Source organism: Anolis sagrei, chromosome 1 (genome assembly GCF_037176765.1).
Source record: "Anolis sagrei isolate rAnoSag1 chromosome 1, rAnoSag1.mat, whole genome shotgun sequence".
NCBI lineage: Eukaryota > Metazoa > Chordata > Lepidosauria > Squamata > Dactyloidae > Anolis > Anolis sagrei.
In genome coordinates this window covers 160754927-161331642 of record NC_090021.1, presented here as the reverse complement: position 1 = coordinate 161331642, position 576716 = coordinate 160754927, and the positions used below count along the sequence as shown (strand labels likewise).

General features: G+C 39.9%; 2 protein-coding genes and 1 pseudogene across 7 annotated transcripts; 2 read left to right on the top strand and 1 right to left on the bottom strand.

Annotated features, from left to right (window-relative positions):
• Positions 1 to 35806: 35806 nt before the first annotated feature.
• TRPM8 (transient receptor potential cation channel subfamily M member 8) lies at positions 35807 to 117705 on the bottom strand. Its single transcript, XM_067469825.1, has 25 exons — positions 117634 to 117705; positions 108071 to 108165; positions 105127 to 105200; positions 100473 to 100629; positions 100020 to 100197; positions 98212 to 98384; positions 96573 to 96747; positions 92600 to 92667; positions 85740 to 85937; positions 73634 to 73736; positions 71356 to 71474; positions 70600 to 70890; positions 70379 to 70474; positions 68878 to 69007; positions 67652 to 67797; positions 66081 to 66193; positions 63418 to 63625; positions 54578 to 54669; positions 53564 to 53705; positions 51138 to 51309; positions 47517 to 47694; positions 46452 to 46642; positions 43864 to 43963; positions 39525 to 39558; positions 35807 to 35857 (listed from the first exon to the last, which is right to left on the bottom strand). Exons 2-25 carry the CDS (start codon positions 108158 to 108160, stop codon positions 35807 to 35809), a joined length of 3279 nt encoding a protein of 1092 aa, XP_067325926.1. The 5' UTR covers positions 108161 to 108165; positions 117634 to 117705.
• LOC132762216 (U2 spliceosomal RNA) lies at positions 36946 to 37107 on the top strand (annotated as a pseudogene).
• Positions 117706 to 158327: 40622 nt separating the features above from the next.
• On the top strand, positions 158328 to 565081 carry AGAP1 (ArfGAP with GTPase domain, ankyrin repeat and PH domain 1). 6 transcript variants are annotated; one of them, XM_060783904.2, is made up of 20 exons: positions 158328 to 158684; positions 237897 to 237955; positions 246581 to 246668; positions 247471 to 247482; positions 258241 to 258326; positions 262903 to 263044; positions 267366 to 267500; positions 297330 to 297457; positions 299996 to 300151; positions 311848 to 311940; positions 381889 to 381993; positions 402396 to 402564; positions 424087 to 424248; positions 447119 to 447280; positions 486404 to 486481; positions 497992 to 498146; positions 500549 to 500639; positions 502779 to 503001; positions 553115 to 553370; positions 554578 to 565081. In XM_060783904.2, the coding sequence occupies exons 1-20, from the start codon at positions 158495 to 158497 to the stop codon at positions 554779 to 554781; spliced, it is 2694 nt and encodes an 897-aa protein (XP_060639887.2). In that variant the 5' UTR covers positions 158328 to 158494; the 3' UTR covers positions 554782 to 565081. The 6 variants fall into 6 exon arrangements, with proteins under 6 accessions (XP_060639887.2, XP_060639903.2, XP_060639896.2 ...); XM_060783884.2 differs by lacking the exon at positions 158328 to 158684 and adding an exon at positions 222184 to 223320; XM_060783913.2 differs by lacking the exon at positions 247471 to 247482 and having other exon boundaries at positions 158329 to 158684.
• Positions 565082 to 576716: the final 11635 nt, after the last annotated feature.

Here is a 576716-nt window from a genome sequence, read left to right as displayed (position 1 = left end):
GTCTCAGTGGTGGCCGGGAGAGCTTTTGAGCAATTAAAACTTGTGCACCAGTTGCGCCCGTACCTTGGGAAGTCAGATCTGGCCACAGTGGTCCACGCTCTTGTTACATCCCGAATAGATTACTGCAACGCGCTCTACGTGGGGTTGCCTTTGAAGACTGTTTGGAAACTTCAATTAGTCCAATGGGCGGCGGCCAGATTACTCACCGGAGCGTCATACAGGGAGCATACCACCCCCCTGCTATGTCAGCTCCACTGGCTGCCGATCCAGTTCTGAGCACAATTCAAAGTGCTGGTTTTGACCTACAAAACCCTTTACGGTTCTGGCCCAGCGTACCTCTCTGAACGTATCTCCTTCTACGTCCCACCTCGGAGTTTAAGATCTGCTGAGGGGGCCCTGCTCTCAGCCCCAACTTTATCTCAAGCGAGACTGGTGGGGACGAAGGACAGGGCCTTCTCGGTGGTGGCCCCTCGCCTGTGGAATGCACTCCCCGTGGATATTAGGACATCAACATCCCTCCTCTCCTTCAGGAAGAAGCTAAAAACCTGTATGTGGGACCAGGCCTTCGGGTAGGCTGGCAGATGGACAAAGACAACCAATAATGACCAGAGTAGGAAAGGACAATGACAATGCTAAATGGTTTACGGACTTGGACTTGGTGAACACTGACCACAAGATGTATTTTTAATTGCTGCTAGTTTATTGTCTGATTGTTTAATCAGTTATAACTGTGATATTATGTGTTGAATTTGTGTATTGTATATTGCATTGTATGTTGTAATTGTTAGGCATCGAATTGTGCCTTTTGTAAGCCGCCCTGAGTCCCCCCTAGGGGGTTGAGAAGGGCGGGGTAGAAGCACCCCAAATAAATAAATAAATAAATAAATAAATAATGAAAAATAAAAATGATCAGTTTGTGCTTCCATTTAGCATTCTTTTCAGCAATCCCCAAGCTGAAGTGTTTCCAACTTTTTTATTTTAGGGGTCGGGGGATGATGGGGTGGTGTGAAGAGGATGGACAATATTATATGATGTCAGAATTCAGTTATTTTTCACACTTTCATAATATTCAGTTTGAACATCTGAACCCACACTTTCGAACTAACCATGGTTTGAGATTTGGGCACAAATTCTATCTTGAAGCCAAAGCTTATATAAATCCTGGTTGGCATTCACTAAGGAAGGCAATGAATGCATAACCCAGAGTTATACATTTGTGACTGGTTTATATTCATAATACTTACATAGTCTCTGATTTAGGCAATACATCGAGACTACAAATGTTCCCAATCCTCACCTACTGGGTAGCAGCCACTGCAACGGATGAGGAGTCTGTTAATCAGAAAGTAATGCTCATTTATGTGATCTATCTCTAGCACAAAGGGAAACTGTGCCAGGGACCCAGTTTCTGGCTGTTGTAATATACGGCATTCATGGGAAAGGGTGGGAACATCAGCAAGTTTCCAAATCGACAGAACAGATAGAATCATAGAATCAAAGAGTTGGAAGAGACCTCATGGGCCATCCAGTCCAACCCCCTGCCAAGAAGCAGGAATATTGCATTCAAATCACTCCTGACAAATGGCCATCCAGCCTCTGCTTAAAAGCTTCCAAAGAAGGAGCCTCCACCACACTCCGGGGCAGAGAGTTCCACTGCTGAACGGCTCTCACAGTCAGGAAGTTCTTCCTAATGTTCAGATGGAATCTCCACTTCAACACTACTTTGCCATGGATTAGGAATCATAGAGTTGTGGATTGGTGCAGTACCAGCAGAGAAGGTTAAAGTATTTGTAAAACTGCAACTCCCATAATCCCACAGCATTGTGCCACGGCAGTAGTGTCAAACTACATTAATTCTACAGTGTAGATGCACCCAGGTTTTCAGTAAGGAGCAGACATCTTCTTTAATGGCTCTGACAGGTGACCTCCTGACCCAGCAGTCATTTAAGAAACTTGCAAGCTAAAACAGACAGTCAAAGTAGATTTGTCAAAAATCTACACTGCTTTCAAAAATAATTACATAGATGACATTTAATCTCTGAAAAGTAAGCTTTACCTTTTTATTAACAGAGACTGATTGGCAATCTTTACTCTACAATGAACTCGATCCTCTTGGTGTCAGAAATAGCAGTATTTTTGTAAAACCGTTAAAAGCAGGACTACTCATATGTTAATCTAATTTCACATTGCTCAGCTAGATATTGGAAATACCCTTTTTGGATACAGTTCATCACTCAGTGTCATAGAACTGGTGGTCTTCTTTGAAAATGAAATAGTAGCTTGCCCCATTGGTAATGAGTGCTGTTTTTAACTGAGTGCTAGTTGCTATTTATATGCTTATATGTTTTATCTGATTGTATTTAAAAAAAAATGTTCTGTTTTTAGGCACCTTGTGCCGTGTGTAAGCCACCCCGAGTCCCTTCAGGGAGATAGTGACAGGATACAAGAATAAAGTTGTTGTTGTTGTTGTTCTTATTCTTGTTGTTGTTATTTTCCAACATGGCTCAAAAATTTAATCTCTCCTAGTCCAGTCCTTGTGTATGTTTACCTCTAAACTGAAAAATGCCCACTCCTGCAATATTCAAAGAAATGTCTTCTACACATAAAATAAAATTTATGAAGCAAGAATGACACATCTTAATTTGGAAGCCACAGCTTTTGTCATCTCTCACTTAATTGCTTCCCGCATAGCTTTAAATCAAGGACAGAGTCTGTTCAGCTTAATGACTTACTCCTTGCAGCTTGTAAGGGGAAAAGCTTAGGAATTGCCGAAGTAAAGTGACTTCTACTGATACAAGGGGCAAAGGTATCCTTTGTTGTTGTTCATTCGTTCAGTCGTCTCCGACTCTTCGTGACCTCATGGACCAGCCCACGCCAGAGCTCCCTGTCGGCCGTCACCAGCCCCAGCTCCTTCAAGGTCAGTCCAGTCACTTCAAGGATGCCATCCATCCATCTTGCCCTTGGTCGGCCCCTCTTCCTTTTGCCTTCCACTTTCCCCAGCATAATTGTCTTCTCTAGGCTTTGCTGTCTCCTCGTGATGTGGCCAAAGTACTTCAACTTTGTCTCTAGTATCCTTCCCTCCAATGGGCTTTATTTCCTGGAGGATGGACTGGTTGAATCTTCTCGCAGTCCAAGGCACTCTCACTCTACTGCTCATAATACATTTAAACATATATATATATATAACTGAGATTAATTATTGTGGAGAAAAAGGACGTATAGGGTACATCGACACAGACCACAAATTGCAGTGCTGATTCAAAGTGGTCCACATGACCAAAATCATTTGACAACTCAACAATTAGCTGTCTGGTGACAAAAGAGTTTGTGAAAACAGAATGAAAGGTGTGAATCACACTATCATCGCTTCTCTTTGAACATCTCTGCCTTAAAAATGGCAATACTGCTTTTAGCACAATCAGTTTCAACAGAGTTTCAAACAACTTCAACTTAAGAACAATCCTTCAGAATCTTTGTTTGTAGCTTGGGGACTTCCTGTATTGAACTTCTTCATCCAATCAATAGTAGTTACTCTGAATTAGCCAAAGGAGCAAGATTATCTTCTACTGAAATGCAGTCTTTTTAATAAACTGACATGTTGTTGTCATGTCACATCAACTTCTTCAGCATTAATTGACTTCCTCAAAAGTGCCTTTTTGATGGGAAGTCAGTGTATAGATTCATTCATTCAATCAATCAATCAATCACTCAATCAAGGGACATTTGAAACATTCTGTTATCACAATGCTTTTAGTCAATCACTCAAGAGCCATTTGAAAATTATGTCATTATAGTGCACAACACAAAGGAAGATGTAAGAAACTACACATGTTGTTCTATAAAATCTTTCTATATATTATATTTATAAAGCCAAGGTTCATTCAAAGAGAAAAAAACTTAATCACATGAGGCAGACAAACCAGCATATACTCTCAACTCAATAACAGAAAACAGAATGCTGGTGGACAGGAAAGGAGATTTTAAAATGACTTAAAGCCAACCTTAAAAACTGTGGCATAGACACCAAGAACTGGGAAGCCCTGGACCACAAGCACTCTAACTGGGGGTCAGCTGTCACCAGCAGTGCTGTGGAATTTGAAGAGACATGAATGGAGGGTGAAAGGGAGAAACGTGTCAGAAGGAAGTCAACCCAGATGAAGAATAGGTCTCTACAGTCACCTATGGACCCGCAACCAAGAACATAAACTTGGAAGGCAATAGTACTCAGCCACGAGTGATAGCCTATGATGATGATGACCACACAAGACCATGAGCATCCTACTGCCTGCCTGCCTTCTCCCTGTGGTTTTCCTATCCTAAACTATAACAAATAGGCCCATAAATATCTCCCAATCCAGCAATGTTTCCATCACCAAGCTTAGTGCTATGAATTCCTTCTGCTTCTATGCAAGCATGCTGGCAGTAAAGTGTCAGGGAAGAGTATACTCTTCCTCCTCCTCAATGTGGTATATTTCCACTATTTATGCTAACATGTCTGTAGCTGAATAGTGGGTTGGTGTGATAAAGTCAAAAGACAGTTATTTTGCTGAACTTTCATAGTTTCAAAGAAATTTCAACCCCAAATAAGGAGTGGTACAGGAAGGAATCTGTCTTCAAATAAAACTTGATATCCACAGAAGAGGAGAACTCAGAAATGGATGTAACTAATATAATTGTAACTTATGTAGATCCCTGTTGGGAAGAATGCTTTTTTAGATATAGAAGATGTTCTCACAAAAAGAAAGTCATCTTCAACCTCATCAAGATGGAGTGGATGAAGGATTAGAGGACATCCAACCCCAAATTGGGAAACAAGTCGTACTGGAATACCTGGCCTCTCTAAATGAGTTCAAGTCCCCAGGGCCAGATCAACTACACCCAAGAGTACTGAAGGAACTAGCGGAAGTCATTTCGGAACCATTGGCAACCATCTTTGAGAGTTCTTGGAGAACGGGAGAAGTTCCAGCAGATTGGAGGAGGGCCAATGTGGTCCCAATCTTCAAGAAGGGAAAAAAGGACGACCCAAACAACTACCGTCCGGTCAGCCGCACGTCGATACCGGGCAAGATTCTGGAAAAGATTGTTAAGGAAGTGGTCTGCAAACACTTAGAAACAAATGCGGTCATCGCTAATAGTCAACATGGATTTATCAAAAACAAGTCATGCCAGACTAATCCGATCTCTTTTTTCAATAGAGTTACAAGCTGGATAGATGCGGGGAATGCTGTGGATGTAGCGTACCTGGATTTCAGTAAGGCCTTCGACAAGGTCCCCCATGACCTTCTGGCAAACAAACTAGTCCAATGTGGGCTAGGCAAAACTACGGTGAGGTGGATCAGTAATTGGTTAAATGGACGAACCCAGAGAGTGATTCTCACCAATGCTTCCTCTTCATCCCGGAAAGAAGGGACGAGTGGAGTGCCACAAGCAGGGTTCTGTCCTAGGCCCGGTCCTGTTCAACATCTTTATTAATGATTTAGATGAAGGGCTAGAAGGCATGATCATCAGGTTTGCAGACGACACCAAATTGGGAGGGATAGCCAATACTCCAGAGGACAGGAGCAGGATTCAAAACAATCTTGACTGATTAGAGAGATGGGCCAAAACTAACAAAATGAAGTTCAACAGTGACAAATGCAAGATACTCCACTTTGGCAGAAAAAACGAAATGCAAAGATACAGAATGGGGGACGATGCCTGGCTCGAGAGCAGTACGTGTGAAAAAGATCTTGGAGTCCTTGTGAACAACAAGTTAAACATGAGCCAACGATGTGATGTGGCAGCAAAGAAAGTCAAGGGGATTTTGGCCTGCATCAATAGGAGCATGGTGTCTAGATCTAGGGAAGTAATGCTACCCCTCTATTCTGCTTTGGTTAGACCACACCTGGAATATTGTGTCCAATTCTGGGCACCACAATTCAAGAGAGATATTGACAAGCTGGAATGTGTCCAGAGGAGGGCGACTAAAATGATCAAGGGTCTGGAGAACAAGCCCTATGAGGAGCGGCTTAAGGAGCTGGGCATGTTTAGCCTGAAGAAGAGAAGGCTATCATGTCTCCATATGATAGCCAAGTATAAATATGTGAGAGGAAGCCACAGGGAGGAGTGAGCAAGCTTGTTTTCTGCTTCCTTGGAGACTAGGATGCGGAATAATGGCTTCAAACTACAAGAGAGGAGATTCCATCTGAACATGAGGAAGAACTTCCTGACTGTGAGAGCCATTTAGCAGTGGAACTCTCTGCCCCGGAGTGTGGTGGAGGCTCCTTCTTTGGAGGCTTTTAAACAGAGGCTGGATGGCCATCTGTCAGGGGTGCTTTGAATGCAATATTTCTGCTTCTTGACAGAGGGTTGGACTGGATGGCCCATGAGGTCTCTTCCAACTCTATGATTCTATGAAATGCCTAATGAATTTAACTTAAATTACACATGTACAAAAAATTCTGAACCATGTTGACACATTCCACTGATGAACTAGAGCACTGGAATAAGACAGAAAGAACTACAAAATGCATAATTTAGAAATTGACTTATTCCTTATTGGAGAAATTACACAACTCCCGTTGACATCACCCTTATTGTGCATTTTTTGTTAAAATTCTATACGAACTTGGTTAGTTCCTTTCTTCAGTGTGAAACACTGCAGACAAAGTTCAAGCCAAAGTGCATCCAGTGCTGCATTGTTAAATAAACTGCTGGTTTTGTTTATGAACTTTAAAGGGTTTAAAACTTTAAAGTCTAGCCATGTTAATTCTCACAAACTGAAATTTAAAAAACTGAGTTCTAAATCAAAATGCTACTAGAGCCCATTCCTGCTGGAGCTTAATTTGATAGCTCCTGACTGAACTTGTAGCTGATAAAAGACAGTAGTGTCAGGTAGCCTAAGATTTATTTTATTTGTCGTGTCAGGGCAACCAGTCAATTGTATCACATTTCTAACAGAACAAAACAAACAAACAAACAATACAAAATTTGCAAGTTTGGTAGTTGATTAAATGTCCTTTGACCAGTATCTGGCCACTTGGAGTGCTTCTGGTGTTGCTGCAAGAAGGTCCTCCATTGTGCATGTAGCAGGGCTCAGGTTGCATTGCAGCAGCTGGTCTGTGGTTTGCTCTTCTCCACACTCGCATGTCGTGGATTCCACTTTATGGCCCCATTTCCTAAGGTTGGCTCTGCATCTCGTGGTGCCAGAGCGCAGTCTGTTGAGCGCCTTTCAAGTCGTCCAGTCCTCTGTGTGCCCAGGGGGGAGTCTCTCATTTGATATCAGCCATTGGTTGAGGTTCTGGGTTTGAGCCTGCCACTTTTGGACTCTCGCTTGCTGAGGTGTTCCATCGAGTGTCTCTGTAGATCTTAGAAGCTACCAGAAACCTAAGATGCAGTTAATATTAAATGTCAGTTCTGAAGGTTTAATTCTGCTATTATCCTAACTCTCTACCAACAATGAGGAAGTTGTTTGTTGCCCATATTTAAATCTAGCATTTCTATTTTTATTTGAGATCATTCCTCATTTTAAAAAGCTCTTGGCCCAGGGCTAACTTAAAGCTGAACGCTTAATATTAAGAGGAACTGGATTTTGCGGTTAGCCCTGTGGTATTTCTGATGAAAAGTGCTGACGCTACATTAACAAAAGAGAAATTGCACTGGACATTAGCTGTACTTTTTGTAAGAAGGCATGAGTCAGATCTTTGTATCGGGTATATCATCACATTCTTTGGAAAGGATGCTAAGTCATGGGAGGGGGACTTCCTCTGAGTAACAAGAGGACCATCTGCATAGGGCATGCAGCTTGACACAGTTGGGTGTACTTCAAGGTCAACATTTCAGACTTCTGCCTCCTATTATCTCAAGTCAGTCTGTGCGCTAAGGGCACAGATGTCTCATTGCAGATTCTTAAAATGACAGAAATTACAACAAAGCAGGAGTCTGGTCAGATGATCTGTTCTGGCTGAGTTGCACAAATTGCCGGTCAGCATCAGATGGGAAGGCCTGCAAGGATTAAAGCTTCTCTTCTGTGGAAAGATAGTGAATGGTATGAAGTGCTCCATACTTATTCAGCTCTTGAATGTTAGCCAGGTTGCAAATGTAGAAGTTCCTAAATTAGGATGATTCTTATATGTCTCACACTTTCTATGGAATTATTTTTAACCCATGCTGCTAAACAGAGATTCCCAAGAAGTGCTCGGCCTTGTTAAAAATGTTTTAGATTTAGCTGTTATTGTAACCTCACAGTGCATTATTTCTCACAACCCACCCTTGCCTAAATGATGGCTATTTGCATCTTTCAGCCTCGTCTATATTATATTTCTTTCTACTTCATTAAGTAATGAGAGAACAGGATGGATGAAATGGCTCTGGGATATTCAGATCTCAACTCTGGACTTGCAACAATACTGGATTTATACATCTCAGATCAAATTTATCTTTGGGTTGTTGTGAGTTTCACGGGCTGTACGGCCATGCACCAGAGGCATTCTCTCCTGACATTTTGCCCACATCTACAGCAGACATCCTCATGGAAGCATCTAAGAATGCTTCTGGAACATGGCCATACAGCCCAGAAAACCCCCAACAACCCAGCCATGAAAGCCTTCGACATCAAGCTTATCTTTGTTCTTGACTTCTGATTTTTGATTTTTTGATAGAGATGCACAATGTCTTAAACTTAACATATGGGGCCTCTCCATGTCTTAGTCTGGCCCTGACTTACTGGCAAGAACCTCCCTGAGAAGAATTCATGAGGAAATTCCTATAGCAGAAATGTGGAAGTGATTTTCATTCACTTATTCTCTCTCATCCAGCCCTATGAGCTTCCTCTAATTCTTCTCTGGTCTGTTGGCTGAGGCTTTTCTTTATCAGTTTAGAGGAACTGTAGGGGAAAAAAGGATGAATATACTACAAACCCCAATTCGCAGACCTGAAATCCATGGTTCCACACTCCAAAAAATATCCCTCCCCCCGGCAGCACCAGAAGTATTTGTGGGCCTCTCTAGGGACACATCTACACTGACCATTTAATGCAATTTCAAGCCAACATCAAGCTGTGGAGGCTACAAAACGCATACTGTCAAAGCACACCACAGCATGAATTAAGTCCAGTAAAGGCATACAACAACTGTAACAACAACAATGTGTGTAATGTGAAAGGGAAATATAAGATTGGAAAGGCATAAAGTTCAACCTCCTGCTCAATTAAGAAAATCTAGCTAGAGCACCTCCCAACATTCAACCATCTATCCTTTTTCAAAGACCTACAGGGAAGAAGATCCCACCACTTCCCTAGGTATTAGTTTCATTGCTGAACCATTCTTCTAGTCAAGAAGTTGCTGCTGATATTCAACTGAAATCTATCCTCCTGTAACCTAAAACTCTTCAAACTGCTGCTACCTTCTGAAGCAGCAGAGAACAAACCTGTCCCCAATTTACTGTGAAAAGTCCTTGAGATATTTAAGAGTGACCTTTCTTTTAGATAGGCCCAGTTCAAATGTTATTGGACTTTAAGGTGAGATGTTGTTGTTTAGTTCAAATGACTGTTGAGTTTTTGGAATATATTTGAAAATAATGTACCATGGTGTGTGGCTTTCTTTCAGAGAACTCTTTTCCTCATTTGCAAGATTTTACAGGGAGCAATACAATTCTATTGTTCATTTGTAATTCTTCGGTGTTTTCCTACATTTGTATGTGCATGTGTGTGCATGTCTTTGTGTGCCCCACCAACATAAATTGCTAGAGATACAGTAGCAGTGGTGTATGGATGACAAGCAGAACTTCTTGTCCTCCAGTAGACCATATTTGGAAATACAGTGTGCGAAGGAGGTGGGAGCGTGAGCAGGGCCGCTCCAGATGATCGAAGAGATCGTGTGGGTTCGTACACAGAAATGCGGTCATGCAGATAGGCGGGTCCCAAACCGTTCAGGGCTTTGTAGGTAAGAACCTGCACCTTGAATTGGGACCAGAAAATGAACGGCAGCCAGTGGAGCTCTTTAAACAGGAGGGTTGACCGCTCTCTGTAAAAAACACTTGTATATCACTGTTGATTGTTTATTGCCTATCTTTTTGTTTATGTGATTTATATGAATTGTATTGTATTGATTGTTTTATTGATGTTTTGTTTATTGATGTATTGTGGGCTTGGCCTCATGTAAGCTGCACCGAGTCCCTTGGGAAGATGGTGGTAGGGTACAAATAAAGTTTTATTATTATTATATATTGTTACCCGTGTAAGCAATAAATGGGTGTGGGCCAGCTCAGATGTGAATTCCTCCCATGATACAGTAAGGCTCAGGTGCTTTCATAATGCAACTGGACCAGCCTTTCAGCCCCAAATAATAAGGCGTGAGAATGCATAAAAATATTGCTATAAGCAAGAAAAACTTTTCACATTGCACATAGAATAGAATAGCATTATTAGCATTATATTATTGCAAAACAAAATTAAATGCCTTCCCCAGCACACATCACAAAAACAACACATCCATCCCTCTACACTATGCACAGCTCCCAATGCCACATCAGTGCAAAACCATGGAGTCCAACATAGACATAGCTCTAGGATAAAAACTATTTCTCATTACCATTACCATTACCAAGTAAGGAGCAAGTCTTTCAAAGCATCAGCCTTACATTCCATATGTCTGATTTTGAGTGATGTGTGCCAACATGAGATAGCCTTAACTCTAAGGTTTAATCTAGCAGTTTTGCGAAACTGAATTTCTCGTAATACTATTATTAAGAGGGTCTCTTTTTAAAAGAGAGAGAGAGCTTTGAGCTGTGTTCACCAAGCCTTTGGGTTCTCTTGGTCTGGAAATTAAGTTAAATGGGGTGGGAAAAGGAAAGAGAGGAAGAAGCTAGGATGGTGTTTGTATAAGACTTTGTTGTTGTTCATTCGTTCAGTCGTGTCCGACTCTTCGTGACCTCATGGACCAGCCCACGCCAGAGCTCCCTGTCGGCCGTTACCACCCCCAGCTCCCTCAAGGTCAGTCCAGTCACTTCAAGGATGCCATCCATCCATCTTGCCCTTGGTCGGCCCCTCTTCCTTTTACCTTCCACTTTCCCCAGCATAATTGTCTTCTCTAGGCTTTCCTGTCTCCTCATGATGTGGCCAAAGTACTTCAACTTTGTCTCTAGTATCTTTCCCTCCAGTGAGCTGTCGGGTTTTATTTCCTGGAGGATGGACTGGTTGGATCTTCTCGCAGTCCAAGGCACTCTCAGCACTTTCCTCCAACACCACAGCTCAAAAGCATCGATCTTCCTTCGCTCAGCCTTCCCTAAGGTCCAGCTCTCACATCCGTAGGTTACTACAGGGAATACCATGGCTTTGACTAGGCGGATCTTTGTTGCCAGTCTGATGTCTCTACTCTTTACTATTTTATCGAAACTGGACATTGCTCTCCTCCCAAGAAGTAAGCGTCTTCTGATTTCCTGGCCACAGTCTGCATCTGCAGTAATCTTTGCACCTAGAAATACAAAATCTGTCACGGCCTCCACATTTTCTCCCTCTATTTTCCAGTTGTCAATCATTCTTGTTGCCATAATCTTGGTTTTTTTGACGTTTAGCTGCAACCCGGCTTTTGCGCTTTCTTCTTTCACCTTGATTAGAAGGCTCCTCAGCTCCTCCTCGCTTTCGGCCATCAGAGTGGTGTCATCTGCATATCTGAGGTTGTTAATGTTTCTTCCAGCAATTTTCACCCCAGCTTTGCATTCATCCAGCCCCGCACATCGCATGATGTGTTCTGCATACAAGTTAAAAAGGTTGGGTGAGAGTATGCAGCCTTGCCGTACGCCTTTCCCAATCTTGAACCAGTCTGTTGTTCCGTGGTCAGTTCTTACTGTTGCTACTTGGTCCTTGTACAGATTACTCAGGAGAGAGACAAGGTGGCTTGGGATGCACATCTCACTAAGAACTTGCCACAATTTATTATGATCCACACAGTCAAAGGCTTTAGAATAGTCAATGAAGCAGAAGTAGATGTTTTTCTGAAACTCCCTGCCTTTCTCCATTATCCAGCGGATATTGGCAATCTGGTCTCTCGTTCCTCTACCTTTTCTAAACCCAGCTTGAACATCTGGCAACTCTCGTTCCATGTATTGCTGGAGTCTTCCTTGCAGGATCTTGAGCATTACCTTACTGGCATGAGAAATAAGGGCCACTGTACGGAAGTTGGAGCAGTCTTTCGCATTTCCCTTTTTTGGTATGGGGATATAAGTTGATTTTTTCCAGTCTGATGGCCATTCTTGTGTTTTCCATATTTGCTGGCAAATGGCATGCATCACCTTGACAGCATCATCTTTTAAGATTTTAAACAGTTCAGCTGGGATCCCGTCGTCTCCTGCTGCCTTGTTGTTAGCAATGCTTTTAAAGGCCCATTCAACCTCACTCCTCAGGATGTCTGGTTCTAATTCATTCACCACACCGTCAAAACTATCCTCAATATTATTATCCTTCCTATACAGATCTTCTGTATAGTCTCGCCACCTTCTCTTGATCTCTTCAGCTTCTGTTAGGTCCCTGCCATCTTTGTTTCTTATCATACCAATTTTTGCCTGAAATTTACCTCCAATGTTTCTAATTTTCTGGAAGAGGTCTCGTGTCCTTCCTATTCTGTTGTCTTCTTCCACTTCCATGCATTGCTTATTTAAAAATAGTTCCTTATCTCTTCTGGCTAACCTCTGGAATTGCGCATTTAACTGGGCATATCTCCCCTTATCCCTGTTTCCTTTTGCTTTCCTCCTTTCTTGGGCTACTTCCAGTGTCTCAGCAGACAACCATTTTGCCTTCTTGGTTTTCTTTTTCTTTGGGACGTACTTTGTTGCCGCCTCCTGAACAATGTCGCGGACTTCTGTCCATAGTTCTTCTGGGACTCTGTTTACTAAATCTAGTCCTTCAAATCTGTTCTTCACTTCCACTGTATATTCGCTAGGAATGTTAGTGAGATCATATCTAACTGGTCTGTGTATTTTCCCTGATCTCTTTAGTTTTATTCTAAATTGGGCAATAAGAAGTTCGTGATCTGAGCTACAGTCAGCCCCAGGTCTTGTTTTCACCGACTGGATGGATGTCCGCCACCTTTGGCTGCAAAGGATGTAGTCAATCTGATTTCGGTGTTGACCATCTGGTGAGGTCCATGTATAAAGCCGTCTTTTAGGTTGTTGGAAGAGAGTATTCGTTATACACAGCGAGTTTTCCTGGCAGAATTCTATCAGCCTGCGTCCCGCTTCATTTTGTTCTCCCAGACCATGCTTGCCTGTGATCCCTGTTGTCATTTGACTTCCCACCTTGGCATTCCAGTCTCCTGTAATGAAAATAATGTCTCTTTTTGGTGTATTATCCAGTAGTTCCTGCAGATCCTCATAGAACTGATCTACTTCTGCTTCTTCAGCAGCTGTGGTTGGGGCGTATATTTGGATCACTGTAATGTTGAAAGGCTTTCCTTGCACTCGAATTGAGATCATTCTGTCATTTTTTGGGTTGTATCCAAGCACCGCTTTAGCGAATTTCTTATTAATTATGAAGGCTACTCCATTTCTTCGACGTTCCCCTTGTCCGCAGTAGTAGATCTGGTGGTCATCTGATGTGAAGTGGCCCATTCCAGTCCATTTCAGTTCGCTGACCCCCAGAATGTCTATCTTTAGTCTTGACATCTCACCAATAACAACATCCAATTTGCCCTGGCTCATAGATCTTACATTCCAGGTTCCTATGGTGTGTTGATCTTTAGAGCATCGGATTCGTCGTTCACCTCCAGTACCGTCGGCCGCTAGCCTTCCTTTCGGCTTTGAGCTAGCTGCGTCATCACATCTGGGGCTAGTTGAACTTATCCTCTGCTCCTCCCCAGTAGCATTTTGGCCATCTTCCGACCTGGGAGTCCCATCTTCCAATGGCATACCGACATGTATAAGACTAGGATGTTCCAAAGAGTTGCCAATGGCATTTGCATGTGGCACAACATGACAGTAGTTTCCAAAAGTGCCAGTAACAATTTACACTCCAAAATCTAGACAAAAAGAAAAGAACAAAGGATGATACTTTATTGTTGGGAACTACATTCATGGCTCCTTTATAAATACAAGGAATGCATTTCACCCTTTGTCTGGAAGCTCTGTCAAACTGGCTACGTGCTAGCAGACTGAAGGTGAACCCGGCGAAGACTGAGATCAGGGGCGGCTCATCCATTACATGAAGTAAGCGGTCGCAGAACACTTTTTTTTGCCAGGGGCGCAGAGGCGCCTCTGTAAATGCCCCTCGACTACCACTTGAGGAGCACCCCCTCAACTCACAACAGCCCTAGCAGTCCGGGGGGAGCCTCTGCTTTCTTGCCTTGCTGCCGGGCGATCCTCTTCCCAAAGGGGCCAGGCCCTTGAGCCTCGCCTAGCCCCTCTTGTTCCTGCTCCACCTGGTCACCGGGTGCGTGAGAAGAGCTGGCGCTCAATCATTCTCCGCGTTCGATCCCTTCCCCATGACTGGCTCCCTTTCCTAATCCCCCGGCGCTCCACCCGCCTCCTCTCCTCTCCTCTCCCCAATCCGCGGGTGGGCCAAGGGGCGGAGCTGCCGCACCTGGCCAGCTTTGGGTCCAGAGGCGTGTCTGCAGACCCCAGCATGCACACCAAAAGTCGCCTCTTCTCCTGACTTTCTCTTCAGCCATTGGGACCAAGAGAGAGAGAGAGAAAGAGCCCCTCCAGTTGGAGGTATCTCCCACCTCCGCTCCCTCCTTTGTTTTTGCACCTACCTTCAGGAAAGGTGAGCATCTCCACCTCTGTCTCTCTGTCTCTGCCTCTCTCTCTCTCTTGGTCCCAATGGCTGAGGAGAAAGTCAGGAGAAGATATGACTTTTGGTGCACACGCCGGGGTCTTCAGGCATGCCTCCGGACCCAAAGCGGGCCAGGCAAGGGAGCAAGTGCAGCAAGTGTAGTTACTGGGATGTATAGTTCACCTACAATCAAAGAGCATTCTGAACTCCACCAATGATGGAATTGAACCAAATATGGCACACAGAACTCCCACTTCAAACAGAAAATATATATCAATGATTGGTTGGGGAGGGGGCACCAAAATACTGTTTGCTTACCGTTGAAAATTACCTTGGGCCGCCTCTGACTGAGATTCTCTGGCATGGCCGCCCGGCAGGTCTGACTCCTTCATTACCCACCTTCGATGGTGCCGCCCTATCTCCATTGACCACTGTTAAGAGCTTAGGTGTCATTCTGGATTTACAGCTGACAATGAAAGCTCAGGTCGCTGCTGCTAGCAAACAGACCTTTTTCCATCTACGACAAGCAAGGCAACTGGCACCCTACCTATCTGACGAGGCTCTGGCAACTGTCATCCATGCCACGGTCACATCTAGGCTGGACTATTGCAACGCCCTGTATGTGGGCCTTCCGATGTCTACGACCCGAAAGCTTCGTATTGTTCAGAATGCGGCAGCCAGGCTACTCACAAGAACGCCCATGAAATGCCATGTAACACCAGTGCTGCAACATTTATATTGGCTTCTAACTGAGTACCGTGGCCTGTATAAGATGCTAGTTCTGACCTTTAAAACTCTTTACGGCCAGGGTCCATCGTACCTTAGGGACTGCCTTTCCTTCTCCCATCATCGGAGGTCGCAACGACCAGCCCAACGTGACTTACTCCATATACCGGGTCCCAGAGAAGTGCACTTGGAAAGTACCAGCCGCAGGGCTTTTTCTATTTCTGCCCCTGCCTTGTGGAATTCCTTGCCGCCCTACATGAGAGCCATGCGTGACTTAGGGCCTTTTACTCTCGTACTTAAGACTTGGCTTTTTACTAGAGCATTCAATCTCTGTTGATTTTTAATTTTTGTATGTATGTATTTTATCTTTTGTAATTTACCTGTAAATTGCCTGGAGCATTCTCGGATGGAGGGCGATTAATAAGTTATTAAATGATGATGATGATGATGATGATGATGATGATGATGATCACATCAATTTTAAACAAAGTTTAATGACACACTGAATTTTAATGGACATATTTGCTTTTTTTAACACACTGAATTGGCCTCTGACAATTTTCCTGTGTGGCGAGGTCCTGTTTAGTTTGGCATCCATTGTGAAATGCTTATTATTCAAATCATATTTAGGAGGCTAATACCAACCTGCAGCCCTCCAGGGCCATTTTTTCTCCAAGAAAACAAGTTAATATCTGTGGAGGTAATCATACTATAGTGTGGAAATACAAGCGCCTGCAGGAAGCTATTCTTCTCCAATTAATTAAGCACAACCAAGGAGCGACGTCACATAAAAACATTCCATCCCACATGTTAATTTTGGTTCATTTAAATAAAAAAGAGTGTTATCTTATTATGATCATAATTAGAATGCTCTTAACTTGAATGGAAACAGGGTATTATAATAATAATAATACACACAAAATTCAGATTTGCCCTTGGAGTAGGAATGCAGTTAAGGCCATGGAAAAGGAAGGTGAGGAGCTAGATGACTATCTGTCAGGAGTGTTTTGATTGTCTATTCCTGCATGGCAGAATAGGGTCACACTGTATGGTCCTTGGAGTCTTTTCTACGATTCTGTGTGCCAATACTATTGAGTGTGTAGTTTTCTGCACATTTTTCTGGAAATTATGAGTTCCCTTCGGTTGAGAAGGGGTTGAGAAGGGCAGTATACAAATATTGCACATAAATAATAAGTAAAAACTTGTGGTATTCATCTTATTTTATTTATTTAAAATATAATCTCAACTGTCTGCCTGATACTAGCAGTCCACAAAATCCAGTTCAACGACATTCTACCAGGCAAGAATGCACAATATAAGATAGAGGCAAAACTGAAAACAAGGACTAAGATTTATTTTATGCTTTTTATGTAACAGCTATAACTTAGAGCATGTGTGGACTTGTTCTCACCAGGAAGCCAATATTTTAGATTGAAGACAGTATTCATTCTCTTTTTTTCCTTCCATTGTTCAAAGTAGAATCTTGTTATAAGGTGGTTACTTTTTTCTCTCTTCTGTCACTCATCATTACCATCTGCTTGTCATTTACTGAAACATTAAGGTCATCAAAAAGGATTGTTGGTCAAATGCAGCAAGATGGGTTTTAGCTGCTGCAATGGATGCATTTGGAACATGTTTGCCTGGCTATTCTGGCTTCATATGAGTGAAAATATGTCACCGGGGGGGGGGGGGGGGGTTATTTGTTGTTCCCCACCACAAATCAGGGTGGGTGGGAATATGACTATATACTGGACTAAGTTCTCCTGGCCCACTCCCCCTCCATGCAGCTGGTGCCCACTAAAGTAGGTTGTGCAGGAATCACAATGATAGCAATAGTGAGTTGTTGTTCATTCGTTCAGTCGTCTCCGACTCTTCGTGACCTCATGGACCAGCCCACGCCAGAGCTCGCTGTTGGCCGTCACCACCCCCAGTTCCTTCAAGGCCATTCCAGTCACTTCAAGGATGCCATCCATCCATCTTGCCCTTGGTCGGCCCCTCTTCCTTTTACCTTCCACTTTTCCCAGCATAATTGTCTTCTCTAGGCTTTCCTGTCTCCTAATGATGTGGCCAAAGTACTTCAACTTTGTCTCTAGTATCCTTCCCTCCAATGAGCAGCCGGGCTTTATTTCCTGGAGGATGGACTGGTTGGATCTTCTCACAGTCCAAGGCACTCTCAGAACTTTCCTCCAACACCACAGTTCAAAAGCATCTATCTTCCTTCGCTCAGCCTTCCCTAAGGTCCAGCTCTCACATCCGTAGGTTACTACAGGGAATACCATGGCTTTGACTAGGCGGATCTTTGTTGCCAGTGTGATGTCTCATAAGAAGTTCATGATCTGAGCTACAGTCAGTCCCAGGTCTTGTTTTCACCGACTGGATGGATGTCCGCCACCTTTGGCTGCAAAGGATGTAGTCAATCTGATTTCGGTGTTGACCATCTGGTGAGGTCCATGTATAAAGCCGTCTTTTCGGTTGTTGGAAGAGAGTGTTCGTTATACACAGCGAGTTTTCCTGGCAAAATTCTATCAGCCTGCATCCCGCTTCATTTTGTTCTCCCAGACCATGCTTGCCTGTGATCCCAGTTGTCATTTGACTTCCCACCTTGGCATTCCAGTCTCCTGTAATGAAAATAATGTCTCTTTTTGGTGTATTACCCAGTAGGTCCTGCAGATCCTCATAGAACTGATCTACTTCTGCTTCTTCAGCAGCTGTGGTTAGGGCGTATATTTGGATCACTGTAATGTTGAAAGGCTTTCCTTGCACTCGAATTGAGATCATTCTGTCATTTTTTGGGTTGTATCCAAGCACTGCTTTAGCGAATTTCTTGTTAATTATGAAGGCTACTCCATTTCTTCGATGTTCCTCTTGTCCGCAGTAGTAGATCTAATGGTCATCTGATGTGAAGTGGCCCATTCCAGTCCATTTCAGTTCGTTGACCCCCAGAATGTCTATCTTTAGTCTTGACATCTCACCAATAACAACATCCAATTTGCCCTGGCTCATAGATCTTACATTCCAGGTTCCTATGGTGTGTTGATCTTTAGAGCATCGGATTCGTCGTTCACCTCCAGTACCGTTGGCCACTAGCCTTCCTTTCGGCTTTGAGCTAGCTGCGTCATCACATCTGGGGCTAGTTGAACTTATCCTCTGCTCCTCCCCAGTAGCAAAGGATCACCGCCTTGTCGTGGCGCTGGAGCTTGAGCACCTCAATGATGTCATGAGCGAAACCGTGAAGGGCCACCCAAGACGAGACGGTCATGGCAGAGAGGTCAGACCAAGCGTGATCCCTGGGGAAGGCAATGGCAAACCACTCCAGTATCCTTGCCAAGAAAACTAAATGGACCAGTACAACCAGAGATATGTCGGTATGCCATTGGAAGATGGGACTCCCAGGTCGGAAGATGGCCAAAATGCTACTGGGGAGGAGCAATAGTGAGACTAAGCAGCAATTGTGAAAATTTTAAGGTATTAAGCGATTTTTTAAAACCTTTTGTCATATAGTTAGCCAAGGGATGCATTCGACCCTCATGGATTTTTCTTAGAGGGGTGACCGTGTGAAGTTTAAGAATATGAAACGACATCCTACAAAAGTAACTTGGTGCATTGCAATGAGGACTCCAACCACTAGAAGGCAGGATTAGAGGATGGCTGGCCAGAATACAGAAGCATCTAAAGTCCCTTTGGTTTTCTTAAATCACCTCAACAATGTATAGGGTCCAACTCAATATGAAAACACGAGTGTGCAGGGATTTTTACTGTCTTACAATTAACAGGCCCCATCAGTTGCTGAGGTGTGTGCCTTACAATATTTCACCTAGAGCGTTGATTGAGAATTCATGGATACAGAGGGCCAGCATAGTGGTCAGTGCTCTTTAGTTTTTACTCAAGTTGACCTCCAAGGTGTTACTGAATGATAACTTCCATCTCAAAACATTTTAGGGAGGTATTCACTGAAACAGCATCTCTTATAATGAACAGATTTGTATTTGTGGAGCACCTGAAATTGAGGATATAGCACACATATTATTTGATTGTAAATTGTATCAGAAAGTGAGAAACTTGTACCCTGGTCCATCTATCAAATGGACAATTTATTGGGAATCTCACATCAGAACAACATATTTCATGTGTGGCCCAGGCCCAAAAATAATATATAAAACACCTCTGTATTTAAGCAAAACAATACGTTTGAGGACCACATATGTGGGGCTGATTGGGGTAAATTATAGGGATGATAAGGAAATACTATTCCGTTTTATCATATTTATTTACAGTATTGTAATAAGTGTTTTATTGAACTTACTATATAGAGTGTTTGTGATGTCTTGGCCTAGCTTCCCCCCCCCCCCCTTCTTTATTTCATTTCCTTGTTTTGTTCTCCTTTTGGTGTAGACCAGTGGTTCTCAACCTGGGGTCCCCAGATGTTTTTGGCCTTCAACTCCCAGAAATCCTAACAGCTGGTGAACTGGCTGGGATTTCTGGGAGTTGTAGGCCAAAAACATCTGGGGACCCCAGGTTGAGAACCACTGGTGTAGACTTTCCCATTTGTGCTTAGTTTTAGGAGTGGAGCTTAAAAACCCCCCAGAGGCCTGGCTCAGTTGGTTTAGCCCTTTTGCCTCAGGACTTGTCTAAAAGGCTTTCCCCTCCTTTCTTATTCTGTGTCAGAGTTTTAGAGGAGAAGGCCAGAAATTGTCTGGGTTCCTTGGCCTGGCAATCCAAACAGGCATTCTATAGTACATATATACTAGGGCTGGGCAACCACGGAAAAATTTGTTTCTAAAATCGATTCGTTTTTTGGGGGGTTTTGCGTTTCGATTTTTAAAAGAATTCCGAAATTTTTCTTTTAAAAAGTTCGATATTTATGAAATTTCGTAAATTACGAAACAATATGAAACAATTACGAATCGATTCGTTAATGGCGGACGCGACCACGCAATACGCTAAAAAACCTCCAAATGGGACAGGGGGAACTTCTGAAGCTTCCCTCTCCCTCTGTTGTTGACTGTTGGTGTGATATTTATCATTTTTTTTCACTGATTAAACAAACAACAACTATAAAACTTGCCCCAGACATGCGGAAATAATAACAAAATGATTTCAAAACGATAACGAAAGGAATACAAAATGAATTCGAAACAATTACAAAACGAATTTAAAAATTCGTTTCGTTTTTTAGTTGCTCCTGAATGGTTCGTTATCGCTTCGTTATAAAAAAATAACGAATTTTTAACGAATTACGAAATTACGAAACGAAACCGCCCAGCCCTAATATATACCACGTATATACCACGTATATACCCCATAGTCACTATAGCTTGTACATACCATCATCATAGCTTGTACTATACCATAAGCATAGATAGTACTGACCATCATAGCCTAGGACTTATCACAATTATAGTCAAGTATTTTACCTCATATTCTGTGAATATAGTCAAGTGTTTATTACCAGTGTAACTAAGTTCAATCAACAAACTTCATCTTTGTAATATTTTATTTTGATTCGCCTTTCAAGAACCCTGACTGAAGTTAACTTTGCCTTTTGTTTCCAGTAAATTTATTTAATTAACTTTAATCCTGTCTCAAGAATCTTTATTTTAAAGAACAGAAGTACATCAGAGGGTATACTGATAGTCTTTGGGAATAGCTCGACATCTAGTTTTCCTTTTGCCCCAGCGTGCCATCATAAGTGTAATAAGTCTTTTCAAGCCTTTTTGTTTGGTTTGGTATTGTGATATGGCCTAAGGGTTATTCCATAACATTTACTGTACTTGTAACATCGAATATTTTTTATCTGCTGGGGATATTGGGAATTGCAACCCAATAGCACTTGTGGCTCTGAGGCTGGGGAAAAGTTATAGGACATTTTAGAATCAGACATTCTATCTACAAGTTACAACACCTTGTACCTAAATTCAATCTTCACTCTCCTGACTAAACAGAATAAACTGCAGCTTTCCAGATGTTACTGTATCCCAACTCCCATCAGCTCTAGTCATGATGTCTAATGATGGGGAATACAGGAGTTATAGTCCAGCGTCTGGAGGGCCACATAAAATGGCATAGTGGATTTGGCCCACAGACCTTGAACTTGACACATGTGAACTAGAGTTCAGGCCCCGTCTACGCTGCCTTATATCTCAGGATTTGATTCCAGATTATCTTCTTATCCCAGATAAATAAAAGTGTTTTATTACTAACTTCAGCTCTGTTAATTTTGTTTAGATAACTAGTGTTTTAAATTTATTTTATTCTTTTAAATACTGCTCAGCTGGTGGGAAAATGAGTTAGGACACTAGGCTAGACAGGCATTTTGAGGACAGATTTCATCTCTTCATATTAACTGCTGATCTTTGTGAGCACAAGCGAGTTGTCTTGTCATTTTGGCAGACGAGCATATATCTGACTGAATCATCTTGGTCATTCCAATTAGAATACACCCTGAGGACTTGAGGAGGACAGTGCAATTTGGAGGTCCAGTCCTAAGAAGAAATGAGGCATACAAATGGCAGTAGGTAGGTGCATGCTGCATCCATGAGTCAGCCAAAGTGGGAAATAAGCAATATAAACCCTGTGGTCTCCTCTTATTGCTATCATTTACTGTATTTGAATTTTATTTTCTCCCATGCTTATCTTGGGTCTCAGTGCATACACTGACCATGCAAGGGACAGCAAACAGTTAATTGTGTGAATTATTATGGCTGCATTTTTCCACTTTTCAGCCTCAGGTGCTCAAGGATGATATGGATTTGCTGCTGTGCCTCTAGCAGCAAAATGCCTTTCATCTTGAGCCAGCCCAGCTCAGATTGGTAAACTAAGAATAGGCTATTTTCCCATTTCTGCTGTGTTTATTTTGGGGACTAGTAATTAGTGGAAGGGGTGACAGAGAGAACTAATTAATTAAATGCAAGAGTGGTCCATGCCAGTTTGACTTGGGATGAAGTAAACATGTGTCAGTGAGAGCAAGGCAGATGATGCCGCTGGACCCTGAGCTTTTTAACACTGCAGAAATGGGATTTTGGCCTGCATCAATAGGAGCATAGTGTCTAGATCTAAGGAAGTAATGCTACCCCTCTATTCTGCTTTGGTTAGACCACATCTGGAATATTGTGTCCAATTCTGGGCACCACAATTCAAGAGAGATATTGACAAGCTGGAAAGTGTCCAGAGGAGGGCGACTAAAATGATCAAGGGTCTGGAGAACAAGCCCTATGAGGAGCGGCTTAGGGAACTGGGCATGTTTAGCCTGAAGAAGAGAAGGCTGAGAGGAGATATGATAGCCATGTATAAATATGTGAGAGGAAGCCACAGGGAGGAGGGAGCAAGCTTGTTTTCTGCTTCCTTGGAGACTAGGACACGGAACAATGGCTTCAAACTACAAGAAAGGAGATTCCATCTGAACATTAGGAAGAACTTCCTGACTGTGAGAGCCGTTCAGCAGTGGAACTCTCTGCCCCGGAGTGTGGTGGAGGCTCCTTCCTTGGAAGCTTTTAAGCAGAGGCTGGATGGCCATCTGTCAGGGGTGATTTGAATGCAATATTCCTGCTTCTTGGCAGGGGGTTGGACTGGATGGCCCATGAGGTCTCTTCCAACTCTTTGATTCTATGATTCTATGACTCCACTGTAACTGCCATGGCAACATTTAATAGAATCCTGGGGTTTTTAATTTAGTGTGCTCTACATTGGCTGCAATTAATTTTCTTTTACAAATTTCACTTTTTATAGATTTTTCTATTTATTGAATAAGAGGTATGTCACTATGAAAATAACGGAAACAGGAAAACAGAGAACCGTCTTTCTGTTCCTATGGAGCAGCACAATTCTGAAGTTTAACCCAAAAAAAACAAAACAAAACAACGAAATAATGTAAAAGTGGAAATTATGAATGGTTTTACTCAGATGACCTTATCACAAGGGGAAAGTCTTTCTTTGACTATCAGAGGAAGTGTACTGCCAGCTGATTCAACAAAGGAGAATCGATCAGTAGGAAAACACCACCCCCTAAACATGCTCTGAGGGACATGTAACTGAAACAGCTGACAAGATGCATATGGGAGTACAATGATACCTGAAAAGCCTCACCTCTGATGCATGATGGCAAAAACTATGGGTGAAGACTGTTAGGAATCCATCTTCTAAAAGGTACAGGCTGCGTACTCTTTCCATACGAGTCCCCATGAGATGCAGATGAAACCAGCAGTAGGCCATGTGATCAAGCCCATAAGGACTCATATGCAAAAGGTGTCAAAAATGGGTTATTTCTATTTGTAATATGTTCCATAGTTTTGTGTTTCTTCAGTGTGTGTCACAAAACAGTAGATGTGGCTCTTAATGAGACATGCCACATTATCACAGGGTGTCTGCGCCCTACGCCACTGGAGAAATTACACTGCTTAGCCGGTATTGCACCACCTGACATCCGCCGGGAAGTAGCAGCCAATAGTGAAAGGACCAAGGCAGAGACATCTCCAGCTCATCCCCTGTTTGGGTATCAGCCAGCACATCAACGACTTAAATCAAGACATAGTTTTCTTAGATCTACAGAGACACTCACTGGAACACCCCAGCAAGCGAGAGTCCAAAAGTGGCAGGCCCAAACCCAGCACCTCAATCCATGGGTGATACCAGATGAGAGACTCCCCCCTGGGCACACAGAAGACTGGGCGACTTGGAAGGCACTGAACAGACTGTGCTCTGGCACCAAGAGATGCAGAGCCAATCTTAAGAAATGGGGCTACAGGGTGGAATCCTCGGCATGCGAGTGCGGAGAAGAACAAACCACTGACCACCTGCTGCAATGCAACCTGAGCCCTGCCACACGCACAATGGAGGACCTTCTTGCGGCAACACCAGAGGCACTCCAAGTGGCCAGATACTGGTCAAAGGACATTTAACCAACTACCACATTTGCAAAAACTGTGTTTTTCTTCTTTTTCTTTTTAATCTGTGTGTTTGTTTTGCTCTGTTAGAATTGTAATACAATGGTATGGTTGCGGATGACACGATGACACACACAGTTTGTGTCAGTTATAAACAAGAGAGCATATTTTTTAAGGACCTCTTTACACATACCTTTTTTTCTGCCGACCAAAGGTATTTTCATACTTCAGCCACAGAGCCCAATGGCTCCCATCACACACCGGCTAACTACTTTGAGGGTGGCTCCATGGCTGAAGTGCTGCTACTGTTAAAAAAAAAATGGTGATGGCAGACAGTGGCAGGCTCCCCGTCTTTCCATAAGGAAAGATGGGTCGACCTGCCGAAAACAGGTTTCACCCCCTTCATGTGATGAGGAAGGGGAGAAGGGGAGAAGCCGTGACAGAATAGGGTGTGGGGTAACAGATCCCCACTTCCCTTGAGCAACTGCTGGCAGGATGCAGCGATCCTGGACATCTATGGCGGCACAAGTGACAAGGCCCTAAGTATTGATAATATAGCACCATTGGTTACTAAGAATGAGTTTGCAATCTAAATTTTGAGGAAAGAGAAACAACAGAAAATGTAGGCCCCTTCTACATTGCTATATAATTTAGATCATGGGTCCTCAAACTAAGGCCCGAGGGCCGAATACGGCCCTCCAAGGTCGTTTACCTGGCCCTCACTCAGGGTCAACCTAAGTCTGAAACGACTTGAAAGAACACAACTACAACAACAATCCTATCTCATCAGCCAAAAGCAGCCCCACACCTCCCATCGAAATACTAATAAGCTTATATTTATTAAAATTTTAATGGTTGTATAGTTTTTAAGGGTTTTTTTTTTTTTGCACTACAAATAAAATATGTGCAGTGTGCACAGGAATTCATTCATGTTTTTTCAAATTATAATCCGGCCCTCCAACAGTTTGAGGGACTGTGACCTGGCCTCTGTTTACAAAGTTTGAGGACCCTTGATCTAGATTATCAAAGCAGACAGTCCACATTATCTACTTTGAACTGGATTATATGAGTCTACACTGCCATATAATCCAATACAAATCAGATAATCTGGATGTGATATGGGAGTGTAGAAGAGGCCGTAGAACGTTCCCTGCTCACTGTAATATAGAGGAATCAAGAATCAGTGGGACAGAATGACAAAATGAATCTGGGGTCCAGGTTAAAAAGCTGGATGATAGATCAACCATGGTTTAGAGCTGGAGGGAGAGGGGCACTTGGATGCCATTCTTATATAGGCTCACACATTATATCAAGAATCAGTGGGACAGAAACAGGCCAAATGAATCTGGGGTCCAGGCCTTGCATGGTCTGGGGCCGATGTATCTGAGGGACCGCCTCACCCCCTACCAACCCCAGAGATCCCTCCGTTCTGAGGACCAAGATCTATTGGAAATTCCCAGTGTCAAGACCTTGCACCTAACAGCAACCAGATGCAGAGCCTTCACAGCAGTGGCACCATCACTCTGGAATACTCTGCCACCTGAAGTTCGTGCCCTGCGGGACTTACCAGCTTTCCGCAGGGCATGTAAGACATACCTGTTTCGACAGGCTTTTAATGTTTGATATTGTTGTTTTTAAATTGTTTTAGATTGCTTTTAAATTTTGTTAGATTTTAGCTATTCTTGTAAGCCGCTCCGAGCCCCAGGGGAGTGGCGGCATATAAGTTTAAATAATAAAATATAAATAATAAATATAGCCTAGTCTGCAGCCAAACACAATGCGTGGGGGATTTTTTCATGTCCTGCGCTATTGTAGCAGGAGTTTGTGGATGCTTCTTGCCAGAGATAATTTTAATATCCCTATGCTGCTATCACACATATATAAGTTGGGAAGGGGAAGTATATACCACCTCCCATACAAATATCACCCCTCCTCCTCCTCCTGTGTGGAAGACCTGGAGATTTCTACTCCCCTCCTGAAGATTTATCTCTCCACCTGAAGATAACAATTCCCTAAAATGCCCGGTGCCATCCTAGGAACTCAAAACTTTGCAAAGTCTAAAAAAACTCATATGTCTGGCTCAGGAGTCTTTACAGCTGGCTTTCTCCTCCCCAAGCCTCACAATTATCTTGATAGAATTTATAAGTTTTCCCCTGAAGACACCAGAGCTAGAAAATGGACGGTTATGTTTTGTTATGAGTATTACAGCAAACTGATTATTCTACAACATAGTTGCGTATATTTCCCCCCAAAAAACAGTGAGCATGGTAGAATTTAACTTGCCAATTCTGCCACCTGGTGGTTAATTTATTCAATTGTGGTTAGTTTTATCCTGAAAGCATAAAATTATGCAGATAGACCCCCATCCCTGCCCCTCACCAAAAACACACAGTTTGCAATGCAGCCTTTGGCAGTTGCAGTCCTTTCCTAGAAGAATATCTATGATCTAATATGAATATTTTCTTTTATTTTCCTAGTCCCAAACTCCAGTCCCAAAAACCTGAAGATATGATGTTCTTTAGAGAGAACCAGGGGGTGCTGCAGGGTATGTGGATGTTTAAAATGTTTTAAATGTTTTCATAGAATCATAGAATCAAAGAGTTGGAAGAGACCTCATGGGCCATCCAGTCCAACCCCCTGCCAAGAAGCAGGAATATTGCATTCAAATCACTCCTGACAAATGGCCATCCAGCCTCTGCTTAAAAGCTTCCAAAGAAGGAGCCTCCACCACACTCCGGGGCAGAGAGTTCCACTGCTGAACGGCTCTCACAGTCAGGAAATTCTTCCTAATGTTCAGATGGAATCTCCTCTCTTGTAGTTTGAAGCCATTGTTTCGCGTCCTAGTCTCCAAGAAAGCAGAAAACAAGCTTGCTCCCTCCTCCCTGTGGCTTCCTCTCACATATTTATACATGGCTATCATATCTCCTCTCAGCCTTCTCTTCTTCAGGCTAAACATGCACAGCTCCTTAAGCCGCTCCTCATAGGGCTTGTTCTCCAGACCCTTGATCATTTTAGTCGCCCTCCTCTGGACACATTCCAGCTTGTCAATATCTCTCTTGAATTGTGGTGCCCAGAATTGGACACAGTATTCCAGGTGTGGTCTAACCAAAGCAGAATAGAGGGGTAGCATTACTTCCTTAGATCTAGACACTATGCTCCTATTGATGCAGGCCAAAATCCCATTGGCTTTTTTTGCCGCCACATCACATTGTTGGCTCATGTTTAACTTGTTGTCCACGAGGACTCCAAGATCTTTTTCACATGTACTGCTCTCGAGCCAGGCGTCCCCCATTCTGTATCTTTGCATTTCATTTTTTCTGCCAAAGTGGAGTATCTTGCATTTGTCACTGTTGAACTTCATTTTGTTAGTTTTGGCCCATCTCTCTAATCTGTCAAGATCGTTTTGAATTCTGCTCCTGTCCTCTGGACTATTGGCTATCCCTCCCAATTTGGTGTCGTCTGCAAACTTGATGATCCTGCCTTCTAGCCCTTCATCTAAGTCATTAATAAAGATGTTGAACAGGACCGGGCCCAGGACGGAACCCTGCGGCACTCTGCTCGTCACTTCTTTCCAAGATGAAGAGGAAGCATTAGTGAGCACTCTCTGTGTTCGTCCACTTAACCAATTACAGATCCACCTCACCGTAGTTTTGCCTAGCCCACATTGGACTAGTTTCCTTGCCAGAAGGTCATGGGGGACCTTGTCGAAGGCCTTACTGAAATCCAGGTACGCTACATCCACGGCATTCCCCGCATCAACCCAGCTTGTAGCTCTATCGAAGATTGCTGGATTTTAATTGATAGGTTGATAAATTCTATTTTAATATGAGTATGTTGTGGATTTTAAATTGCACTCTGTTTAATGTTGTGAGCTGCTTTGCATCTCAAAGTAGAAATACAGATAAATATAACAATAATACTAATAATACATACGATGAGAGAAGGAGGAAGGGTGTCTGCCCTGCGCACTTGCCTTTTCTCTGGCAACTGCTGCGAAACAGCATGGTCCCAGGGGTCATGTGAAGCGGTCCTTATAGCACATTGTGTCTTCTAGCTTTCTGAAGTTATTTTAAAGCTTTTACCTAAATATCAACTGTGCTAAAGTTCTGTCCTAAGGTAAGCACAAGCTGACTTCTTGTTTTTTTTTTTAATGGATCAGTGTTGAGGTCCTTAAAAAATAGGAAGGAAAGGTTTTCTGAACATCCTCTTGCAGCTGTTCTAGAAATGTAAATTAATCTGCTGTGTAGTATTTATAGCAGACTCTGCAGAGGATGCTTTAGCTGTACATTTTTTTTCTTATTCAAAAACATGTAACAAAAATTGTATGTTTTTTTGGGGGGGAGGACTGCTTAATAGCATTTCAATGCATTTCAGTGGGGAAATTTGCTTTGGAATCAGAGCAATTTGAGTTAAGAGTTCAGTCATGGAAAAAATTAAACTCTTAAGTCAAGGTATCATTGTATAGAATTGTACCTATTTAATAAGACTGGAAATGTGTGTGTAAATGCCTGATAAAAGGAATTGTACAGAAATTGCATATGGTTTTAGGGCAGTGTTACTCAACCTTCCTAATGCCGCGACCCCTTAATACAGTTCCTTATCTTGTGGTGACCCCCAACTATAACATTATTTTTGTTGCTACTTCACAACTGTAATTTTGCTACTGTTATGAATTGTAATGTAAATATCTGATATGCAGGATGTATTTTTATTCACTGGACCAAATTTGGCACAAATGTCCAATGCGCCCAAATTAGAATACTGGTGACGTTGGGGGGAGGGGTTGATTTTATCATTTGGGAGTTGTAGTTACTGGGATTTATAGTTCACCTACAATCAGAGAGCATTCTGAACTCCATCTTGGCACACAGAACTCCGATGACAAACAAAAAATACTGGAAAGGTTTGGTGGCCATTTGGGAGTTGTAATTCGCCTACATCTGGAGGGCACTGTGGACTCAAACAATGATGGCTCAGAACCAAACATGGCACAAATACTCAATATTCCCAAATGTGAACACTGCTGGAGTTTGGGGAAAATACACCTTGACATTTGGGAGCTGTAGTTGCTGGGATTTCTTTAACAGAAAAATTTGCACCAAAGGCAAAAACAACATGGAAAGAATAGGGATGTGGTGTTAATCCACAGAAAAGGAAAACAGGACACTTTTCTGTGGGTTGCAGCCATTTTTTTATTCGAAGCTAATAATACACCCATGTGAAATGCATCAGCCAAGTAAGGTAAGACATGTAGAAGTAAAAACAAAAGTTGGAAAACACTTGGAATTCCCCCCGCCCCTCATCCATCCATGGATGTCTTTAGCTTTTCACCACAGTCAAGTTATGATTTCCACATAAGTAGCCAAACATATAGATCTGTGCTGCTTCTCAGTGGCTGCCCCTTCTCCCCAGGAAGCCAGAATGGCCCCTTCCCTGCTGTCCTTCTAGTAATTTGTGTAGCACACATACAGCTGAAGGGGGACCTTGGAAAAGCAACAAGTTACACTGTGTTTAAACTGAAATAAGGTTATTGCCTTGGGAACAAAGCTTCAATCAAAGCCAACTTTCCAGAAAAGAAACATAACAGATAACAAAAAGCAACCCAAGGAAGTCCACTGAGGTAGGAGATTTAATTACATTTTATTTTCCTTCAAATGATAACCCTACTAGCCATATAACAACAACAGGAATATATATAAGAATGGAATCAATACTCAACACTTTATGTGCTTTTAATCTGTTTTATTGTTCTATGCATTTTATTTGCTTATGTGTTTTAATTGTTTTATAGTTGATGGGGTACATTTTTATTATTATGTCTATATGTGGCATTGGATTTTTTGCTGGAGTTTGTAAGCCACCTTGAGTCCCCTGCGGTGTGAGACAGGCCGGTAATAAAAGAAGTAAATAAATATATAACTGATCCAAATGAGAAGAAGAAAACAATCTGTTCTTTTCTATTTTACATGTTTTGGGTTGGTTTTGAGAATATAACTATTTCCAAGATATATTGGATCATTTAACTTTCTGTGTGTTTTTCTCTCTTTTGGTAAGAAATATTCCTGGTACATGATTAGTTGGTTTGAACTACCATCATATATTGATATCAACATTATATTATACTACTGATGTGAGGACTCAGGCAGTAGAGTCCCATCAAGAGTTGGAAGAGACCTCATGGGCCATCCAGTCCAACCCCCTGCCAAGAAGCAGGAATATTGCATTCAAATCACCCTCTGCCCCGGAGTGTGGTGGAGGCTCCTTCTTTGGAAGCTTTTAAGCAGAGGCTGGATGGCCATCTGTCAGGGGTGATTTGAATGCAATATTCCTACTTCTTGGCAGGGGGTTGGACTGGATGGCCCATGAGGTCTCTTCCAACTCTTTGATTCTATGATTCTAAGAAGAAATTCTGGACAAAATGGCTATAATGAAATTAAAGGTAAATGAGAATTGGATTAGAATCAAGGGCCTGAAGGAAGGTGTGGAAAAGAATGGCCACACTTGAATCAACAAAGTGTTACACATGACTAAAAAGAGAAAAGCCAGGAGACAGTGATGACAAGCAATTTAATATTTATAACTTACAAGACTGTGTCTATATTGCATTCATTCTGTACCTATACAAACTGAGATAAACACTACATAGAAGACAAAACTGAAGATACAAGATACTGAAATATAGAGCTATGAGGAAGGAGAGTGAAGATAACTACAATAAAAGAAGAATTACAACCAAAAATTGTTGGACATATACATTATATATTTAAATAAGAAAAAAAGAACATCACCTGAAATAACAGCTAAACATGGGAGATTTAAATCAGAAGATTCTAGCAGAGATCCAAGCAATGAAAGATCAGTTCATCCAGATCTTAGTAGAAATCAAGGATGAAGTAATAATAAAAGTGGAACAATCATTTACCCAGAGGAGTACGGACATGAAAAGAATGGTCCATCAAGTACAAGAGCTAGTAAATTGTATGGGTGAAAAGGAAACACCCATTTAGTTTTATCATATTTATTTACTGTATTGTTATAAGTGTTTTATTTAGTGTAATAAAGTTTTATCAAGACTTTTTGTTTGGTATTGTGATATGGTCTAAGGCAGTGGTTCTCAACCTGTGGGTCTCCAGATGTTTTGGTCTTCAACTCACAGATATCCAAACAGCTGGTAAACTAGCTGGGATTTCTGGGAGTTGTTGTAGGCCAAAACACCTGGGAAAAACCCAGGTTGAGAACCACTGCCCTAAGGGATAATCAATAAAATTTATTACTACTACAAGAGCCTGTGGGAAGAATAGTAATCTTGGAAGAAAAAAATAGGAGAAACAGAAAAAAGGAACATCTACTGGACTAATTTACACCAGTAGAAGCAAGAGAAGGAAAGCTAAGCTTGGAAATTGGTGGCATAAAGGAAAGCACAGATGAATATATAGAAATGGAAGGTTAACACTTTGCCAAATTTCATGACAAGAGGGGACGTAGATTTGGATCAAGGGTATGGAGATATATCTTTACACTTTAAAGAGAGACAATATGGACCAAGCTCAAAGATGACAGCCAAGGAGTTTTGCAGAAGAAACAAATTTGAACTACATAAACCGTTAGATTCAAGGAGATGATGATGCAACATTAGAGAAGGGAGGAGAAGGCAGCTAAGGGACAGGGACTTGTGATGAAGGAGAAAAAAAAGAAAAGTAAAAAAGAAACGGAAAGGTTTTGGAATGAGGGATGTGGATGAATAGGGAGGAAATAGACAAGGACTTTGTTAAGGAATGGGAACCAGCCTGGAACTTTGTGGAAAGAATCATAGAATCATAGAATCAAAGAGTTGGAAGAGACCTCATGGGCCATCCAGTCCAACCCCCTGCCAAGAAGCAGGAATATTGCATTCAAATCATCCCTGACAGATGGCCATCCAGCCTCTGTTTAAAAGCTTCCAAAGAAGGAGCCTCCACCACACTCCGGGGCAGAGAGTTCCACTGCTGAACAGCTCTCACAGTCAGGAAGTTCTTCCTCATGTTCAGAGGGAATCTCCTTTCTTGTAGTTTGAAGCCATCGTTTCATGTCCTAGTCTCCAGGGAAGCAGAAAACAAGCTTGCTCCCTCCTCCCTGTGGCTTCCTCTCACATATTTATACATGGCTATCATATGGAGAAATGATAGCCTTCTCTTCTTCAGGCTAAACATGCCCAGCTCCTTAAGCCGCTCCTCATAGGGCTTGTTCTCCAGACCCTTGATCATGTCGCCCTCCTCTGGACACATTCCAGCTTGTCAATATCTCTCTTCAATTGTGGTGCCCAGAATTGGATACAATATTCCAGGTGTGGTCTAACCAAAGCAGAATAGAGGGGTAGCATTACTTCCCTAGATCTAGACACTATGCTCCTATTGATGCAGACCAAAATCCCATTTGCTTTTTTTGCCGCCACATCACATTGTTGGCTCATGTTTAACTTGTTGTCCATGAGGACTCCAAGATCTTTTTCACACGTACTGCTCTTGAGAAGGGAAAGAAGGGAAAACATGTTAGAATAGGCTCCATCATTTGGTATTTGTTAGAATTTTTGCTTGTAATTTTTAGATGATGATTCTTGTGCTAGAGGAAAGAATTACTGAATGTTTTATTGGGAAGGGCCAGGTTGTATATGAGTATTTTCAACCCAAAGGATGGGAGGTCACTGCTACGGGAGGGTAGAAAAGAATAAATAGTATAACAGGGAACAATTATTGTATGCACTGCTCAGAAGTGTATGTGTTTTATGTATACAAATATGTGTGGATTTTGGGAGGGGAAGAAAACATACTAATTATTTTTATTTGATCTTGATTAAAATGTAGTTGTTACAATATGATTATAAAAATAAAAACTTTTGAGACAAAAGGATACAATTTCTGCTTCCAGTAAGTGATAATAGATCACTGTCACTAATTTCAGATAGTTTAATTCAGTCTGACTCACTTAATTTTTAAATCAATCTAATGCTAACGACTGCAGCCAGTGAGTAAACAGCACTCTGCATCCTTATAGACAGATATAATTAATATTATGGTTACATGAAGCAGCTGACACCAAGGGAAACCAAGGTTTGGATTATTTTGCCATTTATTATTTAATATAATTTGCACATGACATAACGAGCAATGTCCTGTAGGTAGTTGTTAATAAAAATGCAAAACCCACAACAATAAAGAAACAGAACAAGACCTCAAGACATTTCCACTCTAGCATGCATCTTGATCATGTCAGTGTCGATCCAGTGTGTCCATAGGTACTTCCGTTTAGAGTAAGTACAGCTGGACATGACTTTAACTGCCATGACTCAGTGCTATGGAAATATGGGAGTTGTAGTTTGATGAGGCAGCAGCACCCTTTGAAGAGAAGTCTAAAGACTTCACATAACTACAACTCCTGTGATTCCATAGCATTGAGCCATAGCAATTAAAGTGGTGTCAAACTGCATTAATTTTACAGTGTAGATGCACCAGAATTATCAGATATTAATGTTAAATATATGTTATTTGCATATATAGCACCTTGAGCATCTCTGTTTAAAGCAGAAAGGCAGAAGTATAGATATTTACAAATAAATAGATACATACACAAACAAAATCAATTCAAGAGTTTTGGTCATGCCTGTATAAGTATTCTATCAACAAGCAGAAAGTGGTAGGGCAAGGCTTTTGCATGAGAACTTATGACTATGACTAGAAATATGGAATGGTTCTTACCTTATTTGCAAATTAGTCAATTTGCTCAGCTCAAATTGTAAAAGTCTCATTATCTCTAATATGAGTGGGTAGTAGTAGTTTATTCGATGCTTTCACATACAAGGCAAGGCAAATAAATAATATGATTGTCAGTTCTTCTTGAAGCTTTCCAACTCTTAACAACATCACTAACAGCAAGCAACCCTGAATTCAGGATTATCTAAAACCTGCATCCTTGAAAACCTAAAATGTGAGGAGTGGCTGAATGGGGGTGCCCAAATGTTCCCTCACAGAAGCACTTTTAGTCAAAAACAGTCTAAGAATGGGGTTTGAAAACTGGAATCCCACACTGAAAGGGATCCAAGGGATATGAAGCCAAAGTAATATAGGCAGGCCTGTAGCCGGGGGAAAAACCTGGTTTACTCATGAATTTTAACTGGTTAACCAAATCCCTGTGCTAAGTCTATGAGATTGCAAAAAAAAAAAAAAAAAGAGTCCCTCCAGAACTGCAAGCACTATCTCAAGCAAATATTGACAATTTATTCACACTGTCATTACTTGCAGCAATAGCCGATGTAGCAAAGCAACCAAGTTGGAGGGGGGAGGTTGAATGCTCTCATTAAGGAGGCCAGACTTGGTGGAGGTGGTTGACAGGGGCAGAGCTGCAGGCTTTTGAAGGCTGCTCTGACCCCTGCTGTGCTCTTTGCTTCAGCGTGACCCAACCCCCCCCCCCCCCCCAAATGTTCAATCCTCCCTGAATTTTTTTCTGGCTACGGCCCTGAATACAGGTGAAAAGTACTCATTTGCTTCCTCCCATTTCTATCTGCCATGTGCTTAAAACCACAATTATCTAACTGTTTAGCTGTAGCCATTGTTACCAAACAACAATTGGCCAAAAATCAAGGCAATCTGTGGTGGTTTGACATAAACAGTTGCCTGATCTTATGCCTGGTAGCTATGGATTATCAGATACCCATTTTCTACCTCATCAAATGGGCTGATTTGCCTGTTGTACACTGCTTCACCTCTATTTTTGGCACAGAGCCCTTTTGCATGGCACACAGGCATTTCCAGTCAGGCTCCATGCCAAACAGAGAAAGAAAGCAGTGCATGCCGCCACAACACAGGAGCTTTCTCGTGTTGCCTTCATATGTTGCCTTCCCTGCAATGGGAGAAAGCCAAACAGTGATGCTTTACCCCCATGGGATGAGGAGCAAGGTAAGGCGGGTGATGCGGGGCATGGAGCGGCAGCTTCTCCACATGCCCTGCAGAGAGCCCATGGATTTGCTCCAATGCAGGGTGAATCCATGGACCTTTTTGATGAGGTCATAAGTTAAAACCTCTATAAGCTTACATCAACACCACAGGACAAATATTTCAATGTTCAGTAATGCTTCTGGACTTCAATCTTGCAATGATGCATTATATTTATTTATTTATTTATTTATTTATTTATTTATTTACTATATTTATATCCTACTCTCTCTCACTCCAGGGAGGCCTCAGAGTGGCTTAATATGACAATATTCAATGTTGCATATACAATCAAATAAAAAAAATACATAATGTACATAAAATACAGATAAAACATATAAATAATCACACTGGGAATTTATATTAAAATAAATTAGCTTAGGAGTTACGCAACAAACAATTTCCTTGGTTAAAAAGAAAAAGAGTATGAGAAAAGCCATTCTTCCCATCTAACAAGGAACTATTATTCTTGTTTATTCAGAAGATCCACGCTGTTTTCATCTGAGTTTGCTAGCAATATCTTTCAGAAGACATTTCATATCGTTGATCTGTAAAATTTAAGAAAAAGATGGATTACTAAAGTGCCCCAAAACAATAGGATTTTTAAAACTTTGTTTAGATGAGAACCATCCTATTAGCTATTCTTTTGAGCCAGTGAGGTGTGATAGTCTGAATATTGGAAAAGGGATAAAAAAAATCGAAGATAAACAAATATAGCTGAAGAATCCAAGAATTCAATTAGACTGACTAAAATCTTTGGACTTTGGATCTTATTCTGTGCAAAATTTACATCGTGTTTTTGCACAGAAAATGCTTTTTTCTGAGGAGATCAATTTTTCTGGGTAGAATAATGTCAGCATTTTCACAGAAGGAAGAAAATCATTAAAATTACTGATTACTTATTTGAGAACAAAATAGGTGAAGAATTACATCTCTGAGTGACAATGGTTCAGATTCCATTGCCATGGAAGCCCACTGTGTGGCTTTTGATAAATAATACACTCTCAGCTTGTCAGAAGAAGGCAATCCAGATATAAGGTCAGAATAAGCCAGAGTTCACTTGGATGCACTCATTAACAACAACATTACTAATGTATCTTTTATGCTACATTATCATAGCACTTTTATACTACTTTAAGCACCATGGTTTTAGCCTATGAAATCTTGAAATGTGTGCTTTTTGTGATATTTTTGAAATTCTATGTCAAAATGCGTTAATGACTCACTAACTAAAATCTGCAGTCTCATGTAGGATAGAGCTATAGTGTTTTAAGTGATATTGATGTGCTCTAACTCTGTAGTGGAGGGGGAAAAACTGCTTAAAGTCTCATAAGTAGTAGAATTCATAACCACAGTTAACATGTTCTAGTCTGCAAATATGCAATATAAAAACTAGCCAGTTGTGCTATCTTATCACACCTAACTTTAGCTTTAACTGTTAAAACTCCTTTAAGAAGGAACTGATGGTATACTAGTTTGCTTCTGTTTAGATTGTGGTAGACATATTGCAAGATTGCTTGTTCATCTGTGTGGTTTTGTTGGCATAGCATTTGTTTATTGCCACTTCCACCACAGACTTGCAGTGTCTCTTAACAAAGGTAGCAGTACAGCTGCTTTGAATTCAACGTGGGTTGGTATTGCTTCTCGGCCTTTTGGCTAAGATCAAGTGTAGTATCGCTTAGTATTTATACTACATGATCTAAGTGTTCTTAACTTGCATTGCGTCATTAATTCTTACAATTTCCTAATCAGAATCTACTTTCCATGATGATTAGAATCATCACGGAGAGTAGAAATTAAGGGGGAAAAGATGAAGAAATAGGACTTGCCTAAATTGCTTCTACCAATGTGCTCAGCAAGAAATTTGGACATTTAAAAGCATTTTTAAAATTTTATTAATGGAGGCTAGTATCCTGTCAATCGAAGATTGATAGAGTTGAGTTGCTGTGAGTTTTCCAGGCTGATCAAGATGTTGTGAGCCTTCAAGATTTTTCCAATTTAAGGCTGCTCACGGGGCAAGATCTTTTGAGGAGGGTGTTTTTGCTTCCACTGCAGATAATCTGGATTTTATATGGCAGTGTAGAAGGGACTTGTGACTGAGGCTGGCTCTACACTGCCCTATATCCCAGGATCCGATTCTAGATTATCTGCTTTTATTTGCATTATATGAGTCTACACTGCCATATAATTTGGGATAAGCAGGTCCTAGGATATAGGGCAATGTAGATGTAGCCTGACAGACTATAGCCCCATCGAAGCTGCCATATAAAATTGTAACCGAATGCTTCAGAAACAGTTTTAAACTCTCTGCCAATATGTTTGTGAATAGTTTGTAATCAACATTCAATAATAATTTCTATTTCTGAAGAATTGGATAAAAGAAGATCAAACAGGCTTCCTTCCCCAAAGACACATAAAAGATAACATAAGAATAATTATAGACATAATTGAATATTATGAAAAAACTATAAAAATAATATGTCCTGATAGCCTTAGATACGGAAAAGGCATTTGACAATGTAAATTGGGTTCTTTCCCTTTTAATAATAAAAGAAATGGACATGGGGCACCATTTCACTAATGCTATAAAATCAATTTATTATAACCAGGAGGATAACATTTCAATGAATTGATTAATGTAGTAATTGTTTATTGTTGGGTAATATGTTAATTTGTTAATTGCTGTTACATTATTGCATTGAATTATTGCTGTTTTTATTGGTTGTGAACCGCTGTGAGTCGCCCTCGGGCTGAGAACAGCGGTATATAAGCAAATAAATAAATAAATAAATAAATAAGAGGCTAAAAGTTTCAAGGTAAACAAAGGCACAAGACAGGGATGTCCCTATCTCCCTTGTTATTTATAATATCCTTGGAGATATTAATAAATACCATAATGGAATATAAAAACTTAACTGGAACCAAGATAAGAAAAGAATCCTACAAAGTATGAGCTTTTGCCAATGATTAAATTTGTATCGTGGATGACCCATTGGAAAACATACAAAAATGGATGGATAAAATAGAAGAGTTTGGGATACTTTCAGGACTTAAAATAAATAAGAAAAGGACAATGATACTAATAAAGAATATGACCAAAAAGAGACAAGAGGAACTAAAAGAAAAAAAAACAGGGTTGCAAATTACAAATAAAATCAAATACTTAGGTGTTTACATACAGTTAAAATGCCTAACTACTGGAAAACAATTATGAAGCAAAAAGGAAAGAAATTTTAAAAAAAAGGACTTGGAGAATTGGAATCGCTTAAACCTTTCCCTAACTGGCAGAATCTCAGTGATAAAAATGAACATCCTTCCAAAATTGTTGTTTCTTTTCCAAATGATCCCAATATTAAGAAATGGCCATATTTTCAAAATATGGAACAAAGACCTAACAAAATTTATCTGGCTAGGGATAAAGCCAAGAATAAAATCTATTAATTTAACAGATGAAAAGAAAAGAGGTGGCTTTGGCCAACCAGATCTGAAACTTTACTACGAAGCTTGTGGGATGCTTTGGCTAAAGGAATGGACCAATTTGAACAAAGTTAATACTCCAACATTGGAAGGTTTCAATCTTAGAGGTGGTTGGCATTCATACTTGTGGTACGATGAGGAAAGTTGAAGAGAATTTTGGCAATCACTTTATAAGATCTGCCCTAATTCAAATATAAAAAATAGATTCTATCTAAATGGGGGATCAGGTGAGTGGAGGGGAAGATTAGCAATTATGAATGGGCAGGTGAATGGCCACCCTCCAGCTAAAAAGGCAGGATTTCAGCCCCCGTGAAATAAGCAATGCGAAGAAAGCCAGAATTTTAAATTTAAATGCTGGATTTCTTCACATTTGGGCCAGTGTAGAAGGGCCCTCAAATCAAACTTGCCAGTGTATCTACAAATATATGGACAACCAAAGGGATGTATTTGGTACCATACAAACAAAACTGTAAGGATAAAAAAAAGTCTATCACACTTTGATGCTAAACATATAAAATATAAAATCATTTAATGATATGGCTTTAAAACAACTAATCCAGTAAATAGCAATAAACATCCAAACACCAAATGTAAATCAAAATGTTTCACTAAGCACTTCCACAACAAACACACACAAATGGAAGCATAAAATATGATAACTTGTATGTCAGAGTACACTTGAAAATACTTGAGGTCTTTATGGATATCTGGGAAATAAAGTCACATGTAATAAAGTACCTTGATATCCAGTTGTCGAAACTGCTGGGCTATTCTGTGGAAAGAAACAGAAAAAATAGAAAGGAAATGGATGAGAGAATCACAACCAGAAGCATAATTTATGTGTAAGTTCAATGATATCTACATATACCATGCACAGCCCTTTCAGTCTTCCAAAATGAATTTCACTATGTAACAAAATTTGAAAAAAAAAAGTTTCTGGTTCGAAAATGTTACTCCTTTTAAATTGTGCAGTAATTACTTTGAAAGTAATTCCATCTGAACATTAGGAAGAACTTCCTGACTGTGAGAGCCGTTCAGCAGTGGAACTCTCCACTGCTGAACGGAGTGTGGTGGAGGCTCCTTCTTTGGAAGCTTTTAAGCAGAGGCTAGATGGCCATTTGTCAGGGGTGATTTGAATGCAATATTCCTGCTTCTTGGCAGGGGATTGGACTGGATGGCCCAAGAGGTCTCTTCCAACTCTTTGATTCTATGATTCTATGATTCTAAAGAAGAGGAATTGGTGGGAATATGTAGAGGAAACAGTGGTGCCATGTGAAGAGGAAAGCATCCCCTATGCACTCTCTTGTGATTGTCACAAGAAAAGGGGACACTTGCCTTCTCGGTGGTGGCCCCTCGACTCTGGAACTCTCTTCCTAAGGACATCAGGCATGCCTCAAAGTTGGCAATTTTTAGGAGGAGCTTGAAAACATGGTTGTTCCAGTGTGCCTTCCCAGAATAAAGAAACCCCAAGCAATATGTTCCCAAATGCACTTTACTAGAGACCCAGGATATCTGCATGCCCCATCCCCTCCCAAATACCTACCCTCTTCACCTGGTCATGCCCAGCATATTTTTTAATTTTAATTATTACATTTGGCCCTGCCATAGATTTTAATGCGTGGTGTGTTTTTAATGTTTACTGCTTTGTTTTGAGTCATTTTGTTGTATTGCTGTTGTTGTTGTTTTTACTGTTGTATCTATTTAGGCTTGGCCTCTTAAGCTGCACTGAGTCCTCTGGGAGATGGTGGCGGGGTATAAATAAAAGATTATTATTATTATTATTATTATTATTATTATTATTATTATTATTATTGTGGATGGCGAGATCACTCGTGTCCCCTCTAAGGGGTCCTGTTGAGGTGGTTGGCCACACAATTGTCTTCCCCTGGCAGTATGCCAACAAAAATATCCTTCTGGCGAGACACCAGTCCCCCATCTGAATGGTGAGAGACAACAGGCTCCCCGAGACTATGCTTGTTGATATAAAACATTGTGGTTATGGTTGATATAAAACATTGTGGTTGTGGGTTGTTGTAGGGTTTTTTTTTTTTTGCTATATGACCATGTTCTAGAGGCATTCTCTCCTGACATTTTCGCCTGTATCTATGGCAAGCATCCTTAGAGGTAGTGAGGTCAGACCTCACTACCTCTGAGGATGCTTGCCATAGATGCGGGCAAAACGTCAGGAGATAATGCTTGTAGAACATGGCCATATAGCCCAAAAAACCCTACAACAACCCAGTGATTCTGGCCATGACAGCCTTCAACAATACATTGTGGTTGTGTTGTCCGTAAGAACTTGCATGGTCTCAATGATTAGCCAGGGGTTTCCCCCTGGGTTACTTCTCTGCAACCCACCTTGCCTGTGGGTGCCACTTGCTGGATCCGTCTAGAGCCCCTTCTTGAGGAAGGGATCCATTTTGGCCCGTTGGCCGGCACCCTTTGAGCTTTGCTGTCCTTCCAGCTTCAGATCACTGGTAGGAGGGAGCTATTAGTAGTTTCAAGTGATTCTGGGCCTTTCTCAGAAAAGTCAACAAGGTCATGAGGGCCCATGTCTAGGGATGCAAGGGCTTTGGGCGGGGAGAGCCCTTGCCACTGTTGAGGGGACAGAACATTTTCACCCATGAGCAGCCCTAGGCATAGAAGCCTGGGGTGGCCAAAAATAATACATCATTCCTGAAAGGATGCATGCCAACATGTTGTTCTGAGCTCCTATTGCCCCTTTGTAAAAAAGAGCCATGAATGGGGGGGGGGGGGGGGGGGCAGAAACTTGCCAAAGCCCTATGAAGGCTAACTGGTGAGGAAAAAGGCCTGCCAATGGAGTAGAGGCATGCAATGCCTTGAGACCTCAGCTGCAGGAGAGGAAAAAAACTGACAAGGACAAAAAAACCTTTTGTACCCGAGCCTCTGGTAGCTGTCCCACCTGTGGAGTGGTGAAATGCCACTGCAGTGATGGCAGGGAGGCCACGGTATTGAAGGGAAGGAATACTGTTGTGTCCAAGTCCTCAGCTGATGCTACCGATTGTCTTGTCCCACCAACAGCACAAGCATGGGGGAGGAAATCCACTGTTGTGCCATGCAGATGCATGGTGTCTGCGGGGACCGAGCAGGCTTCCCCACCACTTTAATTCCCTTTGTAGCTTTCTTTGCCTCTCCACTCTCGTCCTGTGGGCTGGCTGGATTTTTTTCCTTTGGCAGTGTGGGGGCGGGGGGGGGGAGATAGCTGTTAAAGCTGCAAGTAAGTTTGTCAGAGGTTCAGATGCTTTGTGCTTCTTTGAAGGAGTGGGAGAGGGTATTGGTTTGTCTCTAATCTTGTGTGTTTATGGAGCTGAAGTCCCTTCCCTCAAACACAGTAAACCTGTATCTTAGAATCCTAGAATCAAAGAGTTGGAAGAGACCTCATGGGCCATCCAGTCCAACCCCCTGCCAAGAAGCAGGAACACTGCATTCAAATCACCCCTGACAGATGGCCATCCAGCCTCTGTTTAAAAGCTTCCAAAGAAGAAGTCTCCACCACACTCCGGGGCAGAGAGTTCCGCTGCTGAACAGCTCTCACAGTCAGGAAGTTCTTCCTCATGTTCAGATGGAATCTCCTCTCTTGTAGTTTGAAGCCATTGTTCTGCGTCCTAGTCTCCAGGGAAGCAGAAAACAATCTTGCTCCCTCCTCCCTGTGGCTTCCTCTCACATATTTATACATGGCTATCATATCCCCTCTCAGCCTTCTCTTCTTGAGGCTAAACATGCCCAGCTCCTTAAGCCGCTCCTCATAGGGCTTGCCCCTCTCCCTGCTCCACAGGGGGAGCAAACGTTAAGCTTAGGAGTTGCCATAAAGACAAACTATCCACATCTATACAAGGGAGGCAGGAGATAATTCAAAACACAGTCCGAGTCAACAATGAGAACATACAACCCAATAGAGTAATCTGACAGTTTACAGAGTTGCTGAGGAAACTGAAGCTGCTGTGATGTCGGTGGATCACAGGAACTAATGCCTCAATCCCTCCCACTGATTATATGCTTCCTAGGGAGGGAGGGTGTGTGGGGATGCAGCCAGAAGACCGCTAGAGCTTGCGAGAAGGTTCCAGAGGACACTGAGCAGGCAAAGGAAGTACCATCAGTGTGACTTTCACAGAGACCGTGATGAAGAAAGGCTATTAAAGCATAAGTGGTCTAAGACTGCCAGCAATAGTCCCTCTTAAGAGGCTATCAAAAAGTGTAAATGACACTCAGCATTGTTTCTCATTGAGGGCAGGCTGCCTATTCTAAGTCAATATCTGCTGTGAGATATACATGTAATATCTAAGTGGTAATCCTTCTCCCTTTTTGTTCTAGGTCACATCATTTTACCACTGCTAAATAAAACACCCCCTCCTTCTTTCTTGACAATAGTCCAGTGTGCTTCTTTCTTTCTTTCTTTCTTTCTTTCTTTCTTTCTTTCTTTCTTTCTTTCTTTCTTTCTGAGGTTACATACTCTAAACCAGGGGTCCTCAAACCTTTTAAACAGAGGGCCAGGTCATAGTCCCTCAAACTGTTGGAGGGCCGGATTATAATTTGAAAAACATGAATGAATTCCTATGCACATTGCACATATCTTATTTGTAGTGCAAAAAATGTGAAAACAATACAATAATTAAAATGAAGAACAATCTTAACAAATATAAATTTATTAGTATTTCAATGGGAAGTGTGGGCCTGCTTTTGGCTGATGAGATTGGGTTGTTGTTGTTGTTGTTGTGTGCTTTTGAGTCGTTATAGATTTAGGTTGACCCTGAGCGAGGGCCGGGTAAATGACCTTGGAGGGCCGCATCCGGCCCCCGGGCCTTAGTTTGAGGACCCCTGCTCTAAACCGTAAGACCCATATTTTGCATCAGAGTTAAGTTGCAACATATTATTAACATCACAATTACTACTGCTCATTCTCCTCTCTGTTTTGAAATATGTGAATCAATATAGTGCTGGACTTTAGGAGTATTAAGCCCAGCAGATAATACATTGTTTCATTTCTAGTGTAGGTTTGAGAATAAAATATGTGGCATTCAGTTTGAATAGGTGGGACAGATGAAGAAAAATAACATACTCTTCTGATGAGTCATTAGCTTTCGTATTGATTTTGACGAGATAATTTTCTTTCATGACAGCTTCCCATGCCAGAGTTTCATTATCCTCATTTCTTGAACCTTCAAGATACAAAATGCACAGATGATTTATTGACAAAATAAATATAAATCAGTAGAATGCAACTAAAAGGGTTTCAGGTCAAATATAGGGTGCTTTTGCAAGTCCAGTTCAGTGCATGCTTATATAGAAGTCGTACCTATTATCGTAAATAGGGCTTACACACATAAATATGCACAGATCCACAACTCAACTCCAATATTTGAAACTGAAGAGATATATCTCCTTTTCAGCTTGCTCTTGAAAGTCCACAATGATTGCGGGCATACTGAATCAAAGCTCCAGTTGCAAGGAAAAAGATTAAATGGTTGACGTTATATGCCTCCGAACATATTGCTGCTGCTGCATTTACCCTCAATTTTGAGAGTTGTTGTTAATCATTTTATCTTGTTTTAAAAACTATCAGGCATCATGTGATCCATTCAGTTTGAATTTAGCAGGAGGACATACATGCTAAAGTCACCAAGATGCACCCCAGAGAAACTGGTTCAAGTTTGAATGATACCATGAGAGAGGGTGCAGTTGCCCTGCCTCCAGTCCAGCTTCCCAGTGTGTTTTCAGACAACATCAAAATGCAGGTTTTAAAGTGGAGCAAAAAATCCTGGGACCTGACAGCAATTCCACACACAGACCTGTCAGTCCTGGGAAATGGTCCCTGTCATCCTCACACCTTCCTTTGAAGTGGATCTTGATAGGGGGCAGATGGGGGATATTCAGCAGAAGTTTTTTTTTTTTTTAAATAAAGAAATTCTCTTCAGGATGTGCTAGACCTCATATGCACACATATGTACACACACAAGCAGATTTCTCATTTCTCTCTTTACCTAACTGTTAATTCAAGCTCTGTTTAATATTATAAGAAAGGAATCGTTTCAGAGAGTTCTAAGTACATTCCAATTTTGCTTCCCTTTAGCCCAGTGTTTCTCAACCTGGGGGTCGGGACCCCTGGGGGGGGGGTCATGACGGGGTGTCAGAGGGGTCACCAAAGACCACCAGAAAACACAGTATTTTTCGTTGGTCTTGGGGGTTCTGTGTGGAAAGTTTGGCCCAATTCTATACTTGGTAGGGTTCAGAATGCTCTTTGATTGAACGTGAACTATAAATCCCACAACTACAACTCCCAAATGCCAAGGTCTATTTCCCCAAACTCCACCAGTGTACACATTTGGGCATACTGAGTTTGGTTTAGATCCATCATTGTTTGAGTCCATAATGCTCTCTGGATGTAGGTGAACTGCAACTCCCAAACTCAAGGTCAGTGCCCACCAAACCCTTCCAGTATTTTCTGTTGGTCATGGGAATTCTGTATGCCAAGATTGGTTCAATTCCATCTTTAGCGAAGTACAGAATGCTCTTTGATTGTAGGTGAACTATAAATCCCAGCAACTACAACTCCCAAATGACAAATCAATCCCCCCCAACCCCACCAGTATTCAAATTTGGGCGTAGTGGGTATTTGTGCCAATTTTGGTCCAGTGAATGAAAATACATCCTGTGTATCAGATATTTACATTATGATTCATAACAGTAGCAAAATTAATTACAGTTATGAAGTAGCAAAAAAAATTATGGTTGGGGGTCGCCACAACATGAGAGACTGTATTAAGGGGTCACGACATTAGGCTTTAGCCACTTGTGTGTCTGTGGCTCCATTTTTTGACAGCCTAATCAGCTATTTTGGGCTTTTAAAACACATGTGCTAGAGCACAGGGGGGTGGGTGGGAAGGAAGTCACGTGTTTTCCATGGCTGTAGGAAGCCCCCGGTGGCACAGTGCACTGAGCTGCTGAGCTTGTTGATCGAAAGGTCACAGGTTCATAGCTTCTGCCAACCTAGCAGTTCGAAAACATGCAAATGTGAGTAGATCAATAGGTACCGCTCTGGCGAGAAGGTAACGGCGCGCCATGAAGTCATGCCGGCCACATGACCTTGGAGGTGTCTACGGACAACGCTGGCTTTTCGGCTTAGAAATGGAGATGAGCAACACACCCCTGAGTCAGACATGACTGGACTTAATGTCAGGGGACTACCTTTACCTTTACCTTTAGGGATATGCAGTCAAGCAAAGGCTCACATTTCTGGGGTGGAATTGGGTTTTAAGCACAACTTTTAGACACATGCTTTTAGCTGTTCACCCAGTTCCACCCGCATTTTCCCCAAATGTCATTTAGCCACTCCACCCACCTGTCCCCTTTTATCCTGGTTACTTTTGGGTTTGACTGCATGTGTTGAAGGGCCCTCACCCTGACTTGCTATGAAGCAATATAAGAGATCTAATATCTCTAAATTAGAATTTCATTCTCTTTTACAGAAGGCAGAGGCATCCCTTGGGAAAGTTACTTTTTTCAGACTGTGGTTCCCAGGATCCCAAGTCAACATGCTTGCTGAAGGATTCTGAGAGCTGAATTTCTTTAAAAAGTAACTCTTTCCAATGAATAATGGAGAAAACACTGTGTAACTGTGTCTTTAGGAGAAAACACTGTGCAACTTACAGCAAATTGATGGTTGTTTTGCTTCACTTTTGCAGCAGCATTTTAAAAACTTTCTCATGACCATGTAGATATAGGCAAAGATGACAAAGGGGAAAGGTATAGTCAATCGGCTGCAGTATTCCTGAACCAAAAAATAGCGCTGGAATTTCCACACTTGGTCATTGTTCTCTTGAACTGATCCAACTGTATAGCTGCCAGACAGGTGAATACATAAGCTATTAGGTTGTTGTTCTAGTTGTTTTATTTATTTGCATTTCTACTTCTATCTCACCTTACTTCCATAACAAGTGTAAAGGAAATTTACAATGTATTTAAAAACAAATTAAAAATTAAAATGTCCATAAATGTAAAAATATAAAAGTTATTTAAAAAACAATAAAACATGAAAATACTACGTATACACATAAAACAGCACAACAAGCTCATCCCAGACAGTTTCTAAAAGTAAAGAAGTTTTAACTTGATGGTGGAGGAAGAGCGAGAACAACCTGGCCTCTCCAAGGATGGAACATTAAGGCCTTATATGGTCTGGGGCCGGCGTACCTGAGGGCCCACTTATCCCCCTACCAACCCCAGAGATTACTTTGGTCCGAAGACCAAAATTTGCTTGAAGTCCCCAACATCCGGACTTATCATCTGTCCTCTACTAGGCCTTCTCGATTGTAGCCCCTTATTTATAGAATGCCTTGCCAGTTGAAACCCGATCTATCCGAGATCTACTTGCTTTTCGGAAAGCCTGTAAAACCTTTATCTTCCGACAAGCTTTTGATGGGTGAATAACTCGGGACTATGTCTGTGCTTGTTTTTATTGTATTTTAAAGTTAATTGTATTGTTTTACTCTACTGCTGTAAACCGCTCTGAGCCAAATTGGGAGTAGCGGTATACAAGTCAAATAAATAAATAAATAAACTGCAGAGTCTGGACTAGATGGCACTTGGGGTATCTTCCAACTCTATGATTCTATAGTGATTAGATCTGAAATCTTCCATATATTCCCTGATTTATGAACTGAGGAGATACCAAAACTAACACACACCTTAGAGACAAAGCAGTCTAATACATACCCAAACATGGCTATTAGTAAGTTAACCAGGAGGATATTGGTTGAGAGCATGTAGATGCACACTAGTGGAATGGTGATCCACTCTGGGAATCGAGGGAGGTTGTTGGAATCCACCTCTACACACAAAGGCTTGGATTCATTTCCAACAGATGTGCAGTGATCAAAATCATATGTAGTACCTGTCATAAAGGAAGGGGTGAGGGAGAAAACAATTCTGAATCACTGAGATGTATCAGTATATTTTAGCAGTCACTTTGCATTGACATATTGTCTGAGAATCCAGAAAATGAAACTGTCCAGGTGATTTAAACTACATCTTCCAAAAGACTTCGGCCATATTATCTGAGGCTTCATAGTCCAAAACATATGGAAGATATCACATCACCAATCCCTTCTTTAGAATCACTGGCAACACAACAATAATTCTATATCATGCTTTGTTTTCAACAATATCTGCTGAGTTAAGTCTGTACAAGTCTTATTCCCCTCCTCCAAGCCATTGTGGCATCTGGCTCTTTGTGTGAAACACTCCACACTCCACAGAATGGATCCAACACTTCCCATCTTTCACATTTTCCAGAATAGGAATTGGCTTGGACATGTGAGAGGACAGAGAGATTAGTCCTCTATTTCTGATTGATGTCATGGAAATGTACAGGCTCTTTTTTTTCTTTTTTTTTTTGCAAAGAATGCTTACTGGAGCAAAGTGAGAGAATGACGGAGGGAAGCAGGAGTCTGTCTGTTAGCTGGTGCACTACTTCTACCTCTCAATTCTGTTTTTGATTTTGATGTGGTTGAGGCCGGTCAATTGCAAGTGGATACATTGTGTGCTCCCTCCACCCCTTGCCCTCACCATTATTATTTTTTTGTTTGATGTGTATTTTGGCAGAGATATTGATAACCACAATGGCCTGCTAAAGAGTCAGTCTAAAGAAAATCTCAATAGTTTCAGCAGTGAGGAAAGCGGGAAGATGGGGCAATTGACAAAGCTCTACAGCTGCACAGAACAAAATTTAGGTTTAGCGAGGTTTCGCAGGTGTGCACTGAAAAATACTTTTTAAAAAATCAAGAAATGGTTGTTGTGGCTGCCTTAACAATTTAACAATTGGAAAAAGTAGTTCATCTTTTCAGGAGAAAAAAGCAGCAATTAGACTTTCTCAATATTTCCTCAATTTTCTTTCAAAAGGCTGCACGCAATTCACTCTTCTTGTTCTCTTTCTGGTTGTTCAGTGAAATCAGGACTGCAATCAATATCTTCCTCATTAAAAACAACTGAAGAGACCTTTTAGTGACCTGGTGTTTAAAGCTTTGATTCAGAATGCTGAATACCAAAACCAGGAAAAGTGGGGCAGGAACTTTGGATTGCGCAGCGTTCAGTTTCAGCAACCATGCAGTTGCTCCAGCCCTATAGAACATCACAGAGGTACAGACTGAGCTTCCAAAAACAATGTTAGATATTATGTATGGTCACTAGGGTCTGCTAGTAGTTACAAGAGCTCCGAAGCCTCCGAAAAGTCAGGAAGAGCAAAAGAATGCCATAAGCAACATCCTTACTCATACATCCTTGTCAGAATCCAGTTTCCGGAGCCCAGACTTTGGCGCCGAAAACTAGACTCCTGACGTTTCACCCCGATAAGGAATCTGCAGCTGGTGGCCTTGGAGGGAGGCAGTTGTCTGGTGGCGGGAAGCTTTTGCGCGGGGTTTTGGGTTTGGCGGGAGTTCACATTTTGAACTGGTGGGAGTGTATATAAGGGATTGCCTGCTGCGACCAGGCAATCCCGGCTTTTCTGTGTCTTAGTATCTGATAGTAAAGTTCTTTGATTATGATGGAAGTCTCGTGTCATCATTGAGCCCAGCTATCGTGAGCTGACACATCCTGTTTCCTTTGATTTCCCGTCTTTTTAAAAATCCTTCCTATTTCCTGATCCTTAAGCCAGTGGTTCTCAACCTGTGGGTCCCCAGGTTGAGAACTGGGTGTTTTGCCCTACTACTCCCAGAAATCCCAGCCACTTTACCAGCTGTTAGGATTTCTGGGAGTTGACGGCCAAAACATCTGAGGATACACAGGTTGAGGACCACTGCCTTAAGCCATGACTGGATTTCAGCCAGCTTCCAACTCAGGAACTGCAATGGAAAGAGTAGGAGGTCTTTGGGAGAGGCTTCAAAAGTTTTGCTACTCTCAAAGCCTAATGTGCCTTGGAAAAGGCTCAAGAAAGAAAAAGAAATAATACAAACATCACCTGGAAAAATACATTATTTATGTAGAAAGCCCTGTTTCCTCTGCAGGAAACACATTTTCTACACTGGAACTGTATTTTGTGGACAAAGGTCATGTTTCTCTCTGCACAGAAAAAAATTCCAGAATACTTTGGGGCATTTCTGTTAATATATAGTGGCTAAGCCATGTGCAGAAAAAATCATTCCTCCAGACATCTATCAGCTGGACAGGCCTGTTTAGTGTGGAGGCTGGATCAAGAACGACATGTCTGGCCATGTCATGGTGACAAGCCTAGAGGTAATTTTCTGGGCTGGATCCTAAGGAGGGTCAAGCCAATGAGTATTTAAGCCTTTCTCTCATCTCTCATCATCTTTCTCTCATCTCTCATCATTGGTTGTTTGTGCTGCAAGTATTGTTTGTATATAGTTTGGTAACGAAGTAATGGACAAGAAATAAAACTTGGCATCAAGGTTGCTTGATAGAAAAATACTTTACAGAGTTTAATTAAAAACAGCAGAAGCAGAGAGATAAAGAAACTTTTGCAATGACAAGCAGATAAGAAACAGAGGAAGCAGTCTGGCTGAATTTGTGCATGCCCCAGAAACATTTGTTTTGGATGCTGCAGGTTAAACCAGGGGTCAGCTGAAACCCATGCACTCAGATCCCTGACAGTTTCAACATTGGAAGAAAACTGTATGGAAGACTTGCTGCTCTATTATTCTTAGCAGCTTAGTTTCCTCACTATCAGAAAGCCAAGAAATAAATTAAAGTGAATATTCTTTCCACCCTTAAACACAAACCCATAGTTCTTAAGCAGTGGGGTCATTCAAAATCATTACCATTTCTCACTGGCATTCTGCCTATATGGATAGATGTGTCCTGCTAGTCTTCCGTCACCTGGGGACATTTGCTGCCTACCTACAGAGACTCCAGGAACTGGTGATGTTGGTCTCCCAGCTGAGATTTCCTCCAGCCTCTTGAGAGCCCACAGCAGACATTGGGGCACTCAGCACATCCACTTCCTCGGCTGTCTCCCATGGCTCCAGTTACTCCAGTCCTTCCCTCTCCTACAATCCTTTACATCTATATCCTCTAAAACAGGCATGGGCAAACTTCGGCCCTCTGGGTGTTTTGGACTTCAACTCCCACAATTCCAAACAGTTGGTAAACTGGCTGGGATTTCTGGGAGTTGAAGTCCAAGACACTTGGATAACTGAAGTTTGCCCATGCCTGCTCTATAACCTTCTTGTCCACTCCAGTCTCTTCCTCCTCCTCCCCTTCACTTCTTCTGACCTCAGCAGCCTCCATGTGTTGTAACCATTTTAGCAACCAGTTCAAAATAACCAGTGTGAGGCAACTAAATAGCACAATTGTTCCTGGGGATTTGCAAATCAAAATGGATACCATCAATGTCAGTCGGATAGTGACCAAACATAGCAAGGTAAGGTTCATAGATGACTGATCGGAAAATCCATTCCCAGCGCTGTTCATTTTTCCTCAATATCCCCTGCCTGGCTACACCGAAGGCCACCATCCACACCGCAAAAAGGAAGAGAAAGAAGAAGACATCTATCAGCTGTGGAAGAGAACATTGGGAATAACCATGAGGATACGGCACAAAATCTAGTAAATTATTCAAATGAAGTTGCAAGCTGAAGAACAAGAGGGAGAGTTTTCATCCAGGTCTCCAACAACAAATACATGAATGCTATGAGTGAATTACTGTTGGTGACTTAGGATGTACCAATAGCAATGCATGGCAACAAAATGTGAGGGAATGATTGGCCAACTCCCAAGCAGGAAAGACAAACCTTATGGTAGGCATGGCTTTTGTAGCTCAACCCCACCAAAATCACTGCATTACATGATTCTGTTTCCCTTTGGCACTTCTTCCTATAGAACAGGGTTTCTCAAACTGTACTCCTCCAGATGTTTGGGATTTCAGCTCCCAATATTTCTAACAGCTGGTAAGATGGCTGGGATTTCTGGGAGCTGAAGTCCAAAACACCTGGAGGAGTAGAGCTTGAGAAACACTGCTCTAGCATATGGGTTTATGCCTGCTTGTAGGATCTTGGTCTATAGGAGCACACCCAAAGAAGAACTCTAAAAGGGGATTTCGTGTAATGCATAAGAGCTGTACCAGCTGTACTAGATTCTATCAGTTCAACAGGGTCTGAAAAATTTCTAAGTCAATACAATGATCACTTTTCAAAGAAAACAGACCATAAACAGACAACAGGTGGAAATCCTTCTCTCCTCCAGCTATTATTGTATTGCAGCTCCTTTAATCCCCTGCTACTGGATAAACTGACTACAGTTTCTGGAAGCTGCAGTCCAACAATAGTTGGAGAATTGCAGGGTTACATACAATACAGTCACAGTACTTTAAAATGTATCAGGGCTTCACTTCCAGGGGTAAGTGAAAACAATCATCTCAGCAAATTATTTCTTTCCTTTTTTACAGTATTGGGCTTTTTCAATCTACATTTCAAAACAACTTTATTTCTCTAGAAATTGGCTGTGCTGCAACACTGCTCTGACCAATCCGTTTCCTGTGTATCAGGATATTCAGAGCTGGTTTTACCAGTTTCTTCCTCCGAAACAGAGCTTACAGCACCTGGTATTTGTTGACAGTCTCCTACCCAAGTACTAACCAGAGTTGACCCTGCTTAGCTTTTAAGATCAAATGGGACTGGTGACTTTAGGGTACGGTTGTCTTTAGCTGCATCTACACTGCAGTATTAATGCAGTTTGACACCACTTACCATCCAAGCCCAATGCTATGAAATAGAGTTGTAGTTTTACAAGGTCTTCTCTGCCAACTAGTGCTGACACTTCATGATTCCATAGAATTGAGCCATAGCAGTTAAAGTGGTAGCTAACTGCATTAATTCTACAGTGTAGATGCACCCCAAGTCGGAAGTTCAAGGAAGTACGCTTGAAATGTTTCTCTAGCTGTCTCTACACTGTAGAATTAATGCAGTTCAACACCAATGTAATTGCCATATTGTCCTGGGATCTATAGTTGGTGAGGTATCAGCACTGTTAGGTAGAGAAGGTTAAATAGCTTGGAAATCTACGACACCCCCCCCCCCCCATGCTTTCATGATATTGAACCATGGTAATTAAAGTAGTATCACATTGCATTCATTCTGCAGCACAAATGCTCCCTTAGTGTAAGCACGGCAAATATTTAACACAATTGCAGAGCTCCAACATTGATTAGACCTGTAATTGTCAATCCACGCAGCTCTGTATCCTTCCTCTAACTCAGCAGCTGTCAACTACTGGAAGGACCACTATACTGCTTACCAGGGGAGCAGGAGAACAATTTATGTGAGGGTGAAGCAGCTGGCCTCAGCTAAAAGAGGAGAAGAAATGAGGGTGCACTCCCAAAACATCTGAATTATTCTTATCTGAATTGCCTTCCTATACCCACACCCCACCCCACCCACACAGAGTGATTTGTAGCAGCAGAAGCAACCGCTTCCATGGCTTGACAGCTGTTAGGGAGAAAAGGATTTGGGTAGAATGCAAAGGACTAGAAGAGAGCCCATCACTGAGTACCATCCAACAACAGAGATACAAGGATGTAACATGTGTCACTTAATGCCACTCGACTGGCAGTCACTGCACAGTTTCTGCCCTGAGAAGCTGGTAATGAATTCAAAACCAGCCCACGCAGGAAAACTGTAAACGTTTCCATTCAGCATTTCTTTCTTAGCCCCTGAGATTTTTTTAAATTAACACAGAGAGGCCTCCAAGGTTCTCCAGTTTGAAATACCACAATTGCACATAACATTTCATTCTGAAACAGCTGTATATCTTACCATCCTCTGAAGCATGATAATTTTGGGGCCAAGGTTCCTGCTTACTGTGAAAATATGGATCAGCCTGAGAGTAAAAATAATGTAATCAAGGCAGAAAATTACCCTGCCGGAATACCAAGAGGTTTCATTTGAAGAGTGGAGCCTGTGCAGAGAGACAGAAATACACTATTTTGAAAATGTGTATTGTAAGAAATATGTAAGTATAATCAATAAACACATACGAATTATTTCCTTTCACTCAGCTTGAACCCCCTGCCTCCAAGATTTTGAATGAAGTAACTCCAGTTTGATTCCATCAAACATCATCCAGTCCATCACAACATACAGTTTGCCTTCCACGTTTGCAGGTTTGACATTTGTGGATTTGATTATTCTCAGATTTCACAAATATGTTGTTGCCAAGAACCTCGAGGGTTTCCAGTGCCACATTATGATCAATGTCCACCAGAGGTTGATCATAAAGTCATACTGGAGGGCCTTGAGTTTCATATAGAAAACACTTCACTGGGATTTTCTAGGTTCCAGTGGATGTTGACCTCAGAGTTGTGCTAGAAGACATAGAGATTCATAAGAGCTATTCTTTCAAGGGGGGGGGGGGGATGTTTTTATCTAGTTTTTCTACTTTTCTGAGGGTCCTGAACTCCTGATCCCACACAATCGAAAGAGCTGGCTCTTATGGTCTGCTCCCTTTTTTGTGTGTGTGTATGTCAGGAGCATCTTGAGAAACTGCAAGTCACTGCAAGTGTGAGAGAATTGGCCATCTGCAAGGACGTTGCCCAGGGAGCACAAGGATGTTTTGATATTTTACCAGCCTTGTGGAAGGCTTCTCGCATGTCCTTGCATGGGAGCTGGAGCTGACAGAGCAAGCTCAATCCCCCTCCCTGGGTTCAAACAGCTGACCTATTGGTCAGCAGTTCTGTCAGTACAAGGGTTTAACCTACTGTACCACCAGGGACTCCCAGTGAGCTCAAAGCATCGAACTCAGCACAGTGGCAGTGTTCTCTGAAAACTCACCTGAATATTATTCCTGCCAAAAAGTAAAAAATTCCAAGGCTGTCCATAACATTCCACATGTCTGAGAAGTATTTACTACCATTCATATACCACTAAAGAAAAAAGGAAAAAACAGTCACCAAACAGAAGAAGGTTGTATATCACTAGCACCACAAACCCAGTCTCAAAATGGAATTTTTATTATAGAAACTCATCATATTGACTTTTTTTCCTACCCATTTCTACACACTTCAAAGAGAGCCCCCCACCCCCCAGCCATCCAACAATGCAGGATGGCTTCTGGTATTTGCTCATGGGACTCCATCTCTACATTGTGTAGAAATGGGAGGATTTCAAAGATGGGTATAAATTGACTCCAATCATCTCCCTGCACATAAACACACTTAAAATAGGTATTTTCCTTGGGATGGGAAGTAGTGGATATGCTTAATTACTTTGATATGTTTCAGTATGGACATGCATGTTGTGGTCTGCTAACGCTCCCTCTGTTTCCATTAGTCGGTTAAAGATGGTGTGGGTCCCAATGAAGGAAGTGTTTCAAAACATGTGCCTATCCCCTTTAGTCTGTGGGCTTAAGGGGAACAATCCCACAGAAAGTGGTATTTCAAAAAGGATGCCTATTTTTAAAGTGTGCTGGTGTCCTTGAAATGCTTGAGCTGAGGAGGTGATTGTGTGTGATGGGAGTGAGAAAAGTCTCCATCTTCTTTAAAGATGGAACCCCATGAAATGTCATGCAAAGAAGACGATTCTACCTGTTGTGGGACGAAATCCACAGAGACTTTCATTGTCTTCCTGAAGACAGCTGGTTGGGAAATGAAGCTCTTAACAGGCAAATGAAATGGCACACAGAAGTTTATGCAAACTAAATCTTGCTCGTTTAGAGAAAAACCAATGGATCTTAGAGCAAATGAGGTCTGAGTTCTCACTAAAAACCAATATGACAAAACTGAGGGTATCATACTTTGGGTATATAAGATGGCATACCTTAGTGGAAAAAGTGACGAGAAAGACTGCATTATAGATGGATTGTTTAAGTCAAAGAAGCCACAGCCCAAAGTTTAAAGGACCTGAGCAGGGCAATTCATTACCAGGATTATTGAAGGTCTCTGATTTATAGAACTGTCATGGGTCAAAGTCACTTTGATGATAAATAACACAAGCAAATCTCACCATACTCAAAGCACAGCTTTCTACCAAATAAGTGATCAAAAGTTGACACCTGTAAAATCACTCAGCAGCAAAAACCTTCACTGAACACAACCTATATTAGAGTAAAAATGTATCTGATTGGACAGCTGTATGGTCTTAATATTGAATGTAATGTTTTTAAATGTTTAAAATAAATATCCATTAATTTTAATTTAATTTTAATATTAATGTTTATTGGAATTTTATGTGTTCTAAGGCATTGAATAATTGCCCATATGTATGCCACCTTGAGTCCCCTTTGGGGTAGAGAAAGATGGGCTATAAATAGGATAAATAAATAAATAAGTCCCACCAATTATGAAGAGCTCAGTTCTTGTATGTGGCAAAGGATTGCAACCTTAGTCATATTGGAAGTTGTGTTTATCTAATTAGAAAAAAAATCTTAGTTATTTCATATTTGTTTTGGATACTAAAAACATACTAAGGATTTTATTCTTTCTGTTCTAAGAGAATGCAAATGAAGAAACAAATATAAATGATAATATATATAGAACACAAAAAAATGGGGGAAAGCCAATTAAGATGCTTTCCATTGCTCAGTCAATGATCAATTTCCCACATATCTCAATGCTGTGCCACATGTGTATTGTCTTTGCAATGACAGTTATTAAATATTGCTCATAAAATAATAATGTCCATGTTAACACTGTCACACTACAGGAATCATAGAGCTATGATTTGGCTTTAACTGCTATTATTATTTATTTATTTATTTATTTATTATTTGCACTTATTAACCGCCACTCTCAGCCCTAGGGCGACTCGTGGCGGTGTACAAAACATAGAAAAACAACAATTTACAGTGAGTCAAAACCACAACACAACATCTTACTAATACAAACAACTAATTAAACTAAAAATCCGCTTCGTCTTATTTTAGGGTCATAATCAATCTCATAGTCGTAGTCCATTCCGGTAGTCATTCCAATAACATAGCACTTAGTTGAAGGCCTTCTCGAAGAGCCATGTTTTCAGGCCCCTACGGAAGGCCATGAGGGAGGGCGCCTGTCTAATTTCAGCAGGGAGGGAATTCCATAGCCGAGGGGCCACCACCGAGAAGGCCCGCTCTCTTGTCCCCGCCAAGCGTGCCTGTGACTGCTATGACTGCCTTCTATGGGAGCCTCCTGGGATTTATATAGTTTGTTCAGAGATCTCAGTGAAGAATTCTCCAGCTGCCCTCAATGAGCAATTCCAGGAAAATTCCATAGGATTTTTGCCATGGCAGTTAAAGTGGAATCACGGTGCTCTAATTCTGTAGTGTGAATGGTCCTTAGATCATGACGGATTTACTGTTGTGTACCTTTTAGACATTTTCGACTTATAGGGTTCCTACTAAGGAGAACTTCTTATAAGATTTGTTCAGAAGGGGATTCCCTTTCCTGAGAGAGTTTGATTTGCCCTAAGTCACCCAGTGCCTTTCCATGGTCTCCAGAGTCCCAGTACAACAATCAAAACACTGTGTCACACTGACTGTTTTTACATTAGATATGCTTTCCTTCAGAACGATGCGTATCTTAGCTTTATTTGTAGCACTGTTCTCCAAAATTCACCCTATATAAGGGGGAAGGGGAGGAAATTCTCTCCCTGTTATTGCAGATTTCTGGAGAATGACTTTCTGGAGCATACTGGAGAGTGGAATTATTCTGAAATAGCCAAAATGGAATGCTAACATTACTTTAGCTAAGTTTACAAAGAGTCACGTCCCCCTTACATATTTGTTGTTGGTTTTTTTAAGTCACAGCACACTATTTCTTCTCAGGCCTACTTCATTCCCAGTGCCCAAGTCTTTACCATTTTGCATATGGGAAAGAGAATCACAGCTCTGTTGCACTTTCTGGAGCATTCAAACACAGTGAAAGATGAAACTATGGAAAACTTTAAATCTTTGTTGAACAAGAACAGAGAAAATGGGCCAGCTAACAGGCCTAACTAAGGGAACAACAGTACCCAATACTTATTTTTTAGGGCTGGGCGGTTTCATTTCGTTAATTCGTAATTCGTTAATAATTCGTTAATTTTTTTCAATTACAAAATGATAACGAACCATTCTGGAGCAATTATTAAAAAAAACGAATTTTCAAAAACGTTTTGTAAATGCTTCGTATTTCGATATTGTATCCGTTTCGTTATTGTTTTGAGGTCGTTTCGTTATTATTTCCACATGTCTGGGCCAGTTTTATAGTTTAATTAGTGAAAAAAAAATTATAATATCACACCAACAGTCAACAACAGAGGGAGAGGGAAGCTTCAGAAGGTTTTGGAGGTTTTTTAGCATATTTCGCGGTCGCGTCCGCCATTAACGAATCGATTCGTTATTGTTTCGGAAATCGATTCGTTAATTTTTTACCATTTACGAAATTTCGTAAATATCGAACTTTTTAAAAGGAAAATTTTGTAATTATTTTAAATATCGAAACAAAAAAAAAACCCCAAATACAAATCGATTTTAGAAACAATTTTTTCCGTTGTTACCCAGGCCTATTATTTTTCTCTCTCTCTGCTTCCCACAATCCTCAGAGGGTATATTTCCCCTATACAGACACACACGTTGACAAGTAAGCCAGAATGCTCATTATCCTTGATCCTTAATTCACCACATTTGTTTATTTTTCCCCAGTGTGGCAGTATGAAGCGTTTTCAGAGAAAGAGTAATTTGCAAACCATTTATGTGAACTTATTTCTTTGGAATATAGTGTAGCTTTGTGGATGGCAATTACATTAGATATCAAAATTACAAATATTAGAAGACTTGTAGTGCAAGCAGTATGTCAATGTGCTCATAGCAAGTTAAAAGTATGGGAACAGTAAATTGGGGCTGTTTCACACTACACAAATATAGATCCCACATTTTCTGCTATGGCAACATCCTATGAGATTCTGGGACTTGCAGTTGAGGGAGGAGGGTCTTTGATGCAACTGCAACAGTTGAAGTGGGATCATATCGGTGTGGGCAGTGTATGTGTCTTGTGAAAGGAGGCATAGTCTGTCAGACAGAGGTACATGCAAACTCAAATCCATTGGAGTAGTAATTTACATTTGAACCTGCTCAATAATGTTTTTCAGTAAGTATAATAGTGAAGCACTGACATCTTCTGGCAGATGGGAACAATTACAGTTTGATGTATTGTCGAAGGCTTTCATGGCTGGAATCACTAGGTTCTTGTGGGTTTTTTCGGGCTATAGAGCCATGTTCTAGAGGCATTTCTCCTGATGTTTCGCCTGCATCTATGGCAAGCATCCTCAGAGGTAGTGAGGTGAAAACAAATTACAGTTTGTTTTCATCACACTGCCCCAGGATGCATCTGTACTGTAGAATTAACGCAGTTGGACACCATTTGCTATGGGATCCTGAGAGCTGTCATTTTACAAATCTTTAGCTTTCACTGTTAAAGATACCTCACCAAACTACAGTTTGCAATATTCTATAGCATTGAGACACAGCAGTTAAAAGCTGCACTAATTCTACAGTGTAGATACATCTTTATGCGTTCCAATATCTTTTTTAAAAATATTTTTATTGTGCTTTTATAATATTTACAGCAAAAGTGGGTGAACACATAAATATTTTAAGAGTAGCGAGGAAGGAGAAGAGGGGAATAGAGATAGAAAGAAAAGCGAAGGAAGAAATATCTTAACATTTTAGGAAAATAGAGTTTGATTTCTTGTAGATGCTGTATTTTACATACTCAGACTTAGCAGTCTCCTAGTAATTTTCTCAGATGCAAACTATCCCTGTTTTCCATTAATACCAGATGAATAAACTATAAAGGAAGACATTATAGCAGAGTCTTTAATAAGAGATTATAGCTAACATCGGGTCGTAACTTAAATATTGGACTACAGCCCTTTAGACCAAGGTTTGAATCCCTGCTTGGGCATAAAAATCCACTGGATGACCTTGGGCAAGTTGTACTTTCTCAGCCTCAGAAGATGACAACAGCAACCCCCTTCTAAACAAATTTTTCCATGATAGGTTTACCTTAGAGTTGCTGTAAGTCGGAAAGAACTGGAAGGCACACGACAATTACACAGATGACTAAACTATCGTTTTCACAAATGGTATAAATAAAAAATTGCATTAATGAATGAGCTACTTTAAGATGCACCTCTCACAAAGAGGCACGTGATTGAGGAACAGAATATCTGTTTCATCAGGTTAAACCAAGAAGATCTGGTTTGTAAATAGAATTTTTTTTAAAAAAAAAAACAACACTTCAAGTCTGTGGGAAAATTTTCAAGTCACATTTCTCATGGACGACACATACCTTGGTAATTCCCTACGAAGGTCTACAAGCAGATGTATTTAGATAATTTTTCTGTTTTTCTGTGTTTACTCTTTGTTACTACTTAAGGCCTTCTCATCTGGCTGAAAGGCAGCTCAGACAGTCTAGAACATTACATCAGCATTGCGGTTAAACATTTGCTGAATGCTCCGTCGGCTGACCAGACACATTTCTAATCCATAAACAAGAGCATTGAAAATTGTTGCCTCATAATGCATTGAAAACTCATTTGGCTGTGCAATGGAGCAATCAGACAACCATTTCACCAAAGCCAGCTGTATTAGAGCTAGGTCTTGGTCCTCTGATTTTGCTTATAGACTCAGTTGTGATTACACATTTTTTTTTAAAAAAAAAGTCATCTACTGTGCTAAACATATCTATGTCCACTGGTTTTGATTGGTGAGTGAAGATTTGAAATTAAAATTCTGACCAGAACACAAGCTTTGAATCACTGCAGGGCTAGGATGTTAATGAATCTTCAGGTCACATTATTTACATTACCATCACAAGAGCTATATTATTGCAATATTTCATAGACTTTGTTTAGCATTCTACAACATTTATTTTGCAATGCAAGATGCATCTAGAAGCACCTGGGTTCCCTAATTTCCTTCTGCTTTGCCTGGCTGGTCTGAAGAATTGCACAAATTGCATGCTAACAGTTTCAGATTCTTTCTCCTAATTTATGATGATTCAGCTAGAGAATAATTTTGCTACCAATAAGAACACACTGTGAAGGTGTTTTGTTTTTCCCTTGCCAAATTTTTTAGAAGAAATGATACATAGGAACATAAGCAATGACAGATGGAGACATCTGGGCATCATATCCATTCACTTCCCAGTTCTATATTTAAGGCAGGGCATTTATGGGATAAAGCCTGCCTTGAAGCTCCCTAGACTTCAAGAGTATCCTCAGCTGAAAGGGCTCATTGCACTGAACTTATGCTCCTTGTCATTGTAGATCAGTGGTTCTCAACCCTCCTAATGCCGTGACCCCTTAATACAGTTCCTCATGTTGTGGTGACCCCCAACCATAACATTATTTTTGTTGCTACATCATACCTGTTGTTTTGTTACTGTGATGAATCATATTGTAAATATCTGATATGCAGGATGTATTTTCATTCACTGCACCAAATTTGGCACAAATACTCCATATGCCCAAATCTGAATACTGGTGGGGTGTGAGGGGGGGGTGTGATTTTGTCATTTGGGAGTTGTAGTTGCTTGGATTTATTGTTAGCCTACAATCAAATTGCATTCTAAACTCCACCATCGATGGAATTGAACCAATCTTAGCACGCAGAACTCCCATGACCAACAGAAAATACTAGAAGGGCATTGTGGGCACTGACCTTGAGTTTTTAGAGTTGTAGTTCACCTACATCCCAAGATCACTGTGGACTCAAATAGTGATGGATCTGGACTAAACTTGGCATGAATACTCAATATGCCCAAATGTGAACATTGGTGGATTTTTGGGGAAAATAGACCTTGACATGTCGAAGTTGTAGTTACTGGGATTTATAGTTCACCTACAATCAAAGAGCATTCCAAACCCAACTAATGATAGAATTGGGCTAAACTTCCCACACAGAACCCCAAGACCAACAGAAAATACTGTGTTTCCTGATGGTCTTTGCTGACCCCTCTGACACCCCCTTGCGACCCCTCCAGGGGTCCCGACCCCCAGGTTGAGAAACACTGTTGTAGATCTTTGCCTCTTTAAAAATATAACAACATGGAGGATTGCAAATACAACAGAACAGATCTGGGACCCTTTCACAGCAGGATTACAATTGTGTTTTAACTGCTGTGGCTTTCTCCTCTTTCTAAAGTTCCCTCCTGCATCTACCAATTCCTGTATTTCACAGGCTGTAGTCATATCACTATCACTGTGTAGTGTGAAAACATCTTGAATCTCTTAAACATAGGTAAGGGTTGCAGTCAGACTATGGGAAAATCAAGTTTATTCTCTTTTAGCTCAGTTCTTTCAAACATGAATTCTTGCTGGGCTCCCCTTTAATGCTTTTATTGAGCATTATGGATACTGAGGGCCTTTCCAGACAGGCTGTTATCCCAGAAGCATACGCATTTTGAAAACACTGATGTTCCTGGGGGCCTATCTACACACACCCCAAAAAGCACGAGCTTTCTCCTAGAACTTTCTGGGAGAACCCCGGGACACTGTAAATCCCCCTCCACCCAAAAAAGCCCCTCAAAACAGGTGCTGAAGCTCTCCTGGCATGTACAAATGATGCGCCAGGAGAAGGGGAGGGGCAGGAGTGATCCCCCCCCTTCTCTTGGCACATCATTTGTACATGCCAGGAGAACACTGGCAACTGTCTCATGGAGGCAGGGTAAGTTATTTTGTTTTTTTAAGCAGTTTTGAGAGGCTTTTGGGGAGGGGGGTTTGGTATTTCCACAGTTTTCCGGGCTAATTTAGCCTAGAAAACCATGGCAATACTGTCTCCAGACACCAGAAGTAGTGGGTTTATCCCACGCCTTCCAAGAAGGCGCAGAATAATACCACTATCGAATTAATTCACTATCAAGTTAATTAATTCCTGGTTTGTGGTGGATTAATTCGGGTTTGTCCAGGACGTCATCTGGACAGGCCTCTTTTTATTGCGGAAGTTTCTGCAATAAATTGGCTGTGTAGATATACCCTCACTTTACTAATGGCTAGGACATCTCTGAACTTGGCTACAAACTGTGCATAACTTCATATGCTAACACACCATGGAAGCAGTGACAAATTCCAGTCATACTAATGATATGAATGTAGCTAACAATGGTTCATCTGCATTAATGCATTTTGGCACCACTTTAACTGCCTTGATTCAATGCTATGGAATCCCGGGTCGTTGCAGTTCAGTAAGCACCAGAACCCTTTGACATAAAAGGCTAAAGGCTTGTAAACTTGCAATTCCAATGATTTCAGAACACTGAACTATAATAGTTGAAGAAGTGTCAAGCTATGGCCCCTTCCACACAGCTGAATAAAATCCCAGATTATCTGCTTTGAAATGGAATATATGTCAGTGTGGACTCAGATAACCCAGCTCAAAGCAGATATTGTGGGATTTTCTGCCTTGATATTCTGGGCTATATGACTGTGTGGAAGGGCCCTATATTAATTCTACAATGTATTTGTACCAAAAACCTCAACAATAATGGTCAAGATAGAATTCTAGGCTGTTTAGTGGAACCTGCGTGGGAATCAAGATGGAAGGGAGGGGAGGGTGGCGTTCAACACCACTGGGCCTTCACTTTCTTCTGCAACAGGCAGTGTCTTCCCTGTAAATAAAACTCTTTTGATTTCTAAGCACTCCCTACTTGTCTCACTTCATCACAAAGCAGGATGAAGACCAGCACATAAAGGATCAATTCCAGCACGGTGGGTGACTTCTGGAAATCCATGAGTAACACATAGGCAAACAATAAGAGGAAGGCAATGTAGAAGATGACTGTCCAAGAGAAGACAACAAAGGGTGATGTGAAGAACCAGGCATAGTAGAACAACAGTTTTTTGCTCCGTTCAATTGGCTTCTTCCTGTACAAGAGAAACAAACAGCTGATTTCAAACAACCTCTGTTTGCTTAACACAATGTAGAGGTCTGTCACATGGGATAGTGTTTAAAACACAATCCATATTATAAAATAAAAGTGATTTAATCCACACAATTCCATTACTGAGTTATTCTAAATCCAATAGTTATAGGACGGGGGAAGGGGATTCATGGCTCAGCAGTTCATACAAATGTTAGAGGAGGGGAAGACAGTTGGAGAAACACTGTGAAATGTGATAGAAATGCAAATCATGCTAGCATGGTGATGGGATGACTGTCTAGAGTAGGGGAGAGAAGGGGACTCTAGCAGCACCTTTAAGACTATCCAAGTAAAATAGTCTCAAAGATGGTTCCTACACACAAGAGCAAGAGAGAGAGCACTTCCCATTTGATGCTCAAACTGATTATCACAGCTATTTCTTTAAAAATGAACTAAACACAAAACAGCGTTTGTGGAACAAGTGAAAATTGGAAAAGGAAAGAACTGAATTGGACTATGCCCACAAATTCCAATCTATTAGCATAGGTGGTTCCTTAGCACATTATAAATATTAATAGGTTGGTTTTCATTATAGCTGTGTGTGTACACAAATAGTCTCCCCTGCCTGCTATATGACAATGTTTAGACTGTTTGCTTCTTTCTGCACTCTCCAGCATTTGTTGCAAGGCAAGATTTTTTTTCTCTACACTTTACTCTTTATCTTTGTACAGAAAAAAATGACATTTAATGTTTTGAGGGTGCTAAGCTGTTATTTATCAGGGTTTTGGCCGTTTAAGCCAGTGCTTCAATGCAATGTAATTTTGATAAGTCTGAAATGTTTTAATACGTTTTATTCATTTGAACGACTATTTTAATTTATATATTTGTGTTTCTTATAGTTTTATAATATTGTGTTCTATTGATATTGTTATCTGAATCTGGCATTGAATTGTTGCCATAGTTTGTAAGCCGCCCTGAGTCCCCTTCGGGGTGTAAGTACAGTAAATAAATAATAAATAATAATAAATTTATCTTCTTGGCAAGCCTTTACAGTCACTTACCTTGCATTTCTATTACACTTCACACTGCTCTCACAATCTGACTGCTGTAGCCTTGCCCCAAACATCTTTAGAAGTGCAGCATGATAATGCATATAGTAAAACCAATTGGTTAGTCCTAAAGGTCCCACAAGACACCTTTACGCTTACCAGAGTGTATCCCACAATTTTCAATCAAGCAATCACTTTGAGATTTTTCTGCAACTGAAGCAAACTTGGATGGAAGAAATCTGCATGTTATTATTATTATTATTATTATTATTATTATTATTTCGTATACTTCTACCCCGCCCTTCTCAACCCCCGAGGGGGGACTCAGGGCGGCTTACAAAAAGGCACATTTGGTGCCTACACAAATACAATAACATATAAAACCAGCAATTAAATGGTCAACAATTAAAATAATTAGAACAACAATATATCACACAATCAATAGCCAATCTCAGACACCGCGTTCGTCAGTCTCAGAGTTCATATTTCGTTCCACCTTGTCCAATTCCTATCTATAGTCACAGTCCTTTATCCATCTGCCAGATTGCCCAAACGCCTGGTCCCACATCCATGTTTTTAATTTCTTTCTGAAGGAAAGGAGGGATATTGCTGATCTAATCTCCCCGGAGAGTGAATTCCATAGGTGAGGGGCCACCACTGAGAAGGCCCTGCTCCTCATCCCGGCCAATCTCACTTGTGACAGAGGCAGGGCCGAGAGCAGGGCCTCCACAGAGGATCTCAGACTCCGAGATGGGACGTAAAGGGAGATGCGTTCGGACAGATACGCTGGGCCAGAACCGTATAGGGTTTTGTAGGTCAAAACCAGCACTTTGAATTGTGCTCGGAACTGGATCGGCAGCCAGTGGAGCTGGCACAACAGGAGGGTGGTATGCTCCCTGTATGACGCTCCAGTGAGCAATCTGGCTGCCTCCCGCTGGACTAATTGAAGTTTCCGAACAGTCTTCAAAGGCAACCCCACGTAGAGTGCGTTGCAGTAATCTATTCGGGATGTAACAAGAGCTTGGACCACCGTGGCCAGATCCGACTTCCCAAGGTACGGGCGCAGCTGGCGCACAAGTTTTAATTGTGCAAAAGCTCTCCCAGCCACCACTGGGACCTGGGGTTCCAGGCTCAGCGATGAGTCCAAGATCACTCCCAAGCTGCAAACCTGCATCTTCAGGGGGAGTGTAACCTCGTCTAACACAGGCTGTAACCCTATACCCTGTTCGGCCTTACGACTGACCAGTAGGACCTCTGTCTTGTCTGGATTCAGTTTCAATTTGTTAGCTCTCATCCAGCATGCCATATTCATACACACGTATGCTTTTGTGCTCACAGCGGGACACATAACACATCAACAACCATGTTCCAAATGACAGCAATATGATTATTTGATTATAAACAATTTACCTGAAGGATATGAATCCACAACCTATTAATGGGAATAGGAACAGGCACAGGATGATCTTCCAGTTCTTGGTGTCTCTAGAAATTTCCCCATACCATTGTTTGGAAAGAAAATTCTGAAATTCAGAAACAGGCATTCACTTGGATCCTGGCTATTTTACTCAGTCAAACTGCTTACCCACAGAAATGGCAAACTGGTGGGTGTTCACAGGAGAGATCAGAACCTCAGTACAGTACGTTTATAATACTGAAGCTAAGCATATTCAAGAACAAGATAGACTTGGCAGGATGACTTGAAAACATGAGGGACACTCAGCAGTTTCCCAGTGCCAGATCTCATTCATATAGCTTTTGCCAGCACATGATACTAATGTCAAAGCAATGCCATGGGGCAAAAGATGTTTGAGAAAATATAATTTTGATAAGAAAAATGGTAGATGGACCTTGATGAACTGGATGATAACTATAGCAGAGAAATTCAGTGTTAACAGCATGCCATGTGGGATACTAGTTAAGATGAACAGTGTCATCCACCTACATCATCATCATCATCATATTTAATTACTTATTAATCGCCCTCCATCCGAGAATGCTCTAGGTGATTTACAGCTAAATTGTAAAAGATAAAATACATACATGACTACTGTTGGGGTTCAGCCTAAGTTTGAACTTGAACCTGATTCTCTGTTTGTTCCTCCTGATGCTAATGAAAATATATTTACTGATGCTAGTGAAAATGTACCTCTTGATGCCAATGCTCCTAAAATTAGTGAGGAAGAAACTTCTGTAGATTTGGAAAATGCCAATGCTCCTGAAATTAGTGAGGAAGAAACTTCTGTAGATTTGGAAAATGCCAATGCTCCTGAAATTAGTGAGGAAGAAACTTCTGTAGATTTGGAAAATGAAAGTACCAGTGTTCATGAGAATGTTTCAGAGGGAAGCCATGAACTTTCACTCCCTTTTGCACCTGGTAACTCTAATGAGAACAGAAGGGGCCAGATCTGGCAAGACAGAAGTAAATCACTCAGCTTGCGTAGGTCTTCCCGATTAAGAGAAATACAAACAATGGCTTCAAAGCAGAGGGGCGGTTCACGGAACCAATTCTTTGGCTTGAAGTGCCTTCCGCCGGGCTGACTTTCTCAGTTCAGGCATCGTTTCAGATTAATGAAGACCTTGGCAGTTCTCCCAGTTTCCCTGGCCATGGTCTTGAAAGATTTCTAGGATATCAAGCACGGTTAGTGGATTGCTAACAGGTTCCAGTATTTTACAGTGTGGTTTTGGGTTTTGTTTTGTTCATTTAAATTCATGTTTGCTGATTTTGCTGTGGCTTTTGACTTGCATTTTTCCTTTATTTTGTAACCATTTTTCTTCAATAAAAAAGGATTGTTCTTCACAGTCAAGTGTGGTGGATAGTTATCTTAGGGCTCATTCCCTGCTCTGGATTGCAACAACTACAGTCACAATATAGTGTTGCCCCTTTGGTGCAATCTTTTCCATGAATGCCCCATAAAATGCAAGACATAATTTCAAGATACATGACAATCCCATACAGGAGAAATTTTGCTGTGATTTACCTGGACTCCTGGCTGAGCAATGAACTGTTGGTCCTTGGCTTCCACCGCAAGCTCCAGACAGTTGCTTCCACCCCAAGCCTCACAGGAATATATAAGGAGCTGTTCGGCCAGTTCTTCATCACTGCTGTAACATTCGGTGAACAGCTCTAAATATAATGAAAGAGACAATCAAGAAGTGCTTGTCTCTTAATTCTATCCTAAAAGATTTCAGCTATCTTGAGTTTAGTTCTTGTGATTTCTGAAGTCAATGTTTATTGTTATCTGTATGTCTTGAAGACAGGACCTGAATTCAGTGACAGAGATCATCTGCTTTTTATGTGAGAAGGCCCAGAAGAGAAAAAAAATACAGAGTGAATTGGACCAATGGGAGAAGATAGCTTTTTATATATTCAATTACATGTTGATTTGTGGCCATTGGTTGTTGTTGGGTTTTTTTTAATGTGCCACTTTTTTAGCTCAGAAATTTAAAAATACTAAAATGAGTAAATATAAATTGCCTACAGTAGATAAGCAAAATTAATGCCATACAATACAACACACACATAGTAACTATGTTCCTGAACTTATTGCAGAAATGGGGAATTATGAATAATAGTGAACCCTATTGAAACAAACTTCTACCAGAAATTGCCCTGAAGGCCCTGGAAAATTCCTGGAGAGGTTACCTCCAGGGCAACTCTATGGGAATGAGGAGCATGCCATAGAACTGTCTTGAGGGTCTAGAAAATTCCTAGAGGGGCCATGTTTTGTTAGAGATGACTAAGTGACACTTTGGGTGCAGAACATCAATATCATTCATTTGTTACTGTGCTAAATAATTGAAATGAGCATTCATCTACTAAATTACACTTTTCATGGAAATAATACTCATATTTCAGAATACCCTGCATACAGAAACCCCAAAAATATTTACGTTAAACAATGATCAATCCAAGCATTTCTTTTTTAGCTTCTTGAAAAGATTAGTGAGCATAGCACTACATTGGATGTAACCAAAAGACTTTGTGTGGCCTGCCACCCCAGATTTAGGTTGTAGTTGTTAGAATATCCAGTAAAAATAATTACATATAAATTGCAACTGACATTCAAAACATGTGTTGCACTGGATTTGGCACAAAATTCCAACCTAATTGGAAATTTAAACTTTGCCAATATGTCACTTTGCAATTTATTTATTTCACCATTAGTTCTCCTCTGGGGTTTGAGCTTCTTCTACTGAGACTCACCCACAGCTCTTGTCTCATATTCATTGGCCAGCTCCTCCGATTCCCCGGCAGCATTAATATCATTCTTAACCTTAGCCAAGCTTTTCAGGAGTTTGCTTGCCCCTAATGCTGCCAACGTGCAGCCTCTTGTCTGCAAAGTGACAAAATAGCTGGTGTAAGAACATCATTAGCTGTGAGTTACTGTAACTGTGACACATTCTAGTAACGTCAGTTCATATACCAAAAGAACAAGGCAACTGCATAATTTAAAAGCACCCCATTCCCTGGAGCTATATCTGACAAATCATGTGGGTGCTGCAGTTCTGCTTGATCTTGCAGTGCCTGAAAGTCTAAAGGAGTATGAAATGCCTAACTGCTCGAGCTGGAAACTAAGGGTCACAACATAAAAATGGCTACCTTTCTAAAGGCAGCACCAGAGCAGGTGGCTATTATTTCCCCTTTGATATGTTAGAACAACCCAAGCCTTCCCCTCCCCCAAAACCATTTAAAGTTTACCCAGGGTGTTCCAAGGACTTCACACCTTTCTAAAGGTTCATCTACACTGTAGAATTAGTGCAGTTTGACACCACTTTTACTGCCTTGGCTCAATGCTACAGAATCACAGGCAAGGTCTTTATCCTTTGCTGCCAAAGGATGCTGACCCAAACTTCATCTCCCAGGATTCTATATCATTGAGTTAAAACGTTGCCAAACAGCATTAATGATACAGTGTAGATACACCCTAATGCACTCTGGCCTTAATCCAAGCCACAATTCTTAACTAGGGTAGACATACTGAATAAATGGGACTTAAATACCTATTGACAGACCATACAGCAATTGATTCAATGATACTCTAGTTAGAAGTAGCAGCTGTTCATTTCTGAACATACTTTACAGTAGACATAAGAAGAATACATGAATACATTTTTTACAAAGTACCCAAAAACCCTAATGAGGAGATTTGGGGCTGACAAGAATCTTTGCAGTATGTGACTTATTCCGCTTAAAATTCACATGTGGTATTTTCACCAGAAAAGGAAAAGGCACTTTCTGCATAGAAAATAAAGCATTAAATGTTTTCCCTAGGACAGGGAAATGTTGTTTTCTGCCCAAAAACTAAGTACCAAACTGCAAATGGTCTTCAAAAACAAAAAGCTTTTAACCATTTTCTCCATTCCAAAACTCAAAACTTCAGTGTCTTAAATTATGCAATTGCAACACTACACGCAAAACAAAGAGTGCCACCATTTTCTGCACAAAAATGCACTGGTGGCTGAGCCCTTTACTTTTACAGTCAAGCTTTCTTATGCATTTTAAACTGGAAAATGGTCACTTCTGCACTGTGCCTAGTTCAAAGCCAGATAACAAGTTGTTCAATCCTGTGCAATCCACTGAGATCGAAGGGACCCATCCCAGATAAGTGTGTATAAGATTGCATACCTAGAATATATTGCCTACCCCCGAGAAAGTTCTTGGGCAAACTCACTCTTGAAAGTGTCATACTGGAATTGTGACCTACCTGTTCCCAAATAACTTTGGATAGCTCTTTTTTGTTTTGAAGAACTGCCCAGATAAAGAGGGCCTGCAAGGGGTGCCTTGTAATAAGAGAAACATCCTAAAAGTACATAAGACAGAACATAAAACCAAAGTGAAGCTTTGTTTGTAGCCATTTTTTCCCCTAAATTTGAGACAAATAGCAGTCCATCTGTACTTGAGCAATAAAGGCTTGATTTTACCTACCAGCAGTTGTAGCTCTATATCATCTTTTCCATTTTTGTCCTCTTTTTTGACACCTCTCCTAAAATCCTCCACCATTTTCCATACAAATGTAAGGAGGGCATCATTGTATGAGTTTTTCGCAATCTGTAGATTCTTAAACACCAGGCTACTGAAGTTGTTGGTATAAAGCTCAGTTAGAACATCATTGCTGAGAAACTTTCGTAAATTCAAGCCATTTTCCAGAAAAAGACGAACAAATTTGGGTCTATCTTTCACCAGGGCTGTAAACATGACGTCCTGAAGGTCAGCAGACTAGCAAGGAACAAGAACCAACAAAATGTTTGGCATTTTTGTTGACAACAAAAAAACACTTTCTCCATATGCAGTCTGTATTTCTTGACTTCCAGACAAATTACGATTCATTTCTATGGCAAAATCTATAGAATACTGAAAGTCTGAATGATAATTTCATTCCTCCACCATCCCCCACACACACACATTTCCAATAACGTTGTGACTAGTCATCTCAATCCATTACTCCATCACAAACACATTCATTCTGCCATTCCTCCAATTTTTACTAGAAAAGTTAATGCTGAACATGTTGACTGAATCAAATTGGCAAACATTCATTATCTTGTCCTTCCAATTTTCTAGTGTTTTAACAGCTGGGCAGCTGGTGCCAACCTAGTCACCCAATTACATCAGTAGTCTCACTTGATCCAGCTTTCCTGATAGCTTTGCCCTAATTAAAGGTATGTGAGCTAATTTACCTACCTCCCAACGTCGATCATTTGTAAAAATCTCCTCACTTGCCAGATCCAACTGGTTCCATTCCAAAAGCAATTTTAATTGCCCATTCCAGTTGTCTTTATCTTGTTCATTTGTACTGAAAGCTACAAGTAAAGAAAGGGGGCTGTAGTTAATTAGTACCATTTATGGGTAATTTTTTATTCCCATATACCCATAGATGTTGCCTAGCTCTCTCTCTGATTCATATTCATAAATGTAAACTGAAACAGGAGAATATAGCCTGAATATCACTATGTTACGGGGGATGGGGAGGGGGGTCACAGAAAATCTTACCCCTCAAACAGTGGCCAATTTACCCAAATTCATTATGTTTTCACTCAAATCTGGCATGTTTCTTCTTGCCAATAAATCTTTCTAAGTGGCCCTTATCCTTATTTGAGAGATATTTCAGTTTTTAAAAAATTGTCACTGTCTATATATTTTTCTATATTTCTTCTTCTGTGACTGCTGCATTTTCCTCCTTTAAACCCAACTATTTATACTAGTATGAATTGTGGATAACTCTTCATGCATCTCATGAAGTTATCTGTCATGCACTTGTTAAATCTTTAAGTTGCCACAGGAATCCAATGTGGCTTTTCACATTAAAGACTCACGTGGTTATCCCTTCAGAAATTGTTTTCATTGCTGTCATACACTTATACCACAAGCATCATTTGGACTGCAGTCCTTACACCGAAACTGAGTTAAATGTTTGAACTTGCATTCATATTTCCCGCCCTCCACCCCCAAAAATTAAAACACGTGGCGGTACAATCCCTTGGCAATCCATCCATTTATTTCAATAAAATGGGCGTAATGTCTCATTGTGCTCTGTTGCATTTTCTCTTGTTTCCATGATTAATAAGTGAAATTATGGGACAAAAGATTTTTCAGATTTCAGTGTGGAGCTAGAAATCTTGACAAAAGTCTAGGAGAATAAGAGAATAAAAGCTTCTTTGGAGCCCATCAGGATGTCATCAAAGGGAAAATAATTCCTAAGATATTTGTGAATTGCAGCTATACCCCAAGTCTTCTAGTCCACCCTTTTCTGCCAGTGCAGGAACCCATGGTAAAACAACCATGAATTCTGACAGAATAACAGGTTAGTTAAAACAGTTCTCTGGTCCACTACAAGGAAAATATCCCATGTGACTCCCATATCCACAGAACTGGTACCCAAAGATTCATTTAGCCACTTCCAATAGAAGATGTGTCTTCTCCAGGCATTTCTAAGGCATGTTTTTACAGTAAACTAGTATCAGGAAATAATGCCAGACTGCTCGCTGGAGGGAAGGATATTAGAAGCAAATATGAAGCACTTTGGCCACATAATGAGAAGACAGGAAAGCTTGGAGAAGACAATGATGCTGGGGGATATGGAAGGAAAAAGGAAGAGGGGCCAACCAAGGGCAAGATGGATGAATGGTATCCTTGAAGTAACTGGCTTGACTTTGAAGGAGCTAGAGATGGCCATGTCCGACAGGGAACTCTGGTGTGGGCTGGTCCATGAGGTCACAAAGAGTCAGAAGCAACTAAACAAATAAACAACAAAAGTATCAGAAGTTCTTCATTTCAATAGAGTTCACTATTATCTGTGATTTTGCATATTCATGCAAAGTCCAGGAACATACTCCTATCCCAGGTGTGAGGTTGTATTGTACCCTACTGGGTTTTCTGAAGATATCATCAATTGTGTGTTGATCATGTTTTTTCAGAAATGTGAGTTCATCAATGCATCCTGTTTTCTGTTTCTTGGTGTGCTTGTTTCTTGAGTATTTTTAATTAAGACAGTTTCCTTCTTAGTGATTATCATGGGAGAAAAATAAGCTAAACTCCATCATTGGTTCAGCCTCCTTCCCCATCCTTGGGGTATATTGATGGAATGTGAAAGCTTTGGATCCTGTGGATTGGACTCACAGCCCTGCCCTGGTATTCCTTTGACATAACTCTTTGTTTCTCCTCTCTACAAGTCAGAGCTTCACAAAGAAGTGTTACCCCTCTATTCATGCTTTCAGATTCACAAAAAAATTGAACATTGTCCCAGAGATCATCAAAGTGCAGTTTTTAATGTTTTTGAGAAACAGGAAATCAGAAAACACCATTAGTCTTCTAACAGTGGCACTCTCTATTTCAATTCTTGTAGACCAAAACAAATTTTGAATCAATTAATTTTTTAAATGATCAGCGTAGCTCACAAAATTGACTACAATCAAAATACAAAAATTAAATCTTGCCGGGAGACCAAAGAACACTAACTTACCTTTATAAAGAGCATAGGATATGGCATTGCTCACAATTTCATCTCCAGCTTCTTCTATTTTAATCACAGTTAGAAGGTGAGGATTTTCAAGTACTTCTTTGATCTGGGCAAGGAAAGTTGAAGGCTTAAGTTTTCTTTATTGTACTTTATTTTTCTCCCTCTAAAGAAAAACTTGTTACTTAGAGGTAAAAATTAAATTATGCTCAAACATACCATACAATACAGAATTCATGTTTTTATTATTTACTTCAAATTCCTCAATGTAGGGCAGGATGTAAAAATTTAAATAAATTTAATGTGCATTTATCATACAGCTCTCTGGTATTCATAGAATCATAGAATCATAGAATCAAGGAGTTGGAAGAGACCTCGTGGGCCATCCAGTCCAACCCCCTGCCAAGAAGCAGGAATATTGCATTCAAATCACCCCCGACAGATGGCCATCCAGCCTCTGCTTAAAAGCTTCCAAAGAAGGAGCCTCCGCCACACTCCGGGGCAGAGAGTTCCACTGCTGAACGGCTCTCACAGTCAGGAAGTTCTTCCTCATGTTCAGATGGAATCTCCTCTCTTGTAGTTTGAGGCCATTGTTCCGCGTCCTAGTCTCCAAGGAAGCAGAAAACAAGCTTGCTCCCTCCTCCCTGTGGCTTCCTCTCACATATTTATACATGGCTATCATATCTCCTCTCAGCCTTCTCTTCTTCAGGCTAAACATGCCCAGTTCCCTAAGCCGCTCCTCATAGGGCTTGTTCTCCAGACCCTTGATCATTTTAGTCGCCCTCCTCTGGACACATTCCAGCTTGTCAATATCTCTCTTGAATTATAGTGCCCAGAATTGGACACAATATTCCAGATGTGGTCTAACCAAAGCAGAATAGAGGGGTAGCATTACTTCCTTAGATCTAGACACTATTCATGGGTCAGACATTCTTCATTTCAACAGGATTTTATATTATCCATGGTTTCAAGTATTATTTATTTATTTATTTCTATCCCCTTTCCTCCAGCATCAGGACTCAAATAATAATCATCATCATCATCATCATCATTATTTATACCCTGGCACCATCTCCCCAAGTTGACTCGGGGCGGCTTACATGAGGCCAAGCCCAGTAGTACAATAAAACAATATACAACAAGAACACAGCAGAAAAAAAAATAAAAATAAAAATAAAATACAAAACCGATATAAATATACACATCGAACATTATAAAAACAATATAAAATCAGAACATTTGAACACAGAAAATTAATCACAGTGGGCAGGGCCAGTTGCAAAGAGTTCAAATTTTAAAAACACTGAGAGCAATGTAATGTGTCAGGATAGGGGTAAAACATAATATAAAAAGGAAAGGCATCACATACAACTAAAATAAACAGTCCCATCATAAGCATACTCCTATCTAACAAAATTATAAACACCCACATCAAATAGTTAATATCTAAACAAAAACCAGTTAAACCCTTCAATAAGTTAAAACCCCATCTATTATTATTTCATTATTTCATTAATAGTCAAGTACATCGCCGGAGGTCCAATTCAGTTCAAATATTGCACATGACAGGTCTAGCATTCATTCTCCTTCAGGGAAGACCAGCTTCCACATTAAAGTTTTTACTTGGTTCCTGAATGATAATAGCCATTCTAACTTCTTATGGAAGGGAGTTGCAGAGTATAACGAAGTTAAAGGAATATCCAGGCAGGGTGGACACTACGATCCCACCGCTGCCACCAATATAACGAAATTAGAGCTAGCGTAGAACAAAGGCTGATCCTAAGTGACCAAATTACTTGGTAGTATTTGCCGCCACCACCTCAGAAATTACTGGCCTGAGGAACCAAAAGGGTGTGAATGTATTATAGGTAATGTGGGTTTGAGTTCTTGGTCTTCTATGGCTTCCTCCCTAGCCAACTGGGCTTTAAAAATGAGTTGACTGAATAAGTTTCTGAGAGAACAGATGGATTGAGGCATACAGCAGTTGAAAGTTAACTAAGAAAGAGTTTATTTTAACTTTAGAATAACAACAACTCGTTGGAAATAAGTGGTACAGAAATCTTGATGCGATTGCAATAACTTGGTTGCTTGAACAGACAGTTCCCCTGACAGAATAGCTTTTACAGCTGTGAGTCCCTTTAACAAACTGTTCTACTATAAGACACAGTTTCCCTTAGAGCACAGACTCCAGTCTGCCTCAGTCACTGGGCTATAAGGTATCTGTAAACCTCTCTTAAGTTTACTAAGACACAGCTCTCTTTTACTAGTCCTCTCAACGTAGTAAAACTCTAGCCTAATGTCTTCACCTTATTCCCAAACTTAGAGGCTCACTAAAAGCTCTTCTTCTCCTGTCAGTTCCCTGCTGTAATTTCCTATCTCAAAAAATCCACCCTTCTCTCTCTCTAGTTTAAACCCTTCTCTCTTTCTGTCAAACAAGACAGCTGCTTTCCCTCTCTTAAGCTGACTCCACCCCCAATTGCTACACCCAATCAGGAGTCAGCCTGACTCCTCCTCCTGCTCTCTTGAATACCAAGATGCCAGACACTGCTATGCAGCCTTCGGCCTAGCCGACTAAAAGGTAGATTTATCACACAGAGACATGGGGCCACCATCAAAAAGGCCCTCTCTCTCATTCCCATCAATCACACTTGGGATAATAGTGGGACCAGGAGTAGGGCCTCTCCTGATGACCTCAGGGCCTGTGTAGGTTCACAGGAGAAAATGTGGTCATTTAAGTATCCACACAAAGTCTGAGAATATATACAAAGCAGATACTGGGTTAATACAATATTATCTCATTTTTATTACAAAACTATTTTCAGTTATACATGATTTTTACCTCAATGTATGACAAATCTCAAAGAGGCTGCAGGATATGTCTAACACAATCTGTTAACTAATCATACTTCAGAAATTCTTGTTCCTGATTTATTAAGTCAGCCCTCCACATTCACTGGGGTTAGGTGCACAGAACCCCTGTATGAATAAAAAACTGAAAATAAATAAATTGCTAGTTTTTACCTGAAAGAACACTTCTATGGCAATTTCTAGGTCCGTTCTAACAGGCTGTGATTTTTATTTAATTTTAGTTGTTAAGTCATAATTCATGTTTATATGTTGGGTTGTTTAAATTTTGTTAGTATGGATGTATTGTTGTTGTATTCGGGCATTGAATGTTTGCCTTTTATGTTTGGAATCTGCCCTTAGTCCCTTTGGGGAGATAGAGCGGAATATAAATAAAGTATTATTATTATTATTATTATTATTATTATTATTATTATTATATTATGTGTGGATTTCTGCTGGAAACTGATCATAGAATTGCACTGGAGGACCCAGAGGTCCCTCTCTAAAGAAATCTCTAGGTTTTCCAGCAAGATCAGAGGAAGTTGTCCATAAACTCACAGTGGAGGACCTAGAGTTTTCTAAAGAAAATATTTAAATCAAATCTGTGAATAATCAAATCCACAAAACCCAAAGCCGCAGATATGGAAGATCGGCTTATAGTTATTATTTAATGCCTGCCAAGTGTAAAACTTTTGGCTTTCAATATCCATTTTAGGCTGCAGCTCTGTGCTCATGTATGTAAGGATGAAATCACTGAACTCAGCAGAACTTCTGCATATGGATGAAAGAAGTTTCAGACTACTGGCAGCAAGTTTTTTAAAAAATAAAAAAGATAAATCTAGAATAATTTTTGAACCATGCAGGAACTCATTAACCAGATTAGTGGGGCAAAACATACCCTCTGGTAGCAATGTCATGTGGATGGTTTTCATCAGGATCACAGCATGAGTACTCAAGTTAGATAATCCTTTGTGTACATCATGATGAGATATGAGGGACGAACAAGCTTTTTTGTCGCACCATTATTTCCACTAAGCAGCTGGAAAATTACAAATATTTGCTTGTACTTAGCAATGATGCTAGTTTTACCACAGGGTAAAGCTCTGCCATATAAAAGTGGCCAGGTGGTTTTCTGAAAAGGAACTCAAATTATCTAGAGAAAACTGCAAACAATTCCTATCAATCTTAAGGGCTAATAGCATAATTATTCAATGGGTGTTTTCAAACCACCTATTCAGCAAAGAAAGGTTTCATTTTGTGTTTTTTACAAAACAGTAATAAAGCGGGGATGATTTCTAGATCTCTTGCAACAGCTATAAAGGGACCAAAGTCATTCTTCCATCCTTCCCACAATTTTTCACTGCAGGCATATCAACACAGCAAAGAATGAATGCATCGAGTCTGCAGTGTGCTATTACTCCAAATCCATTCTTCTACTTACACTAAAAAGAAAAAAAAATCAGTCCTGAAGGAGGACTCTCTAGATCCATCTACACCAGGGGTCCTCAAACCTTTTAAACAGAGGGCCAGGTTATAGCCCTCAAACTGTTGGAGGGCCGGATTATAATTTGAAAAAAACATGCACACTGCACATAATTTATGTGTAGTGCAAAAACACTTTAAAACAATACAATAATGAAAATGAAGAACAATTTTAACAAACACAAACTTATTAGTATTTCAGTGGGAAGTGTGGGTCTGCTTTTGGCTGATGAGATAGGATTGTTATTGCTGTTGTGTGCTTTCAAGTCGTTTCAGACTTAGGTTGATCCTGAGCGAGGACCGGGTAAATGACCTTGGAGAGCCGTATCCAGCCCTCAGGCCTTAGTTTGAGGACCCCTGATCTACACCATAGAGTGAATGCAGCAAATACACCACTTTATCTGCCAGGGTCAATTATAGGAGTTATAGATTCTTTGCCTCACCAAACTACAAATTCTAGGACTCTAAAACACTGAGCCATGGCAATAAAAGTGGTGTCAAACTGCATTCATTCTACAGTGTAGATGCATCCTTTTTCTCTCACACCAGACCACATACCAGGGCCCCCACAGAGCAGCAGATGCTACTGCAGTTGCTGCTCAAATTTGATACCAAAGGTGGCTAGCATCAAAGCATCTATCCACATATAATAATCTCCAGCCTGGTTCAGCAAATCATTTCAGTGCCTTCCAGAAAGGTGGAGATCCATTTTAGTTTACTTTATACTACTACCTCTACAGCAAGGTTCCAACACTTCACAGATGTGTAGCAACATCCTAATATAGTAAGGAGTAAAGAAATGAAGAAGGGCACACAAGGTAAGAGAAGCTGCAGCAATTTGCTTTTTCCCTCAGCCTATTTATTTATTTATTTATTTATTAGCTGCATTTGTTGACCGCCGTTCTCAGCCCTTTAGGGCGACTCACGGCGGTGTACAACATATAAAAGGCAATTTACAAAAGGCAATAACAAAATAATACAACAGTTATATAGTTATATAGTTATAGTTATATAGTTATAGTTATTGGAAAGAGCAAGATCCTGCCCACTCCTTTCTTTCCCCTCCGGCTAAGTTAATTGTGTGCAAACTACTTTGCACATTGTCCTTGGTTTGCAGGAATTGGGGTAAACCAGTGGTTCTTAACCTGTGGGTCCCCAGGTGTTTTGGCCTACAATTCCTAGAAATCCCAACCAGTGTACCAATTGTTAGGATTTCTGGGAGTTGAAGGCCAAAACATATGGAGACCCACAGGTTGAGAACCACTGGGGTAAACTGAGGAAACAGAGGGAAAGCAAGCAGAGGAGAGAAAAATGATTTTTTTTTTAAAGCAGCTGAAAAGTGGAACAACAGAGGATTAATTGGGACTATCCTTGGTATATTGGGATGGTTGAAGGGTATGTTATTACCATTTCTCCTTCCCCTATTCCCCCAAATGAGGGCTGCAGAAATGTCCAGGGGATAGTATATATACAGCCCATAGGGCATGAGATACTCATCCCTGGTCTGTGCCATTTTCTTAGTGCTCACAACAATAAGTTGGCCCTTATTAAATCTGTGCATATGCATCTCCTTTTCCTGTTCCCAGCCTCAGCTATTCTCTTTTGTTCAGCTTCATGAAATTAATGTCCAACAAAATACCACTTAGATCACACCTGCCTGCTATTGATAAAAAAAAAAACCCACACAAATGCAAATGGGAAATGTACTACATCTATAGATACCACAATTGCATACAGTCCCCTTCCTGGCCCTTCTTGTAATTGTAGCATTTCCGGGAATAACAGACGGACAATGGACATTTGGACTAATGACTATTACAAAAGATCAAGGTAAACATTTCTGGTGGGCGTAAGTCTAACGTGTAGATTATCTGTGAAGGAACAAACTGTAAGGAAGCTTTTAAAAATCTATACCAACTGGACAAAATTGTAAGCACAAAATGTTACAAAACCTCATTAGCAGCACTAAGCAGCATCTCTGAGACAAACCCTTGCTGCCCTCTATGATGATTACAGACATTAAAGTAATGGACCAAAAAGGAGACATGCTGCTGATGAAGCCCCAGGCCATTAATTGACAAAGTCATTTCCCCAAAATAAATGACTCCTTCACTGGCCTTTGGTGCTCTTCTAAAAACAGAACATTGTCATTTTCCATGTGCTCAGTTTTTCCTACTGCTTTAGAGAGAGAGAAAATTGAAATTGATCAAATGGAGGCCTCCGCAGATCCATTTCCTGCTCTTCAAAAAACCAAATGGCCCCAATAAAATTGCCTTGCACTCCCCTAGAGAAGAGTCACAGTAGCCCTCCTCTGGATAGGAAATGTTGGAGTGAGTTTCTTCAACAATAGCAACAGCAACAACAACTATTATTATTATTCTTATTATTATTTCTTACCCGCCTCTCCTTGAGGCGGGTTACAACATTGCTAAAACACATCATCATTTAAAAACACTTCATAAAATACACATGTTAAAACATATCTTCATAAAATACATATTAAAATACACAAAACAATGTTAGACATAGAACGGAAGTTTAAAATTCATCTTTAAAACTGAGGACCTTGGAAGCAGGTATTGATATTCTCTAAAGAGCAGAAGCCTCCCAGTTCCAGTTGCAGGACCACCCTCTGCCCAAAACTATGTTGCTTCTCTGGCACACATAGAAGTCAACCACTACTACCACTGCTATTAGAATAGTTGTGTGCATGTTTCAAAGGGCCTCACATGCTTTATCCAGTTGCAATCATAAAACAGGTTGAGTATCCCTATCCAAAATGCTTAAGATCAGACATGTTCCAGATTTCAGATTTTTTTTTTCAGATGTATATTTTTTGCATATACATAATGACGTATCTTGGAGTTGAGATCAAACCTAAACACGAAATTCATTCATGCTTCATATATACCTTGTACACATAGCCTGAAGGCTATTTGATATAGAATATTTAAATAATTTTGTACATGAAACAAAGTTTGTGTACACTGAACAATCAGAAAGCAACCCACATCAATAATTGGATTTTAAAATTATGGGTAAGGGATATTCAACCTGTTTTACTCACCATACTGCAGCAGATTTATACTGCAGCAGATATATATATATATATATATATATATATATATTTGTTGCAGTATAATTCAATATACTTATTATATATTGTTTATTTTACAGCAGACGCATAATATTAAATACAATGCACCATTCAATAACTTTTGGCATCTGCTGTTATTTTTATGCTTATACATATTTTCAATCCCTCACCACCGTGCTCCCCTCCATCCGAGCCACAGCTCTATTTGTATACTTATTTTTCTTTTCCAATTCCTTGCTATAAGTAGTTTTGCTATTAGTAATAAGTTTGTTATCACATTTTATCTGCTTTCTTCAGTTGTTTATTATTATTATTATTATTATTATTATTAAATAATAATAATAATAATAATAATAATAAAGCTTTACTAGGACTTCTTTCTGTTTTAATGTTCACTATATCCTCTATTTCTCTAAATACTTTCCTCCCAAAATTACTTACACATTTATATTGCCACCACATAATTATATATGTTCCCAATTCTTGTCATCCTCTCCAGCAATTTTTGAATAGTTTTTATTTATATTTGCTATTCTTATTGGTGTTAGATACCATTTCCATAATAACTTAATTTTCTTTAACTCGTATTGATACATTTTTCAAATGTCTTTGTCCTCATAATTATAACCTCTCCACTTCATTTATTTTCATCCCTAAATCTTCTTTCCAGATCTCCTTGAGGGTGTTATTCTTTATTTTTCCTTGGTTTATTTCAATTATTATCTTATATACTTTACTGGTTATTCCTTTCAAATTTTTATGTTCCTCTATATCCCTTCCATTTTGTATTATTTGTTCTACTTGATTAAGCTTGCTTCCATTTTTATTATTTTTTATCCAATTTTTGAATCATTGTTCTAATTGTATGCAATGGAACCATGTCCAAAATCATTTACTTCTTCATTCCAACCTTTATCCAATCCCCTATTTTGTCTATTTTTTTCACTTAACTTTTTTCCATTATATTTTTTTAATTTGGGGGGGGGGGATTTCTTTTCTATTATAATTGGGGTTATTGATGAAATATCCACTATTAATTTTCTCCTGTATTTGTTCCACACTTCTAAATACATCACTCAACATTGGGTTACTAATTTCCATAATTTCTTTGCTCGTAAACTCTTTTTAAAAAATCAGATTTCTTCCTCCGCTTTTTCAGAATCCATTTTTAGCCATTCAACCCTCTCCTTTTTATCATTCCTTCTATAACCAGTCTCAGGCTGTTTGCTTCATAATATTTTCTATTATAAAGTAATAAAATAAGTAAGTAAGTGCTCACCCTTCTTCTTCTTCTTTTTCTACCATTACAGTATTTATTTATCATTTGTTGCCATCTATTTAGCTGTTCTCCTGTAATCTGAAGTGGCAGCATTCTAAATATGAAATTTATCCTCAGAAGTATTTGCATTTTCACTGATGCTATATTTCCAAACCAAGATAAAAGTATATTTCTATATTCTATTAAATTTTTTTGAACTACTTTCCTCAATGATACTACATTTACCTCTTCCATTTCTTTTAAATCCTTTGTTATAATTACTTCCAGGTGTTTTAATTTGTTCTTAATTCTAATTTCCATATTACTCTGTTCTATAAAGTCTTTTTCTTCTTTCTTTGTATAATTAATATCATTGTTTCTGATTTATTCCAATTTACTTGTAAACCTGTTGTTTTCCTAAATATCTCTAAATCAGTGGTTCTCAACCTGTGGGTCCCCAGGTGGCCTACAGCTCCCAGAAATCCCAGGCAGTTTACCAATGATTAGGATTTCTGGGAGTTGAAGGCCAAAACATCTGGGGACCCACAGGTTGAGAACCACTGCTCTAAATGATCCTTTATCCTATCCACTTTACCTACCATATTTTCAATAAATAATAATGTATCATCGACAAAGAAGCTCACCTTCTCCCTTTCCTTTATTTCTACCTCTTCTTATGTATCCTAATGGCTTTTGCAAATAATTCAATCACCATAGCAAACAAAATTGGCAATAGAGGACATCCTTGTCTTGTTCCCCTCGTCACTTTTATTTCTTTTGTCACCCCATCATTAATCTTTACTATTGCTGAATTTCTTGAATACTATTGTTCTAATAATCCTTTTATTCTACTTCCCATTCCAAATGTGTTCATAATCTCCCTTAATGTCCACCATTCCACACAATCAAAAGCTTTAAATATATCTAATTATAGTATCCCTGCTTTTATCTTTCTCTCTCAAACAACACAGATTTTATTTAATACTCTCCCTATCAAATTTGACATTTGTCTTCCTTTTACAAACCCACACTGATCTTTTTTTATATACTTGTGCATGCATTTATTCATTCTATTGGCTATTATAGCAAATAGAAACTTTGCATCCTGATCATCTAATGATATGACCCTAAGTCTGTTAAATCTTTGTCAGGTTTTGGCATTAGTATTATTAATAACTTCCTCCATGATTCTGGTATCTTCTCTCCTTTCATTATTCTGTTATACAGTTCTAATAGTTTTGGAATCAATACTTCTGTAAAACTTTTATAATATTCTGTTCCCAGTCTGTCCAGACCTGGAGCTTTCCCAGCTTTTTAATTCTTAATAACTTCCTCTATTTCCGTCTTCTTAATAGGTTGTTCCAATAGTTCTTTATCTTTCTCCTCCAGCCTACTCTCCCAATTTTCCTCCACATATTTCCTGATTGATTCTATGGAGCTGGCTAACAAATGAATTAATGGCAGAAGTTGTGACACTATCTCTCAATTACTATGCTACACGATTTCTGTGGCAGCTACAAATCAGGGTTCAGCAGTAAATAGTTGCAAATAAATCGGTTACATGTAATCGATGTATTTCCACAATAACTAAGGTGCAACTATATTGCATTACAATTGTAATTCAACAATGTGGACAACAAGTTTAACATAAGCCAACAATGTCATGTGGCAGCTTAAAAAGCCAATGAGATTTTGGCCTGCATAAATAAATAGATGTCTAGATCCAGGGAGGTCATGGTACCCCTCTATTCTGCCTTGGTCAGACCACACCTGGAATACTGTGCCCAATTCTGGGCACCACAATTGAAGGGAGATGTTGACAATCTGGAATGTGTCGGGGGGGGGGGGGGACTAAAATCATCAGGGGTGTGGAGAACAAGCCCTATGATGAGCGGCTTAAAAAGCCAGGCATGTTTAGCCTACAGAAAAGAAGGCTGAGATGACCATGAATTCATATGTTGTTATTATTCTTATGTGTACCTTTTCAACTTAATGGTAACCTAAGGCAATACTTTCATGGGTTTCCATGGCCACGTGGGGAAGTGAACCATGGTTTTGAGAGTCAAAACCTACATGAAAGAGTTCCCACAGTAGAGAAGTTGCATCCATGCTCTAAGTATGGAAACAGCCAATGTTTCAAAGATTTTTTTACCATCAAAGAAGCCACACAGGCAAGAAAGCATTTGGGAATGCTATGGGAAGGTAATCTGGCTCTGGGGCTTTACCATTGTTTGTGTTATGTTACATTTACTACTTCTGATTGATAACCAGATGTTTGATTACTATGAATATTATATTTTATTACATTATTGTGCACTTCCCTGGTCTGCCTTAGAAAGAAAGGCACGATATTCAATACATGCATGCACATGTATCCTTGCTTGTGATTCCAAGCCCATTTATCTACATCTCAATCAATGTTATGGGACATATTATAAGGATTGCTTGGTCAATATTGCTTAAGGGAACAATCTAAACAAATAATTCAAGAGAGTATAGATCATATATGCTGTTCCCTTGTGGCTCCTGTAAAGGGTGACACTGACAGAAAGAAAAGGAAAAAAAACTAAACAAAACTGAAATTCTACAGGGAAATAAAGTTATACTGAAAGCTACAGCATTCCAAAATGCCCAGTGGATGGCTTGTCATAGTGCTCTTATACCTCTATCCATTGATGTCATTGACATTTATTGTTATGTTGTTTTATATACTGTATGAGCATTTCTGGGACTGCTCTGAAAAAAGAGCCAGAACAAGAGTTTGATGGTGTCCTTCTACTATAGCTTGTTTTTATTGCATTCATTGCCCTGAATCCTATTGTTGGTTCCACGTAGACCCACTGAATCAATAGAACTTCCATTACTATTGACTTACAGACAGAACATCCAGACTGATTGAAAAATTCCAGATTTGATTCTTGTTCTTTCCTATTTTATACTGGATTAGTTAAGCCCCTTTAGATAACTGATTCCATGAGGAACTGATAGAAAATATTGTGGAAGAAACAAAGTATGTAAAATAAAATCAGAAAGAACAGGAACAAAACCTGGAGTTTTCTGGGCTTTTAATCAGACTGGGGATGCATTTAAAGTATAGAAGGAATGCAATTTAACACCACTTTAATTGCCAAGGCTCAGGGAGTTGCAGCTTCATAACGTCTTTCACTTTCTATGCCAAGAGTGATAGTGTCTCACCAAACTATAAATCTCAGGATTCCATAGCTTTGGGTCATGGCAGGTAAAATGGCATCGAACTGCATTCATTCTACAGTGTAGATGTAACCTTAGCAAAAGGTGAGATACTTCCCCAGGAGCCACCTAGACGAACAATCCATCCCGACAAGCAAACAATTCTGACAATACTTCATTTACCATGTGAAATGTCACCTGGGATTCCTATTACACAGCCTAAGAGGTTTCACACTCACCCATTTGATCCAACTTTCAATCTCGTCTTCAGTGAGCCTAGAAAGAGTGCGTGGCAGATATCGGAGCAATCTTTCTTTGACAGAGGAGGAGGTGAGCGTGCCTTCTGCATCTGCTAAACTGGCGATCACATCAGCAATCTGCCCTGAACCTTCCACCACCACACAGGGAATTTTGCTCTTCACTGCAGTGTTAATTGCCTGTAGAAAAAGCAAGAAAGAAGGCTGAAGAAAGGATCTGCATTGCTCAATGCATTAGCCCTTATGTTAAGTTCAAGGGTGGTTCCAAAGTTTTGGTTCTTCTAGCACCAAACCTGAATTTGTAAGGGGGGGGCATTACAAAACTCACCTCATTCCAGCCACTATACACATCAATGATCCTCAATGAGCAGCAATTTAATTGTTTTAAGCTAACTATTGTGGGAAACTCACACATCTAGCTAGGAGCTGCAGATCATTACATACACAATCCATTGGCACTGTGATGTCCAAAATCTTGGGGTTCAGCCTGTAGTGCTAAGCTCTGATGGATCCAATAGAGACATGCAGAGTTTGAGATCAGAATCTGAGATTGATTTATTGTTCCCAGATCGCACATGCCTCATATTCACAGACATTTGTAACAATTTGTAAACAATACATGTAAACAATACATGTTGAAGGCCAATGGATACAAATGGCCAATGGATACTCCACCTCAGACATCAGAAGAGCTGCAAGACCGAGAACAAGCCACGAGAGTCAAGACAAAGATCCACCTGGATGAAAAGTGTTCTTGCCATACATCAAGGGAACCACTGACCACATAGGGAAGCTGATGAAGAAACACAACATACAAAATATCTACAGACCCACCAAGAAATGCTATGTTCAGAAAAGGACAAGAGGGATCCTCTCACTTCTGCAGGAGTCTATCGTATCCCTTGCAGCTGTGGACAAGTCTACATAGCGACCACCAAATGCAGCTTTGCCCAAACACGAATCAAGGAACATGAAAAGCACTGCAGACTACTTCAACCAGGTATGATAGTCATGTATAAATATGTGAGATGAAGCCACAGGGAGGAGGGAGCAAGCTTGTTTTCTGCTTCCCTGGAGACTAGGATGCAAAACAATGGCGTCAAACTACAAGAAAAGAGATTCCATCTGAACATGAGGAAGAACTTTCTGGCTGTGAGAGCTGTTCAGCAGTGGAACTCTCTGCCCTGGAGTGTGGTGGAGGCTCCTTCTTTGGAAGCTTTTAAACAGAGGCTGGACGGCCATCTGTCAGGGGTGATTTGAACGCAATATTTCTGCTTCTTGGCAGGGGGTTGGACTGGATGGCCCATGAGGTCTCTTCCAACTCTATGATTCTATTATTCTAAGTCAGCCATAGCAGAGCACCTGATGAACCAACCTGGACACAGCATATTATTTGAGAACACAGAAATGCTGGACCACTCTCACAACTATCATGTCAGACTACACAGAGAAGCAATTGTCCACAAGCATGTGGACAATTTCAACAGAAAGGAGGAAACCATGAAAATGAACAAAATCTGGCTACCAGTATTAAAAAACTCTGAAATTACAACAGCAAAACAACAAAGGGAACAATGAAGGACATCTAATCACCTCTCAACAAAAGATTGCCCCAGGCATTGCCAGGCCATCAAATGCTAATCAAGGTGGTCAGTTGAAACATTCACACCTAGCTCCAACAGACAAGAGTTCTTTGTCCCTGGTCATTCCACAGATACATAAACTCATTTTCCTAGTCCAACAGACCTCACTACCTCTGAGAATGCTTGCCATAGATGCAGGCGAAACGTCAGGAGAAAATGCCTCTAGAACATGGCCATATAGCCCGAAAAAACCTACAAAAATACATGTTATTATTCTCAATTACATTAGTTTGAAGTATACACATTGTTGTCATTCTTACAGTTTCTAATTGGTGAACAGTGGGGTGGAAAAGTTAGTGAAAGTTCTTCAATGGTGGAATTCTGGAGTCCATCTTCTGTATCTACACCACCCCTTTCTGCTCACAAGAGTTCATTAAAATAGGAAGTAACTACTTCCAGGGAAACAATGTTTGCTGAGGCTGGGAAGGGAAAGGTTCCACAATTAAACTACAAATAGTAATGATGATGGTCTTTGGACTTCTTTGGGATGAAGCCTTTGTGCAACTGGAAGCATTCTGAATGCATCCTGATCTCCATCCTGAGCCTGTAACCTAGCTACAGATGGTACAGTAGCATGTTTGATTAAATACTACACTATTATTATTATTATTATTATTATTATTATTATTTCTCTCTCCTGAAGGAGACTCAAGGCAGCTCAATATAATTTATTTATTTATTTACTTTGCTTGTATACCGCAGTTTCTCAGCCCGTAGGCGACTCAACAACAAGAGCAAAAAAGTCAATCCAACAGGCATAAAAAATTAAAAAACCATTAAACAACATAATATACAAGGTAATAACACATCAATATCAACACATTAATGTCTCGTAACTAGAATCATGATCCAATTCATCGTCCAAATTCCGTATCCTATATTCATCATGTACAAATGCACCGTTTATCCGAATGCCTGTTTAAACAACCAGGTTTTTAGTTTCCTTCAAAATACCATTAATGAAGGGGCTGATCTGATGTCCAAGGGAAGGGCGTTCCACAGCCGAGGGGCCACCACAGAGAAGGCCCTGTCCCTCGTCCCCACCAGCCGTGCTTGAGACGCAGGCGGGATCGAGAGCAGGGCCTCCCCAGAAGATCTTAGAGTCCTGGTGGGTTCATAGACAGAGATACGTTCGGATAGGTAGCTTGGGCCAGAACCGTTTAAAAGCATTAGCATACAATTTAAAATATACAATATGCAAACATTAAAACAGGATTAAATATAAACAGTATTTAAAAAATTCCCAGTTAAAAACCATTAAAATATATTCAAAGTTAAAAACCATAGCACCCCCTGAATTGATCCCTATATCTGCTGTGGGTGTGTTCCCAGACATCACGTGTATATGTGAAACTGTAGATAATAGTGAACCCCATTATTTTCAATAGGACAAAGGACAGAAGAAGATGTAACTTGTATAAGAAGCCCTATTTATTTATTTTGAACATTTTTACCCCACCCTTCTCAACCCCTAGGAGGACTATGTGAATACAGACAAGTTACAAACACGATGGATGATGTAGGTTTGTCCGAGAGCCGAGAACAGGCACATTTTAAGGGTAACTCTGGACATATATATATTTATTTTAGCTTTTGATAGTATAGGGGAGGCTTAACATCCCTATACTATCCAAAGCTAAATAAGGGAAGGTTTAACAACAAGATTTGACTTGTTATGGAAACAAGCATTGGTGATAAAGTTTCAGTGGAGACAGCTTTTCCCATAATAACTCTTCTTTAAGGGGTGAATTTCCCTTCCTAGAAATAGATTCTCTCACCTCCGTTCTTAACCATGAGTCACTTGTAATTTGGATTTTTCTTTTTGTAACTTAGCGACTGAAGCAATGGAAACCATGAATAAATGAAACCATGCATATCAGATCCACTGATATGGAGGTTGTAAAGCATATAAGAAATCTAAATATATTTATGTCACTTTATGGAACATAATCAACGAAAAACAAATTCAAGCAAGAAAAAAGGGTCTCTATAGAATCTATCACATGTACAGGGTTAGTCAAAATGAATAGGCCAATATTATTGCCTTAAACCATCTTATTGGCCTATTCATTTTGACTAACCCTGTATATGTTAAGATCTATTAAGCAAGGATATTTGGGCATGCTTTTTGCACAAATTCTGTTATAGCGTTTATGAATATGATTATGACCATGACTGGATTGACGATTTGGCGTAGGAAACTGTAATGATGTAATGATGAGGTTTTATTGTACTGAGTTGTACTATTTTAATATGTAATGAGTTGTATTTGCTGTTTTATCTGATTGTATTTGATATATACTGTAAACCGACCTGAGTCCCTCGTCGAGGTTGAGAAGGCCGGTATAGAAATCCTCTAAATAAATAAATAAATAAATTTATACAAATGAAACTCAAATATTCAGTAAAGAAAGACAGGAGAAAGAAGACTGCCATAAATGCCATAAATGCCAGACTGTGAAACTAGTAACATTTACTCTAGATTAACGATCTAATAACATAATCTGATTTAATTTAATTTAATAAGACAAGACTGTGACCAACTCATAACATCAAGAACTTTGCCTTCATTTTAGATTTTGACATATCTTTATGCTACTGCTGATATTTATATACTAAAGTCCATAAATAATTATGACTGTACAAAATAAATGTTTTGGAAAACTTGTTAAAATAAAACTGATACAAACTTAAAATGTTTAATCCTGAAATTTTACCAAATAAATTAATTATAGATATTTAAAAATAAATCTGCAAGGGAATATTTATATAAAGTATTGGGTATTCTAGCACAAGAAATTAGCTTTATGATCTTGTTTTCTGCTTTATGACAATGTAAAACAGTGAAACTTCCATTTAAAATAGTGATTAACACCAAAGCAAATAGCCATATGTGTTTAACCAGTTCCACTGCAGGACTGACTCCATAGTACTGCCTCCTGGGGGGATTGCAAGGGGGTGTCAGAGGGGTCACCAAAAGACCATAAGAAAACACAGTATTTTCTGTTGGTCATGGGGATTCTGTGTGAGAAGTGAGAAGAATTCTATTAGTGGTGCGGTTCAGAAAGTTCTTTGATTGTAGGTGAACTATAAATCCAAGCAACTACAACTCCCAAATGTCAAGTCTATTTTTTCCCCAAACTCCACCAGCGTTCACATTTTAGTATATTGAGAATTTGTGCCAAGTTTGGCCTAGATCCATCATTGTTTGAGTCCACAGTGCTCTCTGGATGTAGGTGAACTACAACTCCAAAACTCAAGGTCAATGCCCACCAAAGCCTTCCAGTATTTTCTGTTCATCATGAGAATTCTGTATGCCAAGTTTGGTTCAATTCCATCATTGGTAGAGTTCAGAATGCTCTTTGTTTGTAGATGAATTATAAATCCCAGTGACTATAATTCCCAAATGATAAAATTAATCCGCCCCCAACCCCACTAGTATTCAAATTTGGGCGTATTGAGTATTTGTGCCAAATTTGGTCCAGTGAATGGAAATACATCCTGCATATCAGATATTTACATTACCATTCATAACAGAAGCAAAATTACAGTTATGAAGTAGCAGCAAAATAATGTTATGGTTGGAGGTCACCACAACATGAGGAACTGTATTAAGAGGTCATGGCATTAGGAAGGTTGAGAACCACTGTCATAGTAAGTTCGCTCTGAAGTGCAAATTTCTGTTGTTTTCAGTTCAAGATAAACTCTTTAGAAATCAATGAGTCTTACTGACACCAAAAGTAGTGTTTAGCATACCATTATGCCACAAGTGGTGATGCTTCAAAAAGTTACTTGGCTTTTAAAAAGTACGAACTCACAAGAAGAAGTGCTAGAGGTAAGTGATAACTGGGGTGGGAAAAGTGCATTTCAATAGCTGAGGGCAGCACCCACGGCCAAAATGTCTCCTTTCTAGAACAAAACAGGGAGATTTTTACATTACATGTTGGAAATTAAAAGATTTCTTATCCTGAGGAGTGCTGAGGAGGAGGTCCACAGTTTGGGGGTCCTCCTGGACTCAGCGCTGACGCTTGATGCGCAGGTGTCGGCAGTGGCCGGGAGGGCCTTTGCGCAATTAAAACTTGTGCGCCAACTGTGACCTTACCTTGTGAAGTCTGACTTGACCATGGTGGTCCATGCCTTAGTTACCTCTAGGCTGGATTACTGTAATGCTCTCTACATGGGGCTACCCTTGAAAACGGCCTGGAAATTATAACTTGTCCAACGCTCAGCATCCAGACTAATAACTGGGGCAACTTACAGGGAGCGGTCAACCCCACTGTTCAAGGAGCTCCGCTGGCTGCCGTTTATTTTCCGGCCCCAATTCAAGGTGCAGGTTACCACCTATAAAGCCCTAAAGAGTTTGGGACCCGCCTACCTTCGTGACCGTATCTCCCTCCATGAACCAACTTGGGCCCTCTGTTCTTTTGGGGAGGCCCTTCTTTCACCCTTGCCAGTCTCGCAGGCTCGCCTGGTGAGTATGAGGCAGAGAGCTTTTTCCTCTGTGGCTCCCCAACTCTGGAACTCACTTCCTGGAGAGATTAGGAAAGCCGCTACCCTAGAAACCTTTAAAAAGAACCTTAAAATCGCTGTGCATTTGATGAATAGATTTACATCCTCACATAGTGTTCAGCCTCAACATTTTTTGTCATTGGAGTACATCCCCCCCCCCCCTTTGTGGGAAAGCTTCGTTCCACGACCTCCACTATAATGCGCTCTCCTCCGCAAATAATCTGTTTCTGTCTTATCTCGCCTGAGTTTTTAATCAGCTTTTAATCAGCCTTTCTTTTATCCACTACATGTAGCTCGCCCATTGTCATTGTGATTGTGCCTATTGTAATTTTATATTGCTATGTTTTCATTTGTTTTATGTAATTACGTTGTTGTTGTTTATTATTCGGTTTTATTTTATGTAATTATTGTTTGGGCTTGGCCTCATGTAAGCCGCTCCGAGTCCCCATTCGGGAGATGGTGGCGGGGTACAAATAAAGATTATTATTATTATTATTATTATTATTATTATTATGTTTTGTTTGCTACCTCTTCCTTGCTTGAGCATATGAGAAAAAACAATCCAACAAAAATGCTGAGTGCAACATAGCATTCCTTTTTACAATAAAACCACAAAAACAAACATTGTTACCTATCTCTAAGCAATTGGGACGGAGGCAGAGATTTACAAGGTGAGGGAAACAGACTTACTTTCAAAGTTTCTTTCCCTCCTCCCTGGACAAAACACACAATTGGAATCTTCCCCCCGTAATTAGAATCTGAAATACAAATGTCACAATGAACAAAGGTGTGTGATGATATAGCAACATTACAAATCTCTTTTCTCTGTATTTTGTTAATATTGATCCTATACCTCATTCTTAGTACAGTACCTTATTAATATTAAAGCCAGTCAACCTTAACATGACTTTAAATGCAAAGAGTATATGAGCAAATAAATACGATATTTATTTGGATTCTTGTTTTCATGACCTCTACCCCATCTGTTGGGGGTGCTTTGGATGCGGTTTTCCTGCTTCTTGGCACGGGGTTGGACTGGATGGCCCGTGAAGGTCTCTTCCAACTCTAGGATTCTATGATTCTAAGTGAAAACATTTTTTAAATAGTTCTGTGTGTCAAGTGAAAATGCATTTTCACTTATCATTTTCACTTATTATATTGGTTTTGCATTTTATGTATTTTATTTTCTGGTTTTGTTATTTTTTATGTTTATGTTTTCTGGTTTTGTTATGTTTGTTCTGTTGTTTGTTATTGTGTGTACTGTACTGATGGGCATGGTCTCATTTAAGCCGCACCGAGTCCCCCTGGGGGAGATGGAGTAGGGTATAAATAAAGTTTTATTATTATTGTATTTTTTAAAAATAGATTTTTTAAAAAATATATTTATTGGATCCCCTGGTGGCACAATGGGTTAAACCCTTGTACTGGTAGGACTGCTGACTGATAGGTCAGCGGTTTGAATCTGGGGAGAGCTGGTTGAGCTCCCTCTGTCAGCTCCATGCGGGAACATGAGAGAAGCTTCCCACCAGGATGGTAAAACATTAGAAACATCTGGGTGTCCCCTGGGCATCGTCCTTGCAGACGGCCAATTCTCTCATACCAGAAGGGACTTGCAGTTTCTCAAGTCACTCCTGACATGACAAAAATGTATTTATTTTATTTTAACTGTTAAAACACACAACCCCCCCCCCAAAAAAAATCCCACCCCCACAGCATATTAAACATATTAATTTCTCACATTCAAGTATTGTGAGCAAGGTTATTTATTTATTTATTTATTTAAAACATTTATATTCCGCCCTTCTCACCCCGAAGGGGTCTTAGGGCGGAGCACAACATACAAACGGCAAACATTCAATGTTTTAAAAGTAACAGAGGCTGGATGGCCATCTGTCAGGGGTGCTTTGAATGCAATATTCCTGCTTCTTGGCAGGGGGTTGGACTGGATGGCCCATGAGGTCTCTTCCAACTCTTTGATTCTATGATTCTATGTTGTCTTGATGAATGCTTGTTAGTCTGAAGAAAACAATCATTCAAAGAAATTTTCTGTTGCTATTATAGTTCCCACTAGAGAAGAAATGTTTTGCAATCACACCTATTGGATCCCTATAATAATGACCACCACAGGGCTGTTGACATTAGTGGGGAGTTCCTAGAGAGGCATTCGGTCAGGCCTAGCTTGACCATTGGGCAATAATGCCTGTGTATTCAGCAAGCATCTGTACACAGAATATGGAAAAGGGGTGCCATCTTATCTTTTGATCTGTCCTCATGATAACTCTTCTTTCAGGGGTGTGTATGACACTATATTATTTCTGCCATGTGCAATCATTCAAATCAAAAGAGAGCTATTGGGAATTGGAAAAAAATTTCAAGACAAAAAAAAGATACTAGTAGATGCCAGCACACACACACACAGTTTCTAATACATACGCTTTTGCCATATGCTGCTCAGCTGGCCTGATTGACACATACAATTTTTTTCACATAGTGTTTTTAGAGAAACAGAAAATTAATGGAGTATCAACACAGATACTATTTTCATACAAGAAAACTGTAATTTGTAAATCCAGGCATCTGGAGAATTATGTGGCTGCTTCACCATATGGCAGTGCTACATTCATTCATTTGGCTCTTCTTACTGACATAGCAATTTCATCAGTTGTGGCTGTAATAAACAGTATTTTCTGAAAACCATCAACCTCCTGCAGTCCATTAGAACATTTGTGGCAAATGTAAGGACTTTCCACTATGCCCAGCCTGTTCTCCTTCCCATTCCTTTTCTGTTTTAAGGTTGCTTAATTCGTTCACTCATTTCCGACTCTTCGTGAATTCATGGACCAGTCCAGGCCAGAGCTCCCTGTCAGTCGTCACCACCCCCAGCTCCTTCAAGGTCAATCCAGTCATTTCAAGGATACTATCCATCTTGTCCTTGGTCGGCCCCTCTTCCTTTTTCCTTCCATTTTCCCCAGCATAATTGTCTTCTCTAAGCTTTCCTTTCTTCTCATGATGTGGCCAAAATACTTCATCTTGGCCTCTACTATTCTTCCCTCCAGTGAGCAGTCAGGCTTTATTTCTTAAAGTATGGACTGGTTAGATCTTCTTGTGGTTCAAGGCACTCTCAGCACTTTCCTCCAACACCACAGTTCAAAAGCATCTCTCTTCCTTCACTCAGTCTTCCCTATGGTCCAGCTCTCACATCCGTAGGTGACTATGGGTCCAGAAGACCTAGTAGTCCAAAAGACCTATAGGTCCAGAAGACCTAGTAGTCTGAATTTGAACTTGAACATTTGGTCTCCTTTTTGACAAAACACAGTGTATATAAAGCCTTGTAGATTAACTATTATGAATTTGTCTTTTTTGTATTTACAGACTAGATTGTATTTCATGCTATTTAAGAAAGAAATTCTTCTACGGTTATTCTTTGAAACCTAATTCAGTTGCTAGCCTACTCAATTCTAGCTTTGTTTATTCTTTGTCATCTTCCCTTAAGAAATTACCACATGAAGCTGATATCCCACAGCATCCCTGCAACCAGGTATAGCAGCAACTTACTAGAATAGTGAAGGTCATCCCTGCACCGCTGCCGGCCTTGAATAACTGCACTGTTGATAGTGCATGATCTTAGGGAGTGAGCAGCTTAACTGTAGCCAGAGGCAGCCCTAGGTAATTTTCAATGGTAAGCAAACAGTATTTTGGTGCCCCCCACCAACCAATCATTGATATGGAGCAGGAATGAGAGGGGCTAGGTGAGGTTCAAGGGCCTGGCCCCTTTGGGAAGAGGATCGCCCAGCAGTGAGGCAAGGAAGCCGAGGCTCCTCCCAGACTGCTAGGGCTGTTGTGAGCCAAGGGGGTGCTCCTCAAGTGGCATTTGAGGGGCATTAGCAGAGGCGCCTCTGCACCCCTGGCAAAAAAAAAAGTACCGCAACCGCTTACTTTGCGTAATGGACAAACTGCCCCTGGCTGCAGCTTACCCCTGTGCCATTTTCCCACCTTTCTTTTCCTTTTCATTTTGTTAAAGGAAATTTTGCAATTCCATCAGCTGAAATTTTAAAAACCATTAGCACACTGCCACAGAAGCACCAAGGATCATTGCACCAGGTAGGCTGTGGCACCACGGCATGGTCAGGGGCTATGACAAGTTTTTTCTGCCAATAGGTTTCACTGAATTATCTGTGACAGACTAAGACACCCTGCGTTCCTTCACATTTCCTCTCATTCTTCTGTTTCAATTCCTGTTAATTTTCATTTGGATTTCTTCATACTGACTACCTGTCTTTGATAGTTTGACTCTCTGCTTCACTATTAGATTGTGATACAATTCTAAAATTGTTTCACCTGGCAATTATGATAATTCCAAGATATTATCAGGTTTTATCTGTCAAATGTCATCAGCATGGATGGATGTCAGGCTGGCATCAAATGTAGCATAGTATTGTGCACAGCATTGTGAAATAGGGACCATCATCACAGGTAAAAGTCCTGCTTCTATACTAGTTTGCGATTTCTGTGCAATAAGATCCTTCCATTGGTTTGCTTGCCTATTATCTTGTAAGCATAACCTCCCCCAAGGCATTTTACAGTAAAACTAGTTTCAAAAGTCCATCATTGAGCACAATATTTATTTCAGAAGAGTATCACAATCCCAAGGAAAGAAACGAACCTGGAATAATGCGTTCTGATACATATTTTTCTAACTGGGTTCGAAGCTTGGCTTCTGTAGCTGGGTATCCATGTGTGCCATTATCAACCAGAATGAGATGTGTATGGTTATTATCCAGACAATACAGTGGGTCCCTCTTGAGGTCATCCATGATGTAATGTGCTGAGTAATATGTCTAGAAATGACATACAATATATATATTAAAAATAAACACATTTTCTGCATGCTTTAAGAAATCATTTTTTCTCTACTTTTAGAATCCTAAAAAATTCTAAGTAACTCTTCTGTACTCTTCCACCCTCTTTTTAAAATTGTCACCTAAAGTCATTGTCACCACCTTGAGTGTACAAGTCTCTCTTCTCCTCTTTTGTTGTTCATTTTGTTAAACGATTATCCACAGTGATACATCTGCATGTGAACATGTACCCCTCCCCCATGTTTCCTGGTTCATTACCTTATCAATTAACAAGTTCAATGTTTCCCAAACCCCATGTGGTAGAAAATCCATCAGATCACATTGAAAATGAGGCAGTCGTCATTTCATCAGCAATTTTAAAAAGGTAAAGAATGCTTCAGGAATGCCAGGGGTAGCAATCTTACCCAAGAGTTGCTAGTTTGCATGTCTCTCTAAACAGGCATGTAGCTTCATGTCTCTCTAAACAGGCATGTAGCTTCGCCCCCCCCCCCCCCCCCCCGAAATTCTCATGGTGGTCCACAAGAAGGGCTTACTGGTGCATTATTTAAACTGTTATGTTTATTCTTATCATGATCTGATCACCATGCTCAATATATCCCATATGCATGGGGGTATTGGGGTAACGATACAAAAGGTTTGCTAGGGTAGACCCTCTTTCGCTCAGACTCACCCCCCCCCCCCCCGAATCAAACTCACCCCCCCCCCCCCCGAATCAAAATCCTGGCTACAGGCCTGTCTCTAAAGGATCTCATCACACTAGAGAATGAATCCACTTAAAATCTGATTTCTGCCCTTCAGAATTCTGGGGTTTGTAGTTTAGGGAGGAGCCTTTAACAGCCTCACTAAACTACAAACCCCAGAATTCTTCAGGAGGCAGAAACCAGATTTAAAATGAATTCATTCTCTAGTGCGATGAAGAGTTTAGGAATAGATTCATTTCATTTCCTGTTTGTTGATCTTAGCATTCCCTCTCTTCCTGTAGTTAATCTGAGCTTCCTTGTTCTCCATTTAGTAGTTTATAGTTCCGCCTTCTCTCTTCCATCATTGAAGAGAGAACATATTACATATTTCCTCCATCATTGAGAGTACCTCATTATGAGATGCTTTGTAAATACTCATACACAACGCTACTTTACATTTTTTTTACAAAGAAAACTAAAAGCTGCTTTATTTTCTCTGCTAATCTTTGTAGGAATAAGGTTGTGCTGTGGAACTGGTTGCTGTTTACTTTCTGTTTGTGAAAACTTGTGAGATACAATGCCTTTGCACTCATTGCCCAATAAAGAAGAGAAGCCAATGTTATACATTGACAAACACTTTGAACTAGAGGTTCCTGGCCATTTCAGTGCAAATATAAATTTGCAGGCTAGCAAATCTCCACTCCTTTTGTAGTCTGGAGATTTACATAATTCTAGAAAGTTAATTGTTTCTTGAGTTCAGTACCTCAGCATCACAGTTTCGGATCAAACTCTCGCGGTTAGAAACCATTCCCCAAGCAGCGATGCCAATGGCAACCACATTCTCTTCAGAACTCCTGCTGATAGTGTTATCTCTTACAACTTCCCCAATGTACTTCATCAATCCGTAATGAGTTCCTCCAGTGAATATCCAGGCCCCTGTGGATTGAAAGGATAAAAAGGAGCCAAGCTTTGAACACAGAGATTGTTTCATGGTGTGCAAAACACAGAGGGAAGTTTGCCTAGTGTTTGATTCCTGTACATTACTAGTATCTTCTCTCTTAATACAAATGCCTGGGCTAAAGATCAGGTCACAAAAGCTTTTCACTTCTGATTGATCTCTATCTCTGCCTGTGTTGTGTCCATATTAGGACATATGCAAATTGACTTCAACTAGTCTATGTGTGTGCTTTTGGAAGGCATTTTATACTGTCTGTGTGTATATACCTTCAAGTCGCCTATTGACGTAAAGTGGCCCTATAGATTTCATAGTGTTTTCTTAGGCAAGGAATTTGGGGTGGGTTGTTGTAGGTTTTTCGGGCTGTATGGCCATGTTCTAGAAGCATTCTCTCCTGACATTTTGCCTGCATCTGTGGCAAGCATCCTCAGAGGTTGTGAGGTTTGTTGGAAACTAGGAAAAATGGGTTTATATATCTGTGGAAGATCCAGGATTCAAAACGATCTTGACAGAGAGATGGGCCAAAACTAACAAAATGAAGTTCAACAGGGACAAATGCAAGATACTCCACTTAGGCAGAAAAAACGAAATGCAAAGATACAGAATGGGGACAATGCCTGGCTCAAGAGCAGTACGTGTGAAAAAGATCTTGGAGTCCTCGTGGACAAAAAGTTAAACATGAGCCAACAAAGTGATTTGGTGGCAAAAAAAGCCAATGGGATTTTGGCCTGCATCAATAGGAGCATAGTGTCTAGATCTAGGGAAGTAATGCTACCACTCTATTCCGCTTTGGTTAGACCCCACCTGGAATATTGTGCCAAAGAAGGAGCCTCCACCCACCTGGAATATTGTGCCCAATTCTGGGCACCACAATTCAAGAGAGATATTGACAAGCTGGAATGTGTCTAGAGGAGGGCGATTAAAATGATCAAGGGTCTGGAGAACAAGCCCTATGAGGAGCAGCTTAAGGAGCTGGGCATGTTTAGCCTGAAGAAGAGAAGGCTGAGAGCCGATATGATAGCCATGCATAAATGTGTGAGAGGAAGCCACAGGGAGGAGGGAGCAAGCTTGTTTTCTGCTTCCTTGGAGACTAGGATGCGGAACAATGGCTTCAAACTACAAGAGAGGAGATTCCATCTGAACATGAGGAAGAACTTCCTGACTGTGAGAGCCGTTCAGCAGGGGAACTCTCTGCCCCTGGGAGTGTGGTGGAGGCTCCTTCTTTGGAAACTTTTAAACAGAGGCTGGATGGCCATCTGTCAGGGGTGATTTGAATGCAATATTCCTGCTTCTTGGCAGGGGGTTGAACTGAATGGTCCATGAGGTCTCTTCCAACTCTTTGATTCTATGATTCTATGAAAAAACTCTTGTCTGTTGGAGGTAGGTGAGAATGTTTTCAATTGGACAATATGGGGTGGTTTTGCCAGATCTTTCCTCAGAAATATTAGTCAAAGTTGAATTGGACACTATGTGAAATGTCTAGAATGAACTCAAATTAATAGTATAAATCTGTTAGTCTAGCATGCAATTAAGGAGCAAGATCCACTTGAATCCCATAAACCAGGAGTTTTAATCTGGAAGTCCGTGAATAAGAGAGAAAAGTGACTGATGCTTACCTTTAGACTGTGCAATGTAGATGAGCCTGCTGACAATCTTACGCATGTGTGGCTTTAAAGCAAAATTTTTGGCTCCACCTGTGACAGAAATGATGAGGTTGGGTGTTTTCAGTTGCCAGTGCTGGGTCATAAGATTGTAGAGTGTTTCAGAATCAGTGTCACTTGAAAGGCGGATATACTGTAAAAGGAAAAAAGTCAGCTAAAAAAAAATCCTCCATGTTTCATTAAAGGCAAATTCTTTATCACAGCCAAATGATGCAGCCTACTGTATTGTTCCAAAGTCACATTAACCACCATAGCTATACCCAGATTTCACTGGTATTTTAAATAAAGCATGTAAATGCATCTCAGTCCAACAAAATTCTTCTCATCTTACCTTAGAAGCATTTTGCATATAACTACAATATTTACTTCTACAATAAAGAAAATGAAAATGTCCTTTAATTGACTTACCTTCCCTGTCTTGCCTAAGTTTTCAAATTCAATGTCTCCAAAAGCATCTGTGGGAAATTCCTTTGTGTGCTTCTTATAATTCCATTTTTCATTGTTGTTCACCTGAGTCCCTTCGATATGTTGAGATTTGGAGTACCCACATTTGCACAGGTTGTCACTATCAAGATGTGCACATATAGGGGGAAAATTCAGATGTGAGGATTTGATTATTGGGGTGGGGGAATAGTAAAGAGAGCAGCTATCCAAAATAAATCAAATATCTGGGAAGTACATAGCAAATCTAACATAATAAATGATAAGCTGACATGTATATTAAAAGTTAAAAGAGGTATATGGAAACAAAGTGATTTTGAAGATGTAGCAATGGAATCTCTGTGAGGTAACTTTGCTTTAAATGTATTTTTATTGCTCTGGGCTTGGCCATGCTGCCATCCTCCATTGTCTTTCCCTTCTACCTTTTACTTCCTCCCATTGAAGACACATTTTGCCTCTCTCTTTTGACTTTTTATCCTTTTACCTTTCTCAGAAGATGAGATTTAGCAAGCTAGTTAGCTCCAAGACCTTTTCTACCTAGAACAGATTTCTTTTCTTTTGATGTACGGCAAGGCTGCATCCTCTCACCCAACCTTTTTAACTTGTATGCAGAACACATCATGCAATGTGCGGGGCTGGATGAATGCAAGGCTGGGGTGAAAATTGCTGGAAGAAACATTAACAACCTCAGATATGCAGATGACACCACTCTGATGGCCGAAAGCAAGGAGGAGCTGAGGAGCCTTCTAATCAAGGTGAAAGAAGAAAGCGCAAAAGCTGGGTTGCAGCTAAACGTCAAAAAAACCAAGATTATGGCAACAAGAATGATTGACAACTGGGAAATAGAGGGAGAAAACGTGGAGGCTGTGACAGACTTTGTATTTCTAGGTGCAAAGATTACTGCAGATGCAGACTGTGGCCAGGAAATCAGAAGACGCTTACTTCTTGGGAGGAGAGCAATGTCCAATCTCGATAAAATAGTAAAGAGTAGAGACATCAGACTGGCAACAAAGATCTGCCTAGTCAAAGCCATGGTATTCCCTGTAGTAACCTACGGATGTGAGAGCTGGACCTTAGGGAAGGCTGAGCGAAGGAAGATCGATGCTTTTGAGCTGTGGTGTTGGAGGAAAGTGCTGAGAGTGCCTTGGACCGCGAGAAGATCCAACCAGTCCATCCTCCAGGAAATAAAGCCCGACTGCTCACTGGAGGGAAGGATAGTAGAGGCCAAGATGAAGTACTTTGGCCACATCATGAGGAGACAGCAAAGCCTAGAGAAGACAATTATGCTGGGGAAAGTGGAAGGCAAAAGGAAGAGGGGCCGACCAAGGGCAAGATGGATGGATGGCATCCTTGAAGTGACTGGACTGACCTTGAGGGAGCTGGGGGTGGTAACGGCCGACAGGGAGCTCTGGCGTGGGCTGGTCCATGAGGTCACGAAGAGTCGGAGACGACTGAACGAATGAACAACAACATGGAGAAAATTTATTGCAAAAGGATTAAAAAATAAAGAAGGAAAGTTACCGCCACAAGAAGAATTGAGATTTCGGACAGACAACATGTAAAAGTTGTGGCTTGAGAGGTGGGGGGAGCACAGCAATGAGGAATACTTCTGGCAGGGTTACATCACTAAAGGGGAGAAGAAGCAGGGTGCACCACCATGGCGGCAACACAGAAAGCTTCCCGTGTTGCACTTACAACAATGGGGGGAAGCCAGGTGGTGGACACTTTCTCCTGTGGGATGGGGTCCCGAGTAAGTTGGGCGATGTAGGGAGTGGGGTGACGGGTTCTCCACACACCCCGTTGGGATCCCATGGATTGACCATGAAGCGTGGTGAATCCTGATGTTAATAATAATAACCTTAATGTGATAAAGTTTATAGAAGATACTGCATACTCAATCGAAGTATTTCTTACTTAGTTATTATACAAATGTATGCACTGCTGAACATAGAAATAACACAGTGAAACATTTATAATGCCCAATTATTTTTTTTAAAAAAATCAAGATACAAATCATTTAAAATTGTCATTATTGTGTTGTTAAACTCAGCTCTGTCATTCTACCAGAAAGGCCTTTTAAGTACAGTTGTATCTAAATTTTCAAACAAGATCAGCTTATTTTCACATAAACTGCTACCATTTCTTCTGCATAAGCACACATCAGTTTGTTTGTGATCTCATGCAAAAGAAAAGGAACAGCAGATAGTATTGCTTTGTGAGTATTGCCTTTTAAAAATGTCATGTTAAGTTTTGCCCAAGACTAAAGATGTAGTTCTGGGTTTGTCTTTACATCTACATTTGAAGAAATTGTCTCTTTCAAACAACCCTGGAAGGGAAAACAAGAGTGCCATGAATTGAAGATAAAAATTGTACTACTGAAGTATATCTCAATAGGAACCTGGGTGCAATTTTTCACCAGTTCAATCATGATGGTATGGAATCATGGAAGTTGTAGTGTTGAAAGGGCATTAGCCATCTTTTCCAAAGAGAGCTGGTGCCCCACCAAACTACGCCTCTAAATTATATAGCATTGAACCATGACAATTAAAGTGATCTCAAACTGCATTAATTCTACAGTGTAAATGCACATTCAGTGATAATTGACCATGATGTCTATGAACAGTTGAAAGAAAATATTGAAATCCATACTAGTATGATACCCTCATTAGGCCAACATGAAGCTTACAACAATGCTGGGTAGATGCGGGGAATGCCGTGGATGTAGCGTACCTGGATTTCAGTAAGGCCTTCGACAAGGTCCCCCATGACCTTCTGGCAAGGAAACTAGTCCAATGTGGGCTAGGCAAAACTATGGTGAGGTGGATCTGTAATTGGTTAAGTGGACGAACACAGAGGGTGCTCACCAATGCTTCCTCTTCATCTTGGAAAGAAGTGACAAGTGGAGTGCCGCAGGGTTCCGTCCTGGGCCCGGTCCTGTTCAACATCTTTATTAATGACTTAGATGAAGGGCTAGAAGGCATGATCATCAAGTTTGCAGACGACACCAAATTGGGAGGGATAGCCAATAGTCCAGAGGACAGGAGCAGAATTCAAAACGATCTTGACAGATTAGAGAGATGGGCCAAAACTAACAAAATGAAGTTCAACAGTGACAAATGCAAGATACTCCACTTTGGCAGAAAAAATGAAATGCAAAGATACAGAATGGGTGACGCCTGGCTCGAGAGCAGTACGTGTGAAAAAGATCTTGGAGTCCTCGTGGACAACAAGTTAAACATGAGCCAACAATGTGATGTGGCGGCAAAAAAAGCCAATGGGATTTTGGCCTGCATCAATAGGAGCATAGTGTCTAGATCTAAGGAAGTAATGCTACCCCTCTATTCTGCTTTGGTTAGACCACATCTGGAATATTGTGTCCAATTCTGGGCACCACAATTGAAGAGAGATATTGACAAGCTGGAATGTGTCCAGAGGAGGGTGACTAAAATGATCAAGGGTCTGGAGAACAAGCCCTATGAGGAGCGGCTTAAGGAACTGGGCATGTTTAGCCTGAAGAAGAGAAGGCTGAGAGGAGATATGATAGCCATGTATAAATATGTGAGAGGAAGCCACAGGGAGGAGGGAGCAAGCTTGTTTTCTGCTTCCTTGGAGACTAGGACGCGGAACAATGGCTTCAAACTACAAGACAGGAGATTCCATCTGAACATGAGGAAGAACTTCCTGACTGTGAGAGCCGTTCAGCAGTGGAACTCTCTGCCATGGAGTGCGGTGGAGGCTCCTTCTTTGGAAGTTTTTAAGCAGAGGCTGGATGGCCATCTGTCAAGGGTGATTTGAATGCAATATTCCTGCTTCTTGGCAGGGGGTTGGACTGGATGGCCCATGAGGTCTCTTCCAACTCTTTGATTCTATGATTCTATGATTGTATGACTTGGTCAAATAAAGGCTTTACACTACTGAAGATTATTACATTTTCCTTCTGGAATTATTTAGTCAATCTTTAAATGTTATAGGAATCTCCCACAGCTTCACATAAACAACAAGGTCTACATAAATGTTTGGTCTAGTTATGTCATATTTTTACCATTCACCTTAACTGGATGACTTAGTGTGTTGCCTACATTGCCGTAAACATTGTTTTGTTTTGTTTTGTTTTTTGTCGTGTCAGGAACGACTTGAGAAACTGCAAGTCGCTTCTGGTGTGAAAGAATGTGGCCGCCTGCAAGGACTGGATGGATTGATGTTTTTATCATCCTTGTGGGAGGCTTCTCTCATGTCCCCGCATGAGGAGCTGGAGATGATAGAGGAAGCTCATCCGCCTCTCCCTGGATTCGAACCTGCGACCTGTCGGGTCTTCAGTCCTGCCTGCACAGGGGTTTAACCCACTGCGCCACCGGGGGCTCCAGTAAACATTGTGAGAATATTTTTCATTTGGAAGCAACAATTCTCAGAAACTGTAACTTCAAGTGAACAGTGGGTCAGTTTCTCACACACATTTATATTATTTTGTATGTAAAATCTATGCATTGTCTTCTTGTCTTCTTCCTACTTAACACATAATACAAACAGACAAAGGTTTTAAAAATCATGTATAAAAATGATCTAAAGCTCAAGTTAAATAACACAGTTCAAAAGTTCAGAGATAATTGACTTGGCATCTTACATTGACTTGGCATCTTTAGTGAAAAAGACACACTCTCTCTTCTTAAAGTTCTCTTGAATATAGTGGACCAAATCCTTGGGGAGGAAAATGTAAAATATTTCAGTGAAACCCAGCTGTGTACTTTTCAAAATAAATAAATCAATAGCATGCCAGTGAAACTTCCTATTGAAATGTACACATTGGCCCTCAAAACAAATGCAGTTAGCAAAACTCCATTTTTATTTCCAAAAGAAAAAGAGTTTCAAATATTATTCATTTTATGGATTTATCTTATATGTATTTTATTTATTTACTGTATTTTTATCCCACTCTATCTCAACCCCAAAGGGGACTCTACTTAATCTACTTAAATCTAGACAGAAGTCTTGTTTTAAAATCTATATAATAAATACAATAAATCTTGGGCAACTAACAATTTCAGTCATGGCTGCAGCCTATAGATGTAGATTTTACATGCAGAAGGATATAGAAAAATCTTATATGTAAATCAAATTGCTGCTGGTACTCACACCTGATGGTGTTTATAATTGAAAGTTTCAAAGTATTGCAGTATTTAAGATGCTACAATGAAAATATTCATGACTGTAAGGATAATCGTCACCCAATATAAAACATAAAATCAATATAAAGACCCATGGTTCTCTTTCACTAGTCTAAATGAATATATGCTGCCCAAACCTCTGACCTATGCTACAGGTAGCCTAACTAATTTTGGTTCCTTCACACTCTTCTTAGTAAAGAAACATTAAATCCTAGAAGAACAAAAATAGTTCTCAAACTAATCGGCAGTCTTATATCCTACTAGCTGTCCCCTGCCACGCGTTGCTGTGGCCCAGTCTGTTGATCCGGAAAAGAAAGTAATGAGAAAGTGTTGGCTTCTAATATATGTAATTTCTTTATGCTTGTGGTTAAACATATTTGTTGCTGTTTCTTTGTTGATGTGGAGAGTGTCTGGTTTGCCCACCCTGGAACATGCAATATATCATTGTCCTTCTTTATGGGTCCCTTTCAAATCTATGATACTATATCTCTGTGTGTGTGAATCATATCTATCTATCTGTCTGTCTATCTATCTATCTATCTATCTATCTATCTATATCTATGGTTGGATGGCTCTTTGTCAGGAGGACTTACATTTTCTTGCCCTGATGAAGGGAGTTGGATTGGGTGGCCTTAAGTATTTTCTGTTGGTCATGGGGGTTCTGTGTGGGAAGTTTGCCCCAATTTTGTCGTTTGTGGGGTTCAGAATGCTCTTTGATTGTAGGTGAACTGTGAATCCCAGTGATTACAATTCCCAAATGTTAAGGTCTATTTCCCCCAAACTCCATCTGTGTTCATATTTGGGCGTATTGAGTGCTTGTGCCAAGTTTGGTCCAGATCCATCATTGTTTGAATCCACAGTGCTCTCTGGATGTAGGTGAACTACAACTCCCAAACTCAAGGTCAATGCCCACCAAACCCTTCCAATATTTTCTGTTGGTCATGGGAGTTCTGTGTGAAGTTTGGTTCAATTCCATCGTTGATGGAGTTCAGAATGCTCTTTGATTGTAGGTGAACTATAAATTCCAGCAACTACAACTCCCAAATGACAAAATCATAATTTTTGGGTGATGGTCACTCCTTGTGTTATGAGACGTTTGTTGCCAAATTTGGTGTGATTTCGTTCATTGGCTCTTTTGTTTTGAAGGTACTCATTATGGACAGAGCATTTTTATATATATAAATATTCCTTGCATCACATACAGAAGAGTGATATTTTCATGTATATGAAATATTTATTCAGTACTGAATGAACTTTTCTCTTACTGTTACGTCAATGTATTTGCAACTGCATAGGAGAGTTAAACTAGTGACCCAAAAATACGATAAGTTATATGTCTGGGAATTCTGGGTGCATCGAACCAATTAAAGGGTTGTGCAAATGTGCAAATGGGATGGAAAAGTGAGCGTAGTATAGACCACTATGCTCACTTTTCCATCCCATTAGCAGTCCCATAAGACTGATGGTTCCTTTGAGAACTATTTTTGTTCTTCTAGGACTAAATGTCTTTACTAAGAAGAGTGTGAAGGGTGCAAATTACGGCTTGTACTCTTTCTATCTGTTTTTCTTCCTTTTGTTCTTAGATTCATGTTAAATATACTCTATCCCCAAATACATTGACGATTCATTTGAGAACTATTTTTGAAGTTCACAATGAGTTTTCTGTGAATCTGGAACATTAGTGCTGCTAGATTCCCAGTTCTGAGGAAGTTCCTCTATTCCATATAGCAGACTGGAAGAACTTGTGAGTAGTTAAGAGACCAAAATTAGATAGGGGCTGTAAATAGGTTTTAGCACCTCACTTTCAAAATAAAGTATAATTAACAATTTATTAGAATTGTTGATGTGTGCAGGGGGTTCAAATAGCAGCAGGGGGCAGTGCTAAGCAGGCCACACCAATGGCTTCCATAGACCACATGCAGCCTGCAGGCCACATGTTATGCAAGCCTGCCATATAGGCTTCCAAATAGAATTGAATATAACTAAAATGAAGTATCTGTGGACTCAGAAACATGTTACATGGCTGGGTTGTACACAAATCTACAAGCATACCAATACACAATTTTAAATTTCAATTTCAACCAGTCCTAGAGAAAACTAAAGCACATATACTTCATTTCTGTAGAGTGTTACAAAAGAAAATCAAAATATAAACTATAAAACTCAGAGGTAAAGAGGATTACTTGGATACACAATCACCTGTTCTACTAAATATATCAAAAGCAAACAAAATCTATCCAATCATGCCAAAATCTCACAATGAAAATCCAGAATTCATAAAGAATATTATAATCACCAATGATTTATTTTCTCCCTGCATGTGATAGTTACACTAGGTGTCGGTTCATGAGCCTGGAAGAATTTTATCACATTAGCTGTGTGGATTTGGATTTTAGTACTCACACTTTCACTGTATGACAGATCTGTGCTATGAGAGATACTGGAGTAAAGGCTTTTTGAGCTCTCCAAGGTACCATTCCTTCTGCTTTTCATGATATCTGTGGAAAACAGAGTAATAGCAGCAGCTCAAAAGAAATTATTTTTTCTCTGACTTAAAGTCAATATTTTTATTTATTATCAACTTGCTTTTTAATATTCATGGTAAACCCCAGGAGAAGTTTTAGAGATTCACTTTGGTTGTAGATTTTCCGCTCACCACAATATAAAAAGTCACCAGCTGTTCAGCTACTTATGATGACATCTTCTTCGATACATTGTTGTTATTGTTTTTATTATTATTATTAATGGTATTATTAACATTCATTAACATTACTATAGTTTTCTTTATGGCAGTAGAACCCAGTAAAACTTATCACTACACGTTTGGAGGAGGGATATGGTTTTGTATGTAATGTGAGGAGTATATGTTTATGAAAGATTTTGGAAGAGCAGTCCTCTCTTACCTACTATTCTCCCCCTGTTCCCCCCCCCCCCGACTTTCCAGGTCTGCCCAATAAGAATTTTCCACTGGCTAAACAAGGGGCAGCTGGAAGGAAAGTGCCCCAGTGACATGAGGCAATGAGATGCTTTCAGTATTGTCCATGCCTCTCTTTCTAGATGTAAAATGACCCCTCATATCTGCATTTCAATTTAAAGCACACTGTACAGATGTTAACACAGGACTGAACATGCTCCATAGTTGACAAAAAACAATATAAGGGACATGTTCATCAAGTTAAAAACAAAGAAGCAAAGAACCAGTGTAGTGTAGAAATAGGGATTTAAGAGACCAGGTTTCAAATCCCAACCCAGCCATGTAAACCCCTTGGCAACCTTGTGAAATTCACACACTCTTGCTCTCAAAGAAGCCAATGGCAAATCTCCCTAGAACAGATCTTATAAAGAATACTCTGCTATTGTCCTGAATTGACTTGATGACACATAAAATGACACACATTTGAGTGCAATGGTTTAGTAGCATCTTATTGAGACAATAGATCATGTAACAATCCTGACATTTTAATAATATTTATTAGGGCTGTCCAAACACGGAAAAATTTGTTTCTAAACTCTATTCGTTTTTAGGGAGTTTTTGCGTTTCGTTATTTAAAAGAATTCTGAAATTTTCCTTAAAAAAAGTTCGATATTTACAAAATTTCGGAAATCATAAAACAATTACGAAACAATTACGAATCGATTACGAATCGATTCGTTAATGGCAGCCGCGATCGCGCAATACGTTAAAAAAGCTTCTGAAGCTTCCCTCTCCCTCTGTTGTTGACTGTTGGTGTGATAATTATATTTTTTTCATTGAGAAAACAAACAGCAACCCTAAAACTTGCACCAGACATGCGGAAATAATAACAAAACATTTACGAATCAATAACGAAACAATAACGAAACAAGAAAGGAGGAAAGCAAAAGGAAACAGTGAAAAGGGGAGATATGCCCAGTTAAATGCGCAATTCCAGAGGTTAGCCAGAAGAGATAAGGAACTATTTTTAAATAAGCAATGCATGGAAGTGGAAGAAGACAGCAGAATAGGAAGGACAAGAGACCTCTTCCAGAAAATTAGAAACATTGGAGGTAAATTTCAGGCAAAAATTGGTATGATAAGAAACAAAGATGGCAGAGACCTAACAGAAGCTGAAGAGATCAAGAGAAGGTGGCGAGACTATACAGAAGATCTGTATAGGAAGGATAACAATATCGAGGATAGCTTTGACGGTGTGGTGAATGAATTAGAACCAGACATCCTGAGGAGTGAGGTTGAATGGGCCTTAAGAAGCATTGCTAACAACAAGGCAGCAGGAGATGATGGGATCCCAGCTGAACTGTTTAAAATCTTAAAAGATGATGCTGTCAAGGTGATGCTTGCCATTTGCCAGCAAATATGGAAAACACAAGAATGGCCATCAGACTGGAAAAAATCAACATATCCCCATACCAAAAAAGGGAAATGCGAAAGACTGCTCCAACTTCCGTACAGTGGCCCTTATTTCTCATGCCAGTAAGGTAATGCTCAAGATCCTGCAAGGAAGACTCCAGCAATACATGGAGAGAGAGTTGCCAGATGTACAAGCTGGGTTTAGAAAAGGCAGAGGAACGAGAGACCAGATTGCCAATATCCGCTGGATAATGGAGAAAGGCAGGGAGTTTCAGAAAAACATCTACTTCTGCTTCATTGACTATTCTAAAGCCTTTGACTGTGTGGATCATAATAAATTGTGGCAAGTTCTTGGTGGGATGGGCATACCAAGCCACCTTGTCTCTCTCCTGAGGAATCTGTACAAGGACCAAGTAGCAACAGTCAGAACTGACCACGGAACAACAGACTGGTTCAAGATTGGGAAAGGCGTACGGCAAGGCTGCATACTCTCACCCAACCTTTTTAACTTGTATGCAGAACACATCATGCGATGTGCGGGGCTGGATGAATGCAAAGCTGGGGTGAAAATTGCTGGAAGAAACATTAACAACCTCAGATATACAGATGACACCACTCTGATGGCCGAAAGCGAGGAGGAGCTGAGGAGCCTTCTAATCAAGGTGAAAGAAGAAAGCGCAAAAGCCGGGTTGCAGCTAAACGTCAAAAAAACCAAGATTATGGCAACAAGAATGATTGACAACTGGAAAATAGAGGGAGAAACCGTGGAGGCCGTGACAGACTTTGTATTTCTAGGTGCAAAGATTACTGCAGATGCAGACTGTGGCCAGGAAATCAGAAGACGCTTACTTCTTGGGAGGAGAGCAATGTCCAGTCTCGATAAAATAGTGAAGAGTAGAGACATCAGACTGGCAACAAAGATCCGCCTGGTCAAAGCCATGGTATTCCCTGTAGTCACCTACGGATGTGAGAGCTGGACCTTAGGGAAGGCTGAGCGAAGGAAGATCGATGCTTTTGAGCTGTGGTGTTGGAGGAAAGTTCTGAGAGTGCCTTGGACTGCGAGAAGATCCAACCAGTCCATCCTCCAGGAAATAAAGCCCGACTGCTCACTGGAGGGAAAGATACTAGAGACAAAGTTGAAGTACTTTGGCCACATCATGAGGAGACAGGAAAGCCTAGAGAAGACAATTATGCTGGGGAAAGTGGAAGGCAAAAGGAAGAGGGGCCGACCAAGGGCAAGATGGATGGATGGCATCCTTGAAGTGACTGGACTGACCTTGAGGGAGCTGGGGGTGGTGACGGCCGACAGGGAGCTCTGGCGTAGGCTGGTCCATGAGGTCACGAAGAGTCGGAGACGACTGAACGAATGAACAACAACAACGAAACAATTATGAAATGAATTGGAAAAATTCGTTTAGTTTTTTAGTTGCTCCTGAATGGTTCAATATCGCTTCGTTATCAAAAAAAATAATGAATTTTTAACGAATTACGAAATTACGAAACGAAACCGCCCAGCCCCATGTATCAAAAGCTGAATCTGATCCAGCCTCCTCGATAGGCAACTGGTGTGCCAACACTGCCTTAACGTATGCATACACAAGCATACATCAAATGCGGTCTGCCTACAATGGGTAATGTTTTATTCATGGCTGCCTTGAATTTGAATCAGACCTAATTTCAAAATAATGAAAGTCTAATTTAAATCACCACTTTCACATTTCCTTTCCTTCTATGTTATTTGCTTTCCTCCACTGATGCATAGTTGGATGATGATATTTCTTTTCTTTCTTTAGAGTGCTACTATGTCCTACACTTATGTAGCATATACAATGTCATCTGTTAACACAAACCCCCACTGGGTGATCATTCAAATTTGTCTTCAAGGTTCTTTTGTTTCTCTCTCTCTATTATCCCTGATGGCTTTTTCTGTGTATATCTACATACTTAGATCTAACACAGAAGAACTAGTAATACTCACAATATATCCATTATCATAATTGTAGGCTTTTGAGATTTGAGCTTCTGTTTGGTTCACCACAATGGAATAATGTGTTCAAAACCACTATGAATACTAACAGACTACCACAAAAGCATTTTGCTTCCATTCACCTTTCAGCACTTCTCAATTATTAATTGATTTAATGAAATTAATCATTGTCTCAGGGAAGGACTTTCTCACAATAAAATTCTCACCAACTCAAAACAAGAAACAAAAAAATAAAACAAAAACAGGTTATGATCTATATTTCAGGAAAAAATAGTACACTATCTATTCTACATGTCTTTAAAGTACTTTTGGGTTATTTTTATGGTCAAAGGGCTATTCTAGCACACAATGTGTGTGTTTAGGTGCCTTCAAGTCACTTATTAGGTTGTTTCATCTATGCCATCACTGCTCAAGCAGGGAGATTTGAAATGGTTGAACAGAGGCTCTCCAAAGCTTTAGGTGCTCTTACTGCCTATTACAGGGGAAACCAGCTGATTTCTAACCCATGCAGACACGTGTGTGCTTTTCATCTTAAGAACAGGCAAGTATCTCAAGCTCTGAGGATTACTTGGGAAGGAACGCCACTGGAATATTACAGCACACCCAAATACCTGGACCATGCTTTGACCTACAAGAAGCACTGCTTGAATATCAAGCAAAAAGTGGGTGCTAGAAACAATTTCATACAAAAGCTGACAGGGGATCACAACCTGATACAGTAAAGACATTGGCCCTTGTGCTTTGCTATTCTGCTGCTGAATATGCATGCCCAGTGTGGAATACTTCTCACCACGCTAAAACAGTGGATGTGGCTCTTAATGAGACATGCTGCATTATTACAGGATGTCTACAACCCACTCACTGGAGAAATTATACTGTTTAGCTAGTATCACACCACGGACATCCACTGGGAAGTAGCAGCCAGCAATGAAAGGACCAAGGCATTGACATCTTCGGCCCATCCTCTGTTTGGATATCAGCTAGTATGCCAATGCCTTAAATAAATAAATAAATGGCTTCCTAAAATTGAAAGGGATACTTGCAGGAACACCTCAGCAAGCGAGAGTCCAAAAGTGGCAGGCTAAAATCCAGCACCTCAATCAGTGGCTGAGACCAGATGAGGAACTCCCTCCTGGACACACAGAAGAGTGGACAACCTGGAAGGCATGAACAAACTTGGCACCACAAGATATAGAGCAAACCTTAAGAAATAGGGCTAGAAAGTGGAGTCCATGATATGCAAGTGATGAGAAGAGCAAATCACAGACCACCTACTACAATGCAACCTGAGCCTTGCCACATGCACAATGGAGGACCTTCTCACAGCTACACCAGAGGAACTCCAAGTGGCCAGTTTCTGGTCAAAGAACATTTAGCATAATGCCAAGTTTTTTTAAAAAAATGTTTTGTGTTTTTAAATGCATTTTAACTGTACCCTCAACTCACTTCTGACACGATAAATAAATAACTTATCACATTGTAAAGACTCATAAATTTTCTGGGGTTTTCTTAGGCAAGATGGTTTTTCATTGCCTTACTCTGAAATACAACCTATATATTCTGGTGGTCTACCATCCAGATACTAACCCTAACTGACTCTGGTTAGCCTAGAAGATGAGACAGAATCTGATGTCTTCAGAGTATTCAGTCAAATGCCATTACTAAGGTCATTATAAACAGTAGAACTTAATAAGAACTTAATAAAACAACATTTCATCCAGCATCATATAATTAAAAGCAAATACCCTATTTAAATTATTTTAGCATGAAATCAGATGAGATGTGCTGCAGGAAATCCCGCAAAAACAATTTTTTTGCAGTTTAATACACTTTTTCCATGTTTTTATGATAGAACCAATTAGAAAATGACATTTATAACCCAGGAACAAAAATCATGTCACATAATGAATCAAAATAATAATCAAAATAAAGAAACTGCAGTACTGCAGGAAGCCGAGTTTAAAAGGATGTGAGGGATCACAAAATGGTGGAGAGATGTGGAATGTCAATGCTGCTCAATTTGATATTTATCCACTACCTGCACTACCTTGACTGTAGTAGAATATTTATTTATTTATTTACTTACTGTATTTGTATACCGCCTTTCTCAGCCAATTGGCGACTCAAGGCGGTTTCCAACAAATCAGTATACATAAAACATAATAGATAAAAAACATTGAGAAGTATAAGACATCATAAAAACAACAAAAGCGGAATAGTGGATTAATGTGATAAAGTCCTAAATGTTGGGGAGTGAGATGCATTGTAAGGACAGACCGCCTCTTTCTTCCTCTTTCTGCTCCCTCCCCTCAACTGCCATATGCTTTTATAAGCTCATAAAAATGACAATATGCAAAATATATTATTGAGCACATATGAAAGTGTGTGTCTGATTGTACAAGAGTATTTCTGCAATGGATAATCTCATCTCAGTCTCAAATGCCACTTACAAACATTCATAAAATAATGCCACTGGGTGCAATCACTATGAAAATACTTGTGTTCCTTAGCAACACCATTAAAGGAATTACAATTATGTGAAGACTTATTCTGTGTACCACATCTCTAAATAGTGCCACTGAGAGTTGGCTCACACAGATATTTTGCAGTTACCACTGGTGGCCACTGCTCATTTCCAGTAAAATGGGTCTGCAATATAACTTACTCAAATTAGAATCCCTAGACCTATAGTAGTATCACCAGTTTTTTTTTTGTTTTTTTCTTTTTCTTTTTGTTTTTGTTTGTTGCTAAGCTAATATTGAGGCTTTGCAGCTGAACATTGATTACAATGCTGCAGTGGGCCAAATGAGAAGGGTTATTTCAATTTTATCTAGCCAGGACACCTAAAGACTAGGGCTGGGCGGTTTCGTTTCGTAATTTCGTAATTCGTTAAAAATTCGTTATTTCTTTTTTATAACGAAGCGATAACAAACCATTCAGGAGCAACTAAAAAACGAAACGAATTTTTAAATTCGTTTCGTAATTGTTTCAAATTTGTTTTGTATTCGTTTCGTTATCGTTTTGAAATCATTTCGTTATTATTTCCGCATGTCTGGGGCAAGTTTTATAGTTGTTGTTTGTTTAATCAGTGAAAAAAAATGATAAATATCACACCAACAGTCAACAACAGAGGGAGAGGGAAGCTTCAGAAGTTCCCCCTGTCCCATTGGGAGGTTTTTTAGCGTATTGCGCGGTCGCGTCCGCCATTAACAAATCGATTCGTAATTGTTTCGTAATTGTTTCGTATTGTTTTGTAATTTACGAAATTTTGTAAATATAGAACTTTTAAAAAGAAAAATTTAGGAATTCTTTTAAAAATCGAAACACAAAAACCCCCAAAAAACGAATCGATTTTAGAAACAAATTTTTCCGTGGTTGCCCAGCCCTACTAAAGACTAGTCAAGGATGACATATTCTTGGCATTACTCTTTGGACACCAAAGATGCTAGACTGCCTAAATATGATGAGGGCACCAGATGTTGGAAAATGAGCCTGGTTATACTATTTTCTGGTGCATCTTCAAGTGAAACTGGAATTAATATTTAGCCACCAATACCCTAAAGCAGGAGTTCTCAAACTTCTTCAGCCATGGAGCCCTTTTTTTAAACAAAAGATTCTTGTAGAGCATGCGGGAATTGTTTGACACATTGTGTTTTAAAATTTGACAGATGGCCCAGGCCAGAGGCAGATGGGTTTATCTGAACTAATTGAAAAAAACATGAACATGCCATGCAGGAAACACATAATCAAAGCACCCCATCCTTTGTTGCAACAACAACAACAACAACAACAACAACAGAAACCTCAGGAGCCATCTAGTTCAACTCCCTTCTGCCATGCAGGAAACACATAATCAAAGCACCCTAACAGATGGCCACCCATCCTTTATTGTAACAACAACAACAACAGAAACCCCAGGAGCCATCCAGTCCAACTCCCTTTTGCCATGAAGGAAAAGCATAATCAAAGCACTCCAACAGATGGACACCCACTCTTTGTTGTAATAATAATAACAACAACAGAAGCCCCAGGAGCCATCCAGTTCAACTCCCTTCTGCCATGCAGGAAGGACACAATCAAAGTGGTGGGAGGGAAAATGGATTTTGGAAGCAAGGAAGTTGAGGGAGAAAGGATCAGGGTGGCAAGGAAGGAAAGAGGAGTGAAAGCTTGGAGAGAGAAGGGGAGGCAGAAGAGAACCATGGAGCCCTTCAGTATGCTTCACAGAGCCCCAAAGGCTCTGCAGAGCACACTTTGAAAGCCACTACCCTAAAGGCACCACATACTAATCTTGGAAGCTAATCAGGGTCAGCCCTGGTTCATACTTGGATGGAGGCCACCAAGAGATACCAAGTGCGGTAGGCTAAATTTCAGAGAAAGGAACTGACAGAACCACCTCTGAGTATTCTTTGCCTGAAAAAATCCTATGAAGTTCATGGACCTGTCGTAAGTCCACAAGACAACTTGAAGACACACACACACATTTGCAGGGTAATAATGCTGTTATTTCAACTCAAGTTAGGTCAGTGAATGCCCCAGAACTAGACTCCAACTTTTCAGCTGAATGAGCCAATGCTCTGAATAGAGAATATTTGGATAATACCCAAGAGGACACTGAATATTCGAAATATGGAGCAATATGAGCCCCAATATTGCACGCTTCTCAATATATTCAGGTTTTTAGGAACATAGGCAAAATATTGTTGTTATTTCTTGCAGTGAAATTCTACTACACATAAAAAATAAAAAGCCCTTCATATTTTCAGCAGGTAAACAAGTGTGGCATTTCAGAAAATATGGTTCAAACAACTAATAATGTAGTTACATCTATGAAAAACAATAATAATGAAGCCTGATTAAAGATGTCAGAAATACCGGTCTTCTCATCCAAACCATCACATGCTTCTGTTTTTTATCTTTCAATTTCCATAAACTTGCTATGCTGAAGCCTGAATGGGATAACAGACATTTTATTTCCTCCTGTGTTTTTGTAGAATTACTGGCTACATTGCCTGGCTTATTTAATAGTCTTAGCACCAAAAAAGTAAACCATGAACATTGCTTCAGTTAAGTTGAATGTGAACATGATCCATTATTCATTTAAAGCTCTGAAGGATTAAAATGAATTCACCAGCCATGTGAATTATTTAAAAGAGCAAATGTATTATAGAAAACCAAAAAGGTTTTGTGAATGAACAGTACGTAAATGCTGAGCCCTCAAACTAATGATTTACAGGGATTCATAAAACTGAATTAGATCATTGTGGCATGTCTGAAAGCAAGTACATCCTAGCATTACTCCCTAGGTGCGCACATGGCATAGCACAGATATATTCCCTTGATATCTTATTTGAATTGCTAGTTCAGTAACATCACATTCTGCCCACTGAAGAATGTCTCAGAATATTTTGTTATATGTACTGCATGAGGTTTTTCAATAAAATGCAGTGAATTACTTGAACTCTGAAAGTAATAATATAAGCTCAAAACTAATGTCTTGCATCAATTCTACAACTTATGTCAAAAACTATATGAACAGACAGCAGGCTACCAAAAGCTTTCTAGGCAGAACTTCAAGAATTGACAGCAGTAATTGCTACCATCAGGAATCTTCAAGTTAGAAATAGATGAAGAAAACATTAAAGTCTTACATACCTATGGGATTGCAGCACAGTCCCAAAGCTATTCAAGCTGTCTGGGGAAAGTGTGGACGAAAGAGGAGGGTTTTGAGACTTCCAAGTTCTAGAGCTCCACCTTTTCATTTCTCTCATCTCTCCCCTGCCTCCAAAGTGGGAGGAGAATGAGGGGGACAGACACAGATTTTGCCACTAACTGTAAGCAAAATGTATTGATGGCAAAAGAGTATTTATGAGTGATGTTGATTAGAATGGGAAACAATTCCCTTAGTTAGCTGCAGTGGCCCGTCGATACTCGATATTTGCTATGATCTAATATTTGCTCTTTCCTGTAAAACTGTAGAAATATAACATCAAATATTTATTAAGAAAACAAATAAATAAACTGGGACATAGAGTGCCTCAATTCCTGCTTAATATTGATCAAGCCACTTTAAAACTTTGACATTAAAATGCAGTTAATGACTGCTGGCTACAGCAGTCCCCTACCAACCCCCCCCCCCCTTTAAGAAAAGATTTAGTAAAGCATGGAGGGAAGATGGTGGACCTTTGACAGATAATCTGAAAACACTTCACAGCCATCAACTACTTTGTTACACATCAGCTTTTCCAAGTGGGTTTTTTTTTCTTGACATCTAGACCAGAATTTATAACCTATTTAAAACATGTAGAGCTTGCTGAAGCTTTACTTCTTCAAATGACATGGGACTTGAAAAAAATATCTACTGCCTTTTCATCTCATGTAATGCATATTATTTGATAAATAAACGTCAGTATCGAGCCAAAAAGATTTATGATATCAGCACCACAGGGCTGCCATAAGATGTTGCTTTAATACTGCTTTAATTGTTTTAATTTGCTTTAAGTGTATTGTTATGTTGTGTATTGAGGCCTTGGCCTTTGTAAGCCGCATCGAGTCCTTCAGGAGATGCTAGCAGGGTACAAATAAAGTAATAACAATAATAATAATAATAATAATAATAAGATGAAATTGACTTGATAGCAAATAACAAAAAGAAATGCCATACATGTTTCATCAGAAATATTTCAGTTAGAGTTTATTAAATTTTCTCTGGGGCAAATACATTAGGACTTCATCACACTAGATCATCTATCCACTTCAAATTCAGTTGCTGCCTTATGCAGAATTCTGGGGTTTGTAGTTTAGTGAGGCCCAGGACCTGCCTGGCTGGGCCGTTTAAAGCCCCCCCCCCACCGTAAACTACAAGCCCCAGAACTCTGCAGGAGGCAGCAACTGGATTTAAAGTGGATCCATGCTCTAGTGTGATGAAATCCTAGGATTGCACATCAGTGTTCTTTGGTTTGTGTCATTACCATCCGGGTCTCAAACTATTTCTAGGATTTCTTACATAATCACCTGGGCACCATCTTTATTGCTCTAGGGCCAGTTTGAACCAAAATGTTCCAGACTGACCCCAGAATAAGCAGCCAGTGGAGATGCGACCTCAATCTATCATAATTCAAGGATGTGAAGCCCAAAGTAAATCCACATTCTGAAAGTACATTAAGCAACAATGATACCATCGGAGGCTTTCACAGCCGGAATCACTGGAGTGTTGTGTGGCTTCTGAGCTGTATGGCCATGTTCTAGAAGCATTTTCTCCTTGTGTTTTGCTTGCATCTGTGGCTGGCTAGATCCTCTGAAGGTGCCAGCTACAGATGGAAGTAAAACATCAGGAGAAAATGCTGCTGGAACATGGCCATACAGCCCAGAAACCACCAACACTCCAACAATGATACTATCAGTAAGTTATGCCAGCCACACTCTGCAGTTATTCATTATCTGGTTTAATAAGAAACAACTTATATTTGACAACATGGAAAAACATTTTGATCATTGTTGGAATGCATGACACTCTAATTTGTGATAGCATTATTATTTTTTAGCTTGCCATTTTTTATTGATTTTCTAAATTGGAGGTCCATTATCACACATTAAGAATGGATTCAAGCACCTTTGGAAAAGAACTCAGGCCACAACAGAGCAAAGCAGGACAATCGGCCCATCAATTTTCCATCACTTGAAAGGTCATTAGAAGCCTACAAGTATCTTTTGGCCTCCAGAGGTCAAACTCAAGAGTCATGTCTACAATAAATCTTTCTGCTTCTTTCTGGCTTTGCTACTTTCATAGTGCCATTCCCCTATCATCAACTACTTTCTTCCATTTTAAAATAAACCATTTTGAACTGTGTAGACCAGAACATCCCCTTAAAATAGATCCAGCCAGAACAATATGGAAGGATTGCGTTCAGCGGCTCCAGCCATTGAAACTAATGGAGATATTGGTGTTGTGTGACCATCCTAAAGTGAGCATAACACACTTTCTTGTCAAGATTTATTCAGATTTATTATCTTCTGAGTTTGTGAGAGTCTGATTTGCCTAAGGTCATGCAGTGTGTTCCATTGCCAAGCAAGGATTCAAAACACACAAATTACTACACCACACTGGCTTTACAAACCCCGAAAAACCCTGATTTTTCAGACAGACCTTGAAACACATTTGAGATCAGCTCTTATACAAAATCTTGTTTCATTTATTTATCCCATAATGTATACAACATTGCAAATCATTGGAGTGGGCCCTTGGTATTGGGAATTGGTTCCAGAATCCCCTAGACCAGGGGTCCTCAAACTAAGGCCCGGGGGCCGGATGCGGCCCTCCAAGGTCTTTTACCCGGCCCTCAATCAGGGTCAGCCTAGGTCTAAGATGACTTGAAAGCACACAACAACAACAATCTTATCTCATCAGGCAAAAGAAGGCCCACACTTCCCATTGAAATACTATAAGTTTATATTTGCTCAAATTGTTCTTTATTTTAATTATTGTATTGTTTTTAAGTGGTTTTGCACCACAAATAAGATATGTGCAGTGTGCATAGGAATTCATTCATGGTTTTTTTTTCAAATTATAATCCGGCCCTCCAACAGTTTGAGGGACTGTGACCTGGCCCTCTGTTTAAAAAGTTTGAGGACCCCTGCCCTAGACATACCAAAGTCCATGGATGCTCAAGTCTCATTGCACAGTAAAATGGTGTCCTTTATATAAAATATCAAAATCACACGTTGTTTTTAAATTTTATTTCTTTGGATTATTTTTAAGCTATGGAGCATGGAATCCATCAGTGCATAATCTATGGCGAAGAAGAGTCACCTGTACAAATTTTATTATTTTTTTATTAATGATACAATGATGATCTGGAAAGCCATATGACTCCTTTGTTAAGTTTTCAATGTATGATTATAAAGATGCCAGACTTTTTGGTTGCTATTCTTTTCTGGTGCTTTTTGTATTTGTGGAATCAACCTGACAGCTCAGGGATATCAGCCCAAGCTATGTCTGTGATCTCACAAAGTCTCAAAAATCAATTCCCTGTCAGTATTCAGTTATGTCTCGGCTTTGGAACGCCCTTCCCATGGAGGTAAGATCAGCCCCCTCGCTGATGGTGTTTCGAAAAAGATTGAAGACCTGGATGTTCGAACAGGCATTTGGTTAATTCGGTACAATGAACTGATGACTAAAAGATTGGTAACATGGACGATGAAATTGGATTATGATTTTAGTTAAGAGATGCATGGATTATTATTGATGGGCCAATATTGTATATTGTGCATTGTGTATGTTGTTTTTTATGGTTTTAATCTGAATATTGTTGTTTGTTGTACTGTTGTAAACCGCGTTGAGTCGCCAATTTAGGCTGAGAAACGGCGGTATACAAGCACAGTAATAAATAAATAAATAATAAATGTCTTTATAAGATTAATCTTCTGGGTAAGTAAATTCTAAACCTTATTAAAGCAGAAGAGAAACAGCAACAAAATCCAGCATCAAGATCATACAGATGTATTTTGTAATAAATACATGAACACAGCTCCCCACCCCCTTTCTGTTAAAATATGAAGATTTGGGCTCCTCCAAATGGGCAGAAAGCATTTTGATGGGAAATAGTAAGTGGACAGAACCAGACACACAAGAGTTCTATCTTTCAGGAGGTTTCTGAAAGGGTTGGCACCCCCAGTTTTGCTCCAATTCCAAAGAGTGAGCCAATACTGCCATCTAGTGGTATTGCATCCCAACACACACACACCCCTTTATCTTCATCGAAAGGAGCCAAATAGCATGCATCCCCTGAATTTCCAATGTAAAACCTCTTGCTGTGAATAATACCTATGTGGCATCTGTCTTGCAATGCTGCATCCACAGATTCAGGAAGTTCAGCTTACTTGTCTTAAAGGTGAACTGATATTCCTTAATGCTTAAATGTCTGAAGGCACCTTAGGTTATCTGTGTGAAACAAGCACACTTCAATTTAGGTCAAAGCAAGTAGAATCATAGAATCAAGTGGACATCAATTCAAAGTTTGTGGAAGTGGGTTTTAGCATTTTCCAGTTCAGATGCAACATTAAAATAAGTAATTGAACTCAGTCAGCACCAAGCTGTGTTTGGGCTGGTTCAACTGGAGCATGAAAGGCCACTTTCTGAAGGTAGCATTCACCCATCTTATTTGTCAAGAGATCACAGACATGAGTCATGCACAGAAGGGTGCTGGATCGTGGCACATTACTTCTAGCATGGATGGATTACCCATGGAGTCTTCATCCAGAAATTTCTTTAACAGATTTATAAAAGGGATGGAAATTGCATGTTGTGCTTGTTTTTTTAGAAGTATGAAACAGTTCCATGTGAGGAGGGAGATTTCTTTGCCAACTTCCCCGTGGACTAGCATTTCTACTTCTATCATTTTTCTCAACAGAAAAATAAAATCATAAAGGAAACTGACCATTGAGTGGCATTTTAAATTCTGATTCTGATTTTGCTCCACAAAGAAAAAATGAGGGCAGGAGCTGTCTAAATGCTGTTACACAGCAAACTCATAGGCATGTAGGCGGTTCGAAATTCTCATGGTGGTTCGGAAAAAGGCCTTACTGGTGCATTATTTAAACTGTTATGTTTATTCATATCATGATCTGATCACCATACTCAATATATCCCATATGCATGGGGGTATTGGGGTAATGATACAAAAGGTTTGCTAGGGTAGACCCTCTTTCACTCAGACTCACCCCCCCCCCCCCGAAACTCAGCCCCCCCTGAAACTCAGCCCCCCCCCCCCCCCCGGAATCGAAATCCTGGCTACGGGCCTGCATCAGCCCTAGCAATCATAGCAAAATATGAGGAATGCTGGGAGTTAAAGACTAGCAATGTTTGTAGGGCTTCTCATCCCAGCTTTATAAATATTTAAAGCCAACATTTTCATATATCTAGGTTATTCCCATTTCCTTTCATGTTAAGAGTATACCTAGCTACATCTAGGCTTCCAAACATCATTTTGAGAAGTCTGTATCAAGGAAGCTGAGATTATGAACTTGTATAGCTTCAATATACAGGTTTATGGTAGAAACATCTTAAGATCCAACCACTGTAATCTTATGAACCGTACTACAATAGTGAAACCTAAGATGTTTCTTTTGAAATGTGTTGCTCATTTAGGCAACATACTTTTTCTTTGCTTATATCAACTTTGCCACCCCATGGAAAGACCAAAAATATTCCATGGCTGTAGAAGGCAGAGTTTGGAAATTTTCTCTCTTTTTTAGAACACAATTCCCAGAATTTCCTTAAGTCAGCTAGTTCAAACAGCTGGCTTAAACAGTCAGCAATGGCATTTAAGATACAATGATGTGAGCAGTTTATTGGGACTAAACCCTTTTGAAGCTTACAGGATGAAATGCACAGGTTTAGGATGGGTGACTCCTGGTTTGACAATAGTACAGTACACATTCATTCATATTTAATTACTTATTAATCGCCCTCCATCCGAGATGCTATAGGCAATTTACAAGCTAAATTGTAAAAGATAAAACTACATACATACAGAAATTAATAATTAACATAGATCAAATGCTCCAATGAAAAGCCAGGTCTTAAGTGCTAGAGTAAAAGGCCCTAAGTCACACATGGCTCTCAAGTAGGGCGGCAAGGAATTCCATAAGGCAGGGGCAGAAATAGAAAAAGCCCTGCGTCTGGTCCTTTCCAAATGCACTTCTCTAGGACCTGGTATGTAGAGTAAGTTGCGTTGGGCTGGTCGTTGTGGCCTCCAATGATGGGAGAAGGAGAGGCAGTCCCTAAGGTACAATGGACCCTGGCCGTAAAGAATTTTAAAGGTCAGAACTAGCATCTTATACAGGCCATGGTACTCAGTTGGAAGCCAATGTAAATATTGCAGCACTGGTGTTATATGGCATTTCATGGGCGTTCTTGTGAGTAACCTGGCTGCCGCATTCTGAACAATATGGAGCTTTCGGGACATAGACATAGGAAGGCCAACATACAGGGCGTTGCAATAGTCCAGCCTAGACGTGACCATGGCATCATCATCATCATCATCATCATTAATCACTTATTAATTGCCCTCCATCTGAGATGCTCTAGGTGATTTACAAGCTAAATTGTAAAGGATAAAAATATATACATACAGATATTGATAAAATTAACATAGATCAAAAGCTCCAGTAAAAAGCCAGGTCTTAACTGCTAGGGTAAAAGGCCCTAAGTCACGCATGGCTCTCATATAGGGCGGCAAGGAATTCCATAAGGCAGGGGCAGAAATAGAAAAAGCTCTGTGTCTGGTCCTTTCCAAGTGCACTTCTCTAGGACCCGGTATATAGAGTAAGTCGCATTGGGCTGAGAGAAGGAGAGGCGGTACCTAAGGAAATCTAGCAGCCTCATCAAACCAGAGCATGGATCCATTTTAAATCCTGTTTCTACTTCTTGCAGAATTCTGGGGTTTGTAATTTAATTTGGCCCAGGACACGTCTGGCTAAGCAATTTAAAGGCCCCTCTCTGAACTACAAACCCCAGAAGTCTGCTGGAGGCAGAAAGATAGAAAGTAATGAATTCAGACTGTAGGAGGAGGGATGCCACCTAAACATTATGGAGAATGTGACAATAAAGCTGTTTGAGATAGGATATGCTGCCTGGGAGTGCATCTGTCAGGAATGATTTGATTGTGTATTTCTGCATGCCAGAATGGAGTTGAACCAAATGGCCCTTGTCATCTCTTCTAGCCTTATGGATCCATAATTCTACATACATAATTCCAAATAGTTACACTCATAGCATATCTAGATAATCCATAAAAGTACAAACACATGACTTCACAACCTCTGAGGATGCTTGCCATAGAAACGTCAGGAGCGAATGCCTCTAGAACATGGCCATATAGCTTGAAAAAAAAACTACAACAACCCATAAACACATCTATTTTAAATTTCTGAGGTATATGAAAAGTGAAAATCTGTTTGTCTGGTTGTGATTAGTTTTATTACTGATGTTCATTTCCTAGGTGAATCTGCTTTGTTACTTTTCTCATTCTCTTTATTGGCTGGTAAGAGATTACTATCCTTTTGTCACTGTGCATTTAATGGGATAAATACAATGCACTGTTTGTTTTGATAACAATTGGTATGTTGTGCTCAACATTCCCTTTACCACTCTGCACTGTAAAATAGTTCAATAAATAAAATATTGTTGTTTTAAAAAATCTTGGAACTGTGGGAAACTGATGCAAACAAACCCTCAAAAGGCAACTTGCAAGCTTATCGTCTCCCTTCCATGGAACTGGGTTGGGGCAGAAAAGTCATTAGGAATCAAGAGAAGGCAACTTTTTTTTCATTTTTTGACCACAGGATCCAACATCATCTGTTCAAAATTTCAATTTTTCTTGTGGAGGTAACTTTCCTTCTTTATTTTTAAATCCTTTTTCAATAAATTTTCTCTATACATCATCAAAATCACGTTGTTTCCATATACCTCTTTTAACTTTTAATATACATGTCAGCCTATCATTTATTGCCAATTTCCATACTTCCTTGTAATACTCCTCTATTTGTATATTTGTTTCTTTTTTCCAGTTCCTTGCTATAAGCAGTCTTGCTATTGTTAATAAATTTGTTGTCTCTTCTTTATCCTCTTTTTTCAATTGTTTATTATTATATAATGATAATAAAGCTATACTAGGACTTCTTTCTATTTTAATATTCATTATATCTTTTATTTCTCTAAATACCTTCCCCCAAAAATTATTTACATATTTACATTGCCACCACATATGTATATATGTTCCTGATTCTTGACATCCTCTCCAGCAATTTTTCGAATAGTTTTTATTTATATTTGCTATTCTTACTAGAATAGATACCATTTCCATATTAACTTATAATAATTTTCTTTAACCCGTATTGATATTTTTTTTAGATGTCTTTGTCTCCATAATTTTTGCCACTCTGTTTCATTTATTTTTATCCCTAAATCTTCTTCCCAGACTTCCTTGAGGGTGTTATTTTTGTTTTTCTTTTCTTTATTTCAATTATTATCTTATACACTTTACTAGTTACTCCTTCCAAATTTTCATGCTCCTCTACAACCCTTCCGTTTTGTATTATTTGTTCAAATTGGTTAACCTTACTTCCATTTTTATTTTTTTCCCAATTTTTAAACCATTGTTCTAACTGTATACAATGGAACTATGTCAATTTTATTTCTCTAAATTCTTCCATAATCGCTTCCTTCTTCATTCCAACCTTCTTCTTGCTCCTTAACTCTCCATTTTGTTTCTCTTCTCGTCTCCCTCCAAAATGGAGGGAATCCTCAGCACCCCTCTTGCTTCTTAACTCTCCTTTCCTCTCCTCTCCCAATTTTTCCCCAAAATGATGGGAATCATTTTCCATTCTTGCTCCCTCCAAAATGGAGGGAGGGTGGAAGAAGGGGAGGGAAAAAAAACTAAGAAGGAAAAGGAAGTAGGAAAAAGAGAGGGATGGCAAGAAGGAGGAAAGAAAGAGAGAAAGGGAATTCATAAAATGTGGTGTGGTGGCTTGAAACACAGATTGTGGCTCTGAACCTACTGGGTGACTTTAGCCAAGACTCGTAAGTGACTGTGAAGACTTATTCTGGATCTGTATGGTCTTTCGTAATGAGGACACGGAGTTCAAATGCAAGGCAGTCATGTCAGGGTTTGCCTGGTGTGCATTCCTCTTGGCATTTCTCCCCTTTTCCCTCTATTTGTGTCTCCTCAACATCCATGGCGCTGTTGGTAACAGCTGGCCACCAGCAAGTGCCAGTGCTTCCAAGTTCTTCGTATTTATACCACATTTAAAATATTAGTTTTAAGACCATCTTTACATTTCTTTTGTTGTCCACCAACATTCTGTTTTCATTTCTTGTGTTGGGAGATGGAAATCGGACATTTGGACCATGTGGCATACTTAGGTTCACCCTATGGTTGGAAAAGAAGTTCTTTATTCCATTATATCAATTCCCCAATAGACATATCATAATAACCTAATTACTTTGACGACACTAATAATCTGTTTAATAGGAGAAAATGCCTCTAGAACATGGCCATATAGCCCGGAAAAACCTACAACAACCCAATAATCTGTTTCATTGTAAATTGTCCCCATAGCGGAGAATAGAGATTTTTTTAGTTGTGTCAAGAGCGACTTGAGAAACTGCAAATCGCTTCTGCTGTGAGAGAATTGGCCGTCTGCAAGGACGTTGCCCATGGGATGCCCAGATGTTTTGATGTTTTACTACCCTTGTGGGAGGCTTCTCTGATGTCCCCGCATGGAGAGCTGGAGCTGAAAGAGGGAGTTCATCTGTGCTCTCCCCAGATTTGAACCTGCGACTTGTCGGTCTGCAATCCTGCTGGCACAGGGGTTTAACCCACTGTGCCACTGGGGGCTCCTGGAGAACAGAAATAATATTATAAAACAATTAATAAAGAATCTTACAGTGCCCCTATGTGGTGGGCTACATGGGTGACACTGAAGCTGACAGTGATTTATCCAGGGTGCATTGTTCGCGTTTTCGGCTGTGTTTTGGTTTTTCTTTATTGTAATTGTCATTTGGGCTTGGCCTCATGTAAGCTGCTCCGAGTCCCCATCGGGGAGATGGTGGCGGGGTATAAAGACCAAAATTTGCTTGAAGTCCCCAACATCCGGACTTATCATCTGTCTTCCACTAGGCAGAGAGCCTTCTCGATTGTGGCCCCTTATTTATGGAATGCCTTGCCAGTTGAAACCTGAACCATCTGAGAGCTACGTGCTTTTCGGAAAGCCTGTAAAACCTTTCTTTTCTGACAAGCTTTTGATGGGTGAATAACTCGGGACTATGCCTGTTCTCATTTTTATTGTATTTTAAAGTTGGTTGTATTGTTTTAATCTACTGCTGTAAACCGCTCCGAGTCAAATTGGGAGTGGCGGTATACAAGTCAAATAAATAAATAAATAAATAAAGATTATTATTATTATTATTATTATTATTATTACACTGCAGAGTTAATGCAGTTGGACACAACTTTACCTGCCATGGCTCAGTGCTATGGAAACCTGGGATTTGTAGTTTGGTGAGGCACTAGCACGCGTTAGCAGAGATAGCTAAACATCTTGTAAAACTACATCTCCCATGATCCCATAGCATTGAGTTATGGCAGTTAAAATGGTTTCAAATTACATTGATTCTACACAGTAGATGCAAGCACTGAATAAGGGATTTCCTGGCTTGAAGATCACTTTTATAGCTCCTGTGCTAAATCATCTCTAATTAGAAAAATCATATTTCAACCTCTTATGTGCTAGTTAACAATTGTTCCTGGACATATTCCCAGATCCTTTCTTCTCATTAGTGAAATTTGTCAAGCCCAAAAGAAGCATTACAAAGCAACTGACAGTTAATATATACAAATGTTGCCTATAAAACTAAATTATTGTTATTGTAATTATTAGTTATTGTATTATTGTTATTGTTATTGTAATTATTAGTGGTAACAATGCTTGTTACCACTAATAATTACTCAATATATTTTTTTACTAATTAAAGAGATTTGAGCCTACTGTTGACTTGATTGCCAAGCAAGGGGCTTGTTTCTATAGTAACAACTTTTTTTTAAAAAAAATCCTCCTTTTCTATTAAAGTTAATCTCCTGAGATTCAGATTCTGGCACAGGTCAGCTGACCAAGCCCACAAGCTAATTATATCAAGTAAAATTTAACTGTCAATTGCTTGGATACATTAGTTACATTTTCAATTGCTCCTTGTATAATCACTAAAATGTATTACGAACTTCTGTTTTACCTGTTTCATAGCATTGAACTCAAAATTTAAAAGCTACGGACTCCAGTTAAGGAGTGTCCTGTCTGGTGGGCTATACTAACCATCTGCCAATGCTTACTGAATAGAGAGAGACCCACCTGGGTAAAGACAAGTGACAGAGGCTCTTTATTACAATCTGCAGAAAGGATGCAATGTACATAAAAATATGCCAAAATGTACAAACACAACCATATTGGACTACTGTAATACACTCTACGTGGGGCTGCCCTTGAAAATGACCCGGAAATTCCAACTAGACCAACAGGCGGCGGCCAGGTTGTTAACTGGTGCTCCTTACAGAGAGAGGTCAACCCTCCTGTTTAAGGAGCTCCATTGGCTGCCGTTCATCTTCCGGTCCCAATTCAAGGTGCAGGTGCTTACTTACAAAGCCCTGAACGGTTTGGGACCCGCCTACCTGCATGACCGCATCTCCGTATACGAACCCACACGATCTCTCCGATCATCTGGAGAGGCCCTGCTCACGATCCCACCTGTGTCGCAAGCAGGTTTGGTGGGGACAAGGGACAGGGCCTTCTCTGTGGTGGCCCCCCAACTCTGGAACTCTCTCCCCAAGGACATCAGACAAGCCCCAATGTTGGCAATCTTTAGGAAGAGCTTGAAGACGTGGCTGTTTAGTGTGCCATCCCTGAATAGGAAACATCATGTCCCAAATCCACTTTACTAGAGGTTTAAGTGTGCACACTTCACCTATCTCCAAAAAACCTATCCATTTCACCTGTCATGTCCAGCATTTTTTAAAATTTTATCCATTACATTTGGCCCAGCCTCAGTTTTAAATGCATTGTGGTGTTATTGTCTAATGTTTATTGCTATTGTTTTAATGTTATTGTTTTGCTTTATGAGTTTATTTATTGTTGTATTTGTTATACTGTTGTTTTATTGATGTGTTGGCCTTGGCCTCTTGTAAGCCGCACCGAGTCCTTCGGGAGATGTTAGCGGGGTATAAATAAAGATAATAATAATAATAATAATAATAATAATAATAATAATAATTGGAACGTGTAACCATTTTTATACAGTAAAAAGCCATTCACTAATATTGTCTCCGTTTAATTTTCCTGAATGGAGGCTGGTTGGTCATGGCACTGCTCCTGATTGGTCAGAAGTTGGGGCTAAGCTGGCTTGCCTTCTGGTTGGTGCAGGCTCCGGTGACACTGCTCGGAATTCCCCTCGTTCTGGGCAGGGAAGCCCTGAGGCAGCCAGTCAGCTGGCTAGGGGTGTCTCTTTGGTGGAGGGAGTGGTCAGGAAGCACAGCCCATATTTGGAGAGCTTAAGTTGAACTTCTGAAGAAAATGGATGTCCAGTTATGGAGATCTATCTACAGGTATGTAGACACAGAGTCCAGGATGCCAGGGACAATGGGTGATGATTTCCTGAGTCTGTTTTCAGACTGGTAATATAAAGAAATGTCCCATTTGGATGTCTGGGTGATCAAAAGTCCTTTGTGCTGGGTTTGTATAGCTGATGACTTGGCTGCACATGGGGCAACTTCAAATGGGAATCATAAGCTCATCGGCTGGAGTTGTTTGTTCCTGTTTAAGTTGCACCTCTCTGCTTGAGGCACAGCAGGACATTCCTGGGGGTTGCGGTCTCTGACTTGGGTCAGGCAGAGTTGAAAAAGTCAATGCTGCTTGTCTTTCTTTAATAGTCTCAAAATATAAAATATATTGCATAAAAGAGATGGGGAAGGGAGGCAACAGATCAGGTAAATCATATTAGTTATATCTAAATGTTATGCATTTTCTAACCAGTGTCCAACTTATGTACACATGCGCATGTAGGGATCAGCAGAAGTATTTTGTGATTAATGAATCTTTGATGGTCCTCTTTGTCTGAGGATTTGCCCATCCCATGAGTTCAATAAATTCAACAGGGGTTAATGAAGGGGATACCGAGGCAGAAATCATAATTTGAATATTGTTTTATATCAGATGGACATAGACATATAGGAGAGACTAGGATAGGGGATAAAAGCATGCAGGAGGATTGCAGACATATTGGGGAGGGAAAAGGATATCAAGGGAGATTGGGGCTTTTCAGTGTGAGAGATCTGCTACTGCGGACTCAATTTGCTTGCAGGTTAGTACGAATCAGTGCATATCTGTGGATTGTTAGTAAAAATGAATTAAGGCATATATATTGGAATTGGCTATTTTTTTCGGAATCTGCTGCTGTTGGTCCATTGTGGGACTGCAGAGACCTTGCGGAAAGTGGGGAAAGGAAACAATTTCATTCATTTGTCATGGATATCCTTGGTGGACTATAAATCCTTGTGATGAGGGGTGCATTGTTCGACAACAGAATCTCATGGGGTACCATGGACATGAGGATCTCCTAAACCCTGTTAATATAAACTTTGTTCAGATAGCAATATCATCACCTTGATAATATCTTGGGGAAAAGCTTTTCTTTTAAATTAAATTTGATACTTAAACTTAGTCCATGTCATGATCTAGTAATTATGATAAATGGCCTAGTGATCAGCAATACCTTCTGAAAGATGGTGCCATCAGTTAAACATTTAAAAATTACATAATAAAAGATATTTTATGAAAGAACCATGCTCTGCCTTGCTGCCCTTCTCCATCTCACAAATCCCCAAGCTATTTCTGAGACAGAACCATAGAATTTACTTCCCTTTGGATACAAAGATCCTAGAGTGTTCCCAAAACTATTTTAGGAAGGAACTTACAATATGTTCACAGGCACCCCAGCAAGTGATTGCCCCTAATCCTCAAACAACCATATTTATAGACTTGTCCTCTTCCAAGGTTGCAACACAGTTTTAGCCAACTGTAGATGACCTGTAGTTCTTTTCTCCCCAGGGGAAAATGAACTCAGACTATTTTTCTACATGCTCTGTTTTTTCTGCTCTTTTTATTCAACTCTTATTCAGAGATTCCCAGCTTCCTGTGGAGCAGTGGTTTTACTGTTGTACTACAACTCTAGATATCAGGGTTTGAATTCCTGCTTGGCCATGAAAACCCACTGGGTGGTCTTAAGGAAGTTAGATTTTCTCAGAGTATCACTGCCATACAGGACATCTGTTGTCTTTTGTGTCTGGTTGTTTCTGGGAGAGATATAACATTGTCTCGTGGATGATATTGTAAAGTAAATTAAATTTGTCCCATGAATAAGAGAAAGAAGAGAAAGAGAGATAGGAGGACAAATAAGGTAAGACCTAAAATTCATTCCCTATGCTTATTTCACAAATAGGACTATCTAAAGTAAAACTAAATCATCATATCATATCATATCATATCATATTTAATTACTTATTAATCGCCCTCCATCCAAGATGCTCTAGACTATTTACAAGCTAAATTGTAAAAGATAAAAATACATACATACAAAGATTAATAATTAACATAGATCAAATGCTCTAGTGAAAAGCCAGGTCTTAACTGCTAGAGTAAAAGGCCCTAAGTCATGCATGGCTCTCAAGTAGGGTGGCAAGGAATTCCACAAGGCAGGGGCAGAAATAGAAAAAGCCCTGCGCCTGGTACTTTCCAAGTGCACTTCTCTAGGATCCAGTATATAGAGTAAGTCGCGTTGTGCTGGTCGTTGCAGCCTCCGATGATGGGAGAAGGAGAGGCAGTCCCTAAGGTACGATGGACCCTGGCTGTAAAGAATTTTAAAGGTCAGAACTAACATCTTATACAGGCCACAGAACTCAGTTGGAAGACAATGTAAATGTTGCAGCACTGATGTTATATGGCATTTCAGGGGTATTCTTGTGAGTAACCTGGCTGCTGCATTCTGAACAATACGGAGCTTTCGGGTCGTAGACATCGGAAGGCAAACATACAAGGCATTGAAATAGTCTAGCCTAGATGTGACTGTGGCATGGATGACTGTTGCCAGAGCCTCGTCAGATAGGTAGGGAGCCAATTGCCTTGCTTGTCGTAGATGGAAAAAGGCCTGTTTGCTGTCAGCAGCGACCTGATCTTCCATTGTCAGCTGCGAATCCAGGACAACACCTAAGCTCTTAACAGTGTCAATTGAGATAGGGCGACACCATCGAAGGTGGGTAGTGGATGAGTCAGACCTGTCAGGCGGCATGCCAGAGAATCTCAGTCTTTGCCGGGTTCACCTTCAGTCTGCTAGCACGTAGCTAGTTTGACAGAGCTTCCAGACATAAGGGGAAAAAAGGAAGAAAAGAAATAAGATTAACAAGTCTCTTACATAATCAATATCATGGAAAATAATTCTAATGTAGCCTCTTTTTACTAAAGAAGAAAGAAATAACACATAGCTAGAATGACTATACCAAAAAAATAAAGGAGAGAAGGAAATAAGAGAGATGAAAGGAATGTTCAGGAGAACATCCTTACCAGAAGATATGAACTTGAAATAAATGATGCAAAATATGGTGAAGGAAATACAGAAAATGCAAGACAAACAAGACAAAATACAGGAAAAGCAGGACGCATATAAAAAATAGCACAAGAACAGATGTCAGATTTGAAAAGGGAATTAAAAGAAGAGTTAGGAGCAATGAAGACAGAGATTTCCTCAATACAAAGTGAATTAAAGGACTTAAAGAATGAAAAAAATATAAAAAGACAAGAAATTATCCACATTAAAATGAAGTACCTAAACTTAAAAAATGACAGACTAGAAGCGAGACAGGAAGCAATAGAGGCAAAGAATTTAGAATATCAACTGAGACAGAAATATCCACGAAGAACTGAGAGAAAACATTCAAGAAAAGGTGATAGAGATACTAGCAGAAATGCTGGACTGGACTGAACAAGAAGTTTTGGATCAAACTGATAGAATCTACAGAGTTAATACAATTGACGCCAAAAAGAACAAAACGGCAAGAGATGTGATCATCCATTTCATGAAAAAACCATAAGGGATGAGGTCTTGAAGATAAATAGCAAAAAATCAATCTATTACAAAGGCAAAAAAGTGGTAATTTTAAAAGAGTACCCAAATACGGTACTAAATAAGACAAGAAAATATGCCTTCCTTACAGTGGAATTGAAGAAACAAAAATTAATTTTAGATGGGAGAAAGGAGACATTTAACGAGAGAAGATACTGGATAACAAATGAGGAAATTGCAAGGAACTTTCTGGAAGAAATAAGACTTGACAAAGAAGGAGAGAAAGATGACAAAACAAGAGAAAGAAATAAGAAAAAGAGACAAGATAGAGATTTACTAGAAAGAGAGGATCCAAACTCAGAAAGATATAAAACAAATCCAAAAAGGAGCCTGACTACAAAAAAAAGTAGAAAGGAAGATGAACAAATGGAATATAACAATGGGGAGGAAGAAGTAGAAGGTGGAGAGGTAGAGGAAGAGAACGAACAAGAAGAAGAAATACTTCTTGGCTTGAGAGCAGTACGTGTTTAAAAGATCTTGGAGTCCTTGTGGACAACAAGTTAAACATGAGCCAACAATGTGATGTGACGGCAAAAAAAGCCAGTGGGATTTTGGCCTTCATCAATAGGAGCATAGTGTCTATTCTGCTTTGGTTAGACCACACCTGGAATATTGTGTCCAATTCTGGGCACCACAATTCAAGAGATATTGACAAGTTGGAATGTGTCCAGAGGAGGGCGACTAAAATGATCAAGGGTCTGGAGAACAAGCCCTATGAGGAGCGGCTTAAGGAGCTGGGCATGTTTAGCCTGAAGAAGAGAAGGCTGAGAGAACATATGATAGCCATGTATAAATAGGTGAGAGGAAGCCACAGGGAGGAGGGAGCAAGCTTGTTTACTGCTTCAATGGAGACTAGGACAAGGAACAATGGCTTCAAACTACAAGAGAGGAGATTCCATCTGAACATGAGGAAGAACTTCCTGACTGTGAGAGCCATTCAGCAGTTGAACTCTCTGCCCCGGAGTGTGGTGGAGGCTCCTTCTTTGGAAGCTTTTAAACAGAGGCTGGATGGCCATCTGTCGGGGGTGCCTTGAATGCAGTATTCCTGCTTCTTGGCAGGGGGTTGGACTGGATGGCCCATGAGGTCTCTTCCAACTCTATGAGTCTATGATTCTATAAAAAGAAGCATGTTTGGAATCCTAAAAGTTTACTCTTGTAACATCAATGGGTTAAATTCACTGAATAAAAGAAATAAAGTATTTAATACATTAAAGAAAAAAGATATCATGTCTTTTCTCTGCAAGAAAGGCATATCACACAGAAACACATAGCACACTTAGAAAATAGGAGTCTAGGGAGAACTTTTGGTGCCACAGCAGTAGAAAAAAAAGGGGGGGGTCGTAATATATATAAATAATGACATTCCGACAACATTCGCTTTTAAAGATGAAGATGGAAGATTTGTGGGGGTAATCATAACATATCAAAATAAAAAGCTACAAATTTGTAATATATACGCTCCAAACAACTGAAAGACTACTTTTGCAAGAACATTAGAAAAAAGATTAATGACCAAAATTTTGACCAATTAATAATATTAGGAGACTTCAACGGTGTACTAAACAGAGAATTGGACAGAAGCAACACAAACAAACAAAATGGAAAGGGGGAAAGGGTCCATGGAAATTTACCTAAATCAATGACAAATTGGATGACGGAGTATAATATACAGGATATCTGGACGTCAAGACATGAGAAGATAAAAGATTATACTTTCTTTTCAGAAAGACAGCAAAATTAGTCAAGCATGGACATGATGTGGATCTCCAGATCATTAATGACAAGTTCAAAAAGAGATAAAAATACTTCTCAGAGTTTATTCGGACCATTGCCCACTTGAATTGATTTTAGGTAATTCTAAATTATCAAGAAGATTTGATGAAAATTTATTAAAGAAATAAGAAAATATTGAAAAAATAGAAAACTACTTGAAGAATTTTTTGAGATAAATGATAATTCAGATGTCTATTTATATGCAATTTGGAAAACTAGGAAAGTAGTCATAAGAGGGAATTTTATTCAACAAAAAGGAGGAAAAAATAAAATAAGAAGACAAAGATCAGAAAGAATAATGGAGGAGTGAGGGGGAAGAGGAAAGGCCAGGACAGTCCCAACCCCTGATGGCACTTCTATGCCAGCTTGCCAGCATAGAAACAGATCCTGGATCACCATACCAGGAAAGTGGCAGGACTGCGGAATGATCAGGCTATTATTTATGTGTTTTTGTTTCTACCAGAACTGAGAATGGGTTTGTTGCGGGGAGGTGGCAGACTAGTAACAGGTTCCATATGGCATCTTGTGATAGGAACCATTACCAAAAGTGACTGCCTTGCTTAAATGATGCTCCACCACCACCACTCCAAATGAGATAAACAAGAACAGAAGGGCTGGTCCTCTCATATTCTGGTAATGGTTGTATCAGCAGTCTCCAGAGCAGGTTGAAAATAAATAATTTTGTGTGAAAGCACTGTAGTGGAAGATATAGCTTGTTTTCTTTTCTGTGGAAGCAGACCATTATTTAGTAGGCTGCTCATAATCCAAACAATTCTGCTGCACACCATGCTACAAAAGCAGTGAAGAAACCCTTTGTGCTGCCTAGTGGTGCAGTATAATGCTAAAAACAATCACTGCCTTGAACTGCTAAGACTCCCAGTTTAGAAATCTAAAGGACAAAAGAAGTGCATGCCACAGTCTGACTGTGCAAGCCACGTGGTCAATTCATCTCTTCTCAAACTGTCACTTTGAAACCCAGTCTAAAGCTAACCACTTTATGAGGCATAATCCATAGAAAGAAGTATGCAGTAAAGTCTACTGCTGTGTAAATCCAGCAATGAGCATAACTCCAAGGGTGGAATACTTTTCCACCAGTCCTTGGGCATGCAGTATTAGCACAACAGTAGTCTGTGACCTCAAATTTCAGTGGTATTGACCAGAATATAATAGCTTTCCCAGAACAGATATGCAAACACCTTCACAGTGCCCTTTCTGTGACCAATATTAAATTAAATCAATATGTTATGTGATGTCCACTTCATCCAGCAAAATACGGTTAAAACAAGCAAAATAGCATACCATAAAATATCAAAGAGCACAGTTTTTAAAAGCACCATGAAATCAATACACACAAATTGTGTGTGTGTGTGGGGGGGGGGGGGGATAAAAGCAACTGAATGTTTGCATTTGCCATAAAGTGCCCACTTAGTTCATTCATATTGTTGTTGTTACCACCATACTTACTTGAATCTAGAGGCTCCCAAGATGGCCACTGCAGCACTACCACCGGAAACTGGCAGTTTTTTAAAAAAAATATTGCAGGATGCAGATATGCAGAGATTCAGGGATTCAGATATATGGGTAACTGCAAAAGTTCCATTCTTTGGACCTCCAGATGTGTTCTGTCACGCGCTGGGCCTATAACAATTGTCTTTAGTATAGGACATATACTTTATGCCCAGCGGGAAGCTAGGGCACCTCAAAGAGAGGTTCTCAGGGATTTTTCTGAAGTGATGGTCTTTAGAGTCTTTAATGATACAACAAAGTCTTTATTATGGAACAAATAACAAATCTTCAATGGTTCAAACAACACTTCAAGGCTTTCTTAGTCTAGACCTCAAAGGACTGGTACCTGACTTTAATTAACTGTACTTTCGCTGTAAGAAAAAAAAACCCTTTTTAACCTCTCCTAGGCTGTCTATTATCTAGGCCTCATTGATGTGGGTCCTACTACTGATTCCAAATGCGTCTGGGCATCGAGTAGACCTACCAGCTGAGACTTGTAGATATTTCAGCTGGAGTTCCATGGATCTGTAATGCTGTTCTCCCTTTGAGAATTCTTAGAAAACTTCAGGGCTGTTTCCCTCTGATGCTGTGAGGCTGAGAGGCTGTGAGCTCTCAGCCAGAGCTTTTGGGACCTTTCCCCTGGAATTTCTGTTTCTGTATCCCCGAATGTTCTTGAGAAAGGAAGCTTTTCTACGGGATGAGCTGGTCTACATCCTATAGCTTAGCTACCTTGTGTGAGACTGCCCAAAATGGCTCCTTTCCCTCCCAGAGCCTGAACAGGGGGCGAAACCAAAGCTTAATTAAGATGAAAAGGAGGCCTGCCCTATGATTGCAAACTTTAACAGAAAAAAAATAAAGTTGGAGCTCCTGGTACAGCCGTACCAGCACAAGATGTTTCATGAACTATCTCCCACTGCTTTCTAATATAATATGATAATTCTCTGTATTAGTCCACACTGGCAAAAATGTTGTTAACAAATTCCCACCACCATTTAAAAGAAAACCTTTCCCTCTTCATTTAGGGAGTAATCTGGGGTTATTTGAGGCAGAAGGACAGAGGGAAAGGCAGTCTAAAGTGTTCAAAGGGCAATGCTAGCTGGCTGCATTTTTCCATGGCTGCCCCCAGACATTACGTTGTGAAAACAGGATGAAAGCCCAAGCAGCAGCATGGAAACTGCCTTAAACTGTGTGTGTGTGTATGTGGAAAATCCAGCCGAACGGATCTTTAGCAGTAATCCAAAACATTTTAGTAGTGCTAGTACCAGAGAATAGAATAGGACACGTCAATGATACTGTGGGAGACATGCTTCTTAAACAGCTCACTTTTCATGAAGACAGAAAAGCAATTGTCCTTCACTGCCTCTCCGATCTCCATCTTCATCCAGTGTATCAAAGCCCCTTTTAAGCTGCATTCAGCCTATGGCCAAAGCTTGTGACACTATTAAAAGCATTAGTTCATTCTTGTACTGTGTAGGAGGCCAAGAAATCGCAGTTATGTGACAAGTGAACAACAGCTCAGCTAGTTCCACTTGCAGTCCCTTGAATTTAGTTTTTCTGTCCGCATGCTAGTGAGGGCTTCCAAGAAGATGGGTGAGGCAAGTGGGAAATGTTAGCTACAATGAAACATTCATTATGTATTTCCTCTGTGGAAATGCAGGATTTGTGCTAAACTCCACACTAAGCTTGACTAACCCCAAAGGCAAATCAGAGCACAATACAGTATGACCCCCTGCTCTGCCGGAACAGACTTCATGGTTTCAACTACACACATCCAACAAAACATGTTTTTGCTAGGAATCTTCTAGGTCCTCCAGGGCAACCCTATGGTATACTTCCATAGGAAGTACCATATTTAACAGTAACAGCACAACTAAGGCCCCTTCTATACTGACATATAAAATCCAGATTATCTGCTTCAAACTGGATTATATGGCAGTCTGGATTCATATAATCCAGTACAAGCAGATAATGTGGATTATTTCTTTTAATAATCTGGATTATATGGCAATATAGGGCCCCTTCTACAGTGTCAATTTAAAATCCAGATAATCTGCTTTAAACTGAATGATATGGCACTGTAGACTCCTATAATCCTGTCCAAAGCAGACAATCTGGATTATATGTTTTGATAATCTGAATTATATGACAGTGTAGAAGGGGCTGAAGAGAACCAGCCAAAAATAACTTTTAAAGTGCTGGCCTTGGAAGAGGCAGAGCAAAGTTCAAATCTCAGCTTGGTCACAGAATTTACTTTGTGACCTTGGGCCGTCATTGCCTCTCAGCAAAACCGTTTTACAGGGTTGTTATAGTGATTAACAGAGAGGCAGGAACCATGTTAAAACATGGACATTGCTTGCAGAGTACTGATAAAACAACGTTTAACATTTTGCCATGCATTTCCAGGCATGTCTAGCGATAATCAGATGGCTGCATACCTGCTGTTTAGTTTCCTTGATGGAGTTTGTACTATACAAGCAAACTGTATTCCTAGTAAATAAATTATTATTATTGTTTATTCTTATGTTTATTTATACCCTGCTTTTTTCCGCACAAACCAGACTAAACACAGCTTACATTAAATGCCTTTTAATACAATTAAAATCCAATAATATACAAACATTAAACATGAAGATTATAATAAATACAAGTTTATAAATTATGCACATTTATTGAGGTCCCTTCTACACACCAAGCATCTGAAATAAGCCTCTCTTATCCAATTGCCCTTTCTCAGCTCCACCTTTAACATAGGAGCACCATGAAGTGAGCACCTCAGAGAACAAGGCACAGGCACAACAAATTGCACTATTCTGGTCCTCCTGAAGGACCTGCTTTGCCTCTTTCACTTCACTGACTTTCCCCCCAGCGCCTTCCCACTCCCTAGGCTCACTTATGGATTCATCTCTTGTTCTTTTCATTATACTGCTGTATCTCACATTTTTGTGAGAAGAAAAAGGACCTTCTTCCCTAACCTTCTAATACCACATGGAGCCACCACATTTTCTTCCTTTGCATTTTGCCTCTCTGTGTGAGGATTGAAGCCTGGGATAAAGCAGGTTTTTGGGCAGTGTAGAGCCCACACAGCCATATAATCCAGAATATCAAGGCACATAATCCACATTATCTGCTTTGAACTGGATTATCTGAGTCCACCCTGAGGAACCTTCCAGACAGACCTTATATCCCAGGATCTGATCCCAGGTTTTCTGCTTTAAACTGGATTATATGAGTCTGCGCTGCCAGATAATCTGGGATCAGATCCTGGGATAAAGGGGAAGGGCCCTGAGTGGAGGGACCCTTCTACACTGCCATGTAAGATTCTATACTACCATATAAAATCCAGATTATCTGCTTTGAACTGGATTATGTGGCAGTGTAGAAGGAGCCATATATAATCCAGTTCAAATATAATCCAGATTATCAAAGCAGACACTAATATTATCTGATTTGAACTGGATTATATGAGTCCACATGAAATCGATAGGAACTTTAAGAGGGTCTACCCCAGAAGGAGAGACCCTGAGACCCCACCAATGAGGGATCGCTACTTTGGCGAGCCTGATTTTCAGCAAATTTATTTCCCTAAAAATCCAGAAGAAATCTCACCAAAGTTGAAGAAGCGGCACCAAGGTGTTTATTAGCGATTCAGCTAAAAAGGATGCAATGCAGCAATCATTCGCCAAGCGGAGCATGCAGTTACAAAAATCAGAGGCATTTTTATAGGAAATACAGGCTTGGAAGTTTCAAAATTCCCGCTCTCCGCCCTCCTCCCGGCTCGCCGGTGATTGGCTGGCATGATAACAGCTGGGAGGAGGCGTGGCCGCCCTTCTCATGCCAGAGCCAATCACAGAGCTCCTCTGCTGCGTAGGAGCCTATCAGGAAGCTTCTACCGCCTCGGCGCTCTAGCGAATCAGGAGGAAGGGAGGCAGGATGGAAAGAAACAGTGCTTTTGTGAGTGGATTATGGATTTTTAATGTCCTGAGGTTCCTTGAGTCCGGGGATTGGACTTCTAAAGAAACTAGTTCTATTGTCCTTTGATGGGTCTGCGATAAGTAATGATTACTTAATCTGGGTTTTCCTGTTGCAATCAGATATGACACAATGAAGAGGCTGGGGTGGATGTCCGTTGTGGAGAGTTTTGAATGAGGAAAACAGTGGTGGGGGGAAGAGACTTTTCAAGGGTCATCTTGCCCTCCATTGTTTGAAAGCCTTAACTCACAAAACAGCATGTAAAGCAATAGCAAGCAATGTAGCTTTTTCCCATTCCCCAAATAATGCGTATATTTCCCTCTAGTGAGGCTAACAGGAATTTTGGTTCCCTGGTTTGCATTGACTTAGGCTGGCTCTACACTGTAAAAATTAATGCAGTTTGACATGACTATAACTGCCATGACTCAATTCTATGGAATCCTGGGATTTGTAGACACCAACACTCTTTGGCAAAGATGGCTAAAGATGAGTAAAATTACAATAACTATGATCCCATGGCAGTTAAAGGGGTGTCAAACTACATTCATTCTATAGTATAGATTTCCCTTCTGCTGGATCACTTATAGTGATAAAAATATTACTCAAAATAATGCTGAGAACGGCATACAATTAATTCAAGGTTTAAATAGGCATCCAGCTTTTTCTAACCATAACTCTAAATTTACTTCATTTCATAGTTTTCCAGCCTTAGATAGGAATCCAGTCTTTGTAGCAAAGAAGGAAATATTAATCTTCCAGCTATAAAGGTTTATGAGCTAGGTGTTCAGGCTTAATCAGCTGATCTGAAAAGATCATTCCTATTCATAGAAAAAGGTGATTCTGCGGAATGTGTTATTCCACTTGTAGATCTGAATCCCACTAGCCAATTATACAATGATCTCTGGCTACATGTACATCAGGAAAGAATGTTTTCAGTGCTCCAATAAAAATGGAATGCATCCTTGGCAGGGGGTTGGACTGGATGGCCCATGAGGTCTCTTCCAACTCTATGATTCTATGATTCTATCCCCTTTCTCATTAGCTTTGCATTAAAAAAACACAACAGCAAGCCTGTGTCATATCTTGACCTTGAGGGCAAGTCTCATTGTCCCAGTCACATAAGTAGTGGGCTCCTTTTCATACCTCTTTGATCGAGGCTGTGAAATTAAGCATAGCTCCAGTCCACAACCATCCTGATATTTAAAATGTTCAACACAAGAACAACCTGTAGGTCTATCTTTTGCTGAAGACTGCAGTGTGATTTCCAGAATGATATATAAGCCTTCAATGCATTGCAAATCATAATCACATTTGTATATGGACCGTACAAATCTTTCTTAGTTTTAACAACCTTGGTGGACTATATTATATTTATAATTCATTTATTACAAGATTTCCTTTAAAGAAAGCATAACTGATATTTATTAATTGCATTCTATCCCACCCCGTTTTTAAACAGACTGTGTAATAGTGTTCAGATTTATTTGAGCTGCTGCATACAGCCTCTGATTGGGCATCTCAGTGCAAACCTTGGTTCTGAGTTCATTCTTCCTCCCTGCTTTTCATTCTTCTCTGTTTAGATTACATCAGCATAAAGTTCTTGCTCAGCTGACACAGCTCATAGTACAGTAAGCCCTGCAAGGACAGTGGGAGATTGGTTGTGCAGGGTTCTTTTATTTAAAAGTCTCTTTTCAAACAGTAGCAGCTTTGAAGCACTAAGGCCTTATTTATATGGCCAAAGAGGGCAGCAATGTGACAAGCTCTTTCCGATTCTGGTTCAAAGATAGTGACATATTGCAGAAAAGATAAAAAATACTTTTACTACATGTTGCTGTATCTTTTATTGATGTAGGTTCTTGTAGGTTTTTTGGGGCTATAGGGCCATGTTCTAGAGGCATTTCTCCTGACGTTTCGCCTGCATCTATGGCAAGCATCCTCAGAGGTAGTGAGGTCTGTTGGAAATAGGAAAATGGGTTTATATATATATGTGGAATGACTGGAGTGGGGCAAAGAGCTCTCTGCTGAAGCTAGGTGTGAATGTTTCAGCTGACCACCTTCATTAGCATTTGAAGGCCTGGTTGAGCCTGGGAAATGTTCTGTTGAGAGGTGTTAAGATGTGCCTGGTTGTTTCCTCTCTGCTGTTTTGCTGCACATAAACCAAAGTTTATGTGCTTTGGTACATAAATTCTAGATACAATCACATGAAATTACTTGATATTTCAGAGTCTTCAGCTTAGAAATGGAAATGAGCACCACCCTTCAGAATTGGACAAGACTAGACTTAATGTCAAGTCTAGACAAGACTAGACTTAATGTCAACCTTTATCTTTATTTTTATGTTGGTTAAAATTATCCTTCATTTAAAATATTATATTGTTCTTTCATGTTTTTTTTTTCGCACTACAAATAAGATATGTGCATTGCGTATAGGGATTCGTTCATTTTTTTCCCCTAAACTATAGTCTGCCCCCCCTCCCCCCAAATGTCTGTGGGATTGTGAACTTGGCTTAAAATGTTTGAGAAACCCTGCCATAAGACCAAGAAGAAAAGTGGGGGTATGCCATTCTTCTTCCTGGTCATGTGGATGCCTCTGCAGATGCCAGAACAGGGTGCCCAAAATGGCCAGGAGCTCACATGGAGCTCTTCAGGAAGTTGAGAGCAGTTATGGTGACATGGAAGGTGAAGTGACAGTCTCTAGCGGGACCAATGTTGTCTTGTTCTGGCTAGACCATATGGACCCCAGCCTGCTGCCACAGAGATTTTGGCTGTGGCTGCTTTTAGGACCAATTCTTCCTCATCCTTTCAGCTGTAGTTAGGGTACACACATTTCTCTCCCTCTCTCTGTTTATTCAACGAGTCTATTCTTTTTCTGTTAATGGGGGGGAGAAAAGCTTGAAAAATTGCTTTTCTCCAACTATTTTGGGAGTTACATCTCCAAAGGTGGGCTCTGGGAGCTGTGGAGCAAAGAGTAATCTATCTATAGTATTTATCCAATATTTATATATATTTTTGTTTTTATTCTACTGTTGTCTACTATCTCATTCTCCCTTGAATATTATGAGATTTTTTTTCTCATAATTATTCTTATGAATGATTTATTTCATTCCTCTGTCTGTTCTGCTTCTTCCAGTCCAGCTCTTCACCTGCTCTACATATCCACTGCCAAATTATTTTTTTCTGTTGCCCTGGTAACCTCTTTTTTCTTCCACCTGCAGTATCTCCTTCAGCATTTTGGGTTCAACTACATTATATTGGCATAACCCTTGACCTATGAGGTTTTGCATTTTCAGTCTCTAATTTCAAATATACCTTCCCTCTAAACCAAAAATCTTCACTGGAACATAAATTTAGTTCTTTACATTCCTAGTCAAACTATTGCATCCCCCTCTCCTTAAGCCGTTTTGTCTATTTTATGATTAAGTAATCTCTTCAATATTTGATTCCTTAGTCTGGATGCCCAGACATGCAAGATGTAACAAGATACAAGTTTTGGAATATATTTATTGTGGGTTCTCGGTGCACTGAAGAACTTCTAGCATACATGTCACATAACATAGAGAAGGTTTTCAGTTTGTGAGATTATTGGGCTTGACCCTCCAAATAGATTGTGCCCAGAAAAATGTAATCAAGGAATATCAGGTAACCACTCTTCTCCCCATCATATTGGATGATACTTAAGACAAGTAGATGGGTTAGATGACTGCAAAATAACTACATTAATTATTACATTACATGTGAAGTACATAGTTAACAACTGTCATCATGGAATGTGTTGTAGTAGAGCCTGTAAGTAATGTTGCAAGTGGTAGTACAAGTGGCAGAAGGGGTAAAAGGAGTGCTCATGAGCAAGAGTTGGATGAGGAACAACAAAGGAAAAGGATATACTTATGGTACCTACTGACGAAGACTCATTCGAAGGGTTTTCTGATAGCGAAGGGTCAAGGAGTGAGGGAGAGGAAGGAGATACAGTGGATGTGAATAGGGGAACTAAGAGGGTTACTCGGGAACAGGAGTCAGATGAGGAGCAACAAAGGAAAGATATCCGGGATATACTTACTACTCCCACAGATGAAGAGTCATTCATGGGTTTCTCTAGGAGTGATGTGTCTGGGAGTGATGAGGATGGGGATGACACACTGGATTGGACTAAGGTACAAGAGGTACAAGATGTATGTGCTCAGCCAATGTCTAGTGACACATTTGTGGGGGTTTTCTGGTGGTGGAGATTGGCAGTCTCCTGAGTCTTGGGGAGATCTAAATCCTGACAGAAGAGGGAAGAGTTGGAGGGATGGGCATCGGAGTTTAGGTGTGGAGTCAAGGACAGCTGTAAGAGATGATGACGAGGCGGAGGTCAGCTCATTTTCGGATGATGAGGTGTAAGATAAAAGTAAGCCCTGAAATGGTGAATCTTTACAGGTGGCAGTGTCGGTTAATTCAAGTATCATGTGGTTTTGTCGCTGCCTGTTTTCCTGTTGGGCTTTGGGTCCAGGTTCTACAGCCTGGAGTTCCTGTTCCTATGTGTTTCGACTTGGATTGACCTCGTGAGTGCGGAGTTATCACTTCTTGAATCTTGGACTCAACTGACGATGACGCTGCTTGATGGACTTGGTAACAACACTTCTTTGGACTGCTCCTACAACGACTTCTGTACTTCGGCTGGCTTCGGTTTCTCTTTCAGCGGCTTCTGCTTGCTGTTAACTGTTTGTGTGCTGCGCTGTTTGTTTGCCGCTAAGTACTACACTTTAATGAGCCCTCGGTGGCACAGTGGGTTAAAGCACTGAGCTGCTAAGCTTGTTGATCGAAAGGTCGCAGGTTCGATTCCGGGGAGCGGCGTGAGCTTCCGCTGTCAGCCCTAGCTTCTGCCAACCTAGCAGTTCGAAAACATGCAAATGTGAGTAGATCAATAGGTACCGCTCCGGTGGGAAGGTAACGGCGCTCCATGCAGTCATGCCGGCCACATGACCTTGGAAGTGTCTATGGACAACGCTGGCTCTTCGGCTTAGAAATGGAGATGGGCACCACACCCAAGAGTCAGACATGACTGGACTTAATGTCAGGGGACTACCTTTACCTTTACTACACTTTAATCCAGATTTTTTCCCTGGTTAATCCGGATTATATTTCCTTTGGCTTTTTGAACAAAGTTTGGTTAGTTTTTTGAGTTTTAGCCAGAAACACTGAAGGCTAAGTGTTTCTGAGCTTCTGTTTTTGTTGCAATAAACTTTACTTTGCAACTTTTACTGTGTGTGGCTCTTTAAGGTGTCTGTGTCTCGACACAATGTCTATCGAATTTACTGTGTTGGCCTAAAGTGCTATCTTTTAAAATTAATGCAGACTTCCTTAGAAAGAGCTTGTCCTGGCTATAAAGAATAAGGTACCTGCTTCAGGGACACCTGCAATGTTCAAGTTAGACTACAAGGATCAGTAATTACTTTAGTTTAAATATCCTTTGCACAAATCATTGCTGATCAAGTTCAGGTAATAGGTCAAAAGTCCCCTGAATTTTTATTTAACTGGCAAGGTGAATAGTGAGTTTTGGCAGCAAGGTACGCATGAAGGGTTAAGAGCATTATTTCAGGCTCAGCAATTGCACAGATGAGTCTTAAATTGAGAAAATCCACTGGTGGAGCTGATTAAAATTTCTGCTCACCTATGTTTGTGTTTAAATTACCTCTCCCAGTTGATGCAAGAGTGAGCTGTGTAAGCTTTTACTGTAACTTGCCCTAATCTAAAGAGCTCGTCTAATTAATCCAAAAGTTGCTTGCATTCTAATTCATTCTTTGGTAGGTAATTACAAAATTTAAAAAATGGTAGTTGTCATCACCATGCAGTACTTACAGACTTAAGATGCATCTACACTCTGAAACTAATGCTGGTTGTTACCACTTAAATGTCCATGGCTTAATGCTTGGTATCATGGGTATTGTAACTTTACAAGGACTTTTGCCTTCTCTGCTAAAGAGTGCTGGGCCTCACCAAACTACAAATCCCAAGACTCTACAAGCATTGAGTCATGGCAGTTAAAGTGGAATCAAAATGCATTAATTCCACAGTGTAGATGCACCTTCAGGTAGGCAGGTATTATGCTAGCTATCCCAAACTGAAACACTTAATACATTATTTGTGTTTCTTACAATAACTGTGTAAGCTACTCCTACTTCCTTGGAAACAACATTCTTCCATGACATCACCGGTTTATAATAAGGGGATTTTTTTTAAATTATGAAAAAATGGGAAAACAACTGAAAATTGTTGTTCCAGAACAAAAAGAAAGTCAAAATGGTGCTGTAGATTCTTGCCACATTCTCCAAGCATGGCAGCGATAACACAACAATGCATAGCTTGGATGGAAACAGTGCAAGGGCACCTTTCCACATCACTTCTATTTGTTGTTGTACTAAGGAGGATATTTCCATTTTTTTGTTCTGTGTCCTTAACATAATTTTTCAATTAGCATGTCTATAGTCCTTCCTGCATTTAAGACAACATAAATCTTGCCTTCTTCTTACTGTGATTTCTAAAGAAATAAGCAAAACATCCTGAGTTCTTGTGTTAGGAGCAGTTCATATGTTTCTTATATACAATGAATAACTTATGTAACATAGTAGTGAAAGAATCAGCTCTTCTTTAGTATATGACATATTTTGCTATCATTAATATCATATGTAACACAGTAGCGACAAGGTCAAGTCTATCATTCATATGGCATATTTTGCTATCAATAAGCACAGTATGAAGAGGAAAGACAAACTATTGGACACAAAACAAATTCAAAGTGCTTGAATATTCTTTCCACAAACCATGTTCAGATAAGAGTAAAATACAGCAAGAGATCACCAGGGAATTGTGGAAAGCATAGTCTCTGAGGGGAAAATTGCAAAGTCTGAAACACAGTAAGCTCAACAAAACAACACAGTCATTTGGAGATTAACCTTTTGTTTCCTATCACAACAGAAATTAGATTGCATGAAGAAGTACCAAGATGTGTGAGCAGAACAAGGAAAACATTTTTGGTCAGCTATGTATTTCCCAGCAGTAAATAAACAATAAGTAATTTGATTAGTTAAACTTTGCTGTTCTCCTCCTACAAAATGCTCATGCCTTTACCCCATCCTTCACAGTTGTGATGTGATACACTAAAGTAAGAATGAAGTCTCAATTGGCAGTATGAACTGGATCTGTTATAGTTGGGACTAACAACTGGCTTTAGGTCCGAATTTTTAAACAAAGGAATGTGCATATGTGATTGCACCTGAGAAGGGCAAAGTCCACTGTGGCAAACATGAATATGCTTGTTTGGATTTCTAAATGCTCATGTGCCAGTTAATCTCTTTCACTACAACAGAATGTAACAGTTCCAACTAATGAGTTCCCAGTGACCTATTTTACAGAAACCAAATGTTACTTCCCTTGAGATTAGGACTATGCTGTAAAATTGTATGCCTTGTGCAGACTGACTAGGGTTATTACTATCGTATTATTTCAAAGGAGGTTTTGATAGACTGCACCCTTGAATTAGATATCTAATTGTGGGAGGAAAATAGCAAACAAAATACCTGAATTTAAAAATCCGTTCACTCATCAACAAATCTTTCTTGTTAACGAAAATATTCCCTGCTTGTGCATCTCACTACTGCTCCTGCCAGCCTGTTATCAGTTCACAGGCAGTGATTGTTCAACTGTTCGAAAAGGCTGCCTGCCAACAGTTCCACAGGAAGTAAACATCAGTAGGCTTGAAATAATGAAGGTTTAATTGATCCTTTGCCAGGAAAAGTCAGAATAACCCTGAAATATAGCTTAAGTATCCCTTATCTCCACATCTCAATATGATTAGTGTACATATTGTAACTTCTCTTACAACTAAGGAAGCTTTGGTTTTCCTCCTTCAACTCCCCCCCCCCCCCCGATGAAGTATCCTTCTCTGTCTAGGCACTCTTTTGGAGTCCGCCCAGATAATGGAACAGTGACAAAATATATTTCTATGGGAGAGTTTTGTTCTCTGCTCAATTTCCAAAAGTCACAGTTTCCATACACTTTTGGTGCTGCTTTTGTATTCCATTCTAGATGCTTGGGCACAGTCTAGTTATTACTAGCCAGTTGTTTACTTCTGCTAATTTATGGAAATAGTTAAACAACATTCTAAAACCTGAGTTAAACATGGGGAGGGGATAGTCTCATCACTTCCATAATCACTGTATGGTGGCAATCTGAAGTGTGGTGTCTCTCTCCTCTGTACCTAAAGGCTTTCCTGCATGACCACAAATGCGATTTTTTTCCAGTTTCTTGGAGATTCTGTACAACAGAGACTCTTTTTTCCAGAAAGCGGTGTTTACATGGAAGCAATTATGGAGCAGGTGCATATTATTCAATCAAATTTGAGTAGGCTCAGTCTACACTGGATGCTTAATCTGGGGCCAGGGTTGAGCATTTTGCTCTGGACTGCTCTTAAATGGACCATGATGGTGGGCCAAATCCCCTGCCATGCCACAGCAGTATCCAACTGCTCCGGCTGAGCGGAGGTTGCATCAACTCCACTGGTCCATCTCGTCTTCCTGTTGTCACTTCTGTCCAGCCACAGAGCTCCCTGTGAGAGCCTACTGACTATAACTGCATCTGCTGACATCATAACAGATGAGCCATGAGATCAACAAGGATGTAAAGCAGCCCCGTCCACCCTATTGATCACAGTGGCACCATTATAACCTCAGCAGTAGCAAGGAGGACAGGTGAAGTGTGGTCCTGGTGACATAATAATGACCCATTCTCTTCCCTGTGGTAATCAGCACAGGACAAGGGTGCTGGCAGCCTTATACGTGCGGCCACTGTATCATAGAATCATAGAGTTGGAAGAGACCACAAGGATCATCCTGACCAACCCTCTTTCCTGCAAGACACCCAATAAAATGGCAGGGGTTTCCTGCAAGGCATCCCCCAACATTGCTTACTGGGGAGCAAAATTAAGGGCTAAAAGCTCTAGATTCTTATTTATTTATTTACAACATTTATATCTTGCCTTTCTCACTCTGAAGGGGACTCAGGGCAGCTTACATAATTAGCATTATTACATTCCCAAACAACAATTAAAAGCAATTAAACAACAAATTAAACCAACATCAAACAACACATGTAAACATTAAAGCCAGATAATAAAATAATCATATTCATCAAACTGTATTGCACAGATAATTATAGTGGGCCAAATGCTTGCTCCCAAAGCCAAGTTTTCATTTGTTTGCGAAATGACAGGAGGGAAGGGGCCAATCAACTTATGGGAAGTTGTTGTGAGTTATGAAGACTGCAAGTACTGGTTTCGCAGTGAGCATGTGCTCCCCCCCCCCCTTCATGTATGTAGACACAGTCCCAGATAACGTAATGGGTTTTATTTCTTTCTATTTTGTTTTCAAAAGCATTGCATAGAACGTTGTAAAGCAATGCTATTGGGTGATCTTGAATAATGTAAATTAGTAACAATGATTAAAGTGAATTGTTAATTTAAGATTTCCTGAAGGCAGCTTTACAGAATCCACATATTCCAAATCTTTCTGATTTGGAAGGGCCACCCAGCCATTTTGTCATTTTATTAGAAACATAATGTTTATAAAATTTTAGGGGAACATAGTGCCATAAAATATGCTTTTGGTGGCAGGTTTTTTTTTTTTTTGCTCTATCTTGCTAGTGCAATTCCCTGACGTGATAATGCATCTCTTTGTAGAGATTAATTCTGCATATTTAAAATTAGAAAACAGTTGGTGTGAGGTGGTTTGGATTGCCCTATAGTGGTAAAGAAAAGGTTTCCCCTTGACATTAAGTCTAGTCATGTCTGACTCTGGGGGATGGTGCTCATGAGCACTGTTACTTTCTTTCCAGAGTGGTACCTATTGATCTACTCAGGTTTGCATGTTTTCAAACTGCTAGGTTGGCAGAAGCTGGGGCTGACAGTGGGAGCTCACCCTGCTCCCTGGATTCTAACCACCAATTTTTCAGTCAGCAAGTTCAGCAGCTCAGTGGTTTAACCCGCTGCGCCACCAGGGGAGTGATAAATAATGGTATTTAAAAATGGTAGTTTGGAAGGTTATCTCCCACTCCCAGCAGGAGCAACGACAATAATAAAATGAAAAAAACCCCTAGGATATGCTGAAAATATAAATGAAAATAAGATGGAGTGCCATGTTCAAACCTGAAGTTCTATCACAAAGCAACTCACTTGCAAATGCTGATCGCATGAAAATGACAGGTTAAAAATGAATAGAGATCTATATGTCGAGAATATAAGGAAGCAGATAATAAAGCATGAATTAGATATCTTCTGTGGTCAGGGAGCAGCTGGAGAAAGACCTGCGATTTTTCAAATCTAAAAGTGAAGTGTCTTATGAAATGTTGGAAACAAGGTAAAATATGTTGAGACTTGGATACTTTTTACTTTACTGAATGGCACATATTTATTGGGAAAGATTGGCTTCATGAAGCCAATTATACAGTAAAAACAGAATATCAATAAAATTGAAGGGGGCAGAAATGAATGTATGGTGCAACAAAATATTTGAAGTTTCAGTGATTGAACTCAATAAAGATATATAGCAACAGAAATAATGGAATAAAAAAAAGAATGTAGAGGAAGAAAAATGGAAAATGTTTAGAATCTAGGTATTAATAATAGTTTCAATATTAAGAATTAGTACTTCAAATACATAGTAACAATATTACCTGAGTGCTATTTTATTGTATTTTAAAATGCTGAAGTTTTGCATACATGCATATTTAACAGCCGAGTCTAGAAATAGTCAAGACCATATATGTTAAAGGTACAAATTCTGTGCAACGCCTTAGTGATATTGTTATGGTGGTGCAGCAACCCTATACACAGTCAGCATGACACACATCTGAGTAAACACAAATAGAATAAATACCTACAGAAAGAGAAACTAGTTGGAAAGCCAGTTTAACAAATATTGGATGCAGACTTAATTATACTTAAAGGATATTGAGGGAGTGTGTATAATTAAGAATTAATGTAGGTCGACACTACTACAATTGTCATGGCTCAATGTGATGGAATCATAGTAGACGTAGTTGTACTATGTCTTTAGCGTTTTGTGACAAAGAGTGCTAGTATTTCACCCAACTACACAACATTGGCCATCAGAATGGTCATCAGACTGGAAAAAAATCAACTTATATCCCCATACCAAAAAAAAAAAGGAAATGCTAAAGACTGCTCAAACTTCTGTACAGTGGCCCTTATTTCTCATGCCAGTAAGGTAATGCTCAAGATCCTGCAAGGAAGACTCCAGCAATACATGGAGAGAGAGTTGCCAGATGTACAAGCTGGGTTTAGAAAAGGCAGAGGAACGAGAGACCAAATTGCCAATATCCGCTGGATAATGGAGAAAGGCAGGGAGTTTCAGAAAAACATCTATTTCTGCTTCATTGACTATTCTAAAGCCTTTGATTGTGTGGATCATAATAAATTGTGACAAGTTCTTGGTGGGATGGGCATACCAAATCACCTTATCTCTCTCCTGAGGAATCTGTATAAGGACCAAGTAGCAACAGTCAGAACTGACCATGGAACAACAGACTGGTTCAAGATTGGGAAAGGCGTACGGCAACTTATTCACCCAACCTATTCAACTTGTATGCAGAACACATCACATGATGCACGGGACTTAATGAATGCAAGGATGGGGTGAAAATTGCTGGAAGAAACATTAACAACCTTAGATATGAAGATGACACCACTTTGATGATCAAAAGGAAGGAGGAGCCTTCTAATCAAGGTGAAAGTGCAAAAGCTGGGTTGCAGTTAAACATCAGAAAAACCAAGATTGTGACAAGAATGATTGGCAACTGTGAAATAGAGGGAGAAAACATGGAGGCCATGACAGACTTTGTATTTCTAGGTGCAAAGATTACTGCAGACAGACTGCAGCCAGGAAATCAGGAGACACATACTTCTTGGGAAGAGAGCAATGTTCAATCTCGATAAAATAGTGAAGAGTAGAGACATCACACTGGCAACGAAGATCCGCAAAGTCAAAGCAACGGTACTCCCCATAGTCACCTACGGATGTGAGAACTGGACCATAGGGAAGGCTGAGCGAAGGAAGATAGATGCTTTTGAACTGTGGTGTTGGAGGAAAGTTCTGAGAGTGCCTTGGACAGCGAGAAGATCCAACCAGTCCATACTTCAGGAAATAAAGCCCAACTGCTCATTGGAGGGAAGGATATTACAGGCAAAGTTGAAGTACTTTGGCTACATCATGAGGAGACAGGAAAGCTTAGAGAAGACAATGATGCTGGGGAAAATGGAAGGAAAAAGAAGAGGGGCCGACCAAGGGCAAGCTGGATGGATGGCATCCTTGAAGTGACTGGATTTACCTTGAAGGAGCTGAGGGTGGTGACGGCGGAGGGGGAGCTCTGGCGTGGGCTGGTCCATGAGGTCATGAAGAGTCGGAAGCGACTGAACAAATAAACAATAAACACAGCATTGAGCCATGGCAGTTAAGGTGATGTTAAAACTGCAATAATTCTAGAGTGTAAATGAACCCTGAGATGGTGGCCAAAGTTGGTCACAATTACAATCCCATTGATTTGAGGTCTTCATCTACTAACCCGTGGACAACTGAAGAACAGAGTTTGGAAGAACCATGCTAAAGCTCAGAACTTACGTTTTTGTAAAATGCAGAAAAATGGGGACCTGGGGCATCCCTGGTACCCACAAGAGGGCAATTTGAGAATGAGGTATTATTAACAGTGAATTATTTGCATTTATTATGGTTCTAGGTGCCTTAGATACAGTATATAAATATTTATCATGACATACACGTTTTTAAATTTAAAATCAGAGTGTACCAGAGAGGGAGAAAGAGAAAGCACCATCAAAGAAGTGGGTGAGAATTGAGTCAAGGAAAGAGTTAATGTGGGGGAACTTTCATTCCAAACACCCCCACACCTCTCAGTGTTGTTTTTAACATGGATTACTTTACACTATGTTTTGTATTTTGCACCTGTTTTTCTATGTTGTACACCGCAATGAGTCGCCCAAGGGTTGAGAATAGCAGTATATAAGCGCAGGAAATAAATAAATAATAAATAAATAAATATACAAAATATATAAAAATGTATTTTGTTCTACATATGAATGTACCGAAAAATCCAAAGTACAATTATTACTTTCATACGTAAAATATTTTAGTATGATTTTTTAAAAGTATCAGCTGCAAGAAAATTAACATAAGGTGACAGGACAATCTCGCATATTCTCACCAAGTACACACAATGAATACTTAAATTACCCTGAATTTGATGCAGGCTGCTTTTGGTTTGCCAATTGGTTCTTTTCTTTTTCTTGGGTGTCATGTTTTTTGGAAGCTTGTTTAGACCAAGTCAATGGACTTTTAGGCTTCCTCCACATGAATAAATAGTTCACTTTCTAACTAATAAGAATGATATGTTGCAAGAGAGAGCTCGGGATTTTAGAGATGCTCAGATGAGCTATGGCCAAAAAAGGTTGAGAACCACCAATCTACACTGCAGTCAAGGTGGTGCCACTTCAATTGTGGTGCCTCCTTGCTATGGAATCCACTTTGGCTCCCAGGACTCAATGATGTGGGATCTTGGGATCTGTAATTCTACGTCTTTAGCCTTCATTCACTGCCTGGTCCCAGGATTCCATAGCAAGGAGGCACCACAATTGAAGTGGCACCACCTTGACTGCAGTGTAGATGCACCCTTAAGATGTGTGAAACTTGGAAGAAGAGAGAAACATTAGAATTTATTTATTTATTTATTTACATTGTTTCTATCCCGCCCATTTCAGCCCGAAGGCGACTCAGGGCGGTATACACAGTTGGCACAATTCAATGCTGAAACAAAAGACATACATTAATAAAGCAAAAACATCAAGTGCAAGCAGACATAAATGACAATGCATAATAAACAATTTAAAAAGAAACTATGTCCCCTCATTCAAATCTTCATACGTTACATTGTCTTGGCCGTTCCTGGGTGAATTTCCAAATCTAGAACAGTGGTTCTCAACCTGTGGGTCCCCAGATGTTTTGGCCTTCAACTCCCAGAAATCCTAACAGCTGATAAACTGGCTGGGATTTTTGGGAGTTGTAGAACCACTGCATTAGAACAATACTTAGGGCCAAAATACTTCAAAGGCACCAGATCCCTGATCTCGACAGCTACAAAGGGCCAGCCCTGGTTAGTACTTGGATGGAAGACCATCAATGAATACCTGCTGCTGTATGCTCTATTTCAGAGGAAGTCACCTCTGAGCATCCCTTGCCTAAGGAAACCCCGGTGAAATCCATGGAGTTGCCATAAGTCAGCAGGTGGCTTGAAGGAATGTATCTACATATCTTGAGAATGATTTGTAGTAGGTATTTTGGGAAGAAAGCACACATACAGAGCCTTCTTCCCAAAACATTGTAAAATACCAGGCTTCTTGGGTGTCATATAGGTAACATCTCACAGGCAATGCCTGCGTTTACAACAAAATGCATTTCTCTTTCTCTTGCACACATTCGCCTTGAGGATGAATGGAGAACAAACATTAACTAGGTTGCTGAGTTTTCTGGGCTATATGGCCATGTTGAAGAAGCATTCTCTCCTGATGTTTCGCCCATATCTATGGCAGGCATTCTCAGAGGTTGTGGGGTCTGTTGGAAACTAGGCAAGTGAGGTTTATATATCTGTGGAATAATGTCCAGGGTGGGAGAAAGAACTCTTGTCTGTTTGAGGCAAGTGTGAATGCTGCAATTGGCCACCTTGATTAGCATTGAATGGCCTTGCTGCTTCAAGGCCTGGCTGATCCTGCCTGGGGGATCCTTTATTGGGAGGTGTTAGCTGGCCCAGATTGTTTCCTGTCCAGGAACTCCCATTTTCTGAATGTTTCTCTTTATTAACTGTTATAATTTTAGAGTTTTTAAATACTGGTAGCCAGATTTGTTCATTTTCATGGTTTCCTTTGTTGAAATTGTCCACATGCTTATGGATTTCAGTGGCTTCTCTGTGTAGTCTGACATGGTGGTTGTGAGAGTGGTCCAGCATTTCTGTGTTCTCAAATAAAATGATGTCCAGGTTGGTTCATCAGGTGCTCTGCTATGGCTGACTTCTCTGGTTGAAGTAGTCTGCAGTGCCTTTCATGTTCCTGGATTCTTGTTTGGGCAATGCTGCGTTTGGTGGAACCTATGTAGACTTGTCCACAGCTGCATGGTACACGGTAGACTCCTGCAGAGGTGAGAGGATCTCTCTTGTCCTTTGCTGAAAGTAGCATTTGTTGGATTTTCTTGGTGGGTCTGTAGATAGTTTGTATGTTGTGTTTCCTCATCAGCTTCCCTATGCAGTCAGTGGTTCCCTTGATGTATGGCAAGAACACTTTTCCACATCCTAGTCTCCATATTATTTGGGAGCACATCTGGTAGCTTCTGTGCCTGAGCAGACAGCTTTGGAACCTTCTAGATAGATTCGAAAAACTTTGGCGGTTGGCCCTGCCCACTTGCGTCTGTCTTCCACTACGGAAGCAGACAGAAAAACCGAGGCATGACAAACAGCCAGGCATGTAGCCGGGGGGGGGGGGGGGGGGGCTTGAAGGCCTTACTGGTGCATTATTTAAACTGTCATGTTTATTCATATCATGATCTGATCACCATGTTCAATATATCTCATATGCATGGGGGTATTGGGGTAACGATACAAAAGGTTTGCTAGGGTAGACCCTCTTTCACTCAGACTCAGCCCCTCCCGAAACAAACTCAGCCCCCCACCCTGAATCGAATTCCTGGCTACGGGCCTGCAAACAGCGGTTGGGATGGGCGGGGATGTGCAAATTCACAGGTGACCACTAGGGAAACTACAGTTACAAATAAGCAACCTATATTTCCGATCATGTTCAACTGTGAATCACATATATGGTAGACTAGTGAGCTATTAACCTTGGCTGGTGGGCATCTGTGCTCCGAAATAATATGGAGACTAGGATGTGGAATAATGGCTTCAAGAAAGGAGATTCCATCAGAACATGAGGAAGAACTTTCTGACTGTGAGAACCGTTCAGAAATGGAACTCTCTGCCTCCGAGTGTGGTGGAGGCTCCTTCATTGGAGGCTTTTAAACAGAGGCTGGATGGCCATCTGTCAGGGGTGATTTGAATGCAATATTCCTGCTTCTTGGCTGGGGGTTGGACTGGATGGCCCATGAGGTCTCTTCCAACTCTAGGATTCTAATATGCTGTGTCCAGGTTGGTTCATCAGGTGCTCTATTATGGCTGACTTCTCTGGTTGGATTAGTCTGCAGTCCCTTCCACGTTACTTAGAATCATAGAATCAAAGAGTTGGAAGAGACCTCATGGGCCATCCAGTGCAACCCCATTCTGCCAAGAAGCAGAAATATTGCATTCAAAGCACCCCTGACAGATGGCCATCCAGCCTCTGTTTAAAAGCCTCCAAAGGAGCCTCCACCACACTCCAGAGCAGAGAGTTCCACTGCTGAACGGCTCTCACAGTCAGGAAGTTCTTCCTCATGTTCAGATGGAATCTCCTCTCTTGTAGTTTGAAGCCATTGTTCCATTGCGTCCTAGTCTCCAGGGAAGCAGAAAACAAGCTTGCTCCCTCCTCCCTGTGGCTTCCTCTCACATATTTATACATGGCTAACTTATCTCCTCTCAGCCTTCTCTTCTTCAGGCTAAACATGCCCAGCTCCTTAAGCCGCTCCTCATAGGACTTGTTCTCCAGACCCTTGCTGCGTTTGGCGGTCCCAATGTATACTTGTCCTCCGAGTATACGGCTGTTGAAGTAACTGGCGCGGCTCTGCTGTAACCCTTGGCAGTCTTTTATGCTGCCAACATCACGGATGGGCACTTTGAAGGCCAGAACAGACGCGCGTGCTGTATTAAGACTTGGCTGAAGGCACGCGCACCCCATGCCTTTGGTCCCGGAGCCGAGGGAAGAGCATTCGCGCTCTGAAAAGTGCAGCCTGCGCCTGCGCGGACGACTTCTCGCTCTCGCTCGCTCTCCCTCTCCGGATGCCTGAGGAAAGTGACGTCACGGACCCGAGGAAATGGCGGGCACGAGCACTTCCCAGGAAAACCACAATTCCCAGAAAACCAGGCCTCTCTCCTGACGTCACGACGCCAAGGCGGGGCGTGGACGGGAGCGCCTTCTCCGCGGCGATTGGCTGGCTTGGGCGCGGTGGGCGGGGCCAGGCGCGAGTTGCCTTGTCGCTGGGTGTTTGCGATTGCGCCGGGCGCGACAGAGCAGCCGCAGGAGCCGCGGCGGTGGTAGTCGCGAGGAAGGAAGGAAGGAGTGAGGGAGGGAAGGCAGGCAGCAGGAGGAGGAGGAGGAGGAGGAGGAGGAGGAGGGGGCGGGCCGGGTCTCTCTCCCCTCTCTTTCCCTCTCTGTCTCTCAGGCGGGTCTGTTCTATGGGGCTGGGCCCGGGCCCTCCCACGAAGCGGCCATGAACTGACAGGGCTCGGCAGAGGTCGGGGCGGGCGGCTGAGGGGCCGGCCGGCGGTGGGAGCTGCTCCTTCGCCGCCCCCGCCATGAACTACCAGCACCAGCAGCACCTCCAGCAGCAGCAACAGCAGCTGGCCAACTCCTCGGCCATCCGGGCGGAGATCCAGCGCTTCGAGTCGGTGCACCCCAACATCTACTCCATCTACGAGCTGCTGGAGCGGGTCGAGGAGCCGGCGCTGCAGAACCAGATCCGGGAGCACGTCATCGCCATCGAAGGTGAGCCCCTTCCGCCCACAGGAACCCAGAAGCATAGGCTCGCACCGCTGGAAGAGGGGCCCCGGGGGCCGCCCAGCCCAGCCCCCTCCTGCCAGGCAGGGAAAGCACAACCAAAGCAGCCCCGACAGATGGCCACCCGCCTCGGTTTCAGTGCTTCCAAGAAAGGAGCTTCCACCAAACTCTCACGCAGAGAGTTCTCCTGTTAAACAGCTCTTACGGTCAGGAAGTTCTTCCTAATGTTCAGGTGGAATCTCCTATCCTGTCGTTTGAAACCTTTGCACCTATTCCCGAGCAATTACAGTTTGAGCCAGGCATGTAAGCCCCCCCCCCCCCCCCCCGAAATGCTCAGGGTGGTCCACGAGAAGGCCTTACTGGTACATTATTTCAACTGTTATGTTTATTCATATCATGATCTGATCACCATGCTCAATATATCTCCTATGCATGGGGGTATTGCGTGGGGCTAAAGGTTTGGTAGAGTAGATCCTCAGCCCCCTCCCTTTGAATCAAACTCAGCCCCCCCCCCCCCAATCAAATTCAGCACCCCCCGAATCAAAATCCTGGATACGGGCCTGGTTTGAGTCTCTCATATCCAGAAGTGTCCTACATTTAATAGCATCCTAGAGTGAGAAGGAACCACAAGGGCCATCCAGTCCAAACCCCTTCTGCCAGGTCATCAACGCCCTCCTGACAGATGGCCGTCCATGCCTCTGCTTGAAAACCTTCCCAGGAGGAGATTCCAGGGCCCTTTCCAGCGACAGCATGTCCCACTGTTGAAGCCTTCTACCCACCAGGAGGTTCTTCCTAATGTTTACTTTGAATCCTTTGCTCTATGTGTTGGTATCCAGAGCAGTCAAAAGCATGCTTGCCACTTGCTCACAGTGTGACCTCCTTTCTAATATTTAAACATGGCAATCATATACACTCTTGGCCTTCTTTCCTCCTGGCTAGACATCCCTGGCCACAGGCCCGGGGGGGGGGGGGGCTTGAGGGGCTTCAGCTCCCCCCCCCCCCCCGAAATTCTCAGGGTTGTCCATGAGACAGACTTACTGGTACATTATTTAAACTGTTATGTTTATTCGTATCATGATCTGATTCCCATGCTCAATATATCCCACATGCATGGGGGTATTGGGATAATGATACAAAAAGTTTGCTAGGGTAGATCCTGAGCCCCCCCCCCCCCCCCCAAATCAAAATCCTGGCTACAGGATTCACCTTCTCATAGGGTTTGACTTCCAAAGCTGTAAGGATTTTGTTTTTGTTTAGCTTTTAAAAATAAAACTTGCGTATACATAAGGAGATACTTTGGAATTGGGACCCACGTCTAAATAGGAAAGTTGTTTGTGTTTCTTGGGCATCTTATGTACTTATCCTGAAGGTAACTTTGTATACAGTATTTTTATTATTTTTTCTACTTCAAGTTAGTGTACATTAAAGTTGTTGTCAGAAAGTGCAGGCATCACTCTCTCAGCCACACATGCAGATGGTGTTGGAGTATTTTGGATTTCAGCATTCTGGATAAAGGATGGGTTGCTCGGCCTATAGTAGCCTGAAGTCTACTATAGGCTTTATGAATGTTGCAGGGTTTCTTAGGCAACAAATGCTCAGAAGTGGATTTTTTCCGCTACTGTCTTCCAAAATATAACTTACAGCAGGGGTCCTCAAACTATTTAAAGAGAGGGCCAGGTCACAGTCGCTCAGAGTGATGGAGGGCTGGATTATCATTTGAAAAAAAATATGAATGAATTCCTATGCACATTGCACATATCTTATTTGTAGTGCTAATGACACCTAAAAACAATACAATAATTAAAATGAAGAACAATTTTAACAAATATAAACTTATTAGTATTTCATTGGGATGTGTGGGCCTGCTTTTGGCTGATGAGATAGGATTGTTGTTGTTGTTGTGTGCTTTCAAGTCATATCATACCTAGGTTGACCCTGAGCGACGGCCAGGTAAATGACCTTGGAGGGCTGTATCCGTTTGAGGACCCCTGACCTACAGCATCTTTCCAAAGGTGCCACCTGCATTGTAGAATTAATGCAGTTTGACAGCACTTGAACTGCCTTCGCTCAATCCCTGGAGTTGTCGTTTGGTCAGTTGCTTTGGCAGAGAAACCCAAAAACTTTGTGAAACTAGAACTCCCATGATTCCATAGCATTGAGTCATGGCAGTTAACTCTGCAGTGTAGATGCCCCCCAATATGAGCCAGGCCTGGCTCCGCTTGGCTTTCTAAGACCAGGTCTGGTCTCTTGCTCAGTTCCCTTTTAGCCCTTGTCCCTGTGTGAATGCAACAGCAGCAATAATGGTAATAATACCTATTGCTTATGTCATCCTCAGTGTATAAATAAGGTGTGCTCCAAACCACTCAGGTGTTTGTTACAACACTTCTTTAAGGCAAGTCAGCATTATCCTATTGTTTTAGAGGGCAGAAGGATAAAGCTGACAGAATGGGTTGCCTGAGGCCACAGGGCCAGTTTCGGATTAAGTGCTCAGCCTCTGCCCTTCACCAGCCAAGAACCAGGTGCTCCCTTTCAGTGACTTCACAACTAAGGAAATAAAACTCAACACTTGGAGATTTGTTCCTTTTATTTAGGTAAAGGGCCAGATTTTGTGTTCATTTGTGTTTCGGTATGCCTTGCTCCATCATCTTGCTATGGCAAGATTGAGGCTACTTTGCTTCTCTTTAAAGTAGTGGTTTTCCAGAGACCAGGGAAAACTGCAATGTATAGTAAACATGACGCATAAAAAACAAACCAACCTTTAAAAAGAAGAGCCTTGGTTAAGCAAAGATAAAAACGGAGTCTTAAAAGAGTTGTTGCATTCGTATTTCTTTGTATGTGTATAAGATAATCAAAAACATTTTTTTTAAAAAAGAGTTGTTGCATTAGAAACATCCCTATCCTTTGGAAGTGCATGGTTTATATGTCCTGTTTTGATACATCTCAGATGGAAAGGTGAAGAAAATTCTGTTTCGATGAGTTCACAGGATGGATGTCCTAGAGTTTCCTGTGGGATTTGTCATTGTTTGTATCACACAGAAAAGTGAAATCTCTATGTCTGTTTTGCAGAAGCAATGGAAAGGCCTCGTGACATTTTCTGGTCTTGTCATCCTCTGTAAGGGCAATGGGGTGTGCTACTTGAAGAGCCTGCCATTGCACAAGTACAATCATAGAATCATAGAGTTGGAAGAGACCTCATGGGCCATCCAGTCCAACCCCCTGCCAAGAAGCAGGAATATTGCATTCAAAGCACCCCTGACAGATGGCCATCCAGACTCTGTTTAAAAGCTTCCAAAGAAGGAACCTCCACCACCCTCCAGGGCAGAGAGTTCCACTGCTGAATGGCTCTCACAGTCAGGAAGTTCTTCCTCATGTTCAGATGGAATCTCCTTTCTTGTAGTTTGAAGCCATTGTTCCTCATCCTAGGCTCCAGGGCAGCAGAAAACAAGCTTGCTCCCTCCTCCCTGTGACTTCCTCTCACATTTTATACATGGCTATCATATCCCCTCTCAGCCTTCTCTTCTTCAGGCTAAACATGCCCAGCTCTTTAAACCGCTCCTCATAGGGCTTGTTCTCCAGACCCTTGATCATTTTAGTCGCTCTCCTCTGGACACATTCCAGCTTGTCAATATCTCTCTTCAATTGTGGCGTCCAGAATTGGACACAATATTCCAGGTGTGGTCTAACCAAGGCAGAATAGAGGGGTAGCATGACTTCCCTGGATCTAGACACTATGCTCCTATTGATGCAGTGAAGCAGTGTTTGTGAAGCTAAGGCTGGTTCTACACTACTATATAATGTAGTCTGGAACTATATTGTATGGTTTATTTAGACCCATAAAATGTAATTTTAAATGTAATTTTATTATTGGGTCTACATTGCTATTTGACAGAAAATTCCCATTGATTTCACTGGAGCATGATCTCAAGCAAATGGGTATAGAATTTATTTTTCTCAAACCAAATATTTTTAGATTCATTAAACAGTCTTCTGTTTTGCTAAAATTCTGCTAATGAGTCCTAAGTTGAATGGCTGAACTGAACACCACCACTGCCTGTGCTGACTCAGGCTATACTTTTTAATGAATTTTAATTGGTTGGCTTAATTTCTTTCTGCTTTGTTTTACTCTTCTTTTCTTTATCAGTCCAAAGGTGCAGTTCTTTAGCCCAGGGTGGCTAGTACAACTCTTCAGGTGCAGCTTCCATCAGTCCTAGTCAGCATAGGAAGTGGTAAGAATACTAGAGGTTGCCTGCAACAACATCTGGAGAGCCCTTGTGCTCATTTACATATGAGAATAAACTGAGTAAACACATAGAGTATTTTCCGGGTATCCTATCAAATAAATCTGCTGAGCATGGAGGAAAAAAACTCATTTCTCTGTATAAAGGAGTGGAATATCCTCCTTCTGGGGATGTTCTACCCATGTCTTTGAACTGATTGTCTCATAGATTAGACAGGTCCCTTTTCAGTGATCAACTTCAGGTACAAGATTTTTCAGCATTGAAATGGCTTGGAAAATTTTAATTTGTTCTGGAAAGCCAAACGCTATGTATGTATGTGAGTGTTTTTGCTTCAACTATCTTTTTGCAAAGAAAAAAATCTGCAGTGGAAAATAATATTGAAAAAGCCACAACATTTCTTGCAATATTGCCCAGTTGGAAACTGACTTTTGAAATTCTCTATTTTTTGGGTGTTGTGAGTTTTCCGGGCGATATGGCAGTGTTCTAGTAGTTTGGCATGCATCTGTGCCTGACATCTTCAAAGGATCTGATGGTGGTAGAGCAAGTGGAGTATATAATACCTGTGGAATTTCCAGGATTGGAGAAAATAACTATTGTCTGTTCAACAAGTGTAAAGGGTGCAATTAGTAAACTATATTTGTATGTGTTGATTGGGATCCACCCATTAGCATGTGAATAACCATGAAGATAGCATAGTTAATTAGTGAGGGCATCTGCATAAAAGTAGTCTGATCTTTGTTCCCTTTTAATTGTTTGCTGCAAGAGACATCCATTGTCTGGGTGGCGTTCACTGGCCCTTGATTGCTTACTGGCTGGAGACCTCCTATGTCTGGGTGGTGTTCATTAATCGCTGTCTTGATTCTAGTGTTTTTCAATACTGGTAGCCATTGTTTTTTATTTTTATGGGTTTTTTAATTTTTGTTGAAATAGTTCATATACTTTTGGATTTCAATGGCTTCTCTGTGTAATCTGACATGGTGGTTATCAGAAAATTTCTGTGTTCTCAAATAATATTCTGTGCCCAGCTCGGTTTATCATGTATTCTGCTATTGCTGATTTTTCTGGTTGAAAATGCTGCTAGAACATGACCATACAGCATGGAAACCACACAACACCCCAATGATCCTGGCTGTGAAAGCCTTCAACAATACATTCTCTATCCTTGTCTACAAGAAAAAAAGGAATATTTATCTCTCTACTGCTTAAATTGTCAAGAGTTGACTTCATTCTCCAGTTTTAAAAGAAGAGACCCATAAGGCTCAAATAGTAGTTGTGATTACTTTTATCTTCAGATTAGAGTTCTTTCTCAAAACATGAGGATATGGTCTAGGAATTTGTTTAACAAAAATACCTTCTACTCGCCAATATAATTCCTTCTCTCCCCTATCACAGTGCCTAAAGATAGGGCCAGTTTTGTGAAACCTAGGCTTTATCGTTCTTTGGGATGTGGGAATATAAGGTATATATAAAAGAATATATACTTTAGTTGATGCTTCTGAACACTCAGTGAAGAAACTGATTTTGTGTGTTTTTAAAAAAACTTTATTTATATTATTATTATTATTTATTTATTTATTATTTGCACTTGTTAACCGCCACTCTCAGCCCGAGGGCGACTCGTGGCGGTGTACAGAACATAGAAAAGACAACAATTTACAATAAATCAAGACCATAACATAACATCTTACTAATACAACAACTAATTAAACTAAAAATCCGCATTCGTCTAGTTTGGGGTCATAATCAATCTCATAGTCATAGTCCATTCCGGTGGTCATTCCAAAAACATAGCACTTAGTTGAAGGCCTTTTCGAAGAGCCAGGTTTTCAGGCCCTTGCGGAAGGCCATGAGGGAAGGCGCCTGTCTGATTTCAGCAGGGAGGGAGTTCCACAGCCGGGGGGCCACCACCGAGAAGGCCCGCTCTCTCGTCCCCGCCAGGCGTGCCTGTGAGGCAGGCGGGACCGAGAGAAGGGCCTCCCCAGATGATCTCAAGGTCCTCGTGGGCTCGTAGGCCGAGATGCGGTTCGCAAGGTATTTTGGGCCGGAACCGTTTAGGGCTTTGTAGGATAACACCAGCACCTTAAATTGAGCCCGGTAGCAAATCGGCAGCCAGTGGAGCTGGGACAGCAAGGGCGTTGTGTGCTCCCTGCGTACCGCTCCGGTTAACAACATGGCTGCCGCGCGCTGGACTAGCTGGAGCTTCCGGGCCGTCTTCAAGGGCAGCCCCACGTAGAGAGCGTTGCAGTAGTTGAGGCGGGATGTGACCAAAGCGTGTACCACCGTGGCCAAGTCAGACCTCCCAAGATACGGGCGCAGCTGGCGCACGAGCCGAAGCTGTGCAAATGCTCCCCTGGTCACCGCTGAAACCTGGGGATCCAGGCTCAACGATGAGTCCAGGGTCACACCCAAGCTGCGAACCTGCGCCTTCAAGGGGAGTGCGACCCCGTCCAGCACAGGCTGTAACCCTATACCCTGCTCGGCCTTGCGACTGACCAGGAGTACCTCTGTCTTGTCTGGATTTAATTTCAGTTTGTTCGCCCTCATCCAGACCGTTACAGCGGCCAGGCACCGGTTCAGGACTTCGACAGCCTCCTTAGTAGCAGGTGGGAAGGAGTGACAGAGTTGGACGTCATCTGCGTACAGGTGACACCGCACCCCGAAACTCCGGATGATCTCACCCAGCGGCTTCATGTAGATGTTAAACAGCATGGGGGACAGTATGGAGCCCTGAGGAACACCACAGGTCAAAGGCTGTGGTGTTGAACAGGAGTCCCCCAATAACACCTTCTGGGTGCGACCCTCCAGAAATGACTGGAGCCACCGCAAAGCGGTGCCCCCAAGGCCCATCTCTGCAAGGCGTCCCAGAAGAATACCGTGGTCGACGGTATCGAAGGCCGCTGAGAGATCCAGGAGCACCAACAGGGACACACTCCCCCTGTCTAGCTCCCGGCGGAGATCATCCACTAAGGCGACCAAGACCGTCTCAGTACCATATACCCCGCCACCATCCCCCCAATGGGATTCGGAGCGGCTTACATGGGGCCAAACCCGGACAACATATTACATTGCAATAAAACCAAAACATAAACAACAAGCAACATCATCAAAATTACATTAAAAATAATATGAATACTATAACAAAATAACATTACAATAAACGCAGTCGCAGTAACAGTGGTCGGGCCACATGTGCAGGATTAAATGTTAAAAAAACAAGAGGGATATTATGATAATCCAAACCTTTCAGAAGTAGCAGAAAAACATAAAAACCAGAGGTTAAGCATACCAGTGTTATGGATCCTTTTCTATAATAGTATACTTCTGCATACGTATATTTGCTGACTTCCTTTGTGTTGATTACATTATTCTGTCATTGGTATTGGCACAAGATGCACAATTTTATCCTATCTTTCTTTTTTCCCTCAAACCCAGGAATTTATCTTTTTTGTCCTGTTTATACAGATTTTGCTTTAATTATCTTTTGAACTCGTTACTGTGTAAATCCTCTGAAATTCAAGTAATAAACATGCTCTTGAATGCTAATAGGCTTATACTGTCAAATTCAAATTATATTTTGGGTGGGAATAGATGAGGTGTTGTTTTAAAGAACACTGCTGGTTATCAATAGTAATAATTATGTGAAATATATTATTTTTGTTTTCTCTGGCTTTGAAGTTTGATCTGGGAGCAAGCAGATTGCATTACTTGTATTTAGGGTTATTTCCAACATCACCTTACATGTAATTTGCAGTCTTAAGTTACCTGAGAGTATCACTGAACTCAGATGAGCTTTTCTTCCCACCTCCCCTCCCCTCCCCTTTGAATAAATTATTTCTGGATAGAGCATCACATTGCAATGCCTTGGGGGTGGGGGTTGGGGTTTGTTTGTTTGTCTGTTTTTTTTTGAAATTCCAATTTCATAATTAGGTACAATGTCTAATTCAATTCATTTCATTATTCATTTTAACTCAAGATACTTCCACACTGCACATGTATAGCATTATGATTTCTCTTCAGCTTTCATGGCTGCATTTTATAGAATCGTACTGTTTATAGTGTGAAGAGGCGCTAGAGCTCTACAGCTGAGAATCTGAGATGTCTAAACAGCAGGTCACAGGATGTGACAGGATGGAATGTCAGTCAAGTGGAATCATAACACTATAAATGTGTAGTGTGAATGGACTCAAACTAGGGTTCTAGATTGATCTCTTCAAAATCTTTGGAAAATATGAATATTTTGCCCTGCTTATAAAATACTTTTTTTGGGTTGAACATACAATTCAGTAGGCTTGAACAAGTGGGCCCTGTAAAATAAAAGTATCTCAAGTGCCAAGAAGGAATGGCTTCCAAGACTCCAGTCAGTCTGGAGCAGATGCCTTGGAGTAGAGTTTCAGAGTGTGGATGGGAATAACCACTTCTTCGCCTCTCTTCTATTTAGCTCTAAACATGAGTATTTTATAGTTCCACAGTGGGATGAGGAACGTACTGTTCTTAAGAATAGGAATAAGAAAACATCTTTTTGAAATACCCAGAATAGTGTGCTAAGGCCTTCAGCAGAACAAGTCATCATGTTATGTTTTGCTTGTTCTGCTGTCTGTTTAATCTAATATATTTTAGCTGGTTACAACCTGAACTTGAATGGGAGACTTGAACAGTTTGGCTGACTTACTTTTTAGATGCCTTCTACTTGTCTCTTGACTTACTGCCACCAACAGTCTAGTTCTCAGGCACCTGTCAAAATACTTGGCTTCTGTTTTCCTTTCTCTCCATGTGCTCGGTTAATCTCATAATTTGGCTTTGCCTGACATTTCTGTTGTGTCGTCGTATTTCTGCTGTCTCCAATAAACCACAGCAATTGATAGATCTCTAGCCTTGTGTTTTCAAAAATAGAAACCCACCATTGCCTCTCTGGCCCAGTGTGCATGTCTCCCACTAATTCATAGAGTCTGCAATCTTTACCCTGAGGCTGGACTCCTAATTGCCCACCTGGTGGTCATAACATCTTGCTGCATTTATTTTTCTGTTTCTTGCTCCATCCCATACTTTTCCCTTGCATTACCTTGCCAGAAAAAAAAGGAGTTCTGAAGAATTCTGAAATAATGTGCTTTTGTGGCATTTCGGTTTTTTCTAATTAAAATAATTTCTGCTTGTGGATTTTCCTTTATATAAGGAAATCTTCTAATTTGCACACCTTTATACATTTGCATGTCTTGGGAATACCCATTATGTTCAACTACACAAGAAATAGTGTCTTTTTAGTATGGAAGCAACTGAGGGCATGGTGTAGAAAACATCACAAAATTCTTTTAATAGAGAAACATCTATTTGTACTTTAGGAATGGGCATCAGCTTTGATAGAAAGGTTGGATGTTTGTTGTAAATCATAAAATGAATAGAGTTGTTAACCCAACTCAGTAAGTGGGCAAACAGACAAATAGACATGCTTTTATTAGTCTCTTTGCCCACATGCTAAGGTTGCCTCTGGTCATGCATAAGGATCACCTCCTATAAATAACAAAGAAAAGTGGTTTTATGTGTGCACATGTATTGCGTGCACCCTGTTAAGATAACATGAAAAAACAGTGATTTGATTATCCGAAATCTGGCTTGTTCTAATGTGCAAAATCGCATGGCTTGTTAACCAGTCATAAACCACAATCTGAATCTGTAGTTGTGGGTTTATTGAGTCTGGTTTGTTTAAACCAGTGGTTCACAACCTGTGGTCCATAGACCACCAGTGATCTGCAAGAACGAAAATATGGTCCGCGGCCTCACCATTACTATACCATTTCCTTGAAACCATGTGGCAAAGAGGGTGACTGGTCTCATGAAACTGGGATGTTGGGAGGGGACAGATTACTACTACCACATACCTAGATTATTAAATAAGGTTTTCTTTGGGCAAATAGTTGGTGGCTACTGGATGGCATGTGTTCTGTATCAGAAACTAGAGCCAATATGGTCTATCCAATGCAGTTTTCTGAATCAGCACCCCAAATAACCAAACCAAATCTAAAGTTGACCAAAAACTGATTCGTAACCCTTTTGGGTACTAATGTTGGAGAGTGGTCTCTGGGCAAAAAAAAAAGATTGGGAACCACTGGTTTAAACCATGAATTGTTATGACCTCCCCAACCTTTGCTTATCCCTTTTAGGTTTCCCCACCTGTCAAATCAAAATAAGAGTTGACAAAGGCAAAGGGGAAAAATGAAATACACAATATAGGTTATGGTTTGTTTGGATATTTGTTGTATACTTTGTGATGTAACAAACAAATGGTTAATACAAACTATGTCTTGCCATTATCTGTACATGTATCCATAAGGATTATGGCATACTGCTGACTCAGGGACACTTATGTCCGGTTGTTATGTGACTTTCTGTGCAGCCAGCGTGATTAGTACCGTCTTCTTTGAATTACCACACTGCAGTCTAGGACGGCTTGCTTTTGGAAACTGATAAGAAAAAGTGGATCCAAAATGCTATGGCCATATATCTGACTTTAGAAACATACAATAATAAAACTGGAAGAGAGCACATGGGCCATCTAGTCCAACCATGCAGGAGAAGCACAAAGTACCTTTCACAGATGGTCACCCAGCCTCTGTTTAAAAGTTTCCAAGGGAGGAGCTTCCACCACACTCTGAGACAGAGAGTTCCACTGTTGAATACAGAAAACAAGCCTGCTTCCGCTTCCTTTTGACATCCTTTCACATATTTATGCATGACTATCATGTCTTCTCTCAGCATTCTCTTCTGCAGGCTAAACATGCTCAGTTCTCCAGACTTTTGATCATTTTAGTTGCCCACCTCTGGACACCTTCCAGCTTGTCAATAGCTCTTTGGAACTGTGGTGCCCACAATTGGACACAGTATTCCAGCTGAAGTCTAACCAAAGCTGAATAGAGAGGCACCATGACTTCCCATGATGTTGGCTGGTTACAAGAAGCATATAACTCATCGTTGGCTACTGGGCATAGTACAAGCCCTACACAGCCTGAATCCAGACTTGGAAGATTGTATCTTTTAATATTAGAGCATTTCAGTTTAAGGACTAACGAGAGGGTTTCTCAGAAGCACATTTGATGAGGATACAGGAGATAGCATGCTCAAGTTATAGAAGTCCCTCCTGCAGGAGCTGTGTTTGACCTTCTAATCTCTTTCCCCAGAAGGCAAAGAGCGCTTGACTAACAACACTATAGATTTTTAAGAGGCACGAGTAGAGGGTGAAAAAGAGAAATGTGCAAAGAGAAAGGTGTGTCAAGCAAAACCTTGTTGTGACCACTTTCCATCTGGAAATGTGTGTCCTCACTGCAAAAGGCCATGTGGATACAGACTAGGTGTCCACAGTCACTTACGGATCCACCGCCAAGACTCTATCCTTGGAAGACAAGTCATACTTAGCCACAAGTGATTGCCTATGATATGATGCATGCAGGCTTTTTTCTTTTTAAGTTAAGAAGAATACTTTTGTGTGTTCTTATCTTTTTAGTTATACTTTAAATGTCCTTTAAATTGTTTTAATAATGAACTTTTCAACATAACTTTTCATTATTTTTAAACTTTTGTATAATATTTTTTAAGCTGAACTCTGTATCATATTGTTGTCAGCTATGTGACTGCTATGCTGGGGAAAAGGTGAGATAAATTAAATAAATATAAACCCTTGGCATAGGCTGATATTGGAAATAATGTATAGCTCTTGTTGTATTTTTACTTGGTGCAATTAATATTTCATTTCTGTTTGAATTGGGTGAGAAGGATTTGAAACACTGAGAAATATTTGCTGTGGAGGGTGCATGATTTTAGGGTTTTAATGCAGGCAGTAGTACTTCTACCGTGAGTTGTATTTTCAAGAATATCAGAGTACTTGGAGATTCTATAATACCATGTCCGAGAGAACTGCAAAGAATTAAGTTCAGTTTTGATACTTTTTAATGATTACGTTGGACCAGTCATGCTTTCTCAGAGTATTGTTTTGTACAAGGTTGTTGTGAAACTAAATGGGGATGAAATTGTACTTCTAGTGCTATTATTAATGCTATTATTACTTACTTTATTTTTATCCCACCTTTCTCCTGACATAGGGAATATGGGAAACTAACAATTATAAAGTGGTAATTAAAAAGAATGTGGAAACATTCAAATACAAATGAAAATAATTTAACCAGTTCTGTTATTAAAATGATTAAGCATTAAAATATTACAATGTATTAAAACCTTAAAATTCCAATCAACCCAGCTTTAAAAGCCCGCCCTCATCCATTTACAAATATCTGATGACAGAGGTATGTTTTCACCTGCCTATGAAAGGCAAGCAGAGGTGGGGCCATCCTTGTCTTTCTTGAGAGGGAGTTCCAGTGTCTGGGCCAACCACTGAAAAGGCCCTTTCTCTTGTTGCCACCCAATGCACCTCAGAGGGTGATGAGGCAGAGAGAAGTCCCTCTCCAGATGATCTTAATATTATAACAGACTTATACAGATAAATAACCTGGACTCAAGCCTTATAGAGTTTTAGAGGTCAAAACCAGAACATGATGGTTTGTGATGTCACTGGGAAAGAAAAGGAGTGTAGTGGATTGGCTGCTGGTAGGTGACATGTGAATGATGGGAAAAAATGAGAAAAAGAAAGAGAAAAAGAAGGAGAGTGAGGGAGGGAAGGAAAGTAAAAGAAGGGAAGAGAAAGGAAGAAAATAAGGGATTAAAGGAGTAAGAGAAGAAGGGAATACAAAGGAAGGTAGAGAAAAGAAAGAAGAGGGGGAGGTGTATAACGGAAAGCAAAGGAGTGGTTGGCATTGGAAAGATCATGTATCCTTCCCTGAGCTTCTTGAAAGCAAGATATAAATGTGTATGTGACTTTGCAGGCTTCTTCCTTTTAGTACAGCAAGGGTGCATATTTTGAGATGTATGTTAAGGTTTAGATCTGAAGTTGTGGGAACTCCAAGGAGACACCAAAGTATATACTTTTTAAATCAAGAGAAGGTTTTGTGGTCTAAATCAGGACTTCTTAAACTTTTTCTACTTGCGACTCCTTTTTACCCAAGATTTTTCTACATGACCCCATGCACAAAGGTGCGTGTGTGTATATATATATGATAATATATGATAATAATTCAGCATTTGCAAGGCTTGCTAAATGGGTTGACTTCTCTTTTTGTGGAGTAATGCAGAAACATTCCCTGTAGAGTCCACTGGAAACACTGCACATTGTTGCTAACAGATTTGTGTAAATTGGGTGGCATTAAGAACCTTTCTTTAACTACCAAATATTTCATGACCCCAACATTGAACTAATGAGATCTCATTTGGAGTCTGGATCCAACATTTTTAAGAAGCAGTTGATTTTGATAGGATAAGTTGAATTGATTGATTTGTTATATTGTTGTATTGATATATTGTTGTATTGATGTTTACTGTTAATTAACTTGTTATGTGATTGCTTTTAAATACCCAATAACCTTGTACTTTGTATACTGAAACTGTTGCTGTTAACCGCTCCGAGTCGCCTAAGGGCTGAGAGGAGCAGTATACAAATAAAGTAAATAATAAATAAATAAATAAATAAATAATAAGTTATAGATAAGCTGAGAATTGTTCCATATGGAGAAGAAAGATACAATAGTGGTAGTACTAGTAGTAGTATTTATTACCTTCCTTTACTGTTGGCTCGAGGCAGGGTTTAACAACAAATTAAAAGCACAAAAATATAAAAAAGTGCATCAAACACAGATAGAGAATTGACATATAGTAACAATGGAATGCAAATCAAAACTCATGAATAAAAGTTAACTGGGTAGGCCTGCCAGAAGAGATGGGTCAGTTGCCTCTGCCCCCACTGAAATTGTTTTGCTGTCCAGACATTTAAAAATGCCCTTTGCCAGTGATGTCATTAGGAGATGTGGAGACTAGGGATTTTGGTACAGGAGGACAGCAACCCTGGTAATGACGCTGCCTTTCACCACTCAGAGATGGGGATTGTTTCTTTTTGCAATTAAAGTTAGGGTGCAGTATTCATTCCTATAAAAATGGAACCATCTCCTTTTCTAGTAGTGAAAATGAGAGCTTAGTCCATCCTGGGACTATACTCTCTAAGAGAAGCACATATCTTCTCTAATCTCTTTGCTATGGCAGAGATGTGCCAAAGAGTTGCTACCACTGCCATTTTCTGACCCTGGTTAATACTGTACCTTACATTGTTTCATTGATATTTCTACCCCAGTTTTTGGGGTTAACTTTTTTTTGTTTTTTTGTTTTGTTTTTACTTATACAGAAGTATATATGTGTAAAGAAGCCACCACTTGTAAAGGGACGTCACCAGAAGCAGTAGTAGGGGCGTCACTGATTTATCAGGGTCTCCTACTATCTGTAATAGATTTACTAAATTGATAACACAGCTAATAGTTTGTAATATTTTGTTGGCCTTTCTTCAATGTGTAGTGCGGCTTGACTCGGAAGTATTTGAAACAGAGACTTGGCTTTAAGAGAAACTGTAACAAGTTTATTGAAATATAGAAGAATCTTGATGGTGTCAATGTTTCTTAACTCCTAGAGGCACATTTCTTTAGCGGTTCCATTAATAACATTTCATAAAACAACTCTTGAGAGGATTGTTCCTTCCACTAGACAGGTTTTAAACTTATTTTGCTTCAAACTGTGTTTCTTTCCTTCAGGTACAAGCTTATTCCTTCCTTATGTTAATTCTGTTGCAGTAAAGATGCTTATTGGGTTTCTCTCCCCCTTTTTGGTCATACACTAACTACTAATCTAAATAAGTCAACTTGACCTATCCAAGCCTCACAGGCTAAAGGCCTAAACGTTCCTGATTCTCAACACAGTAGAATCAGCCTTTCCCTGTAGTTTTCTGACTACAGATTAGCCGTTTTAAAATGGCTGCCCTGCCAAGTGGCAGTTGTCTCCTCCCCTTTTTCCATGGCAACCCAGCTCAGAGTGAGCTGAGTGGCTACCATCCCCCCCCCCCAGTTATGCTATTTTAAATACTTACCCTTTTAAACACCTATCTATAATTATACATGACTATAGGTTAAAATTCACACTTCACCACAATATGCTACCTTCAGCAAATAACTTGGTCAATGATTGTTATGTGTGCTAATTCTATAATTCCTCCTTTTATATGAAAAATTAAAAGATTTGTGAAATGTGTTGAATACAACTCACTTTCATTTCCTGGCATCAAAAGAAGCATTTCTTGGGGGCAGTCTAATGGGAGAAAACTGACTTTCAGATAACTTGCCCCCGCATTGTGTAGGGTGATAGGTATATCCAACATATGGAAGTGTATCTGAAAGTAACAGCCATTGATGCTGTTGCACTGTGGGAGTAGCAATCAGTGGTATGACTCCAGCATTTTGAAATGGCTGTTCTTAGAAAGGAGTTGTGAGTCTGCATCCAAGTGCATACCCCCTAGACCAGGGGTAGGGAACCTTCGGCTCTCCAGGTGTGGTGGACTTCAACTCCCACAATTCCTTGAGGCTCGGCATTCACCCCAAAGGCTTACACGAGCCTCAAGGAATTGTGGGAGTTGAAGTCCACCACACCTGGAGAGCCGAAGGTTCCCTACCCCTGCCCTAGACTATCTTTGAAGGAAGCTCTAAAATTCCAGAAAGTGTAGATCATTCCCTTGTCTAGTTTTGTCAATAAGATTGCATAATTCCTAAGCTTTTAAAAACATGTTTGATGTAAGTTGCTTTTTGTATATTCTGCCATCAAATATGTCATGTACATTTTGGAATGAATGTATAAATTAATATTGCTTTGGTAACTTGACCATAAGCCTTGTTGTTGCCATTGCTGATGGTGGCGGTGGAAAATAGCATTGAGAGAGTCAATGCAATGCTGTGGTTTGAGTGCTGAACTACAGCTCTGGAGATCAGGTCCTGAATTCTTGCTCAGCTACAGAAACTCAATGGGTGACTTTTAGTAATCACACTCAAAGAAGGCAAATGCAAACAATCTCTGAATAAATGTTGCCAAGAAAATTCCATGATAGTTTTGCCTTACAGTTTGCATGAGACCGAAATTACTTGAATGCACACAACAGCCAAGGCAGCATTGGCACCCCAAAGCCTCTCAAGGAAATATATCAAGATTGAAAGAATCAAAATTGAATACTGGGTGCATGTGTGAAGTGGTAGAATACCTGTATGACCACTTGATGTTCATTTGGTATACCCAGTGAATGCACGTATGGCAGGATTTGTTTGGGCATTATTGTAGTATTGATGAGTATTTGGGTGGGGATGCATATAATGAAACTAAAGAGAAAATGTATGTTCTAAACTTCCTTGTTGCTCAATGTTCATACATATACAATTAATTCTTTTAATCATTAAGGTATTCTGAGAATATTAATGAAATTTAAATTTGATAACTTTGATTTGTAGTCTTCTGAATTAAAATCCTACCAATTGGGGATATGTTTTTTACACAATTCTCATATATAAAGTATTGAAAAACATTTACTTTGTTTACATCTCTATTTTTGTGCGGCTTTTGGGAGCTAATCTTAGAGATGTGGCTTTTAGACACAACTGAACTGCTGCAGGTGTTGCAGTTCATATCATGAGAACTCTCAGTCAGTGTCAAACACATGTGCATATCCATATATTTAGAAAATAGTAAGCATGTAGAGCAGTGTTTCTCAACCTGGGGGTTGGGACCCCTGGAGGGTCGCAAGGCGATGCCAGAGGGGTCGCCAAAGGCCATCAGAAAACACAGTATTTTCTGTTGGACATGAGGGTTCTGTGCGGGAAGTTTGGCCCAATTCATTGGTGTGGTTCGGAATGTTCTTTGATTGTAGGTGAACGATACATCCCAGCAACTACAACTCCCAAATGACAAGGCCTCCCCCCCCCCCCCGCCCCAAGCTTCACCAGTGTTCACATTTGGGCATATTGAGTATCCGTGCCAAGTTTGGTCCAGCTCCGTTGTTTGAATTCACAGTACTTTCTGGATATAGGTGAACGACAACTCCAAAACTCAAGGTCAATGCCCACAAAATCCTTCCAGTATTTTCTGTTGGTCACAGGAGTTCTGTGTGCCAAGGTTGGTTCAATTCCATTGTTGGTGGAGTTCAGAATGCTCTTTGATTGTGGGTGAACTATGAATCCCAGCAACTACAACTCCCAAATGACAAAATCAGCACCACCAACCCCAACCCATTAATATTCAGATTTGGGCATATCAGATATTTGTGCAAAATTTGGTCCAGTGAATGAAAATACATCCTGGATATCAGATTCATAACAGTAGCAAAATTACAGTTGTGAAGTAGCAATGAAAATAATTTTATGGTTGGGGGTCACCACAACATGAGGAACTATTAAGGGGTCATGGCATTAGGAAGGTTGAGAAACACTGATGTAGAGTCTCTTAAGTGAACAGCAGTCCCAAATACAGAAGGTTTATTTTAGATTATCAGTCTGTTGTTTCTAAACTCTTAATAATTTTCAAAGATGTAACATATAGTATTAGACTTTTCTAGTAAATAAGTAGTATCTGCCTCGATCTATTTCTTTGTCCTTTTTTATTTAGATATTTCTGTTGTAATAATTGTATGCCTGTCAGTAATGGAAATAATAGTGGGACCGAGTCACATTAAACCATAACTTTGCCAGAGGAAAGAAGGAGGTTTACTACTGAATCTTTTTAAATATTAGTTGTTCCACTTTATTTCTTAATATGTAAAGAACGGATCTCCATCAACTGAGAAATGACTATTCTTGTCTTATCATAACAGTTATGGTTAGTTGCTTATTTACTGTAGATTTTTGGAAGTGCAGCCTCCTTCAAATGCCATTTTATCTAAGTAACTCCTGGACTTTCCTAATAATATCTAAAATAACTGTGCTTAGCCACATTCTCTCTCTTGTTTTCTAAAAAAAAAAAGTCTGATTCAGGAACAAGGCTGCCTAGAAGTGCATGTAAGCAATAAGCCTTGGCTGACCTTGACAAATGAAGGCTTTGCTCCACCTGCACTGAGTTCAGAAACAATGATTGCAGAAATTCTAGACGCTTGCTGTGCTCTTGCCTTCCTGCCCTACATGCAATAATGATATCCTCCTGGCTTAGAAAATGTTCATAGATAAATTTGATGTAGCTTAGCAGGGGACGCTGAAAAGAATGTGTGGAGAAAAACTCTGAATAGTTCAGCTTCATGTTTTTTGTGTCTTCGACAAGTTTATGCTTCTGACACTCAGGAACCTGAAGTTTTTAGGTAACAACATTGAATACTCTAGCACAAGGGTCCTCAAACTTTTTAAACAAAGGGCCAGGTCACAGTCCCTTAAACTGTTGGAGGGCTGGATTATAATTTGAAAAAAGCATGAATGAATTCCTATGCACACTGCACAAACTTTTTAAAGTGCATTATTTGTAGTGCAAAAACCACTTAAAAACAATAATTAAAATGAAGAACAATCTTAACAAATATAAACTTATTAGTATTTCATTTTTTATTTTTAATAAGATTGTATTTCTAAATTTGTCCAACAAAATGTATAAGCATACATTCTTCTCTCTTTTTACAGTATCTTAGACAAAAGAGTATGTCATATTATATACAATCTAACAGTAAATAAACATCAAAAACATCTTTAATCATATTTATCATTATTTTAAAATTTCCATTACAACTTGTGCTACATATAACTCTATCACACACCTTTTATCCGCTTATACATATTGTATTTCTTTATAGTTATTTTTATTATACCGTTTTCCCCCCTCTTCCCCTTCCCCTTAGTTTGTGCCCCCTTCACCAGGACCAACCAACTCATGTTATTTCATTCCAAAATATCATTGTATCTCTTGCTGGCTTATACCCCTTTCCCTCATTAAACACATACTCAATGAATTTTCCCCATATTTTCCAAAAGTCTGTTTGTTTACATATTCCCCTTTTAATTTTAATTTTGCAAGTTAGCAATATTCCAAATCGCAATATTCCAAATTTCCCTATACCATTCTTCTAATTGAATTTCTTTTTTTTCTTTCCAGTTTTTTGCTATTAACAATTTAGCTACTGTTATCAAATTAGAAACCAATTCTTTCTCCTCTTGTAAGGGAATTATATTATCATGTATAAATAATAATGCTAATTTTCGTGTAATCTCATTCTCTATTTTTATTATTGCTCTTATTTCTTTGAATATGCTTTCCCAAAAATTTTGTATAATATTACATGACCACCACATATGAAAGTATGTCCCTATTTCCTGACAATCTCTCCAGCACTGAATTGAGTATTTTTTATCAATCTGATTTAATCTAATGGGAGTTAGAGACCACCTCCATATCATTTTGTAGTAATTTTCTTTAATTCTTATAGACATATTTTTTAGTATTCTCATATTCCATATGTTTGTCCATATAAACTTATTAGTATTCCAATGGGAAGTGTGGGCCTGCTTTTGGCTGATGAGATAAGATTGTTATTGTTGTTGTGTTTCAGACTTAGGTTGACCCTGAGCGAGGGCAGGGTAAATGACCTTGAAGGGTTGCATGTGGCCTTCGGGCCTTAGTTTGAGGACCCTTGTTCTAGCACATAAATAATTGTCATGGGGTGGTTGCTCCCCCCCCCCCCGCCCCTGCTGTCATTACCTTCCCTCTTGTGATGATAAAGGGCAACTGACCATCTCATCTTTTTTACATCAAATAAGCGTGTTGGTTACAGATTCTATGTTTTATTTAAGAATTATAGATTGTTTATGGAGTGGGTAAAATAGGCTTCCTGTGGTATATAGCCTATATTTACACACTGAATAAACCTACACCATAAATTATATACATTTATTTAATTTCAATTTATTTTAGAGTGACAGGGTGGATTGGTTTAAATCATAGTTTGATTTACTGCATGATGTAAATCAAGAGTGAACTGCGATTTATATATTTGATTTACATAAAGTTTTCCCTGGTGCTGTGTCATGTAATTTTGAACAAATGTATAAATCTGTTCAGTGCAGTGTGTTCAGTTAAAACTTAACAGAGCAATTTATAATATTGAGGAAGGAATTGTTTGCATTGTTTTAAAATATTTATTTATTTATTTATTTAGAAAATAGTAATTCATGCTACAGTAATTTCCTGTGCACTTGCAAATGATGCATTAGTTTGGAATGATAGTAAGTAGGTTATATGCCACTATAACAATATTTCTACTTTCTAGAGAGGGATGGTGGTGTTAGGGCTGGGTGTCTAGATTATCTGTCCATCTGTATGTTAGCTTGTCCTTCTGTAGTATGGATGTCATTACCCACATACCTTTCCCCCACAAATATGTCACATGTATGTTAAATGTATATTTTATACTGGTGTCTACCACTCACCATGGATGATGGTTAACTGAGAGTCTACTATGTACTATATGCATCATCCCCATGGAATAATGTAGAAGGTATCTCTTCCTTCTACATTATGTTTACTTTTAATTCTTTTAACTTGCATTCTCATGTGTTTATTAACTATTAACTGTTTTGAAATTTTATTATTTTTTTATTTGGAATAATATTTATCCCCATTCTCCTGCATTCTTGCAGTGATCACTACAGCTTGCTTCCATTTTTCTTCTTAGTAGGGGATTTCTCCATCTAAACTCTTCATCTTTGAGGGATGTACATGTTTCAGTTTGTTTTCATGGAGCTCCTTGATTTTGGGTTGATCTTCTCCCAGAATCATAGGAGTTGGAAGAGACCTCAAGAACTATCCAGTCCATCCCCCTGCTTTACAGAAAAAGCCCAATCAAAGCACCCTGGACAGATGGCCACCCAGCCTCTCTGTAAAATCCAGTCTCTGGGGCATTGACTGGTTCCATTGTTGAGCAGCGCATATGGTCAGGAAGTTTCTTCCTAATGTGCAAGTGGAATCTCCTTTCCTGTCATTGGAACTCATTGCTCCCTTGAGTCCTAGTTTACAAGGCAGCAAAAACCTCCTTCTTCTTCCTTATGACATTTTCCCAAATATTTAGACATGGCTATCATGTCTCCTCTCAATCTTCTCTTCTGCAGACTAAGCATGCCCAGCTCTTTGAGCCACTCCTCGTAGGGATTCATGGTTTCCAGACTTTGATCCTTCTCTCTTCTTCATGCAGAGTCTTTTGCCATAGGTTCAATCCTAAACAGTTTGAAATGTACGCCAGTCCCCTTTTAAAAGAAATTGTCTTTTCTTTCTTTCTGTAAAACACGATAAAATATATTTGAGCAGGACAAATGCATCATATGTGTGGATTAATAATAGATGAAGACTCATTTTGGCATTGCACAGATGTTCAGTAATTAATGTGAATTGGCTTTTGCAGTTAAGTTAATAAGGCCAGACCATCCTCTAATGTCTACTACCAGTATTGGCCTCATCCTTATTTTAAAAAGCTTCACTCATGGCTTGACTATTTTAAATTGTAATTTGAGATGAATACATTAACAGAACACCAATGAAATGAAAGAGAGATTGTGGTGGACAGGAATAATCCAGAATGTATGAGGAAAGGGAGAAGGGTCAATAGCTTTGGTAAAACAATATAAGTGGGCAGAAATTTCTAGTACTCCTCTTTGTGTTGAAGTAAATACAATTCTCACTCTGTTGTGTACCTTCAGATTTTTTTTTTAATTTTGAGAATTAGCCCACGTTCTGGGATAGGATTTGGAGGAACGTAAGTGTTGTGTGTGAGAGAGGAAACCCATTCCATCAAAGGTGGCCATGTCCATTCTGTTGATGGGTGGCCATATTTATTGAAAACAACCCTCTTTCTGTTCCTGAGCTAAAATGACTTCCAGAGCAGCTTTTATATAGTCTTCCACGCTTCTTCTTAAACTTTGAGTCCCAACCCCTCATGGGATTCCCCCAAATTTGGCAACAATAAAAGTTTTCTGAACCATCACCTAGTGTCCGTTGTAGACATTTATATGCATCTATTATGCAATGTTTACAGTGGACCCTGAAAAGATTCTTCAGCTGTATTTCAATAATAAGGAAAATCAGCAAGCCTGGCAAATGCCGATTTCTTATCAGTAAGTCGTTGATTTTTATCCCTATTTTATATATCTATATACCCAGGATCATGTGAAAATGTCTCAGGTTGAAATGAGTTGTGAGCAGAAATGATTAGGAAGCCCTTCATGTAAAACTATAAACTAAAAGAAAAGGGCAATTGAACTATGTCGCGGCTTGGTCTTGGCTTTCTCTGGTACTAAAGTGTATAAAAGCCAGCATGGCTTGAGCATTGATACCAGGGTTTGGCTAACCGTAGGCTAGTCATATTCTCTCCTAGCCTAAGAGGAAGGTGAAGACAAACCTTCTTTGACTAAAGCTTGTCCAAAAAACTGCCTAGGATAGGCCATCTTAAGTCAATGTTGACTTGAATGCACAAAACAAAAAAAGTATATATAAGTATCCAAGGAAAACTAATGACAACTAACAAATGAACGTTACATTTTACACATACAAGAGCAATACTACAGGGTGAGGCAGCATAACTTCCTTTTTTCAAAACTTAATAAAACCCATTGTATGAATCAGAATTTTTTATTTTTTTTATAATGTAGCCGCATACCTAAAGTTTTGTTTTACATAATTTTGAAGATCAAATTAGGTAGGTGACGTCCCCCATTCTCCATTCTCCATACACTGAGTAAACCGATTTCTGGCATTTGTCATGACTCTTGCCAGCATAGCAGACGTTATGTTGGCAATTTCTTCCTGGATGTTGACCTTCAAATCTTGTAGGGTCCTTGGACGGTTCACATAAACACGGGATTTCAAAAAACCCCATAGAAAAATATCACAAGGGGCCAAATCTATAGAGCGGGCTAGCCACTCCAAATCCGCTCGAAAAGTAGGCCTCACTGTTCCGATGCATGATGGCGACTGAACTGTGTCAGGACAAAACTTTATACTCCCGCCTCTCGAACAAGACCACTAGCGCTCCGCTACGTCTTCAACCGATTGAATGGCGTGCATTTTAAAAAAGGAAGTTAATGCTGCCTCACCCTGTATTTCAGAAATATTGTTTCAATGAATCCTAACAAAGCCAGGCTTCTGCCTTCTTTTTTTTTTCTTGTTTCTAAACACTGTGAACAACAATCCAAATCTTTTCCCAATAGATGATATTCAAATGGAAATAATAGATGTTCCACTTAATTTGAATACTTCCAAACCTGTCCCCATTTCAGTGCAACAAATCTGAAATCCGGCAATCAAATATTAAGATATTGCACGGTGTACTTAAACCCATCCAAATCCAAACACCAGCTCAAAAGGTGATGAAAATACAGCATTTCTTTTGGACCAGACTCAGAATCCCATTTGGCCCAGCAATTTGTTTCCCACATGCTTGCAAGGAGTCCTCGAGTAGAACATCAGCACAATAGCATTTTCTGCTCATGTCACCCAGCAATTGTGGTACAGAGAAGGCAATGTGTAGCCATCACGCCTAGTACCATTGATAGCCCTTTCTTTCACAATCTCGTCTGTTGTTCAAGAACTCCATAAATTGCAGAGAAATTTTCTTTCTCTGCTTACTTGTCTGTGTGGGTGGTGCCTTGTCTCTCTCCAGGCTAGACTTTGGTGTAAACAGTAATAGCAAAAAGCTTGCAGCGGTCTTGCTTTAAAAAAAAAACCTGACATGAAGTTCCTCTGACACAAGAAGGAAATCTAGATTGCTTCCAGAATACTCCCACTCTCCATTCTTTGCAGTATGCTAGTGATCTTTGACTACTGATCATGCCTGTGGTTGATGAGAGAAGGTCAGACCAAAGCATATGAAAGATGCCATGTTTCCTGTCCCAGGAGGATAGCACTTTATTAGTATCGAGGGCAGGGGCAATTTTCCAAGAACCATTTCCATGGATAATTTGGCAACATAATTTGTGTATGTGTTGAATTGAAATATAGGGATCTTAAGGGATAGAAATGGAGTGGCACAGTGGGTTCAACCCCCATGCTGGCAGGACTTAAGACCGAGAGGTTGCAGGTTCGAATCTGAAGAGAGCACAGATGAGCTCCCTCTTTCAGCTCCAGCTCCTCATGCGGGAGACATGAGAGAAGCCTCTCACAAGGATGGTAACACATCCAAACATCCGGCTGTCCCCCGGGCAACGTCCTTGCAGACGGCCAATTCTCTCACACCAGAAGCGGCTTGCAGTTTTCTCAAGTCGCTCCTGACACGACCAAAAAACCCCCAACTTATACAGTATTTCAGTTTGAATGAACCCTTGTTTCAAGTTCATTTGGCAGAAGTGTTTAACATGAAAATAATACCTTTTTAACAGTTGGATGATGACAAACAATAAGATGTTTATTGTAGTTTCAAAAATAAGTAAAATTATCTAAAATCACAGACTAATAAAATTGGAAGGAATAGGAACCCTGGAATACATTGTTGTCCCAGTGGTGTAATCTACAGCTAAAGCATCATTGACAGGTAGCCATTTGACCCATGTTTACAAACATGCATCAGAGGAGAGCTTACCACTTTCCAATGTTGCTTGTTCCATACAGAAAGCTTTTCCTGTTGCTTAGTCAGAATGATCTTTGGTTTGGTTCCTGCCTCCTGGATCAGCAGAGACAAGTCCATTCCACCCTCCCACATTCCAGACATCCAGTTATTTGAAGATGGCTATCAGATCACTTTTCCATTTTCTTTTCTCCAGGCATAACATACCCCGGACTCGCTCTCATTCTTTAAAGAGTTTGGGTCCAGGCTTCCTATTTGTCCATCTCTGGACATGTTCCAGCTTGTTCATAATCTATCTTAAATTACAATGACTAGAGCTGGATATAGTACTTTAGAATTGCATTAGATCCTTTTGCCTCCAGCATCTTATTGCTAACTTCTGTTTAGCTTGTGGCCTACTAAGGCCCTTGGATACTTTTAAAATACATGCTCCTCCTTGGCCATGTGCCACCTGCCCTATATTACATGTATTTTTGTTATTATTTTGCTGTGATAATCTGTGCTAGTGAGAATCTATCCTTTAAAATGGTATCCCAATTTTTGAGTAATTGTAGTTGGTTGATCAAGGCTCAGTTTATGGAAGGTCTTATGCTTGTGATCATCTGGAGTGGATGGGAGATCCAGGAAGGGGGGCTCATTCATTTCATCCAAATCTGAATACTTTCATTTTAACCCATTTTAGCAGTTTGTGGCCAGCTTAAAAACTAGGTTTCTTATGGTTTAAAATAGGTGAAATTGGTTTTATTGAACAGTATACTGAGATTTTTGGATATAGGGTGGGATGTAAATATGTATATCTTTAAAAAAAAGAAATATAGTGAGAGTACAGTGTTAGAGCAAGAGCTCTGTGTCTGAATAGTGTGGCTGATACCATTCACTCTCTCACACAATATATGTATGTGTGGGTGTGTGTTTAACTGAAGATTGCATTTTACGCATCTGGTGAAGTTTTAGACAGCAAGAATAACTGTAAAAACTTTTTAAATAAGCAAGCCATAAACCTTTGCTGCACCCTTCATGTTTCTGGAAACGCTCAACTTTTACTTCTCAGTGCCTCAGCTGTAAGTCAAGTCCAAACTCAGGTGTTCAAAGTAGACAGTGGGCAGTTGTCTGAATCTTTGCCTATTCCCTGGTTTGGGGTGTGTGGGATGGAGTGCAGCCATTTCAGCACCTTAAAGTGAATACTTGGATGCCTCTCATGTTTACAAAGCCTGCAGCGACTAACTTGTATGATGGGTCATCCACCAGGTCAAACTTTTGGACTTTGTTTCTTTCATGTGGGAAGAAAAGTTCTGAGAGAACTCAAGAGCTTGTGCTACATTTGTAATATTTTAATACTCTGGTCCCAATTGAAGGTATGGTCCAGTTCTGCATCTTGATTTTGTTTGTGGAGAAACATACCTTTGGTGTTTGTGGAATTTGAGATCTAACACTGAAATGAGCTGTCGGAATTTAAAACACATGTGAAGACCTATCTCTTCTGGGAGGCCTACCAGTTTTAATCATGAATTTTAAACTCACATCCTGTGTTCACTATATCTTAATCTTCATTCTGTGTATTTTATATATGTATTTTTTACAAATACAAATAATATGTGCATTTTATATAATGATTCTGTGTTTTTAGCTATGTGTAATCTGTCTCGGGCCACGAGGAGAGGTGGGTAAAAAACATAACAGCTGTTATTATTATTATTATAGCTTTATGTACAAGACAAGTTAACTTCAACAGGTTCATGAAATAAAATATTTCTACCTTTCCCTTGGTGAAGCCCTATATTCTGTGAAAAATGCTTAGAAGTTTGGAGAGATGCTCTCCTGAAGGTGGACAAATTACACCAGTACTCTAATTAATTTGGAGGTCATTCTTGCTTCCTATTGTTTCCTTTCCTGCACAATTTGGGGAGGTATCTAATCTTCTGAGGAAGCTTCTGGGGTGGGTGTGTATGTGTATGCAGATAATGCAATGGGGAAAAGAAATGTCAATCTTCTTTCTGTGGGATTCCTTTATGCTGATTTATAGTATCTTCCACTTCAAGCTGTTGACTTCTGTGCCACAATCAAAATATTTGCACTTTCCCAATGCTGAATGCATTATCTCCATTAAATGGTAATAATGGCAGTGGGATCCTTCTCAGTTCCTCACTGTAAGTGTGGTTTGGTGTTTTGAATGTTGGACTCTGACTTGAGAGACCAAGGTCTCTGTAATACTTTTATGTTGGGCTTCAGCCTTAGGATTACCACAAACCCAAAATGACTGGAAGACACACAACAAAAACAACACTTAACACAATAAAATATGACAGGTCAAAGGAGGTTGAATACTTCTGCAAGGCAGAATAACTTTGGGTTCCAGTTCTGCCATATAGACAAAAGCAATTCTTTTATTCATTGCTTATTGTTGTGAAGCCAAATTGAGCCAGTATTAAATGTTGTATTTTTGTTTTCCAGTAAGTATTGATGAATCATTTTATTTTCCTCCTGCCATTTAAATGTGTCTGAATTCAACAAGGCTTTTTTTGTTTCTCAAGCGTTCCAGTGGATGGTTTTTATTGGGGTGCACTTTAAAAGAGCACTTTAAAATAAAATTATTTATTTATTTATTTATTATTTAGGGCTTTTATATCCCGTCCTTTCTCAACCTCCGCAGAGGGGCTCAGGACGGCTAACAAAGTAGCACCCCATGGCGCCCACATCAAAACATAAATATGCAATTAATAGCAATGTAATAATAACAGTATAAACAGTATAAACAGTATAAAACCGTATAAACAATATCAAAACAATATAAAAACAGACAACAAATAGTCAGTGGTCATTGATTTAAATCATTATCCAGGGGCAGTCTATCAGTTCTAAATAAGTCAACACGTCAATAGGTCAGCATATTCTCCAAAGGCCTGATCCCATAGCCAGGATTTTACTTGTTTCCGGAAGGTCAAGAGGGATGCAGCAGATCTAATTTCACTCGGGAGGGAGTTCCATAGTCGGGGGCCATCACAGAAAACGCCCTGTCCCTTGTCCCTGCCAGATGTGATTGTGACAATGGGGGAACAATGATGCAATATTAGACAGTGAGGACATTCTGCTCCCCCCCCCCCCAAACATCGTGACAGGTGGGCATGATCTCTGTCAACATAAATGCAGGAGAATGTGCAACTGAATCCAAAGTTTTAATTCCACATAAAACTCATACACTGCTTCCACTTCAGATTTTTATTTAGTCATACAGAACAACATTCTTATATTTACTATTTATGAGTTTATGCATCTACTGCCAGTATGTAATGACAAGTAGCTCTTTATTACTTAAAGAATATTATTAAACATGATTACTCAAAATACCCAAAATAGGTTTATTTTCTGCAAATTGATTGTGTCAAAATGATTTTCTTTGTTACATTTTTGTAAGACTGGTTTTCGCTCAGAACTGGGAAAAGTTGGAGCATCTCTTGACTGAAGCCCAGTATAAAAGAATTTATGAATCAGCACTTATGGAATAGCTACTACTGTATACTGTACAAAGTAACAGACATGACCAACCAGAATTAAGCATCTTTCCAATTTACGGTTTGTTTGGGGGTTTTTTTTTGTTTGGTTTTTTTACAAAAAAATCACCAATGGCATATTTTCTAGACTTATAGAAGAGTGTTTTTTAATAAATATATTTTATTGGTTTTCTTAGAATGCATTAATACCTTCAGTACTCTTATATTATATCCTCAGTTCATTACATCAACTATAAGTGTATATATCTCTTGTATACTTTTTTTTCACCTCTATGTCCCCCCCCCCCTTCCGAGCCACTTCACTTTACATTCTCTTTCCAAAATACCATTTCTTCTTGTGGAGGTAATTTCCCATCTACTCCTTTTAAGCCATTCTCAATAAATTTTCCCCAAACTTTTTCAAAGTCATTTCCCTTCCATCCCCCTTTCCTGACTCTTAACCTACATGTCAATTTATCATTTATTGCTATTTTCCATAGTTTTTATACCATTTTTCAATTGATATATTTATTTTACGTTACCAATTCTTCGCTATCAGTAATCTTGCTGCAGTTAACATGTTATCTATCTATCTATCTATCTATCTATCTATCTATTTATTTATTTAGAACTTTTGTATACCGGTCTTCTCACCTCCGTGGAGGGACTCAGGCCGGTTTCCAACAATAATATCACAAGCAATCGTTTAAAAACATAACATTCCATAATACACTAACACATCAAAATACCAAAAATACAATCATATAATTACAATGGCCAAGTCGTCACAATAAAATCATTGTTCATCACCATCCATCCATGTAGCCACGAGTTATTGACTCACTCGTCAAATGCCAGTTTCCAGAGCCAGGTTTTCAACTGTTTTCTAAAAGTCAGGAGAGAAGGGGCAGTTCTAATCTCCAGTGGGAGGGAGTTCCAGAGCCAAGGGGCCACCACTGAGAAGGCCCTGTCCCTCGTCCCCACCAAGCGCGCTTGTGAGACCATCAAGATTGTTGGTGGGGCCCCTCCAGACGAGAGCAGGGCCCCTCCAGACGATCTTAACAATCTTGATGGTTGATAGGGGAGAATCCATTCAGACAGGTAAACTGGGCCGGAGTCGTTTAGGGATTTATAGGTTAACACCAGCACTTTGAATTGTGCTTGGAAGCTAATTGGCAGTCAGTGGAGCTGGCGCAACAGAGGCGTAGTATGCTCCCTGTACCCCGCTCCTGTTAGTAATCTGGCTGCCGCTCGTTGGACTAGTTGGAGCTTCCAGGCAGTCTTCAGAGGAACCCCCACGTAGAGAGCGTTTCAGTAATCTATACGGGATGTAACCAGAGCGTGGACCACTGTGGCCAAGTCAGACTTCCCAAGGCACGGGTGCAGCTGGTGCACAAGTTTTAATCTACTGCATCTTTCTCTGTTTTTTTCAATTTCTTAATGTTATATAGTGACAGCAATGCAGTGCTTGCACTTTTCCCTATCTTCATATCCATTATAGCTTCTATCTCTCCAAATACCTTCCCCCAAAATTCATTTACATATTTACATTGCCACCACATATGTATATATGTACCCACCTCCTGGCAACCTCTCCACCAATTTTTTGTAGCATTCCTATTAATATTTGCAATCTTTACTGGTGTTGAGTACCATTTCCAAACCAATTTATAATAATTTTCTTTAACATGTATCGATCCATTCTTTAAATATCTTTGATCCCATGGGATCATAGAAGAGTGTTTTGATTAAATAGTAAAGAGCTATTAATTCACAAGACTGCTTTGATTTTCTCATACTGTCAACCTATGAACGAAATACTACTTTTAAGCATTGAAAAATCTATTTTTTTCAGAAATAATACTCATGGCCTGATACGTTTCATATTTCTTTTGAAAAGAAATTAAGCATGTTATGTCATTGTGACATTGTTAACAACCCAGAAACACACAGCTGCTTTCTTTTCAGATTAGAGTTTTCAGATAACTTTTGTTTCTGTAGAGATGAGAAGAGTGGGTTTAGAAATGGCGATGCTGCCACCTTTAGGATTAAACAATTGGTGCAAGTGGCTGCAGAGTTTGCTAACATTGTAGCATGGTTTGACCTGGATAATCCCAATTTTTTAACTTAGAGACAGCAAACAGTAAAGGAAATGATGTAGGACTTGGCTATAGAGCAGGGGTCCGCAAACGTTTTAAACAGAGGGCGAGGTCACAGTCCCTCAAACTGTTGGAGGGCCGGATTATAATTTGAAAAAAACATGAATTAATTCCTATGAACACTGCACATATTTTATTTGTAGTGCAAAAACACTTTAAAACAATACAATGATTTAAATGAAGAACAATTTTAACAAATATAAACTTATTAGTATTTCAATGAGAAGTGTGGGCCTGTTTTTGGCTGATGAGATAGGATTGTTGTTATTGTTGTGTGCTTTCAAGTCATTTCAGACTTAGATTGACCCTGAGCGAGGGCCGGGTAAATGACCTTGGAGGGCCATATCCAGCTCTCGGGCCATAGTTTGAGGACCCCTGCTATAGAGGAATCTTCCTATTGAAAAAAATATTTAATCAAATAAAGACTTTGATGAATAGCATAGTGGGGAGATGATATTTGTAATAACTCTTGGTGCTCTGGAGAAATAGCTCACAGTGAAGCTGACTTTTTAGAGGACATTCATATTCTCTGCACGTAAAAATACATACATGGGCTGATGCGGAATATTTGGGATTATTCTATTGCTAGCCAGGCATTTGAATGACTGGGCTAAAGGTTTTTGTTTGTTTGTTTTTAATGCTTTCCTACCTCACCATATTAATTTTACATATCCTCTTCTTATTTAGAGGATAGTCTTTGTATCTTTACTTATATCAGAAGGGATGGCTTAGTTTCCACGAATTAAGGATTATCAGTGCTGCATCAGAATGTAATAAAAATATGACGTCCTCTCATAATTTAGCAGAAGTTAAGTTAAATTAACAAATTGTAATGAGGCAGCATATTTTCAGAAAATGCCCCTGAAGACTCGATAAATTGGGTTGTTGTAGGTTTTTCCGGGCTATATGGCCATGTTCTGGAGGCAATTTTTCTCCTGACTTTTCGCCTGCATCTATGGCAAGCATCCTCAGAGGTAGTGAGGTCTGTTGGAAGTAGGAAAATGGGTTTATATATCTGTGGAATGACCAGGGTGAGACAAAGGACTTTTGTCTGCTGGGGCTAGGTGTGAATGTTTCCGCTGATCACCTTGATTAGCATTCAATGGCTTGAAAGTGCCTGGGGGGAATCTTTTGTTGAGAGTGATTTTATGTGCCTGTTTGTTTCCCCTCTGTTGTTTTGCTGTTGTAATTTTTGAGTTTTTTAATACTGGTAGCCAGATTTTGTTCATTTTCATGGTTTCTTCCTTTCTGTTGAAATTGTCCACATGCTTGTAGATTTCAATGGCTTCTCTGTGTAGTCTGACATGGTGGTTGTGAGAGTGGTCCAGCACTTATTTATTTATTTATTTATTTATTTATTTGCTATACTTGTATACCGCCGTTTCTCAGCCTAGCCGGCGACTCAACGCTGTTTACAACAACTTATAACAAACAACAGTATACAGTTTAAAAGCATAAAAACATAATCCACAATACATATATCAATAAACAATCCAATTCATCTCTTGACTAAAATCGTGATCCAGTTTCGTCGTCCAGATTGCCAGTCCTTCAATCATTACACTTATTGCACTGAGTTAACTGAACGCCTGCTCGAACATCCACGTTTTTAGTCTTTTCCTGAATACCATCAATGAGGGAGCTGATCTTACCTCCATGGGAAGGGCGTTCCATAGCCGCGGGGCCACCACAGAAAAGGCCCTGTCTCTCGTCCCCGCAAGCCGCACCTGTGAAGCAGGCGGGATAGAGAGTAGGGCCCTCCCAGATGATCTTAGGGTCCTGGTGGGCTGATAGGCCGAAATACGTTCGGATAGGTAAGTTGGGCCAGAACCGTTTAACTTCTGTGTTCTCAAATAATATGTTGTGTCCAGGTTGGTTCATCAGGTGCTCTGCTATGGCTGATTTCTCTGGTTGGAGTAGTTTGCAGTGCCTTTCATGTTCCTTGACGCGTGACTCAATAAATTGTGGATGCAGTTGCCAAGAGATTGAGATGCAAAACACAAAATCAGTAACTTTGGTGAATTTCCCACAGTGTGCATTTTTACAAAAAGGTACGTGTTTTCTAGTTCAATGTGAGTCTCCCTTTGCCTTCCTCAGAGACTGAGAGGATGTGACTTGCCCAAGGTTACCTAACAAGGTCCCATGGTCGAGGGGGGGATTCGACCCTGGTCCCCCAGTGTCCTAGTCTAACATTCAAACCTCTATACCACACTGGTTAGTATAACTATATTGTAATCTTGCTGGTTTTTTGGAAGTAGGACTTAGGGTAGTCTTTTGAATTTTTCCTATATACAACGAAGGAGAGCTTGCAATGAAACATCGTAAAGTCCAACATTCTTGTTTTTTCAGCCAGCATAGATGGCAAAAAATGGGCTGCAATGTAGAACACGTCAGGCTATATCAGCATTTGGGAAGAGTATTTCAATTATTGGGAAATACCTGTAGGACAATTTAGCTATCCTTGGGTTCTCCATCTACAGAAAAGTGTTCCAGCACTAAGCAGTAACTTTTGCATGGTTCTGAGCTGATTTTCAACCTCGTGAGGTAGTAAAGGGCAATTTTCTATGTGCTGTCCTTGGTTTTCCACAGTCTTCCAGGTCTCTTGCTTAGGCCCCATCTGCACTAAACAATTAATGTAATTTGAAACCAGTTTCACTGTATAGGTGATCACATAGGAAATCCTAGAATCAGCTTGAGGCGCGGATGTTTATTTATTTATTTACTTACTTACTTTTTTATACCCCGCTTCTCTCTACCCCGAGGAGGACTCAAGGCAGCTTACAATCACACCACCATGGTGCTTTAAAACATACAAACATCAGTTAAAAGCATACATTAAAATTAAACATAATAATCATAGTTTAAAATACATTCAATAAATCACATCATCCAGCATCAGAGTCAGTGCCATTCTGAGGACAATATAGATTTCCATAGTAAACATTCCTGTGGTGCTCTATCTTTCAAATGCTTGCTCCCAGAGCCAGGTTTTGACTCTCTTTCTAAACACCAGGAGGGAGGGGGCTGTCCTGATATTGCTAGGGAGGGAGTTCCACAACCAAGGGTCCACCACTGAGAAGGCCCTGTCACTCGTCCCTACCAACCACACTTGCAATGAAGGTAGGACCGAGAGCAGGGCCTCCCCAGATGATCTTAGCCTCCATTGATGACCCAAACCTCAGAGCACTGGTGCACATTAAGAACTTGCTTTCTCATGTTTTTGTCTGGATGCTGCAGTTTGAAGCAAAACTAACCTAAAAGAGGGATCTAGAATGTTCCAACCTGAAGTATATGGTTGGTCAGCTTTTGGCTTAACGTGACTTTTATTCCTTCTGGTTTAGTCCTCATGACTTTAATTTAGAATTTTTCCTTTACTTGGTTGAGAGCTGCAAAATTGAGATTATGATTGTATGGGTTTTCCCCTTCAGTGCTATTGTGCTTAGGACTTCCAAGGGCCAAGAAGGCAATCAAGCAGTAGATCTAGGATGAAGCCTTGAAGGAAGGCAGAGTAAGAACCCAACACTTTCCTATCACAGGCAGCCACAGCGCAAACTTTGCTTTTGCCAATTCTCTTTATGCTCCAGAAATTCACAAATATCACAGAGCTTTTACGTTGGCCTGTTTCAACCATCAGCTCTACTAGAAGGCAGATAGCTATTAATTCCTTGTCAACAGTATATCTGCCGCTATCAGTCAAGCGTGGATGAAACTGCTGATCATATTCTGCTCTACTGCCTAAATTATAATGATACTTGTTCCCAATATATAAATCAAATTTGAAAAAGGTTGCGAGACTGATCTCACACAAAATAATCAGTGTTGAAGAGGGGTTTTTTGTTAGCATGTTCCATTAGGAACACATTGGTCAAATCCCATCAAAGTTCGCTTTCATCTTATCAGATTCTAGTTACTATTGATTTCGAAGCTTGTTCTTGAACTACCGCTTAATATCCCCCCAATCTATCTGTCTGTCTGTCTATCTAAATGAATTATTCTACCTGGAAACTCTTTTACCTTGATTTTCTGCTATATTCTGCTTTTTGTCCTATTCATGACTGATACGTGATTGTAATAAAGTTGATTGTGACTGAAATCATTGCCTTGTCTTTCCATCCCGCCTCTTCCCATCTTTCAGAGCAGGTTCAGTAAAAAAATACTGATCAATCGTATCAAAAGCTGCTGACAGATCCAGAAGGAGCAATCCCCTGGTGCTCCTTGTTGTCAGTCACTCACAGCAACAAAGGCCATTTTGGTTTCAATTCTTAACAAGAAACCACTCCGAAATGGGTCCCCATAATTTGTTTACTGCAGAATGTCAGAGTTTGATCAAGCATCCTGACCACAAAGGCAGTATTAGCATACACAGATCCCTAGGTTGTGGGAGGTCTTTATAAGGAAAGACTGCATTATAACCACTTTCAAAGCAGATTGCACTTCCTCCTGACATAGGCAAGTACTTATCTTCCCTTGTACTGGGTAGTCAATCCCATTCTACTCCATTTTGACAGCAAGCATTACATTTACCTGTGGTGTGACAGATTGATTTATCCATCTTGCCCATATCATCCAGCTGCAATGAGTAAAACTGATTTCCCCAGATCTAACCAGAATATGCATTGAATACTTTCTCAGATGTGATGCGTGGTGTCGTATTCTGAGTGAATATAAACAATTCTTTTTTCTTGACATTTTTCAACAACAATTCCATTCTTAATATCTTAGTGTCTGATCTTAATAGGCTCCTCGCCACTTGGAATAATTTTGCTAGATGGTCAGCTGAGGATGTAATATTAGAAACATACTGTAAAATGATATATTTTTGCCAACTCAACTGCAGCATAGTAGGCACTATGACAAAATTTTCGATCTTCAATTGCATTTGCTGAGATCTGCATTTCAGTCATCATTGGAAACAGTAATTACTACACTTTTTACATCTTTATGGAAGAGAAAATAATATTTTGGTCTCAAGTTGGGTTTTGTTTACTATTTAACAATTTTCAACATTTCTGGAGATTTTTAATTACTTTCGAATGTAGTAAGAAGAAGTTTTTAAAAGAAAATGCAAAGCATGTGCATTTGCATAGTTATCACCTCCTCGATTTATAGCATGTTATAACAGAATGTGGGTTTCCTGTCCCATGTACAGATTAAATTGTGGTGTGATGCTGAGGAAAAGATATCAAAAAGGGGAAGCAAAATCAAACAGATCCAATAAGGGCAACATTAAGTGCTTTTGACTAATCAAAAGCAGCCTTTGCTATAGTACCACATAATCCAGTTGCAGAATCTAGATGGAACTAAAACAGATATGTCTTCTCTAGAAATGATTAGAGCTAGCATGAGAGCTCAAAATTTCCACACAATCCTCATCTTTAATTCTTCTTTCTCATCATCAAAAACAAAAGTTACCAAGTTGTTTTCTTTCTCTGTTCATGACCAAAGGCTTCCAGACTTTGAGAAATGGCTCTATTAACAAACTAGGCAATGTGTCAATTTCTGCTAAATCAATCAATCAACCATTCCTTCATGGTAGATTTTATTAAATTATTCCATCTTTGTGTAGACAATAGCTTGGCTGTCATGAGTGTTACTTACTTACTTACTTACCTAAGCAATCCCTCGTTGTCCGAGTAGGATTGTCTTCCATGGTTGATGTACTGGTGATGAGTACGTAGGTGACTGTAGGCCCTTCTTGCGGCAACACCAGAAGCACTCCAAGTGGTCAGATACTGGTCAAAGGACATTTAATCAATTACCAAGCTTGCAAACTCTGTGTCTTTTGTATGTTTGTTTGTTTGTTTTGTCAAAAATGTAATATAACTGTTTGGTTGCCTGACACGATAAATAAATCTCGCAGTGAGGTCATTTGTTTCTAGGTGGAAGGCAGTCCCAGTCGGGGTTGGCTTGATGCGCCTTCCTCTTGGCACCTTTCTCTTTTTCGCCCTCCATTCATGCCTCTTCAAATTCTACAGCACTGCTGGAGCGCTGAAGAGCCAGGACTTCTCAGTTCTCAGTGTCTATGCATGTAGTGTACCATAAACCCATTATCTTTCTTCATACCAAAATGGATTGGAATTTCTTTTCTTCCCTTTTTTTTTTGTTTTTCTGTTTCTAGCCTTTTTTTGTAATTTTCTTGTTTAAGAACAAGGCTCTCTGCCCTGGTTTTTGTGTAACGCTGCATCTAATGTCATTGTTGCATCCCTTGGGCTGAGAATTGCGGTATATAAGCGTAGTAAATAAATAAATAAATAAATAAATTTATCTTCTGTTTGTGCATTGTAGAGGGATATGCATGATAAATAAAAGAGGGATATTGCTGGCATAAAGGTTTTTCCTGGCATGAAGTCCAGTCGTGTCTGACTCTGGGGGGTTGGTGCTATCTCCATTTCTAAGCCAAAGAGCCAGCGTTGGTCATAGACACTTCCAAGGTCATGTGGCCAGCATGACTTCATGGAGTGGTACCTATTGATCTGTTCACATTTTTCATCTTGGAAAATGTACAGAGACTTTGCCTGGTGGGACCACTCGGGTTATCCATAACGCAGATTGGAGCCGGGAGTGGTGGCCTCACTCCAGCAAAGGTAAAGTAAAGATTGCCTAGGGAGTAGTCTAAAGATTTCCCTTAAAGAAGAAAGAAGCAGTTTTTCCCCAGTTGCCTGCCCCTTGTCGGCAGATCAAGGAAGCTACCAGATTTCTAAAGTTATAAAGTGTTTAATCCATGTCTTTGAAGATTTTAGTCATAATAAAGAACTTTTTGGACTTATCTTGAGCCTCAATAGAACTTTGTGTGGGGAAATCTAAAGGGCCTCTCAGCCGAGGCACCCCGGGCATCCCGTTGGGCATTCAAAAGCGCGTCCTGTAAATAGATTGCCACAGGCCCAGCGCGTGACAGCACATCTCTGATAAGTGGGGGCCCAAACTACCCTATCATATAACCCAGCTTCTGAATCCCAAAGATCTGGATACTTGCATCATTGCATAATGGCAGTCAGGCTTTGAAGCTGCAAGGCTATTCAATACTAATCAAGGTCACCAATTGCTACATTCTCACTTCCCACAGAGCATGTCTGCCACTGATGTAGATGAATCCTCAGGGGATAATGCTTCTGGAACATGGCCAGATAGCTCCGAAAGGTGCTAGTGTTTAACTGAACTTAGTGGGGCTTATTTCCAAGGCTTTTTTTAAAAAAAGAAATTGTTTTGGCAAAGACCTAGAAAATGGTGGCGACAGAACTCTTCCTAACTGGGGTGGGTGTTTTAGCTCCTCCCACAACTTCCCGTCCCACATTTTCAACAGGGAGCAATGAATGCTACTTTATTAGAAATCTGGCAAAAAACAAAAACGGAGAATTGAGAAAAATCCATTTCCTCACCTCTCTTCCTGATGTGTTGAAAACGACTGCTGCCCTCTACCTTTAAAAGACTGAAAAACTACACTTGGACCCAAACAAATGTAGTAACCCTAGTAGATGCCCAGATTTTAAGTGTAGAATTCAGTGGAATTTAACTAACATGGTGAAACGTGGTGTTGGGAGTGGGGTGGAGAGAGAACATTTAAAGCACTAAACTACTGGTGTCCCTGACACTGCCTAGTGCTTGTTCCATTTTACTTATTTTCAGTAGTCGGATTCCACATGGATTTTAAAGTAGGGCACAGATGCACCTTTGGTGTTTAATGCATGTGCATAATTATAGATGTAAGATCACAGTAAATAATTCATGTCAGATGGGGGCTTGGTGCTTATAATGAGATCTCATGGGCAAACCTGGAATGCTTGGCTTTTTTCAAATACATGCAACATTTTACGCTGCCTAATAGAAAAGGGTGACAAAAATCTTATTAGCAGTTAAGAATGAAATGGGAGAGATTCTGTATAACATGTAATTTGTAACTCTCGTATGTAAAGGAAATCTACACAAAAATAAGGAGACCTAAATAAAGCAAGCTGTTAGTTGCACTTGTATCTGACAAGCTAGCTCTTACTCAGTGGAATCTCTTGTGATTCTCTAACTCGAATATAACAACATAAGAGAGAAATCAAGATGGGCAACTGTGACATCATTGAAGCAGTAACATAATTTACTATGATGCAGGATTTTATACTGGAAACCTTGAAGATTGTGAACTAATGGCAGACTTTCTTTCTTTCTTTAAAAATATGTTTTATTATTTTATCATGGTTCAATACATTTGTTATACATTGTTTGTTTTACAGCAGATACATATTATTCAATACAACCTACCATACTTTAACTTTTGGCATCTAGTGTTATTTTTCTGCTTATACGTATTATCTGTCTTTCACTGCTGTACTCCCCTCCCTCCCTCCCTCCCTCCCTCCCTCCCTCCCTCCCAAGCCACGGCTTTTACATATCATCTGTCCAAAATTTCAGTTTTTCTTGTGGAGATAACTTTCCTTCTTTATTTTTATTTATTATTTATTTATTTATTTATTATTTGAACTTATATGCCGCCACTCCCCTGGGGCTCGGAGCGCCTTACAAGAACGGGCTAAAATCGAACACAATTTAAAAACAATTTAAAACAATTTAAAAACAATCAGAGATCAAAGGCCCGTCGAAATAGATATGTCTTACATGGCCTGCGGAAAGCTGATAAATCCCGCAAGGCACGGACTTCAGGTGGCAGAGTATTCCAGAGTGATGGTGCCACTGCTGTAAAGGCTCTGCGTCTGGTTGCTGTTAGACGCAAGGTCTTGACACTGGGAATCTCCAATAGATCTTGGTCCTCAGAACGGAAGGATCTCTGGGGTTGGTAGGGAGTGAGGCGGTCCCTCAGGTACATCGGCCCCAGACCGTGCAAGGCTTTAAAGGTGAGTACCATCACTTTGAAAGTGATCAATTGGTAACCAATGCAGCTGTAGTAAGATTGGTGTTATGTGGCATCTCATCGGAATTCCCGCAAGAAGCCGAGCAGCTGCATTTTGTACCAGCTTGAGCTTCTGGATCACTGACAGAGGAAGGCCAATGTAGAGGGCATTACAGTAGTCCAGTTTTGAGATGACCGTAGCCTGGATCACCGTAGCTAGGTCGTCCTTGGACAGGTAGGGGGCCAGCCGTCTAGCCTGCCGCAGATGAAAAAAGGCGGTTCTGCTCACGGCAGAGACCTGGGCCTCCATCGTGAGCAGAGGGTCCAAAAGGACTCCCAGACTCTTTACCAATGATTACGAGCGCAGTGCATCGCCATCCAGGGTAGGCAGCTGGATATCCCCACTGCCCGGTTGACCCAGCCATAGGATCTCCGTCTTTGCTGGATTCACCCTCAACCTACTGGCACACAGCCATCCAGTAACGGCCTCGAGGCACTGATGGAAATAATCGGGTACAGAGTCCGCTCGGCCTTCCATCTTCAGCACCAGCTGAGTGTCATCGGCGTACTGATAACACTCAAGCCCAAAGCCTCGAACCAGCTGAGCAAGTGGTCGCATATAGATGTTAAACAACAGAGGGGAGAGGGGATTTTTTTAATCCTTTTTCAATAAATTTTCTCCATACATCATCAAAATCACTTTGTTTCCATATACCTCTTTTAACTTTTAATATACTTGTCAGCTTATCATTTATTGCCAATTTCCATACTTCCTTGTACCACTCCTCTATTTGTATATTTATTTCTCTTTCCTGGTTCCTTGCTATAAGCACTCTTGCTTTTGTTAATAAATTTGTTATCGCATTTTTATCCTCCTTTTTCAGTTGTTTATTATTATATAATGATAATAAAGCTATACTAGGACTTCTTTCTATTTTAATGTTCATTATATCATCTATTTCTCTAAATACTTTCCCCACAAAATTATTTACATATTTACATTGCCACCGCATATGTATATATGTTCCTGATTCTTGACATCATCTCCACCAATTTTTTGAATAGTTTTTATTTAGATTTCCTATTCTTTATTTATTTATTTGACTTGTATACCGCCACTCTCAATTTGGCTCGGAGCGGTTTACAGCAGTAGATTAAAACAATACAACCAACTTTAAAATACAATAAAAACACGAAACAGACATAGTCCCGAGTTATTCACCCATCAAAAGCTTGTCGGAAGAGAAAAGTTTTATAGGCTTTCCGAAAAGCAAGTAGCTCTCGGATGGTTCGGGTTTCAACTGGCAAGGCATTCCATAAATAAGGGGCCACAATTGAGAAGGCTCTCTGCCTAGTAGAGGACAGATGATAAGTCCGGATGTTGGGGACTTCAAGCAAATTTTGGTCCTTGGACCGAAGTAATCTCTGGGGTTGGTAGGGGGATATCTTACTGGTGTTAGGTACCATTTCCATATTAACTTATAATAATTTTCTTTAACCCGTATTGATAATTTTTTTAGATGTCTTTGTCTCTATAATGGCAGACTTTTAATGCATACTGGTTTTTAGTGTACATAGAAAGGCCAGGATGAGGAGCAATTGATAAAAGTGCCTTCTGTGTGGTTATCTTCTGGCTCTCATTGTTTTTTTAGAAATTGAACATGCATGTTAAGGTAGTTAATAAAACTGATTTTGTTTACAATAATTCTGAAAACGGCATTTTATCAGACCCCAATTTACGAAATATTACCAGAGCTTATAGAGGTGGTTTATGTTCACATAGATCCTTCGTTTAGACAGGTAAGGGACCTCCAAGCGATTAGAATTGAATTAGAATTTGCCCCTTTAAAAAACCCAACATTCCATTTTTTATTTTAAAAAACCACCTTGTCAAATGGTGTCTAGATAATATAATATTTTTGTGTAATCATTCAAATATTCTGCTATCTGCAACTTTTGAGTCTTGAAAATACCTCTAATTAAAAGTAAATAACATATGGTGTAGCACTGTGATCTCTGAGTTGTATCTTGGCCATCTGCTATATCTGGGATTGGATTTGTTTTCTACATGCTGTGGGAATCTGTTCTTGCTAAAGAGAGCTATAGTAATTTATAGTTAATAATATGACAACACAATATTTCTTAAAATAAGTACTATATTTTGAAGAATAAGAAATACATCACATGTTGGCACACTTAATTCCAGATATAAAATAATGTTGTTCAGCCAAAGAAAGAAAAGTAGAAAAGAAGAAAGCTGCTGCTTAGTAATAAATACCAAATGTTCCTATCCTTAGCTGATCTGGGCTTAGCGCTGCATTTATGATGTGAAACAATCCTAGTAATGGTTTAGGCTCACAATTTCCTCCTTTCCTTGTAGTGTTTATATAATTTTCAAAGAATCCGGTTTGTGATTTGTTGAGCAGAAATGGTGGTTTAAAACAACTTGTGGTCGGATAAAGAAGCCAACTTTGTAACCTGTGGTCTAAATGTGGCTTGTTCAGAAAAAACTCCCACACAATTTCTGCTTTGAGCATAATAACATGAAGGCAGAGTTCTTTGAAAGTGAAACTAATCGCTAGCAAAGTCCTTGCAGATGTGTGGATGGGTTGAGGTAAGTGCTTGACCTAAGGTTTGGGTTGCGCTTGTTCCTGCTCATTCAGCTACTGCTGTGCTATGACTTGGCATTAGCTGCAAACTGTTCTACTTTAGCATTGCTTTCATTTTACATTAACTTTTCAAGCTGCTTCTGAGTTTGAGAGATATAAGTAACCAATGTCCTTGATAACATGCCTTCGTCTTAGTCATTTCAAGTTGGACATCTTGTGGTATGTGCCAGACACACCTGTACATCCGCACTTCAGTTTTATTGTGACATTTCCCTAGTTCTTTCTCCTCTTGTCCTAAGGCCTTGAAACACTAGATATCATTGACATCATTTTCATTTTTAATATATATATTTTGAATTTTTTTTTGAATAAGGGATACATCGAGGGGATGTCAATCACCGACATATCCTATAATTAAAAATAGCATAGCCCAGAGGGGTGGATTGTGTAAGGTTTAGGAGGTGTGGAAAGAATGGGGGGGGGGGGGGAGGAAGAAAGAAAGAAAAAAGGAAGGGAGGGAGGAAAGGAGGAGGGGAGGGAAGAGTGTGTAGGGTTTGGGGAAATGGTGCGGGGAGAGTTATGCATTTAATTACTGATTTTACCCCTTATAGCATTGTTAGTGTTAGTATTGTCTTCTTGTCCTGTCTTTCACTTGTCTATATCTGGTTAATGTTGAAGTTTTTTTTAACTGGGGACCAATCCGTTTTGTTTACACCAATCATCTGTCTGTTTTTCATGCACTGCGTTAGTACATCCATGTTCATTATGTCTAGAAGTTTGAGCATCCATTCTTCCACCGTTGGTATCTCTTTATTTTTCCATTTCCTGGCTAGTACTATTCTCGCCGCCGTTGCCATGTGAAAGAAGAACTTATCCTTATTCTTTTCAAGTTCGAAGTCCAGTATGCCCAGAAGGTAGTATTCGGCTTTCATATCTTTTCTCATGTTGAGTATCTTGTTTGTTATTTCATGGATCTCTTTCCAGAATGTTTTTAATTTATCACACGTCCACCATAAATGGAAAAAGGTGCCCTTCTTTTCTTGGCATTTCCAACAAGCTTCCAAAACATTTTATAGCATTTTGCCAGTTTACTGGGTGTGATGTACCATTGGTACATCATTTTGAACCAGTTTTCCCATAGGTTGTATTAATTTATCCATTTTAATTTAATCTTCCAAATCTTTTCTCATTCTGTGATGTCAATTGTGTGTCTTATGTTTGCCGTCCATTTCGATATATTTATTTATTTATTTATTTACTTTACTTGTATACCGCAGTTTCTCAGCCCAACAGGCGACTCAACGCGGTTTACAACAAGGATAAGAATCAATCAATGATATACAATTTAAAACCATAAAAGCATAATATACAATATTGACACAACAATAGACAACACAATGCATCTCATAACTAGAGTCGTGATCCAATTCGTCGTCCAAATTTCCATTCCTGTAATCATCACATTCATTGCACTGTTTAACCGAATGCCCGTTCAAACATCCAAGTTTTTAATCTTCTTCGGAACACCATTAGCGAGGGGGCTGATCTTACCTCCATAGGAAGGGCGTTCCACAGCCGGGGGGCCACCACAGAAAAGGCCGTGTCTCTCGTTCCTGCCAGCCGCACCTGTGAAGCAGGCAGGATAGAGAGCAGGGCCTCCCCAGAAGATCTTAGGGTCCTGGTGGGCTGATAGGCAGAGATATACAATTTTTTGTTCAATTTTTCTCTGTTATCTATCCTAATAGAAAGATATCCTTATACAATTTAGTAATCACCTTTTTTCCTGAGATCATAATTTTTCCCAGTATTTTTCTCCAGTTTCAAAACCTACTTTTTTGTCTTTATTGAATCATTGACATCGTTTTCAATTAGATTTTATTTGACTTTTAATCCCCCCTGCAAATAGACAAACATAAAAATAAGCTAAAATTAAACAGAAACAAAATAAACGTATATTGTGTGAAGTATATCAGGTATGTGTTGAAGCATAATAGGTGTGTGTGTGTGGGGGGGAGGGGAGTTAGGTGCTTCTAGGTAGTTTGTGTTTCTAACAGAATGAGGTAACACAATGGTTCAGTTTTGGAAAAGTTTACACTAGTTAGAATAACTGTCTCTGGCTGGTTCTGGGACAATACGTGTGTATACTAGCATCTTTAGAAACCTGTAGCTTGGCATGGCTAAAGGATATGGAATTTGGGTTCCAAAATTTTTAGTAGTTGATAGTTAATGTAATCTAATACAAAATGTCTTTAAATAACATGAACTAAATATTGCAGTGTAAAGCAATAGATAAGATAGCTTTCTTCCTTTCAGGTCTTTGTAGGTGGGCTCTTGGTAATTTCTGTACTTTGGTTCCAGCCCCCCCACCCCTTGAAACCCCTAAAATCCATGGCCGCACAAGTCCCATGGTATGCCAGGCTGTAGTACAGTGTTGAGTCTGAGGTTTGTTTTCAGTACAAGTAAAATACGTGCTGTCAAAATGCAACCCCTTCCCAGATCTAGATTATGCCTTTTCGATGCTTCTTCAGAGGGTAGGACCAGGTCAAATAGTTTTAAGTTACAGGAGAGAAGATTTTATATATTCACATATAAGTCTAAAAAAATCAACCCCAAAACCTGGGTCAACCTATACATGAGTACTGTACTTAACTCTTGCCAAAAAATATTGATGAAAAACTGGAGTCCAGGAAAACCTAAGAGAATCACCAACCCCTCTGCTCTCTCTGCTTAGCATTACTTGATTTACAGCTGAAGCTTATTGATAGATGGTTCAATAAACCATGTATCGGGTTCCATTTTTTAAAATAGTACAGGGTGAGGCAGCATAACTTCCTTTTTTCAAAACTTAATAAAACCCATTGTATGAATCAAAATTTTTTATTTTTATTTTATAATGTAGGCACATACCTAAAGTTTTGTTTTACGTAGTTTTGAAGATCAAATTAGGTAGGTGACGTCCCCCATTCTCCATACACTGAGTAAACCGATTTCTGGCATTTGTCATGACTCTTGCCAGCATAGCAGGCGTTATATTGGCAATTTCTTCCTGGATGTTGGTCTTCAAATCCTGTAGGGTCCTTGGACGGTTCACATAAACATGGGATTTCAAAAAAACCCATAGAAAAATATCACAAGGGGCCAAATCTGGAGAGCGGGCCGGCCACTCCAAATCTGCTCGAAAAGTAGGCCTCAATGGCAAAAGCACGCTCCTCACTGTTCCAATGCATGATGGCGACTGAACTGTGTCAGGACAAAACTTTATACTCTCACCTCTTGAATGAGACCACTAGTGTCTTCAACCGACTGAATGGCGCGCATTTTAAAAAAGGAAGTTATGCCGCCTCACCCTGTATATCCACATATTAGAAAAATGATTGGAAGAGACCCACCAAGCTTTTGCTGTTATATGTAATCCTTGGAGCCATTTTGATGTTAGAGTTTTGTATGTGAGACCAAGACTCTGGAGACTAAGTTTTGAATCCCCGCTCAGCCATGGACAGGCATGTAGCTGGGGGGGGGGGGGGTGGGCTCGAGGGTGGTCCGCGAGAAGGCCTTACTGGTACTTTATTTAAACTGTTATGTTTATTCATATCATGATCTGATCACCATGCTCAATATATCCCATATGCATGGGTGTATTGAGGTAACGATACAAAAGGTTTGCTAGGGTAGATCCTCACCCCCCCCCCAATCAAACTCAGCCCCCCCCCCCCCCCAATCAAAATCCTGACTACGGGCCTGGCCATGGAAGTCCACTTCGCGACCTTGGCCAAGTCATACTTTCTCCACCTAAGAGAAAGACAGTGATGAAACTCCTCTGAATTATTCTTAACAAAAAATCTCTTGGATGGAATCTCCATGGGTGTGTATTAACTTAAAAACACAGCTCAACAACGGTGTGATCCTTCTCAGATCTCTAAGTACAAGAGAAAGAGTGTGTCTGTATAGATATGTGGATACCACCTTCAGGCTGCAGAACAAAGTTTTTGCAAGCATAATGAATTGTATATTTTCAAACCTTAGCTGTGGGTGTGAAATTAGATAAAGCATATGAAAACAAAGCTGTGCTTATACAAGATGCTCCTCCCCAATTTTGAAAGTGGATTCCCTCCATCCAGTGATGCTGCTATGCATGTCCCTCCTTTATTCTGTCCAAGGTCTCTGGATTCCCAGGAAGGTTGTTCACAGGCTTAGTGTCATGTGCTGGGGAAGAAGGACTAGGAGAGTTTTATTTTCTGTGCTATTAGAATTTGCAGGTTTCCTTTTAAATGCAGAAGGAATTGTAATACTAATTGCAAGCTCATGAGATTTGATTATATAGGGGAAATAACTTTTCTAATCCTACCATAAATTAATAAATTGTGATATTTAATGCTTCCTAGGTAAGGATGCAGTTCTAAGCACATTTATCTGGGGGTAAATTAGTTTCAATTGACTGGCATGTCTGAGTAGGGAAAATTGAGAAATTCATTTGGTTCATATTTCACTGTGCATATTTCACAGTATGATGGTGAAGTGCATATCTTCCCCAGAACATTCCTAATGTTAGCTTGAGAAAAATGCCCATGTATATTATGTACACTTTGGGAAGTGTGCATAGAAATGTTTTATTTAATGGGAAAATGTTGATAATATGCATAATTCTGAATAGGGTTATGTGTACATCATGTAAACATTTTGAAAGACGTTCTCAAAAATACATACCCAATTTTTTGAAGACCCAACAATTCTTCTGTTCTAGCGTGGAAAAATAGTTGAAAAATGAGCAACTTGACAGGAAGCACAATTGCTTTTACCACTTCCAAGTTGTGTGCTTGATTGTGCTGTTAAACATGTAATAATGATATTGATGTATCCATATGTCCAAAATTATGCGTAGACTTGATACCAGGCATTAGTTTCGACAGTCCGACTGTGAATTCCATTTCCATCATGATTGTATTGCAATTTAATCAGATTAAAGATGTGCTTTATGCTCCAGTTTTGCATTCAGATACTTTGGAATCTCAAGTGAACTCAATGACTTGTCCATATAACCTTTTGCCATTGGAATAATTAAATATTACACATAAGGCGATGGTGTATAAAATGATGGTACACATGTTATAAAAGTGGTTACTGATTGTTGGTTATTAAGATTACTTGTGTTGCTTAAGCTTAAAAGAAAAACTAAATGTAAGAACTAATTGCTCCAGTTGAATTATTAGTTCAGGGTTACCCCATGGATGGATAAATACAAGGCAAGTCTAAGACGAAATGCTTGTACAAATGTGTGCATATAATTTTCCACCCCTAGCATATTACTTTCATTCTTGAAGAAGTGACCTACATTTGGTTTGCTTCTGGCTATCTTGAACACCATCTGACTGTAGTCCGTTTCCTTTAAATGGAAAATATCAGGAGAATGTTCTTATCTTCATAACCAAGTCATCTATGGTAGCTGAATTAAAATACCAATTGCATGCAGTTTCTGTCTATAGCTATGTGCTGATTCAAACTAATTTGTTTTATAGATAATGAAAGAAAGGTTACACGCAATTATAGTATGTGCTGCGGTTGGCATATGTCTGTATGACTAGCATACTTTTTGTAAATTAATAAGGTAGTTCCCCATAACTAGTGGGGAATGAGTTAAATCACTGAACTGCTGAACTTGCTGACCGAAAGGTTACTGGTTCGAATCCGGGGAGCAGGGTGAGCTCCAACTGTTAGCCCCAGCTTCTGCCAACCTAGCAGTTTGAAAACATGCAAATGTGAATAGATCAATAGGTACCTCACCAGCGGGAAGGTAATGGCACTTCATGAAGTCATGCTGGCCACATGTCCTTGGAGTTATCTACGGACAACGCTGGCTCTTCGGCTTAAAAATGGAGATGAGCACCAGCCCCCAGAGTTGGGCATGACTGGACTTAATGTCAGGGGACTACCTTTACCTTTACTTACTATAATTAGTTCCTATGTCGGAAGAAAGGTATGAGAAAAATAAAGTAACTAAATACATATAGGATAGTGATAGCAGAAATCGGGTTCATGCTAACTACTTGTTGCATTCTTTGAACCTTGTCTACCGATACCAGGAATGAATACAACCTCTTTACATTCCATGTCTTCAGTAGAATTCCATTCCTCAACATCAGGGAGTCTCAAACTTTTTCAGCCATGGAGCCCTTTTTTGAAGCAAACATTTCTTGTGGAGCCTCAAGAAATGTTGATATATTATATATTATATATAATGTGTATATATCAGGCATGGGCCAGGCAGATGGATGGAGAGTGTTTGTGTGAAAGAAAGAACAATATAATATTTAAGTGAAGTACAATTTTAACCAACATAAACTTAACAGTATTTCAGTGGAAGACCCCCAGAGCCATCCAGTCCAGCCCCTTTCTGTCATGCAGGAAAAGCACAATCAAAGCATCCCCAACAGATGTAATAATAATAATAATAATAATAATAATAATAATAGCAGAAACCCCAGAAGCCATCCAACCCAAACCCCTTCTGCCATGCAGGAAAAACACAATCAAAGCACCCCTCAAGTGGTTGGAGGGAAATAGGGGTTTGGAAGCAAAGAAAGCAGTGTTCATGGATGGTGACAAAAATAATCTGGGCAGGGGGAAAGGGTGTGTGCCCCAGGAGGATGCTGCTGCTGCTGTTGTTGCCAGCAGCTCAAAACTTAATTTTCCTATATTTCTCAGAAGAAGGAAAGCAGGAAGCAGCATGGTACCATGGAGCACCTCAGTATCAGCGATGAAGCTCCAAGGGCTCCATGGAGCACAGTTTGAGAACCCCTGCTCTGCATTATCATTTGTTTAATCTTTAAAAATACAGTATATAATTACTTTTCAGGATAGTAATAATAGTGTAAGTTCTGGGATATTCCAAACTTTCTGGCGTTGAGTGAAGAGCCGTGTTGGACTTGCTGAAGAAGAACAATGTTAACCCTATTGATAAAAAAACAATAACAATGATGATTGAAGATGGTGACTAATGATGAAAGCATATGTTGCTTGTGAGCATAAAAGCCAAAGGTAGTGAATGATTATCTGGTTGACTTGAATGGATCTGTGCTTTTATATTGCTGTAAGAATTAATGGAATGAAGAGGAAGCATGTAAATGTACACCTTTTAAATTTCTTAATAGTGTAACATGCATGAAGTAGTGTATAGGCAGTCCCCAAGTTCTGTAGGTTTGTGCTTAAGTTGAATTTGTATATTAGTCAAAACAGGTACATGTTTAAAAGTGTAACTCCAGCCAAAAATATTCTTTTAAAAAGCTTTGGATAGCATAGGAAAGGGCTAACACCCCTGCTTTTGCCCTGTTCAGAAGATTTCACCTCACTTTCTGTCCCTTTGGCAATTGGATTTTGAAAAAATTGGCTTGTTGTGGAAACAAGGATTAGTGATAAAGCTTCAGTTGAGACTCCTTTTCCCCATGATAACTCTTTCAAGAGTGAATTTTCTTTCTGAGGGGTAGATTTTTCTCATTTCCTGTTGTCTCACCTCAGTTTGTAACTCTGAGTCTTTTGTAAGTCAGACGTTTGTTGCTTGGGGACTGCTTGTATTTCTTCAGTTCTAAGGTACATCCCCCCCCCCCCATAAACATTTTTTAAAAAAAATTAGTTTAGAATCACAGAGGTATCTCATGTATTTTTGGTGGTGGTAGTACTTAACTTGGGGTGCATTTTACAATTGATGGCATCTTACAATTGAAGAAATATGGTAGCTGTTCTGATCATGTTGCCTTTGTTTACCTCCCATTGCCAATTAAGCGAATCAGTTTTGTGGGGCCTGCTTTTGAAAGTGTAGTTGTACAGTGGTGGAGCTTCATACATTAACAAGAATAGATGGGTGTAAGAATGTAAAAGCACCTCTATCTTAGCCACTGAGACTGAGATCAGAGGCTACATTCCTATTGCAAGATAACAACAAATTGACAGTTCAGTTCTTTATAGAGTTTTGCAGGTACTTTTTGCTTCTAACTACTGTCATAGAATTATAGAGTGGGAAGAGACCTCATGGGCCATCCAGTCTAAACTCCTGCCAAGAAGCAGGAAAATTGCATTCAATGCACCCCTATTTGTCAGTGGCAAATAGGTGGTGGGGTGTGCAGAATGTAGGAGAGATTGAACTATTTTTTGTGCAGAAAATTAATCAAAGTCCTCTGACTAGCTTGCAGGAATGCTCAGGTTGGGACCTTATGGCTGTATGCCCTGAAAAAAAAGTGCATGATTCAAACCCAATTTTCAGAACATTGGACAATGTGCCTTATAATTTGGCTTGTAGTTACGATTAACTTTGCCTCCAGAATTATCTTGTTTAAACAAAGTTATGGGTTCCTAGTTGGAGTAACACTATGGAATAAGGAGTAGCACCATTTGTATAATTAAGCAAGGTATACCTTAGCTCTTTTAACATGAATGGGTTGCAAAATAATAAGCAAATTAAATATATATATATATATTGAGAGAGACAAAGAGGTTTTGTTTTTTTTTTGCTTTCTACAGTGATTTGCATTTATTTCTTAGTGTCAACTCCCGTAGAACCAAGTGAATATATGTACCAGAATCCTGTTGACACAGTGAGCCTATTCTAGTTGGAATTGCAATTGGATGTCAGCCAACGGAACCTGTTCCAATTCTGACTAATTAGATTTTTTTTAAGATGGCTTGAGGTCACGGGTAGTCACATTGCATGTGTGTTCACTTGCATGCATATGCACACACTTTCAGTGTCACTGTTCTCTCTCAGAAGGCTATACTATAGTTCTATACTGTTAAGCAACTTGTGCTAACCTCCCCCATAAAAACACTGTATCTCACACATTTAAAACCACTGAATAATTCGTTACCTTTTGTCACTCAGACATATACATTTAGTTTCCACTTTTGCAGTTCAGAATTTTTGTGAGTTGCTCTGTTCTGCCCAGTATCTCCCTCTTCCTTTCCTGGGTGAATAGACTTGCAACACGCAAGTAAGAGGAGGAGCTGGCCCTGCGCCACTTCACTTTCTTGGTGGATATGGCTCCTCTTCCTTCTTCTGTGTTCTGCACATCTCTGCGCCACCTGGCAATGGGAGAGAAGTACCGGAAGGAAACAGGAACAGGCATCACACAGGAAGAAGAGGAGGAACCATATCCATCAGGCAAGTGATGGGACAGTTTCCTCCTCTTAGTCCTGTCTGCTGCGAGTCTCTGTTCTACATGATAACTTTTCTCCCTGAATGAAGCAGAGACTTGTGCCATGCATGTAAGAAGAGGAGCTAGTCCCATGTTGCTTCATGTACCCCGTGGATCTGACTCCTCTTCTTTTAATTCCGGAAGAAGAGTACTGAGGGTGAATGTGAACACCCATCATGCAGGAAAAGTAGGAGTAACTGAATCTACCAGGTAAATGATGGTGAAAGTGCAGGCATGGGCAGGGCCAATTCCTCCTCTTTGTCCTGTTTCCCTGGTGAAATAGAGACTTGTGGCAAGGTTCACTTATCCTATTGATCCAGCTCCTCTTCCTCTTCCTGTGTTCTGCTAATTTCGGTTCTTCTTAGGCAATGGAAGAGGAGTACCAAGGAAACAGAAACATGTGGCACATAAGAAGAGCAGGAGAAACTGGATCCTATAGACAGTTTACCAACCGTTAGGATTTTTGGGAGTTGGAGGCCAAAACATCTTGGGGACTCACGGGTTGGGGACCTTTGTTTTAGACACAGTGATCTTATTCTAGTTGTGATAGCAATTGTAGAATTCCCAATGATCTAAAGGCAATTGACTGTGGTAGATCTCTGGAGCTGATCTACCTTAACACTAGTTAAGGTGGAGTGAGAAGCATGTGTCTCAGCAAATTAGAACTGTTTTCTAGCAGTTGATAAGAATGTTAATTTCCTGTCCAATAGCTTGTTTTTTCTCAACTTATTTGACCTATCCAAAACATTTCTGGAAATGTGGCTCTTGTCTTACTCTTGTAGGAAGAATTGTAGATATAATACATGCATGGTCTACACATGGCTGGAACTGAAATATTTCAAGTTTTTGGAAACAAGTATCAAATATGATTCAGAACATATGTGGTCATAGTATCACAGAATGTAAATGTTTTAAATTATTATATTTACAAGGCAGAATCAGCAGTTGTCTCATAAGGAGCTGGTGTCGTTTATCTTAACAGTGGAACAGGTGGCAATAGCAAAGCAATAAAAGGTCTAAGCATCAATACAAGAATATATAAAGTGTAGGTGGCAGTTCTTATGGAAAAGTTAGTCACTGCATATCACAAACTGATTGAAATATAGCTTTCTTTATTCAACTCTTCAATGAAATTTGTTACCCAAAGGAACCACCTCTGCACTTTGTGAAGGCACATTTTCTGGAGGATACAGTGGCTTGAATGATTTCTATATTGCAGCAAATTTTCTAGACAAAACTGGAAAAAAGATTGTCGTCAACACCCTTGAGCTTTATCATGTCTTAATTTGAAATGTTTGTAGTGTTTGTATTTTATGGTTGTATCTTTTGTTCTAATAATTTTGTGAAAATAAAAATGGCATTTCCAATTTGATGGAGGAAAAAATTGCTTCTTTTGCTGATCAGAACCAGGGCATTGGGCTATAACAGCCTAGGTACCCTTAGGGCACCAGATCACACCTGATCTTGGCAACTAAGCAGAGTCAGCTCTAGTTAGTCCTTGGATGAGAAACCACTGATGAATACAGGTGCGATAGGGCATATTTCAGAGGAAGGAATTGGCAAAATAACCTCTGAGTCTTTCTTGACTAAGAAACTACAGGAAATTCATGGAGCTGCTATATGTCAGCAGGCGACTTGGAAGGCACGCACACTCACCAGTCTTGAGAATGATTTGCCTTACACTTTTTGGGAATAATTATTTCATTTGGCAATATTACTAAGTTTTAATGTAGGGTAATGGGCTTCTTTTGAAGGCAGATATGGATTTAATCAGTAGGCAAACTGACCATTAACAGTTCCCAGATTAAGTAAATTGATTTATTTTGTTTTATTTCCAAAGACAGAGATATCATTGCTTTAAAATCTGTTTGTCCAAAGCAATTAAATATGAGAAAATTTGAAAAAGTTCGGAACTAGCCAATATCACAAAAACTACAAACTTCCTTCACTTTAGTCAACACATTGCCATATACAGTCAACATGTCATTTTCAAAACTGTGTTTACTTACAGATTAGCTCCCATATTGACATACTTTCTCTGGTATTAATTTATAAGTAGGAGAGATAGCAAAACATGTTAACTGCTTCTATCAGAGGTGGGCAAAGTGTAGTCTGAAATACTATTTTTTTTCTTTTGGCCCCACTCCTAAAGACTTCCCCAGCCCCCTTTTATTTATGGCAGTATAAGTGACTTCCTTTTCTTGGAAATCTCCAGAAGTGGCAATGCAGCCTTTAAATACCTGTATTGTCTGACATTGACATTTTTTCTCAATTCCCACAGTGGGTTTCAAAGCACATTGAATTGTTAAGCCCCCCCCTCCCCCGCCACTGTTTTTGTAATCCATGTGGCTCCTGGAGGATATAAAGAAAACCAACCCCTAGCTTATATGATATGAGAGCTAAGGTGGCAGCCTTAACCTGCTGTTTCATTGCTTGTTTGGATGTAGTAGTCCTGACAGTGGTTGTTAATTTCTATCAAGATAGCTTGGGCTTGTGATGACCCCATGAATGAGAGACTTTCCAATAACCCTCCCTTCAACAAACATGCTCAGGTCTTGCAAACTCAGGAGTTTGGCTTCCTACGTGGAGTTTTTCCTCCTCTATCCTCCCACTTTACCAAACATTGTTGTCTTCCCTAATGAGATATATTGTCTCACAATATAATTACCCATTCATACACATATACATTTCAAGGATAAAACAGAGGTTACACTGAGGTTTTTTAAAGTGCTGGGGTGGGAGGTAAGGTGTTAGTGCTAGGGAAGAGAGGTAAGAATCCTCTCCCTTTTCATTTCCCCCTGTTTCTAGCAACTTTGAAGTGGGTTTAAAGTTGAGAATTGCTGCTGGTTAAAGGGCAAAAGTGTAGCAGTACTGCTTCCAGTCAATCTGTCCCCCCACTTCCCCCACAAGCTGCTTTTAACTAAAAATAGAAACATGCAGAGATCTATAATTGGATCTGCCGTGCCTCAACTGCTTGCATCATGGACCCCTCCTGCAGAAACCTACCTGCTGCTGAACTTCAAGGTGCTGTTCCTGCCTGAGTGCTCAGCTTGGCAGTGCTGGCTAGCATGGGCTGCTGGGTGGCTGTGTGCCACTGCCTCCCTAGGCCTGCCACAAACTATTGGCTGTCTGACATGGGATTGTGTAGCATTTAGGTTGGCAGGCAGAATAGCCCATAATAATTTTTTTATTTGCAGATATGCCAGAGTGTGTATATGTTAGTGGCTCCAAGAAGAGAATATGAATGTAGACGTTTAAAAGTTTAGATCTCAAATTCAGAAACTTTCACTGTGAGAAACAAAAAGGAAAGACTCAAGGGTGCTTGTAAATGAAATGCAAACTTTTCTTTAAAAATATTCTATTAATATAAAACAAATTTCTAAAACCGATTTACAATATATACAGTAAAATATCCTGAAAGCACAGTATATGAGCATTAATTTTTAATACCTAACAATCAATATCTTATTTGTTTCCATGAACAGTGTATTGTTCATTTGGATTCATGTAACTTAATTTCTATATGCAGTTTAAATGGTAAGACTCATTTCAATATTTTGCATAACATCTTGCTGCAGCAATTATATACTGTATGATATTAGGTGTGTGCCACACACTCCTCTTAAGCATCTAGTGTTCTCTTAAACTCCGGGAAATTCTAAAAGAAATTGCAGGGAGAACAAATTCTGCTTTCCTCCTTTAGCTTCTTAATGTTCCCTATAGGGCAGTATATCTGTATAAGATAGGCAGGGAAAATTTCACTGACTCTACCCACTAATAGGAAATGCTGCAGGGAAGGAACATTTCATAGGAAAACAACTTTTGAGAGTGTGATGGGCTGCTATTAAAAGAGGAAGGAGAAACGGAAAACCCAAATGCTCACAAAAATGATGCATCTTGTACTTTAGATTAGGGGTCCCTAAATTTAGGCCCATGGATTGGAGGCAGCCCTCCAAGGTTATTTACTTGGTCCCCACCCTAAACTTTAGACTTAGGGTCACCCTGAAACAACTTGAAAGCACACAACAACAACAATCCTAGTTAACTTCACTGTCTCATCAGTCACAAGCAAGGCCACACTTCCCATTGAGATACCAGTATCTCGATGGTAAGTTTATATTGGTTAAAATTGTTCTTTGTTTTAAATATTGCATTGCTCTTTCATTTTTTTGCACTACAAATAAGTTATTGTAGTGTACATAGGGTCCCCCCAACAGTCTGAGACACCATGAACCAGTCCTCTGCTTAAAAAGTTTGAGGACTCCTGCTTTGGATTATTGGTTAGATTCAAAATGCATTTCTTAACAACCTGTACCATTTTAATGTAATGGACATGGAAACAAAATAAAAATAGGAGAGAAGAAGAACATTGTTTTAGTTTGTACATGAATGTTACGTTATTATTCAAAGTGGTCCTGTTCTTGGAGATGGAGAGTTGAACAACAGAATTGTCAGCAGAGGCAACACTCTTTGCCATGCCCACACTTTGATGAAGTCAGATGGAAGAGTTGCTGAGAAAGACCTCTTGAGAAGAAGGAGGTCCTAGTCAATCTGATGAGTGGACCTTGTCTAGTCCAGTCAGTGGAAAAAGTAATGTAGATCCTTCATGTCTGTTCATAATATTTAGATTGGACATAACCATTAGAAAACAAATCTTTAACAATATTTATGACTAATTAAACCTCTCAAGAATGGGGCCATGCCAGAAAGTGTTCCTTTTGTAGCCATCATTAAAAAGGCAACAGCCTGAATTCAATCTCTTTTCTTAGCTAGAGCAGACCCATTAAAAGAGTGGGGTTTACATATCTTTTGACCATTCAGCAGTGAAGTCTGGGAGTCTGTTGTGGTTAGGATTATCAAATTAAGGCCCAGGAAAAGTATGAGTAACATCCTATATTACTCGTTCATTCTTTTCTGCATATCAGATATGGTTGCTTGTGTAGCTGAATGTTAATGTAATCATGTTAAATGGATTGCAATTTTCCATTTATTGAGGGAGGGGCTTGCATGAAATATAAAAATATATAGTGAGAATAAAGAATTTCAACTATCTATAGAAGCAGAACAAGAGGCAAAAACTGGGAATAAAACAATGATTTGCTAGCTTTTTTGTTTTAGTGGAGGCAGTTCTAATTGGATTATGTGTGGTATTCTGGCAGGTACAAATAAGTCATTTAATGCAAATTTTGTGATGTGAAATAAAAAACCCTATTTATTACTGTTATCGTAAAGCAAAACCTATTTGTATCCATAGAACTGAGTTGTCTTCACACATTGTGAATTGTAACAGTCCCTCTCAAAATAATGTGAAACTACCTGACAACATAATATACTACAAGTATCTCCAGAGATCTAATTAGTATTTCTGTTTCTGAATGAGAAAAAGAGTTACTTGACGTTATCATGGACGTTATCTATTGATTAAGTTTCTGCGCTGTTCTTACTAGAAGTTTGATTGCAATGACAAAACTAGTATAAAGATCAATAACAACAATAGCACAGATCAACATACATTTTGGTGCCTCAAATGTTAGATCTTTTTCTGGGTATATTTGACTTGCTAATTCCAAAAATTGCACCATTTTCACCTATCAGCTTTAGTTTTTTGAGATACAGGGCATCTGTCAGTTGCCATCTCCTTACCCACAGAAAATCATGATAATGATTTCTAAAAAATTCGAGCTGATTAGGTCTCTTAGCTTCTGCTGGTAGCTCCCAGCAATTAAACAGCACTCGCACTCCAGGTGGTCATAGCCAACTTTATTGCTGTTACACATACAGAAAGAAAATAACCATATACCGCCAACCCTTTTCTAGTTCTCTTTCCTCCTCCCCTTCTAATCCCTCCTACAGCCTTTTCCTACTCCTCTGAAGGATTTTTCCTGATTATAGCTAACTCATATGACTGCTCTCCTCCTCCAGTGTAAAAGAGTGCAGCTACTGTTCCCTTGTAGGGAGACATTCACCTGGGCAGGCAATCTGGTCTATTGCCACCAACCCAGTTGGTTACATTGGCAAGAACAGTAATTGAACCATGAACCAGTAATTGAACCACGGCTTGACAGCAAGGGTGGGAGATGATGTTTTTTACCAGCATAGTATGTATTGACAGAACTGGTAGATATTGAGTATCTCTTATCCAAAGTATTTTGGACCAGAAGTGTTACGTAGTTTGTATTATTTATTTATTTAGATTTTGAGATGCTTTCATATACATCTTGGAATGGAACACAAATCTAAACAATGAATTTATTTTATGTTTCTCATCTACCTTATGCACATCACCTGGAGGTAATTTTGCACACTTTATTTGCATGAAACAAAACGTGTGTACACGGAATAACCAGAAAGCAAAGATGTTACTATCTTAAGCCACCAGTGCAGACAATTCTGGATATCTTTTTTAGTATTTTGCATTTCAGAATTCCAGATAAGGGATACTCAGCCTATAGTAAATTAACCCAAACAGCTTTCATATATTGGCACAATTCAACAGAGTAAGTAATATATCCCAGGTCCTCTGCTGTTACTTCTGCTTTAGTAAAAGAAAATCAGCAGATGGTGCACGGTGTTTATTGCTTAGATCCAGACTGTCTGAAAGTCATGTCTCCAAATACATACCTACCAGGGTCTTTGGATCTTTACGGAAGGCTTTAATAGAATCATAGAGTGGAAGAGACCACATGGGCCATCTAGTCCAACCCAAAAAGCACAATGAAAGTATCCCTCGTAGATGACTATGGATAAGTATGAGATCAAGTCTTGGCACGTTATATGGTTTCAACCTGTTTTATTGTTTGTGTTTTAATTGTTCTTGGTTTTAACTGTTTTATAATTTAATGTGGTGTGCTTTGTTGTTATGTCCATGCAGCATTGAATTTTGCCAGCATTTGTAAGGTGCCTTGAATCCCCTGTGGGGTGAGAAAGGCAGGGTAAAAATGAAGTAAGTAACTAAATAATTGCTTTCCTGCCAGCATCATGGACAGGAAGGGAAGGAGAAAAAGAAGCTTGGATGACTCTTTGTCTCCAAGCCCCCAAACGCATGGTGCCCCACCCACTGTCCCTCAGGTCCCCAACTCTCAGTCAATCCCACTAAACAAAAAACGGAAAATCAAGGAAATTCAAAAAGGTTCAACTGATGTCGAATAGGGGAGGAGGAGCCGTGATTGGCTGCCATGTGGTCCCTTTTTGGATGGGAATCTATAACGGCTGGCCCCTTGCCATTTTGAGTATCCAAACAAAATGGATAAGCTGAATGGCCGAAGGAACTGACTAAAAATTGATCCGTGCACATGTCTACTATAAACCCCACCAACAAGCCTAGAAACCACACAACACCCCATAAAAGCACATTAGTCTGATTTCACCTCTTCCTCATTGGCAGCTAAGACAGCTCTGTTCCACATGGCTGATAGTTCTGGGAAGTTTAGTTGTCTGATTATACATTCTTTCCCAAAAGTTCTTAGTTCACAAAATGTGCACCCTGATAGGCTGGGAGGTGATATTTCAGTGTTATGAATAAAGTGGTTCTCAAACCATTACTCATGCAGTCCTCTGCATAGCTATGAAGTATTGCAGTGCACCACAGTCCATTCTGCAGGAGCATAATGATGATATACAGTGGCCCATTAAAGTACACAAGAGACTTGCCTCCTAACCCTTAATGCATCAACATTCAGATTAGCTTTAATTAATTTATTTAGTGAGAATTGGGCAAAGAAGTATAGAAGGCATATTTACTAAGAGGTGAAATTTCTTCCTATTTTCTTTAGGGGGAGTAGTAGTGGGAAATGGCATCTGAGTACTTAAAATGCCGCTATGTTGCTTTAAAGTGTGTTCAGAAGGAAGTGTGTGTGTGTCTCCAAATCCACAATCAGGGTCTTTGAAGGGGAGTTGGGGTTTTCTCCTGGAATGTGCAGTTTGCTTTGCAGAAGGCGTTTTCTAAAACTTATGCTGAAAAACCAAACCTTGTGCATTTATGTGAGAAAGGCATCCTACCTCTGAAAAGAATGAAATCTTTGAACTATATATTTATAGTTGAAAGTGCTCCTGCTGCTGATTGAATAACCAAAAGCTGATAAAAATGGATTCTTCAGTAGTAAGAAGCCTATTTTCACGGTTCTGCTCACTGGAAAGCCTGGCGTGGATTTTTGTGCATTGCCTCAAATGATTTAGAGGCATGCTATTGTCAAGTAGCCATATAGCTACAGTAAATATGGTTTCCGACTGAAATATGTGACTGTATGTATTCAATTAAGGGATGACTGATATGAAAAAAAGATAAGTCAGTTTGCAAAGCTGGTTTCTGTTGATTAGTATTTGAGAACTTCAGAAAGGTTTTGCAACTTCACAGAGGTGACTTATGACACCAGATCACCCTGCTTATTAAAGTCCTCTTTAATTTTTATTTTATCACAATAAAGGAAGATTTTATTTATTTATTTAGTACATTTCTATACCTCCCCTCTCAGCCTTCCGGCGATTCGAGGCGGTTTACAAGGCAAGAATTCAATGCCACCAAGGACACAATTACAATATACAATATAAAAACATCAGCAACAATAAAATCAAACACTATAATGAAACATACTTCAATTGATAATAATTAAAACAATGCAGTTCCGCCATACAGTTATTCCGTTATTATATCTGTTACTCCGTATTTTCAAATGCCCACTCAAATAGCCATGTCTTAAGATTCTTCCGGAATGATAGGAGCAAGGAAGCCTATCTAATCTCCCTAGGAAGGCTGTTCCATAGCTGAGGGGCCACCACTAAGAAGGCCCTGTCTCTCGTTCCCGCCAACCATACTTATGATGATGGCGGGACCAAGAGCAGGGCCTCTCCAGATGATGTTAAAAGTCCTTGCAGGTTCATAAGGGGAGATTCATTTGGACAGGTAAGTTGGGCCAGAACCGTTTAGGGCTTTATAGGCTAAAGCCAGCACTTTAAATTGTGCCCGGTAGCGAACTGGCAGCCAGTGGAGCTGGCACAACAAGGGAGTTGTATGCTCCCTGAGAGCTGCTCCAGTTAGCAATCTGGCTGCTGTCCGTTGGACCAGTTGAAGCTTCCAGACAGTCTTCAAAGGCAACCCCACGTAGAGAGCGTTGCAGTAGTCTATTTTGGAAGGCAATGCTGTTACAGACACAGCAACTTTGGAGGAAAAAATCTTAATGAGAAACCCACTTTAGTAGCAAGGAGCTGCACTTAATGTCATGTTTTATATTCATGTTTTCCCAGGGCCCTGGTTGATGAGGCAGATTTTGATTCCCATTTATGTACGTTACAAAAAAGAGAGATGCAAATGATGCATGCTCTAATGATGTTTAACTCTATGAGATATTCATTGAAAAACTAGAGCAAAATGTGCTAGGGGGATGTCCTGCCAAAACAAAAATTTTCCAGTTTAATCAACTTTTCCCTTGTTTTTTTTTCTTCATAGAACCACTTAGGAAATGACATTTATAACGCAGGAACAAAAATTGTGTTATATGGTGTAATTACTAAAGAGGCTGGTTTCCCCCTTTTTATGGAGTGCTGCAGCTGAAGCATCTTTTGCACTGTAAACTTTGCACAACAGATTCGTGTATATGTCTGAAACGGGTGATGTTCAGAAACCTTTTGGGACCCCAACATTGAGCTCAGTGGGACCCCATTTGGGGTTGGGACCCACAGTTTAAGAAGCCCTGGTTTTTAGATCTTCAATAGCTGTTGTGCTTGGCAGAATGTGGCTGAATGCTTTAACCATAGCTCCCATTTAGAGCAGTGGTTCCCAACCTTTCTTTGACCAGGGACTATTCTCCCTTATGAATCAGTTTTTGGTCAACTTCAGTTTGGTTATTTGGGGTGCTGATTCGGAACGTTGCATTGGATAGATCACATCAACTCTAGTTTCTTCAAACTACAAGAAAGGAGATTCCATCTGAACATAAGGAACTCCCTGCCCTGGAGTGTGGTGGAGTCTTTGGGGGCTTTTAAAAAGAGCAGGATGGCCATCTGTGAGGGGTGCTTTGAATGCAATTTTCCTGCTTCTTGGCAGGGGGTTGGACTGGATGGCCCATGAGGTCTCTTCCAACTCTATGATTCTATGAAGAAGAATTTCCTGACTGTGACTGCTGTTCAGCAGTGGAACTCTCTGCCCCTGAGTGTGGTGGACGTTCCTTCTTTGGAGGCTTTTAAACAGAGGCTGGATGGCCATCTATTCTTGGCAGGGGGTTGAACTAGATGGCCCTTGAGGTCTCTTCCAAATCTATGATTCTATGATTCTGACACAGAACATATGCCATCCAGGAGTCGGCATCTCCTTGCCCACAGAAAACCATATTTAATAACCCTCAGCAGTATAAGAGGGTTTTGTGAGACCAGTCATTCTTGTTGCAGTGGTGTAGTAGTAGTAAGCCCGCAGACTATATTTTAATTCTTGTGGACTCCTGGTGGTCCGTACATCGTGTCAGGGGCAACCAGATAATTGTATTACATTTCTAACAGAACAAAACAAACAAGGAGACACAAAACAAACTTTGCAAGCTTGGTAGTTGATTAAATGTCCGTTGACCAGTAGCTGGCCACTTGGAGGGCCTCTGGTGTTCCCGCAAGGAGGTCCTCCATTGTGCATGTAGCAGGGCTCAGGTTGCATTGCAGCAGGTGGTCAGTGGTTTGCTCTTCTCCGCGCTTGCATGTCGTAGATTCAACTTTGTGGCCCCATTTCTTAAGGTTGGCTCTGCATCTTGTGGTGCCGGAGCACAGTCTGTTCAGCGCCTTCCAAGTCGCCCAGTCTTCTGTGTGCCCAGGGGGGAGTCTCTTATTTGGTATCACCCACTGATTGAGGTTCTGGGTTTGAGCCTGCCACTTTTGGACTCTCGCTTGCTGGGGTCTTTCAACAAGTGTCTCTATAGATCTTAGAAAACTATTTCTTGATTTAAGTTGTTGACGTGCTGGCTGATACCCAAACAGGGGATGGGCTGGAGATGTCACTGCCTTGGTCCTTTCACTATTGGCTGCTACTTCCTGGCGGATGTCAGGTGGTGCAATGCAGGCTAAGCAGTGTAATTTCTCCAGTGGTGTAGGGTGCAGACACCCCGTGATAATGTGGCATGTCTCATTAAGAGCCACATCTAATGTTTTAGCGTGGTGAGATGTGTTCCACAATGGGCATGCATACTCAGCAGCAGAGTAGCATAGCGTAAGGGCAGATGTCTTCACTGTGTCTGGTTGTGATCCCCAGGTTGTGCCAGTCAGCTTTCGTATGATATTGTTTCTAGCACCCACTTTTTGCTTGATGTTCAGGCAGTGCTTCTTGTAGGTCAGAGCACGTTCCAGAGTGACTCCCAGGTATTTGGGTGCCTTGCAATGCTCCAGTGGGATTCCTTCCCTGGTAATCCTCAGAGCTTGGGATGCTTGTCTGTTCTTAAGGTGAAAAGCTCTAGGTGCTCTTATTGCCTATTACAGGGAAAACTAGCTGATCCCTAATCCATTTAAAACACAGACTGTTTTAATTGCTGTCTATATTTTATCTGTATTCCTGTATAGGCATCGAATTGTGCCTTTTTGTAAGCCGCCCTGAGTCCCCCCCTTGGGGGTTGAGAAGGGCGGGGTAGAAGCAGGGGCGGCTCAACCCATTACGCAAAGTAAGCATTTGCAGTATAGTTGATTTTGCTCAGGGGTGCTCTTGAGGCGCTTTTGGGGGAAAATAGATCTTGACATATGCGAGTTGTAGTTACTGGGATGTATAGTTCACCTACACTCAAAGAGCATTCTGAACTCCACCAATGATGGAATTGAACCAAATATGGGCGACTAAAATGATCAGGGGTCTGGAGAACAAGCCCTATGAGGAGCGGCTTAGGGAACTGGGCATGTTTAGCCTGAAGAAGAGAAGGCTGAGAGGAGACGTGATAGCCATGTATAAATATGTGAGAGGAAGCCACAGGGAGGAGGGAGCAAGCTTGTTTTCTGCTGCCCTGGAGACTAGGACGCGAAACAATGGCTTCAAACTACAAGAGAGGAGATTCCATCTGAACATGAGGAAGAACTTCCTGACTGTGAGAGCCGTTCAGCAGTGGAACTCTCTGCCCCGGAGTGTGGTGGAGGCTCCTTCTTTGGAAGCTTTTAAGCAGAGGCTGGATGGCCATCTGTCAGGGGTGATTTGAATGCAATATTCCTGCTTCTTGGCAGGGGGTTGGACTGGATGGCCCATGAGGTCTCTTCCAACTCTTTGATTCTATGATTCTATGGCACACAGAACTCCCATGACGAACAGAAAATATATATATCAGTGATTGTTTGGGGGGGGGGGGTGCCAAAATACTGTTTGCTTACAGTTGAAAATTACCTAGGGCCGCCCCTGCGTAGAAATACACGAAATAATAAATAATGATAAATGTCTGTCTGTCTGTCTCTGTTTAACCTATCTAATCTCTCTGTGTGCATGTTGGGTTGTTTTGCGGCGCTTCCCAGGAGCAGCAGAGAGGGAATCCATTCCGGGATTTCCAGGCGCCTGCGAGGAGGCAGCTCTTGGGGATCTCCGCGCTTCGGCTGCGGAGCGTGTGCGTCTCGGGCAGGGATTAGGCGCAGCGCAGCGCCGGCTCTCGGCCCTGCTCCTTTCTTTTCTTCTCCATCCATCCATCCATCTATCCATCCTTGTGCTCCTGCCTCTTTCGGGCGGCTCCGTCCCCCAGGAAGGGAAGGCGGGCTCGGAGGAGGAGGCGCCCTCCCTCCCTCGCTGCTGTCAACAATAAGCCGCGCGATGTAGTGCGCGGGGGGCGGGCGCCGGGCTCGGAGGGGCGCCTCCATGGAGCCCCCGCGGAGGTGCTGCCGCCGCTGCCTCCTCCTCGACCTGGATGCCGGAGGGCCAGGGCCGGAGCCGGCGTGGGCTCCTAGCAAGCCGTGATGCTCCTGCTGGAGGAGGGCGGCGAGCCGGCTTCGGCCCCGGCCTCCCCGGCCGCGATGGCGCCGCGGAGGAGGAGGAGGGCCGTCTACCGCATCTCGGTGACCCTGGTCAAGAAGGAGGCGCTGGCCGTGGCCCCCTGGCCCCCGCACGGGCTCCTCCTGGAGGAGGAGGAGGAGGACGAGGAGGAGGAAGAGGACGACGACGCCGAGCAGGAGCCGGAAAGGGGGCGCGGCGCCGCGGCCTCTTTCCGCAGTTTCCGGGCGCTGAGCACCGGGCAGCTGGAGCTGGGCCGCCTCAAGGTGTCCTCCCGCCGCAGCCACGCCGGGCCCACCCCTCCGCCGCCCCCGCCCCCCCTCCCTCCGCCTCTGCCGCCTTTGCGCCGGAGCTGCAGCTTCCGCCACTGGAGCGGCGGCGGTGGCGGTGGCGCCGAAGGGCTGAGGCTGCGCGCTTTGGCTCGGAGCAAGCGGCACAGCAGCTCGGGATGCCTGGCTCTCGGGCCCGGAGCAGGCCGGTCGCGGAGCGTCGGGAGGAAGGCGGCCCCCGAGGAAGAGGAGGCGGAGGAGGAGGAAGGCCCCCGGAGCCCCACTGCCGCCTCGTCCTCGCCTCAGGAGCGCCGCCTCCTCCTCAGCCGCTTCTTCAGCGGCGTCTTCTCGCCCTTCGGGAGCCCCCTCGGAAGGGGCCCGCGCGCCCGAGCCTCCAGCGCCGGAAGCAGCGCCTGCAAGAGGAGGCATGGCCCCCAAGAGGGACCCCGCAGCAGAGGTGCCCCCCGGGGGAAGGGGGAGGGAGGGAGGGAGGGGGGAAGGTGCCTGGTTGGGGAGGAGGAAGAACAGGGACCCCCCCCCCCGCCCTCCCGGCCTGGACCCTCTGGGCTTGTGTCCCTTCCCTTCCCTTTCCCCTTTGGATGAGGGAAGAGGAGGAGGAGGAGGAAAGCCTCTTAAAACAGGAAAATATGGGTTACTAGGTCACTCAATCCAGCGTAGTGGCGCCCACACAGCAGCAGCAGCTGGCTTTGTCTTTGCCGGTGCCGCACGACCCTGTCTCTCTCCTTTGCTTCTCTGGGGTGTGTAGACCAGGGGTCCTCAAACTTGGATGCAGCCCTCCAAGGTCATTTACCCGGCCCTCGCTCAGGGTCAACCGAAGTCTGAAACAACTTGAAAGCACACAACAACAACAACAATCCTATCTCATCAGCCAAAAGTAAAGTAACAGTTCCCATTGAAATACTAATAATTTTATATTTAGGTTCTTGTAGGTTTTTTTGGGCTATAGGGCCATGTTCTAGAGGCATTTCTCCTGACGTTTCGCCTGCATCTATGGCAAGCATCCTCAGAGAGGATGCTTGCCATAGATGCAGGCGAAACGTCAGGAGAAATGCCTCCAGAACATGGCCCTATAGCCCGAAAAAACCTACAAGAACCTAGTGATTCCAGCCATGAAAGCCTTCGACAATACAATTTTATATTTGTTGAAATTGTTCTTCATTTTAATTATTGTATTGTTTTTAAGTGTTTTTTGCACTACAAATAAGATCTGTGCAGTGCACACAGAATTCATTCATTTTTTTCCAAATTATAATCCAGCTTTCCAACAGTTTGAGGACTATGACCTGGCCCTCTGTTTAAAAAGTTTGAGGACCCCTGGTGTAGACACACACATTTGGGAGGGAGGGTTTGGCAGGAAAAATGGAACGTCCTCAGGTTTTGCAAACACCCCACTAGTTTGAAGGTTCAGGCCAGAGTTAAGAGACACTTTTCAGAAACAGCTGCTGCCTGGTGTTACTGTTCCTGGATGTAGTATTAGGATTTTTTTTTTTTTTTGGTTGTGTCAGGAGCATCCTGTTGTGAGAGAATTGGCCGTCTGCAGGGACGTTGCCCAGGGGACGCCTGGATGATTTTTGATGTTTTTTTTATCATCCTTGTGGGAGGCTTCTCTCATGTCCCCGCATGAGGAGCTGGAGCTGATAGAGGGAGCTCATCCACCTCTCCCCGGATTCGAACCTGCGACTTATCGGTCTTCAGTCCTGCCGGCACAGGGCTTTAACCCACTGAGCCACCAGGGGCTCCTGGTTTTTGGGATCCTGGGTATTGGGATGGGGTGGAGTGATGACATAGTAAAACTGTACATCCAATGGCTGACTGGCCCAGTTTGTGGAAACTGCAGAATCATAGAATCAAAGAGTTGGAAGTGACCTCATGGGCCATCCAGTCCAACCCCATTCTGCCAAGAAGCAGGAATATTGCACTCAAATCACCCCTGACAGATGGCCATCCAGCCTCTGCTTAAAAGCTTCCAAAGAAGGAGCCTCCACCACACTCCGGGGCAGAGAGTTCCACTGCTGAACAGCTCTCACAGTCAGGAAGTTCTTCCTCATGTTCAGATGGAATCTCCTCTCTTGTAGTTTGAGGCCATTGTTCCGCGTCCTAGTCTCCAGGGAAGCAGACACTTCTTGGAAGTAGTCTGGTGGGTGCTGGGCAAGGACTGGTCTTGCCTATGGACCATCATGCTAGCCACCAAGCTCCTTTTGCTTGCCCAGTTATTCTCTAGGGAAGACAGGAGGGGTCCAGGTGGAGGTGGGATCTTTGGTTCCACAGTTGGACTGGCAGTTTACATTTGTATAGATCAGGCATGGGCAAACTTGGGCCACCCAAGTGTTTTGGACTTCAACACCCACAGTTCCTAACAACTGGTAAGCTGGCTGGGATTTCTGGAAGTTGAAGTCCAAGTTTGTCCATCCCTGTTATAGATGCACCTGCAGCAATAAACATCAAAAAAGCATTTCAGACATTTGACTGTTTTATGAGCTGGTCATTGACTGTAATGAAGTGAACTTGGATTCTATTTTATAAATGACTAGCCGTCCCCTGCCACGTGTTGCTGTGGCCCAGTCTGGTGATCTGGAAAATAATGAGAAAGTGTTGGTTTCTAATATATGTAATTTCTTTCTGCTTGTGGGTAAACAGTATTTCTTGCTGTTTCTTTGTCAGTGTTGATGTGGAGAGTGTCTGGTTTGCCTACTCTGGAACATGTAAGATATAATTGTCCTTCTTCAGGGATTGCTTTCAAATCTATGATAATATCTGTGTGTGTGTGTGTGTGTGTGAATCATATCTATCTATATCTATGGCTGGATGGCTCTTTGTCAAGGAGGGCTTTGATTACGTTTTCTTGCCCTGGTGAAGGGAGTTGGATTGGATGGCCTTGAATATTTTCTGTTGGTCATGGGGGTCTGTGTGGGAAGTTTGGCCCAATTCTGTTGTTGATGGGATTCAGAACACTCTTTGATTGTAGGTGAACTATAAATCCCAGTAACTACAACTCCCAAATGTCAAGGTCTATTTCCCCCAAACTCCATCTGTGTTCATATTTGGGCATATGGAATATTCATGCCAAGTTTGGTCTAGATCAGTGATGGGCAACCTTTTGAGCTTGGTGTGTCAAAGTTCACCAAAAAGGAAGCATTACTCGGGTGTGGTGTCACTTTGAGGGGAAAAAAACACTATAATTTTGCGATATTTATAGTTTAGATAACAAAAAGGTATAATAATAATATATGGTGGGAAATTGCATCTGTAACTCAGACTCTCTCCTCTTCCAGCTCCCTCCTCCCCTCACTTTTCTCAGTAATGATGGTCACTTAGAAATCCACAACACCCCAGAACAGTAAATTGGATGATGGTTGCTGTGATTATGTGGTTGCTGGTGATGGAGATCACAGGGCCCCCAGAGATGTGTTCCCCATGGCATTCCGCTGCTCCCTGCTATCCCGGCTGGACGTGAGGCCAAAAATTCCCTAATGGCCTAACTGGAAGTTCCAGAACTAGATGCTAAACTACTGCAAATGTTTTATCCTCAGCTCCTGCACCTGGCCATGCAGGAGCTGAGGATGAAATGTCCTTCTTGGGATACAAACTTCTCTGTATGCAGCGGCATGCAGCCGCGTGTCATCAAAAATGTCTACGCGTGTCAGTGCTGACACGTGTGTCATAGGTTTGCCATCATGGTTCTAGATCCATCTAGATCCATTGTTTGAGTCCACAGTGCTCTCTGGATGTAGGTGAAGTACAACTCCCAAACTCAAGGGCAATGCCCACCAAACCCTTCCAGTATTTTCTGTTGGTCATGGGAGTCCTGTGTGCTAAGTTTGGTTCAATTCCATCGTTGATGGAGTTCAGAATGCTCTTTGATTGTAGGTGAACTATAAATCCCAGCAACTACAACTCCCAAATGACAAAATCATAAATTTTTGAGTGATTGTCACTTCTTGTGTTGTGAGACATTTTGTTGCCAAATTTGGTGTGATTTCGTTCATTGGCTCTTTTGTTTTTAAGGTACTCATTATGCACAGAGCATTTTTATATATATAGATCATAAAATCCTAAAGTTGGAAGAGACCATAAACTTTTGCCATAAACTTACTAGTATTTCAATGGGAAGTGTGGCCCTGCTTTTGGCTGATGAGGTAGGATTGTTGTTGTTGTTGTTGTTGTATGCTTTCAAGTCGTTTCAGACTTAAGTTGACCCTGAGCGAGGGCCAGGTAAATGACCTTGGAGGGCCGTATCCGGCCCCCGGGCCATATTTTGAGGACCCCTGCTTTAACAGAAACTTTAAAGGCAGAAAGAATTGGGATAGTACCCCCCCCCCCCCCCCCAAAGCAACTAAACAGGTTTCTGGAAACATTGCCTTCACAATGACAATAGGTGCATGTGAAATGAAATAACCAAGTCAGATAAGCGTATGTAGAAACAGAATGGTTTGGAATCTTCTAGAGACCCCTTAAAGCACATATTTGACACAAGGCACATGGGCCAAATCCGGCTTGCTGTCCCATTTTATGTGGCCTGCCAGATCCTGGACTACAACTCCCACATTCCTCATCATTAGACATGATGAAAGCTGATGGAGGTGTGATACAGTAGCACCTTGAAGACTAAAGTTTGTTCTGTTTAGTCAGGAGAGTAGGGTTTGAATTTAGATACAAGGCTTGTGGATATGATGTCTGACTTTAAAATGCCCTTTAACCATTCTCCAACCTCAGAGCTACAAGTGCTGTTGCAATTCCCAGTCCACATAATAATATAATAATAATAACTTTATTTTTATACCCTGCCAACCATCTCCCCTAGGGTGGCTTACAAGGGACACGCCCAAGATTACAATTAAAACACACATGTAAACACTTTAACCAATTAAAACATCAGATAAAACAAATAACAGCACAATTGAAAGCAATATAAAAACTATGGCTGAAAGAAACATGGCTGAGGTACAGATTCAGTGAGTGCAATATATTTTTACAGGAGCTCAGGAAAGTGCAACAGTATGGTAAACTGGGCAGGAAATACTGTCAAGCACATGTTGAGGTAGGACGTATACCAGTGTAAAATGTGGGCTGGTGTAAAGTGCAGAACTTCAAGTAGGGGACAAGAGAGTTACTGGTGAGCTGCTTAGTCAAAAGCACAGCGGAACATCCAGGTTTTTAGTTGACTCCGAAAGGAGGACAAGGTGGGAGCCTGTCTGATCTCCCTAGGGAGGGAGTTCCAAAGCTGGGGGGCCACCACTGAGAAGGCTCTCTCCCTCGTCCCCATCAACCATGCATGTGATGGTGGGGGAGAGAGAGAGCAGTGTCTCACATGATGGATATAATCAAAAGTGATGGGAGTTGTCAATAAATCCTTGGACCGAAATTGGGTGACAACTAAAGCGCACCAGCCACTATATAGAAAAATTATAGTTGACCCTCTGCATCTATGGATTCTCTGTTCATGGATTTAGTGGCCCTTTGAGGGCAACCGTAAAACTGATGTGGCCTTAAATGAGTTTGACACCCCAATCATAAAGATTTCCTACAAAACGTAACCAGGAATTACTTTTCTTTAAAATTTCAGATTTACAGAGCTATGATTTTTAAACATGCTTGGGGCAACAAATGGCCAGGCTTACCTGCTATCCTCTTTTTTCTCCGGGTAACTTCATTCAGACTGCTCAAACTTCTGTACAGTAGCCCTTATTTCTCATGCCAGTAAGGTAATGCTCAAGATCCTGCAAGGAAGACTCCAGCAATACATGGAGTGAGAGCTGCCAGACGTTCAAGCTGGGTTTAGAAAAGGTAGAGGAACAAGAGACCAAATTGCCAATATCCGCTGGATAATGGAGAAAGGCAGGGAGTTTTAGAAAAACATCTACTTCTACTTCATTGACTATTCCAAAACCTTTGACTGTGTGGATCATAATAAACTGTGGCAAGTTCTGGGTGGGATGGGCATACCAAGCCACCTTGTCTCTCTCCTGAGGAATCTGTCCAAGGACCAAGTAGCAACAGTAAGAACTGACCATGGAACAACAGACTGATTCAAGATTGGGAAAGGCGTACGGTAAGGCTGCATACTCTCACCCAACCTTTTAAACTTGTATGCAGAACACTTCATGCAATGTGTGGGGCTTGATGAATGCAAAGCTGGGGTGAAAATTTCTGGAAGAAACATTAACAACCTCAGATATGCAGATGACACCACTCTGATGGCCGAAAGTGAGGAGGAGCTGAGGAGCCTTCTAATCAAGGTGAAAGAAGAAAGCGCAAAAGCCGGGTTGCAGCTAAACGTAAAAAAAAAAACCAAGATTATGGCAACAAGAATGATTGACAACTGGAAAATAGAGGGAGAAAATGTGGAGGCCGTGACAGACTTTGTATTTCTAGGTGCAAAGATTACTGCAGATGCAGACTGTGGCCAGGAAATCAGAAGACGCTTACTTCTTGGGAGGAGAGCAATGTCCAGTCTCGATAAAATCGTAAAGAGTAGAGACATCACACTGGCAACAAAGATCTGCCTAGTCAAAGCCATGGTATTCCCTGTAGTAACCTACGGATGTGAGAGCTGGACCTTCGGGAAGGCTGAGCGAAGGAAGATCAATGCTTTTGAGCTGTGGTGTTGGAGGAAAGTTCTGAGAGTGCCTTTGACTGCGAGAAGATCCAACCAGTCCATCCTCCAGGAAATGAAGCCCGACTGCTCATTGGAGGGAAGGATACTAGAGACAAAGTTGAAGTGCTTTGGCCACATCATGAGGAGACAGCAAAGCCTAGAGAAGACAATGATGCTGGGGAAAGTGGAAGGTAAAAGGAAGAGGGGCTGACCAAGGGCAAGATGGATGGATGGCATCCTTGAAGTGACTGGACTGACCTTGAAGGAGCTGGGGGTGGTGACGGCCGACAGGGAGCTCTGGTGTGGACTGGTCCATGAGGTCACGAAGAGTCGGAGACGACTGAACGAATGAACAACAACAACTTCATTCATGCTTCTCAAGGGATTTTAGAGACAGCTGCTGTTTATCTTGCTTGTTGGATGAAGGCATGCCTGACTATAGTAGGATCAGCAAGAGCAGAATCATGTTCTTTTCCAAATCGAGACATGTCCACAAATGTTTGCAGTAAGCACTGTTTACTGCAGGCATGCTGCTAAACGTTGATACACAAAACCTGTTTTGCCACCCCGTGTGTCTATCTAGTTTTTCAAAAAGTCTAGATTGGCAGAGGACATGGAGAGCAGGCACAAGAAGATTGCAAAAGGAAGCTTCTTTCTCAGAAGTATAGATGTATACTTTAGGCTGAAGATGGAGAGTTGAAGTAATTCTACCTCTTCCTGATTTTTGCTTCTACACTAAGAAAATTCCCTTAACTAACTGTTGCCTTAATTTATTGCTACATCCACATTTTTCTTGATGGGAGTGAATGGCTTTGAGTTATAATCTTGAATACTAATTATACATCTGTCACTCTGTTGAAAAGTCATTTGGCAATTTTGCTTAACAAATCAAATCCTTTTACTGTGGTAGCATTGGGAACAGCAGTGCCTTTTGGTTGAGCATTCAGATTCATCTAAGAAGTGCTGATCCATGCTTAATGGTGGAAATCTATTTCATACTGGAGAATCCTCCTTTTAAGGATACACCAGGAGAATGGCAGGAGGAAGACTCTTTATTCTTTCTTTTCACTGCCTTAATTATGGTCATATTATGGGAATCACATGTGAAAAATACTGGCTCTTTTGTAACTGGGAGTCAATCAACTTGTACTGTAAAGTTAAATATTAGCCTGCTGCGTTTCTGGTTCAGTTTTAGGGTATTTTAGTAAAACCAGCATCCTGGAGTTGCTTTTGTAGAAGTCGTGTCATTAGTCCTGGGATAGGCTATGTCTTGGAGTTAAAATTAATTCCAATCTAATTTCATTTATAACTTAGAATGAAAATTAATTTCAGTGCTATACAGTATTCAGATACTTGAGAAAGATAGGAATTTTGAATTCAGATGACGTTTTCTGTAAACTTCCAATTTGAAAAAAAAATCATGTTTAGACTACTTTCTGTCAAAGTCCGGGGTTATTTTTATTTATTTATTTATTTAGAGATTTTATACCCTGCTCTTCAGCTGCAAAGGCCCAGATTGCTTACAAATTGTTAATTAGATTTTCCCTCCCTTCAAGGCTTACAATGTAAATAATACAAGGCACACAAAGAAAAGGGAATGGCAGTGCCTGCAGAAAGGGGATTAAATCCAGCAGATACTGCCTCCTATTTTCTCCCTTTGGGATGGACTTTCATCTGCTTCTGGAGCTGTGCTTTCCTCTTCTTGAGGTAGAAGAGGATCTTTGTATGGTGTTACATTGATTATAAGGTTTGTGTAGTGTAACACCCATATCACCAGTTTAAGTTTACCAGCAGCACAGCTGTAACCATGTCTGTTCAGATACAGATATGTTTGGAATTGAATCAGTTTATTGTCTTTGTAGACATTTTGTACTGCTTATTGTGCTATAAAACATTGTGTCAGAAATGTAAACCAATTTTCCCCTTAGTTGTTTATAAATTCAGTGTTTCTACCAGTAGATTGGGAAGTGATGAGGAGATTGCTGAGGAAAGAGTGGGACAGCTTGTGTATCAGGTGGGTTTGCGGTAGCCTTGTTGTCAGCTCACCAGTAGAAGAAGTGGTAAAGCTGCATCTAATTGTTGCCAGGTTTGTTTGCCCTGTGAAAGACACTATTTTCATGGAAAACGAATGTTTGAAGTGACAACATAGAGGGAAAGGATCTAAGGGAAAAAGAAATAAAGTTTCGGAAAGATTTGAAAAATAATCCATTATTGGTACCTTTTTCGATGAAAGTCATGTTCTTGTCTTAGGCATATTGAAAGTATAGTACAATAGTACAGTTCATTTAATAAACAATTACAAATTAAATTTACTTTTAAAAAGTTGACCCCCCCCCCCCCCCCAATTTGCAGTTAAGGTCCTGAACTTCTTCTGAATTTATGGGCATCAAGCGAAAAACAAAACAAAAAACAGTAAGAACAGAAGAAACCAATTATTTTGTCTTCTCCAGTTCCTCACAGCAAACAAAACATTTATTCCCATTTTTAAAAAAAACGGAGAAAAGGAAAACATGCTAGCAATTGTAACGATCAGATACTGCATCTTAGTGTTCCTCAAGCTATTTGGCATAGGGCACCTGGCTTTTTCCTCCTGATCAGGCATGTAGCCGGGGGGGGGGGGGGGGGCTTGAGGGGCTTCAGCCCCCCCTAATTCTCATGGTGGTCTGCGAGAAGGCCTTACTGGTACATTATTTAAACTGTTATGTTTATTCATGTCATGATCTGATCACCATGCTCAATATATCCCATATGCATGCGGGTATTGGGATAACGATACAAAAGGTTTGCTAGGGTACATCCTCAGCCCCCCCCCCCCCCCCCAAATCAAACTCAGCCTTCACTGAATCAAATCCTGGCTACGGGCCTGCTCCTGATTTTTACAAATATTAGATCATTGCCTGCAATTTTTCCCCTTTCCTTGAAGCTCACTTTGGACTGCCAGGTGAAGGCTCACACAAGAGCTTTTGTCTCTGGTTCATCGTCTTGAGGAACATTGTTGTACATAGTCTTACACAGAAGTCTATGTGTTGCACAATTTTTAGTGATTATGTGGAGTGCATAAATATATGGACACCTTGTGTTGATTGTTTTATTCAATCAACGCCCTAGGGCTGAGAGTGGCGGTTAATAAGTGCAAATAATAAAGTGTTTCATAACCCATTTTTATTTTGTTTGGAAGGAGCCCCTGGTGGCGCAGTGGGTTAAACCCCTGTGCCGGCAGGACTGAAGACCGACAGGTCGCAGGTTCGAATCCGAGGAGAGGCGGATGAGCTCCCTCTATCAGCTCCAGCTCCTCATGCGGGGACATGAGAGAAGCCTCCCACAAGGATGATAAAAACATCAAATCATCTGGGCGTCTCCTGGGCAATGTCCTTGCAGACGGCCAATTCTCTCACACCAGAAGCGATTTGCAGTTTATCAAGTCGCTCCTGACACGACAAAAAAAACATTGTTTGGAAAATAGCATCAAACTGAAGGGGGAATTCCTTTTTCCCTGAAGTTTTTCAGTCCCCCCCCCCCCCCCCGAGGCCTTTACATATTTGATGTATTCATGGACTTGGGTCTGAGCCTGGATGCCCAGGTTTTGGAGTGCATTTCCAAAGTTAGAACTAGTGTGCCAGTTGTGCCTGTTCCTCTAAAAGTCAAATCTAGCTATAATAACTTCCACCTTAATTAGATCTCATTTGGACTCCTGGAACACTATATGTTGTTGAGCAGCCTTTTGAAGCTGATCAGAGTGCTGATCTTGACTTTTAAAACCTTAAGCGGCTTGGGTGCAGACTCTCTGAAATACTTTATTGCCTTATGCAAGCCAGTGCGACGGTTGGGATCTGCAGGAGAGGGCTTTCAATCCCATCACCTTCTCAAACACGTTTGATGCGGACTCTGGGGGTAGCCTTCTCTTGAGCTGCTCTCAGGAATTCCCTTTTATAGCTTTTTTTTATAGCTATATTTTTAAATCTTTTACAGGAAAATATTTTTAAAATATGTTTTAGTGTGTTTGCTTGAAATCATGCTTTATGATATGTGTGTATGCTTGTCTGTTTATACCACAAAGGCTGTTGCTAGGTGAAGTGGCCCTCTGTTATGTCACTGAGAAAAACAGGTGACATGTGTATGAGGGAGCCTGCCCACCGTTGCCAGATTGACATGGAGACATTGTGAAGTAGGCCTTCTTACAGAGGGAGGAGGGAGAAGGGAGAAAGTCGGTGGGCAGTGGTCCCAACAACACCCAGGCAACAATGGTTTTATATAGACTAGTAGCTAAATAAATTAGACTTGCACAACTTGTGGCCCTCCAGGTGTTTTGAACTTCAGCTCCCAGAATTCCTGACTGTTGGACAAACTGGCTACAGCTTCTGGGAGTTGGAGGCCCAAACACCTGGAGGGCCACAGGTTGTGCAGGCCTCAAGCAAACAAACAACCGCTGTTGTTTATATTTTCTTTTCTTACAAGTTGCTTAGGGTAATGTGCATACTTTCCTTATTTTATCCACACAACAAAACTCTCAGGCAGGTTAGATAGCGTGTGTGATTGACCCAACAGTAATTAATGCAGTTCAATGTTGAATGAGGATCTGACCTAAAAGGACCCTGATTCTATTGTGACGCGCTACCCGATAGACCGTAGCCTTTGGCTTTGATAACCATTTGGCATTGTAGCAAGTAACCCATGGAAGAAGATTCACTGTCCTGCTAGCTGTACTCTGGACTGTTGCAGAGTTAAGAGTAATAGGATGTTGTCTGTTGTGGAGTGATGGTGAGCTTCCCTCTTCTAAGAAATGAACTTCTAGTAGAATTTTTACAAAGTAAACTGGCACATAACATTCCTGGAATATCTGATACTATTTGACTAATCACTAGATCGGCATGTTAATTGTTGTGGAAGAAATCACATTACAATATCATACAATTATCTCCATATATCAAATGGAATTCATTTCAAACTTTGAAGGAAAGGGGTTGGTTGAAATCTTATGCCAGTAAGTGCTATAATATTAAATTATTTGAATGAATCACAGAGAGACAGATACACACACACACACACACACATATATATTCAGAAGGCTCCATGTTGAAGGAAAAGAAGATGCCAGATGTACTGAAATAGCCAGATGATTAAGAACTGAATGAGTATTAAGGTCACAATCTGAATTAAATACTCAACAGATTAATGCTCACAATAATTCAACTGTATGCCAGATGGTGTACACAGTAATTTTACTGCTGGCCCAGAAATGTTGTGTTGGCTTGGTGATGCAAACTTAGTTGTTATAGCTGCCCATAGTGACCTAGAAGCTTTGAAAAGGCAAAATCCAGAATATTTGAATATCTGTTTAGAGAATTATTCTTGTATCAAAGGCATCTAAACTTGGACCACTGTGCGCAGTTCAGGCGATAAGGCAAGCCAAAGGACTAAATGAAATCTGGCTTGTATTGGGAATACAGATGACTCCTGTGACAGCAAGGGACATGTTGCTGGACTTACTGTAGAAATGTGAAACTGCAGATGATAGCAAACCTTATTGGGATGAACAATGTCCAGCACAAGCTTGCCATAGAATCACGCAGCAGGATCTGAAATATCTAAAGAGAACACCCTTTCATGGAATTTCTAGGGTCCTCCATAGTGACTCCATTGACTTCCAGCAGAAGCATACAATGGAATTGTACATGAGGGCCATATTTTTTTCAGATATGGATGAGACCATGGGCCCTGGTCCTGCGGATGGAGACTGGGACCATACTGTAGTCAGTTTATTGTGTTATCTAAATATGGGATTGCCTTTGGTTCTCTTCCAGCAAAACAAACAAACAAACCTTAAATCAACACTGGATTCTTTTGCTTTATTTATTGGGATTGAACCGAACTCTGCATAATCGTGCTTAGACAGGATAATAGACCATATAAGGAAGCCCTGTGATTTTTTTAACTGCTCCTGGTACGCACAGGAGCATTTGAGCCTCATGCACAAACATATTGCTTTGAACAGATGAGCCAGGGTATCTGTAGGTTGCTGGATCATCACGCCATCTGAATAGGCTCAGGAAGTTACTTTTCAGAAGGTGCAGTAAGTAGTTGGATATATGGATGATCATCAGTATTTCAAGAATTACTACTAGGAGGTCTCTTTATTTGCCCCTCTCCAAGAACATACTTCAGTTCTAAATGTGCCATCTGATAATGAACCATACGGATAGTTAGCAAGTGTAGTGATTTTCTGTAAGAGTCTCGGATAGAATATTTTTCTGGTCCCTTAAATGATTAGCACCAGATTTAGCTTTTTTTATTGAAGTGTATCATGTGAGGTATCATGTGCTGTGTAAATACCCCAGATATTTTTCTAATAATTAAGTGTATTTGAATTGAAATATTTGGTGAGAGAGGAAATCCATAAATATGCATGATCCTGTTCATTCACACATTGGTGCCATTGTACTTGCCCCCAGTTATATGGATATAAAGTGAAAGGCTTGATATGGTTTAAATGTTACATTTCAAGATATGGCAGTTATGTAGCATACACCTATTTATATTATTCACATCAAAAATCAACAAAAAAGAGACTCAAAATTGATGGAAACAGCATCAGTTAACAGTTGCTCCATGTCTGAGTTAAGGGCAAGACAGATGGACCTTATTCTTCCATTACTGTTGGCTCTCCATATCATTGGATCCAACTATCCACCTCCCTGACCCAAATTCAAAAGCAGATCTTGATTTACCATTGTATATACGAGAAATTGTTTTACTGTGCTATTAGGACTTTAGCATCCATGGATTTTGGTATCCAGGGGTCCTAGAACCAAACATTAGGAAGTAGGACTGTAGCTTCTATGACATAGTAGATTATGTCATATTCAGCAATGATATAACTGTATTTAAACTAGGAAACATTTGGCTTATAATTATTGGTTGTATGGGTTAGATGATGCTCTTTTTGAAAACTTGGTATATGTGGCTAAGTTAATATACACTGGAAAGCAATTAGGTTTTAAAAGATTATGTCCGTGCTATGCATTACAAGGTAAAGGAGAAGAAAAAAAAGGGACTTGGGGTGGTTTGAACATGGCACAAGGTGTCTCAAAATCGAACGTAAATGAAACACAATTTAAAATATAATAAAACATATAGGCATATAAAACAACTAAAACTCAGTTAAAACAGTGCTCATCATAAGTAAACAAGTGGTCATTTCTGACTCTCAGTTGTCTCACCTGTACATTCACACAACCCCTCCCCCCGAAAAACACTATCGTGCTGCTCACAAATAGTTTTGGATGACCAAAAGTGAGATTTGTCTATGCAGAAGGACTGCAAGTTTTATTCTGATAGTAAAGAAAAACTTAGGGTTACAGTGTTGCGCGTCAAAGTATATTTCTGGTTTATGTATCTTAGGTTTCTTGTGAAATAACAACAGTGGAGTAAACCCTGTAATGTGAAGTCTTTTCAGCTCTCTGTTAAGCATTTTAAATGTTACTGATTGAAAAATTTGTGAATAGCTGCAGAATCATACCTTTTTATTATTTTGTGCTAATGCAAAACAGTTTAAATACTAGGTTCTTGTGGGTTTTTTCGGGCTATAGAGCCATGTTCTAGAGGCATTTCTCCTGACGTTTCGCCTGCATCTATGGCAAGCATCCTCAGAGGTAGTGAGGTCTGTTGGAAGTAGGAAAATGGGTTTATATATCTGTGGAATGGCTGGGGTGGGGCAAGGAGCTCTTCCCTGCTGGAGCTAGGTGTGAAAATACTTTGCAAGGTATTGAAGGACTCAATATGAAGTGACATCTTGATATGAGCTTTCTGCAAATGTTTCTTTTAGTTGAGTCTGGTGCAAGTAATTCGTACTGTTACTTTACACTAAATTGTTAAGATTTCAAATTAATGGGCAAAGCCAAACATGACTATCAATATTATTTGAAAATTATTTAGAACATAACACCATCCATTTTCAGAACTGAGCTCTGGTCCTTGAAGGAGAGATAGAAAAGAAAAGCAATTACTTGCTTATGTATAATGTAGAGACATAGGATTGCAGACATTTTATTTTGTTGTATTATGTCATATCATTCAGAGAAACATACAGTCAAATCAGTTTCACCAATTTAAGCAATTACGTATTAGTAATGTACCCAGATGAAAAGCATATTAAACAACCAAGCATCCTCCTCCTCCTCCTCCTCCTCCTCCTCCTCCTCCTCCTCCTCCTCCTCCTGCTGCTGCTGCTGCTGCTGCTACTGCACTTTTTACCCATCCCCTCTGTCCCTTGGGAGAAGGGAGACTTTGCTGTGCCAAGAGAACTCTGCTTGTGTTTTCTTTAAAACCATGTTATGAATAATTTTTGATATTAGTAACTTATAACAGTTTACAAGAGTTGTATTGTAAAACATTACATTTAAAATTGTTCAATTTTACAGATGCCTTTGTAAATAGCCAGGAATGGACACTGAGTCGATCTGTGCCAGAACTCAAAGTGGTAAGTAACCTCTAAGTGAGCGTATATGCTCTTAATGTTTTACTTCTGTGATAAAACATGACAATCCTTCAGATATATAATTATCCTATTCACCCTCACTCATTCAAATGGTGCTCAATAATATTGCAGATGCAGTCTTGTTGAGGAAGGCAACTGCATGCATGTATTCTGAACATGTTACAAAATTCAATGTTTTAGGCAGAATTTAGAATGACTGTAAGGTGAAAAAAATGGTAATGTCTTCTCTTGGCCCTCATTAGGCTAAATACTTCCTGTTGGGTTGCCGTCCTTGAAGTTGCAAGACGTCATGCTGCCTCTGGCTTCATAGTTCTTGAAGGTGGCACAGTACCTCAGTTATGGAACTCAATGGATTTAAAATATTTTCTGACATTGTTGCTCATGTGCTCAGATTATTTCAGATTACGACTGGTGAAGCTACTGCAGCATCAGATTTGGTTGTATTCTTAGTTTGGATGGTTCTTTTCTATAACATTTTCCAAGGTTGACAAATGAATATGATGAAGGAAGAAAGAAGTTTTCATCCAGAGATAATTTTTTGCCATGAGGCTGGATCTACACTGCTGCAGAAGGCAGTTTCGGAATGCAAATTAACTGCATTGAACTGGATTATATGGCAGTGTCGACTCATATAATCCAGTTCAGTGTAGTTTAACTGCATTATACGGCCGTGTAGATTCAGCCGGAGACTTCTTGCCTCTGTTTTTAAATGTCACAGTTAAATCCTATTAGTTCACTGGGTCTAATCTGGCTGATATTTTCATCATTTTTCGTGTTGATCATAACAATAATGTGCCTACAAGCTTATGAGTCCGCCCTGCCCACCAAGCTGAGATAGTGGACTGGATTTATGCTGTTGAAGTCCTGTGTATATTTTCTTCATTTTCCACATTGGTGTCTTTAATTGTTGTTTCGACTGCGACATAATCCGTTTTTAAAATATAATTATGTGCTTTTTTCAGCTGCTTGTACAAAACTATCAAATTTGACTATATTGTTGCTGTTTTTAGTAGCTTTGTTGCAGCTCCAATTTCTTTTGTTAATCTTGGGACTAATTCTAGGGTTGTGTTGGGCTCCAGCAGTAGATGTCTGAGGAAGCAACTTTGTCATGTCTGCACCACACCCCAAGTTGTTCCATATAAGACTGAAAGACTTCTAATTATAACTACTGCGGCTGCATCTCTAACTGAAGCAGTTAATTACAAGTAGCCATCTATTCAAGGAAGGAAATGGGTTACTTTGTGTGTCTTGCAGGACCTACCTATCTGCGTGACCGCCTCCTCCCTTATGAGCCCACGCGGTCCTTAAGCTCTTCCGGGGATGCCCTTCTCTCACTCCCGCCCCCGTCTCAGGCACGTTTGGTGGGGATGAGAGAGAGGGCATTCTCAGTGGTGCCCCCCCCTCTGGAACTCCCCCCCCCAGGGAGATTAGGCTGGCACCCTCCCTAGCCACATTCCGTAAGGAATTAAAGATGTGGATGTTTCATTGTGCTTTCGACTGATGACTCCTATGACAAATGGCCTGTATTATGACTTGAATCGTAATTCAATCTGATGTCCTATATTATATTAACTGATCCTGTTAATTTGCTCTGTTTCCATGATTTTTCCTATGCCTTAATACATTGTCATCTACCTTACTAAACCACTTTATCCTTTAACTAGTTCATGTAGTGGTTTTCCTCCCCACTCCAAAATTAGTCTGCTGTTATTGTTGTTGCTATTTTTGTTGTTATTTTATGCTGTTTTATGTTGTTTTAATTGTTATTCAATCTGAATTATTTTAATTGAATTATTTTAATTGTATTCTGCCTGGGCTTGGGCCCCATGTAAGCTGCCCCGAGTCCCTTCGGGGAGATGGAGGCGGGGTAGAAAAATAAAGTTCTTTTTTCTTCTTCTTCACTTTGGGGACATAGTTCAGATGCCAGCTTGCTGAGAATTTCAGTTTAAATATTTTTTAGCTCTATTGCTTATCAACATAGAATCATAGAATCAAAGAGTTGGAAGAGACCTCATGGGCCATCCAGTCCAACCCCCAGCCAAGAAGCAGAAATATTGCAATCAAATCACCCCTGACAGATGGCCATCCAACCTCTGTTTAAAAGCTTCCAAAGAAGGAACCTCCACCACGCTCCGGGGCAGAGAGTTCCACTGCTGAACGGCTCTCACAGTCAGGAAGTTCTTCCTCATGTTCAGATGGAATCTCCTCTCTTGTAGTTTGAAGCCATTGTTCTGTGTCCTAGTCTTCAGGGAAGCAGAAAACAAGCTTGCTCCCTCCTCCCTGTGGCTTTCTCTCACATATTTATACATGGCTATCATATCTCCTCTCAGCCTTCTCTTCTTCAGGCTAAACATGCCCAGCTCCTTAAGCCGCTCCTGATAGGGCTTGTTCTCCAGACCCTTGATCATTTTAGTCGCCCTTCTCTGGACACATTCCAGCTTGTCAATATCTCTCTTCAATTGTGGTGCCCAGAATTGGACACAATATTGCAGGTGTGGTCTAGCCAAGGCGGAATAGAGGGGGAACATGACTTCCCTAGATCTAGACACTATGCTCCTATTGATGCAGGACAAAATCCCATTGGCTTTTTTTGCCGCCAAATCACATTGTTGGCTCATGTTTAACTTGTTGTCCATGAGGACTCCAAGATCTTTTTCACACGTACTGCTCTCGAGCCAGGCATCCCCCATTCTTTATCTTTGCATTTCATTTTTCCTGCCAAAATGGAGTATCTTGCATTTGTCTCTGTTGAATTTCATTTTGTTAGTTTTGGCCCATCTCTCCAATCTGTCAAGATCGTTTTGAATCCTGCTCCTGTCCTCTGGAGTATTGGCTATCCCTCCCAATTTGGTGTCGTCTGCAAACTTGATGATCATGTAACAGAATGCATTGCTATAGGCTTTCACAGCTAAAATCAGTGGGGTATTGTGTGGTTTAGGGGCTGTATGGCCGTGTTCTGGCAGCATATTCTCGTGATATTTCACCTGCATCTGTGGCTGGCATCTCTCTGAAGAGATGCCCATTTCTTTACCACTGGGCACTGAGGGCACCCTCACTGTTCAGATCATTCTGGGTCCAGTCTGCCATATGCTATATCTGATTGCCTCCCCCCCCCCCCCCGATAATGGGTTAGTGTAACTCTGCCCTGTTGTCACCTCATTCCAAAACAGATTCTCTTATCTTTATCTTTTGTCTCCTTCTGAAATCTTGCTGCTTCTATTTCATCCTTCAAATCCTAGCCTACAATCATGTCATCCATCAAAGTAACATCCAAACAATCTTTCTTGAAATACCTTCTCAGCAATTTCCCTTCTTCCCTAACCAAATTGCTGCACTGAATGGCTGCACCTTCTTCTGTTTAGCAAAGTTTTGTTATATAAAGAGTTAACTCCTTCCATGGATTGCCTCTGCCTGGCTCCTCAGTAACATTGTTGGGACACAATCAGCTGTTTGGCTTCTTTTATTTCAATTCAGTCAAAACATTCTCCACTTTCTCATAACATGTCAGCCTGTTTATTTTTCTGCCTTTTCAAATTAGACTTTAATTGCAAAGCATATACAAAATCAATCTTCCAGTTTTACAAAGTGACTCTCATAATTTCAGACTTGTATATATTTTTCCATTCAGAAGTTTTAGTCTGTTGTTTTAAAAGGCTTTTTGCTTTCAATCCATTGCCTTAGTTAAAAACAATCCAGACATTTCTCTTATTAAACCAAAAGGAAGGAAACTCACTGAAGCATTGAGTAGCCACTGGCTTAAAGATTTCTTTTCGCTCTTAAATCCAAATAACTATGTCGGTAGAATAATAAATGAAAAAGAGAATAAGGCCTATGGCTTAATGACTCATTAGGCCCCTCACACAGAAGAAGAGTCATTAATGGGACTTCAATTATTGTTCCATGGCCTCCACAGAGCAGCAGTTGGCATTAGTTTGGAATGAAGTTCTGATTCCTTTACTCCCCAGATAAAGGGGATTGAAGTGTGTGCCTACATTTATTTATTTACTTTGCTTATATACCGCTGTATCTCAAGCCCGAAGGCGACTCACAGCGGTTCACAAACAGTAAAAACAGTAGAAACAGCAGTGGTTCCATACAACATATAACAATTGACTTAACACATTATCCATAAATTACCAATAAGCAATTACAATGCACAGTTATTACAAAAAATGACCGTACCCAATCTTCTCATCATCCAAGCGTAGTCCAGGTTCGTCGTCCATTGTTCCATTCCTATGTTCCATTACCAGATTGCACTAAATTACTCAAACGCCTGCACAAACATCCAGGTCTTCACCTTTTTGCGGAATACCATTAGAGATGGTGCTAGTCTAATGTCTGTAGGAAGGGCGTTCCACAGCCGAGGAGCCACCACCGAGAAGGCCCTATCTCTCGTCCCCGCCAGCCGAGCTTGAGAAGCAGGCGGGATCGAGAGCAGGTTCTCCCTGGAAGATTTCAAAGTCCTGGTGGGTTCATAGGTAGAGATGCGGTCAGATAGGTAGCTTGGGCCGGAACCATTTAGGGCTTTAAAGGCCAACGCCAGCACTTTGAATTCAGCCTGGTAGCAGATGGAGCCAGTGGAGTTGCCGCAACAGGGGGGTTGTATGCTCCCTGCGCTCCGCTCCTGTTAAAATCATGGCTGACGAGCATTGGACTAGTTGGAGCTTCCGAGCTGTCTTCAAAGGCAACCCCATGTAGAGAGCGTTGCAGTAGTCTAAACGGGATGTAACCAGAGCGTGGACTACCGTGGCCAAGTCAGACTTCCCAAGGTACGGGCGCAGCTGGCACACAAGCTTTAGCTGTGCAAATGCTCCCCTGGTCACCGCCGAAACCTGGGGTTCCAGGCTCAGTGTAAATTTCATATTTCATGGGGCAACTAGAACTCTTTTTCATTCTTTTTCATAGACGCAATCAGAAATTGGAGCTTTTATTATTTCTTTTATCATTCATTTTTATTCACCCTAGGTGAATGAGACGGTTGTTTGAGGAACAGACGATAAATAATAATAATAATAATAATAATAAACTTGTATTTATACCCTGCTACCATCTCCCGCAGGACTCGGTGCTGCTTACAAGAGGCCAAGCCCAAATACATCAGAAACAAAAAACACAATAACAACAACAATACAACAATAAATAACTCATAACAAAGCAAAATAATAACAAAAATCACGATGCATTTAAAAACCCGTGGCAGGGCCAAATGTAATGGTTAATTTTTTTAAAAAAATGCTGGGCATGTCCAGGTGAAATAGGTTGGATATTTTAGGGATAAGTGGGTGTGCAGGCAATTCTAACTCTCTCATAAAGTGCATTTGGGACAAGTTGCTTGGGATACCTTAATCTGGGAAGGCACACTGGAACATCCATGTTTCCAAGCTCCTTCTAAAGACTGCCAATGTTGGGGCATGCCTGATGTCCTTGGGGAGGGAGTTCCAGAGTTGTGGGGCCACCACTGAGAAGGCCCTGTCCCTCGTTCCCACCAATCTCGCTTGCGATGCAGGTGGGATCGTGAGCAGGGCCTCTCCAGATGAACGAAGAGATAGTGTGGGTTCATATACGGAAATGCGGTCACGCAGGTAGGAGGGTCCCAAACCATTTAGGGCTTTGTAGGTAAGCACCTGCACCTTGAATTGGGACTGGAAAATGAACGGCAGCCAATGGAGATCCTTAAACAGGAGAGCTGACCTTCCCTGTAAAGAGCACCAGTTAACAACCTGGCCACCGCCTGTTGAACCAACTGAAATTTCCGGGCCATTTTCAAGGGCAGCCCCACGTAGAGTGCATTACAGTAGTCCAATCTGGAGGTGACTAAGGCATGGACCACCCTGGCCAGATCCACCTTCACGAGGTACGGCCACAGTTGGCGCACAAGTCTAAATTGTACAAAGGCCCTCCCGGCCACCGCCGACGCCTGAGCTTCCAGCGTAAGTGAAGAGTCAAGGAGGGCACCCAAACTGCGGACCTGTGACTTCAGGGTGAGTGTAACCCCGTCCAGCACCGGTTGCCACCCTATACCTCGATCTGGTTTACGATCGACCAGGAGGACCTCTGTCTTGTCAGGATTAATCTTCAGCTTGTTCCTCCTCATCCAGCCAGCCACAGCGACCAGGCACTCGTCCAGCACCCGAGAGGCTTCCTTGGAGTTTGGTGGAAAAGAGTAGTAGAGTTGCGTAGAGATGGCACCCAACTCCAAAACTCCAGATGACCTCTCCCAGCGGTTTCATGTAGATGTTGAAAAGCATTGGAGACAGAATGGAACCTTGCGGGACCCCACAGGTCAAAGGCCAGGGGTCCAAGCAGGAGTCTCCCAGCTTCACCATCTGGGAACGGCCCTCTAGAAAGGACTGGAGCCACGACAGAACCGTGCCTCCAAGACCCATCCCGGAGAATTGTCCCAGAAGGATACCATGATCGATGGTATCGAAAGCCGCTGAAATATCCAAGAGAACCAGCAGGGTCACACTCCCCCTGTCCAGCTCCCTGCAGAGGTCATCCACCAAGGCGACCAAAGACTTCTCGGTGCCTTGGCCAGGCCTGAAGCCAGATTGTGATTGTTCCAGCTAGTGGATTTCATCCAGAAAGCTCCGGAGCTGAAAGGCGACCACCCGCTCTAGCACCTTGCCCAAAAAAGGAAGGTTGGAGATTGTAGTTGCTCAGCACCATGGAGTCAGGGGAAGTCTTTTTCAGGAGTGGTCGAACCACAGCCTGTTTTAATCGGAATGGAAAAAAACCCCTGCTCCAACGATGCATTAATAATCAACACAAACCAATCAATCAACCCATCCCTGGCCGATTTAATTAGCCAAGACGGGCAAGGGTCCAGGGCCGACGTGGTTGCCCTCACAGCACCGAGAACCTTCTCAGATTAAAGTCTGATTAAAGTCAGATACACTATTACACAACAGATAGACCATAGTTTGTTCATGGAGTATCTTGTAACAAAATGAAGTTCAACAGTGACAAATGCAAGGTACTCCACTTAGGCAGAAAAAACGAAATGCAAAGATATAAAATGGGGGACAATGCCTGGCTCGAGAGCAGTATGTGTGAAAAAGATCTTGGAGTCCTCGTGGATAGCAAGTTAAACATGAGCCAACAATGTGATGTGGTGGCAAAAAAGCCAATGGGATTTTGGCCTGCATTAATAGGGTCATAGTGTCTAGATCCAGGGAAGTAATGCTACCCCTCTATTCCGCCTTGGTTTGACCACACCTGGAATATTGTGTCCAATATTCAAGAGAGATATTGGCAAGCTGGAATGTGCCCAGAGGAGGGCGACTAAAATGATCAAGGGTCTGGAGAACAAGCCCTATGAGGAGCGGCTTAAGGAGCTGGGCATGTTTAGCCTGAAGAAGAGAAGGCTGAGAGGAGATATGATAGCCGTGTATAAATATGTGAGAGGAAGTCACTGGGAGAAGGGAGCAAGTTTGTTTTCTGCTTCCCTGGTGACTAGGACACGGATCAATGGCTTCAAACTACAAGAAAGGAGATTCCATCTGAACACGAGGAAGAACTTCCTGACTGTGAGAGCCGTTCAGCAGTGGAACTCTCTGCCCTGAAGTGTGGTGGAGGCTCCTTCTTTGGAAGCTTTTAAACCGAGGCTGGATGGCCATCTGTCAGGGGTGCTTTGAATGCAATATTCCTGCTTTTTGGCAGGGGGTTGGACTGGATGGCCCATGAGGTCTCTTCCAACTCTTTGATTCTATGATTTTATGGAGGCATAGTTTGGTCATAGATGTCCCCTAATGCAATGCTGCCCAAACTGTGCTCTTCTAGCCTTCATGGCTTATGTCTTAGAAAGAGAAGCTGGCAGCTGTGATGGAGCTCTTCTAGGCTAAACCTTTTGGATCTTTGGGAAATTCTCATGTAAGAGATCTAGTGTAGAGTGGAGAAAAAAATGTGTTTGATATAACATGCCAAATAAAAATGCCCATTATGCATTTTCCAAGGCTGATTGTGGAATAGAATACATCATACCTTGCAAACCTTCAGCTTTTTGAGGCTTGTGGGGTGTCTTGTTCAGATATTTCAGTGCAGAACTATACTTCAGTATGTTTAAAAATACATGACTAAATGCATGTTCTTAAATTGCACATGACCACAAATAAGGTTAGAAAAACACATTAATTATATTAATGTGTCTATTTGATAAATGTACAGCAATTGCGCACCTATTTATGGGTTTGGGAAAGTGAGGAATCTCACAACCTAATATGTAAATTGAACAAGAATGTGACTCCAAGAATTCTTGTCTGTATTAAAATGAATAGATTTAATTTTGTCTAAATTGTATTAAAATGAATAGATTTAATTTTGTCTAAATTGTAGATGTATGTTGATGGCATTCGAATTAGTAACTGTGAATTTAATTTGGCACCTGTCTATCCATTTGATTCTAGTCTTGTTTACCTTACTTTTGTGGGCTTAATTTGGTTTAAGAATGTGTGGGCTTAGTTTAGCATTAGAAGTAATGCACATGCCCTTGGATGTTCTCATTCATTTTTGTTTGAAGATTCATCTTGAGCTGTACACTTAGTTGTAAGAATTATGAATTAAACCCTGGGTTTTAAAATAAATATGTATTTTTTCTCTCCACAGGGAATTGTAGGAAATTTAGCTAGTGGGAAATCTGCTCTTGTACATCGATATCTGACTGGGACATATGTCCAAGAGGAATCACCAGAAGGTAAAACAACCGATAGGCTACTCCAAGCATGCTATTCCTAGACTTCAGCTGTTATTATGATTATAATTTGTATGCGTATCCAGCCTTTCTCCCAAAATTGGGACTGAAAAGTGGTTATGCAACGATAACATACAATTACAGAGAAGATCATATTAGTCAAGAATGTGTATGAAAAAATGCACTAAATGTTTATCTGCACTTTTTCTTAAAGATGACAAATTAACATTATGCTGCCTTTTTCATAGAGTGTTTTTTTCCTTATAGAAGTCTGAAAGGTAGTAGCAGTATATCGTATTTTTTCTCTCTATCCCCTTAATAAAAAATCTGTCATTTGGGACTTGTAGAGGTGGAAAAAAAGTCACGCGGGAAGTGTCCCTAATGTGACCACAGAATTTGTCAACTTCTCAGCTGGAGCAAACTACAACTAAATATTGCAGGTGATAGGTTCTATGGTGTCTGTATATTAGGCCGTTGATGTCTCATGGCATAGTGGAATATACTTTGCATGTGACTTGCTCCCTTTTATTATTAATCTTACATTTAATATTCTAGAACTTTTACAATTAAGACATAGAAATAAGGGAGGTGTAATTGATACATTTGGTAAGCTTTTATGGTCAAATTCAGATGAATACGATATAGACTTGAAAATGAAATCCTAGTAAAATCTAATTAAGGTAACATTCACAGAAATTAATATCCTGATTATTTTTATTTGTTCTCCTTATGAACTTTTAAATCCAACTGAGACACTGAATTTCTGGTTCCTTCTTTTCCTTACTGGCTGTTCCATTCTTTGCAGATATGGATGCAGGTAACTATATGTCCTCTTCATAGCAGCACTTGTTTTGAAGAGAGGAAGCAAAGCTTTTGTACTAGTTTCCCCTTGTTTTGTGTACCATTTTTGTTTCTTTTTTACGTTAAGAACACATCTCACTGTTGTCACATGCTGTAGATGTCTCTTAGCAGTAGTCGTATGTAGTTTCATGTGTCTGTAACAACATCTGTTCTAAATTAACTCTTCTTAGGGTGTTCTCTAACTTTGTGTGCTAATAGTAGTTATGAAGGGAGCCAGAAATGGCATTTGGCTTTTATTCAGGGCTCATATGGCTGTCCTTCCTTTTTTACTGTCATAGACGACTCCCCCAAATTTTGCTCCAGTTTCTGTCAGTACACATTGTTAATAGGATGGGATGGGATGGGATGAGATAATGTCTTCATTATAGTCACTACTGATGAATACTTTCCATTTGGAAAACATGACAGTGTAATTTCTTTTATTTCTTGTGAAATGTTCAACTGTGTTTAGCTAAAAGTAATAAAATAGAGTATTGAAAATAGAGTAACAGTGGATATATAGAGAAGAGGGGTCACAGAAGAAACAAGGCCAAATATGATGTTCTGACAGTTTAAATACATTAGATTCTAAAATGGATCTAATATGAAGAGTTCTGTGTAGAGAAGAATGTAGCATCTTCCACTTTTCAATGTGTATCCTCAGCCCCATTTCTGCATTGTAGACCTGTGTTGACAATAAAATGGTGAAATTTAGAGGCTCTTAAAGGAAGCGTGACCTCCATTAACAATTGCAAAATAGATACTACTGTTCAGATACAGATAACTCTGAATAATTATTTCTTGTCAGATTGATTCAAGGACAGATCAGGATATGTGCAGTCACATGGTTTTACCTTTTGAAGTGAAAGTCCCAAGTGATATGTGCGTTGAATTAGGGAAGTGCATTGATGTGTGAACTGTAGATTTGTGGGTGGGGGATACACCATTATTCATGCAAAGCTTTTGGGAAATACGAGCAGGAGAAAACAGGAATTAAACTGATTGTTCTAAAGCCACAACAGTAAATGCAGTCCCTGAGTTACAATAATCCGTCTTACATATGACTCCTAGTAACAAACTGAGGTGAGACAATCTACCCCCTAGAAAGGGAAATTCACCTCTGCAAGCATTATCATGGGAAAAAGATATCTCCACTGAAGTTTTATTACCAATCCTTGTTCCCGCAACAAGCCAAAAATTTCAAAATCCAATTTTCACAGGGACAAAAAGTGAAGTGAAATCTTCAGAAGAGGGTTACAGACAGCAAAACAAACACCACAGGGTGTTAACTCTTTCCTATGCTATCCAAATATATATATATGGCAGGAGTTATACTTTTAAAAGTACCTCTTCTGACTTACATCCAAATTCATCTTAGGAACAAACCTATAGAACCTATCTTGTTCGTAACCCAGCAGTTGTCTGTACATACTTTTCCTGTCCTTTAGAAGACAATTGAAGACTTGGCTTTGGGACCAGGCATTCGATTAGTGGACAGCGGCAATAGGAAAGAAAAATTAGGATATCTGCGACATTGGATTTACCCTGACTTGGATTTGGTTTTAATTGGCATGTTTAATTTATTGTTTAATTAATTGTATAATGTGTTTCTAATTATTGTTAGTTTTAAATGTAATTTTTAATTGTTTATATGCTGATAGCATCATATGATGCTTGTGTAGGCCGCCCTGAGTCCCTTTTCAGGGGGAGAAGGGTGGGGTAGAAATGCATGAAATAAATACATAAATAAACAAACAAATAAATAAATAAATAAATGCTGTATTTATTCACCAAACTGAGTCAAGTATAGAGGCCCCTCAAGTTCCCTTTTGCAATAGATACCCCACTCTCAAAAAAAAAATACTGCTATGTAAAATCATAGGACTAGTATGCTAATAAAAAGTGGTGTTCATATGAGTAAACTCAACAGTTCCTATTATAAAGAGAAAATTTGAACAGATGTTGTGGAGCACTGTGGGCGGAGTTATAAATGAGTCAGCCATGCTGCAAAGTCTATATTGACATTGGTTGGATATAGGTCCCCATTTCCATAAGATACTTTAGCATGTTGTATTATGAATGTGTGATGGACAAAGCTGGTGTTTGGTTGCTCCTTGGTTCAGCTGAACACAGACCTGGTGATGCTTTAGAAGGGCCTGAAGAGAAGAGCAGTTTGGTAGCTAGATGGACAAAGGTAATTTCATGACAGCTATAAAAAGGACAACTATACCCCGTTCTTCTGTTACACTTGTAATAGGGGGAAATAGCCTAATGCCATTTAGATTTAAACAGAAGCATTTCAAATAAAATCTGCATTGTTTAGTGTATAGCCCCTGTCTGATAGTAGGGGATTTGTTGGATCTCAGCTGTGCATACTTCTCTCTTTTCATTATCACCATATTTCTCGGAGGATAACCTGGAATAGGCCTTGGAGAAGGGTTGCCCCAAACATAAGAAAATTAATTGGGGAAATATGTGCTATCACAATCTGTCTGTTTCTTTATGAATCTAAAAACAGGGCTGAACTCCAGAGTGGAAACTTACATTTATTAGCAATCTTGTCATATTTTTTCTCATTTTCTTCAGTGACTTGATTCCCCTCTCTTTCCTTCAGCTGTCTCCAGTTTAAAGTATTCCTATGCTGCTCCCTGGTGTAGTGTAGCCTGCATAACAGTAACATTTCATTGTATGCAGTAGATGGTTTAAGTCCTTTCATTTGTCTTGCAGACTTCTCAAGCAATATCTCTATTCCAAAAAATTACTTTCTTTCATGTTGGATTATTTATTTCTTTATTTCATTTATATACCGCTTTTCTCAGGCCTTAGGCGACTCAAAGCGGTTAACAACAGTAATTTCAATACACACATTACAAAACCATTGGAGCATTTAAAAACAATAGCATAACAATAATTAAACATCAATATGACAAATCATTCACATCTCATCAATAGAATCAGAATCCAGTCTCATCATCCGTTATTCCGTATTCCTATAGTCAATTACACTGCCTAATTGAATGCCTGTTCAAACAACCAGGTCTTCACTTTCCTCCAAAATGCCAATAAGGAGGGGGCCGATCTGATATCTGTAGGAAGGGCGTTCCACAGCCAAGGGGCCACCACTGAGAAGGCCCTGTCTCTCATCCCCGCCAGGCGTGGATAATAAACTGACATAGATATTTCACCTCTTGCCTCTTCTTTACATTAGCCCACATCTTTAAGTCCAATCACACGGTATTGGCCTGCATAGATATCACAGTCCAACAAAAAAAATTCTTGGTGTCTTGGTTTTTTGGCCTGTTCCTGGAGTTATTTGGGGCGTCGATTCAAAAAATTGCATTGGATAGACTCCATCAACTCTATATTCTTGGATATGGTTATCATGACTTTAGAAAGCAGCTTAAGGCTAGTTTATGACATATGTTCTGCATCTTAAAAACTAAAGCAGATAGGGGGGAGGGGGAACTGGTGTTATTTTTGGGACCAGCAGGTGAAATATACCCAGAAATAGACCTAACATTTGAGGCACTAAAATCTGTGTCAGCCAGCATATTAGTTCTGTGTAGAAATAAATGTGTATTCTGGCAGAGCAGTATTGTCTAAAAACCAAAGGTTTGATGGGATTAATTGCAAATATATTCACAATATGTTGCATACCTTTTGCTTTATGTGACTTTCCCCCCAGTCTGCAGACCATGAAAAGTGGGTGGTATGATTAAGGGGAGTTTTGAAAATACAGTATCAAAATGATTAAATGTAATAGGACTGAGAGAGCAAGACAGATAATTCTGTGTGCTTTTAAAAGCCTCTGCTTCTTTAAGCTTTTTTATATGCATTTGAAAAAAAAAGAAAATTAATTGTATTTGCTGATTGATTTTTTTTCAGAATAAAGGCCTATTTGTATTCTTCCAGATATTTCAGATGTAAAGAAAATTAAGAGTAAAATCCGATGAGGGATTGCAGTAATTACGGAAAAACTGTTTGGTGTAGCAATGTATATACCATTTCCCCCCTAATTCTCTCTGTCCACCAATTATACTTTCCCCCAATTTCAGTTTATAAACTGTTTTGAAAGGCAGACAGTACATCATGCACTGCAGTAATTTAATCTTGCACAAGAACATAGTCAAGCTTTCTGTCCAAATAGGATTGTAGCTGGTACATGAGTCTGAACTGGTAAAACACTCACTGCCAAAGAGGCCATGCATGCCTTATTCTAATGATACAGTAAGATTGAGGAAGAACTCCAGGCTTCTTCCTGGGGTCCTCACACTTTTAAGCCACGGGCCGGTTCACGGTCCCTCAGACTTTTGGGAGGGGGTGGTGGTCTATAGTTTTTTTTAAAATGAGCAAATCCCTACACACACTGCACATATCTTATTTGTAATGGAAAAAAAAAACCAATGAAGAACAATACAGTATTTAAAATGAAGAACAATTTTAACCAACATAAACATAGCAGTGTTTCAATGGAAAATGTGGGCCTGTTTTTGGCTGATGAGATAATCAAGTTAATTAGGATTGTTGTTGTGTGCTTTCAAGTCATTTCAGACTTTTGACTTGTTCCTCAGTCTAAAGTTTACTGCAGGGGTCGGGTAAATGACTTTGGAGGGCCATATCCAGCCCATTAGCCTTAGTTTGGGAATCCCATTTTAAATCACCGGATATTTAACAAGACAAGATGGAAATCTGCAAGTTCTTATAGCAGTACTGCTTTAAAATTGAGTGCCATATTAATTCCAGAAGTGCATGTTCTGAAATCTACGGTTCATGAGGAAAAATGACACAATAGCATAATTATCATGGCCTTAAATAACAAATAAATTACCATTTGAGACATAACTAAATATGTGAATGTCATAAAAACAGATTGCTACATCTGAAGATTAATATATAGATTTTTATTGTGTCAGCAATATATGCATGCAGCCAACTAAAATACTGTCTGTTTGTATTTTAAAATAGTATAAGAATCAGCGACCTAATTGTGAAAGAAAATAAGACCCACATTCATATAATATTAAAAAGCTTTGAACAGTAATATAGGGGGTTTTTTTGCATTTGCAAGTATATTTTATGCAGTTGCACATATATTTTAAATAATATTTCTGTGTCATTCATATCTGTATGGATTCATAGAAATCAAGCAGACATTTAGATGCAAGTTTTTAAAAAAGTGATATTGATTTTTATTGGACATATTTATGTATAAAACAAGGCCAAAACCTCTTTATTTGCTGATGCTTTACTTTGAGTTTTTAAGGGGAAAAAACTGGAAGCCTTTGTTATGCTTTCCATTTGTGATACTCTTTGCACACTGTCAGACATAAGGCATAATGCAAGGTATAATACACAATCCAATGCAAGGCATTAGGCTGCAATAGAATGTTTTGTGATAATTATTTGAATACAGAAGCAAAGTATAAATTCAGTTGAAGGGAGCATTAAACAGAAAGATCTTCAGTTCTTACTTGAATGCCTGCATCGAAGGGACTAAGATGCCCATCAGAAGCAAGAAGTTTCTACAATATTATGGCCATTGTAGAAAAAGCCTATCTCTTGTACATGTTAGTAACGTGTCATCTATGTAATTGCATACATAAAGAAGATACTGTCATATGTTTGAACCATAAATTGCACACTGATGTTGATTTTCTTAAAGTTAAAATGGCTAACTTGCATTGTGGAGGAACAGCATGAGCAAAGCTGCAGATTGATTTATGATTTACAAGCTAGTTTGCCAACAAATTGTAATTAAATTTTGAAAGTTTGATTAAAAGTGGTCTGTGTAGACATTGGTTATTATATGTTTTTAATGGTTTTTGTATGGATTTTATAATGTTGTTTTAAATGTTTTTATTGTATCTTGTGAATTGTTATGGCATCAAATTGCTGCCAGTGTGTAAGCTGCCTTGAGTCACCTTCGGGCTTGAGCAAGGCGGGATAGAAATATTGTAAATAAATAAATAAATAATAGATGTGCCCTCTAAATAGCAACATCTTTTATCTCTTTTTTCCCAATTGGTAGTAATTATTTTAAATCTCCAAATGAATAATGATTTTCTAATACCTTTATGGAATTGTTTGTAATGGTAATACGGTATATCTGATAGAAGACATTGTCGCTACTATGCATTTATTAGCACATTCCTTGGACAATAATAGTGGTATGAAAGAAGTTTGATTCTAATCACATATCAGATGTTACAGGTTTATTGCGGACTCATCTGTGTAATGCTGCAGCATAAAAAGACAGGCTTAAAAAGAAATAATTTTAAATTTAATTTGGACTTGAAGAACATCTAAAAGTCATTAAATGTTGTGATTGTATCTCCAAATTAAAGCATATGGTATTCTTATAGGTTCCCCATTCAGTACCAGAAGAATTGAGTTGCTCTTTAACAAGAGATTTCTGTGACCCATATTTTTAAAGCTGAAATTTACTTGAATCTAAATACACCAAAGGCACCAGATCATGTCTGATCTTGGAAGCTTAACAGGAGCTCTAGTTAGTACTTGGATAAGAACCCACCAAGGAATATCAGGTGTTACAGGCTATATTTTGGAGAAGGGAATTGGCAGAACCTTCTCTGCCAGTATGCTTTGTCTAAGAAAAACCTGTGAAATTCATAAGTTGACAGGTTATTGAAGGCAGATGCCCACACATAGAGAAAACCTGCTTAAATCTCTCCTTTCCTTCACAGCTTTTTCAAAAAGATAAATGCAAATAGTTGTGATCAGTGATTGAAAGATCTGTGTATATGCATTCATAGTTGCAATGTGATTAATGATTGAGAGATTTGTATATTTGCATTCTTTGTTCTCTACTGAATCAATGGACCTCTGTGCTATAATCTTGACTTTTCGAATGAGTAATAGATTTGATTGCTCTCCTCCGTGTTCACTGGGAGGAGAGCAATGTCCAATCTCTATATAATAGTGAAGAGTAAAGATATCACACTGGCAGCAAAGATCTGCATGGTTAAAGCAATGGTATTCCCCGTAGTCACCTACGGATGTGAGAGCTGGACCATAGGGAAGCTAAGCGAAGGACGAGAGATGCTTTTGAACTGTGGTGTTGGAGGAAAGTTCTGAGAGTGCCTTGGACCGCCAGAAGATCCAACTAGTCCATACTTCAGGAAATAAAGCCTGACTGCTCATTGGAGGGAAGGATATTAGAGGCCAAGATGAAGTACTTTGGCCACATCATGAAAATAGAGGAAAGCTTAGAGAAGTCGCTCGAAGCACCTTGGTGGAGAGCGACTAATTAAGAAATAAAGTGAAGTGAAGTGAAGTGAAGTGAAGTGAAGTGAATGATGCTGGGGGAAATGGAAGGAAAAAGGAAAAGGGGCCGACCAAAGACAAGAATGGATGGATGGGATCCTTGAAGTGACTAGATTGAACTTGAAGGAGCTGGAGGTGGTGACGGCCGACAAAGAGCTCTGGCGTCGACTGGTCCATGAGGTCATGAAGAGTCAGAAGCGACTGAACAAATAAACAACAAATAAACAACAAAAAAAGAGTCGGAAATGACTGAACGAATGAACAACAACAACAAAAAAATAGATTTGATTATCCAAAGAAGATTTTCAGTTCATTTATCAAGACAAGTATCTGAGTTACTCCCAATCTAAAAGTAAGACATTAGAATCTTGGGTTAGATCTGTTGGTATCATGCAGTGACTCCTATAGAGATGTCACTATGTATTAAAAAATAAGTCTAGAAGTGATTTTCGCACTACAATTTTAGAATTTCTGTTCATGTGGAACTTCATGGTGAAAGAAGAGGGCATGAGGTTCACACAAGTTGAATGGGATGGGTTCCATAAGTTTTAAAGTAAAGGTAAAGGTTTCTCATGACATTTAGTCTAGTCGTATCTGACTCTGGGGGGTGGTGCCCATCTCCATTTCTAAGCCGAAGAGCTGGTATTGTCCATAGATGCCTCCAAGGTCATGTGGCCAACATGACTGTGAGCCACAATAAATTATGATTTTTCCCAGTTGCCATTGGATGTATTTATTTATTTACTTTGTTTTATATCCCACCTTTTCTCCGTCGTGGGACTCAGAGTGGCTCTAATGTAGGACATATGAGCTTCTTGGATTTCTGCCTTAGGCTTCTAAACATCTTTGAATTATTAGATGTTTTACAACCTCCCCCCCCCCCCCCCCGCAAACTAGAGGTGTTTGATTGTTAGCCATTTCAAGAACTTTGATCTGTTCCTAATCCCCAAAGAACAAAACTTGACTTTTTTCCATGAATCCATCCTGATGACATGGACAGTTAACAAAGACCTAGTAATTTATTATATATAGAAACTGACCCTTAACTTGGTGACTTGAGAACACTTTATTGAAAAAGAAATTTAAGCAGATCTAAAGAAATGTCAGCCCAAGCACTCCTGTTCTCTGGGACAGCTTAAAGGCAGTTCTGATGGGGCTATGCATGCAAGAATGATATGTTTTAATGGAGGCCAGAAGGACAACATTCCTCTGAAAGAGCAAAGGCCTATGACACATTTACAAGCACACAGAAGTAGCAAGATCCTAGCTGGCATCGCAAAGTAGATGGATGGACCGCTTTGTGTTGATTCAGTATGCATTTATTACATTTGCTTATAGAGAAAGATCTTCTTTTGTACTTTACAGCAGATTTTTGGGAAAAAAATGTAATGAGCTAAAAGAAGACAGGGAGTGCGGTTCACTGTTTTCAATACTTAGTGGTGGTATTTTTTTGCAGTGTGTATGTAATCACATGATAGTGATGGACATTGTTCCAAACTATATCTGTGTTTTAGCTGTTTCAAAATCAGTTTTAAAAATAGGAAAAAGTAAAACTGCCTTCATTTGAATGGTATTTCTCATGGAGTAAAAGGTTAGGATCTAGGATTGCTGATACACAGATCTTTTTAGTTTACAGGAAATATGGAAAAGGGCAAATCACCTAGTGACTGAGCAAAGCTGAATTTGCTCAATGTACAATATTCCTGATAGTTTAGTAAGGAAATAATTTTAATTATCTTAATGTACTTCATATCTAGGTGGCCTGGCCATAGGAATACATTTTGCTGTATCACCTCCAAATACATAAATCTAAATATAGTTGTACACAAGAGTCTACTGTGGGCCAGCAAAATGGTTAGAAATTGCAGGTTTTCTAACATTATTTAAAATTATTACAGAAACATAGAAAAATATATTTGTAGGAATGTCAGTGGTCAGTTGTTTACAGTGACATAACAGCTTGGGTAAAGAAAATCCTAAACAAAAGGGAGAGATTGGGAAATTAATTTCTGAAACTATTACTCTTTGCCTTTGTAATTAGCTAGCAATGTTCCGCATTGGGAAGCATCTCTGAAAAATGCAGACCCCATTGTGTAAAATGTGTAAATAATACTGGGGCAAGATCTCACCTTCTAGATTTGACTTATGGATAAATTCATTCATGATCTTAAAGTCTGATCTATATTCTGGATGTTATAGAATAATCCCCCTCTTTTCTGCCCTTATGCATCCTGTGGCATGATACATAAAATAGAGTTAATATTCTACCCTAGACGTACCTGAACATAATTCCTTCACAATCTTTTGAACAGTATGAACAGCCTTGTGAAATTAGTGAAATGTATTTCTGAACAAGCACGTGTAGGGCTGAATTGTAAGGCAGCCTATTGATTCCTGATTTCCAGCAACATCACATACAGAGACTTACTTACTTACTTAGGCGATCCCTCGTTGTCCGAGTAGGATAGTCTAGGATAGTAGAACATACAGAGAAGGGTGCACATTGCCAATGAGGCAGAATCACACATCGTGTTAGGAGTCTCTTTGTGGGGAAGCTTATCCAATGTGCCTAGACCAACGTTATAGTCTGCATGGGCCTGTTCTCTTCATCTGACATCAAGCAGCTAGGGTAGGAAGCACTATATGGGATTTTAGCCTCCAGTTACTTTAACACGTGTAAATCACATGGATTTATATAGGTTCCTTTCTAATGCAACTAAAGTGCCATCACTTTTTGAGGCATTACTTAAATCCATACTGAAATCTTAAGTAGGCCATGTTGATTAATCCAGTCTTAGGTTAACATAATTTGGCATTTACACTTTAGTATGTGTAAAAGAGCATGGTGCTTAGAGTATGAATTAAGAGAGGTAAGCATAGATTATGATTTTTTAAAACCTATAGAATAGCTGTGCATGGCCCACCTCTTTTGTTCACTTGCTAAATTGTTTTATTTTAGAACACATTTCTGATGTAGATTAAGTTCATATACTTAGCCATTTTAAAAACTGGGCTCTACAACAGATACTATTGTAGTGGATACTTTTTATTTTTGTCTACTGTATGTTGTAGCATAACAACATCTTTTTGTAATAGTGAAGTACCTTTGTCATAATGTGTGTTTTGCTTTATAGAACTAGGCTTCTCTTGATGAAAATTAAGCACTCAAACAGATGAATAGTTTAAGATCACCCATTGTGGAAAGTTAGATATCACTCAGTTTTGGATACAGTTGGAATTAAACTGATGGGTGGTTTGCCATAAGCACACGAAGAACAAGAGGCAGGAAATGTGTTTTCATAGTAGATTGAACTGTAAACACCCAGGCTTTCAGCCTTGTTTTACTTACAAGAACTGAATAAATCAGAATAATTTTCATCAAGAAAAGCCTTTACATTTATTTTATTTTTGCATTTTGAACTTTTTTCTAATAAGATGTTTTATGTAACAGGTGGGAGATTCAAGAAAGAGATAGTAGTTGATGGACAGAGTTATCTTCTGCTTATTAGAGATGAAGGAGGTCCTCCAGAGGCCCAGGTGAGCATTGCATGTAATGTTTTTAATGGACTAGATCAAAACTTTACTTTTTTGACAGAAAAGATTTCCATTATTTTCAGAGATTTTTTCCCCCTGGAAATACAATGCATTCACACAAAAACTATTATGTGAAGGACATGTTACATCCCTCTAAACCTTTTGTGAAAAAATCCTGAAATGTTGGTGGTTATGATAGTGATGGTGACGATGCTCATAATAATATGATGATAACGACTACTAATAGTAGTTAGAATATAAGTGTGCTAAACTTTACAGAACTACTACCAGTAGAAGCAAAGTTTTGGAATTTGATCTTTCATTCCTAGACTTGTTGTGCTTGAAATTTAAATGGATTTAACTGCCATTGTTGCCACTTGGTGTATGTATATATATACATACATATGTATATACATATAGTCTTCAAAACTGAGAGGGCAAAATATTTTTGTATATACATATAGTCTTCAAAACTGAGAGGGCAAAATATTTTTATTGGGTAAATACAACAAATTGTGTAAATACAACAAAATATGGAAAAGTCAAAGGGCAAACAAATGCTTCTCCAAGACACTGTATTGACATGTAACAAAATATTTTCATCTTGTATCAAAGTTTCATACTGGTAATTCTTTATGAGGTTTTGAGCAGCAAGAGAATTGGGATTTATGTTTACTTCAATGTCTTACTGTTAGTTTTGAATACTGTAAATACACCAAGCATATATTATCAAAAGTTAACAGGGATGTGCATAATTTGTTATATGGTATACATTCACATAGGAGTATGGTCTTCATTAAAATAACCAAAATATGCCAGATCTCCAGTACACATTATGCCTTCTAGTCAATAGTCTGAATAGCTAAAACTTCCTGTTCGTTTGTCTATAAAAGTATTGAGATGCAACATACAGGTTGAGTATCTCTTAGCCAATATGATTGGGATAAGAAATGTTTTGGATTTTGGAATACCACTATTTGAATTTACGTACATAATGACATAGTTGGAGATGGGACATTAAATTCACTTATGTTTCACATATTATATATGCACATAGCCTGATGGTAATTTTATACAGTATTTTTAATAAGTTTGTGCATGAAGTAAAATTGGTCTGCATTCAACTACCAGAAAGCAAATATGCCACTGTGTTACCCATGTGCACATTTTTGGATTTCAAGATTTCAGATAAGGGATGTTAAGCCTGCAATTGCCCCTGAAACCTAGAGTCTCTTTGCATGGGTTTTGAGGGGCTCATGGGAGCAGTGGTCAAGATGGGGGATACTCCCTCTCCCCACTCCTTATTCTACTGGATGCTACTGTTTTTGACATGGAAGTTCACTGTTGAATCCTTCCTTCCTTAGCAATGTTATTTCTTAGTGGTATATTCTACGGTCATATAAGTCACATACCAAAGAACTTTTTTGAGAATGTGTTACTTGTGGGCAGCAATTTAAATTTTGCTTCTGCTTTTCATTGCTGTGGAAAAGAAAACAGCACATCATCCTGGTTCATTCAGTTTAGCAGCTTGCATGTATAAGTATGTTATGCAGTTTTATTTCCAAAAATGGATATGCACATTTACCAGAGCATGGAAAAATCTTGCAGCTAGCATATGCACTAACCGCAACATTTTTGTGAATCAGTTTGCTAGTTCTGATAAGTCTAACTTGAAGAGCCGCAGCAGGTTTGGCTCTCTTGATGTCGTTGGATTGTAGCTCCCAGTATTCCTCACCTTTGGTATCAGTATCTGGAGGTTTTATGAGTCTTACCCTTGAGACAGAAATAAAAAGAAGATGAGGAAGATTAGCATTTGCCAAATAAGAAATGATAAAATCAGAGCCGGAAGGCTATGCAACAAGAAGGCTTTAATACTGGGACAAAATGTGTTGTCAACACAGGGTTTGAAAACATAAATTTATCATTTGAGCATCTGCTCCAGAATGGATTAGATCCCATAGCCTCACAGTAGTGGCACTTCATGCTTCATCAGTTGGCAGACTGGAGCATTGTTCCTTAGGAAGCTATATCTGAAATCTTTTATACTACTCATGTATAAGTTTAGAAATTGTGGTCAACAAATCAACCCCCTAAAACTATTTGTTGACCAATTGTGGTCAACAAATCACCCCCCTAAAACTAGGTTAACTTACTCATAGGTCAGTGTACGTGATGAACCATATCAGAAAAGGAGCCACCCCTTTCTGTGATGAGGCAAGAGGTCCTTAGAAGAACCGTAAAGGCACCGGCCTCTCCTACTGTCTCTTCCAAGCTGCTGTTTCTGGCCTTTTTGAGTGCCTGGTTAGGGAAATGGTGGTGGCAGCCAGGAGCGGCTGGTCCCTGAGGCAACATGGTTATTTTGCCCTCTCTGTGAAATGATCTTTGACTTATCAACAAGTCATATCTAAATCCATATTTTTGGTTCTCAAACCTGCCCTTGATTTATACATTAAGTTTATATATACACATGTGTCAGCTCACAGTAGCTGCTCCCAAATGAAGACACAGGACAACGCTCTGGTATCACTGAGAACTTTACTACAGGAAACATAGACATGCAAAAAGCCGAGAGTGCCTGGCAATGGTTGGCACTCCCTTATATACTCTCCCCCACATTCAAAAATGTAACTCCCGCCAAGAAAAAACCCTGCGTAATTCACCCGCCAAAACTGCTAACCATTCTCTCTCAGGGTCAATTGCTGCAGGTGTCTTATCAGAGAGTTCTATGTCAGGGGCCCTGATTTCTGGCGCCAGAATCAAGGCCCTGAAAACTGGGTCCTGACACACATGTATATGCAGTAATTCTGTAGTTGGGGTGTTGTGTGGTTGCTGTTTGGCCCTGTTCTATCAGCAGTTTCTCCTGATGTTTTGCCTGGATCTGACTGGCATCTTCAGAGGATCTGTAGTTTTTAAAGTTGTTCTGGATGTTAAAAACTCTAGGGTTTTGTGAGAGTTGCTCCAGGTTCCACTTGGTCTATGCTTGCGGGGCGAGGGAAGAACCATTGAACAAACACTGAACCAAGTGGGGTGGAGATAGCAGGCTGTTCCCATCTTGCTCACAGTCCACGAGAAGCAGAGGAGGAAAAAGTGGCCTCCATCAACAGTCACTACTGTACAGTAGCAGCAGGACATTGTTGGGTACCAAGTCATTGCCCTCCTTCAAATCTTTGTAGCTTCCATTTACTCCACCTGCTGTCTTTATGCTTTTCTCTGCTGCTTCCTCCACTCAGTTGAAGTGAGGCTAGAATTGGTTCACAGTGCAGTGGATGCTCTGCCAGCTGAATCACATCTTTCCAGTTCCTAAAGAATGTCACTGTCTACCATTTCATTTCTGAGTCAAGTTCAAAAGGCTACTGCCTTAGCACACTGCACACCTTCAAGTTGCGTGCCACTGTATGGTGGCCCCATGAATTTCATCGGATTTTGCCAGTTCACTGGTGGTTTTGCTCATTACTTCCTCCAATAATATAGCCTTGACAACAAATTTCCCATCCAGGTACGCACCAGAATTGGTCCTACTTGTCTTTCAAGATGAGGCAGGATCTGGTGCCTTTAAGGTATTTAACTCCAAACTGTCAAGTCAACTTTATTTATACCTTGCCCATCTTCTGTGAGGACTTGGGGCGGCTTACAACATAAATGTCAGCCATTCGATGCCATACAATACACAGTGAAAATACAAATCACAATAAATTAAATTCATATATCTAAAACAACAGTCTAGCTTAACAAAACTTGAAAACAAATAAATAAAAGGAGATTAAAAAAACCCAATCAGCAGATTTTGTCTTGTAGAAGCAGTTTCACAACAAAACTAGGAGACTTCAAAATAATAACACATTGTGCCACATAGTAGAATTGAATTCCTTACAGCGCCAAAGAGAAACAGAGAGGCACAGTAACCAAGTACTTTCTTTTTTAAATTTCTGGAATTACAGATTAAATCTCTTCTGGTCCCCATTATTCACCCTGTTTGGAAGTGCCACAAAACTCTGATAGTATTGTCGTTGGTAAAGGCAAGCTGATGATTCCAATTGACTTGTATTACATTTGAATTACTGTAGCTGATTCAATCTGTCTATTATTTTACCCTTCCATTTTTGGGGTTTTTTAAATGATAATTTATTGTATACTGATTATTCTCTTTTACCCTGCTCTGATGTCCACAATGTAAATGGGTAAACAATATTTTAAATAAGCAATCTTTTTATGGGCTGTTTGAACATAGAACAGCTTTCCAAACATGTGATCTGATGTGGTTAACTATCACTTTGTAAATATTTGTTTTGCAGTGAAGTAATATGTGCTGCAATCAAAGAATAACTAGCTGCTATAAACAACTATCAAAAAGATGTTTTGTGTTGACACTTCTAGAAATTCAGAATATAACAACTGCTATTGTCTTACACTAATATTCATATAATTCTTGTATAGTAAAACATTTACTGCCAGATGTCCCACTTATAACCTAGTGCCAGTTTAGACATTAGCTCCTTGATTTAATGGTTGCTGCTTGGTCTCAAGAGTATCCTATCTGTAAAAATCTCACTGAGTGTTTATCTCCTTTTCTGCCCTGCAGTTTGCCATGTGGGTGGATGCTGTTATATTTGTCTTCAGTCTCGAGGATGAAATTAGCTTCCAGACTGTTTACCACTACTATAGCCGTATGGCAAACTATCGTAACACTAATGAAATCCCAATGGTACTAGTGGGAACTCAGGGTAAGTGAAGTCTCCTGTGCATATTTCTTGGAAATCACTTAATTTAGTTGGGAAGTTTGCTTGGGGTATTCCATCAATAGGTGGTGTCATGGGCAGAGTGGGCAGAGCCAGGTATAATTCTTACCAGTTTTGACATATTTTTACCAACATTGAAAAGTGAACAGTCTTCAAAACAGCACTTTTTTCTGCCTCGTCAGACTGCGTGGTTAGTTTTCTGTAAGGCTATTTAAAACTTAGGCCAAAGTACCCTGAAGGCACCAGATACTGTCTGATACTGGAAGCTAAGCAGAGTAGGACTTCCAAGAGAAGATCATGGGATATCACTCCTCAGTATTACTTGCCTTAAAAAATTATATGCAACTGGCAGCTTGAGACACATGCACATACATTTACATGTTAACCCTGTAGCTTTAAATTTTATTTTATTGCTAATGAGAGATAACAGGTTGAAAAGATACAGACTAGACGAGAAACTTTATGGACCTTAGTTTAGAGTTTTCCTTCACCTGGCTTGATTATGTTACTCCAGTTTTTCTTGGGTAAATAGAGATATTTACAGATCTCTTTTACATATAATCAGTATATTTTCCTTATTAATATGTTTTTAATTGAATCTTTTTTCACATAAAGGAGGGAAATGGAGCAATTTGTTAAAATGGAAAAAGGGGGGAGTGTGGGGATAGCGGAGTTTTTGTTAGTAAATTAACTCTTAGATTAAATATCTAGTATGTCACCGGGGAAGAGGTTTGAGGAGGTAAAGGGAAAAACATTATACAAAATTATAGTTATTCTGTCTAATTCTTCATCACTATTCCTCTTACACAGAATGCTTAAAATATTAAAATATTACAAATTCCAAGAAGATATATATTTAAAACTCTAGAATTTTAATATTAACTTTGTTTGTTAAAAGTTTATTTTAATATAAACTTTTTACTGATGTTCTGTCTGTGCTTTTTATTGGTATTGATTTTAATCTTTGTAAGTTGCCTTGAATTTATTTATTATTTATTTATTTAAAACATTTATATTCCACCCTTCTCACCTCGAAGGGGACTCGGGGCGGAGCACAGCATATACACGGCAAACATTCAATGCTGGGACACAAATTCACATACAATACATAAATATTAAAAAAACATTTATCAAAATATTGAAATACACCATTTAAAACCATCCTAGTCATCCGCATCATATTTAATTGGCCTGGTCATCTTTCCTATTGCCGCTTTATTTCCCTGTCCCGAAAGCTTGGTCCCACAGGCAAGTTTTTACCATCTTTCTAATGGACAGGAGGGAGGGGGCTGACCTGATCTCACCAGGAAGGGAGTTCCATAGCCAGGAAGCAATCACCGAGAAGGCCTTGTCTCTCATCCCCACCAATTGTGCCTATGACAATGGCGGGACGGAAAGCAGGGCTTCCCCGGAGGATCTTAATCTACGCAATGGTTCATAGGGAGAGATGCGTTGGGACACGTAATTTGGGCTGGGGCTGTTTAGGGCTTTATAGGCCAAAGCCAGCACTTTGAATTGTGCCCGGTAGCAAACTGACAGCCAGGGGAGCTGGCGTAACATGGGAGTTGTATGCTCCCTGTATGCCGCCCCAGTTATCAACCTGGCTGCCTCTTGTTGGACTATTTGAAGCTTCCGAGCAGTCTTCAAAAGCAACCCCATGTAGAGTGCGCTGCAATAGTCTATCCTAGATGTAACGAGAGCATGGATCACCGTGGCCAAGTCTGAATCCCACTTTTGGGAGAGAGATAGACTAAAAATGAAATAAGAGTAACTATGACGACAACAACAATAGCTTGATAGATACAATTCTGTGTTATTCTTACATATATTATAACTAGTTTCTACATTGTGTTGAAGACAAGGTGGGATATTAGAATAAATATATTAGAACAAAACAAAAAAAAGCTGCTTTGCTAATGTGGGAAATAAGATAGAATATTCTTGTTGGAGGCTTCTTTGCCTGCCCTAAATAGTGGGTTTGAGGTATGAATAAAGTCCGGCAGAGGGATTATCTGAGGAAGCAGAAGCGTTCCAGGTGATAAACATGCACTCTGTGACACTGGCAGATGGACTTCTGTTTTGGAATACACTGCCTGAGATAATCTTATTCTCCAAAGGACTTATGTTCAAGCTTAAAAGGTAGAAAGGAGCATTCTGTGAAACCTAAACTGAACTCAGTTTCCTGGTTGAATTGGAAGGACTGGAGGTAGGATAAGAGTATGCAAACCCAAGCAAAATCAATTATTTCATTTTAAAACAGCTGCGATTGCATTTTATAATTGTACTTTGTAAAGAACCTGTTAGCATATATTATTATTATTATTATTATTAATAATAATAATAATAATAATAATAGCACCATATCTTGATCTTACATTGCACTTGTGAGGCCTCATGGAAGAGACCTGCAGTTAGTGTAATCTTAGAGAGTAGAGTTTCTAGGATTTACCCCAATTACCTGAGATCTTGAAGATCTGCTGTGTTTGGTGAATATCATACCACTTTTTATGTTGCGGAGAATTCGTACGTTTTTTCTATCTTAATGACTTCATTGGCAAACACGATTGCATTCTTTACATGCTAGAAGAGCCCAGAGGTTCCTCCACAATACCAGACATTAGGCATGTGCAATCCATGGTTCTAAATGGTTCTAAAGTAGGTTGTTGTAAGTTTTTTCGGGCTATATGGCCATGTTCTAGAGGCATTTTCTCTAGTACTTACAAAACTAAAGTTCTGGTTGTGAAAACTAGGGGGTGCTGGTGCTTTGCTTCTACAGTGTTGCTAAAGTTCTGGTGGTGAAAATTTCAGAACTCTAACAAAACTTTCAAAATTTCATTATTATTTCATTATTGGTGATTTTTATGGCAGAACCTATTAGGAACTGCCATTTATAATGAAATTTTGAAAGTTGTGTTAATTTTCACCACCAGAACTTTAGCAATATTGTAGAAGCAAAGCACGAGCGCCCCCTAGTTTTCACCACCAGAACTTTAGTTTTGTAAGTAATTTAGAACCATGGATTGCACTTGCCTACCAGACATTTAAGATATTTATTATTTATTATTATTTATTTATTAGCTGCATTTGTTGACCGCCGTTCTCAGCCCTTTAGGGCGACTCACGGCGGTGTACAACATATAAAAGGCAATTTACAAAAGGCAATAACAAAAAACAACATATCCATAATACAACAGTTATATAGTTACACTAAAAAATCCGCTCCGTCTCAAGTAGAATCGTAACCAGTCTCATAATCCATATTCCGTTCCAGTCGTCTTTACCAAATTATTGTAGCACTTAGTTAAATGCCTTCTCAAATAACCATGTTTTTAGGCTCTTACGGAAAGACATAAGGGAGGGCGCCTGTCTGATGTCAACAGGGAGAGTGTTCCACAACCGGGGGGCCACCACCGAGAAGGCCCTCTCTCTCGTCCCCGCCAGACGTGCCTGTGATATGGTGCTGGAAAACTATTGGAAAACAAAGCAGCAAGAACTTGCTTTATATGACTCTTGTTTACTATAGCTTCTCAGTTTCCCTAGACTAGAACGCAAGTGTCTCTTGGCAACAAATGATAAGCTGACATGTATATTAAAAGTTAAAAGAGGTATATGGAAACAAAGTGATTTTGATGATGTATGGAGAAAATTTATTTTAAAAAGAGTAAATAAGAAAGAGGGAAAGGCACCTCCACAAGAGGAATTGAAATTTTGGACAGATGATATGTAAAAGCTGTGGCTTGGGGGGAGGGGGGAGCACAGTGGTGAGAGATAGATAACATGTATAAGCAGAAAAATAACAGTAGATGCCAAAAGTTAAAGTATGGTAGCTTGTATTGAATAGTATGTATCTGCTGTAAAACAAACAATGTATCACAAATGTATTGAACTATGATAAAATAATATATATATATATATATATATATATTTTAAAAAGAACCCAAGTGTATCTTTGCAGAACGAGCAACTTGGTCTGCTCAGAGGGCTGTCTCTCGGAGAGGCTCTTTGAATTTTCCAAACATTTGTACTGTTAATGGACTATGAAGTAAGAGTGCCCTTTCTTATTCGCTCTGTCTCTTATAGATCTTTCTTTTTTGGGTAGGAATTTGAATTGCCAAGCTTCTTTGGCTGTTCATAAATGGGAAGCAGATAATATTTTTAAAACAATATGAAATAATAGCACTTTATTTATTTATTTGGCTTGGCTGTTTTGACTGTTTAGTCAAAAAGCTCCAGAAAAGTAAAACGAATATTAAGCAGTCTTGTATTTTAAGTATTTTCTGGAAAAAAATCTCTTTTTTCTGAATAGATGCTATAAGTTCCAGTAACCCTCGTGTAATTGATGACGGCAGAGCACGAAAGTTGTCAAATGATTTGAAAAGATGCACCTACTATGAAACCTGTGCTACCTATGGACTGAATGTGGAGAGAGTCTTTCAGGATGGTAAAGTAACCTTTTCCTGCTCAGTGTAATAATTATTTCTACTAGTGATTATGAAATCGATTAATAATTCTTATAATGTCCACTTGTGATGTCCACTTGTAATGTCCACTAAATTTGTGTTTGCTTTTGTTTGTTTTTGTCACTGATCTTCTTGTTTTCTATGTGGGGAACTGCCTTACTTAGCATAGGAATTTCTTAGGAGAAAAATGGGGCTCTGCTTCTCTCTTAAACATTACCTTTTCCCCAATCTCATCTTCATATGTAGCAATCTTGAAAGTACAGTGTTGCTCATAAGCATCATGAACAGCCACTTAATATTCAGTAACTACTGCACAGGAAAGGCAATGTACAAGGTGCTGAAGAGTATTTGCTTTGTACATATGCAACTGCAACTTGCACTAACACTGCCCAGATAGAATTTAGGGGAAGTGCCACATCACTTTAAGAAGAAAGGACTTACTGTATATACTTGAGTATAAGCCGACCCAAATATAAGCCGAGGCACCTAATTTTACCACAAGAAATTGGGAAAACTTATTGACTTGAGTATAAGCCGCGGGTGGAAAATGAAGCAGCTAATGGTAAATTTCAAAAATAAAAATAGATACTAATAAAATTACATTAATTGAGACATCGTAGGTTAAATGTTTTTGAATATTTACTGTATTTCAAAGAAAAACAGTAAACTAGCTCTTTAAGTAGAAAAGGAGAGTCAACAAAAACAACATGGTATCAAGAATAACTTAAGAAAGATAGTAATAATAATAATTTATTTATACCCTGTCCTATTTCCCTATGGGGACTCAGGGTGGCTTCCAACATAGGCTTAATAATATTAAAAATAATAATAATACCAGAGTTGGAAGGGATCTCTAAAGATCATCTAGTCCAACCCCCTTCATTCTGCCTTCATGTAGGGATAGCACAATTAAAGCACACCCAACAGATGAAGAAGAAACAGAGGCGCACATGTGGCGAGATGAGCAAGGAGGGAAGCACGACTCCATTTCTCCTTTTTCTCATGGGGCTCCCATTTCTCCTTTCTCTCACTGCACACGTGCCCTCTGCTCTCCACGCAGCAACCCGAGAGAAGAGAGGGTATGCGTGTGGCGGCAGAAGGAGAAACAGAGCGCATCTCCCCCCGCTTGTCCTGCCACGCGTTGGCCTCAGTTTCTCCTTCTGCCGCCATGCGCACACCCTGTCTTCTCTCAAACAGCAACCCAGTTGGGTTGCTGCGCGAAGAGCAGAGGGTGCATGTGGGGCGACAAAAGGAGAAACGGAGGTGTACAGCTCCCTCCCTTCTTGTTTTGCCGCGCGTGTGCCCCCCGTTTCTCCTTTTAGCTGCGGCCAGGCAGAGGAGGAGGAGGCTGCTGAGGGAAAGACAAGACCAGGGGGCAGAAGAATGGGTGAAAGCAATGGCAACAATGGAGCCCGCCGCTGTTTGGCTCGAATATAAGCCGAGGGCTGAAAACTCGGCTTATATTCGGTACTTCATGGAAGAGTCATTCTGGAGTGGAAAGTTGTGCTAGTGGAGGATTGTATCATTAGAAGCATCAAGAGCTAGATTCTGGTGGGTATATATATCACATTAGAAACTGCCTACCTACAACGGCTGTAGATTTAGCACATCATTTTGAAAGCCAACATGGCTGGGGTTAGCAAAGACAGCACTTGAATGTACCATGTAGACATGTCAGTTACTAGGACTTCTTTTGTGTGAGAGCTGGCTAATATTCGCATGATTTGCTTTTTTAAACCAACCCATTCTTTTTATGCTAGAGGTCTAAAACTGTTCTTGCGGGTGAGTATAGATACTGGTACATCATTTTACTATGTTTCTGTTCCATTTTTAATGTCATATAAGCAAAATTTTAAAACTTTGCAAACTAAATGTTTTTAAAAGGCAGGAGTCTTAGTTCTGCCCTAGTTTTCTGCTTTCATTGCAAATCTTGACTCCAGACTGGATGAATAACAGTGACCTGAATCCTCTTGTTTATCCCAAATAGATTCATTGACTCAATGATAACTTTGCAAAGAATCACTTGTGGAAATCTGGTTGATTCAGTGGATCTACTCTAGTTAGAACTTAGGCTCCTTCTACACCAGGGGTGTTCAAACCTTTTAAACAGAAGGCTAGGTCCCTCAAACTGTTGGAGGGCCGGATTACAATTTGAAAAAAAAAATTAATGAATTCCTATGCACACAGCACATATCTTATTTGTAGTGCAAAAAACATTTAAAAGCAATACAATAATTAAAATGAAGAACAATTTTAACAAATATAAACTTATTAGTATTTCAATGGGAAGTGTGGGCCTGCTTTTGGCTGATGAGATAGGATTATTGGTGTTGTTGTGTGCTTTGAAGTTGCTTCAGACTTGGGTTGATCCTGAGCGAGGGCCAGGTAAATGACGCTGGAGAGTCGTATCTGGCCCCCTGGCCTTAGTTTGAGGACCCCTGTTCTACACTGTCATAGAAAATCCAAATTATCTGATTTGAACTGGGTTATATGGCAGTGTGGACTCAAATAATCCAGTTCAAAGTAAATAATATGGATTATCTGATTTGATCATCTGGATTATGTGTCAGTGTAGAAGAGGCCTAAGAGTAGGGTTTGTGCCTTTACATCCAGCTGGAAATCGATTTTTTTACATTTTAATACATCCAGCTGGAAGAAAGAGATCTGTAAACAAACCTTACACATCTCACATTGTAAAAATACATCCCGATAAAGGTATCATCTTGCTGCCTTTGTATTTGTGCATTCCTATCTGTTCCGTTGTCTTACATATCTCATTTTTATATTTGCTGTGTTTCTCATTCAATCATCCCTTTTCTATTCTTCACTTCTTCACTTCACTTCACTTTATTTTTTTATTAGTCGCTCTCCACCAAGGTGCTCCGAGCGATTTACAATCTAAAATAGCATTTACACAATATAAAAACATTCAACATAAAAATTCTGAGAGTTCACAGCAGTAATATAAGGGAAAATCTGATTATTTATTAAGGAAGTAGATGATAATTGTTCTTGTCCAAAATGTTAGATAATGTAGATGCAGTTATTTTATAGACAGAATTTTTGTGGAGGAGGGGGTGAATCTACAGTTATCTGGTTGATGAAGGAAGAAAGGTTTATTTCCAATCATGTACAGAAATATATATATATATATATATATAATGTACAAGAAATGCTGAAATGGTATTTGCTTTGTGTGTAAACAAATACAACTTGCATTACCACCATCCAGGTAGAATTGGGAGAAGCAAGAAAGAGCAATATTATTTATTTATTTATTTATTTACGACATTTATATGCCGCTCTTCTCACCCCGAAGGGGACTCAGAGCGGCTTACAAGGTATATATACATACAATATATTATTAATATAGTACAATATCAGTTTTAAATATTGCTATATTGCACTATATCAATTATACTGTAATATTATTAGTAATATTACATGTAATATAAATATATAATTATAATATCATATTATTAGTAGTAGTATTATATACTGTACATTGGGGGTAAATTTTAGGATTAAGAAAAAAATAGATACACACATAAAGTTGATTAGGCAGTTCCTTGAATTTGGAATAATGCTCTTACGGTTAAGCATAGAAGGTCCTGCAAAATCTTTGTGAATGAACAAGTATAGCTCCATAAAAAAATACTTTGCTTGAAATGGGTGTTTTGGCTCCCTCTTGTGGAAATTCTGCTTCAGCACAACTTCCATCTGCCAACTGTTTTTTCCTTTGAAATGAGTGACTGTATTTTTGGGGACCTATTTTGGTTGTTTCTCCAATGCTTAACTTTGCAACATTTAGTAAAGATGTTTATTCCCATTGGAGTGCTAGCATCTTGGCTTTGCTTCACCTTGGTTAACATTTCTTAAAGGAAACTTGACATCAGTGCAATCGGTTATCAAAGGTGCTTTCCCCATTTTGGCTTGGATCCATCAGCAACTCTCCTCAAATGAATTGTGTTAAGATCCTAACATATGCTAAACTAAACTAAACTGGAGCCCCCGGGGGCACAGTGGGTTAAACCCCTGTGCCAGCAGGACTGAAGACCGACAGGTCACAGGTTCGAATCCAGGGAGAGCTCCCTCTAACAGCTCCAGCTCCTTGTGCGGGGACATGAGAGAAGCGTCCCACAAGGATGATAAAACATCAAAACATCCGGGCATCCCCTGGGCAACATCCTTTCAGACGGCCAATTCTCTCACACCAGAAGCGACTTGCAGTTTCTCAAGTCACTCCTGACACTCTCCCTCTCTCTCTCTCTCTCTCTCTCTCTATATATATATATATATATATATATACATACACACACACACTAAACTAGTGTGCACTGATTCGTCATGAAGAAATCAGCTTTTCTTACGCTGTGCTGTGTTATTCTGAATATATTTTCCTGTGAATGGGCTTTTCAAATTACAGTGTTAAAAATTAAAAGAGGAAAAGAAGGTATTGTAACTACTCCGTTAGTTTGAAAGTTTAAATAAGCATTAACTCATAATCATGGTATTTATTATTCCTGCAACATATTGGCCTTTGCTCAGAAGCATCTTGTCTCTTTATTGCATCTTGTGCATCATGTAAAATTAAAAAATGGGTGCTAGAAAATATACATACTCCATCTCTTGAAATAATTTGATATGTGAAAGAAATTCCATGTAGTTTAAAATGAAGGTTCCATACTTAAATACCTTTAGGATTCCTAATTCTTTTTCTGTAGTTAGTTTATCAGTCTGGTCTAAGCACGTGAGTTTTTGCAAATGTTTATATAATACTTGGGCCCTTAAATTAAAAAAAAAAAAACACTTCCAGAACTCCAGTGATTCCTTGGCTTAAGAGTTTAATTTGTTCCATGACCATGCTCTTTAACTCAGAACACACTTATTTCAAAGCAAATTTTCCCATTGAAATGCATTGATATATTATTAATCTCTTCTGGCCCCCCCGAACCTCCTCCCCCCAATTTATTTTGTTGCGTGTTTTTAAATAAGAAAATGTACTTTATAAATAACAAATAATGTATAAATGCACATTTACATGGAACTACTACTACTACTACTACTACTACTTTATTTTTATACCCTTCCACTATCTCCCCGAAGGGATTCAAACTACAAGAGAGGAGATTCCATCTGAACATTAGGAAGAACTTCCTGACTGTGAGAGCCGTTCAGCAGTGGAACTCTCTGCCCCGGAGTGTGGTGGAGGCTCCTTCTTTGGAAGCTTTTAAGCAGAGGCTGGATGGCCATCTGTCAGGGGTGTTTTGAATGCAATATTCCTGCTTCTTGGCAGGGGGTTGGACTGGATGGCCCATGAGGTCTCTTCCAACTCTTTGATTCTATGATTCTATTCTATGATTCAGGGAGGCTTACATGTAGGACAAATGTGGGACCAATTTCCATAAAAACAAAACCATCCATAAACTAAAACACATTAAAAAAGAAAGATCAACTTTAAAATGGTAGAAGCACAAAGTTGTGGCAAGGAAGCACAAAGTGAAAAGGAAGAAGCATCATTTTCAGCCTCCCCACACCCCTCCCCACCCCTTGCTGTCTCTCCCTCCCTCTTCATGAAGACAAACATAACTGGAATAAAAACCCCACATAATCCACTAACCCAAAGTTCCTCAAAGCGGACGTGGGCGCAGCAGATAACAACCTTCCAATGTGGACAAGGACACGAGGCACGGAGGCTGCTCCCTTGAATCCCTAAAGCCCTGTACTCTCCTGCCAGTGCTTCCGCTAGTGCTAGCTCTCCCTCTTGCATTAGCTCTTAATTCAAAATGCTCTTAAGTTGAGGCTCCACTGTAATTCTTTTTTAAAAACAGTAGCATAAATCCCATCAAGTTTTACTGTGTATACTCATGGAAAGGTTTTTAAAAAATCAACACACACAAACTGGCTTGCCTTATCCATAGTTCATTGCTAGAAATTCTCTGTGCTCCCTGCCATTTTGGGTACTCTTCCTCTTGTCACTGACTTCACACTTCGTCTCTAATTGATACAGATTTCTTTCCTTATTGTTCTACCCCTCTTTTTTTCAGGCCGCATTCTCAATCCATTCACCTCATTTATATTCCTTTCCCTGTCTTTCTATAGCACCCCAGTTGTATACCACCCCAGTTGTAATCCTTAAATAAACAGGCTGTTGTCTTCTCTTTAGCTCTTCCTAAAGATATGTCTTCTCCATGCATGTTTAAAAGGAGAGAGACATATTTTGTTTTTACATGCCTTAAGTTCAACTTATCCCTTAGTGAGATCCATAATTTTGTCCGCCAAGCCTCCCCTTGATTTGTACATGAAGTCAACTTATTCAAGAGTATATAGCAGGGGTCCTCAAACTAAGGCTCGGGGGCCAAATGCGGCCCTCCAAGGTCATTTACCCGGCCCTCACTCAGGGTCAACCTAAGTCTGAAACAACTTGAAAGCACACAACAATAACAACAATCTTATCAGCCAAAAACAAGCCCACACTTTTCACTGAAATATGAATAAATTTATATTTGCTAAAATTGTTCTTTGCACTACAAATAAGATATGTGCAGTGTGCATAGGAATTAATTCATTTTTTTTTCAAATTACAATCCGGCCTTCCAACAGTTTGAGGGACTGTGACCTGGCCCTCTGTTTAAAAAGTTTGAGGACCCCTGGTATATAGGGTAAAGAAGCGGAGGTTTAGTAGTATTGCAGAAAACCTCATCTGGATACTTTTAAGTCTGGAAAGGAACTAAAATGAATACTTAAGTTATTCAGTGGTAAGTGTCATATATAGTAAAACAATATGTAGATAAAAGAAAAACTGCGTATTCAAATGTTAAATTCAGGAACAATGGGCTCAGATTTAGCTGATGTTTTAGCTCAGTTTTAACTAAACTATAATCCCGAATGTACATATTGAGTTGAACTCACAGTGACTCAGCCCTTTGCGTTCCCAGAGAGGCTCTAACTATATCCTCTCCTTGGTTTCTTTCCCGTTGTCCACTCCCCAACCAAAACCATCTCCATTCCCTGGGGACGAAAATGACCTACATTCCTCTTCACTGGAATCTAGTGCAGCGCTAAGTAAGCAAGGATTTCTAACTGAATTGATTGTAAACACAGTTAGAGAACGCTATCTATGGCTGTATTTCATACAGGTCATGGTTGTGAGGGAAACCACTTCTCTGAGAGGGAGGATAAGCCCTGGGGACAAAGTAACAAAAGAGGGGGAAAGGATTACACATCCATACGAGTTAAACAACAAGGCAAGAAAGCCAGGACAGACGATTTTCCCTCTTAGCCAATAACAGTATGTAACAGAATTTGGAAGATTTTCTGTTCCTGATTAGAAAGCGTAATTTCCTGTTTAATTCTGCTGTGCTTATTTTGAAAGTAGTTGTTATACTCCAGAAACTTCATTTTTGTGGCTGTGTTGAATTGGATGAGACTCTACGAGATATTCACTGAAAAACTATAGCAAAATGTGCTGCAGGATGTCCTGCAGAAACAGTTTTTGTGGTTTAATACATCTTTTCCATGTTTTTATGATATAGCCAATTAGGAAATGACATTTTTGACTTAGGAAGAAAAATTGTGATACATAGTGTAATAAATAACCCAGAATTTCAGGTGAACAAGGCCAAAATTTATTTATTTATTTATTTATTTACTATATTTGTATAATGCCCCTCTCAGCCCGGAGACGACTCAAGGCGGTTTATAAAAGTGATAAACATCCATTGCAAAAGAAAGCCAGCAGGACTATGGGGAGTTATTTCCATGTTTTGCACTGACTTTGTGCATCGTGGGTGCTTATTGTAGTTTCAAGTCGGTCCAAGGGAGCATGATATTTCACTTTAAGCAAAAGTACTTGAGAAAAGCAAAGGGGCAATGTATTCTGAATGATATAGTGACTCAATCCCAGGGTGATGCCACCTCTCCAGTCACTGAATTTTAGAAGGGTTCCAAATCTTGGTGGATAAATATATACTCTTACATGCTGATGATATGCCCCCAATACACAGAAAGGCTTCTGGTAGATATTGCTAGGTTGGGGTTGGTAGTTACAGTGATGCTGACACCAGTGTGATGAGGAAAATGTGGGCAGGGGCCAGTGAAGTTATTTAGGCCACTATGAAGGAGGCTTACAGTCCAACTATCCAAGGTACCTTTATCTGAAATGCTTAGACGAGACAGTGAGTAGGGTTTTTAATTTAGTAGGTGCTACAGAGTGTTTTTAGGAGCCCCCAGTGGCGCAGTGGGTTAAACCACTGAGCTGCTGAACTTGCTGATCGAAAGGTCACAGGTTTGAATCCAGGGAGCGGCATGAGCTCCCACTGTTAGCCCCAGCTTCTGCCAACCTAGCAGTTCGAAAACATGCAAATGTGAGTAGATCAGTAGGTACTCCGGTGGGAAGGTACATGATCTTGGCGGTGTTTACGGACAAAGCCTGCTCTTTGGCTTAAAAATTGAGATGAGCACCACCCCCCAGAGTTGGACACAACTGGAGTTAATGTCAGGGGAAACCTTTCCATTTACTTACAGAGTGTTTTGGGATATAATGGGTCTGTACAAAAGGGGACGGACTTTATTTACACAAGAATGGAATCAGGCCTCTGGTGCTTAATATTGAAACAACATAGGACAGCTTTTAAATTGGATCTTTGAGGGAAGCCAGTAAGAACTGGGATTATTTGGTTAGGGAAAATGAAAAATTTCTAAAACATTTAGCCAGTTAAATCAGCAGAGAGCCATGGGAAAACATGCATGTCAGATAGATCAAGGCCTGTGATGAAAAAGCTTTTTTTTTTTTAGTATTGTAGCTGCTGTTAACATATTTTGGGATGCTGAATTAGAAAAACACAGTAAAAATATTGTACCACACACGGTTCTTTCACAATTCAATATTTTCATTAATTCAGTTTTAATTATGTGTGAAGTCTGATGTTCCAGTGTGATTTTTAGAGCTTTTGAATGAATTTTGGTTTTCATATCAGTGAATTAAAACTTTCCACTAAAAGGCTTTTACCCCTTTCTTTCTGTTTATTTTTTACTTCCCAAAGAAATCTTACTCAGTCACATATTACAAAACATCAGAGTAAATTGGGAAGGGGGGTATATGTGATAGAGAAAAGTTTATTTATTTATTTACAATATTTGTATACCGCCTTTCTCAGCCCAGTTTTTATGATCCTCAATTTTGAATACCTGTGATTGGTGAAGAATGCTGAGTATATATTCTTCTATGCTATTGCTAGAAGGATCTATGCAAAGCAAAGTTTATTGATTAGTTCACTGACCGTATCAACATTAAAAACAAAAACAGAAACGTACACAAATAGACAGTAATCACTATCCTAAGACTCCCATAATAGTGAACTAACATACATTCAAACTTCATTAAGTTAAAAGATAATTAAAAATATCATCATTAAAATGCCAAGGTAAAATTTCACACCACAAAAATTAAAAACAAAGGTTAAAACAAAGGTTAAAATAGTCCAGCTATTACACAATCCCAAGCCACTTCAGATATCTGCGTCACTCCTACAGTTTACCCCAATCTCCTCCAGATACATAGTTCTCAGCTGCGTTGCTTTAAGAAAAGGGCTGTTTGGTGTGTTATCTTAGCATTCTGGCCAGCCATTAAGAATGTAGTTTTGATACGGGGATCCCAGTGAGTCTTCTGTATATTGAATGGTTCGAGGTATTGATTTCTCTCTTTGTTGTACAAAATACAACTAAACAGTACATGTGTAATATCCTCTACCTCTATCGCCCCACAGATACAGAAACGTTCATTATATGGAACACAAGCCATGGCTGTGTATGTATGTGTATTTGTATAAGTGTGTATGCACGCACACATGAACACGATTTCATTGTAATCTTTTTTGTCTGTATGTCATTTATGGTACTTTCTTATGCTATGTTAAAATGTGGACAATTACTGTTAAGTTTTGGTGTCTGTCTATGGATCATCAGCTTTGGGGACTTCACCAGCTCCTGTTTTGCTGGAGAATACAGGTACATATTTAAGAGAATCTGAAACCAGCAATTGATATTTGTAAATACTTTTTAAAAGTAGCCAATTTGAAATTGCAAATTAACTAAGAATGGAAAGTAATGAAGTATCAGAATGTCTTCTAGAAGTTCGTCAGTGGAAAAATGCTTCACCGATGTTATGAGGACAGTGTGTCATAAACATTTCTGCTTTTAAATTCAACATTCAATCTTAAAAGCCTCTAAGCAGAAGAGAACTTGATTGTGCTTAGTTTTAAAGAAAACATAGGTGCAGTGCACATAATGATAGTCAAATGGACTGGGGAGGTCATTGGCGTATAGTCATTTCCATTTCACAGTGCAGATTTTGCAGGCCAGAGTTTTGCTTGTGTCTGGAGTGTGGGCTGCCCAGAGGCATCTGGCTGACAACCATGTTAACAGAATGGCAGCTGTGTTTTTCATAGGTTCCTATCGTGTGCCAGAGCACCCATACTCCGAATGGCTGGAAGTAAAATGGAATGTGCGTTTGGTGTCTGCTACTGGGTAAAATATTGTATGCTTATCAAAATAGATACTCTCAACATTATCTGAATAAAGCTAATTCCTTTTGATAAGACAGTGGAGTAATTACTGTGTTCTACTCTTCATTTATGATTTCAGCCTCTTGGAATTAGTGTGACGTGTCATTAATCTGCAAGAGTAGTGTTTGCTTTTGTTCACCATGTATTCCATCAATGTATTATTTTTTCTTCTGTTCAGCGTAGCCAGTATTATTCCCATCTCACATCACTGGCTCCATGTCTGTTGATGGCGAGTAACATTGTTATACTGCTTGCTCTGATCTTTTGTGCTGTGTTAAATTTAAATGGTCACTAAAGGGATATGCCTAAAAGAGTATTTAATATCAGCAGGCACAGTTTAATGTCTTCATACTTTTGAATGGGTAAAAAAGCATAATTTGCTAATCCATATTGCTGTCATACCATATCCCCAGTTTGCCATAATTTGATGTAATTTAATTAGTGAAATGACTAAAGATAGCATGTCTGTATAGCCATGTCACAGTAATGAGAGGTGAAGCAATTATGCTTCTGAAACAGGACTTGGATTGGGTGCTGTGAAAAGCAAAGGCAGATGATTTAAAGGAGACGACATTTAGTAACTCCTATCAAATAAGATGGCAAAGATGTTTAGGATATTCCGGCCAGTTTTGACCATCGTTACCCATTAACTAACATGGCCCATTCCTTTAATTATGGTTTCATATTGTAATCAAGTAATGCCAGGATTGGTATGGCTACAAATCTGATTAAGCCAACAAGAGCAGATTGTATGTGAGAGGCTGGGAGTGTGTGATGCCATGGACTAGCCCTGATCCAGTAACCATGGTGAAGAGACCAGGAGTGTTTCTCGGCAGTATAGAAGGCAATTGGTCCAATGTGGTCAACATTTGAATGAACGACAAGCTGATTTCTGAACTTGAGACAAAATAGTTCTCTGTGCATCTTTGCCAATCTGATTTCAGATGGTATATGAAAAAAAAAACCCTAGGTGGGTAGGCTTTACAATAGAATTAAAAGACATGAATTCTGATCAAGTGATGGACAAAGGCCATCAACAGTCATGCTTGAAAATGGACTTTGCAAAATTATTGTACAGTGGGGGAAAATAGTATTTAGTCAGATACCAATTGTACAAGTTCTCCCACTTTAAAAGATGAGAGAGGCTTGTAATTGGCATCATAGGTAGACAACATGAGAAAACACATAATCTATACATATAATAAAAGTGAATGTTTGTTTGTATGTATGTATGTATGTATGTATGCGGAGGGCGGAAGTGTATGTGGCAGCTTTCTGATTGGCTTTCACTTTCACAGCCCACAGAGACTTGCACCAAACTTGGCACACATAACCCCCATGACCCCCTGTACGTCCTGGTGAGGTATGGGGGGAGGATGGACAAAGGATGATGGATTTGTAGTACTTTCAACCCCTTAGGCTCCCACAGACCACTGTGGCCCCCAACAAAGATCGATGAAGACCAAACTTGGCACACAGAGCCCCCATGACCCAATCTACTTCCTGCTGCAGTTTGGAGGAGGGTGGACCATGGATAATGGGACTTCAAGTACCTCAACTCACTTCCCGAGACCGCTGCAACCTTCATCCGATGACTGATCAAGACCAAACTTGGCACACATAACCCTCATGACCCCCTTTATTTCCTAGTGAGGTTTGGGGCAGGACAGACAATGGATGGTGGGATGTGTAGTACTTTCCAACCCTTCGGTTTCCACAGAACACTGCGGCCCCCAACAAAGACTGATAAAAACCAAACTTGGCACATAGAGCCCCCATGACCCACTCCACATCCTGTTGTGGTTTGAATAAGGATTCACCATGGATTATGGGACTTGCTACCAGCACTGTGACCCACACCAATGACAGATCAGGACCACACTTGACAAACAGAGGCCCAATGGCCCACTTTACAACCTGGTGCAGTTTAGGCCAGGATGGGCCATGGACGATGGGATTTGCAGTACCTTTACCCGATTCACTTCCCAAAGACCACTGTGGTCCCTACAAATCACAGACCAGGAACAAACTTGGCACACAGAGCCCCCATGACCCACTCTACATCCTGGTGCAGTTTGAAGGAGGACGGACCATGGATGATGGGACTTGAAGTACCTTAACTCACTTCCTTTAACCACAGCAACACTCATCCAATTACCTAGACAGACCAAACTTGGCACGGAGAGCCCTCATGGCCAACTCAACACTGTGGTGCAGTTTAGGGAGGACGGACTATGGATGATGGGACTTGCAGTACCTTAACTCACTTTCTGAGACCAGTGCGACCCTCATCTAATGACTGATCAAGACCAAACTTGGCACACAGAGCCCCAATGACCCACTCTACATTCTCGTGCAGTTTCAAGGAGGTTGGACCATGGATGATGGGACTTGCAGTACCTAAACACACTTGCTGACACCACTGCAACCCTCACCAATGACTGATCTAGACCGAACTTGGCACAGAGAGCCACCATGATCCACTCTACATCCTGTTGTGATTTGAAGGACTCACCATGGATGATGGGACCTGCAGTACCTTCACACATTTCATGAGGTCACTGTAACCCTCACCAATGACAGAGCAAGATCGAACTTGGCACTCAAAGCCACCATAACCCCCTCTACATCTAGGGGCTGTTTGGAGAAGGATGGACCATGCACGATGGGATTCACAGTACCTTCACTAACTGATAACTGATAAAGAACACCTTTGCCACACAATGCCTTTCTCAAATAACCCGGGCAGCACCAGGTCCCCAAGCTAGTCTTTATAAATAAAAATGTTTGTTTGTGGGATTAACATAACTCAAAAACCACTGGATGAATTGCTGCTAAATTTGGCCACAAGACACCTACTAACCCAAGGAGTGACCATCACTCAAAAAAATGTATTTTGTCATTTGGTAGTTGTAGTTGCTGGGATTTATAGTTCACCTACAATCAAAGAGCATTCCGAACTCCAATGATGAAACTGAATCAAACTTGGCACACAGGACTCCCATGACCAACAGAAAACACTGGAACGGTTTGGTGGGCATTGACCTTAAGTTTGGGAGTTGTAGTTCACCTAAATCCAGAGAGCACTGTGGACTCAAACAATGATGGATCTGGACCAAACTTGGCACAAATATTCCATATGCCCAAATATCAACACAGATGGAGTTTGGGGAAAATAGACCTTGACATTTGGAAGTTTAGTTACTGGGATTTATAGTTCACCTACAGTAAAAGAGCATTCTGAACCCCACCAATGACTGAATTAGGGAAAGCTTCCCACACAGAACCCCCATGACCAACAGAAAATACTTAAGGCCATCCAATCTAACTCCCTTCATCAGGGCAAGAAAACATAAAAAAAGCCCTCCTGACACAGAGACATCCAGCCATAGATATAGATATATGATTCACACACACATATGTATATGACAGATATACTATCATAGATTTGAAAGGGACCCCTAAAGGACAATGATATGTTGCGTGTTCTAGAGTAGGCAAACCAAACAATCTCCACATCAACACTGACAAAGAAACAGCAAGAAATATTGTTTACCCACAAGCATCAAGACATTACATATATTAGAAACCCCAATAAATTACTTTATTTTACAGATCACCACACTGGGCCAAAGCAACACGTGGCAAGGGATGGCTAGTTGCAAATAAATTTGTTAAAAATCAGACAATGTGATTTTCTGGATATGTTTTCTCATGTTGTCTCTAAATACCACTTCTTTCTTAACTTGTTGATATATATTTCCTCCCATGATAATATCAGAATTAGCACAGAATAATACTGCCTGGTGAAAAATAAATGTGGCGGGGTATAAAAACTATGTACAGATGTCCTGCCTTACTTTCTTCAGTGAATGATTGTTGTTTGAGAGTTTTATGTTGTATTCATTTTCTCTTTCTTGTTTTTGAGTTTACGTCTAATGAAAATGGTAAATAAACACGAATCTCCCCAACTGTATGCATAGTAGTGTGGTCAAGTGCCTTGCTCTTCCAAGGAGTAAGTCCTCTGGCATCTATAATTTGATTCAGCGATGTGCAGCTGTGTCCTTTTTGGAACCATGCTTATGGCCATAACTGAAAATCCAAAGTGACATGCTGCCCAGATTGCTCATTAGTAGATTGTGTTCGCTTTTGACTAATTAGAGTGCAAGACTCTTTGTAGTGTGGCATTAGTGAAATGCACTGTTGCAGCCCTGGTTTGAAAACATTGGGCTGTATCCAGCATAGTGCTAGTAGAAAAGGTACAAGAGGGAGCATTGTTCTGCTACTCCTTTGACGTACTGAACTAGCACAATAGCCTAGCATAACTGAAGCAATAAGATGTGAAGATTCCTATGTTTAGGCAGCTATGGCTTGTGTTTAAGTAGCTAGGGGAATTATATACCATTGGGTCTAATCCTCTTGTTCCGCTATATTCATCCCTGCAGTGGTTGGGATTTAAACTCATGTTAAAAATGAAACGTAAGGAGATGCTAGCAATGAATGCTCTTTCTTGTTCAGTAAATGAAAATGGCTCTTAGGCAGATGATGCTGTTTTGTGAGGATTACAGGCTACCCATGCAGCATTAGGCACTTTCAGTGGTTTTAGGCACATAGGACTGAAAAGTTAATGTAGCAGCAGAACTATTTTTTTTTAAATTATGTGTGCACTGAGGTGGAGGGGAAGAGAATTTGTGCCCTGTGCTTAACACAATAATGACAATAGCAAGAGGTACAAGTTGGAAATGGGCAGCTTCAAAAGGGGGGGGGGGGATACTGAGATAGACGTGACCCTTAGTGAGCCAAACTGACAGAAGCCCCTCCTACACTGCCATACAAAACCCAGATAATCTGCTTTGAGCTGGATTATATGGCAGTGTAGAGTCATATAATCCAGTTCAAAGCAGATAATGTGGACTATCTGCTTTGATAATCTGATTTATATGGCAGTGTAGAAGGGGCCTAAGGCCCACCTCTTAGAAAATATTCTAAGAGAAAGTATTCCTCTCAATGTGATGAGGAACACACACACACACACATGTGGGAATATATATTACTGATGGGTTTTGGAAACACTGCAGGCTCCACCCTTTTCAAGGAGAAAAGTGATTCAGAGTAGAGGGGGTCATGAAAACAAATGCAGGAAACCACAATGTCCTTCACTGTAAAAGGGGAAAGAAATGTATGAGGGAAGAAAATGTGATGAATAAAAGGGATTTGGAAAAGGCAGGACCAAGGTCCTTAGTCAGACCTGGTTCATGTGGGAAAGGAAGAGAGGGCACGAGTGGTTGAGTCCCTCTCCCTTCCTCTTCCTTCTTACCTCTCCGCCGCAGCAGGAAGGTTGCCACTGCATTCTCAATGCCACCTGCAAGAGTGCAGGCCACACACCGCCACACTACTCCCACCATCCTTTCCCCTTCCTTTCCCGCACCCTTCTTTCTTTCCTTGGACTCCCTTCTTTCTTTCCTCTGCTTCTGCATTCTGCCCACGCTGCAGAGGGACAGTGCCCCCTGCAGAGCTGAGCTTGCAAAGGGCAGGCAGAAGGTGGATGTGACGTTTCCTCACTCACCCTTCCTTCCCTCCCTTCCTGTGATCCTGGGGAGAGACCAAAGCTTGGGAAACACTGACCTAGATGCATGACCCCTATGGAATGGTCATTCAACCCCCCAAAGGGGTTGCAATCTACAGGTTGAGAACCACTGTTGTGGAGTCTCAACCAATTCAACATAGTTTGTGGCAACAACAAAAACAAAGTTTCTGAAGTATAGTATTAATTTTCAAAGTAAGTGTCACACAAATAAACAGAAAATAACACTTTCAGATCAGAATTAGAAAATGTTTCAAATTTTGTTACATAGTGTAATACCAAATTCTGCCTCCGATCTGCCATTATTTGTGACTGGCTTCACCTGTACCACAAGTTGAGGATTTCTTAACCAAAATTCTGAAATCCATAATATTCCAAATTCAAAATTGTCCACATGGCTACCTAGGATAATGACAGCTTTGCTTCCTGGTACTTCAGTGCACACAACCAAGAGATCTCTTGCTCTGCCCAAAGCCCCTTACATTAAAGTAGACTGACACCAGTTTAAAACCCATTGTTCTGCCCCAAATCTCATAGACACAAAAGCGAGAAAGATGCACGTTGCTTTTCATGGGATCCTTTGCTTCTGCATTAAAATCGATAGGATACAAGAGAGAACTATCCAGGTTAAAACCATTGCTTCCCATAGGATCCATGCTATATCATGCTTCAAGGCAAAACTTCATTTATTTGTAATATGAAATAAATATTTCACAATATATAATTACATGCAGTTTTTCTTATTTATCACTATGTTTTAATTATGTTCAATTTGTAGTAATAAAAGTACATCCTGCCTATCAGATATTTATATTACTGTTCATAACAGTAGCAAAATTAAAGTTATGAAGTAGCAACAAAAATAATTTCATGGTTGGGGGTATTAAAGGGTTGCAGCATTAGGAAGATTGAAAATCTATAGAAAAATGTGTTGCAGTATGTCCTAGAAAAACAAAGTTTCTATAGTTTAATAAACTTTTCCCATGTCTCTATGATAGAATCAATTAGGAAATGACATTTATTACCCAGATCAAAAATTGTGTTACATAGTGTTATCAGCAGGCAATTGCTCAAATGATTTTAGACTTATATTTAATCACTCCTTTAGAGTTACTGAACTACCAGATTCCTGTTTTAAGAGGCAGCAGGTGCTGAGAAAAGCCAGAGAAAAATCCAAGTCAGTCCGGGGTCAAATGCGGAGAATAGATGAGATCAAAGTGTGATTAAGTTCAGAGTCCAGTGCCAGTCAATGAACAAGCAAGGAGAATAATCTAAGGAACAAGTGAAAATCCAGAAATAAAGCAATGAACAGCAAGCCAACATTTTGTTGTTGATAGCAAAGGAATGGCCTTGGATGTGCTAATTTATAGTTGGCTCTCTTTCCATGCTGCAGGCTCCAGTCCTTCCTCAGCTTGATTCTTTTTAAGAATCAAGCTGAGAAAGGACTTTTTTTTTTTTGCTCTTTTGCAGCTGGCACTTTAGTGTATGACACTCAGGAGCGTCAAGTGGCTCATCATCCATCCCCTGCTCTTAAGGAGCTTCAAGTGTTATATTGGATTGTAAGGATTCTGGCCCCAATAGCTCCAGTGAAGGTTTGCCAGCTTCCTCCGACTCCATCTGGAGTTTGTCATTTTGATTTTTTCCTGACCAAGTGTTATTGCTGTTGCTGATCTTGTTGTTAAAGCATTCTATCCCACCCCTAAAATCAAAACATCTCAGGATAACATAGAAGTAAAATTATTTCAAACAGATAAAACAATAATGAACTAAACTATATTAAATGCAATCAACAAAGTAAAATGCTTAGTGGATTAAAACCCAGTTTAAAATCACACAAATTAGCATTTTGAGCTAAATCAATGAAGCCCAACAACTTTTTAAAAAGTAGTCATGGTTTCCTTTGGTACTTAAATAAAACCAGTGTTTGTTGGACTTCCAAGAGGCAGGCATTCCAAAATTGCAAGGCCCATCCTCACACAGTGTATTGATTTTTCTGTGTACTGATGTGACAGCTAAAAAAGCCAATGCAATTCTATTCTGTATCAATAAGAGTATAGTATTTAGATCGAGGGAAATCATAGTCCCACTCTATTCTGCTTTGGTCAGACCTCACTTGGAACACTATTGTGTCCTGTTATGTGCACCACAATTCAAGAGGGATATTGACAAACTGGAACATGTCCAGAGAAGGGTGATCAAAATGCTCAAAGATTTGGAAGGCAATCCCTGTGAGGAGTGGCTCAGGGATCTGCGAGTGTTTAACGTGGAGAAAAGAAAGCTGAGAAGGGACATGATAGCCAGGTTTAAATATATGAAAGGGTGTCACATTGAGGCTTGTTTTCTGCTAGTCTGGAGACTAGGACATGGAGCAATGGATTCAAATTGCAGGCGGGGAAAAGATTCCATCTAAACATTAGGAAGAACTTTAAGAGATGTTTGGCAGTCGAATGTGCTGCTGCCTGGAACATGGTAGAGTCTCGTTTTCCAGAGATTTTCAAGCAGAGGTTGGATGGCCATCTGTCAGGAATACTTTGATTATGTGTTCCTGTATGGCAGAAGGTTGGACTGGATGATTCTTGTGGTCTCTTCCAACACGACAGTTTAAATAGGAGAACTGTTACGCCATGTAACGCAATTTTTGATCCTGGATTATAAATGTAATTTCCTAATTGGTTATTATTTATATTTATTTATTTATTTCGAGGTTTTATATACCGACCCTCTCACCTTCAAAGAGGGATTCGGACCGGTTCACAACATGTGTTAACATACAAAAAATATACAATAACAATAACAATAATTGGTTCTATTGTAAAAACATGGGAAAAGTTTATTAAACTGCTAATACTTTGTTTTTGTGGGACATTCTGCATCACATTTTGTTATTTTTCAATGAGTATCTTATAGAGTCTCAACAAATTAAATATAGTTTGTGGCAGCCACAAAAGCTAAGTTTCTGAAGTATAACAACTACTTTCAAAGTAAGTAACTCACAATTAAACAGGAAATAACACTTTCTAACCAGGAACAGATTTTTTTTCAAATTTTGTTACATAGTGTTATAGTCAGATCTTTCAACTACAGTAGAGTCCCGGTTATCCAACATAAATGGGCCAACAGAATGTCAGATAAGCGAAAATGTTGGATAATAGGGAGGGATCACTCACTCAGGCGGTGAGTTTGTTTGTAACACAGGAAAGAGAAAACCTAGCACACAAAAAAAAAAAAAAACAAAGAAGAAAAGGCGATGGGGGCACAAGGAGGAGCCTGGCCTCCCCTTCCTTCCTCCTCCAGGCCCCAGTTCCCTACCCCGCTCATTCCAGTGGCAAAGGTAGCAGCGGCAGCAGCCACCTTTGTCATCCTCAGTCACTTGCTCACTTACTCACCGGACCGGGTGTGTTCCAATCCCACAACAGCGATATGGCCTTTGTCTTTTCAAAAAGTATATTGCTATACTTTTCCTAAGAACGGGACTAATATTTACCAATAATAGGATGAAATATTTAGGGCAAGTAAGAGCTGTATAGAATCTTCCCCATTCCTTTAGTAATCAGCCAAAGCACATTCCTTCTATCTACTCTACCTTCCCCACTCTCCTGCAAAAAGGTCTCTGGAAAGGCACAGGGATTCCTACTAAGTTATGATTTGAAATCAGATTTTAATTAGAACCTACAAAATATGAAATCAGCTCGGTCTAATATGTGTGCTGCACCTTATATTTAGCTTATCAATTTTTTTCCAGAAGACATTGTCAAGATGGAGAAATTAATTAACAAAACAGTAAGAACTATGTGAAAAAAGAGTGTCAAACTAAGGTAGTCACTCACCAAGCTTTAATTTCTCCAAGTAAGCCAGTTTCCACCCTTTCTGATATGGGTAGATGCTCTAATAAAATTCTCTTACAGTCCAACATTTCCAGTAACTCCACCAGGCCATCTTTGGCATTAAAAACAGCACATTCTGCCTACCCACATCTTTTCTGGTTTTAATGTCAAAATAAAATCTACTGAAGTTACCCTGAAAAGGTAAGAACTGTGTCTGTTGCCCCATAATAGTTTCAGAATTATCATGTGGCCACTAGGGGACAGTGCAAGAATAGAAAAGAGCATATTTCTTGAGCTTTTGCTCTCCTGCTCAGTAAACAAAAGTGCTATAAGATTCTATTTGAACTGTTTTGGTTTGCTCCTGACACAATTTCAGTGATGCACACTCAATAAAGTGAGCAAAGATACTGGATCAGCCATACATGGAAGTAGAATGTGGGTGTTAACTCTTTAAAAATGTGGATGCATTGAAGGAAGACAACAGAAGTGACCTTGAAGCAAGATTGGGACTGAGCTGTAATATTGCAGTGCACAAAACTATGATTCCTATGAAAGTAAAGCTATGCTATGACCATTATCACGCAAAATTAGGAACGTTTTAACTTTCAGAGGTGTGGGGTAAGCAGTCTCCTTCAAAAAAAAGGAGAGACAAATAACCATATTCCAAGTGCTGTTGGTTATATTTCAGAGGAAAGAGCTAGCAACACCATCTCTCAAATTCACAGGATAACCACAAGTTGACAGGTGACTTGAAGACACATACAGGAAATAGTAATCTAGCCAACAGTGGCACAAATGAGGAACATAAAACCCAAACATGGATTAACGTAGTTTTAAATGTGTCCCCTTCATGTCCAACTAAAAAGATAGATGTACATAGCGGTAAAGGAATGTAACTTGGAGACTGGAATGTTGCTTACATTTCTTAGGTAATTAAACCAATCTAGCTCAGAGGGGTCTGAGAATGTTAAGATTTTGTAAGCAAAATTGTAGCTGAGATCTTCTTAATGCCATTATAATAGTAATAATAATAATAATAATAATAATAATACTTTATTTATACCCCGTTACCATCTCCCCAAGGGGGCTCAGGGTGGCTTACATGGGGCCAAGCCCAACAATACATCAGTAAAAACAAAACAGCAAGCAAATAAAACAGTACAATTAATATAACTCACATATAAACAATAACAAACAGAATGTAAAACATTATTACTATTTTGTTCATTTATATTCTGTTTTTCTTTCAATAATGGGACTGAAAGCATGCATAAATATGTTATTTAAAGCAAAAGTGTGTTATTTAAAATAATTAACCAATGTATTAAATTTTAAAACATTAATCTCATTTTTAAAACTATATGTAAACCATAAAACTATATGTAAACCACTACACAGCATTAAAAGTCTCTTTCAGCCTGTTTCTAAAAGCCTAATGGCATGAAATGTTTTCACTTACTAGTGGAAGGAGAGCAAAGATGGAACTGTTTCCCTCGGAAGGGAGTTCTAAAGCCCGAGAGCAGCCATAGCAAAGGCCCTCCTCTACCTCAGTCCCCCCAAATGAGCCCGGAAAGATGGTGAGATCTAGAAGATCTTAGATCTCTAATGGGCTCATTAAGGAAGCAATGGTTCTTCAAACAGCGAAAACCTAAGCTGTACAGGGCATTATAGGTCACTACCACTATTTTGAATTGTTAGCATAAATGGATCAGTAGCCAGTGGAGCTATTGTCAGCTACAGTCAATGGTCTGCATGCAGCTGTTTGGACCAGCTGAAGTTCCTGAGCACTTTTCAAATGATGCCTCATGTAAAATGCTTTACATTAACTGAAACAGGATGTAACCAAGGCCTGTGTTACCATGGCCAAATTGGTCTTCTTTAGAAACTGGAACAGTTAATGCATGGACTTTAACTATGCAAATACACTCTTGGTGCATTTGGTTGAACCCTGATAAAGCAGAATCTAGATATGTTCTTCAGTGGGGTCCTTTAATATCAAATGAAAATTGGATGAATAGACCTAATAATAGAGAAAAATTGACATGCATGTTCTTTCTGAATTGCATTGTTAAAATGTGGTTCACACACTAGGACCTATATCAATTTTTATTACAGTCCAAAGATCCAACTTACTGAGCAGAAAAAGTGCACAGCAGTTTCATAAACTGATATAAACTTATATCTGGTCATTTCTTTGGTTAAAGCTAGTTCTCAAGTTTCTGCATCTGCCTGGTAAATCAATAGTGAATTAGAGCTAGCAAATTGTAGGTGGTGTGGAACCCCTGTTCCTGCTCCCCCTGAACTTCTGACACTAGTCTTACATCTACATGTTAAATTTTTCAATTAGGTCCCTATAGAAAATAAATTTTATATAATCTGAATCTGACGTTATGTTCTCTGCCCTCCTCACCATTCCTTGTGGTGAATAGTAGTGGAAAACAGGGTAGAGAAAGTGTGGTATATTTATATGCCTACAGAAGGTCCTACTTAGGGAAGAATCTGAGATATAGGGCCATGTGAATCCAGCCTGAGAAGTGGTGAACTGCTATTCTCCGTTTTCAATTAGGGTTTTAGCATGAGAGGCGCTGGCACTAGAGTACACACACTGAAAGAGGTGCTAAAAGATGTATGTTACAGACTGCTTACCTTTAATCAGCCTTTAGTGGGCATTTTCTAGTTATCACCTGTGGGTTTTTTTTTAGTTTGCTCTCTAAACCCATATAATTCTTAATAGCTAATATAAATAGATAAGTATATTTAGATTTATTTTCAGGAGTTCTGTTAATCCCAGGCACACAATATTTCACAATATTTCAGGTTCTTCCAGGTGACAATGGTTTGAGTAATCTCAATGAATAGCCAGAATTTTTGAAATGTATCTTGTATGGGACAGCCATGTTTGTGGCTTCCATATCAGCCTGAATCTGGCCTCTTGTTAGGTTTTTTAATAGAGCAGATCAATTGAGTAATTTTCTCATAAAATGTAGAAGGCTCATTGAACTCACATATTTAGCAGTTTAGCTGGATGATTAATAGATATGTAAAATGTTTTATATACAAACAATGATATCTAAATGCTAAATTCATACTTCAGCATAATTATCCCTACTCAAATTACTTAATTTTATATTGCATTATTGCCTTGTAGAGTTGGGTATCATCCACATATAGGTGGCCCCATACTCCAAAACTCCGGATGACCTCTCCTAGTGGTTTCATGTATATATTAAGCAGCATGGGGAACAAAATGGAACCCTGAGGAACCCCAGTGGTCAGTGGCTGGGAGTTTGAACAGAAGTCCCACAGCAAGGATGGACTCACTGTAAAACAGTGCCTCCCAGTCCCATCCCAGCGAGATGACCCAGAAGGACACCATGGTCAATGATATCGAAAGCCAATGATAGATTGGGGAAAACCAACAGGGACACATTCCCCCTGTCAAAATCTCTGTAGGTCACCCAACAAGGTAACCAAAGCTGTCTCTCTCTCATAACGAGGCCTGAAACCAGATTGAAATGGATCTAGATCATCTGTTTTGTCCAGAAATTCCTGGAGTTGGGAGGCCACCACATGTTCGAAGGTCTTGCTTAGAAAGGGAAGGTTGGACAATGACCAACAGTTGTCCATTATAGAGGGGTTCAGGCATGATTTTTTAAAACATAGGTTGCACAACTTCCTCCTTTAGGCAGGTTTGAACTTTGACCATCACCTTCACCCATCCACCCAGCCAGTTCTCTTCTGGCCTGTTTGATCAGCCAGAAAGGGCAAGGATACATGTGGTAGCTTTCACCTCTCCAAGAATCCTGTCCACATCCTTAGGCTGCACAAATTGAAAGGTATCCATTAACACTGGAGAAGCAGGAGCCAAAGTTGCATCCATTGGAACGGTATCAATGCACCATCAAAGTCAGAACAGATCTGAGTGACTTAATCTACAAAGTGCCTTGCAAATTCTTCACAGTGGGCTCTTGAATGGTCAGGGATTTTTCATGTGGTAAGTAGCCTTCTGAGTACTCCAAACAGGAAGGTTCCTTGCAGATGCAATAGTAGCAGCAAGGAACAATTTCTGTGCTGCATCCATTGTAAGCTTTCAAATATGCTTTAGCCTGTACTTGGTCAGATTTGTGTCGAGTTCTCCACCAGCATTGCTCTAGTCTTCATCTCCCTTGCTTCATCACTGCCAACTCCTTAGAAAACCAAGGGGCTGGTTTGGCTCTGCTCCATGTGAGGGGGTGTGCAGGAGCGATTGTGTCCACTGCCCTGGCCATTTCCCCATTCCAGAGGTCAGCCAGAGCTTCAACAATCACCTGTCAAGGTGACAGCAAAATTCCCAAGAGCCATTAGGAATCCATCCAGATCCATAAGCCTCCTGGTGCAGACCACTCCTGTGGAGGTTTGGAGTCCCAGAGAATCTAAATCTGATGAGGCAGTGATTGATCCATGACAACTAATCTGTGACAAGTTCCTCCACACCACAATCACCATTATCCAATCCTGTACAGAAAACAAGGTCCAAAGTGTGCCCAGCAGCATGGATAGGGCAAGATACCACTTGGGACAGACCCATGATTGTCATGGAGGCCATGAATTTCTGAACCACTCCTGAAAGGGCAGCTTCAGCATGATGTTAACGTCACCCAGCACTATTAATCACTGAGACTCCAATGTCAACCCCGAGATCACCCCGGCTAGCTCAGAAAGGGAAGCTTGAGCAGTGGAGTGGGCAGTACACCAACAGGATCCCTATTATGCCCTTGTTACTAACCTTTATGTAAATACGTACATTCAAACACACTTACATTGTGGACTAAATAATTTTATTTAGAAGAGTCCAATAAGACATATTTGGAAAGTGTTGATGTTATTTTTATATATAATATAGTTCTTTCAGAGAAAACAAAATAATTACTGGAAAGGTAGCAAAGAAGTATTTGAATCTATAGATTGTAACAAGTGAAATTTGCTAATGTGCTGTTTTGCTGCATCTCCTTTTCTAAAACTTATTATCTTGAAAATTGCCATTTGAATGAAGATTGCTATGTAGAATTATTTTGCTTTTCTAGGATCAACATGAGTAGCTTTGACTTTGTTCTGTCCTGAAGGTAACTGTTTATTGCTGTGGATATTTAAATCTCCGATTAATAGGAGCAATTAAACAATAGTTTAATTTCCATCAATTTAACTGCCATAAGAGATAATTGCAACATAAATGAAGATAAATTTGTTTTAATACAGAAGAGTTTTATATGAGTCAAGTGCAGAACCTCCAGTTTAATATTATTTTATAGTTAGAGGTAGAACTTAAAATGACTGGTGTCCTAATCTTAACAAATGGCACCAAGACGCTATGCTCAACTCATAAGATATGCTTCTCAAGAAGTAAAATTGGAGCAATAGATGCTTTGTTTTTGTTCTGTTTGTTTTTAGCACCATTGAAGGATAGACCCTGGTGTGTTCATCATTTGTGGGTAGTTGAAATGTTTGAGTGTGCCAGTGTCAGGTGATTTCAGCTCCTTCAAGAGCTGCAGGTTCAATGGCCAGTTGTGCCCAGCTTTCCAGAAGTCCGAATGAGACATAGACAGGTCAAAGGCAAAATCAGAGGTTTATTCTCAGTGGCTAGAGAGGATGTCAGTGGAGAAAGTACTCCAAAGGACTGACATGCGGCAATAGTGAACACAGTACTTTTATTCATTTTGACAGCTAATAAAGAAACTCGTACCTGTTATTGATTGGTTCAAAAACTATATGTCTAGGATCCTCATCCTAACTCCATCCTATGTCATTGCTGGTGGTTGGCTCTTTGTGGTAGCAAGAAATTTAATAAACTGTCATTGGAGGATATAAAATATTAGTCCGTTTATTGATCTGCCCCTGAGAGGGGTGCGATCAGAAAGGAATGTGATGTGGTGATTGCCAATGGGTCCATGATGGGCTTAATGGTTGGGCTCCAGTAGACACAATGAAGACAGCCCAAAGAACACAATGAGTGCTTGAATCTGGTGGCCATTTCAATGGGTGAGGCTGACTTGGGGCACAGGAATGAATCATTCCAACAGATAGCCCCAATCATATCAGGAAAGACAGCAAGGGGACCAAGGAACTCTGACAGAAGTTAATTATGTTCTCCGTTCACGTGTCCCAATTCATTGTGAGGGGATTATGGTAATTTAAGGGATCATTTCCTGAGGGTCTGTCAGGGTGTTAGACAACATTCCAGGGTTAATTCATAAAGAGATTACTGCAGGGCAAAGGTGCACGTGCTCTCTGTACTGTATATCCAAATGGAACCGCAACACTATATTCTATATAATTCATTAATTTTTGGCGGAGAGGGGCCCAATTTCTCAATAATACCAGGATCTTCTGCTTAGCTAGGTTACTGGTGAGCATTACATGCTATAATAATTATAACAGAAATAATTGCAAGAAAATTCATGATTAAAATATGAGACAAAAAGAAGCAGATAGTTTCAAGGCAGATCTGTACAGACTTGTCGAAGTAATCAGAAACTAAATCCATGTTTCTGTCCCTTTTTTTGTTTCTGTGTTGCATTGCAATAGTTCCATTTTCACTCACATTGCAAAATGTCAGGAAATTGCAGCAGATAAGGGCCATATCCTTACCAGAAATGTTGCTTTTTGGGCTCACCTATCACCTATTTTGGGCTCACCTATGAACAAAATAATTTCTACAAAAACTACATCTCTAGATACCACAGAACCGTGTTAAGCTATGTATAATTGTTAAAAATATTAATATAATTTTATGTGTTAATTCTTGTATAATACATTCTGTTTTATTCCTTCATTGCCGTTTTTATCACCACTGAAATCTTCTCCCATCCACTCATGAACAAAATAATTTCTACAAAAACTACATCTCTAGACACCACAGAACCGTGTTATGCTATTAGTCCTTGCAATAATTGAAGTTACTTTTAAAGCAGGCCTCGTCTTTCAGTAGTCAAAATCACCCCCATTTGGTGTGTCACAGTGCAGGAATTGTCCACATTAATGAGATTGGAAATGAAATAAAAGCGAAATTGCGGTAGGGTCCTCCAGTTAATTACCAAAAAGAAAATTGCAGTGAATAATGCTTGGCTGAAGGTGTACATACCATGGGACTTGTATTTTGTTCTGTTTTGTTTTATTCAGGTGTGTTAATAAAATACATCAAGAGCAGGGTTTCATGCTACTGCAGTATGACCAGGAAACAGTTAGTTTAATAGTGTTATAGTTTACAAATTGATCCTATGAATTACATCATTAAACTCCATGTAGATATGAATCTGATTCTTTAAAAATACTAATTAGTTTGTTTTTACTGGCATAGTGAACTCGAGTTCTGCAAATTGTGTGGTTTGCTTTTAAGCTATTTTGTCTATATAATCCTTTTTCCCAAGTAAACAATGTTAGTTGCTTTACTCCTTTTTCATGTAAATTAATGGAGCTGCAAACATAATGCATCAGGACACTATCAAATAAAAATGACTCTTTCAGTGAAAAGAAGCAACATTAGTTATTTATCTCCAGCTTTCTGCTGAAACATCCTTCCCCCTCTCCCATTGTTAAGCTGACATTAGGTTTAATTGTCTTAATTGGAACAAAGACATACTCTTTAATTTAGTACTCCTATTTGTGTTGAACAAAAAGTTTCTTAGAAGGCATTAAGAGAATTTGGAATTGTTTCTGTGATTGGACCACTATCTTCCCAGCTTAGCATTTTGTTTTGAAATGAGACAGTCACAGTCATCATGATGGTCATTCTTTTTTTAATTTGTGTCAGACATTACGGTTAAAATGATAGAGCTGAAAGTCTAACGAATGAGATAAAAATGAGACTTTATGTGTTCAGTCGATGTTCAGGTGCTTTGGGTTTTGGGTAGTTGTTACATTTGCTGAGCTAGAGATGACACCATTGTGATCTTGATTATGTAGTTCATGAACATAATATAATAATAGGCGACGAAGGGATGTTGCTGCAAAGATGTGGTTGGCTGCAGATTAATATGACCATATTGCACTGCTGTCACACATACTCACACTGCTGATACACACTTCATATTGAATCCTTGTAATTTGACATGGGGGAAGAGATCATCATCAAAGCCAAATCAAGTTGCAAATGTAAGTCTTCCTTGATGGCCCTTGTGAAATTATGGAATGACTGTGTTTGTGTCTGGGTGATATGGATGATATGTTTTGGGGCTTTTTCATCTGATACTTCCTCTGGAAACCTGAAACACTTGCTTCTGTGTGGTTTCCCTTAATTCCTTTTGTTTCTTTTTGTGTTTTCTTCTGCACTATCATTTGGTCATTACTTCTTTAGCTAGGGCGTTTCTGCAAAGTACTTTGGAACCCTTCTGGGTATCATTTGGTAACTATCCCCAAGACTGCAGCTATTTAGGAGATGGTGAAACATATTTCAGGTGCACCTAAATGTAAAATATCACACAGTACTGTAGAGGTTTTCTAACCTCATAGGACTTCTTAATTTCTTCCACTTGGGACCCATTTTGGCCTGAGATATTTGTACATATATAGATATATAAAACAGGCATAAAAATAAAACATTTACTGATAACAAATAATCATTTGGGAGGCTTGCTAAACAAGCTGATGTTCCTTTTTATGAAGTGTAGTTGAAGCATCATCTGCAGATTCCACTGTAAACACTTCACAACAGATTCATGTAAATGTCTGAACAGGTGTGATGTTCAGAAAACTTTTACTGTTGGCAAATTTTTCGGTACCCCAACTTTGAGCTAAGGGGACCCCATTTGCAGTCAGGACCCACAGTTTAAGGCCCCTTCTACACCGCCATATAATTCAGATTAACAAATCAGATAATCCAGACTATCTGCTTTGAACTGGATTATATGAGTCTACACTGCCATATAAAGGTAAAGGTAAAGGTAGTCCCCTGACATTAAGTCCAGTCATGTCTGACTCTGGGGTGTGGTGCTCATCTCCATTTCTAAGCCGAAGAGCCAGCGTTGTCCGTAGACACCTCCATGGTCATGTGGCCGTCATGACTGCATGGAGCGCCGTTACCTTCCTGTTGGAGCGGTACCTATTGATCTACTCACATTTGCATGTTTTCGAACTGCTAGGTTGGCAGAAGCTAGGGCTGACAGCGGAAGCTCACGCCGCTCCCCGGAATCGAACCTTCGACCTTTCGATCAACAAGTTCAGCAGCTCAGTGCTTTAACCCACTGCGCCACCGGGGGCTCCCCCACTGCCATATAATCAAATCTGATAGTCTGGATTTTATATGGCAGTGTAGAACGGGCCTCAGAAACAGGGCTCGAAGTTAACCTTCAACAGTGTGACATTAGCGGATGCTTGTTTAGATAAGTTCCCAGAATCCCTGAGCATTGGCTAGTGTTGGGAGTGCCTGCTTCAGAAAACAGATTGCCCTATTCTAAATTCTCAAAGTGTGGCAACGTACATTTCCCTTTTTAGACTAAATGTTCTAGCATTTTCTTGAAACAAATGATTCATTTGAACGTTCTTACTGAAAATTCAGTCATGTGGAAAAAAGAAATGGAAGTGGGGCTGTTCTAAAAGTACTACACTTTTTTCATATTTACTGTGATTGAAATTACACCTCACATTCAAGAGATTTTCGTTTCACTCATATTCTGTATATTACAAATGACAAAATACAATCGCAAGTGCTATTATCTGTTCTCATTAGAATGTATGCCCATTAGACCTTGGATTGCCAGTTTACATTATTGGTCAAATTGTGAAATTGCTCTTTAATGTGAACATGGTTATTGCACCTTGGAGACAGGAGTACGCAATAATTTTTGTTTTGTTTTGTCTTTACAGTTGCACAGAAGATTGTTGCAACAAGGAAAAAACAGCAGCTTTCAATAGGTCCTTGCAAATCATTGCCAAACTCCCCAAGCCACTCATCTGTATGTTCAGCCCAGGTGTCTGCAGTACATATCAGCCAGGTATGACATAGAATATTATCAGACTTTTTCCTTTTTAGTGATAGATACAGATTGAGCTGCATAACTGGGTAATGTGTTGTGTTGTAAATATGTATTGTAGAAAGGTTTCATGGCCGGAATCACTGGGTTGTTGTAGGTTTTTTCAGGCTATATGGCCATGTTCTATATGGCCTCTAGAACATGGCCATATAGCCCGAAAAAAGCTACAACAACCCAGTGTTGTAAATAGTTTAGATTATCTGTCTCACTATGAAGCAGTGAAATATATGGGAGCAGATTTCAGATTAGTAGCTATCTTAGACACAGATATAGATTTCTTTTCTTTTTTTGTAATTCAGATTTAATTTTGTCCCACCAGTTGTCATACTCTGCCACTATTTGAATTTGTATTTGTTTCTACCCTAGAGGGTAAAAAAATTAGAAAGCAAAATTCTGTTATAAAGCCTGATTTCTAACTTCAACAAACCTTTTTAAAGTCTCTACTAAACATGCTGTCCATATATATAAGAACAGCTGTTTCACTGGGGCAGCTTCCCCTGTACCTTCTTATGTTAGAATCATAGAGTTGGAAGAGACCTCGTGGGCCATCCAGTCCAACCCCCTGCCAAGAAGCAGGAATATTGCTTGAATGTGGCCAAACTGTTGCTGTTGCAAAAAAAGAAAATCCCAGTCAATCTTGGACTCTGCATTTGGATACGATGGGGAAATCTTTGGGGGTGGGGGGTTTAACCACAAACAATTAGATTTGTATGCCTGAAAGCTGACATGTTCCATTATTTGCCAAGTTGGTATTGCAGCTCCTTGTTGTTGTTGTTTTTTTTTTCAAAGGATTGGCATTTTCACTTGAAGGTAGTAAATGAGAGTTTTGTATGAAAATCTGAGTGTTGTGAAGGTATGGATGGTGATGATGAAACTCTTATTTGGGGACCTTGGGTATATTACTGCTTGGGCCTATTGAAAAGGACCCATGGCTATCTCTGCCACAAAGACCACAGAGCCATTTACTCCAGATCAACCCTGGTGGGAGTCTGCACAGCCAGGCTCTGAGTAGGCCCGCTAGTAGGAGACAAGTGTGGCATTGAGCTGACCTTGTGGCAGCAAGGTGGTTGCAGAGTCCAGCAGCTACAAAACCAGCTCAGTGTCGATGGATGACCACCCTTCCTGTCATTGTCCTTTCCTACTCATAGCACCAACCATGAAGCACAAAATCATCATCATCATCATCATCATCATCATCATCATCATCATCATCATCAATTAATAATTAATCGCCCTCCATCTGAGATGCTCTAGGCGATTTACAAGCTAAATTGTAAAAGATAAAAATACATACATTCAAAAATTAATAATTAACATAGATCAAATGCTCTAGTGAAAAGCCAGGTCTTGTGCTAGAGTAAAAGGCCCTAAGTCACGCATGGCTCTCAAGTAGGGCGGCAAGTAATTCCATAAGACAGGGGCAGAAATAGACAATGGTACTTTCCAAGTGCACTTCTCTAGGATATAGAGTAAGTCGTGTTGTGCTGGTCATTGCGGCCTCCGATGATGGGAGAAGGAGAGGCGGTCCCTAATGTACAATGGACCCTGGCCGTAAAGAATTTTAAAGGTCAGAACTAACATCTTATATAGGCCACGGTATTCAGTTGGAAGCCAATGTAAATGTTGCAGCACTGGTGTTAGATGGCATTTCATAGGCAATTTTGTGAGTAACCTGGCTGCCGCATTCTGAACAGGTCATAGACATTGGGGTCATAGACATTGGAAGGCCAACATACAAGGTGTTGCAGTAGTCTAGCCTAGATGTGACCGTGGCATGGATAGTTGTTGTTGTTGGTCAGAGTGTCAGTGTGACTCTGAATTAAACATATGGGAGAAGCCTTAGGTTCAAACTGCATGGATATACACTGGTTCAAAATACCTTCAAAAGCCAACTGATACACATTTGTTGAGAACGTAGTTGAGACATAAATTTGGTACAAGATGAATGGGATTCTGGGTGAAGAGTGATTTGCCTCTTATCGAATTTTGGAAGATCTTTTACAATCAGCAGAGGCCTTAGGAACTTCGTTTTACCACCATCTGGGGCAATCTCTCCCCAGTTTGATGCCCTTCTGATGTGTTGGAACACAATTTCCACAATACCCATATAGCATGATAACTAGCTTTTGTGTGATAGAACTTGTAGTCCAAGATACTTCCATTTCAGATTTGGTAGTGATCTACATTTCTGTGGCCTCAAAATGCCTGTTAGTTGCCTTCTATGACAAGGGCATCTGTGTTCTGGAGAATATGACTAATAAGCAAATAGGTATTCATGTTTCACCACTTCATGAGAAATTTAGCAATTTTAATCCAAACAGAAGAGATTGGATTAGCAGTAACCGCTACACCCTTTAAACTAACTGTTCCACGAGAATTTAGTGAGTATGATTATGTTATACCTTATAAAATAATGTATTTTTGTGATTGAAAATATAATTAATCCTGTAAAATGGAAATTGGCTCTATATTCGCTAAAATGGATTTTAATCATTGCAGACCAGTAACGGAGGAGGGAGCTTAAGTGATTATTCTTCCTCTGTCCCATCTACTCCAAGCACCAGCCAGAAGGAACTACGGATTGATGTCCCACCTACTACCAACACTCCAACACCCGTTCGTAAGCAGTCCAAGCGCCGGTCAAACCTTTTCACAGTGAGTTAATAATTATATATTTATGCTATGTTTATACTTTACTTGGGTTTTAATCTCTGTTCTGTGTATTTTAATATGTATATTATAGAAATTTATTTTAATATGTATCTTTTCTAGAAATACACATATTTATAGATGTTTTACAATGTTTATGTATTTTAATTACTCTGTAACCCGCCTTGAGCCACGAGGAGAGGCAGGTAAGAAATAAAACAATGTTAATTTCAGTATAATCAAAAGAAAACCAATCAAAAGTGAGAGAAAAACAATGTACATCACAGTCCCTTCTGGGCCGCTGACTATAGCTGCAGAGCATGACCGTTTGGGAAATGGAAAGTTCTGACAGTTACCATCTTTTGTTTCTATTTCGATTACTTCCCATTACGTGGAATATCAGCATACAGGTCTTTCATCTCCTGGAACTGTTTTCTTTTTTGCTATATATATGTATATAAGCTATATATTTACTGTCCCTTAATTAGATTTGCTATTATCTATATGATTTACAATCATCTGATGAGGCACCTATCTTCTGAAGTTCAGCTGGCAGGGGTACACCAGCAATTCTGTTGTGGTACCTAGAAGATGGACTTAAGTGCTTGAGGAGATTTTTTTATTTTCCTTTTTATCCATGCTCTGTCATTGATTGAGGGGATGGACATTATTCTGAGGCCGCTGAGCTACATGTCAGAGTCTCCTATTTGGAGACCTGGTCTTAGGAGTTGTGTTACCTTCCTGTAATATCTAGTTATGTTATGGAGAGGCTACTCAGACTACTCATGTTGCTTCCCACAGCCTTTTTTATGTTGTAGGCAAAAGAAAAGCAGAGTGCATTTCTGGCAGAATATGCAGTACATTTTAAGAATACTAGAAAAAGCATCATTGACATGCATGGCAAAAGAGATTTTTAGTTAATATCTGGATGGGAGTTAATATCTGGATGGGAGCCTGTAAACAAATACCAGGGGCTATATTTCCGAGCCAAAACCACCTCTCAGTATTCCTTGGCTAAGGAAATCCTATGAAATTCATGTGGGCAGGCTACTTGAAGGCACAACCATTCATAAGCAATACTTATGACCTCCATTGTTTATAGCAGTGGTTCTCAACCTTCCTAATGTCACAGCCCCTTAATACAGTTCCTCATGTTGTGCTGACCCCCAACCATAACATTATTTTCGTTGCTACTCCATAACTGTAATTTCGCTACTGTTATGAATCATAATGTAAATATCTGATATTCAGGATGGATTTTCGTTCACTGGACCAAATTAGGCACAAATAACCAATATGCCAAAATTTGAATACTGGTGGGGTTGGGGACGATTGATGTTGTCATTTGAGAGTTGTGGTTGCTGGGATTTATAGTTCGCCTACAATCAAAGAGCATTCTGAACTCCACCAACGATAGAATTGAACCAGACTTGGCCACACAGAACTCCCATGAGCAATAGAAAATGCTAGAACGATTTGGTAGGCATTGACCTTGAGTTTGGGAGTTGTAGTTCACCTACATCCAGAGTGCACTGTGGACTCAAACAATGATCGATCTGGACCAAACTTGGCACGAACACACAATATGTCCAAATGTGAACTCTGACCTTGACATTTGGGAGCTGTAGTTGTTGGGATGTATAGTTCACCTACAATCAAAGAGCATTCTGAACCTCACCAATGATAGAATTGGGCCAAACTTCCCACACAGATCCCCCATTGCCAACAGAAAATATTGTTTTTTCTTCGTGGCCTCTGTGAATGCACACATATGGAGTATCTGCACCTGCGCAGGCTCCAACTGACGTAACGAAGTAACCTGAACTAAGTTGAGATAGAATATGCCATATTGGAATTCATGATAATGAGAAATGTGTGAGCTGTTCATAATCAGGTGTGCACTCTGGACTTAGATAAACATGATATCAAAGACCCACCCACCCCTCAAACATGGGTATAATCCATGTCTTTAAAGTAATCTCCAGACATTCCTCACAGCTTCTTTTTCAAAAGAAGCCTTTAAATTAGTCTTTAAATTGTACCTGCCTTTGATGCGACTCATAGGCACAAGCAAAACTGTTGCCAAATATATGTGTAATTTCATATATCACATCTTATCCATAAATACCTTAAAGATCTTAAGTACTTCTGTTGAAAAGGGGGAAGGTACAGGCACATGACTGTAATTCCTGTTTTGAAAAGAAGAGCCTGTACAACATTAAAAGGGTAAGGAAAGTCCTACAAATTGCTGTCTAGAGGCTTGGGGACCACTTTTGGCCATACTCGACAAATACATTTTTTTAGCTCCTCCTCCTAATTTTTAGGATGAGAACTTCGGGTGGAAGAAGTCGTTTCAGTGAGCAGATGTCACATGGGACCACTTTGCTAAACCATGGCTTGGTGTCCAGAAACAAAGTGTCAGAACTTGTCTTTCTTCAGTAATCTTTCCAAATCTTTGCTATTTTCTGTTTGTCGTTTAGTATCACTTGCATATCTTTAGTTGCTGATGTGTCTTCCTCTAATTTTCAGCTCTCCTTTCTCTGCATCTAATCTTTCTTTATATATGATATGTTCAGCCTACAAGTTAAAGAGATAAGGTGATAAAATACAGCCATTCCTGACTCCTTAGCCAGGTAGAAACCATTCTATTTTCCAAAATTCTTTCCTGATGATAGCGTCTTCTCCCGAGTACAGATTACACACTAGGAAATTTAAATGTTGTTGCATACCCTTTTTTTAAAAAGTGAGAATTGTTTTTCATGACGTACGCAAAGGAAAGCTTTGCTATCATTTTTAAAACATAGTCTTATTTTCTTTTGACATTCTTTGATGTTCTCTAGTATCATGAATGTTTACAATATGAACCCTGGTGCCTTTTCCTTTCCCAAACACAACTAAAACATCTGGCATTTCCTGCTCTATCCATCTATCTATCTATCTATCTATCTATCTATCTATCTATCTATCTATCTATAAATGCTCTGTTTGTTTTTAGTGACATAACTCAAAAACCGCTGGACAAATTGCCACCAAATTTGGCCACAAAACACTTACTAACCCAAAGAGTGACCATCACTCAAAAGAAACCCACCAAAAAAAAACAGCGGAAGGGACTTTATCCCCCCCCCCCCCCAATACATTATAATGCATGTGTGAATGCCTCCCTGCCCCGCACAATACACCAACCATCCATAGTGAGCTGGTTCGCTGCTGGTGCTGAGTGAGGCCTAGCCATGGAGTCAGGTTGCGGCTCAGACACACACTGTAGAATGGATACAGTGTGGCCCTATTTTTAATTCCAGAGAGCTGGCCAAGGCAGCTGGGAGAAGGAGGGTGGCAACAGGATGCCCAGTAGCCGTGGCTGGCTCGAGACTCCCAATACAAGGGGCAAAGGGAAGATGGAGCCGAAGGCAGGCAGGGAAGGAAGGAGGGAGGCTTGGCTCCTCGCAGTGATTCACACACACTAGACATCAACTCCCAGAAGCCTCTTCTACCTTGGACAATGAGAAAGGAATCTGGGAATTGAAGTCCAAAACACATAGTGTTTCCTGCTTTGTCTCTACTGTTCCCTATGTTTGGTCTCCAAGGCTGGATAGCGGATGGTGGAATGATCAATGGCAACTGCCTGCCTGGGGCACACACTATTGACACGCTCTGGGCTCGGCAGGTGCTGTCGACTGGCTAGCAAGGGAGCCCAAGGTGATAGCGGCAGTGGAGCCAGCGGCAGGACAAGCTGTCACAGAGCACAAGGAAGGGGAATGAGGAAGGTGCCCTAGGTGCCTAGATTCCCCTTCCCACCCTGGATGGTGGCCAAAGGCAGGCAGAAGGCAACGGGAGAAATAACAGTGGCACACCTAAAGCCAAGATCTCCCTAACAAGAAGGAAGGAAAGAAATAAGATGGGAAGGAAGGACAGAAAAAAGCAGGGAGGAAAAGAGGGAAGGAATGAAAGAGAGAAGGAAGGAGGGAAAGATGGAAGGGGAGAAGGACAGATGGAAGGAAAGAAAGGAAGTAGTACCAAAGGAAAGAAGAAAAGAAAGAAAAAGGGGAGGAAAGACAGAAAAGAGGTAAAGAAGGAAGAAAGGAAATAAAAAGTGAAAGTGCGAAGGAAACGGAAACAAGGAAGGAGAGAAGGGAAGAAAGAGAGAAAAAGGAAGGGAAGGAAAGAAGTAAAGAGAGAAGGAAGGATGGAACCAAAGAGCAAAGGAAGAAATGAAAGAAAGAGAGAAAGAAGAAAAAGAGAAGGGAAAGAAAAAGGGGGGCAAGGAATAGATAAGCACCTCTCTTTCATAATAGCCCAGACAGCTGCCTCAAAAATCCTTACTATAGGCCACAGCAACGCGTGGCAGGGCATGGCTAGTATATAGTAAAAACGAGACATGGGCAAATTCGCTCGGATATTGCAGAAGGCGGAAATAAAGTTGGCTGTTTTTGGTTTCCGAAGGGATTTCCAATATGTTTTCACGAGGTGGAAGTCCCCCATAGTTTCAAATTGCCTTGATTACAATGTACGGAAGTAGAGTTGGAACTATGACTAAGCGTTTCAGATGAAGCTAAGCTGCTTGGCTCCTAGCCAATCAGGGTTTACGTTTTGGAGAGGGTGGGAGGGGTTATCCAGCGTCCAGTAGCCATTGCTGCTTACAAACCCAAGCACATGGCTGCAAACACTGTCTACAGCCAGGGAAGGGACGCGGGAGGTTGAGGCTTGGGAGTTCTCTCTGCTGCTGTTGTCCTGTCACTGTTGGGAGGATGGTAGATTGGAGCCAAGGGAGAAGGGAGGAAGACAGAAGGGAGAAGGAAGGGAAGTTCTTGTTGAGAGAAGGAGGGAGAGCGGAGAGAAAGAGAAAGAAAAAGAAGAAGGAACTGTTTGTTTGTTTGTTTGTTTGGGAGGTTTTGTTTGTTTGGGGGGGGGGAGGGAGAAATTAATAAAGAGATTTTGGGGAATGACTTCTTTGTTTACCGAAGCTTTGCTATTTTTTATTGGGACATCTCCCTCAGGACTTGGTCATTGAGGGGTGGGGTGCAACGCTGGTCTCCACTTGTCAGGGAAATAGGTTGATAGTGGTTTCTTCTTTTGATTAATATGAGAGAGAAATTCAATTTTTTAAATAAAAAAGGTTCTGTCAAGACTTTAAAATGTACCAAGAATTGGTATTATTATTATTATTATTATTATTATTATTAAACTTTATTTGTACCCCGCTAGCATCTCCCAAGGGATTCGATGCGGCTTACAACAGGCTGGAGCCCAACACAACACAACAATACAACAATACAATATATAGCAAATAAAACAGTTAAAGCAGAAAAACAACAGCGATAACAATACAACAGGACATTATTAAAAACTGAGCCGGCTGAAGTGGGGTACAGGGTTAAAAGTGCTGAAAAAAAGTGTCGGGGGATATGAGATTAAAGTATAAGTGCGGTGTGCATTGAGGTACATGTATGAATGTGTCTGAAAGTTGGGGGGAGGGATCCTTATGTCATTTCCTTGAAAATTCAAGGAGGTAACTCTTTTACTTTTTAAATTTCTGCAATTGATTAATAAATTTCTTAAAAATCGGTGGATTATCTGAACATGTTGAAATTTGGTATACTAACAGAGGAGGCAGTATATAAAGTTTCATCAGGATTCGTCTAAAAATGAGGGAGGGAGAAGCCTCTGAAGTTTCCCCAGTGCCAGTGCTGTTTTCTGCGTATTGTGCAATTGTGTTCGCCATTAACAAATCAATTCAGAAGTTTCTGAAAGTTCCGACTTTTCCAGAAAAATTCGGAAGTGACTTCCAAATCGAACCACCAGTGCCCCTACTTCCAAAGTGAGTTTAGAACCATTTTTTTTTTGCTCAGCCAAGCCTAGTAAAAACCTTTGTTGTAGAATTTTGAGTGTGACTTTTTTGCATAGAAAAAAATCAATTTATTTATTTATTTATTTACTTTGCTTGTATACCACAGTTTCTCAGCCCGTAGGCGACTCAACGCGGTTCACAACAAGAGCAAAAGTCAATTGAACAACATACAATATTTAAAACCATTAACAGCAATGGCCCTGAAGTTACTTTTATCCACAGTGTTTCCTTTCTTGGGGATGGGAATGTATATCAGATGTTTCCAATCTGTAGGCTATTGTTTTGTTTTCCATTATGTTGACAATTTTTAGTTAGAACAATAGTAGATTCTGTCTTTGTAGACTGAGGCAGCTCTATTGGATTCTACCTATTCCTGTTGATTTATTTCTCCCAAGTGCAGCTTCTACTTCACTTTCTAAAACTGAAGGTTCATCATTCTATGTCTCTTATTCAGACAGGTCTGTCAGCCTTTCATCTCTTTTCTATAGTTCTTCAGGGTATTGATTCCATTATCACTGTACTTTTACTTGGTCATGTAATTTGCTCCCTTGCAGAGCTTCGCCACTCTTGGTTTTAATTCTGTGGATCTTATTTTATTTTATTTGTTGTGTCAAGAGCCATTTGAGAAACTGCAAGTCGCTACTTGTTTGAGAGAATTGGCCATCTGCAAGGATGTTGTCCAGGAGATGTCTGGATGTTTGATGTTTTATCATCCTGGGGGCGGGGGGGTCTCTCACGTCCCTGCATGGGGAGCTGGAGCTGACAGAGGGAGCTCAACCCACTCTCTCCAAATTAGAATAATTGACCTATTGGTCATCAGTCCTGCTGGCACAAGGGTTTAAGCCATTGCAACACCAGGGGCTCCATGTGGATCTTATTGAAGAGGCCTTTTTATGTTGTTGTTGTGATCTTTTATTTTCCTGCATTAGTTATTTTGTCCCTGTGCATAAGTCGGTGATTAGTTGCATTCAGGGTACTGACTCTTTCACCTTTGTTTTTTGTCCGTCCTTAACTACTTGCAGAGTTTTGCTCTCATTTCTCTTTCTCTGGCTACAAATAGTGACTTTTTGTATTTCTGCCTGACAGCATCCCTTGCTTCAGTCCATAGTTCTGGCTCCTGGTCAGTCAGTTCTAGTAGTGCAAATTTAGTTTCAGATTATCTTTAAATTTTACAGGGATATTCTTCAGGTTGTATTTTGATGTGATAGTTGTTCAGTCTTCTTTCACTTTACTCTAATATTTTATATTAGTAGTCCATGGTCTGTGCTACAACCAGCTCATGGTCTTATTTTTGTAGACACACTGGAGCTTCCCCATTTTCCACTTCCAGTTATGTAATCTTGTCCATCAAATAATTTCTATGTATATAGTCACTTCTTTGGTTTCTAGAAGATTTTTTTTTTGATAGTGAGCTAGAGTATTTGCCGACAAAAGCTCAAAATTTGATATGATAGAAGAGAAGGGCAGAAATATAGATGTGATTTGGAGAAACTTCACAAAATAGGGTCAAAGATTTTTTCACATTCCATTTTCTCTGGAATTGTGTTGCAAACTTCGTTAAGGCTGAAGAGTGAAATATTGGTTAGCTACAGTATGGTAACTGTTTTGTCCACAAGATGTCAGTGTGAATCAAGGAATCAAGTGAAAGGCATGCATACTGGGAAAAGTGACAAAGGGCTTTCTGTCCATATGAAGAAATTACTGATGCTTATATTCAGATTTCATTCAGTATACTGATATAACGGCTTAAAAATTGAAGACTCATATGCATAAATACTGCTTTACAAATCCCATGTTCAGAGTACAAAACTATGTAATTTTAAAACATCTGATTACAATAGATTTGATGGTCAAGCTTCATTCATTTGAAAAGTAATATTATCAACCCCCCCCCCCCCTCCAATGCAGCATATATATTTTGGTGTTGTAATGTGTTTGCGTGGACATTTTATATTTATACAGCTAAATAGAAATAGGAATATCGATTGAATAGAAACTTCAGAATGTTAGGTTTTTTTTTTCAAATACTCTTGCTGCATGTTATTGACATGAAAATGTTATGTAAATATTACTCCTATTTCAGTATAAAATGCTAGAATATCTGTAATGTTCAATTTTTCAAAGATTAAAAAGCTTCCTCACCACATGCCAACAGTAGAAGATGCAGTTTATGGTGCCGTTGTGAGCATGTCGATTCAGAAGTCCCACTGTGTATGATGGGTCTTGATCGCTGGGAGATGTTAATAGGGTTTATTATCTTGATGTAAAACCTGTTGAAATAAATGCCTCTTTCTTCTGTGTAGACACGTATTCAGTTTCTTTGTTCTTATTCTGTCTTCTGCTGAAAGAAGGAAGAATAAAATAGTTTGAGCCGTGTAGTCACGACATTTGCAGAGTTAATTTGCCACCTGAAATTGTGTTCTTTTTCTTTTAAACATATTTTGATCTCAAGTACTCAGTCAGTACATATTACTGTAGGTAACTGGGGCGCCTCAGGAAGACATTTGTTTCCTTGAAAATCATGGTGGTGTTGGATGTAAGTCGACAAGTAGGATGCAAGCATATGTAGGCATATTGATATAGATTTTATTTATTTATTTATTTATTTATTTATTTATTTATTTAAAATGTCAATATGCCACTTTTCTTCTCTTCTCTTAAGTTCAAAGTTCCTGACAGCAAGCATAAATTAGCAATTTGAAAGCAGTCTCTTACAATATAGCAGTTAAGCATGAAGATGTTGCAATAGCAATGTAACAGAAAACAGCAGTGAAATTGTTTGAAATATCATTCAGGGCAAAACCATTTAATGATTTCAATTAACTTTCAAAGACTTGCTATGAGGGTGATATTTGACTCTAAGATGAAATAGATTCAAAATTATTTTGGTGACAAGTGAAGTCTTATTTACTTTGGTAAAAAAACATGGGTTAAATGATCTTTCCAGCAGATCTTGGGCTGGAATTTTGAAAAAGAACAAATACAATGACATGTTGAAACAATCCGTAAATGAGCTATAGTAAGGTAATTTTCATACCATTCGTTATGAATAGTTTCAGCATTTCATATTTCTGCATCTTACAAATAACGTTCTAAGCTTCATTTTCAAGCCATTTTGTCAGAAACCTAACTTCCGTTAGGAATGGAGTTTTGTTCTGATTATATGTGTGGTGGTTCTCAGAGAAGGCTTTCACGGAAAAGGGGACAGGGAACTTTTCTCTCCTGGATTTCAGAGGGAGTATCAATAGTCCACTACTGTCTTTGCGCTTGTTATTTTACAAAATGTTGGTGATGGAAATCTTACTACTGCTGCTTTAACTGCATATATGATTAATTTACCTTGTCTTTTCATGCACACATTGGTGTAAATCTTTATCTCCCATGCTCTCCGTTTTGGGGTGGGGTGTGATTATGTTGCTTGAGTGAACAATTTCTAACAGGCAGACATGGCCATAGCAAATAGAAGAACACGAATGCAAAGAGATATTGCCGACCTACAACTGAAGCATAGTAATTGTTATGATAACATTTATTTAGAAACTATAATAAAAACCACTTTGCAAATAAGACTAGGGATTATTGTGCCTCAGGTTTTGTGGGATAAATATATCTGTGTTTATCATCTGTGATACAAAGATAGAAAAGGGGAGGGATGAATAATGTTACAGTTTGTTTAAAATGCCTGGCTTATTTGCAAGGACATAGCTGTTACTTCTCAATGGTAACCTATAAGTGAAAGTGTGCAGAATATTTCTATTCCAAATTTAGATGAAGTCTTATATCCTTAGTCCTATTCTTTCTTTTTTTGTCTTAGTATTTGTTGCTATGAGTGTAAACTATGTATCTTTAAAATAACGGGACACTTACCATCTAATTATTATTTCTTATGAAAGTGTTAAAATCTTGAGTTTGAATTCCCTAAAAAGATGTGTAGAGCAATCCTAAACTAATGGCAATATATTTATAGGAGGAATTTGTGGCTTTCCAAATGTTCAGCTCAGTTCCCACCATTCCTAACCCCTGACCACGTTAGCTAAGGATATTGGATTGGGTGTTGTTGTCCAACAATACCTGGATGGCCATATTACTACTACCACTACCACTACTACTACTACTATTGTTACATGCATTTATACTCCACTTTTTCTCTTCATAAAGGAGACTCAAAGCAGCCATATGTCCCCCATCCCATTCTGGAGCCTGATAAGAAACAGGCTTATATTTCATTTAAAATTTTAATAAATCACATTCCTGTGAAAAAAATATTCTAATCTGTTTGTTATGAAAATTCCTCCTAACATAATTGTACTACCTTGAAGATAAGGTGCTCTAACTACTTGTCACACATTTATGCAAGGATGTTGTAAGACTTGGGGGAAGCCTGTCGGTCATTTTCAGTAGGGGACGAGGGAGACTGACCTGCTGCTCAAGTGGCAGCAGGGATTTGTAGGTAAACTTAACTGCCTCCCACTTCTGGTTTTGTACTGCTTTGACATAATGCACACATCAAAGCTTTCCTGTTTTCCTCCCTGTAAGCATTACATTTACATTTTACACATAACCTTTTGGTAAACATACAAGATCAGAGTTTAGCACTAAGATTTCTGTATCCACCATTGTAGTATTGCATAATTGTGAACCTGTCAGAGAGAAGAATTTGCCCACAATGTGAGCACTGTAGAGATTATGCATTAGCCATTCTTGGCATACATGAAATATAATGTGGTGGTGGCATTCTCATCTTAGAAAATTTCAGTTCACTCCCTTTAGCTCTTAGCTAATCACTGAAATATTAAACATAGTTTTAAAATGCTCGTTTTAATTTGTCCTCTGAATTTTAATGTTTTTGGCAATCCTGTGATATATTGCCGAGAAGCACCCTGATTTTACACCACTTGGTTTTTATTAGCATTCAGTTGTGGTGCCGGACATCACCAGTCCTTTCACTTCATATATCATCTGTGATTTGAAAAGCACATGAAAATGTTTCCTCATTTTCAATATTGTGTGAGTAATGTTCCCACTGAAAAGTAATGGAGTGAAGTTGTCACTTGTCACCGTAGTTATTAAGGAGGATGACTTTTAGATCTTGCTCATAATAAAATAAATCTGTCACATGTAGATTTACTTTTCTCACAATAAAGGAGGGGAGGATAGTTCTTTTTAAATAGGATTGTGTACATTTGTCCTATAGCTGTGGGGAGAAAAACCCAGGCAGGACAGTCTTTGTCCCATGGAATGTTTTTGAATAGGCACACTTGTTTTTTTAATGTATCCAGACAAAGTGATTGATCATTTTTCAAGGAAAACTCTTCAATAAAACGTGGTAGCTTTATTACATTTTACTCATGTGGGTTTATATTGAGAAAAGGCAGGTATATAAATGTGATAAGGATTTTGAACTTTTTGTGCTTGTCAAAGCAGCTTGGTTTTCTAAGCATTGTTGGTTTGACTTTGATGCTATCATCTGAAAGCAGTAAAAGAGGAAATTAAATTAAATTTAATTCTAATCAAGGTGTCCATAAAATTACACTGCTGAGTAGTTAATAGCCTTTTAAAATCTCATCAGATGATAATTAAGTATATCCTGTTGTTTCTTATATGGGAAGACACTCAATTTTTCATGTTATCGTTTTTGGGGGATCTGCATAGTATTGTATCCTTGACAAATGATACTGAGCTGTTTCAAGGCTCTTATATCAATGTGTAGCGTTTTTTAAAAGGTCCTAGCATAATTATATCTAATAATCCTGATATATTTAAACAACTTTAAAAAATTAAAATGTGACTATGAAAGAAACCACCACCCATGAATCAATATATTAACAATGTTAACTTTGCTTTTACCCCGCAGTCTCGGAAAGGGAGCGACCCAGACAAAGAGAAGAAAGGTTTGGAGAGCAGAGCAGATAGCATTGGAAGCGGCCGTGCAATCCCAATTAAACAGGTATGTTCTGTGTGAGTGCGTGCGTGTGCGCTTTCCCTGCACTTAGAGACACACCTCGGGTCTTAAACACCATGATGCTGGGTTCGTGTGCCAAGATTTATTTGATGTGCTCTGCTGATGAATGTTGAAGTCACTCACTTGACATCAATTAGGAGAGGTTCCTATGTGTATTAAAATAGGATCATTAGAATAAGAAGAGGGAAAAAGTGACAACAGGCCTAATGAAGTGCAGTCTGCCGGCCTGCATATGGAGCGTGCTTCTAGGCTGAGCGGGCTTCAAAGCCTGCCTTTTGTAGAGAGCGCTTTGATTGGGCCGTTTGCTGTGAGTCGACAAGGGTAAATCAGATCACTGTACAAGAGCCCCTTGTGATCACAGAAATAGCCCGATGTGGCCCTCATTTGCGATTGCAGAAGGACATCTGAACACCGTTCCAGGCTGGTTTGCAACAACGAGGCAATTAGTTGCGATAATCATAGCTGGTGTGTCAGCTGTGCGCTCTTGTTTGTAATTTGCTAATGAAGGAATTGTAACTTCATTTAGACCTTGTTATATAAGAGAACATTAGCAGTCATAGTATGTGGCCTTAATTAAACTTCCTTATTACACTACAGGATTTGAATCTGAGGATTTGTTTTGCCCGGTTTGACGGCCATAGGCACACTTGCATTGCCCCCTTCCACCCCAAAGGGAACAATATTAATGTGAACAGTAAGGAAGTTCTTGAATCTGATGCATTGTACTTGTGGCTCACAGTTTCCTAGTTTTCCAGTGCTTAAGCACTTTTTGAAATTTAAAGATTTTTTTATTTACTAACAGAATTGTTACCTGTAATGCTCTTTGATATATTTTAATGTTTTGGAAAGTTTTATCTAACAAAGATATTAAGCTATGGGCCTTCACATAATACACCTAAATATTCATGATATTTCTTTGTCAAATTGCATTGTTTAATCAGGAAAATGTTACACAAGACAAATACAGAACTTTTCTGCACCATTGAAAATGATCCGATGTTTATTAAGAATATGTGAAATGGTTTCATACCATACTTTTTATAGATTCTTAGTCATGTATACTTTGTATATATTCATTATCTTTAGAGTTGCCTCTTCAAGATATATGTGGGAACTAAAACATCAAGGAAAACTGTTGAAAATTTGTAAAAGATTAAATTTCTTTATTCCTCGAAAACATGTGTGGGGAGGAGTTTTAAAACTTTATTGGAGCCTGTGAAATTCCAACATGTGGTGAAAGTTGCTTTGGGCATCCTGAACAAAACTTTTTTCTGAAAGGAATGTTCATTTGAATGAAATAATAGAAGGGAGCTGCAGATGGAGAGATACACAAGATCAATGTCCTTACTCTCCAAATCAGTTGAGCTTCCAAACTCAGAACTCCTCAATATTGTTCTCTGAGAGTTTCACTGATTTTAAAGAACATAGAAGACATAAACAGCACTAACATCTGGCAGGAATATGAATATCCTTTCTGACTTGGAATGAAGAAGTTGAATTGCTTTTCATGGGGATGGATAACTTGAATTATTTTTTTTGGCAAAAGTGAAGTGGCAGCAGTTAGGAGACAGTGTAAAGAATTAGCAGAATTAAAATGAGCAACTTACTTTGAGCAGAAATCTTTGTGTAATTAGACTCCCTTACTCTTCTCTCATTTTTAATTGAGTCTTAATATGGTTACTGCTGGGCCATAGTTATTGTAAGCGTGACTGGTCATACATTTATTTAAGCAAATACAACTAGTCTATTGAGCCACTAGTCCACATTCTACTCCACAACTGGATTTGGTAAATGCTAAATGCTTTCTATACTGTTATTCGGTGGAGCCCCTGGTGGCAGAGTGGGACTTTTAATTGAGTCTTAATATGGTTACTGCTGGGCCATAGTTATTGTAAGCGTGACTGGTCATACATTTATTTAAGCAAATACAACTAGTCTATTGAGCCACTAGTCCACATTCTACTCCACAACTGGATTTGGTAAATGCTAAATGCTTTCTATACTGTTATTCGGTGGAGCCCCTGGTGGCAGAGTGGGTTAAATCGCTCAGCTGCTGCGCTTGCTGACCAAAAGGTCGGAGGTTTAAATCCAGAGAGTGGGATGAGCTCCCACTGTTAGCCCCAGCTTATGCCAACCTAGCAGTTCAAAAACATGCAAATGTGAGTAGATCAATAGGTACTGCTCTAGCAGGAAGATAATGGCTCTCCATGTAGTCATGCCGGCCACATGACCTTGGAGGCAGCTACGGACAATGCTGGCTATTTGGCTTAGAAATTGAGATGAGCACCACCCCTAGTGTTGGGCATGACTAGACTTATTGTCAAGGGGAAACCTTTGCCTTTACCTTTATGATATTCGGTGCATAAAACTGAAATAACGAAGAATTAGGCATACAATTCCATATTACACAATATGTTTGGATCCAGGATATTTTTGGAGACCAATACCTAAACGTTAGGAAGGAGATTCTTATGTTAGCTGTTTGGAATTATCAAGAGTTTTCCATTTCAAACATCAGCAACACTCACAGAGTGGTACAGAAAGGACACAATTTTGTGTCAAGAGGTTCTTTACCATTGGTGTTGCTCCACATCACCCTCTCTCAGCCTGTGTGAATACATTTTTAATAAAAATAACATAACAATATCAACGTTAAACAAAAATAAATTCAAGTAAAGTATAAAAACCATTATACATTCATATGCATTTTTTAATAAAGAAGCTGCCCAGTTTTTTTTTATAAAACAAGAATACGTCAACCCTGCTTAAATCTCAGTGGTTGATGAAAAAAGGGTGAGGGCTAAGCCTAGCCTTTCAGATCAACATACTGTACTTAATGCTTTTAAGTCAGGGATGGACAAAGTGTGAGCCATGGGCCACACATGCCCCCTCCCCAAATCATTTTTTTGCCCCACATGCTCATGCTCCTAGGGTAAAATACTGTCATATTTTAGGTGTGCCAGAATTCTCCAAAATGTCTTTTAGATTATACAGGTACCTTATGCCTCCTCATTCAGCCAATTTAGAGGTCTTAAAAAATCAACAGAGAAGGGGCTAAAAATGTTGTAAAAATTCTCCCCCACTCCCCATGGGGGAATTTAGAACCAGAATTTTGTTTGTTTGTGGGATGTAATGGAGGGTGCAAACAGTTGTCTACTAGGGCTGGGCGGTTTCGTTTCGTAATTTCGTAATTCGTTAAAAATTCGTTATTTTTTTTATAACGAAGCAATATTGAACCATTCAGGAGCAACTAAATAACGAAACGAATTTTTCCAATTCGTTTCGTAATTGTTTCGTAATTGTTTCGTTATTGATTCGTAATTGTTTCGTAAATGTTTCGTTATTATTTCCGCATGTCTGGTGCAAGTTTTAGGGTTGCTGTTTGTTTTCTCAGTGAAAAAAAATATAATTATCACACCAACAGTCAACAACAGAGGGAGAGGGAAGCTTCAGAAGTTTTTTTAGTGTATTGCGCTATCGCGGCCGCCATTAATGAATCGATTCATAATCGATTCGTAATTGTTTCGTAATTGTTTTATGATTTCCGAAATTTCGTAAATATCGAACGTTTTTTAAGGAAAATTTCGGAATTCTTTTAAATAACGAAACGCAAAAAAACCCCTAAAAACGAATCGAGTTTAGAAACAAATTTTTCCGTGTTTGGACAGCCCTATTGTCTACCCTTGAGTTAATGAACTATATCCACACATATGAGTGAATGTCCATTAATTTATATTTTATTTTAAAAACAGTTTCTATGTTTTGGATTTTTTGAACACTTTGCTATCTTCTAGATTTTGAAAATATTTGAAGCCATATATTGTTTATCTTTTGTTCTATAAGTTCATAGAAGACTTTTAAAATCTTATATAGTTCTCTGCGTAATTAAGAGTGACTAAGACGATCTTTCATCTTGAATACTTGGGAAGCTTCATGGCATTATCTCAGTTGCACTATCTGTTTCCTTCTTTCTTATTCTTCCCTTGGAAATATCTGTATTTCTCCTTCATTATTTTTTCAAATAAAGTATTACGTTTACACCTGTGCAGACCACAAGTCAATTTTGCAATGTTTGATCGATAACATTTTCTTCTTTCATCAAGATTATCATTCATTCTGACATTCATGTGCATTTCTCTCCATTTTGGAGTGTTTTTGGTCTGATTCAAATAACATCATCATGAGACCGAAATCCCTTTAACATCACACAACTATAACGGCTATCTAAACTGCCATAGCAACATCCTATGGCATCTTGGAATTTGTAGTTTATAAAGGAGTAGAATTCTCAGCTGGCGAGCTTGTCTGACGCCTCAACAGACTATCTCAGAATTGTCTAGAAATAAACCATATTGGTTAAGGTGGAATCACAGCGCTATAACTGTGTAGCATGAAAAGTCTGTTTCTCTATGTGATTTGTCCTATTAGCACCTTTCTACAGCCTGGAATCTTCAAAAGAATGCAGTCCTCAGTGAGTTGGCACCCGAAAAGCTCACCGAGCTCCCACTTTCCTCCAGTATTTATCATCCAAAATTGATAAAGTGCCACTGCTAGGAATGATTAAAAAAACTTCCTCTAATGGGAAAAGTGCAGAAAGGAGCAACAATGGTTCTTTGGAAGAATCTCCAGCTGGATTTTTAAAGGGGGGAGGACCAACTATTGGGGCAATCATTGCATTGTACAATTAACACTTGCCCATATCTGTTCAAGAGCACTACTTCCATGTCAATTATGACCAATAAAAGAAATGAATAAATAGAGGATTCCACTGTAGACCTGGTCAAGGAGGTGATCATATTAAGCTTGCCTGGGATCAAGGGGTTAATTAGCTCCTAGGGCAAGAGACAGTTTGAGACAGTCCATCTTCCTATACCTATTCAAAATGGTACCTTGTTGAGACAGGGAGAAAGGGTGTGTGGGCTTAGTACCTCTTTCCTAAAAAACCATTGCTCAGCCCCTTAATTTGAATGGGAGAACTTGTATTTGTTTTGCTTATATTGCTAAGGAAGAAAACTTTAAATTCAGAGTCAGTGGGTAAGAGAGAGTCTACTGTGGAGTTTGTAAGGAGGCATTTCAAGGGGTTTCTCTTATGTTGCCATGATATGTAACTATGCAGTTGATGGGATTGAGTGACACTCAGAGATTGGGCAGGGCGGGATGGAAAAATATAGCCCTTCCCACACACTCTTCCTAACATTACATCCTAGGTAAATGCTGAGACCTAAGAACAGAGTATCTCCTGAAGATTTTAGGGCTTGGTGGGCTCATATGAGAGAACTGAGTCCCATCAACATGGACCTAAGACTTACAACATTCAGTAGATAGAACCAGGAATTTTAATTGCGCCTGAAAATAAACAAGTAGACAGTAACACTCTCACTGTTGGCAGATCAGATATTTTCAGGGACAAGTATTCTGACTTTACCAGTACAAATACACTTCTGGCCTCTGTAGATATCTGTGCCTCTGAGCTCAGAGCTGAATCCAGGAATATACAAAAGCTTGCATTTAGAGCAGTGGTTCTCAACCTGTGGGTCCCCAGGTGGTTTTACCTACAACTCCTAGAAAACCTAGCCAGTTTACCAGCTGTTAGGATTTCTGGGAGTTGTAGGCCAAAACATCTGGGGACCCACAGGTTGAGAACCACTGATTTAGAGGGTGAATATAACCCTACCCAGGATGAGTCCCTGATCTGCTTTTTGACTGACATGAAGCATCCCTATAAGCACTTTTGTAAATTTCATTGATTAATGGGCCTCTTCTAATTCAGCCTAATAATTTGTTTTAGGCTAGAACCACTGCTTTCACTAGGACCCATGAGTCTGTAAGGTTGTTAGATAATTGTATCTTTTCTGGTCCTTTAAAATATTTTTCTTTCTGTTCAGTCTTCCTTGGCCTCATTCCATGTATTCAAAAACAAAGTAACAAGCCAAAATGAAAGATCATACCTGATAAATAATTAATGTAGTTTTTCATGTCTTTTCATTTTCATTTACATAGTGAAAGTGGTATTAATTCAGTTCAGAGGCTAACTGTAGGAGAAACATGCTTATATCGAAACGATTGCACATTAACCAAATCGGAATTTAGGAGAAATTTGATGTACATAATTGGATTTTGTTTTTAAATCATGTTGTCTCTTTTAAAAAATATTTTATTCACTTTGAAATATCACACAACTTCTCTTGTGATGGAGTGTCATAAGTTCAGCTGAATCACTATATGCACCAGGACCTCTTGGGCTGATGAAGTATTCTGCAAAAGATCTCGGATTCTAGACAAGATTGTCCAGGAGGTGGTCTATGCAGGAGAACGTCATCTTTCAGATATCCTAGCCCAAATCTGTTTAGGGCTCTGTAGATCGAAACTAGCAACTTGAACTGAAACATACCGCAAGCCTGTGAAGTTGGTGCAGGACAAGTGATGTACAGTCACTGAAGTGCACATCAAACAGTAGTGACCACTGAATTTTGATCAAAATGTAGTTTCCAAACAATTTTCCAGAGGCATCCCTAAATGGAATAGATGGTGTTATATGCATACATCAGAAAAGTCATATTGTATCAAACCAAAGGCTTACCTAATGTTCTATTCACACAATGGACAGTTAACTGCTGGTGGAGAGCTCACACAGGACCTGGACACAACTGAAGGCTTCATCTTGGCCAGTACAATGGAACCTTGACTTAGATTGTTTTGAGTTTAGAGTTTCCACCCACTCCAGGTGTCACTTTGACATAAGAGTGGCATTTTGAGTTAAGAGCTACCACCAGAGGGAGAATTTCAGTGAGAAAATTCATTTTGAGATAAGAGCAATTTGAGTTAAGAGCTCAATTGCAGAAGAAATTAAACTCTTAACTCAAGGTATCAGTGTATGTCAGAAGCTGGTACAGAGGGGCATATTGTCTCTGTTCTTGCCCCATTCATAATTTATACAGTGCTGTCATATCTCCCATTACTCAGTGTGAGCTTTCTTTCTGAGCTAAAAAGCTGAAAATATTGTAATCTTTCTTCAAACTCCAGTTTCTTGAGTCACTTGATGCGTTGTAGTTTCCATTTCCTGTACCATTACTAGTGTCACAATATCCTTTTTAAAAGGTGGGGTGACCAGATCTGAACATGGTATTCCACAAGTGGTTGCACTATATGGTCTTGTACAAGAACAGTTCGGTGTTGGATATGTTGCATTCCTTTTTCTAATTATGCACAACAAAAATGGCTTTTGTTCAGAACCCAAGAAATTATTTTCTGGTTAGTTGTTGCTAGTTCAGCTCTTTACAGTACATATGACACTGGGATTTTATTAATTTATTTTACATTTTTGTCCATAGAATAATGGAGGAGACCACAAGGGCCATCTAGTCCAGCCCCCTGCCATGCAGGAAAATACAATCAAAGCACTCCTGACAGATGGCTTAAAAACCTACAAATATGCATGATTTCACATGTGCTTACATTGAATCACATTTGATAACTTTATCTATGTTATCACTAGTTTGGAGGGATTTTTTTTCAAGCTGTCTGCAATCTGGTCTTGTTTTGACAACATCAGGTAATTTAGCAAATTTGATCACTTTACTTATGAACAATTTAAAGGGCACTTGTCTAATACAGATCCTTGAAGGCTCACCCTGCCCTAAAACATCCACTATGAGAGTTTGTCACTTAATCCTTCTGTTCACTTTGTGCTTTCTACAGAGTTAAGAATATTTCTCCCATTATTCCACGACTGCAAGGTTTGCTGAAGCGTCTTAGTTGTCTGATTTTATTCAAACACTTTTAAAAGTATTGGTAAATTGATTATATCTACTGCCTCACCCTGGCAACCCAGCTTTAGTACCCCTTATCTGAAATGCTTGGGGCCAGAAGTTTTTTGGATTTCGGAATATCTATATTTACATAACTGTACATAATAATAATAATAAACTTTATTTGTACCCCACTATCATCTCCCCAAGGGAGGCCGAGCCCACAACACAACAATAAAAACAATAGCAACAGTAATACAAAACAATAAATAAACTCATAAGCAGAAAAAAGCAATAAACATTAACAATAACACAACGACGTTTAAAACCTATGGCTGGGCCAAATGTAATAATTAAAATTTAAAAATAATGCTGGGCATGACCAGGTGACGTATAACTAGGATAGAAATTTTAGAGAGGGATGAAATCCTAGATCACTAATAAGGTGCATTTAGGGATATATTGCTGGGAGTTTCCTTATTCTGGGAAGGCACACTGAAACAACCACGTTTTCAGGCTCCTCCTAAAGACTGCCAGATTTGGGGGATGCCTGATGTCCTTGGGGAGTGCGTTCCAGAATCGAGGGGCCACCACTGAGAAGGCCCTCTCCCTCGTCCCACCAATCGCGCTTGCGATGGAGGTAGGAGCGCGAGCAGGGCCTCTCCAGATGATCGAATAGATCGTGTGGGTTCGTACACAGAGATGCGGTCACGCAGGTAAGCGGGTCCCAAACTGTTTAGGGCTTTGCACCTTGAATTGCGACCGGAAAATAAACTGCAGCCAATGGAGCTCCTTAAACAGAGGGCTTGACCACTCCCTGTAAGGAGCTCCAGTTAACAACCTGGCCGCCGCATGTTGAACCAATTGAAATTTCTGAGCCATTTTCAAGGGTAGCCCCACGTAGAGTGCATTGCAGTAATCCAATCTGGAGGTGACTAAGGTGTGGACCACCCTGGCCAGATCCACCTTCAGGAGGTACGGTCGCAGTTGGCGCACGAGTCTTAATTGTGCAAAGGCCCTCCCAGCCACCGCCGACGCCTGAGCTTCAAGCGTAAGTGATGAGTCCAGGAGGACACCCAAACTGTGGACCTGTGACTTCAGGGGGAGTGCAACCCCGTCCAACACAGGTTGCCACCCTATACCCCAATCTAGCTTACGAGATATTTGGAGATAAGGCTGAAGTCCAAATAAAATTCATGTTTGTTTTATATACACATGACCTTAATGTACCGGAATTTAATACAAATTTTAAAATAATTTTGTACATGAAATCACGTTGGTGTGCCCTGAGTCACCTAAAACCCCAAATATCACTATCTGAATCACTCATGTGGACAATTTTGAATTTTGAAGAAGTTTGGATATCTGGAAAAGGGATGTTCAACCTTTATCTTCCTATTTACAAATAGACAAACTGTCATTTTTCTAGATACCCAAGATGAAAGATAGATAACACTGGCCTAAAAAGTGAATATAACATCGAATGTTATTATGATAGCATAGGAAGCAGTGTTTTCAGTCTTTGATGAACACAAATTTAGATGTATATAACTGTCAGGATCTGCAAGAATATTTGCCAAAACGTGTTTCTAGAAAATAAGATCCCTAAAATCTGCTTCTCTGCAGTAGTGCTGCCAAATAAGACATGTGGCGCTTGAAATTGCAGTGAATCTTTCTTTTCCCTGATTCCACCCCTCTGTCTACTTGCAGATGCACAAAAAATAATTTAACATCCAGCCAGCTATAAAACTGTTCCTCTGCTTTTCAGTAAGTTACAACTAGTATATGAAATTTCATGATCAAAATTACTCTTACTGTAATGTTATATAGCATAACCTTGACTGTAGATTAACAGTAGCTTCTTCCCAATACCAGACTGTTAACCGTTCTGTATGGCAAGGGCTGGAAACATATCTTTCAAAATCCCAAGCACCGGTGCTATTTGTGGGTCAGAGCAGAAATGTTTTTTCTCACAAAAAACATCAGAAGAGGAAACAAAGCCCATTGTATATACTGAGTTAACCATATCTTCCGCCCATGGTTCATAGGAAACTTTTGTTAGAATTCACCATAGTGGGCTTGAGTTGGACATCAAGGTAAATTGTTTTTAGTCAAATTCCTCATGATATTTTCTCAACTTGGTTAATCAATATGGGGATGCCTGACAAGACCTAATGTAAGTCTGTTCTTCCAAATCTTTTATCTGGGAGACAAAAGTAGATGGCTTGAGCAACGACCAAACCTTTTTAGTATCTTGCTTGTGGACTTGGGCCCTATGGCTGATTCAGCTAAGTACATGCATGCTTCAGTTCATAAAGGAGCATGTTTTTACAAAGTCTGTATGTCCAGCACCCTTTCCTTCTCACACTCTGTCTAGTTAGACATGTTCTAGCATTGTGAGGATGGGAAAATATCATAGATATATTTAGCATCAGATCATACCTGTTTGTCTGCAGTAAATATTGCAACCATGGTTGAGATAGGAGAAAATTGGATTCTAGTCCAGTTGATCCTGTGGTAGCTGTGAGTGCCCGCCTACAACAAGCAAGGTACACAGTAGCTTACTCAAGAATCCCTTAATTAATATGCAAGAATAGCAAAACTGGGAGGAAAAGGGTAGAACAGACACCTCTGCCTCGTCACCTATTCCCAACATGCTTTAAAATCTGTAGATCTGGCCTCCAAAATGAAAATTATAAGATAAATGTAGAATCATAGGAAGAGACCACATAGACCATCTAGTCCAAGCCCCAGCAATGCAGGAAAAGCACAATTAAAGTACCCCTTGAGAGATGGCCATCTAGCCTCTGTTTAAAAGCCTCCAAAGAAGGAGCTTCCATCAGACTCTGAGGCAAAGAGTTCTGCTGCTGAACAGCTCTCATAGTCAGGAAATTATTCGACATATTCAGGTGGAATTTCCTTTCCTGTCATTTGAACACATTGCTCTGAGTCCTAATCTCCAAGGCAGCAGGAAATAAGCTTGCTCCATTTTCCTTATGACAGCCTTTCAAATATTTAGTCATGGCTATTATGTCCCCTCTTGCCCTTCTCTTCTCCAGGCTAAACATACCCATCTCTTTAGGCCATTCCTCAGAGGGATTCACGGTCTCCAGATCTTTGATCATTTTAGTTGCCCTCCTCTGGACACATTCCAGCTTGTCAATGTCTCTCTTAGATTGTGGTGCCCAGAATTGGACACAGTATTCCAGATGAGGTCTGACCAAAGCAGAATAGAGTAGGCTAGTAAAAAATAATCACTATATCTGTTATGAAAGAAGCTTTCAGGTGGTCTCTAGGACATTCTATATGTTTTTGTTTACTTATGCAAGGCTTATCTGACTTGGCTGTTTCATTTCACATGTCCATAGTGTTAGTTTGAATAAAACATTTTCTGAGATGTATTGAACTGCTTTTTGTGATGTAGGAAGGAACCTGTTCCTGTTTTTCTATATAGTTTCTGCCCCTAGTAGCATTTACAAAAAAATAATGTCCAGAAACATTATCTTCTGTTAAGTAAGGCATACCTGTAGTCATTTCAGGTAAAAGAAGTTGCTTCTCCAGGTACAGAATCGTTGATATATTTGCATTGTGACCTGTTTAAAATGATGAGGATCTCTCAGAGTGGATATATGCTGGACCCTGCTTTATTCTTTGGCTTCAGCATTCTGAAATTGCTTATTTTCACTTCCACAAGATATTCCAGATGACATTTTTGGTTGCTGGAAGTATTCATGGAAAATCAAGGTTGCACAAAACATTTCCCTGTTCATGGCCACTACTCAGGTGACTGGTGGCTCTTGAACTGCTGCCCTCCATATCAGATTGCAGAACACTGATTGAAATTCATTAAGTCATAGAATCATAAGAGTTGGAAGCAACCTTGTGGGCCATCCTGTCCAATCCCCTGCCAAGAAGCAGGAAAATTCTTCTGACTTTCAGCTGTATGGCTGAAAAGATCTGGAACTTTGCAGCAATAAATAAATAAATAATCTGTGCTGGTAATGCAGATGTTTTAGTTTCAAAATAACAAATTATTTATTTATTTTTAAAGCTTTTTGGCATGTTTACATAATATACAGATTTGTTTTCAATCTATATTTTAAGGCCTTGCATGGTCTGGGGCTGATGTACCTAAGGGACCGCCTCACCCCCTACCAACCCCAGAGATCCCTCCGTTCTGAGGACCAAGATCTATTGGAAATTCCCAGTGTCAAGACCTTGCGTCTAACAGCAACCAGATGCAGAGCCTTTACAGCAGTGGCACCATCACTCTGGAATACTCTGCCACCTGAAGTCCGTGCCTTGCGGGACTTATCAGCTTTCCGCAGGGCATGTAAGACATACCTGCTTCGACAGGCTTTTGATTTTTGATATTGCTGTTTTTAAATTGTTTTAAATTGTTTTTAAATTGTATTAGATTTTAGTCATTTTTGTAAGCTGCTCCGAGCCCCAGGGGAGTGGCGGCATATAAGTTCGAATAATAAATAAATAAAATATTTTTCAAAGGAGAGGCATATTTGGTTAATAGCTATTTTTCACCCAAAACTAGAAAAATTATCTTACTCCCAAGGCTAAACAAACATAGGTGATCATATGCCGTTTTTCTTTACTGTGCACTTCATGCTGAACCTGATATTAAGGATGTCTCTTGCTAAGGTCATCCACTAAACATATATGGGTGGTCTTGTTCCCCCTTTTAATGTTTGCAAACTATTGAACACCTATATGTTAGCTTTTCAAATGATGAATGTCTGTGTCTTAGCATCCATTGTACTTTCCACCTAACAGAAATTCTTCTCAAGTAAATATCTGGTTTTTGCTCCTGTGAAATCCTGGATGCTTGTTGACTAAATAATAATAATAATAATAATAATAATAACAACAACAACTTTATTTGTACCCCGCTACCATCTCCCCAAGGGACTCGGTACGGCTTACATGAGGCCAAGCCCACAGTACATCAATAAACAAAGCAATAACAATAATCAATACAAAACAGTTAAAATAAACTCAAAAACAGAAAATACACAATAAGCAATAGACAATAACAATATCAAAACATACAGCATTTAAAAACTTATGGCCGGGCCAAATGTAATAATTCAAATTTAAAATCAAAAAGTGCTGGGCATGAACAAGGTAAGGCAAATTAGAATAGGGGGTTCAGAGAAAAATAAGGGCGCTCAGACAATCCTAAGTCAGCATTAAAGTGCATTTGAGGACATATTGCTAAGAGTTTTCCTTATTCTGGGAAGGCACAATTAAGTAAATCTTTGAACAGTTTTTCAAAGATTTAATTAAAAGACACTCTTGCTTTCTTTAGTGGAATGTAACATATAAACAAATACACAGCAGTTTATAATCTTGGTCTTTTTTGACAGTAATCTTGCTTTGTACGCTTGTATGTGTGCAGAAAGAATGAGATACAGACATAACACAGCAGTACAAGTAGGGTCCATGACCACAGTTGCTAGTTTGTTTTTCTAGGCTTTTTGTTTGTTTTTTAAAAGCATTTTTCAAGTGGTGAGCAATATGCTTGACAACTATTTGATACTTGTTGATTAAATATATTAATCTAAAAATAATTTGATTTAAATTGTTTTAAATGGTCCTACGTTGATGTGTTTGTCCAAATTTAGAATATGTTTATAGTTAATTATTCCGTTTGTGTAAACTGAAATACTTGCAACTAAATTATAAAATTTACTTTTTAGATTAACAGGGAAGCACAGTATTTATAAGGTTTGTTTTTGTTTTACTCTTTCTGCCAAATGTCTGTCAGTAGGACATATTAAAATAAAAAGTGCACAACAAGACGCATAAAAGCAAGAGGCACAGCTCAGCAGTGAGAGGGCTTGTCATGTATTAATTTTTCATTGCTGTGGAGAATTGTACGTACATAATCGCTTGATTGCAGTGGGAGTTAGCAATCTCCTATGGTGTCATTTGCATAAATCTTGTTAAGTCAATGGCAGTTAATGAAGTACAAATGAGCCTGGAGAAGGTGACATGCAAATCGTGGGTGGCAGATGGGAGGTCTGTTTTTGGGATGGCAGCTGTGTGCTATTTCCTCTTTTTCTTTCTAAATTGGAGCATAAATAAATAGTCAGAACTGGTCTTTAATGCTTTATAGCTTTAGGTATTAGAGGTTTATATTATACCTTCAGTATCCACACTACTGGATAATTATATTTAAATATTTTTATATAGGATACAATCAACATAGTAGTCTCTAGTTTTGCAGGAAAACTCTTGGAATAATCCCTTGTTAGACAACAGATCTAATGAGGGCACCAACAGCTCATAATCTGAGTCCAATGCTAGACAGAAGGAGAAGGGAATATTGCTAAATTCATTAGCAGAAATGAGCAAGCCAACAAGCATTTCTAAAAGGTAAATGGAAAGAGAACATCTATGTTTCAGGATAAACAAGAGCCTTCTGGAGGGAATAAATGCAGTCTTAACCATATGTTGCCTTGAGGGATGCAAATTCTTCTAAGAGGCATTACAAATACCCTGAAAATCAATAATAAAATCACAATAAGACAACATGAATCATAACAACTCATCAAGATTTGTTTTATTGAATAGATCCAACTGACTGGAACAGAAGCTTAGTATTGTCCTTGCTTCCTGCCCTCCATTCTTTCTCCAGGAAACTTTAGCAGAGTAGTGGGAAGTGGATGGTCCTGTGGGGGAAAGCGAGGATTTCCCAAACTGGAGCTTGCTTGCTTTCCTGTCTTATTCCTGCAGTTTAAATTTAGCAAAGTCAGCTGATAGTATTTGTGAGAATGATCAAAATATTTGATAAAAATCCAGAAATGATGGTTTCCACACAATTGGTAGGCTCTCTGCCCTATTTTAAATCCCTTGGGGAAAAGCAGGCTAATGCAGGCTAAGAGTTTATGTATTGGAAGTGATTGGTTAACCCAGTCCTTGCTGTTGGAAATGTTTTGAATCAGAAGCAAAGCAAAGAAATGAGCTGTTGACACTTTTGTATTCATTTTTAAAAGCTTGATTCCCAAATATTGAAACTGTTTTTATCCCACTTTTCTAGAGACGTATTCTGGAGGTGTGAGGGGAGCATCGACACATAAATAAAAGAACCTTTTTTTTACTATCATATAATCCTGTAGATTAATAACACTATGTATCAAGCTTTGAGAAATTTTCTGTTTCTGGTTTGAAAGTGTTATTTCCTATTTAACTGTGCAGTACTTACTTTGAAAGTAGTTGTTCTACTCCAGAAGTTTCATTTTTGTGGCTGCCACAAACTATGTTGAATTAATTGAGACTCTATGAGATATTCATTGAAAAACTATGTAAAATGTGCTGCAGTATGTCCCGCACAAACAAAGTTTTTGGCAGTTTTTGGCAGTTTAATAAACTTTTCCCATGTTTTTTATGATAAAAATGACATTTATAACCCAGAAACATAAATCGTGTTACAAGATTTTCTCCTGTGCCTCTTGTTAGGTAATCATTGAAGTTTCAATAGGAATATGCAAAGCAATTTTTTTTAAAAATAGAGAGAGATTTTGGACATAGAAAGCTGCTCTATACAAGGTGAGACCCTTGTCCACCTAGCCCAGTGCTACTAGCAGCTTTCCAGATTTAAAGCGGGATCCTTTTGCAGCCTTTCCTTGCGATCCCTGGTAATTTCCAGTACACAGATTGGCTGGGCTGAGTTGAATCCTGTGGTGTTTTTGTGCTAGCAGAAAACATCTCCTGCTTGTGAAAAGACTGCTTGCAAGTTAGCAGGAGAACACTACATAGGCAAAACATATATTGAGTAGAACCCCTTCATCTCAACAAACTCTTGTGTATATAACCACTGCATTTTACTCCATCTCTTGCTATAGTACATCCTGGTATCATTTTTGTATGATTTACATTAAGGCAATTTAAAAAAAAAATAAGAGTAAGTCAGACGTATTCAAGCAGAGACAGCCAGGGAGGGGGCAGTTTTAATTTAAAACAATGCAAATCTGGACTATATGCTTGAATTTACAAAGGAAAATACTCTTTCACAGTTAAAGCTGATGTGGTGAGCCTGGGGTGGGCAGGGAACCAGGGTCCCTTCAGTATGATCAGTGTTTTTTGTTTGTTGTTTGTTTTTTTTGTTGTGTCAGGAGCGACTTGAGAAACTGCAAGTCGCTTCTGGTGTGAGAGAATTGGCTGTCTGCAAGGACGTTGCCCAGGGGACACCTGGATGTTTTGATGTTTTATCATCCTTGTGGGAGGCTTCTCTCATGTCCCCGCATGAGGAGCTCGAGCTGATAGAGGGTGCTCATTCGCGCTCTCCCCGAATTCGAACCTGCGATCTGTCCTGCTGGCACAGGGGTTTAACCCACTGCGCCACCGGGGGTGTAATCATCCCATTTATTATTTTTCTCTTACTTAAATAGTCCTTTTTCCTATATGAAACATACATTTATATGGTTTCTTGTTCTATTAACAGTCTGTTCATATGTTGACAAAATGCTTTAGTTTGCATTCTGCAACATTGTCTGTATAGCTTAATTTATTTCTATGAAGTCTAAAGCAATGGTTCCCAACCTGTGTCCCCCCAGGTGTTTTGGATTACAACTCCCAGAAATCCCAGCCACTTTACCAGCTGTTGGGATTTCTGGGAGTTGAAGACCAAAACATCTGGGGATACACAGGTTGAGAACCATTGGTCTAAAGGTTTGGGATGTATTGTTAGCAAACATCCTTGCTAAATGGCTCTAACGTGCATTTGAAAACTAATTGGGAGCTCCAAGTAATCCAGTGTGCCAATACTAGGTGACGTTTTAATTGTATGAACTGCATTGTTGCCGGTTTGTTCCTTGGCTGCAATTCAATGTAGTGGTTATAAACTTGGAAGCCCTAAATAGCCTTGGACTTCCTTGAATATTTTTCTACTTCTATGTGAGCTACTTCTTTTTTTCAGATCAGCTGCTGTTGCCTTCCGAATCTTGGGAAGATTCAAGAGCACCTTCTTTGGATGTGTTTACACTGTTGAATTAATGCAGTTTAACACCACTTCGACTGCCAGAGCTCAGAATTATGGAATTGTTGGAATTCTAGTTTTACAAAGTCCTTTTTAGTCTTCTCTACCATAGCATTGAGCCTGCTTCAAGCTGCATTAATTCTACAGTGTAGCTGCACCCTTGGTGACTGTAACTTTATGTGTATCTCATCTTCTTTTCTATTTTTTTCTACCTACCAATGAATACATTTCTTTTTTCACAAGCATTTTATATATTTATTATTTAATTTTATTAATTGATAGTTATTGGTCTTGGCGTTTCTTCTGGTTAATATTTTAACTTGGTGTGTTTTGTTGGGAAGAGAAAGACATGTCCACATACATACACAATAAAACAATTAAATAAAAGCTACACCACATCACATTTAGTACCCATGCAATTGTTTTTAAGTGTAACTTGTTTTATCATACATAGCTGGTTATAGCGTTTTGATGTTAGTAAGGAAATGTGCTTTAACTTGTCCTGCCTTCTGGCCAGATCTTAATATCACATAATTAGGATTTATTACCTCAACTATAAACAGTAATACTTTTTAAATGATGACTTCAGTTTTCCCATACTCCATTTGATCCACATCTTCAGTACTTTTAGAATGGTACTCGGAGGAAATGATTTGTTTTGAATGGTTTTTGTTTGTTTCCTTTTAAAATAAAGTCTCCTGTTGTTTTCTATATTTGCCTGTATCCATTTCCGTCACTTTTATTGGCATTAAATTTTATTTTCATTTTTAATTGAAAGAATAATGCAGTTTGAAGAGTAATTAGAGTAAAAAGTATAATACACAATATTTGTCCAGATGATTAGTGAAAGAGGTGAATTATGTGGGTTAGCTCAGTCATTTTTGAAGCAAAGAGCATCATGGTTGCTATCATTTGGAATAATCATTTCAGCAAAATGTTTTTGTTGGCTTTAGACAACTGTTATTAAAATATTTCAACAAGGTTCAGTGAAACTCTATTTGAGATAGGTTTTGAAAAGAGAACCACATCTATCTATAGGCAGTCAAACTGATTTCATTAGTCCTTTTCACTTGGAGGAGAGCACCATTATGCTTCAGGCAAGTGTCAGACCTGAAATCTCTGATCGTTGTAAATAAGACATGTGTTGCAGCAGGTTTCATAGGCACACCTAATAATTTTTCAGAAGTAGAAACACTAGCTGTCTTGTAAAACCAGTTGTATAAATGTAGGGCTATCATTTTATAGAAAAGGGAGTGGCTTATAGTGGAAAAGAATGGATGCAATAAATCCCAGTATATTTTGATACCCACATATAACATAAAATAGATACAGTTGCTGCTAGAGTTCAGTTTAATCCCTGCATTTATGTTTTAATCTGAGAGTGGGGTTCTTGTCCTTGCAAAAGTCTAATCAGCCCTACCTAGCATAATTACTGATGAGGACTGCTGGGAGTCCCAGTCGCAAAATACATGACCTCTACCCCTATTAAAAATCTTTAGGCAATTGTGGCATCACTTTTTCACTTGCATACCATAGCACTTTATTGCTTACTAGCCGTCCCCTGCCACGCGTTGCTGTGGCCCAGTCTGGTGATCTGGAAAATAAAGTAATGAGAAAGTGTTGGTTTCTAATATATGTAATTTCTTTATGCTTGTGGGTAAACAGTATTTCTTCTTGTTTCTTTGTCAGTGTTGATGTAGAGATTGTCTGGTTTCCCTACTTTGGAGCATGCAACATATAATTGTCCTTCTTTAGGGGTCCCTTTCAAATCTATGATACTATATCTGTCATATACATGTGTGTGTGTGTGCATCATATATATATATATATATATATATATATATATATATATATATGGCTGGATGGCTCTTTGTCAGGAGGACTTTGGTTATGTTTTCTTGCCCTGGTGAAGGGAGTTGGACTCGATGACCTTAAAACAGCATTTCTCAACCTGGGGGTCAGAGGGGGTCACGAAAGCCAACAGAAAACACAGTATTTTCTGTTGATCATGGGCAGGGCCATAGCCAGAAAACAATTTCGGGGAGGGGTAAAAATTTCGGGGGGGGGGGGTTGAAAATTTCAGGGAGGGGGTTGAAACCTGCCTCTTAGCTCATGCTGAAGGAAAGAGCACAGCAGGGGGCAGAGCAGCCTCCAATAGCCTGCAGCTCCACCCCTGTCAACCACCTCCACCAAGTCTGGTCTCCTTCATGAGGGCCTTCAAATCTAACCCCCCCCCCCCCCAACTTGGTTGCTTCACTACATCAGCTTTGCTGCAAGTAATGACAGTGTGAATAAATTGTCGATATTTGCTTGAGATAGTGCTTGCAGTTCTGGAAGGACTCTTAAATGTTTGTGTCTCATAGACTTAGCATAGGGATTTGGTTAACCAGTTAAAATTCATGAGTAAACCAGGTTTATTTTTTTTAACCTGAAAAATTTGGGGGGTGGGGTTGAATCCGTCGCTACAGGCCTGGTCATGGGGGCTTAATGTGAAAAGTTTGGTTCGGTTCTGTCATTGGTGGGGTTCAGAAAGCTCTTTGATTGTAGGTGAACTTTAAATCCCAGAAACTACAACTCCCAAATGTCAAGGTCTATTTTCCCCAAACCCCATCTGTGTTCATATTTGGGCATATGAAGTATTCGTGCCAAATTTGGTGTAGGTAAACTATAACTCCAGAACTCAAAGTCAATGCCCACCAAACGCTTCCAGTGTTTTCTGTTGGTCATGGGAGTTCTGTGTGCCAAGTTTGGTTCAGTTCCATCGTTAGTGGAGTTTAAAATGCTCTTTGATTGTAGGTTAACTATAAATCCCAGCAACTACAACTCCCAAATGACAAAATCGAAATCATTTGGTTGTTAGGAGTATTCTGTCCAAATTTGGTGTCAGTTCATCCAGTGGTTTTTGAGTTATGTTAATCCCTCAAACGAACATTACATTTTTATTTATATAAATGTATCTGTGGTGACAGTACATGAAAAAATGAAATGTCCACATTGGACTTTGAGAGACATATCAAAATGTTTGCGATACCAGTATTTATTTCCTTAGATCTCATATGTCCAACTCAAAGTTCACAGGCCAAATCCAGCTCCCCATATCATTTTATGTGTCCCTCCAGATCCTGGATTACAACTCCTGTATTCCCCCTCATTAGACATCATGACTATTGGTGATGGGAATTTCGATTCAGTAGCATCTGGAAGACTGTCGTTTGTTATGTTTGGTCAAGGGAGTGCGGTTTGAATTGAGATGCAATGCTTGTGGACATAAAGTCTGACTTTAACGTGTCCTTTAATCTGTCCCCAACCTCAGAGCCACAAGTGATGTTGGGTTGCAGTTCCCATTATCCCTAGTCCGCATGGCGTATAATCAAAAGTCCTGGGAGTTGTCATTCAAAAGCATCTGGGGAATCAATCTGGGCAAAACTAAAGATCACAGACAGATATGTAAAAAAATATATATAGTTGACCCTCTGTATCCATGGATTATCCGTCCATTGGCCCTTTTTTAAAAACCCTTTTATTTATTGTAGTTTTAATATATTCAGTGTTTAAACATTCTGATACTTATCACTTCCCCTTAACAAATTGTACAGAACATATATGTCTTAATACCTATAATATTTCATCCTCCTGCTTTAATACATATTGTCCAATCACCCAGTGCTGACCCTTCACCCCGGATCAGCTAATTACAATACTTATTTCCAAAAATCAGTTGTTTCTATTACAGGTTTGTTCCCCTTACCATCTGTGTGTGTATGTATGTATGTATGTGTGTGTGTGTTCTATCAATTTCCCCCAAATCTTCCCCAAATCATTTTTTTGATAGTCCTCTTTTAACCTTCATACTTCCTGTCAGTTTATTGTTTATTGCAATGTCCCAGATCTCCCTATATCACTCTTCCAATTGGCACTCTCTTCCTTCTTTCCATTTTTTAAAGCTATTAACAATCTTGCTGCTGTCAGGATGGATTTCTCTTCCTAGGGATAGCTTTCTCTCACTTCCTGTTGTCTCACTCCCATTCTTAACTATGAGTTGTTTGTAAGTCGAATGTTTGTAACTTGGAGACTACCTGTACACCATAACACCATAACCTGTACTGTAGCAATGTGCTTCTTCTATTCAAAAAACAGTAATCTTAATTCTCTAAAATTTAAGTATCTGAAGAGGTAGAAAGAGTAGAAGAATATACAAGGAATGCTGAGTGAAAACCGAAGAATAGCAAAAGCTTGAAGCGACCTTATTCTGACTCAGTGAAGTGCTTTGTGTTTTATTGCAATCATCCTCTGTGTTGCATTTTATGTATTTTGAATCTTCTCTCATTGAAAAGTCAGTTATTTTTACTTTAACAGTAAGAGTTGTTACCTTTGAACTGTTCTACTGAAGAAATTATTTAACATCATTGTGTTCCCATTTGGTAGAATTATGCAGAGAAATAAAGTAGTAGATTATACTGGGGTCTTCACCCAGATTTTCTTAGAAAGGTGTGGAAAAAACAAAACAAAAAAATGAACAAAAATAACCTTTTGTGGTCTCAAAAAGTGGGGTATAAAACTTGCAATTATTTGTAAATGACTGATTGATTATTGGAACACGGAATAATGGATAACGAGATTGGATACTGATTCTAGTGATGAGACCTGATGGATTTGCAATACTGATGTAATTTTGTATTGATGTTATGTTTATTGATTGTGATGCTATCGTTTTAAAGGCCTATTGTCTGTACTATGTATACTGTTGAATTGTTGTAAACCGCTCCGAGTCGCCTAAGGGCTGAGAGGAGCGGTATACAAATGAAGTAAATAAAATAATAAATAATAATAAATAATTGTATGAAGTAAAAAAGATCCTTATTACTAGTTGGGTGCAGTTTTGGCTTGGACCTAGATTTCATCGGACATGGAGTCATGGTTTACACTGGCATCCGTTCTACCTTAACATGTGTTATGACAGTATTTCCTACCCAATTTATTGTATTGTTGCACTTTCCTGTAAAGATGTATTGCACTCATTGAATCTATACCTCAGCTATGTTTCTTTCTGCCGTATTGTTTTTATATTGCCTTCAATTGTGTTGTTACTTGTTTTATCTGATGTTTTAATTGGTTAAATGTTTTACAAGTGTGTTTTAATTGTAATTTTGGGCTTGTCCCTTGTAGGCCGCCCCGAGTCCCCTAGGGGAGATGGTTGGCGGGGTATAAAAATAAAGTTGTTGTTGTTGTTGTTGTTGTTGTTGTTGTTATTATTTAGAGAAGGCCTGTATAGGCATGAAGATAAGAGATATAATCTACGATTCCATGGCAGCAATACGGCAGCAACAGATTCTGGCAAAAGTGTTGGTGTACATCTTTCAGCAGCAGGTTGTGCTGTCCCTCTCTAGAACATAGCCATCGATTGAGAGAAGGTCTTACAAGTGGGTTTGCATTTCCATAACATACATTATTTCATATTGTCTGCTAATAAGCCAGGGAAAAAGATGTAAACATACATTTAAATCAAATGCTGTAAACAATCTAAATGACACAATCAATTGTATGTTTTAACCAAACAAGCCACGCCTTTGGTGTTTCTGTTAAGATCTGATTAATAGGAGCTCAGACATTAACTGGGTTTGCTGTTCCTCTGTCTAGCTAGTATCCAGTAAAAGGCAAATACTATTACACTATATTGCAGAGATAGTTGCTATCTAGAAATGTCCACACGATTAAACCTGTTGTGAGAGTATTGTAAATCCCAAACTCTGTCAAAGTTGGGGAAACCCCATGAAAAATTCATTGCAGGTCTAATTAAGCTAATGGAAGAGGAACAAATCATTTTTCTACTTTCTTGACCTTTCCATGAAATACTGTATTCTTATCTGTTAAACTCCTTCTTTTTGAGAGTTTATTAATTGAACTAAAGGTACATAGTTTCTCCCTATTTGCTGTCCAGAAATGGGAATAGGACACTGAATTCAGAAACAACTATTTTTGAAATAGCTGGAGAGAGCGCATAGAAAGGTGAGATGTCTGAGATGCGAGGGCAGCATTCATATCCCATTGGCCACGGCTGATGAAAGCATGCATTTTGCCAGCCTTTTGTGCAAGCTCAACATATAAAATAAAATGGCTATTAGTGTTCGGGTTGATTTCTCTTCCTTTATTTATTTTTAACACATTTAAAATGGGGATGGGAATATAATAGTGATGCTAGCAATTTTAGGCTTAGGAAAGTCTTTAGCACTATCTATTTATTATCTGAGGTAAATCAATTATCCTAGCACACATCAGAATATATCTAAATGCCTTTTGAAGTACAACTATACTTGAGGTATTTTATTCCTGAGTAATTCCTCTGGTTTTTCAAAAAAATAATAATAATTACAATATCAAGACTCCTCTGGTAATTATTTGATTGCTCATTATTATAGTGTTGTCTTCACTGGAGTTATTTAAATTGTTAATGGGAAGCAACTAGTATAATTAAATATTTCTAAGCACTTGGCTACAGTTGCACTGAACTGTGAAGAAATAATGTTACATAGCCAATCAAAAAGAGATACATGTAAACTCATTTAGAGCGTCAGTGTGTGTTAGGACTATCGTAGTGATGCTTATTGCAAGAGAAATTAAAGATACATTTTTGTGCTAAGAGGCAATACAGAAATTAGTTCCTGAATTAGTTGTTAATTGATTTGGTAATCCCCTCGGGGATGCATGCTCTTTTCCTTTTTTGTTGTTGCATTCAGTTAACAGTGACTATTCCCAGAGCTCTTGAAATATTTTTCCAATTAGATCAAATGTGCCCTTACATCAGATGGCTAGAGCCAGGGGTACTTGCTTGGAATGTTTAATTTGCACAGGAAGGCTATTTTTAATGCTACCAATGGTAACATGAACAATGTGCTCAGCTATTTTTTTTTCTGCTGTGTCTCTATCGATTGAAGCAAAAAGGTAGGCATTTGCATCATCACAGGAATTAACCTTCTTTTAAAAAAATAGATACTGGCCATGTTGATTAGTTATTCTAAATATTAGAACTGAATGTTCTTGACACCAAATACTCTTGGCTCAACTTGTGCTTTGATAAAAGGTCACATTTCCTCTAATTGGAAAAAGTATGGTTGATGATAGCCATTCAGAATGTTTGACTGGTTGCTCAGCTTCCCTGAAATTATAGTTACGTGGGCATGTGCACTCAAACCTATACTAAATCATCAAATAAGGCATCACAGTTCCTGGTTCAAAAGCAGTTTTCCTGTTTTCCTGCTCTTGATCATTCAAGGAGGACATGGAGCCAAAATACTCAATGAGCTTGTTCTTACTTGCCAATTTCAGTAATCTTCCCAGTAGACTATTTCAGTTTTGGTCATTCTAAAATGAGATAAAATTCCTGCTAAGTGTAAGAGCTGATTTCACTTGGTTTGTTGGAAGTATTGTTTTTAGGCTGTATAAATACATCATTTTTTTCAATGTGATGACTTCTTTGGTCATAATAGTTCTTCTTAAACTTTGAGTCCTGACCACAGATGAGGTTCGCAGTGTTGAGGTTTCGAAGAATTTGGTAACAACAAAAGGTTTCTAAATGCCGCCCATTTACACAAATCTGTTAGCAACAATATGGAGCATTTAGAGTAGACTTTGCAGAAAATGCTTCGGCTGTACTCCATGAAAAAGAAAATCAGACTGTTTAGCAAGCCTTGCATATGCTGATTTATCAGTAAATGTTTGGTTTTATATCTACGTGTATTTTATATCCCAGTGTACCTGTGGTTACATAAACATTTCTTGGGCGGAAAGGGGTCATGAGTGGAAAAAGTTTAAGAAGCCCTGCTTCAGAAGACCTTTCTTTCTAAAAGTAATGTGTGGGAGAAAAGAGGTTTCTATAAAGATTCTTTTTTCATTGAAGAAATAGAATGGGTAGTGTTCCCATAATGTGTTTTGAACACCGAGATCATCCCTTACATAATGTAAATACAGTGCAGCAGGCAAAAAAAAGCATAATATACAAAATACCAGAATATTAAAAAGATATGAAATTGCATACTTTAGCAGTGGAAGTTCTGAACCTGCAAGGGGTTGTCTACATAGCTCTTGGGTTCATTTCCAACTCTGCAAAGCAGTGAAATCCTCAAAATACACAATTTCAGACCATAAACTGAAAACAGCATTCGCATATCACTAAACCAGTTAGTAATATTCACTGACATCATGATCCTTGATTGCTACTTCAAGTTTTTGTGTGCTGTCTAAAGACAGACATTTCAGGGACCCAAAATTATTTCATAAAGTTGGCATTGCCACCAAGAAGACCCTTTATGTCTTGGACACACCATTAACTTTAGTAGTAATGCAATGTTATATGATATAAGCTGGAAAAGTTTCATTGGTTAGCCATGTGCAAGAAAGATCTGGATGTATTTCAGCTTTTAAGTTATTTTTATTTATCATGTCAGAAGCAACCAGACAGTTGTATTACATTTTTAACAAAACAAACAAACAAACAAACAAACAGAAAAAACACAAAGTTTGCAAGCTTGGTAGTTGGTTAAAGGTCCTTCGACTAGTATCTGGCCACTTGGAGTGCCTCTGGTGTTGCCGCAAGAAGGTCCTCCATTGTTCATGTAGCAGGGCTCAGGTTGCATTGCAGCAGGTGGTCAGTGGTTTGCTCTTCTCCACACTCACACGTCGTGGATTCCACTTTGTAGCCCCATTTCTTAAGGTTGGCTCTGCATCTCGTGGTGCCAGAGCGCAGTCTGCTCAGTGCCTTCCAAGTCGCCCAGTTTTCTGTGTGCCCAGGGGGGAGTCTCTCATTTGGTATCAGCCATTGATTGAGGCTCTGGGTTTGAGCCTGCCACTTTTGGACTCCTGCTTGCTGGGGTGTTCCAGTGAGTGTCTCTGTAGATCTTAGAAAACTATTTTTTGATTTAAGTCGTTGACGTGCTGACTGATACCCAAACATGGGATAGGCCGGAGATGTCACTGCCTTGGTCCTTTCACTGTTGGCTGCTACTTCCCAGCGGATGTCAGGTGGTGCAATACCGGCTAAGCAGTGTAATTTCTCCAGTGGTGTAGGGCGCAGACACCCCGTGATAATGTGGCATGTCTCATTAAGAGCCACATCCACTGTTATAGCGTGGTGAGATGTGTTCCACACTGGGCATGCGTACCCAGCAGCAGAGTAGCATAGCGCAAGGGCAGATGTCTTCACTGTGTCTGGTTGTGATCCCCAGGTTGTGCCAGTCAGCTTTTGTATGATATTGTTTCTATCACCCACTTTTTGCTTGATATTCAGGCAGTGCTTCTTGTAGGTCAAGGAGCAGTCCAGAGTGACTCCCAGGTATTTGGGTGCGCTGCAATGCTCTAGTGGGATTCCTTCCCAGGTGATCCTCAAAGCTTGAGATGCTTGTCTGTTCTTAAGGTGAAAAGCACATGTCTGTGTTTTAGATGGATTAGGGATCAGCTGCTTTTCCCTGTAGTAGGCGGTAAGGGCACCTAGAGCTTCGGAGAGCTTCTGTTCAACCATCTCAAAGCTCCCTGCTTGTGCTTTTAAGTATTTGATATATAGTTATGTTTATAACATTCAGGTCAAATAAATGTAGCTAGCATAGGAAACAATATAATGAACTGGTTGGGGAAGGACTCCTTCCATTAGCAGCATACATGTAGTGCCTACTGTGGCAATTAATACAACGTACTTGTCAAAGGCACTTGGGAATGCCACACAAATTCCTTTGCTTCAGGCCTTAGAAAGGAACAGGATGTGCAATTCGAAAATATTGATGCCATGGTTCTTTCATCAAATATTGCATTGAGGGAATTAAGGAAGATGATAAGTGATTTACAAAATGAGATTAAGTAGAATGGTGATGACACTTAGCAAGTCAGATTGCTTCATAGACTTTTGTTGACACAAGGATTATTAATATGTTGCAGAGATGTTAGGGGAATTCTGCCATATTTGTATGGTTGCCAACTAAATGTTGACACTTGCATTGTGGCTAATAAATTCATTTAGATTTATAAGCATTGTTTACAGAACCTGTACGCCTGCTGAAACTCTAACAGCATCTGTTCCTTCGTACTAATTAACAGCTAATTACGAATGAGCTTTGTGTGTCAGTATAACTGGCTCATGCATTTTGTAGGGAACATTAACAAATTGATTTACATAGTGGGAAAGCAATCAAAAGAGTAAACTGAACAGCAAGTATTTAAAGCCCTTTAGCTTGCTTTTGAATAAAACAAACTTGTGACATTCTAAATATTTCCACACAGTTTAAGTGCTTCCGTAAACGTTGTGCCAGTGACTAATTGAAATTTTTGTGTGGAAGCAAGACAGCATGACAAGTAACATGGACATTACATGTGCGTGTACAGAAGAAAAAGAGAAAAAACATAGGCATTTTTATACTCCCTTTAATTTAAACAATCCATTTGTAAACAAGGATGTACAAGAGTGTAGCTTCCCATCTCCTGTGGTGGTGGGCTGGATGCATACAGACATCCTCCAGCCTGTGTAGCTAATGGGATCTCCTGCACTCACTTTGTATCTCTAGTGATTTAATTGCAATTGCTTAGCTAGGAGCTACAGTGTTTCCTTCTTGTCCAGACTGTCCTTTTGATCACATCTAACTGGTTGCATTATCCAACATGCCTTTTTTTCAATACAATTTAATTCATGTATGAGCGTATCTTTATCAAATATTAGCAGGAACCCCAAAGGCTTGCTCTGTTTTGTTAAAACCATATAGTAACTGGAATAATGGGTTGGAATCAGACTTGCATCCGTCCAATGAAAGCCAGGACTTAAATTCATCACTATTGTCCTGAATTTCATTTATTTTGTTTAGTCTACTCTAAGCATGATTTAAGTTTGAATGTAGCATTTTGTGATCAACTCAGAATGTTTGATTCCAGATTAACTTGCACAGATCCCACTGGATTGTACCTTCTCAGTTCAGTAGATCGACTTTATGTGTGACTGAATCTGAATCCAAACCATCATCCAGCATAGTGGGTACTCAGTATCCATTGAGTTTTGATTCCAGGATCCTCTATGAATACCAAAATCAATGTATGCTCAAGGATCATTATGGTTCTGGCCCATCTTACCTGTCCGAATGTATCTCTCCTTCCGAACCATCCAGGAATTTAAGATCATCTGGGGAGGCCCTGCTCTCGGTCCTGCCTTCCTCACAGGCGTGTTTGGTGGGGTCAAGAGACAGGGCCTCCTCAGTGGTGGCCCCTCGGCTGTGGAACTCCTTTCCTAGGGATATTATATTGGCCCCCACCATCCTGATTTTTCTGAAAAGAGTAAAAACCTGGCTCTTTGAGCAAGCTTTCAGAAACACAGTATAATCAGATAAACACAGTATGATTAAATAACGAACATGGAATTGCTTAAATGATATAAATGGATAAGGAGTTGAACTGGAAGACATTTATTATTATAGTTTTAATGGTTTTATATGGATTTTTATTATGTGATTTAAATGTTTTAATTGATATTTATTTATGTATTTTGTGCAATTTAATTGTTGCCAATCTGTACGCTGCCCTGAGTAGCCTTTGAGATGAAAAGAGCAGGATAAAAATGCTTAAAGAAAATAAATAAATATACAATGGCATAGTAAAATTATGTCCCTTTTATAAAATGGTGAACAACTTGGATGAGTTTCCAAAAACACCTAAGAATCTGTGTAATGACAGGAGGCTACAGCAGGTTATACCTGCACAGCATAATGCTTGCTATGGCAAAATCAAGGTTTGCTTTTGGGATTTTTTTTGAGCCATGGTTGAATCCATGGATGAATAACCCATAGATATAGAGACCTGACTGTAAACAGTTTAGATTTCTTTGATTGGGGTTCCTAATCATTGACACGTAGAGGTTGCATTAGAATAGCCATTATCTAAATATAACTGCACCTTGGATCAAAATGTGATCTAACATTATTAACCTGCTAGTTAAGATTTTATTTTTTTTTTGGTCGTGTCAGGAGCGACCTGAGAAACTGCAAGTCACTCCTGTTGTGAGAGAATTGGCCATCTGCAAGGATGTTGCCCAGGGGACGCCAGGATGATTCGATGTTTCATCATCCTTGCGGGAGGCTTCTCTCGTGTCCCCGCATGAGGAGCTGGAGCTGGTAGAGGGAGCTCATCCGCTTCTCCCCGGATTCGAACCTGCGACCTGTCGGTCTTCAATTCTTCCTGCACAGGGCTTTAATCCACTGCGCCACCGGGGGCTCCCTGCTAGTTAAGACTAAAGGAGTAGAATAATTGAATCATAGAATCATAGAGTTGGAAGAGACCTCATGGGCCATCCAGTGCAACCCTCTGCCAAGAAGCAGGAAAATTGCATTCAAACCACCCCCAACAGATGGCCATCTAGCCTGTTTAAAAGACTTCAAAGAAGGAGCCTCCACCACACTCTGTGGCAGAGAGTTCCACTGCTGAATGGCTCTCAGAGTCAGGAAGTTCTTCCTAATGTTCAGGTGGAATCTACTTTCTTGTAGTTTGAAGCCATTGTTCCACGTCCTAGTCTCCAGGGCAGCAGAAAACAAGCTTGCTCCCTCCTCCCTATGACTTCCTTTCACATATTTATACATGGCTATCATGTCTCCTCTTAACCTTCTCTTCTTCAGGCTAAACATGCCCAGCTCTTTAAGCCGCTCCTCATAGGGCTTGTTCTCCAGACCCTTGATCATTTTATTCACCCTCCTCTGGACACCTTCCAGCTTGTCAACATCTCCCTGCAATTGTGGTGCCCAGAATTGGATACAGTATTCCAGATGTGATCTAACCCAGGCAGGATAGAGGGGTAGTATGACTTCCCTGGATCTAGACACTACACTCCTATTGATGCAAGCCAAAAACCCATTGACTTTTTTTACCGCCCCATCACATTGTTGGCTCATGTTTAACTTGTTGTCCATGAGGACTCCAAAATCTTTTTCACACATACTGCTCTCAAGCCATGCGTCCCTCATTCTGTATCTTTTCTTTTCATTTTTACTGCATAAGTGGAGTATCTTGCATTTGTGTTGTCATAGGCTTTCATGGTCGGAATCACTGGGTTGTTGTAGGTTTTTCCGGGCTATATGGCCATGTTCTAGAGGCATTTTCTCCTGACATTTCACCTGCATCTATGGCAAGCATCCTCAGAGGTAGTGAGGTCTATTGGGACTAGGAAAGTGGGTTTATATATCTGTGGAATGACCAGGGTGGGGCAAAGAACTCTTGTCTGCTGGAGCTAGGTGTGAATGTTTCAACTGACCACCTTGATTAGCATTTGATGGCCTGGCAGTGCCTGGGGCAATCTTTTGTTGAGAGGTGATTAGATGTGCCTGATTGTTTCCCCTCTGTTGTTTTGCTGTTGCAATTTTTGAGTTTTTTAATACTGGTAGCCAGATTTTGTTCATTTTCATGGTCTCCTCCGTTCTGTTGAAATTGTCCACATGCTTGTGGATTTCAGTGGCTTCTCTGTGTAGTCTGCCATGGTGGTTGTTAGAGTGGTCCAGCATTTCTTGCATTTGTCACTGTTGAACTTCATTTTGTTAGTTTTGGCCCATTTCTGTAATCCGTTAAGTCATTTTGAAGGTTAAGCCAAAACTCAGTCTATTCAGAATATTTTAGTACATTGAAATCCATGTTATTAACCAGCTACACATGATTACCTAATTTCTTAAACAATATAGCGTGTAGAGAAGGTTTGTGACAGACACCGTGAAATAGCGTGGCAGAATTCTTTCAGTATTGGCTTATGTTTGAATTCCACAGTTTCCATGTTTGAAGAGATTTCTATATGAATCTGCAAATTTCTTTACATGGAAAATTTTATCAAATAGACAAGGGAGTTACGGATGGATGGGAGTTTCTCAAGAGTGAAATACTCAAGGCGCAGTTGCAAACTGTGCCAACAAAAAGAAAAAATAGGACAAATGCAAAGAAGCCAGAATGGATGTCCAAAGAACTTCTAACTGTGCTGAGACACAAAAGAGACATGCACAAGAAGTGGAAAAAGGGAGAAATCACCAAAGAAGAATGCAAACAAATAGCCAATACCTGTAGGGAAAAGGTCCGCAAGGCTAAAGCACAAAACAAGCTCTGGCTTGCCAGGGACATTAAAAACAATAAAAAGGGATTCTTTTCTTATGTCAGTAGAAAAAGGAAAAACAAGGAGGCGATAGGGCCTCTTCGAGGAGAAGATGGGGCAATGCTGACAGGGGATAGGGAAAAGGCAGAATTACTTAATACCTTCTTTGCCTCGGTCTTCTCACAAAAAGAAAGTCATCTTCAACCTCAGCAAGACGGAGTGGATGAGGGATTTGAGGACATCCAACTCCAAATTGGGAAACAAGTCGTACAGGAATACCTGGCCACTCTAAATGAATTCAAGTCCCCAGGGCCAGATCAACCACACCCAAGAGTATTGAAGGAACTAGCGGAAGTCATTTCAGAACCATTGGCAACCATCTTTGAGAGTTCTTGGAGAACGGGAGAAGTTCCAGCAGATTGGAGGAGGGCCAATGTGGTCCCAATCTTCAAGAAGGGAAAAAAGGATGACCCAAACAACTACCATCCGGTCAGCCTCACGTCGATACCAGGCAAGATTCTGGAAAAGATTAAGGAAGTGGTCTGCAAACACTTAGAAACAAATGCGGTCATTACTAATAGTCAACATGGATTTATCAAAAACAAGTCATGCCAGACTAATCTGATCTCTTTTTTCGATAGAGTTACAAGCTGGGTAGATGCGGGGAATGCCGTGGATGTGGCCTACCTGGATTTCAGTAAGGCCTTCGACAAGGTCCCCCATGACCTTCTGGCAAAGAAACTAGTCCAATGTGGGCTAGGCAAAACTACGGTGAGGTGGATCTGTAATTGGTTAAATGGACAAACCCAGAGGGTGCTCACCAATGCTTCCTCTTCATTTTGGAAAGAAGTGACAAGTGGAGTGCCGCAGGGTTCCGTCCTGGGCCCGGTCCTGTTCAACATCTTTATTAATGACTTAGATGAAGGGCTAGAAGGCATGATCATCAAGTTTGCAGATGACACCAAATTGGGAGGGATAGCCAATAGTCCAGAGGACAGGAGCAGAATTCAAAACGATCTTGACAGATTAGAGAGATGGGCCAAAACTAACAAAATGAAGTTCAACAGTGACAAATGCAAGATACTCCACTTTGGCAGAAAAAATGAAATGCAAAGATACAGAATGGGGGACAATGCCTGGCTCGAGAGCAGTACGTGTGAAAAAGATCTTGGAGTCCTCGTGGACAACAAGTTAAACATGAGCCAACAATGTGATGTGGCGGCAAAAAAAGGCCAATGGGATTTTGGCCTGCAACAATAGAAGCATAGTGTGTAGATCTAGGGAAGTAATGCTACCCCTCTATTCTGCTTTGGTTAGACCACACCTGGAATATTGTGTCCAATTCTTGGCACCACAATTGAAGAGAGATATTGACAAGCTGGAATGTGTCCAGAGGAGAGCGACTAAAATGATAAAGGGTCTGGAGAACAAGCCCTATGAGGAGCGGCTTAAGGAACTGGACATGTTTAGCCTGAAGAAGAGAAGGCTGAGAGGGGATATGATAGCCATGTATAAATATGTGAGAGGAAGCCACAGGGAGGAGGGAGCAAGCTTGTTTTCTTCTTCCCTGGAGACTAGGACGCGGAACAATGGCTTCAAACTACAAGAGAGGAGATTCCATCTGAACATGAGGAAGAACTTCCTGACTGTGAGAGCCGTTCAGCAGTGGAACTCTCTGCCCCGGAGTGTGGTGGAGGCTCCTTCTTTGGAAGCTTTTAAACAGGGGCTGGATGGCCATCTGTCAGGGGTGATTTGAATGCAACATTCCTGCTTCTTGGCAGGGGGTTGGACTGGATGGCCCATGAGGTCTCTTCCAACTCTTTGATTCTATGATTCTATGATTACATAGTGTTATTTGTCTTGTCTGTACCAATAAATATGTTAAGAGTTGCTACTAATACAGGACAGTTCCCTAGAATTAAATTCTTCTCTTACATATTTTCATGAAAATACAAATTTTGGAGGAAAGGTGGGTTTTCTTAAATTTAGTATTTTTAAAAACAATATCAGGTCACTGAGGGCATGTTGTAACAAGCGAGATTAACATAAAGGCAATTCTTGAAATTTTGGCTGAAATCTACATGTATTTTTGGAGGTATTCTTTATTTCCACTATGGAAACACCACATTCTTTTATTTTCTATAATTACAATCCTACCTATCTAATGCCCAAAATGCTTTGACGCTTAGGTTATTTCTTTTGTTGATGCCTCCTCTCCCCCCCCCCCCCCCCGCAATGAATTTTCTTATCAGTAAAGTAAAAACAACACGATACTGGTGTTGTTGGTGGTGATGATTTGATCATGATAGTTATCCCCAGTGATTCAAGTGCTTCTTGAATTTTCAATGGATGAAACCTGTACTTCAACCAGTTGCCCACTAGAAGACTTATTGTTGATCCTAAGGTGAACTTATCACAGTCTATTCCCTTGGTATGGTTTGTTCAGAGAGGGTTTGCCTTTGCCTTGGTGTAAATATACACTACTATTTTAAAAACTATTTTTCCCATCTGTAAGTTTAATTGTCCCTAGATATTTACCTTGTTGGCTATCTTCGAAGCTCTTGTATATCACCTTAACAGAGCAGGTATCTTCGCAATACTGTTCATTCAGAGCTCTAAGTAAAAATGACTTTGCTCTGTGCTATGTTAAATTGGCTGGTTAATTCTGGTGTTATTTACCCTGTAATTCATTAGTTTTACTCTACCATTGGCAGCTGACAGGCTGTAATTTCACGCCTTGCAATAAAAGATGTCTCATAATCTGCTTCATTTAGCAGCAAGAGAATTTAATGAAATTAACTGCAGCCCTAATTATGCCACTGAATACTAAAGACTGCTTTCAGATTTCCTCAGAAAAGGACAAGGTCCACCTCACTGCAATATAATTTTCTGGGGAAAGTTGCAATTGATGCCTATTGGACGAAAAGGACAAATTCCATCTGTTGAAACTTTATTTTGCCTATTTAGCCTTGCCCGTTTCTAAGTTGTTTTTTGAAGCTTATTTTAACAACACTTTTATGCATTTTTTTCTTGCAGCCTTATTTCTTCGAATCTATATGATCTTATGGTAGTAGTTGAAATGGTCAGCAGACCCTAAATAAAACTCATGTGGTTTCTGTATAATTGCTTGTTTCAATTTGGCATCTCTTCAAGCCTTCTCTTGAGATACTGATATCTGTGACTGTAGTAAAAAGCTATATTAAAGATTTACATTCTTAATCTATTATGTTTACATCAACACCCAGTTCTTGTAAGAACCTATAAGAGCCTTTGAGGCTTAACTTCAGCTAGTGTTATGTATATTCGAATTTTGACGGTTAAGAGAGAGTGGTTCTGCCAATTTACATTCTATGATTCCCAGGGCAAGAACTTTTTAGACAGAGAGGAACTACAGAAAAGGATTTCTTTGTTTTTCTCCCCCTTTTAGACTGCAGAATCGGTGTAGAATGTTTTTCCAATCCTAAAACTTCTCAGCTTTCATCTTAGTTTCAGAAGCTTCTCTAGAGTAGTTGTGCTTTTTACCCTTCCCCCTCTTGCTAAGATACCTAGGATGGGAAACATTTAGAGCAAATGTTCCCTTACTTACATTTATTACTTGTATTCTTTATCCTGGTGTCTAGATGTCCTCCAAGCTCTTGCCGTATGCCTCCTTGCTGGATATATTACTGGATATTTCAGCATTAACATTGCAAGAGTCTGAGGGAGAGAGAGTTCACTATATAGAGTTACCTGGTTGTTGGTTACTAAGACACAATTCCCCGGGAGACAAAGAAACCATAATGGGCCAATTCCAATTCCAGTACTAGAAGGGAATGTAAAATGATGACTTAAAACTAGTAGCACTTCCCCTATGTTATCACACAAATCTCACTGGTGGAAAGTATGAGAAGAGAAACAGGTCAACTTAATCAGATTTATAAAGCTAATATGTGCATTGAACACTTACACATTCTGACTTAGCTGCTTGCAAATATGGCACTCGTTCCTCCTAGGCCCCATCTACAGTGTCATGTAAAATCTATATTATCCGTTTTGAACTGGATTATATTGTAGTGTAGACTTCTATAATCCAGTATATGGCAGTATAAAAGTGTCCTAAATTGAACTGTTGAATTGTGATCTTTCATACACTCAGCTTGATTTTTGATTTAGAAGCTCTGAGGGTAAATAATTCCTCAAGATTATTTTGGATAATCCAGTGTTGGCCTCAGCCAGAGAGGAAAGAGAACGTCCTAGTTAATCACACAGATATATCAAGAAATACTGAGCAGTAAAACATCGTACACAAATACAGGCCATATATATGGATCTTTTTCCAAAAAGGATCAATAAATGTCCAGTGTGTCAGTAACAGACAGTGCTTTCTGATGCTTCTCTCTTTTTGATTTTGGTGGTAAGCCTTTTGTCTTTGCAGTGGGATTGTAATCCAAAATAATACTTTAGCAAAAACACTGGAAGAAAGATGGAGACCAGATCCTACAACCACTCCAGATGCCAACACCTTTCCAGAGACTACTGTAATAGAACCAAAAAAGGAAACATAAAGTGTTCAGTCACCTGGTCATTTTTCAGTGTGATGTTACCATCTGTCAACAAAGGCCTTTGTATTCTGTGTATGTTAAACAATAAATGGAGATAAATCTGACATCAGAAGTTTCAGTACTGAAAAACCAATGCAAGATTTCTGCCTCACAAGGTATTCTTCAGAACCCTGGATATTTAAATTCTTCAACATTTTTTAAAAATGGAATTGTAGTGTAAAGTATGTGAAATAGAATATATCTAAAAAGCCATAATTATTTCCCAAACCCTGCCCTTGACTTATCCTCAAAATCAACATATGCATATGTATATACATACATTACCTTGAAAATGAGGGGCAAACAATGGGGAAATAAGTAAATACTGCAACACTGCCGAACCAGTTTATTATGGGTTAGCTCTGGCATGCTGAATATAATATTTGCTGTCAGCTTTCAGTTGAGATTGCTTAACACAATGAGACAAATATGAGAATTATACATTTAGTGGGCGTTTCATCACAGATTCATTTGAGGCATTCTTAAAAATAAAAGATCAACATACTCTAGGAGTTTTTTTAAAAAGTATTCCTGAATGGACTATCAGAAGTTGCAGGCTATTCAAGTGAATCATTCTAAAACTTCCAACACATTTTAAAGAAATGATATAAAATCAAAATTAGATGCTGGGTGGAGGAAAAATCAGAGCCATTCTTCTGATTATCTTAGGAACTTTGTAGTTAGTTTGCCTTGATAGTTACCATCATTTCCAACTTCAAGAGAGGCAGTCGGTTAAATGGAACACGTGTGTCAAAATTCGGCAGAAAGTTACAATAGTTTATAGCAAGGAATCCAGTTTAGAGATCGACTCGTTTATTATATTAAAAGTCTGAATGCTTTACGACTATTTGAATTTTGTATATCACTTTTATTATTTTAATGAAAGTGATATACAAAATATTTTTTCTAAGAGAATTCTACAGCCTATAGCTTCGCAAACATTATCAAATGGAGTACCTACTCAGAATAATATTAAGCCATTTCTTAAGAAATTATTATTTGTTAAATTAACAATGATAAAATAACTGTAGAATATTATCAACAGTGTCACATAATACTAGAGAAGGTACTTACTCTTTATCGTTCCTGCAAAGAACACTCCAACCAGAATTATTCCTGAAAGTAAGAATCTGTTATTAAAAGGAGTAAAGGAGTAAAGGAAACCTACTTTGCAGTCTTTAGAGAAAGATTGAGGATTCCTTACTGAATAAAAAGGATTGATCATGCAAAACTTTAAGAGCTACTTTTCTGCCAGAGGGAGAATGAAAAAGCAAAAATAGAGGGAAGTATCTTGGATACCACAAGAATTGATTGATCAGTGATAAAGAAGAAAATGGCATAGTGTGTAAAACCAAATTTTCAGTATTAGCAAACATACAGCTGAGTAATCTCTTCATTTCGTTTTATATACAGTTGATTTGACCAGGTAACGGCAGCCAAGTTGCAGTGACCTAAGACCCCAACTTCCAGCACCCAAAATTAAAAGTTCAATTTAAAATGTGAAATAGATCAGAAGCCCCGGAAAACCGAAACACAGCTGGAAAAGGGGGACTTTGATGTACCTAATGCCTATTGTTTAATGTCTGGGTTTTTGCTTTTAAATGCCAGAGCACAGCATGGAAGCATTGCCCTCCCATCGCGCCACAGAGGGTGCTTTGGGTGGTGGGAGGAGGTGGGAAAAGAAATGTTCCATCTAGTGAGGAAAAAGTTGACAGGTCTAAATGCTTTTGGAGATCTTTTTTAAGAAATTGTGTGCCAAAGTGAGCAAATAAGCATGCTGTGTGTGCACGCAAAAGTTAGCAGTCAGTCAAGTTTTTATCTCTTAATGAATAGAGACTGCTGAAGTAAGGGTTAGGTAATTGAGTTTATAATTAATTAGCCATAACCCTCATCAGATAAAGCAGTTGTCGAGATTTTTTTTATCTCCTTCTCTCCTCGGGGCCTGCCCTTCTTTGTCCTTGTTCTGACAGCCAGCACTTATCTTAGGCCTTCTCTAGGCTTTTGCCCATCAACCCTTCCCCCTCCAGTTTTCTGTTTTTGGTGGTCAGCTGAGGCCTTTATTGTAGTATGTGGCTCACAATCAGCCTAGCTGTCTCAGGCTTGGATGATGAATTAGCGGTAGGAGTTAACATGGAGGCGAATTTCAGATTTGTCCACCGATAGCTTCTGGAGCTTTTTCTCTGTGTTAGTCACCCTCTTCTCATCTGATACACCGCTGACACTTTGCAACAAAGAGGTTAAAGAGGGAGATGTAGTAAAACTGTTTCCTTTTCCCAGAAATTTAGGCTACTTACAAAAGAGCCTTAATTCTTTCTGCCAAGGACTTGATTATAACAATACCGATAAAATAAATAGGGTTTTCTTTGGTTTCTTATCGTCTTTCGGTTTTGGTGCAAGCTAGTTTGGTTCTTCCAAAGTATAAAAAAATGGTGTGTGTATTTGAAATATCAAGATTTCTAGTTATTGTTTCCCTTCAGTAGATTTAACTCCCATCTTCATGAAAGCAGTCTTGGAAAAATTAAGACAGTAAATTATTATTTTTCTCCATTTGGGACTGACCATTATGGTAAAGGAAAATCTGGAGGTGTTTGCCATTGAGTGATGTAAATAATTGCCACTGAGCCATTTGGAAGGGAGCTAGGGTTTATATTTTGGGGAATTTTTTGAGTTAATGCTCACTTTCGAGTTATTGAGAATGGACCATTTTCTTCTCGCTCTGTGTGTCTATTGCCAGTACTCTCAAATGTTGTGGGTAGATCAAGGTATGGGCAAAATGCACTCCTAGAGCCACACTTGGCATCCAAGGCTTTTTTGTAGCCTCCAACCTCTTCATACTCCCAAGGGTAGCTTTTTTTGTTTTGTTTTGGGGGGTTTTTTTGGCAAAAAAAGAATAGCCCCAGTTGCTTCTGCTGGAAATGTCCATGAGCCATAGTCCAGCTTTTAAATAGAAACTTGTGGCTACTTCCCATTTTGGATGCTAAGGCATAAAATTCCTTCTTGTGCCATGTCCTAGGGAGGGTTTCCATCTATTAAGAGCCCTTAATATTATTAACTTTATTTTTCTCCAGCCCTTCTCCAAATAGGAGCTCAGGGTGACTAACAATAACAATGTAGGTGGTTAGTATGTCTATGACTCTATACTTGGCTGTAGACATACAAGTACAAAACCAAACACATAGTTCATCAAATCTGTCTTAAACGGTAATAGCAACAAAAATTGACAACCTATGTCTTCTGAAATGAGGTGTGTATGTTAATACCGAGATATTAGATAGAGAAGACATCCTTAGAATAGTTCTCATAGCTGAATCTCTAGTTCTTATCTGGAAACATTTCCCTTCTGCCTTTGGGGGATCGATGTGAGCCAGATAAATTGGTCAGCCGATTTAATCTGATTAAGGTCAGATGTGGCCTGTAGTATAATGAACTCATTTGGTTCAGTACAAAGAATGGAGCCTTCTCTGTCAGGAGTCCTGATGGACTGTTGTCTCAGAAGAGGACGAATGTGGAAGAATTTGGTTTGAGTGATAGGAAAAGCTCATTGTTCTTAGAGCCTCAGTTTGCATATTGGCCTTCTTTCTGTCAGTAATACACTATGCACTCTTCTCTTTCTCTACTGAATCACAGGCCTGAACACTCTGGAATTGATCGTAGTGGAACTTCTTCGCTATATGGAATATTTGATATATAACTGGGAAGTAATTTGGGTTTTGCCTGCACAGAGTGGATTAAAATGCCTTTTCCTGCTTTATCACCGTACATTAAGAGGTTGGCTCAATTCGTTGTGTAACATCTTTCACTTCCTGCTAACTTTCCTCCACTGTCCTGTGTTTTCTCTTAAAGGCAGGTGGAGATATGGAAAAATTTTGATTATGTCCCCTGGCTGACATTGAGTTCATTAGCCCCTAAGATGGCTTTTAGTATGTTTCCCAAATGTCAGCTGAATTGTTGTTTCAAAAACATTTATAACTAAGTTAAGCTAGGACCTGCCAGTTTCACCATCCAGGTTAGTTGCGTGGCTTGCTTTTTTAGTTAGCCTGGCACAAGTTTCAGACATAATCTCCTTTGTTTTCCCTTAAAATATATAAATAAAGTAGACAGCAGATTGGAGTTAGATATGAGAATAAAGATCAAGAGAAGATCAAGCAGAGAAGAAGCCAAGAGAGGCAGAAGAAGAAAAAAATGGTGGATTGAGGATTGGGCGGGGGACATTTTAAATTTTACCTGCTTTTGCCCTTCTAAGTCTATGTTGGTTTGTGGACCTCAGCTACTATTTGAAATATTTATAAAACTTTGTTAGAAAATAATAACTGTGTTGCATTTCTTATGCTCCTAGCCATTCATGTAAGTGTCCAGTCATATTTCATCATTCCGTCTTTATCTCCTTATTTTTTTTTAAATTATTGATGTATGGATGTTGAAATGTATGGAAATATTAATGAAGTTAATTCCTAAACTAATTGAATGCACTGTTATTCTCAGGAACATGCCAGAAGATAGAAATTAACAAATAAAGTATCATAGAGAAGCTTAATTTGGCAGTTTGCCTATATCCTAAACTCATTTGCTGTGTTGGTCATTAGATCATTTTAAGAGAATTGTAATCTATTTTAGAAAAAAAAAATGCATGTTTAATTGAACTATAACCCTTTACATTATCCCCTAATGTTGGACCAAAGAGGCAAATTTTACTATAAGGATTGATTCTGCTCCAAGTTAACTTTATCTTGATTGAGTCGTGAAACACTGAGATCTTATTTGTAATTAATCTCCTGGGCAATACTTCAGTTAAGCTACTGGGGTACATTAAAATCTTTCCATTATTTATTTTGAGCCAAATACTCTGCCAGTGTATTTTATGCTTTTGTTGTACCTTATCATTTTTTCTCCTCTCAGACTTCCTGATAGCTAAATTATGATTGTCTAATTGGTGCTGAAAAGTTTAAAATAATGCTGCAGCGTCTAATATACTCCAGTACTTTTTCTGTACACCATGTTTTTGAAACATTGTGCTAGAACGTTTTATTTTTGATACAATTTCAAATTGTATAATTATTTCCGTCTAAAATTCTAAAGTAGTTTATTTTACTCTTTCTGCTGTCAAAAATGGTATGGGAAGAAAAAAAGAAGGAAGGAATTATATTTGATGACTTAAAAGGCCATTCTTTCCCCATCCAACACAGTGTGTCTAATCTTTAGATAGGAAACAGAGAAACAGGAGGAAGTTACCATCACATTTGGTGACCACAGTGATGTTTTACCCCTTAAATATCCTATATGCACATGTATAAGTCTAGAAATTATAGTAAAAAAATGAATCCCTCAAACCAGGATTGACTTCTCCACGGGTCAGTGTGAGAGCTATATATTAATTTTTATCAAAAGAGAAATTATTTTCTTCTCTAAGTACTTAGTTAATTTTAGGAGAACCCCAAAGAATCACCCAGCTCCTCTACTGTCTCCTTTTTGAATGTCTGAGTGACGAAATGGTAGCAGTGAGCACCCTTGGGGGGTGAATTGGTGCTGTCCCCTTTCCTCAGAATGATTCTCAACTTATCAAAGGGTCATAGCAAAATCCATAATTTTGGCCCCAAAACCTACCTTCGAGTTCAACTTACACATGAGTATATATGGTAGTCTCATTCAAAATTAGGTAGCTTTTTCTCTTTGTTTTCATTTTTACACAACTGAGTAGGAAGTAACATTTGAAGAAATAGATCTTATAAAACATAATTCGAGGAGTATGCCTTTAATGGGTTTTCCAGTGTCATTTTCTATACCATTCCCTTTAATCGGAAAAAAACCCAATTATCCTTTTCTTCCTTTTATTAATAGTAGTGTATTTTTTTAGCAGAGACATTTTACTTTTTTCAATAGTACAGGCAGTCCCCGAGTTACGAACATCAGACTTACAAACAACTCCTAGTTACAAACCGCGGCGAGACAACAGGAGATGTTCCTTTCCCTCTGAAAGGAAATTCATTCCTGAAAGAGGATTCATGAGGAAAAGGTGTCTCAACTGAAGCTTTATCGCTATTCCTTGTTTTCACAACAAGCCAATTTTTTTTAAATCCAACTATCACAGAGACAGAGGTGAAATCTTCTGAATAGGGGCACAGACAGCAAAACAAACAGCACAGGGGTGTTAACCCTTTCCTATACTTGTGTGTGTGTGTGTGTGTGTGGCTGGAGTTAGACTTAAAAATGTATCTGGTCTGACTTACTTACAAATTCAACTTAAGAACACAACCTAACAAAATCTGGCTACCAGTATTAAAAAATTCTAAAATTGCAACAGCAAAAACAGCAGAGAGAAAAACAGGCAAGGACATCTAATCACCTTTCAAGAAGAGTTTGCTCCAGGCACAGTCAGCCCATTGTATGCTAATCAAGGTGGTCAGTTGAAAGATTCACACCTAGCCCAATTTACAAAAGCCCTTTGTCTCACCCTGGTCATTCCACAGATATATAAACCCCCTTTTTCCCCAGTTCCAGCAGACCTCACCTCTGAGGATGCTTGCCATAGATGCAGGCGAACATCAGGAGAAATGCCTCTAGAACATAGCCATATAGCCCGAAAAAACCCACAAGAACTGGGACAACCTATCTTGTTTGTCTCTTGAGGACTGCCTGTATTGATGTTTGCTCTTTTGAACTTAATTTGCATTCTTAAAATGACTTATTTGCCCTAGTTACTGATAAAGAGGCATCAGTGTTGATTTTCATCCAATTTACATACTTTTGACTACTGTTTAAATATCTGTATATCTGAAGAAACAGTGCCATCATGCCTAAATGTATACTCACTTCTTTGGAAGCTTTTAAACAGAGGCTGGATGGCCATCTGTCAGGGGTGATTTGAATGCAATATTCCTGCTTCTTGGCAGGGGGTTCAACTGGATGAGGTTGAGGTCTCTTCCAACTCTATGATTCTATAAGTAGCAATTCCTTACTGTTCTTCCATGTGGCACTTTAATACTACTTGCAAAGCTAGGGTTTTAAAAAACCTATTAGCTCACGATGATCTTTTCAAATAGTTAAAGTGCAACCAAAGTTAAGATAGAAACTATTTAGAAATCAGGAACTTCAGAATAATGTGTATACAGTAATATATTGCTCCTTAGCCTTTACTCAGGTATTTGTCAAGGAGTACATTCTGTGATTCTGCATATACCTCCTCTGCTATGGTGGCCCAACCTTTCTATGACACTGCCTCTTCACTCCTCCTTGCCTGTTTAGGAATGCTTTTTTCTTCTGCAGCATATGAAAGAAATCAGGCTGTGTAAGTATTCCTCTCAAATCCCAAGAAAGAAACTGTCTTGAGGAAAGGTAGAGAAAAATGTCTCAATCGAAAGAGAACTTCCTTTTTGCCTCCATTCTATGAGTTTAGGAAGAACGAAGGAGCAGAAGGAGCAGAAAATCAGACTAATAACAAAGTTCTGAATTTGGAAAATCAATGTTCAAGGGAGTTGGGTGGAATTTTCCCCTTTTTTTCCTAATTTTCCTCCTTGAACATAGACGCTCGCTACATGAACTTGTAATAACTTCCTTCGTTTTTCTGTAATTATTTCTAGCTGTTACAACTTCAGCCATTTCTCTCTGCTTTTCAAAACCGGACAAAATATAAGAGAGGCTAGATTTTGAGTTCAGCACATTGTAGCTTCATATGTCAAAAATATGAAACATATTATATATTGGTGTGTGTGTGTGTGTGTATAGTCAGTCAATCTATATTTTTTTCTGAATAATTAAACTTTTAAATTTGGTACAGTATACTGGAAACAATCATTGTAGTAGCTCATTGACACATAAATACTTCTTTGTAAAGTAATAGTGATTTTAAATCTGTAAAGAATATTTTAAAATTAAGCATTGTTTTATCACACAGTCTCCCAATTCCCATTTCCCCCTGCTACCATCAATGCTCCCTGCTTTAAAATGTCTAGCAATGTCACATTTCTAGTTGCTTTTCATCGTTGGCTTCCAGAATCCCTGGAATGAATGAAAATGGGGCCACCCATTTTCAACTAGTTCATTGTCAGAATGAGGTAGAAAGGGAAAATGTTTCAAAAGCATGAACAACATATTACTCAAGTGTTCATAAATATAATCCATACTCAGTTCTTGTGGGTTTTTTCGGGCTATATGGCCACAGATTATTAGCCCCTACCCTACGTCCTGTCTTGGAGGGAGACCTTCCTCTCTTAAGAAGATGTTTTACTTACTTGTTGGAGGTCCTGGGGAATGATATTCTCTGCCATGTGCTGAGCTATCAGAACATAGTCTGATGGTCATTGGCTGTCTCCTACCCTTCTTCAATCACAATCTCACAGTTGGGAAAGTGGGAACAAGGAGAATCTTAGCTTTATGTGTTGTGAAGACATCTTTCATCTGAACTTTACTACAGCTCATGAGAAGGCTAACTCTCACCTCATCCCACTTCCAGTTTGTCACTTCTAGTAGTAGTAGTAGTAGTTATTATTATTATTATTATTATTATTATTATTATTATTTACCCCCCCCTCTCCTGATGGCTCAAGATGGGGTACAACAAATTAAAAAATAAATGAACATAAACATACACAATTTACTAAATTTCATAGATACACATACACAACTATATATATGAAAATGTATAACAAAAACAGCTACAGAATTGGCATAATAGAATGTTATGCTATGCATGTTAAGCCACTTTTGAGTCCTCTTCAAGGGAGATAAAGTGGGGTATAATAATAATAATAATAATAATAATAATAATAATATTTTTAAAAAATCAAAACTTATGATAAAATGTTTGACTGAATAGGCCTGCCAGAAGAGATGGGTCTTCATCTTCTGCGTTTTAAATTTTGACACCTCCTTTAGCTGTCAGATCTCTTCCGGAAGATCATTCCACTGTCGTGTGGTGGCTGTTTAAAAGGTCCTCTAGGTGACAGTCGCCAGTCAGGTTCTGACTGGTTGGAGTAGCTGCCCGTCACAGGACCTCGGTGGCCTAAAGGGTGGATTGTGTAGGGGAAGGTGGTCCTGTAGGTAACCTGGACGCAAACCATGTAGGACTTTATAGGGCAAAATCAATTGCAACCATTGCCTGAATGTTTCCGTAGACTTCATTTTTGTAATATCCGGTATCTTTGTTGTTGTTCATTCGTTCAGTCGTCTCCGACTCTTCGTGACCTCATGGACCAGCCCACGCCAGAGCTCCCTGTTGGCTGTCACCACCCCCAGCTCCTTCAAGGTCAGTCCAGTCACTTCAAGGATGCCATCCATCCATCTTGCCCTTGGTCAGCCCCTCTTCCTTTTACCTTCCACTTTCCCCAGCATAATTGTCTTTCTAGGCTTTGCTGTCTCCTCATGATGTGGCCAAAGTACTTCAAGTTTGTCTCTAGTATCCTTCCCTCCAGTGAGCAGCCGGGCTTTATTTCCTGGAGGATGGACTGGTTGGATCTTCTCGCAGTCCAAGGCACTCTCAGAACTTTCCTTCAACACCACAGTTCAAAAGCATCTATCTTCCTTCGCTCAGCCTTCCCTAAGGTCCAGCTCTCACATCCATAGGTTACTACAGGGAATACCATGGCTTTGACTATATGGATCTTTGTTGCCAGTGTGATGTCTCTACTCTTTACTATTTTATCGAGATTGGACATTGCTCTCCTCCCAAGAAGTAAGCGTCTTCTGATTTCCTGGCCACAGTCTGCATCCGCAGTAATCTTTGCACCTAGAAATACAAAGTCTGTCACGGCCTCCACCTTTTCTCCCTCTATTTTCCAGTTGTCAATCCTTCTTGTTGCCATAATCTTTGTTTTTTTTATGTTTAGCTGCAGCCCAGCTTTTGCACTTTCTTCCTTCACCTTGATTAGAAGGCTCCTCAGCTCCTCCTCACTTTCAGCCATCAGAGTGGTATCATCTGCATATCTTTAGTGTTAACCTATTCACAGAAATTGTTTCTGTTAGAGAACACTGTCTGTGTTCATTGATTTCAAGCTTGTTTTGGGTCTCTGTTCCACTAGTGCAACTCTTTCCCTTCACAAATATAGCCAAACGTGATTGCAATTATGCAGACTTCAGCCCTGATAACAGAAAGTATATACATTGTATGGGGATTGTTTGCTGTTAAAAAAATCACTAAGAATTTGTTATGATGAAAATAGATAAGATACTCTATTCAGATCCCTTGCTGGTGATTTTTAGAATGTAGTCTGTCCATATTATTCTTTTCTAGATAGAATTGTTAGCATGCATTGTTTGGGCATTGCACATAAAAATATTATTCTTGTTATTATTACTTTTATTTAGAACTAACATCCCACATGATTCAAGATATACTGATTACGCAAAGTGCAGGGTGCACTGACATTAGTGTGGTATCAAGTAACAGACACCATAATTGACAAATAATACCCCTCATAAATACTATCAGTCCCTTCAATTAATTTTTGTCTAAAGTTCGGGATATAAAATGATGGCCTGTCAACTGACAATGGATGACAAAAATTAATAAATTGTCTTCTAAATAGTATGGACACTTAAGAAAAATTGGGCAGCCAATTTAGCACAGCATGAACTGGGGAGGAACCTTTTGTACTGTTGCCGTGCCACTAATGTTGTCTGGGCCTTTATTAATGGTGCTTGGCTGCTACTGACAGTTTTGTTGCTACTGGCAACTTTCTTCATTAAAATTAAAGCCAGCGTCAAATCCCATTAGCTACACTCTGGGTACCTTAGATGGATATGTGTGTGTGTGTGTGTGTATTTGTGTGTACATATTGTGTCTGTTTGCATAATATGTGCACACATATAGAGCTTAATGTTTTTTGCAGCCATATCTTCCTTTAAAAAAGAGAAGTGTCAAATTACTGAAATGGTTTTTGATCAGCCCAGCGCTTTAACCATTTCATCCCACATCAGAGCCTCACTTAGGACAATAAAAATGATTATTTTATACTTACATGCATTTTATAAAGTATAACATGAGAATGCATATGACGAGTTTCTTGCATTGTTTCTTTTTCTCTTGCTATTTTTGAAACAAACGATACACATAATTAATTATGTGATACCCACCCTTTACAACACACAGTGACTGCTTTTAGGGACTGTTGTTCTTCAAAACAGAATATTGAAGGGCAGTTGCAGTGACTACGTAGTTACAGACATAGCTGTCACTTTGATCAGACTCAGTGGGAAAGGCTTAAATAACTTCTGAATTGCAAGGCCTTTAGGCAAGAACATCCTAATTCTTGTGAACAGAACTGATTTGCCCCCCTTCCCCCACCTTGTGTTTGTTTTTATCATCTCTCTTCTCTTGTTTTGTTTTATAAAGTGTTGGGATAGTTTGTCATCTCATCCCCAGGTTACATGTAGAATAGTGTTATTTAGAGTTCATTGGCTGAAAGGGAGGACCATTTGCAAGTCAAACAACAACGACACTAAATGCAAAATCTTCACTTTGTCTTGGAACAGAGAGAAGTTTGTTTCAATGATGCAGGACTCTTTCTACATGGACTTGTTTTTGTTTGTTTTGTTTTTTCTTTATTGATTTAAAGTTGTGCATTTGACTAGTACTGCAGTGGCAATGTAGCATGGACCTCTGCCAGTTCCTAAAGACCATAAGGCATATGCCTGGTAATCATTAAGAAACAACACAATTAATCTGCTCTGGGAAGAAATACAGTAGGTGCAGCAAGATCTTGCTCTGCCTTTTGTTTCCAAATTAGAAAGGGATTTTGACTCTGTAAGTGGATCCTGGTAATCAAGGAACTAGATATTCCTTTCCTCAGTCCTTCCCACGACCTCCCTTCCCACCTCATTATTTTCCCAATTTTTTCAGCATTCGTTTTCCACCCATCTTCCCTTTTTCTAATTCTCCCCTTCCTACCCGTCTTTACTATTCCCAGCCCCTCTCTCCCACTTTCCCAGGTTCTAGCCACTCTTTCCCATTTCAGGCTTCGAGCTTTTTCTCACCAGTTTCCCACTTTCCCAGCCCCTCTTTCTCACTCCCAGTCTTTCCCACTTGCCCCCTTCCCACTCCAATCTTCCCACCTTTCTGGCCCTCCCCATTTGCATTCCAGTCTTGCTCATTTTGCAATCTTCCTTTCCCCATCCCAATCTTTTCCAGCTGCTGCTCTTTCCCACCACAATTTCCCCAGCTTTTCCTAATCCCCCCTTCACACTCACAGCTTTTCCTAATCCCCACTTCCTAATCCCCCCTTCACACTCTTTTTCCAGCTCCCCTTTCCATCCCAACCTTTCCCAGTTTCCAACCACCCTTTCACACCTCAGTCATTCCCCTTTCCCCATTGCCCCGTTCCCACCCCAATCTGTCCTACTTTTCCAGCTACCCACTTTTTACCTCATTTTCAACCACCCCTTCCCATTCCAATATTTTCCCATTTTCAGTGCTTCTTTCCCACACCAGACTTTCCCACTTTCCCTTATTCATATGCATTCAGGATTTTCCCAAAAATGTATAGTAAAAATAAACTGTGGTGATTATTGGAAAGATACTTAAGCACATTTACATTGAAGAAGGTTAGAATAATGATTTGGAATACAATTCTTTCTATCCTCACCATCCTGAAATAGGCGTGATGGTCTTCTAAGTGAAAACTTGTATGCCAACTGCACCTGTATCTTGGGAGGTCAAATTTGGCCACGGTAGTCCATGCTCTGGTTACATCCCGAATAGATTACTGCAACTCGCTCTACGTAGGGTTGCCTTAAGACTGTTCGGAAGCTTCTGTTAGTCCAGTGCTCATCAGCCAGATTGCTCACGGGAGCAGGGTACCGAGAGCGCACAATGCCCTTGCTACGCCAGCTCCACTGGCTGCCTGTCAGCTTCTGAGCACAATTCAAAGTGCTGGCTTTAACCTATAAAGTCCTTAGCAATTCTGGCCCAGTTTAGCTGTCCGAATGTATCTCCCTCTATGAGCCACCTAGGACCTTAAGATCATCGGGGGGGGGGGGCTGTTCTCAGGCCCCCCACCATCACAATAGCACTTAGTGGGGAAAAGACTGGGAGAAAGTATGAACAATATGGAGCCCCCGGTGGCGTAGTGGGTTAAACCCCTGTGCCGGCAAGACTGAAGGCTGACAGGTCGCAGGTTCGAATCCAGGGAGATGCAGATGAGCTTCATCTATCAGCTCCAGCTCCTCATGCGGGGATATGAGAGAAGCCTCCCACAAGGATGATAAAAAAAAACATCAAATCATCCAGGCATCCCCTGGGCAACGTCCTTGCAGACGGCCAATTCTCTCACACCAGAAGCAACTTGCAGTTTCTCAAGTCGTTCTTGACACGACAAAAATTAATTAATCATTGATCATTCTCATTGGCATCTTTTCAGTTCCATTCTGCATTTCTGTAGGGTCCATTTGTTTGAGGTGACCTCTGACCCAGAGTTAAAAGCTTCAGAGAAGCCACACTCTTTCAGTCTCCACAATAATGGTTTAATCAGAGTTGGACAGTATTATCTTAAATTACAGTTTTATGTAAATATTCAAAAACATTTAACCCACTGATGCCTCAAGTAATGTAATTTTATTGGTATCTATTTTTGTTTCAAAATTGACCAGTTGTTGCTACATTTCCCACCCTCACCTTATAGTCGGGTCAATATGTTTTCCCAGTTTTTTGTGGTAAATTTAGGTGCCACGGCTTATATTCAGGTCGGCTTATACTCGAGCATATACAGTAAATTTGCCGAGAAAGGATGATACCTGCCCTGACACTGATATCTCCAGGAGTTAAATCCATTTACTGTTTATAGCTTTCCCTCCATGTTTGCAGTTTTGACTTTTGCAGATTTGTTTTTTCACGGATTTAATTAAAATTTTATCTCTAGGAATCTCTAGGTCCTCCAGTTCTCCAGTTATAGTCAGCTTCTAGCTGAAGACGACCACAAAGTCATGCTTAAATACCTACAAATTCCTAGAGACACGTTCTCTTAGCAAATTCCTAGAGACACGTTCTCACTTTCATGGGGGTCCTGTGCCCCTAACCTCAGCAAAGGTTGACTGTATTCCTTTTAATTGTAATCTACCCTCAATCAACACTAAGTGGGCATATGCTTTCTAGAAAACATTACACCATCCCTTATGAATTATCTGTCCTACAGTCCTTTATGGGTCTGGCAGAACATCATTCTTAGAATCTTCTTCTTATATAAACATTGAGCTGGAGGAGACCACAATGGCTATCCAGTCCAAACCCCTGCCATGCAGAAATACACAATAGGTCTGTTTTTTTAAAAAGGTACATTGGAGCAGTTAGGTTTGGATTGTGTTACCATAGAGTAGCTTCCAACAGCGATTGTGGTTTGGAACCCATCTCCATTGTTCTGTTCATCTATGATCCTTTGAAAGCTTGCTTCCATATAAAGTATTCTATGAAGACAGAGCTTTGGCCTTGCTGCATACAAATTGTCTTCCCTTACTGTTCTCTGCTGACAGAACATTCACTGCTGTAAGTTGAACTCTGAATCTGACAGGTCAGAAATGGGAATTGATCTCAAACCCCGTGAGTTCATAGAGTCTTATAATAGATAGTGGATCATTAAAAATGCTACGAGATAACACTTCAGTGTAAATTTCTAAAATCAAAATTTAGAGTAGAGATCTATGTGGAAAAAGCAACTAACAACACTGTTTTCAGATAGAACCTGGTACCTGATATGATAAAATTGAAGTCATAGAGAAATGCATCTAATGAAATTAGGAAACAGGTCTTAAGGAAAAGTATCAAAAGTCTTGGCTTCCACATTCCTGCCATATGAATGGAAGAGGAAAACAGCACCCATTGGTAGTTGTAGAATCCTCATGTATGTTTTATGTATTTATCTATACATAATTCTGTTTGCAGTGCAAAGATTCCAACAGGCCCACTCACTCCACTGTCTGCATTTTGGATAAGCAACTAGACAAATAATAACTTAGTAGTTGGAGTCATGAGGTGAACTTGGAAAGAGTTACAACTCAGTAATGAAGACATAGATCTTCAGTCAGAAGGGATTGCTCTTGGAGTAGGACAGGTTATTAGGACCCAGCCTGATGAGATAGCAACCAAGATCCACAACTCAGCCAAGGGCTCACCATCGACCATCAAAGTCTTTAGGGCAAGCTTCTCTTCCTCCGCAGTGTATCTGCCATTCTCCTTTGTGGTCTCTGCTTCACACACAAGAGTCCTGCAGCTGTGCAGATCCAACCACCTTGGGTTCCAGCATAAATAGTGCCAAAATCTACTGCCTTCAATTCTTTTTCACCCATCATACTATCCCATCATATGGGAAAGAACTCGGAGAGAATTCTCAGTTCTTTCCCATTTTTTCTTTGCTCTACTTCAAATTTTTGCATTTTTCTTTGTCCCTTCCCAATTTTCCCTCTCATTTTGACTGTATTTTGATAGTATGGACAAAGATAGGTCCAAAATGGATCTGTCAGTATCTAGTTCCACTTGCCAGTTGGTGCGGACGATCTGCAGTTCTCTGGTTCTGGTGAACAATAACTTATAGTCCCATTCCTAGGATCAGTCAGTGCAGGAGATGCCTCATGTAGTAAGCACCAAACCAACCAGCTCTTAATAGAACACCTGACTTCTTGCTGGATGAAGCACACCAGACTTCTCAGGACAGTCACTGCAGCTTTCGTCTGATTATCTTATTCTGTCTCATGGCTGGACATCATTGGCTTCCTCACTTCATAACTCCAAGATCTGTGTAAAGCGTTTTCCATCCTGGGAGACATCACCAGCAGATCAGACATGGGAAATGATTAGAGCAAGGAAAACAATAACCCATCTTTCTTCACCCTTCCCTTTCTTTTTATACTGAGATACAGAATAGATAACAAGGCAAAGCCAATGAAATGGAGATGGGTAAGAATTTGGAGGGAATGTGATGACCTAATAATTAAATTTGTGTTACATAGCTACTGTAGATACTATTGATGGTTTGGCTGTGGTTTTGTTTTGTTTTTTAATAGTATAAAATTATTTTAATATTGAAATAAACCCCAATAAACTCCGGTTATTCTTACTATATGAAACCAAGAACAGTTTGACCCAGAATAGACTGTCTAAAATCCTTTTGGGTAATTAAATTTTGGTAAATCTGTTTATGCCTGCTGCAGTTTGACTGTGGCACTTTCATATCCAGTAAAGGACTGTTATTATTTTACAGGAGCCAGCAACATGACTAATGAGCAATGGGACTGATGTACATTAGAACCAGTGCACTTTGGTCCTGTTGTGCATTAGGACTCTGGCTAGGGAATACTAATACACATTCTTACACATCTTCACAACTTACTAACAGGACATCTTAGACCAGTGTTTCTCAACTTCCTAATGCCGCAACCCCTTAATACAGTTCCTCATGTTGTGGTGACCCCCAACCCTAAAATTATTTTGTTGCTATTTTATAACTGTAATTTTGCTACTGTTATGAATCATAATGTAAATATCTGATATGAAGGATATATTTTCATTCACTAGACCAAATTTGGCACAAATACGCGATACACCCAAATTTGAATATTGGTGGGGTTGGGGGAATTGATTTTGTCATTTGGGAATTATAGTTGTTTGGATTTATAGTTCACCTACAATCAAAGAGCATTCTGAACTCCACCAATGATGGAATTGAAGCAACCTTGGCACACAGAACTCCCATGACCAACAGAAAAATACTGAAAGGGTTTGGTGGGCATTGATCTTGATTTTTGAGGTTGTAGTTCACATACATCCAGAGAGCACTGTGGACTCAAACAATGATGGATCTGGACCAAACTTGGCACAAATACTCAATATGCCCAAATATGAGCACTGGTGGAGTTTGGGGGGAAACGGACCTTGACATTTGGGAGTTGTAGTGGCAGGGATTTATAGTTCACCCTCAATCAGAGAGCATTCTGAACCCCACCAACAATAGAATGGGGCCAAACGTCCCACACAGAACCCCCATGACTAACAAAAAATACTGTGTTTTGTGATAGTCTTTGGCGACCCCTCTGACACCCCTTTACCCGCCCAGGGATCCCAACCTGCAGGTTGAGAAACTCTGTCTTAGACTGTAAAAGCAGAAGCAGGCTTAATTCTGTGTTCAGGAAACTGATTGAACTCTTTCCCAAACACCAGATTTAGCCTGCTTGGTGGCCTGATAGGGACTCCCTCGGGGGCACGAGGGAGAACCCACTGCCCTATATTATACCTCCCCCGTGTTGTGGCTGGCCCCACCTGTCTTAGTCTTTGGGTGTCTAAGCTGAGGTCTACCAATGGGTTTTTCAAAAAGGCTGCTGGGACAGTGGAACCCCCCCCCCCCTTCCCCCACCTAGCCGTTCGAGCCACGTCTGGCTAACAGCATCCAGACAGCCCAGGAAAAGCTAAATGGCAGTGTCTTTGCTGGCTATAGCTACACCATTAGGGAAATGACTTCTATCCAGTGCTCCTGGGCTACTTGAGCCAGGATACTACAAATGGCTGTCAAGACGGCTGCAACCATTTCTGGCTAGGAACCGGCTCAGTTGTCTTAAGAACCTCTAACTCCGTATTTGGATTTACCCTTGAGTTAGCTTAACTTGGGGAAAGCCATGTTAAGGCTATCTTCCACTGGGTTAAACCAGCTCAGCCCGATGACGCATTTAGCTGTTACAGAGCTGATCTGAAGTCACACTGACCTAAGAGATCAATGTATATGTGCCTTTAGTGTCACTGCTACATATCTAAGTATGCATAAAATTGCATGAAATACACTATGATAGAGGATTCCAGCTAGTGTTATTTTTCCCTTGTCTTTTTAATTCTGTATTTCCAAATCCGGCTCGTTTTAGGTCAACAGACATTTAATTGTGATTAACATATATTGTTAAAATGTATGTTTCTAACATTGTGGAATATCATCTGAAAACCTATGATTCTGTTTTGCAATTACAGTATTGCAAAAAACAAATTTCAGTGAATCCCTGTCTAGTCACAGATCATAAAAAATGCATAAAAACAAATCTCAATAGGATTGCATTATGACTCCTTGAGCCTTGGAGATAGCACATAATCATTTGCCAGTATGATTTTAAAAAAATAATTCAGAGTTTGCTCCCCTGAAGTACACTAGAGCAATAGTGTGATGGACTCATTGATGGAATTGACACTTGTAAGGACTATACTCAAGGGAAATGAGTACATTCTCCTGATTACCCACATCCAGTGCAGTAGAATGTCGTCCTCCTGGAATTACAGTAGTTCACAGTTGCCAACTTTCTCTGAGGAAGAAAAGGTCATTATTCATTTGCATGTTAATGCATTTAAATGTATGCAAATTCAACATTTCATCATTGCCTAATATCAAGGGTGAGTTTAAAATTGAAATTAGGTGGGAGGCAGAAAAGCCAGGCAGGCCAACTTCATGCAGGCCATCTGGCAACCCTGACACTTGTTCATGGTGGCCCAAAGGCCACAAACCATTTAGGATACATACAATAAATGGCATATATTTTCTTGCCTGGCTCTCTGCTATCATTTAACTAGTATTATAGTTCATAAAATGCTGATATTAATAGATAATTATTCTCATTGTCTGTTCTAGTAATACCTCTGTTCCTTGTCTGACATATTTTTCAGGATCACTCTTGATTTTTATATGCCAAACATTATATGCAGGTTGAGGTTAAGGCATCATAAGATGCATGTGCTGGGAAATGGCAGGTGTTAAGAGCCACTTTTTAACACATTTCTTAAATTGTATGATTCTTGCTAACAACAGTCCCACTGATTTTACCATGTATATTATAATTAAATCTGGGAGGGGGTGATCAAGAAAAAAACCACATATGTGGGGGGCTGAGTCATATCTGAGTAATATACCTGTAAGATGAAATATTGTATCTATGTAAGTTGGTCTTACCTAATCTTGTGCCCTGGAAACAACCATGTTGTTTGTGACTAATGTGCACTATAGCACAATGTATCTTAGGAACCATCTAGAATAATTATTTATCATGTCAGAAGCAAAATGAGGGTACAGCTATAATGTATTTAAAAAAATAACATAAAGTTTAAAACTTGGCATTATACTAGATTTCCTTTGAGCAGAAGCTAGCCACTTGGAGTATCTCTGGTGTCACTGTAAGTGTCGCACACTAAGGCTGAAAGCACACCTTTGAACCCACGAACACTCCAAAGTTCTTTAGCAAATAAACAGTTTATTGAATAAATGGAAGCAGTGTTTAAAAGGGTGAAAAAGGCAAGTAAAAGACTAAGCAAGCAAGTCTGAAAACAATCCAAAGCGGCAGGCAGGCAAATATAATCCATAAAAGAGAACAGAGACAATTCTTAATTCCACAGCAAAATCCACGAATGCATAGTCCTTAAAACCCACAGAGGAAAATGTCCAAAGTCTCTTGAAAAGCCAGGGAACAAGGTTGCACAGATCCAAAATCCACAGAAGAATTACACAGGAAAACTTTCACCAAAAGCAACTTGAACATGAGTCTTGAGCAGAGATTTCCATGAATCTTGACATGACATACATACAATACTTGACCAGTAACCGACATTGCGCTCACTGAAGGCAATGCTGTAAAACCCTATATTTATTCAAAAAGACCTACACAAAATGCATTCCGATTCCCTTGAGAACTCTCCTGCAAATTCCTCTTTTCCCTTATCATGACAGTAAGAAGGTTTTCCATTGTGCATGGAGCAGGACTCAGACTGCATTGTAGTAAGTGATCTGTGGCATGCTCTTCTCTACACTTGCATGTTGTAGACTCCACTTTTTAGCCCCATTTCTTAAGATTAGTTGTGCATCTTGTGGTGCCAGAGCACAGTATGTTTAGCACCTTCCAAGTTGCCCAGCCTTCTGTGTGCCCAGGGGAGAGTTTTTTGTCCGGTTTCAGCTATAGATTTAGATTCTGGGTTTTAGCCTGCCACTTTTGTACTCTTGCTTGCTGTGGTGTTCCTGCAAGTATCTCTAGATCTTAGAAAACCGTTTCTTGATTTAAGATGTTAGCATGCTGGCTAATATCCAAACAGAGGATGGCCTGAGATGTCACTACCTTGGTCCTTTCATTATTGGCTGCTTCGTCCTGGCGGATGTCAGCTGGTGCAATACCTGCTAAACAATATAATTTCTCCAGTAGTGTAAGGCATAGACATCCTGTGATAATGCGGCGTGTCTATTTAGAGCCACATCCACTGTTTTAGTGTGGTGAGATGTATTCCACACTGGGTGTGCATATTCAGCAGCAGAGTAGCAAAGCACAAGGGCCGATGTCTTCACTGTATCTGGTTATGATCCCCAGGTTGTACCAGGCAGCAAACCCTTCAGGCAGTACAGAGCATTTTGTCCTTTATCTCTGAAATCAGGAAGCTGATAACAAAAGTCAATATGGGCAGGATAGTCAAAAGGTGTGGAGGCTATTAAAACAGCTGAGCAATGACCCTTCACAAAAAAAAACCTACAATAAAGACTGATAGGACACTAAGAAACTGTACACTCAGTCTTCTTTTCCTCCCCCTTGTCGCCTAACTTGCTGAACATTTTAGCAGCACCTGCATTGGAGGGGAAAGTAAAGCAGGAGTAAAAAACTAGTATTTTATTTTATCTCATTATTTTAACCATGTAGTTCCCTACCTCGAGCTGCAAGGAGAGGCAGGTAATAAAGTATTGTTTACTAAATTATTATTATTATTATTATTATTATTATTATTATTATTATTATAGAATATGAACTGGTTGACAGTTCAGCTGTTCCGTTGTGCCTTCTCAGACTAGGAATCCCCACCCCAAGTCCTAGTAGCACCTTAGCATAACTAATCGTCGCTGCACACCGCACTTTTAATCCTACGTGCCTCCTGCCATTTCAGCACTTTTAACCCTTGTACCCCAGTGCGCCGGCCGAACCAGTTTTTAATAATGTCTTGATGTATTGCCATTGTCGTTATTTTGCTTATTGTTTTGATTTGCTTTGTTATTGTTGTGTTATGTTCTCTATTGTATTGTGTTTTGAGGCTTCGGCCTGTGTAAGCCGCATCGAGTCCTTCGGGAGATGCTAGCGGGGTACAAATAAAGTTAATAATAATAATTATTATTATTATAACATAGAGTTCCATATTTCTATCAAAAACCCCATATGTATATTGCAATGAATGGTTAAATCTGGGGTTTAGATCTACCATTCTGCCATTTATGGACATATAGCCCTGAGACAGTGACAAAGCTGGACCTAAGTATAGGCAGTCCCCAAGTTATGAACAAGATAGGTTCTGTAGATTTGTTTTTCAGCTGAATTTGTATGTGAGTCAGAATAGGTACATTTTAAGTGAAACTCCAGCCATAGCTAGCTAGCTAGCATAAAGAAGAGGTTAATACTCTTACAGTATTTGTTTTGCTGTCTGTGCACCTGTTCAGTTTATTTTAAACCAGCGTGTTTCATTCCCACTGCATCTGCTTGTTTTATTTGATTTATATTCTTTCTGTCTCTTGGGATGGGCCATTTACAACAAAGTAAGAAGAACAGAAATGTAAAAGGTACCTGTGCATTCTGAGCTATTATCATTTGCCCAATGAACAGATTCTTCCAGTTGGAAAGAGAGCAGAGAAGGGATTAATCAAGCCCCTTGTTGAATGGTGCACCACCTCTTAGGAGCAGCCATGGAGAAAGCAGTCCCCATATCCTCATGAAATACATCCTTGAGGGTAGCTTGACAAAGTCCTCCCCTGAAGATCTTGTAATTTGGGCAGGCTCCAAGACACCAAGTAATGGTTCCAAATGGTTTTACAGTCTGAACGATTTCACAGCTCACAGTATGTTGGATGCTGTTGGGAAATACCTGATGCTGATTGAAGCAGTGCAGTCCAGTGCAAAATATACCATCAGGCCCTGGTTTTTAAAATACCCGTAGCTCTTTAAAATGAGTGTTATGGTTCAGGTCCCTGACTATTTTTCCTTAGGACCCTGAAGCACAAGGTATTGTGGAATCCAACTCAGGTCCATTAAACAACATGGCAGTACTTTCATCTGGAATGAGACCATTCGTTTGCCCAGTGTAGCATCATGTGCAGTAGGGAGACACAGGATCTTCGGTCTGGGATAGCAGGGATTGAAACTGGCATCTCTGGTGTGGTTGCCACTGAAAACCTGAAAGGACGGGGCAGGGTGAAAAGAATGAGAGCGAAGGGAAAGCATAGTCAGTAGAAAATCAAGAAGGCATTTGTCAGCCTGAAAGCATGCACACTCACAAAAATGTATTCCCTTTTTCACAGATTTGAGGAATAGGAGAATATATATATATGTATTATTTTTAACTTGGGACTTTCTCTTATTTCAAAAATCCAATATAGTTCAGGGTTTAAGAATGGCTCACAAAGCCCTTTTTGGTCCACACCGTGAAGTGTGAACCCTTTTTGTGGAATAATGTGGGCCACATTTTGTAAAAAGTCTTCATTTTCTCTCGGTGCTCGGGTTTTGTTATTCAGTAGATGTTATATTAAATTGGATTTTGTGTCCATCATTATTAAAATGTGAAGTGTGTCGGTCACAAAACATACATTTCAGGGCAGTTAGCTGAATAATTCTTTTCTTTATTATCCCAAATTACTGTGGAGCTCTGGAGAGGTGAGCAGTTTAGCCAATTATTGCCATTTGAGCTGGATTTGTGGGTGATTAGCTCCTGGTCGAATTCAGTCCTGGTAAGGGCTTTGAAGCCTTCACTTGTGTGATTTTCACAGCAGTGAGGTAGGAATAGACGCAGCTAATGACAGGAAGGTCGCTTGGGTTATGTGACCTGTGAGGTGGTGGTGGTTAGGTTTAGCAAATAGGGCATCCACAATAACAAGTGTGTCACTAACCCTGCCGTGCATAATCGAAGTTTTATAGGATTGTTGGAGATGCTGACAGCTCAATTAAAGTGTAACCCTTTGTACCGTACACCCCAGTAGAATGACAGAAATATTACCAACAAAAAAGGAGGGGGCCACAAGGGAACTGGTTAAGGATCCTTTTTTTTCACCACTTCATGGAAAGATCTACAGAGTAAGCTACAGGAAAAAAATCCATTTGTGAAATAGCTTCTCTGGGGGAGGAGTATCGCACCAAACATGATTTTTTTTTTTAAGAAAAAGCTTCTGTTAAGTGGGGTTCCTGATGTTTCTATGGAAACAGTTTAACTCAGGATGGAAAGTTTACATCTGTTTTTACAGCACTGTAGAATTTTTCCCCTTCCGACCCCCACCATATCCTCCATCCCTCTTCTTCCTCAGATATAGAGCTAGCAAACTTGATGTAAGGCAAAATGCATCAACTTGCACATTATCCACAATGTATGGGGGTAAGCATAAATCTTTATTAATACAAAACGATGCTTGTCAGTAGGTCAGAGTCATAGCTCTAAGACCATGAAACCCACACACGGACTTTGGCACGAGCACTAATGATTCCAGGGATATGCATCAAGGGGTTATTTGATTTTAAAATCATAAAATCAGAGAGTTTGACATGACCATAAGGGCCATAGTTTTTAATGACTTTAAGTGTTGCCATGCATTGGAAGCTTGTTGTACCAATGTAATTCATTAGGTCTCTTACTAGTGCATACTGTTACATGTGAGAAACCCCTGCCATATTCTCTGCTATGGGAATGTTCTGCTGAATGATCATTAAGAAACTGGTAAAATCTCCAGAGATGGTAGACAATTACAGCATGGGCTTCTGCTTATCCTGTGATAGATATTCAGTCTGTTCTAGATGAGGTCACACTCCCCTGAAGCAGCACATTCATAGTTGAACTTTCTTCTGGATCCTGAAAAATAAGGCCAGGAGTGTGCGTTTCACCAACTGACTTGTGCGTCAGCTTAAGATAAGCGTGAATAAGGTTCTAATATGAGGAAACCTAATTTGCTTCTCTTGACCTATTTTTAAACTAGAATGCAGTTGGTCTTCAAATTCTGCACAAAGTTTGTGAATGGGAAAAATGAACACAACAATGTTCAGGCAATCCCCAAGTTACAAAAAAGATATGTTCTGTAGGTTTCCATGTAAGTCAGAACAGGTCCATTTTAAGTGTAACTCCAGCCATATATATATATATATATACAGAGAGAGAGAGAGCGCGCTTTGAATAGCATTAGGAAGGGTCAACACCCCTGTGATATTTGTTTTGCTCTCTGTGCCCTTGTTCAGAAGGTTTCACCTCACTTTCTTCCCTGTGATAATTGGATTTTGAAAAATTTGGCTTGTTGTGGAAACAAGGATTGGTAAAAAAAAAAGAACTTCAGTGGAGACACCTTTCCCTCATGATACGTCTTTCAGGAGTGAATTTCCCTTCCTAGAGATAGATTTCTCTTAATTCCTTTTGCCTCACCCCCTTTATTAACTAGGAGTCAGATGTCTGCAACTCAGGACTTCCTCTATATATTGGAACAAGAAGAGGCATATTGGGCAAAATCTCTATGATGAAGAAATAATAATTTTTAAGAAGTGCGTATTAGGAGAAATTCAAACAGAAGCCTGTTCATATTTTCATGAGAACTCTTGAAAACAAAAGGCAGGAGGATGCTAGCTTGTAATTCTTAGAAGTATTTCCCTCAGTGGAGCCAGAAGAAGTATGATTGGCTGTCCTCCGAAATCCGTTTTGGTGAGTTGGTTTTCAGAGCAGGTTTTCAGGTGGTGCAGAGACATGCATGAAGGAGGGAAGGAAAGAACGTGCAATTTCATTAGCAGATGTCTGCTGACATGACATTGGACTTCAGCCAATATTTGCAATTGATGAAGAAACGGGATGAAACAAGCATTATGGTGGAAATATAACAAATTGTCTGACGCAAGCCTGATTTATCACCAGTCATTTAAACTGTTCTGACTCTGAGAGTAGATAACCCTAAGAACGGTTTTTATTTGAGTAAGTTTAATTTGCTGCATGAGGGCACCTACAAACAGTCCAGAATGATGCTATCAAGGTTGTCATAGAGGCCACCCATTCAAACCATAGTATATGTGGCATTATTGATCACCATTTTGCTTCTGGTCTCAAGTAGAGCTGGCTGAGTTTGATACTTCAACTCTAAATGCTTTTGAAACTGAGTTTTTAAGGGATATATATATATATATATATATATATATATATATATATATATCGATAGAGAGAGAGAGAGAGAGAGAGAGAGAGGATTGTCATGTCAGGAGCGACTTGAGAAACTGCAAGTCGCTTCCGGTGTGAGAGAATTGGCCATCTGCAAGAATCATAGAATCAAAGAGTTGGAAGAGACCTCATGGGCCATCCAGTCCAACCCCCTGCCAAGAAGCAGGAATATTGCATTCAAATCACCCCTGACAAATGGCCATCCAGCCTCTGCTTAAAAGCTTCCAAAGAAGGAGCCTCCACCACACTCCAGGGCAGAGAGTTCCACTGCTGAATGGCTCTCACAGTCAGGAAGTTCTTCCTAATGTTCAGATGGAATCTCCTCTCTTGTAGTTTGAAGCCATTGTTCCGCGTCCTAGTCTCCAAGGAAGCAGAAAACAAGCTTGCTCCCTCCTCCCTGTGGCTTCCTCTCACATATTTATACATGGCTATCATATCTCCTCTCAACCTTCTCTTCTTCAGGCTAAACATGCCCAGTTCCCTAAGCCGCTCCTCATAGGGCTTGTTCTCCAGACCCTTGATCATTTTAGTCGTCCTCCTCTGGACACATTCCAGCTTGTCAATATCTCTCTTGAATTGTGGTGCCCAGAATTGGACACAATATTCCAGATGTGGTCTAACCAAAGCAGAATAGAGGGGTAGCATTACTTCCTTAGATCTAGACACTATGCTCCTATTGAACGTTGCCCAGGGGACGCCTGGATGATTTGATGTTTTTATCATCCTTGTGGGAGGATTCTCTCATGTCCCCGCATGAGGAGCTGGAGTTGATAGAGGGAGCTCATCCGCCTCTCCCCAGATTCAAACCTGCAACCTGTCGGTCTTCAGTCCTGCCGGCACAGAGGTTTATATGAATAATCAAATTATAGAATAATGAACTTATCTGGGACCCCAAGTTCAATTTGAAGCCCTCTTTGTGGGTATTTAGCCTGCATTGTGTATGTGTGGCCACTAAAAGAGCAACAATGATCCTGTAATTATGGAACAGAAACCAACTTGCCAGAAAGGCGCAGTGAGCCACTACTTTTTTCTTTCAACGTCTTTTACAAAAGCAGTAGAGTACATTTGATTTAGGAAGATACACTTTTTTAAAAAAACGGGCCCTGAAAGCTTCCTTTACATGGGATTTGAGAACTCTCCACCTCCATCTATTCCCATCCTCAACAAATATGTTCCTGCTTCTTAAATTATTTCCAGTCTAAGAAAGCAAGGCCATTAAACAACCACCCGTTTACTTCTTAGTTTCTACACTGATGGTCTTTCAGAGCCAATGAATCAAATAGAAATCCATACCAAGAAAAATAATTAGCAGTTTTAACATACATGGGAAATACTAGTGCACATGTGTGTCCTATATCAATTCCTTGGCCTGCTGTCCACCACTTTTAATTGATCCCAAGTGGGATTCTCCTCATTAACTGCACAGTTTTACCATTATAATCAGGTTGCTGAGCTTGATAGTGGTCTGTACCAAAGCCTGATGTCTTGAAGGCTAATATCACAGGGTGATTTGCTCAGTTAGGAGTTCAGACTTTAACAGCAAATGAATCAATAAATCTTTGTTGGTAAATAATTGCTATTGAATAGAGCTTTAATATAAATTTATGAGTGGCGTTTTATCACAGCTTGGGGCTGCAGTAAGCCACTTAGAGATGGATTTCGGATAATGCTTACATTCATTACATTAACTTAGTAAATTATTTAAACCTTGTATGCTTAACATTGCTTTTGGCTTTCAGTGACCTCAAGGGTCTCAACATATAATGTGCATTCTTAGTAGAGATGTTGGATGTCAGCTAAGCATTTCTTACTTATGACCACTCAAAATGTTTTTCATCGCAACCAACAAAATATCTTGAAATCACAAATAAAGATATTGGCATTACATGATAATTCTGCATAGATTCAGAGTGAATTTCTGTACTAGACAGCTTGACTAGAGAACAAAATAAACTCCACTAAAGTTTGTGGTGTCAACACTGTAGAGATGATACAACTACATTCACAAGGTTTAATTCTCAGCAAATGTTAAAATATAGTTGGCTTTCTGTATCCATGGATTCTGTATCTAAAGAATCAACTACAAGAGAGGAGATTCCATCTGAACATTAGGAAGAACTTCCTGACTGTGAGAGCCGTTCAGCAGTGGAACTCTCTGCCCCGGAGTGTGGTGGAGGCTCCTTCTTTGGAAGCTTTTAAGCAGAGGCTGGATGGCCATCTGTCAGGGGTGATTTGAATGCAATATTCCTGCTTCTTGGCAGGGGGTTGGACTGGATGGCCCATGAGGTCTCTTCCAACTCTTTGATTCTATGATTCTATGATTCTAACTGCATTCCCCCCTTCAAGAAAATCCCAAAAGCAAACCTTCATTTAAGAAACACAATTTTACTACACAATTGTATATAATGGGATTTGAGAATCCATGGATCTGAATCCTGGAAGCAAATAGCAGCAGATACCAAGACTGTAATAAATGTTTTAAAACTTGTCTTATGTAAGGAGTGAAGGGGGTCTGGAGTCTGCAGTACTCCAAGGGGGGGGGGGGAGTGGACTGCCACTCCTGAAAGCTTCCATCTTACAGGGCCTCCACCCACATTCTGGTGAATACCAAAATTCCCTATTTTTCAAAACTGCTATACACTAAAGGTAATATATCTCATGCTGACTAGTAAGCGATAGTAAGCCTTTTCTGAATGTGCCCAATCTGAAAAATACAGATTGCTTAATCTAAGTCTTTTCTTGAAAAAAATATGCAGAAAAATTATATACAGAAGTGTATAATTTTGGAACATGTGCATAAAAACAAGCACTGTTTCTGATAGATATCTAATTTTCCTCTCAACTTAAAAAAATAAATTCACAAAATAAACTATGTTATTCAAAACTTGAGAAAATGGATTCCTTATGTTGGAATTACTGACTGTGTTGTCAGGATTTGATTTAATGGTAAATTATGCCTTCTGTTAGCATTATGGTCATTTCCTCTTCCTCAAAAATTCTATTGCTAAGAAATGACAAATTGCAAAAATGAGTGGTTGAGTAAATTAACACATCTCATTGTGTCAAAGGCTGGTTTGTACAATGTAAAGAGTGTCACAGCTAAAAGTAACTATGATTTGAGAATATGAAATTACTGTCATATTAACCAGACAATTGTCATCTTGCAGCCAATTAAGTAACAATGGATGCTAAGCTGGATAAATGAAGCCTTCTGTATATTTGCTGTCCATTAAACTCATCAGTTCATTTCACAGAGATATAAAGCTGAAACATTATTTATTATATCAATAAAAGTATTAATATACTGGACTTTAATACTATTGCATAGTTTCAAAACAGGTGCTTACTCAGGAATGAACTGCCTAGTGTGTATGAGAGCAAGCTCCTTAAATCCCCGCACCTCCCATCCAAGTTTAAACCCATTGACTGGCAGTACCCTAATTTTTCCCTCATCTTTTGAGGCGATACAGGCCCTTGGGAAGAAGGAGTTGGAGGTCCAAGATGGCAACAAACCACCCAACCCTTCAAACCTACCATGTGGTAGGTTGTGTAGCTCCCTAGCAGAAGCTTCTGAGAAACTGAAAAGCCAGTGAAAAAAGGAGAAAAATCACCAGGGTAGCTTTATTGGGTTGTTTTATAATAAAAATACTGACAATCACTTCTTTTTGTCTCTAACATATCTCTTCTAGACATACTTAAGTATTTTTTTTACTATGAATAACTTAATTGAGATCTAATTTTCTCAATTGCCTATCAGTAATACAACATCTACCATTGAAAAAAACATTGTGATGTCAACTAGCAATTAGATGTCCTCTAGTGGTGGCTCCTCCTTGTCCTTCTTGCTCTGGAAAAAAAATGATCTCGTTGGGAAGCTTAACTTTAGTTATTTTCACCCAGCATTAACGTTAAGTGAGATCCTAACCAGATGCTTGGATATAATGTCATCAAAACCCTAAGGGAAGGGGATAGTGTGGATTTATCATTGGTTTTTCTGTTCTCCCACAACAAACTGTTCAAATGCATCTAGGACTCTGTCAACTTTTAGGGTACTTACAGTATGTAGTTTTCATTTCTTTCTGAGCATGATGGGCTTTTTTGCAGAGGTAAATCATGTATATAATACAGGGATACAATCAAAATATATTAACCCCTGATTCATAGTAGAGCTAAAGGATATTCCAAATAAGATTTCATTTCTTGCATTGCAGTTTAGTTTCCTGATCATTTCAAAAATCTCATCTTAGAAAAATGGGAACCACCTAAGATCATGGTTCTGAATTAGATAATCTCAACTGTATCAAATCAATTCACCTGTTTCTGCAAGAAATGATTAAACTGTAGTTGACTGTCCTTGGATTATTTTTTATTGAAAAATGCATGGCAAGAGGATTTCAAAGTACTTAAAAAAGTTATGCTCAGGGACATGGCTGCTAGTGTAACCATTGAACAGACACTTGGGAGGACAATGAAAACAAGTTGCCAGTTGTGACCCAGCAACTCAACAATAGGTCTGTATTATCTCAGTTGATAGACCTCTTTAAAGCTTTTCCCAAAATGCTTTCACTAATATGAGAGCAGCATGTTGCCTTCTGTGACTCAAGTATGAAACATGACAACAAAGATACTGAAAGGTTCATTGTCTGGCTCAAGTTTCACTCTTTCTGACAAGCTGCTTTCACTGTCAGAGGGAATGAACATTCAGAAACTGTAAAGTGCAGTGACTCAATACAGTACAACATTTATATGATGGAAAGATGTGGCCATCATTGTTCCCCATTTATCCAGTGCAGATAGGATCCCAACCAGCTATTTCACTGCATTTTTGTGTAATTGAAAGTATTGTGGAATTATCATTGTATTTTGCCTGTCAACTAACACTAAGACTAACAGGACATTTGGGTGACCTATCAATCAGGAAAAGATATCCTTGATCCCTCTTCTGGAAACACAGTCCATTTATGTGAATTTTCTCATACCAATGATGATGCTTATTCAATTTACCATGTGAGGTGGCTTTAGTCTGAAACAGTCCAAGGCAAATGAGTGATGCATGAAATGTTTTAAAAGTCACAAATGACAACAGCTTGCTGTAGTATTTGATGGGTACAACATGGTCAGCACTTCTAAGCAGCAGTTCTAAAACTGTGCTCTGCATCCCACACTCCTCCTGCCAAGGAGACATGCGACTGTGGAGTCTCGCTATCGCCAGCGCGGTCAACAGGGCTTCTCTGCTGCAACCTATGGGGCCTCACCACCAGCTCAGACTGCAAAGCCTCTATGTACAGTGTGCGTGTTTTTCAATTAGTTCACACAAACGTTCTCCATCCAGCAACCAACGGCCCAGCCATCTGTCAAATTTTACAAGGCAATGCAGCCCCTGTGTCCAAAAGTTTCTTGGAGTTCCACGAGAAACTTTTCCTTCAAAAAGGGCTCTGCTGCTTTAAAAGTTGGAGAGCACTTGCTATAAGTTCAAGTTCAAGTTCACTTTATTATGGTCAATGACCAGCTCATGAGAAGAGGGACACCGTCCCACACAAACACATCAGGTCTAAGGGTTGTGAGATTGAAAACTTGAAAACTTCAATACTTTAAAACTTTAAAACTCTAAAACTTTAAAACAAGTGCATTATTTCCAGAACATCAACACAAGAGTATATCAAAATTAATTGATTTAAAAGGTGGGTGGGGGGTCTGAAGGGAGGGAATTGGGGTGCTCATGTACCACAGGGAAGGGAAGTCCAGTCAGACAGAGGCGGGAGCAACATCAATTGCTATAATTAAAAGACTATAATCCCAATTTTCTGCTGGTATGAAATTTTGACTTGTACTAGCCAAGTTCGTATCTGAAAGAAGCAGGAAAATATAAAATTGTCCAGAGCTTCCTGGGTGTTTGAGTAGCCATGGTGTAATGAGAGGGGATTGAATATCTCTATGGAATATGCACTGAAGAAGCACATGTTCTGTCGTCTCTGTGTGTCCTGAATCACAAGGACACAGTCTCTCAGCGTATGGGGTCTTCCGGTAACAACCTTCCAATACAGCAGATGGGAGTGTATGGCAAGAGTGTGTGCCAGAGTGAAGGCCCTCCAATGGCTGGAAACCTCTAGCATTGTTAGATATTTCATAGGGGAGGTAAAAAAAAAACCTACTGACTCCATCGATAATAAAGGATAGGGAATTGGCTAAGTCTAATTGGTGCTCAATGTCAGGTATTCGTTGTTTAATCAGAGATTTGGCTTGGTTGTAGCCCATACTGGTTAGCAGTCCTGGAGAGAAACCTAAGGATGAAATTTTGGCTGCTATTGCAACTGGACTGAAAGTCATCTGACACAGTAAGAAGTACAAGGCCAATGGTAGAGAGGGATAGTCTAAGGCAATAATTCAGTATAACCATCCACACCCTGTCCTCAATTCTCAGGAAGCCTGTCTCCAGACGTAGGGTGGCATTGGAGAAACACATTCAGACCTAGAGGGCTGATCTTAAGAATTTGGATTGTACAAGGTGCAACAGCATAACTTCCTTTTTTCAAAACTTAATGAAACCCATTGTTTGAATCAGATTTTTTTTTATCATGTAGGCGCATACCTAAAGTTTTGTTTTACATAGTTTTGAAGATCAAATTAGGTAGGTGATGTCCCCCATTCTCCATACACTGAGTAAACCGATTTCTGGCATTTGTCATGACTCTTGCCAGCATAACAGGCGTTATGTTGGCAATTTCTTCCTGGATGTTGGTCTTCAAATCTTGTATGGGGTTTTTTGAAATCCCGTGTTTATGTGAACCATCCAAGGACCCTACAAGACTGGAAGACCAACATCCAGGAAGAAATTGCCAACATAACACCTGCTATGCCAGAAGTCAGTTTACTCAATGTATGGAGAATGGGGGACGTCACCTACCTAATTTGAACTTCAAAACTCCGTAAAACAAAACTTTAGGTATGCACCTACATTATGAAAAAAATTCTGATTCATACAATGGGTTTTTTTTTTAAGTTTTGAAAAAAGGAAGTTATGCTGCTGCACCCTGTACACTCTCCAGTGAGGTAAAGTCAGAAAAGGGGCTTAACTGGGTACTGTATAGGAGTTCTGCAGCTGACTTGGCATCAAATAGTTGAGTGCTACTGGTATGTAGTGTTCCTTTCTTGACCTGAGATATTTTAATATAGCAGACAAGCTCCTTTGTGCAATCTCAGCCACATAGTCTCCATGGGCTTTTCTGCTCCTGGAGGAATGGAGGACTATCCCCAGCTATTTGAAGCAGGGAACCTGCTCGATTTTGTTCCCATCTAGATTCCAGATGTGAAGCTTGGGTTTTTCGACAAACACCATGATTTTAGTTTTTGGATAGAGTTGCAACTGGTTCACATTACAATATTGTGCCAGAGCTCTCAATGCTTTTTTTTAGTCCAATTGACATTCTTGAGAGTAGAGCATCTGCTGTAAAGAATGATGTATGCTTGGAATTCATATTGTGTGCATCATTGATAGATGATAGGGGTTGTAGTTGTTTTGCTCTGCCTTGAACCAAGGGAAGCAAAGTGAACCTCACTTTAAGCAAACATGACAGTTATATAGAACCCCACTAATTATGACAGTGCATTTTTCATGGCCAAACAATATTCTGCTTTAAGAGGTGATGAGACTGTTGGAGAAAAGGCCAATCTGTTTTTACTCTTTCACCAGACACCTTGGACCCTTCCTTGTCCTTTGATGTACTAGTGGGTTAATACTGGAATATACCTCCTGAGAAATGCAACCCAAGCCTTGCTTGGAATTACAGATCAAGACCAAATTCAACTTTGCTGGGCTCAAATTCACAGAGATCATAATGGGATACTTGACACTAGAAACCAATTTTTTCCTATTTCTCTACTCATGCAAAGGCTGCTATTTTCCCAAGACAGTGACTCTTGCCAAGAAGGAATTGCATGCTTCAGTGTGTTGCTCCGATGAAGAAGCTACTATTATCTCTTCAGAATGAAACTCTAATTTTGGTAGAAATCACCAAAGAAGAATTCAAAGAAGTAGCCAACACCTGTAGGGAAAAGGTCCAGGCGGCTAAAGCACAAAACAAGCTCAGGCTTGCCAGGGACATTAAAAACAATAAAAGGGCTTCTTTTCTTATGTCAGTAGAAAAAGGAAAAACAAGGAGGCAATAGGGCCTCTTCAAGGAGAAGATGGGGCAATGCTGACAGGGGATAGGGAAAAGGCAGAACTACTTAATGCCTTCTTTGCCTCGGTCTTCTCACACACAAAAAAGTCATCTTCATCCTCAGCAAGATGGAGTGGGTGAGAGATTAGAGGACATCCAACCCCAAATTAGGAAACAAGTCATCCAAGAATACCTGGCCGCTCTAAATGAGTTCAAGTCCCCAGGGCCGGATCAATTACACCCAAGAGTATTGAAGGAACTAGCGGAAGTCATCTCAGAACCATTGGCAATCATCTTTGAGAGTTCTTGGAGAACGGGAGAAGTTCCAGCAGATTGGAGGAGGGCCAATGTGGTCCCAATCTTCAAGAAGGGAAAAAAGGATGATCCAAACAATTACCGTCCGGTCAGCCTCACGTCGATACCAGGCAAGATTCTGGAAAAGATTGTCAAGGAAGTGGTCTGCAAACACTTAGAAACAAATGTGGTCATCGCTAATAGTCAGCATGGATTTATCGAAAACAAGTCATGCCAGACTAATCTGATCTCTTTTTTCAATAGAGTTACAAGCTAGGTAGATGCGGGGAATGCTGTGGATGTAGCGTACCTGGATTTCAGTCAGGCCGTCGACATGGTCCCCCATGACCTTCGACAAGGTCCCCCATGAGGTCTCTTCCAACTCTTTGATTTTATGATTCTAAACAGAGACAATGAGTCAAAGACGCAACTTTTCTCAGACCCCAGTTGGGCTAGGGCTCAGTTGGCCCACCATGGTCACATTATCATATTGTACTGTCTCTAGTTTGTCCCAGACTCACTATAATGGCATCCTGGAGATGAAAAGAACATCTGTGGTTCCCGTTGAGAAAGATATGAGCAAATGATATTGGGTTTTTGTAGTATATTATCCTAAATATCAAGAACTATTACAAAGAGTGCCAAGGAATATTTGCTTATCTGGTCACCACAAGATTAATTGTAAATTCATCTCAGTCTTCTTTGAAGTGTACTGATTCCTGACAGAAACATTATTTGTTCTTCAAAGAAGCAAAGTAGCTGCAGTGATACTTTGAGAACCGATTTAGCTACTCTTGTGCTTTTTGCTACTTCTTCCATATCAGGATGTAGAGATGTAGTAGCAGTGTCATATTAGAGTGTATTGTAATACGATTCTAAAATGTTCTAAAATACAATAAATTATTGTTTTCCATCGGTTTCACTTACTCTTTTGTCTTCTAACAGGGCATGCTGCTAAAGAGAAGTGGCAAGTCGTTAAATAAAGAATGGAAGAAGAAATATGTTACTCTTAGTGATAATGGTGTACTAACGTATCATCCAAGTTTACATGTAAGTATGCATGCATTTCACAGTTATTACATAGCATAGCGCCCCCCCCCCTCCAATTTCTTGATGTCTTGGTTTTTAGACCTGCTCCTGGGGTTATTTGGGCACTGATTTAGAACATTGCATTGGAAAATTGCATCAGTTCCAGTTTCTTAGATATGATTATCATGATGTTCTGTGGGTGAGCAGATGAAGAGTGGGTTATGGCAGGTGTTCTGTATCTCAAAAACTAAAGATGAAAGAGAAAACTGGTGCAAGTTTTGGAGTCAACAGGTCAGATATACCTGCAACAGCTCTAACATTTGAGGCAACTGAAATGTATGCTGACTAGTACTATCATTAAGTCTGACGTTTGATATTTGGCTAGTCACTCATGTTTAGAATTGTCCATACGGTACCACAATTTAGTCTTCTTATCCATTGGGGGAACCAAGGAAGCCATTGACCACAAAGACTACAGAAATTAAGGAAGAAACAGCAAGAACGCCAACACTGGAGCTTTTCTCTGGACATCACCAAAGACAGGGTCATTCATCTGATTCAATTGGAGGACTTCAAGGCCCAGTGCATTAGCCATCCTCAGGACCTGGTCCATGAATGCTTTCAAGTCACCAGTAGGAGAAGGTGAAACTATCTCCAATATCCTAGGTTCACCAGAGCATCAGTGCCGATGTGTATTTGGATTCAAGCATACACTATCCAATTTTCATTAATTTTTATTCAAGAAAGAAAATTTTGCACATTCAAGCAAACAGTGTCATATATAGCAAAACATATTAAAACACTATCTTCCTCATAGAAACAAAACAATAAAAGGTTTTTCTTAATATATAAAATGAAGAAATAACCCTGTCATTTGGCATGCAGCACCATAAAGTTGTATGCAAAAGTTCCTGACTGTCATGGTGACCACATGTTGGTTGACAGAAGCCCAAGATGTGGGATGTTCAGATCCTTTTGATCTCTTTTTCCAGTAGCTCTCTTTAGGTTTTTTTTATTAATTAATTAATTAATTTGCCTAACTGCATTATGGGGTAACTGGTTTTTCAGCTGAAAACCTAGGATTTTTGCTTCTTGGCCTTCTTTGGTATCGACTGAGCAGGTTCGTCTTGCATAGAGTGTTTGCTCTCTGATTTCCTCAATGTAGAGGAAGGAGAGGCAGAGGCCAGGGCATCCTGAGGTGATGTCCCAGATATTTCAGGGATGGGCCTTGAACCCGAGGACCCCAGAAGAGCTGAAGGTGTCAAAGATGTCTTCGAAGGACTGGCCTTTGAACTGGTGGAGCACTTTGAAGAAGAATTTGAAATGTATGCAGAGGATGGCATCAGGATCTCCATGTACAAATGAGATCGCAGCAGGGCGGTACGATCCCTACGGACTTGTGGTGTAAAGGCCTGACAGTGCACACAGGTCTGGACAATGTGCACCTCGCCCAAACATATCAGGCACTTGTGATGTCCATCGTTGTCTGGCATCTTACGATTGCACTGCTTGCAGTGCTTGAAACGTGTCACAGAGGACATCCTTTGTGCCTCATTTGGGTGTATGCAGAAAGCAGGTAAACAATCGAAGTAGAAATGTGAAAATGGAGTAGCCAGTTTGTAATCCAGAGCCAAGTTGGTAGAGGTCCGGAAAACGAAAAAATGAATCTAGCCTGCCGGTTGCTCATGAAGCTGCCGCAGCAATAAATGAAAAGGAATTAAGGGGCTCTGGCTTCAACGGGCACATTTATACCATCTCGAGGGTTGACAGGGTTACCATCAAACATTCTGTGCCTAGTGATTCTAAATGGTTCTGTTTGTGTGATATGACCGTTGGACTAGAACTCTGGAAACTAGGGTTCAACTACCAGGTCTGCCACGGAAAACCCTCTGAGAGACCTTGAGCAAGTCACAGTCTCTTAGCCCCAGTGGAAGGAAAAGACAAATCCCCTCCAAATAAATCTTACCAAGAAAACACTGAGATAGGGTTGGCATAGGCTAGAAGCAATGTCAACGTACACAACAATTTTAAAGAGAATTTAAAACAGTGACACGAATAGTTTTTATTAGCCATCTTTATCATTGTTATATATTAATATATTATTAATAATATTATAATTTATTAGCCATCTTTTATATATTAATACATTAATATTATTATTAATATTAATATTATCATTATTATCATTATTTTGTCTCAATACAGCATATAGAAAAAAGCCATTGTGGTGTATTAGTTAGAGTGTTCGACTAGGACACTGGGAGACAAGGGTTCAAATTCGCACGTGGCCATGGAAACCTGCTGGGTGAGCTTGGGAAGTCATGCTCTCTCAGCCTCAGAAGAAGGCAAAGGCAAACCCTGCTCTGATTCTCCTAATGAAACTCCATGATACAATCACTATACGCAGGAAGTTGTTTGAAGATATATAATAACAACCATGAGTAAGACATGAAGAATGCCAATCTAATTATGATATTCATGTATGTTTTATTATCTGTTCAGTGCCATTGATGCAAAGTAAAAGAACCAAAAACAGTATGTCCTACCTAAGGCATATATTATATATCTATATCTATCAGCTCATATATTTTGACTATATGCCTTTGGCAGGGCCTACTGTTTTTGGTTCTTTTACTTTTACAGTACCATCTATGTCAATGGCATTAAATAAATAACAAAACAATAAATACTCACATACATGAATACATACACAGAGGAAAGAAGTTAATGTTAAAATTAACCTGTGAAATACAAGTATAAAACAAACTATTCAGATAAAAATAAAAAATGCAAGGTATTATATAGCAAATTGACAAATACATGTAATCAAACTATAAAAAGTTATAAAATAGCTTTACATTAAAATTCCAAAAACTTTGGAAAATAAGGAGGCTTTTAAGTGAAATTTTAAAATAATGAGTGAGTAGTAAGAAAATGTTTAGAGAGGCGTATGGAGCAGCATGTGAAAGCTGGACCAAAGAAAAGAAAACTCTTGATTGGGGGAAAATGCAAATACTAATTATGCAGCTATTTCTAATATAGCACTGTTTTATTCGTTCCCACACTTCTTTGGCACAGTTTACACTAGGTAAGGCAGAATACAAAACTTCTATCTGTACCTTTTTAAAACAGTGTTGTGAAAGTGAAAACTTCAGCAGTTGACATATGAAGGCTCAACCTTGATAGCAGCAAATTAATAAAGGAATGTTGAATATTAATTGAAAAAAATCAATTCCTAAATATTTTCCTTCTACCTATAAATGTATGGTTGTGTTTGCACAAAGGCCAGGTTGAGGTACACTATTTCAGGTTAAATATGCAACTTACATTGTGTTCCAAACCTTACCAACTTTCCTTCATAAAATATTATAACTATGTGCCTCTATCTGTAAAATTTATTATATTACTAAATCGGACCTGGATTTAGGATATAGAAATACATTTTCTCAGATATCAATGTTTTAAATGAAGTAAATAAAAGAAATGTTTATTTCTAAGAGATGTGGGGAAACCAGAAAAAAGAAGAATGTATTATAGGTTATGTATATCTTATCTGAAATGCTTGGATGAAAAGTGTTTTGGATTGAAACCTACAAGAAAATACTAATGGTTTCCCCTCTTCCTATTCTCCCCTTCTGTCTCAAAGTAGAATGAGGGGGGTGAGTCCGTGCAAACATGAAATAAAATCTACCACTCTGAATATGACTATTTGGTACCCTGTAAAGGACCACTGTGGCCTGGGCTGCCTCCCGGTAGTGTGCATGGGCTACTGACATGCTTTTCCTCAGCCTGACCTTCATACAAACACATAGTTATAAGGAACATATTTTACAATTCCTGTCTCAAAATAAAACCTCCAGAAGTATTCTCTCTTAAATGTCAGTGGAGTCTTTGTACCAAGAAAAGACGACAGAAATATTGCGGGAGTTCGTTGTAACAGTTACAAGATATCAGCTGTTCCCCTCAACCCTATAGCTATGGTTTTGAAAAACGGGCTCCTTGAAAGGGCTATAAATTTACAAAATAGCAGCGGTTGCCAGCAGAATTGGCTATATGTAAGCAAAGATACACATTTCCTTAAATATAAATGAATCCCATGGGATTTTTTTCTTTTACTTTATGCCCCCCCCCCCCCAAATTCCCGGGCCCGTGCCTGCCAGAGTATTTTGTCCCATCTCCGGTCTGGTTTTCCCCTTCTCCTTTCATATTTAACTTGTACCCTAATTCCTGCCAAACTGCAAGGACTTCTTTTCAGCTTTACTCGCTGTTCTTTCACTTCCTCCTTCTGTAACAGTTTACCTCTTTTGCTACCCCTCTTCATTTTATTACTTTGTAATTTTTAACATCCTACAAATATTTTTTTCTAACTGCTACCTTTGCCCCCTTTCTTACAATTCCTCTTTTTTTGACATACTAGCTTTTTCTTATGGCTTATGCATATACAAAAATGAAAATGCTGTGGATGTTTCCTTTTTATGAAAAAGCAAACATATGTTACATTGCATACGTTGCATCAAGATAAAATAGGACTGAGCACTGATCTCCTATTGTTAACTATACATCTCAAGACTTATTCATATTATGACTAAAGTACGGTGCTGCCCTTATTTACTCAAAAGCAAGTCTTGTTTTCAATTGGACTTTTATATATTAAAATATGGGGGGGGGGATCTGCAATCTAAATTTGTCTTGAACAAGAAAACTCATTTCAAATTATATTCATCTTTATTTTTTGCATGGAAATGCACTAACCAGAGAGAGAGAAACATTGTGAAAATAGCTGCTGCCTCACACTTTATGCCAGGCTGTGCTTTTCAGCCCATAAGAAGAAGAGAAAGGTGGGATTTAGGGAAATCATCCCCCTCCCCTTGAACACAGCATGCAGCGGCATCTGATGCCTTGCTTCGGTTTCTCTGTGGAGGAGGATTAAAGGGGTGTTGACAAAAGACTCCTCACTCCCCATCCATCCAAGTCTTTCCCTTCACCCTTGGATTGGACACAGAGAACAACCATGGCTGCTGCACAGCTGTGCTCTTTGACTGCAACTGGGTTTCCTCCGCTTCCTTTTCCCACAATCTGTCCTTGTCTTGGGCCCATTTTTTGCTGAAAAAGAACTGTGCAGTAGTAGTCACAAGGATATTTTTAGTTTAATTTGCCAAAACATCATTTAATTTGCCTTTTCCTTATTACAAAGAAGAAAGAAATGCTAAGTCCTGCACAATAAATGCCCTTTATTTATTTTAGGGGAGTGAGCTAACAAAACCACCTCTGAGTATTCCTTGCTTGAAGAAAACCCTATGAAATTAATAAGTCAAGGAGACACACAACTATATTTAATTTGGAGAGAAGCATAGAACATAATTCTACATATTCACATAACTTAAGTTGATAGAAAAACTCTTACTTTCTGCAAGGAGGAGAAAATGGCAGTTTCTGATTTGCCAGAAGCATAATGATGTATGTATATCCTGCTTTTTTATTGTTGCTGCTCCAGACTCCAATACAGACACTGTCATAACTATAGATCAGGTATATAGCGATACATACCATAGTGATCATGGCCTTCTTTAAACCTGTTTTCATCTATGTACGGCGCTATTACTGCCACCCTCACACAGGAGTCTGTTGATCCCAGAAAGATGCAGATGTTGTCATGCTTGTACAGTAGGTGATCGACACAGAAGACATTTGTGAATGGGAAAAATATGATGCAATCCATGGGCCACATTTTGATAAACATTGCTAAACATATCAGTCAGAAAAGATCTTTCTAAGCATCCCTTTTTCAAGGTTAAGATCTTTCACGGGCTCTCTACCTTGTACTTATTTGTTAAAGTGATGTGCATTTTATTGATTCACCTAGAGCAGATGTTAGCCTTTCTCCATATCAAATATTATCCAACAGTGAAAACCTTTCTACTTACATCTTAACTTTTCATTACACACAAATATAGAAATGAGTTATAAGACAGAGATATTTCAAAACAGTGGTAAAATATTTCTGTCAAAGTAAACAAATTAAATGCTTTTAGTGCTGAACTTGCTCAGTTCAGGAATTGGATTGTTTAATGCCTCTTAGCTGATTTTCAGCAGAGGTTCTTTTAAAGCAGAGGTCCTCAAACTTAGGCCCGGGAGCCGGATACGGCCCTCCAAGGTCATTTACCCGGCCCTCGCTCAGGGTCACCCTAAGTCTGAAACAACTTGAAAGCATACAACAGCAACAACAATCCTACCTCATCAGCCAAAAGCTGGCCCACACTTCCCATTGAAATACTAATAAGTTTATATTTGCTAAAATTGTTCTTCATTTTAATTATTGTATTACAAATAAGATAATTTTGCACTACAAATAAGATATGTGCAGTGTGCATAGGAATTCATTCATGTTCTTTTTTTCAAATTATAGTCTGGTCCCCCAGCAGTTTGAGAAACTGTGACCTGGCCCTCTGTCTAAAAAGGTTGAGGACCCTTGTTTTAAAGTATCAAACCGACCATCAAAGCTAAATGTTTTAATTGTTTTTACGGGTTTATGGCTATTCCTACCGATAATATTGATTGTTTACGTTAATTGTTATCAGTGTTATAATTATTGTTGTTATTGATGTTATGTTTTTGATGTTATGTTTTTGTAATACAGGCATCGAATTGTGCCTTGTTTGTGTAAGCCGCCCTGAGTCCCCCCGGGTGAGAAGGGCGGGGTATAAGCAACCGTAATAAATAAATAAAATAAAAATGTAAATAAAATAATAATCCAAAGTAAGCCTAATTGGATAAACTGCAATTTCATTGTTTAATAGCAAAAACTAACTTAAAATCAGTTGTACGTGAATATGTTGTAAAATCTTTCTAAAAGCTGACAGATATGAGTTGTAGGTTTTTTCGGGCTATATGGCCATGTTCTAGAGGCATTTCTCCTGACGTTTCGCCTGCATCTATGGCAAGCATCCTCAGAGGTATGAGGATGCCTATGAGGATGCTTGCCATAGATGCAGGCGAAATGTCAGGAGAAATGCCTCTAGAACATGGCCATATAGCCCGAAAAAACCTACAACAACCAAGTGATTCTTGCCATGAAAGCCTCGACAATACATTGACAGATATGTGTTGCTATATGTTCTTCAAAGTTGTTCCTAACTTATGGTGATCCTAAGTTGAAGCTATCACAGAGCTTTCTTCCAAATTGGTTCATATTAAGTCTGCCAGTGTGCCATGTAACTTCCCCAAGGTCACCCAATGGATTTACACTGTTGTCCCCTGGACTGCTAAATCCAATGCTTAAATTACTGCACCATGCTGTCAAAGATAAGTTGTCCACAAAACTCTAGGCTAGGAACTGACAAAATTGAGGGGCATACCTGACTTAAATAGTACCTGACTTACTGATATTAGCCACAGACCAAAAGGTAGATTTCCAAAATACTGTTTTTAAAATGTGTAGGTGTAGCAAAGGGGAAGACATGAGAGAAGGAAATTGTGGTATAAGGATATCTTTTCACTTAATTATGCAATTGCATGCCACTGCATGAGCAAAACAGTTTTAAAAGTATTCATAGTATCTCTCTGCATATAATAATATATAGGATTTTGTATTGCACAGTTCTGTGCAGTAGAATCAAGTTAATATAACCAGGACAGAAGAAGTTACTGAAGAGAGTCACAGTATACTCTTGATCCTTAGAAAGAATGCAAACACTGCACATGTGTTCAGCTAAAGACTCATAGGCTGAATCTGGCCTGCCATGTCATTTTATGTGGCTCTCTAGTTGGAGTAAAATTACTGTATTCTTCATCATGACTAGAACTGATGGAGATATGGATGGCTGCAGTTTGTTCTCTTTATTCAGGAGAGTAGGGTTTTAATTTAGATGCAAGGCTTGTGGATATGATACCTGATTGTAAAATGTCCTTTACTCTTTACCCAACTTCAGTGCTAAAAGTGCTGTTGGGTTGTAATTTCCATTATCCCCAATCCACATGGCATATAAAGTGGTGGGAGGACTATAGGAGGTCAATAACATTTGGGGACCCAAACTGGATAGAAACTAAAGCTCACTGACCACGATGTACATGAAGTCTTCAAAAAGTTTCCACAGTTTTATATTTTTGTTAGAAACTGTGAGGGCAGGTGTAGTAGTAATTGAGGGTGTCATGTCATGTGACAAGTCTGCCTGGCAAGCCAACCAACCTTGCAGTTTAGTATAAGAGTTGTTGCACTGTGGTGAAAATAGCTGCAAAACTATTTTTTGATGATGGCATTAAAAAGTTGGTACGACATTGGGAAAATACATTGCATAGGAAGGTAACTATGTAGAAAATTGATTTAATTAGATTTTGAAATTCTTAATAAAGTTTGTAAAAGTGTAGGAACGTTTTGAAGACCCATCGTAAAAACAATGATAGTTGGCCCTCTGTATCCACGGATTCTCCATCCATGGATTCAATGGCCCTTTGAAGGAAACCATAAGTCTAATACGGCCAATGTGTTGTCTAGTAAGTCATATTACACCATCAGTCTAATATGGCCCTCCATGAAAACAAGTTTGACATCTTCTATGTGTGGAGTGGATAGGAACATTTGCCTTTCATGTCTAAAAGGCCTGACATATGGTTGGTTGCAGACCTTGGTCTCCAAAGATCCCATTCCTCCCAACCTCACTTCCATTCTATCCTCAGATGTCTCCCCTCTTTTTCATTATTTGATCATTCTCACTTTTGTTCCTCTAACCTGGGTTGTACTTCTACTTTCTCTTTTGAGTCAACTTGATGCTAGAGCAAAAGTAGGGTATCCACCAATTCTAACTGGATGGAAATGTCTTTTCCTGGAGCAGCACACATTTATGCTTTACTGAATTTGACAGAAGAGAAAAGCACTTACTCTAACAAATTCAAGTGAATCATAACTTAATTCACTAAATTATTGTTTTAGCCTCATTGTTAATTGGGGGATCAAGTAAGTTAGGTGATATTTTACATATATCTTGAAAATTAATCCAGTGCCATTGTCAGGGTATAGATTTTATTCAAACACAAGCTCTCAAAAATAATATTGAAGAACTATATTATATTTTATGTGTTCTCTATTTCAATATCAATTAAATGCATAAGAAAAGATCTGATTCTACATGAAGTTACAGAGAAATTAATTCTATTGCACCCAGAGTTTATTACAGGTAATGGGTGCACTCATTGAACAGAGTACCACTCAGAAGAGTTCTGTCTTGTCACTCAGCAGCCCCTATTCTGCGCCACCTCTCATGCTTTTATGAAGGGATCCCCCAGCAGTCCAATAAAGCAGATTTTGGGGAGCATAGGGAAAAACATGGAAAGGGAAGACTAAGCAAACATTCCCTTTTTCCTGACTTTCCCAGTGGAAGAGCGCATCTTATAAATTGTAAGCCTGAGGACAGGGAATTTTTTGTTGTTTTTGCTGTAAAGCACAGTGATGGTTGTACATAGATAGTGGTGGCGATAACAATGATGATATGAATCAAAACTCTTCAATTGGCAGAAGAATCAGTGTGGATCTGGATTAAAGATGCCACTTCTGTACTCAGCATAATTATGAGATTTCTGTGGCTTCCCCCCCCCCCCCCCCGCTCCCAAAATCCTTCTTTTAGGAAGGTAGTCTGCCTGGGTATGAAGTTAATCAAGTGTCTTTACAAATTTGAACTGAAACTGTCCTTGCTGTCAGGAGATTGCAAGGGCAGTGTCTATAATTACATGGCTACATTCAGCAGATTTCAAAGATATATGTTTTGACTGAGCTCCTAACACGATTGTAGGTTTCCTAAGGTCTTTCACAAAAGAAGATCATCTTTTTTCCCAGGTGTGCCTGTGGCCCCAATGGAAACCAATCAAGGTGCGATTTATGTTCATTAAATACTTGTCAAAACTGAAAAATTTTCTAATCAACAGCAATCTAGCTGAAGCCTCCTCAATGGCTGGGAGTGTCGCCTCTGCAGTATCGGCTACTTGCCTGTTACAACTCTAGGCTAGAAATCCGCTGATGATTACATTAGGCTAAGCTGCGAAGTAAATGAACCATATCTTATTTAGGTGCAACTAGCTTCAGTGTAGTTCTGCCCTGCAGGGCACTTTATAGCATTTTATGGCTTTAAAATTAGTGTAGCTTCCCATTTGCTGCAGGGTGCTGCATGTTATGCCTTTGAACTCCATAAGCAAAGGGAAGGGGGTCTTTGTGTCCTCCCCCTTGTTTTCTTCTTCTTGCATTTTAGCAGTTTTATTTTGCATCTTTTTCAGACGGCATTTTGCAATAAAAATGTCTGGCTACCCTCTGTACACAGCAAAAGTAAAGGCATCAGCATTTGCAAGTTCAAACACACAGCGTTTGCCATCAACAATAGACTTCCAGACTATTAACTGGGGATACCATACCTTCCTTGGTGATAAAATCACATTTTCAAAGTATACATAGTATTTCCTTGTGATTTGTTCCATTCGGTAATAAATAGTTTGCAAGAATTACAAGCATTTTTTTAGTTTATGATAGAGAAGGAAACTAAAGACACCAATATCTGCAATATCTTGTCACAAAAAGACATTTTACACAGTTAATGTGATAAAGGTATAAAAAGACCATTAAACATAAGGAATTCAGAATTCACTTAACTTCATCAATGTTGGTAGTTTGTGCAAAAGTAGGTATTATTAATTTCAGAATAATGAAAGAGAGCTAATTGGCTGTTTGCTGATACTGATTGAGATAAGGAAATTTGATGGTGCTAAGAAAGAAAACAAAATGTTAGAATATGAGAATTTTGGCTTCTATTTGAGCAAATAGAATACATATATAGAATTTCTTGTTGATCTATATTGCGACCTTCATGAGAATACCTAGAGTGTGAGCCATTGTGTAAGATTTTTATACATACCTATATCTCTTTTTAACTAGATAATAATAATAATAATAATAATAATAATAATAATAATAATAATAGCAGCAGCAGTAGTATTAGAGAAAATTGTTGGCTTTGTGTGATTTCAAAACTGTCCAGCAGGGCACAGTATGAAACAATGCAAGGTAAATACATCCCATGCCTGAACTAGTTGGAAATCAAAAAACGTATTCTGCGTGTCCCATAAGACATTTAAGCACGAGAAGCCATGCGTATGTTCTGTGGTTTCTCAACTGTTCAGTCTTACATGCTTTGGCAGTTTTAAGCTCTCATTCTACAGTGCTTTAAAAGTAAAGCCTGAGTAAAACTGTCTGAGATCAGTAATGTAGCATGTTATATCTGTTCTGCACGGTTATAAATGTGGCCACAGAAGAGATGGAGCATGGAATAATTTGTTTAGTTCAAAGAAATTGCAACTCATTATTCTTAGCAAATGTGTTTTATCTTATTTATGGACAGAATGTGTTCTAAAGTCTTGCATATGACTATCAAGGTTATTTGACTGTCGTTTAGAAGGGCTGCGAATTAGGAAAAAGGGAGAAACTATAAAATCTGCTGTCATTTCTGAATCATCAGCTTCCACTGGAACTTTTTACTCTTTTCATTTATTTCCTCCTTCCCTTCTCTGTACTGGAGAAAGGGGCTTATTTTGCTCTCTGTTGAGGGAGCTCAGAGAATTCTCTTTGTCTTCATAGAGATGGCAAATAACTCCCCAGATAATAAATTTATATCCAAATTCATTCAGAGAGGGTATTTGCTTGAGTGGAAGGTTCTATTAGTGTAAATGGGAAGGAGAGTATGTTCACAAATAACATTGAAAGTTATCCTGTAATCTCCATTCAAGACTTTTTTTTATTTGTTGAAGTTGTGACTATCTCATCATCCATCTGACATGAGACAGAACATGGGTTTCAGCAAGAGTAAAATGAACTATAACTGAAAATCTGATGACATTTATGAAAAAATAATTGAATTAGCAATTGTGTTAAAATTTAATGTAAAATGTTAAAATTATATTAAAGCATATAATATGATATTATATTGCTATTGTGAACTGGGTCCTTGTTGCGGTAAGTCAAAGCAGGATCAAGTGTGTGTGTGTGTGATGAAGAAAAACCTATGGTGTTAATTATTATATACAGCTGGTAATGTAGGTCAGCCAACAAGCTTGGACCACACCAAATGGGGTATATTTGTATGAGGTTTTTTTAGAATACAGTGTGGTTGGTGGAGAGTTTTTTCTCTGAGGAGATCTATGCTCAAAGGCTTTGCTTTGGGGAGCAGCATGGAGAAGCTACACTGAAGGAGGCTATGGTGAAATAGCTATTTACTCAAGGTTTATGTTTTGCTCTCTCATTTGATTTAAGATGAAGATGCCTTATTTTGTGTTACTTACAGGGACTATGTAAGTTTCTTGCACTGTTTGATTTTTGTATGCAACATTGCAAGTTTATGTTTCATCTCTGCTGAATAAATAATAAATATTTTTCTGTTTATTTTTATTCTTGTCTGTGAGTCTATTGCATTTGGACTTTGGGCGCTGGGTAAAATCCGCTGCTGTGCAACAGTCCTGATATTGAGGTTGAGGTTTAAATAAACAGTAGAGGGGAAAGCCAAAGTCTAGAGTCTGCTAATAGAGACAGCCAAAATTTTAAGTCCTTGCAAGTCATAGAATCATTGAGTTGGAAGAGACCTTGTGGACCATCCAGGCCATCCCCCTGCCAAAAAGCAGTAAAATCGTATTCAAAGCACCCCTCACAGATGGCCATCCTGCCTCTATTTAAAAGCCTCCAAAAAAGGAGCCTTCACCACATCCCGGGGCAGAAAGTTCCACTGCTGAACAGCTCTCAGAGTCAGGAAGTTCTTCCATATGTTCAGGTGGAATCTCATTTCCTGTACAGTGTTCCCTCACTTATCACGGGTGTTACATTCCAGGACCACCCGCAATAAGTAAAAATCTGTGATGTAGGGAAGCCCAGACCTGATGAGAAGAAGAGCAAAGGAGAAGAAGAGCGTCCCCAAGCACTTGCAGCAGCTGGGGACAGCTCAGCAGGAACAACTCCCTCTGCCGCCGCCTCTTTCTCCTCCTCCTTGGAGAAAGAGGCAGAGGAGGAAGGAGTTGCTTCTGCTGTGCCGTTGCCGCCAGCTTCAAGTGCTCAGGGGCACTCTTCTTCTCCTCCTTCTCTCTTCTCATCCGGCCTGGGCATCCGGCCCCGGCAACAATGCCCTCCTCCTTTTCCTTGGAGGCCCCTTGTGAAGCCTAGGCCGGATGAGAAGAGCAAAGGAGAAGAAGTGCGCCCCCGAGCACAGCAGCAGTAACTCCCTCCTCCTCTGTCTCTTCCATATCCTCTTCCTCGGAGGCCCCTTGGGAAGCCCAGGCCGGATGAGAAGAGCAAAGGAGAAGAAGAGCGCCACCAGTTTGTCAACATCTCCCTTCAATTGTGGTGACCAGAATTGGACACAGTATTTCAGGTGTGGTCTAACCAAGGCAGAATAGAGGAGTAGTATGACTTCCCTAGATCTAGACACTATACTCCTATTTATGCAGGGCCAAAATCCCATTGGCTTTTTTTAGAGTCACATCATATTGTTGGCTCATGTTTAACTTGTTGTCCACAAGGACTCCAAGAACTTTTTCAGACATACTGCTATCGAGCCAGGCATCCCCCATTCTGTATCTTTGCATTTCATTTTTTCTGCCTGAGTGGAGTAGTCTGCATTTGTCCCTGTTGAAATTGGTTTTGTTAGTTTTGGCCCATCTCTCTAATCCGCCAAGATTGCTTCAAATTCTGCTCCTGTCTTCTGGGGTATTGGCTATCCCTCCCAATTTTATGTCGTCTGCAAACTTGATGATCGTGTCCTCTAACCCTACATCTACATCATTAATAAAGATGTTGAACAGGACCGGGCCCAGGACGGAACCCTGCTTGTGGCACCCCACTCGTCACTTCTTTCCAGGATGAATAGGAAGCATTGGGGAGAATCACCCTCTGGGTTCGTTCACTTAACCAATTACAAATCCACCTAACAGTAGTTTTACCTAGCCCTCATTGGACTAGTTAGTTTGCCAGGAGGTCATGGGGGACCTTGTCGAAGGCCTTACTGAAATCCAGGTACGCTACATCCACGGCATTCCCTGCATCTACCCAACTTGTTACTCTATTGAAAAAAGAGAACAGATTAGTCTGACATGGCTTGTTTTTGATAAATCCGTGTTGACTATTAGCGATGACCTCATTTGTTTCTAAGTATTTGCAGACCACTTCCTTAACTATTTTTTCCAGAATATTTCCCATTAGCAACGTGAGGCTGACCAGACGGTAATTGTTTGGGTTGTCCTTTTTTCCCTTCTTGAAGATAGATAGGGACCACGTTGGCCCTCCTCCAATCTGCTGGGACTTGTTCCGTTCTCCAAGAACTCTCAAATATGATTGGCAGTGGTTTCAAAATAACTTCCACTAGATGCTTCAATACTCTTGGATGTAGGTGATCTGACTTGAATTAGTTTAGAACAGCCAGGTATTTCTGGTTGACTGGATTGGATTTCTCCTAAACCTTTGTCCACTCTATGTTGCTGAGGTTGAGGACGGTTTTCTTTTTGTGAGAAGACTGAGGCAAAGAAGGCATTAAGTCTTTTCCCTATCCCCTGTCAGCATTACCCCATCTTCTCTTCGCAAGGGCCCTATCGCCTCCTTGTTCTTCCTTTTTCTGTGACTTAAGCAAACAAGCCCTTTTATTATTTTAAAATCAGAGAATGTGATTTTCTGGATGCGTTTTCTCATGTTGTCTCTCATAGTTGAGGTCTACCTATGATGTCAGTTACAGGCCTCTCTCATCTTTTTAAGTGGGAGAACTTGTACAATTGGTATCTGACTAAATACCCCCCCCCCCCCCCCACTGTAAGCTGAAGAGCAGCAGAGCCATGGTTCAGAGCAAGAATACAACGTTGTCTGCTACCCAGAGCCTCTCCACAGAGGGCTTTTTATTTTGAGGTCTACGCTGGTGCTTTTTTCATCATTGCTATTTTCTGAAGCCTGTAATACTTTCCTTGTTCCAAAGGAAGGAGATATGATTAACCCTTCCCAAACTTGCTCAGAATATGGCCATTTGTCAGGGGTGATTTGAATGCAATATTCCTGCTTCTTGGCAGGGGGTTGGACTGGATGGCCCATGAGGTCTCTTCCAACTCTTTGATTCTATGATTCTATGAGTGTCTTCAGTAGTAGCTGATCTAGCCCAGACAGAATATTGGCCATGATAATTGTATTTTACTTGTAATCTGACTTTCTCATCATCCACTAGTCTCTCTTCTGGTTACTTCCTGCAGAGATTGGCAACCTGGTAGGTCTGATTTGTTATTTAACCTTGACTTGTGTTCTGACAGTGTCCATTCTTTAGCTTTCTGTTAGCTTTCTGATTTCTGTCCCATGCATTGGTTTGGACAGAATTTCTGGATTTCTGTCTCGATGTTCCCATAGGACTGTTGGTCACCTTTGGCAAGAGACCAGGATAGACTCTAAGGAATCAAATTTGGCTTAAAGAGAACAAGCCCATATCTGCCATTTCTGTCCAACAGTCAGAGTCAACACACCTATTGTCCATTTGGAATCCAACTATGTCTATTATATGTTAAGCACGGGAATGTATATTATATTTTCACGTGTCCACCCCTATTCTGTCTGAAGAGTCAAGAAGATCTTTCAAAAAAGCATGCATGGTCAGGTTAGGAGCTACAGAGGAATCTGCAAATATGGGAGATTTTATAGTAGAGAGCTAGATGCATTTAGCTCTCACGGAAGGTTTCTTTTTTTTTTCTTTTTTTAGCTCTCAGAAGTGAACTTTAGTTCAAAAAGCAGGGAGTCCATCTCTATTCATTTTCTTGTATAGGGAGTTGCATAATAGTTGCTGGACTCCACTGCTTAATTCTATTTTGGATGCATATGCTGACCTCTTTGAAGATGAAGTCCAAATGTCACTTTCAGGTTTGGATTGTAACTGAATGAAGTATAGGGGAAGGTATTATTTCAGAAAAGAAAGGGAAACAGGCAGTTTCAGGGAGCTGAATGCAGAATATTAATATTTTTATATGTTATGATTTGTAATATGACTTCTGGGGCATTAAATGCAAATAGTAATTGCCTTTATATAAACTATGGTTTATAAAAATATCTCTAGGGTGTTGAGTGTAGGCTATTAATTTTTTTTTATTTTAGCTGTGGTTTATAATATGACTTTTAGGGCATTGAGTGCAGAGTATTAATTATTTTATATATGCTATGGTTTATAATATGATTTTTGTATTGTTCCTTAACACACACACTCCCTATATATGTATAAAGATAGACAGATAGATAGACTCTTCTTTCTAATAAAATTCTTTTTTCCTGTTTGACCTTTGTACAATAAAATGTATACATTTAAAAACCATTGGATAAAATTATAGTACAGCAACTTGAGGTGGTTGTGGTAGTATCTTACTGAAGCCTATAATTTGGACTGGGCAGCATAAATAGCACTTTCCCCATAGCCATTTATAAGCTCAGGACTAGTTCAAAATCTGTTGTACTTTTCTGAGGGGTGCAGCAGTCTTATTTAGTCAAATTATCCCATCAGCACCACTGTGTTTTCACAAATGCCACGGGTATCCTCAGGAAGGAAAGCGGTGGCAATCAATACAGTGAATGTTTTTTAGGGATTTGTTGATTGATTAATGTGTTTTGAGTTTAACTTCAGATGCCACATCACCTACAGCTGACAAAGATGGAGTTGCCTGTTATGGCTAACTGTAGGCAAATTACAGATGTTGTAGTTTGCCAGCACAAACGATTTCATGCAGATTTTTAGTTTAACAACCACTGCCACGCAGAAGTAGACATTTTCCACACTGTGTGCCACTTACTGATAATTGCTGTGGGAATAGTTAAACCAGATCAGACCCATTTGTTTTGAATTATTATTATTTTTGAAGGAACCACTTTGGTATTCTGAAGTCTTCGTGATATATATGCTGTCTCTACCCCCCCCCCCCCCGAACTCCTGGCTGCCCAAATCCCCTTGAAAACAGCTCTGCGTAAGGTAGTTGCTCTGTTAAGCTGTGCTTCTGTCAGCAAGCTGAGCGCTGCGGGTCTCTGACATGGCACTCAATTGCTAGCAGGTTTCTCTCATTGCACCTCATTTGCATCTGGGACATCAATTAGCATGTTTGTTGAGACTAATTGAATGAAACTCAATCATAGCTCTTAATTGCTTGACTATGTGAAAAGAAATCACATTAATGCAGCTAATTAAGTGTATGGCAATAGATGCAACATAATTAGGAGTTGAATGTAAAAAACAAGTGATGAGAAAGGTGCGAGAGCCCGTGGGGTTCGGAGGATTCAGATGTTCGGTTACCTTGATATTGACACACTTGGGCAGGGGGCTCTTCTTCCTTGGGTGTTTTTTTGATGTCACAGAATTATGAACATGGCAAACTCAAGAAGCAAAATGTAAATGGATTTGCAATTATTACTTTTTTCTCAAGCTGTTGAGGGGCAGAAACCTAGCACTTCTGGGGTGGGCCACTGTTGAGTGGGCTCTGGGGACTTGTTAAGTGCTGTTTAAAAGTACTTGGCTTTGAATTACCCTCATGTCTTGTTAAATCTCTCTGCCCCCCCCCCCCCCCCCAGCCATTTTCTGCGATCAGCATTTTCTACAACCAACATTGAAGGGAGTTTTCTTTGTAACACTTGCATATTAAAATCAGGCTTGCTGTCTTTTCTTTAACTTAGCATGTTCCAGATGTCAGGGTCAGCTTTGTCTTTCTCTGATGTGATTATACCATAAGTCCTTGCTTGAAACAGATGCTTTTGTTTTGCTTAGTTGTAATGTAAGCTTTTATTTCTCCTGGGCAGCCAGATCTGAAGTGAGCATTTTGAGATGAACGTTTTGAGAAGGAAATGATGCGTTTTGATGTTTTTTCTCTTTTGTGAAACAGTTCCTGATACATACCCAACGTGTACATTGATAGCATCCTAAAATTCAACAGCATCAAAACATTAAGGAATTACTGTCACAAATAAACATCTATTTCTTATGTAAAATTAATGTCATCATATTAATACCATAATATCCAGTGTAAAACCAGCTAAACTCTTTGTTTTGATTCAAACTGAGAGTTAGAGTGCCCCTGCACTGCACAATTAATGCAGTTTGACAGCAGTTTCACTGCCATGGCTCAATGCTATGGAATCATGGGAGTTGTCATTTGGTAAAGCACCAGCACTTTTTGGCAGAGAATGCTTAAGGACTTGTAAAACTTCAACTCCCATGATTCCCTAGCATTGAGCCATGCTAGGTAACATGGTGTCAAACTAAATAAATTCTACCATGTAGATGCACCCTTAAACACAGAGTACAAACATTCATGAAAGCTGGATACTTCAAGTCTGGTCTCAGAACTTTCCCTAGTTCAAGCAGTTGTTGTTGTTCATTCATTCAGTCATCTCCGACTCTTCGTGACCTTCAAGGTCAGTCCAGTCACTTCAAGGATGCCATCCAGACATCTTGTCCTTGGTCGGCCCCTCTTCCTTTTGCCTTCCACTTTCTCCAGCATAATTGTCTTCTCTAGGCTTTGCTGTCTCCTCATGATGTGGCCAAAGTACTTCAACTTTGTCTCTAGTATCCTTCCCTCCAATGAGCGGTCGGGCTTTATTTCCTGGAGGATGGACTGGTTGGATCTTCTCGCAGTCCAAGGCACTCTCAGAACTTTCCTCCAACACCACAGTTCAAAAGCATTGATCTTCCTTCGCTCAGCCTTCCCTAAGGTCCAGCTCTCACATCCGTAGGTTACTACAGGGAATACCATGGCTTTGACTAGGCGGATCTTTGTTGCCAGTCTGATATCTCTACTCTTTACTATTTTATCGAGATTGGACATTGCTCTCCTCCCAAGAAGTAAGCGTCTTCTGATTTCCTGGGCACAGTCTGCATCTGCAGTAATCTTTGCACCTAGAAATACAAAGTCTGTCACGGCCTCCACGTTTTCTCCCTCTATTTTCCAGTTGTCAATCATTCTTGTTGCCATAATCTTGGTTTTTTTGACGTTTAGCTGCAACCCGGCTTTTGCGCTTTCTTCTTTCACCTTGATTAGCAGGCTCCTCAGCTCCTCCTCGCTTTCGGCCATCAGAGTGGTGTCATCTGCATATCTGAGGTTGTTAATGTTTCTTCCAGCAATTTTTACCTCAGCTTTGCATTCATCAATCCCCGCACATCGCATGATGTGTTCTGCATACAAGTTAAAAAGTTCAAGCAGTCTTTGACCAATAATCACTTTTTTAAAAATCTTACATGCACACAATCAATACACCATGTTATTGTTGTTTTCAAAAGTATCCTAGAATTATATATAAAATCACTGTGTATAATTATATATAATTTCTTTAACACATGCATTTGGGAGAGGAACAGTTTGTCTCTGTGATAACTATAGATATATGAATGTGAGTGTTCCTACTTGGTATTTTGTGAAAGTGGCTTGTACCTATGGTGCAATCTAATTATTTGTAGCTCCAGTTATAATTCTTTCATTTCATACAATTATAAAGCATATTTAATGCCTGTGGAAAAATGGACATAACGATCTTCCTTTCTATCCATATCACTGTGGACAAATCATCTGTATTAAAGGTGGGCATACCCATGTATGCCTAGAAGTTTTGTGTTCTTTTGAATGGCTCTTTATTATCATTACTTCTTAATACATTTCCGTCGCATTATTTACACTGATTTCAGTTAGGTGCAAATATTCATAAACCTTTTGTACAGACAATTTTAAATCCTATGATTAGTATTTATGCTTATTTTCATTTGGTGCAAGTACATCAAGAACATTTTGTATCCAGCATTCCTAGATATTATTCCTTTCTTTTGTTTGTATCTTACTCTATTACAGAGCCTTTATCTTATTAACATTTACTACTAGATTTTTAAGCATGTAGGCATAGAAGTGTGCCATATACAGTTGAAGCAAAATGGTTAATATCATTTCTAGATAGTATTGAAACATTCCTATACACAGATCTGCTTTTGAATTCATTTATTTATTTTGTATGCTACTTTTCTCCAAAACGAGATTCAAAAGTAGCTTACAATATAATTTTAATAAGAGTTAAAACAATATAAAGTTTTTTAAAAGTTTAAGCATTAAAGTTTTAAAAAGTTTAAGCATTAAACTTCAATTAAAACATCAAAATTTCAAACAAAAAGCTTAACATACAAAATGCATATTAAAAGCAGCACACCATATTTATTTTATAAAATAATATGAAATTTATAGATATGAAAGCTCCTTGAAGTTGGAAAGTGTAGAGTTCTTCTCAGAAATACAAGCTTATAGACTCTGTAGTGAAAATAGTGGTGCGTACTTCATAAATGGCAATTATACTAGTCAGATATTGCAGATATAGATATAGATGCATGTACTGTATTTTTAGCCCCGGAGGAACATAATTGTTTTTCTTTGTGCAGGATTATATGCAGAATGTTCATGGGAAAGAAATTGACCTCCTGAGAACCACAGTGAAAGTCCCAGGGAAAAGGCCGCCTCGAGCCACATCAGCGTGTGTACCTATCTCTAGTCCGAAAACAAATGGCTTGTCCAAAGACATGAGCACCTTACATATCTCGCCAAATTCAGGTAAGATAGGTGTTTTTTTTTTTTTTTAATGGCCATGATTGTACCATTACTTGCATTTTACATTGTAGGCTTTTTACTTGATATATCCCTATACTCAACATTTCATTGTAATGTAAAGCCATTGTCTTGTGAATAATCATAAGGTTTAAAAAGAAATATTCTGGGCATAATCTGGATTAAAATGTTTCTGCATTAACCTAGTTGTCATTGTGAGAGTTAATCAGCATTTCTGTACATAATACCATGAGAGTGAGTCCCATAAGCATGCATAATGTTGCACTGTAAAGCAGACACAGTTAGAATTGCCCTGTTCTCTTAACAGGAAATGAAGTCCTGTTGAACCTGGTATGATTTATGACTTCTGAAAAAAAAGTTCACATGACAGAGTTGAAAATCTTTTGTTTAGGCTGTTCCACTTTAAATGGCAGGGGTAAGCTCATGTAAAGGTTCCTTTAAATCAGGGATCCTCAAACTCTTAAGGCCCGGTGGCCAAATGTGGCGCTCCAAGGTCATTTACCTGGCCCTCGCTTAGGGTCAACCTAAGTCCGAAACGTCTTGAAAGCACACAACAACAACAATAACAACAACAATCCTATCTCATCAGCCAAAAGCAGGCCTACACTTCCCATTAAAATACTAATAAATTTATATTTGTTAAAATTGTTCTTCATTGTAATTATTGTATTGTTTTTAAGTGGCTTTTGCACTACAAATAAGGTATGTGCAGTGTGCATAGGAATTCATTCATGTTTTTTTCAAATTATAATCTGGCCCTCCAACAGTTTGAGGGACTGACCTGGCCCTCTGTTTAAAAAGTTTGTGGACCCCTGCTTTAAATATTGGGGAAAGGTTTCTAGGCTATCCTCTTGGGCAACAAATTTTCTATTTCAGTTATTCTTTTTTAAAATAAAGGAGTTTCTCATTATATAAATCCTTATCTTTGGAGTGAAAATAGTGCAGCTCAGAAACAGGTTCCTATGTCAATGGGATCCGGGTCTTGATTAAGCCGTCCATTATGTGACAACTGGTATATCAAATTGCTAAAGCAATGATAGAGTGTTCTTTTGAGCAATCCGTGAAAGCTGGGATGGGCAACTGGTGAATTTTCTATTTCTTGAATGTGATTTTCTTGCTTCTGAGCAGGGGGTTGGACTGGATGGCTCACAAGGTATCAAGAGGGAGCAAGCCTATTTCAGGAGGCAGTGAATTCCTTCCATCTATCTTTTCTTCCACATACCTATTTTACTCATCCACACAGTGAAAACCAGGTGTTTCTCAGGGAAGCCTAGAAGTAATTTATTTGTATGTACAAATAATTTTGGGATATGTGGGGAAGCTGACATCTAAAGTAGTACAGATTTGTCGAGTCCGTAAAAATACACTTGAGCACGGGAAGAAACACCTTGGACATTCATCATCATAGGTGATCACTCATGGCTGCGTATGACTGTTCTCCAGATATAGAGTCTTAGCAGTGGATCCACCAGTGACTGTAGAGACCTGTTCTGGATCCGCATGGCCTTTCGCATTGATTTCCAAATGGAAGGAGGCCATGGCAAGGAATTTCTTTATTTGCCTTCTCCCTTTCCTCTTCTATTTGTACCTTGTCAGAATCCATAGCACTCTTGTGTCGGGGCTTCCCAGTTAGTGTTTATGCCACATTTTTTAAAGTTTAGCTTTAAGCCCATATTATAATCTCTTTTGTCTGCCGACATTCTGTCTTCCATTCTTGAGTTGAGAATAAAGTAACTGCTTTGAGAGACCATGATTGGAAATTCGGACAATGTGGCTAGTTCAGCTAAGTTGATTGCAGAGAATCCTTGCTTCAGTGCTGGTGGTCTTTGCTTCTTCCAGAACATGGACACTTGTCTGCCTGTCTTCCCAAAAAAATTGCAAGATTTTTCGATTTCACACTGATATAATCTTTCTAGAACTCAAGAGTGACATTTGTAGATGGGCCATGTTTCTCAGGTGTGCAATAGATTTGGAAGCTTTATAAACAAGCATACTACTTGGATATACTACTTCTTTTGCATTAAACTGTTACTTAAGAATAAAATCCAGACTGGATGCTTTAGAAGTAAAGAACCAGGAAGAAATTGAAGACTTTTTTTCCCAAGGCAGATTTAGATTTTTGTAAAGTATTTTGCAAAGGACAGTGTCATGGCAACACAAAAATTAGTGTGATCTTTTGGATTCAACTGTGACACTTGAGATACTTGAGATACATGCCTGCCAAACTGTAGATAGGAGTTGGGTTAGTATGGTGAAAGTTCAAAATGATATGAGTATAATTGGTTCTGTTATTTCAAAGAGAATATATACTAGGAAAATCACTAATGCTGCAGACACTAATAAAAAGCATTTGGTTTCATACAGTACTTCATGAATTGGAAGAATGCTATTCGCAGCCAGCTTAGGAGAAAACTGATGTATTTCTGGGTCAAATAAGATAGAAGCTTTATTTCCCTGTTTGTCTTTTATCTGTTCTCAAGAAAATAAACAATTTTGTCATTTGCCAAATACACCCCTAGTTTTAAACAGTAGAACATGTTATGTAGGGAAAACAATTTAAAATTATGGTTAAACTCAGTGAATCTTTCAACCTACTGTGCATTTGCCGTGTAAATGCCAAATCTGTCGTTTGGATATTATGAAAGAGTTAAAAAATAGAGTTCCCAATATCATTATGCCTTCATAAAATCTGTGTTGCAACCAAACCAAAAATGCAGTATAAAAATTCTGGTCACCATTCTTGAAAAAAACAACAACATTTTTAGAGCTGGAAATAATAAATAATTGAGAATCTGGACCAGCTCACGTGTTGAAAGAAATTGTAATGCAGGTTGAGCACTCCTTATCTTTTTTTTTTTTAAAGAACTCCAAAATTGTCCACATGGATGACTATGGGTCATCCTTTGCTTTCTGAAAGTTGGATGCACACAGAGTTTGCTTCATACTCTAAGTCATTGGAATATTGCATAAAATTACTTCCAGGCTATGTAAATAAGGTATATATGAAACATTAGTTTTGTGCTTAGATTTGGGTGCCATTTCCAAGACAACTCGTTATATACACATTTGCAAATATAGGTATTCCAAATTGTGAAAAATCCAAAATTCTGGCCCAGAGTAAGCAACTGAAATTTTACTCTGTTCCCCTATACCAGGTATGGGAAACCCAGGCCCGGGGGCTGGATACAACCCCTTCGGCTCTTTTCTCAGGCCTTCCTCTCTCACACCATCTTATCCTTCCTTCTTTCTTTCCTTCCTCCTTCCCTCTCTCTCCCTTACCTCCCGCTTCCTTCGTCCTTTCCTTCTACTCTTTTGTAATTCCTTCCCATTTTCTTCCCTCCTTCCTTTCTCTCTCTTTCTCCTTCCCTCCTTCCTTCTTGCTTCCTTCCTTCCCTTTTGTCTTTCCTCCCTCCCTTCCTTCTCTTTTTCCTTCCTCCTTTCCTCCTGGGGGATGCTTAGCTGTGAGAAGGGAAGGTTGAGAAAGGAACATGAGAACCATATTTCAAGATAAAAAAGGGTTTCCCATTGAGGAGCGGGGAAACAGATTTTCTGCTGTTCCAGAGACCAGGGCACAAGGGAGCAAAGGTTTCAAATGACAGGAAAGAGATTTCACTGAAAAGATTAGGAAGAACTTCCTGGAGAGTGGCATAGGCTGCCTGGGAGTATGTGGAGTCTCCTTCTCTGGAGGTTTTTCTGCAGAGTCTGTCTATTGGGAGTGCTTTGATTGTGCATTCTTGCATGGCTGGGAGTTGGACTGGAAGGCCCTTGGAGGTCTCTTCCAATTCTATTAGGAGTAGGCAATACGGGGTCTAATGAATACACTTTTTCTCTCCTGTCCACCATCTCATCCTGACCAAGGCTAACCTTTGGATCCAAATGTTTCCCATCTTTCCTTCACTTCTGCTTCCAAAAGAGATGTGGAAGGAAGGGGAGGAATGGGCAGGGAGGGGGCTTGGGGAGGACCCCCTCCCTCCTGCCCCCCTCCCCCACACATCTTTCCATGTGGCCCCCCAAATTAGAAAGTTTGCTCATGCCTGCCCTACACCCTAAAACCTGCCCTACCCTCTGAATTGAGTTTTCTCTCTATCCTTGTATATAAACACTTGGTTCAGTGTAGTAGAAGTCAGACCATAAGGAAAATATCATTATGCTACTGCCCAGAAAGAGCATCAATTTTTTGTCACAAAGTAAAGGACTTGATCCTATATATTTATCAGAGTATGTGTTTAATACCCTGATCATAAGTATGAAGCATTTCACTTTATAAGTGATATAGTTATCACAGAGAAAAATTACATGTCTTACCCCTTATCTAGGACCCAGAGATCCAACAGAATCCACCTTTTTTCCCAACATACAATAGACAGATGTGTGTTTATGAAACAAGCCAAATATTTACTTGCTTCAGTCTCTACCCCAAAACAGAACAAAGGAATAGTCACTGCCCAGTATAGCATCCGGATGTATTTATTTATTTATTTATTTATTTATCTATCAATTTTATATACTGCCACTCCCCGAAGGCTTGGAGCTGTTTACAATATACATATGCGATACATTTAAAATCAAAGAAAAATTTCAATAAGCAAGATGGATTTTAGATGATGGGTTTCCCTTTCCCAGCAGATGTGCTTGATCCCCCCACTTTCGCAGACATATTTGAATGTCTTTAAGTTCTCCATTTTATTTGTTTGTTGTTTAAATTGTTTCCCAATTGTGCATGTTTTCTCTGTTATCTGTTGCATTATTATTACTGGTCAGTTTTATTATATTTATTATTGTGTTTCAATTTTTGTATGTCATTGTACGTGACTTAATAATTGATGTAACTGTTATTACTTGTTTTAATTGTCTGTTTTTAATGTGTTTTACCAATTGTATGTTTTTAAGGCATCAAATTCTGCCGCTATGTGAAGCCGCTTTGAGTCCCCTTGGGGTCGAGAAGGGCAGGGTACAAATAAATTAAATAAATAAATACATTTTGGATATTTCTTGACATAATAGAATTACAGTGTGTAAATAAATGAATGCATCTTTAGTAGAGATGCATTCATTACCCCCTTATTCAATGCCTACTATCTGTACCTTTCAGAACTTGTTGCTGGGTTTGAGTTCACCATTTTGGGTGAATGCCTTTAATAGATTTTCATGATTTGGTTGTGCCTGGATTTTGCACAGACCCATCTCTTAATCTTAAAGTTATCTAACATATGTTGAGCTGCCATCAACTATTGGCTTTAGCTATATATTCCTTGTGTAATTATCAAACAATAGACATGATTTGTCCACAGTCTCTGTCTTCGTCGTCCCCGTGCACTTCAGACTATTCCAAAATACAGGCGATCCTCTATGTTTGTGGGTTTAAACCTGTGAAGATTTGATTCACGGATTTGATTATTTCTTCTCCAGGAAACTCTAAGTTTTCTAATGCGACCCTGTGGTAAACGTCCATAGAAGCCCACAGAAGTTAACCATAGTAACAGACTGAAGGACCAAGAAGACTATATGACTCTCTAGGTCCTCCAGTGTGATTCAGTAGTCAGCCTATAATGTGAGATGACTATTGAATCATGCTGGAGGACCTAGAGATTACTAGTTATTCATGAGTTTTCCACTTTTGCCAACATCCTGTTCCCCTAACCCCAGTGAATGTGGAGGATTAATTACACTTCTCTCTCTCATTCCCTCATCCCAGTAGTGTTTGGTCAGATATGATAAGTGAAAGAAGGTATTCTAAAATAATTTTGAGATTTAAACTTCCTCTGAAAGTTAAAGTGGCTCATTTAGAATTCCTTGCTATAGTTGCATTATGATCCACACATGACAGAAATCTACATTGATTGTTTAGTCATTATCTTTTAACACCATTGGAGCATCCAGTAATACATGGTAATGTTGCAAACATTATCAGCATCTATTAACACATTATTGTTTCTTAACTATGTGTGACACTTTGGACATGTTACAAAAAGTTCCCTCTCTCATAAATGAACATTTCATATCTTATTAATCTTGATAATCAAGGAAGCTATACAGCGGCTATTAGTAAGTTTATTTTATGGTAAAGTGCTTAGAAACACATTAAGCTGTAATGGACTACCTTCAGATGATTTGTAAAAGGGGAAACAATTTAAGAGTAATGGTGTTAGAAGTGTGACATTTTTATATCTTGTAAAAGAAGCAGTCAACGTGGGTGCCATCCCCACCTGTCCTGATCCATGGGATCTTGAACACAGTGTTTTGCTAGATTAAATGCCTAGCCTTTATTTATGGGTCACTACTGCAGGGCTTCTTAAACTTTTTCCACTCATGACCCATTTGCATCCAAGAAATGTTTATGTTACCCCTGGCACATAGGTATATATAATAGGTATACAAATAAAACATTTGCTAATAATAAATCAGCATCTGCAAGACTTGTTGATCAGGCATTCCCCCCCCCCCCCCTTTTTAGGAATACTGCTGAAGCCATTTCTGCAGAGTCCAATATAAATGTCTATGTGGCAATCCAGAAACCTGTTATTGTTGCCAAATTTTTCATGACCCCAACATTGAGCTAACAGGACCCCATTTTGGGTGAGAACCCACAGTTTAAGAAACTAGGAACCTAGGAAAATATCACATTCGCATTTGAAAGTGGGCACTCCCGCTTTCCTATCATGTGGCTGCCTCCTGCAGAATTCTGGGAAATGTAGTTTAAGGTGGGCCCTTTGGAATTTTCAGCTAGAGAGGCCCTTGGCTTCCCTAAGAGCCGTAGCAAACTAGGATTTTGCGAGAGCAAACTAAGCCAGCACAAGCGATGCTCCGCCTCTTTCTCCGCCTATTTCCCTTTGCTAGGGCAGCGTTGCGAGCATACGCTCGTGCCGCAGCAAACTACAGGAAGCTTGCGCTCGGGCTTGCTCCGAAGCCCCGCCTTTTTTCCCCCTGAGGCTGCTCTCTCTCTTGCTAGCGTGCCTGTTTTCCATTGCAGAGGGCAGGGATGTGAGCTTACACTCACAGTTGAATTCTGCCAACTGCGAGAGTACACTCGCATCGCTTCCCTAGCAAGGGAAAACAGGCACGCTAGCAAGAGAGAGAGCAGCCTTGGGGGGGGAAAGGCGGGGCTTCAGAGCGAACTCGAGCACAAGCTCGCTCTCGCTTCCAGTAATTTGCTACGGCTCTAAAATACATTTCCTAGAATTCTGCAGGGGGCAGCCACACAATTGGGAGTTGGACTGGATGCCCCACGAGATCTCTTCCAACTCACGGATTCTATGATTCTATGATCGGAAAGTGAGAGCGCCTGCTTTCAAACCCTAATGTGATATCATTCTTAGAGGGCTTTTCAGAAAGTGGGGGGAATTCATCTATGCCTTCTAAGGTAGCAACTTCAGTGTGTGTGTGTGGAGGGGGGGGGGGGGTTACCACCAGTTGGACAGGGCTCCTCTTGGTACTATTCCTCTCAATCCATTTTGACTGGTATGGCTCTTCTTGAGCCTCTTGTGGGACTTGGTGGAGTCGCTGTTTGTGACTGATGTGTCTCTTACACTATTGTTACTTTCTGAGATATTGCACATTGCGTAGCAATAATTGGGCTGTTCTTCCTTCCTTCCTTGGGCAGATAAAATGTTTAGCTGATATTTTTATTGACCCTAGATATTTATATTTATCATGTCAGAGTTGAACCTAGATAATACTTTAGCAGAGTAATGTGTCTGGACTTTGTGCAAAGAAGAGAATTGTGGGTTTGTGCCATGTTTGCTAGGAGAGCAGCCCTACAGTGAAGTAGCTAGGTAGAGACATCATATTAAAAATACACACAAATGTCAGACACAGTGCTTAGGAGGTTTGACTTCAGAGAAAGATTTCCTCCATCTTCTTCAATGGAATGGAAATTGATTGCCAAGTTAAACTTGCCTGGAGAAGAAAGCTTACTGTTTCTCACTTCAGCCAAGTGTAGCCATCCGTCGGTCTTCTTTGTGCCAGTCCCCACACTCAGCTCTTTGCCTGGGATCAAATATTAGACATTTCTTGAGTATCTTTAGTACCTATATTGGATGCTGGTTTTGGTGGCAGTTTGGAGGACTAAGATTTTTTGGTTAAACTATATATCATGATTTTTGATCCAGGCTTATAAATGTAATTTCCTAATTGGTTCTATTATAAAAACATGGAAATTGTTTATTAAACTGAAAAAAAAAACTTTGTTTTTATGGAACATGCTGCAGCATATTTTCCTATAGTTTTTCAATGAATATCTCATAGCGTTTCAATAAATTCAACATACTTTGTGTCAGCCACAAAAACTAACTCTCTGGAGTAGAACTACTACTTTCAATTTGAATAGGAAACAACACTTTCAAACCAGAAACAGATTTTTTTCAAATTTTGTTACATAGTGTTATCAGGCAAACATATCATGTAGTTTACTTTTAAAACAGTACCTCACTGAAGTGTTTTACTGTAGCCTTACTGCCATAATATAAACCAGTACTGACAACTGCAGACTAAGTTCATTCTTTTTTATGCTGATTTCATTTCCTTCAATTGGGAGATCATAGAAGAAACCTTCTATGCAATAGTGGTTGGGCTCTGTCCTTCTCCTCTCCTGAAGTTTAAGAATATATAATATAAATATGCTTAGAGTTTGTGCTTTAGTAAATACGGCATCTGTTTACCATTGTTTGGTGCTTTGGGTAATAGCAGGCTCTGCTGAAAAATGACTTTTCCCAAGCCCAGCATTTGTGAAGGTGTCCTGAGCATTTAGGCAACCCAGTGTGGGTGGCAGTAATATAATCCCTTCTTGCTATCCGGCTCACTCTTGCTCCTGATAGTGTGGTGTCCGTGTCATCCCATGGTGTGCCTGCTTCTAGGATTAGTGATTCATCCTGTCCTACTGAACTTATTATGTTGAGCTCTTGTGGTTATATTTTGTAATAGTAACGGTTCGAATGTTAAAATCTTTTCAAGAAAATCAAGCGCTTTCATCCCTCCTCTTTTCGTCTAGTGATTTTTCAAATACCGAAGCCATCAGGAGAGTTGAAAGAGCTGATTTAGCCCCCTCCTGAAAGGGGGGGGGGGTTGGTGTTCGCAAACCTATTTTCAGTATTGAACTGCCATTGACATCTAAAGTCCCCACCATGCTGTTTTCCTCCACACTCCAGCAATCAGGACATCCAGCAAACCCATAAAAATCCAAACTAATAGCATGAATATTCAGTGACCTAGAATACTAATTATTGTCATGAATATTAATGTGATCGGACTTGCTTTTTCCTCTTCTGTTTCTCGCTCTCTCTTTTTTTTCCACTCAGCCAGCTCTAAAGACGGGCCATAATGAGAGCATTTAAGAGAGAGAGCGCTCTCCGCCGTGACAGGGACTGGGGTAATAAGGAGAGCTTGATTAACGTGGTGCACTTGGGGGAGAGATGAGAGGCTTCACGTGGTCCTGTTGTGGGGGAGGCAATGAGGCACCGGCGGCTGTGTTGCTGCTCCCTCAGATTAATGAGGCCTAAGAGTGCATTAGGAACAGTGACAAAGGTTTGATCTAATGGGTTCAGTCATTTTTCCTTTGAGTGACAGACGCACAGAAGTAATTGGCTGTGCAGAATGGCAGCTCATTGGCAGTACTTAAGGATACATTATCCCTGTTGTGTGGCCCGCAGAGGCTGTTTATCAAAACTGCTCACACTGCAGACTTGCATTTACAAGGCTGCTGTTACAGAGGCAATCGTTTTAAAATAAAATAATTGTAATTATAATAATAATGTTGGATCAAAATCTCTCTTCCCTCCACCCCCCTCCCTGAAAGTTTCTCTTCATTTTAGTTTTAAAATGGTCTGGAAATAGTTTAATAACTATATTTTGTTTTAACTTGCAATCTTTTGCCACTTTATAGGTTGATAGTGTTCATATACGCACGGGACGTTAAATAATGGTTGTTTTTTTAAAAAGGTAACATGTATATTTAAACTTGATAGGAAATTTGCCATTATTGGGAGACAGACATTATTGAATGAGAGAAGGCAAACAAATGCTTTGTATTTCATTTCTTATTCAGAAGGCAAGCAGTTTTACTTAGAAATGCTGAAAGATCCTTCTGTTTGATTTGAAGTTGATGTTAACATATTTCAGCAACAAAAACGAAATCCTACAGAATTAGTAAAAAAAGAAACATGGTATTCCACAGTCTATTCCGTATTAGTCTACCAATACCAATATTAAAGCCATTACAACTTTGATTGCCCAACTATTGACATGTGTACCCCGATGGTGATGCATTCTGTATGGTTGCTTTATATGGTTAGGAATTTCTTTTGTTTAAAATGGCATTTTCTTTTAATAATCTTATTCATTTTTCCTGGCAAGCTTTTTCCGTGTCACAAATAATCCCCTCCTCTTAAGCTGGTAAGGTTTTGGTACTGTTTTTCTGCTAAAGTGAAAATGTCTCAGACTTCTGACATTTTCCTTTATTTCATTTTCATTTTGATTAGCTGGGTTACAGAGCCACAACACCGGGTCATTTGACAATCTTGGGGAGATAGACATGAGTGCGCTATTCAAAGGCGTGAGAAAAAATAGGCTGTGAAACAACAGCCAAGCATGCCTTTCTAGTCTAACCTTATTTTAAAAGCTTCATCAGTCAGTTAGACTTAAAATGAAGCTATCTCGCTACCAGGATTGCTGCTAATGATATATAACAAGACTATATTTGTCTCATTGACTTATTCTGAGTGGGTTCTCCTGGATGCTGTTTTTAATTAGAAACATGGAGTGGTGTGTCTGCCTTGATTCTATACAGATTATATTCCTGAAAGAAGAAAGTAGGGGAAGGATCTTGTGATGCATTGGAAACATTTGTGGTGCATTTTTGGAAACATGATTCATGCTTTCTGAGGAGGACTTCCATTCTACTGTGTTATGAAGTCATTCCATTTGTGTGAACACTGTGGAAGTCTTAGCAAAGACCCTAAGGAAAATCAAGACTTCTAGAGTAATTTATTTTTTTATATATTGAGGCATGTAAAAAAGGGGAACTGACAATTGTGTACAGTTCTGAGAACTGACAGTAAATAAATCTGAATTTTCTCAAGGTGACAGTAACTTACATTGCAGCTATACCATCTCTGTTTTGTCTTGCAAGCTTTATCATGATAAGAAGTAACTGGAATTTTATTTCAAAAGTATTGCAAAAGAAGACTAGTTCCATTCAGGATTCCAGCTGTAGAATTTTGTGACTCAGTATGCTTTTATATTTGCTTTACTCTAAACTTCAGTTGCTTTTTTAATAGCCATGGCTTAGTCTGGAGCTCTTTAGGATTCATTTTTTTGTTTTAAGCACCACAGATAACTTGATGTCATCAGCAAACCCAGCCTTTTTGCTGTTCAGTCTTAACTCTAGATATTTTACGAACAAGTTGAAAAGCAGTAATTTCCGTATGGATCCCTGAGGGGACCCCACAGCTCACATCATTCCTCTGTGAAAAGTTCTCATTCATTGTACTTTATGTTTCCTGTTTTTTAGCCATTTCCAATCAGCATAAGATCCTTTCCTCTTATACTATGTCCTCTACATTGCCTCATGAGTTTTTGGGAGAGGATATATCCTAAAGACACTGGAAGTCTAAGTAATTAATGCCAGGATCCCTTACATTAGGATAGCATTAATATATACCATTGTAGTTATTTTTGATCCTACAGTGGTATAACAGTGTGTGCATCATGTGCTGCATCCTTGAGCTCACCCAGCATGCAAGGTTTAGTTCTCCAGCACTGTGTCAAAAGTGAATGGGATGATACTTGTGGAATAAATATTTGTAGTAGGGATTAACCTTATGCTGCCTTATGCTGAGGAAGTGCAGCTGAATGTACAATGTTGTTTTTAAGATAGCCTGACACCACAACAGGGTTCCAGCTAAGGTCTATCCACATGTTTACTGAAACTCTCAAATTATTTGAGATAATGCTTACTTTTGTAGGTACCACATTGATTCTTTTTGAGTCTGGATTGTCCTTCCTACCTTATTGATAATGCAATCAATTAACACTTTCCAGCAATTTACCTTCTACAAGCTTAAAGCTGTTAATAATCAGTATTAAATTCCTTTGTCCCTTCTTGAGTTTTTTTTTTAATGGATGTTTTATTACCCACCCTCTAGTCCTTTTGCTCAGAGGCCTGTTTTTTGGGGCATGTAAAGATCAGTCATTTCACATATAAATAATAATATAATATAGTTTATTTATATTCTGCTCTATCTTCTCAAAGAGAATCATGGCAAATTACAGAACACATATACAGTAAACATTCAATGCCATTATACAATTAACAAGGACAGACAATACATAAATAGAGATAAAGGCTTTTCCCATCTTTTCCATTTCCAGCATCAGGAGCCTGACTCTGGCCATGGGATGGTGCTGTCACTCTATCTTCCATGCCAAGGAGTTTTGACATCCTTGGACGTCCTCCCGATCGAATTGCCATATGTCATTATGGGCGCCTTTCATTACCTTCCCGCTAAAAGCGGTACCTATTTATCTATTCACATTTCTGTTTTTTGGTCTGCTAGGTGAGCAGTGATCTGGGGCTGACAGTGGGTGCTCACCCCACCCCGGGCTTGAACTGCCAACCTTTCGATCAGCAGGATTTTCTGCAGCTTAGCGGTTTAACCCTGCTGTGATAAACCTGGGCCCTGTAGCCAGTTGAAGGATGTGAGACTGACAAAGATGGCCACCAGTCCCGTTACTCCGTATGGCTACAGCAGTTTCTCCATACCCTGTTGATATTGAGAATCATCCTTTAAGATATCTCAAATGGGAGAGTGTGTTTTAAATGTGTTAATAGGGTCCCAAAATATAATGTTACACCAATACTTTAGTGTCATCACATCAGAAGTTTCATTCTCTCTTTTCCTGCAGTTCTTGGTATCCCAAAAAGCCTGGCTTTGGTGGGTTTGCTGGTATAGGAAGACTACTTTAGAGGAACGAGACCATACACACACACACAATTTTTCATTGCACTGCTAGAAGCAGTTTGAACAGGACATATTCCACAAAAATATTAGACAAAATATTAGACAAAATATTAGATCTACAACCTCAGTTCCTCAGATTGCCATTCTAGAAGTATTCGTTCTGTCATGTTATATGATTTACTTCTATAGTCAAGAGACTTAAAAAAACGCATTTAACTTCTGTCTAGTTCCCATATCCATCTTTAGAACTTATGTTTTCTTGTCATGCAACAGTACAGTTGATTTCCCAGCCAGTTTCTTACCCCTTTTGTTCTTTTATTGTTGTATTTCATTTCTAACAAGGCTTCTTTGTCTCCTATAATTTCTGTTGTGCAGGTTTACATTCCATTTTAGTCTTCTTTGGGCAAGTCTGCCAGTTCCTAGGAAGCCTTCTTGTCTCTAATTCTATGGTACTGAGCACTTGGATTTTGTGGTACTTTTCCTTGCCTAATGCATACACTTTAACTAGTCCTCTGTTATTTCGATGTTGAGTAAAGGAGTCAAGGCAATTAGATACACTGTTTTTCTTTTCAACTGTGTTTTACTAATTTTCTCATTTTTACTTTTATCATTTGAATTATGGACAGCATAACTGAACAGTAGTTCTCTAGCAATTTTCTATATCCGTGTAATCGAATTTGGATGGTGTGGTTGTTGTTCCTAATCAATTTAGCAACATTCATGTAATAATACGCAAATATAATAATAATATCTCACAGTAGGTTCTGGCCACAACTGCTTAACGTCCAGGGTCAGTTCTGATCTAGTTGAGTCTTTGACCAGTTCGTTCAAGACATAGCCATTAAGGTTAGCTAGCAGATTTATTTCTCTTTTTTTTATTTGATCAATGTGAGAGTGAGATGAAATCACCATTGTTACACCTGCTAATTTAGAAGCCACCAATGCTTCCTTTTCATGGTGGTGGGATTACGTGCTTGTGTGAGGAAAGAATCTGTGTTGAGGGCAGCAGTGCTTCTGGTAGTGGCTCCCATGTCAAACAGGCTTTTGCTGAGACGCTAGACTAAATGTAGCTAGTGGGAGACAGTAGTCATGGGGCAATGTAGCACTTGTGGAGGACTTTGCAGAGACAACAACAGTAGCATAATAGCTAACATTTGTTAATACTGTTCTGCAGGGCTTACAATAAACCCCATTTAAATATTCTTAAGCCATGAAAACTCTATGGTGGGATACTAAATGAAACTCCCAAGTGAGGTGGCACTTAATGAGACATTGGGGTAGAGGAGAAGACAACTATGATTTTATTAGTAGCCATGGCTAATAATACAACTGGACTAAAATAACATTCAGCTGCTGGCCTGGCAAGGTCAAAAGTAAAAAGGATTTGATGTGACAGTCCTTCTGACTGGTCCTGCTAAGGGGCACCATGGGCACTAGGACGCGGAACAATGGCTTCAAACTACAAGAGAGGAGATTCCATCTGAACATTAGGAAGAACTTCCTGACTGTGAGAGCCGTTCAGCAGTGCAACTCTCTGCCCCGGAGTGTGGTGGAGGCTCCTTCTTTGGAAGCTTTTAAGCAGAGGCTGGATGGCCATCTGTCAGGGGTGATTTGAATGCAATATTCCTGCTTCTTGGCAGGGGGTTGGACTGGATGGCCCAGGAGGTCTCTTCCAACTCTTTGATTCTATGATTCTATGATTCTATGATTATGGTGTTGGCCAGTTAGAAATTATTTAAGCAGTAAGAAAATTGTATGGAAAGCTTGAGATCAGTCCTCACTTGAGTCTACAGCCTGGTCCCTAGAGAGCAGTCCCCAGAGAGTGGAACATAGCAGATTAGAGGTGACATCATGCCCCACTTCATGAGTGATGGATCTGATTTTCAAAAGTGTCACCAATTGTGAAATCTGAAAGGGGAAAAAATATATGAAACAGTTTGAGAGATTTTCATTCCTAGCTAAAATAAATGTTGATTTATTGATTTATGATGCCCTAGAGTCCTGGTGAAAAATGTTTTATTGTTGGAACAAGAAGAGAAGTGAACTGACTGTAAACATCTCCTGAACTGAGATTTGCCTTCTAGATGGAAGAGCAGTAAATGAAAGACTACCTAGATTGTTTGTACACGATGAATAAATTGTGACTCCTGGTGGTTAAAGGGAATACTACAATAAAATATGTATTTTTAGGGGGGAAAGTTCTGCCAGCTGTCAAAATTATTGTTCAGACAGGTGCTCTACTACAACACCAAATGAATGAGCCAAATGATTCAAATCTACTGATTCTAGGTCATTTATGACAAATGAGATCAAGGTTAGCTACAAAGTACAGGAGATTTCGTAAAAGAATGGAAGAAAACAATTAAGGAGGCATATAAATTAGGACCTAAAGGGATTATTGATTCAGATTATTGACAAGTTAGAACCTAAGGAAATCCTAAAGTACTAAGGAGAAGGTCTCAAGAAAACAAGATTAGACTGAAGATCCTTTCAAGGAATGGAGAAAAAAGACTTTACAAAGTCTCTGGAGAAGGAATTTAAATAAGATCCTGAAATGTCAAGATATGTCACTGAATACTAAAGTTGAAGTCATCATAAGTCAAAGTTAACAACAATTTTTTTCCCAGAATAATTCCGCAATGAAGTCAGCCCCATGTCTAGTTTCTAGATCAGTTAAAAAAAACACTATGTTACTATTAAGCCGCATAGCTTTTGGTAGCCATTTGTCCTTCTAATAAAATATGTATCCAGAAAAGACAATATCCGACTAGTTTTCTCCATTCCATCAAGTTTACATTCTGTCCATTGTGTGTTGTGTTCTCTCTTAAAATCAAGCACCCAGCTCTCTTCTGACTTGAAGACAACTGACATCAGCATATAAACATTTGTAAAGTAGGGCTCCTATATCCACAAGATAGATATCAAATATTTCATTTATTCAAATTGGAAATTTATGGCACCTCTAAGCATTTTCTAAGTGTCTTTATAGTATTCTTGGACCATAAGTCCTTCATTTAAATAGGATTTACTATTTGAGGTTTTGCGTAACCACGTGAATTCTAGGATTGTATGTCCTGTGTAGACTGAGATCATACTGTACTCCATGCTCCTTCCACATTTTCCAATTTGATCATTAGATGTCTTTGACTGGTTGTCATGTTTTGCTGTTTGCATATGGCCTTTTCCTTTTCCTATGTGGGCAATCAAAATATTTTTCACCTTCACCCCAAGGAATGCCTTTAACCTTTCCGCTCTCACTGGTGGTTTTAAATGTGACTTCTATAACATCAAATGCATTTTGAGATTGAATCTAGAATTGAAGGGTGCTAAATCTAGTACTGAACCCTATCTCCAAAATAGATACAGCACCGTGGATAATTCCCTCAAAATTTGGACTAAAACCCAAAACAATTCCATCATCCTACTGATATAAAAGCTGTTTTGTCTCAAGAGTTTATTTGAAAGCTGCTCTGCCATCTTTATGATATTTTGTGCTAGCAATCTGTATTCATTCTAGCTACACTTTTCCCTGTATGCCTAGGCTTGTTACAAACTGTTCCCCACTGCCTAACAAATCTAAATATGTCATCAGTATACACATGATACTTTCCTTGAAACCTCTGGATGACTTGTTCCAGTTGTGTCCTGTAGAATAGATGTTAAACACCATGGATAAATAGAAATATGGGCTATACATAATTCTGTAGCATACATAACATGAGTAAGCTACATTCCCAAGGGCAGAGATTGGTTAGATAGGAACTGAGGCCTTATTCCAATCACTGGTCCCAGTACTGTAGATCAGTTGAATCAGTGCGACTTACTTAAGTGTTGACATACCATTCAATTGAGTTAGTGAAACTACTCAAAATGGAACCAGCAGTTGGATTTCTATTTGAGTGACCAGATTATCACTGATTTCTCTGATGAGAAGCCAACCTAGAATGTTACTATTGTTGATGATACTGGACTATTCCCAGCTAGAGCTGGCCAGTTGAATCAACAAAATTTTGTATTGTTAAGCTAACATTTAGCAGGTAATCCATTGTATCATCCAGTGTTGAAATACCAACTTGATTCAGATCACTGAATGTTCCTAAGGTTTTGGAGAATCAAACCATGATCAATCTTATGAGGTGGCTTTATACTCTTAATAGAGCAATTGTTTTCTAATTCAGAGGTAAGCCCTGCACACAGATAGGTCAGTATAAGGTTTTAGCCTGATTGCCAGAGTGAGTTGAAGAAGCCTGGAGTGAGTTGAAGAAGAATTTCAACAGATATTGCTTGCCATGTAACCATATAATAAGCACTGCTATCTAAAATTTCCTCTTCCTATGCAAGGTATAGAAGCCCTCCCAGTTAACAACCCTAACAGTCATCAATATTCTCTCTCACAATATTTCATTTATGCTGGCAGCTTTCACTCTGGCAACCTAGTGGTTACTCAACATATGTGTCAAGCAGTATTTTCTTTGATTAATGAAAGATGGAAACATACTGTGTCCCAAAATCTCTGTGATGATTTTGAATAGCTTAAGCCTGTTAAATTACTGATTTCCTAAATGTATAGTTTTTCATAAACAGTTGGCCTCCACATTTTCAGGTTTGGCTTTTGCAGTTTTTTACAGTTTTTTACAGATTTGATTAAAACATTATCTCTAGGAATCTCTAGAACATAACCATCTCTGGCACATGAGGGGTAATCCCAGTTACTTCTCACCCCGCCTCCCAGCCATATCAGATAGTTTAGAAGCACTGATACAGATTTTTGCATTAGTGATAAAGTTAGCCTGAGGAGCCATCGTGGTGTAGCAATTTGAATTTTGGACTCCAGTGACCAGAATTCGGATCCCTGCTAAGCCACAGAAATGCAGTATCTTGGGCAAACCCTTTCTGAACAAATTTTGCAAAGAAAAACTTAAGTTGGAAACAACTTGAAGGCACACGACCCTTTCGTATATTCCTCTCCTCACCCCACAAAGTTAAGCACCCTTCGATTTAAATGGAAGAGATTTCAAGTATACAGTTTAATTGCACCTGTCCCAGTTTAACCAGACTTTTGACATATCTACATTTGAATATCAGAAACATTGGTATTTCATTTTAATCAAATCTTAGTTTTTAATCAAAGTCAGATAACTTTACATCAAGTGGTGGAGTCTCAGAGGCTTTCAATTAATTTGTAGTTTTTTTCTGTTTCTGTGATTACTATTTCCTTGCTGTTACAATTTCTTAACTTTGCGTTTTCCTGGTTTTTTGTTTTTTGTTTTGTTTTTGTTATTCTATAAGGAGTTTATAAGAACCAAATAAAACCTTTAAAAAGGTTGAGAGGCATGGGATAGTTTTTATAAAGGACCTTGAACTGTCTTCTGAAAGGCATTGTATAAATATTTACAGTGAATGAATGGAATATTTCACAATGTTTGTTTATGATCTTAATTCCTTAATTAATAAAATTCAAAAAGTTGCATCCAGTTGTTAATCCCAATGCAAGTAAACCCATTGAATCCACTGAATTTACGTCATTGTTGGTTCTCCAAGTCCCCATTGACCTAAGTTAATCTAGTTGGGATTAGGAATTTGCCTTAGCCCAGGGCTTGTTCATAATATTAATTCATATATAAGAGTATATCCTCTCATTTTTTTGTGCTCTTACTGGTTTTAATCACAAGAATCTGAATTAATTTGAGTATAATGTTGATTTTGGTTGGAGAGTAATTTTGTTCTTTGTAACTATTGATTAACGGTTTGGTGAATTTAAAAAACCCATAATAAAATGATTTAAAGTATCAGACAGCTATTTTGAATGTAATAAAGAGTCTTGTCGTAGAGAGGTTTTTTTCTTCACCCCGATACTTTAGAAGATGAAAAACATTTTATTCAATAGAAAACCAGCATCTTCCTTGCTCATTTGGGGCCATTTTTGGCAACATACTGATAGTCATACATATATAAATGTGATAATCACTTTGAAATGCAAATCGTTAAAGAAAAATAGCATATGGTGGAGGTAAGTACATTTTCAAATCAGCACTTACATTTTAGAAATATGAGTACAGATGAAATTATTCTTTGGAAAGATTCTGGAGCTTTTGACACATTGAAGCTTGAACTAATCAAGGCTCTTCTGTAAGCATATACACATATCCATATCAAGGAACTAGTGCTGAGAATACATGGATTAGCATAGTAATTTAACTGCCCCCTGCTAATCAGCTAAAGCCACCAGATGATGCGTACATGATGCATTTGCGGAGGCACTCTTTCAGAACTCTGAATAAGCCCAGTAGTTGACCATGTATTTTATGGTAATTCTAATAAACTGAGAAAGTGAGACAGATGCTAAAGGGCTGCTGGCCCTTGCATGTAAGATTTTGGCGTGAAGGTTTTACAAGGACCACTTCACAAAAAAAATATCTCTCATGAGATGCAGAATCCCATTAAGCAACTGAATTCAGAGTGTAGCAGACTGATCTGCTATGTTCTTGATAACATTTCAGTACTTCTAAAAATGTATTACATAAGTAGGAGCAGATTATGTTTTTAAAGTCCTTCTGGAAAGTTAGGAGGGGAATTTGCTTCTTGATGAGTACATTTCTTGATCTGCAATAAAATCTTTGTGTTTAATAAATGATAGGAGCTGTACTCATCATTAACAGATTAAGGATGCTACTCTTTGTCACACAGCCACCGAAGTTGCTGCGCTTCATTTGGGGGGGGGGGGAAGCGTGGGAAATCTGGCGCCCCAAGCCCCGCATCACCTAGCTCCAGCTGAGGGCAATTACATGGGGGAAATTGTAGAGCATGTGGCTTTCACCATTGAGTCTAGTGGCAACACAGGAAGCCTCCCATTGCCGGGGTGGCGACATGCACCGGCTCCAACCTCCTTCACCCACAGAGCTGTATCAATATCGTCTGCCGGGAACTGGCCAGCTCTGTTGGTGACCTGGGCTAAACTGGCACATGCCACGGGATTTACCTCCATGTGAAGAGGTCCTTTGTCACCACTAGACACTGTGTGTGTTTCCATATTTGTGCATCTATTATATCAAGTATATAACTGGATAGCTGTACAAATCATTCTGATGTCAGAGAAGTTCATTGTAATGTCAGAGAAGAAAATGTGTTGAGTTTCTTTTACCTTTTCGCACACACTCCTTTATATCCTGCTGTTACCACTGAGTTAGCAGAAGAAGTGCAGCTTGACAAAAATCACCCTGGAGATCCGTGCTTCTCTGTCACTGAGGGCATTGCTGAGCAGAACACTACTTAGGCAGTCTCCTAACTACAGAATCAAATTTTGAATCTCACTCTGTATAATTATAAACTAGCTTTGACTGAGAGGATTTTGTTGAATGACTATAACTTTGAGTCGAGTTGGAAGGGGCCTCATGGGCCAATGAGTCCATCCTCTTGCTCAGTGCAGGTTTTCAAGCTATAGCATCTCCAGTATGTAGATGTCCAACCTCTTTTGAAGACATCCAGAGAAGGAGACCCCACCTTCTCTAGGCAATTGGTTCTACAGTATTACTGACCGGCTCTCATTATTGAGGCATTATTTCTTCAGTTTATTCAAAATCTACTCTCCTGTAACTTAAAAATCATTAGGTCTGGCCCTACCCACTGGGACAATAGAGAATCAGTCTGCTCCCTACTCTTTGTGAGCTAAATAAATAACTTGAGGTATTTAAGGGATCTAATAATGCAATTCCTAAGTCTTCTCTTCACCATACTGAACATGTCCAGTTCATTCCTCATAGGTTTTGTTCTCCATACCTAGTACCATACTTCCTACACTATATCCTTCTTAAAATGAGATGACCAGAATAGAACACAGTATTTTAGATGAGAATTAATACTTTGACTTGTGAAGTTTTTAAGTTACGTACGAGCTGTCCCCTGTTGGTTTTTTAAAAAATTGGTGAGGGGGTGTTAATAACATTTCACTTCATTTCAACAGAGAATTTTGCTTTGGCATAAGAACATCTTAAGTCAAAGTATAGTGGGACTATTACTTTCCTCATCTTGGAAACTATGTTTCCACTCCTACGAAGGCTAAAATAGCATTTGCCTTCTTTACTGCAGCAGCGCATTGCTGAAACAGGTTCAACTTACTGTATAAGATCAACTTCCATGCTGAACCATGTGTCCTTCAATTTTTCAACCGATTTTGAATCCATCAGACAGTGTTTCCATTTATTCCACGATTAATTAATTTTCTAATCAAAATATTATGGGGAAACCTTAACAAATGACATCCACAGCATTCCCACCATCTATTCAACTAGTGAACTAATTGGGGAAAAAGATGTTTTTGACAAACACATGCTGGCTTCAAGATGGCATCAAGATACTTGCAAAGTGACTCCTGTATCCTTGCAAAGTTATCCATTCATGTTTCCGCAGTAGTGCTGCCTCCCATTTTCTGAATAGAGTGGTCATCCAGTGTGTTTTATTGAAACAACAAAAACAGCAGTTGATCTAAATTTATATTCTTCTGAATGTGAATTTGCTTTTCACTTCTGGTATTGTTGTATGTGTTTTCTCTCACTAGGAAATGTGACAACTAGTACTTCTGTGTCTCAGATGACAAGTGGCATCAGTCTTGTTTCCTTCAACAGTCGGCCTGATGGAATGCATCAACGTTCCTATTCAGTCTCCAGTGCTGACCAGTGGAGTGAGGTGACAGTCGTTGCAAACTCAGGCATCAGTAGTGGTAAGACAATGACATAATTTTTATTTTATTTTTATTTAAGAAATATACACACATTCATGAAATTTTCTCTAAGAAGCAGGTGTTATTTAGCAAAGAAAGAGAACAAAAGGTGGAGAGAATCTTAGTAAATCATGCTTTTCAAACAACTGTATAGAAGTATTGTTGCAGTTCTGTCCCCCCCCCCCCAAAAGAAACAGGGAATTGTGTTTTCACTTCATAAAAGAGCCTGTGTGGTGTTCGTAGGGGTAACTGGAGGTAAACTCACAACAGAGGGCTTACAGCTGTTTCTTTTAGATATTTGGGAAATCTGTCTTGTGGCATTTACTACTCCCTTCACCCAATCAATCAACCCTCTTCTGGTGCTTTTAAAAAACCAGTATGAGAAAGGATCTAAACCAGACCTATACAACATGCAGCCTGTGGTCCGCATGCAACCTACACAAGCCGTTGATGCACCGCCTGCCCACTTGAGGCTTTGCCCTACATATACTCAGCACTGCTGCACACGTGCACCTGTCTGCACACTCTGCCCTTCCCATTTCAACCAGTTTATGGAAAGACTCTTGGTGGAAAACACTCAGAAAACACAGCACAATATTATTTTGCTGGAGTTAAGGACCATAGAATTGGTTCTATACAAGGATCATATCAAGGCAGTCATAGTCTCAATTTCACACATTATACGTAAACAAAAAATGAACGCAGTGTCAGAAAATGAGATCTTTGATTTTAGCATCTATCTAGTAAGGGTGACCAACCTGATCAGAGAGTGCCTGAGTAGGAAAAAAGTGCAGGATGCAGAATGGAGTCTTTATCTGCAAGTCTTCAGGCAACTAGTGGAATACTTCAGCCTCCTCAGTGGATTGTTCACAACTCTAAACAATGTCCAGCTGCACAACCATTGCAAAAATTTCTCTTCCAGGAGGAAGCAGGCCTAGATGCGTTAATCAGTTTTTGGCCTGAACAACAGCTATACCAGTTTCCTATATTTCCATTACTTGTGTAACACTTTCAGAAGATTAGGCAGTAGGCAGTAGAAGTGATGTAATAATTATAATAATAAATTTTTATTTATACCCTACCACCATCTTCCATAGGGACTCGGGGGGGGGGGGGGGCTTACAAAATAGCACACAAAGATGCCATACATAAAATACATAATACATGTACATCAACATGAAAACAATAGTACATTACATAAGCCAGGTATATAAATTGGATAAAGCAACCTGTGGCGGCCCCCCGAATGCCCTCCCAAAAGATCTTCGACAGGCCCCTACTTTAGCAGTTTTCAGAAAGAACTTAAAAACTTGGCTGTTCCGATGTGCCTTCTCAGATTAGGAATCCCCCATCCCAAGTCCTAGCAGCACTTTAGTACAACCAATATTGCTGCACACCGCACCTTTTAATCCTACGTTCCTCCTGCCATTTCAGCACTTTTAACCCTGTACCCCATTGCGCCGGCCGGCCCAGTTTTAATAGTGTCTTGATGTATTGTCACTGTTGCTGTTATTTTGCTTAATTATTTGATTTGCTTTGTTTATTGTTGTGTTATGTTTCTACTGTATTGTGTTCTGAGGCTTCGGCCTGTGTAAGCCGCATCGAGTCCTTCGGGAGATGCTAGCGGGGTACAAATAAAGTTAATAATAATAATAATAATAACCTCTATTAAAAATAGAGTTTAGTAGCCCTAACATGTCTTTGAAGAATATTTATTTATATTGTTTGATTTGCTTGCTTGCTTGTTGATGTATTGTTGTATTTGTATTTGACAGGCTTGGCCTCTTGTAAATCGCCCCGAGTCCCTTCGGGGAGATGGTGGCGGGGTATAAATAAAGTTATTATTATTATTATTATTATTATTAATAATAATAATAATACTGTAATAATTAAAATGCTTCTTCTGCACACACAAAATTGGCAACAGAGTTCTGCCTAGGGTAGATGTGCATTGAGTTGTACGTCTTTTCCCATCCCACTGGCTCTGGAATGCCCAGCAGAAGGCACCTTAACCCTAGGTAGCAAACTTACAACAGTGTTTTCTTGATAGGATTTCTTCAGACAGTGTTTGCCTTTCTCTGAGACCAAAAGACTGTGACTAGAATAAACTCACCCAGTAGTTTTTCATAGCTAAGCAGAAATGTGAACCTTGTTCTCCCAGAATCCTAGTCCAACACTAGATGTGTGACAACTTGGGTGTTTTCTTTGTTTTTGCTTTAGTGTCTTTTCAAATTGATGTGGAAGGGCATTGTAGTCCTACCACTGGTGGAGATAGTTTGGATTTCTGCTCTCCACAGAAAAGGCTTACCCTGAAAATTTTGCCGCATCCTCCAGAAAATATAGGGAACTGATTCTGGCTGCTACAAGAAACTTCTCTTTTTAAATTTCAGCATCTCTGCTCCCCACCCCAAAGGTTTTGAATTTCAGAGTTATAATGAGATAATACTTTGAAAGCAGCAGGGATGGTGAAGAAGCTGAGAATCTGTTTGGTTTCAAATGCCAGTCTATGAGAATGCGGCTGTTTATTGTCACATGGTTTTATTGTAGACGAAATAACGTATTGGGATTCATTTTTCTCTCTCTCCACTTTTCCCATTAAATTAATACTTTGTGTGGATAAGTTTTCAAAATCTTCTTATCCAGAGATTTGGTTCCCTGCAGCTTCTGTCTTTTAAGCAACTGTGAACATTCCCTAATTAGATAAATTACTTTGTAGAGAGTAGAGGTGCAAAACAGGAGGTGCTGGTTAAATTAAAAAAAGGGGGAGGTGGAATAGAAAAATCCATTCTATGAAATGGAATGCCCCACTGCTTTATGACTATTACAGTTGTAAGATTTTACATTTAAGTACATGAAGTTTAAAATTAAATGTCTAATATAATTTGGTGCCAGTAACATGAAGTCTGTGACTGTCCTTAGAGAATATCTAGACAGCTTCGTTGGCTGCTTCAAATTGCTGTCTGCTTGACAGTGAGAAAATCATACAACTGGATCCCTTTTTAGTTAAATGCCAGGTACTGTTCAACATCGTTTAATGCAATAGCACATTGAGCTTTGAATTTCTTACTTAAACTGTTACAATACAATACAGCATGAAAAACAGCTGTTCCTGTTTACTTACCTCTTCTGAGTGTTTGGCAGAAGTAATTTTAGCAGCAAGAAAATAAAAACTGGAGGTAGTAAATCCCTGTCCTGGGATCTCTTGTGTAGATTCTTTATGGAGGCACAATTGATCTACACATCAGACCCTGGTGTAGTTTCAACAGTTTATCACTCTAATGGTGGCTGTAAAACCATGGACGTGGGCTTATAAACCCTATAAAAGAACATGGTGTCTGTAGTTGATGATGAAGCAGCTTTGTGTTATTGATAGATTTAGAACAATTACCCCTACTGCAAGTATCGGCTGATAGGTCTTGTTGTATCTGATTTGGAGGCATGCACTTCTCTTTGATTCATTATCTTTCCTTCTTTCATGCTTGTGTGTGATTATAGGATCTCTTGCCCTCTGGAGATTCATGTATTCCCTCTTTTGTTTTTGTTTCACACTGGTTATGCCTGCTTCTCATTGCAATCCTTCCAGTACTATGTGTTCTCTGTCTCCGATTACCTTTCCAGTATGTTCTTTATTCTGTGCTCCAGTATCGGGCAAAACCTAAGTTACATTTGTTGAATATGCTTACATTTATCATTTAGCTGGCATAAAGTTAATGAATAAAATTCCTGGATCTGCTCTGGAGGCTCAGAGGGCTCTCTTGGAGGAGGGGGGAGAGGAAAGTGGGAAGTCCACATTTGTAGTATTGGATCCTGGCAATGAGCAATGGAGGTAGCAGAATTTCACCATAGCAAGACTATAGTTGCCCATTTTAAACATCACTGAAAAATATGGGTTGACACACAACTTTTCTGTAGCAAAAAAAAAAAGACAAGCGTGTCATAGAGTTGGTTGAACACCTCAACAGAGGTTCCTTTGAATTTTTGGCAGAACCTCAAAGTCTTTGTGAGCCCATGCTGAAAAACCCCCATCATCTAGTTCAGTGGTTCCCAACCCATGGGTCACAACCCCATTCGTGTATTCTGTGGGGTCACCAAGCAGTGGTGAGCTATGGAAATTTTTAAAAGGGACAACAACAAAAAATCGCATAATCACATCCTTCACAGAGATATGTTTGCATAAATGTGTAACGATCTTTCGTTCGTCAGGTGAGCTTGTTGTGAGGTCCAGGTCTATGCGCAGTTAACATTATTTTGAATTACATTATACTGAAAAATCTATTTTGACATGTTTTCATTTACCCTATTAAAAACCTCAGTATGAGTGTCGTGGGTCACTCTGCCTCTATAAAATGGAATCACGACTCGAAAAGCTTGGGGACAGCTGATCTAGCTGCTCCATAAGATACAAAGAAAGGAGAAGAGCATGATTGTCATGCATCCCTTGTTTGTGCTAACATACTGGGAAGGGGGAAAATCCTTCTCACTACTTTATGCCCTCAACTTTCACAGGTTTTTCTTTCATGGATTTGATTATTTCTCAGTATATAGCTGCTTTTGTCACTGTTCTACAAGCCTGTCATCTTCTGCCTACTAGGATAACACTGCTGCAAAATTGTTTGCAATGTTATCATTGTTTTCCTTGCCTTCCTCCTCTCTTTATCTTTTCCCGGTCAATACTTCAGCCTATATCTCCTTTCTCATTCTTGGAGCCATGACAGCTCTGCCCTGGAATGTGTCCAGAGGAGAGCGACTAAAATGATAAAAGGTCTGGAGAACAAGCCCTATGAGGTGCGGCTTAACGAGTTGGGCATGTTTAGCCTGAAGAAGAGAAGGCTCAGAGGGGATATGATAGCCATGTATAAATATGTGAGAGGAAGCCACAGGGAGGAGGGAGTAAGCTTGTTTTCTGCTTCCCTGAAGACTAGGACGCGGAACAATGGCTTCAAACTACAAGAGAGGAGATTCCATCTGAACATGAGGAAGAACTTCCTGACTGTGAGAGCCGTTCAGCAGTGGAACTCTCTGCCCCGGAGTGTGATGGAGGCTCCTTCTTTGGAAGCTTTTAAACAGAGGCTGGATGGCCATCTGTCAGGGGTGATTTGAATGCAATATTCCTGCTTCTTGGCAGGCGGTTGGACTGGATGGCCCATGAGGTCTCTTCCAACTCTTTGATTCTATGATTCTATGATTCTATGTCCTGCTCCCAACCACTCTGCCAGCTTCTTCTTCTATGTAACCCCCCCCCCCTTCGGATTTCCATGATTTGGAGCATGCCACAGAGTGCCCATATTGCCATTGCTTTCTTGGTGAAATCAATTGGAGAGGCATAGAAGTGAGAGACCCTAGAGTAATGGGCTAGTGCTAAGTTACACATACTGCCCTGGATTTATTCCTCCAGCTGGCCTTCCAAGTCAAACTTAAGTAGACATAGATGTCTCAGTGCTTTCACTGTATTTGGACCATACCTGCCTGCAACAAGATAAACCTGTTGTTGACATTCGGCCCATGGCAGCCTCACTTGGAGTTTCAGCAGAGAAAAACTCACTTGGAGTTTCAGCATGAAGCTGCCAAGGATGTGACCTTGGGTAAAATTTGGGCATGGAGCGGGGTCAAAAACAAAGGTCCATTGGGGTGAAAGGGAATGGAACAATGGGAGATTTGCACCATTCTGAGTTCAGCTTAAAAGGAAGGAAAGCAAGAAATTTTTCTACACTAAGACACCCCTATGGCTGTCACCAATCGAAGCGAAACAAAGAAGACTGCTAGGGTGGCAAAAGTGGCCCACCTACAAAGACTTGTTGGAAAAGAACAGCTCAAACAGCCCGCCGAGACTAAAGCAACAGGAAGAACTAGTCCAGAAATATGAAAATCTAACATGGCTGCAATATTTTCAACTCGTAGAAACTTACAAAAAGGATGAAAAGATTGGATTCGAAGAAAAAGACACGGTATGGAATAAGCTGTTGAAGACTGAAAACAAAATCATAACAAAGATATATGACCAACTATTACAGTGGGAAACGGAAACAGAAGAAGTCAAAAATTGCATGGTGCTTTGGGCAAGGAACATAGGGAGGGCCATAAAAATACAAGAATGGCAACGAGTATGGAAAATAAAACTCAAATATACATACTCAACAGCATTGAAGGAGAACTGGCTGAAGACCTTTCATAGGTGGTATACAACACCACAAAAGCTGAGTTCAATGTATACCAAATATAGAAACATATGTTGGAGATGTAAAGATCAGCCAGGAACATACTTCCACATGTGGTGGACTTGCCCGGTGGTAGATAAATTCTGGCAAGTCATACACAGAGAGGCACAAAAGATACTAAAGAAAAAGTTTCCGAAAAAGCCGGATTACTTTCTACTCAATCTAACAGATGAAGCCCTAAAACTGAACAGCAACGAAGATATCTTATTTACATATATATCTACCGCTGCCCGAATAACATTGACTAAGCATTGGAAAGATGAACACACCCCCAAAACAGAAGACTGGTTGGATAAACTAATAGAAATAAGAGACATGGACAGACTAACTTTCCTCCTCAGAAGCTGCTCAGGAAAAGCAGTAAAACAGACAGATTGGACAATCTTTGAGGAGTATGAAAAAAATAAGGTTGAAAAATAAAATGTATGCGAATAAAAAATAGAGGAGATACAAATAGGCCCATCATTAATATGGAGGGGTGACAAAGAAATCTGGTGTCCCCCCTACTCATGAGGGCCACCGGGAAACATAGGTAAATAGATTGTTTAGAAGCTAAATGGAAGTCGCAATTGTGTTTTTAATCTTGTGTAAATGTTACATTAAAAGAGTCTGTTAATGTGACTGTAGTAGGATGCGGGTATGGAAGGGAACCCCCCCCCCCCGGTCCGGCATGAATGGAATGGATGTTCTTGTAGGTAAAGGTAAATGTTTTGTTATGTTTTTGTTATGTTTTTGCTGTATTGTTGTACATGTTTTTTTTCTGTTGTCGCTGTTTCTTGTTTCTTGTCCCTTGTTTCTTTCCCTCCCTCTGCCTCGCCCACCCCCTTTCCCCCCCCCCACCTCATTGAATGTAATTCTTATCGAAAATTTAATAAAGATTATTTATTTTTTTAAAAAAGGAAGGAAAGGAGAGGTACATGGAAGCAAGGATCTTTCATCTCCTTGTAGTCATACTGATCTGAATCATGGCCAATGCCACTTTAGCAGGCCATTGCTCCAAAAGAGTCTTCTTGCAATAGGGCTGGACATATCAAACTGCAAACCAGTGTTGATTGTATAGAAAGGTTTGAGATATAAGTAATAGAGATTTGGGTTGTTTGATTGAAGGGCCAAGACATGTGGCAAAAACCACCATCAATCATCCCCCTTCACCATCTAATGGACTCTACACTGAGTTCATGCTTCCCTTCTTTCTTGACCTGCCCTTTCTATTCTGATTCCCACATGCCTTCTCATCTCTGCTAATTCACTTAATCACCACTAAGGTTGCTCCTCTTCTCCCGCAATTGAAGGGCTAGCAGGAGTGGAGCATCCTTGGCGGGGATTATGGAAGGTCCATTAGAAGGGCTGAGAAGGGACTGAGCAATTAGAGCAGGCAAGCAGGTAAAGAAAGGAGATTAGTCATGGAGCCAGTTGTGAAAAATTCCAGCTGAGAGAGAGCAGTGACAGAGTAGGAACAGCTTTGGTGTGAATAAAGCAGATGAGCTGGGATGAGAAGACATTGGGGAATCAGAATAGGAAGCAGGTCAAGAAAGAAGGGAAGAAATAAGGGACGTGAACCCGGAGCCCCATGAGTCCATGAATTTTCAATTCTCTCTCAGGTGAGTAGGGGAAAGGGACTGCAAAAGAAAAGCAGCCCAGAAGAGCTGGATTTGAATGTGGTGCTGTTTTCTGCTCTAATTCCAAGTAAGGCTTCTACAGGCTGAATACAGTCTTGGGCACTGCTGGAGGCAGACATAACGTAGATATAATAAAGGGACTGGCAGACCTGTGCCCACCTGAGTTTGGCCAACCAGAGACTTCTGAAAGGACATCAGAGGTAGCCTAGGAGCGAGGCAAGGTATGGGCTGGAAAGGAGATGTAGAGGAGGAAAAGAACAACAGCACTGCAGGATGTTTTTTTAGCAGCGTTGTTTACTGGTGAAACAGAGGCAATGGAGTTTCGGCAGAGAGGGCTTCAGGGTGAGGTGGAAATTTTTGCAACATGTATGTTCTGTGGGCTCAAAATATTTTCATTTTCCCACTTTTGTGAGGATCCTGCACCCCTAATCTGCAAAAATTAAGGGCCAACTGTAGATCCTGTCTGGCATCTTGCAGAGGGAAAAATGTTAAATCGATGGGCACTGCTTCCCCTCCCCCAATCTCTTGCCTTAGCAGGGTAAATTGGAATATCAAGCATGCAATATAGCTGGAATGGAATACATACCAGATGCCCTGACTTTACTCCTGTATGGATCCAAATAAAGTTTGATGAAGAGTAAAAATGGGCCAAACCCCAATGGACCCATTTTATTTTTAGTGGGTTAAGTTGATCACAGAGATGTGCACTATAACATTCTCAATCTACTTCTGCTTTCTGTTCCCTGAGGAGAGAAGATACTTTCCTTATCTAGGGGATTAATGCTTCTTAAGTCTTGGGATAGTGAATATTCTCTGTATCTGGCCTTCATGATCACATCTGAGAGAGATCAGAGAGTTCTGACCTTTTAGGTGAAAGGTTGTAGCCGCAGTATACTGTACAGGCTGTTGAAACAGAATCAAAACTTAGTACTTATAAAGTAAAGTTAGTAGATATTTGGCACTCATTTCTCTAGAAATATGAGAACTTTTAACTGTGGTTTTTAAAAAACCTGTCTACTTGTCTGACTTTAACTACAAGATGGGTTCTTTGTAGCTCAAACAGTTCAATTTTGACAGATACTGTTCTTAGAAGATTGTAAAATACCTTCAGTTTTCAATCTGTACATGATTACTTATCAAAAGTAAAGGTCATTGCCCAACTTGACACTTTTACCACAGATGGTAATGCTTTATTCCTCACAAAAGATGGACATTTATCTCATGTAAGATACAATTTTGCTATAATGATTAGTTCTATGCACGCAAACACACGTACACATTTTCCTCATGTCTCAAGGCCTTAGGCAGCTTGAGTTTGTGTTTAAAAATAATGAAATATAACTGTAAAAAAGTCAAAGAACAATATTCAGTGTTTTTGCATACTGAACACCAATTGGCTGCATACAACATGTTTTTCCTTAAGCCGGGTAGAGGTGAAGACAGTACAATCTGCTTCCTTCAAGCCACCCCAAAATGCAATTTTGTGCCCCAAACTAAAAAATAAGTTGGAAAAAAATGTTGAAATCTAGTGGTCCAATGAGCCAGTGGTGGTTGTTTGCCAACCACTAGTATCAAACCTTGAGGCCAAGCATTAAAAAATAAGGGGAACTGGAGAGGTGAAAAAACGTTAAGTATGAAATAGTAGAAGGATACATTGTGGGATTATGCACAGATGGCCAAGATTTCTAGCAATCTGAAATGTGAAAGTCATGAAGTTTTAAAAAGAAATTGGAAGCTGGCCTTAGCATACCTGATGGGAGAATTTAAGAAATAAAAACAAGAGGAATTATTGATCTAAAAGTACAGAGGATTAAATAAAATTATGCATAAACTCTGTGTAGATCAGTGTTGGGAGCCAAGGTGGTAGATCGCACTGGGGATGGGCTGAAGGGTAATTGTATTGTGGATGGCGGGTTGTCTATGTATGTGTTTGTGTATTTGTTTGTAATGTGTATTGTGGATGTATTACAATTTTAAAATGAAAATCCTATTAAAAATAAAGAGAGCATACCTTGATGAAATGGGGAGGTTTTAATTGTTCTCGTGATCAATATTTTAATGTGAGCAAAGGAATATTAGAACCATTGATTTACATAAGATCACAGCTCCTCTTCCCTTACCCCACCCCTACAATTGAGACCCAGTTGTAAAACAAATTATGTTTCTCAATCTTTACAGAAATTCTTCTTCTATAACATGATAGGTTCTATATGTAGTGGACTATGATCAAAAGAGGAGGCCCTGCTCTCAGTCTCAAGGTGGGAACAAGAGAGGGGCCTTCTCCGTGATTGCCCCCACCTCTGGAACTCTCTCCCCAAAGAGATCAAAACAACACCCCTCTTACTATCTTTTTAAAAAACAACTAAAACATTCTTAAACGTATAGAGAGGAGGAGGCAGAGAGTACTATGCATACTCGTCATGGAATGCAAATGGCTGGTCACTCTGGCTGCTGGCTGCAAAAACTTTAAAATGTTATAATTTTAAATTTTATCTTGTTTGTTTAGATCCTTGTTTTCTTTTTTCTCAGTGTTAGTTGTGAATTCCCAAATTTACTATGTTACTGTTTAACTTTTAATAATGTGTCCTTATTTTTTCATTTGTTTGTTTTTGGGATCCGGATAAGGTTGTTATTTTGTCCTTGTTCAGTTTCTTTATGGTATTGAATGTTTGCCGATATTTGTTGTAAACTGTCCTTAGTCCTCTTGGCTAGATAGGGTGGGATATAAATAGCATTTATTATTATTATTATTATTATTATTATTATTATTTATTATCTTCCATAAAAAGAAAATAATAGTGTATTTGACTGATTAATGAAGTTGCTGGGTGCGAATGAGGTGAGCAAGAAAATGAACTACAGCAGAATTTCACTAGACAATTGTAAATAGAAGTTTGAGTTGAAAAATGTTTGTAACTCTACATTTTAGAGAATGCCGTTCTGACTCTTCCAGCGTTGGCTTATTGGAGTTTACCTAAAGCTTCCACAGTCGCTTTCTAAATAAATGGCTTCTGAAAAGGCATATAGAATCATAGAATCATAGAATCAAAGAGTTGGAAGAGACCTCATGGGCCATCCAGTCCAACCCCCTGCCAAGAAGCAGGAATATTGCATTCAAGGCAGCCCCAACAGATGGCCATCCAGCCTCTGCTTAAAAGCTTCCAAAGAAGGAGCCTCCACCACACTCTGGGGCAGAGAGTTCCAGCTCTCACAGTCAGGAAGTTCTTCCTCATGTTCAGATGGAATCTCCTCTCTTGTAGTTTGAAGCCATTTTTCTGGGTCCTAGTCTCCAAGGAAGCAGAAAACAAGCTTGCTCCCTCCTCTCTGTGGCTTCCTCTCACATATTTATACATGGCTATCGTATCTCCTCTCAGCCTTCTCTTCTTCAGGCTAAACATGCCCAGTTCCCTAAGCCGCTCCTAAGTTCTTCAGGTTCATGCATCTGAAATACAGAGAGTGGAGAAAACGGGGAAATCACAATATTGGAGATTTCAATAGCTGTTGCTTCCCACTATTGCTTCCTACTGTTTAGACACATCTGTTGTCAAAAGCTTTCATAGCCGGAATCACTGGGTTGCTGTGAGTTTTCCAGGCTATATGGCCATGTTCCAGAAGCATTCCCATCTCATGTTTCGCCCACATCTATGGCAGGCATCCTCAGAGGTTGTGAGATCTGTTAGAAACTCAGCAAGTGAGGTTTATATATCTGTGGGATGCCCTGGGTGGAGAAAGAACTCTTGTCTGCTTGAGGCAGATGTGACTGCTGCAGTTGGCCACCTTTATTAGCATAGAATGGGCTTGCAGCTTCAAAGCCTCACTGTTTCCTGCCTAGGGGAATCCTTTGTTAGGAGGTGTTCTCTGGCCCTGATCATTTCTTCTCTGGAATACCCCAAACAAAAAGGAACACACCTCACAACCTCTGAGGATGTCTGTCATAAATATGGGTGAAATATCAGGAAAGAATGCTTCTGGAACATGGCCATGCAGCCCGGAAAACTCACAGCATCCCAGTGTTTAGACAAAGATTCAGTCTCATCTCCCAGGGGCTAGTTGTCATTGTCTAGAACAGTAATTCCCAACAGTTATAATCTTATCTCCCATTAGCCAAAAAACCTGGGTTCCACAATAAGAGAAACAAAAACTACCTCTGAGGATGCTTGCCATAGATGCAGGCGAAACGTCAGGAGAGAATGCCTCTAGACCATGGCCATATAGCCCGAAAAAACCTACAACAACCCAGAAACAAAAACTCATTTTAAAAGGAACAACTTTTGATTTCTATTACTATATTTTGTAAATTACTGTAAATTTTAACAACATGAACAAATTGCAACAGTATTGATTACCGTTCAAGCAAATCACAATTTCACTGATACTAAAACTTGTAATAATACAATTTATACTATACTTGCTTTTTATGATTATGTTGAGTTTAAATTTTACTACTGTGGTAAAACACACAATGATAATAAAAATTCCAATCCTGTTGCTGGGAATATATGTTTATTGCTATGTTTGCAAAATCTGTGTCACACCAAAGGCTGTGTCGATGTTGTATTTGTAGTTTGATAAGGCACCAGCCACTTTCTGTCGCAGAATCTTAAGAACCTTGTAAAACAACCAGCTCCCATTATTCAATGGTATTGTGCCATGGCAGCTAATGTGGTGTCAAACTGCATTAATTATATAGTGTAGATACATTTTTAAAAATCAGTGGTATCTTATCACTGCCAGAGATCTAGGGGAATGTCTCTAAAGATAGGCAAATAGCAAAGAAGCTGGTAACATAAATGGATAATGAAGTTTTGAAGGTTGCAAGAATCCAAAAGAATTAAGAGACTAATTTCAACCTAGTTAGGATTTGGCAGTTGCTTTCCAATTCTTAAAAAGAACAATGCTCTTAAAACTAATTTAGTTGGTTATATGTCCTGTGTTGGCTTATCAGTTCTTTAAAGATTCGTTCTCAGGCTAGAAAGCTAAAAATGCTCTCATCCATGAATTTAGCTCATATATGCTTATGGATTCTTCCTTCCCATTCATTAATAATGAGTAATTAATGTTTCCCTCTCTTCCGATTTAGACTTTTTTTTCATCTTTTTTTTAATCTTTCAGCTTGGGGTGCAAGGTCACTATGCATCTCTTACCTGGGGAATGCTACACTTCAAAGCTATTTCACGTTGAGTACAGTTAAAGGAGAAAGAGGCCTGTGTAGAGGATGTAATACAATGTGCTTTCATAGTCTTTTGTTTATTATGGCACAGGAGAAGCACAAAAATGGGAGCTTCTTACAAAGGAGAGAATATCCCCTGTCAAGTATCCAGACCCTATAATTTGTTGCAATTGATACTTCAGTTTTTTGCAATTGATAATCCTGTGCTGATATAGGAAATAACACACCTGGCATCTGAAATTATTACGAGAGACCAGATTGCCAATATCCGCTGGATAATGGAGAAAGGCAGGGAGTTTCAGAAAAACATCTATTTCTGCTTCATTGACTACTCTAAAGCCTTTGACTGTGTGGATCATAATAAACTGTGGCAAGTTCTGGGTGGGATGGGCATACCAAGCCCCCTTGTCTCTCTCCTGAGGAATCTGTACAAGGACCAAGTAGCAACAGTCAGAACTGACCACGGAACAACAGACTGGTTTAAGATTGGGAAAGGCGTACGGCAAGGCTGCATACTCTCACCCAACCTTTTTAACTTGTATGCAGAACACATCATGCGATGTGTGGGGCTTGATGAATGCAAAGCTGGGGTGAAAATTGCTGGAAGAAACATTTACAACCTCAAATATGCAGATGACACCACTCTGATGGCCGAAAGCGAGAAGGAGCTGAGGAGCCTTCTAATCAAGGTGAAAGAAGAAAGCGCAAAAGCCGGGTTGCAGCTAAACATAAAAAAAACCAAGATTATGGCAACAAGAATGATTGACAACTGGAAAATAGAGGGAGAAAATGTGGAGGCCGTGACAGACTTTGTATTTCTAGGCGCAAAGATGACTGCAGATGCAGACTGTGGCCAGGAAATCAGAAGACGCTTACTTCTTGGGAGGAGAGCAATGTCCAGTCTCGATAAAATAGTAAAGAGTAGAGACATCAGACTGGCAACAAAGATCCGCCTAGTCAAAGCCATGGTATTCCCTGTAGTAACCTACGGATGTGAGAGCTGGACCTTAGGGAAGGCTGAGTGAAGGAAGATAGATGCTTTTGAACTGTGGTGTTGGAGGAAAGCTCTGAGAGTGCCTTGGACTGCGAGAAGATCCAACCAGTCCATCCTCCAGGAAATAAAGCCCGGCTGCTCACTGGAGGGAGGGATACTAGAGACAAAGTTGAAGTACTTTGGCCACATCATGAGGAGACAGCAAAGCCTAGAGAAGACAATTATGCTGGGGAAAGTGGAAGGTAAAAGGAAGAGGGGCCGACCAAGGGCAAGATGGATGGATGGCATCCTTAAAGTGACTGGACTGACCTTGAAGGAGCTAGGGGTGGTGACGGCCGACAGAGAGCTCTGTGTGGGCTGGTCCATGAGGTCACGAAGAGTCGGAGACGACTGAACAAATGAACAACAACAGCAAAGCCTATTACTGACTTTATTGATATCATTGATAAACTGGCATAAAAAATTAAAATAAATATCTGATTTGTTCAAAATGTGGCAGTCACGCCATTGATAGCAATGATTCATTAATGTGCATTCATTAGCTTTTTCCAATGGAATTGAGAGAAGGACTCACTAGTTGAAAGACAGCATCTAGCCCAGGCTGCAGAAGAGGAGGGTTCATGGAGGTGATACCTTATCAACTGGCTGCGGGAAAGGATAAAAGGGGGAGAGTGAATGTGTTAGAGCAGGGGTCCTCAAACTATGGCCCGGGGGCCGGATGCGGCCCTCCAAGGTCATTTACCCGGCCCTCGCTCAGGGTCAACCTAAGTCTAAAACTACTTGAAAGCACACAACAACAACAATCCTATCTCATCAGCCAAAAGTAGGCCCACAATTCCCGTTGAAATACTAATAATTTTATATTTGTTGAAATAGTTCTTCATTTTAAGTATTTTATTGTGTTTAAGTGTTTTTTGCACGACAAATGAGATATGTGCAGTGTTCATAGGAATTTGTTCATGTTTTTTTTCAAATTATAATCCGGCCCTCCAACAGTTTGATGGGCCTCTGTTTGCAAAGTTTGTGGACCCCTGTGTTAGAGCCTCAGTATGCCTGTAGGCATATTTACTGCTGCGAGGAGGACAGGATGAAAAGTTGGAAGGCAGAAGTTTTATTTTTAAAAAATACATTTTCATCCCTTGTACGAGACAGAGTCAGTACATTACAGGCTTCTCTGTGTGGACCAAAGAAAGTAAATACCCCTTTTTCCTAGTCAGCAGGCTTCCCTTGTACGACATTAGTGGGTAGGCCAGCATACATGGCTTAGCTCCCTTTCCGCAGTATCTTAATCACAAGAAGAAAATAATGCACCAAAACAGTTCTTTATGTGCTTCTGCATATCCTAAGACCATGGATGTATCTACACTGCCATATAATCCAGATTATCAAATCAGATACTCCAGATTATCTGCTTTGGACTGGATATTAGTTTACACTGCCATATAATTCACTTCATATCAGATAATCTGGATTTTATAGGCAGTGGAGATGGGGCCTGATGTGATGTCCTAACGATATTCTGTACACTGAAATTCACCAGGAACAGTTCAAACTTTGAACCTGTAGAGACAAGCAGCAACAGCCAGGATAAGCCATCAGTCTTATAAAACCGCTTAGTCCCCCCAGGGGCGAAAAAGGAAGTATATAAATACTGTAAATAAATAAATAAATGGAGGGGAAGACCACTTTCTATTAAAAATGTAATAACAACACTACTCTCCCATCTGTTGGAGGTGGAAGACTACCATTGAGTAATCTATGGTCACTTATAGGCTTACTGTGGGATGAAGGCAACCACATTTTTTGTAGCATTCTGTCATATGATAAAGTTAATTTTACTGCATCCCAATTACCACTAGTGAGAGGCTGAAATACACCAAGAGTAGCTCAGTCAGATGAATTTTGAACATCTTGGGCTCCTTCTACACTGCCATATAATCCAGATTATCAACAGATAATCAGAATTTTATATGATGGTGTAGAAGGGGCCTTAGATTGTTTAGAAATTTAATCATCTAATTTTGATGTTTTTAATTAGAGCCCCTGGTGGCGCAGTGGGTCAAACCCCTATGCCGGCAGGACTGAAGACTGACAGGTCACAGGTTCGAATCCGGGGGGAGTGCAGATGAGCTCCCTCTATCAGCTCCAGCTCCTCATGCAGGCACCTGAGAGAAGCCTCCCACAAGGATGGTAATACATCAAAACATCCGGGTGTCCCTTGGGCAACGTCCTTGCAGACGGCCAATTCTCTCACACCAGAAGCGACTTGCAATTTCTCAAGTTGCTCCTGACACGACAAAAAAATAGAGCTTTTACATCATAAACCTGGGTTTAACAAAGTATTGGGGAGAAATTATTTTGGTGCCACATGAAGCTTAAAAGAATGTGGAAAGGGAAGCTAAAAGAAATCCTTTCAAAGATTATATGTCACTATATCCCCTTGAATTAGGAAGCATGGTTAGACATGTGCAAGGATTTCTCTCAGGTTTTTTTCCTGGAGTCTTCATGCTTTAGAGTAGGGGTGGAAAAATGACAGCCCCAGAGCTGTTCCCCTCCACGTCTGTTATTGTCACCTCAGCTCCTCCAAGCTGCCTGGGTTGCCATTTTTTTCTGACCAGGAAGGCAATTTCTTTAATTTTTTTACATAGGTAGAATATTGTTTAATATTTTCAAAAAAATCACCCAGTTTCACTAGTCCCTGCAGCTGATGAAGTCCTCCTCCGACCCATTGCACTTACCACCCCTAGCTCTTTCCAGGCTAAAATTATTATTCAGATCCCCCCCCCCCCCATGACAAAAGACAAAAGCAAATCTATGGACTGTTATTTAGCATTCTACCAAATAGAAGAGTATCTCCAAAACAAGGCATTGGAAACTACTGAAATGTTGCAGTAAATCAATAGGATAGCATCCCCAATGTCTTTTACCCCACTACAGTGTTTTTTACCCTACTGTCCCAATTTTTTTCTGAACATCATCTAGTGTCTGTTTTGCCATTTACCTGAATCTCTTGTGCCATGTTTACATTCGACTCTGCAGAAGATGCTTCAACTGTACTTTATAAGAAGAAGAAACAGTCTGTTTAGCAAGCCTTGCAAATGCTGGTTTGTTACCAGTAAATGTTTGGTTTCTACTTGACATACAAGTAGAAACACATATACCTGGGGTCACAAAAAAACTTTCTTGGACCTAAGTGGAAAAGTTGAAGTAAAAGCATTCTTCTTGTCTATTATGCCAATATCCAATGGATGTTTTGGTGTCTGAGGACCAACAGAAATATATCCAGAAGTTTAGTCTAAGACAAAACTGTCTGGTCATGCACCACTTCTGTGATCACCTTACTCTGGAAAGGGGTGTATACAAATTAGGCAAACGCAAAGCAAAGTTTATTGAATAGTCTATTGACCGCATCAACATTAAAAACAAAAACAGACATGTGCACAAACAGACAACAATCACCATCCCAAGACCCCCACAACAGCGAACCAACACACATTAGGTTAAAAAATGACTAAAAATACATATTGTCATTAAAATGTCAAGATAAAATTTCATACCACAAAAATTAAAAACAAAGGTTAAAATGAAGGTTAAAATAGCTATTACACAATCCCAAGCCACTTCAAATATCTGCGTCACCCCTACAGTTGACCCCAATCGCCTCCAATCGCTGTGTTGCTTTATAAAGGAAAAGGGCTGTTTGGTGTGTTATCTTCGCATTCTGGCCAGCCATTAAGAATGTAGTTTTGATATGGGGATCCCAGTGAGTCTTCTGTATGATGAATGGTCCGAGGTATTGATTTCTCTCTTTGTTGTACAAAATACAATTAAACAGTACATGTGTAATATCCTCTACCTCTGTCGCCCCACAGATACAGAAACGCTCATTATATGGAACTTGGTTAAACCTTCCATGTTTAACCATTGCATCTCTCTGTTCGAATCAGGTTCTAGTGAATACTCTCCTTAGATGTTTAGGCATTTCTGTCTTTAAGTATTCGGCTGTTTGAAAAGTATGTTTAAAGCGACTTAGCCATTTCAGTGAGCCGGCTTTACTAAGGGTGGCAATGTCTTTCTGAGCCTCTATATCCTGTATTCGTTGTGCCACCATTTTTGGATCTAATTCCTCTAGTAGATTTGGGTATAGAATTGGAAGATATACGAATTAGGAAACCAAGAATTTCTGTAGAGAAGAGGGTTACCAGGAACATCATACTTCTTGGCAAGGTATTTCAAGAACCCACAAAGTTGCAAGTTAATAAAGTTTTATTATATTTCCCAGCTCTGTAATAAATAGACACACTACAATTAAGACAGTCTTGTAACTTGGCTTAAACTTCATAATGGGAGACAAACCATGAACCATAATTGTCTGGGTTAAAATTTGATATTTTCTGTTAGTATTCTACTGTCACCTCACTTCTATCAATTGTACCAAATGTTAATTTTATCTGGGATATGCTGTTCTCTTTTGTTTCCCCATAAGTTCTCACTCTCCCATTTCCATGTGAATTGTGTTCAGGGCTGAAGAATATAAAACCGCAGCTCACTCTTAATTCAGATGTTCCTCTGTGTGAAGAGGTGTATTTTATTTAAAAATTGTGAATGAACATAATGTAGCTATAAATCCTAAAACTGATGACCATCATCAGAAAAGCTGCCTGTAGCTGCCATTAGAAGCTACCGAGCTAATGATGGGCTGGGCAGATAATCATAGGAAAGTTAATTGTAAGGTTTGATATCGCATCTTGTCAGCAGAGATAAGTTGTCACGTTTTCCACTTGAGCTGAAACTAAATGATTGTAAAATAAGTTATGAGTGTCCTTGGGCCTGTCTGCCAGAATGATGGCTAAGAATATATTCCTGGCCCATCAGTCTCAAGAAGCCTGTTTGATATTTATGCGAACTGAATGTTATTTTATTCCCCCTCTAGTCATGCTTGCCAGCTTCCCGAGTGAAAAGTGAAACTGCTTTTTTGACTCATCCTTCAAGTATGGAAGCTCAGATGTTGCACAGATTGTTATTGTTATTATTACTACCATTTATATATGTTTAAGCATTGAACATTAGTGCCCGATTGGGAAGAACTAATGGCTGACACCGACTGCACAGGATGGCGGCAACCCACTCCTGCTCGGTGAAACACATCTTATGAGTTCTGGTGCTTCTGTCAAAGCTGGTTAGGTTGCAGAGTAATGAGGCACTTGTTTCTTTTTAATTTGGTGTGCCTTTTATGTTTAATAGTAGCAGCAGTGGTCATCTGTTCTCACATTCAGTAATTGATGCTAAATAAAATGTGTTATTTGTATTCAGTCAGGAATATAAAATTGCACGCAGTGGGTTGAAGCTAGAACTCATTTACAGTTTTGAAGAGACCCTTTTTAGTTTGAAGAGTAAATACCTTGTCTAGCAGGCAGAAATGGGAAACCAGTGCATGTAAGCCTGGTATGTTTTACTGGCCTATATTTTAAGGCAGGAAAATGCAAAGTAACCTGTATTCATAGACTACTGGAAACTAGAAATGTGGGGTGTTAATAGAGAAACAATGAAAGCGGAGTTCTGCATCCCGAATTCCCATTTCTTTTTCCAGATGAGGAGGGAAGCACATACCTCATGCTCTCCTCGCTTTGAGCTCTCTGACCCACAAACAGTACGCTATTATCTGAAAACCATTGTACATCATAAAGACTTACAGCAGCAAGTTCATTTTTCAGGTCGGCCCTACACTTGAGAAGTTGGTGCTGTAGGATATGAGGACTGATTTGGTTGAAACACATTCCTTTACATGAATCTGCAGTTGCTGAGGAATTAAACAATGTAACACAAAGGCATATCACAAGGAGGATATAAAAAAGAGCCTGCCTGTATGAAAGCACTTCTGTTCCATTTTAGTATCAGAAAGGGTTTCTCTGTTCAATAAAAGCATATTATAATGCTGTTTTCTACATCATTTCAATTCACTTAAGGTACAGTTAATTGGAATGATACAAAGAACAGTATTATCGAATACTCTGACTGAACACAGAACTCTTTCAGGCATTAAAAGTCAATGCGGGTCAAAAATATGATGGCAGTGCACCTTTAGTAGAAGGAGTATGCCTTCTGAACGAGGCCTGTGTCTCCGATTTTAACCCACTCATCTGCATAAATATATAGTGTGGTGCATTCAATCCCAAGAATATTAAAAATTAATACATTTATACTTAAAATAGTAAGCTAGCAGAGTGAATTCAGATTTAAACTATGCTAATGGATCATACTGGTTCTAAAATACAGCCCTTTATGAAAGGATTGGAAGCTGCCATGCTCTTTAATATATCCCCCATTCAGTGACTGAGCCACAAGGAGAGGCGGCGGCGGCTTCTTCTTCTTCTTCTTCTTCTTCTTCTTCTTCTTCTCATAGCTACTGTTATTTGAAAAGAACTACAGATCCCAGGATTGCATAGCAGTGAGCCGTGGTCATTTAATTAGAAATTAAATGAGGAACTCCAGATGCAATTGAAAGAGGAACTCCAGATGCAGCTCCTGAAGGAGCTTCTCCTTTTGCTTTGGCTCAGCACTATGATCACTGTATGATGTGAATCTTCTGTGTGTCCCAATTTTGGCAAGGTAATTTAGCCAAAAAGAAAATGTGAGCATTAGAGTCAAGTAAATATGGTAGGTTCACCACTGTAGAAAGAATTTGGCTCATGGGAGAGTCTAGTTACCATTGGTTGTGTGGTGCCTTTGACCCACAAAGCAACACCAAAGACTTTGCTTCAGAAGCCACAACATCCAATTTTGGCTCATTAGGTGTTGCTGCTTAAACCTTTGTTTCATTCCAATCAAAAGGGAAATCATCAAAATGAAACTGGACAATAGCAGGTATATTTCTTGATGGAGGCAGCCTTAAGTCTTAATCCGAGTAGCACTTACTCTCCGTTGAGCTTTCGGGACATTATGAACATGTGCAGCTACTGCACATTTTCAGTAGCCCTTCAGCTAGAAATGATAAATGACAGATAAAGAAAAAGAGGATGAAAGCAAGCACAGCACTTCGGCTCCAACACTTTCTGTTTTCAGCTTTCTTGTTTGAGGTCTAAATATCTGGGGATCCTGGGGGAGTTAGGGCAGAGGTCAGGGTCATGTTCCCTTGCCCATAACTAGAACATCTCTGCTCCTGCTTCAAAACTGCAATGTGTTAATTGCCACCCTGGTGCTAAAAAACAAGCTTTAAAGAAGCCAATCCAGCTCAGAAAAAACAACAGCAAACTTCTATTGCAATGGGCCACATTTAGAAGACAGTAATATCTGCTAGTGCACATACCGGTTTCCCATCTAAAGTAGTTTTATTGTTTTGGATGCTATGCTGGGAGGAATAAGACGGGAGTCAATTGTATCCTTTTCCCATTGTGACCCACAAATCTTCTCCTGGCCAGCTTTTTAGAGATGCTAAAACAAATGTCAACAATAGTGGTTGTATGTTGTAATGTGGAATGGAAAGTGTGGCTCAATCCACCATTTTAAAATAAATCCTATGGAACTCATCTCAGACAGTCCCCAAGTTTGACAAATACAATTATTTTTCACCCCATAACCTGTCCCAAAGCTTTCCAGACTTGGGGACAGTGGCCACAAATAACTGAAAAATAAAATAAGTGAAACAGGTTGATGAGCCCTACAAAGATCCCGGAGTAAATCTTGGCTCCCACTCCTGGCACATTTGTTCACAACAATTCTGCTGTCTTGACACAGTGTTGTCCCTCTCAACCTTGTTTACTTAGAGTATTCATGCCAGTGGGAGAGGAGGTGATCCAAAAGTCAGTTCAGAGGAATAGAAAATGAGATGATGACTAGCAGGAACATACCGAATGGCAATAATTTGTTGTTTTGTGCCTTCCAATTTGTTTTTCACTTATGGCAACTCTTATCTCACAATTTTCCTCACAAGATTTGTTCAGAGGAGGAAGAACAATAATAGGAATGAACTAAATTATATTGTCAACCAGCATAGTAGAATGGTTCCAGTGTTGGATTCAGATTCTGGTGACTTTGGGAATACTCTCTTATTCTAAGAGGAAGTCACTGGCTAATCCCCTCTAAAAGTCTTGTACACAAAACCATATGATAGGTTTCATTTAGGGTCACCGTAAGATGGACATAACTTGAAAGCACAGAACAACAATAACAGCAACCAGTGGTTGGAAGCAACCATCTTCAAGTCCACTGAATACTGTTGTTTATCCATAGATATTTAGTTATTCCAATTTTATTTAATTAAATTATTTTTAAACAATCTAGCTTATTTTAAGTGTGCTTTCCTACTTTCATTATGTATGTGCCTTTTTATGTGTGTCTGTGCCTTTTTATTTTAACTTGTGAGCTCCCTTAAGTCATAATTTTGGAAGAAATATAAGAGATAAAGAAAGAAAATTAATTGATGAGCAAAATAAATTAGAGAAGCATTTACTTCCTGCACCTGAAGTCACAATCAGTAACACAACTTGGGAAAGTATTAAAACAATTCAAGGCACCACAATTAGCCAGTTTAATATTTTTGGATTGACAGTTCAATTTTGATTAGTTGTTTGATATTTTAAAAATTGGACAAAAGCAAAGCAATGAACCCTGAGGCTCAAACGCCTGAGTTACGAGCTGTGTTTTCACCTGGCGTATGACCAGTGTCCACATCAAATGAGAACATTGCATAACTAGGGTTAGGATTGGTATAGATTGATATTGAATCAGGGAACTACATGGCAAATCACGCAGAATTTCTAGGTGAATGATTCATCTGAACAATTTTAAATTGAATGTTTTGTCAAATGCCACACGGCTCTCTTTCTAATTTTTATTTTAAATTCCCTTGTGTTTTTCCCCCTCCTGATTACAGATACCGGCTTGGGAGATTCTGTGTGTTCCAGCCCAAGTATATCTAGTACTACAAGTCCAAAACTGGACCCTCCTCCTTCTCCCCATGCAAACCGAAAAAAACATCGCAGGAAGAAAAGCACAAGCAATTTTAAAGCTGATGGTATCTCAGGCACTGCAGAAGGTATTTTTTTCCTTCTATTACGGGCAAAAAAAATTGACATGTTCCAGAGTACTCTGTTGTTTTTAAGTGGAATTGAGGTTCAGTTTCTACTATATTTTGTTGTTACAATGTGGGACAATATCAACACTCTTCAGTTTCTCAGAGACATACAGTAGATTAAATACAGTAGATTTCCCTCATTTGCGATCTCTATAATTTAGGCTGCAGTCCTATGTTGACTTCATGTTGCAATGAGATTTATGGTACAACTGAAAGCATCATTTCAATATTGATGCTTAAGTATCATGGTTTTATTCCAAGAAATACATACTAAGTATTTTTCCTCTGTACAAAAGTTTATTTATTTGTTTGTTTGTTTGTTTGTTTATTTCACTTGTATACCGCTCTTCTCAGCCCTCAGGCGACTCAGAGTGGTTTAGGCCTGTGATGAACTTTACTCATATTAGTATTGACAGTTTAAAAATTTGTCAACGGTTTATCGATAGTGGATGGGAACCAGTCTTTATGTATGCAATATATACAAAACGTAAGCTCTGTTCTACTCAATTTGAGTGTGGTCACTTGTACAGAGAGTGTTGCTGCTTGTGATGGAGAGTGAAATTGAAAAGTTGGTCATTGTAGTCTCCACTGAAGGGTCAGGCAGATGAATGCATTCTGCTGCATTCTACCAGAGCTTCAATTTCAAATTTCTTTCAATCCAATTTTATTATATTTTACGATATAAAATAAAACATGTACATACATATAAATAGATGTGTGTCTGCACTTAGCTCAGAAGTATAGGGGGAAATTATATAATTATACCCTCTTTCTTTCAAGAACAGCATGAAGACTATATCAACTATTCCATACATAGTTGATATAGCCAATTTGTCACTTGATGTTCAGCTTATAAAGTATATTGTGATTACATAGGTATAATAATTCCATATATAATGATGACTACAGTAGCTTTTGTAAAAGAGATAATCTTGCTACTTGATCATTTTCCATTCAAAATCTATGGCATCAGGGTTTTTGTTTGTTTAACTGTGCTTAAGGTAACTTAGAACAAAAAAATGATGTTGTCAAGCTGTGGAAACTCTGAGCTCACAAGCAAAACACACCAATGCTGTGAAAAACTCAAAATGTTTTCAAAAGTAATAATTTCGGAAGAATAGAGGCAATGCTACAGTCACATCAGCAAAAGTCCCCATCCTCTTCCTTCTAATGTTTGAAGTCTTTAAATTAACAGCTCCAGGATAATAGTGGAACAGGTCCTATTCCTTATTATTGCCTTAATCCCCTATATTTTGGGGACTCAAATAATGGTAGATGTTAAAGGCCGAGGAAGGAATATTCTCTAAGATCTCAGGCTGTGAAGGGCAAATTCATAAGCCCTTACACATGAGCCTGAAAGTTGCACAACTGACATATTCCAGATCTTTTCCCTGTGAATAGATGGGATTCTCTGGAGGGGGGAGGAGAACATGTCAAGGAAACAGTCATTGCAACGTGCAAATGTCTTACATGTTCTTCATAGACATAAGCAACTTGGCAAGTACACATGGCCATTTATCAATTCAGATCACCTTTCTGTATCAGTCTCCTTTAATCTCTTTTCTTCCAGAAGAAAAGCAATTTTACTCATAATTCTCTTGCCCTATTCTGTGTCTCCTAATCAATCTTACAGTGAAGCTACTAAACTTACAACACTTAATGTAACTATCACTAGAGGCATTGAGTAGTTTTGTATAACTGAAATAAAATAATATACACAATCCCGCATTGCTGACTCCATTGTGTAACTTCGGGTAAGTATCACTCAGTCAGAGTGATCCTTTTTGTTTGTCAAATCATGTTCCACCATCAGCCCAAACTTCACATGCCTCAAATAACCTGTTCTTATACATTCTCCTTTCTTCTCCCCATCTCCTTCAAAATATGTTTTTAAGTCCAGGAAGCACATGAAAAATATATTTATTCCATATGATAAATTATATCCAAATTAAACAAACACCTAAAATCAATACATTGTCATTGTTGTTACTTAGAGTACTTTGACACAGAGACTGTGCTTCCTTTTTCCTTTTTCAATGTACAAGGGAAGATGGAAGCACAACCATGTACCTCAAGGCAAGGAGGAAGGAGGCCAATGACAGTTAGGATCCCTTTTATAGAAAGGCAGTAATGATTTCTTAGAATAAAATACATGTTTAATTATCTGGGTGTTTTTTGTTTTGTTTTGTTTTTTGCTAAATATGTGCAGTAGTATTAAAATGGTTCTACTTTACAAGAATAGTTTTCAAAGTACTCATTTTCAGTATCAGCTTTTGCTTTGCTTTGTTTTTTACTGGAATATTCTATCCCTATTTTTGTCTTTGTAAATTTTGTGTACCAGCATTTCATCTTGTTTTGCTTTACTGCAGATTATTTGAGCCCAAGTATTTGTTAGAACAGATGGGTTGTTCCAGCATAAAGTTCTAAAACAAATAGATTTGAAGAGCTCAGGAACTTTTTGCTGAACAATCCCAGGGCCTTATAATTTCTCAACAAACCATAGTCCATTAAATAGCTGTAGCTGTGGTCTTGTTATCCCAAGAGCAGCTCTACCACAATTCAGCTGAGTGAGATGTTTCTCTCAGACAGCAGATGTTAGATATGAAAAGTGGACTCTGGAAGACAGAGTTGTGTATGCCATTTATACCCTATAACTAACCTACTGTCCTGAATTATAGTAGAGAATGCTGTTCTATGGCTTTTTCGAAATAAGATTCAGCTGTGAGTCCAAACAAGCTTCTATACATAAAATAGAGGGGAGATGGCAGAATGCCTCAGGTAGCACAATGTTGGGAACAGACTTATTTAGAATCATAGAGTTGGAAGAGACCTCATGGGCCATCCAGTCCAACCCCCTGCCAAGAAGCGCAAAAATCACATTCAAAGCACCCCTGACAGATGGCTATCCAGCCTGTGTTTAAAAGCCTCCAAAGAAGGAGCCCCCACCACACTGCTGGGCAGAGAGTTCCACTGCTGAACAGCTCTCACAGTTAGGAAGTTCTTCCTCATGTTCAGATGGAATCTCCTAGTTTGAAGCCATTGTTCTGCGTCCTAGTCTCCAGGGCGGCAGAAAACAAGCTTGCTCCCTCCTCTCCCTATGACTTCCCCTCACATCTTGATACATGGCTATCATGTCTCCTCTCAGCCTTGCCTTCTGCAAGCTAAACATGCCCAGCTCTTTAAGCCGCTCCTTATAGAGCTTCCAGACCCTTGATAATTTTAGTTGCCCTCCTCTGGACACATTCCAGCTTGTCAACATCTCTCTTCAGTTGTGGTGCCTAGAATTGGACACAGTATTCCAGGAGTGATCTGACCAAGGCATAATAAAGGGGTAGCATGACTTCTAGACTCCTATTCATGCAGGCCAAAATCCCATTGGCTTTTTTTGCCACCACATGACATTGTTGGCTCATGTTTAACTTGTTTTCCACGAGGACTCCAAGATCTTTTTCATGTGTACTGCTCTCGAGCCAGCAGTTTAGTGTCCATACTAAGGAAGAGAAAGTATATTTTGCCCCTCCAAAGGCTATTACTTACTCAGTGTGTACCCTGTTCCTCCTCACCCATATTAAGCAGCTGTTCCATTGAATATCAGCTGCTTTGTCCTTGTGACATACAGAGAATCATAGAATCATAGAATCATAGAATCAAAGAGTTGGAAGAGACCTCATGGGCCATCCAGTCCAACCCCCTGCCAAGAAGCAGGAATATTGCATTCAAATCACCCCTGACAGATGGCCATCCAGCCTCTGTTTAAAAGCTTCCAAGGAAGGAGCCTCCACCACACTCCGGGGCAGAGAGTTCCACTGCTGAACGGCTCTCACAGTCAGGAAGTTCTTCCTCATGTTCAGATGGAATCTCCTTTCTTGTAGTTTGAAGCCATTGTTCCGTGTCCTAGTCTCCAAGGAAGCAGAAAACAAGCTTGCTCCCTCCTCCCTGTGGCTTCCTCTCACATATTTATACATGGCTATCATATCTCCTCTCAGCCTTCTCTTCTTCAGGCTAAACATGCCCAGTTCCCTAAGCCGCTCCTCATAGGGCTTGTTCTCCAGACCCTTGATCATTTTAGTCGCCCTCCTCTGGACACTTTCCAGCTTGTCAATATCTCTCTTGAATTGTGGTGCCCAGAATTGGACACAATATTCCAGATGTGGTCTAACCAAAGCAGAATAGAGGGGTAGCATTACTTCCTTAGATCTAGACACTATGCTCCTATTGATGCAGGCCAAAATCCCATTGGCTTTTTTTGCCGCCACATCACATTGCTGGCTCATGTTCAACTTGTTGTCCACGAGGACTCCAAGATCTCTTTCACACGTACTGCTCTCGAGCCAGGCGTCCCCCATTCTGTATCTTTGCATCTCATTTTTTCTGCCAAAGTGGAGTATCTTGCATTTGTCACTGTTGAACTTCATTTTGTTAGTTTTGGCCCATCTCTCTAATCTGTCAAGATCGTTTTGAATCCTGCTCCTGTCCTCTGGACTATTGGCTATCCCTCCCAATTTGGTGTCGTCTGCAAACTTGATGATCATGCCTTCTAGCCCTTCATCTAAGTCATTAATAAAGATGTTGAACAGGACCGGGCCCAGGACGGAACCCTGCGGCACTCCGCTCGTCACTTCTTTCCAAGATGAAGAGGAAGCATTAGTGAGCACTCTCTGTGTTCGTCCACTTAACCAATTACAGATCCACCTCACCGTAGTTTTGCCTAGCCCACATTGGACTAGTTTCCTTGCCAGAAGGTCATGGGGGACCTTGTCGAAGGCCTTACTGAAATCCAGGTACGCTACATCCACGGCATTCCCCGCATCTACCCAGCTTGTAGCTCTATCGAAGAAAGAGATCAGATTAGTCTGGCATGACTTGTTTTTGATAAATCCATGTTGACTATTAGCGATGACTGCATTTGTTTCTAAGTGTTTGCAGACCACTTCCTTAACAATCTTTTCCAGAATCTTGCCCGGTATCGACGTGAGGCTGACCGGACGGTAGTTGTTTGGGTCGTCCTTTTTTCCCTTCTTGAAGATTGGGACCACATTGGCCCTCCTCCAATCTGCTGGAACTTCTCCCGTTCTCCAAGAACTCTCAAAGATGGTTGCCAATGGTTCCGAAATGACTTCCGCTAGTTCCTTCAATACTCTTGGGTGTAGTTGATCTGGTCCTGGGGACTTGAACTCATTAAGAGCGGCCAGGTATTCCTGGACGACTTCTTTCCCAATTTGGGGTTGGATGTCCTCCAATCCCTCATCCACTCCATCTTGCTGAGGTTGAAGACTCTCTTTTTGTGAGAAGACCGAGGCAAAGAAGGCATTAAGTAGTTCTGCCTTTTCCCTATCCCCTGTCAGCATTGCCCCATCTTCTCCTCGAAGAGGTCCTATCGCCTCCTTGTTTTTCCTTTTTCTACTGACATAAGAATAGAAGCCCTTTTTATTGTTTTTAATGTCCCTGGCAAGTCTGAGCTCGTTTTTTGCTTTAGCTTTGCGGACCTTTTCCCTACAGGTGTTGGCTATTTGTTTGAATTCTTCTTTGGTGATTTCTCCCTTTTTCCACTTCTTGTGCATGTCTCTTTTGTGTCTTAGCACAGTTAGAAGTTCTTTGGACATCCATTCTGGCTTCTTTGCACTTGTCCTATTTTTTCTCTTTGTTGGCACGGTTTGCAATTGCGCCTTGAGTATTTCACTCTTGAGAAGTTCCCATCCATCCGTAGCTCCCTTGTCTTTTAGTATCTGTGTCCACGGAATGCTGCTCAGCGTTTCCTTCATTTTTTGGAAATCAGCTCTCCTAAAGTCCAAAATGCGGGTTTGACTTGTCTTAGTTTCGGCCTTCCTTTGTACCTCAAATTGCAGGAGCACATGGTCACTTGCCCCTAAGGATCCTACCACTTCGACCGCATCGATCAGGTCCTCCGCATTTGTTAGGATGAGATCAAGAGTAGCCAATCCCCTTGTTGCCTCTTCTACCTTCTGGACCATGAAATTGTCTGCAAGGCAAGCGAGGAATTTGTTGGACCTTGTACTCTTGGCCGAGTTTGTTTTCCAGCAAATATCGGGATAGTTGAAATCGCCCATGACTACTACATCTCTTTTCTGTGCCTGTTTGGTCAACTGTTGGCAGAAGACTTCATCAAGATCTTCCTCCTGGCTTGGGGGTCTGTAGTAGACGCCTACAACGACATCTTTTTGAGTCCCAGTTCCCTTGATTCTTATCCAGATGATTTCAAGCTGGTTTCCCAGATTGCTGTCTTGAATTTCTTCTGCAGCATAAGAGTTTTTGACATATAAGGCTACTCCGCCTCCTCTCCCCTTTGTTCGGTTTCTGTGAAAGAGGTTATACCCCTCGATATCTACATTCCAGCGATAGGAGTTATCCCACCAGGTTTCAGTGATGGCTATGATATCATATTTGTGGTGTTGTGCTAGAAGTTGGAGTTCGTCTTGTTTATTTCCCATGCTCTGTGCATTAGTGTAAAGACATGTGAGCCCCTGGGATCTTCCCTTGAGCTGTTTAATTGGGATTATTGTGCTTTTGGTACGTGGTCCTTGTTGTGTTTGTGCAGCCCTCCGTTTAGCCTTCTGGCGATTCCCAGACATTATGGGTAAAGTAGTGTTCGCAAGGCTGTTGTCCCCCTCCCCCGGTGGACCTAGTTTAAAGTGCGTCTAATGAGGTTTGCGAGTCTGTGAGCAAAAAGGTGTTTTCCTACTTGTGTGAGATGCACCCCATCCCTTGCCAGTAGGCCATCCTCCTGGAATAGCAGGCCATGGTCGAGGAAGCCAAAGCGTTCCTCCTGACACCATTTTCTAAGCCAGTCATTGACCTGTACTATTTTTCTGGCTCTTGTGGGTCCGTGTCTTACAACAGGGAGGAGGGATGAAAAGACCACCTGTACATTACATTCTTTTAGCATTGCTCCTAGAGCTCGAAAATCATTTGTGATCTTTTGAAACGTATGCCTTGCAGTATCATTGGTTCCTACATGAATCAACATGAGGGGAGGACGGTGATAGGGCTTGAGGAGCCTGGTGAGCCTCTGAGTGATATGGTGTATTTTTGCCCCCGGTAGGCAGCATATTTCTCGAGCCATCCCATCTGGTCTGGAAATGACAGCTTCCGTTCCTCTAAGGAGGGAGTCGCCTACTACCAAGACCTGTTTACTTTCAGGAATGACAGCGCCCCTTTTGTGCAATGTAGTGTGTAGGTCTCCAGAAATGTGATCCTGTTGGTGTGAATTGTGTAGGTGAAAAGTGTTGTCCTCCTCCTCGACATCCCCGGTGCATTCGTCAAGGACAATCCATTGAGATTCGTCCGAGAGCCTATGGTTCTCCTGTATGTGTTCCTGTTGCTCCTGGTCTATGGTTGGGGATGGTACACCTGCAGGATTGTGCAAGTGTGAATGTTGTGAAGTGTTGTCCCTGTCAGGGCTATCCCCCGCACACTGATCAAGGATGAGCCACTGATCAGTACCTAAGCCATTCTGGTCTTCCCCAATATGTTGTGTTTCTTGGTCAGGTGCTAGTTGTGTGAGAATTTGGAATCTATTGTGTAACTGCAGCTGAGCGGAGGTATTCTGAGGAGGCTTCTGGGTCCTATGTGTCCTTCTAAGGGTGACATTTCTCCAAGCCTGAGGGTTGTCCACATCTGAGGTGCTGTTCTGTTGAGCCTCCCCGTAATGTTGGTGTGATATGGGCTGCGTGTCTAGGCCAGTGTGGTGAGTGGTGTCTAAGAAGAGCTCAAGTTCCTGAATGTCCTTAAGGGTCTTAATACGGTCCTCGAGTTGTCGTATCCTGTGTTCCATGCGAGTGATCTGTGTACACTTGGGGCAGATGTAATTGAGTAATTGTAGTGTGAAAAAGCTGAACATGCCACAGCTTGTGCATGAGATGGGAAGTTTCCGTGTTTGTTCCATCTGGAGGTTGCTAATGCTCTTGGTGTGTGTTTGATGTTGTTGTCTGTATGCAGGGGTGAAAGTATAGGTTACTGAGTGTATGAGTTCAAAGAAAGCAGCCCTGAAAGCTGTTAAATTCAAACAAAGCTTACCCTGAAGCAGAAGGAAACAAAATGGGTTCCTGCTTCCTCAACTTCTGTGGAAAGCCCAGCTGCCCCTTGGGTTCAGACACTGGTTTATATAGGATAACCAGGAAGCCCTGCCTCTCAGCAGTTAGTTTTTAAACTCAGGAAGCCCCGCCTCTCAAAGAAAGCAGCCCTGAAAGCTGTTAAATTCAAACAAAGCTTACCCTGAAGCAGAAGGAAACAAAATGGGTTCCTGCTTCCTCAACTTCTGTGGAAAGCCCAGCTGCCCCTTGGGTTCAGACACTGGTTTATATAGGATAACCAGGAAGCCCCGCCTCTCAGCAGTTAGTTTTTAAACTCAGGAAGCCCCGCCTCTCAAAGAAAGCAGCCCTGAAAGCTGTTAAATTCAAACAAAGCTTACCCTGAAGCAGAAGGAAACAAAATGGGTTCCTGCTTCCTCAACTTCTGTGGAAAGCCCAGCTGAGGCGGAATATTACTGTACCTTCAGAAGCAGGAGGGCAGAAATTAATAAAAATCTAAACTGAATTCCCAGAGATACACTTTTAAGTAAGGCACAAAGGTCACGGGTTGGGAAACCTTCAACATCAGTTGTCACAGCCTATCTGACATAAAAGGATTGCTGTTGAAAGGCCGTTATGTTGATACTGAGGAGCTGAAGACAAGGGAGGAGAAACTCATCTATTGTTTTAACTCACTTCATTGCAGACTAAATACGTTGAAAGCTTTCTTCTGCTCTTTCAGTTCTTGTTAACTTTAGGGTCAGAAGAGGCTGCCAGTCACGCCTTCCCAGTTGGAAGGAAGAGTGACATGGTAGCCAACAGGAAAAAACTGATTCTCAGAAGGACAAGCACTGTGATGAAGTGGTTTATATTGCACACACTTGCATAAATTGGAATCTTGAAGCAGAAGCCTGTAAAATAAAAATTAAACTCCTTGTATCTATTGAAAATTAGCGAGTATGTAAGAGTGTAAGTATTAATATCAATACTAGGTGTATTAGATTTTTATTTTATTTTATTTTATTTTATTTTATGGTACTAATGTAAGAAAACATAACATTTGCAAACACTGTAGTGATGGTTTCCTTTCCATGGTTCAGAAATGTCAATGAAGGATATTGCTAACAGTTATTGGTTGGGGTGAAGGAATGTTATTGGGTGCAAATGTTTCAGACTTGATTGTTTCAGTTGCAGCAGCAAAGGCAAAAAAGGAACTAGGCCCTCCCCCCCCCCACCCCCTCCAACTTTTGATTTCTCATTAGCTGCTACTAGAGAATCACCCTAAATTTGTAGATTTAATACATGAGTTATTTACTGTGGGAAAGGCCAGGCATGTGCAGTACAGTCGTTTTGCAATAAGCGCCATTGTGTAAATCTGATAATGGTTTTATCTCCATAGTAGTCTGAATGCAAGCAAGCCCATACAACAATACAGTACTGGAGGTCAGTCCTCCTTTAGTAGAATTGGCGGATCGACAGAACTCCTCAGTCTGATGGCCTCTGGTGTGTGTGTGCGGGGGGGGGGGGGGGGGGGGGTGGTATCCATGCTAGATTGTTCCTGATGGTAGAGGCATGATACATTCCTCCCTCCCACTTCTGCAGTGTCAGAGCAGCTGCATCCCACTGTGCACAGACAGCCTTTGTATTCATTTCATTTGCTTTTTCGGTGCATTTGAGCTTTAATTTGTAGAGGTAGTGTTAGGTGAAAAATTATTTCAGAATCTCATAAATTCAGCTGTTCGCATTTCTCTAAGGTTGCAAAGAGAGAGTTAAAACATTCACCTACAAAAAAAACCCCTTTGCATTGCAGTCTTTCATTTTGGAGCAGGGAACACATTCAGTGCCATATTTTTTATCATTCACCTGTTGCTATCATGTTGTTACAGTGCTGCATCTCATAAAAATGGACCATGTCTTATATCTGGTCCATTATTATTTAGTAACTTGCTTTAACAAATCTTTGCTTTCATACATTTCAAAAGATGGATTTGTAGAAATGTAAATTTCATGTAGGACAGGTACTTTTATTGTTAGCATCTGAAAAAAAATAATTCCAAAATGCTTTACCTTAATTATGGAACTGCTTGTGTGTGCTTTCTGACTCTGCCCTGAGCAGTAGATAGGTCGCCTAAAAAAGAGGTTTTCATATTTAGTGTAGTGAAGACAGTACAGCTTTGTAAACTGTGTGTGTGCATGCACATGTGTTTCCAACTCACCTGTCAATTTATAGTGACCCATTAATTTCTTAGATCTTTCTTAGGCAAGGAGGTAGCTTTGCTGGTTCCTTCCTCTGAAATATAGTCTACAGCACCAGCAGTTCATTGGCAGTCTCGCATCCAAGTACTTAGCAAAGCCAACCCTGCTTACCTCGCAAGATCAGATGGCATCTGGTGGCAGTCATTTGTTCATCTACATTAGCAATATAGCATTAAATTCTAGCTATGGCCAGCATTGGGAGACTTCTCAAAATAACTACCTTTCATGCTACATGAAAGGTATAGAGATCACCCCCTTGTATAGAGGGATTTCCAAAGTACCAGAGATCAGGCTGGTAAGTGGAGATGACCATGTCTCGTTCTTTGGGGGTACGTAGAGTATAATGCAGTAGGTCGCAGAAGGGACCCCTGTGGGGTCCCGGCATAACTACCTGTTGCATCCTGCTTTGCTAATGGAAGAGAGCTGGAAACTCACCGCTCCACAGCCTCGCACTACAGAAATTCCTTTGTTGAGTTAAACATGAGGCAACAATGTCATGTGGCGGCAAAAAAAGCTAATGGGATTTTGGCCTGCATCAAGAGGTAGCGGCATAACTTCAGAGGTAGGTTTGCGAGGCACTACCAATCATTGCAGTGGTGCAATTACCATAAGAATGATTTTGTGTTATTACAATATCTTAACTCTGGTTAACAACATCACATGCCAGTGAGTGATATACCCGTTGACCTTTTCTTTAAAGGTGCTGATTGTCAGCCTCTGTCACCAAGAACATCTATATCAGGTTGGACAAAGTGTTCCTCTCCAAATGTTGAGCCCTCACTCCCTAGCCAGCTTAGTGTAGAGTGCTGGCATTTACTGCCCAACCACTTCTGGAGGGGCATACTGTGCCCACCTCTGTGCTGCATAGTCTGTCTTTCCTTCCATGTTTGGGAATGTTTGGCTAGCTAGCTTTTGTATGGCTTGTTGCAGTCATAATCTGGACTATCAGCTCTTTCCCTTTTCCTATCAGAGGGCTGGCTTGCTTATAGGAGCCATGTGCAAAATACTCACACACACACACACACACACACACACACATAATAAAAACATAACTTTAATGGTTGTTGAGTTTACTAGTTTCCTGTCCTTCCCAAAATTATTTATTTATTTATTTTCTAAGTAGAAAATTGGCTTTTTGCCTGTGAGGTAGTAGGTTTTCACTTTGTAGTAAGACTTATCAAATGATTGATTTAATGGCAAAGAATCGGTTGATAGAAAAATAGTGAGCATAGTTTAATTCCATTTAATTTTTAAGAAAGCAAGCAAATGAAATTGAATTTCTCTTAAGCTGATTCAAGCTGATTTCTGCTTTTTCTCCAACGTGCCTTTCTAGTTGCCACACAGTGATGTGATCATTATCTGTCACCTCGTCGCCTTGCTGCCTCAATACGCAGGTTTTTTTTTAAAGGGACCCAAGAAGCTTGTGAAGTATGACTTCCTATCCCAAGACTCATTGCCTGTGATTCGTACCGCTTGACAGTAATGATCTTATTACAGTACTCTGGACCTTGAAGAGATTTCATGAGGAGAGTGAAAGGACGTGCCTCCATGTAATCAAGTGGTGCTGAATATTCCACGCGTTTTTGATCACATACTGATTGGGCACAGTTTTAGCCCATCTTCTAGTCAATTATGCATGGCCCCTTGTGCTCTTGTGATAGTCAGAAACATTGATAGCGGTTGTCTCGGTTTTGGCAGCCAGCCAACGGTTTGAAGTGCCTTACGCATAGTCATTCCGGGATAAGTGCTTTTTAGTTGGAATTGATTACCTTTCTTTGGGTTTTTGCTTAATAGCAAAACTGCATTGGAGAGGGCTTCAGGTGAAAAATGGACATATTAGCCATTTAGCGTATCTGAACTCCTAGTCAATTTTTTTAGCCTTCCCTTCTTTTGACCTAATTTATATTTAATGATGTAATGTTTAATAATATTTAAGATCATTCTTTAAGGTTGCTGCCAAACATGCAGGCTGAACATTAGATGACCAGTTTTTAGGCCTAAAAAAGTAATCTATTACTAATTTCAAGGTACAAAAGGACATACTTGTACCTCCTGAAATGACCATTTTATTTACAAATCCTACAAGAATAGGATTGGCAATTCTTACTTTAGAGCTGGCCTAATATTCTCATAGGGGAATTTTGTCCACTTAAATAATTATCTGTCCTTGGTACTAGACACAGTAAAAGCAGAATAGATTATCTATTGAGAAGCTGAGTTTTATATTTCCAAACTAATTTAATAACAGGGGAGTAGAACCCTAGCAAGACACATTTTAAAGAAATGAAACTACCTCAGAGGGAATCTGTATCAGAATGTGTGGCATGGTACAAGTGACTATCAGAGCAATGATCCATAGTTCGGTTTTATTTCCCATTTCATTTAGTGTTGTGTTGCATGTCTACATGTAGTTACAGGTATGTGTATATCTGATGTAAGCATAAAATTTCACTAGCCATTATAATAGTCAATTCTGCTTTTCAATTTACATGTGATCAGTCTGTAGTAGCGTGTATTTTGAACCACCGTCTAAGGATGATGGATTGGTAAACTGCAAATGAATCTAGAAAGAAATGAAGATTGCAATGTTATGATCTTTCAAAGCTCAAGTACACTTCTTGAGGGATGTATCAGGCATTTATCCTATATATCTACATTATCGCAGCAATTGTGACCCTAGAACACACAGAGAAATCAGTGATCACTGAAACCCATTGTGAAGAGCAAAGAAGTTGCCTTGGTCATTTGTTCTCTAGTCACTTCTAAGATTGAAGGAGTGCTACTTTTTGAGGCTTCTCTGAAAACAACCCTTCTGTCATAGTGGTGTGGATCTCTCTTTATATCAGAGGTAGAAATAAAGTGTCCTTTCCATATGTCTTTGGACAAAAGGTCACATTGGTAACTGGTGAAGAGTGATGGAACATGTAATCCAACAATATCTGATGGCCTTCATGACTCCCAACTGCACTTCATCTACTGCAGTCCACAAAAGGTGATTTTCTTCAAAGACCACTGGTTTTCATATGTTTGCATGCACACACACATATTGCCATATTGGTGTGTTCTAGGAAGTGTGTTATAATATAATACACAGTATTGTGTACTATAATAAGTATTTTTCACATACTCTTTTTCATTCTCTCTGTCTTAAAGATACTGCGTAGCACCAAGAAATAAAATATTGCCTATTCTATTAGTTACTGACTGACTGAACAAGGGAGCCCCTTAGTAAGCAGCTCCTCAGTGAAAATGGCAAATAGAAATCAAAAGAAAATTATGTTTTATGAGATTAAAAACCTGTTAATAGGTCAAATACACATTCAGCTAAAGGAGTACTAAAAATAATTTGGTTTGCTTGCTTGGCTTATATTCCACCTTCCCCCCTGATATGGGACTCAAGGTAGTTAAATAAAATATGGTACATTTAAAAATAGCATTAAACAATCAATTCAATTAAAACATAATTTTAAAACATTTTAAAAACCACACATAGTGCATATTACAGATAAAAATAGTATAGCTACTGCATATCCTCATACTTCAACTAGCTTGGATGTTGTATTACTATTAACTATGTTGTAATGTTAGGAACTTTATAGATATCTGCTTCTATAAATTACTACAAATGTTTTATTGATTGGATTTGCAGTGGGGAAAACTCTGTTTTGAAATGGTTGAATGCTGAGCCATTTGTGGATATATTTATTTTTAAATATTTAATGTAACAAGAACTATTAATCTTAGGAGAAACATTTCTCTGTCGGTTTAATGAAGACACTCAATATATGTGCCTTCAAACTAATATTTTTCACTATTGACCAAGAGAAATAGGTCTGATGTATATTATAGCTCATCAACATCTAGGATGTTGCAAGTTGTCCAATCCAACAAAGGAAAGCTCAAACTAACTTCTAAAGTTAATTCAATGCAGATTTTGGGCTGGAGGTAGTCCTGCTTTGACCTTCACTTATTAACAACCATAAAGCTCTAAAACTGTGAAAAAGAAAAATATTAACAATGGATTAATTATTATATGAATAAATACATAAATAAAATAAATAGATGTTGCATTGTGAAGTTTTCCTGTTCAGTGCTTTCTAGCTTCCATCATAATATCTTTGTCACTTGCCAACATTCTGTAGAAACTAAGCACTAAGCCTTTATTATTCCCATATTGGTCTGTTCTAGGAAGTTTTCTAAAATTTTGTGGACATATGTAAAGCTTTCCTTGGTCCTGCTTTTATTTACTCATTCCTGTCAGGTTGGCTACCTGAGGATCCATGTTTACCTCTGAAAAGTTGCAAATGGAAGGTGCTCAGAAAGCTCTGAGAATGTGATGACTCTAGGAGACTATTATCTTTCTTGTGTTGGAAATAAATGTATCTCTGTACACAATATTTTTTTCATGTTGGGAAAAAGAAACTCTCCACAAAAGAAAGGGAACCTCAATTTCACTTGTTATCCTTTATTCTTCAATCTCCCATTTCACCTCCCAAGCTGTTCCAAGGCATGTTCTACACTTTGGAGCACCTCTCTGTGAGGTGTAGTAGACTGCGCACAGAAGTAGTGATTTGGTTCACACCCTTCTCTTTGAGTGCAAGCCTGGATACAACCTCTGAAATTAATTTTTAAGTGTCTACTAGAAATTATGATTAACCTACACTAGCTTGACCTAGCTTTTTCCAGCTGTTCAGATTTTTCTGTCCTAGTTTCTACTGACTAGATGATCTGTGACTATTCAGATCATCTCAGCTTCCCCTCTGAGTATTCCTGGTCTGAAAGATCCCATGAAATTTATGAGGTTGCCATAAGTCAACAGGAAACTTGAAGACAGATGTGACACACATTAGAAGAAGAAAACTGATTATCTGAATAGGAAGAAACAGTAGTGGATCTCCATTCTTTCAAGTCAATAAAGTGGATGACAAGATATATTTAAACTATTCATAAGTTCTAACTATTTTAGAACTATGGCTGGGCCATCCCTGCCATTAGGTGGCTGGAGAAATTGCCTCCAGAAACCAGTGCCGGGAGGAGAGATGTTATTCCACATGAACCTCTCCAGCTCTGTTAGAGGAGAGAGCTGCACATACTACACATCCTAAATGTATCCACTAAGACATCCTGTGGTCTGCAGATAGAGTGGAGCCTGGGGTGTTTTGTGGTTTTAGGGCTGTCTGGTCATGTTGTAGCAGCATTGTCTCCTGTTGTTTCACCTGCGTCTGTGGCTGGCATCTTCAGAGTATCCTCTAATGATGCCAGCCATAGGCAAAACCACACAACACCCCAATGATTCCAGTCATGAAAGCCTTTGACAATACAGAGTGGAGCCTGCTGTCCTGTCACTACGATTGAAATAAGATTCAACCTGGAGTAGGGAGAGATGTCTTTCAGTACAGAAAGTAAAAAAGTCTTGTTCTGGTCGGGGGCCACTCTATTTAAGTGAAATGTAAGCTTTTTCTGTTTCTTTCAAAAACATACTGGTTTTTCAGAAACTGTTAAAGGCTTTTCTGACCCATAGAGGAAAAAGATTTGCGAATCTTCAATTGAAATAATCTAAGGAAAAATGATGTGCCCTTAGGGGGTCTTTTCCATGTGAATAGCTGTCTTGCACACTTTCAGAGCATATCGAAACAACCAAGTAGCTGCTCCAGGTGGACAGCCCATAAATATGAAGCACCATTCATTTCGTCTTTTGAATTTCATAATATTTCAAAAGAATCTGCTTCCTTCCCTCTTCCTGATGGAAATTGGGTTTTGTATCACATAGGCAGGAGATATAATATCACATCACAACATAACAAACAACCTTGACAGGTCAGTATGATGCTGCAGTTCTGATTTTGTGAACCAGGAAATCTATAAACTATCCTGACCCTTTGGAAATCATTAATGCCCTGGTAAGTATTGATGATTTCATTTCTTTGCTACAAGGAGCACTGCAGCAAGCTGCAACATGTAGTTTTTTATGGTATTCCCCCTATTTCTTCGCACATTCTCCCTCCCTCCAGCAGAAAATCCATTGTGTGAATTGATCTAGGGATCAGCCTTGATAAAATACCAGTATTCAACCCTCACAACATCATAGCTGTATTGTTAGCGGTTCTTGATTATTTGGATGCTCTGGCAGAAGCTGCCACATCTGAGTTGGAGGTGTAGGGAGATTAAATGGTGTCTGTCTAATCATTCGTCATACAAATAACAGTGCCAGTAGAGTGAAATACTATAAATCATTTTCCCCATGATTGAAACCTTTTATCAGTTGTGTCAGTTTCATTATTCAATAAGCGATTAGTAATAGCCATTGTCATTTAGTAGTTAACAACTCACACCTTGCAGTAACAAGAAAATGGTTTGACGCTAGTTTCAGATATAAAGGGGGATTTTAATATCAGATGAAGTACAGACAAACTTGTTTGTCAATTGTTTCGTGCTTATGTAGTGTTTAAGAAAAGAAATCCTAGAAAATGGGTTTTCTGTTAAGTTTGATACAATTGGTTCTTTTAATTCAACGATTTTCCCTTTTAACTTTACTCCTCTTAGCCTAAAACCTATAAATGCTGGATAGATTTTGCTGACCCTAAAATAGTAGCGATTCCAATTTTGGAAGTTGATCATTGCCCGGCTTTCCCCACAAATTTGGTGGCAGTAATTTTACCCTCCTTTACAGCAACCCTTTTGGAACTAATGTTGGAAAGTGGTCTCTGGTCGAGTCAAGTGGTACCTGATCAAAAGGTTGGGCTCCACTGGTTTAGTCAGTCCTTGTTTAACTTGCACAAACTCTTTCTTTAGTCAATCTGAGATCATATTACTCTCTTAGCAAAATTGAAAGCCACCTTCTTTCTTCATCTCATGTTGTCTTGGTATTAAAGTGCAAAGAAAAAGTAGCATTATTATATTAGAGCCAATTTTGTAATACATCTGTTCAGTAATATATCTTCAACTGTAAAGTTGAAGACTATGTAAAAGTGAATTATTATATCTATCTATCTATCTATCTATCTATCTATCTATCTATCTATCTATCTTCTATTCCTTCTGGACATCTCCTGTTAGTGGTTAACATCTTGACAACAGAGGAGTTATATTTCTGCAAAGGATCCCCAATTGTTGAAAGCTAACAAAGAAATTGCAAAGTGATTCCTTTGTAATATGGTTGTATTAGTTTTTAATTTCAAAGTTAAAAAATTCCAGTGATGCAAGTTGACATCCAAGAATAACTACCTTAATTCATTGTGGTGGAAGCAGTGTGCCCCCCCCCCCCCCCCGCAAAGTAATTCATGTTACTAGGTAAGTGCTACATACTGAACATATAGCCATTACTGTTAACCTAAATAAAGTTGTTCCTAACCTGACATCAGGTTTCTAAGAATCTAAATCATATGAATGTGCCATTCTGTTGATCTGAACATTTGTCTCTAGCCCTAGCTCTATATTGTCAGTACCTTTAACTAGTCAGTGGTTAGTTAAGATAGAGAATGGGCAGTTTTCTGGGAACGTGTTTTTTTTAATCTTAATGTGTAAATCTGGCCTATATCTGAAATGTCATTTATTGTCCAATTTATATATGCATATATTTTTGATCTTACTCTTTCACCAACAATGTCTCCTGCAGTTGCTTTACAAAAACCAGCACATTGTTAGGTCCTGCACACAAACTCCTCTAAAGAGGAGAAAGAAGTAAAAAAAAAACAAACCACCATGTTGAGTTAGTTGAATTTGAATGAAAGTTCCCTATTTCACGTGTGCTTTTCTTCTCTTGTTTCTCTTGTATTTTTGCATTCTAATTACAGTTCCTCCTGCCTTCTCAGTGCATTAAAGTATCTGTTCTTAATATAACTTCATTTGGTTTTTTTGTTAGCTGCTGTCAAGTTGACTTTGATTTATGGTGATGGTTGTCATCAACAGGCCTGTATTAAGTCTTACAAACTCAGGGCCATGACTTCCTTGACTGAGTCTATCTATCTGGAACATGGCCTTCCTGTCTGTAAGTTAACTTTGTCTCTAAAGCCCGTGGAAGGACAGTTCCTGGCTTGTTTTTAAGTCAATTGGGGCACACTTCCATTTTCTTGTCTACTTCACAGAACTGTCCAATTTTCTGTCAATACTTTCTCCAAGCATCCTTTCACAATCTGCAGGCAAAATCTTCAATTCCACCTACCCTTTTGAAAAGAATAATCCATTTCATTATATAATCCATGGTTTTGAACAACACCACACACTGAACATTTTAACCTCTTGTCTGTGAAGTGCAGCCACTCGCTGTTCTTTTGAAATTCTACAGACTGTAGGGCAGACCAGCAGCCCAATTTCCGATCAGCTCCTGGAACTCTTCGATAAAATTAATTTTCTGGCTTCATTTTGGTCCAGCTTCAGATCTAGCTTCAGAAAAGAAACTGCCTTGGCTTTCCTATGCAGTGGCCTGTGCACAGGGAGAATATGACTCAGAAAGTTTCTCTGTGACTTTCAGTACCATGGCATCCTTCTATCTGATTGCAGCAAAACTGTTTCAGTGATTCTGTTGGTACTTAGATAGTTGATTCTAGAAGAGATGCTGGGAAGCCCAATGTATCCTCTGGCTATGGCACAGAATTGGGGTTTGTCTTATCCTCCCTGTTTTCAGCATAAATGCAGGAGTTATCCAATAATAATAATAATAATAATAATAATAATAATAATAATACCTTTATTTATACCCCGCCATTATCTCCCCAAGGGACTCGGAGCAGCTTACATGAGGCCAAGCCCAACAACACCTCAATAAAAACAAAAAGCAATAAACAAGAAACAATAAATACAATACAATTAATATAGATCACATATAAACAATAACCAATAAACAGTAACACACAAGGATTTAAAAACCAGTGGCTGGACCAAATGTAATAGTTTAAGAATTTAAAAAATAAACGCTGGGCATGAATGAGGTAGGATATAGGGTTTTAAAAGAGATGAGGGGGTGCAGTAGTGCATTCTGAGGACATATTGCTGGGAATTTTCCTTATTCTGGGAAGGCACACTGGAACAGCCACATTTTCAGGCTCCTCCTAAAGACTGCCAATGTTGGGGCATGCCTGATGTCCTTGGGAAGTGAGTTCCAAGGACATAGACTGAGGTATCTACATATCAAAAGTCTCCCCAGCCTATGAATGTCCTCCACTCTGCCTCATCTAATGAAGCTGAGACAGTTCAATAACTCAATCTAAACTTTATTGCAGTCCAAAGACCTAGTTGGCTGTTATTGTCGATGTTTACTGCCTATTTTTTGTTTATGAGCTTTATTTTATTGTTTTGTATTACTGCTGTTGTTGTTTTTTGCTGATGTATTGTGGGCTCGGCCTCATGTAAGCCGCACCAAGTCCCTTGGGGAGATGGTAGCAGGGCATAAATAAAGTTATTATTATTATTATTATTATTATTATTATTATTTATCAAAACATTGGTGGTTGTTAAAAATAATGTTAAATAAGGCAGTGTAGAAATAAAGATGAAACAATCACTGCTAAATAATTGAAAACGTAAAAGCATGTCTTCCAAACAAAGAAAGCAGCAAAATCAATTTACTCGGGTGGACATAACACTAGCTAAAGGTTCAGTAGATTTGGGCCTACCCTGAAATTAATCACTGGACAGGATTTCAAAAGATCTCCAGGTGTACTATAAGGTGAAGTGCCACATTTCACCTAACCAGTCCCAAAGAATGCAAACATAGAGATTAATGTCTGAGTCGGGTTTAGGATAATGGCTTCAGATGAGTGACTATCCCACCTTTCCCTCCCACTGTATAAGTGTATTCCAAATTAAGAAACTTGTAGACCAAATGCAATATGCTTTATTGTTCAGTTTTTTTTAACTGGCGGCCCAGTGATCACAGTCAGGTAATTGTGGCCATTTCAGGGGGCATGTCGACTTGTCATTAAATAATTATACCTTTAATTAGTTTCCTTAGCTGTGCATTGCCTTTGAAATTTAATACTATAATTTAAACCTACTATAAAGATGCATTTTAGATAGTTGAAGACTTTCCTGCATGCATAAGTGATATGCAGTAATCCACAATAGAGAAAACATGGGAAAGAAAAGTTCAATTAGTAGTATAATTGATTAACTGGATGATGGATGGTTTTTGACTGTTCCGTAGCTTCCAGAATATTTATGTTCAAATCTAAGATTTCTTGAACAATAGGGAGAATGCAAATGACTAATCTGTTTTCTAGTTATCTGAGTTTTTTTTATTTATCATCCTCCAATTTTTGATTAGGACGTCTGGATACTACAAACAATTACATGAGAAATAAAGTCATAACATGGAATGGCCTCAGACTATGATTTTTGGATGGTGTGATTTAATTTATTGAATGTAATTTAAATTTTTTTGATATGTATTAATTTTAATTCATTGGATTTTCAGCTTAATGTTGTATGTGTTTAAGGCAGTGAATTATTGACATATGTAAGGTTCTTTGAGTCCCACTTGGGGTAGAGAAAGGGTATAAATAGGTTAAATAAATAAATAAATAAGAGTTAAGAGACTAGTATTTGTATACTTCAAGTTGGTGATTCAACAAATACCCTCTCACCTTTATTAGTGGCACTCCTGTTTGGTGTACCACCCATTTAGCCATGTAGTCATTGACAGCCATAAAGAACAAATAACTAACCTTCCTCCTTCATTATCATTATTAAGAATACAGATTATTGAAATCCTCTAAAAGCATAAAAGCTAAGTTGCACATGAGGTTTATTAATATATTTGTTCACTTATGCATATACAGGATGAGGCAGCATAACTTCCTTTTTCAAAACTTAATAAAACCCATTGTATGAATCAGAATTTTTTTATAATGTAGGCAGATACCTAAAGTTTTGTTTTACGTAGTTGTGAAGATCAAATTAGGTAGGTGAAAATATGTGGATGAGGAACACACAAAAGCTTCCAAAGGTGCAACAAGCAGCTGTATGGATTTCAGAGATACCCCATTATCCATTCTCCATACACTGAGTAAACCAATTTCTGGAGTTTGTCATGACTCTTGCCAGCATAGCAGGCGTTATGTTGGCAATTTCTTCCTGGATGTTGGTCTTCAAATCTTGTAGGGATTTCAAAAAACCCCATAGAAAAAAATCACAAAGGGCCAAATCTGGAGAGCGGGCCGGCCACTCCAAATCCGCTCGAAAAGTAGGCCTCAATGGCAAAAGCACGCTCCTCACTGTTACAACGCATGATGGCGACTGAACTGTGTCAGAACAAAACTTTATACTCCCTCCTCTCGAACGAGACCACTAGCGCTCTGCTACATCTTCAACCGACTGAATGGTGCACATTTTAAAAAAGGAAGTTATGCTGCCTCACCCTGTAGTAGGCCCATGGTACTTACTAAGGTTTGGTCCCAGGATGCCAAATGTGTGGATGCTCAAGTCCCACCAATACAGGCAGTTCCCAAGTTATGAATAAGATAGGTTCTGTAGATTTGTTGAATGTGTACGTAAGTCGAAACTCCAACCAAAATCATATGTATTTTAGATTTGTATAGCAATGGGAAGGGTTAACATCCCCATGGTTTTGTTTGGACGTCTGTTCCCCTGTTCAGAAAAGTACACCTCACTTTCTGTACCAGTGAAAATTGGATTTTGAAAAAATGGCTTGTTGTGCAAACAAGGATTCCCTTCCTAGGAGTAGATTTTTCTCACTTCCTGTTGCCTTGACCCCATTCTTAACTGTCAGTCATTTGCAAGTTGGATGTTGGTAACTCAGGGACTGCATGTACTGTATATGGCAGTAAAATTATGTCTCTTATATAAAATAGCAAAATGATTTTGCTTTGGGGATTTTATGAAATATTTTCACACCATGGATACGGAAGCCCAACTGTAAAAGTAGACTTCAGATCTGAGAAATGTGCTGTTAGAAAACCTACAGTATTGCCACCTAGCAAGACTTTGGAATCTACAGGAGTAGCTCTGAAATCCATACAGCTGCTTGTTGCACCTTTGGAAGCTTTTGTGTGTTCCTCATCCACTGTTTAGTACCCAATCTGATAACTCAGGTTGCCTTTTTATTCATTTATTTGTGCCTGTACAGCTTGTTCTCACATTGTGTTGTTATTTTTGTTCTAGATTTGCTTCACCCTTGGGTTTTTTATAAGTAAAATCCTATTATAAGTAAATTCATACTGGTTCTGATATTTGATGTTGAGGTTTTGATGTGCCTCAGTTCTATCTAGCACTTTTTAGATAAATAATTCATGCACATTTTTAACATTCAACATGGCTGACAAGAATTTCAGCCCCATCTACGCTACCATATAATGCAGTATCAGAATGCAGATTAACTGCATTGGGTTGTATGACAGTGTAGTCTCATATGCTCCAGTTCAATGCAGTTCAGTCTGCATTATATGTTTATTTATTTATACATTGACAGTGGTTGATCTATATTGTATTTTTAAATGTTGGAAGCTGGTTTGGGTCCCCATTGTGGGGGGAAAGTGGCATATAAACAAAGATTTATAATATTTTTTTATTACCAGGGCAACTACAACCACCACCGTGTTCCTCAGAGGGAACCAATTGGACTCAATATACAGAGCAGCAATCTTGTCAAACCCACTCACATTTGTTTCACACTATAGCAGTGGTTCTCAACCTGGGGTCCCCAGATGTTTTTGGCCTTCAACTCCCAGAAATCCTAACAGCTGGTAAACTGGCTGGGATTTCTGGGAGTTGTAGGCCAAAACACCTGGGGACCCTTGAGAACCACTGCACTATAGGCTGGATTCTGTGACTTACCAAGATGCAGCCTTTGGTTGCTCTCCTGTTCTTCTGTGTATCATATCTCAAGCCCACAGACCTTAGTTCAGGGAACCATACTGTTATATGTCTAACTTTCTCTGGAACTAACTCCATCTGGGACTAATCTTTAAAAAATATTAACTACACACACAAAATAATCTTGCTTTATTATGTGATGGCAGAGGTGTAATTCCGCTTTTCACCAAAAATAAACAACAAACCTTCACATTTTATTTTTCATAGCTAAGTAGAGAGGAATGGGAAGTTGGTTTTTATTCTCTGTAAGCCGCCTAAAACTTTTGTCAGCGGTGAGAAAATCAAGGAGAAGTATGACATATAGAAGTGGATGGAATTCTTTTTCACAGTCAATGACTGTGTCCGTACTAGTTTTTTGCTTGGCAGTGGTTCTCTTTTATTCACTCAGATGTTGTGGTACATCCAGACATTTTTGTTTAAAGATCCTGCCTACTTCCTGACTTTTATGGTCATGGTTTGGGAATTACTGGTGAATTGCTCTTAGGGTAGTCTTTGCTGCTTGGTTCTCTATAGCTGGAAGAGATAGCTAATACCCCAGAAGACAGGAGCAGAATTCAAAATAATCTTAACAGATTAGAGAAATGATTGACACAAACTAACAAAATGGAGTTCAACAGTGACAAATGCAAGATACTCCACTTAGGCAGAAAACATGAAATGCACAGATACAGAATGGGAGACGCCTGGCTCAACAGCAGTACATGTGAAAAAGATATTGGAGTCCTTGAAGAACAACATTAGCCAACAATGTCATGTGGTGGCAAAAAAAAAGCCAATTGGACTTTGGCCTGCATAAATTGGGAGTCTAATGTTTAGATCCAGAGAAGTCATGCTACCCCTCTATTCCGCCTTGGTCAGACCATACCTGGAATAATGTGTCTGTTCTGGGCATCACAATTAAAGGGAGATGTTGACAAACTGGAATGTGTCCAGAGGAGGGCAACTAAAATGATCAAGAGTCCAGGGAACAAGCCCTGTGAGGAGTGGATTAAAGAGCTGGGCATATTTAGCCTGCAGAAGAGAAAGCAGAAAGGAGACATAATGGCCATGTATAAATATGTGAGGGGGGAGTTGTATGGAGGAGGGAGCAAGCTTGTTTTCTGCTGCCCTGGAGACTAGGATGTGGAACAATGGCTTCAAACCACCTGAACATGAGGAAGAACTTTCTGAAGAACATGAGGTGGAACTCTCTACCCCAAAGTGTGGTGGAGGCTCCTTCTTTGGCGGCATTCAAACAGAAGCTGGGTGGCCATCTGTTGGGGGTACTTCAAATGTGATTCTCTTGCTTCTTGGCAGAATGGGGTTGGATTGGCTGACCCACAAGATGTCTTCCAACTCAATGATTATATGATTCTAGTTCAGATTAGGGCAAATTGGAGCTAAAGCAGAGTTAACACAGACCTGGGGTGAGGCTGAACTTGGAGCTCGGGCTAGTTGCCCCAGCAGATACAAGAGGCAATGTAAAGTTTCTGTCCTCTGCCATCTCTTTTTCCCTGCATATCTACTAGCTCTTAGTTCACACCCAGTACTTCACAGATTTCTACTGAGAAGACTCTGGTAGTGGCTGTCAGAGCCTAGAAGGCCCAAATAAGATGCCTTTCTGACTGAGCAACTTGAGCTTCTCTTTTATGAAGGGTAGTTCATCAGGGTTTTTAGTTGTACTGGAGAGCTCTGACTCTGTTTCTGGTTGTAATCCTTTGGGGTTGTGGTTGGGTTTTGTGGATTATTTTGTTTCGTAATTTTAATGTAAAATAGCACTGATCTAGTATTCTGGGAAGAAAACAGCAAAACGATAGATTGTTACATCTTTTCTTGTAGAAGTACAAAATACTACTGGGCAATTAATTGGCTGTTCATCACTAATCCCATACCTGTGCTCATTAGGCAGCAATAAAATGGGATGGATGTAATAAGAGGAACATTTTAATTATTGTTTCCATGAATCATTGCTAAATAGAATTATCTTGTAAATAAAATAGAAGGATTTTATACATGGGTGGACAAGGCTTGAAACAATAACACCAAGTGCTTGAGTGAAACCTTCTTGCAAAGTCTATCTTTAGCTAATGTTGAGGAACACAATCTGGGCTAAAGCATTTTCGTGTGTAAGCAGTAGTGATTCTGCACTGGGTTTAAACTGCAAGACAAAGGCAGTTTGAAGAGTATATTTTACACCATCTGAAATGGGACTTAAATCCCTATATGAAATATTTTTACCTGTGTTAAGTCTTCTCTAGGCTACTTCTATATAACAGGACTTTCTTCCTTGATTTCAGTCTGATGTTTAATATATTCTGCAGACATCTTCTTTTGTAATGGTATTTTATAAATAAAAATATTGTAAATAATTTTACAGATGATGAAACCAGCAGTTATACAAAGATCCCCTGATCTTTTATTTCAAACCCTGCTTTCAAACAGTCTGGATTGCTTGATAATTGGCCATTATGTTCTTAGGGTGGGAGGAAGCAATGGCATAAGTGAACCTACAAAATAATTAGACTCTTCCAACACATAGAGGTTCAGAGAGTCAGTGCGTGTGCCAGAGCACCAAGGGCTTCATGTCAAATGTAAGATACAGGGCTGTGCAGCTTGACTAGCCAAAACCAAACATTTGATTTGTTGAGATCCCAGAATGTCTTTCTGTTGTGTTCTCTATCGAATGAACCATGTCCCTCCTAATCATACATAATCATATATCCATGTAATTATGACCTGGAGAACATCATATGTTTGTACCCAATTTTTCACCTTTGGTTAGACATTTGGACAGACTGGTGTATAAACAGCCCTACTACAAAATTCTTCATCTAGTTGAGGTAGTCTTGGATCCAATGTTGGGGCTCCCCAACATTTATACTGTTTTGTTGATATACTTTCAGACATCCATAACTTTCCAAGAAGTCATCGGGTTAACAAGACATGATCAGATTAATCTAATCTGGTGTGTGTGTGTGTGTGTGTGTGTCAGGAGCAACTTGAGAAACTGCAAGTCGCTTCTGGTGTGAAAGAATTGGCCGCCTGTTAACCTAACAGATTAGCCTAATTTGTTAACTTCATTTGACATCAAAAGCCCTGTGCAACCATCGGCAAGAGGGATCTGACCCTTTCTCCGGCATGCCCCTGGTCTAGAGGAAAATGCAGAATTTTGTGTCCTTCTTAATGTGCAAGACTAAGAAACAAACCCTGGATTATTTCTCCAGTTTGTTGGCAGAATAACAAACAAAGGAAGAGCAGTGGGTTACTGTTAGTTTTCCAGGCTGTATGGCCATGTTCCAGAAGCATTCTCTTCTGATGTTTTGCCCACATCTATGGCAGGCATCCTTAGGGTTTCTGAGGTGTGTTGGAAACTAGGACAAAGGAAAAGTATGTTTTGGGATGGCATGGTGACAACAAACCTTCATAATTGTAAGCTTATAAATGCATAAGGAAGAATGAGTAAGGAGGCTCCTTCTTTGGAAGCTTTTAAACAGAAGCTGGATAGCCATTTGTCAGGTGTGCTTTGAATGCAATATTCCTGCTTCTTGGCAGGGGGTTCGACTGGATGGCGCATGAGGTCTCTTCCAACTCTATGGTTCTATGATTCTATTATTCTATATACAGTATTGACAGGCATTTTGTATTCTTGTTGGATTCAGACATACATTCAGTAAAGTGGCACCACTGCTGGAGGAAGGCATAGGCTGTTACTTTTTATTCTACCATTTCTCTTTCCCTTGCAACCTGCAGTGTCACCTCCTTTACTGTTCTAGAGAATTTGGGGGCCCTACGGAACAATGTGGGAAGGGAATTATCATCCCTGCAGGGGAATGGTGGAATTGAAAAAAATAGCCATATTGCCTCTTTCTTACCTAAGGCAATCTTCTCTTGTGAAGAAACAAGTCTGATTTCATCCCATTATATTTTCACTTGTTGAAATACATGAACTGTATAAAAAATGTTGGATGCCAGTTTCAGCTCAGTCACACCAAAAAGATCTCAAGAGACCAGAAAGTTCTTAGAAAAGAGTATGATACTGAATTCATGTTCTGCTTGTGGACTTCCCCAAAGATATTTGGTACACCACTGTAAAACCAGAATGCAGAGTGGAGCCGTATTTGCAGATTATTGGGTAAGAGTTTTCTGTCCTAAGTCTAATGTGTTTTAAAACAAATAAACATTCCAAAAATTCTATAACTATATCTTACTAAACTTTAAAAATGATTGTAAAAGAATTCACTCCTTTTTTAGAGTGACTTTTTCCCCTAGACACGTAGCTAATGAAGTTTTGGGACTGGATATAACACGACATTTGGTACATGCACAGCTTGGGGTGGTTAAAATTTTAGATTCTCACCAGGGCTTCAGCTGTAAAAATATGTCATTGAAAGCAGTGAAATAACAGAATCTCAAATTATTTCACTGATTCTCTTATCTTTAATATAAAAATCAAGCATAGTATTGATTCAAAGATGGTTCAAATTTTAATATTAGCATCTGAATTTTGTTTGCCTTCCTTCTCCCATCCTTGGTATTTGATACCCAGTTGAAGCAAAGATGCTGCCTATCTCATCTTAATGTTTATACTCAGGAGATGTGAATGGGCTACTTCCAGCTATATTACTGAGAAGATATAATGAGTAATCTCCTTCACAGGCTCACTGCCCTTGCAGCATCAGGGACCTTGAAACTGTATTTCATGTATTGTTCCACTGTAAAATTTATTGTAGTATAAGAAGGGAATAAAATTCACCTTTTCATTCTAGGTGTCCAGGAGAAGAAAGTATCTTCTGCTTGTCTTGTAACTGAAATGATTACAAGGGCTATTTGTTTCTGGTGTTATACTACAGTTAAGACCTTTGTTAACATGTACTAACCTGTTAGGTAGGTTGTTCTCATATTGAGTGTTTGCATGTTCTAGTTGCTGTATTGGAAAGTATTAACTATGTTGTCTATTCATTTGCACATAGTGGTTCTTGAAAGCAATTGTGTCCACAGTGGATGGATGGAAATCTGTCTGTCAGTCAGTCACTGTGTATGTGTATGCACATCTGTATGTGTGTAGTTCATTTTTACCAGTGAGGAAGGAAGGAAAGAGAGGCAAGTTTTTAGAAAAAAATTATTTATACTTATTTTAAGCACCCCAAGCTGTGTATTTGTGGTTCTTTGCAAAATATTTGATAAGAGTATTCCGTCCTAAGCATCCTGTCAGAAGCCAAATCAGAAGATTGATGAGAGTTGAGGTTTCTGAAATAAGGTGGGTTCAAGGATAGCCTTGGTAATTGGATACAAAGGATAGCTATAAGATCCAAGCAAGCAAAGTTCTTACCAGCAGCAGAGATGGTAGGAAATGTGGCTCAGGACTTTTCCATTAGTGAATACTCTTTCATTCAAAGCCAAACCAAATACCTGCACATGGAAAAGTTCATAGCAGAAGTAGCATTGAAGTGCCACCCTTTCCCTGATTAATGAGTGTATATAATGTGCAGGATAAGGTTTTATTTCAAGGACTATTAGCATTAGTTCTGTAGTGTAGATCAGGCATGGGCAAACTTTGGCCCTCCAGTTGTTTTGGACTTCAATTCCTAACAGCCAGTAAACTGGCTGGGATTTCTGGGAGTTGTAGTTTAAAACACACGGAGGGCTGAAGTCTGCCCGTGTTTGGTGTAGATGCACCCTGAAATAGATTTTGCACAGAGCTTTAAGCACTAAATCAAAATAGCAAAAGACCTATTACTATAGGAATACAACCAGGTACGATGATATATATGTTACTTACAAACATTTTTTCAGCTACAAGCTTAAACATTTAATCTCCTAAATATGCTTGCTTTATTTATACATGAGCTTAGTTACCCACCAATGCCTGGGTTAGGTAATTTGTCGTGCTATTTATTATAAAAAGTCATTTTTTTAAATTTTATGTATGATTTGATTAGAAAATGCATAAAGGTATGGATAAATCATCACTCCCATCATCCCAAGCCCCCCCCCCCCCAACCCCTCTAGTGGTTCATGAGGGTATCTGTATCAATTTTGCTCCAGATATGTCATTGGTGGAGTTCAGAGTAGTCTCTGGATTTGAGTAAACTGTAACTCTATTCCTCCAGGATCAACTCTCCCCTCCCCAGGCTCTGCTAGTGTGCAAAGTTGATCGTGACAGGTATGTGTGGCAAGGGTGGTCCAAATCCATTGTTGGTGGGATTCACAGTACTCTGAATGTGCGGTGATCTACAACTCCCATCGTCCCTGGTCAATCTTCCTAAAATTCCAGTTGGTTTGTGTGCCAAGTTTGGTCCAGATTCATCATCATTGGGGTCCGCAGTGGTCTCTGGATGTGGGTGATCTAGAACTCCCATTATCCCACATCAACCTCCCCCACCCCAAAAAAATCCCTGCCAGGACTTAAAGTTTGGTTTGTGTGCCAAGTTTGGTTCAGATCCATTGCCAGTAGGGTTCACTGTGCTTTCTCTCTGGATATGGTAGCCACCCTCATACAAACATACATGCTTAAAACATGTTTTCACTTCTATATATATAATGAAAGACATAGATTATTGTTGTTGCCATTGTTGTTGGTCACCCATCTCTCCCTGGGATTGAGGTTTGAAACAACAACAAACACAACACATATCATCAATTAAAATAGCATGTATAGCCAGTCCATATTCCAATCCATCCATTAATGCTTTAAAATAATGAATTAAAAATACTCTGGATAGGCCTGCTGGAAAAGACTGGTCTTCAATTTTGATTTCAATACAGTGTCTCGAACCCACAAATCTCTTCTGCCATGTCCTTTCTATGTCTGCGGAAAATGTTCTCTGTATAACAATCAACCAGCATGCTTGCAATATTGCTTTGATTTTGTTGTTGTTGTTAAATCATCATCACTACCAGTGATGATGATTTAAATCTGGAGGAAAGCAAGAGTCATAGCCATCTTGAAGTCAGGCAAAGACTGTAATGACCCAAAAAGCTATAGACCAATTTCCCTGTTGTGACACCTCTAGAAAGTTCTGGAGAGACTTATTTTGCATAGAATTATGGAAAAAATAGACCCAAATCTGATTCCACAGCAAGCTGGCTTCAGGAAAGGCAAAAGCTGCACATCGCAAGTGCTGGACCTGACTCAGCACATAGAAGATGGCTTTGAAAGGCAGCAGATCACAGGAGATGTCTTCATAGACCTGTCAGCAGCTTATGATACTGTGAACTACCGCCTTCTCCTGAGAAAAATGTATAATATCACAAAGGACTACCACCTCACCCGCCTCATAGGAAACCTGCTACAAAACAGGAGCTTTTTTGTTGAGTTCCAGGGCCAGAGAAGCAGATGGCAGAAACAGAAGGCCTGCCTCAGGGGAGCGTGCTTGCTCCATCCATGTTCAACATTTACACAAATGACCAGCCACTGCCAGAAGGGATAGAGAGCATCATCTATGCTGATGATTGTACCATTACTGCTCAAGCAGGGAGCTTTGAGGTGGTAGAACAGAAGCTCTCCGAAGCTCTAGGTGCCCTACTGCCTATTACATGGAAAGCCAGCTGATCCCTAATCCATCTAAAACACTGACATGTGCTTTTCACCTTAAGAACAGATAAGCATCCCGAGCTCTGAGGATCACCTGGGAAGGAATCCCACTGGAGCATTGCAGCACACCCAAATACCTGGGAGTCACTCTGGACCGTGCTCTTACCTACAAGAAGCACTGCCTGAATATCAAGCAAAAAGTGGGTGCTAGAAACAATATCATACAAAAGTGTGACTGGCACAACCTGGGGATCACAATCAGACACAGTGAACACATCTGCCCTTGCACTATGCTACTCTGCTGCTGAGTATGTATGCCCAGTGTGGAACACATCTCACCACGCTAAAAAATAGTGGATGTGGCTCTTAATGAGACATGCTGCATTATCATGGGGTGTCTGCGCCCTACACCACTGGAGAAATTACACTGTCTAGCCGGTATCGCACCACCTGACATCCGCCGGGAAGTAGCAGCCAATAGTGAAAGGACCAAGGCAGTGACATCTCCAGCTCATCCCTTGTTTGGGTATCAGCCTGCATGTCAATAACTTAAATCAAGAAATAGTTTTCTAAGATCTGCAGAGACACTCGCTGGAACACCCCAGCAAGCAAGAGTCCAAAAGTGGCAGGCTCAAACCCAGAACCTCAATCAATGTCTGATACCAAATGAGAGACTCCCCCCTGGTCACACAGAAGACTGGGCGACTTGGAAGGTGTTGAACAAACTGCGCTCTGGCACCACGAGATGCAGAGCCAACCTTAAGAAGTGGGGCTACAAAGTGGAATCCACGACATGCGAGTGTGGAGAAGAGCAAACTACTGACCACCTGCTGCAATGCAACCTGAGCCCTGCCACATGCACAGTGAGAGGACCTTCTTGCGGCAACACCAGAGGCACTCCAAGTGGCCAGATACTGGTCAAAGGACATTTAATCAACTACCAAGCTTGCAAACTATATGTTTTGTCAGTTTGTTTGTTTGTTTTGTTAAAAATGCAATACAACTGTCTGGTTGCTGATGACACGATAAATAAATAAATTACCACCAGTAGTATGGGTTCTTCAACATGGACAATAAAGAAAGCCAGCTAATTTGAAATGTGGTGCCAGAGGAGATTTCAACCAATACTCTGACATGACAGACAAAACAAACATGACAGACCAATGAATGGGCTCTAGAATAAATTAGCCTGATTTCTCAGCTCCTGAGATGACTAAAGTGAAGCTGTTATAGTCTGGACATATGATAAGCAATACGATTCATTGGAAAATATGTTAATGCTTGGTAAGCCTATAAGAAATAAAGAAGATGGATACGCTGAATCAAGGAAGCTATGACAATATTTTGTAAATCCTGAGTAGGCCTGTTGATGACCAGGGCGCCTTATACACTGCCATATAAAATCCAGATTATCCAAAATCCAAATCTGCTTTGAACTGGATTATATATTAGTGTAGATTCATACTGTATAATCCAGTTCAATGCTGATAATGTGGACCATCTGCTTTGATAATCAGGATTATATAGCAATGTAGAAAAGGCCCAGGGCTCTTGGTGGTCACTCATTCATAGTGTTGTTATATGCCAAATCCAATAACAAAAATTGGGGAGATGGGATTTGCAGAACTGAGCCCTATATACAGACTGGTGTGAAATATCACGGCAGAATAAGTACAGGTGCATTAAAGGGCTGTGCTTACTTGTGATTCAGGCTTTGGGGAGATTGCGTTTGGAGTTGTCAGAAGGGAACATTTTGTGTTAGTCAAGGCAGCGGCAGCATAATCTTGCAGATAATAACTGTGTATAATCAATGCTGCAAAATACATAAACATGTATCAGCCACAAAAAATTCATTCATTTAAAAATAAAAAAATGGCACTTCACACATTAAAATTGATCATTTTATCAATAGACTAACAGAAAACAAGGCTGCAAATCTACTTTTTATACTGATACCTACCCTTTAATAAATGCTTGAAAAATGATGGAACTTTGAGAAAATAAGGAAACTTCATACACTAAAGATTTCTTCCCTTAGCTTCAGTATACTATGCCTGGCTTGTGTGCCTATTTATATGTAAATTCACTTGCAGAAAAGTTTTCAGCTGGTAAATGTAATCCCCATATGACTTAATTCTTGCTGAGACTTCACTGATTTCTTATTGGAGTAAAGGTTTAATGGTTTTAGAATATTTGTGTTAATTTAAATCCATAAAGAAAACAAACAGTTATACATCCTTTGTTGTACCAACACACACACACATAAATGAGGTAATGGCAATTATGACATTTCGGTGTATTACAGTGTAACCTTCCATTCTTGTCAGTATGGCATAAAAATATCTTATTATTGGTGGGGAATGATACCATAGAACAGTCTGTCTGTCTATAAGGAAACCCCTGACATTAAGTCTAGTCATGTCCGACTCTGGGGGAGTGGTGCTCATCTCCATTTCTAAGCCGAAGAGTGACATTCTCCGTAGACACCTCCAAGGTCATGTGGTCAGCATGATGGCATGGAGTGCCGTTACCTTCCCCAGAAGCAGTACCTATTGATCTACTCACACTTGCATGTTTTCAAACTGCTAGGTTAACAGAAGCTTGGCCTAACAGCAGGAGCTCACTCCGTTCCCTGGATTCAAACCACCAGCCTTTCGGTCAGCAAGTTCAGCAGCTCAGTGGTTTAACCTGCTGTGTCACCAGTTTGTTTTGTTCTGTTAGAAATGTAATACAATGTTCTGGTTGCGGATGACACGATAAATAAATACCAGGGGGCCTCCCATCCAAGTACTAATCAGAACTGACTGTGCTTAGTGTCGGACAAAATCAGGTGCCTTTACGATATTTTAGCTACTCAGTTTTTTATTGAAGATAAATAAGATAGATTGAAGATATTGAAGATGGATTGCAGGTGCTTACAGTTACATTTAAAAAGAAAAGGTCATCCAGCCAACATTATCTTCATTAATAATACAGGGCAAGCCAAAAGTCACAATACTTTACAACTCCTTTATTTTTTGTTTTTAATTTACAATTCTTTGTCATCATGTATATAGGAAATAATATCACATTAAATTAATTGTAAAATCTTTTAATTTTTTTCAAAAAGTTATTAAAACATCACTCTTGGTCCATCTTGTAGATGGCTTCTTCTTTTTATTCCATGACTTTATGTTTGTGATTCTATTTATGAACATATATATATATATATATATATATATATATATATATATATATATAACTTAAGGAGCCCCCGGTGGCGCTCCATGCAGTCATGCCGGCCACATGACCTTGGAGGTGTCTACAGACAACGCTGGCTCTTCGGCTTAGAAATGGAGATGAGCACCACACCCCAGAGTCAGACATGACTGGACTTAATGTCAGGGGACTACCTTTACCTTTACCTATATATAACTTACTTAATTATTGTGTTTGGTTCATTATAACAAGTGTGTTTTATGAAGAGTCTTCATATTAGAGATTCAAGTGTTTCTATAGCTTTTGTACTATTATGTTTAAAGAAGGCTGAGAGGGGATATGATAGCCATGTATAAATATGTGAGAGGAAGCCACAGGGAGGAGGGAGCAAGCTTGTTTTCTGCTTCCTTGGAGACTAGGACGCGGAACAATGGCTTCAAACTACAAGAGAGGAGATTCCATCTGAACACGAGGAAGAACTTCCTGACTGTGAGAGCCGTTCAGCAGTGGAACTCTCTGCCCCAGAGTGTGGTGGAGGCTCCTTCTTTGGAAGCTTTTAAACAGAGGCTGGATGGCCATCTGTCAGGGGTGATTTGAATGCAATATTCCTGCTTCTTGGCAGGGGGTTGGACTGGATGGCCCATGAGGTCTCTTCCAACTCTTTGATTCTATGATTCTATCTGCCATGTAGAATTTGTTTTTATAATAATCTTTAAATCATTATTACTAGATTTAATATAGAAAAGCACTATTGAGGCAAGACATATATTCACTTTATTCTGATAAACCTAACTTCCATGTTACATGAAACCCTAGGAAAATGTCAAAAGCCAAGTGAGATGTATGTGTAATGTATTTATTATCATATTTCTATGTTTAAACCTATAAAGTTCAACGGATTTTAATTTATTTTAACAGATCCCTTTCCCGTTTCTTTCATTATGCCTGATTTCTTTGTTTGCAAATATTTGGTTGTGAATTTTGAACATATACACAAAAAAAACTTTGTAAGAATAAACATCACACTTTTGGCCCGAGTCCGAATCCAAGAAGGCTACTTAGCTTGATTTGAGTCATGAGGCAGAACTGTGTACAATGCTGTTATGAACCTAAATGTATATTTTGTTGATAGATAAGGCATTTGCTTTTGTCCCTCTTCTTAAGGTCAAGCTACACATTATGGCCAAGATCCATGACTGGATCTCATAACAGCTTTTCTAAGATTTACAGATAACTTCAAGACTTCTGAATTTGATCATGAAGCTGGTTGGGAGGGAATGAGTGTGTGATTCGTGTCTTTCCCGTTGATTTAGTTGTTTTTTATATACTTGATTAGAAGAGAGGTGAACTGGGAAAAAACAATATTCACACATATACTCATGGGGTCTGAACCAGTATGAACCCCAGGAAGGCATTTTGAGGAGTTACAGAGAGTAGCTCAATGAAAACATTGGCTCTGTGTGCAGCAGTTGACAAATTCTATGCTGGGAATTATGGGACTGAAAATGAAACCACCAGGATTCAAATCCCCACTCAGCCAGGAAACCCAATGGGTGACTCTGAAGAAGGCAATGGCAACCGTCTAATGAAAACATTTTACCAAGAAAACCCTATGATAGGTTCCACTATCAATCAAAAACGACCTGAAGGCAAACAGCAAAGATTAGAGAGAGTGCAAAAACTGCCACAGGAAATTATCTGTTGGCTATAGGACATCCAGTATCAGTATGGATTTCAGCATTACAAGCTTTTTAGTTTAGAAATAAGCTAAGTAGAACAGAACATGATAACGGCTTACTAAAATATGTCATACTGCCAAATCTTTGTATTTCCCAACAAAACTGAATGGCAAGAGATTCGGGACAGAATAAATAACTTTATCACAAAATAAAAGCAGTCCCCAAGTTATGAACAAGATAATTCTTTGGGTTTCTTCTTAAGTTGAATTTGTATGTAAGTCAGACTGGTACATTTTTAAAGTGTAAATCCCTATGCTATGCTAGTGTAGCGTATCATGGGAAAGGTTAACACCCCTGTGATGTTTGTTTTGCTGTCTCTGCCCCTGTTTAGGAGATTTCACCTCACTTTCTGTCTATGATCATTGGATTTTTAAAAATGTAGCTTGCTTTGGAAACAAAGATTGGTGAGAAAGCTTCAGTGGAGACACCTTTTCCCCATGCAGAACTTAATTTCCCTTCCAAGGGATAGATTTCTCTCACTTCCTGTTGTCTTGACCCCATTCCTAACTGTCAATCATTTGTAAGTTGGATGTTTGTAATTCGGGGACTGCCTGTACATACTCGGTCTGTGGAATTTGCCTCCACAAAATATGATGAGGTATTTGGCTTCAAAAGGCAATTAGACATGTCCCCCTTTTTGACTTCACATAATAATCTGTTTTTCCTCTCTGAACATTAGGACTTGATAAATCTTTGCATATTCCAACAGGAATTGCTTTATGTAAAACTGGTAAGAAGTCACATAAAACTGAAGATACAAAGAGCCAATGTAGAGTTGTAGACCTGAATTGGACCTGGGTTCAAAACTCCATCCAGAATGTTAGGGTTAGGGTAAGGGTTAGGATGGAGTGAAAATTCAAATGAATTCTTTACTGTTTGCCAAGTAAGAAAAAAATATCTGCCTGCCCTTGGTAATGATGTTTCTGAGTTTTTCACATCTTTTTGAAAGACTATTTACAGCTAGGTTATTATTCTGCACAAAATTTGCACATGGTTATTTTGCACAGAAAATGATCAAATCTGCACAGAAATTTTATTTTACATGTCAAAATGGTATTTTTTTTCATAGTTATAATCTGCTTAGAAAATGGCGTTTCTTAAACAATAAATTTTGTTGGGTTTTTTTTAATCAGCCATGTTCAATTTGTACCCAGAAGATAGCTCCAACTATAATATTTTTTGTTCAGAAAATAATACATCTGTGCAGTTAATGCTGTTTCCATGCAAAACAGCCATGTAGGCATTTTGGGAAAATTCTTGGTAGGTTAGGTTTTTTTCAGCATGGTTTCTTGACGTTCAAAGAACACATCTGTCAGTCATTTTTCGCATATTTTTAAAGATTATTTTCATCACTACAGTCTGCAGTGGGCATTTTGATTAATAGGTACAGATATGTTGAGAACTTTGCTTTTTTTGGGCTTTGTTTCAGATCTTCATTCATCCTCTAGGTTCTTGCTATGGCCTAACTAAATAGATCATTACACCTTTACTATATAGGCTGTTCTTATAATCCCAGGATCTGATCCCAGATTATCTGCTTTGAATTGGATTATGTGAGTTTTCACTGCCAGATAATCTGGGATAAGAAGATAATCTAGGATTATATCTTAGGATATAGGGCAATATAGAAGGGGCCATAGTTTGGTAAACCGTGGCTTAATGTTTCAGGCACAAGCTACAGTCTGGCCAAACTCTCTCACACACCCTCAACTGCCACAGCTGCAAAAAGAGACCAGAAGCTACTATTACTTGTTTTAGTTCAATCCTTGTTGAATTGTAACAAGCCACCTTTGTCAATTCAGGTTTGAAGTTAGCATATTTTAGCAAACCATGGTTAAGACTAGACACATACTTAAAGATATATTCCACTCTCAATATCCTGGTAATCTCTGTTTAACAAAATGGAAATGAGTTTTGAAACATTTTGCAGTTGTGCTGAAAAGGGAACATGCAGGGGAAGGGGAACATGAGAGCCTGAGTATGTTTTTCTAATATCAAGCCATGAAACCTATATGAGGATCCTTTCTATCAGTCTAATCCTGCCTCAAAGGATGGATCCAAGATGGATTGTATAGTGAACTGCTTCTAAAACTGTGGGGCACGGCCCTAAATGAGGTCCCCTTAGCTCAATGTTGGGGCCACGAAAAAAATGGGCAACAGTAAAAGGCCACCCATTTAAACCAATCTGTTAGCAACAGCATGCAATGTTTACGTTGGTCTCTGTAGAAAATTCTTCAGCTGTACTCCACAAAAAGGAAAATAATAATCATCATCATCATCATCATCATCATCATCACTTTATTTCTTTTTTTTAATTTATTTATTGTAGCTTTAACATATTCAGTATTTAAACATTCTTATACTTATCACTTCGCATTAACAATTGTACAGAATATGTATGTCTTGATACCTATAATATTCCATTCTCCTGTTTCATTACATCCAATCACCCAGTGCTAACCCTTCACCCCCAACCAGCCAATTACAATACTTATTCCCAAAAATCAGTTGTTTCATAAAACATAAAACATTCAACATAAAAACATTCAGCAGTGACTATGGCAACATTTGATCTGGTTACTTAAATGCACAACCAAATCAGAGTGTTAAGCAAGGTTTGCATATACTGATTTATCAACAAATGTTTGGTTTTTATGTCTATACCTGTGTATACCATTGGTTACTTAAAATTTTCTCAGGCAGAAAGGAGTCGTGAATGGAGATAGTTTAAGAAGCCCTGGTATAGAGCACATATATACCATCAATTGTTAGCCATCCTAGGAGTATTATACTTAAAATTACCGGCTAAACTTTAGTTGATCTAAATTGATGGATGGTGAATACATCTTAATAACCATTTGCACTGCTTGAAACTCCCTCAAAGAAAGATGATTAAATGGCAATAAATAAATATTAATTAAAATGGAGGACTAAATAGCAACACTGCATTTTAAATTTGAGAATCTTGCGTCAAATAATAATTTATACTTTGTGTGCTTGAGGTAGAACAAAATTTGCATACTGACAATATCTATGTACATTAAAGCCATCATTAGCCAGATAACATCTAGGCAAATAAAAGTCTATCCAAATCTGTTTGTATTATCGAAATATATTACTCTGTCACTTGGAGTTAAAGTTTTTATTATTGGAAACATCTAGTGATTTATACAATTCAATTAATTATTTCAGAAAGTAGGGCTCGTAATATGGCACTGTCTGCTATAACTTTTGTTCTCTTTCTAGTGCATACTTTGTGTAAACTGAGTGGCAAATATCTTTTCTGTTCTTTGGCTTGAAGTTACATGCAAACTTCGAAGAATCTTTCTGTTTGAAGAGCGGTTTTTTTAAGCTTTGCATATTGAACAGAATGTGTATATCTGTTTCCTGGGGAGCTTTGGCTTGTACTTTACGTCATATGCGGCTTCAACCTTTTTTTTCCCTCCCATTTTTTCATACTTTTCTGTTCTTTCTTTTACTCTTCTCTTTTTTTTTCTCTCCCCTTTCTGCTGTCTGGATGCAGCCAAACGCAAAGCATGGAAACTAAATCGTGTTGGTAGCCTGCGAAATATATACAGCAGCAGCAGCACCAACACTGAAGGTAACAACATTAAAAATCAACGTGTTGTAAAGTAACTGCTTCTTCTCCAAGCTGTATCTTTGTTGCCTCTCCCCCATCCCTAAATAAAATAAAATAAAATTTGCCCAAAGCATGCGTGCTTTCATGTTGTGTTTGCAGATTGTTCCTCTGGTCTTTCCATCTTTCTGTTTGTGTGTTTTATTTTGCCATTCATGTTCCTTTCAGTTTACTTAAATTTTGACCTTTCCCTCTAGTCGTGGAGTAGTGATGTTTAAATTACTTCAAGAACCCATTTCCTTGATGTTTTTTTTTATTCTCCCTTTATACATGTGGGCACTCAGTGTAATATTTCCTAGGTTATTACAGTTTTTTAAAGTGTTGGTATCAGGTGTAATGATCTGTAGCCAAATACAATAGTGTGCTGTGACATTTAAGTAACAGTCTTAATTTGTTTTGTGAAAGCATTCTCCATAATGTTTTCTGCGGCTCTAATCCGAAAGCGAGGCACAGCCAAACTATTTGCATGTGCGACTCTTGCTTGTAAATTCTGTATATTGTTGTATTTCTAAAGGTCACCTGGTGCCAAAGTTCACAAATTGACTTGCATTGCTGTTTTCAGGAAGACAGCCATCATGGCGTTTGTATAATAGCAGATTGAATTTCTTTCCTTCACCTTCATTTGAACAATGCAATTATAAACTACCTACTTTCTTTTTTTAAAAAAAACTTTTTTTTTACTAATGTCAAAGATCAAAATTACTTGGAAATCGAGAAAGGAGGGGAAAATATCTTCAGCCCGCATCTCAGGGAGCATGTGTATGGGGATGGCATACAGGATTCTGGATGCAAAATAGGTCACAACTCAGTAATCTTCTGGTAATGGGGGGCTTTTTTTTCACTTAAGTACAAACCAAATGGGTCAAGTAATCACAAGCACATGCCCTTACACTAATTGACTTATTTTGGAATTATTATAACTATAATATTTTTCTTAATGTCACCATTTTCTGGGCTATTGGTTTTAGTGATTGAGAAGAGACAGCATTAAATCTCTTGTAAATTTTAAATTGCATGCTATTTCTGTAAACAAGTCCCTGTGTTCACATCCTGGTCATTAACCTTTGGTGATTTATATCACCGTCTCCTTTTTGCACAATTACTACTGTATCTCAGGCAGCTGCCTTCCTGACATCAGCAGATAAAGTGGATCTGGGACACAAAAGTGCTTTTTTACAGCCACTTGTTAAGGGCCAATTTCTGCTATAATCTTGGTTTATTTCCCATTGTCAAGTTTAAATGGTCACCTTTAAAATAACAAAGCTATTATTTTTGTGACCATTTTGGTTACCTTCCATGGGACTTTTATGGGGTGAGGGTGGGCTGGAAATGGATTAGACATAAATATCAACAGCCGAGGCTTAATAATAATAAGACTTTTTTGTTCTTGGAAAAAGAACCACAAATATTCGTTGTTTGTATTTTTCGTCCCTGCAAAAGAATAATTCTTCTTGCATTTATATTTATATGATTCTCATAGCCTGAGGTTTAACCCTTTCTTTGCTGGAAGATAGGGTTATGAACAACAGGCTGTAGCTATTTGCTGCCCACCTTCAGGCTGTAGCATTTGCTACCCACCTTCGATGGTGCTGCCCTATCTCCTTTGCCTACCGTTAAGAGCTTGGGTGTCGTTTTGGATTCGCAGCTGACAATGGAAGCTCAGGTCACTGCTGCCAGCAAATAATCCTTTTTACATCTACAACAAGCGAGGCAATTGGCACCCTACCTATCTGATGAGGCTCTGGCAGCAGTCATCCATGCCATGGTCACGTCTGGGCTGGACTATTGCAACACCCTGTATGTTGGCCTTCTGATGTCTACGACCCGAAAGCTCCGTATTGTTCAGAATGCGGCAGCTAGGTTACTCACAAGAACACCCATGAAATGCCATATAACTCCAATGCTGCGGCATTTGCATTGGCTTCCAACTGATTACCGTGGTCTATGTTTGGTTGTTCTGTTTTGTTTGTTTGTTCTGTCAAAAATGTAATACAACTGTTCAGTTGCCTGACACGATAAATAAAATACCGTGGTCTATATAAGATGCTAGTTCTGACCTTTAAAATTCTTTACGGCCAGGGTCCATCGTACCTTAGGGACCGCCTCTCCTTCTCCCATCATCGGAGGTCGCAATGACCATCCCAACGCAACCTACTTTATATACCGGGTCCTAGAGAAGTGCACTTGGAAAGTACCAGACGCAGAGCTTTTTCCATTTCTGCCCCTGCCTTATGGAATTCCTTGCCGCATCAACTATAGTTTCATGAGCAACCTCAAAAAAATTCCACATAGTTCGCATTGCCATGGATTTACTAATTCATTTATCATAGTGGCACTATGCATAGCAATTGAAGTTGGTAATATTTACCACAAAATTTATTTATTTACTATATTTATTCCCCACCCTTCTCACCCTGAAGGGAGCTCCATCATAGGGATTCCAAAAACATTATCAGAGTATTGAAAATGTGTATATCAATCCCTGATGAGAAAAACCCAGGGCTAATGAGAATATTCACAATTCAAATGTTATTCTGCAGAAAAGTCACCAAGAATTATAGAATTGAAAGAGACCTCATGGGCCGTCCAGTCCAACCTTCCTGCCAGGAAGCAGGAAAATTGCATTCAAAGCACTCCGACAGATGGTCATCCAGCCTCTGTTTCAAAACCTCCAAAAAAGGAGCCTCCACACTCTGGGGCAGAGAGTTCCACTGTTGAACAGCTCTCACAGTCAGGAATTTCTTCCTCATGTTCAGATGGAATTTCCTTTCCTGTAGTTTGAAGCCATTGTTCCAAGTCTAGTCTCCAGAGCAGCAGAAAACACGCTTGCTCCCTCCTCCCTATTACTGGCCCTCACATACATGGCCATCGTGGTTGTTTCCCCCTGAAAACAGCATATTGTGCGCAGAAAACAACATTTCTGTGCAGAAAATATTATTATCATTATTACTATGTTTTTTTCTACAAAAAGATGTCGTTTACTATGAAAAAAGGTGTTTCATGCACACACAGAAATGCTGTTATTGGGGATTTGTTCTGTGTAAAACTCACATATTTGCATGCTTCTGCACAAGAAAATACTATTCATGCATAAGCATATTTCATGTATAAAAAAGACAGAAACCTCCATGTACAAATATTGTGCAGCAGCCCTAAACTGCAAATAAACTTCAAAAACAGTTTTTTAAAAAGACTTTCTTGTATTAAGAAGAGCATTGGCCACATTATTGATTGTTTCTTTTGAGAAGAACCTCATGGCATTGCAGAATGACATCCCTAAGGAATTGTGATGGAGCTAGGAGTGTCTCTGTGCTATCCCCCTTATTTACTCAGGGAAGAACTAAGTGTGGTACTATCCTAAACAGAAATCTTGAAATCCTGCACCTTGATCACTCACCCATAAACAGACTGCGCTCTGGCACCACAAGATGCAGAGCCAACCTCAAGAAATGGGGCTACAAAGTGGAATCCACAACATGCGAGTGTGGAGAAGAGCAAACCACATACCACCTTCTGCAATGCAACCTCAGGCCCGCCACATGCACAATGGAGGACCTTCTTGCAGCAACACAAGAGGCACTCCAAGTGGCCAGCTACTGGTCAAAGGACATTTAATTAACTGCCAAGCTTGCAAACTCTGTTTTGTCTGTTTGTTAAAAAATAGTTAAAAATGTAATACAATTGTCTGGTTGCTACTGACACGATAAATAAAAATAAAAAATCACTCACCCATAGACTCTGTTTTGCTAGGATTTATATGGGCCCTCATCTCACCCATTGAGCCCCAACCCTAGATGGGGGCCCCTTTAATCAGTCTTGGGGTCACAAGAAATTACCAACAACAGAAGGTTTCCGAATGCCACCCATTTCCACAAATGTGTTAGCAACAATGTGCAGGATTTACAGTGGACTCTGCACAAAATGATTCAGCTGTACTCCACAAAAGGAAGATCGGCCTACTTAGCAAGCCATGCAAATTGATTTTATACCATTTAATATATGTATATTCATGGGGTCATGTTAAAATTTTCAGACAGAAATGGATAACAAGTAGAAACATTTTAAGAAGCCCCGATTCAACCTAACGTTGTATCTAGCCAGTAACCAAGAATAGGCACATGTTATGCTGATTCAAATGGAACAGAGAAATTGGGTTGATAACAATGTGGCCCCAATGACTCCACATTGATTTTGATTATTAAGTAGTTCTACAATGAACTATCAAAATGTTGATTTTCAGTCATCCTGTGCTCCTCCCTGGAACTAGTTCCTCAAATAGGAACAAAATTGTTGTGAAATGGCACCCCCAAGTCAGACCAGTAGCTACTGCAAGATCAAGGAAGAACAAAGGGGTTGCATTCCCCTATCTCTCCCACAGACAGACAGACAGACAGAGAGAGATCAGTGCAAGAGAACTAAAGTTAGAAAATCAAGGAAGATAGAGATAGTCTGAATCCAGACCAAAATATGTAATGTTCTGTATAGAAATGTTGCGTATTGCTGAAATTGGGTGAGAATGAGAGGAGTCGACTTCAAGATAATAAACAGTGGCATGTATTTTGGAACATGATGCAATAAAAAACCACGTGGATTAGATTATTGTATTTGTTCTAGAGAAATAACTCTGGCTGCTGCCTGGATTTTCTCACATTATTCTACATGTGTGTCTTCCACTGTTCTCTTTTTAAATCCACAAAAGGTTGGCGGTTATATATTTTCTGATGTCCTTCAAAGCTGCCAAACAAAACAAAACACTACCTCCAATCCATTAACCCTCAGTCTGCTGGATTTCCAGGAAATAACTGGTGACTAATTGGCCCACTAACCTTTTAGGGGAGAAATAAAGTAAAGAATGATGACAACCTGGACCTGTGTTATGAGTAGAATTTTTTGTGAAATCACTTTGATGGCCAAGTTGCTTGCCCCTAAGGATGCAAAATTAGCCATGTGGGACTTTGTCTGCATAGAAACTGGACACAATTAGAGTAATATTCACAGTTGTTAATGCAGTTTGGGGTAATTGGACAAGTTGATTTTGACAGGTTGATGGTGTTAAAATATTATTACACTGGACCTTTCCATGCATAACAGTTGAGCTTAGAAAATTGTTTAATAAAATGTTGTGATTGGGCTCACAGGGATTTAAACTGCCCAAGCTTTAATGCAGCTGGATTAAAAAGTTAACCATTTAGATGTGATGCTGTAGTTTGAAGATATATGTCAATGGCTTTCTCAGCTGTAGAGATTACTACTATTTCTGCTAATCTGCTATAACTAGATTCACAGTCTTTGGGGCAAACATAGTGAGCCAGATCGCCCTTCACATCAGTTTCCAAAGTAGAAATCCCGTGTCTCTTTTTTTTTTGCTTTAAAGGGATACCTGCTCAGATGAGTTCCACAGTCACCCTCATGCTTCCCAAATTTGTTAACAAACTAAGGAAATAAAACACTACTATATAGCTCTTTGACACAATTTATACTGCTAACCATATATTTGCCGCAGGGCTCCTCAAAATGGTGCCCTTGCTGTTTGCTAAACTCTCTGCCCCAATGGTTTTTATTTTTCAGTATTCCTTTGTTTGAAATAATATGAAGTTTGTTGGCATATTGCAAAATAATGTGCTGCCCTTCAGCATAATCTTTTTTGCAATTAATGACACCCAGAACCAGAGGCATTCTTCTTAGACTGTTCCTTATAGACTCCTGGAGTTGGAGGTGACCACAAAGGCAATCCAACCCAACACTCTGCCCTTTAGGAATCTACAGTCAAAACACCCCAACAACCAGCCTCCCTTTAAAAACCTCTAGAGCAGAGACTCCACTTCAAGACATCATATTCCACTGTTGGGAACAGGCATGGAAGATCAGACTAAGATATACAAAAGCAATAAACATAAAAGAAAATTGGTACAAATCATTTTACCGTTGGTATTTAACACTGGTTCAATTATCTAAGTTTTATAAAGACCACAGTAATAAGTGCTGGAAATGTGGGAAAGAAATAGGAACCTACTTCCACCTATGGTGGGGATGCACAATAATAAAGAAATACTGGATTCTAATTCATATACTCAGAAGATAATTAAGGTTAAATATGATATAAACTAGAATATTATTTACTAAATTTAATAAGCGTCAAGTTAGAGAGTAATGAGGAGAAGATTTTATTTTACCTGACAGCGGCAGCAAGAATTATTGTAGCCCAGACTTGGAAAAGAAGAGACTTACCCGTAACAGAAAACTGGTTAGCTAAAACCATAGAATATATATGAATATGGACAAGCTATCACAATTAATGGAAAATACTAGTAAAAGAAATTATATCAATTGGGAACCTTTGAATAAATACTTGCAGAAAGATATGAAACTTCAAATTTAACACATATAAAAAGGAATGGACTTTAACAAGAAGTCAGCATACGGCGGAAGGAATTAAATTGTTTATTTTGAAGACCTAATCTCTGCCGATCGCACTGGAAGTGCTACACTCCTACTTGCACTTTCTGCATTTTCTTCCCAATGTTCTAGCATCCCATACTCCCTGTTCCTTTACCCCTTACTCCCATTTTCCCATGCCCTTTCCCCTTCCTCCTATTCTTCTTTCCCCTTCCTCTTTTCCTTTTTTTCTCTTTCCTTTCAAAAAATTGTTCACCCTCTTTCACTGTAAAATGGAAAATGTGAATAAAAATAACTTTTAAAAGAAGACAGCATATCCCACTGTTAAACTGCTCTCACCATCAGTAAGTTATTCCTAATATTTAGCTTGATTCTCTTTACCTGCACTTGATATCTCCATGTATTGATATCTGGAACAACGGAAACAAATGTACTCCATATTCAGTATAACATCCTTTGAAAGATTCCACATTGGGCATGCATACTCAGCAGCAGAGTAGCATAGTGCAAAGGCAGATGTCTTCACTGTATCTGGTTGTGATCCCCAGGTTGTGCCAGTCAGCTTTCATATGATATTGTTTCTAGCACCCACTTTTTGCTTGATGTTCAGGCAGTGCTTCTTGTAGGTAAGAGCATGGTCCAGAGTGACTCCCAGGTATTTGGGTCCGCTACAATGCTCCAGTGGGATTCCTTCCCAGTTGATCCTCAGAGCTCGGGATGCTTGTCTGTTCTTGAGATGAAAAGCACATGTCTGTGTTTTAGATGGGTTAGGGATCAGCTGGTTTTCCCTGTAAGAGCACCTAGAGCTTCGGAGAGCTTCTGTTCAACCATCTCAAAGCTCCCTGCTTGAGCGGTAATGGCACTTGGGTCATTTCTGTTGTTCATCCCTGTGTGTTTCTTGGACACACAGCACATCGCATTTCTTATCTCAGCACAGTTGATAGAGCAGTTGTTCTTTGGTAACTGACATGCCTTCAATGTTGATTGAGATTATTGTCATGGTTGGTCCTGAAAAGGTCCGTTGGTTGTTTTGCTTGCTTGTTTGCATGCTGCAAGTCGCTTCTGGTTGCTTCTGGAGTAAGAGAATCAGCCGTCTACAAAGACGTTGCCCAGGGGATGCCCGGATGTCTTGCAATCCTGCGAGGAGGCTTCTCTCATGCTAGACAGATGATAGTAACTGAAAAGGAAGTTGGTGTTTGTAGCATGATTGTGTAAAATGGAGCTTCCTGTCAGAACTGTTAAGCAAAGACCTTATCAGACAGGGAGGGAAAATGGGGGAAAGTGAAGGGAAGCATCCTCTTTTGTTCTCTACCATCTTTTTCCATCTTCTGGGATGGCCTCTCATTCCCCATGCTTTCCTGTCGTTTCTGCACTTCCTCCCCATGTTCTCCAATTAGGAGTCGGCTAATATCTGACTCCTCCAAAGGTACTCTGGGCTCCATTTCTCTACACTGCCGAAATGGAGTCCTGCCCGAAGTTGCCTTGCGTCATGTGATGAACTCCATGGGACTCAATTTTGGCAGTGTAGAGAAATGGGGAGAAGATGCAGAGAAGACTGTGTTTGACACACACACACACCCATACACCATATATCTATACTACCTGCTCCCCAGTTTGACTTATGAGAAATGAGCCTGACTATAGTCCCAACTAATGTAGACCCATCTATTGCTTGGATCCCTTGATTCCTTCACTGCTTTGTTGTCCATCTAAAGATAATTTCTACCTTGCCATAAAATTTCTTCCAAGAGGTTCCGTGACTTTCAAATTACATGGGCTGAATGACAGTAATAGAGTCAAGTAGTCACCTATGGACTCCAGCTGCCCACAAAACTTGTCTCCTGGGAAAGGAAAGGGCATTTGGCATCTTGCAAAATGCAGCTGAGAATAATTTCATAATGGTCATTCTGTCAACCTTTCAAAATATTTTGATAGACTTAATCTCTTTTTTCCTAAAAGGCACTTAGAGTACATGCCAATACTAGCACTAATTTGGATCTGAAATATCATTATAAGAGTGTTGCCTAAATAAATAAGTTAAAAGGTGCCTGTGAAATGGAATAGATGCATTCTACTGCTAATATGTGAATCCTATTTTTGACATCTTTATTCTTTTTTTGAAAAAAAAATATTTCTTCTGACAAGCGCTAACAAGCTAGCATGGGTCAGTCTTCATATTCTCAAAAAGCAGTTTTTTTTTAAAAAAAAATGTATCATTATACACATGCATCCTACTCCTGAGTATCATACAGGTTGTCCATACTTTTTGTAATTTTTGAGTACTGATCGTGTTTTAAAGACGGGACTTTTAAGAGCGCGCTCTACTGTTTTTAACTGTATTGTTTTTAACCCAAATTTTATCATTTTCACTGTATATTTTACATGGTTTTTAGATATCGTTGAGGGTTTAATTTAACCTTAGAGTTGATTGTGTGGGGGTTTTTTTCTACATTTTTAATTCTCAGCTGCTTTGAGTCTCTATTTTGGGCGGGGGGATGACAAGTTGTAAATAGCATGAATAGATGGTGCTAATGATGATATTGTCGTTTTCATCTCATTTTCAATTTCAGTAGAATGAAGTCAGAAGAAAAGTAGCTCCAAGGCTATGCACAGTTGGAATCCAATGGTATTTCTGTGATGGGACATTTCTTTACAGGCTAAGCTTAAGATGGGTTTTATAGCATTAACAATTAACAATTCTGTCTACCAGATGTCTGATCAAAACTGTATCCCATAATGTCTGCTGCAGACAGAAAAATTAGAGCTTGCCTGCTCTTCGGATCCAGTTCCAGCATAGAGAGGCTGCCTTCTAGAGAGGCTAACCTGCTTCTGTTGTTCTAACCTCATACTCAATTAGAACATTTCTTAGGAAGGCAGGAGGGAAAGAAGGGCTAGCCCTTCTTCTCACCTCAGCTCATCCCTGTTCCAGGTGAAACTGTACTGGGCAAGGAAAATGATCTTTGGCTTCCATGTCTTCATCCTTTACATGTTGATTAAACTGAGAGAAAGAGGAAAAATAGCAGGGATAGACTGTGCATAGACTGGGAGCTACCACATATTTCAGTGCTCAGTTGTAGTACTGAAACAAGTCTTTGGCAAATGCTTGGGAGGAAAACCCATAGCAAGCAAGTGTACAGCAAAAGACCAGCCTATCTTGGCAAAGATTCCTGGGTAGATACAGAAAAATAATGAGTGGATTATTCCATGGAAAGAACAGAACCATATGTTATTTTGTACTAGGAGAAGACATTGTTTAACTTTATCTAATAGTGAAGTCAAACAGTGAATCCGTAATATTACTACATTTGTATAGGAAATATCCCATAATTCTAAACCCATCTTCTTAGTTCAGAGAGTGAGGCACCACTCGAAGTGTAAGCAAGATGTTGTAATGATGAAACAATTTAAAAAGGGGGGGGGGGTTGGGCAGATTGGCTCTGGGCAGCTTGCCTTCCAATTCTGACCTGTCAATCTTGACAAAACTTTGGGTATTTTATATATGATTTTAGGTTGCAAAAAATAAGCACATATCTCACTGTAGTCTTCATATGTTTCTCATGTCTGAAAATTATACATGGTATTTAATTCTTGCTATACATGTTCTCCTGAGCACTGTCATCTTCTTTCCTCATCTGAAGTCTATCTGAATGCCTTTAACTGTGAGAGCTGTTCAGCAGTGGAACTCTCTGCCCTGGAGTGTGGTGGAGGCTCCTTCTTTGGAAGCTTGTAAACAGAAGCTGGATGGTCATCTGTCAGGGGTGATTTGAATGCAATATTCCTGCTTCTTGGCAGGGGGTTGGACTGGATGGCCAATGAGGCCTCTTCCAACTCTTTGATTCTATGATTCTATGATTCTATAATACAGGCCCGGGAGGACCATCTTGTTACTTAATTGTGATTGCTACATTGGATTAACTGATTATTCTTGGGATAACCATTTATTGTTATATCGCTATATATTACAGCTGTGTAATGGGAGAAATGTCCTGCGAATTGTGTGGATGCCACAAAGTGTATATCTATGTTTTGGGCCATGTAGTATTAACCTTTCCTCACTATATTGCTGCTACTTGAAGCCATTTGCTTGCATTTTAATTCTAGTTTGGGCACATTTTGGGTATACATTTTGGTAGTCCTACTTTTTCCAGTGAGCCATGGTGCTGGGCTACAAACTTTAATCATTCAGGTACAGGACTGCTATTTTCTTCCATGAATGACAGGAGGAATTTCAATATTTTGAACTGAATTTGTCATTAATTTATAGTTTAAGTGGTCAGTACTTATTTGATGCCAACTTAGGGTTATCAGGTAAAATAAGGGACAGCATTCCTGTAACTAATAGTTGTATAGAAGAAGGTATGTTAGGTTTTATTTTTCATACAAGCAACCCTTACTGAATATTTCCCCTCTATACAACCATTAAATGTATGGGAAACCTGTCTCTTATTTCATCTGGTGGGGGAACACCATTCATTTTCGAAAACTATGTATGTGGTAATGCACACGAATGTTCAGAAATTACATTTGAAAAATATGCAGTTATCATCATAAAGGAAGTATACATCCAAAAACAATCACTGTTGGTTGCTTTATGTCAGGCCAAATTAGGTAGAGTGAGACTTTCATATCTATCTTTCCTAATTTTAAATTTAAAAAACTGTTTTGGAAAGCTGGAAATAGAAAAATCTTTGTTTTTCTCTGTCACTTGTCTGCTAAAACTCAACCACGTGCATTCTACACCAAAAAAAAAGGTCTTCTCTTTCAGGGGAAAAATAATATATTCGTGGGGTCACCATAAGTCAACAAGCAACTTGAAGGCAGATGCACGGGGGCATCTTTCCTTTTGCAAGTGAGAAACCAATTGAGGGGGGGGGGGGAGGCAAATTTCCAAGGGCCAATGGCTGAAATGGAATAGGTTAGAGAGATCCTCTCTACCACCACATCTAATTACACCTTACAAGGCTGCTTTTTTTTTTAAATAGCAATGAAAGAGATGTGGGACTCCTTGTTGCATTTTTTCCTTTAAGTGTAAACATGCCTGTCTTCCCTCTCACTCTTGCCTCCCATTTCTGTTTCAGAACAAGAAGAAAATTTTGAATTTATCATTGTATCCCTCACTGGTCAGACTTGGCACTTTGAAGCAACAACATATGAAGAAAGAGATGCCTGGGTCCAGGCTATAGAGAGTCAGATCCTGGCCAGTTTGCAGTCATGTGAGAGCAGCAAGAATAAGGTTAGATTTACCACATTGACCAATTGAATCATTGCTGTTAGCACTTACAGTCTCTGTGAGGCTTCAGAGGAGACATCCTGACAAGCAATATCAGATCTGGAATGCTGTTTTGCTGTTCAATGTTATTTTTAGGTTTCCTAGTTTTGCTTACATTTACAGGAATTATTTCACTTTTCTGTCCAACACCATATTTGAAATAACTAAGTTGATTGAATTACTGACTCCATTAATTATAGCAATTGCTTCTTTATTTATTTATCATAGACTCATTTTAATACTTTGAAATCAGCAAAAACTATTTTTAAAAATCTAGAAGTATTATTACCTTTTAATAAGCTGATGCATTTCGATATGTGTAGAAAACATACACAGTTTTATGCTTAACACTAGGATTGTATCAGAGCAATGTTGTACTGCTCTGCCATTACAACACATGCCTATTTAGGGATTTAGTTTATACATGTTCTACCTGTGCCAGAGCTTTTGTGAAACTCCTATCTGTCACTGTGTCTCTTAGTTACTGGTAGATGTCTGACAGTGTTTGTCTCTCACATTTTTCAGCCAACAATTTCCTCAAAATTGTCATATTTCTATAGCCTTGATCAACTAAGTTCTCATTCTGCCCTGTTAAAAGCACTGAGGCAGGTTACTCAGAAATAGATTGTTTGGTTTTTCTGGTATGCAGACCTTTAGCCGGGGGGGGGGGTTAGGGGTTCGACCCCTCCTCCCGAAATTTTTCAGGTTAAAAAAAACTGGTTTATTCATGAATTTTAACTGGTTAACCAAATCCCCATGCTAAGTCTATGAGACGCAAAAAATTAAGAGTCCCTCCAGAACTGCAAGCACTATCTCAAGCAAATATTGTCAATTTATTCACATTGTCATTACTTGCAGCAATAGCCAATGTAGTGAAGCAACCAAGTTGGGGGGGGGGGGGGATTGAATGCTCTCATTAAGGAGGCCAGACTTGGTGGAGGTGGTTGACAAGGGCAGAGTTGCAGGCTATTGAAGGCTGCTCTGCCCCTTGCTGTGCTCTTTGCTTCAGCGTGACCCTACCCCCCCCCCAAAAAAAATTTCAAACCCCCCTCCCCTGAAATTTTCAACCCTCCCCGAAATTTTTTTCTGGCTACAGCCCTGCTGGTATGGACAGATCGTATGTCAATAAATACATGTCCAAATTTTGTTGTCCTTTACTATGAAAAACTCCGTGTCTTTTTTCTTTTCTATAATAAAGTAAAATGCATTAAAGGTACCTAAAACCCTGAACATACCAGATTCCATCTAATCTTGGAAGCTAGGCAGGGTTGGTTCTGGTTAATACCTGGGTATGAGCCCACTACTTGCTAGGTACTATTTTAGAAGAAGGATCTGGGGAAATTTGATGCTTTAAAAATCCTCAGAAATTCATGGGGTTGCTATAGGTTGATATGGGTGTTGCAAAAACACGCACATGTATACATTAGATATATCATGGAAATAAATCAGAGGTCTTGTGATTCTAAAGAACAGAAGGAATTACAAAAAATTGGTAGGGAGTAGGCACCATAAACAAACAGTACTTTTACATACTGGTTAATGTGTTTTTTTACAATCCTAACTTAGAATGAAATAATATGAGCACTTCCACCAATTTAAAATTTCTAAAGGTAGGAAGCAAACAAAGCGAGGAATCCATTAACAGGAAAACCAGATGAAAGTGCATCTGAAATCTAGCTTACATAAAGTATTATGTGGCTCTCATTGAAATCCCTAGCAAGAAGTTCGTAGTTGAATTTGTTCAGGACTCAGCTGGCATAGAGGCTGAAAGTCACTCTCTGTGGAGATTATCTCTCCAGGTCAAAGTTGAGGTCACAGGCAGGCCGCTGCGGAGAGAGGCTTACAATGTAAGCCATTAGATCAGAACTGGCCTTTTGATGATCGAATGCTCAGTTTACCATTACGTGGTATTGCCAAATTTCCTTAACTGTCATTAGCTGGGAAATAAAAGCGCGATCGTGTTTAGAAATGTCTTTAATTTTGCAGCCTCTCAGTCCAAGAACAGGCTATTTTATCATCAGTTTCGGCATTAATGGCACGCTTCAATTTTGAACTTGCTTTACCTCTGACAACCCCAGCTGGATTCCAGACGTCCTGTACTCTGTATGCCCGAGTGATTCAATAAAAGCTGGAGCTGTCAGAAGCAGGGATACAAATGGTGAGCGGTGCTTGTCAGACACTGAATTGCAGTACTTAAAGATGCTAAAGGATCAACTCTCTGAGAAGCTAACCAAAGGCATCAAATTCCATGATCATGTTCATTCAACCCAGATCTGAACTCCTTTTCACCATCTGACAGTGATGTTGTGTCTGCTTTTTCTTTGGGCTCTTATTCCTTGTATGTGTGTTTCTTTAAATACATACAGTCCCGACTGACAAGTCAGAATGAGGCCATGGCCCTTCAGTCAATAAGAAACATCACAGGCAATTCTCGCTGTGTGGACTGTGAGGTACAAAGTAAGTACAACCATTTTTTACACAAGGAACATTATCCTGAGCTTCATAAAGCTTACAGTCTCTTTGCTTCAGTGTTACACGAACACCTGTTCCTGTTCTTGCCCTCATGGTATTATATTCTATGTTCCTTTTAGAGGTTAGTGTTCATTATAGAAGTAGATTTGTGTGTTGTATTCCTATTAAATCATAGTTATCAGATAAATCTACTTTGATTAAGATCTCACCTTTTTGTTGGTACTGACCTGGAGCAGTTTTTAGGAAGGATTTTTTTTAAAAAAATCACACTAATTTTTCAGCCAATCATGCTACTGTTACCCTGGTAAGAAAAAAAGTTTGTCTTAGAAATTTTGAAGTCATCCTTTTCCAAGATAATAGCAGAGAAAGAAAAAAACACAGTATTAGGAAAGTAGTTAAGGTTGCTTTCTTCCCTGTTGTGTGTTAATTTTTTTTTTCAAAAAAAGAGCTAAGATCAGAGAGTTGACTAAATTAACCCCAATAAAGGCTGTTTTATCCATTTTCTGCTTGCTGTCTGAATTTTGTGAAGGAAGCCTAAGATTCCCCAAAGTTCTTAAATTTAAAAATTGCAACTGCATAATGCATTTATTCCAATGTCCCCCGAATGGAACCAGTTCCATGTGGATTCTCTACACACAACGCCATCCGAAGGAAGGAGAGAACAGTACAGAACTATGTACTGTTTTTGAAACTCTCCAAACTTTACTTTTTTTCTTGGGAAAACTTTACTTTTTTCTGCAGGGAAGAAACAAGGAAGACTTACTTCTTGTCATTCTAACAGAAGCCCAGGGACAGGTGAAAGGAGCCCTTCTAGATATAAGAGGGAAATTGCAATTCATTATGAATACAATTTTATTTCTGATTATTTTTGCTTTTTATTTCCTTTTTTAAAACATGGATAATGTTCCAAGTATATCTGCCAACACACCTGTGAAGTTCTTCTCTATTGGAAAGGTTCTAACAATACAAAACATTAAAAGATCAGAGTCTTTCAGTGACTTGCATTTCATACTTTTACCTGATATCAGTTTCCTTGCTATCTTTTATTAAACTTGGCCACACACTAGAGTTAAGTAGCACAATTGTGGTTGTCATTCATTTTTGGTCTCATAAATGCAGAGGGATTCTCAAATCAAAAGTTTTACATTGAAAGTCCTTGATAAACATAATTATTTATCTAGCAGAAAACTAAATGTTGTTTATAAATTTAGAATATTTGTATCCCACTCTTCAGCCAAAAAGATTGAATTTGCCCTAAGGTTTACAATCTGAATAGGATCCAACAGAGAAAGAAATGTGAGTAGCAGTAAGGGAAATGGTTAAGTCCAGTGACAGTTCTGCTTCGTTTCTCCCTCGGAGGCCAGAGCAATGGCAGTTGGGATGGAGGGAGGGTCTTTCATACGCTTTTTAAAGAAGCCTTGAGATTTTTTCCCAATCTGGCCACCACTTCCTTCAATTGGTTTTTACATGCTGACAAACTAAAAAGGATACAACATAACAGATTACAGTCAAAACCATTAATTTATCTCTCAGCAAAATTGATAAAGTATATTTTAGCACTAAATAATTTTCTACTAAGCAAATATTTATAAACCATGAGAATCAGAGAAAAGTACCAGTCTGAAAGATGTCTAAATACAGTCAAGGCTGTAAAATTTGTTCTCCTTTTTATCTTGGACTCGCTGAGCTTCTTTTTTCCCATTATCTCTTTTTCCGGAAGTGCCTAATGATTTTATTTTCTTGTCTTCATATTACTTTTGTTACAATAGTTAACCTATGACAACTTAAGATATTACATACGTTCTTTGTGTAAGGACATCAATCTTTTCACTCCCATTGTTCAAGGAAGAAGGCAGCAGGGAAACCTAAATTGGAAACTTAAATTGCTTGTGTGCTTTCCATGCCATACTTCCTAACAATTTGTGCTAAAAACTAATGTTTCCTGTGCTAATTCTTGTGGCTTTCTTGAAGAGGCTAAACATTGTGTCATATATGAGACTGAGATACAGGATTTTCAATATCATATATTACTCAATCACTGTGTTAACTCTGCAGATAATTGCCTCTAGTCAACCTACAATTAAGGACATTTCATTCTGTTCTTATTTTTCTTTTTTTCAATAGATCCTGATTGGGCAAGCTTAAATCTGGGGGCACTCATGTGTATTGAATGTTCAGGGATACATCGAAACCTTGGCACACACCTGTCCCGTGTCCGTTCCCTTGATTTGGACGATTGGCCTATAGAACTCATCAAAGTAATGTCCGCCATTGGGAATGAGCTAGCAAACAGTGTGTGGGAGGAAAACACCCAGGGTCGGGTAAAGCCATCTCCAGATTCCACAAGGTAAGCTGCTGTTGTGTGCATGAAAGTATTGAAAAGCATATGTCTCCAAAGTATCTAACCAAGACGTTGCAAATAGTGATATGCAAATGACCTTGGAACACTTGCAAAATATATACCATATATACATAATGACAAGCTGAACAAATGATCCTTCTGATTCCTTTTCAGAATGCTATTTATTTATTTTATTTACTTTATTTATACCCCACCTTTCTCCCCATTTCTTAAGGTTGGCTCTGCATCTCGTGGTGCCAGAGTGCAATCTGTTCAGCACTTCCAAGTCGCCCAGTCCTCTGTGTGTCCAGAGGAGAGTCTCTCACTCAGTATCACTCATAGCTTGAGGCTCTGGATTTTTGCCTTCCTCTCGCTTGCTGAGGTGTTCCTTCGAGTATCTCTGTAAACCTTAGGAAGCTATTTCTTGATTTAATGCATTGATGTGCTGGCTGGTATCCGAACAGGGGATGGGCCGGAGATGTCACTGCTTTGGTCCTTTCACTATTGGCTGCTACTTCCCTGCAGATGTCAGGTGGTGCAATACCGGCTAAACAGTATAATTTCTCCAGTGGTGTAAGGCATAGACATCCTGTGATAACGCAGCATGTCTCATTAAGAGCCACATCCACTGTTTTAGCATGATGAGATGCATACTCAGCAACAGAGTAGCAAAGCTCAAGGGCAGATGTCTTACGTATCTGGTTGTGATCCCCAGTTGTACCAGTCAGCCTCTGTATGATATTGTTTATAGCACCCACTTTTTGTAAGTGCTTCTTGTAGGTCAGAGCATGGTCCATGGTAACTCCCAGGTATTTGGGTGTGCTGCAGTGCTCCAGTGGGATTCCTTCCCAGGTAATCTTCAGATCTCAAGATGCTTGTCTGTTCTTAATATGAAAAGCAGACACACGTCTATGTTTTAGATGGATTAGGAATCAATTGGATTTCCCTGTAATAGGCAGTAAGAGCACCGAAAGCTTTAAAGAGCTTCTGTTCAACCATTTCAAAGCTCCCTGCTTGGGTGGTGATGGCACGATTGTCAGCATAGATGAAACTCTATCCCTTCTGGCAGTGGCTGATCATTTGTGTAAATGTTAAACATTGATGGACTGAGCACACTCCCCTGAGGCAGGCCATTTTTGCCATCTGCTTCTCTAGCCCTGGAATTCAACAAAAAAAGCTCATGTTTTGTAGCAGATTTCCTATGAAGCAGGTGAGGTGGTAGTCCTTTGTGATATTATATATTTTTCTCAGTAGAAGGCGATGATTGACAGTGTCATTAGGCTGCACCTGTCATCAGTATAGGTGCAGTGGGATGATACACATGTTTTGAAACAGGGCAGAAAGAGAGAGTATATAGGTAAGAGCTGTCTCGGTTCTCCATGGAATGAAGGAGCTGAGAAGGAAGAGAACTTTCCATTTCAAACAAGGGCATCAAGAGGTCTAGAAACATGTTTAATCCTCATACAGTGATATCTCTAAGAAGACATTTTAATTTCTCCCATGTTAACTAAAATACAGTTTAAGCATTCCGGATCCAGAATTTTAAAATACAAAATACTCCAAAAGTATCCATATGTGTGGCTGAAATAGTGACATCTTCACTTTCTGGTGGTTCAATGTACCCAAAGGTTGCTTTGTGCAAAACAGTTAAATAGTATGCAAACAATTCCCTTCAGGAAATGTATATAAGATGATATAGAATATAAGTGAATTTTATTTAGACTTAGGTCTCATCTCTAAGATATCTCATTATATATATGCAAATATTCCATCATTGCCATCATCAAAAACCTGAAATATGGGACACTTCTGATTCCAAGCATTTTGAATGAAGGATACTCAACTTGTACTGCCTTATACAGTGGCATTTATCTCCCTGGTAAATACATTATATTCACAACAAGAATGCAATAGCATGGAATGGGAAAGCACAGGCACAAGACTTGACTGCAATGAGCTGAGCCCCAATGATCTGACAAAATAATCATACAAAAACTTGCCAGTGGTTGATTGAGCCTACCCAGGCATTATCAATCAAAACTGATCCAACACTGAGAAATATTAAGATAGTGATTTTCATTGAGGCCTCCCAGAAATAATAGAGCCTTTCTTCTCCCTATCCTATCCACACTTCTTTGGGAGTACAGTACATCAAACAGATGGGAGCACTTCTTAGTATACATTGGTTTGGTAAGAATTTTGCTTTATTAGTTTTGTTAATATTATGATTGAATTTTAGCCATACAGTATTTTGTTTTAATCCATGTTGTGGGCTACTTAGGGTCTGTTTTCTGGTGAGTGAGGTATAAATAAAATTAAAAGTCATTCAAAAGTGGATGTATTACAAAGTATATCCAGCTTTGGTGTGTGTCCCCCCCCCCCCCCCCCCCGGCGCGCCAAAAATTAGAAAATAATGTGTCTGATTTTGTTTTCCCTTGTTTTCGGGGGGGGGGGGCTGAGTCTGAGTGAAAGAGGGTCTATCCTAGCAAACCTTTTGTATGGTTACCCCAATACCCCCATGCATACGGGATATATTGAGTATGGTGATCAGATCATGATATGAATAAACATAACAGTTTAAATAATGCACCAGTAAGGCCTTTTCGCGAACCACCATGAGAATTTCGGGGGGGGGGGGCTGAAGCCTCTCAAGCCTCCCCCCCCCCCCCCGGCTACATGCCTGGTTGTTCCCCTCTGAATCTATTTTGTGAGTTTCATGTTAGAGATAAAAGTATGCCATAATATAAACAGTATCTTATTAGTTCATTACCATTAAATGAATTTCTGGTGCCACCTTGGGTTCATTTTGAGAATTAAGTCGCAAATACATCTTTAGACTCGGAGATTATGTGATTATCAGCATATAGTTAGAATTATTATGATAGGATATATTAAAAGCTTGTATTGAAGTAAACAAAGAAGTAGAAATATAATGTAGCACAACTTTCATCTCTCTGTGGCTCTTTGACATTGACTTTACGCCGCTGTCATTGCAGTTAATTCAAATTGGTCTTGCCTTCTGTGAGTCGCATTGTTTTTCTCTGTGGATCATTATTTTAGAAGCTTGGTGCGTTTAAAAGCAATCGATAGATACTTTTAACAGATAATAACTTGCAACGTAATTTTCCTATTAAGTTATATTGCTATCTGGTATCACAAATGCTTGTCCTATGAAACTGGCCTTTAAAGGTTAACAAACTTAACACTTTTTGTCTTTTTTTCTACTGCATACTTCCTTATTACCATCACAACTCGTCGCGTTTTCTAATGTTACATCAAGCTAGAATTTCAAACACAAGGTGTCAGTAAAGCCAACCAATCTTTCTATTCTCTGAGTGTAAGAAAGGTATAATGCTGATGTTCAGCCTGTTTCTTGGACAAACATCAGAATGGACATCTAAATTTTCATAAAATGTTAAATGATAGCCATTTATGAAAATTTTCTAGAAATAATAGGATGGTTTCCAGCACTGCATGTAATGTGATATACTGATGTCAATGTTTAGATTAAAGATTGTCAAATAAGCAATTTATAAGTTGCTCAGGGAACATTTGTGGTTAAAGGGTAATGAATTAATGCTCTAAACCAGTGGTTCTCAACCCGTGGGTCCCCAAGTGTTTTGGCCTACAACACCCAGAAATCCCAGCCAGTTTACCAGCTGTTAGGATTTCTGGGAGTTGAAGGCCAAAACATCTGAGGACCGCTCTAAACTAATAAGTAATAAACAGAGCTCATTGAAATTCCAAACCAGATGTCCCAAAACTAAGGCCCACGGGCCAGATGGAGCCTTCCAAGGTCATTTACCTGGCCCCCATCCTAAACTTTAGGCTTAGGGTCACCTTAAGTCTGAAATGACTTGAAGGCGCACAACAACAACAACAATCCTAATTAACTTGACTCCCCCATCAGCCAAAACCAGGCCCTAACTTCCCATTGAAATGCTGGTATAATTGGCTATAATCGTTCTTCATTTTAAATATCTTATTGTTTTGTCATGTTTTTTTTTTCACCACAAATAAGAAACATGCAGTGTGCATAGGAATTTGTTCTTTTTTTATTTCAATCAGAAGGACCGTAAACTGGTCCTTTGTTTATAAAGTTTGAGGACCCCCATTCTAGATCACGTTTTGAGGAGAGAAGACTCAAATTTCCCCTCATCTTCCCCTTTCACCTAAATTTTGCTTGAGTTCCACTCTTTGCCCCTTCTCCATAACTTTATTCTGTGCTACTTTTCTGTACATCCTCTTTCTAGCTTTCCCCTTTGCCAACTCTGCAACTTTGCCACCTTCTCCTTTCTCTTATTTGCCACTGTAATTTCACCGCTTGGCTAGCAAAGGGCAGGATGCTATGTATGTCAGAGCAAAATATGTCCTTGCTTAGTGTGGGTTGCCAAACTGGAGGACACATCTCTATTCTTCCTTCTAGCATCCATAACTAACTTCCAGTCCTGAAACTAGGATTACTAGTAGTTAAAGAAAGTGATATTTTCAGGACTCGTTTTTACCAAAGTTACTTTATGGAAAATAACTTTCCCCTTGTTACTTTAATTGACATTGTGAACGTTCAGATGTTTCTGCAGTTCTTAGCGCTTGCAGTATCAAACCCATAGAATCATAGAATCATAGAATCAAAGAGTTGGAAGAGACCTCTTGGGCCATCCAGTCCAACCCCCTGCCAAGAAGCAGGAATATTGCATTCAAATCACCCCTGACAAATGGCCATCCAGCCTCTGTTTAAAAGCTTCCAAAGAAGGAGCCTCCACCACACTCCGGGGCAGAGAGTTCCACTGCTGAACGGCTCTCACAGTCAGGAAGTTCTTCCTCATGTTCAGATGGAATCTCCTCTCTTGTAGTTTGAAGCCATTGTTCCGCGTCCTAATCTCCAAGGAGGCAGAAAACAAGCTTGCTCCCTCCTCCCTGTGGCTTCCTCTCACATATTTATACATGGCTATCATATCTCCTCTCAGCCTTCTCTTCTTCAGGCTAAACATGCCCAGTTCCCTAAGCCGCTCCTCATAGGGCTTGTTCTCCAGACCCTTGATCATTTTAGTCGCCATCTTTATATCCTAGCAGTCAGAAAACAGGCCACACCTAAATAAAGTGAAGGCCACATCAAAGTTTTGAAGTCAGCTATCATAAAACCACCAAGAAGAATCTTAGTACATGCATCCAACTTTTAAACATTTAGATACGTGGTTTCTGACTTGTGTGATTATAGGAAGGAAGATGTGCCGAAAGTTTGTAAAGTGGCAAATAAAGGGAGAAAAGTTTTTGAAAGTACGAGCAAAGCAAGGCCAACTGGCTTCTGACTGTTGTCAGTGGACCACTGATTAGGTCAGCTTTAAAAAGCTTGTAATTGGCTCCAGCAATTACCAAACAGCGCTGAGAACCACTTCTCAAACTTCTGGAACAGTGTGACAAATTGAAGCTGACTGCTGCAGGAGGAATATCGACTTCCCATTTCTAAACAGGGGATCATTAGTCAAGAAAAGCATCTTTTAATTACTCCCAGGAAAGGGAGAAAAAAAGAAAAATCTTTCAGTATGGATTCTGCAACAGCTGACATTTTTTCCAAGTGTATTCAATATTAAATTTAATGTCTAGGGGGCACCTGCTCTTAAACTCTCCCTCAGTAATGTGGGTCAAATTAAAGCTGATCAATGTTGTGACAATTAAATGAATTGGGGTGCAAATCACGATATTTTTTGCCATCCAGTTGTTATTGATACTGTTAAAGCAGGCACCTAATGCATTGATTTTGACTCCCAGCAGTAAAACAGTGTCTGTAGAGCAGCACATGGGGACAAAATTGTTCTTGATAAAAAGAACATCACACCTCTGGGGGCTTGCCTTCCGAACAAAAACTGGTACTTTGATTGTATGTTTGTATCATGGAACTGCTCTGAACTGCTACCGGTTGTTTTTCCTTTGCATACAATAGTGAATAAGCTTTCTGCATCCAAACATGTTGCCAATTTATTTTTGGCTTGGGTTTTTGGCACTGTCTACATTGATTTCTGTTACAAGAACATGTGCTAAGTCTGTTTCATTTCTGGAGCCCTTTGAGGTCAACAGAATTATAAATCTGTGTAATGTTTGCCAGCAGACATTGGTAATGATATATCTTGAGGTAGAGTGCATAGCTACACTTATCTTATTGGTTTATTAAAATATGTATATCCTTCTCAGCACTTGAGGATTTAAGGATGGCATACACTAAAATCATTTGAAAACAGCTGAAAACTATGAATAATTTTAAATGACAGAAAACCTGTTAAAGCACTTAAAATGAAATGGAGCCCCTGGTGGCGCAGTGGGTTAAACCCCTGTGCCAGCAGGACTGAAGACCGACAGGTTGCAGATTCGAATCCGGGGTGAGGCGGATGAGCTCCCTCTATCAGCTCCAGCTCCTCATGCGGGGACATGAGAGAATCCTCCCATAAGGATGATAAAAACATCAATTCATCTGGGTGTCCCCTGGGCAACGTCCTTGCAGACGGCCAATTCTCTTACACCAAAAGCGACTTGCAGTTTCTCAAGTCGCTCTTGACATGACAAAAAAAACCTTAAAATGAAATAATTTAAAACCAGTTTAAAATAATTTAAACTGTTAACACCTGTGCAAATTTAATAAAATCAATAACATTTTCCCTTCTGTTTTTTTCCTACTACAAATGTCTCCATGGAAATTAAATAGAAAGGAATATGTAGTGATTATGGAAACATTTAGTGACTTAGGACACAACCCACTTGTGCCAGTTTTATGCCAAAAAACCAAGAGGCTATGTTTGTACCTTCTCTTCCTCATTTTGGAACACTGGTATCTTTAGCTGGGGGATGTGCATGTTAAATTTTAGTAAAGTTGTCTGAGTCTCAAGATGTCCATGTACTAGCCTAGAATCATACCCACAAGGTTGTTTCATAGAATCATAGAATCAAAGAGTTGGAAGAGACCTCATGGGCCATCCAGTCCAACCCCCTGCCAAGAAGCAGGAATATTGCATTCAAATCACCCCTGACAAATGGCCATCCAGCTTCTGCTTAAAAGCTTCCAAAGAAGGAGCCTCCACCACACTCCGGGGCAGAGAGTTCCACTGCTGAACGGCTCTCACAGTCAGGAAGTTCTTCCTAATGTTCAGATGGAATCTCCTCTCTTGTAGTTTGAAGCCATTGTTCCGCGTCGTAGTCTCCAAGGAAGCAGAAAACAAGCTTGCTCCCTCCTCCCTGTGGCTTCCTCTCACATATTTATACATGGCTATCATATCTCCTCTCAGCCTTCTCTTCTTCAGGCTAAACATGCCCAGTTCCTTAAGCCGCTCCTAATAGGGCTTGTTCTCCAGACCCTTGATCATTTTAGTCGCCCTCCTCTGGACACATTCCAGCTTGTCAATATCTCTCTTGAATTGTGGTGCCCAGAATTGGACACAATATTCCAGATGTGGTCTAACCAAAGCAGAATAGAGGGGTAGCATTACTTCCTTAGATCTAGACACTATGCTCCTATTGATGCAGGCCAAAATCCCATTGGCTTTTTTTGCCGCCACATCACATTGTTGGCTCATGTTTAACTTGTTGTCCACGAGGACTCCAAGATCTTTTTCACACGTACTGCTCTCGAGCCAGGCGTCCCCCATTCTGTATCTTTGCATTTCATTTTTTCTGCCAAAGTGGAGTATCTTGCATTTGTCACTGTTGAACTTCATTTTGTTAGTTTTGGCCCATCTCTCTAATCTGTCAAGATCGTTTTGAATTCTGCTCCTGTCCTCTGGACTATTGGCTATCCCTCCCAATTTGGTGTCATCTGCAAACTTGATGATCATGTTTATCCACAACATGCTTAGAAATCTGCTCTCTCTAAAATCAACAGCTCTAATCCATATTTGGTTTAGAGAAAAGAGGGAAAGCAGTCAACTAGAGTGTGAATAGAAATAAAAAGGGATGGGACTGAACACCTCATACATTTGGAGCAACAAAGTTGGGCTGATTGGAAAGTAGAAGAAAGTCATCTTTGAAATTAATTATATGGACAGCATAGAGGAGGAACAAGCAGGTACAAGTACATCATTTCCAAAGGCAACTATGCATACAGAGCTCCTGTTTTTTAACCTTAAAACACCATTTTTAAAAAGAAAAAAATATTGCCTTCATAGGCTCGAATCCTGTTGATTAGTCCCAATTAAGGTTGTTGAATTGTAACTCAACACATAGATAAATCCAATTAATTTAGTGACTTTTATCCAGTTAGAACTGAAAATAGGATTTAATCCATAGTGTGGGAATTACTTTGGATAACCAAGTTATAGTGCAGTGTTGGAAGTACAGGCCAACTACTGAAAGGAAAATGCTGAAGACTAGAGTCCTCAAGGGAGCAGTAGGGATTAAAGGTTCTTCTTGCTTCCTAATCCCAATCAAGCAATTGAATGCTAGTGCTGGTGTGGGTGGTGTTGTGGCTGTAGCAACTGCAGATATCAGAGCTCTGGCTTTTGGCTGGCCTCTGATAGAAACAACCAACATTTAGATGCCTCAGCATGTTAGGGCACAGGGGCTGGCACTAAATGTACTTTTCTCTGTGTTGTCAAAGGCATTCATGGCCAGAATCACTGGGTTGCTGTAAGATTTTCGGGCTGTATGGCCATGTTTCAGAAACATTTTCTCCTGAGATTTTGCCTGCATCTATGGCAGGCATCCTCAGAGGTTGTGACCTCATTCAGGCTCTGGAACATGGCCATACAGCCTGGAAAACTTACAGCAACCCAGTGCTTTCCTCTGTTTCCCTTCTGAGTTTCTGGAAACACTTAAGAGTCACCAGGCTGAGCCAGCCTGGGTTCAGATTAACAGGAAGACAGCAGCAACCATTGAAAGGCATCCATTCTAGGTACCTGTTGTCCCCTCCAGCCCAGACATCATTTTAATAGTCAGTGCAGGCAAATGCATACTAGATGAATAGAGAGAAGATTGTACTCCTTAACACTGCTGCCGGTGCAACTACCATTTTATAGAGAAAGAGTAGAGGCTCTTCAGTTGCCCAGGGCTGTGGACCTGGCCTTCCTTTTTCCTTTCTGTTGCCTGCCATCCACCTGCAGCTTTAGGCAGATGCTGAACTATAGCAACGACGGATCCTGGGCCTGTCTAGGATGGAATTCACTCTTACCTATTTCTAATTGGTATATAATAGCAATAACGGTCACTCTGGCAAAACTGCAGACTCTCTAGTGCCTGTAGTACAGAGGTAAACAGTTGCATTGTGACCTTTCTTTGCCTTGTTAAATCAGATCGTAAAATTACAGCTGTAGTCATGTTAGTCTTCAATTCCTGGCATAAGGATGTAAGTACTATTACAAATATAGCCTCTGGGAACATTAGTACCTGTATAGCCACTGTTGTCAGGCTTTATTATTTCTTACCATCTCTTTGCCTGATGAGGTCAGTGTTCTGTCCCTTTTGAATGCTCTTCCATGCTTGACACCTTTCCCATTTTAGGGGTGAGGGGGATTTTTTTTTTAAAAAAAAGATTTTATTGTGATGGGCTGACCAGAACCCATCTGCAGTTGGGTGGCATCTGCTCCCCACATGTCACTTCCCTCATTAACAAGCAATTGAATTAATTAAATGCTACTCAGAACACGCATAACAAGCTACCGGCAGTGTCCAAATTAGCACTGATAATCAAGGATGATTTCCTTTATTATCCTGCTAAGTGGTGTGCAGCTTCTGATCTCCCTGTCTGCCCTCATCTATTTACATACCCCCAGCTTCTGCCTTTAGAAGCCGAGGTTATCTTACCTAGTTAATTTGCCACAATCACCAAGCATGGCGGATTGATATTCCTGCCTCTGCTGAAGCAAACCCCCCCCCCCATCTTCTCCCCCTTTTCTCCTTCCCCATGCCTGGTCCTTTGTATCTCAAGCTCACTGATAAATTAAAAGCCACCCCTGTGGTCTCTCAAGTGAGTAATAGAGGCAGAAATTTCATTTTGCAACTGGCTGATTTAATGATCCAAAGGGTAATTAATGGCCTGATTATCTTAATGTTAAATATGTCCGGCAGCAATTACTGTGACCTCCCGCTTGTCAAGGTCCGGGCTGTGCTCTTCTTTCAATTAAGTTCTCTGGGGTTTAATGGTATGAATAAACTCCTCTGATTCTATCATTCCGGACTCTGAGATATAGGCGAGCTAGAGGCTCGTTTGGAGTTTTAATCAGCCCGTCTTCTACTTGAGCGATCAGCATTAACAATTATAACAAGGACAGTTTAACTTTCTTTCCGCCCACCCCCATGCACACCCCCATTCCCTTCATTTTATTTTTTAAGTGCTCCAAGGGAATTTTGCTGGCTGCAGCTACAGCTTTGTGAGAGCCTTCTCCCCATATATAAATTATCATGTGCATGTTGCTGTTTTCCTGTTTGACAGGCTAAATTAATTGGCAGGAGCAAACGAAAATGACAGTGTCACTAATTACAACTCAAAGTAAATTTTTGTCACTGTAGCTTGCCCTAGTCCATGCTGCAGCCAGGGTTTGTTGACGTTTCCCATTTCAGTTTTCACATCTTATTGGGGGACGTGATTGTATATGATCGCACTAACAGACCAAGATGCGCCTTTGGGTTTTCCAGGCATCCAATTTGTGTGCAAGGATGACATTTAGTGCCAATAAAGTTTAGACAGCTGTGCTTCCCTGGACTAAACAGCTGCTAGGGGACATAGATTTGACATAGGATATTTTAGCGAGTTCCGTTAGTTAAAGGGACTTTGTTCACATGGAGAGTTGTAATTCAGTCTCTCACATGACTGAGCTGCCCTCATTAACTAATCTCTGAGTGTTTTACAGTTAATTGCTTATTAGTAAATATTAAGTTATTTGTATAAATTTCCAGATTAAACAAGCTCACTTTTGAAAAGATTGGCAAGTGTCATGATCATAACCAGTTCCTTGCTTCCCAAATACCCTTCAAAGATTGTTTCCATCATCTTATATTAAACCACTTTCACTTGCCATCTCTATATCTTCTTGAATACTTTTAGATGAACACAATGATTATTATCCAAATTAAGTTGTTTTTGTAAACATTGCCCATTGTATTGGCACAGATATGTTGTTCATTCGTTCAGTCGTTTCCGACCCTTCGTGACTTCATGGACCAACCCACGCCAGAGCTCCCTGTCGGTCGTTACCACCTCCAGGTCCTTCAAGGTCAATCCAGTCATTTCAAGGATAACGTCCATCCATCTTGCCCTTGGCCGGCCCCTCTTCCTTTTTCCTTCCATTTTCCCCAGCATCATTGTCTTTTCTAAGCTTTCCTTTCTTCTCATGATGTTGCCAAAGTACTTCATCTTGGCCTCTACTATTCTTCCCTCCAATCAGCAGTCCAGACTTTATTTCCTGGAGGATGGACTGGTTGGATCTTCTCGCTGTCCAAGGGACTCTCAGAACTTCCCTCCAGCACCACAGTTCAGAAGCATCTATCTTCCTTCGCTCAGCCTTCCCCTATGGTTCAGGTGACTATGGGGAATACCATTGCTTTAACTATGCAGATCTTTGTTGCCAGTGTGATGTCTCTACTCTTTACTATTTTATCAAGATTGGGCATTGCTCTCCTCCAAAGAAGTAAGCGTCTCCTGATTTCCTGGCCACAGTCTGCATCTGCAGTAATCTTTGCACCTAGAAATACAGTCTGTCACAGCCTCCACGTTTTCTCCCTCTATTTCCCAGTTGTCAATCATTCTTGTTGCCATAATCTTGGGGTTTTTTATGTGTAACTGCAACCCAGCTTTTGTGCTTTCTTCTTTCACCTTGATTAGAAGGCTCCTCAGCTCCTCCTCGGTTTCGGCCATCAAAGTGGTGTCATCTGCATATCTAAGGTTGTTAATGTTTCTTCCAGCAATTTTCACCCCAGCCTTGCATTCCTCAAGCCCTGCACAGATAACATACTTCCAAATGTGATATTCATGTATCTTAGAACTGAATGTTAATTTTTAAAGTAGTTTCTACAGACTTGACTGATGCTCCAGAGATGCTACAATATTAATGACAAATTCTCATTTACCATACAACTCCAAATGCCAGAGAACTGGCTCCTGTTTCAGATGAGTATGTAAAAATCAGTCTTGGTTTATTTCTACATCTCAGTTATTATTCCTCCTCAAGTTCCTCTCTCCAGTCTGCTTGTTGTAAATAAAATATAAATGGAATCTTTTAGATTTAGTTCCTTAGACCTTTCTGCTTTTCTGCTTTGCTGCTCTCTAGGTTTTAGGAAGTGTGGCTTATGGTATCCAGAGGCTTCATTGTCACCGGAATACTTCCTTTGGTACATTAGAGTGTTGCCTAACTCATTTGCATCCTATTGGCAATACTGGTATTCTTTTAATTGATACTGTTCAATGTCTCCCATTTTACAGATTCTGGGTAGGTGAGAGAGTCCTTCTTTGGGGATTAGGAGCCTGGTTATAGATTGCAAGTTTGACAGTGATGCTGTCTGATTTTTCCTAGCGCACACTTCTCCACGCTCCCATTTTGATGTTGTGAAACACGAGTTGTGCATCTGTCAAACAAACCAGTGGGAAGTCTTCCTCCTTTCTATCTTTGGGTATACCCTTTAAGGAGCTACATAAAAATCTAAGAGCATCAAAGGATTTGTTGTGCCCTCTTGAGGGCATTTGTCTCGTGAAACTGATTCACAGATGCTTGGAAGAGAAGGAATTCCAGTTCAGCTAATAGCTTCTGTATCCATGAATCTTCGAATCATAGAATCATTGAGTTGGAAGAGACCTCGTGGGCCATCCAGTACAACCCTCTGCCAAGAAGCAGGAAAATCGCATTCAAAGCACCCCCAGTAGATGGCCATCCAGCCTCTGCTTCAAAGCCACCAAAGAAGGAGCCTCCACCACACTCCGGGGCAGAGAGTTCCATTGACTCTCCTATTGTCCTGGTAAACCTTAGTTAAATTTTCTTTAACAGAAAATTTGGCAACAAATAACACTGAAACAGGGGTAGATTTCCACACTGTGAAACAGAAGAGCAACATTTTATACCAAACTAATAACACACACGTGACAGCAGCTTGCATTTTGAACAATTTTGAGTTCACTTGAAGGCTTCTTCTAAAATCCATCCAAGAATGACTTTTTATTTCCCCCACTTCCATTTTTATGACTTCCATTTCATGGCCAAACTTCTAAGCTTTTTTAGGCATGATTGAGGTAGTTTGTAAGCCAAGCTTATCTGCTCTCCCCTTTTCTCTCTATTTTGCATATTTAATACTGGCAGCAGCTGCTGGTGACCATATCTGTTGTTGTCAGGCACATACAGTTATAGTAGGATGTGCTAAAGTAGATTCCTGCTAAAGTTTTATTGCATTGTTTTTTGCAGAAATACCTTTGCAAGTTGATACTAGAAGTCTGTGTTTATCCAATCCACCTTCATTCTTTTTCAACTGTGGTATGCCACTAATTTCATTTTCTGGATCTAGAAACAAGCAATGGGTCAGAATGATAACTGGAATTCCTATCACGCCTCTCATCCACTTAGAATCATAGAACCCCCTGCCGAAAAGCAGGAAAATCCACATTCAAAGCACCTCTAACAGATGGCCATCCAGCCTCTGTTTAAAAGCCTGCAAAGAAGGAGCCTCCACTACACCCTGGGGCAGCGAGTTCTACTGCTGAACAGCTCTCACAGTCAGAAAGTTCATGATCAGGTGGCACCTCTTTTCCTGTAGTTTGAAGCCATTGTTCCGCGTCCTAATGTCCAGGGCAGCAGAAAACAAGCTTGCTGCCTCCTCCCTATGACTTCCCCTCACATATTTATACATGGCCCTCATCATATCTCCTCTCAGCCTTCTCTTCTTTAGGCTAAACATGTCCAGCTCTTTAAGCCACTCCTCATAGGGTTGTTCTCCAGACCCTTGATCATTGCAGTCGTCCTTCTCTGAACACATTCCAGCCCTTAAATTGTGGAGCCCAGAATGGGCACTGTGATTTCAAGTGTGATTTGACTAAGGCAGACTAGAAGAGTAGCATGACTTCCCTGGATCTAGACACTAAACTCTTATTGATGCAGTCAAAATCCTATTGGCTTTTTAAGCTGCCACATGACATTGTTGGTTCATGTTTAACTTGTTGTCCACAAGGACTCCAAGATCTTTTTCACACGTACTGCTCTCAAGCCAGGCATTGTCCCCCATTCTGTATTTTTGCACCTTATTTTTTTCTGCCTAAGTAGAATCATAGAATCATAGAATCAAAGAGTTGGAAGAGACCTCATGGGCCATCCAGTCCAACCCCCTGCCAAGAAGCAGGAATATTGCATTCAAATCACCCCTGACAGATGGCCATCCAGCCTCTGCTTAAAAGCTTCCAAAGAAGGAGCCTCCACCACACTCCGGGGCAGAGAGTTCCACTGCTGAACAGCTCTCACAGTCAGGAAGTTCTTCCTAATGTTCAGATGGAATCTCCTCTCTTGTAGTTTGAAGCCATTGTTCCGCGTCCTAGTCTCCAAGGAAGCAGAAAACAAGCTTGCTCCCTCCTCCCTGTGGCTTCCTCTCACATATTTATACATGGCTATCATATCTCCTCTCAGCCTTCTCTTCTTCAGGCTAAACATGCCCAGTTCCCTAAGCCGCTCCTCATAGGGCTTGTTCTCCAGACCCTTGATCATTTTAGTCGCCCTCCTCTGGACACATTCCAGCTTGTCAATATCTCTCTTGAATTGTGGTGCCCAGAATTGGACACAATATTCCAGGTGTGGTCTAACCAAAGCGGAATAGAGGGGTAGCATTACTTCCTTAGATCTAGACACTATGCTCCTATTGATGCAGTCAAAATCCTATTGGCTTTTTAAGCTGCCACATCACATTGTTGGCTCATGTTTAACTTGTTGTCCACGAGGACTCCAAGATCTTTTTCACACGTACTGCGTGTGAATATCTTGCACTTGTCCCTGTTGAACTACATTTTGTTAGTTTTCGCCCATCTCTCTAATCTATTTAGATTGTTTTGAATTCTACTTCTTTATTCTGAGGTATTAGCTATCCCTCCCAATTTGGTGTCATCTGCAAACTTGATGCTATGTCTAAGCAGAAGGAATTACCATTTCGAAAGAAGTTTTTCTCCCCTACAAACTACTTATTATCTCTCCTACACACACAGACACACACATTTTGGCAAAGGGCTAAATAATTTTTCATAAGGAAACGGGAACAGATGAGAATGACCATATCAGAGTGTAGATAGAATTAGACAGCCCACTGAAGTAACGCAGTAAGAAGGAATGACATCAATTTGAAAACGTGCCTCCCAATTTAATGCTGAAGTGACTTTAACTCTGCAATGGCCACCTGTCTGTTTACAAACAATATGAAGTGGGCAAAATATGGCCTGTGAGCTGCATACAACCTTCCAGTTCCATTTTTGTGGTTCCCAGTGAGAGAAAAAATCCAAAAAAATGTCTCCCAAAATACCCACTAAGGAGTATGGTGGGCACTTCCACCATGTTGGGAAGGGGTCACTTAAACTCAGAATTTGCATAATCTTTCCTGACACAGAATAATTTCTCTTCTTCCTTGTTGTTAAAGAAAAGGCCAAACACCATAATGCCCCTTTTAATCTAGAGTGCATTTGGGGCAAATGGTGGGAATTGAAGAGTGGAGCCCTCAAAGTCTCCTGTGAGGCTAATTCAACCCCCTAACCTTCCATACTTACCCACCCTGCCCTAAACAAACTTGTGCCTGGATAACTGAAGGGCCATCTCATCTTACACCATCCTATACCCCTGCACTCAATTTGACATCTAAGAGAAAATGGCTGAAAAAAGAGAAAAACAGTAAAACATCCCACCCTTGTACCCACAGCCATCTAATAGCTGTTCCTGCAAAATGTGAAGTCTGAAGTTGGGAAGTGAGGAACACATCTGATTGTTGTTCGCGGTAACAATGTGATTGTCTTTGGAGGCTAAAAACAGCTACTGTGGCAAAGTTGCATTCTGCACACATTTTGTGCACAAAGAGATATTCTTGAGGCATGTAGTGAGCAAGCCAACCCCAGTAAAAGGGGGGAGAGGGTACAATTTTGATTCAAGGCAAATGGTTCCAATGAAAAGAGAGGTATCACTGTAGTGAAGAGTGGGCGTTTGCCTGGTATGCTCTCAAAACATAGGTTCTAAGCATATTTATTGAGTTTTTGGTTCACTTGTTATTTGCTGGAGTTTTGAACTCCATCAGTATTTGGAATCCATCTGAGAATCTAGAAATCACAGAGGTACCATTGGAGAATGCGACACATTACAAGCAGTACTACTTTTAGTAATCATGCGGTTATGATCCTATCTGCGACGATTTCATTCCAATGTTCATCATTCCATTTGTAAGGACAATCTGGCTGCAACATCTGCCACCCCACTGATCATCAATGTTTATTTAGCTAATCCGGTTCACTAGATAGGTGTCTCTTTCAACCCTGACTACTCCATATGCAACTGTCCATATTTATTTATTTATTTATTTATTTGCTTTATTTCTATACCGCGTTTCTCAACCTATAATAGGTGACTCAATGCGGTTTACACAATATTAATTACCACAACAATAACAATTAAAACACAGCATACCCAATAACAAACACACAACCATTCATACAGTGCCTCGATCGCAACCAAGATCCAGTCTCATATCCTTATACCGTTCCTATGTTCAATTTACCGTCATTCTGTGTACAATTGCGCTGATTAGCCAAACGCTTGCTCAAAAAGCCAGGTTTTGAGCTTCTTCCTAAATGCCAGCAACGAAGGGGCCTGTCTGATGTCGCTTGGTAGGGCATTCCATAACCGAGGGGCCACCACCGAGAAGGCCCTGTCTCTCGTTCCCGCCAACCGTGCCTGTGACGCAGGCGGAACCGAGAGCAGGGCCTCCCCGGACGATCTTAATGTCCGTGTCGGTTCATAGGAGGAGATGCGTTCGGAGAGGTAGGTGGGGCCGGAACCGTTTAGGGCTTTGTAGGCTAATGCCAGCACCTTGAATTGTGCCCGGTAGGGAATTGGCAGCCAGTGGAGCTGGCTCAACAGAGGAGTGGTATGCTCCCTGAGAGCTGCTCCTGTTAGCAACCTGGCTGCCGAGCGCTGGACCATCTGGAGCTTCCGGGCAGTCTTCAAGGGCAGCCCCACGTAGAGCGCGTTGCAGTAATCTATGCGGGATGTGACCAGAGCGTGGACTACCGTGGCCAAGTCCGACTTCCCGAGGTACGGGCGCAGCTGGCGCACGAGCCGAAGCTGTGCAAATGCTCCCCTGGCCACCGCTGAGACCTGAGGCTCCAGGCTCAGCGATGAATCCAGGGTCACACCCAAGCTGCGAACCTGCGTCTTCAGGGGGAGTGTAACCCCGTCCAACACAGGCTGTAACCCTATGCCCCGTTCGGCCTTTCGACTGACCAGGAGTGCCTCTGTCTTGTCTGGATTCAACTTCAATTTGTTCACCCTCATCCAGTCCGACACAGCAGCCAAGCACCGGTTCAGGACCTGAACAGCCTCCTTAGAAGTAGGTGGAAAGGAGTGACAGAGTTGGACATCATCTGCGTACAGATAACACCGCACCCCGAAACTCCGGATGATCTCTCCCAACGGCTTCATGTAGATGTTAAACAACATGGGGGACAGTATTGAACCCTGCGGGACCCCACAAGACAAAGGTTGTGAGGACGAGCAGCTGTCCCCCATCAACACCTTCTGGGTACGACCCTCTAGGAAGGACCCGAGCCACTGTAAAACAGTGCCACCAAGGCCCATTCCCGCGAGGCGTCCCAGAAGGATACCGTGGTCGACGGTATCGAAGGCCGCTGAGAGATCCAGCAGGACCAACAGGGACACACTCCCCCTGTCGAGCTCTCTGCGGAGATCATCCACTAAGGCGACCAGGGCTGTCTCGGTACCATGTCCCGGCCTAAAGCCAGACTGTGCCGGATCCAGATAATCAGTGTCTACCAAGAATACCTGGAGTTGTGAGGCCACCACACGTTCCAGGACTTTGCTCAAAAAGGGAAGATTGGAAACAGGCCGATAGTTGACGAATTGAGTGGGGTCTAGTGATGGTTTTTTCAACAGCGGTTTTATTACAGCTTGTTTTAAGCTGGCTGGAATATTGCCTTCCCGAAGGGAGGCATTAACCACCACCTCCACCCACTCGGCCAATCCCCCTCTGGCCTCCTTTAGAAGCCAGGATGGGCAGGGGTCTAGGATGCATGTGGTAGCTCTCATTCCTCCAAGTATCTTGTCCACATCCTCGGGTTTCACCAATTGAAATGAATCCATCAAAATCGGACAAGCAGATGCTCGTGTTACATCCTCAGAGACTGCCGTTAACGTGGTATCCAGGCCAGAGCGGATCAAAGCGACTTTGTCCGCAAAGAACCGAGCAAATGCTTCACAGCGGGCTGTCGAGTTGTCAGGGTTCCCATCCAGAGTGGTGGGGTTCAATAGCCCTCTGACAACTCGAAACAACTCCGCCGGACGGTTCTTTGCGGACGCAATATTGGCCGCAAAGAAAGCTTTCTTTGCCGCCTTTATTGCCACGGCATATGCCCTTAATAGGGCAACAAACCGTGTTCGATTTAACTCGCTCGGGTCCGAACGCCACACGCGCTCTAGTCTCCTCTTCCTTCGCTTCATCGCTGCCAGCTCCTCGTTGAACCAAGGTGCTGGTTTAGCTCGGCTACTTGAGAGGGGACGTTCCGGAGCAATCGTGTTTATGGCCCTAGTCATCTCCCTATTCCAGAGAGACACCAGGGCTTCAACAGAATCACCAACCGAGGTGGCAGGAAAATCCCCAAGAGCCGTCAGGAATCCGTTCGGATCCATAAGCCTCCTGGGGCGGACCATCTTAATGGGTCCCCCACCTCTGCAGAGGTTGGAAGGTGTGGTGAGTCTAAATCTGACCAGATAGTGGTCGGTCCATGGCAACGGAGAGGTGGATAACTCCTCAACACCGCCACCTTGCTCCCATCCCTGACAGAAAACCAAATCTAATGTGTGTCCCGCACAGTGGGTGGGGCCAGATACTTGTTGGGACAGCCCCATGGTTGCCATGGATGACATGAAGTCCTGAGCCGCTCCTCCTAGGGAAGTCTCGGCATGTACATTGAAGTCCCCCAGCACAAGAAGCCGTTGAGACTCCAATGCCAGGCTCGACTGTCCTGAACCTGTACGTACAGTAGAAGAGAATACCATGCCAGATAGAAGAAACGTGGTGTTCTGTCACCACAAGTATACAATAGTTGCACTCCCCTGCTCGAAAACCCAAACAAGCTCTATTTTGTTGTTGTTAATTTTATCTATATACCATCTTTTCCCCAAGGAAGCTTACACATTAAAATGATTACAACATAAAAACAGTATATCTTTCTGCAAAGATATACTTTTGACTTGGGCATCTTAGGCAGAATGGTACCTAAGTAGAGCATTTTACGCAAATTGTAGCCATTTAACCACATTCACATATTTTGCTGAACACACCTAATATCAAAATATATACAGTGATATTAAGGGCCCTCTGGTGGTGCAGCAAGTTAAACTGCTGAGCTCCTGAACTTGCTGAAAGGTTAGTGGTTTGAATCCAGCGAGCAGGGTAAGCTCCTGCTGTTAGGCCCAACTTCTGTCAACCTAGCAGTTTGAAAACATGCAAATGTGAGTAGATTAATAGATACTACTTCTGCGGGAAGGTAACAGCGCTCCATGCAGTCATGCTGGCCACATGGCCTTAGAGGTGTCTACAGACAATGCTGCTCTTCAGCTTAGAAATTTAGAAGAGCACCACCACCAGGGTCAGACATGACTAGACTTAAAGTCAAGGGGAAACCTTTACCTTTACTTACACAATGATATTATGAGGGAAATAGACCATACCCTCAGAGTGATAGCCATGTATAAATATGTGAGAGGAAGCCACAGGGAGGAGGGAGCAAGCTTGTTTTCTGCTTCCTTGGAGACTAGGACGCGGAACAATGGCTTCAAACTACAAGAGAGGAGATTCCATCTGAACATTAGGAAGAACTTCCTGACTGTGAGAGCCGTTCAGCAGTGGAACTCTCTGCCCCGGAGTGTGGTGGAGGCTCCTTCTTTGGAAGCTTTTAAGCAGAGGCTGGATGGCCATTTGTCAGGGGTGATTTGAATGCAATATTCCTGCTTCTTGGCAGGGGGTTGGACTGGATGGCCCATGAGGTCTCTTCCAACTCTTTGATTCTATGATTCTATGAATTACTCTTGATATCTGGGGTCTTAATGAGAAATTTTAGGCCAAAAATACTTTTAAAGTTTATTCAAGTTAGCATATTCCATAGTCCTGTACTGTCTCATTTTGCTTAGTATAGTATCACCTCAGAGAGGTTATTATTATACTGTGATTGATTGTGAGAAAAAGCATTGAATAGATCATCCTGTTTCCCAGCTTTGGCCCTTCTTACCTATTTAGGGCCCTGCCTATAATCCAGGAACTCACACTTGAAAGTGCTTTGTTGGGTGCGATAATTTGATCGATATTCTTGAAATACCTTGTGCTGAAAGTTAATGGACCCATTTGTTCACCAAAATGGGTGTTGGCTAGAAGGGCCTTTCTAGTTAAACCTTTCTCTTTCCTAGACTAGACATTCAAATAGTGCCATGTGGACATACACACATAGACAGACATTGTGTTATAAAATGGCTTGTCATGCAATGAGATAAGAAGCAACACCTGTTGACATCTCTTGTCTACACAACCACTAAAGATAGAGTAACCTTCCCCTGTTTTTACTCTGGCAACCCTAGCTGTTCCCATTTCTACCTCTACTCAGTTGCAGTCAAACAGTCAGCAAGTCTCACTCTGAAACTCAGGTTATATTCATATTCACACTTGGGCAAAGAGAATGAAGGCATGCAGAGACATTACTATGGCTTTAAAAACAAAATAAAATACTAGTTTCTTAAAGCAAACCTAAACACATTGAGTATGTCTCTATTTCTAGTGGGTAGGATTTTTAAAATGCAATTTGCATCAGCTAGAGAAGATAAGTGATTAATGAGATCAAAGCAAGCTTGGGAAAGGACTTTAACTCTTTCCTCAGTGACTAGGAAAGAAAGGTGCTTTCCAGAAGTTGGGGTTTTCTGAAAAGGGAAAATTAGTCTTGTCAAACAGCTAAAAGATTGTACATTTTTTTAAATGCATGCATCTATCACTTTAATTTTTTTGTCCTCAGAAATTCTCGGCATACTTGAAATTGAAATTGAATCCAGACAAGACAGAGGTCCTACTGGTCAGTCGTAAAGCTGAACAGGGCATAGGGTTACAGCCTGTGTTAGATGGGGTTACACTCCCCCTGAAGACGCAGGTTCGCAGCTTGAGAGTGATCTTGGACTCATCGCTGAGCCTGGAACCCCAGGTCTCAGCGGTGGCCGGGAGAGCTTTTGCACAATTAAAACTTGTGCGCCAGTTGCGCCCATACCTTGGGAAGTCAGATCTGGCCACGGTGGTCCACGCTCTTGTTACATCCCGAATAGATTATTGCAACGCACTCTACATGGGGTTGCCTTTGAAGACTGTTCGGAAACTTAAATTAGTCTAGTGGGTGGCGGCCAGATTACTCACCGGAGCGTCATACAGGGAACATTCCACCCCTCTGTTATGTCAGCTCCACTGGCTGCCGATCCAGTTCCGAGCACAATTCAAAATGCTGGTTTTGACCTACAAAACCCTATACAGCTCCGGCCCAGCGTATCTGTCTGAACGCATCTCCTTCTACGTCCCGCCTCGGAGTTTAAGATCTTCTGGGGAGGCCCTGCTCTCGACCCCACCTCTATCACAAGTGAGATTGGTGGGGATGAGGAGCAGGGCCTTCTCGGTGGTGACCCCTCGCCTGTGGAATTCACTTCCCGGGGAAATTAGGCCATCGACATCCCTCTTCTCTTTTAGAAGGAAACTAAAAACATGGAAATGGGACCAGGCCTTTGGGTAATCTGGCAGATAGACAAAGGACAATGAAGACTAGAATTGATAGGATTTGACAATGTGGAATGAACTTACAGATTCTGAGCTGGCGAACATTGAACATTAGATTGGTTTTTATTGATTGTGATGTATAACTTGATTGTTTTAATTGTTTTATAATTGCTGTTGATACATGTTTTATCTTATTGTCTGTTGTTGGCATCGAATTGTGCCTTTTGTAAGCCGCCCTGAGTTCCCCCCTCGGGGGTTGAGAAGGGCGGGGTAGAAATGCGCGAAATAAATAAATAATCCTTCCAAGGAAGGCCCTGTCTTATGATTCTTTAGATTCTGCATTTTGGAAACATTTTGAATGTACAAAAATATTTATAAGGGGCAACATTTGGAAAACAATAATATAGTGAGTAGAGATACCAGCTTACCTGTGTTAATCAGCCTTTGGGGAAAGAGTTTTGGAAACAGATTACTCAAAGAAGTTATTGGACCTTAAATGAGCTAAGTGCAGATGAACATAAAATGCAAGCAAAATTGAGTCTTCAAACTAAATAGCTGGGGGAAGCCAATCACTAAAAAGCCCGATCTCTCTGAAATCCCCTTATATGTTGTGTACTGCGTCCCATAGATGTCAATTTCTGTAAGTTTTCCCTTCCGAATAAACCTATCATTTTTCACTGCAGGATATTTACAGCTTCAATCAGTGCCAAATTCAATTGGCTTCTGATCTCATTGCTGGAAGTTATAGATGCAGATATTATTTGCACTGTGGTTAATTATGGAGCAATCAAACTTTGGCTTTTCCACTGTAATTTCCTCTGCCAGCTAATTTAATTAATCACCCCCAGCTCAGCTCTTCCAGCTGCGACCGGCAGGGCCATTAATTAGGCATGTGGCGGTAGCTCATACACCAGTTCCTGTTGAGGGGCTGCTGCCCACTTGCTCTTTAAGGGAGCAATAGCCTTTTCTAAATATCCAGGCAAGATTTGGATACTGGGCACTGCATGGCATTTCCTACAACATCTACAGCTTTCAGAAAAGAGTACAAAAGCAGCTCCCACAACTGTTCACGTGTGGCCTCTGCAAATCACAAGGTACATGGGAATGTCTCTTGCTTCCTTCTCTTTTTCCCCCCTCTCCTTCCCCCAAGCTATTTCTTTTTTAAAAAAATACCTTGGTCTGTTCTGATTCTTATTCAGACTTTCTTTCTACTCGTTTTCCGACAGACTGCAGAACAGTTTAATTAACTAAAATTAATTAATTGAATTTAAAAAGAGAGTAACTCCAAGGTGCATATCCCCAGGGTTTCCTTAGTATTCAATCAAAATTTCAAGTTTCGGTTTTAATAGTCCTGGAGCTGTGGTGGAGACAAAGAAACATACTCCTATTATTATAGCAGTATTTGAAAGAAATACTGGGCACCACTGTTGTCTGCATGGCGAGAATGCCAGATCAGATGTGGCTGTGTGGTTAAGGTCCACACAATATAGAGTTTTCTCCCTCCTTATGATGAAGCAGGTGTAGCTGAACTGGCATATGCTGCTGAAGTAAGCCCCCTCTGATGAGGTTGTAAGTTTGCTTTAATAAATGTGTGATTTCTGCATTTCCCTTTGGAACATAGTCAGGGCTGTAGCCCGGGGGGTGGGAGGTGGGTAGGGAGTCAACCCCCACCCCCCTGAATTTTTTCAGGTCACGAAAACCTAGTTTACTCATGAATTTTAACTGGTTAACCAAATCCCCAAGCTATTTTATATTTGTCGTGTCAGGGCAACCAGTCCCCAAGCTAAGTCTATGAGACACAAACTGCAAGCACTACCTCAAGCAAATTTTGGCAATGTATTCATACTGTCATTACTGCTGTGCTCTTTGCGTGAGGTAGGAGGTAGGTTCCTAATGGGGGATTAGGCTTTTCCCTCCTTGCTGCCTCCACTCCCTTTTTCCAGATAGTAGACTTCCCATTGCTATGCCTTTGCCCCAGGGAGACACCCTACAACAGGAGTCCTCAAACTAAGACCCAGGGGCCGGATACGGCCCTCAAGGTCACTTACCCGGCCCTCGCTCAGGGTCAACCTAAGTCGGAAATGACTTGAAAGCACACGACAACAATCCTATCTCATCAGCCAAAAGCAGGCCCACACTTCCCATTGAAATACTAATAAGTTTATATTTGTTAAAATTGTTCTTCATTTTAATTATTGTATTGTTTAAAAGTGTGTTTTTTGCACTACAAATAAGGTATATGCAGTGTGCATAGGAATCCATTCATGTTTTTTTCAAATTATAATCTCGGGGGGACAATGCCTGGCTCGAGAGCAGTACGTGTGAAACAGATCTTGGAGTCCTCGTGGACAATAAGTTAAACATGAGCCAACAATGTGATGTGGCAGCAAAAATAGCCAATGGGATTTTGGCCTGCATCAAGAGGAGCATAGTGTCTAGATCAAGGGAAGTCATGCTACCCCTCTATTCTGCTTTGGTTAGACCACACCTGGAATATTGTGTCCAGTTCTGGGCACCACAATTGAAGAGAGAAATTGATAAGCTGGAATGTGTCCAGAGGAGGGCGACTAAAATGATCAAGGGTCTGGAGAACAAGCCCTATGATGAGCGGCTTAAGGAGCTGGGCATGTTTAGCCTGAAGAAGAGAAGGCTGAGAGGAGATATGATAGCCATGTATAAATATGTGAGATGAAGCCACAGGGAGGAGAGAGCAAGCTTGTTTACTGTGTGTATTTAGTCTGTTTAAAATATTGAATGAACCATACTGTTTAAATTATTTTGTGTTGTGGAACTACTCTTCATGAATCACCCAAAAATAGTCCGCCCCCCCCCCCCCCCCCCCGATTTTTTTCCTGGCTAGGGCCCTGTGCAGAGCTATCTTATATTATGTCAAAGCTCTAGGTCTATCTAGCCTGTTGTTGTTCATTCGTTCAGTCGTCTCCGACTCTTCGTGACCTCATGGACCAGCCCACGCCAGAGCTCCCTGTCAGCCGTTACCACCCCCAGCTCCCTCAAGGTCAGTCCAGTCACTTCAAGGATGCCATCCATCCATCTTGCCCTTGGTCGGCCCCTCTTCCTTTTGCCTTCCACTTTCCCCAGCATAATTGTCTTCTCTAGGCTTTGCTGTCTCCTCATGATGTGGCCAAAGTACTTCAACTTTGTCTCTAGTATCTTTCCCTCCAGTGAGCAGTCGGGCTTTATTTCCTGGAGGATGGACTGGTTGGATGTTCTCGCAGTCCAAGGCACTCTCAGAACTTTCCTCCAACACCACAACTCAAAAGCATCGATCTTCCTTCGCTCAGCCCTCCCTAAGGTCCAGCTCTCACATCCGTAGGTTACTACAGGGAATACCATGGCTTTGACTAGGCGGATCTTTGTTGCCAGTCTGATGTCTCTACTCTTTACTATTTTATCGAGATTGGACATTGCTCTCCTCCCAAGAAGTAAGCGTCTTCTGATTTCCTGGCCACAGTCTGCATCTGCAGTAATCTTTGCACCTAGAAATACAAAGTCTGTCACGGCCTCCACGGTTTCTCCCTCTATTTTCCAGTTGTCAATAATTCTTGTTGCCATAATCTTGGTTTTTTTTGACATTTAGCTGCAACCCGGCTTTTGCGCTTTCTTCTTTCGCCTTGATTAGAAGGCTCCTCAGCTCCTCCTCGCTTTCGGCCATCAGAGTGGTGTCATCTGCATATCTGAGGTTGTTAATGTTTCTTCCAGCAATTTTTACCCCAGCTTTGCATTCATCCAGCCCCGCACATCGCATGATGTGTTCTGCATACAAGTTAAAAAGGTTGGGTGAGAGTATGGGGTCATACTATCTAGCCTAGCAGTGGGGAAAATATGACCTATATCCACCCTCCTAACTGGTTTGGGCATTGTTGATCCAAATGCCCCAATATCTGGACCAAAGAGGATAATTTTGCTGTTTGTTCTATCTCTCCTGACCACATTATATCAGCAAATCTTTGAAAAGGATTCAACAAGTATGTGTTGCCCTCCAAAGTCCCCTAGAAATTGCATGTGGCCCCCTCATTCCTGACGATGGCCCAGTATCTTTGTTAATGCAGAGTAGCAGTGACTTTTCATGTTTCCAAATAATAATTAACTTTATTAAGTAGCCGGGGGGGGGGGGGCTTGAGGGGCTTCAGCCCCCCCCCCCCCCCCGAAATTCTGATGGTGGTTCGCGAAAAGGCCTTACTGGTGCATTATTTAGACTGTTATGTTTGTTCATATCATGATCTGATCACCATGCTCAATATATCCCATATGCATGGGGGTATTGGGGTAATGATACAAAAGGTTTGCTAGGCTAGACCCTCTTTCACTCAGACTCAGCCCGAACCCCCCCCCTGAAAAAATTCAGCCCCCCCCCCCCCCCCCCGAATCGAAATCCTGGCTACGGGCCTGATCCCGCCACTATCTTCCCAAAGGAACTCGTGGTGGCTTACAAGCAGGACGAAGCCCAACACAACAGAAGATATTACAAAAATCACATTTTAAAACATAATAAACATGTAACAATCCGATTAACCCTTTAAAAACAAAAGAGTTTAAAACAACTGTAAAATGAATAAAAACAAATCTCACTAACCAGAACTAGGAATAAGATAGGCAAAATCAGAAATTAGCGAGAGCTGGGCATGGGTTTGTGCAAATAGCAAATTATAGGGCCAGGGCTGCAGGAAAGTGCTGGGTTCACCCTGTTGACTAATTCAGGTGGGTGTTCATGGACAGGGACCTAATTATTATCAAACACACACTGGAACGTCCAAGTTTGAGGTCTCAGGAAGACTCACTGCTCTCAAACCTAACTGGAGATGCTAGAGGCACCAATTTGATATACCAATCTGTCACTTTTCTGTTTCCCCTCAGAAATAAAAATATTTCAAAAATATTAGTACCACTCTTGGAATTTTTTAAAAAAATATTCTTTTTTTCTTTTTTCTTTTTTCCTTTTCTTTTTTTCTTATTTTTTTTTTTTTTGGAGGGTCCTCTGTTCATCAACCCCCCGATTCCCTTTTCCTTTTGTTCCCTACTTTTCTCTTTTTCCTTTTCTATCAAAAGCATTAATGTTTTCCCACTTTCAATGTACAAAAGGTTGAACTCTGTTTTTTTCTCTATCTTCTTAACTGCATAATCATTATCAATTATATATATATATATATATATATATATATATATATATATAAAATTGATAATGATTATGCAATTGATAATGATTATATATATATATATATATATGAAATAAAAAGTATAAAAACTGGGGTGGGCCAAGTTCCTAACCACTGCCACAATTTTACTTGGAATCAGAATATGTATGTAGATTGGTCAACTGAATGGGAAAACCAATCTATAGAAAGATGAATCACCCAGTTTGTCACATATGGATTCCCAACCAGCGCTTGTGTGATCTGCCAGACGTTAGTCAAGGAAACAACATTCCTAGATAAAATGAAAAAAGAAAAATAAGGCTGATGAAACCTCTTCAAATATACTTTCGTGTTGACTTTGGTAAAAATAGGCCAATGAGCTGAAATTCCACATCTCACCCAATGGAAGAACTCAGAAAAGAGCCCCAGGGAAACACCAAAGGAGAAGGAATAAAGAGTAAAACACCACAATTTAAAATGTATTTGGGACAATGTGTATATAACCCTTGATAGAGTATAATGAGGGTTTGTTCACCACCCTGAAAAACAGTTTATGTATGATGAAGGATTTTATTTTCATGAAAACCTATTCTGTCTCAAAGGACTCTCCTTTCTGCTTCAGAACATCCTACTGAGCAAATTAGGGGCAGCTCGAGATTATGTAAAACAATATATTTCCGCTAACACTGGTCTTAAGGAATAAAATATACTGCACAACTGCACTTGAGCATTAACAGTATGCCCTTTTAGTATAAATCAGCTTAACTTTTATCCTGGAAAGAAAAATCGAAACAAGAGGGCAGTTAGATCTAGCTTGATTCTCAAGTCAATAGTAAATTGGAGGACTCGTTAGTGTCAGAGAGATCCAATCAGGATGAAATTATGCAGTCATGTAAGAAATAATATCTATTAGGCTAATTTAATCAGCGAATACTTTACAGATGAATTAGAATGCAGAATCCAATTATTTTAAACATTTGGACTGTCAGCTACTGTGTTTAAAGAAGGGATACATCGAAGGTGTACAGAAATCTGTAAAATGGGGAGACAGTGACAGCAAATAAGCAGATGTCATGGACCCACATTGACCATTTTTATAGTCTCTGTTCATCTATTTCCTATAAAAACAATTTATCTATCAGTCCTGTTGGCTAATTTGAGAGCTTAGAATTCTCCCAGAACTAAATACTTTATTTCTGGGTCTTTGCCTTCAGAGTTAAGTACTGTTTTTTTGGCTGATTGCTTCAGTAGTTGATTTGAACTTTAAGCAAGACTTCCTGAGGGTTAGAAAGCACTAATACCCTAACAAGACATTATTTGGTTTTTTATTGGCCAAAAACCCTGGATACATAGATACTTTTTCTAGCTGCAAAATGCCATTTTGGAATGGACCTTGTGAAAGAATGCCACACAAGATAGAAATAAACAGTTTTTCATACAGTGTCTTAATCAAAACTCAAATTGATGCACAGAGCTAATGTATTAGCTAGGAATACTATGAAAATATCAGATCTTCACATGGCATGTATCAAACTTCTGGTCTGAAACCATAATAAATTCATTCATTTGTCTTCACATGACATTAAATGGTGCTGCCCTTTGCCCAGTCGTGGCAGTGAACATTATGATAATTTTCATTTCCTATGCTTCATTGTGCTTTAAAACAAGTTGACCAGAACTGAATAGTGAAGAAAATAATAAGTTTTAAGTTTATCTAAAGGGCTGTGGCTGTAGGCCAGTGGTATTACACAAACTCTACATGGAGACATCCCCAGGTTTACCATATTTTCTGGCATATAAGATGACTTTCTAACCCTGGAAAGTCTTATGTAAAGTCAAGGTGGTCTTATACGACGGGTATAAAAATGGGAGGCATAAAAAATGCCTCAGCGGGCACGTCCAAGGCATGCCGCCGCGCGGGGCAGCTGGGAGTCGTAGTCTGGAGGCGTCTGCCGGCTAGTTGGGTGGCCTTGCTTCCTTCCTCTCTCTCCTGGTTGCCTGGAAATAGCAATGTGGGGGGATTTGGAGAGCCTTGAAAGTAGAGCAGGGAAAACGGCAGCGGTGGCAGGGACAAGTCCTTTAGTGGCACAGCCTGAGGAGGAGGAGGGAGGGGGAAGGAGGGTGGAGGGAGGGCACGGGGAGGGGAAGCACCAGGCCTGGTGGGCTGCCCCCGCTGCTCTCCTCGCTCTAATTTCAAAACCCTTCTCCAACTCCTCCAACGTTGCCATTTCCAGGCAGCCGGGCTCACCTAGGACCAAGGAAGCCAAGGTAGCCTTGCTTCCTTCCTCTCTCCTGGCTGCTTACAAATAGCAATGTGGGAGGAGATGGAGAAGGGCCTTGAAAGGAGAGTGGCGGGGGCAGCCCACCAGGCCTGGCACTCCTCCTCCCTGCACGCTCTTTCCATCCTCATCCTCCTCCTCCTCCCCCCTCCCTCCCCCCTCCTTTATCTGAAGTGACGATAGGAACCATTTTGAAGGTTGCTCAAGGACCAGACTTTCTAATCTTTTTTTAAAGAATAGTATTCATTTCTGTCTAGGAAGAAAGGCCTCTTCCTGCCCACCCCTTGGAGAGATTGCTTTTCCCATTCTTTCTTCCTGCAGTTTGTTTTTGTTTCAAGAATGATGATTGGCTTAATTGGGAGATGGTATTTTCGTAGATGATGATGATGATGAAGAAGAAGAAGAAGTTGGGTTGTACTTTTAAGGCATAATTCTGTTCTAGGACTATGGAAGATAGCTGAGAGGAAAATGAATCATAGAATCACAGGATTCGAAGAGACCGCACAGGCAACCCAATCTAACCCCCTGCCATGCAGGAAAAGCACAATCAAACCACCCCTGTTTAAAAGGATCTTCCACCAGACTGCAATGCAGAGAGGTCCACTGTTGAACAGCTCTTATGATCAGGAAGTTTTTCCTAATGTTCAGGTGGAATCATAGAATCAAAGAGTTGGAAGAGACGTCATGGGCCATCCAGTCCAACCCCCTGCCAAGAAGCAGGAATATTGCATTCAAATCACCCCTGACAAATGGCCATCCAGCCTCTGCTTAAAAGCTTCCAAAGAAGGAGCCTCCACCACACTCCGGGGCAGAGAGTTCCACTGCTGAACGGCTCTCACAGTCAGGAAGTTCTTCCTCAGATGGAATCTCCTCTCTTGTAGTTTGAAGCCATTGTTCCGCGTCCTAGTCTCCAAGGAAGCAGAAAACAAGCTTGCTCCCACCTCCCTGTGGCTTCCTCTCACATATTTATACATGGCTATCATATCTCCTATCAGCCTTCTCTTCTTCAGGCTAAACATGCCCAGTTCCCTAAGCCGCTCCTCATAGGGCTTGTTCTCCAGACCCTTGATCATTTTAGTCGCCCTCCTCTGGACACATTCCAACTTGTCAATATCTCTCTTGAATTGTGGTGCCCAGAATTGGACACAATATTCCAGATGTGGTCTAACCAAAGCAGAATAGAGGGGTAGCATTACTTCCTTAGATCTAGACACTATGCTCCTATTGATGCAGGCCAAAATCCCATTGGCTTTTTTTGCCGCCACATCACATTGTTGGCTCATGTTTAACTTGTTGTCCACGTGGACTCCAAGATCTTTTTCACACGTACTGCTCTCGAGCCAGGCGTCACCCATTCTGTATCTTTGCATTTCATTTTTTCTGCAAAGTGGAGAATCGCCTTTCCTTGCACCCATTGCTCCTAGTCCTAGTATCCAGGGCAACAGAAACAAGTCTGCTCCCTCTTCCTTATGATATCTTTTCAAATATTTAAACATAGCTATCATGTCTCCTCTCAACCTTCTCTTCTGGAAGCTAAGTATACCCAGATCTTTAAGCTGCTCCTCATAGGGCATAGTTGTATCTATATTCCTGAGGCCTCCCACAAGGATGATAACACATCAAAAACATCCGGGCATCCCCTGGGCAACATCCTTGCAGACGGCCAATTCTCTCACATCAGAAGTGATTTGCAGTTTTTCAAGTCGCTGCTGAACCAAGCTCTCTTGAGTATTTCAGTCCAAAGTTCCAGGTAGATTTGAAATAAGGATACAAAATAAATCCTTATGGGACCCTACTGGCCAAAGACTGTAGGGGGTGGGATGGAAAAGTTGCTAGCCCCATCTCCTGAGACTGTCACATTCCATCAATCTAGAAAGGTTGGTGGTAATAAGTACAGTACTAGCATGAAATTCAGTAGAAATTCCCACCTCTTGGAAAAGATTATCCAACAGTTTCAAATCCAAAACATCCAGTCTCCTTTTTGTTACTCCCTGGAAGATTTTGGGATCCCATTCCATTTTATAAAGAGGACAAATCGGAATGTCCATTACATAGATCTTTTGGATAGTCAAATATCCCAGATGCTGGTCATGTAACATTTCAAGTTTAATCAAATTTCACCAGGTGAAATCATTTCTCTATATTTCATTGTGTTTTATTTGCCTTGTAGAATAAGTATAAATAACTGCGTACACTCACACATACTCCTCTCAAATTCTTGAACCATCTTAAGTACCTAATACCGTTTTACTTCATGAAAACAGCTTTGTTCAGTCTGCACGAATTCTGTCTCGAAACGTTTTTTGAAAACGACTTGGGGTTTTGTAGGCAGGGTGCTTGTTATCCCATTTTTTAGAAGCACCAGACAATGCTTTCATAACAGAATTGCTATGCAGCACACAGAACTCTAGAAAGTCCTGAAGAAGGGGTTAACTAGACTTCTTTTCTAGCAACCACTAAGTGTAAACAGCTGGTACCCTTGGTGTGCACCGAGGAGCAAAAGTCTTGGCAAATGTTGAGCAGACCTAAGACAGAAGAGGTGGGTAAACTCAGGAAACTGTTTTCATGAATAAACGGAAGAGACAAAGGCACCCAGCAGGAACAGAAAAGGCACCTCCTTCTCCTGAATAACTCTCCCAAAACAGAGCTGAATAGGGAGAAGTTCAATTTGCTTCTGGGAATCTAATAAATTGTTTCAGGAAGTGAAAGTCTGTCCACCCTAATGGAGCTGTGATTGACAGTGGGTCCTCATTACAGGGCCTGTCGAGGAACAAAGGACATTCCACTGTTGTATATGAGTTAAAATCAAAATACAGGTAACTACGCTTAAAACAAAGCATCATATGGTGCTGGTTTTGTAAAACTAAGGTTTTACGGGATGACATGATAGTAAGAACAGCTCCTTTTCACAAGGGCAGTAAAATCTATCAGAAGTTAAGAAATCTGGTGGCCTTTTTCAGAATTTTTTTTAACCATGTATGCGTTTAAATGATGCTCATGAAAGATTAAGATTAGAAGTGTGGGCATGATATCCAGACCTAGCACAGATGCTGCTGTAAGAAATAACTTCTTTTGCATTCTGCACCAATGATTCCCGTTCCCCCTTAAACATCTTACCATTAGAGTTACATGATTAACACTGAGAGTTAATTACATCTGAAGTCATCATATCAACCATACTATCCCTCCCAAACACATTTTAAACAAGTATTTTGATTTAGTATTTCTAATTGTTACTGTTTACATAAAGTACTAATTTAATTTGGATTTTATTGTGCTGTTTGGATGCTATGAAGTCCGCATTTACCTGAAAGCTTTTAACATTCATGTTTCGGTGTCCTTTTAAAATAAACTTTTTTATTTAATTTGGGAAATGAAGAAAATCCAGATATTAACATTTACCTTAAAATACATTAACGAAGCTATCTTATTCTAGTTTATCGAAGGTCCCTTCTACACTGCCATATAATCCAAATTATCAAAGATGATAATCCAGATTATCTGCTTTGAACTGGATTATATGAGTCTGCACTGCCATATAATCCAGTTCAAAGCAGATAATCTGGATTTTATAGGACAGTGTAAAAAGGGCCTAAGACTAAAGCATAGCTCTCTGTGCCTGCCTTGCTCAGTCTGAGGCCTACATGCCTATATTTGTACCTAACAGGAGTCTGCCTAGCATTTCAGTCTCATCACATCCACCATATTGTCCAGCTGCATGTTCCCCACTACTTTTAACTAGTATTTTGAATTAGTATCATTTTATACAATTGATTACAGTGTTTCTGTCCATATTAACTAGGTGAAGCATCCTGCTTTGCTTGACATCCAAGGAGAAAGAGGGAGCAGCGAGACAAATCTGTCACCTGCATGCAACTCCCCCTTGGCAACGCTTTCCCCATCACATGGGGAAGGCTTTGCCTTCTTGGAGAGACCTCGTGTTGGCTCCTTTGGAGCCAGCACAACACAGAAAGCCTCCCTTACGTCGTGTGATGGCAGCGAGTCCATCAGTCCTCCAGCTGGATGCGATGTGATGAAGTTTAAGGAGGAAAGTTCAAGCTCATGTGGTACAACAAAATCCCTGCTGCAAGTTGTACCCTCTGTCCCATCTCGTTTTTGTGGGGGGGGGGAGACAGGACTTTTTTCAAGCCCCTTCCCTGCAGTCCTTAATTTAAGAGTCAAGAAGAGGAAGCTGTAAGCAAATTCTTCACCTGATGATTTGTGGACAACCCAAGCACTTGGGGCACCAGAAGACTGCTTGATACTTCCTTTTTGATGGACTTTGCTTCCAGTCATCTAAATAATGTTGCACATTAGTCTTAAGCATGTAGAGTAAAATGTAATTCGATCAGATCACACATTTTAAATTCTCATATAAATGAGTAATTTAAGCAGAATTTGCTGAGTCCCTTTCAGTTAGATTAACAGCACATCTGCCTGATGCTTATTAATTTCTCTAGTCTTGGGTCTAGTCATTCTGAGCTATTGCTAAAATAAATCTATGAGGTGGTCTTCTACTTTATCTCATGATGTCTACTGGATTCATATCTTATTGGTTAAATTGATGGCTTATGATTTGTTTCTGAAGCATGTGATTGTAAAAAAAATTCTTAATCACACCATGAATGATCAGGTCATGGAACCTTCCATACTAATATTGTACCACTATGACTCCACTTTAACTTCCATAGATGTATCCTGTGGAACTATGGGAACTGTGGTCTAGGGAGACACATTTGGAACACATAAGGCCCCATCTACGCTGCCATATAATCCAGTTTCTGAATCCATATTATCTACTTTGAAGTGTATTATATAGCAGTGCAGACTCATATAATCCAGTTCGAAGCAGATAATCTGGATTCAGAAACTAGATTATCTGACAGCATAGATCCAGACTTAGAAAAATGAGAACCACAAACCCTGAGGATTTTGTAGTATGTTGCTATAGCTGTTAAAGTAGAACTGAAGTTCTGTAACTGTAGTGTGAAGGTCATGGAACTGTAGTGTGAAGGTCATAGAAACGGCAACTGGAATAATTTGCACAAAATGGGTGCATCAGGCATTTGATTCATTTGCAGTTGCTTTGTTTTGAGGTGCTTAGAATATGTGTTCAGTTTACCTTATGATGAATCTGGTCAAAGAATTTAGGACTAATGGCAAAGCAGATTCAAAAGGCCAAAGAAAGTAATATGGCCTGAGACTCAGGGCATAGTATCAAGTTTCCAATATCATCCACCACTTGCTCTTAATCATAATATTGGATGGATGTATAAGATCCATAGGACCGTAAGATCCATAGCCATTGTGTTTGCAAGCATCATTTATTTATTTATTTATTTATTTATTTGTAATTCAAACTTATATGCCGCCACTCCCCTGGGGCTCGGAGCGGCTTACAAGAACAGGCTAAAATCTAACACAATTTAAAAACAATTTAAAAACAACAATATCAGAGATCAAATTTATGGAACTCGCTGCCCCACACTTGGCCTTCATTACTGGGAAAAACAAAAACTTGAATTTCCTTTACTCATTTGAAATCTTAATTGGAATATTTTATTCATTGCTTTGTTTTGTTATATTATACTCTTATTTTAGAATAGACCTTGTAATAAAATATATTGTCCCAGTTGTGTCACTGAAATTGCAGACTGGATAAAATTATTCGTCAGTTGAAATACTCATCTACACTTTGTTTTCTGTGGCCATAATAGAAACTGCCAGCATGTTTTTCCAGGTCATATGATTATTAGAAGTAGAAACATAGATTTTTCTTCATGCTATTTTTTAATGAAAGCAGAGGTGACTGAGATTCCAGACTGTATTTTACAGTTAGGCTGTACAAAATCAGAATTCCTGGGCTTCAGTACACCAGGTGAAGGAACTAGGCAGCGACTAGAGAAGCCCAGAGGACTGCCACTTTGGGAGTTTTACAGATCTGGTCTAGAAGGAAGCATTGTATTGCTTTGAATCTCAGAGGAGAAATCTGTATCATCCAATTGATCTCATCTGATAAATGCAGAATGGAATATCTTGCATGCTGTGATTTAATCAATAAAAAGTGATTAAGTATGTAGAAAGGGCATTTCAATAATGTGTGGTTAGGAAAAGGTAGCATGCTCATAGTTAAATGTTTATGCTGATGGAAACTGCTATTTTTATAGTGTCGAGTACAGTTGTAGAGAAAAGAGAGCTTTGGAAGGAGACAAAAACAAGTTATTGCAATGATGAAATTTTGCATGTTACATTTGGTGTAATTTAATGAAGTAATGCGCCGGTGGTTTGCAAATGTGCTAAAATGTCTTGAGTGTGCCGTCTGCAATAAATCTAGTTCTACATAGAATTAATATCACCAAACGTTTTTGTCATTTCAAATTCAGACATCGGCAGACTGAATTCTGTGGACTGAATTGCCTGTGAAAATCAACAATTCCTTTCACCCACCCCCACCCCCTTCAGTCCTTTCCTAAGAAAATTAATGAAAATGTTGTAATGGGAAGCAGCATAGGTCAGAAGTAGGAGATTGATTCTGAAACGTGTCTTCATGATAACCTAATTGCAGTACTATCATTTGAATGACGGAAGGATCCTAATTGATATATAATGCACTTCAAATGTTCTGTTCTTTCATTGGTACCTTTTCTCCTGCCAACCCATAAGAAATTACCAATTTTCAAAAGGTAGTCATTCAAATCACAATACCTCTGAGTCAGTGGGGTGGGATAAGAAAGACTCTATAGTGCTATTACCGAGTTCATGGATTGTAATTTTTATAGCAGCAGGCCCCTGAAAATTAGTCATTTTCATGGGACAAATTGAAAGGTTTGGTGTTTACCTATTTTACTTTTTTCTTCCTGTTCCTCTCATACCTCCTCATCTTCCGCCTGTCCGTCCGTCCAACTCGGTCCTATAAGTTTGCACAAAGACCATTAAGGAAATAGCTAATTAGTTTGGCAGCCCTGGGGCTGCAGCTGCCAGGAGCCCATGTATGTACTTTGTAGGAATTATGATTTTGTGCCAGTTCATGGAGCAGGGCTTTGATGTACTTATTGATACATTCTGCCCTCAGGCACATCAGGCAAAGGAGTGCCCACCCTCTTGCTTCAAGAGCATAATAGAAATATTCAGAAGGAGACATAATTATTTTAATTACTTCTCTTTGGCTTTGAGATGCACTCGAGTCTCCAATTGGGAAATAATATTCACATGTTTCTTCTAATCGGTAACAGATTAGAAGCATTTTATCTTTTTAAAATTATTTCCAAATGATGCCCTAAAGAGACTTCTGTCATCAGGGAAAATAATCCCACAAAAATCTCCTAGATTTTGAAGAGTTTCATCCTTCAAAATACAGTTGGGATTCCCATGAAGTGTTCCTCACAAATACTTGCTTTAAAATGTGTCCTCACTGTGGCCTTCACTTTGATTTCTGCAAATTACGAACAGTTTGTTTACATTAACTATGTTCATCATGTTTTAGATTATTGGTAATTTAGAGTTTACCAGTAATTAAAGCAGAAAAGACATATTCCCCCATTTCTTCCAACATATTGCTTGCATATTGTCAGCCATAGCAGAGCACCTGATGAACCAACCTGAACATAGCATATTATTTGAAAACACAGAAATGCTGGACAACCACAATGTCAGACTACACAGAGAAGCCATTGAAATCCACAAACATGTGGACAATTTCAACAGAAAGGAGGAAACCATGAAAATGAACAAAATCTGGCTACCAGTATTAAAAAAAACTCAAAAAATTACAACAGCAAAACAACAGAGAGGAAACAAACAAGGACATCTAATCACCTCTCAACAAAAGATTGCCCCAGGCACTGCCAGGCCATCAAATGCTAATCAAGGTGGTCAGTTGAAACATTCACACCTAGCTCCAGCAGACAAGAGTCCTTTGTCCCACCCTGGTCATTACACAGATATATAAACCCCTTTTCCTAGTTCCAACAGACCTCACTACCTCTGAGGATGCTTGTCATAGATGCAGGCGAAAAGTCAGGAGAGAATACCTCTAGAACATGGCCATATAGCCCGAAAAAACCTACAACAACCCAGTGATTCCAGCCATGAAAGCCTTCGACAATATATTGCTTGCAACATGGTCATCACATATTTACATCACTATATTTACATGACCATCATTAGTATTGTGAAAAATTATGAAGATTTTATTTCTAGAAAAGTGTGTCTAGCATAGTTTGGTGTATTATTATCCCATCAATTGATGTCCCTCAGGCTAGGCAACAAATCTATAGTCATTATCACCGGATAAAAAGTATGATCTAATGTGACTGTCATTGACTTTTAATCCCACAATTTAAGACTGTCTTCAGGTTTGCATAAGGATTCTCCATTGTACCACAATGTTGCATTTTAGTTTATCCTGACTTGTCCAATGCAGTTTGTTTAGTTTGGCAGCTGTTAAAAGTAAAGGCCACACGGTTAAAAACCCAACACATGATGCTGTCTAACTGCAGTGTGTCAAACTGGGTCATTCATGTTAAGTTACAACATTTTGATCTCTATTGTGCTTTGGAACAGTTATAATGGTTTGCAAATGGCCCTGAAGGCCAGAAAGCATTGAATGCCCAAGACCTGTTTCCATAACCGATACATTTGGATTTTCAAAGCACTTTGCCCCATTCCCAATACAGTAGTAAGTATTTAATTCTAAGTGGAAATGAATAAGTAAAAGATGAAACTACTTTAGAAATGGATAATTTTAAGAATAGCTGAAATACCAATTATAAGAACATTTTCACAAAGCATTTTCTCATTTGCATACAGTAACCTCAGTAATCTGAAACATGACACCTATATAGTTAAACACATAAATCTCAATACATCTTCGCTAGATGAGAGGCAGACAGAGGTAGTCAAGTGAAGTATTCAGCCCCAGTGTAATGTGGCATATAACAGGGATGTACATCAGCAATGTGTTTTATACCAGTTCTCTCTGTGATGTGCTATCACACTGCATTAAGAATACCATAACAGTTGCTGATGTGATCTGCTTTGGAACATATCGCATCATAAACATATGAAAGAAAAGAAATGGAGCTTTTCCTCTATTCATAATGCTAGAAAATGGCTAAGTATCCTCACTACAATGGCACCAATGCCTTTTAAACAATGAGGCTGAAAATTTAGGTTCTACACAGAAGCGAATAAACCTTATGGGAATAATGCCTTTTGATTTTTAAATGCATATTATAGAATCATGCACTATGTATATACTAACACATCTCCTTTATCATACATTTGAGTCTCCTTGTGGAGAGAAAAATTAGGGTATAAATAAACATAATAATAATAACAACAACATGGTGAATGTCAAAATAAGCTAAATTTGCCTGTTGGCCAAATTGTCTCAGAGGTGGACTTCAGGATCTCATCAAATCCCAGCTGTCCAACCCATAACATTCTTCTCCAGCAAGGTTCTTCTGCAAACAGGGAATTCTCTTCCATTTTGTCTGTCCGGCTTCTTACATTTCCCCACATTCAACTTGCACGAAACGCCTTGCTCTGTTACATTGATGAGGCTGCCGCAAGAGAAAATAGAGGGAAGAATGGATCCCTTGGAGGGACCCTTTAGGAGACTAGGACGCGGAACAATGGCTTCAAACTACAAGAGAGGAGATTCCATCTGAACATTGGGAAGGACTTCCTGACTGTGAGAGCCATTCAGCAGTGGAACTCTCTGTCCCGGAGTGTGGTGGAGGCTCCTTCTTTGGAAGCTTTTAAGCAGAGGCTGGATGGCCATTTGTCAGGGGTGATTTGAATGCAATATTCCTGCTTCTTGGCAGGGGGTTGGACTGGATGACCCATGAGGTCTCTTCTAACTCTTTGATTCTATTATTCTAAGTGTCAATTACCATTGGGTTGAACTGAATCTAAGAAGATGCAGCGGCAAAACTAAACCACTTTAGAGGCAACCCAAACTGTTATCAAAGGCTTTCATGGCCAGAATCACTGGTTTGCTGCGGGTTTTTCGGGCTGTATGGCCATGTTCCAGCAGCATTCTCTCCTGACACTTTGCCTGCATCTGTGGCTGGCACCCTCAGAGGTCTGTTGGCCATGAAGCAAGTGGAGTGTATACATATATGTGGAATGTCCAAGGTCGGAGGAAAAACCCTTGTCTGTTTAAAGCAAGTGTGAATGTTGCAGTTAGCAAGTTTGAATAGCATGGAACAGCCATAAAGTTACAAAGTCAATCAGTGAGGGTTTCTGCATAGAGGTAGCCTGATCTTTGTTGCCTGGAGGCATCCTCTCTTTGGAAGGTGTTAACTGGCACTAGATTATTAGCTGTCTGGAGTTCTCCTGTTTCTGAGTGGTGTTCTTTATTTACTGTCTTGATTCTGATGTTTTATAATACTGGTGGGAACCAGATTTTGTTTTTTTCATGGGGGGGGGGGTTCCCTTTCTGCTGAAATTCTCCACATGCTTGTGGATTTCAGTGGCTTCTCTGTGTAGTCTGACATGGGGGTTGTCAGAGTGGTCCAGCATTTCTATGTTCTCAGATAATATGCTGTGTCCAGGTTGGTTCATCAGGTGCTCTGCTATGGCTGACTTCTTTGGTTCAATTAGTCTGCAGTGCCTACACAGAATATCATTTGAGGACACAGAAATACAGTTAATTATAATATGTAACAAAATTTGAAAGATTTTATGTTCCTGGTTTGAAAGTGCTATTACCTGTTTAATTGTATGGTACTTACTTTGAAAGTAGTTGTAACAGTCAGAATTGGTTGAGACTCTCTAACAGGGGTCCTCAAACTTATTAGTATTTCAATGGGAAGTGTGAACCTGCTTTTAGATGATGAGATAGGTTGTTGTTGTTGTTGTTGTTGTTGTTTGCTTTCAAGTAATTTCAGACTTAGGTTGACCCTGAGTGAGGGCCGGGTATATGGCCTTGGAGGACCGTATCCGGCCCCTGGGCCTTAGTTTGAGGACCCCTGCTCTATAAGATATTCACTGAAAAACTATAGCAAAATATGCTGCAGGATATCCCGCAAAAACAAAGTTTTTACAGTTTAATAAACTTTTTTCATGTTTTGATTATAGAACCAATTAGGAAATAACATTTATAACCCAGGAACAAAAATCATGTTACACAGTGTTGTAGAACTGCGACCTAAACCCAGTTCTTCATCTCAACTAGAGTTGTTAGAAATGGAGACTTTGTAGATCGGTACTTGTGTACATTTCCTTGATTCAGTGGGCCTTTTTTTAGTTGGTAGTAACAATGGGACTTACTTTTGTTTCTTTATAATTTTGACATTCTGCCCAAGATCTTTGTGTCTAATGTTTTTCCCCACATGCAAGCAGGTATATCAGATTACTTTTAGACTCATTAACCAAGCTTGTGATTGATGTTTGACTATTATCATTAGTGCCAAGAGGCATAATCTTCCTGCAAGATCAGTGCAAAGCATTTCAGTACCCCTTTCTCTGTCTGTTTTGTGCATCCTTTGGCATGAAGTGTAATCTGGGAAGCAATCATGAGTGTGTATTTATTTAGCCATTATTTTCTATTCTCAAGTCTCATGAAAACCTTAACAGTTTAAAAACTGATTGCACTGGCTAAGAAGCTTTAGAGATATATATATTTGTGTCTTGTCATTTTCAGGACACATAATTTCTTGAGCTTTTTCATCATTCATGATTTACAGTGGCCAATTTCTTACAAACATGCAATAATTAGGGAGTGAGGTTCCCTTGGTCTTTGTTTCCTGTCTGCATCCCCCTTGTTTGCTAGGGGGTTGTATCCCTAGAGGACCTGGGCTTCTTTTCCCCTTAGCAACGCTGGCTAGGAGAGAAGGCATGCATGCGAAGGAAGCAACCAACTGCTAAGCACTTACTTTGCCAAAGGGAAGGGGCTTCTCCTGCCGAGAGAGAGGAAGCCTGCTCTGTTTACTCAGCATATTGTTCCAGGCTCTTCTTCCATGCCTCCCTTCCAGTTCCTGCTTTGCTTGAGGCAGGAAGACTGTTTGGGAAATTCCTTGCTGCTAGCCCTTTCTCTCTCTCTTCCTCCCCCTGTCATTTCAGTCACTTACTTCTCCTCCTTCTTCTTCCTCTCCGACCGGAGGCTGGACATTATCATTGCTAAATTGTCTTTGGATGTGGCCTGGCTAAACAAAGACACTGGATTGCATCTCAACCATTGTGTGAGGCTTTTCAGCCAGGAAATTCCTGGTCCTCCCCATAAACTTTTATTTTGCCTTCAATAATCAATTGTAATCATGAAATCAATATTACAAAAATGACTGTGCTGTGTCTCCTTCCTTTTTCTTTCAAACCGTTTATTGCTCAAATCCTATCAGAGTTTATGAAGATGTGATAAAATATTAGAAATGTGCTATTTAAAGAATCTGCTGTGTTAAGTGAGAGGGCAATTCTGGATTATGAGACATTGTGTTACTAAACGGACACATTTTAGGATTCCAGCAGGTCCAATATAAAACATTTCTCAGTGTGCTTATCTCTTTGCTATCGTGCATAAATGTTTGAGTGCTTCTTCCCTGGAAGCAAGAATGGAAGAGTATGTGTGAGTATGCATAGAAAGAATACTATGTTGAATGTATTGTCAAAGGCTTTCATGTCCGGAATCACTAGGGTGTTATGTGGCTTCAGAGGAAGATGCCAGCCACAGATGCAAGCGAAACGTCAGGAGAAAATGCTGCTAGGTACGGCCTGGAGACCACACAACACAACACGCCAATACTATATTAGTTCACCAATGGTGGTAGAAATGCCTCCATGCTGCTTAGCTTGATATTTGAGGTGTCTGGATTCCACCTCATTCTCCTACAAGACACATTCATAGCCACCTCATTCCCTCCCCTTTTTGTCTGTCTATCTCTATTTGTCCCTCCATGGAGCTGCTCTGGAAGTCAAGTCTACACACACACACTTAAGGAAAAAGTTTTGTGAAATGCAGAAAGATACTTTTTGTCCTTCCCAGAGTTGCTTCTTTCCCTGCTTGGGCAAGAAGACAAAGACCCTGGGCTCCAGCACAGACAGAGTAAGCCAGGGAAAGTCTGGGCAGTGTCCACCAGAAATTCCAAGTATAAGCAGTCCCCGAGTTACAAACATCTGACTTACAAATGACTCATAGTTACAAATGGGGTGAGACAACAGGAAGTGAAAAAAAATCTATCCCTCGGAAGGGAAATTCACTCTTGAAAGAGTTATCATGGGGAAAAGGTGTCTCAACTGGAGCTTTATTACCAATCCTTGTTTCCACAATAAGCCAATTTTTTCTTTTCATTTTTTTAAATATTTGTTTTCAAATAATTTTTATTGTGAATCTAAAGAAATTACATGGAAAGGGGGGGGCAATATGTATAAAGTAAGAAAGTAAGAAAAGAGGTGCTTAGCTTGATATTTGAGCTGTCTGGATTCCACCTCATTCTCATTCAAGAGATACAAAAGGGGGGAAAAGAGAAAAAAGGGTAAAAATAGTCTGTGACTTCCATCTACTCCATGGTGCTCGGGTTAATCTTTATAATCATAGCTTTTTTATTTAAATTTCCTTTACCCTCCCCAGTGTCTGATACTCCAGTGTCTCGAATAGCATCTCTTCTGCTATATGTTTCTGCTCTACTATATTCTTAATTCTAATTTTAGTTGTTTAAAATCTTTTACTAGGTCCCAATTTGTCTGTTTTTTTGGTATCCCTTGGTAAGGTGTTATCCAATATATTAGTCTGTCCACATTCATTATTTCTAAAATCCTGTTTCAGCAATCATCTATTGCAGGCACTTCTTTGAGTCTCCAATACCTTGCATATACCATCCTCACTGCCGTACACAAGCAGTTAAAAAGGATCTCTTTATATATGTTTTTCCCTTTCCAGGTCCAACATACCCAGTAGAAAGTATTCAGGTTCTAATTTCATTCTGATTTTTAAAATTTTCTGTATTTCTTGATTAATATCAGTCCATTATTATTATTATTATTATTATTATTATTATTATTATTATTGCTTTTTCGCATGTCCACAAGGTGTGGTAAAACGTACCTATCTGGTGGTTGCACTTCCAACACTTATTCGAGATATTTTTATAGCATTTGGAAAAAAAATTGTGGGGTAATGTACCAATTTTCTCTTAAGTCCGATGCATATGTATATTTAATTTTATAGTTCCAATTTTTTCCCCAATATTCTAGTTTTTTCGAAATCCAATTCTCGCAGGCATGGAAACTGAAGTGAAATCTTCTGAACTAGGGCACAGACAGCAGAACATGACATACAAATTCAGCTTAAGAACAAACCTACAGAATCTTAAACTGCTTTGATTTGCTTGCGAGCTGAGAAAGGCGGTATACAAATACAGTAAATAAATATCTTCTCTTGTTTGGAATTTAGGGACTGCCTGTAACTTGACTCCCTTCTGCATTGTGATAATTTAAAGATGGTATTCTCATGTATTGTTTTCCCTTTCCCTTTTTTTAAACGGGTGGTGAAATCATCACATGCATTGCCATCTCTACTCCATTTTTCCTAGTTAGAACCAGAGGAAAGTATAAAACAGTAACAACAAATGAAAAAAAAACGGCTACAGAAGAGGAGAGTGGATGAATACAACATTAGGTTGCCCATGTTGGTATATAAAACAGCTGTGTTAAAAATGCAAAGTGAGATAAACACACATACAGTCATACACAGATATCTTACAAGTACCATTTTCAGGAAGCTGATCGTCAAGTTGAGGATGCAGCTACCCCACCTACTGTGTCCAATGGGACGCCTGAGTATATCTAGTCATAATGTGTAGGAAGGTTTTCTGTGGAAATGCTATTAAAGCTTTTGAGTATCGCAACGTACATTATCATTAGGATGAGAGCTGCTGAATGAAAAGGCTCTGAGTTTTTCATCGTGAGATAAAATCCAGCAGAACTTTAGGGTAGAACCAAAAAGGACTGAAGAGAAAGTGAAAAGAGGCTGTGAAATTCAAAGCAGTGCCTACCGGAGTAAATGCCAGGGGAACTAATCTTAAAACCATGATTTTTTTAAGTGTAATTTTGGATCAGAAATGTGTTTTGAGCTGTTCAGAGTTGTGAAATAATAACTGAATATTTATGCTCGATCATGTTGTGATGGCGAAGCACAATCAAGTTTGCAAAGCCAAATGATGGAACGATATTTGCCGTATGCCTCCTGACCATTTTTTCCCCTCCCCAACTCCCCTACACCCTGCTAATGTTCTCGGCTTTATTTGTTTTCAGATGACAGTGATATGGTGTAAATGGCAGTGTAATTTAAGTAATTTGATGTTATCTTCAAGGAGCTAAATCAACCAAGAGTTTTGTACTATTTTTGTGTAACCCGTATGTAGAAATGGAAACAGGGCCCAGTTTCTATTATTTGCATTAAAAAATACTTAGTGTTCATTGATGGTAGAGATGCATATTAAAGCCAGGAAATTGATGGTGCTGTTTTGTCAGGCTTTACTGCATCATCACTTCTCTGGCATAGAGGAGGCGGCAGCGTGATTATTTGCATCCAGTTATATCAGGCCTTTGTTATCAACAAGGCTTTAAATGTCTAATAGTAACAGGTTGAAAGGAAAAGAGATTTGATTTCACAAAGTATGGCCTGGTCTAATTAACTGCATTTCTCCTTGTTAGTCTGAATGGATACTTATTTGAAGTAACAGCAACTTGGGCATGGGCTGTTCAAATGAACAGCAATGGGGAATGGATTTTGAATGAAGTTCCCAAAGCAAAGACTTCATCGCACCCTTTGGTATATCCTTGGAAAAGCAATATTTATTTGCCAGAGTGGTATTAGATCACTATAAATCCAGAAATATTCATATTTTAAAATGTTGGTCTGTTAGTCTTTACACATTCCACTCTCCCAAGGAATCGCATTTATAAAAACTGAGTCATGGTAAAAAAATAAAATGATTAAACTCATCATTAATTTTGTTTGCTGAGATTACAGCAACGATGACATTATGTGCGTAAAGTCATCAGAAAACATTTAGTAACATATGTTCAGTTGCATGTATCTTTCATTTCTAATGAGAGTGTCGGTGTCTCTTTGCTGATTAGTTGCCCCTTCCACTCATTTCTCCTCATTCTTATACAACTGATTCATTTAAAGGTATGTCAGCACTGGCTAAAATGAAGCACTGTGCCGCCTCCTTTCTGCTTATTGCAGGCTGCCCTAATAATTCATTTTTTAGCTCATTAGCTAACAGGGTATGTGAACAGCCCTTCTCGAGGGGATTGGAATGAGTTTCCGTGATCTAGTGCTGACAACTCTGCTCTTGGACTGGCCTTCCTTTGGGGAAAAAGGGAATCTGAACCCAGATGAGCCGAGGATCCCAGAATGAGACTGGGTTATTGGGCCAACAGTTTATTTATTATTTATGTATTTCATTTATACCCTGCCTTTCTCACTCCGCAGGGGACTCAAGGCGGCTTACAGACAGGCAAAATTCAATGCCGCATGTGAACATAACAATAAAAACATAACAATAAAATATGTTGCTCTTGATTGCCAGTTAGTGTTTGCGTCTCTCCTAGGATGACAGATTTGAACTAGATACAGTAAATCAGCTATCCTCTGAACCTAAAATGTCAGCTTCAGTCTTTAACATGGTCTAGTGCCTTGAGAGTTGGACATTAGGACACTCAGCGAGACAAAGATACTGTCTCGGATGGTTCAAGTTGAAATCTCTGAGCTCTTTCTGTAGGATGTTATATTCAACACAACTCTGAAAATTCAGTTGGTTCAAACTGTTTCTGCCCAACTATAACATAAATTTGTCACATTGAACTTACAACTCTAGTACTATTTTATCTACATTGATTCTTCCATATGCTCTTTCCCTTTTGAAATCCTAAATGGCATGTAAACTAACTGTTCTTGGGCTGGTTGCATTATCCCAGTCTCAAAGGAAACCCCCCTCTGAATCAATCTTGCCAAGAACATTCTGTGATAAGTTTGCCTTAAAGTCAGATTGAAAACGTACACCTACAACACCTTTGCGTGGTATGCCTCATATGTGGGGAGAGGGCTCTTTGCACAGGCAGTTCCAAGGTTACAAACAAGATAGGTTTCTTCTTAAGTTGAATTTGTATGTAAGTTGGAACAGGTAGATTTTTAAGTGTAACTTCAGCCACACACACATACTTTGGATAGCATAGGGAAAGATTAACACCTCTAAGGTTTTTATTTATTTTTTATTTTTTATTTTTTGCTGTCTGTGCTTGCATTCAGAAGATTTCACCTCACTTTCTGTCCTTCTGCTAATTAGATTTTGGGGGGAAATGGCTTGTTGTAGAAACAAAGATTGGCAATAAAAGCTTCAGCGGAGACACCTGTTTCCCATGATAACTCTTTCAGGAGTGAATTTCCTTTCTGATGAGGGGTAGATTTCTCTCACTTCCTGTTGTCTAGTCTGTCATCCTCCCTTAACCTAAAGTGATTTGTAAGTCGGATGTTTGTAACTCAGAAACTGCCCATCTTGTATATATAAAAATGCTCTGTGCGTAATGAGTACCTTAAAAGCAAAAGAACCAATGAACGAAATCACACCAAATTTGGCAACAAAACATCTCACAACACAAGGAGTGACCATCACTCAAAAAATTATGATTTTATCATTTGGGAGTTGTAGTTGCTGGGATTTATAGTTCACCTACAATCAAAAAGCATTCTGAACTCCATCAACGATGGAATTGAACCAAACTTGGCACACAGACCTTCCATGACCAACAGCAAATACTGGAAGGATTTGGTGGGCATTTACCTTGAGTTTTGGAGTTGTAGTTCACCTATATCCAAAGAGCACTGTGGACTCAAAAAATGATGGATCTGGACCAAACTCGGCACAAGCAGTCAATGCGCCCAAATATCAACAAAGATGGAGTTTGGGGAAAATAGACCTTGACATTTGGGAGTTGTAGTTGCTGGGATTCACAGTTCACATATAATCAAAGAGCATTCTGAACCCCACGAACGACAGAATTGGGGCAAACTTCCCACACAGAACCCTCATGACCAACAGAAAATACTTAAGGCCATCCAATCCAACTCCCTTCTTCAGGCAAGAAAACGTAATCAAAGTCCTCCTGACAAAGAGCCATCCAGCCAGAGATGATAGATAGATAGATAGATAGATAGATAGATAGATAGATAGATAGATATGATTCACACAGAGAGAGAGATAGTATACATTTGAAAGGGACCCTTAAAGAAGGACAGTGATATCTTGCATGTTCCAGGGTGGGCAAATCAGACACTCCCCACATCAACACTGACAAAGAAACAGCAAGAAGTACTGTTTACTCACAAGCATAAAGAAATTACATATATTAGAAAACAAAACACTTTATCATTACTTTATTTTCTAGATCAACAGATTGGGCCACAGCAACGCGTGGCAGGGGACAGCTAGTATTTATTTATAGATCAAGTTATTTTAAGATCATTTTTCAGTGTGAGCTTTTAAATGTAGAAGTAACAGAATGCACATTTAGTAAATTGCCTAACTCCAAGCATTGTAATTCTTTGTTATACCTTTCCTTTTGAAATGTCTTGTTTCCATGTAATTTTGACTTAAGACTACCTCTTTCAACCTGCAAATTCTATCAATTTGCATTTTTTCACATTCTAATTATTTCCAGACACATCAGATATTTGGTAAGATATTAGATAAATGCAAAATGTTTACTTTTTTCATTTTCCTAATATAATTTTATTTTCCCTATTTAGATACATACCTTCAATACCTACTCTGGTTACTCTAGTTACCTCTTATGGATTTGTTATTTATATTTTATTGGTTTGTAGCCTAAGTATTCTAAATATACTTAAATGGCTCATAGTTTCAAAGTTTTTAATTCTCTTTGAAGTTGGAGGAGTTCTTTATGTCTGAGGGAATTCCTATTTTGATGTGTAGATGTGGAGAGGAGGGGCTGCTTCTGCATAGTAAAGCCATTGCTTCTAAGGAGGTGCCTGTTGAGGAAAGGTTTGCATGAAAGTATGCAATGAGGTTATGGCAAGGTCATCCCTTCCTCACCAAGAAGTGATGCAAAACTAATCCAGATTTACTTTATAAAGAACCTGTTTACTTAAGCATCTGAAAACAGATTAAAGCTAACCTGACACTACATTACTAGGAACAGGATAAGCTTTGCTGCAAAAGCTCAGAAGACCATTTCTTTTTGTACTTGAAGAAGTCAACCCAAAACATTACCACACTTCCTTGCTTTAGTGCTGAAGTGGCTTTTTGTGTAAAGAGATTACCACAATGAACTACAGTGCCTCCAAAAGTAAATTTACTTGTCTGTATACTATTACCTTTTGCCCATTCTCTTACAGCACTGCTGAACTTTCAAGGTTAATTCCAGTAAATGATCACTCAGATTGCTGTTGTATAACTGGTCCATTATATAGTATACATTTACTGTATAAGAGAAATCCATGAGCAGCATCTATATTCTTTGTGCAACTGATTTCATTAAATCCCAATCATGAATTCAACTTCCAAAGAAAATACAGAAATATATGGATTCACCATCCCTCATACCTTTGTGTGAGCTCAACCCAAATCATTTTGATTTCTTTAAATCTGACAAAGTCACAGCTTGTGGGATCTTCACACATGATAGAATAGAATCATAGAATCAAAGAGTTGGAAGAGACCTCATGGGCCATCCAGTCCAACCCCCTGCCAAGAAGCAGGAATATTGCATTCAAATCACCCCTGACAAATGGCCATCCAGCCTCTGCTTAAAAGCTTCCAAAGAAGGAGCCTCCACCACACTCCGGGGCAGAGAGTTCCACTGCTGAACGGATCTCACAGTCAGGAAGTTCTTCCTAATGTTCAGCTGGAATCTCCTCTCTTGTAGTTTGAAGCCATTGTTCTGCGTCCTAGTCTCCAAGGAAGCAAAAAACAAGCTTGCTCCCTCCTCCCTGTGGCTTCCTCTCACATATTTATACATGGCTATCATATCTCCTCTCAGCCTTCTCTTCTTCAGGCTAAACATGCCCAGTTCCCTAAGCCGCTCCTCATAGGGCTTGTTCTCCAGACCCTTGATCAATTTAGTCGCCCTCCTCTGGACACATTCCAGCTTGTCAATATCTCTCTTGAATTGTGGTGCCCAGAATTGGACACAATATTCCAGATGTGGTCTAACCAAAGCAGAATAGAGGGGTAGCATTACTTCCTTAGATCTAGACACTATGCTCCTATTGATGCAGGCCAAAATCCCATTGGCTTTTTTTGCCGCCACATCACATTGTTGGCTCATGTTTAACTTGTTGTCCACGAGGACTCCAAGATCTTTTTCACACGTACTGCTCTCGAGCCAGGCGTCACCCATTCTGTATCTTTGCATTTCATTTTTTCTGCCAAAGTGTCACTGTTGAACTTCATTTTGTTAGTTTTGGCCCATCTCTCTAATCTGTCAAGATCGTTTTGAATTCTGCTCCTGTCCTCTGGAGTATTGGCTATCCCTCCCAATTTGGTGTCATCTGCAAACTTGATGATAATGCCAATCATGTGTTGTACAAGTTCTTCTCCCTCTTCTACTTTTTACGCATAATTTTGGAAAAAGAATTTTACATTAGCAGAATTCCTGAGTAAACTGCAAAAATGAATGGGTACTACCAGTACTCTCAGAAGTCTTGAAACGTTATCAGGATTGGTGTGGGCCGATACTGAAGTACATATATATGCTTTGCTTCTCTAGGGAGGAAAAGGAACACTGGATCCGTGCAAAGTATGAACAGAAGCTCTTCCTTGCTCCTCTGCAATGCTTAGAGCTCTCCTTAGGCCAACACTTGCTAAGAGCAACTGCTGAGGAAGATTTGCGAACTGTCATCCTGCTTCTTGCACATGGGACACGAGAAGAAGTGAATGAAACCTGTGGAGATGGAGATGGACGTTCTTCCTTACATTTGGCTTGTCGGAAAGGAAACGTTGTGTTGGTGCAGCTCTTAATTTGGGTGAGTACCCTCTGCATGGATTCAGGATGGTTGGTTTAGAGTGAACTGTCACTATATGTTTGCTAGGCCCTACTATGTGAAAGCACAGAGCATTTGGTTGAGTAGAATGGAGATAAATGGTCGATCTGTTTTATCTATAATGCAAGTCTGGCCTGATGTGTTTTCCTCAATAATGCTTTCACACACCCCAGTTGGTGTTAAATGTCTTATAGATGCTGGCAATTGGTGGCACTGTGGGTTAAACTGCTGAGTTGCTGAGCTTGTTGCAAGTTCAAATCCGGGTAGCAGCATGAGCTTCTGCTGTCAACCCCAGTTCTGGCAACCTAGCAGTTTAAAAACACGCAAATGTGAGTAGATCAATAGGTACCGCTCCAGAGGGAAGACAACGACTCTCCATGTAGTCATGCCAGCCACATGATCTTGGAGGTGTCTACAGACAATGCCAGCTTAGAAATGGAGATGAACACCACACTCCAGCATCGGACACGACTGGGCTTAATGTCAGGGGAAAACCTTTACCTAGTTCAAAATTAGTACAAAAGTTAGATTATAAATAGAAACCAATGTTAAGTTTTTGGAGCCTATTGGGTTATTTTTCCCTCCGTCCCACTATGAGGAAGAAGCAGTGCTGAATGCATAACAAGAAGCTGTTTAGATGTAAAATTTACTGAAGGAAATTTGTGTTTTGTTGCATGGATTAATCTTGAAGGCCCCTTCTACGCTGCCATATCAAATCAGATTATTGACTTTGAACTGGATTAAATGGCAGTGTAGACTCATATAATCCAGTTCAAAGCAGATAATAACAGAATAACTATATGGCAGAACTGGATTAAATGGCAGTGTAGATTCATATAATCCAGTTCAAAGCAGATAATAATGGAATAACTATATGGCGGAACATTGTTTTAATGATTATCGATTGAAGTATGTTTCATTATAATGTTTGATTTTATTGTTGCTGATGTTTTTTATATTGTATATTGTAATTGTGTCCTTGGTGGCATTGAATTCTTGCCTTGTAAACTGCCTCAAGTCGCCAGAAGGCTGAGAGGGGCGGTATAGAAATGTACTAAATAAATAAATAAATAAATAATGTGGATTATATACTTTAATAATCCAGATTTTATGGCAGTGTAGAGTGGGCCTTAATGTTTTTTAATCTGCTTTTGTTGGAGACTTTGAAATGTGTGTTTGTCTCCCACAGTATGGAGTTGATGTTATGGCTCGAGACGCCCATGGAAACAGTGCATTAGCCTATGCCAGGCAAGCCACAAGTCAAGAGTGCATTGACGTCCTTCTGCAGTACGGTTGTCCAGATGAGCGTTTTGTTCTCATGGCGACTCCCAATTTATCCAGGAAGAACACTAACAGGAACAACAGCAGTACAAGAATGCCGACCATAATCTGAAGGATTTGGTTCTTGTTTTCCAGCATTACTAACATTTACCACCACATATTATGCATTAATTTGACAGCTGATTTCTGTGCGTCTTTTTTAAAAAAAACCCTTCTCCTTTTCTCCTTAGTTCTCACTTTCTCCATAGGGGAAAATGCCTGGATATTGCAAAAGAGGCAAGAAGGAGAAAAGAAGACTGCAGAAACCATGTATTTAAATTAAAAGATCTTGAGTGATGAAAATATAAAAGGGAGGGGGAGACAAAGAGAGGTCATGGGTTCTCTAATGATAGCCCACAACATGGGACCATTTGACTAGGTGTCTCTAGGCAGGCTCCTACAAGCGAGTTACTGGGGGGAAACAACAGGGGGAAGAAGAGAAGGCACAGTAACTTTCCTTAACTGACAGTTAAGCGCATTAGTACGTTTCACCTCTACCAAGCTGAACATTTGGATTTCATTCTCTTTTCTGAAAAGCTTGACAGCATAAATCAGAGGCAAGCACAGAGTTTGTCAGGTTTGAAGCTCCTATGATGGTATGTGTCAAATCAGTTGTAGCTAATCTGTCCAGGGAGAATACTGGCTTCATTACACTTGTATAGTTGAGTTCTTCCAGCATTACTGCTGTTTAATAGAACATGATTAGTCATCACGGAGAAAAAAGCATATTAGCTGAGGAGGTAGTTACATGGCACGCTTCGGTGATTGCTTGGATGTGATTGCAATATTCTTAGAAGCATCATATTATCTCAGACATGTTCTTTCAAGCCCTTGGAGCCCTCCTTTCTAAATTCACTGTCATAATTTAGTATCTGTTTAATTTTTCAGTCCAAAGAGAGGAAATCAGTTGCTGAGTCTTATTTGACTGCAGCCTCCTTGGTGTAAAAACAAAATGGAAAAAATAAATAAGAATAGCGATGAAATAGGGAGTGCAAAGGAATAATGAATACTGCTAAGGAAAAATATATTTCAAGAACATTTATGAGAACAAATACACAAAAGGCTAATTTTTTTTCAGTCATGAGAAATACATTGTGTCACTTTTGCCAAGGTAAATGTGTTGCGTTTTGGTCATTCATTGCCTAAGTTATACCGATTTTGTATTGTGTCTTTAGGTTATATTTGTGTACAAATCAATTAGATTTTTTAAATGTTCGTAAGTATACATTGATTTTTTAAAAAATAAGGCAAGTATTTTATTAATTTATAAACTGTTATTGATGTGAAATAATGTTCAGATAGTTAGGATCGAAGGGATCACAGATTATAATACTAGATCTTGAAAACATTCCCAGCAAATAAATAGATTTTTATTGCTTTGATTAAAAATGTATCTAATCAACGTATCGGCATGGAAAAGCTACAAGGACATATGGTTTGGAAGGGCATGTCATTGTCTTCCAGAAGCACAAACATCGTTCATTGTGTGTTTCATGATGCTGTTGTGGAGGATGACTGCAAATCCTGAGCAGAGTATGCAAAAAATTGGGGTACTCCTCTGTCCCGTCCCCCCCCCCCAATACAAAACCTGATATATCCTTTTTAAGTGAACATGTTTTCTTCTGCTTTCAAATGACTCTCGTAGAATGGGCTGACATCTGGGAAGAGTTTTAGATAATAATTTTGTTAGCACCGACCCGTTTCTTGCTTGTATTTCCTTTGGTGATTCTGTAATTTTGAATAGCAAGATTAATTGCAGAAATACATTTTAAATTGTATATTGTAGAGAATGAGCATTAGTTCAAACAGTTGCAATAACGAACAAAGAAACTGTTCCATTGTTAATTGCACACAACAACAAGAATGGACTTTTGCCTGTTTTTTTAACAATTCTGTGATATTTTACTACTTTAGGACTGTTTCCTTTGAGGAAAAAATAATTTGGGAAAACTAAAACATGGAAATAAATATATATTGAGAAGACAGGAGAAACAACCTTTGCAATGTACTTTGGTTATTTGAAAAGTATATGGGCCATCAGTTAGTACTAGTCTTCCTAGGATGGATCTACACTGCCGTACAATCTAGATTATCAAAGCAGATAGCCCATATTATCTGCTTAGAACTGGATTGTAGGAGTCTACACTGCCAGATCACCCAGTTCAAAGCAGATAGTCTGGATTGTTTATGGCAGTGTAGAGGAGTCCTAGACCAGTGGTTCTCAACCTGTGCGTCCCCAGAGGTTTTGGCCTACCATTCCCAGAAATCCCAGTCAGTTTACCATCTGTTAGGATTTCTGGGAGTTGAAGGCCAACACATCTGGGGACCCACAGGTTGAGAACCACTGCCCTAAACAAAGTCAGTGGAGTTAGAAGGGCACAAATTGCGGATTTAATTCCTTGGTCTTCTGCGTTGACTTTATGAGCGTTTGAAGGAAATAGAAGAGCCCTCTTTTTAGCCCTTTCTACACTGCCCTATACCCCTAGATCTTATCCCATATTATCTGCTTTTTACTGGATTATATGAGGCCCCTTCTACACTGCCATATAAAATCTGGATAATTCACTTTGAACTGGATTATATGGCAATGTAGACTCATATATTCCCGTTCAAAGCAGATAATGTGGATTATTTGCTTTGATAACCTGGATTATATGGCAGTGTAGAAGGAGACTGAGTCTCCACTGCCAGATAATCTGGGATAAGCAGATAATCTGGGATCAGATCCTAGAATTTTGGGACAGTGTGGAAGGGGCTTCAGTCATAGCAATGACATAAGTGTACATATGTGATTTTGGAGGTGGGTAATATAGCTGCCTTCATGCCTCTTCTAGGATATTAGCCCATACTTTGGCCTCGATATTCGTTTTGCCCATTAATAGCCCAGCTGACATGTTCATCAGCAGTTTGAGTGGCAGAATTTCCACTCCTGGTGCTGTGAAGCCAACCTTCCTTGGCCAAGGTATTTGTTGGCCAAGGTATAGTGATGGGATTAAGGCTTTTCAATCCAGGCAGGTTAATAAATAAAGCAGGAGGAAATGCATGGGAAAAGTACAACAAGTGAGTACTTTCTGTGTTGATGTCATATGGGGTTTCAGTGAAATGAGAGCTACCTGATTCAGTGAAGCCATACCTCCTGTCTCCTTGTCCTTTGGTCCAGCAGGCTCTCGCTCTCTCATCTTCCCCACTGTAGCCCAGTTTGGAAATGAGGCCCCAGTCTGAACAGATTTTTTCAACACTAACTATTTTAATCACTCTGCACTTTCCCCTAATATTTGTATTAGCCTCCTTCTACAATTTCCCTTTAAACAGTCACTTGAATCACTGTTGCATGAAACTGCTGTGTGATGCAGCCCTCTTTTAAATGACACGTCAGTCCCATGTTTCCATTGTCATTCCTTTTATTCATTGTGGTATATATATATATTTGAAGGAGAATATTTAAGAAGGTGGTATCTTCCATTAGTGTGTGTCATAGAAAATGTGTTAGATTTCACAAGCCCGCTGTATTAGCCTTTTGTTGTAACTAAAGCATTGGTACAATTGTTTGGACTAACACAGTTTTCTTGACCTACTGACAGTGCTAATGCTTTTATATTGCGAGGTAATTCGAAGCTCTCTGGATACATATCGCCTCAGGGAACCTTCAGATGCCCATCCACATCCCACCATTATTTTGGACAGAAGGGGAAACTCATCTTTATTTCATCAATATCAGTGAGATGGTAGAGGCATGGAGATCATGTTGATGTCATAGTTTTATTATCATGTGTATTTTAATTCTTTGCTTTAACTGCACATTGCTTCCTCCTGTTCTCTTCGAAGTGTGTGCATGAAAACGTTACATTCATTTTCAGTACCAGCGGTAGATATTTAATATTATCAACCCCTTTGAGATGGCTTAGGATTTAAATGTATGGTTCCCACAAAGTAGTTTAAAACCTATAAGGTGCGGAAAGGGATTCTTGAACTTTAGTATGAACTCAACTAAGGTAGACAATCTCAGGCCAGTGTAGACTTCAGTTCTTGATCTTTGCTAGTGTTTGCACAGTACTACCAGGATGTTTGTCGCATAGAACAGTAAATTAGACCTTGAAACATGTTATTCGAAATTCCTTCCCCAGTTCAAAAGTACATGCATCCATGTACTTCGAGGTATATGCCCAACCTACCTGTCTCCCAAATTAAAGAACGTGATTCTCAGCATTTCTCAAATTCTCCCAATATTTCACACAATCCATAAATTTCTCACATACCTAACAGGAATCGGATCACAGTTGAAATGGGAATTTCTTGACAAACATTGTTTTAGGCATAGATTGGAACCATGCAGAGATTCCTCTTGAGTTGAGATGGTGCCGCGTCTTAGATCAACACATACATTTTTCAAAATAAGCAGCCGTTTTTAACCACATCACTATTTCTTAAATCACCCCCTTCAATCCTTTTCCTTCATTAAATGTTCTGTTGTCTTTATTTGTTAAACACGACATATGTGCAAATTAAGAAGAAATTAAATTATTATCAGTAAGATATCACAATAGGAATCATCTAGAGAGCTAAATCTCTTTCAGAAATTGGTTTCTAGTGAGAGCACTGTTGACATGTTTTACTGATGACAGACTCTTTTCCTATTTTTAACCATGAAATACACAGTAACTGCCCTTTCTAATGATTGGCTCCTGCACCATAGTGTTAACACTAGCCAACAGCAGAAATAATAAGGCTTGAAGCTGGGACAGGCTGTTGAGTGTGACCCGTAAGAAAACACTGTTGCCCGCATATTCCGGTCCTTATCTTCAAGTAGCATTACTTATCCACGTTTCTTGTCAGGCTACACAGATTTCTCCCAAAATCTGAACAATGATGTTGACCTTGCTGAAAAGTCAGGAAGTGGACTACATGAAGTACCAATAACACAAACAGAAGGAGCCGATTGGAAAACATCAGATAACATTGCTCAAAATCACTTCACTATAGTGATGGGATTAAGAGCTTAGAAGTCATTTGCCTGAATTATTGTCACTAAAAAAATGTTCCCTGTTTCATTGATGTTGTCCATCATGCACTTTGTGGGGCACAAAGCACAACACATCCACTGGCTTTGAGCCAGGATTCACCTCTTTTTTGCCTCATTGAGACAATCCTTTGGAGTTTCAAGAACATGTACAGCTCCCTCTCCTCCTGCCAGGTCTACATGTGTACATACATACAAACCAGTCTGTTTCATAGTAACTAATATGAGTTACTATGAGGAGGGAAAGTGCTTTTTCCCAAGTTGTGTCTCAGCCTGGAGCCCACAAATCCTCCCCTCTAGTCTGCTTGAGGTGGAGGAAATGTGGCCAAGTGGCAACCCTGTGGGGAGGTTCGCATGGATTGTGCATTCAGACCTGTTTCTTTCAGAGATTCCAAGGAAATGAAATGACATTTTTTGTTCACACTAAATTATATGAAAACACTGGGACCATTGTTATTCAGGGATCCACTTTTGTGTTCATTCCTAGTAAACGAATCCATTTTTATTATGACCATGCTCATGGTGTCCTTTCAGACACAATTGTATACTGTATTTTATTCTGTGGATGTTTTTCCTTGGGATCTTAGAAGTGTTTCCTATCAAATTGGTATTTAGTAGCATAATGTAGCATTGAGTCTGAGGCCTACAAGTTTCCTTTAGCATATTCAAAGAGGAAATTGAATACAGATACACTAAAAGTCAGGCAGATTTTGCTAGTGATATTTATTAACTACTGTTCTGTAGATTCAGATTTACTTGTTTCAGGTGTAATCATTCAGAATGAACAAAATTTGGCCATTAGTATTTAATATTAGAATTCAGTTGGCTGGATTTCATCTTCAGATATCTTTAGTTCCCTACCTTTTCCTCTTTCAATAGAAAGAGAATTGTGGGGATAACAGCCCTTTTCTTTCTGTCCTTCAAAATGTCTAATACATTTTGGATTCTACTATTATATAAGTTATACAATTCTAGTATTTGTGTTTAAAACATTTTGATCCATACAATTGTGTGGAATAATTATGTATAAAATAACAGATCTTATTTTCTTGAATAGCACTTCAGACGGAAAGATTCTCTGTGGTCATTGTTATTCGTGTTAGTATACACTTTGTAGACAACTGTAGGAGAGTGTTGAAGTGCTTCCATCTGAGCAACAAATCTCTGGATCATATTTTTAACCTGGATTTTTAATCATTTCAGATATATTTTAGTGTTGTCATTGGAATCCTATGTTGTTCAATTTAAGTGACATTAACAGTTCTGGGGGTAATTTCCCAGATTTGCATTTGCCCAGATATCTGCTTGGGGAACTTCAAAACAATTGCAGATGGACTCTCACAATAACTTCGTATTCTGTGGAAATCTCTTTAATCAGATTGTACTAATATGTAGAGAAACTCTGATCATTTTATGAACAGATTGATTTTTTTCCCATGTGAAAACCATGCAGAGCCTGCATTCCCCAAAAGGCCAGAAAGTTACATTTAGTACCTTGTTACTGGACGTTTTGCATTGCTAATCAGCTCAACCCCTATGATACAAATGTTCTGTTGCACTAGAGAAAGAGGTATCAGATTTCTTATTAATTTCCTTTGCGTTGAGCTTTGTTTGCATGTTAAATGCCTTCACCTTAGCAGAATGCTTACAATGTTGTTACTACAGCTCCCTCATCTGGTAATTTTTCAAGACTCTGCCTTTAATGCACAAGCAACCCACTTTTCTGTAGCAAAAGGATCACAATGAATATTCCACCTGCCTGCCAAATCCAAAGGCCAAATCCCAACACAGGCTTCCACCAGGAATCAGTTCAGGCACAAAATATGCTCAACATTTTGGCATATGGAGCAGAAATGGTGCCTGAGCAGCACCAAACCCAGAAAATCAACCTGTTGCCAGCTCAAAAGAGACCCACACTGAATGTGAAATAGAGACAGAACTTCTTAGATAGAAACTTAAATATTTTATTGTGTGTTGTCTCATAAATATCACCTCTCCTTCTCTTCCCCCCTCCCCTTGTCTTTATTAGTCAGATGATTTTAATATCAGTGCAGCTTTTGGTTCTATACACAATGATACAAATTCATTCTAAGGACTAAATCTGGACATTACCTTAATATGTAAGGGAAGGGGAAATTCCAGCAAAAAATTCAGACTGTCCAAAGAGTAGAAATATTTCAATATTTTGCACACTCAACTCTCAGCGATCTTAGAGACCACCTACAATGGGTCAGACTTGTATCTTATTCTTTGTGAGAAATTCTGAATGTCTTGAAAAGTGTGTCCTTTCTTCTATACTCATGTCTTTAAAATTCACAGTGGGAAAAATTAATGTCTGAAGCAGCACTGAGATTTTAAAACTGGCCAAGCCTAAAAGTTTAAAAAAATGCAGTGTAACTGAAGAAATACGGCCTCCTTCTTCTTCTTTTTTACCCCAAGAGATATACCGAATGATGGGTCTTCTTAATCATGCTTCAGAAAGCCGCTTGCAAAAGTTATGATGTTCAAAGGCAGATAATTGGGCAATAACACACAGATGGGTGCATCCGATGAAACGGGCTCTGGCCCAGGAAAGCTTCTGCCACTGGATAGGAGTTGGCGGTTAAGGTGTCAGAACACTCTTGGCTGTCTTTGCGTAGATGGGTCCAATTTGCCACGTGTAGTTTGATATATTCCGCAAACAGCATTGTGTAGCTCCATGGCAGAGATCAGACGTCTGTAAATTAGTACAATAACAAACACTCGTGTGTCTAATTTATATGCACAAATTTGAACATACACAAAGTGTATTTTTACAAACATATATGGACTAATGTAAATAGTTCCACATAAATGTGGGTGCTGCATGGATAAAGTAAGAGAGATGTAGACAATTACTGTATATGGCTGTCTGGCGAGTTTAAGAAACTCCTGTTCCAAAGCAGGAAGAAAAAGGATGAACTAGAAGGACTTGAGAAATGCTATGGAATGACTCTAGATGATTTTTGTTTTGAATATGCTCCACGTATTTTTGAGGGAGCACTTAACTGTTTTCCCATAGGCCCTTTTTCCAGGCAAATTCTCCTGTTCGCATTTCTCATTGCATGGAGATAGAAACATGAACAATTTCTAACAGTCAGACAATAAAGTGGGGGGAAAGTCCAATGCTACCTTCCGATATGTAACCATGAACAAAGGAAAAACGATCAGAGGCGCCTCCTGAACAACATCTCTATTGGTCTCAATTTAGCCAGGTGCTTTGAGCATCATGTAAAATCCTTTAAAATGTATGAGTGCATGGTTTCCCTCTTTAAAAAATAATAATTGATAAATATAATATTGTAGTCCTAAGTTCCTAATGAACATGTCACCACTCGGAATTACGCCACACATGAGAGTGGCACAGCCAGCCCTGTAATCACTGTGATTTAATAAATGTTGAGTCAATGCATGGCACTTTTGTCCAGAATTTTGAAGAAAACAGGAAAATGCAAGATAAGCAGAGAGCTTAGCACGCAGGAATTATTGTTGTTGTTGTTGTTGTTTTCTTTTCCCCAGCATAAAGTAAAACTGTGTGGTTCCCATTGCAGGATTCCGCTAAGTAGTTAATTTTGACTCGGGGAATGACAAACTGCTCTTCTGCAGTCAGGTATTTTGAATAAATTACATTTCAGGTTTTACTGCCACTTGTATAGCATTTGTATATAGGCATTGCTGAGGAATAAATACATTCTAAGCAGGGAATTTAGAAATAAATATGTGGCATTTGGGATAGCAGTTCTCCTAAAACTTCCCCTACCTCTTCCTTCGTGAGTTCTGATGTCTTCAGTTGTGGAAATAGGTTTTATGTTGGTGGAGTTATATATATTGGGCTGAAGTAGTTGCTCTGAGCACTCACATCATTGGTTTTTGAAGTTTTTGTGTTGCTTGTTGAATGACATGCTTGTCTTTTTGTCATCTCTTTCATACCAGAGGAAATTTGCAAAGCACCAAGGATATCTAAGAGCTCTGGCCCTAGGTAGTCAAGCAAGTTATATTGGAAAGCACAGTTTGGTGAGGCTTTGCCAGGCATCCAAGCAATCTAATTGGTTCTTGCAGTAACAAATTGTAATTGAAAGCTTGGTTTTATTCTGGAGCACAGCTTGATGACAAAAGCCATGCTACTGCGGTGCCTGGTTATACATGAAACCTTGCGTTCCTCTTTCCAAAGCAGTCACTTTTGTACTTGGGGATTACATGATCGGCTGATCTTTTTGCCAAGCACTGTCCCCAACATGGAAATCCTGTATTGATCCCCTTTTGTTCCTGATTCCCTGAATCCTCCACATACTTTCCAGACTTATGGTGCTGAAGGAGGGCCAGGAGTTGCTGTCGCTTCCCATCTTTTTCACCATTTGAACAACATCTTTTGGGAAACTGCTTTTCTTCTACTTGGAGGTCTTATGGATAATGTGTTGGGACGCCTATTTTGTTGAGCTTTTCTCCACTTTGTTAACTGGTTGATTTGGAAGTGTGTTATAAGAGACAGAAACAGGAATCTCAAGTGAATGAACAGTTGATTTTATAAATCATTCAAATTCGCTACTTCCTGATTAGTTGTGTTGACTTCAGAGATATATGAAAGACTTGAACATGTTTGCCCAACACTGGTAGAGTCCGTATTGGTTTCTGTGTAATTTAAGCATATCTTTACAGTTTTTCCAGCCAGATTCACAGTTCCAACCTCAGACCCCAAATCATGAAACTAGTTCTTTTCCTGATTCCATTGAAATTAGAACTAGGGCATGATCTATTGGCATGGTAGCAGGATTTTGGTTTATTGTCCAGAAATGTATGGTGGTAGTTTAGATTCAATTGTGCATCAAATGTTATTTGATTCCATTCTCCCAAACCTTATGTATTTCTTTATCCAATATCATTTTGTGTAATTCTTATTGGCATGGGAGGAAGGGAGCAGGTGAAATTTCATGGATTGAGGTGGCAAATACCTAGCCAATGGCTTGTCATTTTTATTTCTGTAAATAATGTATAAATAATGACACAGCAGTGTGGAAATTTTTAAAAAGAGTTTTTTGAGTTTTTTATTATTACCTCATTCAGCAAATTTGTTTTACAATGAGTCAATGAAACCTTATTTATATTGTTTGTACTGTAATTAAAAATATTGATACATTTCACTTTGCTTGTTGTTTCATATGATCTTGTTTGATTTAATATGTCCATTTGTATTATGTTTCCCTCTTGCTATCTCCATCCTGGATTTTTTTTTTTTGTGCCAGCTGTACAGTATTCTGAGTTTTAAATATGTTGTAAAGTAACGCAGAGAAAGAGACTGCTATATTGGATAGTTCTCTTTCTAATAAAGATAAGAAAACAAGCTTGCTTTCCCTGTAGTTTATTCCCTTCATGTCTTGCCACAAAGTGGAGAAATTCCTCTCTGTTTCTCTGTGTCTCTCTTATACATATGTGGAACCCCAAAATCTCAATCTGAAAAGAAGATTGCATAGAGATGAATGTGTTCTATGCTAAGTTTATTTATTTATTTATTATTTGAACTTATATGCCGCCACTCCCCTGGGGCTCGGAGCGGCTTACAAGAACAGGCTAAAATCGAACAATTTAAAACTATTTAAAAACAGCGATATCCAAGATCAAAGGCCTGTCGAAACAGATATGTCTTACATGCCCTGCGGAAAGCTGATAAGTCCCACAAGGCACGGACTTCAGGTGGCAGAGTATTCCAGAGTGATGGTGCCACTGCTGTGAAGGCTCTGCGTCTGGTTGCTGTTAGACGCAAGGTCTTGACACGGAATTTCCAACAAATCTTGGTCCTCAGAACAGAAGGATCTCTGGGGTTGGTAGGGGGTGAGGCGGTCCCTCAGATACATCGGCCCAGAGCATGCAAGGCCTTAAAGGTGAGTACCATCACTTTGAAAGTGATCAATTGGTAACCAATGCAGCTGTAGTAAGATTGGTGTTATGTGGCATCTCATCGGAATTCCCGCAAGAAACCGAGCAGCTGCATTTTGTACCAACTTGAGCTTCCGGATCACCGATAAAGGAAGGCCAATGTAGAGGGCGTTACAGTAGTCCAGTCTTGAGATGACCGTAGCCTGGATCACCGTAGCTAGGTTAATGCTTATGCTCCAATATAGTCTGGCATTGTCTACTTAGGTAAGCAAACACTTCATAGTCACACTGAACATGGATAGCGTCTAAAATAAATACTTTTAAAATTGATTCCCTAGAACCTGTGGATGCACAGAATTACCTCTATAGCTAAACTATGACCCATACTTCAGTTGTCATCAACATGTGTGTAATCCCCCAGCCATAAAATTCCATATTATTCACTGTAAATGCAAGATACCAAGCAATTGCAATCTTCTTTTCAATCCATTTGCACCTGTGTCTTTCAGCAACCCCCTTTGCCCCAGCACAAATACCCTAGTTGTGCCTCAGCATGGAAGAAGAAAATCCACTCTCAGCCCTGGCAAAAACACTCTGAGAATGAGAACTACAGGTTGTTTCAAACAGATGGATCCAATTTCAAAGAGGAATATTTCACAATTATTTATTTATTTATTTGTTTGTTTATTTCAGACATAGAATCATAGAATCAAAGAGTTGGAAGAGACCTCATGGGCCATCCAGTCCAACCCCCTGCCAAGAAGCAGGAACATTGCACTCAAATCACCCCTGACAGATGGCCATCCAGCCCCTGTTTAAAAGCTTCCAAAGAAGGAGCCTCCACCACACTCTGGGCAGAGAGTTCCACTGCTGAACGGCTCTCACAGTCAGGAAGTTCTTCCTCATGTTCAGATGGAATCTCCTCTCTTGTAGTTTGAAGCCATTGTTCCGCATCCTAGTCTCGAGGGAAGCAGAAAACAAGATTGCTCCCTCCTCCCTGTGGCTTCCTCTCACATATTTATACATGGCTATTATATCTCCTCTCAGCCTTCTCTTCTTCAGGCTAAACATGCCCAGCTCCTTAAGCCGCTCCTCATAGGGCTTGTTCTCCAGACCCTTGATCATTTTAGTCGCCCTCCTCTGGACACATTCCAGCTTGTCAATATCTCTCTTGAATTGTGGTGCCCAGAATTGGACACAATATTCCAGGTGTGGTCTAACCAGAGCAGAATAGAGGGGTAGCATGACTTCCCTAGATCATTTATATCCCGTCCTTCTCACTGCCAGGGGGTGGTCTCAAAGTGGCTTACAACTGGCAACCATTAGATGCCAAACAAACAGTAGCAATAAAATCATTATTAACCATAAGTTAAAAACAACGAATTATAAACATCCATTTAAAAGATTAACAAATACGAATCCAGAGTCATAATCTGAGGGCTGTCCATTGTTAGTAACATAAATCATTGCTGTGTCTGCTGCTCGAATACCCACAGCCATGATTTAAGCTTTCCCCCTAAAGGATATGATAGAGGGTCAGACATAATTTCATTAGGGAGTGTGTTCCACAGATGGGGCCACCACTGGGAAGGCCCTGTCTCGGCCCCACTAATGTTTGCAAGGGTGGCAAGATCAAGAGCAGGGCCTCCACTGTTGATCTTAAACTCTGAGGTGGATCACAATGGCAACATGTGAAAATTACACAAAAAGTTAAAACTTTAATGAGTTATCAAGTTTTATTAACCATCCTGAGCCAGAAACAAATCTAAAAAATAACCCTGGGGAATATCTCATTAGTCCTTACGTAGTGGGGTTGCCAGGTGTGGGGCTGTTGGTGTGCCAGGAGAGGCATCTAGTAGTAATCCTTTGAAACTCTATGCCTCTCCCTTTCAAGGAGTAGAAGTTTCAGTCATGGGTGGTTTATTGTTGCAGAGAGATTGTGATTTCAAATGTGATCCATCCTTTTGAAACTCTCCTGAGAGTATTTCTAGAACATGGCCATATAGCCCGAAAAACCTACAACAACTCAATGATTCCAGCCATGAAAGCCTTCAACAATACATAAAATGTAATTCTTATGGTTTATTGTACTGGGACCCAAAAATCTTTTAAGTGCTAAGGACCTCTAAAGGTATCCATCCAGCCCTGGGATAGAACCTGGCTCTATTTACGTGATTATCAATTATTTTCACTTTTTTCAGCAATTTGGGTAAACTGAGTGCAGAAACTGGGAATGGGAGAATACAAGTTAACCCAAGCAAGTGTTCCTTTGAGTGCCTGCAAAAGGTTTGTTATTTCTTCCTGTGCGACAGATCTGGGCGAGAGCTGCGGGGTGTGCTTTCGCTCTCTCTTCTCCCTTTGTTGCAAACTCTCTAAAGGCTGTTTACTGCCAGCTGGCATGGCAGATTTGGAGATGCCTTTCATTTCAACATCTCTCCCCTGCCCCAAACCCCACCTCCACATACCCTTGAAAACATTCTCAGCTGGTGGTGCTCACAGATCCCCAGGAAGAAAGGGAAAATGCATGTTAGAAGGCAGGCGAGTCAGAAGAAGGAAATCTTGAAGGAAAGCAGCTCTGGATGCCCTAATGGGAGAAGGAGACCCCCTTGTTTTTAGGGTAAGGTAGCAATTACTTTTAGATCCCTAACTCTTGGATGCGCTTCCAGGCTTCTCTCTGCCTTTCTCACCATACCCTCAAAAGCACAAGTCACGACAGAGCCCTGGTGGGGAGCACACAGCAAGTCACTTCCTGAGCAGAAGTGGCCAAAGGTCTGATCTCCTAAAAGCTATCTTCTACTCTTGACTCCCATTTGGAAGCTGACAGCCAGGAAGTTGCACCATTTTCCCCTTTGGTTCTTTTTCATCCAGAGCCAGATTTGAAAGGGAGGAGACTAGCAGGGGCAGATTGTGGACACAGCATATTTATCGTCGAAGGCGTTCATGGCCGGAATCACTGGGTTGTTGTAGGTTTTTTTGGGCTATATGGCCATGGTCTAGAGGCATTCTCTCCTGACGTTTCGCCTGCATCTATGGCAAGCATCCTCAGAGGTAGTGAGGTATGAGGATGCTTGCCATAGATGCAGGCAAAACGTCAGGAGAGAATGCCTCTAGACCATGGCCATATAGCATATTTATCATTGTGCATAGCCTGCCTCTTGCTGCTTGGCTTTAAAAAACCAACTGCAAGAGTAGAATCTGGTTCATTGATTTAAAGAAAAACTATTCATTTCACTCAAAGATCAATGTCCTGCACAGGCTGTGAACAAGCCCTTTTACAAGCTGATCGTCCTCTTAACTGTTCTCCACAAACTGTTATTTATTTTCTTTACAGTTTTATATTCTGCCCTTCTCACCCTGCAGGGGACTCAGAGTGGATTACAGTGTACACATATATGGCAAACATTCAATATATGTTTGTATGTCAAAAATTGGCATTGAATGTTTGCCATATATGTCTGTATAGACATACACAGAGGCTATTTAACTTTTTCTGGCCACCAGGGGAGCTGTCGCTTTCATCGTCCATCTGCGACGCTGATGAAGCACTTCCGCATTCCCCGCATGCTTTCCCGCTGGAATGCTTTGCTGGAGTCTTCTTTATGGCCTCATAAATCAGTTAATTTAGCCTCCCCACACTTTAAGGTGATACCTAATTTTCCTACTTGACAGATGCAAATGTCTTTCAGGTTGCAAAGGTCGACAACAGGCTACACACAATTGGTTGGAAACCCACTCCAACCCGGGCTGGCTTCGAACTCAGAGTGATCTTAATGCAGCTGACACTCAGCCAGCTGCGCCACAATCAAACACCTAAACACTGTTCTCTTTTTTTGGCCGGATCCCCTCCAGAAATGGTAGGAGCAGGTGCTAATAACAGACCAACTTTTCCCTAATGGTTAATGATGCTGGTTGAAGCATAAGTTGGAGGCACCCTTCCCAATACCCACATTCTTAAGGCTAATGTTTCAAAATTTGGGAAGCAATATTGAGCTCATCTTATAGCTAAATGAATCAAATTCTGTAATCCAGGAAAAGTGAGACCCCTTGCTTTGGAGAGCGAGAAGAGTGACAAGATTATGTGCATTTCCCAGTATGACCACTACTACAAAATCTGGTTTTTTTAATGCCATGATTTCCTTCAAAAAGACAGTACATAGAAGATGCATCCCTTGTCTTATAGCAGAAACAAACTGCTGGAACTTTCCTGGAACCAAAATTCTGCTTTAAAACCAGATCAATGCTCCCCTCATTCCTTTTGTCAGCTGAAATAGTGGCTTTTTGCTGACATCATGCCACCATAGATGTGTGGCTTTGCAGCAGAGGCAGACTGTGGCAATCTTTAACCCATCGACTGCAATAGATTCCAAATTCTAAATTGTATTCAGATACAATCACGGAATTGATGGGGAACTCTATTATCATAGAATCATTCCGAATTCTACCCAAATCACAACATTAGTGATATCTTGAAGATGATCTAGTTGATTCGATGGCAATCTGGATTCTATGGCAGTTTAGAGGGGGGCTTTGTTGGATATTATGTGAGGGGTGGAACATTGCTGTCCCAACTTCTTTCCAAAGCATCAGATGCGCTGTTTGAGAGACCCACTACAACCTCTCAGAGTACCTAACAAAAAGGATCTTTGTTGAGCTTGTTTTGTGATCTAACATCGAGTGTACAGATTATTGTAATTCTGAAGGGGCTATGTATGTCTGTGGAGCAGTAGCAACATAGAATCATAGAATCATAGAATTAAAGAGTTGGAAGAGACCTCCTGGGCCATCCAGTCCAACCCCCTGCCAAGAAGCAGGAATATTGCATTCAAATCACCCCTGACAGATGGCCATCCAGCCTCTGTTTAAAAGCTTCCAAAGAAGGAGCCTCCACCACACTCCGGGGCAGAGAGTTCCACTGCTGAACGGCTCTCACAGTCAGGAAGTTCTTCCTAATGTTCAGATGGAATCTCCTCTCTTGTAGTTTGAAGCCATTGTTCCGCGTCCTAGTCTCCAAGGAAGCAGAAAACAAGCTTGCTCCCTCCTCCCTGTGGCTTCCTCTCACATATTTATACATGGCTATCATATCTCCTCTCAGCCTTCTCTTCTTCAGGCTAAACATGCCCAGTTCCCTAAGCCGCTCCTCATAGGGCTTGTTCTCCAGACCCTTGATCATTTGAGTCGCCCTCCTCTGGACACATTCCAGCTTGTCAATATCTCTCTTGAATTGTGGCGCCCAGAATTGGACACAATATTCCAGGTGTGGTCTAACCAAAGCAGAATAGAGGGGTAGCATTACTTCCTTAGATCTAGACACTATGCTCCTATTGATGCAGGCCAAAATCCCATTGGCTTTTTTTGCTGCCAACATGTAACAAGGCCACCAATTTGTGACAAGTTCACTAATTTGTAAAGAGTTTGTAAAGGAGCTACCACTTTGCAAGGGTTTATTAATTTGATAGTGTAGCTAATAGCTAGTGATGTTGACTTGGTCTTTCTTCAATGTGTAGCGTGACTTAACTTGGAAAGGAATTGTAACAGAGGAAAAACAGGAACAAGTTTATTGAAATGTAGAAGGAGCATGAGGTTTCCATGTTTCTTACTCTTAGAGGCACATATCTTAATATAACATTTCTTAAACAACTCTGGAAAGGACTCTTCCTTCCACTAAACAGGTTTCAAACTTATTTTACTTCAAACTGTGTTTCTTTCCTTAATAGATTACTTCAGTTACAAGTTTATTCTTTCTTTGTGATGTTTCTGTTGCAATAGAGATTCTCACTGGGTTTCTCTCACCCTTTCTTTCATACACTAACTTTCTTTTTTTAAAAAATATTCTTTATTAAAGTTTTCATAAAAGAGCACGACAGCAAACAAATAGCATAACAGAAGAGAAAGAAAGAAGAAAAAAATGAAATAAAAAGAAAAAAGAAAACTCATCATAGATGATGATAAAAGCGAGAGGGAGAGAAGAAGAAAAATTAAACAAAAATTCCAAAAAAATAATTAAAAAATAAAAATAATTTTTAAAAAACCAAGTTGACCTCCTGGTATCTTCTGGAAGTCTTCTCTATCGATTCATTTCCCATTTAATTCTTTGTCTCTCTTCTTTCCCACTTTTTATCTCGTTTCAGTCTATATTTGTCTTTCTTAGACCACTATTTCTTTTTTCTTCTTTTTTAAGTATTCAGTAACTTTGCTCCAATCTGTTTCTTTTCTTCTAATTTCTCTGTTTTTCAGTAACAAGAAGGTAAGTTTATCAAATGGAAAGAGATTAAGAAAGACTTGAAAAGCTGGAAAAACTCAAATCTATCACTACTAGGGAGAATCGCGTCAATTAAGATGAAAATTTTGCCGAAAATGATATTTTTATTTCAAAATTTACCTATAATTAGGAACATGGAACTGATAAAAGGGTGGAATAGGGACATTTCAAAATTCATTTGGAATAATAAAAAACCAAGAATTCATCATAACAATATGATAGAACAAAGAGAAAAGGGAGGACTGGCAGTCCCAGACCTAAAAATATATTATGAAGCTAGTGCCCTAATTTGGGCCAGAGATTGGGCTATGTTAAAGAAGAAGAAATTATTAACTCTAGAGGGGGTAGATTTAAGAATGGGTTGGCATCAATATATTTGGTACAAAGGAAAAGAAAAGGAGAAAAATTTTGGTAATCACTTTACGAGATTGGCAATTTTAAAAGTGTGGGAAAAATATAGACCAAAATGTACAATAAAATGCCACTATGGGTATCACCCCTAGATGCAGTACAGAGGAGGTGACTAGGCTGGAATGATTGGCCAGTTTATAAAGAAATTTTAAAGAATAAACAAGGAGAGATAGAAATAAAGGAACAGCAAGAACTAATTTAGATTGATAAAAAATATCATGGCTACAATACTGGCAAATTAAAGAGAAATTTAAATTGGATAAAAAAATAGGTTTTGCACAAGGGAATGAATTTTGGGATACCATAATGGAAACAGATAGAAAGTTAATAACCAAGACATACAAAAAAACTGTTAGAATGGCATTTGGAATCAAAAGAGGAGAAAAACTATATGAGAAGATGGAATGAAAATATACGAAGAACCTTCAGAAAAGAAGAATGGAAGGAAATATGGAGGAAATATGGAGGAAATAGATCTCTAAGATCTATTGCATAAGTTTACTTATGCAATAGATCTTAGAGAAAACTGGGTCAAAATATCACAGAGGTGGTATTTGACCCCCAAAAAACTAGGGAAAATCTACAATAACACAAGTACGACATGCTGGAAATGTAAGAGTAATGAAGGATCATTTTTCCACACGTGGTGGACGTGTGACAAGGCAAGAAAATTCTGGAGAATAATTCATGAGGAAATTCAAAATATGCTGAAGATACAGATACCAATGAAACTGGAATTATTTCTGCTAGGGATGTATGACAGAAATCTAGATAAAGATAAAGACAAAATACTATATTTGGCACTAACGGCAGCGAGAATGTGCTACGCCAAAGTATGGAGACAAGAAGAGATTCCAAATGAGGACGATTGGATAATAAAATTGATAGATATTAGGAATTTACATACACTAACTTTCATACACAACTCGACTTACTTAAACTACTCAAGCTAAAAGCCAAAACCTTCCTGATTCTCACTGCTATATAATCAGCCACTCCTACAGTTCACAAACTTATTGGTTCTCAACACACACTAGAACCAGCCTCTCCTGTAGTTCGCTGACTACAGACTAACTGTTTTAAAATGGCTGCCCTGCCACGTGGCAGTTGGCTCCACCCCTGTTTCTATGGTAACCCAGCTCAACAAGAGATGAGCTGGCCACCATCCCACTTAGTTATGCAACTTTAAATACTTACCCTTTAAAACATCTATCTATAATTATACATAACTGCAAGTCAAAAATTTACACTTCACCACACAACAATTTGACAATATTGTTAATATGTTCTGCCCCATGTGGGCTGGTTGCATTTTCTTCTGGGTGTGCTTTAATTGCCAACCTAGTAGCTCCTGTGCAGGAATGTGCAGAGTTGTTCTCCTGTCACAAAGTTGTGAAGTGGTCCTTCTTTTCCTGCATGGTTCTGATGAATTTGGGGAAACCCTGCCTTCATTAAAGTCTGCCAGCCTGTCAGCCACACAATGCTAGCTGGACAGATTTTGGAATGTCATTTATCTCTCTCCTTTCAATAATGTTATGTTTCTCTATCTTTTCCCCATTCACAGATAAAAGAAATTGCCAATTTTCAGCAATTAGCCAGATCATATAGATCATGATATCATCCCCAATATTTCAGAGAGCTGAACATGATTACAGCCAACAGCTTTGGCCGGGGAAAGGAGAACTATGGCCATTCCTTTACTCTGTTCTCACGACCTTTCTTGCACCTGCGCAAAAGCCACAACAGCCACACATCTCTTGCACTTTGAGCAAAGATTTTGATCACAGTTGCTGCTCTTGCTGCAGAGCAGACAAAATGAATGTGGCTACATTTCTGCACTTGGCTCCTGAACCTCTAGCGGACTGGGCCAATTTGTTTGTGCCTCGCTGCCAGTAAATAATCTCGAACTATCACTTGGCTTGATTGGCTTGCTAATTGAATCACTGCAAAATATGTGGTGGATCAAAGGCATTGCCACCAGCTGGAGCCATGCACTGGACTGCAAAATGAGATGGATTTGCTGCTAGATCATTAGTTGAGGAATGGGCAAATCAAAGGGGACTTGGATTCAACTAGATCACCTGTTTGTTGTTCAAGAAAAATCAGGCTTGGGAGGGAAATTGCAGTCTTTACCACAGCATTAACAAACACACAACTGTTTTGTTCTTATCAGCAATTGTTGATTGCTGTCCTGTCAAACAACTACCGTCCGGTCAGCCTCACGTCGATACCGGGCAAGATTCTGGAAAAGATTGTTAAGGAAGCGGTCTGCAAACACTTAGAAACAAATGCAGTCATCGCTAATAGTCAACATGGATTTATCAAAAACAAGTCATGCCAGACTAATCTGATCTCTTTCTTCGATAGAGCTACAAGCTGGGTAGATGCGGGGAATGCCGTGGATGTAGCGTACCTGGATTTCAGTAAGGCCTTCGACAAGGTCCCCCACAACCTTCTGGCAAGGAAACTAGTCCAATGTGGGCTAGGCAAAACTACGGTGAGGTGGATCTGTAATTGGTTAAGTGGACGAACACAGAGAGTGCTCACTAATGCTTCCTCTTCATCTTGGAAAGAAGTGACAAGTGGAGTGCCGCAGGGTTCCGTCCTGGGCCCGGTCCTGTTCAACATCTTTATTAATGACTTAGATGAAGGGCTAGAAGGCATGATCATCAAGTTTGCAGACGACACCAAATTGGGAGGGATAGCCAATACCCCAGAGGACAGGAGCAGAATTCAAAACGATCTTGACAGATTAGAGAGATGGGCCAAAACTAACAAAATGAAGTTCAACAGTGACAAATGCAAGATACTCCACTTTGGCAGAAAAAATGAAATGCAAAGATACAGAATGGGGGACAATGCCTGGCTCGAGAGCAGTACGTGTGAAAAAGATCTTGGAGTCCTCGTGGACAACAAGTTAAACATGAGCCAACAATGTGATGTGGCGGCAAAAAAAGCCAATGGGATTTTGGCCTGCATCAATAGGAGCATAGTGTCTAGATCTAAGGAAGTAATGCTACCCCTCTATTCTGCTTTGGTTAGACCACATCTGGAATATTGTGTCCAATTCTGGGCACCGCAATTCAAGAGAGATATTGACAAGCTGGAATGTGTCCAGAGGAGGGTGACTAAAATGATCAAGGGTCTGGAGAACAAGCCCTATGAGGAGCGGATTAGGGAACTGGGCATGTTTAGCCTGAAGAAGAGAAGGCTGAGAGGAGATATGATAGCCATGTATAAATATGTGAGAGGAAGCCACAGGGAGGAGGGAGCAAGCTTGTTTTCTGCTTCCTTGGAGACTAGGATGCGGAACAATGGCTTCAAACTACAAGAGAGGAGATTCCATCTGAACATTAGGAAGAATTTCCTGACTGTGAGAGCCGTTCAGCAGTGGAACTCTCTGCCCCGGAGTGTGGTGGAGGCTCCTTCTTTGGAAGCTTTTAAGCAGAGGCTGGATGGCCATTTGTCAGGGGTGATTTGAATGCAATATTCCTGCTTCTTGGCAGGGGGTTGGACTGGATGGCCCATGAGGTCTCTTCCAACTCTTTGATTCTATGATTCTATGATTATATAGAAAGTTTTAAAATAATGGCCTAAGGCAGAGCTGCACAGCCTTCCGCTGTTTTGGCCTTCAACTCCCAGAATTCCAGGCCAGTGTAGAAGGGGCTTCAATTAGGTGTGCCACTCAATCCCTATGAGAGAGCCCCCCCCCCAATCCCCGATCAACTACCCTGCCCAAATCTTGATTTCCTTGATTTTGTCTATCCATCTGTAATGTGGGCTTTCTCTTTTCCTACTGCCTTCCATTTGAGCAAGCATCTTTATATTTTCTAATGAGTCCTGTTGCATCATGATATGCCCAAAAAACCATGGCCTTAGTTATGATAACTTCAATTTAATTACCACTTCTATATCTTTACAAATTATTTGTTCAGTCTTTTGCATGCAGAGCAAACATTTAAGAACTCTTGAGTTATTTTCTCTTAATTATAATATGCATTGGAAGAGAATATAATTTAACAGAGTACTCAGTGAGAAGATGTATTTGCTCTCCATGATTATATCTGAAACATTTGTGCAAAGACTGTTCTTGCGGCAACAAAAAAGAGCAATTTCTTCTCTACTCCTGTACAGGCATGTCTTTGTCAGTTAAGGGAATTCCCTATAGGGAAGGGAAGCTATACATTACATGTTTTCTGTTGTTTTCTTCTTTTCTTTCGAGACCCCTCAAGGATAGTACCCGATGTTCACTCTATTGATTGAGGAAGAGAAAGACACAGGGAAAAGAAAGAAAGAAACTGTGAAAAAGAGCAAACAAGCGCTAAAACAGCAACTATTTTGATGTTCTGGGATCAAGGAAAGAGGAGAGCATAGTTACTGAAATGGAGAGACATTGTTGCCCACCCAAATCTTGCTTTCGAGTGTCCCATGG

Coding starts and splice junctions, on each gene's coding strand:
- TRPM8 (XM_067469825.1), bottom strand. CDS start 108,160: ATGAAAAGCAGAAGGAATGGTACCTTGGAGAGCTCAAAAAGCCTTTAC. Junction 53,706..54,577: donor TTGGCAGGAATAATATTCAG/GTGAGTTTTCAG, acceptor CTCTCTGCACAG/GCTCCACTCTTCAAATGAAA. Junction 51,310..53,563: donor TTATCATGCTTCAGAGGATG/GTAAGATATACA, acceptor TCTCTTCCACAG/CTGATAGATGTCTTCTTCTT.
- AGAP1 (XM_060783884.2), top strand. CDS start 222,561: ATGCTCCTGCTGGAGGAGGGCGGCGAGCCGGCTTCGGCCCCGGCCTCC. Junction 258,327..262,902: donor GAGGTCCTCCAGAGGCCCAG/GTGAGCATTGCA, acceptor TCTGCCCTGCAG/TTTGCCATGTGGGTGGATGC. Junction 267,501..297,329: donor GGAGAGAGTCTTTCAGGATG/GTAAAGTAACCT, acceptor TTGTCTTTACAG/TTGCACAGAAGATTGTTGCA.